This window comes from Brassica napus, chromosome A6, assembly GCF_020379485.1.
Source record: "Brassica napus cultivar Da-Ae chromosome A6, Da-Ae, whole genome shotgun sequence".
Taxonomy (NCBI): Eukaryota; Viridiplantae; Streptophyta; class Magnoliopsida; order Brassicales; family Brassicaceae; genus Brassica; species Brassica napus.
In genome coordinates, this window is record NC_063439.1 from 21576975 (window position 1) to 22082067 (window position 505093).

Here is a 505093-nt window from a genome sequence, read left to right on the forward strand (position 1 = left end):
AACATTAAAAATTATATTTTAGTTATTTTATTAACAAGTTCACCTGGATGGAGATGGAAGTTAAAAAATGAAAATCAAACGAACATAGTTGCATTCAGATGATTCATCTGGATGCATGGACGAAATGAAGAAACAAACAACACCCAGATGGAGCATCTGGATAGGACATCTAGATGGACCATCTGGATGCATCTTCCAGATGTACAAACGAACTTATATTGCTTTTGGAATAAGGTGCGCTTAGAGAAATTAATTAGACAGCTTTGTTTATATGTGGTCTCTCTAGTTCTTTTAGTTGTCGAGCTTGTTTATTCATGATTATTAATACGAAAATCTCCAAACCATTTATACATTTTATACTCTCTTCATTGCCGACCAACTATGTAATCCACAATTATTATATCACCGGAGAAAGATTCTCTTCCCCCGGCACAATTACACATACAAAATTCAAAATGGAGATACAGCAAGCCACCATCTATCATCTCCAAGTAAACAAACTCAGGTAGAGAAACAAACATCACCACACAAAAAAAATCACATGCCTATTTTTGATTCTGACCTTATGTGATCATATTGTTCAATCTTACTGCGGAGGGTAATAATAAGGTCACGTGCATCGTCCAAGAGCTTCCACACGTCTAGCTTCCCAACCATACTATGACACTCCCCCAATATCTCCTCCACGCTATTGTACTTCTCTATGATAACTTTCCTCCTCTGCAACACCGAAGCTGCTATCGCATACAGCAACATATCATCCGTAGGAGGCGCCTGATGCTTTATTCTACTGCTCCACGAAGACTTCCCAACCCCAGCTCTCACCGCAGCTTGCTCCGCCCACATCACTTCCCAGAGAAACAGCGTCTGCTCCAGCGTCAGCTCTCTCCTAAACATCACAAGCACCATTCTGTAGACAAAGAAACAATCCTCCGCCTTGACTTTCTCGAGATGCTTGTAGAGCTTCGAGTCTTTGGACTCGATGATCTTGGAGACTATGCCGAGCTGCCTCGTGATCCCAACTTCGTCGACCCTGAAGTTCTGACGAGCCTTCTTCATGAACCCCGCGAAACACCAGAAGGCCTCGTGGTCTTCGGGGATGACTGTGAGTATTGGGGAGAGAAGGTCGCTCATCCCTTGGCAGTAGCCTATCTCGGGGTCGTGCAAGGCGTAGGCTTCGAGGATGGCCACGAGGCGCGCGGCGTGAAAGATCTTCCATGGCTCTAAGTGAGTGTAGTCTTTTAGACTAACCGCTGCAGCAGCGCGTCGCGCTTTGGCTTCGGATACTAAGGCTTGGAATGGGGAGTATGGGAACCATTCTGTGTCGGCGCGGACTGCGTCTAGGCGGATTATACGCTGCCAGGTAACAAAATCCTCTTTGGTGCGGGAGATATTGTATATGCTTGATGGAGAAGTACTATTGTCATCTCTCCCTTGAGTAGAAGGAAAGGCATGAACAGAGTTGTTGTCGTCTAAAGAATCTGAGTCTGAAGACTCAGAGTTCACGTGTGTTGAGCCAGTGTAGTTTATGTCAAGAGTACATGAGACGTCGTCACTCATGTACCCAATATCTTCTGTGTTTTCTTTGTCGCTAGAGAGTGACTCATCAGAACAGGAACTGTCAGTGTCTTGCGGAAAAGACCAACCATTATGCTTGTCTTGAGCAGGTTTATTGATCTTGTTTAACTTGAACTCGCAGCTGTCTTGTCTTTGAAGCCTTTTGCATTTCCTGCGTAGTCTCTCATACGCTTTTCTGCATTTACAAGATTAAGTAAAAATGAAGCCGCAGATGATAAAGAAAATAATTAAAAGGATTCTCAAGCTGAGATTCGTGTGTGTTATCACCTTCTCTGAGTTCTTCTAGCACCTCTCTCTTCTTTGGAGCTATTTAAATCACACCTGTTTGTAAAGAAGAAAGTAAACAGAGGTAAGTGATTCAAAGCATGAACACTATGGCTCCCTGAGATTTTTGTGGCAGTAGGCAATTTCGTAAAGATTTTAATAATTTTTTTTACAAATTTGGGAGATATTAGGATATGTCTATGTAATTTTTTTCAAAAAAATTAGAGGCCAAATGTTTCATTCGGTTTTAAGTGTGACAATGTCGTTGATACCAACACACCACAAGAAACAAGGTCAAGATTTTCATTATAACAAATCAACTGCCATAAGTACATGGTTGTATGTGTGTACTTACACTCCAAGAAGGAAGGGCCACACCTCTGAACGGATGCTAGGATCAATACCCTATAAAGAAAACATAAGAAAAATGAATATTCCAAAAACATTTGTAAAACACTATCATCAAACTTCACAAAGGCTATGAGGATTAGACTCACTCTACTCCTGACTTTCTTCAACAAACCAACTCCTCTGTTCCGAAGTCTACCATCAGGGGTGAAGAAGCTTTTCCACCGTTGAAGCGTGAGGGGCTTTTTCCGTTTAAACCGTGACCACGGTGATTTTACTCGATTCCTGTATAGAAAATTGAAATGAGAAATCCTTGTAAATTTCTGATCAACCAAGTTAGGCTCTGATAACATAACAAGTTCAAGTTTGGTCCATTAGGACAGCAAAAACAAAAAAAAAAAAACAAAACGAAAGCCAATCACTTTAAAGTAAATAAAAGACAAGCCTTGTAATAAAAAGCAATGTACTAGATTTTTGAACAAAAACTCATCTAACAAGCAATCGACAGCAAACGGAAACGCGGATCAAAGAGACTGACATTGATAGAGAGAGAGAGAGAGAGAGTGATCAAAAAGACTCACGGATTGGAGGAGGAAGAAGAAGATTTTGCGGGAGATGAAGAAGTGACAAGGACAAGAGCAGAACGCAAGTGAGTCCATGGAGAGGAAGAAGACGAAGGAGAAGAGAACAATGGGGACGAAGGATTCGGAAAGGAAGACCTCGTTTGAATCCGTCTAAGAGCTTTCATCGAACCTAAGCTTTAAAACTAGCTCTTCCGCTTCTCTCTCTCTAGAAAGTTGAGATCTTTATATTTATCTCTCTCCGTCTAAGTCAATTCAGAGTAAAGAAGAAGGAGTCTTCATGCCTCCTATTTATCTGCCTTCGTAAAGTTCAATATAGTTGAGATGTGACCCACCACGTACAGAAAATAACTGACATTTTTACATATTACTTTCTTTTCTTATTTATTAAGTCATTCATCTTTTTCTTTCTACCAACACACATTGACTAAGTTCAAATTTTTTTATGTTCTAGATGATGTTGAAGCCTACAATAGTGATGTTTTTATTATCATCTGACTCTCATAATGATTTTTTTAGATTTTTTTCTTTTTCTTTTATGACCAAATTCATTGTAAATAATTCATTTTTTGATCTTACCCATATATCTTTCCAACTATAGTCTAAGTCTTTTCCTTGCCATTAATTCCTCATTCAGATTCCATTGTTTAAATTAGAAAAAATAATTTAATAAATATAATAAATGATATGAAATTCTAGTAGTCAACTAAATATACAATTTATAATACTTGTCCATCTTTCCTTAAATATATTGTACTTACCGATGATGTTCATTATTCTTTCCGTTTTATTTTAATTGTCGTTGAATAATTTTAATTTCTTTTATCATAAGTGTCGTGTTATATTTTCAATGTGTATGTTTTCTAGTTTTCCACTTTTATCTCTATTTTTAGTTTATTAACTAATTAATAAAGTCAAATAAAACACTTTATTAATTAGGAATATAGAAAATTTAAAGATTTTCTTAATATACATGAATAAACCTTAAACGATATCCCCTCCGGTTTGTTTTGTAAATCGTTTTAGAAATTTTGTTTTGGGTCAAAATAATTCTAAACAATTTATGATAACTATTGGTTTTATCTACCCTCAAATTTAAAGCATTTTCTAGAGTTAATAGTTTTAAGGTGGATATTAAATTAACGAAGAAGAATAATAATATATACATTATCTTAACTGTCTTAAATCGTATGAAATCCACTAAAACGACTTGCCAAACAAAATAGAGGGAATAGATAAAATGAAATGGAAAGAGTAATAAATTTTTGGCCGACAAAAAAAATTATGATAAATAAATATATAATTCAATGTTTAAATGATTTTTAGTTTATGTTAAAAAAAAACTATTTTTATCCTTCTTTTCTATTTTCATCACCATTTCTTTTGTTTTTACTATCAGATCTCGGCTTTACACAAACTACCATCAAATTTTATGTATTTATCTTCCATCTCAGACTACTCATTGTGTATCACACACTACATCTCAGTCAATAGTGTTTGAGAATAACATGGTTTCCAAACATTTTTATTAGATTACAGACGATCAAATGGTAGCAGAATCCAAACAAGTCCAGATTAGATTTGCATTCAACCCCTCTCATCATCCTCCGCATTTATTACAACAGCCTCTCCCACAACATATGGAGAGAACCGGCGAGTTAACCACTCGACTAAACAACCCAAAAGGCAAACCAAACCAAACCAGAGTAGTCCACTCACATCGACAAGTTAAAAAAAAAGTTTAAAGCTTGGAAGATGCTGGTTTATCAAGGAACCAAACAAGCTCCTCTTCAGCAGAAACCGAACCCGCAGGTACACTCCCAGTCTTGTTCAGAGCCATCTGCACAGGCTCGGCTTTCCCAGAACCGCAGACCACTAGAGCCACATGCGCAGAGGAGTTGATAACCGGGAACGTGAATGTGATTCTCTCAGACGGAGGCTTTGGAGAGTCGGTGATCGAAGCCACCCACTTCTTGCTCTCGTTGCAGAGACCATGTCCTGGGAATAGCGACGCCACGTGGCCGTCAGGGCCCATACCGAGAAGCATGAGGTCGAACTTGGGGAAACCGGTTGAGTCAGATACGCGGAGGACGTTGGTTTTGACCAAGTGTTTGAGGCATGTCTCGTAGTCATCAGCTGCTGCCTCGGCGGAGAGGGAGTCGTTGATTGCGTATACGTTGCCAGGAGGGATTGGAACCTGGTGAGAAAAGTGAAGTAAGTGTTTAGCTGACTCCTACTTGATCATGTGAGAGGAAGAGTGGAATGTTTGAGTAGTACCTTGGAAAGGAAATTATCATAAGCAAGTTTGTAGTTGCTGTCTTCGTGATGCTTGGGAACAACCCTCTCGTCCACCCAGAAGAAGTGCCACCTTGACCAATCGATTGAATCAACCTCTACTAACTTCCTGAAATGCCCTTCCCATCACAAGTAAGCATTACTAGGTAAGTAAGTCTAATGCTAAAGCTATGTTCTTGATTAGCCATAACATCTGAAAGCTCGTGGCTTTGAATCGAAACATACCGGAGGGATTTGATTAAGGAGCCGCCAGAGACAACGACAGTGAAAGCGCCTCTCTCCTTGCAAAACTTGTCGGAGAGATCCGCTGTGTATTTGGCCAAATCAATCGCCAGATTCTCCTCTGTGTCGAAGATCTCCACTCTCTTCTTATTCTCCTCTTTCCCCGTTTGCGACGCCGTGGTAGCCATGCTCCTGGCCTCCGACAGCTTTCTCCGACTGTCACCTACTCTCCTGATAGATCTACTTCCGATCGACGAAACCGATAACAAAGGAGACGGAGTAGAAGGGGGAGAACAAGTCAGATTCTTAGGGAAGAAAGATGAGAGAGAATCTGAGCGAGATGGGAAGTTGGTGGGGGAAGAGAAGAGAATCGAGCGAAGGAAAGAAGAAGAAGAAGCCATGGAGACAAAAAAGTGTGAGCTTTTTTATAGGTAAACTGAGTAACTTTGACTTTGTGGACAAGTGGATTAATAGCCCGACCAAACACATATGCTTAGAGTTGTGTCTTCTCAAACTTGACCGAACTGGTTCGGTTAGATAGATAAACCGTGTAAAAACTACAACCCATTTTACTGATACTTTTAATTTGGTGGATAGACCAGCTTAGGTTTCAGTCTAGACCACCTTAATAAAACTATACGAAATCTGATATATATATATAACTAGATTAAGATCCGCGTCTTGCACGGAATGAACATCGTATATATAAATTATTTTACGTATTATATGTTCTTTTATATATTATAAAATAATATATATATATTGGATGATAAAAAAGTCAGTAACTATTGCGTATAAAATTAACTTGGTGTGAATACGTAAATAAATTTTATTAATCCAAACGATCATTTTTTTATTTTCTATTTTATATAATTAAATTTACATAATATATACATAGATAAATAGTATATTTTTAATATTAATATATTTTTAAATGATGCGTTCTACTTATTTGTATCTTTTTATAACAAAAAATTCAAATTGCTGATGACAAATTTTCATTCTGCAATGTTTTTGAAAGTTTTTGTAATTTATATTTTTTTTATAAACATTCAATGCAAATTTTAAATTTTAAATATTAAGTTGTCAGTATTTTTTCAAAGATTTTTTTCAAAAAAATTTGTTCAAACCAAATTTCAAAATTAAAATATTTATGTATTTTCTATGGTATATAGTTTAATTAAAAGATGTTAATATATATGAGACTTTCTACTTACATGATTTTGTAATAATTTGTATCTTGTCATAAAAAAATTAAATCATGGAACATAGAAATTTCAATGTGAGACTTTTAAAAAAGTTCAAAATATAGCATATACGAAAAAAATCTAATTTTTTATTATATGATTAATATTATTGTTTAATTTATTTTAATAACTTAAAGTTAAACAAAAATGATAGATAATACACTAATTTGTATCAAGTCTTTATTTTTCAAAATCATTAATTGTCATATATACTTTAGCCATATTAGACAATTCCATAATTTTTATTTAAGGAAAGAATTGAGACATTAATAATTAATTTATGGTTAGTTTAATAAAAAAACATATTATATATTTATATGGACCAACCTACTTCTCTAAAGATTCTAAGAATCATTGTGGTGATGACACGTGACTACCTCAAATGCTGTAATGCTTCTTTTTTAATATATAGGATATATATATATATATATATATACATATATATAACTATCTGCTCTATTAAACATTTAAAATAGAACTACAATATAAAATTAACATTTAAAAAATTTAAAATAGAACTACAGTAGCAAAATGCGTCCCATAGTGATAATACAAAGATGAAAAATAATATATTTTTTAGATCAAACTTTACTTTTTATAAAATTCTTACTCTCCAATGTCTCCATGAATGGAAAAAGTGTACGTACATGAAAACAAAATCATCTATGCCAAACAAACATCTATTACAAGAAAGAAAATACAACATAAAAAGATAGGGGCATACAAAACGTTTAAACAACTAATAATGTCAAGAAGTCCTCTAATCTCAGCGACTAGAGCTGTTCAATATGGTAAAACGAACCGTACCGAACCGAACCGAACCAAAATAGACCATATGGTTCGATTCGGTACGGTTCGGTTTTACCATATCTTTTATTGCTATCAATCCCTGCTTTTAAAGGATAAAACCCATAAACTAAGGGAAATTAGACCAAATAATAAAAAGAAAACATAAATTCATTAACTATCCAAAATCACCTCCTCTCTCATATTTTTACTTCCTATCTCTCTTACCTCTCTCTCTCTCTAAATCTAATTTATTTATTTTTGGTTATTTGGCAAATAAACTCGTAAACTAACTACAATAAAATAATTCTGGTAGCAATATTAATAACAATAAAAAGATGTAGTTTTATTGTATACCAAATGAGAAATCAATCTAAACCGAGATTAAACCAATTTATTACAATTACTTTATTAGACAATTCTTAATATATTTCACTATTTTTTTATTTTCAAATACAGAAAATCTATAATAAAAACAAATAAAGTATACTCTATTGTATTTTTCTATAATAATATATTCTAAATGTAGAGTAAAATATAATAGATGAATAAGTAGTAATTTCTAATTTTTAATCTATAATTGAGGAATCCTATTTTAAATAATGTATTAGAATAAATTTTATTTATATTATATATTTATTATGTTTTTGAGAAAATAGAGAGATGGTCTTAGAACAAATACAAGAGAAATACAAATAAAGTTCAAATATGCCATAAATTGCATAACAAAAGTTTTTCTTTTTTGGACAAAGAAGTAGTTGTTTTCTTCTATATATATATATTTTTTTGAAAAGTAGAAACTTGTAATATTATTTTCCATTTATGGAATGTATATGCGCTGGAATTCAAAGTTTCTTATTTAGATTTATCGTTGTCTCGGATGAGTTCGGTAGACCTGAAAGATCAGGCCTAGGAATCATCATCACGAATGAACGTGCTTGTATATATATGTGCTGAGGGGACTTTAGTCCCTTACATCATTCACTTTCGTGATTCATTGGATGTAACGATAGTGGGAGAAAATAAAACTTTCATAGCGTTCACTTATTACATTCTTTTGAAAATAACTTTTGGAGTAGAATTTTCCTATATGCATTCTTTATAACTAAATAACTAAAATTGACACAATAAGAAAAAAATGTAAAGTATATGAAACAATGTTATCAAATTGCTTTAGTGTGCTTATTTTACTAATTTTTTTAATTCTTTCATTTACATTTTTGAATTTGTAAATGAAAATGAGGACGGGAATGTTTCTAACAAGGATCTAGGCTCAACAATGTTAAAAACTTTTTTTTCAGTGAGTAAAAAAGAGTTACACAGAGTTCCCATCTTTGATGAATTGAATGTTAACTCAACAATTCCTGTCTGATGAATTGAATGTTGAGTATGCACTATTTCAACACGCTTATTATTGAAGGAACACCACATGACATTCAAATCTTCATTGACAACTCCCAAATAGTCTCTTTATTCACCGAGCTTCTTAGTTCTAACATGGAAGTCAACAAGTCATTGGTAATTAAAATCCTCATTGACAGCTGCCAAATTGTTTCTCTATTCATCAAACTTCTTAGTTCTAACATGGATGACAAAAAGTCATTGGTACATCATTTTAGATCCCTAATCTTTTGGCTTTATAATATCAAATAATTTTATGTTTTTGTAAGATTATGTTTTTCCTTCATTAAAGGTTGTTCACGTGTTAAAAATATTTTTTTCAATATAGTACTAGAATGTTGGGACGAATGATTATGGATCGATGAAGACAATGAAAGGACAATGAAAACAAAAGTATCGCGTCTGGATTCTCCAACAATATGAAATGTAAAATTGCAGTGGACGCTAATAAGAAAAGTAAAAGATGTAGAATAGCATGCATTCTTCTTCCTTTGACACTGATTGTGGTGCGCTATCAAGAGTTGGGTGGCTCAGAGTAGTACTAGATGAAACTCAGACAATTAAGAATTATAGAACACTAGTGGCAAGAGCATGTTGCACTCTTCGAGTCAAAAGAAGGTGGTGTTTGTCTAGTACGTGAGGTTCCTTAGATATATTTCATATGGAATGTACAAGTCATTTTATCATACAATCAAGCTGTTCTAAAGGCTATAATGATGCACCGTACCAAAGGTAGCCTGACATCTCTCTATTCTCTTAGATGGTTGGTTGAGTGATTTATAATGGTCAGAACTTCACAATCTGATTAACGTTATTCTATGTTATCTTGACACCCTCTGATTTTTAACGGTTTATCTATAACATATTGTTCTGATATCTAGAAAATTTGCTTGATGGGCAACCCATAATCAATCTACTCTCTTGCGGAGTCATGACCCCTCTCTCTTATTCAATCAACACCATACGCTCTGATACGTAGATACGCTTCAAAGACATTAGAATTATTCTGCATGAATGGGGCATCCACTTGAGCATGTTATAAATTACAAGTTATGTCAAACTATTTTGAATTAAACCAACTATTCTGAATCAAACCAGTAGTTGCTACTCTTTTGAATTCAACCAACGACAGTGTAGTTTTTCGAAACCCATATGTAGCTCTCGCTCTTCCATTATTACATAAAAACTAATTAATGAGAAGTTCCATTGCTATTATTTAAAATTATTAACATTAAAATACCTAGAAACCAATGAGAAAAAGATGGATGTTGTTATCTTACGTGTGTTTTTTTTTTGGAAAAGTTCCATTGATTTTAGGTTACAAAACTCGTAATATATGGACTGGTTTATTAAAGGATAAAATAGATCACCACCTATACCAACAACTACGATAATAAACTAGGTTAAGACCCACGCCTTGCGCGGGATGAACATTATATATATAAATTATTTTATATATTATATGTTTATATCATATTATGAAATAATCAATATATATTGAATAATTAAAAATTCATTATCTACTACTTATATAATTAAATTGGTGCGAACATATAAATAAATTTTATAAATCAAAAAAATATTTTTTCTATTTGATATGATATATAATTAAATTTAAATGATAGTAACATATATATGGTTTATTTTAATATTAATATTTATTATATGATGCTTTTTGTTCATATTTTTTTTTATCATTTGTATCAGTTATAGCAAAAAGTCTAAATTAGTGATAACAAAATTTTCACTATGGGATTAATGGTTTAAGTAATTTATAATATTTAAAAAAAATTAAGTTGTCAATATTTTTTCAAATTTTTTATCAAAAAAATGTTCAAAGTAAATTTCAAAATTAAGATATTTATGTATTTTTATATGGCATATAGTTTAATTTAAAATGATACATATATTTATATATCTTTTATTTTTGATACTTATTAAGTGAGACTTTCAACTTATATTATTTTTTAATTATTTGTATCATGTCATAACAAAAGTTTTAAATCATAGATCACAAAATTTGAATGTGAAACTTTTAACAGTTTTAGTAATTTATACTCGTTTTTAAAAATTCAAAATATAATATTTAAATAATTTTTTTAATTTTTATTATATGGTTACTATGATTGTTTAATTTATTTTAATAGCTTAAAATTAAACAAATATAATTATAATACACACTTATTTTTATCAAATCTTTATTATTCAAAATCATTAATTGTCATATATACTTTAGTCACATTAGGAAATTTTGTAATCTTATTTAAGAAAATAATGAAGCACATTAATAATGTATGTATTGTGGTTTAATAAAAAACTTATTATATTTTTAGATGGACCAACATTTTTCTCTAAAGATTCTAAGAATCATTCTAGTGATGACACGTGGCTACAAAAAAAATGTTTCAATGCTTCTCAAATAATATATAGAGGATGTCTAGTAGCAATAATAATAACAGTAAAGGATAAGATGTAGTATTACTGTAAACCAAATGAGAGATCAGTGATCACTTTAAACCGGGATCAAACCAAATTTATTATTGTTACTTTATTATAACACAGACAAGACAAATACAAACAAAGCAGTTTTGCAAGATTCAGCCGAACCAACTCCATCTTATTTATTACATCCGACCATAGCTTTTTATTTGAAAACGTAAAAGGAAAGAGATACAAGATAAAAAGTGAACTGAATCTCAAAGGCATTTTGGGAGCTCGGACGCAGCCGCTTTGTCGAGATACCAAATGGCTTGTGTATCAGCTGAGAGCCTAGCTGAAGGCAAGTTGAAATCATCATTAAAGACCTTTGCAACCGCATCGGCTTGAGCCTCACCACAAACGGCCATGAGGTTGTAGGAAGCACAGTTGATGACTGGTAAAGTGAAGGTGATTCTCTTTGGTGGTAGTTTTGGGGAGTTGGTGATATAAGTCACCAAACTAGCCTTCTCCTTGATCTGATAATGTCCTGGGAACAAGGACGCCATGTGGCCGTCTGGACCCATCCCTAGGAGCTGGAGATCGAACTGAGGAAATCCTGAGGATTTGTATGTGCGGATGATGTTTTGGTTCACCAATCTTTTGATGCACTCCTCGTAAAGTATTGCAGCGCCCTTGGCATCACCAAGGGCTGCACAGTTTTGGTCTATTGCGTAAATGTTCGAAGTTGGAATAGGAACCTACATTAGTTGTATTTAAGTATATATCAGAGCCGTCTAACAAATAACGTGATGTTATAAATCTATGGAAAACAAACAATTGTATATCACAATATTTGGACTATTCTACTAACTTTTTTGTTTGTTTTAAATCTGCGTTGAATCTTTAAATCAGTGTAGCCCTCAAGTAGTTTACTCACCATATTTTATAAGACAAGTGTGACATAACTAACCAAGTAAGAGTGAAATAGTTCGTGGCTAAAATAAAACCTAGCTAGGGAGATCGAGATCATGTTTTTTCCCCGAATCTTTTACCACTAGGCCACTATGGTTGTCGACTTGTCGTCCATTGACTTTTTGATTTACAAGCTATAAGCAAATGAATCCCACATGGTTATCAAGTTCCTGAAATTATATTTTCTTTGATGAATTTTGAATATGTGTATGAATTGGGAACTAAAAATGGAGATTTATAACTTGTTATATAAGCTGAGAAAATAAGATATTGAAATGCCGATCATAATGTTACCTCGGAGAGAAAACTGTCCAAGGTCTGTTTGTAATTACTGTCCTTATCGTCCAATGGAACAACCCTCTCGTCGACCCAGAAGACGTGCCACTTTGACCATTCAGTGTCAGCGTATTCGGGAACCAACAACTTTCTGCAAAACTTAGTTACATTAGATATTTCTGAAATATTAAACTACAAATGAATAATCAAAGATTTTATAGTACATACTTGAGCCAAAGGACGAGGTCACCACCAGATAGAACGATGGTGAAATAGCCTCTTTTCTTGCAGAACTTTTTGGAGAGATTGAACGTGTACTCGGCCATAGCCTTAGCTACGTCATCCTCAGTGTCAAACACCTTCTTCTCCCTCTTCGTGTTCGCTGAATAAGATGCCATATGATTCTTGGTGAAGAAAAGAAGAAGTGAAGATTTAATAACTAAAGAAGGAGAAGATATGATGATGAGAAAATGCTGCGAGTCTTGATTCTTATATAGGCAACGCAGTCAAGGTTTCTTCATACTCGCTAATTAAAATAATCATTATTTCACTTCTTATTCACAATTAACAATATATATACATACAGAATTACTATTACTCGACCATATTTAATATTTCAACAACCTTTAAGTTACGAAACACATCAAAAAATCGTTTATTTTGTGTTCAAAGAAAAAAATCGTTTATTTATCAAAATTTTGGGTTTGACTTGAGGGTGTGTTGTCGACCAATAAAGTAATGTTATTTCAAATAGATTGATGAAAAAAATCATCAAAATCAGAAGTTATGTTTTTTTTGTTTAGCCAGTTTGGTTCGTATTTGGAGTTGGTTAAGTTCATGTGTTGATCCGCAAGATGAGCTGCCTAGAATCGTCGTTGGAACGTGCTCTTGATTTTATTTAATTACTTTAAGAAAGTAATCAAATAGTTTAAGAGTACGATGGCTTTTTTCCTTTTTGTTAAATGACTACGACGATATGGTCTTCTCTATTAATTAGTTATGAATTAGTTAGTACCCACGAGGAAATCAAATAAAACAAAATACTAATACCAAATGTACAACTAGAATATTGTTTTGTCTCCACTCCACGCTTACCTGCACATGACTAGACCTTATCGACACAAACCAGAGACTTGTTTAATCATTAGTATGCACATAATAGATCCGCAGGTATTCTTGACCAAAAATAAAGATACGCAGGTATTTTTCTTCTAATTAAACCGGCCGTTAAGGTTTGAAATTTTGGTCCATATATATATACCTCTGAAAGCTTTTATATCAACAATCAGAAAAAAATTTGAATACTCTGTTCTTTTAAAAATTAAAGCAGTTGTACGTCATATATCCTAGGCTTGGTACATCTATAGCAAATCATTTCACATAGACACGTGAGATTTTATATGTATTTAGAATGAGTGAAAATGGAGAATAATTACTTGTTCCGTTCTCTAGTTCGCCATGACACACCATCCATTTCTCTAGTATACAGAAGATTTTGTTAAAATGGTTGTCCAAGTTTTTGAGCCACACAATTTATCTTCTCTACATCGAGATAATTAATGACCATAAGAAATAAAGTAAATCTCTCTTCATTCATGAATGTGAAGGTTTTCGAATATTATAGTAACCCAAAGTGTTGTCCAAAAAAAAAAGAAAAACCCAAAGTCACAGCCTGGGGGCACACACACACAACAAACTGGCGACACGCAAAAATGCATCAGCCTGTTAATTATTGAGCACACATGCAACCAAACCGCACCAACTCGGTCTCACAAAGCAACTAAGAGAGGTTATTTTAGATATAAATTGTGATATATATTTATTTGATAAAATTTTAGTTATAAAACTTATATGACGTAAATTTATTGACTCTAACATTTTATTTGTATAAAACTATTTGATGACAACTTAAACCAAGCATATTCTCGCATATATAGATATATGTTTTTATATATATATAGTTATATGTTCTTAAGAATAAAAACCATTTAATAATATGTTCTTGTATATTAATTTAATTAATTTCATATTAAGTAATTTTTGTAGTATATAAACCTGCAAAAAAAAATTATACTTATTTTCAACTTTTTATAAATTGATTGAGTGGTTTTAAATCAAATAATTTTTTTTTAAAGATAAATAAAAGTTATTAAAAAGGTAGGACCTAATGTCTTACATTGCTTAGACACAAGATTAGTTATTGTGTTGTTTGGAAACACATTTAGTAGTAGAATGTTATTTTCTATAATTAGAAGATGGAATATAACTATATAATAGAATAATGTATTTAATTTAAAAACTTACAAAAAGTTAGGTCCATGATAATGATTATGTTTTAATAATAGAGATGATTGAAATTTATCAATTGCAAATTGCTTTATGGATGTATATCAAAGTTTTGTGCTGTTTTCAAAATTGACAATCCAGTTATTCTCTCCTCTACCTTGATTTGTCTTAAGGAGATCCTCAAAATTAGCGGAAATAAAGGGTGTGAGTCCTATAAGCAGCATGCTCATAATACATTCAAATAACATTCTACTACTAAATGTTATCCTGCTATCGTGAAATTGGTCTACGGTAAGTAAATTTTACCTTTTAACCCTTATTTTTTTTATCAATCTCATTTTTATGTTGGGTTCCATGTACTTTTCAGTGATAACAACTACAACGAAGATCACATGTCACTTATGAACGTTTTAGTTAATATGGCTAGTGGAAAAGGATATCCAACTCTTTTTCCACAATATGTTTACTTTTCACTTACAAAATTCAATTTTCCACAATATGTTTTCATAGAGCATTGTCTTGTTCACATCATTCTCAAAATTTTCAAAAACAATGATGACTCTTAGGTCAAGAGTCACACTTGTCATTTAATCGAAGTGATAACATTAGTAAATGAAGTTGGAGTTATGGTAAATTTTTATCTCTCTATATATGTATGTATAAAATTCTTTTAATTTGTTTTCATATGTTGCAAATTTCATTTTGTAGGAAGTGATGGAATCAAGGATTATGGAACACATCATTGGTGAAATTCCAATTGGTCGTGTAAGAAGAACCGATGCTGATGATCATAAATATGTGGAAAGGACTGCTATTTCGATTCAACTCATAATCTCTATGGTGTTGCTGGACACATAAGTTATAATAACACTTATCTTTCAATATGAAATTTACTATTTATTAGAACTAAAAGTATTCTTTTCATGCTGATTGTCCAATAGTAAACTAAAAGATGCTCAACAGATGCCCAAAAATGCTACAATAATTGATTTGTTTTGTTTCTCAATCGTAAACTAAAAGATGCCTAAAAACTAAAATAATGAGATGCCTATTTATAGCAATTACAAAAGATATATATTTATAATATTAAAGTCGGATTAACGTTAAATCGATTATGTAATATTTTCCATAATTGTAATGTCATAATAAATCAGCGTAAAAAAAAAGAGTTGGATTAACGTTGGTGGTTGATTTATGGGATAATCACTATTCATTTGACTTTTCAACATTATCTTCTCCTACTAACAATTTTTAAATTACTACTCTCTCTGTTTTTAAAAGATCCATATTCTATAAAAAACTTTTGTTTCAAAAAAAATACATATTTTATATTTTTAATATAAGTTTTGTCAACTAATAACGAGAAATTATGAAGTTTAAGAACATTAATTGCAATTCATAAAATCTTATTAGTTTAAAAATGTAAGAAATATAAAATTATAAAAATATGCATTTATAGCTAAATTTTAATATGATTTATTAAAGTGTGAAAATTATAAAACATGGATTTTTTAGATACGGATGGAGTATAATATGTTCTAAATAAAATTAGGTTTATGATAATAGGATTTAATCTTGTAATTTGATGATCAACGTCATGGTGAGCCTCATTCAGACCCGACTCTGGTAGCAAGCTACATTGACAAACACATACAGAACCGAATTGATTAAGTGTGTGGGAAAGCTCACAAAAGTATGACAAGGCAAAGCAGCTATGGTTCGGGTCAGTGGCGTGCCTAGGGTAAGTGGGGCTCAAGGCAAATTTTAAAACAATATAGTATTTTTAACATATTTTTTATTTATAAAAAGCATGATTCTAAAAGAAAAACAATTCTTGAACGGGGAAGAGTCGAAGTTGCCTTTCATGTGCACATCGATACCTCAAGCAACCACTACACTATAACATATTTTACAAATTAGGGGCCCCAAAATCTTTATATTTTGAAGGGGGCCTGAGGCAAAAGCCTTTTCTGATACATACTAGGCACGGCTCTGGTTCGGGTTGAGATGTTTCTTTCTAGAAAAGTAGTTAGGTTTCAAACAAAGTCACATTTATTGTAAAAAGAGGTTTTTCTTTATCTGAATCTAATCTAACATTTCATTTTAAAAATCTTGTAATTTGATACACGGGAGGAAAGCGATTTGAGTCATCTGAATGATCTGGCCAGGACAGATGGTTGATTGCTCGTCTGAAAGTTCATCTCCTAAGTCCTAATAGTACATACGGAAGGATAATCTCTGAGTTTGACATGTGTATCCTTGGAAGAATGAGACAACCATTTCTTAAAGATTTAGTGGGGCTTTAAGATGAATGAATCAAGGATTTAAAAAATATTTAAAATATTTATTTAAAATAAAAAAAATATTTTAAAAATATTATAATTTAATATTTTTATTGTTTTATGAAATATATAACATATGTAAATGTTTTTAAAATCGATTTGAAATAATTTTTTATTATTTTTTCATTGCAAATAGTTTGATTTTCTTTTTAAAAACGTGCAATTATTTTTAATTTTTTTCTAAAAAAGTTTCAAATATCATCATAAGAGGTGGTATTTCAATTCATTGTTTTTTACTATAAATAGGATCCGAATCCACCAAATCACATTTGATAAATTTTATTGACAAAATTCATATTTTCTAATAAGTTAGAGTTTGAAAAAACTTATACGTAAGCTTGAATTTCATATGGAATTTATAAAGGTTAGATACAATAAAAGGGGGTTTGAAAAAAAAATGAAATCGTCTTAAATCATTGATCCAATAAAATTAAGGTTTGTGATTGTTTCATTTTACATGGAATATTAACAATTGATAGCCACTTTATAATAGGTTAAACAGATAAAAGAGTTAATCTATAAACTGGGTGAATAAAGATTACATCTCTATAACATGTTGCACAAGAAAAGGTTCCAACATAATGAATAATTAAACAAAGAGTTAAAAATAACAGAAGGTTCAAGGGAGATTTAGTTTTAAAACAAACATCCGCGAGCATCAAACGGCCAGCTTATTGCATTGAAGTTCAGAGGAGACCTTTAGCTCAACTCAGCAACCTCTGCCTTGATTTCTCTTTTGAGTTCTTCTTTGTACTCTTCAAAAGTGCCTTGGAAAAAGGTCACTGTTCCATCTTTTACAACCCAAATCTCACTCTTCTCCTCGTCCTGGCAGACACGTGATATGAGCCTCGAGTCGTGACTCACCAACACAACTCCACCTTTGAACCCATCCAGTGCATCCGCCAAAGCATCTATAGTCTGCATGTCCAGGTGATTCTTTGGCTCGTCTAGAAGCAATATGTGTGGCTTCATCATTGAGATGGAGGTTAGCACAACCCTAGCCTTTTGTCCTCCAGCAAATTTTCAATTGGAGTGAAATGGTTGTTACCTTGTAGCCCAAACTTGCCCAGCTTGGCACGCACCGCCTTTTGGTCGCCCTCTTGGTCGGGATGAAGACGAAGAAGGTAGTGAACCGGTGTCTCCTCCATTTTTAACTGGTTTACAAAGTGCTGAGAGTACCTGCCGATCCTCAGCGTTTGGCTTCTCCTCACTTCACCCTCTGTTGGAACTAAATCTCCCGCAACAAGATTCAAAAGAGTGGACTTGCCCCGCTCCGTTTGGCCCAACTATCACCACTCGTGTCCCCATGTCTATGCCTAGGTCAGCATCCGAGAGCTTAAAATCTAGTCTCTCGGGGTAGCTGAAGCTAACCTCAATTGGTGATTCCATTAACCGAACATAACATGTTTAAGTCGGGATAATTAGTGATAAAAATCTAAATACCACCATTACTGAAATACCGGTTTCGAAAGACATTATTATAACACAGGGCAGGGTTATAATCACTCAAACACAAGTTACATAATTAGACATAAACAATAAATTAATTGGTGTTCCAGATCATTTGGTACGTACTATACGTAAATACGCAAAATGCATTATTAGCCGGTTATTCGACACACATGCAAGCAAGCAAACTCCAACAACACGCTCCACAAAGCATGACTTGGAGAGATTATTTTATTATTCATATAAAGGACACCATTTATTAATGTGTTTAGCTCTCTAAAGCAATGAAGCAGCTGCTTTGTCAAGGTACCACATTTGTTCGACTTGGGCAGTAAGATGAGCAGCAGGTAAGGCGAGATTGTTGTGCTTAAAGATATCAGCGATGGAGCGTGCACATTGCTCTGTGTTGTCGTCGCAAACGGCCACAAGATTGTACAAAGACGAGTTGATGACCGGTAAAGTCAATGTGATTCTCCTTGGTGGCGGTTTTGGGGAGTCGGTAATGTGAGTGACCCATTTGTCCGTCACATTGATCTGAGGACGTTCCGGGAAGAGAGACGCCATGTGGCCATCAGGACCCATCCCTTGGAGCTGGAGATCGAACTGAGGAAATTGGCCATTTGGACATAGTGGGAGTATCTTTTCCTTCACCAGGTTCCTCAAGCACTCCTCGTAGAGCGTCGCACAACGCTCCGCGTCACCATCAGCGGCACATTGTTTGTCGATTGCGTAGATGTTCTCCTTCGGAATCCCAACCTAAATACACGTGGTTAAATTTTAACCAAACAAAAATATTTGAGGTTTTTTTGCACGGCTATCAATGGATATGAATAATGAAACCACTTGTTACGTGATAAATGATAACTAATCGAAAATATAATAATAACGATGATAAAACCTTGGAGATAAAACCATCCATGGCGAGTTTGTAGTTGCTGTTTTGATCTTCATGTGAACAGACCCTCTCGTCCACCCAAAAGACGTGCCACTTTGACCATTCGACTGATTCTTTGTATGGTGATTCCAACAACTTGCTGCAACAATTTATTAGTTAAAGCATCATATATCACTAGATTTGTCTTTAAGAAAAAAAAAAAGAAAAGAATAAGAGAGTGAAATGGGGAAGATATTAAATATGTATACCCGAGCCAATCGATGAGGCCACAGCCGGAGAGAACAACGGTGAAAATTCCTTTCTCCTTGCAGAACTTGGCCGAGAGATGAGCAGTGTACTTAGCCAATGCTACCGACAATTCATTCTTGGTCGCAAACACCTCCCTCTTCCTCTGCGTAGTTTCTGCCATCGTTGCCTATATTAAGAATGTGTTTGTAAGTTGTTAAAAGAAGAAATGTGTTTGTAAGTTGTTAAAACAAAAAAATGTGTTTGTATATATTGTTAAGGATTGGGGGTTTCTTGCTATTTATAGAGATCGAGTGCTTCTAGGAGCTCGATGTGACGTTTTAGTTAGCAACGTGATTCTTATGGCCGGATCAATCGATTGGCTTCTCCAAGAGTGAAATGGGGAAGATATTAAACTGGTCAAATATTGTCCTTCTCACTTTTTAGTAATTACTTCTAAGCTTCTCCAATAGAATGTGCCCTCAAAACAGTTTCAGAAATCAAATATTAATTATGCTTTTGTTTCAAGATGTCCTCAGCTTGAAATCAACATAATTCACGCAAGATATTATTCACCATTACAATTGGTGGTGATTTTTCCAATAAAAGAAAAAATAGATAGCAAAAGTAGTCCATTGTCCATTAGACCAGTTCGTTCTCCTTTTACTAAAGTTCAGTGTTTTGAAAACCGGACCGGACGAACCATAATTCGCTCTTTTAACCAGTTTTAAGTTGTACTAAAAACTGGATTTGAGTTAAACCGGAAAATTTGGTAAAACCGGTGATCCGGTTTAATATTAAAACTCGGTTTTCTCAATTTAAGTTAAAAATATTTAAAAATTGCAATTTTTAAGAATATTTCACTAAAAAGATATTTTTATTTTTAAATAAATTAGTTTTCATTATATTTTTATACTATGTTTTAAGTTTTCATTTTATTTATGTATCAATTTTAGTTAGATTCTAGTAATGATATAAAATTTTATAAAAATAATTTTATAACTATACATATATATTACAATGCCGAGTAAATGTCTCATCCGGTTTTTAAAACATTGCTAAAGTTTGTAAAAACAAATTTCCCGTTTTGTTTCTTTTTTTATATGGTTAAAGAATCATTAACAAAGAAGCACCTGGTGAAAGAAATGTTATCTCAAATAAATATAAATTGCTTAAAAATGTATCAAAAATGTGAAGTTCTTGAGGAATATAATTTCTGGCTATATTTTCTGAAGATACGTACTAAGACTTTTGGAGGTTGACATGGGTGTTACATGATAGTAATTGATGTTTGTGTCACACCAGTAGTAAGACAGTCGACCAGCTTGCAAAGATGATCGACAAAACTGTTCGGAATCGTACTTCTACCAAATACTCCACCAACCCAAGGTTACATGGATTGATGAATAGATGGTTTGCGGCTCATGTTTAATACTCTAGCCGTTCCATTAAAATTCAGTGTTTAAACTCCTTATAGCTGTATATATATATTCTTTTGTGATCAATAAATTTAAAATTTTATAAAAAAAAATTTGATGTTTGTGTCTGCCTCGTCTGTTACATTCTTGGTTTCTATGTCTCTGTGTTTAGGATAGTGAGTTGTATGGGGTCGAACATGACTCAATCTGATATGGTAAATTAGACCAACCGTGAAAGGGTAATTCACGAATTGACTGATTCATATGAAACCAAGCCACTTTAATTTTATTTACCTAACGTAACTCCGCATTAATTGTTTTAAAAAAAAATTAACCAACAAAAATCCTTTTTACATCTAAAGTTTTTTTTTTGTGAAAAAGGGCTTTTTACAACTAAAGTTGCTTGTGTTTGAGATTTTTGAATATCTAAAAGAGAACTATGTTGACATGGCCTTCCGAGTTCCGATGGACTGAGTCCTCGCTTGTTGTCATGCTTGAGATACGGTTTTTGACTTGGTTATTGATGAGTTTAACGAGACTTGCTGCTGATTTGTGCAATTCTCCAAATTTTCTCCCATTTCATTCCTTCCAAATGGTATATAAGGAGGCTTTAAAACATATCAGAGAAGAAACAACTCTACCTTGCTTCTCTGATGATTGGTACGGAGCAGCACTATATCTTCCCATTGATGAGTGTACTCGGTAGACAGTAGCTTATAGGTGAGGCTTTTCCAACCTTCTGCAGAGTATCGGCATTGGTAGAATAAATGGTTTTGCATGTTTTCTGGGTGATTCATACATAAGTGGCACTGCACAGAGATGAAGCAACACCACTCCACTGTGATATGCGGTCTCCAGTGGGAAGCATGTTTGGAATAGCAACCCACACAGTAAAAGAGTACTTTGGAATGTTGTGTTGGAACCAAACTCCGTATTAATTGTTAATGTTGGTTACACTCAGTTTTCATGTGAGGGTCCTGACGGGAGATAATATGACTATGATATTCAAAAAGAAATGATAATCTGAAAAGACTTAATACATATTTAATAACTTTGATCATGAGAGTCTGGTGAAAAGGGGGAAATATGTATAAACTATTCAGTTTTTCTTGATACCTGTATTTTTTACAAAATTAATAATTATTCTACACATAACCTGCACTGTAATAATAAATTTATTCTATTGAAATGTTATAACTGCTTAGGTTATAGAAAAAAAGAACGTGGTTAAAGTTAGTATATAATTAGAAGTAGTTATGAAATAATCAGTTTTTTTTTTAAAGTAAGTCCAAAAAGGCAAAATAAGTAAGGCCATGTTTATTACATTCCCTTAGACAAGTATTTTACTATAATTAAGAATTAGGAAAAAAGAAAAAAAAACAGCTTTTAGCTAAGAGATGGTAAGAAATGTCCCTTAAATAAGACACATAAGAGCATCCGCAATGGTGGACTCCTTCTTGGAGTCCTTATCATTATTATATTAATTTTTTTTTGTTTGAATAGTTAAGGACTCTAGTCAAAATAATCTGTCCAATGGTGATCCCCAATTAGGAGATCTTAGAAATAAAAAAATAATAATTTTTTTTTAAATTGAAATTGAAATTTTATTAATTGCATGATTAAAAATAAATATACCAGAAAATAGAAGTTTAAAAATGTATAAGTTTAAAAATTCAATTTCAATTTTAAAAAAAAAAAAAATTATAAGCTAAAAATTTTCTATTAGTTTTTTTTATCTTATGTATAAGTTTATCTTCTTAAAACTATAGGTTTCATTTAATATAAGTGTGATAGAGTTTAAAAAATGTCTATGATACAAGTTTAAAAATGTTTACAAGTCAAATGTTTACAAGTCATAGCCACCACGTAGACAAGGATTTGATCCTTAAATTCCTTATGTAAGGATCAATCCTTGTATTATGTTACTCAAATAATAGTTTTTTAATCTGATAAACATTGGATGTGGAGCTAAGGATCGTTAATGGACTCCCATTGCAGATGGTCTAAGGACATGATTATCGGCGTATTTAAGTCAAAGTCCTTAGCAAATTATGTTTAAAAGTAAATAAATAATAATGAAAAAGACGGAGAACGTTAGTTAGTTAAGGGATTTTTTCACCGCGTCCTTATTGCTACGCGTCGTGACGTGATATGCTTTCAAGACGGTGAGGGTTAACCCCGGTTCGCGATGGAAATCCCTTTCATCTTCTTCACTTCTTCTCTCTCGACTATCGACGGCGAAAACCATAGATTGTTGTGGTTCTCCGACGATTCAAGGCAAAATCGAAGCCTTTCTCGTTGATTTTGTCCAGTAGACACCGATCTCCGCCGCGCCCCTTGTTCCTTTCTTCTCTCTCGACTCTTCACCGCGATTCGAATCGAAGCCTTTTCGTTGATTTGGCCCAGTAGACTCCGTCCTCCGCCGCGTCCCTTCTTCCCTGCTTCTCTCTTCCCTCTTGACGGCGATTCAAAACGCCTCTGGTTCTCCGCCGATTGGGAGTCTACGAAATCTAAAGACCAAAATAACTCCCACCAATAATCCATGTTTTCTTTAAAAGTCCTTAAGATTGTCCTTAACTACAAATAACATTAAAAAAAACACTAAGGACCTTCAATCTAAAGACATGGTTGCCCTAACGAACACCTCTTAGTGCTTTTACACTATTTTACTTAATTTTATTAATTAAATATTTATTAAGAACCTAGTAAGGTCTTTCCCAATAATCATACCCTTACCTTTCTTCCCACTTTTAATTATTAATTTACGTAACTGCTTCTAATTATTAATTTACGTCATTGCAGAAACCCAATAACCAACCTGCATGCATAAACTTTTTTTTTTTTTTTTGGTAAAAATGTTAAAATTCATTACCAGATTTTCAGTTTTTTACAGACAAACAGGGGAAACAAAAAGCAGAGTACAAAATTAATTCTAACAGAGACTCAGACCAACACATAAACAAGACCTAAACTACAAGCAAAGCAACATCACAGGAAGAAAGCATCAAAGATAAAGCCATAACTTGCCGCAGAATCGAACCCGCAGTTAACACGAGATATTGGACCCGGTAGAATTGGGCGTACCCGGTGACCAAATCTTAAAGATCGGGAAGTCAAAAACAGCTCGCTAGGCCCACCTAATCCACGGCCTTCAAGGACAGACCGCTACACCTGCAACCAAGGACACCGGCCGAGAGAAGATCGAGCTTTATTTGGAGAAGGAGCACCCAAAGCCACCACACTGCCATCGAACCTGCACCGGAGAGACAAAGACAACAACCTCCACCCTAAGGCGGATGTTCTCGAGACAGCCCTAGATCAGCCCCAGAACCATGTTGACTCCGCACGTGTTGCCACCGAAGAGCCTAGCTGCGGTTGACAAGACCAGCAACCATTCTCGCCGCACACGCCCCCGCGACGGAGAACCCGTCGAAGACCAAACCAGCTTGGACACGAAGGCAACTCCGAGAAGCTCCTGAGAGAAAGTTGACCGGCCCAACAAGAACACCGCTAGAGACCAGACCAACAAGGGGAAGAAGCACCGCAGCTCCACCATCAGAAGGGCTCCAAAACGCCTTCAGCCAAGCCAACTCACTCACCCATCCGAGAAGACCGAGTAGAGAGGCAAGAGATACAAGAAAAATCCTGCATCGAAAGCTCAGATCTGACACCAGATCGAAGCCCCCGCGACTCCACTCGCTCAAAGGAACCAACACATCCACTCTTCTACCATGCTTCACCGGGATTCCAAGTCCGACGCGCCAGATCTATTCCGCACGGAGACGCGAAAACCCAGAACCACCGAGAAAGGAAACAAAGCAGAGGAGGGAGAGGAGCGGCGAAGGGAGAAAAGAGAAAAGAGGGGTGGGCGACCGGTGACTATAGAGAAGGAGGAGCGCCGCCGGCCACCACGGCAAAGAACGAAATAGGGTTTTGTTTTTTGAGAGGATTTAGAGAGAGAGGGGAGTTAGAGAGTTTATCTTGGATGTTCTTCTTGCATATAGAAAATTATTGTTTTTCCTGCATACATAAACTTCACGATGAAGAGGTAAAAAACATATATAATTTTTTAAGCTATTTACAAAAAATTATACAGAAAAAAATAAAACAAACAATATATCAAGATCTAGTTATATATAAATAAAATTGTGTTCTCTACTCTCTTGCTCTTGCTCTGTTTCTCTCTACTTCTGTATGCAGAGAAGCATTTATTATATATACCAAGGTGGTAACTACATTAATTATAAATCCTAACTACTAAAAATTTAGAGTTCGTACAAGATAAAATGAATTAATGATTACATCAACAACACATATCAGTCGGTTATGATTGGCCTCTATCTCCATACCTCTTTTCTATGAAAAGAGATGATTATCCGAACTCGATGTCTAGCTTCTTTTTCAGCTTCCTCATCCATGAGGACTGGTTTTCAACGTCACTGTATGTGACTTTTTCTATGCTATCCGACTCTGTTGTGAATGCTACTTTGACACATTCAGCATCTGTCTCGAATCTGCCGTCATCTTCGGTAGAAGAAATATTTGTTTATTTTACATTATTGTAGTTTATGGTTTCAATTAAAGAGGATGAATAATTCCCTTTTATCATTATAATCAAACATGTTGAGGTTTAATGAAATTAATTGTGTTCCAAAAAAAAAATCTAAAATATTACCATCTGTCAAGAAGTAGCGGTTTCGAAAACCTTACTATTGTAACACAGAGTCATAGCCTGTGACTCAAACACAAGATACCTAACTAGACATTAACAACAAATCGGCGTTTCAATACATTGGTATGTAAAATACATACGCAAAAAATGTATTATTAGCCGGTTATTTAACACGCATGCAATCCAAGCAAACTCCAACAACACGCTCCACAAATCATGACTTAGGGAGATTATTATTCATATAAAGGACACCATTATTAAGGTGTTTGACTCTCTAAAGCAATGAGGCAGCTGCCTTGTCAAGGTACCACATAGTTTCGACATGGGCAGTAAGATGAGCAGCAGGTAAGGCGAGATTGTTGTGCTTAAAGATATCAGCGATGGAGCGTGGACACTGCTCTGTGTGGTCGTCGCAAACAGCCATAAGATTGTACGAAGCCGAGTTAATGACCGGTAAAGTGAATGTGATTCTCCTAGGTGGCAGTTTTGGAGAGTCAGTAATGTAAGTGACCCATTTGTCCTTGACATTGATCTGTGGATGTCCTGGGAAGAGAGACGCCATGTGGCCATCGGGACCCATTCCTAGAAGCTGGAGATCGAACTGAGGATACTTGCCATTTGGACATAGTGGGATTATGTCTTGCTTCACCAGGTTCCTCAAACACTCCTCGTAGAGCGCCGCGCAGTGCTCCGCGTTACCATCAGCGGCATAGTGTTTGTCGATTGCATAGATGTGCTCATTCGGAATCCCAACCTAAATACACCCAAAAAAATAAAATTGTTTTATATGCATTACGGAATAACACATATAAATATATATACCACTTGTTATATGATAAGTGATAACTAATCGAAAAAATAGTAAAACCTTGGAGAGAAAACCATCCATGGCGAGTTTATAGTTGCTGTCTGGATCTTCATATGCACAAACCCTTTCATCGACCCAAAAGACGTGCCACTTTGACCATTCGATTGAATCTTTGTAAGGAGGTTCCAATAACTTGCTGCAACATTTGATTAATCAAAACATCATATATTATTAGAATTTCCTATTAAAAAAAAAAAGAAGAAGAAGGAGAGTGAAATAGGGAAGATTTGTAGACCAGAGCCAGTCAATGAGGCCACCGCCGGAGAGAACAACAGTGAAAAGGCCCTTCTCCTTACAGAACTTGGCCGAGAGATGGGCAGTGTACTTAGCCATTGCTACCGACAATTCATCCTTGGTCTGAAACACATGCCACTTCCTGTGCCTAGCTTCTGTCATTGTTACCTATAAGAAAAGTTTCTTTGTATATGTTGTTAAGGATTGGGGTTTCTTGCTTTTTATAAAGATCGAGTGGTTATTGGAGCTGCTTGTGACTTTTGAGTTAGGTGGAAAACGTGACTTTTTATGGTGGATTATCACTGGACGTATTGTCGTTCTCACTTTTGTTTTTTGTTTTTATTTTCTACTAATTACTTTTATACGCTTCTGCTAGAGAATATGCTCTACAAACAGTTTGTGAAATCAAATGATGGATTATGCTTTTTGTTTCAAATCCTCAAAGCTGGAAATCAACATTGCATTCCAGGTAATTTCACACGAGATACTATTCACCATTACAATTTGTCACAATTTTGTTTTTTAAATAATACGAAGCAGAATCGTTAATCTCTTTTACAGCTTACATGTTGCATTTTGTATCATATGTCTATAAGAAAATAAAAGAATGAGTTTTGTCCTCCTCAAAATTCTCTATCGTTCAAGTTCCCGACCGTTATGGAAGGAGAAGTAGTTGATAAGTCATGGACCTGGTCAGAAGGGATTAATTCGAGGCCAATCTACGATAAAATGATTTTAAAGTGGCACTGGACTTCTACCGGTGACAAACAGGAAAGAGCTCATAGTACTTGACTACTGTCATCTTTCATGTGTTGGTTGGTTTAGTTTCTTCTTCCTCTTTAATCATATGTCTACCAGTTCACATACGAAGCAGAATCTTTAATCTCTTTTACTCTGCCAACAAAGTAGTTACAACATAAATTTACTTTGGAAAACTGAACTCTACTTTATGAATATGTGAACTAGATTCTACAGAATAATTCACGAGTAGACTGATTCAAAGTTCTAACCACCAACTTCAATTTTCTCTACTATACTTTCTTCATGTAAAACGTGTTCTCTACCGAACTCAGAATTGTTGTTTACTTCGTTACACTCAGTTTTAACATCTTACATGAATTGTGTTGCATGAAGTATTTTTTTTTTTTCATACCTACTTTTACTCTATTTTTTTTAAAAAAAAATTTGTCTTGGGTTGGAGATGTCCTTAGGACCTTGAGCCAGTCCTGGCTGCATAATGTAATACTAGATTTTGACTCGCATTTGAAAACGCGGGTTTGTTTTCGAAATTAACAATATTTTAACGAATTTCAATATAAGATAATGTATAAGTCTGAGCACATTTATCCAAAAGAACAAACTGAACCATACCAAACTGAAGAAAAAAAAACTGAATGGATTTCATAAACCAAGTAGATCATATATTTATGGAACTGAAAATTTGAAACTGACCCAGTTCCCAACTTTGCTATTGAACCGAACCAAAAAACAAAATAATCCAACTGAAACCTAACCAAACTTTGTAAATACCTGAACAGTTTCTATATTTATAGAACCAAAACACCAAAAACTAAAATATTTGAATTGAAATCAAATGTTGAGGACTAATAGTGCATCACATTTAAATGGTGTGAAGAAAGTATACAAATTATTTAATTACTTTTAGTAGGGTACATACGTGGTTTATATATAGACAAATTAAGATATAAGCAATGGTTTTCAAGTCTCATTCGGACCTGCGGTCGAACCGGTAAACCCGATGGCTGTATATAATCCAGAATAGCTTACATTCTTCATGTAACATTCTATCAGAGATTCTATCAACCGATATGTTTCAACAAAATTTGAATTTAATAAAAAAATTATTAATTAAAAGCTGATTAACCCAAAAATTGCTATTAACCAGTGAACCGACACCGGTTGACTTGCTAAAAACCAAAAAAATCTTAATAGTATTTAAAAAAATTAATTAAATTTCTCATATACTTTATAATAGTATATAAAATTGAATAAACTATTTGATTACTCATATAAAATGTAAATTTTATTTTTGTTATGCATTTGTATTAATGATCAATACTATTAAAATACATAGTATATATATCATCCATATAGTAATGTTAAAAGGGCGACTTATAATCAATCGACAACAATAGTTTTATAAACATTGAACAATGAACATAACTATTACTAATGTTTCATGATATACATATATATCAAATATGTAGGAAATGTTTTGCGGGGTAACTTTATAATTATTAAGATTCATGTTCACATGAGTATTTTACTATTTCTTAGTGTTACAATCAGTATATATTTAAAATGTGTCTAGGCCAATTTTTTTTATATGGTAAGTATAATAATATGGAAGAAAGTGGATATATATATAGCAAGGTGGAAACCATCGACATATGATTAAAATTAATTTGATTTGATTTGCTTAGTTATAATTTCCGGTTGACTGCAGGAGAAAATATAGGGTATGAAGCACTGATTGATATTTTATAGTTAGTTTAACTTATTATATGGCCCAACAATTAATTAAGTAGGTACATAAACCTTTTATATGTAGATTTTTTAGAACTCCTTTCCTTTTAATAGTATTGATGGAGATGAAAAGTACACGTGAGATATTTTTTTTTTGACGATGTACACGTGAGATATATGTGTTGCATCATGTAATATGGTTCAATCAACTGTGAAGCAACGTTTTTGTAATAATCGTAGTTGCCTAGTTGGTTGCTAAATACGTTTTGTTTGGTCAAAGAAATTCACTTAACCGCTTCGCTATTGATTCCTAGCATTTCGGGATGCACCAAACAACTTTGAGAAGTATAATCGATTATGCAAACCGAACCAAAAAAATAACACCCCTCCAAGTTCCTCCTATAACATATACTAGCTTAATTTTGATTTAAGTGATGATTGTTTCAGTTTTTAGTTTTAGTTTTTGGTTTTAAGATTTTGGTTTTTGGTTTGGTTTTCAACTTTTGGTTTTTGGTTTAAATTAGTAAGTTATATTGACATCTTAAACAGTCACGTAAGTTATATTGACATTTTAATTCTTAAGCTGCCACGTAATTTATATTGACATTTTAATTAAATGACACATAAGTATGATCTTTTTTTTTAATTAGTACAAACTTAAAGTTACAATTTTTTAAATGTTCCTCAATTAATATATAAGAGATTTCCTAGCCATTTAATTTAGATTAACAAAATTCTCAATTGATTTTCAAGTCGTCACGTAAACAAATTAACATTCCAATTACATGATGATATATATAGACCAACATATTTTTCTAAAGATTCTAAAAATGGTTGTGGTGATGACATGTGGATACAAAAATATGTTGTAATACTTCTCTTTTAATACATAGAGGATATACAAAATGAATGACATGTCTCTTTGTACAAGGTGTTCAAAAAAAAAAGTGTCTTTATTCAAAAATTTATTATAAACGACCATGCATTTTATGTAACTAAAAGTTTCATATGTTTCATAAACTTCTGAGAGTTGTAATTCATGTGTCTCTATTCTTTTCATTTACTACAAATCGTGTAAAATATATTTTCTTATATACAAATAAACATCTCTCAAGGATATATGGTCATATCTGATATGACCATACTCGACCATTCATCTCATTCACTAACAGGGTGATGACTTTTAAATAAATTTTCTCCAGTCATTTCTCATGTGTCAAGAACTTTTTTTTCTAAATGTCATGAACTATTTGTTAAATCGTATTAGCCTTATTTGAATTTCTGCTCTATTTTTATTATAGGATTACATCTTTATATATTAAAACACATATGGCATTTGGAGAAGATGAAGATTGGTGTGTTCAAAATATCACCTAAAATATTAGTCGTTTGTTAAAAAAAATCATAATATTATAGTGATTGTAACAATATTTGGAAAACATTTTGAAAAAAAAACTATTAAGGAAAATCTATTCCAATATTAAGCAATATTATTCAAAAAAAGATTAAGGATTATACCCGCAACAATATTGGTTGCACATTTAAAACATCATAATATTGTAATCCTAGTGATTGTAATCATTATTGGAAACAAAGTAATGGAATATACGGGATATCTATTCTAATATAAATAAATATCATTCATCATATATCATTGTTTTGTCTCTGATCTTATAATTCACAATCACGTAATTGTAAGGAAACAATTGATTTGTTGAATCATATGACCTTCTTCTTTGATTCGCCCTTAAATATATCGAGCATCTATAAGCTTTATCTTCACTGAGTTTCAACATCGTATGAGTCGATTAATCTACCCCTTATTATTGTGTTTCATTTTCATAACCTGATGTCTCAAGCAACATGCACCAATCTTAAGAACTGATTCACCGATTGAATTTGATGAGATAGAGGAGCACAGTTTTGGCTTTAACGAAAAAAAAATCTAGAGTTGACCTGATTTGCGTAGAATATTTAGTTAGAGTAACAAGTTAGCTACCTTTACCCAAAAGTAACTTTATGGATTAACTAATTAAACTCAAAAGCTAACTATATGAAACCCAATATATATTTTCTAGATAGACCTTTTTATTTTTAACAAAATTATGTTCACGATATATTATTTCTTTGTAAACACAATAAGTTTCAAATATAGCCCAAAATTATTTTTGTCTTTTATTATTTCTGAATTTTAATTAAAATGTTACAAAATGTTAGAACTAAAAGGATATAAAATAATGATGTCTCTGTATAAAACTGAAACATAACCAATACAAAGCTATGAATTTTGTTTTTAATTTTAATAGATGTATTAATTTACACAAACAATCCAAATTGTATGCTTTATAAAAAAAATACACTTGAAAAATGGTAAATTTGTAAAACAAATGCCAAATACCAAATGATTTATCTAACATACAACTTTAGTTATTTGAACATAAATAACTCATATCAACAAATACAAAAATAAACATTTAAAATACATGAAACAACCATAATTTTGAAACATAAAAAATAAAAGAACACCACGCGGTTGCGCAGCTCTAGTTAAAGCTTCTTTAGGGTTTATATTTTGTAGTTTGTTTATTTAATTCGGGATATATATTTCGTACATTAGGAAACTTTTTTTTTGCAAAAGATTAGGAAACTATTTAGTAATTGTTTTCTTCATTTCATTTTCCCAGAGGACTTTGATTTTAGGTTTTTATAATAGAGATGCAGCTTGGTTGTAAGACTCATCTAAGCTAGATAACTTGAAGGGTTTAGCTGTATTAAATCAGTGATCAGCATACTGGATATATGTTCACAAATCAAAGACAATGCTATAGCTATAGCTTTATTTATTATTATTATAGCACAACATCACAGACTCAAACAAGTTACACAACTAGAGAGAAACAACAAATCGGCGTTTCGATACATTTGGTACATAACATATGTACGCAAAATGCATTATTATTAGCCGGTTATTCAACACAAATGCATGCAAACAGCAACAACTCGATCGGTCCACAAAGCAGCAAAGATAGATTATTATTCATATAAAGGACACCAATATGAAGGTGTTTGACTCTCTAAAGCTTCGAGGCAGCTGCTTGGTCGAGGTACCACATTTCTTCGACTTGAGCAGTAAGATTAGCAGCAGGTAAGGCGAGATTGTTGTTCTTAAAGATCTCAGCAATGGAACGTGGACATTGCTCTGTGTGGTCGTCGCAAACGGCCATGAGATTGTACAAAGCCGAGTTGATGACCGGTAAAGTGAATGTGATTCTTTTTCGTGGCGGTTTTGGAGAGTCGGTGATGTAAGTGACCCATTTGTCAATCACATGGATCTGAGGATGTCCAGGAAAGAGAGACGCCATGTGGCCATCAGGACCCATCCCTAGAAGCTGGAGATCGAACTGAGGATATTGATACTTGCCATATGTACATAGTGGAAGTATGTTTTGCTTCACCAGTTTCCTCAAGCACTCCTCGTAGAGCATCGCGCAGTTCTCCGCGTCACCATCAGCTGCATAGTGTTTGTCGATAGCGTAGATGTTCTCATTTGGAATCCCAACCTAAATTAAGTTTACCCAAAAAATAAAATCTCTCCAGTATATATAACCAAAAAAAAAGATTTGCGTTTTTTTACATGGTCATCAGTTGATATGCATAATGAAATAATATATACCACTTGTTATGTGATACGTGATAACAAATCGAAGATATTAATAACAACAATAATAAAACCTTGGAGAGAAACCCATCCATGGCGAGTTTGTAGTTGCTGTCTGGATCTTCATATGAACAAACCCTCTCGTCCACCCAAAAGACGTGCCACTTTGACCATTCGACACTATCTATGTAAGGAGGTTCCAACAACTTGCTGCAACATTTGATTAATTAAAGCATCATATATTATTATTTGATTTTTCTTAAAGAAACAAATTTAAAAGGAGACTGAAATGGGGAGGGATTTGTAGACCAGAGCCAATCGATGAGGCCACCGCCGGAGAGAACAACGGTGAAATATCCTTTCTCCTTGCAGAACTTGGCCGAGAGATTAGCAGTGTACTTAGCCAATGCTACCGACAATTCATCCTTGCTCGGAAACACCTCCCTCTTCCTCTGCGTAGTTCCTGCCATTTTTGCCTTTAAGAAGAATGTGTTTGTATATGTTGTTAAGGGGTTGGGGTTTCATGCTTTTATAGAGATCGAGTAGTGCTGCTCGTGAGTTTTGAGTTAGTTAGGAGAAAAACGTGACTTTTTATTTTTGGACTTATTGTCGTTCTCACTTTTTGTTTTGTTTTCTTTACTTATATACGCTTCTGCAATAGAATATGCCCTCACAACAATTTCTCAAATCATATACTGAATTATGTTTTGCTTCAAGATTTACCAAAAATGGAAATCAACATTGAATTGGGGGAATAATCCAATATTACAATTTTTCCAATAAAAGAATACCTAGAAAAATCGTCCATATATCTCTTACAGATTACATGTCAGTTTTGTATTATATCAGCTTAGTCATTTTGTGTAACAGTTTGTACGGGTAGGAAAGTGCAATCGAGAATACTTCTGTTTTTCTCGTAGGTGAGAGCTGGCTCTTAACTTCACTCATTTATGTTATTATCTTGTAGCTATCCGACTTTCTCACCGTTTGTCATCTTGTATAGCAGCTATACGGTAGCGGTCTGTACGGGGCTAAAAAATCCAGTCGAAACTACTTTAGTTTTGTTTTTGCAGGTGAGAGCTGGCTCTCAACATCACTCATTTATGTGACTATATATCTTGCATCTATCCGATTTCGTTGCGAAAGATTTTTCAAGGAATTCAAGCTTAGTCTTGAATTTGCTATTATCTTCTTTCGAAGAATTATCTTATTTAATTTTCTTTGCTTATGTTTATATTTCTAATCAAAGAAGATGTCATATTCTCTCCTTTATTGTAACCGAATAAATTAAGTTGTGTTTAGAAAAATGTCTATAAGAAAATAAAAGAACGAGTTTTGTCCTCCTCAAAATTCTTTAACGATCAAGTCCCCCATCTTTATGGAAGGAGAAGTGGTGGCTACGTTATGGACCTGGTCGAGAAGGGATTCTGATGCGAGTCTGAGATAAATGGAAAGAAGATAATATTAACTGTTCTCTATCATGTCATGTGTTTTATGAAAGAGCCAATACTGGAATTTGGGGCTATTGACAATTTGATTAAAAAATAAATAACTTTTAATATATACATATATATATATATATACTATTATTTATGAAGTGATGTGGCTTATTTGTCATCTTATCCATGATTTTAGTTAATTTGATTACTTGTCATATTATCCATGATTTTAGGATAAATCATTAGTTTAACTAATATTATTATTAATTTTTTTGATATCTATATATTTATCATGATATTTAAAATCATGTTAAACATGAACCTATTTAACCGATATATATATACCAATATTTTTTAAAAATATATTTTAAAATATAATAAACATGATATTTAGGACATTTAATTAATAAATAGATATTAATAATATATACCGATAATATCATCGTTACTTTTCTCTCATTTATAATTTTAATGACTAATATTTTAGCTAATAGCTAATTTCTCTGATTTTTACTGAATATATTGATCAAATACAGATTATTATAAAATTTATATATAAGTATACTAATATATCTGAATTAATCAGTTTATTTAGTTAATTTGCTTTTTTCATCTTTTCCATAGTTATATGATAAATTATTAGTTTAACTAATATTATTATTTTATTTATTTATTTTGATATCTATATATTTATCATGATATTTAAAATAATTAATAAACAGTAACATATTTTACCAATATATATATACTAATATTTTTTAAAAAATATTTTAATATATAATTATCATGATATTTAGGAATTAATAATTAGATATTAACAATATCTACCGATAATATCATCATTACTTTTCTCTCATTTTATAATTTTAGTGATTAATACTATAGCCAATTTCTCTGATTTTTACTGAAAATATTGATCAAATACGTATTATTATAAAATTTATATATAAGTATACTAATATATCCGAATTAATCGGTTTCTTTTTTTTATTCGGTTTGATCCCTTAATATATTGAACCATATTCATATACTGATGTTTTCGTAACATAACATCTTTAGTACTTCCAAATCTAGACTATTTTCTCTATTTCGGTTTGGCTCGGTTTTGAATGGTTTGGTTTTACCAAATTGAACACTCCTAAAATATTGTTATTTGTTAATGTTTTCTATTTGTGATTTTTTATAATCCTTATAGTACCACATGATTTCTTTTCCGTCCAAATACAATATGTGTTAATTTCACATACAAAATTTCCTAATTTAGTTATTACTATAAAAAAGATTTTGATCCAAAATCTACATCACATAAATAAAAATATGAAACAAAATAATACAATTTAATAAATTGATTACCAATATGAATATTGAAATTTTATAATTTATAATAATTTAAATTTGTATCTAATTTAATTATTATTATTTATTAAAAAAACTAGAATTAAAAATTGTTAGATGTATAGATATATTAATCCGCACAAGGTGCGGGACATCAACTAGTTGAAAATATTTGAGAGCTCTAGGCTAATGTTTATCTTGCATATACCTTGTTGTACATTTAGTATGGGTGGTCTAGGTTCTTCCTCTAATCATATGCCCAACCATTTCACAAATGTCATTTTTACTGTCCTGTTTCTCTCTCACATGTTAAACGAGCGTAACTTACTCCGTTATTATACCTGCCAAAGAAAGTGGTTACTATGTAAACTACAATCTACAGAGTAATTCACGAGTAGACGTATTCAAAGTTCTGACCACAAACTTAAATTCTATTACCATACTTTCTTCATGCAGAATATGTTCTCTACCAAACTCCGGATTGTTGTTTACTTGGTGACCCTCAGTTTAACATCTTAGTGGATAAAAAGAACATGTGAGATATGTGTTAGTCACTAGATCATGTGTAATGGTTAGGTGACAGAAAGTCACTTCCGGTTAATTACTTTCTGAATACCACTTAACCTAACCAAACTGAAAGCCGAAAATAAAACCAAAATCAACACCTCACCAGTTTCCTTCTATAATATATAGTTTGTTATGCTTTTTTCAAGGTTTGGTTCCTGTAAACAAAAATGCTCAAAGAATCATTTACAAAGAAATCCCCTAGCTTCCACTTCCACTATAAAGGTTTGGATATTTCTCAAGACTTGATTTACACGTTATAAGGCTTTTGACATGACGATGTGTCACCTAGGTCTTGAGCTCGAGCTACGTACGGTCACTCCATGCAATAACTTAGCGTAGCCCAAGAAACTCAGCTTTCCATCCGAACTCCTGATCCAATCCTTGAGCAGATGATATGTATTTGGTGCCAGGCCCATCTCCTGCTTTAAATCACGACCCAAATCATTAAATATATGTTTTTAAATCTTACAAAAGAGATGGTGGTGTTTAAGCAACTCTCATACAAGGTTAAATTTAGGACCATACCGCGCCTAGTTCTTGGACGGATATGATTCGATTCCCTTCCTGTTCGAAGTGCTCAAATGCTGAAGTTACAATCTGTTCCCATTCTTCAAGAGCCTCCAGTTGGTAAACGCTGACCCCAGCCGCACAGAACTCTTCAAAGTCCAGTTTCTTTTGCGCTAATGGTTGCATCTTCATAGAAAACAAAATAAAGAAAATTGCATAATTAGATTCATTAGAGTATGAGAATCAGCAAAGAAACATCAACATCAATGATAATGGTGATGAAGAAATGTTAAATAAAGGCTCTCATTTCTGAATGTTAAGATAACCATTAGTTCACGTTATCCGCAATCATTTTTTCCATCAACCACCCATAAACTTCAATATTCAAAGATAAAACATATATTAACCAGAGATGTGTTACCGTGTTTAAAATGTCAGGAAGCCTTGATTCCATCATCGCATCAGTAACATATCTTGTTAACGCCTGCAGTTACACTCGAATGATTTATTTATTTGATAAGTATTAGTTTTTTTCTTCTAAATCAGGATTCCAAGTTCTTGCATTAGTAGCTATTTATAGTAATTCTATTTCTTCATTTCCTTGATTCCATCAGTATCATATCTTGAATTTTAGGTTTTAATGCATATAGAGATGCAGCTTTGGTTGTAAGACTAATCCAAGCTAGGGAGAGGGTTGAACGGTTTACAGATTTTCCATCAAGGATATAGATTCACAAATCAAAGAACGAGTAAAAATGCTATAGCTAAATCAGGAAAGCCACACTGACCGAAGTGAAGCTGTTAAGAGATAGGCCTCCATCTTTAGGGTCCAGGAGCATAAACTGTGCCTTAAGAAACACAAGCTCATCTTCGGGTATAGCTTTGGAGAGAGCCTATTGAAAGATTAACAAGTGAAAAAAAAAGAAGAAGATCAAGATAAGAAATAGCCAGCCATAAGAAAGATAAGATCAATTCACTTGATATTAATAATATGACAGGGTATCAAGAAAGTACCTTAAGCGCCGATCGTCTGAAATGCGAGGCACGAATATAGGACTTGACCAACCTATAGATCGAGAAATCGAGAAGCAACCCAGGGTTTTCATCACGTAGCCACGGATGAGCTGCAAACACATATCATATAAATATCAAAGAAACCCCAGTTAACTTGTAATACTTAATGCCCATAATATTCTTGTTTCCATTTCAAGATCAATGTCTCTATTCTTGAACTAACCTAAGGCTTGAGCAGCTGTCATTCGTTTCCTATGGTCCTTGTTGAGAAGCCTTTTCACGAAGTCTTTACCAGTATGCGATATTGAAGGCCAAGGCATATCTTGAAAATTAGGGTTGGCTCTAATCACGCAGCGGAAAACCGCAGATTCAGTCCTTCCATGGAAAGGTCTGCTTCCACAGAGTAGTATGTAACTTATGACACCAATGCTCCACATATCTGCTTCGGTGCTGTAAGACCTATGGAGTACTTCAGGTGCGACATAGAATGCACTTCCCACAATATCATTGAGACGCTGGTCTGCAATATATACAACATTTTTTTAACTCACAGACTAACAATATGCAGAATCATGTAACAAAGAAATAGATTATTACCGTATCTAATGAAATCAGACAAGCCAAAATCTATGACCTTGAGGATTGCATCCTCGTTTCTGCTGGTAAAGAGAAAATTCTGGATACACACATTTAAGCAAACCATAAGTAGCTAAGAGACCAAAAGGTTATAGAGGCAGCGACTGTGTACCTCCGGCTTGAGATCACGGTGGACAACACCTTGGAGGTGAAAAAATGCAGTTGCAGACAAAATCTGTACAAGAATACGTTTGGCATCCACTTCAGTGTATCGACCACCTCTGCAAGTAAAGGCAATAATACAAATTTTTGAATCCATAACCAATGCAGTAAGACTAAGACACGTGTACTCTGAGATTTTACCTAGCTAAAATTCTATCCAATAGCTCTCCACCTTCGCACAATCTGGTGAAAAGATTGAATATATATCAGACTATTAGCAATGAAAGTGACATAACTTGTAACGTTTTAGAGCATCTCCAAAACGGAACTCTATTTTGAAGTTTTCAAAACTCTATATTTAAAGTTTAAAGGTGAATTTTCTCAAAATCAAAATTTCAAACTAACTTCAAAACTATTTATATTTTATAATATGGTCATTATATATGTTATAACTAATTTGAATTCATAAAACTTTTGTAAATAACTAGCACATATATAAACATATTACAACAATATTAGTTAATAAAATATTCTACTAAATATAAAAATTTAAATAAAAATAACTTAATTAATATTAAACTTCAAACAAAATACCATATTATTTCATAAAATAATTTTCGTAATGCATATATGATCTATTAGTGCATTTCAAAGTAAAAGTGGCTCTCCTCATTTTTACTTTGTAGGTTTCGAGCTAAAAGTTGTTGAAATCTGGTAATATTGATACTTGTAAATACATTAGATAGGAACAAGAAAGTAAAAGAGAAACATAAAATATTGCTAAAAGACTAATTTCTTTTGATGATATTAATACTCATGAATATATTAATACTCATTTCTTACAACAACACAAATTTTTTGTGTAACTGATGATCGTTGTTGATGTCTTTTTGATGAAAAAGAAAGAATTGTACGGAAAAAAACATCAAAAGCAACAACAACAACAATCATCAGTTACACAAAAAATTTGGATAATATTTGAAAATTTGAAGGTTCCGGATCAAATTTACATGACTATTAGTGTTGTTGTAATATTTAAATTTGTGTAATAGTTAAGTCTTCACGTAATAGTTATGTGTAAATTAAAAATCTGTAAACAAAATTTAAAATATTTATGAGATATAATTTTTTTAAAGATTAAAACAATAAACGAAAAAATATTTATGAATCATAAAGATGATGTGTGATTATAGAAACTAAAATGCAAATAAATATGAAACTTCAAATTTGAAGTTTTGAAGTTTTGTTTTTAAAAACAAAAAACTTTGAAGTTATAGAGTGTCTTTTGAAAATGGAGATGATTTTAGATAAGAACGTAACAGACTTACTCCATAACAACAAAGACGTAATCATCGTCCTCTCGTATGCATCGTAGAACTTAACCATATGCCTATGTCCAGATAAAGCCTTCAGCAGTTTCACTTCTCTCCGCACATCTTCGATCGATAGAGCCGATGTCATCTGCACGACCAAAAAAAACACATCAAACGACATAGTGATTATGCAATGAACAGTGACAAAAAAAAAGTCTCTAGAGACAGACCTTAGCTTTGGCTATGATCTTAACGGCCACCGTTTGTCCTTTCATCTTCCCTTTCTTGGCCTTAGCCCAGCAAGTATGACCGAAATGCCCTCGCCCCACCTCCTTCCCCAACTCGTACTTCCCTTCGAAGTTCTTCCCGAACCCGAAGTTCTTGTCCAGCAGCCTCTCTCCTCCTCCTCTGACGTCCACGTCCTCCGGGATCGGCTGCGGCGCAGCGGCTGTCCGCCGTCTCAGAGCCGCCATGATCGGTTTGGCGGGCGACGGCGGCGGAAACGGCCATTTGAACTTTCTTCCCGGAGTTCTCGCCGGCGACGGAGATACTCCCGCCGGCAACGGGCTTTGAAACGGGCTAATGTTGTAGGAGTTGACCTCGGAGGCGAGAGGAGACTGAGGAGCGGAAGCATGGCGGTGATTTTGGGGCGGTTGATCGGGAGCCTCGGGGATCTCGTCGTGCTCGACGGCGGAGATGTTCCGGCTGTAGCAGTGGCCCATGGCCGTTGGATGTGGACGTTCAAATTGACTGATCGGTCAGAGTCAGAGCATCGGACGGTCAGGAGTCGAAGTTGTACAGTGTTTTTATTTATTTTATTATTTTAAAAAATGAAGGAAGAGAGCTCTGAAGAAAGATTTAAAAGAAGGGAAAGGAGAAGGCGCTTCTTGTGGTTTTTGATAAAACGACACAAAGTTGAAAACAATGACCACTCCAACAACCTTCAGCGCCTACTGTCATTAATCTCTCTTTTAATGGTTTCTTAATAATTTTCTCATTTAATGTCTTTTTTATGGGTCATGCATTACATGTTACATATATTTTTTTTACCCTTTTTGTTCTGATATATGTTTTCAACTATAACAACTATATTCAATTCAGAATGACTTGCATTACTAAAATCAGTTGTATATTTTGTAATACATTCTTATTCTTAAGATGTATTACTTAAGGAATAACTTGTTTCTTATTTTTGAGTTTAAATCCATTATTATTCTTAAGATGTAAAGTTAAGTTATGTTATAAGGAAAGTTGATTTGAAATATTTAGATACTTTTATTTCCTTGTCAAAAGATTTTTAAAATCTATATAAATGGTATGGAATCTACATATATTTAGTATTTAAAATATTTTAGTGAATATATTCATTTAAATAATTGTACTTGATGGTTAGTTATTCTGACATTAATTAAAAAGTTAGAATTAATTCAATTATTTTGTACAAATGACATAATGCCTGTTATTAGGACTGGGAAAATAAACCGAACCTGATCCGATAAAAATGAATCTGAACCGATCCGAACCCGACATAAATACCAAATGGATCTTGTTTTATGGTATTTCGGATTATGAGTATCATTTGAACCGAACCCGAACTTAAATGGATATTCGATAGAACCCGAAACATTCAAAATCCCAAAAAGAACTTGTACACAAACATGATCTTAATTTCTAATATGTATTCAAAATACACTAAAATATTATTCCTAATGTTTTTCATTTCATGAGAACTTGGTTTTTCATTTTATGCTTTCATTTATTTAGTTTTCTTTCTATTAGTAACTATGTTTACCTTTCGTTTGATTTTGAATGATTACGTTTGATGTTTTTCTTATTTTTGAATTGATTTTTCTTATGTTTTGGTTACAAAATAGGTACAAATCAAGTACTTTTTAAACCGAATAACCAATTGGTTATAAAGTAGGCATAAATCAAGTACTTTTAAACCAAAGAACTGATTGGGACCCGAATCCAAAAGTACATTCTTTGAAGATTTACTAACCCCGACCCGAACCCAATAGAACCCAAACCAGTTCCGAACTTTTATATAATCCTAATGGAGCTGATTTTGATAAATCCGAAAAACCAAAATCCGATTGAAAAAATCAAAACCCGATTGGGACCCCGAATGCCCATGCCTAAGTGTCGCCATATGTTGCTTTGATACTACTGATATTTATTAGTTTAAACTTGAATCATGGTGAATATCGCATTTGTTCATCAGATAGTTGTGTCATTTATCCATCAAATTGTTGAATCATGGTGTATTTGTTGGGTATTGGTTTAGCATCTTAAGTATAAACCGGTTTAAACTGCCTTGATACACATTGGTAAGCAGGTTTAAATTTCAACACCTTACCGGTCAGGTCCAGACTCCAGAGCAAATAATGTTGATGTATGTATATATAATAATCCCCTATATATTAATTGAGAATCTTTTAAATAGTTATAACCTTAAGTTTGTACTAATTAAAAAGAGACTCCATCCTATGTGGCAGTTGTTTAAGTTCTCTTATTGCTGATGTGGCTGAATTTTAGAGAGTTTTGGCAAAGCATAATCTAAAAATATACATCCCTAGCGAGAAATACAATTCGATGGACCTATAAGTGTGTGATTCAAACAATTATTTATAACATGCGCTTTAATTCATGGATGGTGTGCATACTACGTATCATGTAAGCGTAACTATATATTAGCATATAATAATTCAAGTCCAAATGTATTAGTTTGTAAAAAACTGTATCAAATTTTTCTGGAGCCATTACGTACAAGTTATAAAGCTTTGGAAAAAAAAAATCTAATTGTCTTTGATGGAAAATATCATGTACATGTACATGTATACTAATTATCTTTTTATACTCAACATTCAAGTATTTTTAAAACACGTAATATATTATACTTAATACATTATCATGAATACCATAGTGTGTATTGCTACATATAATCATGAATACCATAGTGTATTGTATACATAATTGTGGATCGATCGGTTCAATATGGAACCTTACCAGTAATTTATGGTTTGGGGTGGATTATGAATCGTCTGGTTCTCATACGGTTGAAGTCTATATAGTTTAAGACTTAAATCTAATAGAAGTTGATTAAATAGGAAATAAAAGATGCGATTTGTTAATGTATAGTTGTAACATAAAATATTAATCCTTGCTATTTCTATATGTGCAACCATTACATTTAAGAATATCTTTCGTAAGTGAAACTTTCTTAAATTATACAGATGTACATATATTCTATTTTTAATACGAAAGATGTATATAGTGCTTATTACTTAAATCTAGAAGTGTGTGATTCAAACAATTTGTTACTATATATATAGTTTCACATCAAATATATATTTTTTGCCAAATGATATTTTCTATACGTGAAAAATACTTTTATATGGATCATTCATAGTTGGAATTTTAAAATTTTGAATAATTCACATATATTCCATATTGTGTTGACATAAATGAGCTTTCTTCAGTTGTATACATTATTCCATAAAATATTGTTGAATGATTGTTATACTGTAAGTATAGATTTGTATAATAAATAATGAATCGTAAGATTTGTATAATAAATACTGCAACCTCTTCTTTTTGATTGATTGCAATAATTGAGAAGTTTTTATTATAATGAAAAGTTCATGTATTGCATGCATGCATCGATTGACCCTTTTTGCAGTAGTTTCTCCGAAATTTAATTTGCGCATCTTTGCTAATATATATACCAAATCTTATAATAAATGTTATTAAGCTACTATACAATTGATTATTTTTTATTCAATTGTATTATTCAGAACATTAGTTAATAGTATGGACTAAAAAATGAACCGAACCGAACCAAACCGAATTCAAAAAGATTAGAAACTAAAGTATATGTCTAGAGTCTAGACTATTTGATTAAGATTTTATCAATCAAATTGGTTTATTTTGGTTCATTTTAAACTGAACCAAGCCGAAGCGAAGTGTTTTTACTTATATTAGTTAAACATGATAGTAATATTAAGATTTAATAAATTTAATCATTGCTAAAAGTGAAAGATCACGCGTATTTGGATCCTCTTTCGTCAACTGCTTTGCACCAAGTTGGCTGGCTCCTTATGCTGGCCAAGAGGCTGCAAGTTAGTTTTTTAAAAGTTTCTATTAGAAAGTCAAAAAAACTTAAACAATTAAAAAAATTTTACATTTTACTTTTAAATGAATAAAATAAACACAATTAAAAATAAAATAAAAATATGAATTTCATACATTAACATCAAAATCAAAAATCTACTTATTATACTTAGTTATATTAGGCTTGAATATAATAATACAAAATTATAGGATTAAATCTTTAGCTTTAAAATTAAATGTGAAGAAAATAATGATTTAATGTCAAATGATGATTTGTTTATGTTCTTATAAATTATATTTTGTAACTAAAGTAGAACAAAACTACAAAAGGAAAACTAATCGACTGAAATAAACAAACACAAACAAAACCAAATTAAACCGCACTAAACACAACCAAACCAAACTCGAACCCAAATCGAACACAAATCAAACCTAAGTAAATCTGAACCAAATCAAACTAATTTGAGTTGAGCATAGTTAAGATTCTCTTAGACCTAAATAAACCCAATCAAACCTATACCGAAGCTGTAAGTAAACCGAGTGACGTGACATCATTTGTCAATACTATATGTTTTAAATATTTATCATTAAAACTCACCCTGCGCAAAGCGCAGGTCTTATCCTAGTATATTAGTAAATGGTTGCCGGTCAAATTACGAAAAATGTCGATAACGATGCAGGCAAGACGTTATGGTCGTCGGTTCAATTGGTTAACCTTAAACAAGTGGCTAAGTAATAATTAACCAGAAACATACAGAGTTTGCTACCTTCATATTACAACACTCGTCTCTTAACCATAGGCATTCCGGTTTGATCTTTACTTGGGTATGGCTCAGTAATCTGGTTGTCAATGAGCTTGCATGTGCCGCAAGTAATATTTTCACGTGGCGCATGCTCTTTGAGCGCGTAACTTGTCTTATAAGTTTCCCAACTATATTGACCGATGAGCCGACAACGGTCTGATAAGTTGACATTTGTTGTTCCAAGTTTCCACTTGAGCTTTTCAACGTTTGAATACGTTATTTTCTACATAACAGGTTAATGTCTCAATCTGAAACATAAAATCTATGCTTTTAGGAGTATAATTTTATACTTTATAATTACAAACACAACCTTAATTAAAGTCAACTAAAACTTTCATATGTAATGTGCCTAATTTTACTTTTGGTTTCGTACTTGGTGTGTAGTTTTGCGTGCTCAATTCAAACAAACCAGTTTAATTCAGTCAACTCAATCTACTAGTCTGATCTATAATTTAATTTGATTAAATGGTATTCTTGTAATTTTATTCGAAAAGAATCTTTAAACATCAACCAAAAGATCTAACACGTAAAATGCATCATAATTGTGGAAAGGAGTGACTGAAATCTTCACAACACCAACCAACACTTTTGATTTTAACAATTAAAAAGATAGGATTTTCTAATTTATAAAAGCATGATATATACTTTAATTTGATTGAAATGGTTTTAGAATCAATAAAGCTACCTAAGCAAAGAGAAAACACACAGAATCTGTAAATTACTAGACCAAAAGAATCTAACAAGTAAAGTGCATCACAATTATGGAAAAGAGCGTCTGAAATTATCAAAACACCAACCAACATTTTTGGGTTTTTAACAACTAAAAATTATATAGGATCTCCCATATAATTATCAATTCAAAGAAAAAGTAGCGCAAAACTAATTAACCAAGAAACTAAATTTTTTTTCACAAAGCATATAGACTCACCTAAAATCTAACGGAAAAACACCAACGATCAGTGAAACGATTTGACATGTATCCAACATGTATCATTTTAAATGTTCCATAAAGATAACCAAAGGGAGGTTTCCAACAACAAAAACAATAGAAGGAGAAAGTCTAGCTTAAAGTTTTACTGAGGGATCTAAAAAGACCTGCCAAGTAAAGAAACAAGAGAATGTTTATACGAACAGAAAACGACTTAAGTATTATCTTAAAATGAGTTTTGTTCTCTCTTTCTCTTCTTGACCTGATCTCTGTGATCGGGCTGTGATTAAACTCTAGTTTAAATCATTGGGGTGTGGCCTTACTGGCGTCTTCGACGGGCTTACCCTTCACATATAGAAAAAAATGAGAAAAATATTAGTCTCACTGTGCTCAGTTTTTACTATGTCTTCTTTAACTTTAAAGAACACCACATATTTGATCAAAAAAAAAAAGAACACCACATAATATCAACCTAAACATATTAAAAAAATAATAGTTGAAACACACAAATGGGTTAATAAGATTTCTAACAAATGTGTTCTCTTTGGAAATAACCATGCATATATCCCCAAACAGAATCAAAAGAAAAACAAAACAAAGTGTGTTCTCTGTCATGTATGAATCTTTGTTTCTCACATGAAATATCATCAGAACACTAGATGACCAAAGGCAGAATACAAATCAACAATCATGCATTTACTGAGCAAGGCACAAGAGATATTTCGAGAAGATGTGTTATAAAATGTATATCATATTATTAATATCTACAACTAGCATGCAACATTGATTCTGCATCCAGCAACTGAATGAGCTCATTGTAAAAGAAAGGCTACAGTAATGAACAAGAAAAATAAAAATGTTGTAATTAACCTACCTTACACGGAGCCCGCCCAAGACAACACCGGTGCAATTAAGAGCAGAGATTGCACTTTCCGCCTGCAACACACAAAAATAATCATTGAGCATTATAAAGTTGATTAGGGTCCAACTTGCCTCATCAGGCCAAAGAAAAACTCAGTACATAGTGGATTATGCACATTATTGCAGGGTGTAGACGATATTATTAATAAGACATGTAGTCCAAAAATGAGCACGACTTCAAAGGATCCATCACGTATGTAAAATGAATACAAAGATGAAACTTTTATAAAGTGAAGTATCTTAAACTGATTTAAGCAAACTTCAGTGTCGAGTTCATGCAGTTACCAACATTATCTTTTGTTTGCAAGTCAAGTAATTAAGAAAAATTGATCAAAATATATATACTTTGCACATGAAATTAGAAATTTCGAAAAGTCTTTTATCACATGAAGTAACTTATCAGGAAACAGGCAAGAGGAACTCACCAGAGTAAATTCAATAAAAGCAATGCGGGTTTGGTGATGATAGTCTCCAAGAAGCCTCAAATGTTGAATCTACAAAAGATCATGGCCAAAATGAAAAAAAAAACATCATATAGTATAAACAATTGGCCATAGTCAAAACCAAATATGTACCTCCCCACAGGCTGTTCTAAAGAAATCTTTCAGTTCCCTTTGTGTGACCTGAATCAAACAAAAAAACGAAAAATAAGATGAACAGATTCTCCACTGTTTGATTAGTCTGATGCAAACAAGTACTCAACGTAATAGAGGTTTTGCCAAATAACATCATAGGTGATTAGGAAATGAAAATCAAGATTACCTCCTTGTCAATATTAGTACAGTAAACAGTCTTCACACATTTCTCGCGCTCTTCCTCAGACTTGAAGAAACAAAGTATCATTACACAAATTCAGTGATCTATAGATTTCTAATTGGCATTAATCTGAAATGATACTAACGGCTAAGATTATCTATAACTCAACTTACCCTTGGGAGGAACGTTGGGTTAACAGGTGCAATAGCTGTTTTGGAGGGAAGAACCTTAATAGGATGAGAACCAAACAGAGTACCCGATATTGTTAAAGCAGACCTAGCTCCCTCTGAGAAATTACTTCACTGATTAGTAAACACAAGAAGAATATTTCAAGTGGTGAGACAGTTGAAAGTAGAAGTAACTACCTTCATCAGTGAACTCAATGAAGGCAAAACGAAGAATAGAGTTACTGTCACCGCAGATACGACAATCAACAATCTTTGATTTGAACACAAAGATGGACAAGAAAACGTATGAGACTTTTGAGTTTAAAGATTATAAAACAAAGTGGTTGAAAAATTATTCTAAGTACCTGACCAAAAGAAAGAAAGAGACGGGCAAGTTGCTCCTCAGTAGCCTACAAAAAGATAGATAAAGAGGGCACTTTGGTTATTTGTATTGGATTACTTCTGGGAAAGCAAGTTCTTGAGACATAAAATCTCTTTTCAGACCTGTTGATCAATGTCTGAGACATATACAGTTCTCCTGATTACATCTGTATTCTGAGCCAAGCTTGTTTCTCTGCTCGTCCATCCTTTCCCTTGGCCAAAGTTCCCTCTCTGTATTAAAACATGGAAGTGTGACAAAACATTTCAGATTTTCTTATAGCTTAATCAAAACTTTTGAGTAATTAGCCCTTTTTCTTAAACTAAAAATGTAAAAACCAAAAAAAGAGTCATAAGCATTTTGGTCAAACATTGAGAAGGCATTGCATGAAAAATAACAAATCCAACATATATATAGGCCATAACACAGAGATGATATATATATTTTACATACCCTTGTATCAAAATGGCCATTCTCCACAGCAGGAATAGTTTGCATGTTGTTAAGCCAAACCATATTACTCACAAACCCAGAGTGGGCTTGAGCAAGTGAATGTGGAACATATTCCTTAGCCATCGGATTCAACTTAGAAAACTTAACATCCAAATGACTTATCTCACTCTTCAGAGTCCCTTCACTGTTCTGGTCCTTTGTTGGGTTTGATGTCTCAACAGAGGAATTGGATTCAGGGCTCTTGTGATCATCAGAACATGGCGGCTTCGTATCAGCTTCTAAGACGTTGTTTTTGTCTTGACTCTGACCAGAAGAGTCCATTTTCATCACATCAGCATTTTCCGGGACAGCCATGATCATTCACTCAAAAAAGATGAATCTGTGGATAGTAAAATAAATATCAAATAACAATCAGAATGAGGAAAAAAGAGAACATAACAATACAAACCAGTTTTTGCATCAATCAGTGGAATCCAAACGATCACGGAGCAAGAATGTCTTGGAGAGCAATTTTTTTATAAGAATGATCTGGAGAAAAGTTTGAACAGTAAGCTCTTTTGGTTAAAAATTAAAACATATTTTCAAGTCAAGAAAAATATACAAACACAATTAATTTTCATTAATTACTTTTGTCATTTGTCAACATCAAAATTATTCATTGTTCTTGCTATTCGTATATCACATTTTTATTACTAATAAAAGTTAATATTACTTTCCTTAACAAGATTCTAATAATTTCTCTCTTTGAATTACTTCTTTTTCTCTTGGCAAGAAATTTCACTCTTTTTATTTCTTTTGGCAACAAATTTAAACCTTCTCTTATACACAAATATGGCAATGGAATTATATGCATGGGTCATGGATGGTTTATACAAAATTAATTATGTAGTGTTCTAGATTTCTAGTTTTCTTTTAGTCAAAAACATTTTTAATTTCGTTAAGTTTGCATGGATTTATTCTCTCTAATCATAAAATTTCATAACACAAGCATCGACTAATCATTAGTCCATGCAGGTTTCAGAGTATATAGAGGAGAACATAGAAGTTCATAAGGCAATTAATAGCTTGACCTGGTCTTGTTTTAGTTTTTCTTCAAAACGACGATAAGAAGGTGAGGTGACCAATGACCATCATCATAAGAGGGCTATCAAGGAAACTTAGTAAAGTATAAGGTCCATTGTGAAATTAAAGAGAATCTAGTTTAATTCGAATAGTATATATAATCTTTTTACAATCCCATCCTCATATTTATTTCTCTGGTCGTAGAAAATCTAAAATAAACCAATAAATTGGGTAAAATAGTATCACGCACTCTCCGAGGTATGACTACGAGCAACGATTAATAGAGTTCGAAGGACATTTTGGTCATTGACATGTTCATTGGCCCATCTCCGCCTCATACACCTCTCGTAAACCGCCGTAACAACCACAAGCCTCGCACCGCAACCGTCTCCTCCGCCCTTCCCGATCTATTTCTCGCGGCGGTCTCTCTCCTCTTCCTCTGGCCATCTCCAAAACCTCTCCTCTCCCTACCTCCCAACAGATTCTCCTTCCCTCTAACTCCTCGCCGCCGATCCACCGCCATGTCCCGTCGATCTCCTCCCTCTCCTCCTCAGCGCTTCGCCAATCCTCAATCTCTCTCCGATTGGCTCGAACCGCGCTTACCTTCCGACTCCTTCGCCGCGTGGGGAGTCAAACCGGGGACCAAGAACGTCCACAACCTCTGGCTTGAGCTCTCCGACGGCGAGACCTCCATAACCGACTCCACGCCTCCGGTGCGCGCCGTGAACGTCGTCACGGTCCGCGTGATCGGGAGAAACGGGAATATCCTCGTGGAAGGTCGCCAGGAGCTTTCCGACGGGAGCGTCCGCGAGAGGTTTCGTCCTCTCTCGGAGAAGATGAAGCCAAACGAAACGCCTGATGAAGCCGTCTTTCGAGCGGTTAGAGAAGAGCTCGGGTCTATCTTCGATGGTGGGGAAGACGACGTCGTAGGGAGGGTTAAGATTCTTCCGGGGAGTTACAGTAGGAGAGTGGAGGAGAAGAACTCGATGTCGTATCCGGGGCTGCCCGCGCGTTACGCGCTTCACTCGGTGGATGCGACGGTGGAGGGACTGCCGGAGGAAGATTTCTGCACGGAGGAGAATGAGTGTGATGGAGAGACGGTGGAGGAAACGCGAGCCGCGGGGAAAGCTGTGACTGTGAAGCGGCATCACTGGAAATGGGTTAGTCCCGGTTCGGTTCGAGCTTAAAAACTTTTAAAATAGCTTTCACAGTTCTATAAAGGTTGAATTTTTAAGTGATTTATCAGTCCAATGAATGATCAATAACCCGTGTAGAGAGAGACACTGTTCTATAAAGTTTCAATTTTTTAAGTGATCAGTCAGATGGATAATGAAGAACCATGTAGAGAGATACATATGCTTACATATACCCATTCTTATAATATGTCGTTTCTAAAAAAATTATGTTTTAGAATTTTCACACTTTTTAATAAAACATACTAAAATTTAATTCTAAACACATATTTTTTGTAATTTTATATTTCTATGTTTTAAAACCAATAAAATTTTAAAAAATAAAATTAATGTTTTTGAACTTCACAATTTATCATTATTAGTTGACAAAAATTACATTAAAAATATAAAATATGTATTTTTTTGTAATAAATTTTTTTTCTAGAATACGGATCTTTTAGAAATGGAGTGTAGTAGATTGATTCCAGTGAAACTCATCTTTTTCATCCCATTGTAGCTATATCCTTTTTTTCGGTTTCATTGTTTTGTGTTCAGATTTTTGTAATAGAGTTTTGTTCAATCTTATATAAATCCTCTTGCAAGTTACAGAAACTACAATCCATCATACATAAGTACATATCTAAACTAAATCTTATCTAAAAACTCGACAACAAAGCCCGAAAGCTTTTGTGTATACACAAAAGTGTCACCAACTACGTACGTCCGTGGAGAGTTAGCACAAGAACAGCCCCTGTATCGGAGAAAACAAAATCTAGCTGTTTACATATATAACAAAATATAGCATACATCAATCTGTTTGGATCATTGTGGAGCTTCTTGTGTTGAGGTCTCAGTGGACTGGACTTGACGAACGAATTGCCCTTTGATTCGAGGCCGTTGCTCTGCCAATTTCTTCCGGCTCTCATAACGGACCTGTGTGCAAAAGTCATAAACAAAGGTTTAGAAGCCGTTGGTTCTTAACAAAGCCGTTATGTGTTTAGGCATCAAAGTTTTTTATACCTTTTTCTCAAAGCACCTCTCCTTGCGCTTCATCCTGAATTTGTTTAAAGCGGCTTCCCGTTGCAGAGACTGCTGAAGTTTCCCAACAGAGGACGAGTATCCTTCTTCGCTCCTCTTCTCTAGAAGCTGCTGCTGCTGTTGATGATGATAATCAATGTAGTTGGTACTGCAGTGATTGCCTGTTCCACTATGTTCTGTTGCGGAGGAGACGTGTCTTCTCTCCTCCATGTCCATGGAACCATCCCGCTCTTGCAAGCCCTCAGGTTTACCGTTGAAAGGGTGAAACATTGAACTATACTCATGCGGGCTAACCGAGCTAGGGCTTGGAGACACTGAAGCGGGAGCCATGGTAGAAGTGTGGGCCGCGTTAGGACCAGGGAAGTGTATAATAGGAGCTGGCGTTGGGTAAGAGCCCTGTCCTGGCCAAGAATTCATCTGGTTGCTAAAAGGTGGGCCAGGCGAGTCAGAGCTATTGTAAAAGCTGGCCTCGTTTCTTCTCTGAGCACTTGGAGGCGGTTCAGATACATTGTATTGGTTGATTAGCACAATGTTATCGTCTCCACCACTCGCTGCAACGTTCTTTCTCTGATCGGTAACCAAGGGAGAGACTGAACATTGTGTCTGCAATGGCCTGTGAACGTACCTGGCAACAAGAACCACAACACAAACAATCAGTAACAAGTATTGAAAGATTGATTATAAAAGGAATTAGAGATCAGACCACTAACCGTGTGAAAGCCGAGGCACTAGAGGGATGAAGAGAGGGCTGGTGGTTCTCACTAGTGTCAGGTCTTCTCAAGGAGAGATCAAGCTCTATCCGAGAAGTATCGTGCTTAGCAACACTTTCTTCTCTGTGGCTTTGTCCGTTTCTTCTAAACGACGCTCCCATGAAGTCAATAGCCTCTTTGGATGAGACTCTTGGGATATCCTCCACCACGTCGGCGCTCTCACCTTGCATCTCTGGTCTTGAACATGAGCTCTACAAGAACAAGATTTTTAAACTAAAAAAGTTAGGAACACCAATCAAACACACACAGGTGAAGAGAATCCATCACTGAGAATAAGAATCTAACCTGATCATCACCACCACCACCACCACCATTCCCAATTACAGGTTGTTCCTCTCTCTGGAATCCATTCACCTGGTTACTAGTGGAGTTGTTTGCAGACGCGCCCTCAGGTTTCTGCTGTCCAAGGCTCTCATCTACTGGGAAGTTACTACCAGGAGCAAGTGACTGTAAAGATGATCAAGAAAAGAAAAAAAGAATCTGAGAACTCAATTATCTTTTTAATAGACAACGAAATTTCCCAGGACTTGAATAAGGATCGTTAAGTTGTAGATTGCTCAAGGACACAAAAGGTTAAAAAAGATAGCAAGAAAGAGACATACACTTTGTCTTCTCCAGACATGTTGCCAGAGATTCCTCAGCTCATTCCTCCTCAACGGCTTGACTAGATAGTCAGCCGCACCTTTCAACATGCACTTATAAACAGTATTAACCGAGTCCTGTGTTGACATCACTGAGAAAAAAGAAAAAAACAATAGAATCAGGCAAAAAATTATTTCAATAACTAAGAAAAAGAAGCAGAAGTTATATAAAATAACACATACTTATGACAGGAATGTTCTTGCAGGTATCATGCTCCATTATAAGTGTTAGCAGAGCGTATCCGGATATTGAAGGTAGATCAACCTCTGTTAATATCAGATCGACGCTCTCAGGCTTCCCTCTAAGCATCTCCCAAGCTTTCAACCCATCAGGTACAGCAGCGACTGAGAAGTGAAAAGGGAAAACTATAAGCTGAGATTAAAAGAAAAAGTCTTTCACATGTACTCAGACAAAAGACTTTATTTTTAATCGAATTATGTAACGACACAACAGATTCAGCAAACTCAATAGATTTTTCAGACAACGTAAAGTTCCCTCAGAATAATCTAAGTTCAGACAAACAACTCGAAAAGACAGAACATAACACAAGGGATATGTCCTAGAACTGACCTCTGTAACTGCATTTCCTGAGGAGAGCAGAGATTATCTGTCTGGTGGAATCGTCTGCTTCAACGAGCAAAACCCTGAGCGAGATCTTCGGGAGAAACCTCTCCCACGTCACCAGACCGTCGCCACCCTCCGCGGCGTCCTTCCGCCGCATCTTCCGCCGCGTTAACTTTCCTCCGCCAGCCTCAGGTGCTTTCTCCACCACCGTCACCTCAACAACTTCGTCGCTCACTTCTCCCATCTCACAGCACTTTCTAAAAACCAAATCCGATGAAAGTTCCAGAACAAGAAGAAGAAGAAGAAGAAGAAACAGTTTGAGAACAAAAGATATTGTGAGTGGAAGAAAAAATCTTATTCTCTATATTACAGAGGAAAAAGAAAAATATCTTGAAGTCTGGCGAATGTTCCAACGGCTGAGATTTGTATCCCGAGGCCAACCGACCCTGATCCAACGGTCACGATACGAGTAAAAAAGATCTGAAAAATATCTAGTAGAGTTGGCTGACGTGGCCACGTTGCCACATCAGCAAATACTGTAGGAGAGACAAAGAGATCCTCCAATCCAATACGCCAAACAACCTTTTTTATTTATTTTTATTTAATTCTTGTGGTGGCGGGGCGTTGATTACTCTGTGGTTCGTATGCAAAGTTGGGCTATAAACTTATGCTTATTCCAAAATTTTATTATATATTATCGTGTCGTCGTATGTTTTCTGTAACGTAGAAATGTTAGTGAATTGCTTGTTTCAACAGCATTAGTAGCTTATTAGCTTTGAAGCTACAATAAACGTTGAAACTATCACATTTGCTTATGTTTAACTTTAAGCTAACAAAAGTGCTTACAGTTATCAAACAATTAGTGGTAGTTTTAGCCAATAACACCTTTTTAATGAGCAATCAGGCCTATAAAAAAATACCACTCGTGACTTTTGGGATAAAATCAAGCGGAGAAAATATCTAATGCAAGTGGCAACACAAGTATCTATACAACTTATCCAAAAAGAACTATACTATTTTCTTTTAAAAATATTTTGATATATTTCAGTAACAATATTTTTATTTGAATAATATATATATATGGTATTTGATATCTTTTGGAAAAAAACAATAAATACACTAGATATTATTATTTTTAAAAATACGCCAGAGTTATCTAATCAACCAACCTATAATAAATTTAAATTAAAAATTAGTACTATAGACACATTATAATTGTATTTAATTTCGAATTATCAGATCATAGTTTACCAAAATTTATCACCATTCTTTCGTAATTGATGCAGTGGCTGACCACCTAACAACGAACACGTGTTTAGGTAGGGACCACCTAAAGAGTTTTAAAGTTATTTCCGGGGCTAGATATTTTGGAGGGATAAGGAAGAGACAGAAGAACGAGACACTTGTTTGAAACTGGTGGTCTTGGTGGATAAGAATACGACACGTGTATGGTGGTAATCTGACACAACCATTCACCTTCGATGGTAGCTGTCAGAAACCAATAAAATATCTAATTTTCCTGTCTCTTCACGCGCCGTGTAATTTTTAATATCTCCGTGAAATTTTTAGTATCTAACAAAACTTATTAGTATAATGTTTTCCTGAAAATTTCATACTTTCGAACTTCTTATCTGGCTTGAGTTAAATATAATAGAAGTTTATGATCCTTACCTGGCGGTAGATGGCAAAATAATACTAATACATATAATACGTCAGTAATCAGTTGGTTAATAAGTATTATGGAACCAAGTTGCTTTGGTCTAGTGGTATAGGAGCTCCAGCTGGAGTGTCCGTCCCTGGATTTGAGCTTTGGCCACTGCGGAATTTATATATGGGCTGCAGTATCCAAGACCGAAGACCGTTACACGGTGAGCCACATGGTGACGTCCTGGCAGCATCCATGCTCACTTCGGTCTCTAGTCTGGATCACCTTGGTGGGGCGAAGATATTCGATTAGCAAAAAAAAAAAAAAAAGTATTATGGTAGTTTTTTTTGAACAACGGTGTTTCTATATGGTTTATAACCATTTTATTAAGTGTTTTGACTTTGTTTGGAAGATAGCGCACGCGAGAGTAGTGGTGTGTGGTGGACGGAGTGATAACTTTTGTTTTAAGGAATAGAAGAAATCTAAAGAGATAGTTTTGGGCCTAACTTAAACGAACATGGCCCCCATCCTTTTTCAAACAGATATTTTTTGTCTATTCGATACTTTTCGTCCTCTCCTTTGTGTGGCCAACCAAACTTTGATATTTCTTCCTTTGTTTCTTTACAGTCTGTAGGATCTTTTTCTCTTTTCTTTTTAGGCTACTTGAGATATTTTCAAGTCGTGTATCATGTGGCTATTGTCTTGTCCATTTATAAACTAATTAGATATTAATGTGATTTAAACATCACTTGAGACAGACAATCTACATATCAAACCAAGTGCTAAACAATAAATGAGACCGATGATTATAATATGTATTAGAAATTAGATGAAGGATAGCAATATAATGGTCGATAAAGTTCTGCAAACCGATCTAGCCGACCTGTGTATGAACAATTTTTGTATACCTATGATGTCTTATAAATTTTGCAATTTAGGGCTAACGACAGTTAATATAGGGTCAATTGTATATCAGACACATTTTATTAGTTTTTAGAAAAAAATAGTATGAACTATACAAGATTAATACTGAACTCAGTTTATCAAGGTTATTTTGGAAAATACTTCATTACTCGAGTCTCTACTTCTTATAACATATTTTAGTACGAATTATAAACAATTTAATAGATGATTTAATATATTTGAGAATAACATATTAGTGTGGTACAAATTAACAACTGAACAAGAAATCAAATTGGAATGAGTTAAAGAAAATATGCCAAAGTTTCGATGGCCCATATGAGAATAGTGTAACGGTGGTACCATGATGGAACATTTGAGAATTAGTGTTATGCGGTGATTGGGAACCGAACATATGTGTTAGATATATGGATGAAAATAAAATTTCACTAAAGGTTCATTAAAAATGACACTTCGAGTAATCCAAGACTGTCTCAAGTTGTTGCATATCGATTCATGGTAAGTTGGTAAGTCTTCGTTTGTAGTTATGTAACTCTATAAAGTTTGAGCTATATAACAAGCTATAGAGTGTTCGTGACTTGGGGGTTTTAGATGAACATTCTTGTGTGATTTTCGCTTTTGTAAAGACGTTTAGTGTGACTTCCCTAATTTAAGTTTTCAAAACTTGTTATCGCTTTAACTATTTCTTTCTAGTGGGTTCCGAACTTGATTTTGACGAAACATATAATCTTAGCAAGCTTCGGCAGTTAAAGTCTGAACACATTAGATTTATGTTGTACTTGGTATCGGAGCACAAATGCTATAGCAAATGTCTTCAACAAGGTTTATTCAAGGCATTTGCTCAGCTCCACATCAAACTGCTAATGTTAGCAACAATTTGGATTATGCTTACTTCTAGAAAAAAATGATTTCTTAAGCTGATAAGTTAGCTTAATACTCGAGTTTGAGTTCAAGACTAAAACTCTTTCACGTATTTCTACCATTTGTACGTGTCAAGATAGATTGACTTGATTTTCTCTTCGTTGCTTGAATCACGAACCAACACAACGATTTGTTGACCCGGAGTTCACCGCACTCTTCCGTTAACAAGGAAGAGCCGGTATATCTCTCCGGAGCTGGGATGATCGAACAAGCAATACTATATCTGCTCTTACAAGCGAGCTCCGTTACAGACTCGATAACCTTTGCTCTCTCGATCTTCTTCTTTCTATGACTGATACAAACTCACTAGCTCAACAGAATAACCGAAGAACCCTAAGTTCCTTAACTCTTATACTCGAGCTAAGTTACTCTACACAGGTGTACATTCACACGTGTGGTTTACTAATAAGAGAGCGACCGGTTCAATTGACATTACAGACTTAACCGGACCAATACAATCCTATCTATAATTCCAATCAACCTAAACCGAACGAGCAAGATATAATGATCCTATCTTGTCTATAACCTTCAGTACGTTATATTATATCATAGATGCATGGTACATCATCATTTAGAATCATTTTCCACTTTTAACATCAAATATATATACATCTTATGATGAATTTTGATAAAGAACCTGGACTGAGGTAACGACCCTTAATTTCTTATGAATAATTTTGTGAGTAAATGTTCACTAACCCTATAAACCCCTGCATGTAATACTCAAAATTAGTACAAATGTCTCACTTTAAGCAAAAAAAAATATGTTTCTTTTCACATATCTACTTTCAAATGGTAATATATATAGTTCTAATAAGTCATACATGCATTAGCACCTGTCTCTACGTTTAATCTACATAATGTATTAAAGGTTATATATCATCTCAGTTTAGTTAACCTAATGATAGTAGTTTGAATATGTTGTCAGAAGTAAATGTAACTGTTGAGTTCTGTGTGTAAACTCAATGAAATGAGTTATATGATCCTAGAACTTCCAAAAAATGGTTCCACATAGATTTAATGTAGCTTTACATGTGTACATATAAAAGTCTATGCTTTTCACAATATTAAAGAAAGAGAATACTAACTGGAAAGACTAATACAAAAATCTTTTACTTTATAGTTGACAAAAAAAAAAGAATTATACAAGAACAACAAACTCTTATAGTAAGTATTCAATTGACACTACTTTAGAAACAACCAAAGATGCCCAATTAAAATCACAAGTTAACTCTAAAAAAAGGATCGTGGTTACACACATTGAAAGTAGGAGGGAACATTTTGTATACGTGTAAAAGAAAAAGAGTTCGCTTCACAAATACACATCAATTCCAATTTGCATATGTTAGCGTACTTATCCATTATTTCACCTTATCCAAAAATATTTCCGATAGTATTAACTTGACAAACAAAGAATCTGTAAAGTCTCTCTCTCAAATCAAATGGCGACACTCTTGGGGTTTTCTCAGACCAAGTTTCAACATTGCAGCGTCTCAATCTCTCAGACAAAGTTTCAACATTGCAGAGAAAGTAGGGAAAGCTGTTCAGAAACACAGCCATCTAGTCATAGAAGTTGATGTAAGAGTCTCTGTCCGAGGAGGAGAGTTTGGTAAAGGACCTAGGATACTTAGATGCGAGGTAAAAACATTGTCATTCTTAATCAATATGTTTTGTTTTGATCTCTGTGTGTAACAGATAGTTGTTATGGTGAATTTAGGTAACACTATTTACAAAGAAGCATGGTGTTGTGCGCGCTGAAGAAGATGCTGAGACGGTGTACGCTTGTATCAACTTGGTATCGACGATAATAGAGAGGAAGCTTAGGAAGATCAAGGAGAAGGACTCTGACCATGGAAGGCACATGAAAGGTTTCAACAGATTGAAGGTGAGAGAACCGGTGATTGAGCCGGTTGTTGAGGATGCTGTTGACTCGAGCACGGGAGAGGAAGCAGAAGAGGAGGATTTGATTAAGGAGGTTGGTCCATACTTACCTTGTCATACTGAACTTCAACAATTGATTTACTGGCGATGCTTTTCTTGCCATTTGTCATAAATTGTCCGTACCAAGTACTTTGAGATGCCACCGTTGACTGTGGCTGAAGCAGTGGAGCAGCTGGAGTTAGTCGCTCACCATTTTTATGGATTCCAAAATGAAGAAACCGGTACGCATTTTCACACGTTTCTCGTTTCTCCTATGTATGCTCGATTGCTTTAAAATGGAAGATGGAAAGGAAGGCTTACATTTGGATTTTGTTTATGGTTGGCAGGTGAGATTAACATAGTGTATAAGAGAAGAGAAGGAGGGTACGGTTTGATCATTCCCAAGAAAGATGGCAAGGCTGAGAAAGTTGAGCCACTTCCAACCGAGCAGTTGAATGAACACTCTTTCGCTGAGTAGACTATCTGCTCAAACAAAACTGATCTTATCCTCCTCACAGTTTGCATGATAACAGTGAAAGAAACTGATTCTGTTATCGAGTTCAGGAAACGATGTACATAAAAGGAAGCCAAACGACTCTTTGTAGATGATTTTGTTCTACATTTTTGAGGTAAGAGAAATTGAAAGGAAAAAAACATTGAAAAAAGTTCAATACAATGAAGAAGAATTAGGAAAGGCCTTTCTAGTCAACCAATGTGAATACCAAAAAGTGGAGTCAGAATCATTTGGTCTTCATATGAAGTTAATTTACATGTGTGTCTAAAGTTGGTAACCTGTAAACTTATCCTACACAACTGTTTTTGTTTAGATGCTAACTAACCCATGACAAGAAGCACTTTACACCAAACAAAACATACCAACAGAGTAAGACAGGGTGCGTTGTACTAAAGCTCCGATTACAAATCCAAACACCAGAAACCACCGCAATAACATTATTATTATCCTGGTTTGGTTTATACACAAACAGAGATAATAAAATAGCAGAGCATTTGGTACACCAAACGAATAAAGTCTTAGTTACAATCACATAGATGCAGAGACGCATTGCGAATCAAAGAAACCAGAATGTGGTTGCACCAAACCCCACTAAGCTTACGCACTGGTTCCACGGGTCTAATGCTATCTCCCATTTTGATCACTTCCCCATCTGCATCTGACACCAACTGAAATAGTTAGCAAATCATAAAGGAAAATGCTATTCCAAATCCAAAACCAGTTATTATGAAACTTGAAGCACAAAAGGTATCTAATAAAGACTCCATCATTAGCTACAAGAACACTATCTAGGCAGTAAGCAAGTTATATATCATCAATTCATACTAATACGAACCTCAAACTCTAAGGAGCTGCATTTTGTTAGCAAACGCAATGCCAATCCAATCAGGCAACGAAGAAGACCACTGCAGCTGGTTAATCTCCGAACCGGCCGAGTAAACCGACATAGGATCAATCCCATTCGGTCCAGCCATCGTCGGCAACTCCCAGATAAGAGCCTGCGCGTCATCCCCACCCGAGCAGATATGCTTACAGCTCTGCGGCGCCCAAGCAATCGCGTTCACACTCCCCTGGTGCCGCTCCAGCTCCGCGACAGGCATCGTCGGCGATCGAATGTCAAGAATCACAACCTTATTCGAATCCATCAGAATCGTCGCCATACACCTCAAGTCCTGCTTGTTCCAGGCGAGCCTCAGGAGCGGCGTATCGGGCTGGGGGCTCTCGTAGATGATGGTGGAGTGCTCTTTGTCGCGCAGATCGAAGATCCTCACCGATCCGTCGGCGGAGACCGAGGCGAAAACCCTAGCCTCCCCCCACGCGATGTCGTGGACCTCCTTGTCGTGCGCGATGAGCTGCGTCTCCACCACGGACCTCTCCACGTCCCAGATCGTGCACGTGGTGTCGATGCTGCACGTGCCTAACCGCTTCGGCTCGACGTCGTTCCAGTCGAAGGAGGTCAGCGGCGCGCAGAACTCGCTCGTCTTGCTGTTGTTGAGGACGGAGACTGGCTCCGCGGAGGAGGAGTCTTCGTTGACCTCCCAGAGGCGGAGGAAGTCGCCGGAGGAGGCGAGGAGGTCGCCGCCGCCGCTGCGGCGGAGGGAGGGGGGGCTGAACATGAGCTTGGTGGGAGGGTAAGGGTGCTCGAAGGAGAGGGACGGGAGGGGCTTGAGGGACATGGAGTCGGAGTCGAAGGAGAGGATGTCGATGCGGTTGTTGTAGTCCTCGAGGAAGCTTCCGACGGCGATTCGGTGGGTGGAGGAGGAGAAGGACATGGCGTAGAGGGGGTAAGGAGAGTCGTAGGTGACGGCGGTTTCCGATCTAGGTAAGGAGTCCGGAGCTGAGTTGTCCATCGTCTCTCTCTCTCTCTCGCCGGAAAAAATGTGAGAAGGATTTGATTCGGTATAAGATTCTTGGCGACGATGGAAAGTTCCACGGTCAGTGTCAGTTGCGATTTGGAGCCGGAGCTGACCTGAGCTAAGCTAAGCTGACCTGAGTTAAGCTAAGCCGAGCTGAGCTGAGAACCCTCTGACTCAGTCAGTAATGTTTAATGTATAATGGGCCTATCTACGTGTTTTGTGGGCCTTGTGTCTACAGATAGCTGATCTTTTCTACGCTTGCGGGCCTTACTTTTATTTTATTTTATTTTCCCCACAGCACAAATATAAATCATCGGATTGATATAAACAGAATCTTATTCCAGGAGTTTGAAATTATTATACGATGATGTAATGTGTTATTGTGCTTAAAAAAATACTAGTTTTTTCCTTTTTTTGAACGAAAAAAAAATACTAGTTTCTTAGGGGGATAATACAAGCTAACCGGACGCGTCTAAGCCTATCCGTTGAAGCCTGTAATTTTATTGTTTGTTTATATCATATCTGTTTAAACCCGTTAAATTTAGAAATGTATGTTTAAGTTCATTTATGTCCGTTTATTTTTTGTTTTGGTAAATACAGTTATTTTTGTTAATAGTCTTTCAATATATCTTAATATAATTTTAAATAACACTGTTTTAATTTAATTACAAAAAATTATAATAAATAAAAATTCAAATTAAAGTAAAATTTGATTATTAAAAATATTTTCATTTGAATTTAGTATCAATCTATTCATCATATCATAAAATATCAACAAATTGTAATAAGTTTTAAACAAAATTATAAAATAAATATTTTTTTTCAAAAAAAAAACACAAACTCAATATAAATTAATCAATTTGTTTTAAACACACAAATTATAAAAATTATGACATTTTAAAATTACCTTTAAATTAGTTTTCATTATTCTAAAAGAAAATTTGTTTTTAAAGAATACTCACAAATGGGTTTAAATGTGTATTCATTTATTTAACGGGTATGTTTGTTAAAGAAACGAAACTAAACGGGTTGATCCAATATAAACCTGTTTATTTTTTACATGATAATAAAGGACCACATATCAATAGTTCTATACTAAATCCATTTGTTGTGTCTTTAGATTTTATTGCTGTAGAATTTTATGAAAAATCCCATAAAGTTATTGTGGATATTTAGCTCTATAAAGCATTTGTATGGCCGTAGATTATTTCAAAAGCTGATTTAAAAAAAATTAAAGCTTGATTGCTGTAAAATTAGTACCGTAAAAACAAATGGAATTGTATACAACATCTAAAGCAACTACCAATCACACTTTAAGGTTCATTTTAATATATCTATCTACATTATAAAAATAAGATATCCGAGTTCCAAACACCAGAAAAAATGGTTTATTAACAATTATTTAGATAAATAAAGAAAAAACCAGCATTAGAAAAAAAATCTTAGGTTGTACAATTTGAAAAGAGCTATAATATCTATTTCTATGTGGAAGTTTTGGGTTACTTTTGTATCATAAGAAAGAGGCAACAAAGAAAAAGCTATAAGAAGCAACGATAGGTCGAAACTGAGAGTTAAGAGTGTAGGACATACGACAAGGCCCTAGACATTGACATACCCTGTTTTCCTCAAAACCCTAATCCCACGTTACCAATCGAAATGATCAAATCCACCTTAGTATTGAAGTTTAGTTTTGGTAGATCATATGAAAGAAAACAGTAACCGAATCACGTAAGATAGTGGAGTTCAAAGCAAAGCTGCCCGTGGGCAAAGCCAAGGAAACGGTGGCTTTCGGCCGTATTATTATAAATACAATTTCGGCCACAAATCAAATTTCCCTTAGTCTAGTGGAAACATCTAAAGGCTATAGATTTTCTTCTTCCAACCTGGTTCGAACCCTCAGATAAGTGGGCAATGTTTTAAAGCTTGTTTCTAGTCTTGGAATCCCTAGGACTGGCACTGGTTCAAATTTCAAACTGATCATCTTCAGATACGATCATGCTATATGTCTGCCTATACACGGCGACACTTATAATAATAAATTAAATTAGATAAAAAATCATATGTTAAACTTAAATAACACACGAGAAAAAAACAAGATTGATTAAAGTTAAGATATCTTGTCTCCTCACCACACATTCTCATGCATCTTGATTGGATATCGGTAATCAATACTATTAAAACAGAAGCAATTTTTATCTACTTACAAATAGTCTAGGTTGGACCATTATATTTAATGATATTTCATTTTATTTCTACATCATATCTAATTTAATTGTTAAATATACATTATACCTAAAATTAAGGAACTAACTAACTAATCTATTATTTTTTAAACTATGAATTTAATTTATATTAATTCGAAATTCAAATAACTAAGCAATTATATTTTAGTTATTAATGTAATAAATAATTATATATATATATATATATATATATCTATTCATTGTATATATACAACTATATATTAATACAAATGCAAAAAAAAACAAATTGTTCAAAACCCTCACCAAATACATAAAAATATAATTCTTATAGTTAGAGTATTAAAATATATATAAATATATATATTATAAAATAAATAGTAACCGTAATTATATGATGAAATATGTTACTATTGATAGTTTAATGAATATATTTTTACGGGTTACTCAAACAGACATGTAATATATATATCAAATATAAACCAATTGAACAAATATATTAACATAAATATATCATAAAACATTACATTAACATAAATCGAAGCGAGAGACAGAGAGTAAGAGTCAATATTTTAATTGTTTAAAAATAAAATTATATATATAAATTATAAAATTAAGAACTAAATATATTAAAAATATATATCAAAATTAAAATAATAAATATTTACATTTTTAATGCGAATAATGAAATTAAATTTAAAATTTAAAATAAGCCATAGACAAAACATCAAAAAGTATCTAATAATATGTGAATAACAAAAGTAAACTAACTAAACAAACAATTATATTTTTTGCAAACGTAAATCATTAATTTGTAATAGATGTATACACATTATTGATGCTCAAATCTATTTTATTTTTAGTATGCATCCACTCAAAATATTAATCCATTAACAAGATGAAATTTTAGTTGGACTAAAATTGTATTAAAATTGGAATATCAATTTCATAATATATTCACTATTCATCTGAACGTTCATGAATATATATTACAATACTCTAAATATAATAATAAATCAAACCAGATTACATATTGGGTCATCTATCAGTTCAACCGATAACCAGATCTCGGGTTTTAGCGGTTGTTACGGGTTTTATATAATTTTTAAATAACAGTTTTTTGTTTGAAAACTAAAATGGATTACATATGAACCACCGAATTTGGCAATTTAACTGCGGGCCGGGTCGGGTTTCAAAACATTGAATATAATGTTTCATTTGTAATATCTAAGTGTAGATACAATTAAAATACAAATTTATATCAAATAAATTTGGAATGTTTCAAAAATAATCCCGCGCTTTGAAAGCGCGGGTCAAAATCTAGTCTTTTCTATTAAAATAGAAGTCACGATTTTTATTCATGTGTGATTATTTTAAAAATAGATCATCTCTAGATAACCATGTTTCATTTATTTTAATTAATATTTTGACATTGTTAAGATATCACATTTTATATAATCAACATTTATACCAACTTCACCTATAAAATGTTTTAATTTTATTTTTAATTATAAAAAAATCTGTTGACAAAAAATTTAACAAAATCTTACTAAAATTTTTAATATTTTTCTATAATAATGTATTAATTAATTGTGTAATTATTAATATAATATTATTCAAATAAATTTTAACTAAGGTTTTATTATAAAATAAAATTTGTATGTTGTTTTCATGAACTTTCAATTAAAATAGATTTACTATATGAATTAAATAAAAAAATTATATTAAATCAATAATTTAACTTGTTTTATTTTTAAAAAATCTTTCATTTAAAATATCATTCACCACTAAACCAGGTTCATATTTTTAAACCATGTATAAAATTTATTAAAATAATATTTTAAATTATTTAAACATAACTATATATTCATTTATAATATTCTGCTATATATTAAAATTATAGACACTAAATTATATTTTAACAATATAAAAAAACAAAAATGATTCTAAACAAATATATGCTCTATAGTATAACTAAATAAATTTAAAAATATTTTGTATGCAAATTGTTGCAATTAAATATATATATTTTGAAGGGGCTATCTTTTTGATTATTTCAGATTATGAGTTTATTATACAAAATTTTAAATTATATTATTGTGTAATAAAAATTAATAACAAATATAAAAAAAATTTACATTAATAAAGTCAAACAAAAAGTTTAAACATAAAAAAATATAGAATTACATTATATAATATTAAAATCTAAATCATATATTTAAATATTTACGACTATATCAAAATTATATATTTATAAAATATATAAAATATCTGCACGGATATGCAGGTTAAACTCTAAAAAAATAATTGCTATAGAAGTTGGAAGATATGGCTTTCCACTGACGCTACAACCCAATTTCCAACCATATATTTTTGATAATTTACGAAAGCACCGCATTTAGTGTCACGAGTAGAGACATTAGTTCGAAGTGTTTGATACGGTAGAGGAAGACTCGGTCGTGTTCTTATCTCGATTGACTTGCGAAAAGTCCCAAACCATGAATCCATTTCCATGTATATCGATCGCGCCAATTCTTTTTGATAGAACAAGGATCAGTGGTTATTCATTTGTACACGTGTTCTGCTTTATCATCTCACTATTGGTACCAAATTATTACAAGGATATCTTTATCCACATGTGCGTAACTCTTATGTAATACACACATGTGAAACTTTTACATGAATCTTTGGCTTCTATTCTTGGTCCGGTTTATAGCAAAAGCAATTAGGATTTAAGCAAATTAATGAGCCATGCTTGTGACAAACATAAAAAAGGCTCTCTCTCTAAAAACTTTTTTTCCATCTATAGAAAAGAAAAAACCTCTGTTGCTTGGGTGGTCGGCGGCCTCTTCGTCTCTGGTCACCCATTCCGCTTTACTTTCTTCTTTCCGTCTCATCTCTCTACAGTCCTTCCTCTGCGTTTCCTTTCCTGACACTCTAGGTCTTCACCACCGCGGTTCTGTTTAGGTGAGTTTGGCTCAAAGTCTCGGTGAAGCTAGGAGGTCGGTTATGTTGAGGAATTTCTTTGGTCGGGCTTGGTGGCGGAGGCTTTTGTTCTGGTGTCAGATCTGGTCTTTGGAAGTGGATCTCCTCCTTTACCATGGCTCCTCTGTCCCTCCTTCTCGGCGTGGGGGAGTTTGCTCTCTCGATCTGCATTTGTGGTCGGTGTAGATCCTAAAATTCACACTAAGTATTTGATAGTAATCGAGAGTTTAATATAGGGAAGATAAGATGATGTAGGCAACGATATCTTTAAAACACAATGATATAATCAGATTCCGGTAGGCAAAGATGAATTTTATTGATGAGTAAGATTGAATACAACGAATGAGACTAGATTGAATTCAACGAACGAGACTAGATCGAATGTTACAAATGAGATCGACAAGACAAAAGACTTAAAGCTGGGTGAAAATAAGGTCGATGTATGGATGTAGCTCTCTCTAGGGTTTTCAACATATCCTTTCTTTGTGTCCATCGATCTCTTCTTATAGTGGGTAGACTCCGCAATCTCTGCAACCGCTCCGCGATCTCTGGCTCCTGGAATAGATCTCTTCCTGCTCGTTGGAGTTGGGCTTTTTTGTTGGTCCGTGGTCCAAGTCATTTAGGCCCATTTACCTAGTTGACCGAAATTGGGTCCAACAGTCGTGGTTCCTGAGACAGGGGAGGTTTGGTGTTCCTGTGCTTGTTCTCTCTGGTCTCGGCGGCGCGTGTCTTAAGGTCAGACAGTCAAGCTCTCGTTTGGCCTCTTTGGTTGCTTAGATTCAGATATGGGAAACTCTACTGCGGGTTCTCCGTTGTGGGCACGAGAGAGGAGGTTTGTTGTTGGTCTTGTCAACCACGACTCTCTTTATTGGTGGTGTTGCGCGTTGAGACTGCTAGCTTCAGGGGCATGATCTAGGGCTGCCTCATGTCCTCCTTTCTAGTTTTTGCTTTCTCCAGCTTCTTGGTGTTGCTCCTTGGTGTGTGGCTAGCTTCGGAGGCTATTCTTTCCAAATAATGCTCGGCTGGTATATGAGGGTGTGCTTGGCCTCTTCTGTTGTTGTCTCTTTGTTTGGGTGGGTGCTTAGGATGCCTTCCGCAAGCTGTTCTCAGTGGAACTGAATCTTCAAGTGGATCGTCGGGGAGGCCAATTATACCGGGTTCCAGCTCTTGGTTTAACTGCGGCTCCTCTCTTTGCGGGAAGCGGTTAGTGCTTTCTTGGTTAAGCCTCCGGATAGCGTTCCGGTCTATAGTGTCTGTTCCTAATTGTCTAGTTGAAGCCTATGTTTAGGTTTTTGTTTATTTTCTCTGGTCCTTGTTCTCTCAGTATTTTTGTCAAAATTTTCAAAATCTGATAATAATATCTCTACATTCTTACCAGTTTTTTTTTGATGAGACATATATACCATTATTTTGAGCATTTACTAATACTCCTTCCATTTATAATTTAATTCCATCATTTAAAAAAGTTAATATCATCTTAAAAATCATTATGAAGTAAAAAATTATTTATGTTTTCTTAATGCAATATTTTATTGTATTTATTTCATCTTTAAATAAATTAATCAAATAAATATCATTAAACTTCTTCAGTAGTAAAATATAAATAATTAAACTCATGAACAAAATTTAACTGAAACAAGGAAAGTAATATATTTGTGTGAGCATATAATCAAACAATGTATATAATGATGTTCAAGTTCAAAGGTATAGTTTTTTGTTCCGATCTGAAAATATTCATTCATAGTGTAATTCATGGTTTGATATATAAGCCGGTGGTATCAAACGATTCTCAAAAACAAGAGCCCAAAGAAAGGCAGCTAGAACGTACAACAAGGCAACTTATGAACACTAGACAAAGACGATTTAGAACCTAGAAGCCGCAACTCAAACACATCAAACATAGGACAAGTCAGTACAAAGGTCATTCCAAAATAGAAAACACATTGATATGGATATACCGAAGCTACCTCCAGCTACCCGACGATATCATCCATTTCTAGAACCCAAGACACTCTGTCTTCTCAACCCGGATCTATTGCTACCGCATATGACTGTCAAACAATATCATACCCTAATAGTAAACAAGAACCAAGACTTCAAAACTCGACAAGTAAGACCGCTTCACGATCCACACAATTTTCAGATATGGTTGGAACATACTTTCTACGCCCACTTTACACCTAGATAGAAGCCTAGTCGATCGATTATCATAACAAATTCATTCAGAAACAAACCACGCTGGCCAGGAAACACTACGCCCATCAAATCTATAAGAGAACTCTATAACTGCAAAAGTCGAACACAAAACCGCGAGCGTGAGACTCACAGCGGCTGTCTGGACCAAAAACTCTAGAATCCGAAATCCTGACACAAGCGGATTCTGGACCAAAAACTCAAGAATCCGAAATCCTGACAAAACCCCGTGTCTAAAACGACATCGATTTAATTAATTATACAAAACTATGTAGTTTTGTTTTAAAAAGAAATATTTTATACAATTTGCCACAGAATACATTCCATCCGCTGGATAATGAAGTTTTTTGGAATTGGTTCGATTCTTTGTTGTGACTAATGAAATATATATAATTCTATTAAAACAATGTTCTTTTGTATGGTAACTTAAAATAACGTCATTTTGAGCTATAATTCCACTTAGAACTAACGGTTGATTAATGTTGGATTAATCAAAGTATGTTTTAGTGTTTCGGTTAAAAATTTGGATCCAAAATTTAAAGACTTTTTAATTTTAGTTTGTTTTTAACACATTTTTTATTCGGGTTTGAAAAGACATGACGCAAATAGTAAAGATAGATCGAAAAAGCCTTTTACCGATCTACGGCCTGCCCCACCCCTACTTTGCTAATATTTCCGATATAAGATTTCTCAATTAGCTTGCTTGCCGTTGTTTATTGTCTGATTATCCCGATTTAATTTTTTACCGAGAGACTTTTAAAAAAAATATATCCAAATTTTTAGTTAGAAAACAGTTCTCTCCACTTGTTTAACGATTTCGTAGCTATTGTCTTCTTCTTTTTTGGTCGAATGTAGCTATTATTAATAGGGAGAATTTGCGAGATGTCTAAAATTGCAAAAGAAATTATGTGCATGTCATTGATTTTGACATAATGTAATAACTAACATTTATGTCATTTATTATCCGGTTCTACCTTTTCTTCATGTAATCATCCAGTGACTTTGTGTTGTTAGAGATGATGTGGCCAAAAGAATATATGGTGAATAAGATACTTACATAATGTAATAAACAAAATGAGATGTGGCTAAAATTTAGTGCACACTATTGACAACGACAGTGTCAAAGTCATCTACATAACTGTTTTTTTACCTCTAATTAGTAAATATATACTGTAATCAGTAAATAATAAACCAAATATAATCTATAATTATTTTACTATATATTTAAAATTTATCTGGAACATACATATTAAATCCTATCCACCCACTTAAATATTAAGCCCTAGACAAACCCCCTAGTTACTAAATCTAAACCCAAATATAATCTTAACCATATGTTGCGAGTGTACAATTCTATCTCAGTGACATAGTACAACACTCAAGATGCGGTAAGAAATATATATAATAAACCCACCCAAAATCGCTGACTACTATACCCAAATCCCTACTTAGTAAATCTAAACCCTAACCAAAAACCTATAAATCCAAATACAATCTATAAACTATTTTTCAATATTAGAAAATCTAAACCCTAACAAGAAACCTATAAAATTATTACATATTTAGTAAATAGTATAGAACTATTGTCTCAAATAGGATAGAAATATTGTCACAGATTGACTTTGTAAATGCTTTAGAGAAGTTTTGATTATTCCGAATAAACCAATATAGTATAGTACACTAATATAAGGGTTTATATGATATCTAACTAAATTTGACTACTATACCCATCCACTTAAATATTAAACCCTAGACAAACTCTCTAGTTACTAAAGCTCAAATAACTGAACTATAAACCCAAATAGAATCCAGTCAGGCGTAGGTCTTCGTAGGACGGCTCAGGTAATGTAGTTAGACGTAGATCCTCATAAGGCAGGTAGTATTGTCGGTTGTCGAATCGTCTATGTAATCTTCCTCATAATTGTAATATCATAATAAATCAATGTTAAGAAAAAAAAACAAATAGAATCTATATAATATGCTGCCAATTTTCTCGACGTAGACTGCATAGTATGAAACCTTTATAAATAGTATAGAATGACTTACTCACACCCAACTTTAAATATTAAACCCTAAATTGTTATCACTAAACCCAAAACTCAACCCTCACCTTCCAAATACTAAACCCTAAATCTTAATCACAAAATCCTAAACCATGGCATTTAAATATTAAACCCTAAACAAATTCCCTAGTTACTAAATCTAAACCCAAATATAATCTTAACCATAAGTTGTGAGTGTACGATTCTATCTCAGTGACATCGTACAACACACAAAATGCGGTAAGAACTATACATAATTAATCCACCCAAAATTGCTGACTACTATATCTAAACCCCTTACTTAGTAAATCTAAACCCTAACTAGGAACCTATAAACTCAAATACAATCTATAAGCTGTTTTCTAATATTACACAAACTAAACCCTAATTAGGAACTTATAACATGGCAGATTATTACATATATAAGAAATATGATAGAACTATTGTCTCAAGTAGTATAGAATTATTGTCTCAAATTAACTTTGTAAATGCTTTATAAAAGTTTTGATCATTGCGAATAAACTAATATAGTATAGAATATAGTATAATACACTAATATAAGGGTTTATTTGCTATCTAACCAAATTTGGTTTTAATCATTACACATAAACCAATATAGTATGCATTGCATATTACAATCAATCACACAAAATGACATACAAAAGAACTATCAAATTTGAAGACATGACAAATTATTACATTTTAAAGAATAGTATAGAAATATGTTTCAAATAGTATGGTACATGTATATAAAGCTACATTAAAGAATCGATACTATACTATTTTTTCATCGAATATAGTATAGACGGCGAATTCATTTTCTTCAATTCATTTTCTTTTTGACAAGCTGATACACATTCACTTGAATCGCCGTCATTATTCTTCACCACCATATATAGATCATCTTCATCTCCTCTCTATTTTTCGTCACAGCGACACTTTTACCGTTCTGCCGTCGTTATTCTTCACCACTATATATGTAAAGCATCAATGATATAACCCTGATGCGATAATCTCAATATCATTTGCAAGATTCAAAAACGAAAACAGAGTATGAAAGCAAACGCATGACTATGAAACTGAAAAATCAATGAGTTAAGAGAAAGAGAAAAATAAATGAAAGAGTTGGTGTGTCTACTCACTGTGTACGCCTTAACAATTGTCTCTTATTTACCACAATTGGTTGTTCTTCTTGTGAGAAGAAATCAATTCCATAATAAATCTGGGAAGAAGACTTTTATCTTTTGCAAAGTCACCAAAATAAATTACATATGAAAAAGAGTGTGTTTTTCAAAAGGCCACGAGTTATGTTTCAGTATTATTATTATTAAATAAGTTTATTTTATTTTTTAACAGGTTTCACCGGTTGCATGTGAGGGTATTATGGCAATATTATATATAAGAGACAAGTTGTATAAGTGAGCTAGGAGTTTTAGATAGTGAATAAATTATAATTTGTTTGAAAGTTATACAACGCAATTCTCCTTATTAATATTGGAATATTTTGGCTTGGTTAGTTGTCCAATTGTCAAAAGGTTAAAAGTGATTAATTGTGAAAATAACTAGTTTCTCTTTCAACTACTGTGAGAAGACAAAGTCTCCTCTCCTCTCAAAGTAAGTACTGCTCACGTCTGCGGGAACACATATTCATGATGTCAGGCAATGACGCCGAGATGACGAAAACAATGTAGTTGCCTAGTTGGGCTACTTTTATTTATTTTTTTGAATCTTAAATATGATGAACTAGTTGGATCTGGATCATGAAGCCGGAAGTCCTATAATTAAAACATAATTATATCTCTAAAAAAATTACAATAGTCTAACTTCTTTGTAAATGGATGTTAAGCCACGCTGGTAGGGATGGACAGTTTACCCGATACCCGAATCCGTATCCGAATCCGACCCGAAAAACTCAAACCGAAATAGCAAAATATCCGAACGGGTATTGATTTAAGAGAGATTGGATATCCGAATCTGAATGGATATCCGAAGATAACCGAACATATGTATAATTACCCTTATATTTCTTGTTTACATCTCTCATTTTATTTAAAATATTTATATTGATGTTACACATACTTTAAAGGGCAATTGTCCTAAATAGACTATTTTTAAGTTTTTATCACAAAAATAAACCATAAGGAGAAAAATGACCAAAATCTTTCATTTAATAGATAAAAAAGATTTTAATATCCTAGATATATAAATACAAATAAATAAATTAAGATTTTTTTATAGTTTCAGATTATATGTTTTCAAATTCAAATTTTTTTATAAATTTTTTTTTATTTTTTTCAATTTTTTTTAATTCGAAATACTTTTTGAAACTATTTTTCAAATATTTATTTTCAAATTTTTATTATTTATTTTATAATTTTTTTCAATTTTTTATTAGTCAAAATTTCAAAACAATAGCAAAATTAATGTTTATTTATTTTTGAAATGTTATCTCTAAATCTCTAAATAATTCAATTTAAAAAAAAATAAAAAATCAGTTAAGTGAATTATATATTTTTAAATAGAATAAACCTAAAAATGAAAATTTTAATTTTTTTCTTTTAAAATCTCAATATCCGTACCTGACCCGAAATAACCGAACCTAAACTAAAAATACCCAAATCCGAACCGAAGTATAGAAATATTCGAACGGATTCTATATTCCTATACCAAAATATCATAAAATCTGAAATACCCGATCCAAACCTGAACGGGTATCCGAACGCCAATCATACGGTAGTATACTATTTCAGTTTTATGATGGTACGACCTGAGATGACATATATAAATCTAGAAGCAACTAAAATATTTTTTGGCTTTATAGCATGGTTACATATTCATCTTAAATATCTGATAAATAAAATAATAATTTTCAGTGTAATTTATTAATGAATACAATACAAATCATAAAAATTAAAGTAAGCAAATCATGAAATGCCACATAAGTATAAAGTATCTCAAGTTTTTTCGCAGTTCGTCAATGAGAACATGTGTCATTTATTTCTTCAATTTTTGAGCTTTTCTTTTTAACTTTTTCAATTTTTAATATTTTATTTTAATTTTTAGATACTCAGTGAGAGATCACCACTGTTGCTCTTACAAACAATCCTTTTTAACGAATCAGTGCTACGAAATTCAGGATTAGAACTCAGAACCCTACATAATTTACCAACCTAGTTTACCATCCGAATTAACTGATCTTTAATAAAAATGGCTCCTAAATTATTTTTAAACACATCGGCCTCAAAGTAATGCTTTGACAGTTTCTGTTAAGGACCGCCCTGGGATACAACTACTTTTAATTTTAATTTGGACATAATATACCAGGGATTAAAAACATTTCGTATAATTTTATATTCCATGGCTAAAACAGCAATTTTTTTGTCAAAAAATAAACAGCAAATGTTTTTTTGTCAAAAAGTGTCAATTTCCAAAATTCCTTAGACTCAGTGGACTATGAATTAAAGAAAAAACTCTTTCAAATAATGTTCATATTAACCCTGTTCTTTTGATAAACGCTGCGTCTAGCATTCGGCGTCTCTAAAAACTTTGTATTTCCGTTAATTATAAGAGACGCAGCATTTACTGTTACCGCGAGAGTTTATGTCGACATCATTTTCTGCGTCAGTTTTACACAAACCAGTTGCTGTGATTATTTCGAGTCATGAGGCTAGACGCAGCGCGTTTATCAAAAGAACGGGGTTATTGGAGAAAAGTTCCACTTATTTCTTTTAAGTTCACCTTTTTTATTTTATTTTTGAACATAAAGTTCCACTCTTAAAAGTTAAAACATTAGATTTTTTTTACCTAACTACATCATAAAATATTAATTTTGTAGGACCGAATGTGCTATATAGATTGTTTATATATAGAACACAAAGTGCGCATCGCATACATACTCAAAGTCATAGCCTTCCTTTATCTCTTTCCCTTTATACTCCTTTTTTTTTGTAACAGGCCCCCTTTATATCAGCAGATATGGCAGCAAAGCTAATATCCACCGGTTTTCGTCACACTACTTTGCCAGAAAACTATGTCCGGCCACTCTCCAACCGTCCATGTCTCTCCGACGTCTCTCCACTTGAAGATTTCCCTATCATTGATCTATCTTCCACAGAACGATCTCGGCTCGTCCAACAAATCCACCAAGCTTGCTCCCGATTTGGATTTTTTCAGGTACTTATTATATACATACATAACGTTTTTTTTGTTGTAACAATACATACATAACGTTTTGATAAGGTATATATATGAACTTTTGATTTTTTACAAAAAAAAAATATATATGAACTTTTGAATCGCAAGAAAATGTTTTCTTGGTTATATACTACTTATGTCGGAAATAAATACTGCTTGTTTTCTTTTTTGCACTACTATTTTTGGTATGCTTTCTCCCCGTTGTCGTAATAACTAAATAACTAATAACCAATCAAAGAATTTATTTTTACTAGCATCTATTTTTGTTGAAACTTAGATATTTCACCAACCGTTGGTCAAAAGCACAACGCGTATATAGCTAAGTATTCAAAATTTACGGTTAATAACTTTGTAATCTTTCGATGGATCAGGTCATAAATCACAGAGTGAGCAAAGAAACAATTGACGGAATGGTAAGTGTTGCTAACGAGTTCTTTAGCATGTCTATGGAGGAAAAAATGAAGTTGTACTCGGACGATCCAACGAAGACGACGAGATTATCAACGAGCTTCAATGTGAAAAAAGAAGAGGTCAACAATTGGAGAGACTATCTTAGACTACATTGTTATCCTATCAGCAAGTATGTCCATGAGTGGCCTTCAAAACCTCCTTCTTTCAAGTAAGCACTCAATTCACTTCTACTCAATTCACTTCTAATTTACTTCTAATTTTAGTTTGCATTTCAATTCTCGAATATTTATAGTAACTCATCTATTGTCAAAAAATAATCATTATTCTCATGTTTTAAAGAGGCAAAACAAACTGCCAGGTTTTATGATATATGAGTATGCGTCATGGTTTTGTTCAATTGGTGATTTCTGATATGTCAGAAATGCCAAAAATAGACTAATAAAGCTATTTTAGGCCATAAATAGACTTACATAGCTATTTTAAAAACTATCATTAATCTGATTGTCTTCTATTTTCTTTTTCTTTGGTCCAAATATATATAGAGAGAATCATATTTTATCACATTAAACTATTATAATGAAACCAAACGGTCCAATGCACCGAGGATGCCTATCAAGTAAAGAATATGAGATGTGCTAGATCTTCAAAGCTATAGTTTAAGCGTCATAATTCCCTAAAACACACACAAGAAACAAAACTAGAGCATTGCTGCCTCTCGTTAGATGTATTTCCAACAGGAAAATGCCTTATCTCACCAGATTTTTTTTCTTTTTATAACGAGAATATTAGTACATACATAAGAATATATTCAGTTCAGAATAAACGAATGGTATTCCATGATTTTAAAGACAAAAGTTGATTCGGATTTGAACAATGCAAATTTCACCCTCAGGCCTCAACTCACTCAAGTCAACTGTTTTTGTTTTTCTTAAATCTAGTTTAAAAAAATTATTTGATAGGTAAACGATAATTAACTTGCGGTCCCATTTGGTTTGTGTTTTCTGATTTGGTTCCCATGTGATCACATGGATTGACAAGATTTATAAAATCTATAAATTGCATATTTATACACTTATATTCCTATGCATTGTGGATGTTGGGCTAATTATAAGGAGTGGTCACCACACATAATTCTACCGCGTGAATTATTTCGACCGACCATAAACTTTCAACCATGAATATAATTGCAACGTGTGTGTACTGTATATTACATATAGAGATCATGTATTTATATAAGTAAAAGCTAAAACATATATTATGTATAAACAATAAAACAAACAAGATTTGATAAAGATATGTTGGTGAAAAGGACAAGCGTAGGTTTGCAGCAAAACTCCATTTCGGCTCGTAGTGAATGTGGTTAGGATTTGGGTAGATACGTATCTGTATATACAACTTATGTGATACATCATCGTAACCCTATAAAATATGATTTATGTGTGATAACGCCGTAACGGGGAAGAAACGTCATTGGAAAAGCGCGTTGGCGTCAGCGTCGTGATATCATACCAAATTTTTATTGGATTTTATTGACTTCGAAGAAACCTTTTTGTTTTACTTTATTTCAGTGACCCTCTGGTTTTACATGAATTTTTATAATTACAATATATATTAAAATTTATTGTGTTAGAAAGTATATTTACAACTGCAAGTGTAAACAAAAAACAAAGTATATTTATTTAAAATTTTCTTCAAATTTAGTCGACTCTGTTGAAAAAAAACCTCGCTAATTAAACTAAATGGAAATAAATATTCGAGACCGTCAAAGCACCTCCAATGGAGTTATACCCATTGGAGTCCTAAACACACATATATGTATGTATATGTGTATTATATATATGTTTAGGATCAATGGATAGAACCCCACATTGGAGATGAATCTCCCATTGGAGATGATTGCGCAGTTAATTGGTTTGACATATGAGATCAATTTTTTTGCTAAAACAGGTCCTTGTAATTATAAGAATTAAATTACATAATCATCATGAGCTTCATTGCACAAAATAACTCTATCCAAAAAATGTTTACTTAAAATAATGTAATTCTATTGAACAAAACACTAGATTTTTACTCTTGCGCGCTTCAAAAGCACGAGATTAGTTTTTTCCTTATAATTTTATTTATTTATTGATAATTAATATTTATACATAATTTTGTATATTAATTTTTATATAATTTATATTTAAATTTATTTGCATAATTAGTAAGTGGTTTTTCTTAGTTGGACTTATATTTTGGATTTTGAGAAATATTTCATATACATTATTCTAAAAAAAAGTTCAAATATTTATAAAATTATGAAAAATAATTTATTAAAATTATCACTTTTAAGTTATTAATAGATTTACTGGCAGCTTCGAATAGATCATATATAAACTCTCGTTATCTTAGTTTAAGTATTTAAACACTATATGAAAATAGAATGTTTGTTTAATCCGATTAATTCACATTGATTTTAGTTATACTTATAATGATTTCAAATTAATATCAAATATTATTTTTTAATCGAAATCATCCAATTTCGTTTATGCTCAATAGTATAATTCAGTCAATATGTTAATTTAACATGCTTTATAATTGATAAATATTTTATATGTTTAATGCAATAACCTAGATCTGCTGTATATATTTTATAATAAAATATTTTATAAGTTTATATTTTATAAACTTATAATAGTAAAAATATCAAAATAACTCGATTTGCTGTATAATCAAACAATAAATAGTATCTAAATGTTACTATTTTATTTTATCAATGAAAAATCTATTAATATTTTAACTTGTAAAATATTTAATAGATTTAAATTAATTGATATTTTAAAATAATCGTTGAAGTATATTGTACCATATATGAATTTGTGTAGCTCACTGTGTATGTGTGCGCGCTTTTGCAGGGAAGTTGTGAGTAGATACAGTACAGAAGTAAGAGAACTAGGATTTACAATAGAGGAATTGATATCAGAGAGCCTGGGTTTAGAAAAAGATCACATGAGGAAAGTGCTTGGTGAACAAGGTCAACACATGGCAGTCAATTATTACCCTCCATGTCCTGAGCCTGAGCTCACTTATGGTTTACCTGCTCATACCGACCCAAATGCACTCACCATTCTTCTCCAAGATGCTACCGTTTGTGGTCTACAGATCTTGATCGACGGTCAGTGGTTCGCCGTTAATCCTCATCCTGATGCTTTTGTCATCAACATTGGTGACCAGTTCCAGGTAACTGATCAGATAGTAAAATCTATCAAAATGTCTTCAAGTGTTGGGCTATGAATTTTTGATCTTAATTAAGTGTTAGGTTTGGTCCAAAGTATAGGTAAGAGGAAGTCATAGCTTTGGACTTTAGAGTTTAATCGTTATATATTATTTAGGGGGAAAACTGGGACATCTGAAAATGAAAATTAAAGAATAATAATATTAGTAAATAGCTTATTAATGAATGAGATACAGTTGTTACTTGTGTATATACACTTAAAGAGTTAAATCTCTAACAAATATAAGTTGAACTTATATGAATATTATAGTATATTAGGATTGGCCCGCACTACAAACGGGATGTTGTTACATTTATATTTTTCATTACAAATATATGATTGTTAATATGCAAATCCATGGTAGGGGTTGGCTTGCAGCTGATCTTGTAGTTGGTTTGTTTGTATCAAGTGTAGATAGACGATCGAAAATGAAAATTATTATGAAAATATGATTATATCATATTTGTTGGTTTGGATTTTATTGGCTTCACTTCGAAATCAGACTTACTGTCCGCATGATACACATATAATGTATCTCCTATAGAAAGCTTGGGCCAACCTTGCTTAAATATGCAATTTCAGGCATTGAGTAACGGAGTATACAAAAGTGTTTGGCATCGAGCAGTAACAAACACCGAAAAACCGAGACTATCGGTCGCATCATTTCTGTGCCCAGCTGACTGCGCTGTCATAAGCCCGGCAAAGCCCTTGTGGGAAGCCGAGGACGACGAGGCTAAGCCAATATACAGAGACTACACTTACGCAGAGTACTACAAGAAGTTTTGGAGTAGGAATCTGGACCAAGAACATTGCCTTGAGAACTTTCTAAACCACTAGAGACTACACATACATATATGTCTGTCTTTGTATGTGTAGTTGCAGGCCCGCCCCCGGGAAGAAGCTAAAGATGCATGGGCTTCCTGCCTTCGATATTATAAAATATTTTCGGCCCCAAAGTTTGCAAAATGTTTCTTAGTCTAGCGGTCTAAGTGGGGCTGTTTTTTGCTCAATATCTTCGAATGGCAAGCTTCATTTTTCAGCCTTCTTTTCTTGTTAGATTCTGGTCTTATCGAAGCATGCTTATATATTTCTTACCCATCTTTCAGTTGACTTATGACATCAATAATAATAATATAATAATTTATCAGTTATAGTCTAGCTAGACTGATAGTGATATAGATCTCTTGATTACACTTTACACTATTATGGGCATATTTATGTGTGTGTTAAACAATTTGTTACCTTAATATACACGGTGCTCAAAAACTGATGTACTACTTACATAAAAGAGATGAGCTATGAGCTCTATGTCTTTCTGTCTGAGAAACCTAATTACCTGTTTGATTACGTTATAAGTATAACATAACAATTTGAGATTTTAAATAAAATTATTTGTGTTGATCAAAAAATAAAATTCTGTATTTGCAGTCAGTATTTAGCATTTTCTGTGTTTGTTCTTCTCCCTGCTTCCTTTGTCTCCTTTATTTCACTTGAGATACCAAAAAAGGTTATTGTCCCAAATTAAAATGATGGCTCATATTAAGAGTTGAGACAAAAAAAAATCGACAAAAATAGAAGTATTAAGCCTTTGACGTAAGAGACAAGTAATGTCTTAGATCTTTGATGAATCTTCTTGATTTACCAGAAGAATGCATAGCCGCCGTGATATCTTTCACCAGCCCCCAAGACGCCTGCCGTATCTCCGCAGTCTCGAAGTTACTTCGCTCAGCCGCCGATTCCAACTCCGCGTGGGAGAGATTTCTTCCCTCTGATCCTCGTCTGTTGGTTGTTGACTGGTTGATCATTCTCTGTCTAGGTTATCCCATACACAGCTCTTCCTCCGTTTCTGTGAATCCCCCCTTCTCATCGATGATGGCAGAACTAAGTTTACACAACCTCCTCTGTTTTTTCAATGCATGGTTTCTTGAAAACGATTGTTTAAAATTTTGATTTATAGCTTTTGGATGGAGAAGAGAAGCGGGAAGAAATGTTGGATGCTATCTGCAAGGAAACTAGAGATTGTTTGGGTTGATTCTCCTGAATACTGGTCATGGATTTCGATTTGGACTCAAGGTTAAACTCTTTTCAGAACGGTCATGAGCATAGCAAAGTGAAACATTGGTTTTCGATCCAAAATTAAAGAGTTATAATATATATATAGATATATGCTTCCAATTTGTTAAAAAAGAATTTTGATAAAGTTGTTAGTAAATTGTTTACTGCATATTTCATCTTTAAATTTTCTGTTTCTTGTAATCCAAAGCTTCTTGGTGTTAACTTTGGTTAGTCTGTAACATGTTTGAGGAAGTTGCAGCCCTTCTAATGGTTTGAGATCCGAGGCAACATAAGCACGTCAACGCTCTCCAAAGGCACGGTTTATGGAGCTTACCTTGTTTTTACAGGAGAAATAGGAGCATTTGGATTTATGTCCCAGCCATTGGAGACGAGGTTCGGGTCCACAAGAACCGGGCTTTGAAACGATAGAAGAGCGTTTCTTGAGTCCGGAATGAAAGAATATGGGTGGTTGGAGATTGAACTTGGTGAGTATTATGTCGGTTTTGATGAGGAGGAGCTCGAGATGAGCGTCTTAGAGACTAGAGAAGGTGGTTGGAAAGGCGGGATTTTCAAGGGATCGAGATTAGGCTAATATGAAAAAGTGTTGTGTGATTAAGTAACAAGTAAATTCTAGTTTGTTGTGTAGTAAAAGAATTGTAACTCTATTCCAATGTATGGACATGTTGATTTCTGACGCCATTGTGTGATCATGGATGATCCATGATCTTGGTTAGTAATTTGAGTGGATAATATGTTGATTATATGCTATCATACCATAACTAACATTAAACTCCAATGGGTCAGGAATTGACCGAAAACAGAATGAAACAACACACTTATAAAGACTTTTACGAGTTCTATATTGTCTTTCTAGGGTAACATCTCGGTGAGACTTTAGCTGGCAATCTTTACCATAGAATCGAGAATTAACAGGCTTTCGTTGATGGTAGGTTTATCTTGTTTCAGGTTTTACATCAGTAATGTAATGAGTAGTCACAGCAAGGAAGGAGTAGGCCTAGGCATTTATCCGGATCCGAAGACCCGACCTGATCCTTTTACTCTATTGGGTCTTGTTGTGAAGGACCTGCGGGTCTTGAACCCGACACGAACCTGAGACCCGAGTGAGATATCCGAAAATCCAAACTTCTAATATATATTAGGTATATATGGATGTTTTAGTTTACTTTTGGTATTATGGGTATTTTTTTAAGTTTCAAATTTTAGTTTTTGGGTATGGTTTTGGGTTTCAAATAAAAGTTTAGATTTTCAAAATATAATTGAAATAATCAAATAAAATTTTGGATATTTTTCATGTCATTGGATCAGATTTTAGATAAAATTTCTCATATTTTTGAGTATTTAAATATTTTATGTGTGTTTTAGGTACTTTTTGGAGTTGGACCCTGATACGTCCTAAATTAGGGAAGGATCACTCAATCGGACTTACGGGATATGAACTCGCCAAAAGGGAGAACTGGTCGATTGAATGGTGACACAAGAAAGGCGGAGAGTCTCTTGATATTACCGAGCTTTGATTGTTGCTTGATATGACGCACAAGTCCAACAAAGAAAGTAATGGTGGATCGAAGGGTCGCACAACAGATGTGGAAGGCTGCTGATATTCCCGAAGCTAATTTGTTGCCGGATGTGACGCACCGGTCCAACAAAGATGCAATCTCGATCCCTTGCTTGATATGACGCACAAGTCAAACGGGAAAGAGGTGTTTACTTGGAGCTAACCACACCAAGAAACGAGAAGTGAGAATCCATCTCAAAGTTTCAAAAATAATAATCCAAGCTTATTTTATTTCATTGATCAAATGGCCTTTATATAATAGGCAAAATATACAATAGGTTGGAATACAAAAAACTAGTCAAACATAGAAATTAGCAACTTATAAAAACAAGGAAGACTTGACCAAAGACGTTGATTTAACCAAAATCATAAATGTCTTGACTTGACCGAAATTGAAAGATTGTAGTCGTAAGACTCTTTGGCTGCTCTCGTGCTTCCACATGGTCAACGGTCTCTAAATTACCGTCAGATTGATATATTATACGACCATTACTTATAATTTCTTATTGGGTCTTTCTTTCTTTGGGCAGATACATGTTCATAAACACATTTTCAATATACTTCAAGTCCATCTCGTTTAATCGCAAACCCATAAGCCAAACCTTCTTGATTTGTTTTTGCTGCTGATTCGGAGCGCATCAGACCCGATATGACTTGAACCGAACCCGATCCGTAACCGAACCAAATCCGAATCGACAAACTCAAATTACCCTATTAGGTCCAACTATCTAAGACCCGATCCGGATCTGAGAAGACCCGAACTGACCCGAACCAAAAATTTTATATTAACCTATCGGATCCTAAATTCTTAGATCCAAAGGATCCGGACCTGCAATGATCCGATCTGAACCCGATCTGAGTATCCGAAAGTCCAGGCATAGGAAGGAGAAAGAAGATGTAGTGAAGAAAACTATATATCTATCTATATATATAAAAATATGATTGCCTCCCTCCTGTGATGTCACGTCATCAAGTCGTGCGTTATAGGATAGACACGTATCCCATTTTATATTTGGGGCCAAAATAAAACAAATGGCTGTCAGAGGTAATTGAACTCAGCACCTTTAGCACTGGTAATTTTTCTTAGAACCACTAGGCTAAAGTCACTTTTTATAAATATGTGGCCGCGAAAATACTTATTATCGTGTCGGCTGGAAGTCCATGCTTTTTCTGCTTGTGGCCAGGACCGGCACTGGACTGACGTCAAGATAAAGATCGTGAAGTTAAAAACTTTGCTCCAAACAGTTTTGCAATGTTTTCAACCTTTATAACTTGATGCATATAATATATATCAAAATACATTTGTTGTACACGCTTTTATAAGTTTTGCTTTTAAAAGAAGGTATTTGCAGTTGTAAATGTTTTGTGCTAGTGAAGTAATGGTTAAAAAACCTCTATAGATATGTCATTTTAAAATAACACTCAACTTCTTTATATAGTCAATACATATGTCCATGTTATATTCTAAACTAAATATTTTCTATTTTAAAAATATAGAAAACAGTTTTTTTAGTCTACAAGCAAATGTTGTAGAGCAAGTATGCATTATACAAAATAATATATATTTAAAATCTATACGCAAAAACATAAAAGTTGATATAGACTTCTTTCTGACACATGCACACTCCACTATGAATAAGAATAAAAAAAACAGTATTCTCATCAAACTTTATCACAAATCCACATTTGTACATCTATAATTATGAGTTGGACAATTAATTAATTTGATACAATACCAAAGTAAGAATAATCGAAAAACAACTATACCACCGCATACTAATAAGTAACACATAACAGATAACCAAATTCTTGAATCTTAAAACAAATTTTAACTCGAGCATTTAGTGAATATCAAATTAACTAATATCCCGCCCGTAGGGCGGACCGATACTATATATATATATATATATATATATATATATATATATATGCTCGTTTTTTTAATAGACTTTAACCGATAGTCCGATAGTATTTGTTTTTTTATAGGCTTCATCGCCCAACCTCTACCTTCTATTCTATTTAATTTGTGAAACAATTACATTCAAAGGCAGTTTTCAAGTTTATATTACAGTATAGAGCAGTTTATGCTACTAGGGTAGTTATTACCAACCAAATTTACTTTCCACCTAAAAAACTAACTAAATGAACTTGTAGTTAAAGATAATATATTTTTTAAATTTAATATATTCTTTTTTTTTCTGACGGGATTTGACCACAACCACAATAAATTAGATCCATGTACTCCTCATCATAGTCTTCTCTCTCCTAAGCTTTGCATCTTCTTTATAAAATAAAATTTTCTGTTTCATTTTATATTTTCCAAAAAATAAGATTTATTTATTATTCACATTATTTTGTCTATCTTTTGAGATATGTCAAGGTATATTTTTGATGGTGCTGTAACGGTGATGTATACCTCAACTATTGCATCATTTTGGCATTTTTGGCATTTTTGCATGTATGGTCCCTCAACTTTTGTTTCATTTTGATTTTGACCTCACTCTTTAAATGTGTAGATTGCTCTTCAATTTCGTCCTCAAAATTTCAAATTTCATTTTAGCTCCTGTGATATAATCAGTGTTATTTTGTCATATAATCAGTGTTATTTCATGTAATTACGTTATGAGTTATGACATAAAGCTAACATTATGTACAAATCCACATAGTCATCTAATGTACTTGTGTACACAAACATGTGTACACTAACATTATGTACACATCCATGATTATGATTATGTGTATACAAATAATATATAATATTGTACATATGTACACAAAAACACTTGTACACATGTTACATAGACAAGGTAGGAAATATAATATCAACGCATATGGTATCAAGACCTAAACTAAGCTTCACTCAAAAAATGAGAACTCTTTATCCTTACACTTACAAAGACAAAATTTTCTCTTTCACATGTACACATGTACGTTGACATTATGTACTCGTATACATGTATACATATGTTTGAGATACATGTTAGATGTCCAACAGGTTTTTAAAGTTGTGTACATTCGTTAGTGTACATGTGTACATTAAAGTTGATGACATACATGTGTACAACGTATATGGTAGTGTACATGTATACAATACTTGAAACTTGTATAAATATAGTGGTAGATTTTGTTTTTTTAGCATTGTATACATACACCATCATGTACCAATGTACACGAAAAGCATAAACATATTCGTTCCTGTAATTATGGAAGGTATGGTCTGCACAATTAAAAAATTTGAAATCAATTTAAAAGGGCGTATTTGCAAATCAAAAACTTTTAGATCAGAAATGAATATATTCAAATTTTTAGGGACCAAATATGCAATAAAGCTAAAACTGGCCATTGTTGCCCATCAAGCTTTTGCAACAATGGCGACGAGAAAGAGACGGCGATGAGGAAGAGGTGGAGACGAGAAAGAGGCAACGACGAGACATAGACGAGATGGAGGCAGACGTTTCAGTCGACGGAGGCGGAGAGAGAGAGCTGGTTACAGGAGGCAACCGGAATCTTCAGTTTTGAGTTGAAGAAATCATTCTATGGAGGTTTCAAATCCTTTTGCCTCTTCTATGTATTGACTTTTTGGATCTATAGATACTGCAGAAAAAAAAAAGTAAATTAATGATACATAAAGTGAAAGAAAAAAAAATATGATAGTGAAAAGTAATGATTTGCAAAAAAGAATGTATGTTACATGGAAAAAAGGAAGAAGTTGAACATATTTCTCCAAAAGAAAAAAAAACATGGTGATGATGAGATAGAGAGGGAAGAGAGATAATGCAAGTTGTTAATTGTGGGACCTTCTTAGTCACATGCATTAACTTAGTTACCAATTATTTGGTTTTAGTTATAAGAAAGTACCTCAGTAGCTCAAACTGTCTTTTATTGTAATAAAAACATCAAAACTGCCTTTGAGTGTTAATAACTTTTAATTTGTAGACCCATTTTATTGTAACCAAGACAGAAGCCCAAATGCAGTTTTAACGAAGTCAACAGACTTACATCCGTTGATCTACTGCTTGTAAGCATTCATCACTGTTTTATTAATCCGGTGTTTACCACTTTGTTGAAGAGGGCGGTTTCTCTAGGTGTGACAGCTCAATGTTACCAAAAAAAAAAGAAGTGCGACAGCTCCTCATATTGGCGAAATTGCAGCATAACACTGCAAGCAACAACAGTTTGACCTCCAAGAATTTGCTAACACTGACACTAGCGAATGACATTTTGATTAGAATATGTGACTGATCTCGTGGATGAACGCTTTCAAGATTAATTGAGGATGAATCTTGGGATCATGCTGAAGCTAATACGCATAAAAAAGCGAAGAAACAGAATGATATGGAAGGCATGAGCGGTCCTTGGCTTTTAGGAAAAAGACGAGTAGTATTCAGCAAATTCTTAGTTGCTTGTGGTAATAGACTGGTGTCTAGTAAACACATGCACAAGAGCCAAAAAGACTTTCACAATTTTTGAAAGTCACACAAGACTTCTCCTAACGTCTGAATGATCATTGTTTTTCAATGAACTGTCATGTGATTCTGGTCCCCTTCTCCATAGTGTCGGTTTCCTTTTCCACCAAAAAAACAGTCCCGAATTATTAAATTTTTATATAAAACAATTCCGCAATAATATCTCTTATCTACACAAAAATACAAAACAAAATGGTTGCGTTAAGTTAATCTCTCATTATCAAAACTAGAGTGTTTCTCCGCGCTACGCGCGGATAATTTACTTAATTTTTGTTAGGCAATGAATAATATCCTCAATTAAAGAATGAAATAAAAAATAAAGAAGCGGTCCTATGTTTTTTGGAGAATTCTGTTTTATCTCATTATGGTACTATTATTTATGTTTTTTTAGAAAACTATTATTTATTTTTACTTTTATTAAATAGATATTTTTCGCAAATACGTAAAGTATAAAGTTTCAATTAAAATCCAAAATACTATTATATCCTTACTTTATAGTTATATATACACATAAATAATTATTTAAAGAAATAATTGAAAAATTATATAGCTTTCGAATTATACGTTTTTAAATTCGAAATCTTTATGAAACTTTTTATTTTTTCCAAAATTTTATGTTGCAATTTAAAAAGTCTTTTTGAAACTATTTTTAAAATTTTATTTATTTTTAAAAATCCTAAATTATGCACTCCAAAATCCTACCCCTCAAATATAATCTCTGAGTCTATATTAGTCAACCCTAAGAATATAAGTGCTTATTTACCTCTTTAAAAATAAAAGTATATATAGTTAAATCAAACATGAAAAATGATATTTAGAGTCTGATTGTTTAAGCAATTTCTCATTTTTTTGGATACTTTAGATATATACTCTTCCACTAATCACTGTTTTGGCAGTAATATATAATCTTTTGAGATTAGTTATCAACTATTTGAAAACAGATTGACAATAATACAGAGAAATAGCAAAGCTCAAAATTGGGTTGAGTATTTTACCCGATATCCAAACCCATATCCGAACCTGACCCAAAAACCCCAAATAGAAATCCGAACCGAAGTAACAAAATACCGAAACTGGTATTGAATTAGGAGTATCCAAACCTAAGTGGATATCCGAAATTACCAAACATATGTATACTTGACACTATATTTCTAATATATACATTTTGTGTAAAAATATTTATATTAATGCTACACATAGTTTAAGATATATAACATACATAAAATTAGAGACAAAATAATTTGCTACTCACTTTAAATGCATGTCAAGCTTCTTGTTTCATCCATTAACAAACATTGCATCTAAAATTTCAAAACGATAACTAAATTAGTGTATTTTAATATACATATAGTTTTATCTCCAAATCTAAATCATTCTATCTATTAAAATAAAAATCAGTTAAGTTAAAAATATATTTTTAAATTTAAGAAACTTAAGCAATAAATAATTTAGTTTTTCTTCAAAATCTAAATATTCGAACCCGACCTGAAATAACCGAATCCAAACTAAAATTATCCAAACCCGACCCGAAATATAAAAATACTCGAACGGGTTCTATATCCGAAAATCCAAAATATCTGATCCGAACCCGAACGGGTATCCAAACGCTCATCCATAGCTAGAAGTGTTTATAAGATTATTTTCTAAAAGTCTATTAGTTATAAGAGTCTATATATATTTTACAAAGGTTTATAAAATCATTTATTAGAATTTTTAAAATTTTATAAACCAATTTAAAATGTATGTCGAACCTGTTTATAATTATATAAATATACATTTTTAATAAATTAATAGATCATATAAAATACACAGATAAATAATGGTCCTTTTATATTGAATGGCGCAACTATTGCTAGCTTGTAGTAAGGGAGACTTTTAAGTAACCATAGAGGAGAACTTTGTGAAATAATTTAAATACACAGAGAAATAATAGTCTTTTGATAGCATACATTCATCAGATAATACGAAGTTGTAACATTAAGAAATACCAAATAAGTCATCTGCTTGCAAATATGTAATATGTAAATCCATACTTAGATATATAAAAAATAAAAAGATAGCAGTTAATGCTCTATTACTCAAGTTTAGCACATTTTCCTCTATGTGCTTCGTCACTGTACTTGTACTGGCGTTTTCTTCATCAGCTAGGTCTCCAGTCTTTGAAGGACGGACCCTAATCAACTTGCAGAAAATAGAGGCACTTTAAAAGTGGTGGCAAGTGGGATTCCAACTGGGGCTGTTAAAGGTTGCAGGACTGCTGGAGAGACAACCTTCATAACTGCTATAGCCTGAGTCCTTCCTTTGTAATCAAAAACTTCAACCTTGAACCTATGTGTTTGACCAATGGTGTCGATCAAAGTTTGTGGGACAGGCAGGCATCTCATGGTCAGGACCAAGATCACCATTAGCCTAACATTTAAAAGTTTAGTTAAGTTTAATGAGTTGGGAAGGATGACTAATGTAATGGCAAGCTACCTCAAAGTATTTATCAACCAATCCGGAGGCATGCTTTCCAGTTAGCTCACGGCCTGCATCACCAAGTAAAACGAACACAGCCTGGTCGTTATTGTCATAGACAGGGATCTTATCAAGATACCAGTGCATAAAAGAAAAGAAATAGCAATCCAAGCCAACGATTTATTGAATACTGAGCATTAAGTTCATTACTTTTTGACCTGGTTACGTTTTCATTGCTTCATTTAGAGCGCAAACGAAGAAGGGCCTTCTGTTGGCCTCTGTTTTGCAATCACTGCAAAAAAAATAATACCAAGGAGAATCATGGTTAAACATCATCAATTGTCACTATGCACTCAAGAAAGCCTCCTGCATTTGTCAAAAACACAGGGATTTACATTGTTAAGTGATTTGGTTTTTGTGGCTATATACATATTTTATTTTACCTTGGCTGATCCTTGCTTGATATAAGCAAATATTTTTTCCAATTGTCACTGACCCAGTCAGCTCCTCCTATGCATTCACTTTCTTAGCAATCTCTGGGTTAGAATTCAACCTGACACAATATGCAAACCAAAAAGGGTTCTAACGTTAGCTGAACATGCACTTGTGGTCATACCAAATACAAACGAATAGGATATTAACATATTGCCTCATTAAATACTGACAATTGGAGTAGTCGATTGTGGGTTGAAGTCTTTGTCGATAAAAACACTGATGATGACATTGAGCTGAAGGCAAGGGTCCATGTTGTTTATGGGTCAGACATCAAAACGTGGAATCAGATGAAAAATAATTTCAAATAAATTATGAAACACTGAATGTTTAGTGAAGCATTGAGCTGGTTAAATATTTACCACCGATACGATTTGGATTCACAGTCGCCACTAAAAGGATGACGGGAGTTGTCGACACTGGCCGTGAATTTGTAGAACACTGTTGCTGCATAGCTCTTTGCTTTTCGTTGAGTAGAAAAAAATATAAAGCTCGTACCGTGGAGTACGATGTGATGGATGAACGCTTGGATCAGAGTGACCTGTCCGAAAACAAAAACGTCAGACCCGTTAATAATATAAGTTTTTTCTTTTATATTGAGCATCTATTACAACCAATTTTTTCATTCGGCATTTTCGAATCATTGGGTTTTTTTATTGATTTTTTTTTCACTTATATCAGCATAGTAAAAATCTAGGCTTTATAGTTTTGGTATAAAAATCATTTATACATTTACTAAACCAACCTGAAATTATACTTGAGAAGGTATACGATTTTGTCAAGTAATCTGCATAACTATGATAATTTTTACTGTAACTTTATCAATTGAAAATGAAATTGTGGAGGAAAACACTCAGACCTGTTCATCGATGATGAGCAGCTCTAAGCCAATAAGAGCTCCCCCTTTCGAACCGGTTCTGGCTTCCCAGAGATGGATCAAACAGAAGTATAATTCCAACGCCGATGGACCCGTTGAGATTACTATGACTCCCATTATCCAACGCCGTTTACATATAAAGCAACCGGAGACTTGCCGGAGGTTTGAAACAATTTCATGCCCATCAATTGTTTTTGGTGAACGGAGGTTGTAGAATTTGGTTTGGTAAAAAACTTCACCAGACAGATGGGTTTATGTAGTTGGAGAAAGAGAGGAAGTTGAAAGGATATCATTGCTCACACAGATAGGATTAAAGAAGAGGAATGAGTGATCAAAAGTGGAGAAACTGAAGAAAATTCAGAAAGTTGTAACGATGAAAAAGAAGCGAAAGAGACGGAGGAGGCTTGCGACGAAATTGGGTTAAAGGGCAATGGAGTTCATATGGGCCTGTATAGATTTATCTTAAGGGCCGTACTAAATTATTTTTGATTGGGTTTTGAGGACCAATAGAGATTAGTCTAGTTACTATGGGTTCAACCGAAATGTTTTAATGCAATTTTTTGATGGGTTCAATCGAAATGTTTTAGTGCAAATTTTGATTAACATGATTGACGTGGCAAAACAACACTTTTTCATTGGCAGATTTTTTTTAGGTGACGTGGACACTCTAACTACTCAGGATATTCCCTTTTTATTATTGTTAGATAATATGGTGAGTTTTGAGTGACGAAGTTCAATGAACGTCATACACACTTTTCAATTTAATACACATACTTTCTGTGGTGCTGAATAATATCAATTATCTAACAAAATAAAAATAAAAGAATTTTCTTAATATAAACAAATTTAATTCAAAAGAATAAAAGCCCTTTCTCAAAAAACAAAAAAAAAACAAATCAAAAGAAAATTAATTATTGACCGCGTATTTCATACGCTTTTTCAATATATCTTCATAGTTATCCACAATGTCTACCGTTGTCAATGATACATGAATTTTTTTTGAACCCTCTAATAGTTAATTTTCAACGTTACAAAATAAATTTAAATGTTTTTCTAAATTTTTGATTTATCATTGTAGGAAAACATCAACTGAGGAAATAAATAGAAAGTTGCCATTGCATAACACAAGCATGCATGTTTCGAAATTACAATCAAGAAGAAGAAAATTCGAAAATCTCTTCGTCTATACAAAGTAAGAAGAACTCAGAAATTCAAGAGAAACGCGGCGTAGTTTGGAGCGCAAGATGATGAGACGTCGCTACGAGGCAAGGAAGAATCAGCTTGGCCACGGCTAGTGGGAGCCCGCACCCTTCGACGGCGACTTGTTGGTGGTAGAGGGAGGAGTGTGGCGGTGATGCGAGCTAGCGCCAACGTGTATTCTTCAAGCAACTCAGCGGCAATAGCTACTGTTATCATGACGATTTGAAGATTCTCTGATTATAATTTACTTGTTGATGTCTTGCTAAAGAAAATCTCTAGTAACCTTTTTTGTAATGTGCAGAAAAAGACAATGTGGTTTAGCTTTTAAGAGACGGTATGGTATTTATAGAGTATGGGCTCCGAAGCTGATGGTCATAAATTTTGGTAGGTTCTGGTTATAAATTATTGTAGCCGTCAGATCTACCGACTTCTATTGAATTTATTTAATTTTGTTTCTACTTTTATCTTTAACTCTATTGTAGTTAGGGTCACATTATTTTCGCCAGAAATATCTCATACAAAAACGATGTATAAGAAATGGATGATAACATGTTTTTTTGGTCAAAACATGTTATTTCCAAAAATTAAATGGTAGGTTTTAATGTATATGGAAAAACTATAATGATGTGCATGGGACATATATGTGACAAAGATGGTGGGATGGGCTGAAGTTACTAGAAGTATGAAGCTGGAATGGGCAAGAATGAGCGATTAAGAGTATGAATGTGACGTGTTGATTTGGGTAATGTAATCAGTATGTGAATACGTGACGCTTTTGGGAGATTCCAAATTTTGTTGGAACATCTTCCGGGTGCTAGGGGATATATATATATATAATTAACCAAGAAGGCATGAATATTTGAAGCTGCACTCTTACATTAGGACGATCAAAACATGGGAGCTAATATTTATTAAGGAATGTTTTATATTCACTAGTGGTCACTTCTTTTGGATGGTCTAGTGTAACCAAGATAATGCCAATGTTAGTCAAAGTAAAACTATAAATATTTGCTAATCTTAAATGTGTTAATTGTTTTATATTCACTAGTGGCCACTTCTTTTGGATGGTCTAATGTAACCAAGATAATGCCAATGTTAGTCAAAGTAAAACTATAAATATTTGCTAATAATTAGTCCAACGACTTGTATGATTGTAGACCCTAGGAAAATCAAAGACATCCTGCGTGGTGTACCAACCTAATGCTCATGATGTGATTTGTTTTTAGGAAAATAACAGATGATTTTTGTTTTTATTATTTTTAATCACTACTTTGTAAAAGTAAAACGTGTACCTACGTATATCTTATTAAAATAGAAATACATTTAAAGAATATTTGGAAACATAAATAGCAGTAAAAAAATATAATATTATTTGAAAATATAGATATCAATATATTAAACAAAAAGAGTAATTAGCTTATGTTATTAAGAAAAATTTGGAAGTCTATTATATTATGAGAAACTATATATCTGGATCAGCTTTAAAATATACAAAAATGGTCCAAGCTAACTATCTAAAAGATATATTTGTCAAAATAATCATAAAACAAAATTTAAACTTTATGTACTTATTTCAAATCAAAATATTAATTTAAAATTGATTTATATCAAAATTGATTCAAAAATATATATATTCAAAAAATGATTTTTACTAAAATATTTTTCAATAACCATTATAAAAAATGTTTTAAATATATATAAGAAAAATACAATACAAAGTCCAATTTCATACACCAACATAAATTATGGTTTTATATTTCACATTAAGTTTAAAAAAATACAATATATATGATGGTATGTATAAAATACAATTAATTATATGAGTACTTATATGATGGTACGTATAAAATAAATTAATTATATGATGATACATATATGATATAACATAGTGACATGAAAAATACATAGCAACATATTTTGAAAAAAAATAATATATAGAATATTATATTATACTTATAAAAAACAAAACAACCTTTAATAGAAAATATATAATACTGTCTACTTACAACAAATATATATTTATGTAAAAGATAAAGTAGGCACGGGTCAAAATCTAGTCAAAATGTAAGAGTGAAATCTGAAATTCTTATCGTAGCCGTAAGTTGAGAAGTCATGACTTTATTTGTCATATTTGGCTACAAGAGAAACTTCAGCTCTAATTGTTGGCAAAGACACCGATTGGCACAAGCAACATCAACTAAGACTATATGAACCAAACTTCCTAGTTAACCAAAAATGAATTAATAAAAACTAACAAGTCTATTACATAAACTCAGGGAGTTAATAACTTACAGTGCCCATGACTTGTTTTTGATTAATTATATTTTCTAAGATTTGGTATCATCATCAAATATTTGTATTGAGTTTTGTAATTATTCTAATTAAAAATAATGGTTTCCGAGTTGTTGGGAGACCGATGGACATAATATTTGTGCACAATTTGTTTTTTTTACGAACATATTTGATATTCTTGTAATGGTTGTGTTGGTGGATAGATAAGGGCCATTGGCTTTATCGAAAATCCTCTTACCCAATCCTTTCTTTTCAAATCATATCCTTATAGATTCTAGTGTCTCAAAGTCTCAAGTGATGAAAAATAACCTTCAATTATTTTCTTAACCAATTATGGGTTAGTTCTAAACTATAATTTACAGAGCTTTAGTGTATGCTGCATCTTGGAAAAAAGTTATATATATCGCATATTACTTTGTCTTCTGGTATATTTATTTAACAAATTTGATATATAAATGATTAATAATACAAAATACAATTTTATGAAAACTGTAGACTTTATGGTAGTAACAAGAATACATGGAAGGTTTGCTTATGAATGATCAGACACAGCTGTAACACATTTAATATGTTCCTAAAATTACATATCTCATGCATGCTAACTCTCAACTGAAAAAGAAGAAGAAAACACTCGTTAAATTTACTCTAATCTCCTCATTAGCTGTGGTTCAACTTTACTAATAAGCAGAGTAACAACCAAATTATTGAGTTTACGATCCGATTTTCTCAAAACTATAATGTAACCTTAAGTACGTTTCAGTGACATTCGTCCTTGCATCATCCACCGGGAAGAAACTGGTGTCTAGGCCTGGGCATTCAGGTCGCCGGGTCGGGTTCGGATCGGGTCCTTTCGGATCCGAATCTTTCGGATCTAAGAGTTTAAGACCCGATAGAGTAATTTCAAATTCTCGATTCCGGGTCGGTTTGGATAGGGTCGGGTTTTAGATAGTTAGACCCATTCGGGTAATTAGAATTTATTGATTCGGATTCGGTTTGGTTTCGGATCGGGTTCGGTTCGGGTTCGATCTAAAGATCTAAAAATAAAAAAAAATATCTGAAAATATTTATATATCCGAAAATATTCAAAATTTATATTAAAATGTGTATATATACTAAACTATGCAAGATACAACAACAATTTGTTGTTTTCTAGTGGTTGATCCCCATGTTCTCTAGACAAATAATCCGTTTTTGATTCTCCTTTAATGCATTTTATTTAATTTACATTATTAATTTGGGTACACATCGGATTTCAGGTTTGGGTCGGGTCCAAGATCCGCGGGTCCTCTGCAACAAGATCCGATAGGGTAATTTGATCGGATCGGTTCTTATCCGAACCGGGTTTTTTCGAGTTGGTTTCCGGTCGGATCTTCGGATCCGGGTAAAATATCCAGGCCTACTGGTGTCAGTGGTGTTTTTGATTCGAGAGAGTTCTTAACCTAAAACAAGAAGATAACACATAGCTAGGAATCATGCGTTCTGGCCCAAAATTGTGGAGGAGATCTTGCAACTCTCTCGGTTTTCTTTTCTGCGTAACCCTTTCGTGGGCTTTCTGATCTACGGCCCATCTCATCGTATCGTCACGTCATCCAATAATAGTTCACGTGATCTGCATGACTAAATCCAATGCTTTTCGCCTAAGAATCAGTTTCACAATGTGTTTTCTTGTATATATTAAGCTGTTTTGGAAAAAAGAAAAAAATAGAAACCCTTTAAAATTGAAAGGTTAAGAAGAAATAGACAAGGCAGGCTGGAAAAGCTGCCACGTTCGAGAAATTGAGATTTACGTAGCAAAAGAAAAAAAGGAACACACCATGTGCGACCCACAAGGATCTCTAGTCATCGCTAGATTCTTCTGTCCCTCTAAAAATTCCAATTTCCATTACAAAATAATACTATATTTCACAGGAATATAGAAAACGATCGTAACGCACCATCCGAACACACTCACTGTCACACACGCACATCCACGTATACTTTCATGAATTGAATAGATTCCGTATCGATCGTTTTTTCAGTTGCCATTACGTACATACCAAGTGTAAAAACTAAAAAGTATCCATCGATAAATAAAGATACCAACCACCATTTATACAAAATTAAATAATATATAAATAGTTTACATTTTGCATCGTTACCTATTTTATTTATTCTTTTTACGTAATCAATTCCCCTAAATATATATATATATATCAATTCCGTGGATCATAAGAAACCAAGTTAAGAAATGCAACAAGCGTTAGGGTTCTCGTCGCTGAAAAGCTGCGGCGGAGGAACCCTTTCTATGACGTATGAAGGCTGATAATAATACATCATCCTCTTCATCCCTTCTTCTTCCCACACACGCATCTCTTCCGAAGCCTCCATCTCTTCTCCGTCACCGTCCTCTTCCTTTTCATCTCCCGCCTCCTTCTCCTCTCCTGTTTCTGCGGGTTCCTCACCGCCTTCACCGCTCTCCTCCTTCTTTTCTTCCTCCACCTCAGGTTTTTCAGGTTCCGGGTCGGGTTGGGGTACGATTCGGGCCTGCTTTTTGGTCCGACGGTAGACGTAGTCCACAAGTTTCTCTTCGTCCATCGTCCCAGTCACTATTACTTTTCCGTTGGTGTGCTCCGTTACAGTTGTTTGGACCCCTAAAAGCAAGAATATTAATCAGTTTAAATGAATTAAGTTACACCAATTTACCAAAGTATACAGAAGGAACCGTGCTACCCACGTATGGATTTCCATACAAACTGAATTTTAAGTTGACGCAGGGACATGAAAATCAAGAAAGACTACAAATTGAAATAGTATTGTGATATACGAAAACATATATATATATATATATATATATATCTTGAAAACAGTGGGGAAGCGAATATTAAAATACATTTTTGTATGTTATTGCCATTCATTGAAAACAATTATAAGTATAAAAATATATTGATCCATATAACCAAGCTTAAAAAAAATCAAAGTACCCGTCCTACAGAATTTTAATATTTTTTCATTAAACAGGAGTATGTTTGTTTTGACTAGATCCAGTATACGTAAATGCACACGTACCTCTCATTTTAAGAATTTTCTTCTTTAGCTGGTCAGCACAAGCTTGACAGTGCATGTTGACGCTGAGCTCGACGGTGGTGAGGCCGGAGACTTGAGAGGTTATGACCGGTGGCAGCTGTTCTCCCTCGGCCGCCGGAAGCGGCGAGAGGACTTTGGCCATTCTTTTAGTCTTCTTCTTGATTTTGTTGCACACTGCTTGGGGATCCAACACTCCTTTCACCGTCACTTGGTTCTCATTCATGTCCATCACTACTTCTTCCACACCTATGCATTTTTACACAAATAAAGTAATTATTCATATAAGATATATAGGTACTTTAAAAAGTATAGATGCCGAGTTTCAAATCTTATTTTGGTTACAATTATTCTTTAGCTGAATCTATTTCTCCCTCTATTAATATATTTATACCTCTAATTTTTAGTATAGATCTTTGGATCTTCTTAGCACATCCTACACAATGCAAGTCGACGTAGAGTATGAATGGTGGAGGCGGTGGTGGCGGCTGCGGCTCCTCCTCCACAGTTGGGTTTTCCTCCTCGGTCGCCGCTTGCTTCTCCTCCCCCACATCTTTCTTCTTATCCTCAGCGGAGGCGGGCTCTGGGACGGCCTCTGGAGCAGAGACTGCCTCCTTTTCCTCCTAATAATGAAAACATCAGTTACCAATTAATAATAAAAGGTTTTTGTTGCAAATTAAAATATTGTTGAATCTTACTTGTTTAACTTCTTCTCCCATTTCTACAATCACTGGATATTGGAAGATGAAATTGAAACGAAGAAGAGAGAGGGATGTTTTGAAGGATGAGTAGGGCAAGAGGGAGTATTTATATGAAAGACTAAAATATAAAAAGACGAAGGAAGAATTCGAATTATTGATGAATAATGAAGGTTATAGTATAAGGTAGGAATTAACAGAACATAAAGCATAAGAGGTTGATTCCATAGCACATGGCAGAGAACTAATCATCGAACATATATAGACACACCCCCTTCACCCTTGTACCTTATATATATATTTATTCTCACATTCAGTTATGTTTTAATTATAACTTTTTTTACAAACAACTTATTCGACTTTTTTCGGTTTACTTTTTTTGTGAAAAGGTTTTGTTTTACCATTTTTTTAAGAGGGCTGTGAACAGATGTTGGTATGTTTTATAGACATATAAAGTGGGTGTTCTTTATCATTTCCGATTATCCTTCTATATATTAATTGATAAGTCACTTTAGTGATTTTTGCTTACGTGGTAATCATTGGTGAACTCTTACAAAATTATTAGAATTTGATTGATCGATGATATTTTATTTTTATTTATTTTAATTAGATCTAAAAAAAGTCTACAACCAATTAATATCACTTGCCAAATAATTACATAATATTACAAAAATGATTTATGGTAACTAATTGTTGAAATTATAGAAAGTGAAATAAATTGATAATTTTAAATTTAAAAAATACATAAAATAATAAACGACAAACCATTTATATAAATCAACATTATGATTTTATATTCTTATATAAAAGTATTATATTTTATATAAGTTATCATAATAACTATTAACATCTTTTAAAGTTCATATTATATGCTTTATAAATCATCTATAAAAACATTTATCAAATTATTTATCTTGGCTTATTGTATATTTTAAATTATTATAAGAGTTTGTAAGTCATTTATAAGAGCTTAAAATCAAAGCTATATATCCTACTATATATTAATTGAGAAGTTATTTAAGAGATTTTTGGTTATGTGTCGATCATTTATGAAATCTTTAAGAACTGGTATAAATTGATTGTCGATAATTTTTAATTTCGATTTATTTTTATTTATTTTAATTAGATTTAAAAGAAAAAATAAGTCTATAAACAGTTAATATCACTTGCCAAACAATCTACATAATATTACAAATAATTATTTATGGTAACTAATTGTTGAAACTATACAAAGAGTAATAATGTTTGATCAATTTTTATATATTTATAAACTACATAAAAATAGTAAACAAATTTATTTATTAAATCGATATAATGATTTTATATTCTTATATAAAGCCTTATATTTGCATATAAAGTATTATAATAACTATTAATATCTAATAAAATTCATACATGCTTTATAAATCATCTATAAAAACATAAATGCATTTATAAAATTAATTATCTTGGCTTATCATATGTTTTAAAATATGATAAGAGGTTTTAATTTATTTATACAAGCTTATAAATTAATTTATAAAATATATTTTTAAATTTAATTTTATATTAAATGATAAATCACTTAATTGATTTTTTTCTTAGGTGTCGATCATATATAGAATATGAGAAAAAATATTATAATTTGATTTTTTAATGGGTTTTCAATTTTTATTTATTTTATGAGTATGAAAATTAGTTCTAGAAATAATTTTATCAGTATCCAAAACCTAAATATATTGCACAAAATAATATATGGTAATTAAATATGTTATTTATACAATATATATAATGCTTCATAAAATCATTTTTAGCAATCAAGTATTTCTAAACTATATAAAAAATTTCAAAATTTTTAGTATTATATACCTTTAAAACTTAAGTAGTTTTATTAAAAACTGAATCATGAATATTATACATAACTAATTTTAGTACAATTATCAATACAAAATATCAAAAAATATTTAAAATAGTCATATTTATCCTTTTTAAAACAATTCTTCTTAGAATAAATATTTAACAAAAACACATATTGATAAAAATATATTTTAATTTGAAAAATTATAATAAATATATTGTTACAAAACATTTAAATCCGCGAAACCGCAGGCATCCACCTAATTGCTTTGTAAATGTAATCACACGTAATATTTAGTTGCACTTAGACTACTTTTTGGCATACAAATCAATTTTTTTCTTTTTTTTTTGCTAAATCAATTTTTTTCTTCAACATGCGGATTCAGTTTTTTTAAGTTTTGATATAGCGAACATCATCCTCATGGTTGCACATGCAAACGAACCACTAACACAACGAAGGATTCTTTTTTTTTTTTTTTTAATTTTTTTCTTCAACATGCGGATTCAGTTTTTTTAAGTTTTGATATAGCGAACATCATCCTCATGGTTGCACATGCAAACGAACCACTAACACAACGAAGGATTCATTATAAAATTCATTCATGGGAGAAAGATATATTCTTGATAACGAGGAAAATAATATATAAGTAAAAATAACCATGGGACAATAATTTTTGGCATCGAAAAGGACAATACTTTGCATCATACTCACCGACTTTAGTGATTACATTATATATTAATTATTCCTTCATTTGTTATATAGAGGGAATTTCTTTCGAAATTCCTACTTTAAAGTCTAATGTATCTAAGTCATAACCCAATGTCGTTAGAGAAAAGATGATTAGATGACTTGTCATCATCTCTACGACTCTCACACTCTACTTTTGACTAATTTTTATTTATTAAGAGAATATTAGTTATACATTATAGAGGTTATAGCTTAAGGAAAATATTATGTTTCTATCTTTGTTAAATATTGGTGCTAATAAACCTTAGTTACTCGTTCGTATTCCTAAATTTAATAGAAGTTTCATTAAAAAAATAAACTCTAAGTATCTAACCTTTTATTTTTGTATTAGTGCGTCGTCGTCATTTGCCAGTATTATGTAATTAAGGATATTATAAAATGTTAAAAGTTATCATATACTCCTCTCTTTACTTTTGTTTAATTAATACTTACATTTTTTTTTCGAACTTTGCTTATTGCATATATTGCACAAACTACATAGTGAAATCAGTCAAATGCACTAAGATTGATCATATGTGGCTCTCCTATCTCCTACATTGGGTTGGGGAACAATAATTGAATCTGATTTACAGTGGTAGGGTTTATCTGTCAACTGCTAAAACAGTGCATTTGCCATAACATTCACTCATTCTGCACTTTCATTGTCGGCTCAATGATGATAAATTCTGTTTACAACATCATACGAGAAAACCGTAGAAGAACGACGTTACTGACAGTCGAAACTTTTTGTAAAGTTTTATGCACACTATTATAGTTTTTCTTTTTTACCTTACAATTTTATTATAGTTTGAATTTTTGCGCAACACTGCGGCGCACATAAATAATAAAAATTTCTCAGGAATTATGTTTTTTTCTCCTTGTCCAAATATTTTCGAATAGTTTGAACTTTGAAGTGGATAGAGAAGACAAATCAAACTGTAGTTTTATTCATTGTATGGAACTATGCAAAGAATTTAATCTTGGTTCCTTAAAGCAGATTTGTAGATTTGATTTATTTCCTTTTAGAAGAAGCATCTAAATCCTTTACCTATAAGTTCGGTCAGTTCTATTACCGACACTATTAACAATCTAATCAGTAGAAAACTCATTAAACACTGTGTTTTATATTACAGTATATCATTAAAATTTTACAAACCAAATATAATTTGGCATGGGTGCAGCGTGGGGTGCACAACAAATTTTGAAAAAGAAATATTAAATATTATTTGTGGATTAAAAAATTTGTAAGAACCACGTGGGATGATTTTGATTAAATTTGGACAAATGAAAGATGATCTATATAATTGTTTCGCAGTTAAAGACAGCTATGAAAGCATTTTCAAAGAAAATTCTATTTTTTTCTCTAAAATAAAGTAAAAAATAATATAAAATAAAAATAACTTTATTTTATTTTTTATTCCTTCATATATGAACAAAAAAAAATTATTTTATTTATGGAGTGAAAAAAATAATATTATGAATAATTTTTATTTTATAATCTATTTTACTCTATTTTAAAAAAGAAAAATAGAAAATGATTGGAGATGCCGTGGGAAACCAATAGCGGATGGTTACTTTTTATTATGCGACTAATGTTATTTAACGTCACGACTATTGTTATGTCACGTATTATTATTACTTTTGATTGAGCATTACGTAACTATTTTGAATTTTTTTTTTTTTTTTTTTTTTTTTTTGAAAGAGAGATATCATTTCCAAAAGAACCCAAAAGGGAAAGTTTACATCATTTTTCTACAGCATAATCGAAAACACAAAATAGGGTGAAACTCATGTGAAGCAGAAGTTTATGACAGTGTCTTTGTTAGTCTTGATAGTCTTTCACGCTTGATAGTCTTTCACGCTTGAAACTGATCGAACCATGTGGAGATAAAAGATTCCTGAGTACGAGATCGAACTTGATAAGATAGAGAGTTTTCCTTATCCATTCCCAACAGCTTCGCCCTGATTTGAACCTGAATCTCTTTTACAATTTGGGTGGCCGGGTTGTTCACACCCGAGTGTAAATGCGAGTTCCTCTCTCTCCAAATGAAATAAATCGCCCCCTGAAAAACCAACTTCAAGATAGCTCTAACCCGAGGTCTTACTGTGACATTTAACAACCAGTGAACAATTTGTTGTAAGGTAGATGGGTAAGCCATTCGAACCCTCGCCAGCAACAAATTCCAGACTGCAGTCGAGAATTGACAATCAAAGAACAGATGGTTTGCCGTCTCCGCCGCATGACCACAGAGAAGACATTCTGCTGGAACCTGGAGACCCCATGATCTTAACCTGTCCCTTGTTAGCATTCTGCCTTTTAGCAGGAGCCAAGCCATAAAAGAATGTTTTGGGATTTTTTGACTGAACCAGACAGCCTTATACCATGAAACCAACGGCGGTGGGGGATTCAATGAAGTCCAAAGCTTTGAAGTTGAGAAGACTGACGGAGGATCATCAGGGGAGTTCCTCCACATATAATAGTCATTCTCAGGAGAATTTATGTCTGGAATCTGAGTGGGTAAGGACTGTCGAAGTCTTCTCAAAATGGGGTTCCTACTGCGAGACTCTCTCCATGCGCCCAAGGAGACGGCCTCAGAAACAGAGCTGTCAATGGGAATACCCGAGACCTGAGGGCCTAGAGATCCGACGATGTCAATGAGCGACCCCAATTCCGTCCAATTATCATGCCAAAAGGACGCAAAGACGCCTGAATTAACGTGACAAAGGATGCGAGGCTTTGCCAAATGTCTTAGCTTCACAAGGCGCCTCCAAATCCAACTACCCACATGCGTGAAATCAGCGGTCCAAAAAATTCTCCCTGCTAATATATGGCTCTTTATCCAAGCAACCCACAAGGAATCAGAACCAGCAAATAGGAGCCAGATTAATTTAAGTCCGTAAACGTGATTCAGACCCTGAAGTCGGCGGAGACCTAAACCTCCACAGTCCTTTGGGGTGCAGACAGCTTCCCAAGAGACTTTTGCTCCCCTTGCCGAGTTTGGAGCACCTGTCCAGAGGAAGGCATTACAAATCTGTTCCAATTCATCCAAACACTCCTTTGGAAGAGGAAAAATAGCAGACCAGAAGTTTATCATGCTATAAATAACAGATTGTATCAGCTGTAGTCTTCCAGCGAAAGAGAGATGCTTTGCAGTCCAGGTGTTAACGCGGCCTCTTACTTTGTCAATTAGAGGCTGATAGTCTTGACGTCGTAATTTGTGAGGCATCAATGGAACTCCAAGGTATTTCACAGGAAGAGATCCTTGAACCAAACCGAAATCCGTCGCTAGCTGAGACGCGAAGGGAAAATTATTCCCATCCACAAACACACATGTTTTCCTCAGGTTCAGAGCTAGACCTGACCTTCTCTGAAAATCCCGCAGTACAGATAGAATACCACGCAACGAGTCAGAAGATCCATCAAAGAAAATAAGAAGGTCGTCAGCGAAGCTCAGGTGGGTGACCAAAGGATTATGACATTTGGGATGAGCACCAAAACTTCCATCTCGAGCTGCCATATCCAAGTTCTTTGAAAGGATGTCCATAGCCATAACAAACAGTGTAGATGAGATAGGGTCTCCCTGTCGAAGACCTTTTTCCCCTGGAAAGAATCCCGCGAGTTCACCATTCAGAGATACTGAGTAAAAAGGCGTGGTAATACACTCGCTTATCCAGGATATAAAAAGATCAGGAAGCTCAAAAGCTTTAAGTATATTCAAGACAAAATCCCACTCGATGCTGTCAAAAGCCTTAGAAATATCCACCTGAAGACAACCTCTTGTTGTTGTTCCATCTTTATGAAAGTCCGCAACAAGCTCAGAGGCAAGAAGCACATTTTCACACAGAAGCCTTCCTTTAACAAATCCCACCTGGTTCCTTTGGACAGTCTTTGGAGCAATAAGCTTGAGCCTAGAGGCCAACAGCTTTGCGATCACTTTGTAAACCGTATTACACAAGGATATAGGCCTGAAATCCGATAAGGACGAAGCACCTGGTGTTTTGGGGATTAAGGATATAACCGTAGCATTGGTTTGTCTCTGCATGCTCGGGTTCAAGAAGAAGTGCTTTACCGCTGCGGTAAAGTCCGCTCCAACCAGATCCCAAGAAGATTTGAAGAATTCCGCTGAGAACCCGTCGGGTCCAGGAGCTTTATCCTGAGGAAGGGCAAATAAGGTGTTCCTTATGTCCTCATCCGAAGGAATAGCCGAAAGAAGCTCAACAAAGTGAGCACCACAACGGAAAGGATGGATCGATCTGATTTGGGCGACTGTGTAAGGAGTGACCGCAGCGTTGGACCGACCCTGGAGCAAAGTGTAGAATTGAACCGCCATATTTTTCATCTGTTGGACATCTGTGACTCGAGAGTTATTAGCGTCTGTGAGGAAGTGGATAATATTCTTGGATAAATTTGCCTTAATACACTTGTGAAAGAAGCCAGTGTTAAGATCCCCTTTACAATTCCAGCGCACCCGAGACTTGAGCTTGAAAAAATTCTGTTCCGCAGCAGCAAGGACTAACCATGTATCGCGAACCCGACGTTCTTCTTCAAAGAGGGCCGGCGTTGGGTTTGAAAGCAGGAGAATCTGGATATTTTGAAGTACCTCAAAGACCCCTTTAGTTCTCTTCTCAATCCCACTGAAGGCAGACCGATTCAGAGATTTGCAAATTGCCTTGGCTGCTCTCATCTTTTGATAAAGGGAAGAGAGAGGAGAGTATACCAAACCGGTAGAAGACCACGCTTCATCAAGAAGCTGTGAATAATCCGAATGAGAAGCAAAGAACGAGAAGAACATAAACCTCGGTCTTCTGATGACAGTATCAAGAGAAACTGTGACAATGCAAGGAGAATGGTCAGAACTCCCAGGAGGATCAAACACTGCACTAGCATTAGGAAATTTGTCTTGGAAAGCTTCATTGATAAGAGCTCTGTCGAGCTTTCTAGACTTGGGGTTATCTGGACTGCTATTGGTCCAGGTATGGAAGCAGCCTTGATAAGAGAGGTCATACAGTTCACTATCATTGAGGCATTCCTGAAAATCCGCCATGCCTCCAATAGGGATGTCAACCGGATATAAAGAGTAAATCTCAGAAATGTCCAGAACCTGATTAAAATCTCCCATGATTATCCAAGGTGAGGTTCTTAAGGTAGATGATAGAGATAGTTGCCGAAGATGAGTCCAGAGACTAACTCTGTCGCTTCTCTCATTAAACGCATACAGAAAACCCACAGTAAAGGCTTCATGCGTTATCGGGTTGAAAACACCACACACCATAATCTGTGGTGTCCTCAAATATACCATAACCGAGAGGACTGAATTCCAAATTACGACAATGCGGCCATTTTCTGCTTCTGGGCTATGATTGGAATCAAATGACCAACCAGGGAAGGAACTTGACATCAAAGTAGCTAAATTTTCCTGCTTCACATGAGTTTCCAAAAGGCCGCCAATCATAGGTCGGCTGGTGCGAATCCACCTTTGAACATTTAATTTTCGATTATTGCCGTTAAGGCCCCTAACATTCCAAGAAAAGCACTTCATGGAGAGACAAAAAAGTGGGGGGCGAAGCACTAAGCTTCCAAAAAAGTTGAAGCTTGCTTGGGGAGCACAACCTCAACAGAGCCAAAAGTGAGCGAAGCGAATTTGTTATTGACAGAAACCCCAGAATCTTCAGAAGCAGCACTAACATCCTCACACAAACTACGCATAGTCTGGCGCTGAACTTTTCTGAACTTTTTCCTTTCAGGACCAGAAGAGAAGAGAGGAAGATCCGTATCAACAGCAGATAACCGGTTCCTAATAATCTTCTGGGCTGCACTAATCAGTTCTTCCTCTGAGTCAAAGTGTGCAGAGGAGAGGGGTTCCGCCAAAGCCTGAGCAGAAACAGACTTGCTGCTAGTTGACTTTTTAGATGGTGATTTAGAACCCACTCGGACCCATCCAGAAGAGCCATTCTTTGACAAAGATTTTGAGGAGCCGACCGGAGAACCGGGAAGACTAATAGAACGTCTTAAAGCCCCACCAGAGGCACCAGCTTTAGAATTTGACTCTAAGGCTGGTAATGAAGCGCGGAGAGAGGACGGCGGGTTAGCTTTAGAATTTGACTTTGAAACTGCTGGAGAAGTACCCAAATCTAACTCCTGAGATGGGGGCTTGTCCACTGTTTCCTGAGGCACTGGTCTCAACGATGCAACAGGACAGCGAAGATCAAAGTGACCAAACTCAGAGCAAATCCCACACTTCGGGGGAAGCTTCAGATACTCAGCGTAGATATTGACCGAGTTCCCCAGCTTATCAACGACTTTAACAACCTTTGGCTTCTTTCCCTCCAGCTTAATGACAACCTTCAACTTGATAATCCCGTTAGAGTAAGGTTTAAGCTTTGGATATTCAGATTGAACAGGAAAACCAACTCCCGTAGCAAAAGAACTGAAACCCTCGAGGGACCACAGCTCCGGTGGAATATTTCTGAAGAGAACCCATACTGGCGCAAACTCGAGCTTCATCTTTGTGTAGACAAAATTTGGAGACCACTCTGTGACCGTGAAAGAACAGTTTCCAGAGTGCCAAAAAGCAACATCAAGTACCCATTGCCTTGTGACTTCACATGGAATGAAAATCATATAAACTCCTTTTGAGTGATGCTTAATCTTGATTCGACCCTGTTTACCCCAGATTGGGTTTAGATCATTGAAAACTTTCGTCAGAGATGGCGGGTTGCCATGAAATTGAGCAACAAGATAACCTTTCCAAGTTTGAGCTGAACGAAGAACAACTGATTCTGGAGCCTGCACGACAGGAGTACCATCTGCAGCGAAGGTTGGAGAAGCCATCTTCTTGAGATTATGAGACGAAGACTTAAGCTTTGTGACCCACAGAGCCGGAGTAGGCGAAGGGGGAGGGGCTTGAGCTAAGGTCGTCGCAGAGATCTGAAGATTGGGTGAGGTCACGGACGGCGGAGGAGCTTCCGGATGGAGGAGCAGCGGAGCCGTTGACGGTGGAGCTGAGAGATGGGTGTCGCGATGAACGATACACAGATCCGGAGGCCAGGGGGGGTCACACGCAGAGAAGGATGAAGTAGCCATGAAGACCGGAGGGGGGAGAGTTCTCAGCGCGGCGCGTGAGGCACCGGCACCGGCGGCGAGAAGAAGAGAACCTTATCGCCTAAGAATCGCTTAAGATAGCGCGTGTCGTCACCTCCTCTGTCTCTTTTTAACTATTTTGAATTTGAATATACGCAAAGTGAAACGTCGTGATGAACGAAATTTTGGAACCTCATCCTCATATCGCACATGCATTTTGTTACCAATCTAAACCAAGGTGTGTAAGTGTAACCGAAACCGGTCCAAAAAGGTTAAAGAGCCATAAATACCTATATAGTACATATTAATTCTTTAAAATTTGAGAGCTAATTAAGACAAATAATTTATTAAGTGTTGCCCAGAACCAGTCGTGTATGTAAAATCACATGTGCGCTTTTTGATTTATTGCAGCCTTAAAATATAGATGCGTATGTATAACAAAATATAAGCTACAGTTGGATGATCATAATTAGAAACTCAAGTGATCCAAAGTGTGATGAGAATTCACTCAGATTCTTGATGCATGTAGCTGAGCGGTTTCAAATCCATGTTTGGTACTACGAGTAACTTCTGATTAGGGATAATTATAATAAATCAGAAAACTGATCCAAATACAATCTTATACTCAATTAACTTGATTCGAAACCCGGGTCATAGATCTAGCCTTCAAGTATAAATTAGTTAGAGATATTATATTGTGGATGCTTAATAGATTTTTATTAGAATTTATTTTTACAACATTCTTAAGAATTTAGTTTAGCTTATATTTACTTATATAATGATATGCTTTTTTTAATTCCAATAGTCAGTAATCATCTTTGATACATTCTGATTTTTATCTAATTATACATATATTCACAGTTAAACATATGTTTTAACTGTGTGTTTTAGTCTATACGCCAAAATATCTGATAGATTTAAAGCAGAACACTATTTCTTAATATTTAATATATGATTATGTATATTTTCTTAATTAATATGAAATCATGTTTGATTGTACTAATCAAATGTTGTATAATGGTATTCAACATAAGAAAAGCCTTGGTCAGAAAATAATAAGAAAATCCTTGATGAGAGATTATGATTGGTGAGGTCATCCATTTTTTTATTTTTCTTTCTACTTTATAGTAATATACATGTAAAAAGGTAAACAGTCCGGATGCATGTTTGCATGTACCCAAACACCTGGAGCTGACTCAGCGTTACAACATGCTGCATGCATACGTTTAGTGGGTATCTATGTACGCATCTTTTTTTCGATATACCTTATCAACTAAATTGTTCAGTTTCGAAAGCAATGTATTTAGTGGTACATACTGGACTAATTACCACATTATCTAATACATGTTTAGAATATTTTCTGACTAATGTCGAAAGATGTATGATCATTTGTTCCAATCCAAATATTAAAAAATTGAGCCAAAACCAAGATCCAAAATGTTTAGAAAAATCAAAGTTAAAACCGATATAGATAAACATCTGACCCCAAAACATTATCACTAAACTACCACCATTTGGTTATGTATACATTTTTATCCAAATATACTCTATATAACACGTCGATCTAACTAACAAAAGAAACTTTTATCTCCATATTTTTGGTGGGTTTGGCAAGTATTTTCATAAATGTATAGAATAATGAAAAACGAAATTATTTTACAGAAGTAGAATAGGCATTATTAATATTTGATACTCGTGCTGCATATGTTCTGAAAATGGTAGTGGTCGTTATCAACAAATAATATTTTCAAAACAAAAAAAATTATAGTTTGTTTAGATTTAATCATTTAAGTAGTAATTTTTTTGTTGACAAAAAAAAAGTAGTAATTTAAAAATTTTAATATGAAGCTTGGTTTATCTATTATCTATTTCAATTGTTACTAATTATAGTTTTCTTATTATTGTATTTAGTTTACCTAGAAAACTAAATATATGAAAATATTTTAAAATTTGGATGTTTAAATCAAATATAGCAAAATAGTATAAATATAAAGAATTCACAAATATATATACAGTATTTTTTTTCATAATGATATTACACAATTTTAGAAAAAGATTATTTCTATATAATTCTCAAGTAGCATGGATGGAGCAGAATTCAAAGTCCAAAACTCCCATTATCTCAAAAGAATTCAAAAACGTAGACAGACTCTCTGGTGTTTTTTTTGGTTTATTTGTATTAATGGGCTGTTGATTTTGATAAATGATATAAAATATGATTTATTCAAACATTTTTTCTGATCGTTCTGGAAACAACATGATTTTCCTTTTGTACCAACCGGCAATATGCGACTTTAATCTGATTCGAAATTATATCCATAAAGTAAAAAATAACAAAAGGGCCATATTGACTAAGCTTGTAGTTAACTATATGCTATAACTACTTTAGTTTTATGCTAGAATAAACAGCCTTTGGTCATAACTTATGTTTTGAGATGTGCCATGTTAATGTTTTCTAGCATTGACACATTTAAAAGAGTGCGTCCCTTTTTTAATCATTATAATCGGAATTTTAAATATTATATAACATGTACGTGAATTCTAAAAATAGTTGGGATCAAGTTAGTTGATGTTCGGTGCATCGCATGTGGTGACATGAGTCCAACTGCAATTGCGTTAAGATTCGAATGCAAATACTTTATATATTTATATATTATTTAAGTAATATCGGAAGGAGTTGTATTTAAATACGACATTTTTTTTAAACCCAAATATTTACTCAATCAAGATCGATAGCCGTAACATAGTCGGTAATCACATTGGATAACAATGGACTGTATAATCTGCATGATTAGAAAATAAAAATCTCAGATCTCTTAGAAACACAAAGAGTTATAAGAACAATTTTTCTTATTAGCTTTAGAAACTACTCAAAACTAAAGCTCTCAATATGTTTCACTTAGATCATATAGAACACCTCTCCATTAGACCTATATTTATATGAAAGACAATTCCCTTTAACATGTGGGATATGGAAAACACAAACCTAACCTAAATAGAAACTTCCTTTTCCTATTTCTAGGTTTCCTTATTGTGTTTATCTTAACATATTAAACATCTAATAATATGTTAAGTTTCCACAAGCTTGGAATTATCCAACATTCACCCCCTTAATTCCAACTTGAATTAGGGAGATCAATTTCTTGAACTCCGATTAAGCTCCTCATTTGCTTGAACTTAATCATCAAGTAATCATCCTCCACCACACCATGGTGTGCGAATCCACCCATTGAATTCACATCTTTCTCAAGGTTAGACCGGATGCTCTCCTTGCTTCCGTACCGCTTCTTCTTAGAATCGGCCCAGTTCTTGTATAACCTTCTCATGACCTCTTCACTTAAGTTGCGATGAGTCTTGTGGCTGAAGCTCACTGTGATGATAACTCTGGTCACATCCGCCATCTTGCGTACATGAGCTCTGGGAAGGATGTCGGCCTTCTGCTCAACACCCAACTGATTTATCTCTGGTTCATCTTCATCCTTTGAGAACCTTGACTCCATTGGTACGTGCGTTGTGTCACACGCTTCCACCTTTGTGTCACACACTCCTCCGTGAGTCGTGTTGCACACTCCTACGTGAGTCGTGTTACACACTTCCATCTTTGTGTCACACAGGATTCCTTGAGCATACCTCTCTTGCTTTATTCTGATTCCGTCTGCTCCTTGAATCACCTCTATGCCAAGGTAGTACGTTAGCTTACCTAGATCTGACATCTCGAACTTCTTAGACATCTCCTCCTTGAATTGCCTAATCACCTTAAGCGAAGTTCCTGTCACAAATAGATCATCAACGTAGATGGCTATGATCAAGACGTCTCCTCCTTGAGTCTTGCAGTACACTGATGGTTCCTTCGTGCACTTCTCAAATCTCATCTCCTTGAGAACCTGATCGAGTTTTACACTCCATGCTCTGGGTGCCTGGCGTAACACATGCAACGTCTTGTGTAACACACAAACTCGATCATCTTCTCCTTTCTTCTCAGAACCAGTCGGTCTATCTTCAAGCTCCCATATCTTGTTTCTTGTGATAGACTCCAACTCGTCTTCCATAGCTTCAACCCAATCTTCTTCACAAGATAGGTTGAACTCATCTGAGGCAATCTCTCCTCCTCTATCGGTGCATCCTAGATTGAGCACATCTGAGGCAACCTCTCCTCCTCTATCGGTGCAACCTAGATTGAACATAGCTGAGGCAACCTCTCCTCCTCTATCGGTGTGAGATCTTTTGAACCGATAGAATGCCTCACGATTATCTGCTGGTGTTGGTGGTGTGATACATCCACACAAATTTCCAAGCAATAATCTCACTGGCTTTGATGTACAAATCATGGCCTTAGTCAGGAATGTGTCTCTGGCTTGCTTCCCTGCGAGACATGTGTCACACACGCCTTCTTTGTGTGTTACACTCGGGAATGAGTGTCTCGTTTGCTTCTCTGCGAGACATGTGTCACACACGCCTTCTTCGTGTGTTACACTCTGCATTCCTACGACCATCTCCTTCCTTACCATGTTGTTCATCACTCCATAGCATATATGTCCTTGTCGAGCATGCCACCTCCATGTAGCATCTTCGTCCCTGACATGTAAACATTCCGGGTAGCTTATCTCCATAGGGGTCTTGTAGAGACGGTTTGGAGATCTTGTCACACGAACTAGCAACCTTCCATGCGAATCTGTGAGCGTTAAGTAGACATCTTTCATGTTAACCTCACATCCGTTCTCTGTTGCTTGCCCAAGACTTAATATATTGTGCTTCAGATCAGGTATGTAGTATATGTCCTTGAGTGCCTTCTTCTCTCCAGTCTTGCACACAAATGTAACCACACCCTTTCCTACAATGTCAACACACGATCCATCACCAAACTTCACCTTCCCTTTGGTGTTGAGATTCAAACTCGAAAAGAACTCCTTGTTCCCTGTCATGTGATTGCTCGCTCCATTATCCAAATACCAGACACTTGCATCGCCTTTGTTGATATCAAGATTCTTCGGAATCACCTTATCTTCGTTCAAAAACACCACCTCGTGTACATAGAGTGCATCGGCCTCTTCTGTCTCGTTTAGGTTGGTTTCTTGATCCTTCTCTGACTTCTCGGGACAGACAGTTGCGTAGTGACCAGGCTTGTCACATCTCCAACATATCAGCTTTGAGCGATTCTTTCCGAGTTGTTATCTTCGGTGTGTGACGCACGGTTTTGGTTGTGTGACCTACCTCGACCTCTGCCTCTACCGTTCCTTCCTCTTCCTCTACCACGAGAATTCTCATAGCCCCTCTGACTATGCTCTTCATTGTTCGAAAACATTAGCTTCCCTTGGTCTTCTTTCTGAGTTTCTTCTCCTACACGCTCCTCGTACGCCTTAAGCCTTCCAACTATGTCTTCAAACCCCGTCGAGTTGAGATCTAGGACTTGCTCAAGTGATGCTACGATCTGGATATACTTGTGTCTTGGAAGACCCTTCAAGAACTTCTTGACCATCTTGGATTCTTCTATGTTTTCCCCCAAAGAGGTTGCTTTGGATGATAGGCCCGATATCTTCCCCGCGAAGTCATCGACCGTATCTGAATCATCCATCTTCAACCTGTCAAACTCCGCCATCAACGTCTGAAGTCTCGCCTCCCTTACACGATCAGCTCCTAGGTGTCGCGACTTGATGGCGTTCCAGATCTCTTTTGATGCGGTTTGTTCTCCCACCTGGAGAATCAATGTTTCGGGAACAGATTGAAACAAAAGAGCTATCGCAACATCGTTCTTCTTTTGATCATCTGAACCGGGTTCGATTGTGTCCCACACTTCATGAACACGTAGTAGAACCTTCATCCTCATCGACCAAACTGTGTAGTTTGTCGATGACAACATCGGACATTGGATGGATGTAGATCCAAAGTCCTTCGTGCGTGGAGCCCTAGTCACGTCAGCCATCTTGCCGTCGCGATCTCTTGTTCACAAGCACCAGGATCTTAAGCTACAACTTAAGCTTAGATCGAGTCTCCAACCTGAGGCTCTGATACCAATTCAGATCTCTTAGAAACACAAAGAGTTATAAGAACAACTTTTCTTATTAGCTTTAGAAACTACTCAAAACTAAAGCTCTCAATATGTTTCACTTAGATCATATAGAACACCTCTCCATTAGACCTATATTTATATGAAAGACAATTCCCTTTAACATGTGGGATATGGAAAACACAAACCTAACCTAAATAGAAACTTCCTTTTCCTATTTCTAGGTTTCCTTATTGTGTTTATCTTAACATATTAAACATCTAATAATATGTTAAGTTTCCACAAGCTTGGAATTATCCAACAAAATCATAGTTGCCAATATAAATATTTTTAAAGAATCTGAACATTACAAGAAAACATAAACTTAACGGCAATCGTGGTTATTTCGTCGTAACTGACCATTTACGACGAAATAACTACGAAAGTCAATTCGTTGTCAGTCCGTCGTAACGCATATTTTTTTTTACTATTTGTCGTATGGTTACGAAGAAAATTTTCATCGTAAAGAAGAGTTTAATATTTCATCGTAAAAAATACGTAAGGTAATGACTGTACTTTTCTCGTGAAAGACACGTAAACTTTACGATGAATCTGCGTGTCTTCTGTAGTAAATTCTAAGTAAACTTTAATAAGGAATTTATGTTGTTTTCCTTGTAAATGACTCGCTAAATTTACCATCTGAAAAAAAAATTATATTATTAACCATTTAAAACAAAAAATATAAATATATTATTAACATTTTAAATTCATCATCCTATTTAATCAACAAAATCCATAAATTTATCTAAAAATTTCCTACACTAAACTACCTAATCAATACTAATCACCCTAAACTAACCACCTAAGCTAAACTATAGAGAAAGTAGAGAGAGGTACCTTGCTTGGCAAAGGGGAGGGAGTAGCTACGGAACGAGATGTGAGATGGTTAGGTATATATAGGGAAATAGATTTCACCGTAAATTCCCCGAATTTACGAGGAATTTACCATTTCATTTTTAAATTTTGTCGTAAACTCCTAAAAAATTTACGAGGAATTAACTATGCCCGTTTTTTTAATTTACGAGGAATTAACTAGGCCTTTTTAAAAATATGAGGAATTTACGTCGAAATGTTTGATGTGGAATTAACCAGATCCACATTTTTTTACGAGTAATTTACAACTATTTCTTAGTACCGTATTTTTTTTACGAGGAAATAATGAGTATTTATTCTGAATCTCTAAAAGCCGAAACCCCAAACCCCAAGTTCCTTAACTCATAAACTATATCTCTACTTTCTAAACTCTCAATCCACAAATCCCTTAACATTTTGTCTAACCCCAAAATCAGTTCATTAATTTAATTTTCATTATTAAACAAACTAAACACATGCAATAGTCTGAAAGTCATCATTTGATTTATATAAAAAAAATTACATCATCATTCGGATACATCATTGACATTCTCATCATCACCAGAAACATCATCATTTGCATTAAACTCATCTTCAACATCTTTGTTTGTGGTATCGTAAAGATCTTCGTATTCACGATTATGCGGATCAATGAGAAAGATGTCATCAATTTGTTGTTCAGATTCCTCGACTTCATTGATGTGTTCTTCTTGCAAAGGTGGTTCTTCTCCGTGGATTATTCTTCCACGAGATGTAACTTTGATAACAGCTCACCAATTTATTCTCGAGTCTTTCATTCGAAGGTATGAAATTTTTTGAAATTGGTAGGTGATATTTTACTAGGAATTTACGAGGAAACATAGTTGGCAAGCCCTAACCAAAAATACGTTTACAACTAAAAAGTCGGTGGACGATATTTCGTCGCTAAAAAGACATAAAACATTTCTTCGTAAAATACACGCTAAATTTACGTCTACTTTACGACGAAACTCATTTACTACGTAAGTTTTTCATTAAGTTACTTCTTTCTTACGACGAAACTTTATTATCGTTATTTTATGACGAATTTACATTGACTTTTACGTTCCTCGTAAACTATTCATGTAGTAACCATAAATTTTACAAGTCCTCTTTTTCCTCGTTAATTTTCGTAGTTAAGATGAAGTTTTCTTGCAGTGGAAAACTAGTTTATGTGGAGTTTTCATCGATATCAAAGAGATCTTTCATATAATTCTCAGTTCACACACAATATATAAAAATGTCATTTTACTGCATACACCAATAATCAACATTATTTACTTAAATAACTATAAGAAACGAAAAACTACCTACATCATCTTCTTAGTCATCCACTCATCCCTAAAAATATGTCATGCATTTTCAACTTGTACCTAATGTAGTTTAATTTTAACTGTGGTGCGGGGCGGAGCGGTTGTAAACATTCGAAACCTTAAATAACTCAGTGAAAGAAGCTTAAGTTTTTTATCTTGTTATATATATATAAAAGAACGTGATAATTTGCTTTCCGATGATTTGACAGACAGTGTTATAGTCAGTAGGGATCCAAGTGTTCTGGTCAGTAGGGATAATTCTGGATAAGAAATGTATAATTTCATACTGACCAGAACTTTTAAGACGTTAATTTACATCATAGTTTTTGACATTTTAGTATTTTATTCGCATCAATTATTTTCCTTATCTATATAAGCTATAGACAAACCCACCAGCTTTTGAACATGGATCCTCGATATGGTTTAGGTTGGCCCTGCTTATTCAACAATTATCCTAGTACAGTTAAATGCTCCATCCCATTTAAAAGATCCACGTTTAAAAAGATATTATTTCAAAAATATACAATATTTATATTTATTGTATTATTTAATAGTAAATTATAAACTTCAAAAAACATAATTTTATTTAATAAAATTCTATTGCGTAAAAAATATGCAGAATCTATACTATTAAAAGGGAAACATTCTTAAAAAATCTACTTATGCAAGGTTGTTTGGACCTATTAGTTAGACTAACACCATATAATTTAGCCTATTTTTAAGCCAAAATAATATTCCATACATCAACTCATAATTTTCTTAATGTACAAAAAGAGATATTGTAACTAACAATGATATTTTAGCTAAATTTTTTATTATTTTTTTTAATACAGAAAATAACTTAAGGAAATAGTCATAACAAACAGATTAATATTAATGTACATATTTTTAAATATTAGTGTCCCATTTTAAAACTAATTTATTTATATATGTAGTAGAAAACAATATTAAATTTTGATGAAATCGTATTAAAATTTACAATTTTTTTCTTATTTTTAACTTGAATTTACAAAAACTGGGTTTTATATTGAAATAGGTCTGATTTAACTCAAATTCGGTTTTTAGCACAACTCAGAACCAGTTAGAAGAGCGAGTCAGGATCTGACTGGTTCGATCATACGGTCCTCAGATTTTCAAAACATTGGTTAATACAGTTCAATAATTAAAATATATATTTTTAATAATGAATATTTTTACAACTAAAAATATACATATCATCTTTAAATTTATTTCAAACAAATCTCACACTAAACAAAATAATGAATAATAAAAACATTAAAAGTCAATATTTATAATGTGAAACAAAAAAATTATACTAGATTTAAAATTTATTAAAGATTAAAAACCTCAAACCCGCGCTTCTTAAACGCGGATCAAGATCTAGTAATTAATTAAAAGTCATACATTTTGGTAATTAAACGTAAAACGATTTTTAGTTATGCGTGAAACTTTTAAAATACATTTTTGGAATAGAGGAAGTAGATTGTTAAGAGCCACCATTGCCAAGACCATAACCCCCAGCCGGTCTTGTTCCTTTCTAGTTCGATTCACTCTTAGACTCTTAGTTTATAAGATATTTGCTTATGATTCAGAATGGAACCGATAATTAGTAGTTGCAAGCTAAAAGATGAAATATATTATTAGTATCAAATAGAAGAAGAAAAAAAACTCATCTGTGGTAGCAAAACGTGAATCCAAATTTTAGGCCAAAACGCAGTTCCGTAAATCATATATTTCTAGCTACCAAAACAAAAAATAGAATTTGAAACTGAGCCGTACGGAATCTCATGACATATCATGTTGCCAGGTCATACAATTCTAAGAGCTTAGGATCTATAGAGGTGTTTCTATGTGGTACTAAATCGTTTCATTGTTTCTAACTTTCTATGGTTGAATCTCAAATGAGGTAAAAAAAACTTGTAATAAAAGTGCATGAGAAGTTGTCGAGCAAAAGAAAAATTCCTAAGAGCATTAGGCTACCTCTTACATGTAAAACATAGCTATAATTTATGATCCATACAAGTTAACCACTACTCTCCTAAACCGGCCTCGGTTAAGCTTAAACCAACAATAACGACAACAGCAACATCAACAAAAACAGACGCAGAACCAGGCCAAGTCCCATACATACAAACCACCCGCCTTCTCAACCAGGAAAAAAAAAACCACCTTCCTTCTTTTATTGACTTGACCAACAAGCATAAGCTTCAGCCGAATTTTCCGGTTAGACTGCAAACCGACACAGCAAACACAACCGCAACCACCCCCGCTTTGAAAAGCCCTCTGTATGAACCTCCCATAGCTGCAATATTCTTGAATATGCTGCTGCTCTTTGATCTCATGAAACTTCCACACCCCTTAGTTACAGTTTCCTCCGCTGTATCCTTGACCTGCACGCATTTAATCACATCAAGGTTAGAAAGAGTAAAACATGTGAAAGGGTTCCCAACATATGAAGATAGATAAACCTAATCTCACCTCTTGCTTGATACATTGGTGCTGAGGACTATCACCTTCTGACTTGTGGTTAACCTGAAGACGCAACCTTCTCGACGCATTGCCCTGCATTCCAAACTGCTCAGCACCACCAGGGGCTTGCGCCCGTCGCGCCCTAATCTTGATACCTGTTCCGGGCACATCGTTACTGATCTTGTTGCTTGTGTTGACAAGACTACGCGGCTCATATGTCATAATTTCTGGCGTCGGTTGAACTACATGTTTCTGCTCTGGAAACTCATAAGGAAACTCAAGAACCGAATCCAAGAGATCAAACATAGATTGGTCGATGTCGTTTGAACAGTACTGAGCCTGAGCCTGAGCTTGAGCCTGAACAGGAGCTTCATCCTGGTTACTGAACAGCTCGGTTGAGCCAGAAGGGAAACCATTGAAAGAGGTTCCAAGCTCAGATTGCAACTGAGAGTCCAGCGGAGAGAAAATATTGTAGTCCAGAGTCTCCAACTCCAGATATGAGGTCCAATCGATATTGTCAAGCTGCTGATCAAAAAAAAGTTCATAAGTTTACAAAGCCGTTGTATCTATTAGAGAGCTAAAAAGGATTTAAGTACTCTCTGTTCCTGAAAAAACGATTTATTAAATTTAATTTTTGTTCCAAAATAAATAGATTTTCTAGAATTTTAAAGTAGTTTTAGTAGTTATAAGTTGTATACTTTTAAGAAACATTAATTGAAAATATTTGAATTAGTTAAATACTATTGATTTTGAAAAATGTAAAGTAAAATAAATAATAAATTCAATTGTAAACATTAATTTAAATATTTTTAATATACGAAAATACTCTAGAAAATCATTCTTTAAGGAACGAGGGAGTATATAAGAAAGATGGATCAATCCACATTGCTTATCACCAAATTGGTTTTATGTTCCAAGCTCATATAACTTAAATGTATCACCTTCTCTGGAAAATTTTGATTTAGCTCATTGTTTTCTTTTGAGGGTTGGAGATAACTAAGGAGAATCCCGTGTGGATGTGTGTTTATTCTACTGATATATAAATTGCATATAAACAGATAATGATGAATATTGTTTCATTTGAAAAATATATGATGATGATAAGTGTATATGCGTGTGGAGAGATTTTCGTGGGAAATAAATCATTGCCAACTGTTTCAGTTATATGTTTATGTGTATGTGTGTGCATAATTTTAAAGTAGTTTTAGTAGTTATAAGTTGTATACTTTTAAGAAACATTAATTGAAAATATTTGAATTAGTTAAATACTATTGGTTGATAGTTATTGAAAAATATAAAGTAAAATAAACAATAAATTCAATTGTAAACATTAACTTAAATATTTTAATATACGCAAATACTCTAGAAAATCATTCTTTAAGAAACAAGGGAGTATATAAGAAAGATGGATCAATCCACATTGCTTATTACCAAATTGGTTTTATGTTCCAAGCTCATATAACTTAAATGTATCACCTTTCTATAGCAAGAAAACTGGATCTTGTTAATCCTTACCTCAGAGGTTGTAACCTCAGGAGCAGAGATTTCACTATGACACTCTCCGGAGACTGCAAGGGAAGAAGATTCTGCGACATCAGAAGGCTTTGTCTCTTCGGTTTTAGGGAAAGCCAGAGAAACCTCAGACACTTCAGTTGGAGATGAGACTGCTGGTTCCACTTCACATGACTTTACATCTTCTGGATGCACAACATCTTGCTTCTTAAACAATTTGCATATCACAAATGGGTTCTGCAATAAAATTACAATTCCAAAGAACCAACCACAATCAGACAAAAATCAAAACACAATTAGCGACATTTCTCCAATACTTTTTTCTTTTTAAATACCTGGCCAGGCTTTGTTCCATCAAGATCCTGCTCAGTTGCGCGATACTCGTGCATAATCCAACAGGTACGTGTCCCCTTAGGAGCACGACCTTTGTAAAAGACTAAAGTCCTCTTAACGCCTATAATCTTCTTGCCTGTTTTGACCATACGGTCTTTCCCAGTCGCCTTCCAGTAGCCAGCAAGGGTGGCTCGATTCATCCTACCTCCGCTAGGATACTTCCGGTCTATTGGACAGAAGAAGAGCCACTCCGAGTCTGTTGTCTTCACCACAGACAAATCTGCAAAGACAATCAACATCATCAAAATAAACAATAGATCGATCTGAGAATCTAAAGGAGAGATGAAGAAATATACGAGGCAAATCCCATGGCTCCGATTTGCAGATATCGACCTCACGGATAACTCTGACTTCTTCATCACGGCCGTTGATCTTTTGACGGAGATAGTAACGGACTAGCTCCTCGTCCGTTGGACTAAATCTGAACCCCACGGGTAGTGAGTCAAGCGACAAGACTTCCATAGTCGTGTGAGACTTTGAGGAATTCGAGGTTCAAAGGAAAAGAAAGAAGCTGGATCAGAGATTCAAAGGAAACAAGTAGATTCCAGAATTTGAGAAAAAAAAAGAGAAAAGAAAAAAAAGAAGACTCGATAAGATTTGGTAAAGTGAAGAAGATGAAGATGTGACACGATTTGGTTCAGACAAGAGAGATAACGAAAGAGATGAAAAAGGCAGCGCGTGGAAAATTGTTTGTAATTTATACACGCGCCACTTTCCGCGAAACAACATTACCCACGTTCGTTACGCGTAAAGGGGAAACTACTGAATTATCGGTTTTACCCCTAGAGTAGAAGAGGAAAGTGATGAAGTAGCACGGGGGTAGATGAGTAAAGTTTGAGTGTGTCGGAAAGAGAGGTGTCAGCTAGCGAATCATACGTTGACACGTAGATTAAGTGAAGGAAGCTACGTTTAAGTTTTGTCCAAGCTCCACGGCCCGACAAGTTTGGATAGTAGTACATGATTGTAAATATGAAAATAAAATATAAATGGGCCAAGGAGCCCATCTTACTCGAGAGTTTGTTTTACCCAACCAATGTGAATCCAGTTTTTTAAATAGAAAATATAATATTCGTTGAACAAAAAAAAATATTCATAAAATTCCATCATTACAATATCAACTGGAAACAAGGTCAACATCTCTTACAATTCAGAAGACTAGCAATAATTTAAAACTACAAAAAATACATCGGTTGAAAAATGCTAAAGAACAGTGACTGAAGAAACAACCTTTCAACCACAAAAACAATCTTCTTGAATAGTTGCAATTTGCAAAGTCCGTTAGAGAAGAGATATTCACTACAAGAAAACACAAGTTTTACGAGGGCAGTTTTCCTCGTTACTTCGTCGTAAAAGCAGTGTTACGACGAATTAGCGAGGAAACGCGTTTCGTCGTTATACGTTTGTCGTAACGCATATATCCTCGCTAATTCGTCGTAAGTTAGCGAGGAAATAATTTCGTCGTAAAAGCGAAGGAGGATATTTCGTCGTAAAGACCACGTAAAGATTCCACGTAAGGACGTCGCTAAGTTTCCTCGTAAATACCACGAAAAGCTTTCCTCGTAAAACCCACGTAAATAAATACTCGTAAAATTAACGTAAATACCTTGAGAGCTTTCCACGTAAAGAAAACGTAAAAACCTTGATAGATTTCCACGTTATTTCCATGTAAATGTTTCCTCGTAAAAACCACGTTAAGCTTCCACGTAAAGAAGCCGCAAAATTAGCTACGAATTTACTTCGTTTCATTATTTTATAGAAATATAAAAAATTATAATTATAAATATAATTATAAATATAATTTAAATTATTAATAAAATTAAAATTCTAAAAAAATCAAAACCAAAATATTTTATATAGAAATAAGTTTTGAATTCATAATACAATAACCGAAATTAAAAAGAACTAAGGGTGGTCGTTAATTAATCGCCTCGTAGAATTCATCACTCCTCGCCTGAACATCCGCCTCGGCATGTGAGTCGTCGGTCGGTGACTGGCCTGGGATAGGATTTTGTTGTCGCATGGTCCTCAACAAAGTCGCCCATTCCGGATTTGTGGCCGCTACAACGTCCAAGAAGCCCTCGAGTCCACCCATACGAGATCGGAGCTGAGTAGACTCTATACGCAGCTGAGTAGACTCTCTACGCAGCTCTTCGGACTCCCTACGCAGCTGAGAGACTTCCTCATCCCGTCGCTGAACATAAGACGATGTCGCTCTCGGAACATCGTTGACGGAACCAATCCCCAACGTCCGTCCCTTTTTTTTAGGGACAACCTTAAAAACAAAAATAAATTTTGTTAGTAAAAATTTAAAGTTAAATTAAATGAATATTTAAAAAAATTAAAATTTTAGAAAATTTACCTCCTCGTAAAGCTTATCCACTTCAGGTGTGGATAAGGTGACGGGTAATCCATCGGTGGACTGTTGGGTCAGCTGGGTCTGGCGTTCTTCAACCCGAGCAGCCAAATCGTTGTAGATTTGCTCGGACTTGCCATCTATAAATCGGCCCGCCTTGTTCTTGTGGGTCCTCTCGTAAAGTTGCATAAGAGACGGGAATTCTCCCGTCTCTTTGGCCTAAAAAAACATTTAAGAAAGTTGTTAATTAGAATATATATAAAAATATACTAAAAATTTAATATAATTAAATTTTTAATTACCATTTCCAAACGGACACCGGCGTGGGGTTTTTGGCCCGTAGTGTGAAGCATCGGCCCGTTCCCGTGCTCATCGACTGTGTTACGGGAGTTAGAGCAAGACTGGGCGATTCTAATGGAATCAGGAAGACGCCAATATCGGATGAGGCCATCCCAGACATCCGTGGTGAGCTCAGCGGGTTTGCCACGCTCATACCCCTTCACGATCCAGTCACCCTTCCAGTTGGAGACCGTGTCCAACAAGCGAACTTTCGCCTTCGCTTCAAACTTCTTCTCACCCTCTCAGTGATCCCCAAGGCCCAATTATATTTTTGCTGTTGGAAAAAATAATTTATAATTAGTTTTTTAGAAAAAAATATATATATAAATAATAAAAAATTTAAAGATATATATTTAATTAATAGAACTTACAGCGTAAATTTTGAACCACGTCTTTCTGACGTAGTGGGGCGTCATTTTCCAGTTCGGATGTGCCATGGAGAAGTAACCTTTTATCGTATCGGTTACGTCCGATGCAAGACATCCGTCAATCCCCCACCTGAAAAATACAAATTTAAAATATAAATTATTTTTTAAAGTTATAAAAGAATTTAAAAAGAATAAAAAAATAATGAAACATACCATAAAGTTCCGTCCGGTCGGTCGGGGTCGATGACTGGTAAACCTTCTCTGCCTGGCAGACGGAGAATGTCCTCTACGGTGTACTGCGAGTAAGGAGCACTCGGAGGCACCATCAAATCGGGATGAATCTCGCCCGCGGGCATCGGAGGTGCCGGCATCGTAGGAGGCACAGGAGGAGGAGGAGGCATCTGGGGAGGCACGTGAAGAACCGATGGTGCACTAGAAGAAGGAGATCCAATGACTCTCTGAGTGTACTGAGTCTCGGGGACAGTCTCCTGACCCGAAGAACCGGGAGCTGAAGAAGACGACGGGTCTAAACGACTACCCGGCTCACCAAACATCTCTCTGTAATGGGCAGTAAGTCTACCTTTTCGAACCTGAGAAAAAAATTTAATTTTTTAAATTTTCGTGAACATATACTTCCCAACATTATCCACCTAATCAACACTAAATAACATAAGATCCGTAAACCTATCTAAATTCCCTATACTAACCACCTAATCTATCCTAAACTAATCAAACTAGAGAGGAATTAGAGAGACTTACCATTGCTACGAATTAGGGAGGAAGTGGAGAGGAAGTAGAGAGGAAAGACGGAGCGAGCTCGCTCGGGATATATATAAGATTACTTGTCCTCGTAAATTCCTCGTAAACTTACGAGGAATTACAGAGGCCCGCGTTTTCAGTTACGACGAAATAGCGACGAAATACAAAGGCCCGCGTTTTCGTTAACGACGTTTTTACGACGAAAAGGGTTACGTGGAATTAACGAGTTAACCAGTTACGAGGAATTAGCGAGCCTTTATTTTCTATAAATACCCACAACTTTCCTTCTCAAACCACACACACAAACTCACAAAACACACCCTATCTCAAATCACACTCCTCACCAAAATACTTTTCAAATTAGAAATATTTGAAAAAAAAAAGAAGAAAAGAAGATATTAGAATTTATGTGGGTGAGACTTAAGTCTCGCCACATATAATTCCAGTATCTTTCTTTTTTTCTTTTTTTCTAGTTTTTATACTATGAGGAAGTAGCAAGTCCCGCTTTTCACCAATTTAGAAAATTTGGAAAAAAAAAGAAGAGAAGAAGATATTTGGAACTCATGTGGTCGAGACTTACGTAAGTCTCGCCAAATGTGATTCAAGCATCTTTCTTCTCTTCTTTTTTTTAGTATTTTTAATATTTTCGTCGTAATATCGTCGTTAGTTTACGACTCTTTTACGACGATTTTGGCTTACGTGGAATTAGCGTGCCCCGCTTTTTTAATTTCGTCGTAAAGTCCTCGTGGCCTTACGAGGTGTTTACGACGAAATCATCCTACGTGGAATTAAAGAGTGCCTTCTTCGTCATTTACTTTACGTGGTATTTACGTCAATTTACCTTACGAGGTGTTTACGACGATTCTTTCCTACGTGGAATAAACGAGTTCCTCCTTCGTCATTTACTTTACGTGGCATTTACGTCAATTTACATTACGAGGTCTTTACGACGATTCTGTCCTACGTGGAATAAACGAGGATTACGTCGTACATTCGACGTCAGGTTACGAGGAATTAACGAGCAGTACCTTTAATTCCCTAAAATCCGAAACCCCAAACCCCAAAACCCATATTCCTTATCTTCTACTTCATATATTCCAAACCCCATCTTTATTTTCATTCCAAACCACAATTCCCACATTTACTTATTTATAAAACAAACTCCCACAATTTCTTATTCATAAAACAAACTCCCACATTACCAGACAACATCCCATATGCAGGAAAGTCACTTATGGTCCACAAAAGCATAGCTCGCATCGTAAAATTCGTCTTCGTTGAACAGTCATACGTCCTCACCCCTGTTGACCACAAATCCTTCAACTCTTTTATCAGTGGTTGTAGGAAAACATCCAGGGACCTTTTTGGATGGTTCGGACCAGGTATCAATATCGTCAAGAATAGCAACTCCCGTTGCATGCACATCTCCGGTGGCAGGTTGTATGGCGTAAGAAAGACTGGCCACAATGAATATTGTCTCCCTGACATTCCGAACGGACTAAATCCATCTGTGCATAATCCGAGATACACATTCCGGCTATTGCTAGCAAAATCCGGATGTACTTTGTTGAAATGTTTCCAGGCTCTTGCATCTGATGGATGAGTCATCTCACCATCCGTCTGAGTATGCTCGGCATGCCATCTCATCTTTGCAGCAGTCTGCTCTGATTGATACAATCTTTTCAATCTGTCTGTAATTGGTAGGTACCACATCCTTTGGTACGGTACCCTATTACGTCCCCGTCCTTGCGGCTTGAATCGTGGCTTCTTGCAGAATCGACATACTTCTAGCTTCTCATCATCTCCCCAATAGATCATGCAGTTGTCGATGCAGACATCTATCATCTCCGAAGGCAACCCAAGACTATAAACTAATTTCTGAATCTCATAATAAGAATCAGCAGACACATTGTCTTCCGGCAAATACTCTTTAAACAAGTCCGCCCATTCGTTCATGCAACTTTCAGGTAGATTGTGATCAGTTTTAATATTCATCATTCTAGCAGCCAACGACAATTTAGAGAGACCTTCTCTACAACCACTGTAAAGTGGTTGATTCGCCGCGTTTAACATTCCGTAAAACTTTTTTGCATCTATATTAGGTTCTTCATCTTCATCATGAGCTACGAATGCATCAGCTACCATATCATGAACCCTATCATAATCTACCATCTCCTCCTGATGGTAACTATGTTCATTATGCAAATGATGATTAACCGGTTCTTCCTGAAAATTGCTATTACTACTACTAGCTTCATTCTGATCATAATTATAACCTTCCCCATGTTGAAACCAGATATAGTAATTTGGCGTGAAACCTCTATTTATTAAATGCTTCCAAACATTTTCACGGTTTGCCAATTTCGAATTGTTGCATTTCCGACAAGGACAGAACATCTTACCACTTTCTTGGGCGAGCGGTGTTGAATCTGCTTGGTGCATAAATGTCTCCAGCCCCGCAAGGTATTCTTTCGTCACTCTCCCGTTAGCATCTCTATGCATATACATCCAATTCCGCAACTCGTAAATAGTCCCAGAGCCAGCCATTTTTTTTTCTTTCACGTTTTTTGTTGTTGGTGTGTTTAAAATGATGTTCCAACATCCATATTTATAGAAAATTTCGAATCTGGTAGTTGTAATTTTACTATGAAATTACGACGAAAATTAATTGTATGGCCAAAAAAAAAACGTGAGCCACCTACCAAGTTGGTGGATTCAAAATTTCCTCGTTAAGTACACGTAAAATATTTCGTCGTAAAGCACTCGCGAAATTTACGTGGATTTTACGAGGAAAAACTATTTCCTCGTAAAAGCCACGTCAATTTACATCGTCTTTACGACGAATATTTTTTGTCGTTAACTTACGACGAAATAACGATGCTTTTCTTTCTCAACGTACTTTCCTCGCAAAATCAACGTTTTTTTACGAGGATTATTTTTCCTCGTTAAACTTCCTCGGTAAAGATACGTTTTCTTGTAGTGATTGACGCAAACGTAGAAAAAGGTTTATGAGACAGTAGCTGGTTCCACCAGAGAAGGTTGAAGTGGCTGCTACCGAAGCTAAACGCACCAGAGATACGGTGGATGCACGAGTAAACGTAGTGCATGCAACTGAACTAGTCGTGAAACAGAAAGGTACTAAAAAGGAGGCGAACCTCTTGTCTTCTGGTTGTTTGATTTAGAAATATACTAGAGTTTTTACCCGCGCACTTGCACGGATTATGTTTTGTTAAGAGTTATATTTTATATTGACATGAAAAGAAGTATGATGTTGTGTTACACATTGCAAATGCAATAATAGTTTAATTTATTTTGGTGCTTATAAACATTATGGAGGCTCCAAATATAGTTATTAATAAAAATATTAAATTATATCTATATTTATGACTGTGATGGAATTATGTAAATAGTATTGATATCAATGTTGGAGTAAATTATACGTAAATCTTGTTAGGAGATTTTAATTTTTTTTTTTTTTTGAACCGAAGGAGATTTTAATTTTGCTGTTTGTTACTGATTTTTAGGAACTAAACTAATTAATAGAACTATTTTGTCAAAATTATATAAACTTTAATATTATGTTTATAATTGGTTGATATCTACTATAAATCTATTTTGTTATGCTAATAATATAATGGTTCTATTATGATTTTTTAATAGTAGATAAAATTAAGACTCTAAATTAACAAGGTAGATTTAAACTTTTTTGCTTCTTGTTGTATGGGATGGACTCCTTTTTGGTGCGTCAAAGTTGTGTTTATTGACTTGTATTTGAATTCTTACTACTTAACCGTGGTCCGTGGAACGTCAGCAAAATTCTAAGTAGTTAGATAATAACGTAGTATATATTCTAACATATAAAAATCTATATTTGATAACAACCCGGCCCTACCCGACCTTTGTATTTTATTCCTGTTAACACTTTTATGGGGAATCAGGAGAGGAGTCTAACTTTGGAATATCTTTCAACAATGTTACGAAAATTTGGGTCCAAGTTTTCGGCATCTTGTGGTTAATTTGATATGACTTGCGAGTCAAGCGCTGCATAAATTTAGGATTTGATTTGTTCACAACAAACTGCTTACAAAATCACATTTATTTAAACGTTTGTAGCATATAGATTATACAAACCAGTTGGTACGTTTTACAAATCGCTCTAAAACATAAGCGTTTATACGGACGAAAGTTGTAAGAGAAAGAAACTTTTTTACAAATTCATGTTTAGTCTCAAAATAAAACATTTACTAAAATAATATCAACTGGAACTTTGTCAGCTCTATCTATTTTAGTAATAAAAATAGATGCATCAAATCAAATTTTAAGTAGATCTCAACATTTGTCAATAACTTCGTAAGTTCGTGTTCTAGCATATAGTATTGGTTTGACTTTCTAGATCCTTGGCATTTGTCTTATTTATGAAAACATTGAAAGCTTCGATGGAGATCTCGAACAATTAACGTGGTTGACCAGAAAAACAAATAAAATGCGACCTCATGTACTAATGTCTGTATAGATGATGATTTTATATGATATGCAGCTATGTACATTAAGTATACCAGTATTGGGAATATGCTTCCAAAAAGAGAAAAAGAAAACTCATACGCAACGATTTACCAAATTGGAAAATTTACTGTTAATTAAATATATATCACACATTAGAAAAACTTGGAGATAATAACGTTTTATTCACTAAGCAACAGAATAACTAGTTGACATGGTTCAACAACCATTGAACCTGAATCGATACAACTTATGAAACCAGTATGTTCCACTAACGAAAGCTCTCAATCTCTCAACTAAAATTACTACACATTGTCAGCTAAGCTTCTAATCTCAGTCTCCTCTGCCTCCGCGACCCCAACGCTACAATCCATCGAGTCGAATGTTAAATCAAGAAAGTACAACAAAGAAACAAGAACGCAGCAAGTTATGAGCATTGGGATTGGACCAAAGATCCATAGGAACAAAGGCGATGAGAAGTAGAACGCTCTTAGTCCTAACGACCAGAAGTAGCTGCCACGGTTAACCGTTGCAGCCACATAGTCTTGGTTTATCATAAGACTACCACGACCATGACCACCCGAAGAAACAGCCATGAGCTTTTTGAAAGGGACATTGATGAGGATGCTTGCATGGCTGTAGTAACGTATTGATTGGACGTTGAGAAGAAACGCAACTAAGAAGCAAACGAGGATTGAGAAAAACTTGATCGAGAAGGCTCGGTCGCTTTTGTCTCCAAACACAAACCAGACAGATCGTTCTCCCGTACCGCTGGTCATTAGTACAGCAATTAGTGAACACAACATTATCGCGGTTGATGCTAATAGAGTTGAAGCCATTATGTTGTTTCTTAGCGTTTGAACCGCTAGAACGCCGTTCTTTGATGAATCCTGTTCTCATTTGTTGTAAAAGGACATGGATTAGTTATAATCAAATTGTACGAGAAAAGTAAAAACCAAAAAGAGGAAAATGTGGGTGGAGGAAACAAAATGTATTTTGTTTTACTGTATGACAACTGTATTTATTTAAAGTCTTCCCAAGAATTAATTGCAAAGCATCTTTTCAGTGTAATTAGCTTTCACACTTGAGGAATCATTTGTTAAGGAAATTTCAGAATCGACATTTACGTAAAGAACTTTTATCTAACTATATTCGCATCTGAAAAAGGAAATCTCTCGTAAAAAAAAAACAATTATGTACTGTCTCAATATAGTAAATTCTCAAGTGGTTAGGCGCATGCATGATGATTATGCACACACATAAACATAACTGAAACAGTTGGCAATGATTTATTTCCCACGAAAATCTCTCCACAGCATATACACTTATCATCATCAAATATTTTTCAAATGAATCAATATTCATCATTATCTGTTTATATGCAATTTATATATCAGTAGAATAAACAAACACACATCCACACGGGATTCTCCTTAGTTATCTCCAACCCTCAAAAGAAAACAATGAGCTAAATCACAATTTTCCAGAGAAGAAATTCTTCCTTTTCCCGGGAAAAGGCTCATTAACCCATGCAGATATATATGGAGAGATCTAATAGACAAAAATAAATCATCTAAATAAAGCTAACAAATATAATAATAAGAAAAGGAAATGTAAAAGTAAAAGACCTCCATCATGGCTTGGACCCAGAGGCGTCGGTTGAAGGCGTTGAGGCCAACGACGGTGGAAGATGGACGGTGGATGATGCGGTGGAGAAGCCAGAGATGATAGAATACCATCAAACCCATACCTAATGGCACCAATATGTAATCCAAATACTCGAGCTTCATTTTTCTAGATCAATAATATTGATCAAGTTCAGAGAAAAATAATAAAAGAAAAAAAGAAGGGAGACAAGAGTGATTGAGAGAATCAAAATGAAACACGGTTCTTAAGTCGTTCCGTATCTAATGCGACCCTATCTCTCTCTCTCTTTGCTTCGTATTGTGCTTCCCGGATTCTCAGCCGTTTCCTCTCACTCTTATCTCCTTTTATAGATTTGAACCTTTATGTATAGACGCGTGTATTAGTGTTATGTATATACATACGAACACGTCCACTTGTAAACGACGAAACCCTAGGTGTTAAGTGTGGACCGGGTTTCGACATTTGGCTGGCGTTCGCATCTGCCAATGCTTTTATTATCAAAACACACATTTAAAATTATTCAAAGCAAACTAATACACGTTTTTACTGATTAAATTTATATTCTTTAACCAACAAAATTTAGATTGATGTTCTGTTTGACGTGTACTGAATCCAAAATGCTTAGAATATGTTTTAAGGGCATTTAACCATCAAGAAAAGGAATCTGTAACCTAAAATGCAATTTAAGATACCTTCCATAATTAAAGTTTGTTGCCACCTTAAATATTATAAAATCATTTAAGCTTTCAAATTGACATTTGAAATCAGCGGAGATATCAATGAATTAACAAGAAAAACGGATGCTTTGTTATAATAAAAATAAATAAAAACGGATGCAACGATATACTCCTCCATTCCTGTTTCCAAACAAAAAAAATTCTATAGTATTCACACATATTAAAAATACAATAAATATTTATAATTAAATTTATACATTTTCAATAACTACCAATCATATTTAAGCATTCAAATATTTTCAATTATTTTTTTTCAAAAATATACAAAATATTTGTGGAACAAAAAAAAAAGAAAATCTTAGTTTCAGAACGAAGAGTATATAATTCTCTTTCAACAACTATAACACCAAAGTGTTAAAAAATATTAAAACTCAAAAGCGTGCAGAAAATATTGGGGATTCAAATTTATTAATGTGTGTTTGTGAAATGTAGGGTAACTAAAATAAAAATAAAATAAAATGAAAGCAGAAAATTGATTGTTGCTTTTAGTTGAAAATGAGGAAAAAATGAATTTTGAGGAGTGGGAAAACTTTTAGAGCATGAAGGCCCACATAAAGATCCATGGTGACGTCTGTCTTTACTTCACAGCTGATTTGACACTGGTATATTCCTCGATGCTTCCCCACTCAACAACAGCTCAATTAATAAAGATTTTTTTACTCTCTAGGACACATTATGTCTTATGAATTACTTCATTAGACACATTCCACATGGAGCACACATTACCTTTGTCTAAAGTCACTCTTGCCCTCGTTTTAGACCACACCACACTTACCTAACCACTGATAAAGTAACCATGGTTCAACATTTTTTATTTTTTTTCTCTGATTCTGTGTTGGACAAATCGAGACAGATTTGAAACAAGAGAGGCTTAGCTCCACCATTCTCGAAAACCCCTTAGCTCCAACATTCAAATCTTCCAAAAACACCTTAGCTCCACCATTCTCGAAATCGAGTTGAGACAGACTTACGAAGATTCATCGCCGGAAGCCAACCGGATCTGTCACGGAGTCGACGAAGTCTAATGGCGAAAAAAAACCCCTCATTTTCTCAGGCGAAGGAGAAGAAGAAGAACGCCGCTTCTCAGGACTCAGACCCACCGCCGTCTTCCTCCGGTTAGTATCCCCCACTTCTGTTTCTTCTTTTGTAAAGGTTTAATCTTTTTCATAATTTCAAGAGTAGCCCCGTTCATCTCTTCAATTTCAATTCTAGGGTTTGGGAAACCATTTTGGGGGATTTTCGGTTTATCTGTTCACCTTTTCAATTACAACAGTTTTCCAGTTACCTTCTTCTTATGGTGTTTTTGTTGAACCCAGTTACATTTTTCTTGGTTTTTTTTTTATTTTTCCTCCGATTTTCTTCTCCATTTTTACAGAGGTTTTCTTCTAATGTGTTTCTCCTCCCTCTTTTCAGGAACCATGCAACCGGATCATCGTCTCCCGTTGAGGCTATTTGCGACTGATAGGTTCCCCATCAACAAACTTAACATATATTCTTCACCGGAGATCCTACCATTCCTTCGTCGTGTTCTCAGTGGCACAAAGGAGTTCCAAACCATCCGACAGTCTTGCTTCGGAAAGCTATTCGACATCCCTTCCCGACAAGCTCCTATCTCTACAAAGCTCATTCACTCCTTCCTCTCACGCCAACTGATATGCGGAGGCGACCATACGCTTTTCTCTGTTTTTGGTGGAAACCCTTTCCGTTACGTTCTCCAAGAGTTTGGAGCTGTAACAGGTCTGAATTGTTCCCCCTTTACAGAAGGATATCATCCCGACACCGCCAAGGCTGTTGTAGCGGGCAAAGATGTAGTTTGGCAGAAACTTTTCGGGGAGAAGAACATGATAACTATAGCTGAACTCTGTCAGATGCTTGAGGAAGACAAGGACATGTTGTTTTGGAAGAAGATTCGTATAGCTCTGATTATCATAGTCGACGGCGTTCTCATTGCGCACAAACAAGTCCCACGCCCCACTCCTCGATATGTGAGAATGCTTACGAGTCTCAAAACCTTCTTCTCCTTTCCTTGGGGTAGAGAATCATTCTTGAAGACCATCTCCTGCATGAAACCACCCAAGCCTGCTCCACCGAAGATCAAGGATCCTATCGCTTGGCTCGTGCACAAACTCAAGCAGCGATCTTTCAGACTGCAGGGCTTCCCTCTTACACTCCAATTGGTTGCTTTCCGGGCCATCTCACAACTGCTTTATTTCATCCCTGCTCCCATCGATAACCGCACGCTTATGGACCTTGAAGATGGTTACCTACCCCAGCACGGCTCCATAAATTTCCTTGATATTAGGCGTGTCGAATTCTCTTCTAATGTAAGTACCGGTCTAGTATAGATTCTAAAATTCTAATGTTTTTGGTAATTGTCAAATAAACATAGATAATGTGAAGAACAATGTCCACGTCCACGGTTTTTATATAAAACTCATTTTTCACATTTTTAATCATGTTTTTCAGCTTGCTGTCTCACCGGTCATAGCTATCGAAAACCAATCGGAGCCTGGTTGGGGAGATTGGCCCAACCAAACCAAGGATGACCGTCTTATGTACCTGGAACACTTGATATCTGAGAAGTACACGTTCAACAAAGCTATGTGGCCTGGTGGGGTAACAACGGAGCCTCTACTTAAAAATCCTAAAGCTCGTGGTCACCGTCACGGGAAGAAGAAGCTCACTCGTGTCAAACAATCTCTCAAACCAAAGCCGACCATCAACAAGGAGACGTCTTCAAGGAAGCAAAGGCGCATAAGTTCTTACTTTACACGCTCAAACGTCAACACTTTCACCAACGAACAACTAACGGAGATGGTCTTGGTACTTCAAAAGCAGATGAAACAGATGAAAAATTTACTAAATCAGAAGAAGAGAAAAGCACATGGTAGGCAATCATCATTTCATACAGTACTATCTCGTTGCAAAAAACAACGGTCATCTCATCATGAAGATCAGGGAGCACCCATCGATCAGGTATAATGTTCACACACATTTGATCTCTGTTTTGTTCAGCATTGATCTTTTTGTTTTGTTCAGCACGACCCTTATAATGTTCTCTAAAAGTTCATTTTTGACCTTTTTTGATTTTACTTATAGGATTTCCCTGACACACACCAGAGCGGTGTTGAGACTGCACCCGTCAAACCTCTCGCTAGCGATCTTCCAACTGATCAGGTGATGTTCAATCACCCTCCAAACGATAGCCAATTATTTTAAAATAATTTATCTAAAAAGAACAAAGTTTTCTGGGTCCCTGTAGGGTGATGATATGGAGAGAGATGATCATGAGGACCTCCAGTCACCTCTCATAAGTCAGTACGAAGCTCATATCCACCGCCAGGCTTCTAAAAACATGAACACTACTCCTGATGACATTCCCGACAAAACCGTCCACACCACAACTGTCCACGCCTCCGAGGTGAAGTTCAATCATCTTTTGGTTCGAATTACAACCTATCGTTTGATTTTATTTTGTAAAACTTCATTACAACCCCTTCACCGTTCTCATCGTAGGCTCTCGATTGTATGGAAAAAAATAAAGACACCATCCACAACTCTCACTTAGACCACCAGCTGGAACCCGCGGATGATGTGGCCCACGAAGCAGTCATTGTCCCCGTCTCACAGATACACATATCACACGACGAGGTCGAGCCTCTTTTTAAAACAACCAACGTTCTGGACACGGAGGTTAGAGTCTTTCTTCTCATTCCATCATCTCGATATGGTGACTAAGCGCTTTTCTCTTTGGAGACCCTTCACTAACTCTAAGTCATTATCATTGTAGGACGTCGATGCTATTGACAACGATCGAGAGGACGTCAACAATTTGGTTGATCACAAATCAGACGAGGTGAACAATGATGAGCAGAATATTACGGACCAGGTGATGTTCACGAATACACTTTTTTACTTATATTAATCAGAGGACGTCAACAATTTGGTCTATTCTCTTTGACCCCCATTTGTGATATGAGATTGTTTGCTTGCATTATAGGTTGTGGATGTTATGGATGAGGAAACAGCAGCTGTGCACCTACATTCTCAGTCAACTAAAACAAGTCACGATGGACCTAACAACGGTATCCTCAAGAGTCCTGTTCCTGACGAAACCATTCAGAAGCCCACCGAGACTCGTACTTTCGGCACATTATTCCCCGGCCGGTGGGACCCGCCATCCAAAATCTACGATAAAGCTGATCACCCAAACAGCCCCGAGATTAGTCACATCCTCAATCATGGTCTCAGGATATACGACGCAATCAGCCCTGACCTACCTCTTTCCCAAGGTCCAATATTCGACAATACAGCTGGTCCATCCTCTCCGACAGCCATTCGTTTACGGTTCTCACCACTTCCTTTCACTTCACTAACATCACCGGTCAAGAGCAATGAAAGTGGTCTTGGTTTCGCTAGCCACGCAACGACACCCAATGCATTTAAAGCCACAGCTTCGTCTATCTCGCCACCAGGCATCGGGCGTCCCACTTCTGCTGAGGAGGTATGAAACCAAGAACACTTTCAGTAACTTATAGTAGACATGTATAATTATATCATCTAATCACTTAAACTAAAGACCCCCCGCCACATGTTCCATCAGAACTCGAGGACCTTCTCGCTATGGAATTCATCGCATCTCCAGTGATTCCTGCTTTGGATCTCATCACCCCACTTCCACAGAAGGAATGGGACCTTTTCCAACAAATTCTTCGAGCCAACATGAATGTGTAAGATATTTCTAACAACAATTCCTTACTTCTTTCATGCCAATATTTACAGTGCATCTCCATTCCATCCCTTCTTCACTCAATTTCTGCCTGTCACAGGTTCCATTGTACTCCATCTGAATTCGAGTTTTCCAACAAATCTCTTCTCGACATCGCAGACCCTCAACAATGGACAACCACTTACGTAAGTCACACTCTCTGTTACATGTAAGCCTGTTATGTATTGTTTTAATCTTCCTTTAACTCCAAACATTGTTACATGTTCAGCAAATGCAAGTTCTCGTCCACATGCTCTCAGCAAGACACTCCGACATTCTTCAGACTGAAAATGCAGCTTTCGCCCCACCTATCTTTTGCTCAGCTATCAACGACATTTGGGACGATTTCAACAAGTGTGGTAAGAAAAAGAAGGATAGCTTCGTTTGGCCCCAGGAATTGATCGACATTGTTCTGTGCCCTGGAAAGAAATGGATGGAGGATATCTACACCATCTACACCCCTATGCTATGGAACCAGTCTCACTGGGTTGGGTTAGCTATCAATCTTGATATGGGTTTAGTTGAAGTACTTGATCCTCTCCCCACCTTGAACGGAGCAAGACGCATGGCTAAGTGGATGAAACCCGTACTTGCTTGCCTCCCTTACCTTGTCAGGAAAGTTGCCAATTGTGAACTTACCCAATTCAAAGGTGTCAAGCCTTTTATCTGCAACCGTATCCCAGACATCTACATCAACACTCGATCCGGCGATTGCGGACCTGTGACAATGAAGTTCCTAGAGTTGCACTCACATGGTGATACATCACCTGGAATGGCTGGCATAACAGACCAGATTGTCGATGACATGCGCATGCAGTACGCAATGGACATCTACAAAACCATGGTGCTGCCTGCGTACTATGATTAGAAGCTACAACTACTGTCTCCACCCCACCTTTTGTGTGTAATATATTGGGGTTCTGGACTTTTTCTCTTTGGCACAACACCTGCCTTTTCTCTTATCTTATTCTCGGTTATGTAACACTTTCTAAAACTTTGAAAGCGCTTAGACTTGTTGATGTATTATGACTTGATTTTCAGGCCTCCATTATGGAAACGTTTGCATTTGCTATTGATCGATTCTCTACTATATATAGCGTGCAAAGTGAACAATTTTTATACCCCATTTCACGCTTAAAATCAATCAAAGTTTTCTCATGTCCACATCCACTACCCCAAAACAATATCATCTTCCATGTCCACGACCACAGCCTACATTGCATCACGGACCTCATCGTAATATTCAATTCCATTAAGTCTCCTCAACTACAGAATCCCTAAATACTTCTCAGCTACACTACTTCTCAGCTAAAGTAAATCTGATTTCACCTCTTTCCTACCCACCCTGTGCAAATCTCCTACATTAATCATGAGCTCTTCCTCTTCCTCCTCACGGTCACATACAGGGAGACAAACAACTGGGATACCCACACGTTGTTGGTGTGGAGCTAATCTGACTACATTCGGCGCGCAAACAAAGGAGAATCTTTTCCGCAGGTTCTATCGCTGCGAGATTGGGCTTAAGGTACATTCAATTAGGAATCTTCAATTAAAGGCTTCTATTGTTGTCTCATTACATATTTTAAAAAACATAGATCTCATTTTCGTTCTCATTATCAGAGAAAAACCGAGCACCACTTGTTTAAGTGGGTGGACGAAGCCATTGTAGACGAGATCAACATGGTAGATGCAAAGCACTCCCAACTGAAGGAAGATGTCGACTCTTACAAGATTTACACATCCAAACGTTTGGAAATCCAGGCCAAACACATCGAACAAACACTCCATCAGCTCAAAATTCTAATGGATGCCAAGACCGACAGCTGTTGCACTCAGGACAGCCCTGCTTTTACCACAGAATCTACTCTTGCCTCCCCAACTGTGGCCGCTACTGCGTACAACCCATTGACCAACATTGCAGTCGCAGCCATTGCACTGGGAACAATGGCATGGATCTACGCTAGGTTGACCAACTAGATTAGATGATATTTGGATGTGCCTATGTCTCTGTTGCAAGACTCTTCGTCTATGTTATCACCTAATGCTTTTGTGTTTAAGATTACTATGATTTCGATCATTACCCTACTGCACTTTTATTAGTACTTTCAATTTCATTTCATTTCGGGACTAGTCTCCATAAGTACAACTCCAATGTGAATACCATAAAACACAGCAACAACCATCCCTCACCATAATGTAGTCAACATAAAACAAAGCAACAACCACATATATCTTTTTGTCCACATCCACATAAAACACCTAATAAGGATATAATAAATCACCAAAGAAGATATCTGAAATCCAACAAACATGCCTCATCACCTAAATCATTATTGTTTGCTCTAGATATATTGTTTCAAAAAAGGACCATCAAGAACAACAATAACAAAACAACTTATGTCCTCAGCATCGGACATACAAAAACAAACTCCGCCGTAATGATCCACAAGATAACTTCATTCAGCTACACGCCTAGATGGGACAAGCGCAATTAGTCCGGTTGTGTCCAATCCCCCTACACCTCCCACATTTGTTCTGACTCAACTTCTTCTTCGGTACCTAAAACAATACAAACAACCCTTTCTTCATCAGCAACGGTCCGTTATACATTTTATGTCTAATAAATCATTTAAACTCACCTTGATCTCCCCCGTGGAGGGAATGCGTGACTTGCGACGACGCCCAGGCTGCCTCTTTGTGATGGGAGGGTATACAACCATATTGCTTACTTCTTCAGGTATGTCTACATTCCTTGGATCTTCATCTGGATTTATCACACCTGCATATGTCTCCCTCCACACATATGTTTTGTACCAATGACCGCACAGTGTTTCCGTTGACACTCCAAGCCCGTTAGCTGCTAGTATTGCATGTCCACAGGGTATTTTGATATTATCAAAATACTTACAACTACACTTCCTCTCCGCTAGCATAACCTTGTCTGACCTCCCAAATTTTCCTAAAATCTGACAAGTCCACTCATTGACAGAATTTATGTAACTCCCCTTAACAGTCGCCATGTTCTTTGTCATCTCTTTGTCCACCTCTATAGCAACAGCGCCACTGTGTTTCTCCGCCTTCCTCCTACGCGCACTGAACCACCTAGTCATCATTCTCTGAATGAACTTAATCAACTCTAGAATGTTGGCTCCTCTACCTTTCAATAGCGCATTATTCAACTGCTCAGCAATATTACTAGTCATGATGTTATATCTTTCACCCGGAAAATTTACTCTTGACCAACGAGCTGTACCTATTTTTTCCAAATACACCCCACATGCACTGTTAGCGGCCCTGATCTTCCCATAAAGATCTTTGTACTCACGTGGCTCATGCGCCATGGCTGTCTTGGTCACCATTTCTGCCAAGTGCTTACTTGAGAACCTTGAATTCACGTTTCTTGCCAAATGTACTATGCAAGCTCCATGTTTGGCTTGCGGATAAATCTTGCTCACAGCATTGGAAATACACACAGCCCTATCTGATATTATGGCTAGACTGGGGGAATCGCTTAAAATCCTCTCCACTTTCTGCAAAAACCAGGTCCAAGCATCCTCGTCCTCAGCGTCCACAACGGCAAAAGCTAGAGGGAAAATCTGAAATTTGCATCCTGCCCACTAGCTGTCAAGAGAACTCCTTTGTACTTGCCGCTAAGATGGGTACCATCTATCACCAACACATGGCGAAGCTTCCTAAAACCACTTATTGAAGCCCCAAATGCAAGGAACAAGTAAAGGAAACGTTCATCGCCATCGTCGTCTAAATCTGTCTCCAAATCCGCTATTGTACCGGGATTTGCCAATTTAAGCATGTACAGATACTCAGGGAGCTTCAGATACGCATCCTCATCAGAACCACGCACACCCACAATTGCTTTCTCCTTAGCTCTGTAGCACGTCATATACGAAGCATTCACACGCAGGTCTTCCAGAAGTAGTTTCTGCAAATCACGCGCAACTGGAGCCTTCTCCGGGTTCCCAAACTTTGCTTTGTACACGGCAGCTATGACACGAGATGTTGCTCTGCTCTTGTAGCCTTGTCTGTATTCAATGGGGGCACAGATGATCAAGCTGAGCCTTCCTTATCTCATAGTAACCACATCCCCGGATCTCGTGCGCAGTTACACGCCAATCACATCTCTTGTCTGGACACTCCACAACAAATGAATCAACTTTCGTTCTCGTCTGCGTGAACTTGAACTGTTTTTTTATTGCATAAATTGCCAAAGCAATCTGACAATCTTCCTTGCTCCCAAATATCTTCCCAACAGCTATCTCACTGTCATGTTCGTCCACATCCATGTCTGGGATCTCTGACACATCATATTCTGTGTCGTCGAACATTGGAGGAATATCAAACTCCTCGTCGTCAACATCAGCGAGTTTACGTGCAGGTCGCCTTTCCATATTAACCCCAGCCTGAAGGCCACCACCTCCTCCCATCCAAGGATTGTAATCCTCCGGCTTCAGTGGATTTTCATTCTTATCTCCTCCGCTTGACCCCCCAACCTCAACATATGTTCTAGGACCCGAATGTTTTTTCAGTCCTTCAACAATCTCATCCTCGTTAAACACAACATTAACGGCATTGGAACCTCCGTAATCTCCAGCCAACAACGGGTCCCAAAACTCCTGGTCGTAACCTCTGGGCCTCAGTTCTATCTCGTCCAAAACAACATCTCCTTCACTGTTAGCTCCAGAACTCAAACCACTATCCTCCACACCGCAGCTGCTCTCTCCTCTGACTCTCTTCCCACTCATCAAATGTTCTTCCACCATCTCTACCTCCCGTACTAAATCATCATCTTCCTCAAGGTTTATCACCTTAGTCACTGAAGCAGCTGGTGGAATGCAACCCCTTTTAGATGACCCAGACGAAAATTTTGCTGCATCTGGTGACACAAATCCCATATCTGTGTCATCCACAACATCACTGTCCACAATTTTTGGCTTCTCTTTAAACTGAGCAAACAGATTCATCGCCCCGGTCACCTTAAGATGCTTGCAGAAATACTTCACAGTACCATCATTTGTAATCAGCACCGGTGGGGTCCTAATCCCAGTTGCAAGCTCCAGGCTTGTTGGTGGTCAGTAGCTCAACAAAATACCATAACGAGCTTCATCGACCACAAACTCCCGCAGAACATTGCGTTCAAGATCCACACAACCAATGCCCTCGTACACATGCACCATACGACCCATTCGATGCTTCTCAATGATGAAATCCCATTTTCCTCCATCCCCACACACCCACTCTCCACTTAGAACCAAACATTGGTCGTCCATCTTCAAAGCTAGCTCTTTCACAAACTAAAACAAAAATTCAAAATTAAAACGATTATAGTTAAACGTTTTGAAGCAAATCTAAACAGATTTTACGTCTTTGGTTTTAAACAAGAAACAACTAAAAACTCACCTTTCTTCGCCTCCCTGCTGCAGCTCCTTCTCCTTCAACCCGGAAGATAACATGCATTTATTACCTGACCTACCTTTTTCAAACACAGTAAGCCCCGACCATTGGATCGCTTTCAATCCTACGGTGGCTTTTTGTCTCCCAAACCAAAATAAAAACCTTAATATCTCATTTAAGGAAACACGTTGGTCCCCACAAAGCTGGCAGCCATTTTATAATAATAAAACTAACTCATCACTAACCAAAGCAAAAGGGTGTATGAGTCAAAACACATAGGAAGGGAGAGGAAGAAGTGTCCCTCAAGTGAGATGTGTCTAATGAAGTAAAAAAAGAGAAATAAGTGTCTCATACAGTAAGTCTCTCATTACAGAATTCCAAAATATTTTAATAATGGGTGTGATAAAAAATTTATCGCGGCATTCAAATATGGAGTAAGATTTGGAAAGTTCCACAAGCATCATGCATGGTCCTAATCTTTAATACAAGCACAGTAGTCGTAACTCGTTAACACTTTCGATAGCAGGCTGGAAAATAAATATTGTAATCAGCATTATGATTCTTTTATTTTTCCCACGAAACGAGCAGCATAATTTACGTTTGATTAATTAATCATTTACATTTCACTAATAGATGCTATCATGCATTTTCAATTGAGCTTGACTATCGAGTGACAACGAAACCTTGTTAAAAGATATAAAAAGTATCTGAGAAGATTTCATGTTCTGACTCCTGAATATATAAGAAGTTTGAGATCGTTTGTTTTTCTTGCAATTTTGAATACATATCAACCGGACTTTAGAAAGCAAGATATTTCTTTTTAGGAATTCATACTTGTTTAGGTTTGTGGTACCACTTGCTAGAGAGTAGATTCGCTTATTTGTCACTTGTATGTTCTTTCCACAAAACTACCACCAAGTCCTGTGGGGAGAGGCTTGAGAGTTAAGAAAATAGTACTATTAACTTTAACTAGATTTTTTTAACCGCGCTACGCGCGGATAAGATATTATATGTATTTCTCAATTCTGAAAAATAATGTATAATATTGTATTATATTATTTAAAGAATATAAAATAAGACCACATAATATAAATATAGTTTTTATATTTTCTTTGTGAAAATCATTATGTTGTTTGATTGTTGTACTTAATTCACATATTTGCATAGATATTTGTGATAGATGAATAACTATATTTTTATTATCAGTAAATAATATATATTTATTATATAATATAAGAAAAATGGAATTATTTACTTTTTAACAAACTTGTCTCATGTTGGGGACTCGGTTATAGACATATCATATTCGAATGAAACATTTTTACACTTATCAATCTTCTTAACAATCAAGAAACAAATCTGAATATCAAAACAATATCTCATACGACCTCTTTGTGGAATAACTGCTCTGAAGAAATTGAATTTATGCATCAAAAAGGACTGGAAATGGATGTGCATATGTGTTATCTAAGTCAGCTTTACAAAAAACTATTTATAGTTCATATATCATTTATGTCCATCCTATTTTTTTGTCCATCATTTCTTAAACATCTTGAAATAAGTAATGCTAATTAATAATAAACTTTTTACACACAAAATAAAAATCAAATTTGTCTAATTATCGCTTAATTTGTCTAACTGATATATGTATTTCTCAATTCTAAAAAATAATGTGTAATATTGTATTACATTATTTAAAGAATATAAAATATGACTTCATAACATAAATATATTTTTTAAATTTTCTTTGTGGAAATCATTATGTTGTTTGATTGTTGTACTTGATTCACATATTTGCATAGATATTTGTGATAGATGAATAACTATATTTTTATTATCAGTAAATAATATATATTGATTATATAATATAAGAAAAATAAAATTATTTACTTTTTAAACAAACTTGTCTCATGTTGGGGACTCAGTTATAGACATATCATATTCGAAAGAGACATTTTTACAGTTATCAATCTTCTTAACATTGAAAAAACAAATCTACATATCAAAACAATATCTCATACGATCTATTTGTGGAATAACTACTCTGAAGAAATTGAATTTAAGCATCAAAAAGGACTGGAAATGGATGTGCAGATATGTTATCTAAGTCTGCTTCACAAAGTACTATTCATAGTTCATATATCATTAATGTCCATCTTATTTTTTTGTCCACCATTTCTTAAACATCTTGAAATAACTGATGCTAATTAATAATAAATTTTTTGCTGGAAAAAAATCAAATTTGTCTAATTATCGCTTAAATATTTTATTAATATGGTCTAAGAAGCTTTTAAGTGATATCATAGTTTAATTTATTAGTTTTTTTTTGTTAATTTTTAGAGGTTTTTGTATTTAAGATTTTTTTCCATATTAAGCTTCTATTTCTTTCACAGAATTGATATATATATATATATATATATATATATATATATATCATAAAATTACCATCAAATCAGTTTTACTTATTTATTATTTTGTTTTAACGAAAATACACTTTTTAAATAATTTAATTTAAAATAAAATGATATATTAATTTGCTGTATTTTAACAATTTCATTGATTTAATTAATTTGCTTTGGTGGATAACTTAAAAAGTTTTCATATGAATCGGGGAAAGTAAACTTATGTTGTTATATTATATTTATTTTGTGTATATAGAATCTATATACAATGCTAGTGTAATAAAGAAAGAACATTATTTTTTTGTAACTTCAAAAAGATACATTATTACAATTTGAAATGAATCAAAATTGAATAAAATGATAATTAAATATTTGTAAATCTAATTGTTTAGTTGGATTCTCATGAAAAAAAAAAATCGATTGGTTAAACAAATGTTTCAAAATTTGTTGTGGTATTGTTTTGTCTATAAATTATAAAATTTATTGAATTAATATATTTAATTATTGCATCCTTAAATAATATTTTATTAAGACATTAGAAAAATATGTTTTGAGTTGTTTTGTCAAATTGTACAAAAATCTATGCTTTTTCATATTTGTAACTTCAAAAAGATACATTATGACAATTTGAAATTAATCAAAATTGAATAAAATGGTAATTAAATATTTGTAAATCTAATTTTTTTTTATCTTGTTTAGTTGGATTCTCATGAAAAAAAATCGATAGGTTAAACAAATGTTTCAAAATTTGTTGTGTTATTGTTTTGTCTATAAATTAAAAAATTTATTGAATTAATATATTTAATTATTACACCCTTAAATAATATTTTATTAAGACATTAGAGAAGTATGTTTTGAGTTGTTTTGTCAAAATTTTACAAAAATCTATGCTTTTTCATATTTGTCACGAAAATTTATATGTTAAACTTACTTTTACAAAATTCTTAACTTTGTCACGAAAACAAAAATCTATGCTTTTTCATATTTGTCAACGTTCTCACACTTTCTAAGAATATATTAACTTAGCCACTTACTTTTTTTTTTTTACAAAACAAAGTATCGGAGTCTTGAAAGTTGAATTCATATTATTGTAAATGTACATAAAAGTTTGTGATTATATATTTAGTGGTTTTTTATATGTGTCCAAGAAAGTGTCAATGGCTTAGTTGTAACTGTCTTATATATATATCATACCAATCCGGGTTCGATTCTCACCTTCGCATTGTTTTTTTTGTTTTTTACGAAAAATAAATGAGATGACATGGCAATTTCGGGTTCTCTGATTGGTTGATTTTTTTATCTTATGTGGACACCCTCTCCATGGCTTATATCCCCTTTTAGTATAGTATAGATTTATCCAAAAAAAAGTATTAACTTTAGCATTAAATTGAAGCCAGTCACATGTTACCATCACCACCATAACTAAAAGCATATCGTTGACCTTTTCGGGTTCAGAGAATTTAATCAGTCTGTTAAATTTTAAAATTATTATTTGGATCTGTCTCGAACAAAGCATCCGTATTCCGTACATATATCTTAGATTTTGATCAAGTTAACACGTGGTCGTATTCATGAACTGCCAACAAGAGTATAGGGCTACGTGCCTATTTACACCTCATAACTCAAACAAGGTTCATAATATTTTACAAGTAGTATTGTAAAGCTCTACGAGAGTGCAAGTGCACGGCTAAGGAAAGATTTTGTTCTATAAAAGACTAACATGAAACAAGATTTTGTTCTATAAAGACTAACATGAAAGATTTTGTTCTATAAAGACTAACATGAAACACTACAAGTGTAGAAAAGGATCTATCTAGTAATCTAAGACTAACAAATACACATTGATTTTCATGTTTCCGCATCTTATATATTAAAATCTTATATATTAAAACAGAAGTCAGAACCTTGAATCGTGTGATTTTTTTTTAAAATACATCTAATTAACATATTCTTAGAAAGTCATCTTACATTTAATTTCTAATCTTATCATTTAAATTTTGGGTATACCAGAAATTTTTATTGAGTTATCAATAATTGAATTTAAACAATAAATAATCCATTGGATTTATAGATATTATAAATTAAATATATATAATTTAATGATGTAATACTATACCTCTTTATGTTAAATATTTAAATATTTGTCGATGTTAACTTTTAAAATTAATTTTTTTTTTAAATAACAAAAATCATATTATCTAACAATAATTAATATTTACTACCTTAAACCAATAAAAACAAATTTTAAACTATATAGTTTATTAATATATTTTATTTTAAAAATTAAACAAAAAATAAATGTTTAATTATTTACTCGATAATATAAATCTATGAAGCGAAAAGTTTATTTTTTAAAAAACTTTCTAAAATTTTGAAATGTTGCAATATCTTTGAATATCACAATAAAATAATATTTTACTAATTTTTATATATATAGTTACGATTTTAGTAATGAAATAATAATATAAAAATATATATAGAAGAAGATATACCGTAAATTTATTATGTTTTAAAAATTGATACATATATATATATATATTATAATATATACCAATTTAGAATTAAAAACAAAATATTTATATAAAAATATATGAAAACAAAAATCCGCACGGTTGCACAGATCGAGATCTAATAGTTAGTTTAAGATAGCTGTCTACGGGTAGTACATCCAAATTGCAGGACTGGTCCGGAGCATAGAAAAAGAAACCAATCGCTTAAAACATCATGATTTTAGTCGTAAATATGGTTATAATATTTTTACACGAATAATAAGAGTATAAAATTTGAAATGAGCATAAAGCATTAAGAAAAAATTGAAAATGTTAATATCCTATATAGACATTTTGGTGCATATGTCAAATCGCTCTTTAACTATTTTTTTTTTTTTGAGAGAGAAGCTCTTAGCGATTTTTTTCATGAAGTTAAATTCAATCCAGCCGCCTACATGCATTATCTAGCTTTTTTTTTCTTATATAATTCAAGGTTCAAACTCTATGGCTAGACTTTATAGTTAGCATCGCTAGAAACCGTATATCATACTTTTATATTGGTGTGTATTGCTATGCAGATTCTTGTTCAAGTAATGGAGATACTATTTGATTCAGAAAAAGAAAAAAAAAACAAAATAGTCAAGATATTTCTATACATTTTCGAGTTTACTATTTAAAATAAACATTTTCGAATTGATAAATTTTTTAATCAAATGAAGTTGTTAATTGATAAACTGAGTAAGATGTGAAAGAGCAGAGAAGACGGGTGAAAGTTAGGTGATTCAAAGTCATCGCCCTCTCACTCACTATCTTCACGCCCTATCGGTCCTCCTTTCTTTCGTTTTTTTTCTTGTATTTATAACATATGATTTAAAATTTTTAAGTTTTGACGAAATCTAAAAATTCCACTTTTACTCTCTATCTAACATTTGGTTATATATCAATATATCTTTTTATCACAACTCAATAATAAAAATAATAATTTTTCTGCACTCAAGAATAACCAAGTTTTTTTCACGAAAATGGGTCAAACTTCATATATACATTGAGTCAAATAGAAAAAATAGGTGAAAATGTGGTGAAAATTAGGTGAGGAACGAGGATTTAAGATTAGATAATAAACCATTAGATCGCTGACACATGAGTTGATTCTCATTCTCTTTCGAGATAAGACAAACTAAAAATGAAATAAACATAGACGAATTAAGTTAAGTACATGTTTAATCACTAAACAATACTCCTAACAAAACGAAATAAATATAGACGAATTAGTTAAGTGCATGTCTCTTTAATCAATAAACAATAAATAAAACGAGGGAAACAGAAGTGGCGGGACCCGTTTATAAACGGAGTTAAAAACGATCACTATCCGTTATAGAAGACAGTGTGAGACAGAGAGAGAGAGAGAGAGTCTAATCTATAAATATCTTCTCTTCCTCTCCTTCTTCTTGTTCCCTCACTTGCCCCTTCTTCTTCCTATTGCTCCCGAGTCAAATCGTCTTTTCTCTCTCAAGGTATGTCTCTCTCCTCTCTCTCTATTCCAACTATCTTCTCTGTGTATATCTGCTTTCAAACATTTCAAATTTCCTCATCATTCCGTCGGATCTGGTAGCTACACCTTACAGCTACAATTTGAATTTAATTTTTTAATTTTTTAATTTTCCAATGTGAATTATTTCAAATTCGGATGTTGATTCGCATGAAACAATGACTAATTACTTGATGATCTTGTGGCTAGGCTAGTCTCTGTGCCCTAAATTCAAATCTTCTTTGCTACGAATTGTTGTTTTCTAAATTAGAATTTCTATAAGCTGCTCGGGCCGAGATTATGGGCCTAAGGGCCGAGATTATGGGCCTCAGATCGCACATTGATGTGTGTTCTTCGGGTTGTGCAGAGTAGAGTATAAACGTTGTGTGGAGCTTTTCAAATTCATCAATGGAGGTATTTGGAAAATCTCCCATGGTCATCTCTGCGAATGTTATTTACTTGTCTGCGATTCTAGGTCGCGATACCGACGAGTCTCACAAATGTGACTGGAAATGCGAGAACGAAAACGTTTGCGGGAACATGTACCGCTGCAAACTAACAGGACTGACTCACGTCTGCGACTACAACTGTAACCAGCGTATTCTCTACGATAACCACACCTCTCTCTGCCGAGCCAGCGGCAGAGTTTTCCCTCTCTCGCCTGCTGAGGAGCAGGCGGTTAGAGGTGTGAGGAGGAAGCTTGATAGCAACAGCGAGAGCGTTGCTTCTTCTGAGGGTTGTTCGTTTAAGCGTCGTCGTCGTGATGTCCAGCTCCATGCTTCTCCTTTTGAGAGGTCTTTCACTGCTGTGAGTCCGATATGTAGCCCGGCTGGAGACGGGATGGAGTTGAGTTAGATCCTTGTTGATGATCATCTCCTCTGTTTCTGAGACCTGAGAGAGGCTCTTTTTATCTTACCTAGTATAACTTACTTTTATCTTTTTTTTTCTGTTTCTTTTGGACATCTATGGATAAGAGACATATGTGCTGTTGCTCTGACAGGGAGGGTCTAGGCATCTTCCCTGTCTGAAGGAGAGCTTTATCTTTAGTATTGATGAACTTTATGTAGTAGTACTTATGTAGGAGAGAGACTTTATTATTCTACTGCTTTATTCTGGATCTTACTGCTTTTGCATTTAGGTGATGTAATAATGAACTTTGCTTCTTTTTCTTCTTGGTGATTGTACACTATGTTTATTTAGGCAGGCTTTTATTTAGCTAGGTATCTTGTTTTGGCTAGTGACTCACCATTAAGAAGAGCTTGACACAGCATTGGTGATTACTGTAAGTGTTGTGCGACAGGATCTTTCCATGTTGCTAACCGATGCAACATAGGTTCTTCGGGATAGCGATGTTTAATTGATACCTAACTCTAACGATTTCTTTGTTGTACTATTCAACTTCCATTTCCTTGATTGATGAGTGTTTGAGGTCCTGAATGTGTTTTTTTTTTATGTTTGTGCAGGTTTTCCAATATTGAAACTCAGGGAGTTTAGTTATGCTTTATTTATGTACATTGATATGACTGTTATGTTTCTGAATTTTGTTATAAAGGATTTTATAACTGTTGGAAGTTTAAAAACCTTGCTTTGCAGGTGTTTGTGCTCAGTAGACAACAACACTGTTGGTTTAATTCTGAAGCTCCTTAACTATGAGAGAAAGGATATGAGTAGGTACAATTACCCAGCGTCCAGTGAGGTTGTTGATGTGGTTGGCCAACTGTGTGCAAACCCATTAGCTATTCATGGTAATTATGTGATACGACGTTTATTGAATTGCCACGCTTTTTTTTAGTTATATCATTTACTTTTGAGCTCTGTTGTTGTACCACTACCTACTTTGCTCTTAAATCTTGTGTTTCATATCATCTGCCATGTTGTATTTTCCGCTTCTCTCTTGTGTGGACTGTGTCCGAGTTTCTGATATTTGTTTAATATCTATGATCAGGTATCAATCTCTTTACAATGTAGAGTTTCTGAAAAAGTTCATGGAATCTGGGTGTTACTCTCCCACCTAAACCACAGTATGGTAAGTAATCATCTACACTGAATGATGATCTGAATTAACTCAAAGTAAGAAAAACCATGCAGTCATTCATATAGAATTGAATTTCCATAAGTTAGCTTCAGTTTTTCTTTTTGACGTGGATGTTGATGCAATAATTTTTATTCTATTTTTAAGCTGACAGAAAAGGTAGAGTCGGAGATGTAGGCATATGATGTTGTAGGAGCCTCGATTTTCTGGGATCGTGGAAGATTCTGTTCCAAAGAAGTTGGCAAAGTATCAAATGTTGACTCGACCGCTACGGTAAGGAAATATTTCTCCCTTTTAGCTAATGATGATAACAACCACTATTTATTTAGCTTTTCATCTTGTTTAGAGTTAAGGAAAAATAACGAAATGATTTTGGACTTTTTTGTAGATCTTAAAAGTTCATGATACTTCAGTTTCATATTAGATGATTTAAAATCGTAAATACAACTTTAGTTTGATAGGTTTTCTCTTATATCATTTAAATATTGGTGGTTAGCATTTGATAAGTTTTAAAATCATTTGTCAAGGAACTAGAATCTGAATGAAGTGGGAACATGGTGTAGATTCTCTTTGCATCTTTTCATAAAAGGTTTCATTAGTACTATTATCTTTCTTTAGAATAATATAATACCACGGATGAAAAAGAGGTTGGGCAAATAAGGCAAAGAATAGCCTTGTCGGAGAGGCCAGTGTCCTAAGAGTAAATGCTAAACCTTAAGTCCTCGGCTTGCGGCTTGAAGCTTTCTAAAGCAACTTCACCGCCTCAACATTGAATCCTTATCAACCTCTACATTTTATTTCTTATAAACCCTGGTCCAGAGACCTCCCAGCCAAAACCATATTTTCTGAAATCTTAAACTTCAGTACGATAATGGGAAGATCACCAATGGTTCCCATGGCTGTTCTTGTTTATGTTTCTCTACTGTTCTCTGTTTCTTATTCCTCCACGTTCGTCATCACGAATAACTGTCCCTTTACTATTTGGCCTGGTACTCTTTCAGGCTCTGGCACCCAACCACTACCCACCACGGGGTTCAGGCTTGACGTGGGACAGTCTGTTAAGATTCCCTCGGTTCTAGGCTGGTCAGGTCGGATATGGGCTAGAACCGGCTGCAACTTTGATGCTAACGGCGCGGGAAAATGTATAACCGGAGACTGCGGTGGGAAACTGGAGTGTGCTGGTAATGGTGCTGCTCCTCCCACATCACTCTTCGAGATTACGCTCGGTCACGGTTCTGGCGACAAAGATTTCTACGATGTCAGTCTCGTTGATGGGTATAACCTCCCCATAGTTGCTATCCCAACAGGCGGTGGACTGGTTGGAGCTTGTAATGCTACAGGATGTGTTGCTGATATCAACATTAGCTGTCCAAAGGAGCTTCAAGTGATGGGAGAGGGAGAGAAAGAAAGAGGAGGAGTTGTCGCTTGCAAGAGCGCTTGTGAGGCCTTTGGATTAGACCAGTACTGCTGCAGCGGTCAGTTTGCTAACCCAAACACATGCCGGCCGTCTTCATACTCTACCGTCTTCAAGAGAGCTTGTCCTAGAGCTTATAGCTATGCCTTTGATGATGGAAGCAGTACTTTCACTTGCAAGGCTTCTGAATATGCCATTATCTTCTGCCCTGGCAGGTATATTGAATCATGCGTCCTTCAGTTTTCAGTTTGTAACAATGCTCTCTGCAGGTTCTGATCGATCATATAACTTCTTGTTCCAGGGTAAAAAGACCAAGCAGCCAAAACTCGGATCCCCCTAGCCAGCCTCAGAATCCATACGGACAACCTATGGCTCCTCCGACTCAGAATCCCTCTATGGCTCCTCCAACTCAGAATCCATACGGTCAACCTATGACTCCACCAACTCAGAATCCATACGGTCAACCTATGGCTCCACCAACTCAGAATCAGAACCCGCCTGGACCAAACCAGAATCCGATGACTCCACCACCTCAGAAACAGAATGGGAATGGGCAGTTTATGATGCCTCCTCCCACTGTAAACCAAGCTCCAAATGACCAGTTTATGAATTCGCCAATGGAGGATGAGAGTCAAAGAGCTGAAACTGGGAGGGTTGCCAAGAGTCAATCCTCGTCTGACATTCTTCGACCTTACCCTGTCTTGTTGCTTCTTGGCCTCAGTCTAATTGCTTTGGGACAATCGTGCACGACATGAATCAACACTGTTCTTCCTTTTTAATGGGAATTAGTACATAAGCAACTTCATTGTCTTCCCAGAGATTCTGAAACTTTATTGATCAAAGTCCTTTTTATTACCTTGAATTGGATTCACAACTCATACATGTAAAACTTGTCTATTTCATGTATATAGTGTTGTCTCAACTGAATAAAGAAGATGCAAGGTTTTAAAAAATAAATAAAGGGAGAAATCAAAATGCATAACTCATTTCTTGGGTTTTGTTTTCTTAGGAGCAGAGCTTCTAGCCTTCTTTGCTGGTTGCTGCTTCTCTTTAGATGGTCTTCCTCTCTTTTTCCCCACAACCTGCAAAATATTCCACAAAAACTTCTTTCACTGTCATACATATACATATTGATTTCATGAGGAATTCTAAGCTTTGCCAACGTACATTTTCTCCTTTCGCTTTAGCTTTAGCTTTGCCATTTGCGTTGGTTACCTCCGCTGGGCCTCCACTTTGATCAGCTGGCTTTGAAGCAGTCTTGCTGTTTTTGTTAGATTCATCATCTGACTCGAACGAGAATCCCTCCAGAGTGCCTATAAATGGTTCACAAAGTTAAGCTGTTGAAGTAAGCATTTGCGTACAGTCAGTTTACCCGATCTACAATAGAGACAGAAAAAACGAGCTGACCTTCCATCATTGTTTCTGCTTCATAGACATTAGATTGTGGTGTTAGCTGTATGAAGTCATTCATAATAGCTTCAATCTGACAAGCAAACATATGATCCAAAAGTAGGTTGTTACTCCAATCCATGTTTTAGTTTCCCAAACAACAGATAAAAACTAGTTCCCCAAGAGGTTTAAGGCTTCAAGACAAAGATCTATGCGTAGCAAAAACAAGGAAGCGCAAGAAAAAATATTACTAACCTTTGCCTCTGACTGGCCAACGTTAACCTGAAATTCAAGATCTCTGGTGTGAGTAATTGCATATAACAAGTGCCGCCCTTACAAGTTTAAAAGAAGGTACAAGGAAAACAAAAACCGTACAATGCAAAACGTTCTGGATGGAACGATTGTTGATTTATATATGGTTCCTGAAACATGAAATGGTAAACTGTTAGTGAAGATACTCCAATCATGAACTGAATCTCTATCACATGTTGTGCAAGAAAAAAAAAATACAGAATCATTTTGAACATCAGAAGAAGCATAAAGAATGATTGGGGGAACAACATGCCTTTCAAGTCCAAGTACACGTCCTCGGTTGTGTCTGAAACAACCACACGCCCAACAGCCCCCATATCTCCGCTCAAATCTATAGAGTCCCCTTCACATTCAACCAGTACCTGTAAAATTGGTTCAATGCTTTTTTTAACAACTGTGCTTTATCTACAATTATACTCTAGTATGGATGTAGTTAAGCCATTCCGCAACATAAGTGTCACCAGCCGCCATAGCAAAGATATATAAACGTGGACTGTAAAGCCAGGTGCAAAGGAACATATTTGTATTACCTTTGTGCGATTCACCTTCTCAGAAAGTACCAAAGGCAATCTTGAACTTGAGCCCTGGAAATATATAAATCTGGTCAGAAACGGAGAAGAAACAACGATAGTGGCCATAGCACAAGATTCTTACAGAAGAAGGCTTGACATTCTTATCCTTTGTTACTTCCTCAGCTACTGTGTCATCTGTATCTTTATCTGCATGATAGAGGAACAGTTACATTGCTTTAGAAGAATCCTAAAGACACAACAGTTTGGTTCAACTTATACCTTCAGTTTTCAATATTTCTTGTTCACTGTTTTCTTTCTTGGGTGACTGGTGGCCACTATTTGCCTTTTTCTTCGGAGATTTTTTCTTTGGAGCCTTCTTAACCGCAGGTTCTCCATCTTTAGCTTGAATAGCATTATCCTCATCCTTTTCAGTAGCCATAGTCACTTGCTGACTCATTGGTTCACTAGAGGGTGGTTCAGAATCAGATGAGACAAGCCATACATAATCATCTCCTTCCTGACAAAGAAAAGAAAAAGAGAAACAGTATAGCCTGTCAAATCCAGACCAAACTAAGAATTAACATTTCTTTTACATTACTAAGACAGGTAGAGAGCAGAGAAGACATTGCCACATAATTACAACATCACTCATGCAGCTGGGAAGCTTCTCTAGAGGAGGGTTCATAACTAAGAGATCACTACCTCAATAAATACAATTTTATTTGTCAAACAGATGCATGCAAAGAAGAAACGCTCAACTCACACTAACTACACACTAAGACAATTAGAGGCAACAAAAGCACACGCGAGTACAACGGGGTCCAAACGTTTCTTACTTTAGCGTCCTTATGCTTGCTAGACCCTTCTCCACCATCAACTTTGCTTCCATTCTCCTTCTCTGCAAATTGCTCCCAAGTAAAAAAAAGGCCTTTAGAAGCTCAACAGTTGGAATACTACTTCCATACCTTCAAGGTTGACAGTAGCATCTGCATTCTTCTTCTTCCTCCTAGAAAACACCTGCTCGATACTCACTTGGTTTGTCACCAACTTCGCTTTGGAATCATTCTTAGACAAAGACTCAGCGGACTCTTTGTCCACAATAGTAACGGCATCACCGTCATCAGGCACAGGAAGAGACGAAATGGTTTCAGATTCCCTGGGAGGACTATCATCTGGAGAAGATAGTGATAACAATGAAGTGGTGGGTGCCTGCAAACACACAAAAACAAAAAAAAAGCTTCCACCTTTCAATCCTGTTCCTGTAATAAAGCAAACCCAATACACAAAAAAAGAATTCAGAATGAATCAAATAAGCAAAACCTGGAAAGATCGAAGCCAATCGGGAGATCCCTCTCTGGAGCTGCTGCTCATAATTCCTTACTCCAGAGCTCAAATTACAGCAATTCAAGCTTCTCCCGACTTCAATGTCTGCTCAATTGAAACAAAATAAGCTCGCGGATACATGCATTTCTTTCGCAGGTCAAAACCCTAAAAGAGATCTTAAGAAACCATAGATTCGATGAAATCGAAGCTCACCTGAAGAAAGCAGAAGAAGTTTAGAATCTACGAACGTTGAAATCCGGAGAGGAGATATAGATTGACGGAGGAAGGGAAGCGAGAGTTTCCGCCGCCGGCGAGATTGAAGTGTGTGAAAGACGCGGGAAGATTGGCCACTAATCGCTTGTTCCGGTTTGGTTGCAAGGACCAAACAGAAGAAAACAAGTCTACTTACATATTTTAATCATTCATATATATATATATATGTATGTTTCCAAAACTTTTTCATTCTAAAAAGTTTTTAAAATCACATTTCCATGTTTCGAAACGTTTCGTTTATGCGTATCCGTTATAAAAAGTACCGTACAGATTTTTGAAAAACAATTACTATAGTATTTTTTTTATTTTCCTTCTTTAGCATATTCTTTTATTTTGTGGTTATTTTTTTTATGTCTAACCTTATATATGGTAAAGAATCCATGCAATGTCGCACGTAAATTTATTTATAAAAATAGATATTCCATATTTTATAAGATAAATTTTTAGAAAAAACTATTTACAATTTCTTTTAAAGAAATAAATGTGTTACAAAAATAAGTTGTTTTTTTTATAATGAGAAGATACGACTCTTTAAACTAAATAATTGTAGAAATATACTTATTGGAATATTTTAATTATTTTAAACTAATTTATTTTTATAATGAAAAAACACCACTCTTAATACTAATATAGTTCAGTTATTTTTGGTATGAAAAGACATATCTTTTTTATAACGAAGAAACATAACTTTTAAAATTAATAGAGTTTAGTTTTTCATGAAAAGATACCTTTTTAATAATGTAAAACACAACTGTTATAACTAATAGAGTTCATTTTTCATTAAAAAAGATACAATTCTTAAAATCAATAGAGTTCAATTTTTAGTGAAAAGACATAAATTTTTTTTTATAACGAAGAAACACAACTTTTGAAACTAATATAGTTCATTTTTTTCTAAAAAGACATGCCTTTCTAATATATTCTAATATGTAAAAGCACAATTCTCAAAACTAATATATTTTAGTTTTTGTGAAAAGACACAACTTTAAATATTAATTAGGATTACTATTATTAATAGATTTGTCTATTATAATGAAAATACACAACTTTTGAAACTAATAATTGTAGAAAAAACTTATTAAGATATTTTAACTACTTTTAAACTAATTTCCTTTTTATAATGAAAAGATAAAACTCTTAAAACTAATAGAGTTTAATTTTTTTGAAAAATAAAATTTTATAATGAAAAGTAACAACTCTTAAGCTAATACATTTCAGTTTTTTTTTATGAAACAACACAAAATTTTGCATCAATTGGGATTGCTAATTTTTTATAAAGAGAAATAATTTTCTAATATTTTCTAATATGTAAACACACACAAATATTAAACTAATACATTTCATTTTTATGAAAAGACACAACTTTTAACATTAATTATTTCTATTATTAATTTGTCTTTTATAATGAAAAACACACAACTTTTAAAACTAATAATTATAGAAAGACACTGATAGACTATGGATTTGACCTATTTACATCCATGGTTTATAGGTGTTTTTACTATCTATTATTCTATTATAGAGTCTATTTATTATATTTATAAGATCATGAGTGATTTGGAGATAAGTGATGATTTTAGAGTATTTTGGAGATATTTGGAGCAAGCACCCGAGATGACCATCGAGCTCGACCATCGGTCGATATTAGAGGAGGAATATCGATTGATGTTCACACTTGAACATTAATCGACAGCGAAGCGCGTAGAAAGCCCGTTTGGTCACAGCCGACTTGAAGCCCAAGATTTCACCAATTTACAAAATTGTCCCTGACGAGCTTTAACCTAACTATATAAACTTTGCCACCATATTAGAAGCAAAGTGTGATTTTCTGTGTTTTTAGTTTTATTACTTTCAACAAAAGGTTTTAGGATTGTGATAGATTGGAGAGAAGATCCAAAGTTATAATTTGTGATAGAAACTCCATTAATATCTATTTTACTATTTTATGAAGTTTTCTAACTTAATTGTTTTCATGAATTACTTGGCTATGTCTGGGTAGTTCCACTGTTAGATTTAGGGTTTAAATAGGTTATGAGAGATTAGCCTCAAATATAGATTGCTGAGTTGTGGTAATTGTCATTAGGATTGTTCATTAATGCATGTTTCTAGATTAGCTAACTAGAACTTGCCCTAGAATTGATAGATAAAAGCGAGAGCTTCATTCTCATCCTGAAAAAACATTATAACTGAGCTAAGTTTCTTGCTAAGAGTAAGGCGAGAGCTGATCTAGTGAGCTTAGTAAGCTTCATTCAACCCGCGCATAAAGCTTAACCAGAAGCGCGTCGATCGATATTCATATTGGATAATCGATCGACGGAGCGAAAGGTGTATCGACCGATATCCCTATAGAATTATCGATCGACACTTCTATTGATCGAACACATTTGTTTGGGTCATTAGATCTAGTAGACGAGTTCAAACATGCGATAGCTGATGGACTTGTTGAATTGATAGTTGAGCTTTACATTACCATGCATGCAACTCATTAGGCATTTGTAAATTATAATTCCAAGTTTCTTGAATAAAAACCCTAAGTCTAGTATTTTCCTTTAAGCACCAAAACCTCAACCAATCAATCGAGCAATTACTTGCTCAACCAAAACTGCAAATTTATATTTTAAATATTAAAAACTTCTTCCTTAACAAATCATATTAGATCCATTAGGTTTCCTAACTCCCTGTGAATTCGATCCTTAAGTACTACAACTCGACCTCTTATTTGAGAGAGTATAAATCACTCCTTAAGATAATTTGATTGATATCAGACACTTATTAAATATTGTAAGTGATTTTAAACTAATTTATTTTTTTTAATGTTAAGATACAAGTCTCAAAATTAATAGAATTCAATTTTTTTTAATGAAAAACACATTTTTATAATGAAAAAGTGACAACTCTTAAACTGATACATTTCAGTTTTTTATGTAACAACACAACCTTTCACATTAATAATAGAAATCCTATTTAATTCTAAAGGATGTGTCTTTTCATCATAATTTTGCAAATGTCTGTTTATTGTAACTTTTGTTCATAACAGTTTTTGGAACGTTTTAGTTTATAACTTCTTTCATTTTTTAAAGTTGTATTTATTTTTAATTTTTTTTTTTCAGTTTTATTTATTATGTTCTGTGTTATATTTACGTCACCCAAAACATTACACGGATACAATGTTGATGTATATATAATACTAGGGTCGGCCCGGGCTACGCCCGGGTTTTTTGTTTTAATTTTAATTTTGATTATATATTTAGTACGTTTATTTAATATATAAATTTTAAAATTTATTATAAGAATATAAATAGCTATAGACAAATATAAAATATATAATTTTAAATCATTCATTGCTTTTTGCTTACACAATTTAAAAATTTTAGTATCCAATTATTTTTATTGGAAATTATATATAAGGTGAAGAGCAGAATGAAAAAAAAATGAATTAAATTCTAATTATAGTATTTAATTGGTTAAATTGTAGACATGTGTTATTTCACTTAAAATAAAAAGGTCGGTCTGCGCGTGGATTATATATTTCAATTTGTTATATATATTAATTATTTTATATTATTTTATTACTTTTCTGATATGTTTTTGATATTTATAATATATTTTATTACAATATTAGTAGGTAAAGATAATATAAATACTCATTATTTTAAGTAAAACTAAATTATATCTCTTATTCAAATAAATTCATTAAAAAAAGTAAATAAAATGCATTATTTATTTACATGTTAAATGTCCTCAATATATTCATCTCATGTATGTTTTTTAGTGTGTTACTTCCCCCACATTGTTGAAGATTTAAAACTTAAAATTGTGATAAAAATTGGTAAGGAATACATTTGTGAGTGACTTATTGTCATGACCCAAACCCAGGCCCATCTGACATTCAGCGAAGCCCAAAACCATTTCCAGAAGCCCAAGGTATTTTGTTACAAATACCCACCTTTCCACCTTGTTTTCTCAGAAAACTTCATCAAAAAAAAAAAAGAAAGAGCTAGAGAGAGAGTGAGCTAAGAGGAAGTGTGATTATTTTGTAGTCAGAAAGTCGCCGGAGCTCGTCGCCGGAGCAACCGTGCGCCGTGATCACGTTCAGCTCGCCACCCCCGATCAACACCCTAGGTAACTGCCGGAAACCGCATGCCTTAAGTTTCAGTTTCGTTTCCGTTTAGTAAATCGCCCATAACTTCCTAACCATTGATCATCTCGTGCATGCAAGACCACCATCGTGTTCCTCTCGTCGAGACGAAGCCGTAGACACCAACCACACCGCAATCGGATCCCGGACGAAGCCGCTAGAGCCTCCCGAAGTTTCGCCTCTGCGCAGGCGTGAAACGCACGCGCCGTCGCCGTCCGCCGGAGCCACCGCGCATTCCGGCCACTCGCCGCCGTCTCCGACCGCCGTTCGCCGGAGCCGCCGTGATCGACCGCCGTCCGTCCGCCGCCGTGAAGCTGCCGCCGCGTCGCCGCCTCGCCGCCGTCGCCGCCGCTGATTTTCCGATTTAGAGTCTATTTGAGCAGCTGGAGTTCATAGATACCACATTTCCCTATTGCTAAGGTGAGGGGCTATTCCCGAACTCCTCTTACACGGTTTAGGACTTCGAATAAGTATAACTTATTTCTAATATGTTCCGTCTGCTTGAAATCGAGTCTGTCATTGCTTGTTTAGTTATTAGGTTCTTTGCTTAAACCGGAACTAGGTTGTTAGCGGATTCAACATTGATTGCTTCACTTAATGTAAATGCTTAGCTAGGATTGTTTTTGAGTGGAGACGGATACAGAGACGGACTTCTGTATGCCGGATTGTATGAGGTTATGGCCAACTATAGTCGACCGGTTGAGCTGTAGCCTGGAAGTGTCGATAAATCGTCCACGGGCGGTGTCCGAGCACTATCTCGAGTTGTGTTATGTTTTTGGCCTGTTAGTGGGCGGCGAGAGCGCGCCTCGCTAGGATCATTGTTTGTTGCTTGGGTACTTTAGGTGCCGTGTTTGACATGTATTAGAATTAAATTATATTTATTCGGAGTGTTATGTCCGGGTCCATGGACTTCGGGGTAGCATCCCCCATACCTCATTGGGCGATTCACCTATCGCTCACCCCTCACTCTTCCCCCTTTCAGGTGAGACCGACGAGCAGGAGTGATTATCGGACCTGTGCTATTGGGCTTTTGGGCTTCTATCGCTTTTATCGCTTTTTATCTTTATCGGGCCTTTAGGCCTTTGGACTTTATCGTTTGTGTTATTTCCTATTTCAGACTTTCGGTTTATGTCGTATTTTATATTTCGGATGTTATCGATGTTGGGCTTTTAGGCCTTATGGTATCATATCGACTTTTATATTATGATATGAAGATTATTATTATTCAGTATTTATTATTTTGTTATTTTTCGCTATTATATTATTTTGAGAAAACCGGGTGTGACAATTTTTGGTATCAGAGCGGGGTTCCGTCCCGGCTCCGACCCGGGATGGCGATTTTTGGAGACCTTGTTTTATTCGGTTTTAATCGGTTTTGATGGTTTTAGACGATTTCAAATATTTTTGGGGATTTGGGAATTTTGTAAACGAAAATAAATAGCACCTTTCCATTCGATATCACTTCTCCTTAAATGTTGGTATCAAAAGTTGAGCGTAAGTTAACATTTCGCTTTCCTTTCAGATGCCGCCCAGGAGAAGAACCACACGTGCCCAGACTGCCAGAGTTGTTAGAGACGTTGTAGATGAGCATGAGCAGCCCGCAGTTCCGCCACCCGCGGCTCCACCAGTTGATCAGGATGCATTGAGACAGATGGTTCAGGATGCCGCTAGGCAGGCCGCTCAGGAGGCACTTCAGCAGATTGCCCAGGAGACAGCCAGGCAGGCCGCTCAAGAGGCTGCCCGAGTAGCTGCTCAAGAGGTTGCTCGTCAGATGGCTGCCGTTCAGCAGGGTCCTCAGGTTCAGGTGCAGCAGGGTCCACAGATTCGGGTTCAGCAAGTTCCACCGGTTCAGGTTCAGCAGGATCAGCAGATTCCCGCTCAGCATGATCATCAGGATCCCGTTCAGCAGGTTCCCCTTCCTCAGGTTCCACTGCAGCAGGATCCAGCTCAGCAGTTTGCTCATGGTGTTCAGGATCTACCGCCACCACCACCGCGACCTCATGTTTACCCAGTTTATGATGAGAGGTTCTACAGGCTGACATGTCAGATGAGGAACATGGATATGGAGCATTTTAGCGGGACAGTGGATGCTGTAGCTGCACATGATTGGAAGTTAGCCTTGCAGCGGAAGCTGGAGATTATTGAGTGTCCACCAGAGTTGTCGCTCAGATTGACTATGCAGTATCTTCGTGGAGATGCTCTTATATGGTGGGAAGGAATACGATTGAGTCATTTTGGGCCAGAGAGGCTTACCTTCGCTGACTTCATTCGAGAGTTTGATAGGAAATACTTTCCGAAGGAAGCTATGGATAGGAAGAAATGCGAGTTCGAGCATGTAAGCCAGGGAGAGATGTCTATCAGGGAGTATGAGGTTGTGTTCAACCAACTTCGCAGATTTGCTGGAGTGGGCATTTCAGAGGAAGACTTGATCAGGAAGTTTTTGAGTGGGATGCGAGTGGAGATTCGCAACAGGTGTCGGGTAGTCACCTACCACAGATTGGGAGATTTGGTGGAGAAAGCTGCCGAGCAGGAGGCAGGCTTGGCGGAGGAGCAGAAACTTACCAAAGCAGTTCAGGTTAAGTCTGGAAAAGCTCCAGAGTCTCAGAGGAGAGCAGGGGACCCGTCGGGATTACCGATATGTCCTCGTTGCCATCGCAGTCACAGTGGGCAGTGTATGAGGTGTCTTATTTGCGGTAAGATTGGACACATTGCGAAGTTTTGTCGGGTTAAGCCATTGGATACGCCACCAGTCAGACAGATTGCAGCACCAGCAGCACCAGCAGCGGCACAGGTCTGTTTTGGCTGTGGTCAGCCAGGTCACTTCATCAGAGATTGTCCGAGGAGGGGCAATGCGGCACTCCCACCACCACCGAAGCGTCTAGCCATCGCTCCACGAGTGTTTGCGGTTGGAGATCCTCAAGGAGCTGAGCCGATAGCAGGTATGAGACTTTTCCATACTTGTTTGTGTTTGAGTATTTTGGTTCGTGGTTGTCATGTGTAGTTAGTAAAAATCTCGTGTAGGATCGGTTTCCGTTGGAGGAGAGTCAGCTTATACCTTATTCGACACGGGAGCTTCTCATAGTTTTGTGAGTCCGCGCTTAGTCCAGTCTTGGTCTTTTCGGGGAGTCTTCGAACCGAAGGCTAAGCAGATTCAGACTGCCGGTACGGAGAAGTTGGGAGCAGTTGGCATTCATCACGATGTACCAGTTCTACTTGGAGGAGTCGAGTTGCTCGGAGATTTGACGGAGATGGAGATGAGCTCCTACGATGTTATACTTGGGATGGATTGGTTGTCGCGACATCGAGTAGTCTTGGATTGTCCGAAGGCAAGAGTTAACATCCCTAGAGAAGAAGGAAAGATCATTTGCGAGGGCATTCAGACACACCAGGAAATTCCTATCGTCTCCATGTTGCGTGCAGAAGAATTATTGGAGAGTGGAGCAGAGGGATTTTTGACAACCATTTCGATGGTTAAGGAGGACGGTCAGCAGGAGCTGCATGATATACCAGTGGTCGCCGAGTACGAGGATGTCTTTGAGGCTTTAAAAGGGCCACCACCAGCTAGAGCGGACGTACTTACGATAGAAGTAGAGCCAGGAGCAGCACCAGTTTCACGAGCTCCATACCGTCTCGCACCAACTGAGATGGCAGAGTTAAAGAAGCAGTTGGAGGAACTATCTGATAAGGGGTTTATCAGGCCGAGTACGTCACCGTGGGGAGCACCAGTGTTGTTTGTGAAGAAGAAAGATGGGAGTTTCAGACTTTGTATCGATTACAGAGGTTTGAACAAAGTGACCATCAAGAATAAGTACCCGCTCCCGCGTATCGACGAGTTGTTGGACCAGTTGCAGGGAGCTTCATGGTTCTCTAAGATTGACTTGGCATCGGGATACCACCAGATTGCGATAGCTGAGGGAGATGTGCGGAAGACGGCATTCCGTACCCGTTATGGACATTACGAGTTTGTGGTAATGCCATTTGGGTTGACGAATGCACCGGCAGCATTCATGAAACTCATGAATGATGTGTTTCGAGAGCAATTGGATAAGTTTGTGATAGTTTTCATCGATGATATCTTGGTTTATTCTCGGAGTAGAGAAGAGCATGCTGAGCATTTGCGGATTGTGTTGGGTAAGCTTCGGGAACATCAGTTGTTTGCCAAGCTAAGTAAGTGTAACTTTTGGCAGAGGAAGATTGGATTTTTGGGTCACGTGGTTTCAGAAGCAGGAGTTGCCGTAGATCAGGAGAAGATTACCGCCATTTCAGAGTGGCCGACACCTAAGAGTGCGACGGAGATCCGAAGTTTTCTCGGTTTGGCAGGATACTACAGAAAGTATGTCAACAGTTTTGCTAGCATTGCAAAGCCAATGACACGGCTAACAGGAAAAGACGCCAAGTTTGATTGGACAGAGGAATGTTCGGGAAGTTTCACTGAGTTGAAGCGACAGCTGACCCATGCGCCAGTTTTGGTACTCCCGAGACCAGGAATACCATATGATGTTTACACTGATGCGTCAGGCACCGGATTGGGATGTGTACTGATGCAGGAGGGTCAGGTCATTGCCTATGCATCACGACAATTGAGGCCTCACGAGGCCAATTATCCTACGCATGATTTGGAGTTGGCAGCAGTTGTATTCGCATTAAAGATCTGGAGGTCATACTTGTATGGAGAGAAAGTGAAGATTTTCACGGACCACCAGAGTCTGAAGTACGTATTTACGCAGGCGGACTTGAATTTGAGGCAGCGTAGATGGATGGAGTTGTTAGCAGACTACAACTTGGAGATCGCATATCATCCGGGAAAGGCTAATCATGTGGCGGATGCCTTGAGTAGGCGTAGAAGCGATGTATCGGGAACCAAAGAGGTCCAAGAGCTTACTGGGACACTTGCTAGTCTCAGATTATGTGCAATTACTGTAGAAGGAGAGTCAGTTGGCGCTGAGGCTGTAGAGCGGGCAGACTTACTATGGAGGATACGCAAAGCTCAGGATGGTGATGAGGCTTTGCGTAAGCAGATCGAGATGGAGAGTATTGGTTATCATACAGCCTCCAGCGGGATGTTCATGTACCGAAACCGGGTTTGTGTGCCCAATGATGAGCTGTTAAGAAAGGAGATCTTACGGCAAGCACACCACTCGAGTTTCTCCATTCATCCAGGAAATACCAAGATGTACAGGGATCTGAAGCGATATTACCATTGGCCTGGTATGAAGAGAGATGTTGCTTCATTAGTATCGCAATGTCAGACGTGTCAGATGGTTAAGGCCGAGCATCAGGTTCCTAGCGGGTTATTGCAAAACCTACCATTACCGGAGTGGAAATGGGACATGGTAACTATGGATTTTGTGACGGGTTTGCCGACTACGTCAGGAGGGAAGAATGCCATATGGGTAGTCGTGGATAGACTTACGAAGTCAGCCCATTTTCTAGCGATTAAGAAGACAGACAGAGCTGATCAGCTAGCACAGACTTACATCAGCGAGATTGTGAGATTGCATGGAGTTCCGGTCAGCATTGTATCGGATCGGGATACAAAGTTCACGTCTGAGTTTTGGAGAGCCTTCCAGAAGGCGCTTGGGACAAAGGTTCATATGAGTACGGCTTATCACCCGCAGACAGATGGTCAGTCAGAGAGGACTATTCAGACTTTGGAGGATATGCTCAGAGCTTGTGTTTTAGATTGGGAAGGTAGTTGGGTGAAGTATCTACCTCTAGCCGAGTTTGCCTACAACAACAGCTATCATTCGAGTATTGGGATGGCACCGTATGAGGCTCTATATGGTAGACCTTGTCGCACACCACTTTGTTGGACGGAAGTGGGAGAGCGACGTGAGATAGAACCAGCCATGGTTCAAGAGACAGTCGAGCAGGTTGAGATGCTCAAGATGCGGCTTAAGGAAGCCCATGACCGTCAGAAGAGTTATGCAGATAAGCGGCGTAAGGATTTGGAGTTCCAGGTTGGCGACCTGGTATACCTGAAAATGAGGACATTTCAGGGAGGATCTAAGACTCGGAAGCTAAAGAAGCTTAAACCGAGATATATGGGACCATATCCTATTCTGGAGCGGATTGGAGCAGTTGCTTACCGATTGGATTTATCAGGAGAGTTATCAGATTTCCATGATGTGTTCCATGTTTCCGTTTTGAGGAAAGTAGTGAGAGAGCCAGAGCTCATTTTGCAGCAGCCACCTAGAGACCTTGGCAAAGGTTTACGTGGGTTGTGCCAGCCAGTAGAGATATTGGATCGCCAAGTGAAAGCAGATCATGGTATGATGACAATGTTGGTCAAGGTTCGTTGGGAGAGAGACGGGATTCAGGAGGAGACCTGGGAGTCCGAGCCCCAAATGAGGATTGATTATCCAGACCTGTTTTGGGGTGTCATTGGAGAGTTTGGTGACTCGAATTCGGGGTCGAATTCCTTATTAGTGGGGGAGAGTTGTCATGACCCAAACCCAGGCCCATCTGACATTCAGCGAAGCCCAAAACCATTTCCAGAAGCCCAAGGTATTTTGTTACAAATACCCACCTTTCCACCTTGTTTTCTCAGAAAACTTCATCAAAAAAAAAAAAGAAAGAGCTAGAGAGAGAGTGAGCTAAGAGGAAGTGTGATTATTTTGTAGTCAGAAAGTCGCCGGAGCTCGTCGCCGGAGCAACCGTGCGCCGTGATCACGTTCAGCTCGCCACCCCCGATCAACACCCTAGGTAACTGCCGGAAACCGCATGCCTTAAGTTTCAGTTTCGTTTCCGTTTAGTAAATCGCCCATAACTTCCTAACCATTGATCATCTCGTGCATGCAAGACCACCATCGTGTTCCTCTCGTCGAGACGAAGCCGTAGACACCAACCACACCGCAATCGGATCCCGGACGAAGCCGCTAGAGCCTCCCGAAGTTTCGCCTCTGCGCAGGCGTGAAACGCACGCGCCGTCGCCGTCCGCCGGAGCCACCGCGCATTCCGGCCACTCGCCGCCGTCTCCGACCGCCGTTCGCCGGAGCCGCCGTGATCGACCGCCGTCCGTCCGCCGCCGTGAAGCTGCCGCCGCGTCGCCGCCTCGCCGCCGTCGCCGCCGCTGATTTTCCGATTTAGAGTCTATTTGAGCAGCTGGAGTTCATAGATACCACATTTCCCTATTGCTAAGGTGAGGGGCTATTCCCGAACTCCTCTTACACGGTTTAGGACTTCGAATAAGTATAACTTATTTCTAATATGTTCCGTCTGCTTGAAATCGAGTCTGTCATTGCTTGTTTAGTTATTAGGTTCTTTGCTTAAACCGGAACTAGGTTGTTAGCGGATTCAACATTGATTGCTTCACTTAATGTAAATGCTTAGCTAGGATTGTTTTTGAGTGGAGACGGATACAGAGACGGACTTCTGTATGCCGGATTGTATGAGGTTATGGCCAACTATAGTCGACCGGTTGAGCTGTAGCCTGGAAGTGTCGATAAATCGTCCACGGGCGGTGTCCGAGCACTATCTCGAGTTGTGTTATGTTTTTGGCCTGTTAGTGGGCGGCGAGAGCGCGCCTCGCTAGGATCATTGTTTGTTGCTTGGGTACTTTAGGTGCCGTGTTTGACATGTATTAGAATTAAATTATATTTATTCGGAGTGTTATGTCCGGGTCCATGGACTTCGGGGTAGCATCCCCCATACCTCATTGGGCGATTCACCTATCGCTCACCCCTCACTCTTCCCCCTTTCAGGTGAGACCGACGAGCAGGAGTGATTATCGGACCTGTGCTATTGGGCTTTTGGGCTTCTATCGCTTTTATCGCTTTTTATCTTTATCGGGCCTTTAGGCCTTTGGACTTTATCGTTTGTGTTATTTCCTATTTCAGACTTTCGGTTTATGTCGTATTTTATATTTCGGATGTTATCGATGTTGGGCTTTTAGGCCTTATGGTATCATATCGACTTTTATATTATGATATGAAGATTATTATTATTCAGTATTTATTATTTTGTTATTTTTCGCTATTATATTATTTTGAGAAAACCGGGTGTGACACTTATATGCACAGACGATTGTTATAACTTTTATTTTTAAGAAAATTGAAAAGTTTTGTGTTTATGAAATTTAAAGAGTTCCACTAACTCTTTCTTCCATTTTTTTAACTTCTTCAATTATTTTATTGTTTACTCCGTATAGTTATATACTTATATATCTTATGTAGTTCTTTGTGCATGTTAGTCGAACCAATACGATGGAAGCACATATATATGAATAATATTGAGATTTCTCATTTCAAATTTAAGCAAGCTATACCTTCGTTTTAGTAGTTAGCCTTTACGATACTACTTGATCAAGTAAAAGAAAATAACCAAAGTTATGAGTCAGATGACCTTTTAAGTATATACCCAGTCATGCCTACTGAAATTCTACAACTCTCTGCTTTCTATCCATTTTTCAGCTTCCATGTCTTTGTGAGGCATTTCTTCAAGAAAATTCAATTTTTTTATCAACTCCAATACCAGCCTAGCTCTGTCCAATCTATTCCATTATCATAACTACAAAACAGTCACCAACCACTATATTTCTTCTTCTTAAACTATGAAACAATGTCGTAATTTCTTGTTCAATCTCAAACTATCAAGGCATATATGATGGTATAGAGAAGAAGAAGTATGAATCTTAGTCCATGACTGCTGGTCTTCTTGCACGCATCAATTAAAGAACGTGTGAAACAGATGGATTAGCTAGATTTACGGGCTATGAACTCCAGGAAGCTTAGCTTGCATTTGATCCCTCTTCTGAGGATTTTTCAGCTTCATCTTGCACATGTTATCTTTGGCACTTCATTAAAGACCATGTATGCATTCTACAAAAACCTTAGAATCAACATAAACTTGCATCTAAAATAAGCATTAGCAATCCTAAGACAGTCTTATCTCACTCTAGGTTGATGATTCCCAATTTATCAATGGAAAGACCAGTAAAAAAAAAAAAAAAAAAAAAAAGCATGACAATCGATGAAAACAAACAGTCCACATGCATGTTCTGCCTCAGATTTAAAAATATATAAATTACTATGGATCTTATAAAAACAGCTGAGAAATTGTACCTTGAGCATGACAATCGATGAAAGTCAAAAAGTCAAGAAATCATCCCCACAATTGCCGCTGCTACCTCTGTTATTCGAAAATTGTTGTTGACTTTGCAACTCCTTATTTTGAAAGGTGAAAATGCCACATGAGTTTAGCTGAAAATAACATACCTCACTAACACTATTGATAAGAAATTCTTCAAACAGGCGTACCAGCACAGATTTTATTTGGCTAGTAATGCACAGAACATCCCATAATTAAAGACTGCCAACCTCTCTTCCGCCCCACCTGTATTTAGTTATGCAAAAATATCAACTCTGAATCGAATTTGTTATATATGAGCACAATTCTTGTTTTTTTTTGCAACAGATAGCTCATCGGCTCCATCCAGTATGTTTTTGTGTAAAGACTTTAAGCTGCTTCACTAACCCGTCTGTTTTCTAATATCTCAGGTACACATAAAGAAGGATTCTAACCCTCAATTCGTGATGCTGTTGTGTAGAGGAGTACTTGCAGTAACCCATGACCTGAAAAATACAAAACACATATCTTAATGGTCAAAGCACTGCAGGAACTTTTGCTGCAGAAAGCATATGAATAAAAAATTTTAGAGACTCCCTTTGACTGAATGTATAAATCATCGATCTGGAGCAAAACGTATAAGATTAAAAGCACCAAACGAAAATAATAGTTTATGTCTCTTGGAATGAAATAGATGATGCATATGCTAGAAGATGAGAACCCAATTAACTCAAAACCCATTATTATCACCACCGATGAACATCTCGAATTTTACAGGGAAAGATTGGCTTGCATTAATGTAGATATGGGGTGAGGTTGTTCTTTTTCTTAAAAAAATACTTTGAGAAATGCAAGATATTCGTTTTCAATATCCCTCTCTGATATTTATCGATTCAAACTTAAACTTGTACACAATAAGCAATGTATTAGAGTATCAGAAGTATTTACCTTTGTTCCACCGGCTCAAACTCATGACTGATATTTTGGGATGTCGTCTTCTGCTATAGTTGTCAGCACTGCAACGACACGTTTTTCTGCCACAATGGCTAACACTGGCTCCGTCAAAGTAACGATCCCGAGTCGTCGGAAACCAAACTAAGAGGATTTGGAACAATCTTGTTTCACCTTAGAATAAAATACGATTGAAACAGGGAGAGCAATCAGAAGAGCTCAACGTTTTGGAGTTGACAACGAAATTCATCAGAATAAATATTGAATATTAAAAGAGATTTACAATGAGCGATGCACCTACAGGGAGAAGACGGCGAGATGATATCATTACAGTAAGCGATACACCAAATCTTCGGAAACCAATGTATAGCTATGAGGAATTGTGGGGATGTGTTAAAGGTGAACTTTATATAGGTGGAGATCCTCCGCATGTAAAAGATATAAGAGAGCACCACATTGTGTTGTTTATTGCTCACTGAATCATTCCTCTGTGTTAAATCAAAAGCTAACAGCAGTGCACTGTCTAGGGATGCCTTAGCCTAAGCATCGTTCTAGAGAAACTCCCAAATCAACAAAGATACCACCTTTAACTTTAAAGCTAAGATTTTGATTACCTTTTTGACGGATGGAGACCATGAAAGCATAAGCTCCAAGAACACAATGAAGAAAAGCGGTCCTCACAGATCCCAATCCCTAAGCGCCTTCACAGAACACAAACTCCCTATTCGGATTCAGAAACACCACCAGCTTCAGATTACTCACGATCATCGACAGATCCCTCTTCACAGTATCACACACCGGCTCCGTCAACGTGTTCGGCGGAGACCCGAACCCGCTCCCACCGATCGTCCTCGAACTTTCGAGATGCCGAAGTTACCTGCCGGCGGAAGCGATGGAGGGGCTGGAACGGGCGGCACTTTCTGGGAGGTGGAGGAGGAAGACGGCGGAAGCGGAGGGAGGCTGGATTGGACGAAGGGAGAGGAGGATGGGATGGGTACTGAGGGACGGATCGGGCTCGGTGGAAGAGCGGGGAGGATGGTTCCGGGACCTGATTGGAATCCGCCGTTCATTTTGTTCTCGATCTCGTCGATGTCTGATTGGTAAAGCTAAATCGTATCATTGTGAGACATTCCGAAATTTTGATTCCGATGCGTTTGGTTTCAGCCAGAGCTTTTTGATGTCCGTGAGATTTAGTTAATGAAACGCAGAGTTTCCAGATGGTTGGACACGTGTCAACAGCATAAGAGTCGACTTTCTGATGTGGATCCTAGCTGGCATCACAGGAGAGAAGCAACATTTTTTTATATAATTAGATTGTATGTGTCAGACGTAAGTAAGACTTAACTTTTCCACAAGTATTATATCAAACTGGAAAAAAGGAAGAACGTAGAGCGTTCGCACCTCTAAGCTCTGAGACCCTGGAAATGAAGATGCTAAGATCCTGAAAAAGCCATTCGGGTTATCCGTTTGAACCCAGTGACCGGCATCTTCCATGACATGTGTGTCTACTCCGCCTACTTTCTTCGGTATTTCGGCTGCGTTGAAGGTCTTATACAGCCCAACGGTGCAAGCTTCTTTCCGCTTTAAGAAAATTCACATGTACTCTTCATGGACGATTCTTAACAAACCTCCATAGATTAGTGTCTTCGTAGGACTAATAAAGTTGGGAGATCCCGTCCAAGTCAATGTCCACGAGAAGCTAGAGCACGATGGTCCAGTAGGTCGGAGATTGGTAACAAACCACTATGCAATATCATTCCAAAACCTTCTTTGATAAGAGCGTTTAAAACTTCTCTCTTCGGTGAGACCACTTTAGGAAATGTACGTAAAAATGATAAAAAAATGTTAATGCAATAACAAGAAAAAATAAGGGACACGGTATACAACAATGAAACTGATATAAACAAATAATATTCTATTAACTATCTCTGATACTATTTATAAGGAAAACCCAACATGATAAGAATAACACTAATGAAAGAGACACACTACATATTGAAACGGTTAGCATATAGTCTAGATAGGTTTAGTAAATGAAAAACATCTACTCTTCTTAAAAATGTCAACAATGCACAAACTTCTAAATTTAAACCAACTATAGTGTCATGACTGAAATTTTTAAGTACATATCACAAATGCAAAACTTGTAACTATAAAAAAAAAACCTTTTCATCTAGTAAAAGAAAATTAAGACTAATGATTTCATTGTTTCGTTTAGGATTTTTGGCTATCCAAACACGAAAAACTCTTCCTACTATTTTTTATCGTCAATGTTTTATTTGAATATCTTATAAAATTTGTAACCAAGTAAGTGCACATAATTGTTTTTCTTCACCATTTTATTAGATTGGTGAAAATTTTACTTAAAGAAATGCATGAACATAGACTATTTATAGATTTTTAAAGATCTATTTGAATGGTCACATATTTTCAATTTAAAAGTAGTTCTTTTTGAAACGATACTTATACGAATAGTCAATTTTTTTTAATTTAAATAGTCACATCTTTTCAATTTAAATATAGTTATTTTGAAATGCTACTTATATGAGTAGTCTCAACTTTTTAATATAAAAGTGGTTATTTTAAATTAGTATTATTAAAAAAAATACTTTGAATAGATACATCATTTCAAAACAGTTTAATTTAAAAGAAAAACAACTTTATTATAGAAAGACACATTAATTGCATGTTGCATGTTGATATTTTTTAGAGTTGCATGTTTGAAACACACATATATAAATTGACAACTTTTAGAATGAAAACACAACCTTTCAACTTAATTAGAATTTACAACTTTTCACATTAATTATGATTAAAATAAATAAATTTTATATAGACACAACATTATGTTTCAAAAAAAAAATTATTATAGAAAAGCACCTTAGCTATTTAAAAAAATCTATTTTTTACAATGGAAAACACATGACTCTTTACGCTAACTAATATATAACTCTTGAAACAAATAATTGTACAAAGACACTTTGAGATATTTAACATTTGAAAACTAATATATCATTTTAGATGAAAGTCACACCTCTTAAAATTGATATTTTTTAGAGTTGCATGTTGGAAATATACATATATAAATTGACAACTTTAGAATGAAAACACAACCTTTCAAATTCATTGAAATTCATAGTCTTTGGAATTAATTAGGTTTGCTATTATTAATAGATTAGATCAATAATTTGATATATTATCATAATAATGTGATTTTATTTTTATTTTTATAATATGTTATATTGATAAAAAAAATTATTAAACATCTACATTTTCTTAGATTTGATCAGTATTTTACAAATGTACCAATTTCTTACTAAGTATCAGTTTTACAAATTGCTTAATAATGTTTCAAATCGCATCCATTACTTTCTATGAAATGTACACTGTTGCTTTCCTTTACTCTCTATGAAATGTTCTTTCGAGATAATCAGAACTGATGGACCTTAGTATGGACACCAACCGAGGTCTACCTTAAACTTTACACTATCCAAGAACATTTCATAGAAAGTAAAGGAAAGCAACAACGTACTTGAGTTGATTGATGGTATCAGTCGGAGCTGATCCGAACAGCACCATTGTCTTGTCTGATACTCCATATATAACCCACATTTGATCTGCATATGGAACAGTGATATGAACAATGAACACAACTCTGCGGCGAATCTCGCCAGTCCACGAATCGACAGCAGACGCTTTCAGATTCAACAGCATTCATTAGACTTGTGTGTTAAAAAGAGGTACATGCTTTTAATAATGAGTAGATGATACTGAACATCCAATGACTCTGCAGATAATAGTTTGACAAGTCGAAGCCTATCTACGTACAAGACATTGGCATTCTCTTTACAATTTTGAGTAATCGTACGACCACGCACATCATGAGTTTCATAAGTTGCTTGAGTTACTTTTGATGCGCATCCACATGGTCCTCCAACACATCAATTGGTTCTTTCTATTTTTCTAATCTCTTAACCAAAACCAAACCTTTACAGCAATGCACTTATTTGGGCTTTTAAAGGTTTTCTCTTTATTGGTTACTACTTACTAGTTCTCATATTTTTTTAGTCTTGATTTTAATTTTTGGCAGTGTCTTTGGCTGGTATAGCCAACAAGAAATTAAAACACAACTTAGTTTTTATCTAGGTTTTACGAATAAAAGTGTGATTGGTAATTGTTGTAGTTATAAACATGATGAAATAGATGCTCACTGTCACTGAGGTTAGAGTTGTTTGGTTGTATTATTTGTCTCATTGACTGGTATCATGATTGGATAACATCTTCAAAGAAGCGTAAGAAACAAAGTACTGAAACACATTCTAGCGAGATCCCTATGATTTCAGCTGCATGTATCAAGCTTTCTCTCAAGAAAAGAGTTTAACGCACATTTTCATGACAAAAAGATGGAAGTGGACAATATATATGTGCGTGTAATGTTTGTCTTGGAAAACTACATACAAATGCAACAAGATCCTCGGCTGTATTGGCTGTTACATACCAATATCTGCAGATTTAAATTTCGAAAGAAAACACAAAGAAGAAAGCTAAGGCAGAAGGAGGAAGGAGATCACAACAACGGAAAATCAGGGTTTTTTTTCCTACATGAGAGGCTGTAATTGATTCATGCTAGACAGAAGACAAGCTGACTCTCATGGGGGAAGGACAAATGATTAGGCATCTAGGATCATCTGTATGTGAAGAGCCTTTTGGCCATATGAAAGCACAAGATATATTCTCATTTGCAACCGATTTAAGTTAAATGATGCCATAATTTTTTTTTTTGGAGAAAGTTCAAGTTATATGTACGGGACAGGATGTCAATTAATCATATATACTATAAACATTTTTCATAACAAGAGCACCTGTACATTATCAATTTAACTAAGCCAAAGATGCACCAAAAGGAAAAAAAATAAGAGAAGCAAAACCACATGTTTAAACTAGAAATTGTAAATGAATTTTTGCAAATACATCTTCATAGTGAACGTTCCTTGAATTAAACAAAACCAAAATCAAATACGAACTATAGAAGAAATTAAGCAGGAACAACAATAACGGAATATGAACTAAAATGAAATTAAGCAAACAATAACCAAATCTTTAAAAGAGATCAAAGTTTTTCTTTGGTTCATAGAGATGACCAAGTCCTCGTTTTTCCTGAGGCTCTTATTCATAAAACAAATAAACTGAAACAAACTTAACGGATTCAAACAAGAACATCCATTCTTGAAGTTATTAAACCAGACTCGAAAACATTATTAAATGGCAAAGTAAACACGGTACTGAAGTCTTGAATAGATCACCTCTTCAAGAATTGTGCACAAAAACTTGGACACGGTTCGAACTGCGTTGCAACACTTCAGACTTGGCATATGCAAGCCTCTTTCGACCCTTGTCCAAATCAAACGGCATGTATTTAGCTCAACTTTTTCCAGACGCTCACATCCTCGAATAAAAGACTTCACTATGTCAGCTCCTTTGAACCACCAAAGAAGTTCTTCACTGCAACGGCTTTTAGAGTCTCCCTCTGACACTCATATGATATATTTTGCATCCAGTATGTCTCTGGATCGATGTCAGCATATGATGAAGCCGTCTGAGAAATATGAAATCATTGTCGCATGGTTTAATAATATGAAGAGATCCATATATATATATATATATATATATATTTTTTTTTATTTATTGTAACATATAATTCATTTTTGAGGGTATATAATTTTACATTAAGAAAACTTACCGCAATGGGGCTTGGAGGAAGCAAATCTATAGTGAGTGTTTCCAAGTTTGGGCAATTCATGAGAAGAAGCCTAATTCCACTGAACTCTCTCGGATGCAATTCCGTCTTCAGCACTAAATGTTTTGTTTCCATCGGGTGAAGAACATGTGGATGCTCAGATCTTGGAATCATCTTACATAAGAAAATAAATTTCACAATGTCACTATTTATTCTAAACAGTTAATATATACAATAATTTAACGCTAAAATTTTAGGGTATAGCTCTTTGTTCACTAAGAAATTACTTTAATTCACACTATGGAAAGAAATATTGTCTCCTATGTAATGCAAAATATAGGCATTGCTTGTTTTATAGATTCTAAAACATATTTGGGTTTTAGGTTTTCAAAAACACTTTTTAAACTATTCAAGATTCAGATTTTGTTTTAATTTTTTTCTAAAACACTTTATTAGCCAATCAAATTTTTAATAAATATAGATTTCCTAATATTTAGGAAAAGTAGTTTCAATTTTGTTTGATCATTTATGAACAAAAACCAAAAATCAACCTATCTGAGATTTTAATTAAAAACGAATTTTGTTTGTTTTGTAGGAATTGTTAATTTTAAAATATAATATATAAAATATATAAAAAAGTACAGAAAATATCAAAAAAAAAAGATTTTAATAAAAACTATTTTCTATTAACATAAAAAAACTCATTGATTTTTTTGCACAAAATATCATTTCAACAAAAATTCTCAATACTATATTTCACAAACGCTGTGACACCAACACACACACACTCTTAACCTAATAAATTTCAAAAACTACTAATATCTAATCTGTTTATACAACATCTTAATATTCAACATAATTTCTTTTCACTAGGTAAAATTACTACCACATGGCAAAGTATTCAAAAATTTCAAAGAACCATGAATTAAAATGAACCTACACTGAGTGACCTAATGTGTGAAAATGTAATGTAAATCTAAATACATACCTTGAGTAGAAACGGACAGACCGTTAAGGTCGTAGCAGATCGACCACCATAATCAAAGAGATTATTAAGGAGATGACAAAGCATTCCTCCTTCTGCGGTGTTCGGATCGTTTGATTCATCATTGTTATTGTCCAACACCCGGAAATCAAATTCAACTTCGCTTATGATGGTATTCATGTTATCGAATTCGAAGGGGAGAAGATCTCCCGAGTACTTGAGTATGTCAACCCTAGGGAGGTTAAAGGTGCCGTAAGGGAAAAAGTCACAGTTTTTTTATTGCAACTTCTCTCATATTCCCTTTTATCGTATCGAAATAAAGTTCCCCGCAGTCATTGATAGTTAAACTCTCAACCCTTGAATTCTTTAGCAAAGTTTCAGGATCCGTCAGTACCATCCAGCCAAAAGAGACGGTATTGAGCTTCCCTAGGTTTGATAGTTTTGAGGGGTCAAAATTCTTGCACTCGCCAACTTTCAATGACTCGAGAGTCGCTAGATCATAGACGCTTTGTGGGATTTCAACAACCAACTCATCAAGGTTTACATCATGAAAGGTTCTCCACGCCGGGTTTGAGAAATCAAGAACCAAGTTCTTGACCTTTTTTTCGACCGCGAACGCTATCAGGGACTCGATCAGATCAATGTAAGTCTCCGGATACGAGATAGAGATCCCGAACGTATCGATGGGTTGGTCATGGATTCTAGCGACCCAACGATGCACGTAATCAACGAATACAATCCTACCCAAAGCATTTCTTATGGGATTTGCGTCGACAGAAGGGCTCAAGAAGTCGGTTTCCTTGAAAGAAACATTCCTCGTCTCAAGGTAGACAGATCTCCACCGCTTGGAGAGGGCACAAGTTTGAACACATTCCTTGAAACGCAAGCATGAAATTATGAGGACCAAAAGAACATCTGGTAGATTTGATATTATGTCTGGTTGATCACACGAATCCATTGTTTCAATCAAGAGAAAGTGGGGAATTTTGAAAGAAAAGAGATGTTTGTGGATTTGTATCTGATATGCTACGGAGAGTGCTTATATATACACTCTTGATAGTTTGCATGATAGATTTCTTTGGATCTAGTCATGATCTGAGAGGTGTCTCCAGAACAAAATTTCTATAAGTGGTATATTTTGAATATAGAAAGATATCTTTGACCTCCAAAGTCAACAACAGTTTGCATGACCTGAGACTATAGATTTTCAATTCTAGTTTTTCATAAATCTTTTTTTTATTATTATTTTTTTCATAAATCAATTAACTATGAATCCTTCACCATGTTTAGTTGGTAATGCCTCTTTGGCATTACTCGAACACCTAGAATAATTTTGAGGTTTTATCACAACTAGTGCAATCTTCTCTTGCTGCTCACTATGATGCAATCTTTTTGTGTTGTACACATTCTTTTCTTTGCCACATGTGTAAGAGGATTGGAAACTAATATGGAACAGAAAATAATTAAGTAAAATAGGTCATGTAATAATGTAATAGCAAATATCACATAACATTTAAGATTTCTTGTTTATTCCTTCTTTTTAACTTTTAAATTCTTTTTAAGTATAACATTTAAGGCTTCAGATTTATTTATAAACCGACTAACTTGAAATTCTGCTTATGCTTCAAGCGAATGAAAATCTCAAACTTTTTTCAAGAGTTCTGTAAGTTGGTACTAATTGTTAATGTCGATAAACTCATTCATGAAGCATTTTAACTAGTAAAAATGAATATTTAGGTTCAATGAACGTAAATTATATATGTCAAGTTCTTTTAGCCACAGACAATCTTCTTAGCAAATATGTAAGTTTTAAAATCAACGAGTTGAATGGAAACCATCTATTACATTATTTTTGAAAATAAGTTTTGATTAAGAATAAATTGTAAATGATTGATTACAAATTTTAAAAGAATATTATTTATTTTTTAAAAATACATATTTTAAACAGTTATTTATCAAAAGATGTAATAGTGAACATATATAATTTGACAGCCAATTGTCTTTAGGAGATTTTCAAATTTGCTAATAATGTTAATAAAAATGTCATCTATGAAATGAGAAACAAGAAAAAAAAGAGGTTTGAATCTTTAAGAATCGTTAGATTCAACGAATGATAGACTACATATGATGTTGTCATATTTGCTGGATCGCAAATAACCTTCTTAGTTTATAAAGATTAATTTGGAATGGAAAGTTGAATAGGACTTCTTACATACAATTTATTCTCTTTATTATATTAGTTTGGAATTAACTTTGACTAAAAATCAATAATAATGTTTAAAAATCTGCATGAATCATTTTAAATGAGACCAAACGAATGGTAAAATATGGCATTTGTACCATATTGGGAGTGGTAAACAATTTTCTTAGTAGACAAGAATATTAAAGGGTTTTGACAGTTTTATCATAGTAATTGGTTGTGAACCGTACTGGTTGTTGGAGTTTAAAATAATCACAAAAGACCGTAAACCATTTTAAATTGTTTAATTTTTTAAAAAATTAAAAATTAGTTTACGTTAATGTTTGCAGTTAAAAGCGATTACATATAAACAATAAAAATTAATATATGTTTAAAATATTTAAAATATTAAAGAAAAAAATTTAAATAAAAATTTATAAATAAAAATATACAAAACATTTCATATTTTAATTTATATCCACTAAAACTATCATAATTTATATTAAAAACTTTAAGCCAAAACTATTCACTATAACCTTTTAGACACTAATGTATATACATATATAAATACATATACAAATATATATATATATATATATATATATATCAAAAACAATATTTTAAAAATCTAATATAAATGTTCACAATTTCATTGGGATTATCTTTCATCTATAACAATAAAAATAAAAAAAAAGACAATCATCTATTATATTATTTTGAGAAGAAATTTTGACTAAATAAAAGGATAAACATCTAAAAGACAATATTCTTAGTAAATAAACAAGTTTTAAAACTAATGGCGAATTGAATGGAAATCATCTACTATATTAGCTTGAGAAGAAATTTGATTAAAAAATTTCAAAATAAATTTCTTTATTTTTAAAAGTACATATTAAAAAGGAAACAGTGATTTATCAAAAAGTTATAATAGTGAAAATAAATAATTAAACAACTATTTGTTTTTTTTATGAGCTTTGCAAATTTGCACTATTTGCTAATAGTGTTAACAAATGCCACCTATGCATGAAGCAACTGAAACAAGAAAAAAAAAATTTCTTGTCTCTCGCAGCCATCTGGGACCCTTCCGAACAACATAACACTAATGTATGTGATCCCTTATAACGCTTTGAGCGATTTCAGTTGCCACAGTGTTATGAAGGAGAGGCCCATCGCTATTATTTTAAGAAGGTAACGAAACTGAGGAAAGAGATGAGTGTGGAACGTAGCTCATTGACGACTTAAAGATGATTCTATGGTATGTAATTATTTAGATTATTGATGAGTATTTGGTTATATAAACATTTAGATAATTGAAAAGTATTTTGTATTGGTTAGTTCTTCAGTGTTGAATTGGATAAATATTGTATAACCGAATTGTAGGAGATGTTATATTTATTTCTGACGAGATTTGAATAGGTCCAAAACTTAATTGATAACATTTTTTTAAATAGATAAAAAATAGAACACTAAATTAATAGGTTAGAGAAAATAGGAAGAAAAATGTTTTCACTTGATTGGCTAAAAATATAGAGTAACTTGGCTGAAAAATATATTTACACCATTCTTTTCTTGCTAACAATGCTTTTCAGTCAAAGCTTTAGTAATTACCTTATTTTGATTGAGTGTTTGGTAGCAAGGTAAAACGTATCCGCACGTGTAGATAGACATTATTTTTTGTCAAAGGCCCAGTTAGGTATCTTAAATGGACCACAAACATAAAAAGCCCAACATCGATCTTAAAGGCTCAACAAACATCAACACCATCACACCAGAAACGGAGACGGCAACGAGGTTAGATAAGAAGAAGAGTGAGAAGAGGAAGAAGAAAAGTGTGAGAGAGAGAAGATGGGGAAAGACGTAGGAGGAGAGAAGAAGAAGCGCGGAGACGGAGAAACAATGGCCGTGATGAGCCTCATGAAGGACCAGCAGAATCCAATCCACCAGTTTCAGGTCAAGTTCAAGGAGGCCGAGACTGGCTTCAAGTCGTGGCTCTCCAAACAGAAGCTGCCGGTGGAAGCCGCCGTCGTCACGGCGATGGGAGGCGTTCAGGGAGCTTTTATTGGTGGGCTCATGGGAACTCTCTCCCCTGAGATGCCTCAGACGGGCGTGGACCCTCAGGCTATGGCGTCGTTGCAGCAGACTCAGGTCTTTTTTTAAGAAAAAAACTAACTTTGATGGATTTCGTTTTAGCTATTTATTGGTAAGAGATGTGTGACAATGTTTTGTAGGCTCTAGTGGGTGGGCCCTTGGTCCAAGCTCGGAACTTTGCGGCTATTACTGGTGTTAATGCTGGTATAGCTTGCGTTATGAAGCGGATTAGAGGCAAGGAGGATCTTGAGTCTGCGTAAGTTTTGGTTTTTATGTATAAAAATTGTAGCTTTATCTAGTTGCAGCTGTAGTGACTTGTTGTTTCATGGCTCTGACTTTTCATCAATCTTAAGACTAATTGAATCCTTGAGATTTATCTATGGAGCTGCTGTTAGAGACGGTTACTGTCTGCATTTAGTGTTAATCTGTTGCTTTTTGTTACTTTTCTGATGATTGGGTTAGGCTTACAGGTCTTAATCATCATTTATTGCTTCACAAGCTTGCATTCTCTCTCTCTGAATCAGCTCATAGGTTTTGACCTCTTGTGTGAACATCTGATGGTTAAAGAATCTCTGTGATTTACTTGAGTTTTTTTGTGCAGTGTGGTTGCGGCGTTTGGATCTGGAGTCGCGTATTCTCTGGTGAGTGCAGGGTTACAAGGACAGCCTATGAATGCAATCACTACTGCTGCAGGTTTCTCTCTTTTTCAAGGAATTTTCTTCAAGGTGAGTGATCATATATATACACATATAGGAAGAGACTATACTGTTCTTGAAACACATGTTTCTTTTTTTTCCCGGTTTTGTTCAGCTGGGGGAAAGGTTCTCTAAACCAACCGTTGAAGATCCATACTATACTCGGGCGAGATCTATGCTGTTGAAACTGGGTCTTGAGAAGTATGAGAAGAACTTCAAGAAGGGTTTGCTGGCTGATCCCACTTTGCCTTTGCTCACTGATAGGTAACTGAGCTTTTCAACTTTTCATTTCTGTATCATCGAAAACTGTATGCCCTCTAAACTCTCTGTGTGTGGCCAGTGCGCTAAAAGACGTGAGCATCCCACCGGGACCAAGGCTACTGATACTAGATCACATCCAGAGGTTTGAATCTAACTTCTAGCTTTATTTTCACACACATGAATCAGTGAGATCACTGACTTGTGGTGGGTTGTTTTGGCACGTATAGGGACCCTGAGCTGAAGGGTAAACGAGGAAGCCGTGGTTGAGGCTCAAGAAATAGCCACGTTGTGTCATGGGCAGAAAATTTGTATGGTTTCGTTATTAAGTATCTCAAGCACTATCAGTTTCTTGTACGGTGGTATTATTATTTATACTATTATTATTGGTTCATGTTGCTAGCAATAATCTTGTAATGTCTTCTTATGACTATGGTTACTTTGATTACCAATTTATGATATTTATTAAACCACACAACATATCTCTGATTGGTTTCTCCAAATCATTCTAGGTTTTTTATATTGTTAAAAACACATCGTCAATTGATATCTGCTGAATTTTGCAGTGTTATAAGAATATGCGACTTAAAAGTTTAGCTGAGAAACCTTGCGCATCTTTCTTAGCCAAAATTTCGACCAAAATTTTATGGCCTTCTATTTATATTTTTTTTTAAAACACCTTAAGTACATTATTCTTTCCGTTTCATATTAATTTTACTGTGAAATACAATTTTCATTACAAAATCAATATCGTTTTAAAATTTCTAAGCAACATTTTTATTGGTTGAAATATTATTAAATGTACAAATAATGATATTATAATTTAGAAAATATACAAAATTAAATACATTTTTAATCTGTGTTCAAAAATTTAAACGACAATCAAAATAAAATTGAGTTCACATTCTATTTGAATTTAAGTTGGCAATCAAAACTCCTAACAGTTACAATACAATATAATGGCGTAATCTGATCATTTTATTTAATTATTCAGTTTAACAGAAACCTAATACATGGATTTGAACAAACTAATTGACGGGTTTTAGATACCCAACGTTTGTTTTATATGGCCCATTGGTTGGTTTGGTTTGGTCAGGTTTATTCCTATAGTACAAGTAACCATGTTCCATTAACTTATCTTAAAAAGACATGACATTTTAAGTTAGCAACCATGTGCGACGCCTTTTTATAAGCAAAAAATCATGAACTACGCGTACCGCTGAATCTTGTAGGCCTAAAATAAGCCTAATATAAATCGGGCGACCAAACAATGCTTTCTTACAAGGTTCATTAATCATTATTGGTTAAGAAATGATGCATGTTATATATAACTTTTGGAAGCATTTTAGCAAAATATATTAAAACTACCGTAGAAAAAGAACAAAAAGAAGAAAAATACAAATATTCATTGCTTATATATATTTGGCCACGTTAGATATTTTGTTATAGTTTAAGATCAATAAAACTCCTTTGTAAAAACAATTTCCATCTCTTTGTGCTTAATGACTGTTTAACCAAAATATCTTCAGTAGAATAATAAGCAAAAATCACTAAATAAATCAATATGAAACGTCATCGTCGGTTGCTCGTGGGTGGTGGTCATTATGCTTTAAAGAAAAAAGAAAAATAAAGAAAGAAATACTGTAGTGTTTTGGCTTTAATAATGAAACTAGATTAAGATCCGCGCCTTATAAACATTATATATAAAAATTATTTTATGTATTATATGTTCTTACATATTATGAAATAATAAATATATATTGAATAATTAAAAGTCAGTAACTATTACATATAAATCAATTTTATTAATCCAAACAATTTTTTAAGAAAATTTGATAGAATATATAAGTAAAATTAAATGATATTAACATACATATTATATTTTTAATATTAATGTCTATTAAATGATGATTTCTACTTATATGTTTTTTGACCATGTGTATCTTTAATAGCTAAAAATTTAAATTATTGATAACAAAATTTTCATTGTGGAATTAATAATTTTAGTAATTTATAATTTAAAAATAATAATTATATATACATATATATTTTAAATCTTAATGATTAATTAAATTAGACTTTTATTTATATGATTTTGTAATCATTTGTATTTTTTCATAACAAAAATTTGAAACTATGGATCGCAAAATTTGAATGTGAGACTTTTAACAGTTTTAGTAATTTATAGCTTTTTAAAATTCAAAATATAACATATACAGAAAAATCTAAATTTTTATAATATGGTTATTGTGATTTTTTAATTATTTTAATAGTTTAAAATTAAACAAATTTGATAGAAGATACATTATTTTTTTATCAGATCTTTATTATTAAAAATTATTAATTGTCATATATAATTTAGCCACATTAGGTAATTCCGTAATCTTTACTTAAGGAAATAAGAAATGACATTGATAATGAATTTATGGTTAGTTTAATAAAAAGCTTAATTATTATATAATTAGATGGACCAACATATTTCTCTAATAATTCTAAGAATCATCCTAGTGATGGCATGTGGCTACAAAAAAAAAGTTATAATGTTTCACAAATAATATATAGGGGATAATACAATATTCTGAACTGTGTATGATTGTCTTTATATCCATCACGTTCTCTTATATACTTGTCCAGTAAAATGTATAAACAATTAAACATATACAATTGTTTTCATGGAAAGTCCGATTGCGTTTGAATTGTTGGAACCACCATGATCATCCTAAATTTCCTTTAAAAAACCGATTGCGTTCACCATTCAAAACTATGGTTGTATAAAAAATTTCAAATTAGGTATCACATCAACATCTAAAACAATGGATGTAAACACATTACTCATAGTCTCATATATACTCATGAAACTGACCCAGAGGCTTATGATGTGAGGCTATATATCATACATGGGATCTTTTGATTTATCCACCAAGTATATTCTTCTCTATAGGGTTTTGCTTTCCTATTATTTCTGGTAAATATCACATTAGATACACCATCCTGTATGGTCGCCCGAATCTTTTGAATAAGGACATTCGTTTTTTTGAGATTTATCAAACTCAATAATATTTGCAGTTACATGTGACAATAATATAGTTCTTTAATGCATTTTTTTGTAATTGTAAATCCTGTTTCATTTGGTTTCTGCATTTGCAATTCACAAGAAATTGTATCTTTACCCATGACATGCCATGTTTGTATCCCTAGATCATTTTATGCTCAGTAACTTCCTAAAACTAATTAAAAACAGTTGAGTGTTGTGGATGCGAGATTCATATGTAAGTGGTTCATGGTTGAAGAGAGTTAGCTACAGTGGCGGAGCCAGAAGAAAGTTTTACCGGAGGCAGTTGTAAAATTTATATTCAATTTATAGGGGGCTGTAGAAGAAAATTCACCATTAAAATCATATAAATTAGCTAAGCTTTCGTTATGGCACAAAAAGTATAACATGTTTTCTTGTAATAAAAAAATACTTGAGAAAGATTAAAACTACCGTTGGAACGCCAGTAGAGGTCAACGGCTATAGAAATCCATCAACAACAAAACACAGACTGATTTATTAGTAAATTATTTTATCAAATATGCCATTTCAATTACTCTGAAGTTTTCTTGCAAATGTGGATATCGCCTCACATATGGAAAACAATAACAAAATAAACATTCTTCCTTTGTTTATTGCTTTTTGAAATCCAAGTTTTTACTAAATAAAAAAGGTTAAGAGGCTTTGTTGTGTTATATTTCAAACTAATCGAAATATATTGCTTTAATTTTCAAAAGACTTTCATCACTTTTTTTAACAACATCAATTATTGTTTATGCTAAATTTTCAAAAGAAGAAATCTGAGATCTATAAACAAAAAAAGAAGGAAAGAAAAGTTATACATAATCGGCATTGATATGAGCCAATTTTGTAAATTCAGATACATGCAATAATCTAAGATATCTATCATTACACAAATACGCATGTATGTATCTATCTATCTAGGGCGAGGCCAAATCGGAGGAAGAGAGACGAGAGAGTTCGTTCACGAGGAAGAGGATGCGAGACTGGTAATCACGCGCCTGGTCGAGCGATTCGGCTTCAAGCTCAGCGAGCTGAGAGCAGAGACGCTCCTCAGCCTCCTCCGCCACCTGCGTCCGCCGCCACAGCTGCAACATCTCTTTCCTCATTTCCTCCACCGCTTTTTCCATCTCTCCGTTCTTCCGCCGTAGCTCCTCCACCTCGGAAGCCGCCACCGTCACAAGGTTTCCTCCTTTCCCCATTTGTTTTCAAAGTTTCTTTGTTTTTGTTTTGTTTGAGTTTTTTTTTTTGTTGGCTTTGTGTTGTTCTTGTTCTTGGTATTGGGTTCTTGAATGCTCCTATTTTATAGGCGTCATGGTTACTGGCCTTTGGGTGGGTATATGTCTAGGTTCATTGTATCTCTTGTTCTCGTTTTTTTCTTCTTCTGGTGAGTTATTTTCCTCCTCTAGAACATTTTGTTATTTTATTGTTTTCTGACACACGTTGGATCCCACCATATATTTTTCCAAAATTTTAGTGGTACGACAAAATTATTTCAGCGGCTAGAAATGTTGTTGGAGAATTAAAAAGTTTCACGGGAAATTTCGAGATATACAATTATTATTTTTGCTAAAAGAAATTCAAAATTTTATGATACTATTTTGAAAATTCTACTAAAAGAATTCTGCATATACACAAACGATATTAGTCTACGGCGTAAACTCGCTATAGGCCCATGATATGTGGAAATACTCTCTGTCAGAAGCCGTGTTCCTAGAATACACATTGGTAAATCTAAAAAGTTTGGACCATATACTTTTCTTTGCAAGGGAGATGTTATACGAATTTCGTTCTATATTTTTGGAATGTCTCTTAGATGACATGTTTGTTTGTAACATGTAATAAGGAATGCCCTTCCTCAAAAAAAAAAGACATGTAATAAGGAGAAAAGAAAACAAAAATTTCGCTACTTTTCTTGTATCTAGGAAAAAAATTGAATGTAGTGGAAATCATTTTCTAACCTTTATCCTTTCCACTAATATATTCCGCCAATTAAAGCCACCGTAAAGGAATGGTTATGACTTATGAGAGCAAAGCCTTGTCGACGTAATCATATTCCCACCTCCTTCTCTTAATTGGACAGACTCTATCAAAGTCAATGGCCGTCACGATTATTCAACTATTTACTCCCTCTGCTTCTATAGTTAAGAGTAATTTGCTTATTTTTAATTTGTTTTTTAAATATTAACTATCTCGTGATTGTTATGTATATGGGAAATGTTACTAAGAAGACTTTTTGTCTACATGAAGTCGTAACTGATTCGCGCCTATTTTTGCCGTAATTGGGTGAAAAAATATCTGTCTTATTTAAACCAGTTTTACAAAATTATGAAGACAAATAAACAGGTAGCGTGATCATGAAACATGGCAGACCATGACAAATCACTAGAAAATACCAAGAAAATGTCACGTCCGACTTGCAATGGTTCAAAAACACGTCCAGGTTCAATGAATGTCGTCGCCTTTTAGTCACTCTTTCAAATTCACACATTTCTTATCGGTTCTTTACATTTTTACATGATATGTGTGTTTGGTTTTATAATTGAGGTTTGCTTGAGCCAAATGAAAAGTTCGTTATATATTCCAACGACTGTTTACCGGTTTAGTCAAAGTTACTAAACAAAAGAAGAGATTATGGTGGGATTTTGTCATTTTGAAACGATAAATTATATTAACAATGCATAACACAGAGTAGGCATGCCAACTGTTGTAATGTTTAGTTGGAATATGCTGTATGGATACTGATCAGTGATCACTATCTCCTTTTAGTTAATTAATGTATCATCAAAATATCTCAAATAAATTTTAAAACGTCCCAACTCACGTCAGAAACTGTGTTACGTGTGCACCAGTTCACCATCACTGTTATTAAAAGCATCAAATTGATTGCAAGTTTAACATAAAGAAGGTATAGCTAATAAAGGGATGGGCCTTGTCTTAGGGCTCTGCTGAAAGAAAATAAATTTATGATATATATGACTCCTACTCCACTGCTTCATTTTATCCCAGAGTAAATATAGTGACCTAGTATTAAATTGAACTTTCCATTTTTCCCAGGGTTTTTTGACACGGCTGTTATTTGTCAATAGGAGCGCGCATCTTATAGTGTATTTGAATCAATCAAACAATGGAAGAAAAAAATTGTTAAAACAACCAAGAACCAGGACGAACCGAGTTAGAGTCTAAGGAGTAAGGACACCTTCATTAGTATAATAAATAGAAGAGTTTATTGGAAATTAAATACTGTAATAACTTAATAAAATATGAGTCATTAAAAAATGATTAAAATCATCTAATAAAATTTTAATTGTTTATATCAATTTTACATAGACGAGAAACTATGGTATCGACTTTAGTGATGTCGATGCTCTTAAAGATCTATTTATAAACTATATATATAAGTCTTGGTCTACCAGAGCATTTTAAAATATGGTTGTTTTTCAGAGTATAAATATCCTTCCAGTTTTCAGTGCTTTTTTCTAAAACAAAAAGTTATGATTTTCCTGAATTCACTGAAATCCCCGGATGATTCCTCTGTTTCTATTATGTGATGCAAGATGCTACAACATCTGAGAATATATTCGTTTAACACAAGCGTCTTGATTTTACATAGTTTTCTTCTCTTTTACATAATAGTACTTCTCACATATTTAACACATTTTAAAATGACTCTTACGTCAAGTATTAAGCAGAAGATGGACAAACAATCAGAGGGTACTTGCGGCAAACATCAATACCATTTGCTTCAGCTACATCTGGCTTATCATCTCCCATTGCTCCTACGTCAACTTTCCAGTCGAACCTTTTCACTAGGTTGGCCAATGTGACTTCCACCAAAAAGCTGCTACATATCCACTTCCAGGACATATTCTTCTCCCTGAACCAAATGGAATAAACTTGAGATTCTGTCCTTGAAAATCTGCAACCATATCTAAATGCTTATCTGGCCTAAACTCATCTGCATCTTGTCCCCAAGCTGACACGTCTCTTTGGATTGCCCATATATTGATTAACACCTGGAAAAAAAAAGTGGTTGAAAATTGAATTTTAAAGCTTTAAGAGCTCAAAAATAGTGGTTCATGATGGTTGGAAAAATTGATGATAATGGTATTATTGTAAATAAGAAAAAATGGTGTGGGTGTATTTGGTTTTTTGTGTTAAATAATAATGGCAATTTTGTAAATAATCAAAAACATAGGGATAATATAGAATATTCATTGATGAATAGTAATGACAAAAAAAAGATTGATTTTGGGTTTGACTTGAAAAGATGAGTTGGTTTTGAAAAACTCCGGTTTTAAATCCCACTAATAAAGGTGAGGTTTTTTTAATGTTTTGTGAAAAGTTCAGGGTTTCTTTACCCAGTTTCCCTCCAACTTGTGTGTAGATGAATTTTTTTTAAAAAAATTATATAATACAATTAATATCCTTACAAATATTTGTAAGCCTAATGTATTTATATTTATAACAAAAATTACAATAAACTATTGCTTTATTTATGGTAAGAATTGATGTCAAAAAAATATGTTAAGAATTTAAACGGAACGGTTATTAATGATATTTTTTTATAAAAGAATATTTTTATGTATGTAGATCTTAACTTATTTAGCCAAAAAATATATAAATAAATATTTAGAAATATTTTTATACAATCTGACATCTTTAAACTTATTCCTCAAACAATATACATAACAAAAACAAACGAATATTGTCATATAAATAAATTTTGGCTTTCTCTAATATTTTTTTTCAAAAGTAAAAAATTCATCAAAGTACAAAAAAATTGAAATTTAAAAGTTTTTCAATTTTATGTACAATTTAAAATTATCTACAAATTTAATTTTAGAAATATTATTTGTTTTTTTCTGGAATTTTAATTGGATTAACCAAAGTTAGGTCAAAGTTTAATGATAATTTTTTTAACAGATTTATCATATTATTAATCAACAAAATCTTATATATTAAAACAGAAGTCACAGCATCAATTCATGTGTGATTTTTTTAAGAATTGGACCTATCCTAAAAAGTCATGCATTTATTCTCCAACTATATTTTCATTATAACTTACTAAAATACTCCCTATAATCGTAATTATAATGACACATAAACCTAAAAATCCGGTTTGGTTAACAAGCATACATTTTCTTCATCGTAAACACATTACAATGTCAATCTCATTAGAACCATCGAACCAAACATTATAAAAATATTCAGCCGGTTTGTTCAAAACATTTGATAAAAAAAATATATATCATATTTTCACAATTCTGATCATGAATTTTACATACGTTATAAATTCTTTCATCTATCTAAAACTAGATTAATCATAAACCGGTTCTGACCAACATTTTATATATATATATATATATATATATATATGATAAATTTATATGTTTATAATACATTTGTAGTGGGAATATACTTCCGGTTAACAAGTTTTGACCAACATTATACATATAAATTATTAAACCATACATACATATATCTAAAACCATACTAATCATTCATAGTGTGCTCTGTTTCAAAACCGACTGTTTTTTTTTTGCAAAGCAAGTACATAATCAAAATTAAAAATATGTTTCAACAGAAATATCTTACTTTCCGAATATTCACTTTTTATTCCCTAAGAAGTTCTCATATGTTTAAACTGACCACGCAAAATATTACAAAAGATACAATTATTTTCCAAACAATTTTAGCGTTAGGGTTACGACTTATAATATCCTAAGGAGGAGATACTTTTAGCTGTTTTCCGGACGCAATGGTTACAGAACAGAGCCCTTATCTTCACAGCTTAACGGCACAAGTTACCATGACGTATTGATCATTCACCATTTGTTCCTCCATGTCAGCTCTGCTTCTGATGGTAGAGTAGCCATTACCTGATAGAGAGTCAAGAAAGTTAGTTTAACTCATGTGTGAGTTAATGATAACTCCTAGCTAAAGAACATGTCTAAAGATTATTAAAATAATTGTACAGAATAGATTAGATTGTCTATTTCAGAGCCCATGTATTGACAATTGTATTACATCTATTAAGAAAATGCTTTGTACCAAAGGTATTATTACTGCCGTGATTGACTAATCTTAGTCTCATATCTTCCACAAACTTTGACGTACACAAACGAATCAGTAACACACATATGGTTAAGTTCCTTTGTCACCTTCTTTATTCTCCATGTAAAACATGTGTATTCATTATTATCTCGACCAGCTTTAAAGCCAACAGGATAATGGTAACAATGTTTGACTTTTAAAAATAAAGAAGATAATTAAACAAAAATTCAACACAAAGGCATTAGCTGTTGTTAACACTAGAGTTCAAATCTGTCTTGTATATTAGGGATCACCATCTATCCTATGCAGTGTCACTGAATATCAATACTATTAAAACAGCAACATGACCTATTGATAAATGTTTAGTCCAACTAATTATATAAATACTTTTAAATATATAAACTGCCATTCATCTATATGTAACTACCCATTAATAATATAAATATTTTCTAATTTCTCTTTTAGTTGCAACATTTTCGGAACTTCTCTCATAAATATAGCGACAGTTACAAAATTTATTTGAACGAGTGAAAATAAATAACTACTATATGCTTGACTAACATATAATAAATGAAGGCCACCATCAAGTTTCAGATATTCATGGTATTTAATTATTTATCATCGCAGAACACTACAATCAGTTATTTTACTTATAATATTTAGTTCTTTGGTTCGTATTTTTGGTTTTATAATTAACCTATCAAATATATAGTATAACATTAGCTTTAATGTTTTTTTTACAAGAAACGACCAAATTTAGAGATCAATATATATATATATATATATATATATGATTTAAGTAAATTTTAAAAAATCAGTTAATATAATATGGTCACAAATAAAATCATTATGTATTTATTTAATAAAAAATAAAATATTTGAAGTTAGTTAATATTTATAATATTTACTTTTATAGTGTATCAGGTAATGATTTATGTTTTCGTGATTGTGATTTTACCGGTTATTAAAAAAAATATACACTACAACGACATAACTTATATCTCAGCCCGTAAGATATATTCAACCATATATTAATTTATTAAATGTTTTACACAGACATTAAATTTATCAGTTAACAAAGAACGTGATGTTAACATATAGTTTAATATGGTTTAACTGAACTTTTAGTAGAAATAAATATTCATATAAACGCATTTAGTTTAACAGGTTTTAAATAGGTTATTGGATTAAAAAATATTTATTAAATGTGATTTTACTTAAAGTTAGTGAAAACTATATTAACCCATTTACGTATATATATATATATATTAAAATATTTTTCAAAATTTTTATTCGGTTCTCGGTGCGGGTTGGATTTGATATTGGTTTTCGTATATTACACTTTAAGAACCGTTCGAGTATATAGTCCAGGTCTAATAGAGTAGAGACTTGATATTAGGGTCGATTCCGAGTCGGATTTCTGAGTACGAATATTCTTGACTAATTATGTTAGGTAACTATTAAGAAAATATAAGAGCAAATTAGCTCAATACAGTAAAAAAGGTGATATACCATAGAATGGAGGGAAAATGATAATGATGGGGGAAGAAAATTGGGGGGAGAAATAGAGTATGGAGTGCAAATAGAGGATATTTGGTGTGTAGGGAGTACAAATTCTCAAAATATAATATGTTGCAAATTTTAAAAATAAAGTTTAAAAATAATTTCTTCGAATGTATATGGCACAAGTTTATAGTTATGCAACTTGACATATTTAATATAGTTACCAAAATTATATTAAATTAAATTAATATTAAACAGAAATTTGATTACAAAAAAATAACACAAATATAAAAATTAAATTTCTCAAAAAAGACACAAGTACATACTTATGAAACTTGGTTTATTTAATATACTTACAAAAATTATCTATTCTATTAAATTCATATCATACAAAAATTTGATTATATAAACACACAAACATATAAATTATGGTTCTGAATGGTGACTGCAGTTTGAACGGTGCAGGACAATCGGTTTAACTGCGGTGCGGTTTTAACAGTTATTAAAATGTATAGATATATAGTATATGTAAAGATTTTTGTTACTGCGGCGGGACGATAGTCACCTTTCGAAACAAATTTACATACATGTTGCTGTTTTAATAGTATTGATACTACCAATGATCTATGTTAAATATTTACATAAATAAAACTGCAAATAAACATCCGCGAGGTTGCGCGGGTCGAGATCTAGTTTTTATTAAATTTGAAATGGAATACATACAGATCACTGGATTTACATGTTCAACTGTTGGTTCAGATAGATATGAAAACACTGAATATCTGTTTGTTAATATAAATTTGTAGATCAAAATTTAAAAATAATACATAATACCAACTGATATTTTGCACCAAAAATCAAATCCACGATTTCAAAGCATTGGTCAAATTATAGTTTCCCAAATTAAAACTTTCATATGTTTACCATTTGTGGAAAAATTATAACATGTGAATATATGTTTAATGGGCTTTTAATAATTGAGTAACATGTCTCGCCATCTCCAAACAGAAACAATGAGTTAACATCTCATAATAATAATAATAATAATTATTAATTATTATTCCTAATTCGAAAAACCTTTACGGACGTCGGATGTTTAGTATGAAGGATTTTATCAAATCATACAATTTAGGCAATTAAACCCTCTCTTAAAGGATCGGATCACTCGTCCTTCTGTGTTAAGCTTGGTGCCCTAGAAATGGGGAAAAAGAAGAAACCCGAAGCTGACGTGACGGCAGAAAGAGAAGCCGTGAATCAAGAATCTCAAAGGTTGGTTGTGCTAGTGAGCCTTCAATCTTCTCAGATTGGGATATTTAATTAGGCCCACTAGTTTGGGATATATTTAAACGAAACCCAGCAGGACTTGTGTCTGTGTCTGTTTAGGTTTTTAGATGGGATCGATGTGGTGGGGGGAGGAAGCGGCGAAGGGTGCTAAAATAGCAGTGTGGTGGGATATGAAGGAGTGTCCGATTCCGGAGGGTTACGATGCTGGTCGGATCCGACCGAGTTTAGAAGCGGCGTTCAAGGAACGAGGCTACTCTGGTCCTGTCTCCTCCATCACTGCATACGGGGACCAAACACAAACCCCTGTTCACATCCTGCATGGGCTCTTATCCACTGGAGTTTCTGTAGCACACACCAGCTCCGGTTTGTTTTTACCAACTTTTATATGTTTAATTAAGAGTTTGGGATAATAATTAAATAATACCTTTGTAAAACAGAAAGCACGAACTACATCTTGTATCGGGATATAGTGGAATGGCGAGGTCAGAATCCACCCCCTGCTACAATGATGATCATATCCAATCAGGTGGGAGGTGACTTGTCTTGGGATCTGGCCCGGCTACAACAACGGTCGCAATACAACCTGTTTCTAGCTTATTCGAAGGCGCCTTGCGTACTCTCAGTCCTGTCAACTTCTTCGAGGTGGTTATGGGAAAAATTACTAGGGGATAATAATAATAATAATAATAATAGAATTGAGACCAGAAGCGTTCAGTATAAATTATCTGCCATGATACTTTGTTGCAAATCGTGCAATTTCGATTGCCAAAGCCCTGAGAAATTCAGGAAGCATCTCTCGAGTTATAAGCATGCACGGCAAGTAAGCATCCTTTCTCTCTCTCTCTCTATACTTGTATAGTTGTATCATCAATAATACATTGTTTGTTTCACTTTTCCTCCACTCTCTGTCGAGCAGGAGTCTGTATACCCTACGTACAAAGAAGTTAACCGTGTTACGGAGACGTGGGGACGGAACTACGCTGCAGCGCCTGAATATGCGACAGCTAAAATACTGGTGTGGTGGAACATGTTTGACTGTCCTATCCCTGAGGGATATGATGCTCGTCGGGTCCGTCCGAGTTTAGAAGAGGCATTTAAGAAACTAGGCTACTCTGGTCCCGTCTCCATCACTGCCTATGGCGACTTAAACCACACCCCTGAGCACCTCCTCCGAGGGCTCTCTTCCACTGGAGTCAGTCTTGCACATACCATTCTCGGTTAGTCCTCCTCCAACTGGTGGCTGTTTTAAAAAAATAAAAATAATTTCATCTATTAACTGATATGCTTTTTTTTTTTTTTTTAATATTGAAAAAACAGATGTCACGTACAAGCGCATGTATTCAGATTTGCTGGATGGGCAAAAGTCTAATCCTACTCCGACTAATATTATGGTCATATCTGATACAGATACACATCAGGCCTTCTCAACTCCCCTTGTCCGCCTAGTACAAAAGCAGAAACACAACTTTTTTCTGGCTTATTCATCTAGGCCTTACAAAATGTTTGTCCTGCTCCCTTCTGCCGAGTGGCTCTGGCATAGCTTACTTGAAGGTGATTAGATTGTTTCTCCTCTCGTCTTATCATCCAGTAATACTACTGTTTGATAACTAATTATATGCCGTCTCTGAGCTTTTTTTTTTTGTTTTTCCAGTTTCAGAGAAAAGAAAACAAGTTCTTCAGAAATGCAGTAGTGAAAGTGATAGGGGTGGTGAATCAAGCGCAATGTTGTATTGCAAAGTGTGCTGTGGTGGCCAAGGTCCTGATTACAAAAACCTTGACAATTTAAGGACGCATCTCTCTAGTGAAGAACATGCACAAGAAGTAAGTATCCTCTCTCCCTCCCTCCCTCTTGTTCACTCAACAACCTTTTTAATTTTTTTGCCGCTTGCAGGAGTATAGTATTACTGCGTCTGTTCAGTTAAAAATGAAGAATATGAATCTATCTCTCTTAGCCCAGTACGATCGAGAGCATCGACAGCAATGGCGACAGGCAAGTTTTTCTTAATGATTAATTTTTTTCAGAGAATTGTATACATGCTATTTCTCATAGAAAGCAGCAGGATGATGAAACATTTATTATATTATATAAAAACTCTGTAAAGGGAGTTTTATGAACCAATATAACTCAACTGACATGTTTGTAGGTAAAAAAATCTCAAAACATCAAACGTATCAGGAAAGCATTCCGGACGGGTTTTCTTCTTCTTGATAATCATTTACGTCGACTTAGAGCTCGAAAATCTTAATCCTGCAGACGTCGTGGCTCTCGACGTAGAGCTCAAAAATCTCCAACCGTGTGGTGAAATCGTTACCAGGTAGAAGCTCTTATTCTTCGTTTCTAGTCTATGTTTCAATTTCAAGCAGTATTTATTTTTCATTTCGTTTTGCTTTGTTTAAAACAATCTTATTATTCACTCATGTAATGTTATTAGTAATTTTAAATCAAACACTGTTTTTCAAATTTACTGAATGTCATTATATTAACTTACTGTTTAGTAGTATTATGTGTTCATTGCAATTTAATCATTGGCCGGGTTTAAATTAATATGCAGTTACTTAACTCAGGACGGAACTATTCTAGTATTTTTTTTTCTTCCTTTTATGCTGTACTAAAATCCTTGAAGAAAATTAGATTGTGATAAAAGATGTTCGATATATATTTGAAAATTTCTGATGATATGTTGCTTTTTTCCGGTCAGAGTTTTTGCATTGCGCTGTAAATGAATTTTTAGTTTTCATGTAATGTATTATCACAAACGATGAGTTGGTAAGATCTGTAACAATTGTACTTTGTGTATTCATACAATACTAAAACACCTGCCGAAAAAGAAACAATATTAAGCGTTAACTTTTTAATTTGAGCACCATGGAGCTGCTGCCTAACTGACAACGTTTGAGAATATATTGATTTAACACGAGCTGTCTTTTACCTAGTTTTCTCACTCTTTTTTTTTCCTTTTTCTACAAAAAGTTTACTTACCCTTTTTAGTATATTTAACATATTGCACGCATAAAATGACTTTTAAAGAAATATTAAACAGAAGATGGACAAACAATAAGAGGGTCCTTGCGACAAACATCAATACCAATAGCTTCAGCTATATCAGGCTTCTCATCTCCCATTGCTCCTACGTCAACTCTCCAGTCGAACCGTTACACTAGGTTGGCCAATGTGACTTCCACCAAGGCTACTACATATCCACTTCCAGGACATTGCCTTCTCCCTCATCCAAATGGAATAAACTTTAGATTTTGTCCTTGAAAATCTACAACCGTATCTAAATGCCTCCCTGGCCTTAACTCTTCTGCATCTTGTCCCCAAGCTGAAACGTCTCTTTGGATTTGCCCATATATTGATTAGCACCTGTGTTCGAAATAATACATTTTATCTTTAAATATATATTTATTGTCATTAGGGTTTGATCTTAATCATAAGATGTAAAGACATTACTTGTGTTCCTGCAGCTATGTCGTATCCATGTACTTTGACAACGTCACTCAATTGTCGCGGAGCTAATGGAACCCCGGGATGTAGTCAAAGCACCTCCTTAACCACAAGATTTAAATAATTTATCTTCTCATCTTCTTGCTCAGTTACATATAAGTTATGGGTTGAAACAGAACAAATCTCATCTTTGAGTTTCTTCATACACTCTGGATGTCTCAAAAACTCTGTCATTGTCCACTCTAATAGTGTAAAAGTTGTTGGCGCTGCCCCGAACAACATATCCTGCAAAAAGAGAAAAGAAAAAAAAGATAAAAAGAACAAAAATTATAGAATTCACCTCCCTCGGTGAATTTTCTCACTACGCTCTGAGAAATATATTCACCTCCCTCGGTGCTATACTTTTTCCCCAAGACGACTCTGGTTATAACATCGTTTGAAAAACTGTGACACCCCGACCCAGCATAGCTGAAATAATCGGCGATATCATGACACTTGTCTCCAGCCACAAGGCCGAAACAATGTGTCTTTAGGATCCCAGGACGTCTTTGACAAAAACCCACCAATATGAGTCGAACCTGAAATGAAAAGAGAAGAAGGAGGGGTGAGCATTTCGGCAAAAGCTCAGTGAGGGAAGCTCTAGGAGCCCCGAAATCAATCACCAACAATCATCACACAACATAGCATAAACATCTAACTTTAACATCCAGTAATCGAAAACAATCAACAAGAAACGAGGATAAACCCCGGCGGTGCCAACAATGAGACCACACCACCTAAATCGGTACCCGTGTTCCTCATGTTGTCGCGCGAGAACTTTCATGTTGCGTTGTCTCCACGACATCACGCTGTCTCACGCCTTCACGCAATCAAGTTACCGACACCGGTTCTCGCTTGATCCGCCACCATGTTCATACGCTCCACGTTGTCTCCACGACATCACGCTTCTACGTTACTTCATTTACAGGCACGCCGCATGCCCGCTCCGGCGATGAATCATGCCAACTCAAACGATTGCCACATGACCCAACAAGAAACGATGTAACGCCCGAGACATACATATATGTCATTCCACCACGTTACACCGGCACACATATGCCTTAAGCATTCTCTAACTCATTTATATATTCTCATTATATAGATATCATCCTCTTATACAATAACCCCAATCAATACAATTAGCACATTCAATCCTCAAACATCATTCAACCATATTTTAACAACCTTAGCAATAGATCTATGTTTTTCAAACATCAAGCATCAAGGTATTTATATATATCATATGTATACTTATTTATATTAGTAGATCTATAGAAAGTAACAAGTAAGGATGAATGATCAACCTAGACACTTCTACCATGATGAGATAATGATAGAAGGAGATAGAGATTGCAACAAGCCCTCACCTTGGTCTTAGATCTGAGAATGGGAAAGAGAGTAGAACCAGATCTGAAGCTTATGGCTTTCAACGAACCAGATCTACAAATAAACGGGTAGATGCTACCATCAAAGACCCGAGATAAGAGATCTCAAAGGAGGAGTAGAAAGGAGTAGAAGAAAATGACACTAGGGTTCCTTACCTCACCAGTGACCAGATCTAGAAAGAAGACATGGAGAGATCTGGACATAGAATTGGATTGGTTCATCGGGGATCTCCAACGGCTTGGCTCCAGCCTTCAGCAAACGGCGAACATCAAGGAGAGAGAGAGAGAGAGAGAGAGAGAGAGAGAGAGAGAGAGAGAGAGAGAGAGAGAGAGAGACGCAGGCGAGAGAGAACGAGAGAGAAGAGAAAATAGAAACCATGACGGCTAGGGTTTTCAAATCTCTCTGAAACTCTACAGGGCTTCGCTCTGATTTCTAAATGGAAGAGAAAAGAAGGAGGAGGCTCCTTTTTATAAAAAAATGAGGTGGAAACCCTAGGGTTTACTACGCGGGCCAGAAATAAAAGAGAAAGACTTGATGGGCTTTGGTCCAAATCAAGTTAATTAATAAGAAAACAAAATCATTCCGGTTTGGGAGAACCGGGATGTGACAATTCTACCCCACTTAAATGGGAATTCGCCCCGAATTCCGAACGGAGCAACGGTAAAACTCAACCATTAAGTAAGAGATTAGGAACTTGTTCGATTCATATTGGTGTGAGTCAAGACTGACCCTCTAGGTTAGGACTAGAGAGTCTTTCCTGGGCTCTGATACCACTTGTGACACCCCGACCCAGCATAGCTGAAATGATCGGCGATATCATGACACTGTCTCAGCCACAAGGCCGAAACAATGTGTCTTTAGGATCCCAGGACGTCTTTGACAAAAACCAACCAATATGAGTCGAACCTGAAATGAAAAGGAAGAAGGAGGGGGTGAGCATTTCGACAAAAGCTCAGTGAGGGAAGCTCTAGGAGCCCGAAATCATCACCAACAATCATCACACAACATAGCATAAACATCTAACTTTAACATCCAGTAACGAAAACAATCAACAAGAAACGAGGATAAACCCCGGCGGTGCCAAAATGAGACCACACCACCTAAATCGGTACCGTGTTCTCATGTTGTCGCGCGAGAACTTTCATGTTGCGTTGTCTCCACGACATCACGCTGTCTCACGCCTTCACGCAATCAAGTTACCGACACCGGTCTCGCTTGATCCGCCACCATGTTCATACGCTCCACGTGTCTCTCACGACATCACGCTTTACGTTACTTCATTTACAGGCACGCCGCATGCCCGCTCCGGCGATGAATCATGCCAACTCAAACGATTGCCACATGACCCAACAAGAAACGATTTGTAACGCCCGAGACATACATATATGTCATTCCACCACGTTACACCGGCACACATATGCCTTAAGCATTCTCTAACTCATTTATATATTCTCATTATATAGATATATCCTCTTATACAATAACCCCAATCAAACAATCAGCACATTCAATCCTCAAACATCATTCAACCATATTTTAACAACCTTAGCAATAGATCTATGTTTTTCAAATCAAGCATCAAGGTATTTATATATATCATATGTATACTTATTTATATTAGTAGATCTATAGAAAGTAACAAGTAAGGATGAATGATCAACTTAGACACTTCTACCATGATGAGATAATGATAGAAGGAGATAGAGATTGCAACAAGCCCTCACCTTGGTCTTAGATCGAGAATGGAAAGAGAGTAGAACCAGATCTGAAGCTTATGGCTTTCAACGAACCAGATTACAAATAAACGGGTAGATGCTACCCATCAAAAGACCCGAGATAAAGAGATCTCAAAGGAGGAGTAGAAAGGAGTAGAGAAAATGACACTAGGGTTCCTTACCTCACCAGTGACCAGATCTAGAAAGAAGACATGGAGAGATCTGGACATAGAATTGGATTGGTTCATCGGGGATCTCCAACGGCTTGGCTCCAGCCTTCAGCAAACGGCGAACATCAAGGAGAGAGAGAGAGAGAGAGAGAGAGAGAGAGAGAGAGAGAGAGAGAGAGAGAGAGAGAGAGAGAGAGAGAGAGAGAGAGAGAGACGCAGGCGAGAGAGAACGAGAGAGAAGAGAAAATAGAAACCATGACGGCTAGGGTTTTCAAATCTCTCTGAAACTCTACAGGGCTTCGCTCTGATTTCTAAATGGAAGAGAAAAGAAGGAGGAGGCTCCTTTTTATAAAAAAATGAAGTGGAAACCCTAGGGTTTACTACGCGGGCCAGAAATAAAAGAGAAAGACTTGATGGGCTTTGATCCAAATCAAGTTAATTAATAAGAAAACAAAATCATTCCGGTTTGGGAGAACCGGGATGTGACAAAAACTAATGAAGAGCTTGCTTAGGTTTACTGGTGAAGAAGAAGAACTCGCTTTCGCAAGCTTCCCCATTAATAAATTGATCTCTTCTGCTCTTATATTCTCGAAGGATCGAATCGTTTTGTTGGTAAGGAGATTCATAACGCAAATACTCTGCATGCATCCCAAGCAGTTGAAGATAAATTAGCTACCGTAGATGATCTCTATATAATTTGGTTGCATCTGAAAATCATTATCCTATTGATGCGTGTTGTGTGTGTGTGGAGTGTGGACATATAATTTTATTGCAAATGTTTTATAGACTTAAGGTTGCCGTTTTGCCCTGTCCACACAGAAACTTTATATCTCGTGTAACGCAAGCAACATGTGATTACAGTGTAAATTGTATTTAGCTAATTAAACTAAACGTTATCTTTAAAGATATTACTAGATTTTGATCCGCACAACCGAACTTGATCCGCACAACCGAACACGCATATTTGTTTTTTTCTTAATTTTTGTTTGTATTAAATGGTATAGTATATATTTATAAAATTATTTTGAAACATAACAATTTTATTTTTTACATTGAACAATTATATTTTGTGTTTGTAATTGTTTATTGTACCACCGATATTGGTATCATAGATTTATACTTTAATTAACTAATACTATTAAAATAAAAACTGAGAACGTCTTTATTTGTTTTAGTATCTATAAACCTTTTTTTTTGAACAAAGTATTTATAGATCTTAACTCGTGACATATAAATATTTGTTTTCACTTTAAATTTTTTATTTATACTAAATGGTATAATATATATTTTTAAATTTAAACGTATTACATAATTTTTATTATAATATTTGAAAACATAACAATTTTATTTTTGACTTTGTATAATTATATTTTGTAATTTTAATAGTCTACTAGATTTTGACCCGCGCTTAAAAAGCGCAGATTTGAAGTTTTTAATATTTAATAAATTTTAAATCTAGTATAATTTTTTTTTGTTTCACATTATAACTATTGTTTTTTAATGTTTTTATTATTCATTATTTTTATTGTGTGAGATTTGTTTGAAATAGATTTAAAGTTGATATGTATGTTTTTAGTAGCAAAGATATTCATTATATATTTTAATTATTGAACTGTATTAGCCAATGTTTTGAAAATCTGATCGGACCGAACGATCGGACCGAACGATCCTGACTCGCTCTTCGAACTGGTTATGAGTTGTGCTAAAAACCGAATTTGAGTTAAATCGGACCTAGTTCAATATTAAAACCAAGTTTTTGCAAATTCAAGTTAAAAAAATTGCAAATTTTAATAAGATTTCATCAAAAATTAATATTGTTTTCTACTACATATATAAATAAATTAGTTTTAATTTTTGATTTTTTCATTTTAATTTTCCATATCAGTTTTAAAATATAACATTGATATAAACTTATATCAAAATTAATTTATAGTTATACTTACATATATATAGTTACTTAATTTAAAATTAAATTAAAATTAAGCGGTTAAACCGGACCATTGATCCAGGTGCAATGTTGAATCTGTCTCCGTTCGGTTTTCAAAACATTGTCATTAACCACAAGCTATCAATTTTAAATTAAAAATGAATTTTCCTCGCATATATTTATATCATAGTAACAACTATCAATTTACATTATTAAAAAACAATTATTTTTAGTATTGATATAGTTTTCAATTTCAGATATTAAATTTGTGATAACATTTCATAAAAAGAGTCAAGAAATACATGAATAAGATATCACTTAAAAAGTGCAATGAATATTGTTAAGTTTGTAATACAAAGTTATGCATCATATATTCGATAATCTATATGTAGGGTCCAAAAATATATACATTAATATTGATCCGTTTGTTACGACTATTTCTTTAAGTTATTTTCTGTATTAAGAAAATAATAATAAAATATTTACGTAAAATATTGTTGTTAGTTACAATATCTCTTTTTGTACATTAAGAAAATTATGAGTTGATGTATGGAATATTATTTTGGCTTAAAAATAAACTGAATTATGTGGTGTTAGTCTAACTAATAGGTCCAAACAACTTTGAATAATTAAATTTTTTAAGAATGTTTCCCTTTTAATAGTATAGATTCTGTCACACTATCATATAAACAAATCCAAGAGTAGATTTCAGACAACAAAAAACTCTACGAAATATCACCGAAATATTTCTGTTTAATTAATTCTAAATTATTTTTAATGCTTTGTACTCTTATAATTCCTGAAATAACATATAAGGCATGTGTTTGATAATGAAGATATATTAGTCATCAAAAATTTAGGAACATGATAATACCAAAATTGAGAAAAATTAAATCAAATAAATTCGTCACAAACGTATATATAGAAAATCAGAAAACACAACAACAAACTTTTGAATAGTGCAAATATTACCTTCATCTGCCTCCAATATTCTCCATAGGGGGCAAAGGCTATTTCTGTCCCTTTAAAAAGTTTTTCGACCGTTCTTGTTCTCGGGCGATTAGAAAAGTTTAGATCGTGTGTTTTCAACACGTCATGAGCTACGTCAGCGGAGGAGACTACGATCGTAGGGACGCAACCAAAGTGAAGGAGCATGAGTGGCCCAGAGCGAAGGCTGAGGGAATGGAGAGAGCGGTGAGGGTGGAGGCTGAGCTGGTGGAGATTTCCTATGACCGGAAGTCGCCACGGAGAGGGTGGTAGCTTAAGCTTGGTGGTGGTGGTGGTTCTTGTGAATAGTGGTTTAAGGAAGAGAAAAGCTAAGAAGATGGCCAAGCAAACAGAAATTAACATCATTTCCATTGTGAAGAGTGGTTTAAGGAAGATAAAATCTTTGTGTTTGTGTTGTTATATACTTGAAAAGATCTTATTTTATTATTTTATGACACACGTTGATCCCACTATATATTTAACTAAATTTGAGTGGTGCAATAACATATTTTAATACGTCCCCAAATCACGCTAGAAATTTTGTTTTCCTCAAACCAATACACCATCACTTACTATTAAAAACAGAAAAAAAAATTCCTTTTTTTATCAAACAAAAAATTCCTTTTTTTTTTGCTCAAAGCACAGCCCTCCACGACACAAAACAGAGTGGGATTTTTGCCGATACGTGTCAGCTCGGTAGTGCGTCTGTGTATCTCATGCTCTCTCTTCCTTCTTGCGCGTCATGGGATTGTGTATTATCTCTTCCTTTTCGCGCGTCATGGGTTATTTCGATTGGGCGTTAATTTTTTATGGGTTTCATGTTTACTTCAGACTTCAGTTAGAATAAATCCCGTGTTTTTTTTCTTCGCCCCTACAGAACCCATGTCGATTAGGTTTTCTAAATTGCTCTTCCATCTTCTTCCTTAGAGTAGGAAATGTTACCAGTTACCAAATTATCATCTTAAACCCTCCATTACTCTCTCACACATGATCTATATTCAATGTGATTTCTGGATCTGAGGCGGTGGAGATTCATCTATAAAAAGATCCGAAAATCAGTCTGAAAATGGGCAAATACATGAAGAAATCGAAGATTACCAACAACAATACGGAGCCCACCGAGCCAACTTTCCTGGGAGTTCGCACCAGGGACGCTAAAACCCTAGCTCTGAAGCGGCTCAATTCCTCCGCCTCTGATTCCGCTCTAGCTGGAGACTCTTCTTTCTACCTTCAGCTCCACAGCCGCCGCCTCGAGAAACCCCCGGCGCTGACGGAGCCGAAACAGCCACCGAGAATTAAGGAGCCTGGCTCGAAGGGTCGGGTTAGCTCCGGTTTGGGTTCGGTTCATGTAGCTCAGAGCTGTAACGGAGATGATTGGTTTGGGAAGTCTGAAGCTTTTTTGTGGAGAGAACAGTCCTGATTTTCAATCGATACAAAGGTTCGTGATTTCGTGCCCTAGCGATTCATCTTCTTACCAATTCGATGAAACCCACTTTGTTTTTTTTTTGGTCTTATTGAAATATGTTTAGTTTGAGTTTGAATCAAGACCCCAGTTCGTGTTTTGTGTCATAGCTTCTTTTGCCCAAACTGTGAAGAGCGTTAGGCTTCTCTTGACCTTTCGTTGTTTGCTCAAATCATGTTTTTTTTCCTTTCTCATGTTTACCTGATTGGTTTGATTTTATATTCGACTTTACTCTCTTCTGGTGTACTGCTGTGTTATTACTGCTCACTCTCGGACTCTTTGTGGTGTTAGATTAGACATTTCAGAGTTATTGTTGTTTGTCTCATGTGTACCACATTACAGAGGTTATCAATGTGTATCATATTTAATATCTAAGTTGGTGAAAGTATGACCCTTTTTGTGAATATAAGTTTTGAGTCCTCTCCTTGATGAGCTAATGACATTGGAAGTGGTACGCATTAGGGTTTAGAGATAGAGATTCACCTTAATTTTTTCAACATATGTTTTTTTTTTGTTTTTAACTAAAGTGGTTGTTGTATGAATGTCAGTAGCTTTTAATATGTAAGATCATATGAAAAAATGGAGACTTTCTTCGTAAGTGTAGTGCAAGTACTGTGGTGTGGCGTCATGTTCATGGGACCTAGCTAAGCTGTTGAGAAGAACTACGAGCTACCTGATGGGCAAGTGATAACAATTGGTTCTGAGCTGTTCCATTGTCCTGAGGACCAAGGTTATTTACCAGCCATCTATGATTCATATGGAGAATACTGGTATCCATGAAACAACTTTAACTCCTTAATGAAGTGTGATGTAGACATCAGAAAGGATGTGTACGGTATAACATCGTGACCAGTGGTGGAAGCACATTTTCTCTGAGATCGCTAACAATTTGAGCTAAGATATCACGTCTTGGTCTACAAGCAGCATGAAGATCATAGTTGCTACTCCTCCTGAGAGAAATACCCTGTCTTGATTAGAGGGTCCATCTTGGCTTCACTCTGTACATGGCGCAATGGAATAAGTCAGGCCCATCCATTATTCTCAGGAAATGCTTCTTAGCTTGGAGTTATCATTTTTTCAGAAAAGAAGCGTTAATCTATTCTTCTTCTTTTTTTTGTTCTTATTTCTGGCCAAAGACATTTTCAAAGATTTATGTTCTTCTTATTTAGTTCAGCTGCCTGTGAGTGAATAATAACACATCTTTCTCTCTTTAACTATTATATAGCATTGTGTTTCTTGTTCTCTTTGTATTATTTTTTTCTACGTTTGTACACTTCTATCAGTTCAAATGGTGAACTATAGATACAACACATGATTAAAGAGAAACCAACACGTACCATAAAAGCGAAGTTAGGGAACCCAAAAGTCTAATTAATGTTGGAGTTATTAAATCATACAATCAGCCCAAAACAAAAAAAAACTTACATTACATGACGACACAACAAAGACAAGAAGACATCTTAGAAGGTGTTTTCATGGTTTGGATCAGTGTTCAGGGTCGGTCTAATAGCCCCTCTGCCTGCAACCCATAAGCTGTTCCAGAAACTCGGTGAGTCTGATATGTTAGAGGTCCATTGATCAGCAAGTTTCTGGTCTTTGGCCTCTGTGTCTCTCCTTCAACCAGCAGATGTCTTTATACTCTCCTTCTATCTTCTCTCTTGTGATTTTTTGCTCTTCCGAGTTGAAATAATCTCAGTTAAAAGGACTACCACAGACGAGTTGAAATGTTAAATTTAATTGCATATTCCTCGACTATATAAATCGAAACCTTTAGCTAAAATAAAATCACAATTCTTACAAAAATATTTTCACATCATGCACGGAGATCAACCCCTATCAAAACTCGAAACCCTCCCTCAAGACCTCCAAGGTGATATATTTTCAAGAGTAGCACGGTTATCAAGAACCACCATACGCCATCTAATGCAATCATGCCCATTTCGCCAAAGCTGCTAAAGACACACGAGTCTACAAGCATATGACAGTCAAATCATTGATTATCCATCCACTTGCTTCTCTAATAAGGTATTGCAATCTCATCTCATGACAAAATATTTGTCGCTGGAAACTTAGAAACAATGCTATTTGTATAACCAAATGAAAAAATCACATACTTCATTTTATATATGGTGAATCACTTCTAATTCCTAAAAGTAAAACATCATATCGCATATATGTTTTCATGTACTTTAGCAGTAACAATTTTTGTGGGTTTCTGTTGGACACAATATATAAATTTTTTACTTCTCTACGTTTACGTTTAACCACTCATTTTTCTCATGCATATATATTACGTCAAGAAAACGTATACACAATATTTATTAATAATTTCATGTATATTTATTGAATATTTTAACATAAATAACAAACAGTAAACATATAATATCTAGTTTTAGTATTATTAGTATTTTCACTCTAATAATTTAAACCTCATTTTATAATTTATATTTTGTGAAAGTTGATATATATGTATTATATATATATTCAAAAGGTAATATCTATCCTATACTAAAAGGCAGATATAAAGTGATTTTAGCATGTCCACATCGACAAATTTATTTAGCCAATCAAAACATTTTAATAATACACGTTGGATCTCCTCAGTAAACTATCGATTTCATATGGGCTTTGCTGTTCTTCTGGGCTTCATCTAGATAATATACGAAGACGGGGAGAGGTCCAAAGAGAGGAAATATAACTATACAATTATTTGTTTGCGGTTCCTACTTTTTTTAATAATCTTCTTTCTCCCCCGTTTTTCTTTGGTAACTAATCGAAGTTCAATCAAACCCCCACGTGGCCATGTTTTTGTCGGTCGGGCGAGTTCACAAGTCTTGCTTCAAGCACCTACTAACCTTTATATATATCTGTAACATATTTTATACTTACGTTTTTAAATTAAAACTAATCGTTACTATATTTGAAATCCCATATCTCATTAACATTACTTTAGATTTACTGTATATAGAAATAAATATATTAATATGTACGTGTATCACATGACCATAAAAATATCAAATTAGATTAATACTATACACTAAACAGTGTGTTGTGTTTTAATTAGGAAATTGGATTAATACTATACACTAAACAGACTGTTTCACATCAATTTTCTTTATTTTAAAAGGATGCTAATATTTTGAAATTGAAACAACATTATGACCCACATTTATATTATTTTAATTAGGAAATTTAAAATTTCTATCAAAATATTTTATTAAACTTTTAATTTTAATTTTTATTATAACTGCATAGATTAATTTTCAATATAAATTTATTTTTAAATACTACAAATATATCATTTAATATAAACAAAAAATTAAAAACATAAACTAAATACCGCCTAACTTTGTTCTTATATATTAATACAACAACTAGAGCTTGATCCGTGCGAACGCACGGATGTATGTAACGATTTATGTATATCATATATTTTGTTACTGTTTCGTGTTATATATATATTTATTTATTTATTAAATGTGAGCTAACTATATAAAAAGATTGGATGTAAATATATATATACACATATTAATATACTATGTTGGATCAAATTTATATTGACATTTCTTTCATATTTAATTGTATGATTGAAATGTATTATTAGTATATTATGTGTTTGGGTCAAATTAAAAATGAGTTACAACTATTCTAAAAACCTAATTGGACGGGATATAAATTGACCCGTCTATTTTAACTAAAAGCATGAGAATAAAGTTAATTTTATATTCAAAATATGAAGTTGATATTGCTGGAATATTCCTTTTTTATTAAAAAAAATTGATGATAATATTCCAAAACTTTTATAATAAAGAAGTTTAAAACATAAATGAATCACGTCTAATATATATGCACCCTATTTTATTGGTAAGTCATAGTAATAAGCATATTTTGTTTATATATGGTAATGAATACATATTATAAGATCAAAAGCGTGGAAACTCGCTTTTAAATTGTTTTTCATAGGTTGTTTTTAATATTTGTTTCAATAGTTTGTTAATATATGTGTATTTTAAAGTTAATTTAATTACATTTAACTCAGATTTATTTAAGGAAAACATATTAATGTAACTGAAAAGACAAGCATTGAAATAGAAAATTCAATTTAACGCTCAGTGGCATAAAAGTGTAATTGAATTTAAAACTAAGAGGTATTTTTAATGGATACTTCTCTCTTAATAATATAGATATACTGTTAACATAAATAGTTAATTGATGTTCACCATACAAAAATTACACAAGGATCCACGCAAAAAAGGAATCTAGGCCTTCCACGTGGATCACATAATAAACCAAAAGGCATGTATTTACTATCAAAAATATTTAATACTAAGATTAAAATTGTCTCATCTCAGTGCTTAAATTGTGTATGTTTTCAATTCATCTGGTAAATGACAGACCAACATTCAAACCAAAATATTATGACTGTAAGTTTATATGGATCATAGTCTTATATCCTAAACAAAACTTATTCATCAAACAAACTAAATTCCCAGATTTAATTTAATAGGTGGCTGTGATGACTGTTACTCTTACAGTAAGAAACAATACTATAATGTGTATCTCCAATGCTATATTCTTATAAACTAACAACTATTAATCTTAATAGTCAAGAAGAAAAATACATGTAATATGAGAAAGACCATCTTGCTATCGAAACGAACTTCGGCATCGTCACGAGGTATGCATAATGGCTAATAAAATCTACTTAGATTTAATACATTTATAATTCTAATATACGTTGTTTATGCATAGATACAAACGCTCCACCGCATCCACAAGGAATGCGTCGCACTCAACCAAAAAAGAAAGGTGCATACTACTTAAGCCCCTATAATTTCCGCGTAATATATATATATATAAAGAATGATATTTGTTACCGACAATTGTGACTTGCTTAATACAAAAAGTAAATTTATAAGATAAAAAATTAAAATAAAATATTTAATTTCAAAAATGTATTTTCCAACATAATGGTTTCTTAAAAATCAACTAAAAATAAAGTTTGAAAATAATTAATTTTTAAACATATTTTTTTTATAAAAAATTATTTTTCGAAAAAGTAAAATAAAAGAACTTTAAAAAAAATGTAAATTTATAATTCCTAGGCCTCTGGTAAATTCCTAAGATGTTAAACAAACTATGATTTAACAATTCGTAACAAATATTTTTCAGAAAAAGGTTCGACGTCACAATTCATTGAAAACCCAATCGTAGCATGCTCAAAATGTGGTGCGTTAATGTGGACTTCTGAAAGCACTGGTACGGATCGCAAAACAGGTGAACCAACTTTCACCCTTTGCTGTAACCATGGCCAAATAAGGCTTCCACGGTTCCACCGATCAATCAGACCTGAGCCCTGTTAGAAAAACTTCTTCAAACTAGATAGTTTCGAGATACTATCCGAGTCTATAATTCTGTACTTGCTTATACATCTGTTGGAACGAAAATGGATTATAGTGTGGTCCACGCACCTGGTCCTTATACTATATGGATCCAAGGTCAAACCCACACACATAATTGGCTTGCTTATACCGCGACAAGGCTGTCTCCCAGAATATCTCCAGCTTTATATATTTGATACGAACAACGAACTCAGAAACCGCCTAAATGCGATGGGGCAAACCTCAGCAGAAGGTAATCTCGATGAGTCAACATTAGCGCTTCTCATCGAGATGATTGACGAAAATAATTGTTTAGCTAAGATTTTTCGACGTGCACGAGACCACTACAAAAGCGTCGGGTCAGAGTTTGCTATTAGGTTAGTCCCAGATAAAGGAAAGGGGAAAGAATACGATCTTCCGAGTACAAGCGAGGTGGCAGGTCATATCATGTAGGATATAACATCAACAATTGGAGAACGAGATATAGTGGTCCAATTTCAATCTGATACTTTGCACCAGATGTGTGATGAGATCACCCTCCATACATGAGCCTACAATATCCTCTTTTGTTTTTGTATGGTGAATATGGGTTTCACCCAGAGATCCCCCTACATCTTGAGACATTCACTTCAAGAACAAGGCAAATCGTAACCATACGGCAATACTACGCTTCTCAGATTCAAAACATACAACGACGTGAAATACCCTGACTTCAAATCAGTTTGCCACGCACGAGGCTATTTGAACAATGATGTTGAATGGCTCGAGAGTATGTAAGAGGGTGCTCGAACGGCCACCCCATACCAGCTCTGTGATATGTTCGTCACATTCCTAGACAGTTGCTTCGTTGCAAGCCCTAAAAGACTATGGAAACACTCATGGAAATCAATGAGCGATGACATACTTCACAAGAGACAAAAGATCTTAGGTCACGCAAATCTGGAACTGGACCATAAGACCCTAGAGCAATACACATTGATAGAAATAGAAAAATTGATGTGTATGCATGATCGCTCCTTAAATGATATTAAAGATATGCCGAAGATCAACCATGTTTTGCTAAAGGAATTGGGGAACAGTTTGTGGAACCAAGAAATGGATTACGATGTTGCCGAAGAAACATTAAGACATGACAAGCAGTACAACTTACTTAATGTTGAGCAGCGTGCGATCTATGAATCAGTCTTAGACTCTATTGATAAAAAAAAAAAGGGAAAACTTTTCTTTGTATATGGCATATGAGGCACATGAAAAACATTCTTATACCAAACTATTATATCCAGACTTCGCTCAAGAAAACAAATTGTTCTACCAGTTGCTTCTTCGAGAATAGCCGCATTGCTACTACCAAACGGAAGAAAAGCTCATTCTCGCTTCAATATTCCGTTGAAGCTCGACGAAGATAAACTCTGCAACATCTAACCATATACAATGCTGGCTGAACTAATTGAGGAAACGGACCTCATGATTTGGGATGGGGCACCTATGACACACAAGCATGCTTTCGATGCATTAGACAAGACGTTGAAGGACATAATGTCTATGAAAACCCGCAAAGAATCAGCCTTTTGGCAGCAAAACAGTTATGTTAGGGTGATTTCAGACATATCCTACCAGTCATTCCACGAGGTAGTAGAGCTGATATTGTATTAGCTTCGATAAGCAATTCATATCTATGGAATAGCTGCCACAAGTTCTCTTTGAAAACAAATATGCGAGTCAATCAGGATGAGAAAGAGTTTTCTGAGTGGCTTCTCAAGGTTGGGAAAGGTCGTCTAGAATCAAGACAAGAATATGAGGATGATGGCTACCATGACCAATTCATAAATATCGATGAATCTTTGATTTGTCAGAGTTTTGTTGACCCATTAGAAGGAGTTGTTGATGCCGCATATGGAGAAATCAACAGACCGATGAATTCCCAGACTTCCTACACTGATAAAGCTATACTCACACCACGTAATGAAACCGTCGATGAAATCAATGCTTACACCATCTCACGGACTGACGGGGTATCAAGAGATTACTTCAGCTCAGACAGCTTTGAGTTATCAGATACTACATCAGATCAAAATGATACATTATACGCCGATGAGTATCTCAACTCATTGGAATTCTCGGGTTTGTCTTCGCACAAACTAACTCTGAAAGTTGGTGCCCCAGTTATGCTTCTGCGAAACATAAATCAGAAAAAGGGATTATGCAATGGTACACGAATGATCCTAACCCACGTTGGTGATCGCATGCTCAAGGCCGAGATTATCACTGGCTCCCACATTGGAAAAGAGGTCTTGATCCCAAGAATTGTGCTTTTGTATGATGAAACAAAGTTACCGTTCACATTACGTCGGCGACAATTTCCTATCAGATTGTGCTACGCAATGACAATCAACAAAAGCCAAGGTCAGAGTTTAAAAGAGGTCATCTTATATTTGCATAAACCGGTGTTCTCTCATGGTCAACTTTATGTGGCCCTCTCACGTGTCACAAGCAAAGCAGGATTAACGATCATCAAAACCGATCATTTCCACCAGCTGAAAGTGAAGAACATAGTCTACAAAGAAATATTCAAAGGCCTTCCTCCCGACAAAGGTAATTTTAAATAACTTAGTAGTTTTCACTCCCATCATTTTCAGAAGTCTTCTGATAAAATATTATATTTACAGATTAACAATGCCTAACATATCAACCAAGCAATGATACAATCCAATAAAGAAGGGACTTACACATAGGTTTTTTCCCAGCTAAGCCAGGTACAAACCTTTTTATATAAATAGCAATACTACTGTATTTATCTAAATTTATGCTAACTAACTTATTCTTATCCAATTTCAGGTCATTTCTTTTTTATGAACCTTAACACAACTTCTGATCTGCTAAAGACTTAATATGTTTCTTACATTATTTATTTTACTTAGCTACTCTTTTAGCTTTTAAACAATTGCGTAAACTCGATATTCATCAATTTTTCAGACATTTTGGAATATACAGTGCTTCAATTACAAATAAAAATATTGAAACTTATGATCAAAATTCGACTATCAACACACTTTTCCGCGCATCGCGCGGAGAGAGAACCTAGTAATAGATTAAATTTATATAAGGAGGTTCTGAAATATATGACTGCTTTAAATATAACTAAAGATGTGAAACAGTAGCTGGCATACGTGAAAAGAAAATACAAAGAGATAGATATAACATGGTATACTCAGAAGTTTAATATCTAATGAAAATTATTAAAATCAAATGAAGATAAAGTGAAAGAAAAGAAATTCGAATGTTGAAGTCAATCAAAATTTTGTTAATATTTTCATCAAAATAGTAGACTCACCCGCCCGTAGGGCGGGCCAACCCCTAGTAAACAATAAGAATTAAGGAAAGGATAAGTGACATTCTCACCAAGTCATTCATGACACTCACCAAACCATGAGGCTGTGAGTTCTACATAGATGGGCTTTACCTTACGGCCATGTTACAAATAAATAAAATTATGATATACACATTCCAAGTCCACTGCTTCTTTGTCTCACAGTACAATCCGCAAAGGGGACTTTCCATTCTCCCGTTTGAGTGAGCCTCTGAACACGTATGTAATTTGTCAAAAGGAACATATTATATTGTACATTTGAATCAATCTAACAGTCATCCCGTTAGAGACTTTCGCATTAGGAAGATGTCTCAAGAAGTAAATTAATGTTCAAAAAAAAAATCATGTGAATATTTTTCAAGAGTTTTTAATTTGATAATTTATTTATTTACTTAAATACTCATATATAGTGAGAGAGATTCAAGAGATAGTACTCTCCGATACTGATAGTTTTATAAATCTATTTCCATTGATTTTTTTTCTAAACTATTAGTTTTTTTGCATCGTCTTATATACCAGTTCAGTACCGTCTCGTGCTAAATCAAACGTAAGGAGAAGATTGGATTGGAAAGCTGGAGGAGGAGGTGAGGTGAGCCTCTTGAAGAAGAGCATAATGAGAACACAAAGGAAGTTGAGTCACTCTAATCATGACAAGATGCAGAAGCTAGCAAGTGTTGGTGGTTCTCTTACTATTGGTGGGGGTGGCTACAGGAAATCATGTCTTGTCCGAAAACCAGAATAGTAGTAGTAACTACTGCAAAGGGCTTGAAGATATATGTCTCTGATACGTAATCAGCTTGTTCAGATTGAACAACATCAATCCAATCTAATGGATCTCTTCTTCAGGTTTGTTTCTAACAAGCAGGCACTGAAACCATGACCATGATTTTTTTTACATTTTTAAGTAGTACCTGAAACTAATTCTGTGTGTTTTATGTCATTAAAGATTTTGTGGGAAGCTCACAACATGGAATGCGTGCTCTGGAAACTAGAGTTCACGGTCAAGAACTTGCGATGGATGAGATATCTTATGACTTGGCAGTTTCAAATTGGAGAATGAGAGTAACTGTTCAAATGAGAGTAACAGTTCAGGCAGAAACAACTGTTCTCTCATTCCCTCCTGGAAGTTTTTATTAGATCCAAATTCTGGAAGAAGCCAGGTTATATATATTCCTCACAATTAAAAGGAAGAGGTACCTAAAACTTCAAAGATTCTGAGACTTATACTGTGAGAGAATGTGGTGATTCATACTTGTTACAAAGTTATATATATTAGTACTACTACTACCCTAAGTTTTCAATCGTTTTAGTACCTTTTTCCTTGAAATATGTTGTACTAAAGTCCTTAAAGAAAACTAGATTGCGATAAAAAAAATAATATATTGGAAAATGCTTGAAATTTCTGATGATATGTTGCTCTTTTTCTCGTCAGAGTTTTTATGTAATATATTATCACAAACGATGAGTTGGTAAAATCTGTAACAATTGTACTTTGTGTATTCATACAATACTAAAACACCTGCCGAGAAAAGAAACAATACTAAGCTTTAAATTTTTAATTTGAGCATCATGGAGCTGTTGCCTAACTTGTGGTAAATTTCACGGATTGAATAATTGAAGTAGTTTGCATTAACTATTTTTCTTTCTGTACTTTGGAAAAGAAAACTAGATTCATATCTTCTTTTTCGTTGAATTAAGTATTGTCTACACTGTTGTCTATTGCTATTTCTACTAGGATCTTGTCATAATGGGAACTTATGGGCAAATAAATAGTTTAGTAGGTTTCTCAAAAGTAAAAAGAAACTTTACATTATGTTACTGTCCCAATCTGAGTAATTAGATAGTTGATCAGTTCGTTTCTCTGACATTTTGAAACTTCATAATCGCTTGAGAGACTAATTGAAGTTTTGGAAATAAAATGATTTGCCAAGAATATAAAACACAAGAGAGAAGAATTCTAGAGTGAACTCAACAAACAATGCTAAAACATTATGCTTAATCAATTGTGTTATCATGTGACTTTAGAGTAAATACTATCGAGTGAAAAGCTGTCGAGTAACAAAGTAAAAAATGTCAATCCAGATTAAGACAAGACTGCATAGTAATTGAGTAACAAAGTGTAACACACAGAAATACATAATTAGTGCAGTATTGCAGTGTTAATTAGATATAAAGTAAGAAAAAAGTGAAAGCTGAAAGCAAAACATACCACATCACATCGAGTAATCTGAAATGATATACGCTTTGTTTGTGCTTGGTGTTCTAACATTTGAGTAATCTATATCACTTTATTAAAAAAAATTGTTCCTTGTTTATTGCAGAAACGTTCCATGATTATCATTTGGGATTACGAGAATGCGGAAATTGACCCACAATTTAGTTTGTGAGTTGATCATTAACAAGCTGTCAGGTGTTGGCTTTTCTGGACCAAGTCCAGTGGAATTCCATGTATCAGTAGGCTATTTGGACAGCGTTCAGCCAAAAATGATAGCATTGTAATAGAACATGCCAACAAATGTGACAGTAAGTTGTACCTAAGAGCATTCTACAGATGCAAAATGGATCTATCCAGATTTCCATTGTATTGAAAAATCGTCGCCACAAGACAATAATCAGAAAAATTGATAATGATTGTGTATATGTTGTTGGAGTTGACGATATGAGAACTAACAAGGAGATCCTGGATGAAATATGAAGGGTAATAAAATTGATTCATAATCAGTTCATGTCTTACTTTAGTTAACATGATATTTGTTCTTTTCAGAGGATTGGTAAAATATCTAGGTTTATGGAGTTCAACAGAGTCGAGGAGGGGGATAACAACAAGTGGATCCTGGTGGTGAAGGATATGACAAAGTTTGATGTTGCACAAAAAAAACAAAATTTGATATATAAGTAATGATGGAAATTATTAGCAAAATGGAAAATTGAAAAAAGTTAGTTATTTGACTGTGACATAATTTTCCTCAAAGATGTTTTCATTATTTTCATCTATGGATGCAGAGCCTTATTTCCCTGGTAATATAAATTATGTACTAACCTTACGCAAATTTCCCAAATTAGAACTTTCATGTGTTTACCATTGGTGGAAATTATAATATGTAAATATATAGGTTGTGGGCTTTATATAGCTGAATTACATTTATCCAAATGAAAAAAAACTGCTGATCAAAACAAAGGATGTGTTTCATCTCCAAATTTTGGTTACTTTGAAACATCTGCACATTTACATTTCCTTTTTTCTTGATTCTCTTCTTTAGGAAGTCATCGTATAATATCTAGATTTTTAGAACTTGTGACTGTTGCTAAGTATGAACCAATAGATTCTATGCTATATTTTGATTCTCTCAGTCTTGATTATCCTTGCTTACTTGTAACATCTGCACGTTTATATCTACTTTATCTTGATTCTCCTCTTTAGGAAGTCATCATATAATATTAAGATTTCCAAAACTTGTGATTGTTGCTAAATATGAACCAATATATTTTATGCTATATTTCGATTCTCTCATTCTTGATTCTTTTTGGTTACTTTGTAACATCTGCACATTTATATCTCATTTGCCTAGAATATTATCCTTGGTTACTTTGTAACATCTGCACATTAATATCTCCTTTGTCTTGATTCTCTTCGTTAGGAGGCCATAGTGTAATATCTAGATTTCCAGAACTAGATTTCCAATAGATTATATGCTATATTTCGACTCTCTCTGTCTCAGTTGATAAATCATCACAACAAATTTTGTCATCCTGATCTTTACTTGGTTACTTTTTTTTTTTGGGTAAAAATGTATTTACTTGGTTACTTTTTAACATCTGCACATTCTTATCTCCTTTATCTTAGATTCTCCTTAGTTACTTTGTAGTATCTGCACATTTATATCTCTTTTTTTTCTTGATTTTCTTGTTCAGAAGACCATCGTATAAACACTCAAATTCCCATGTCAGCTCTAACCAGCCGACACATTTATTAAAAAGAAATTATTGTATTTTGTAAAGAAAAATGGGATGACATTTTATTGATCTTTGTAAAATACTACATTTGCTAATTATCAAATTGACTCCTATAAAAGAATTTATGTATCCTTGAGAGAATTTATCGCCTCCACCAAAGTAAATGGTGAGCGCAAAAGCCTTCTACTATAAAACTTTAAAGAAAATATTACACTATAGGGCAGTTTTCCACTTTCTAATAACACTATAAGACATTTTCTGCTACTCACACACTTTCTCTTCCCCCAATACACGTTCCACCTCTTCTGATTCATAAAACAATTGAAATCTAACTGAAGCTTAACTAAATAATTAAATAATATTTGTTTTTAATCTTTTTAATATAATAACTTATGGTTTCTCTCTCTCTCTCTCTATCTATCTCTCTCCTACCATCAGATTCCTCCACTTCAAACATCAAAAACATAGCTTTTCCTTCAAATCCAACCCACCTCTTTATTGCAACTAAGAAATCATTCATCTTGGCATTTCAAACTTATCACCGAACTCCTCCACCGCTCTAGCACCTTCCGACGTTGCCGCTCTCGATTCATATAACATGTCTCTTATCCATCATATTGATTTTGGTGGACCAATCTCTCCGTTTTTGTTGGTGATCTGAATTTCAAGGCAACCGAGTTAACTCGGTTTATCCAGTTGGCTCTGTTTACTGAGTCACCTGAGCGAGTCGACCAGTGACTATTATTTCTGGGTAAATCATTTCATTCTCTTTCTCCACATTTTTATTCTTTTTTTATTGAGCTTGAAGATTCTCCTAATAGATGTGGACATTATGATGCATTTATATTCAGATATTAGGAAGATTTCCCTAATTTTGAGAAGCTATGCGACGAGGACAAGATCATGGACTTTTACAAGAAGATGTTGATTGAATGGAAGCAAGAGCTTGATGTTGCAGAGAACCACATGTACTATGGTCGTCATCCACAAAACCAGTGTACATGTGGATAACATTAAAACATTGTACACATTGAATGTTGGTTTAATTTCTAGCTGCTCTTTTTCGGTTATGTCTATTTCTTTGTTATTTTAGTTTCAATGCAACAATAAATAATCCATCTCAAAATATTTATACTCCGTAAGGGTATATGTGGGAAAGAAAATATAAGGTGTACGTGTGGATATTCAATGATAGTGTACACTTGGATATGCATGTGCTAAGAGTACACGCCGATATATATATAAGCTATATGTACATGCTCATATGCAGGAGAGGTGTACACAAAACATTTAGATATGCTTTATCGATGTATTTGCTGATAATGCTAAATAGATGTACATCTTGATATTAGTCAACACTAATATGCGAAACAAGATCCAACTTCACCAAAGCAAAGCACAATTAATCAAAACAAGTAAAGTTTTTACATCTCTAACATCAAAACACTGAATCTCCTTATTTATTTAATTTACTAAAACTCTAAACTGTCTGAATTAAGCTGCATATAATAGACCAAACCACTAAGATAAAATATAATATGTATATTGGACATTTGAGCATTGACCAAATATCAAGAGACATTGTCCATGAAAGTTTTTATATGCTTTTGTTAGAAATCCTTTTATTATTGAAAGGTCGTATAATTATTTGCCCATCAATTCTAAAGTGTACATTTTTACCATACCACAAAAAGATTTTTGTCATACGTGCAAGTTCTTTTGTTGTACACATGTACGCCAGAATTTGTATGGTACACATGTACACTCACGGATGTACACAATTTTTTTTGTTGTGGACACATGCGATTGTGATAATGAAGGGCAATATTGTAATTTTGTATATCTTCTTCTTCATCGACACTTCTCTTTCTACATAGTTTTGCAGCCATTTTTGTTTTCTCACTATTTTTGGGATGATTTGCTTTGATTCAACTTGTTTCTTTATTATTAATATTCAAATATGATAAATCCTTGATATAACAATTGATTTTGACTCAAATCACAATAACATAGATGTTTTTTTAACTGAGTTTGTGGCCGATTATACTAAACTCGCGGCGGCGAAGTCATGATGTTTCGGTTTTGATGGTCAAAAAGAGTTGATGAAGGAAAACGATAATGCTAATCCAAGAAAAAATCCAAAAAAGTGGAAACAAAAAAAAGTTCACTGCTTTCTACGTTTTCTGGGTTTCAACATTTTAAAAGAATTAAAACAAAAAAAAAAGGTTCTTGTTGTTACGCTTAGTTAGAGGTACATATAACGAAAAGCTAACTAAATGTATAAGGGTGACACAAAAAAGCATAAGGTTACACTTTTTCAAGGTCAACAATGTCTTTAACCACCAAAAACTACCCAAGTAGCACAAACTGCTCTTTTATGTAATAAAAAGTCAAAAACTGACTCATAGTGTAAATCACTCAACTTTAAACTACTTTTTCAGAATAATGAAGAAAAATAAACATATATTAGAGTGGTCAAACATGGATTCGCAGCAAGTCACTCTACTTCTGTGTGCTTTTGTGTTGTAGTAACTAGGAATTGATCTCTTGACCGAGGAAAACTAATTTATCTTGAGCTTGACACAACACAAGCCCGTTACTCCTCCTGCTTCTGATCCAACAACATATTAGAAGCCTCTAGCTCACCTAGAGTCTTTCTTCATACCAAAACATTCCTTCCGCTTCCTCTTTTCTTTCTCCTCCTCTCTGCTAATAGAAAAATGTCAGCTCTGTGTCCCGTCTGCAACGTAACGCTTCCTCTTCCCCAAATCGAAAGGTAACAACACTCCTTCTTCTTATGCTCCCTCCTCTTCACATCAATCCCAATCCTCCTCACACGTTTGTTTCTCAGCCATGTGAATTCCCACTTCGACGACGACGAAATCGATCCACAAATCGCAAGCGACCACTACTTGGCTCTGCAACTCGCCTCTGATCCTCCCTCAACCCCAAAGGAAGCTCCTTTCCTCGACCCACTTAACAAAACCGTTCCTTTTGCGTCCTTGGCGCGTTCACAGACCAAGAGCCCATTCCACATAGTTGAAAACGGTGGTTTGATTTGTTTGCTTAAGACTTGCTTAGAGTCAAAGACCAAACCTTTTGAGTCCAATACGAGTTTACTATCGGGCTACGTTGATCATTTTCAATCCACCAAGGAGGATAAAGGATGGGGATGCGGGTGGAGGAATATCCAAATGCAATGCTCTCACTTGCTTTCTCGTAGAGATCAAGAAGTTAAAAGAGTTCTCTTTGGCGGCTCTGAGTTCGTTCCCGACATCCCCTCGCTTCAGCGGTGGTTAGAGTTGGCTTGGAGGAGTGGCTTTGACGTCTCTGGAGGTCTCCATTTCGATAAGCGTATATACGGTTGTAAGAAATGGATTGGGACCACTGAGTGTGCTGCGTTGTTGCGTTCTTTCGGGTTGAGAGCTAGAGTTGTTGATTTTGCTCCTGAGAAGTCTCGGTCGATGTATCTTTCGGTTCCTGGCTCTGCTGTTGCGCCTAAGAGGAGGGGGTACGGTCCTATGGATAGATACGTGGTTAAAAAGGGTGGAAGTGGGGTGGAGAAAGGAGTTGACTCTCATGGTTCTAGTTCTTCTTCTAGGATCAGCAAAGGAACGGTTTTGATGGAATGGGTTTGGAATTACTTTTCGGACAACAGGTTGGATGTTTCATCTGGTGTTCATATCACGAATAAAGGGTAAGGTGGTTCTGTTTTAGTTCTCTTGATCTTGTCTGTGTCTTCTTCTATAACTTCCAAAGACGTCATGTTTCTGTTCCTGCAGGCCTTTGTATTTCCAACATGAAGGCCACTCGAGAACAATCGTTGGGATTCAAAGACGGTTGCAAGGAACTACGTTTACTCCTCAGTACAATCTCCTGATTCTGGACCCAGCTGATGCGAGTGTTTTGATTTTTCATGAATATGAACATCAGATTTTGACTAATGTTAATTGTGATTAATGATGGTGAGACTTTGAATGTGAGAATGCAGTTTACTAGAGGTATAGAGAAAGCGCTTGTAGATAAGAGAGGGTGGGAGGGGTATCTTAAAAGAGGAGCTCACACTCTGACGTGTCCCGAGTATCAGGTCTCACCTTCAAACTCTAATATCCATAATTTTTGTTGGTTATCATAGTTTGAGTGATTTCAATATCTGTTCTGAGTGTGATTAAGAAAGATTATGATGAGATACAGATGTTGTACGTTGATAATGGGATTGCTGTTGGCGAGGAGTTGGAGCAGCTCAAGACCATTAATAGTCTCTTTGTTGAATTCTAATGGCTTCCATAAAAAAAAACAGAAAAATGATTATTAGAGGAATCTTAAATTTGGTTGCAATTTGTACTTTTGTATCATAACAATTGTTATTTTGGGAATCATGAACTAGTTGCAACTGTATAATTCTGTACCATATATACATTTGTTTGCTAAGTAAGCCAATTTAAACATTTTTCAATAGTGTGATTCTTAACAATTCTTCAGAATTTGTTGTTTATTAAGACCATTTTCTGGATCATATCATATAAACAACCTTGGATTATTGTGAAAAACAGGAGGATATAAAAGAAGTGGCTATTTATTAGAAAAAAACTGAGAAAGTTACAGAATGACAAGTCTGAGATCTGAAAACCTAAAAATATAAATGTCTTAATCTCAAAAGAATTAAGACTTTTGAGAGATAGTCATTAAGAACAAAAAAAGCTATAGAATTTTTCTTACCATCTCGCAGTTTGGTGAATCCACTTCACTTCCCACTCTTCTCTGGCAACAAAAACTTAAGTATGCCTCAAAATGAAAACACCACAACTTCCCTGTTTGCTCTTCAACGGTCTCCGAAAATTGTTGACAATTTTAGAGGGTTAGTTAAGAGGCAGAAGGTGCAGCCACCTTCTTCCGTACAATCCTCTTTCGCCTAGCCTTTGGAGGTGGAGAATCCGAAGCCGAGTCCTGTTGCTTCATACCAAGTAGCCCTGAGACTATTGCATTCTTTGAGATGAACCATCTTGAAGCTGGCTTTCCTGCTGCTGCTGCTTCCTCTGAGGGTCGGTTGTATGCTTTTGCCAGCAGATCATCAGACTGAGCCAGCGGGTCTGCCTCCACACCTAGCCATACTTGTCTTGATCTCTCCCCTAACTGAACGTTCATAATCCTGTTCCACATCCAATCCCATGTTCATTATACAAATCCTTCCAAGCCATTAGAAAAAGGTTTCCTAAGGGGTGAAAGAGAAGAATAATACCTCATGGCTGTGCCAAAGAAGAGCGCTACTCCAATGACGTCAAAGTGGTTGCTCATCGCTCTTTCGAATCCACATAAGAGCTGGTATCTGAGGTTTGCATATAACCCAAGGAATGCGCCATAGCCAAGAGCGTTTGTTGTGATTGATGGGACCGTCACAGATACTCTGCCAGAACAAAGATTCAAAAAGTTAATAATCAACCATGAGCTGAAAGAAAAGTGAATGCAGAGAATGTGATGACCTGTTTTTCTTCTTTGCAGCCAGAAAGTTTGACAACGAACCCTGGAGAGTTCCTGTTGCAACGCCAAGAATGGAAAGCTCTGCGGCCTTGTAGAATAGAGAATGGATCCTCTTCTGCAGGTCAAACTCTCTCAGTGGATAGCTCATCTCAAAAACGTTGTTTGGCAGCTTCTGCAATGTATTTTGCAGGTCGAACCGGAACGTGTTCCCGTAGGAACGACACGGAGCCAGCAACCAAACAGCGGCTGCATTGCATGCTGATACGGTAAGAACATTTATGAGCGCAAGATCCCATTCCTCTTTTATTCTGCAAACAACAGAGTAAACAATTCAAGACAATGAAATAAGAAAGCTACAAAACCTAGAGATGTAGAGACAGTTTATGTTACCTATCCTTACGAGTCTTAACTTCCCACCAAACCGAGCATCCAACCGTGGCGGCTTGCTCCAAGAGAAGTCTATAGAGAAATGAAGGATCCGCCAACATCCTACACAAAAGGCAAGTCACATAGTCAAGACTGTGAAGAAGAAGAAGTCTACATCGAGCTATGATTCTCAGAAGATACATTACCTGCCAACAAAGGCTCTCGACAATCCTTGAGGAAGAGCACGGGAGATGAATCTAGTTGTTGTAGGACGAGCGTTAATAGCAAGGAACTTAACCATTTGTGCTGAGCTGACCAAACCCTGCATACAAGTTTCCATAAGTGTTAAAGATCTCAGCATCCCAAAACCGTAAAGCTTCAAGGACATCTTACCATTTCATACGCTTGACGGAGACCAGCAGGCAAATCCATCATTGTCTTTTGCCACTCGTTCAACACAGCGTCAACAAACTTCCTATCAAAAAGCTGGAAGAAACACAAATGTCAGTAAAGATCAACAAAACACAAACGTAAAAGATCTCTTACCTCTGCGAGGAACATCCTACGCCTAAAGAGACCACCTTCATCTCCATCATCGTCATCATCAAATTCATCAAAGTAATCATCATCATCACCATCATCGTCACCTCCATCGCCACCACCGAAATTGACACTCTTCCCAATGTCTCCACCACCTCCTCCAGTTGCAATCTGCAAAATGAAAAACATAAACAAGAAAAATTCAAAAAAGCTAATCTTGAAAAATATAATTCACAGCAAAGCCTATATCATCTCGCAATTACTATCTCCAAGGAAAACATCATTCCTAACATCTTCTTGAGATAGAGATTCATTGGGCTTAATATCTGCTAGAGACTAAGTCAAGTACTACTAATAGTTCCATGAATTGAACACCTCTTTGTCCTTAGTAACCAGCTTTAACAGAGAGAACAGAGCAAGACTATATATAACAAAGGCTCAACCTTTTAGATATAATTTCACTAAACCATTCTAAAACTCTTTGATTAGTAACAAGAAGAGAGAGTGAGAGAGAGAGACCTCAGGGGTAGACTCGACTTTCTTCTGGGTCATATCAAGCTTTCCTTTTTCCAAGGTAACAGCTCCTACCGAACCAAACTTGCCACCTTTCATCTCCGGACACATCTGAGCACTCGGGGAAGCTGAGCCAGAGGAAGACGTGCCTGACCCGCCGCTGAATTGCAGCTGTAAGCAGCGTTCGAGACCCGAAACTGAATCTCCGACGGAATCGATAAGAGAAGAGGAGGAGGAAGCTCTGATGGAGCAGCTGCGACGGAGCTTACAAGGGAGAGTGGCGATAGGGCGAGGGATGGGTAAAGAGGGTTTGAGTGGAGATAAGGGTTTTGGAGCGACGACGCTCTGAAACGCCATATGAGACATGGCTTTCCGAGTTTAAAGACTCAACCTTTGATGATTTTCTTGGAAGAGAAAGGCGGCAGAGAGCCTTTTTCTTTTTTTTCTCTCTTTGGGGATGTCAGAGAGATGAGAAAGGAGAGAAGAGGAGATATCGCCAATGAGATGACGACTATACACAGCAAACCCAATCTTGGTTTCTCTTTTTTTTTTTCCACCAACTCGAGTTTTAATACTTCTGGCTGATACAGAGGGTTTTAAGTCGGTCGTAAATGGCCAAGGGAGCCTTCCAAGTGTTAGCATCTACGAATACATCCAATTCGAGGTTCCGTGGTTTGTTTATTGGCATACGTCAAAGGGGAGATTAAATCAAATAAACAAAAATATATAACGTTTGTCAAATCAAATCTCTTTCGATCAGTTTACACGCTTCACATAGACGTACCTCAGAGAGTTTTTTTGTTTTGTTTTGTTTAATAGTGATACAAACCAAACAAATAAGAAAACGACACATTACAAAATAGAACTAAATTAAGACACGCAGATACTGTGATGAATAGCATCGTCTTCTTCCTCTAGCAATATGGCCACGAAGCTTGATTATGGATGTATATCTAAAAAGATATACACACACGTTGTCTTTAGTTTTGGGATATTCTGTGCAAACTTGGCTTTAGCCATCCTAGAAACCAAAGTCAATTGGTTGGCTTCTAATTGGAGGATAGGTTACTTGCTGCCTTCCCGTTGCTGCATTCTCTGTTGGTTTCACTGTTGTTGTAACCGGTTCAGGCGGTGGTGGCGGTGGCATTGTTTGGCTATCAACCTCTGTGGCGCCTAGAGCTGTTTCTGTGTTTGGAGTTGAAGACGGAACACTTTTTTCTTCCGAAGGTGTTTCCTCGACTACAGGAGGCTCAGATACTGTCTCTGTCACTGGTTTATCCAAATGTTCTGCTGTCTCAGCAACAGCTGCAGTTTCCGGTGCTGCTGATTCAGAACCAGCTGCAGTTTCTCGTGCTTCTGACTCGGAAACAGCTGCAGTTTCTGGTGCAGCTGACTCAGAAGCAGCTGCAGTTTCCGGTGCAGCTGACTCAGGATCAGCTGCAGTTTCAGGCGCTGACTCGGTCTGTGGTTGCTCAGAAGATGGAGGAGCTTCAATAGCCAACGGCTTAGCTGGTTCTTCAACAGCCAATGGCTTAGTTGGTTCTTGCGGCTTCAGTGTGGGTAGAGGTTTTTTGGGAGCAGAGATGGAAGCAAAGATTGAAGACATTCCGGGAGGTAGAATCTCGATTGGAGGCTTTGTGGATGCATCAGATAAACTCGTGAGCTTTGGATCCTCAAGAGAAGCCAAAAACGCACTTGCAGCATCTGTCTTAGAAGATGGAGCTTGCTCAACTTCCTTCTGTAGTGTTTTATTCCAAGCCTGGACCAAGTTCTTTAGAGTTGGACGACCATGTGCCTGTGTGATAGAAAAGTCAGAAACAATAGGAGCTTCATAAGAAAGCTAACTCAAGAAAGAAAGATAAAAAAAAAAGAGAAAGATTGGTGAAACTGAAATCTTACATGGGCATGAAGCACAGCTTCTGCGAGCATTCCCGTGTCTTGCCATGCCTTCTCCATAAGCGCATTGTCACCCAGAACTGCAGCAGCAAATGCTGATTCTCGCCCGAGGCCTATGGAGATCAGATTGTTTATCAGTCCCTGCAACAAGATTAAAACAGCCTTTTCAATAAAGGAACCAGACCATAAAATAATCTCCTAAGTTTTAATTTTCCTAAGAAGATTCTGTCTACAGTTTTTGAAAATTAAAAGCCAAAAGAAAGAGAAATTGGGGACATACACTCAAGCGTGTCAATTCTCCATGGTTCGCTAAGCGTAATGCAAGGCCTCGCAACTCATGACCCTGTAAGGCGCCTTTCACTGAACCTGCAGTGGCCAGTCTTTTGAGAGCTTCGCGAGCTATGTCAGCGTGCCCAGTGGCATCTGCAGCATCTATAAGGTCGAGAAACTCCTTCGCGAATTTCACTATTCCCTCCACCGCTTCAACAACGTCTTCTTTCTTCTCAGCTGTTAAAGAGAGAATGTCACTCAAATCCAGGCCTAAACCGTCCTGTCCAATGTCCCTGCTATTACTCATTGTGAGAAGACAATGTAGAGCCCTCTTCAGATCATTGCTCTGCATCGCTAGGTCAAACTCCAGCCTGAGAACACATGTGAGTGAAAATAATCGCTGATATCATTTTTGTGTAAGTTGAGAGCTAGAATGAACGATCGACCACATGTGAGTGAAACACTGAATTCTGTACATACTCCAGCACAAGCAATTCAGAGACTAGAGAAAACTGAGAATAGTAGGAACAGACTGGAGGAAACAGCTGCACCAAACATAATATGATTCTTTTACCTCTTAGATATTCCAGGCAAATGAAGAGCTTCTGTTGCATAACCCATCCCTAACATAAACTGTGCCAGATCGTCATGATGTTCTCTCCCAAGTCTACTTGCCCTGCGCAACAGAAAATGTTGTATATTCCAGCTTGTTTACTACTAGTATAAAGACGATATAATGAAAATATATCAATACCATTTAACTGCACTAACAGCATCCCCGTACGCAGCAAGACAGCGACAACGGATACCAGGATGGCTCAATGATATGGCATGGGCACACATGTACCTATCAAGAAAATAAAGGTGTGAGACAATAATTTACCTCAGTAGTTCCATTATTTATATGATCATTCAAGTGACTGATAGGACGATCATGGCAAGATACTGTATCCAACATGGTAACTCTGTGACTACATATATTTTTTTGTACGTTGAAACCTTGGACTGCAAATGTCAGAAGTCAAGGAGCCGACCTAGTGCGTACTAAGAATAAAAAGAAAAAAAACCTTGATCTAACTGCATATACGTGTCGTCAACAAAGAAATTTTTTAGCAAGAGTCAGTCTTGCTTTAAGGTAAGAACATGGATATTCTTGTTACCTGTCAATGAGCCAAAGAACTCCATCCCGTACACCAGCAACAACAAGAGGCCCCACTGGTCGTTTCTGCTCCACTGGGAAACGAGTAACAGCAACTGAGACTCCACCACCACCTACAGCTACCTCACTGGCCCTTCTTTCATCCATGTCATCACCATCACCTCTAGATTGTCTCGGCAATGATAAAAATGGTGGAACAGATGGAGCGTTTTGGAAAGAGGCTAAACGTACAACCTACAATAAAAAAGTACACACATGAGGTAAAAGTTCGACATAGATTCAGGATTAGACATGTAAAATTAAGCTTCAAAATCAGTTATATATATATATATATATATATATATATATCTCATGTAAAGCGAGAAATGTCCACCTGCAACATGGGGGGCCTCAATAAAATCCTTTCTTGCTTGGCATTCTGGGCACCTTCTACTGTGATTAAGGCTAATTCACCATGCTCTGCAACTGCTCTAGCCTGTGCCTCCTTAAGTTTAATTTCTTCCTTCATCTTCATAGTCTCTATATCAATTTCAGATACTCCCGCATCCACAAAAACACATCTGCAGATCGAGGCATGAAAGAGAGTATTAGCATTCCTCCTTACTTTGTTTCAGAAATTGGCAAATTAAGGTAACCATGCCCTTAACAAGGTCAGAATCATGGAAAATACATTCAAAGAGTTATAATCTCCCGGAAGTTGGATAACGCACAATCAAGATAATTCAAATAACTGGTGCTACACAACTGCTGCAAAACAGTTCCTAAAAACAGTTTTTAATTTGTTTCATCCAATAGAACTGTAGAAGTCTGGAAGAAGCATTCAAGGTAACATATACAAAACAGAAAGAAGTTCGTCGATCATATATAGAACATTAATCTTACTCAATTGTGGTTGGTGTAGCCACAAACAGCTGTCTGCGGTGCCAAACAGCTCCAGTAGCATGTGAAATGGCAACATCACCAAGATATCTATACTGAGGGCGCAACGACGATATGACCATGTATTTTTGATAAGCAAAAGCACAATACTCAACTGTTTGGTCCCACGCCGTCCACTCTGGCTGAGGTAGCATACCACCTACTGGCTCAAAATTGTCCCAACTGCACGTTGAAAATTCCATGTGGATTAATATGAAGCCAAACAACATGAAAAATGCCTCAAAATTGAAGTCGAGTTAACCAAAATGGAGCCATTAATCACCTGTAGAGCTGGTAGTTTAGGGGTGCGGACTCGGTAGATCTCTGCGAAGAACCATCATCATAGCTGGAAAACGAAGAAACATTACTGTTTCCAAATCCTGAGAGTGGCATCGACTGAATGGTTGAAATAGCTGAAGCAGCAACAGGACTAATCCTTCGGGATGTACGATAGCCTATTCCAAGTAGAGCACCACCATGCAGTCCAATGACCTGCCAAGAGAAATTTTGAAGCACATTATTGCTTACCTAAGCCTAGAAGTCAAATATCGACATACTGTCCTTTGATAAGTTTTCCAAACATACACAATACACAACCACTTAGAGTCGAAAAGAATTCTCAATGCGTAAGGTTCTCATGTTCAGCAATATTGTCCTTTTGGTCGAACGTCATTTGATAAACAACTGGATTCAAAGTTTAATATTGTTTTTTTTTTTAAGTTATTTTTTCCATATATTCAATGCAAAATTAATACGAATTCTTAGAAGCATATGATTAGATAAATTATGCAATGAAACCACTTCAACATATAGCTCGAGAATACATAAAGAGGAACTAAGATAAACGAACAAATGATGAACTTGATATGAAAGATGGTTATCCCCAGCTGAGACTTAAACACATCAAAAGCGGCTAAGGAACGCAATAACTCAAGTAAAGGATACATACCGGTTCAGAACGACCTCCTACAGATCTCATGAGAATGTTTGAGGTTCCATCATCCAAGAGAATACGAACTTGAACACTAGCTGATGAAGCTGCATTAGCAGCAGCGGCGGCTTGAGCTGCGGCTGCAGCGGCTTCTTTCGCCTTTCTTGATGAACCACCCTTTGGGATTATGGGCATCCTTTGAGGTAATACAGATTCTAGTATCGCAAATCTATCTCGACATGTATCCCAAGCCAAAAGTCTTGCACTTCCAGAATCAACAATGGTCCAGTCACTAACCTTGTAGATAGAGAAGTACAAGATATCAGGCCATACAACTGCCACATACCTACAACCAGAGAATAAAGTTAGCTGGCTAAACAAAAGACAGCAGTCAACAAATTACGTACATAAATATATTAGCGAGGAGTTATCTAACAAATATATTTAGGCAAAGAACGACTAAACTAAATGGTTGATACTTGAATGCCATTTTCTCTTTCCTGTCTACCATAGCATCTGGTGGGGTAAATCCCACCGAGATACAAAACCAACAAGCATGTACGGAATTTAAAAGTACAATAACAATATATGCAACCGTATAACAGGTAAACAATGAAGGAATTAGAATATTCACAAGCAGCATGAAAACACAAATACAATTTACAGTAACAAACAGCATCACTATGCAGAAAATATTTAATATAATGCATATCATTATAAGACTGAAAAAAGAACTTACTTTCCTGAACTGCTTACAGAAAGAACCGAGTATGAATCATGTGGAACAGGTGCCACAATCTGCTTTTTAGTCTGCTTTACAGTCAACTGTTCACCTGAGTCTCCCTTAGCCATTCCTGATTCGGATAAGGCACTATTATTTCCAAGGGATGGGTTGGCTGTGTTGGATATTTGAAAGTTTAAGAGCTTTAATTCTCTTCCAAGGATATATACAGCTGAATTCTCCCGACTTCCAGACAGTGCCGGTAGAGGGGCTGCAGACGGGATGGCACGAGGATCAAATTCACTAACTATAATACCGACATTGGTACCAGTTGCGACGAGATGTGGCTGAAGAGGATGTGCAACCATACAATAGACCTGAAGAAAATGAAACTAATAAGTAACTAATCTGTACATTCTGAAAAGATAACTTTAGAAATTTGCGTGAAACATGTCTTTTCTTGATCATCCTGTACAATATAAAATAACTTTTTTCTCAATTGCAATGTGTTTTATGATACAAACAGTTATCAATCAAGATTCTGCTTTTCTAGATGGTTAGGGTTATCTATACATGGATTTGTTCTGCAAGAAGTAACAAATAATCAAACAATGCAATTTATTCTTATTCCTACTCTGGTTGAGTCCGAATGTATTTGCATTGCCAAGTGCAGTTCTGTACAGCTGATCAACTTCATTATTTTAACCATGATAGATGCATTTTTACGATACATGAATAGAAAATACTGTTTTGTGGGGCACATAGAATGGAGATGCAATTCTTTCAAGTGTAGAGAGCAATTCTCATGTTAAGGATTGTGACTGAATTAGTGACATAATAAACAGAAAAAAATCGGTGACGTACAATTAGCCAATGCAGAAAGAAATGACATGATATATGGTAGATTCCAAGGAAATCATCAACGACTAGTGCTGCGTTTGCTTGGTTAAACTCAGAAATAAGCAAGTAGTCAAAAGAAAATTACCCTAAGTTTTCTGTGGGTTGCAAGGACTTGAGGCGGAACCAAGGAAGAAAGTTCACATAATGGCCTTGTCAAAGCCGAATAAGTTGGATGCTCAATAGACCTGTGAAAATTCAAACAATTAAATACTCCTCTAATATGCACAAAGATGTTCACCATGGATATCACGAAATGTTTAATCAAGGATACCATATGTGTGAATCTTTAACGCATGTCAAAATATCAAGGTTTGGTGCTCGAGGGTGACACCAAGATGCAACACTGTGGCAAGCTAGCTTCGGGACAGGTTTAATTCTCCGTAGCTCCTGCAGAGAAAAAGTACACATGTGGGTTGAAAATAGAAATCCATAAAATATGCAAAACCCATACATGAGATACAACATTACCTTAAATGTCATTGTGTCCCATATAGCCAATGTCTTGTCAGCACCGATTGTAATCAATTGTGGAGCACTGCCACTTACCCGTGACAACTCAACAGCCACTACTCCACCATCATGTGCCTAATTCAGTAAGAACAAAATATAATAAGATTAAGCAAAAGCTTTTACAAAGCCATTTCTGGAAGGATAAACCAGTATAACAGAAAAGTGGAATTTTATAGACTCAATTAAGCAAACAATAGCATGTCACTTGAACCAATAGAAAAGGACAAAAAGTATGACAGAGAAGTGGAATTTTATAAACTCAATTAAGCAAAACAATAGCATGTCATTTGAATCAACAGAAAAAGACAATCAAGAGCATGTCATACTACACTAATCAATACTCAGCCTATTAATCAGAATAGGATCAAAGAAAAAAAAATCTAGTTACTATTATCCAACATCACAAATCAACTCAGGTCCACTGAAACTAAGAACAATAGTACCATGTCCTCACCTGTAACCAAATTTGGCCAATCTTTTTATGAACGAGTAGGATTAGAATAAATACCTTTAAGCTGAGCTTGGGTACTAGTTCCCTTGAATCACTGCCATGATCGGCACTCCACAGTACAAGTAACCCATCACTGCCACCTGAAACAAGGAGTGCCTGCAATTGCAAGCAGATAGAGAACGGCTGGTATCATGTATTGAATATGAATAACAGAGAAAATAGTTGATAGTTTCAATTATAAGAAAACGGAAAAGGCAGTCGTTAGTAGAACTAAAACCTAATAATGATAATAAATGAATCTAGAGAACTAAACAACCAATTTAGAAAACAGATGTCTATGTTTTAATTCCTTCCGCTCCCAATGCTAGGTTGTGCAAGAAAGTTATCCCAAACAACAAATGAACTTCTACTAAGCAATTTAGGATATATGAAAGTAAGGGTAGACCTTTAAACTGAATGACTCCTTACTTAAAAGCGATTTAGGAAACGAAAAGAAAATGTAAAGAACTTTCAAGACAATATCCCCAATATACTGTTTTGTTTTACATGTCAGTCAACCATAGCAGGTGACCTTGCGTATGTTTCTCTAAATCAAAGAATGGGAAGTTGAAAGAATATGTAGTTACCTCGCCAGATGATGCCATGAAATTCATCAAGCAATATATTGATCCTTTATGGCCACCGGTATATCTACGTGCAAGCTGGAAGGAAGTAAGCATTCAGGGAAATTAACACAGATCAGTCCCAATAGCGCTCACCATAAACCCAGCAGAAAAACAAAATAAAAATTCAATTTTGGAACAAGCACCTTCCATGTTATCATTGATAAAACCCTAATGACACCATCAGTTGAACCAAATGCAACTAAAGGGCCATCACCACCAGATGATCTGGTAAGGAACTCCATGCTGCAAAGAAAGGAGTAAGTCTAACCACGTTGGAGCAGAATAATTCGGAAAAGTAGAAGCCTGTTTGAACATTACACTTAAACCACACACACACACACACGGACATTAACTTGTCATAGTCTATATTTGACTCCAATAATTCCAGCGTAGTAACTAATGGAGATCTTTCCAGGATTCAAGCAAGGCTATATATGTCACGCAAACAATGATCTAAAATCAGAGAAAAATCAGAGAAACGGAATTGAAACTTACCAGAGAAGTGACCTATTGTCAAGCTCTGACTTAGGCACATCTCGGCCACGCATTGTCACCAAGTCCAAGAAAATAGCTTTATTCTCACAACAGATGACCAAAAAATGCCGGCCTTTAGTTGACGGAGCAGGAGAAGTGAAACCGGACGTGAGATGATTAACAGCAGAGGGAGATTCAGCAGCTGCAGAGCGATTGCGCCACAGTTGCCAATAACGCACATCATCGTCATAAAACTTCACCTGCTTAACACTTGTAGATAGAAAAAAAACAAGATTTCATCTAATTAATCTTTTATTTTCAAATTTCTCGCGAAAGAATAGCAGCGGCCAAGACGTAATAATTACCTTCCTCCTCGAATAGCTTCAGTAGGTTTGCCTTTATAGTCTAAACAAAACATAAACGCCAATCATTAACCGCATACTCATTATACCACAATAGAATGTTGAATTTAACAAAAGAGAGAGTTCATCATGGCTCACCGGAGTCTCCTTCGGCAAGCTTCTCTAACTTAGCACCAACTAAACGGCGCTCGTCGACTCCACCGGCTTTCAATTCATAAATCACCTACAAAAAAATCCCCAAACACGTTGAAAAAAATACTCGATTCGGGATTAGAAGCAAAACCAAAACGGAATCTCGGTACCTGACGATGCTCCCAGTTCCAGACGGAGACGTGATCCGTATCATCGGCCGTAACAATCCACGGATGCGTCGGATGCACCTGTATCTTCACGATCTTACCATTGGTCTGCCGAAACGCTCTCGCGCGTAACATTTCGATCTCTCTGACGAACCGCGAAGATCAATGAAACAACTCACGAATCTGAAGAGCTCAATTGCATCCGCAGAGACGATTCAGATTCACGAGAACTCCTCAGTAGAGAAAATTCAGCTACGCAGAGAGGAAGAGTAATCAGATCCGATCCAGAATCGGTTAGATCCACCACTACAATCGACGAACAAACAAAAGTATCCGGTTGTGATTTCGGAAGCGAAACGCGAAGCGAGAAGGCCAGTCTGATAAACAAATAGGCCCAAGAATATTTTTAGCCCGTTTTATGATAACAAATATATATATTTCATTTAATATATTTTTATAGGATTTTTAGTAATTAAACCCCTCAACTAAAGATGAATCGTAAAAAAAAACCCCAACTAAAAATCCTGTGAAATAAACCATCAACTTTAGTTCTGTTAACATATGTTATCCTCCGTTTAAAAAACCGTGACGGAGGGTGACATATGTTCACGGTTTATAAGTTGAGGGTTTATTTTACTGGATTTTTAGTTGAGGGTTTTTTTTACGATTCATCTTTAGTTGAGGGGTTTTATCACTAAAAGTCTTTAAATGTTATTAAATTATTTATTATCATTTATACATTGTTTTAAGATTTATAAGCCTTTAAAACTAATTTATAAATTTTAATACATTAATATATTTGTATATTAATTTATACATCTTAAATTAATAATTTTTAACACTACTTACAACTTATTATAACTTTGAAATATTAAATTATTTGATATTTGGCAATAGTGATATAAAAAATTTTGTGTGTTTATATCGTCATTGTCAAATATGAAATAATTTATAGTTTCTAAGTTATATTAAGTAGTGTCGAGATAATTCATCCATGAAGTCAATCTTTCTATTTAGAGTATGATGCACTTTTTCCTATTTTCATGATTTCTGTCATCCGGCTCATACTTCTTCCCCCTCCAAAATAATGCATGATTATTTTTATTCTCATTGATTTCTGAATAACTACATTATATTTTTATTTTCTTGATCAATAATATATTTAAAACATAAAGTAATACAATAAATCAAGAACAATATAGGAAAATAGAAAAGTATGAGTCTGATGACGAAAATAAGAAAAAGTACGTCATACTCCAAATAGAAAGATTGACTTCATGGATGAATTATCCTCAATACTACTTAAGACTTAATATAACTTAGAAACTTTCAATTATTTGATATTTGAAAATGACGATATAAACACACAATTTTTTTTATATCACTATTGCCAAATATCAAATAATTTAATATTTTGAAGTTATAATAAGTTGTAAATCGTGTTGAAAATTATTAATTTAAGATGTATAAATTAATTTTATAATAGATTAATGTATTAAAAATATAAATTAGTTTTAAAGGCTTACAAATCAATCTAAAACAATGTATAAATGGATAATAAATAACTTAAAAACCCTTTAATGACTTTTAGTGATAAAACCCCTCAACTATTTTTGAATCTTAAAAAAGACCCTTAACTAAGTTTTTAACATTATAAACCCTCAACTTATAAACCGTTAACATATGTCACCCTCCGTCACGGTTTTTTAGACGGAGGGTAACATATGTTAACGGAACTAAAGTTGATGGTTTATTTCACATGATTTTTAGTTGAGGGTTTTTTTTTACGATTCATCTTTAGTTGAGGGGTTTAATTACTAAAAACCCATTTTTATATTGTATAGTAAAAATTAATCCATATTAAAAACTTTGTAAAATAGTAATACTGAAATCATATCATTTAAAATAATTTTTTTGGTTATAAAATCAGTTCAACTAATAATAAAATACTTTAGAGAATATTTTATATAATGTATACTATTATATGTGAAGTGATTTTGCAGATTTGATGGAGGAATGGTATATTGGTTTAGCACAAGATAGAAAAAGGAGATAGATTTTTTTTCTTGGCAATTGTCAATAATAACATCTTTTGAAGTTTATGTCTCAAAAATAGCACTAGAAGGAGAAAGTCACAAAAATGACATTCATTAAAGGGTAAAATATCTCTAATACCCTTGGTTAAAAATTAAATAAACAAACAAAAATAAATAAAAATAATAAAAATAAAAATAAAAAAAAAGAAAATTTTTTTTATAGTTTCAGATTATGTGTTTTCAGATTCAAAATTTTTATAATTTTTTTTTTGAAATTTTATTTCGATTTTTTTTTTTTTCAAATTTTCTTTTTATAATTTAAAAATAATTTTTGAAACTGTTTTTAAAATTTTTATTTTTATTTTAGTATTTATTTTTTATAAAATTTTAAACCCTAATTCCAAAACTCCACCCCTTAACTCTAAACCCTAAGGTTTGGATTAATTAACTCAAGGGGTATAAGTGTATATTTACCTATTTAATGAAACCTATTTTGTGACTTTGAGCCTTGAGTGCTACTTTGGGAACAAAAACTTGGTTTGGTGTTATCCTAATCTTTTTCTTTTTTTTTTTTCATTTTGAGTTTTTCATTAAAAAAAAGTTACACTGTAAAGCAAAGAACTTTTTCTTTTTGAATTAAATTTAATATTTAATTCAAAAAAAATGATTTTACAGATTTGTCATATACTCCATGATTTTAAATAATTTTTTTTATTTGTCATGTTCTCAATACTTTTAGTTAGCATACATTTTTTTTTTCATATTTTTATTTAAGTCATTATTTTGAAGACTCTATAATATAATATAATTTAAATTTAAATTTTGATTATTTAGTTACATAAGTTTAATATTTATTTGTTAGTATAATTTTCAGTTTCGTGTGACAGCTCATGAATGTGGAAAAAAATAAAAATCAAATTCTTGTGTTTGTTTATGTAGATATATATTAATAATTAATAATACTATTATGTATTTAAAGATGATCAATATCTTTCTCTGAATAATCTAATACGCAAAACATTGTTTTCCAAAATTAGTGTCCATCATACTAAAAATTAGAGAGATAATCTTATATTACAGTTATAAGTTTCTATATAGAATATGTATTTGTAAATTGTATTCTTGGTATAATTATATTTGATTAAGTACGTGCCGACTCCTAAGATCATCATGAGACATAGTGCACACTCTTCCTCAGCCATGGTCACCACATCATACGGTTTTGGATCAAAATTGAAGGGTTTGGACATCCTAGAAAGTATGGATCTTTTATGAGTTGGGATAAATGATCTGGTGAAATCAAACTCACTGAACTCTCTATCTTCAACGGGTTTCTCAAGTTTTTCACAAAAATCATTCAGTTTATTTATGGGTAATCAAATTTTTGAAGCAATTGAACTTAAAGAATAAAATTTCTTTATTTCAGAGAGGGAACTTTATTTTGCGCAACAAGCTTAAAAAGGAAAGAAGATGAAGAGAACAACAGAAAGAAAAAGTTTTATTAAATATAATTATTTAAAATTATATTTAAATAGAAAACAGAAAAATAAAGAGTTTTTTTCGTTAAATTTAAGTGAATAATCTTATTAACATTAATCACACTTATTTCATAATCGGTGTGATGACATATCTCCTCTTTATTTCTGTTTGAAACAGCCAATAACATTCAAACCTTTTTATTTGTAAGAATGACAATATTATATGTATCAAATCTTGTCCCTTTCATAAAGCATATAATTCTTTAGATTACGACTGTCTATTAATGATTTTCCTCAGAAATTTCCAATGATATTTTAGTCCATTGGAAGTTCCGTCAGAATATCATGATATGTATTATCTATTATTGATTTTGTTGATTGTCATATTCTCCATGATTTTAAGGTAATTTTACGTATTTGTCATGCTTGAATAATTTTAATTAATATATAGTTTTGCTTATTTGTCATATTTTTAATTAAGTCATTATATTGAATATTCTATAATATAATTTAAATTTAATTTTTGATTATTTACTTACATAAGTTTAATATTTATTTGTTAGTACAACTTTTCCGTTTCTTCGTATGCTAGCTCATGAATTAGCTGAAACGGTAAAAAATAAACAATTAAATTCTTATGTTTGTTTATGTAGATATATATTAATAATTAATAATAATAATATATTTAAAGATGATGAATATTTTTTTCTGAACAGTCAAATAAACAAAACAATTCTTTCCGGAATTGGTTTCCGTTATACTAAAGAGTAGAGAGACAATCTTATATTAAAGTTATAATTTTTTATATATGAGTAAGTAGTTATAAATTATTATTGGTATAATTTTATTTGATTAAGTTGAAACCTTAATTGGAGACATATCTAAAATAAACCTATTATAATCTACTGTGAAAAATTTATTTTCTTAAAAGGTATATTTGTTTTATTATTTTTTAAGGAATCAAGGGTTGTATTTTCTGTATTGGCGTGGATTAAGAATCATGATACCCTTAGTAAAAATAGATATATTTTTTGATATATCTAAAATAAACCTATCATAATCTACTGTGGAAAAATTATTTTCTTAAAAGGTATATTTGTTTTATTATTTTTTAAGGAATCAAGGGTCGTATTTTCTGTATTGGCGTGGATTAAGAATCACGATACCCTTAGTAAAAATAGATATATTTTTTGATATCCATTTATAAATTAATATTATAAAATTTGGCCAACGAATAAAATGTATTTTAAGAGTATATATATATATATATATAATTCCTACATATATTGTGTTGTTATCGTAAAAGAATATTGTTTCTATCATAGAAGTTCAAAATCAATTATCTTCAGATTTATTTTATTTTATTTACTATTATTAATTATTAAAATCAATATAATTCACTTTTTTATACATCCCTAATCAGTAAAAAATTAAACTTTGAAATATTACTAAACCATTTTATAAATAGTTGAAATATTTAAATAATCAAATTTTTATATTTAATTTTACTACCGGTATGAAAAGACAAACATTTCGTTACTCAGAGAAATCTTTGATTTGCCACCAAAATGTTTTCATCATTTAAGACGAGATGTTGGCAATTTCATATAGTCTATGTTTTCTGATGAATATTAATGAAATTGAAGGTCATATGTTAAGAAACATTAGATTGTCTTTTCTCAAAACAAAGACGAAGTTGAAAATTTTAATAATTGATGAATAAAAAAACAAAAAGAAAACATAATGAATATCGAGTGTATAAGAATTTTCCAAAAATATATTTCGTTTGTGTTTCTATTTTTTCAAATGCAATAAAAATCATATGGATTTATCAAAACAACTTTGTTATATATAAATAATTTAATGTTTAATTTAATTTTTTGAGAACATAAATAATAGTTTAACATGCTAATTTTTGAATTAATGTTTATGTATTAATAAAGATTTCTAAGATAATTATGTATGCATGTATGAACCAAACACTTAGTTATATTATATTTCAAATCAACCCAAATAAATAATGAATTTATTAATTTTATCAGCTTGTTAACTTAATCATAAATTCATTTTAAATTTAGACTGATTTAAAATATAACATAATTCTATGAGATAATCTCTATAATATTTTATTATTAGTTTTTGCATTTAACAATGAAAATATTGTCTTAAAAAATAACAAAGCAGTTAGCAACACAACGAAATTTTCAAAAATATTGAAATTCACACCCACAACTAAAAATGGTGCATTTATAGCCAAAAGGCCCAAAACACAGCTGCAGCGAGTTAGACCTAAAGACCGTTGCTTATAGTTTTACAAAACCTCTCTCATGTACAGTGTCCAAGTTCTGTATTCTATTCACTCGGTTAAGCAACTTCTGGTTTAACTAATGTTGCTTCTACTTAAAACAAACTGACTATGCCAGCTCCTGCTTTTCCCAGTTTCAATAGTGGATAACAACACACTCAGCAACTCTTCTGCTTCTTCCTCGGATGTAAACTCTAAGTTGGTCTGGAGAAGCGGCTGAGCTGAAGCATCGTTCCATCGTTTCCTGCTCGGACTACTCTTCTTTTGCTGGTTCTGTCTCCAGTTCCATACACCATCTGAATTGCTTCCTATGATGCGGACAACTCCGCCGCTGCAGTCTGTGTGTATCACGCTCTCCAAACCGATCTCTCTTTCGATATTCCACACCAAATCTATTGGAACTCCGAGGAATCCCGGTTTGCCAAAATCTACCAAGCTGGGGCTGCTTAGAACCAATACCAGTCTCCCTGTGATTACAACGAAAGCTCCTTCTTGCTTGAGTGCTTTGCATTTGACCAGCGTCTCGCCTTTGAACTTCAGGGCATCTCCAAACTCCGTAAGTACTGCTGTCCCGACCGCTTCTTCCCATGAGTAAGGCCTTAGAGGTTGTTCTCTGCTCAGAGGCCTGGGAAGGCGAAGCCTATGCCTTTGGAATCTTATGTTATGAATCCGGCTTCGGTTTCTGATACTCTGTGCGGTTTTTCCAGTTACCTCAAGGATACTAGCCGCTGGTCTGGCCACAACTCCAGTAATCCCCAAAGCCATTCCTGAACCATTTAGAGTCACCCACAATTAACATGCATGAAATTACTTAGCTAAACACAAAATGACTTTGGTGATGGTGCTCGCTGAAGTACCTGATATGACGCCTGGAAGACCATATTTCTCAGCTCCTCTTATAGGTGATTGAAGGAGACCAGTGAGTCCCTGTTATGAACATTGTGATGAACTCTCTTTAAGTACAGTTCAAACCAACGATGATTTCATCTCATCGATAACAAATTGTTATCAAAAGAAATTGAAAGAAACAGTTCGGCTGCTTTTTAAAAGCCACTACAAGCATGCTTAATTCTTTATGCAAGATCAAAGGGTAAATGAGATATACCTCAAACACTTCACCTATAACTCCTTTGCTACGTGATCCTTCGCCCAATTGCTGCTTTTCCATCCTTGCAACGTCATGTTCACTGAAGGTAAATGCAACAATACCCTGCAACAAATTAAAAATTCTGTGAGTTTTGCTTAAAGGTTGCGACTGCAATATAGATTTTGAGAAAACAAATGCGTGGTACCTTGTGTGCAGCTTTACTAAATTGAGTGGCAGCGTCACTTAAAGCATAAACAGTGCTACTCAAGAGACTCGTTGTTCCATGTGCCATTCCTTGAATAATTCCTGCGGGGCTCTGTTCAAGTAAAACTAGTTTAGAATATACGCCAGAAGTAACAAAACAAGACACATTAAAGGAAAAACGTTTAAGTAACATGAAAAGAATTATCACTTTTGAGACACTCCTGCTGGGAGCAGACAGGAAATCTTTGATTCCAACCGCAACATTCCTCGCAAACCCCATGGGATTACCAATAACGCCAGCAGAGCCAAACACCTGCGTTAATAATTGAATACTATGACTGCTACAAGCTACAGCAACTCAATAAATAGAAACAGCAAACGAAACTGGTGTTTCCCAGTTCTTACCTTGTACATCTCATGAAGAATTTGACGGGTATAGTGCCCAACAAGGATCTCCTGAAATGATTCCCAACTAGTCATGTGATGAGCAATTGTCAATTGCTTGAGATGTATTCGAGCACCCTCGACATCGGCAAGAGCCATAAGACCTCTCTGGAATCGGATCATAATGATTCAGTTAGGCATTAAACACAACATAATTTAATCAAGAATTATAGCAGGGCATTCTAAAATGCAATAATGATTTAACATTTTATTATATTTAACCAGATCCAAGGAGAGGAGGAGAAACTACAAAAGGTTTGTTTTCAAGTCCCTAACCTCTCTCAAAGCCATAAAAGCTCTTAACTAGAGAATTAATTCAAAGACCAATAGTATGTTCTTCATTCCCACTATTTATAGCCTATCAGGTCCCAGCGTGAAAGAAAAGTCTATCAAACTTAAAAACCTAACGTAACAAATCATTTATTCATTGAATGTAAGCAGTATCATATTTATGCAATATATCTAATGAATGCTTCAAGAATAGTGAAGGTACATACATGGATAAGGGACTCCCCTGAAGTAAGAATGCCATTCCTAAGCATCCAGGGAGCACTGCAGAAGCTGTCAATACAGAGAGGACCCATGTGAATCTACATGTAGATAGGATACAAAAAGTATATATCTCTTGACAGAACAATTTCTAGCTCACCTTAATGTAAACTTAATAGGAGTTAAGTCGAATGTTTCAACATAAAGTTTCCTGTGTCTTCGAGCCAACAAGTGAATATGCTGCCAAGGAGCTCCTATCGGAACCACTATAGGTAGAGATACAGTGCTTCTCTGGCTTTTGTTAAATACAGGAATGTTTCTTGCATGTGGTGGAGCATCGTCCAAACTTATTTCTTTGGAACCAGTGTCATAAATCAGAGGATGTACTGTTGGATCTGAGAGAGGCAAGAGCCTAGCCTGAGAATTAGGAAGCACTGCTTTTACGAACTCCAACAAGGATAGTAGTGTTTGTAGCTCGAGCTCAAGTCCAAATTCACCAATCCTGCATTTGTTTAAAGAGAAACGGAGATTTGTTAACCAAAATGTATATAATACAATGATGTCTGTGGTTACGAAAGAAAATTATACCATTAATCATACCTTATATTTATGTACTCGAAAGAAACTAATGAAACATCTTTCTTCCGCCACTTTGCTAAGCCAATGTAGAGTACAACATCACGGGTATTACTCCTAAGTTGCTCAACAGATTCAAAAAATCTTGCTTTATCCTTAATACCCCAATCGATAGGAATGCTTCTGTGGTCATCATTGAATGACAATATGACAGGATACGAAGAATTGTGAAGTGGGTTGTCTATCTGTAATGAAGATATATGAAAGGAAAGCTTCTGCTGATCTACACTTTGACTCAGATCAAACACAACATTTGACGCACAAGCGTAAACCAGTTCCTGTGAGGAAGCATTATGGAGTGTTATAAGAGTCTTATGATGTAATATACAGGTGCTTAGCTTTATATTTTCCGGGGATGGTTACCTGTGGATGAGAATTAACCAAAGAAATACCAATGCTTGGCAGGACAAGCAAGAACTTCTCAGTGTAACGGATGATATTATCCGTTTGAAGCTTTTGCTTTCCCTTCTCATGGAATTTAGAGTTAAACGTTTCCTTTATATCTTTCATGGTGTGATGGCCTGAATCTACAATTCTGAAAACCTAAAACAGACGAAAATGGACAAGTTGCATTAACAATATACAGAAAAGACATCTGCGTCCTCAGAGAGTTGGTTAAATAGAAGACATTGGCATCAGAAAAAAAGTGTACCTTTGTAGCTCCTTCAGCACAGATAGATAGCAGCAATGTCCTTTCAGGTTTCTGAAGCACGTCAAATGAAACAGTTAACTAGGTGTGAAAAGAAGGACGAAGTTTAATTCTGTTATATGGTTTTATTTTCAAGCTATTAACTTGTCATTGTAACTTCAGAGCCATCACTCATTTATTTGTCTAAAATCTGACTCTAGACAAATTTCATGCGAATTTTTTCCCAATTTTCACTAATGAGGGATAGGCTAGATTTTTTCTGCTCATAACTGGTGCTCAAAAAAGCATGCTGAAGATCCTTTTCTATGCCAGAAATAGAAAATGACTAAGCGGTTTGTGATATATACCTCAGGGGTGGAGCGCAAGTGCACTGTAATAGGTTGTCTAGTTATCTCAAATGCATAAGAGCCTATAACACGATCTCCAGGCACCTATATTCGTCAATAAGAGGAAACACGTGAGAGAAAGAAAAAAAGACAACGAAAAAAGAGAAACGTCAACAGGTCACGAATGGCTGAATTGTTAGAAGCGGAGATGTATCACCATACCTCAATGGTCAAACGATGAGGGTAACACGGTTCATCCCAAGCATATGGGCAAGACGTGTAAGGATGAACTATGGTATCAAAAGTTTCACATTTTTGTTGATAAACCCTCAGCCTCTACCATCACAGAAAAATAAAGCAAAATTCAGTTCCTTGTACGAGTAACCAAGGGTTTCAAAATCAATATGATATTATACTTAAGTCATTCAGAAGCGAGTTTTCTAGTGCCCCTATATTACTTTCCTGTTTCCTAATATTTCTATTTTTACCAACAATTTCACTTGGGTCCCAAATTTACATGCTCCAGTAAAGACATAACTACTAGCATAACTCACACAGTAGATACCATAAGAAATCAAGTACAACTAACTGTGAACTATAGAGTAATTACCAAAGCTATTTAGCTGGATTTGTATAACCATCAATTATAGCATAACTGACCTCATTCGAGAAATTATCAATCCTGTAAGGCATATAGCCCATGTCATCATCTGATAATAGAATAAAGTTTGTCCCGACATTTCCATGGACACTCCCTAGAAGCTTTTCATCTCCGCTTGACATATTGGCATTCTGAACTTCCACCCGCACCATGTTGAAAGCTTTATTAACATAGTTCCAAATCTTCAGTTGAGTATCACCTAAATGATCTGGCAAGAAGCCGCCTGACCATTGCCATCCAGGCTCATTTAGACGGATTGAAACTAGTAATTCCCTGTTCATATAGAAAAGTAAGTGGCGTACATGTAAAAATCTTTTGACTGTACAGGTATAAAAAGTAACAACATTTTCAAATGAGTTCCATTTCCAGCCAAGTTAACAGGAAAGCAGGCATAAAAATAAAATTATAACCCAAAGAAAATCAACCAGAATTCAAGCATAAACAGCTACATCAATAAGAAGCGCAATATGAGAACTACTTGAACTACTTTTATATAAGATGACAAATGGAAAATTGAATGCACAGATATCAAGAAAACCACTCCTTAATACCAGAAATAATGTTGTTTTAAATAAGTAAAAAACTAACCTTGTAGTATCTGCCCACTGAAGCTGAGAATGCTGTCCAACAGCCAATTGAGAAACTAAATTGGTCCCCTTCTGCTTGTAGCACAAGTTCCGGCTGCATGAGTTACAGATGATGTATCTGCAACATGGGAATATTTTTCATGGATACGTAAGGAAAATAATACAGGAGAATATAGAAAATTTGGTGGAACTATCTTTTACCGTGGTTGGAAAGTAATTGCTTGCGTTCTCCCTGCCAATGCACCACCAAGAATAGAACACGTAACAGATAACAAAGATGATTCACCAGGATGTGGTTGTGGGACAACTATATTTGTTGAACCACCAGGTGGAACAAGAGGAAATGGAGCAGACCACAGAGAGTGTGGGCTATCTGAATTATCTGACCCTGGCAGGTCCTTTTTGACACGGATACTGCTGTCACTGGCTCTGGAAATAGGGCACGGTGAATAAATGCATGCCTTTACTTTGCCAGGCTCATTACCTTGGAAGCACACCTCCCTTAGACTTTTTGAAGAAAGACTTCGCTTGCGAACAGTTGCCGAGTCTTTTGGATATGCTAAAGGGACTTGCCGAGTCGATGGAGTCGCATGTCTATCCAGAAATCTCTCAATACTGGATGTAGTATTGCTGCACTCCGATGAAGAAGGACTAGAAGGGGAATCCGCATTTGGAAATTTATCTAGCAAATCTTTATCAGAAGTCAAAATGCCAAGACCAACTTTTTGACTCTGAACAAAATGTTGCTCAACAAGGTTGTAGCAGGATGGAATTACGCTGTAAGCTTTGGCTTCATTGGTGCAGTCCGAAACAATCAGAGGAGTCCCAGTGCAGTTATACAATAGAAATGGGACAAAGATGAATACTTCCCGTGCCCCACATGTTACATCCATTGTTTTCTCACAAGATACATAAACGGAGCCTATAAGACAAAAAATATTTTTATCAAAAATGGCTCAAAATGAATAGCCAACTCTAAAATATAAAATGATAAACCTTACCACCATCGGGGTATGAATCAAAGCAAAGAGTTTCAGTCTGAGAGAACTTCCCTCCACTGAACTTAGCCAACGTGCTAAAAGTTTCTGAGCGTGGAAACTTTAAAGATGATGATCTAGAGCCATTTAATTTGAACTCAAGGACCAGGTCATGTGAAGGATCAATATGATAGAACGGAGTCTCCCCCTAAAAAGATACATTTTCTCGTCACATAAAAAATACCACAATAACAATACAAAGACACAATTCAACTCTATTTTCAGAAGGAAATTGTATGGAAATATCTCGCAAACCTCAGAAAGGGATGCAGTCTGGGTGATGCCACCACTTTCTATAGAAAGTGATATTGGTTCTGGAAGACAGCTGCTCACAACAAATGGAGTACTTAAAGTCACTTGATGAATGAATTGCTCCCTTGATTGGTCAATATCGTGCAACTCCCGGCCAAATGATGCTGGCAGGCTAGAGCTCTCAACAGATATGCAACACCGAAATGGTTCATGGCTAGGGTGACATGGATAACAGGCAAATGATCGGCGAAATCCTATCCTGCTATCTTGAGAAAGAACTTTAGAGATGCTATGAGCTTCACTCCACAAAAAAGAATCTCCCAGGGGACGCCACCGCAGACGACCAGATTTAGCCAAGTGTAGAGGCAGTGGAAATTCTTGACCAGGAAAGATTGGATCGAGAATCTGAAATAGAATGACACAAGGTTTTAGAGAAATAGAACTGAAAAACAGAAACAGAGATAGCTCTTTAACAAGGAACCTAGATCCTTGTTGACTTGTCCAACAGCATTGCCGTTCAAGCAAATCCCAAATCAATTCTCCTATGCCCTCTTATTCCCTTAGCTTATTTACTTAACAACCCTTAATGCAAGAAAAGAAATGAGATAAATCTAAACACTACGACTCTAGCCGACTGAATTTATGATAACAAGCATGGACATATAAATATTATGAACCCTTCAGCTGGACATGATCCCATTTCAAACAAAAGTCTGGCACGTATAGAACAAATTAGCATATTAAAATTCAATAACCTTCGGAGAGACGCCAAATGGAATATCAAAGCGAAGTTCCAAAGGCATGGAGGTGGAGTTCAAAATTATTACCTGAAAAAGGGAAAGATCATACACAGAATCAACATTTATAAGAAAAATTAAGCATATCAATTGTAATGAAGTCATACGTACTGTTGAGTATACTCGTATCAACTTGCTCTGCTGATGCAATGAAACCTCAAACACAACAGGAACAACAAAGCTGTTTCTAGAACCAGATTTACTTGCTTTCCCAACATTATTACTAGACTTGGATGTTTTGGAAAAATCAACCTCAAAATAGGAAAGGCCAATTCGATCCATTGAATGAGGAGGAGAAGCAAAAGATGTTCCATCAAGTTGGACCTTCATATAATGGTGTGTGGCATCACCAGATTCGCAGCTAAAACAACCAAAATGACTTCGACGTCTATCAGGGATAAGTAGTGTGTCACTATTATCGAGATATATGGGAACAGAGGAACCGGGTTGCACAATATTCTGAGCCACCGGAGCTGACATATTGAGCAAATGTGAATTACGTCCTTGGAAAACTTCGAACCCCAAAGGAAGAGAAGTTAAATTTTGAAGTACATAGGGAGAATATCGTTCTGTATTGGTACTCTCGGTGCAGTGAACTGACAACCTCTTATCGTCAGGAACATCATCTGTTTCCATCAGTTCCAAAGTGTTCAACATCTCAGTTATCCTGAAAATGCACTTCAACGAAAAAGGAAAAAATGAACATATCTGGAGAATTACTACACAAAAAGTTAACGGGCAACAAACTATAACTCATCTTACCTCAAAAAGAGATTCCGTTAAGTTCACATTGAGCTGATTTGATGATGCAACAATTACTTCAGTAAGTCCAGCGTTGTTCAGCAAAGCATTTGCCTCGAATTTTCTGGATAATTTAATATCAAAATTCCAGGGCTCAATAAAAGGCTCCCACAATACCTTCAGCATAAATTCAAGGGTGCTTATCAGCATACTACCAAAACAAAAATACAAAGGACAGGAGGATTCTGTTTCTGCCTCATACCTTGTGCATATTATTATAATTCACTTCAAGGTCACATGAAATCAAACTCTCCACATTATTTTCGGTAAGATTAGCTTGCAGGAGAAAGTTTCTCACAATAACTTCAAGAAGCCGACCGCTACATCCCCACTGCATGAAAGTCAAGACACAAGAGAAGTGTTAGCAGAAGTAGCTGAAGTATTGCATAAACAGTGCAATAGCTATAGCTGGTGAGCTCACAGACAATCATGGAGAAAAAAACATGCTTTAGAAAGCGGATCCCAGATGAATTTGCAACACTCATCAAACTAAGTTTCTCATCAGCGAAAAAGTACCATCAGGTTCATAAGCAGACATTAATTGATCACGAAGAACAAGCACATACAGTAAAAGGCATGAACAAATAATATGCAAACGCAGCACTTGATGAACTGAGATCAGTTATGCAGTGTGTACATAAAACATTAAATCAGCATGCAGAAATCAAGTAAACAAAACGAACATGTGAGGACGAACAAGGACATGGATTATGGCACAAAGAGTTGGCAACACAGTAACAATGACATACACATAGGCCAAGTTAAATAATATTGACAGAAAAGTATCAGAATATAAACCACAAGCGTACCCTTCCATCTGATAAAAGAAGAGACGCTTCTCTTATCTGGAATTTCATACTTATGATTCCTTGAAAACTTGGTGAAGATGGCGTCTCAGGTGCATCAAATGTAACTCCGTTCCAGAAAGATAATACTTGATGAGATGCATGCATCTCTACATTGTCAGACAGTACCCCAACATCTATGCTCATGATTTTCTTCTTATCCATCTGAATACTAGTTTCTACAAGTAGTTGTGACGCCCCAAATAGAGAGCAAGACCTGACAGTATCAATCCCGGATATTGCAAGAATACCATTGAGCTTTTCAATCTTATTGCTCAGTTTAACATCTCTCCCAAGAATAGAGAGTTCACCGCTCCTACTAAGTGCAGTGACAGAGACATATTTACAGTATCTCCCTTTTAAGGTTTTGATATGCTCTTCCTCAGATCTCTCGTGAATGTCAGCTGCCATGAACCCTGGAAATTCTGTGTCGCTTATGCAGAGAGGAAAATAAATCGTGACGCCAATAATCTCTGATCTTGCAGCAAATGCCATAACCTCACAAGGGTTCTCTGATACCCCAGATTGCACGCTCAAAACCCCATCTGTATTGTCACAAGCATTCCTTACCCCTTCAATCGAATCATGCATATCTAAGTTACTGTCTTCCAGTTTCTGGGAAAAAGATGTAAGAAGCTCAATAACTTCAATCCAATCAGAAGAGTGTAACCAGATGTCCAGGGATGGGATAGAAAAACAGAGTTTATATTCATTTTCGACCTCTGCCATAAATCTGACTTTAAGCGCTGAAGGACCCCCATTTGCATCGGTGCATCTAGCTAACATGACTGAGCTCAGCAATGAATAAAGCCCAATTTCGAAACATTGAACATCCAAGCTCGTAGGAAAATTATTTTCAAGGTCCCCAGAGCAAACAAATTTCAAATCAGCCTGGAGCACCGGTTGGGACAGCAGTGTTCCAAGATCTTTCCGATGCAGTTTTATCATCAAAAGATTGACAAAAAATCTGAATTTTAGAAAGTTAGCGAGGGATTCAAGGGGTGCAACTGCCGGCTCCTGCTTTAGACGCATCTTCGTATCAAGAAACTGGGGAACATCAGACACGAAAAGATTTGATTCCTCACCAACTAAAGAAAGCTGATCAACCACATCAAGAAATGCCTTAAACCCATCCAAGGAATCTGAATCTGCAAAAAAAAAATTATTATTTATGCATCACTTGAAAATACGTTATCACTCTAGGAAGAGACGAAGAGTAAAAGTTAACATGATGGGCAACACCACCTACCATCTGCAACGATTTCACAAACTTCAACCCTTGACATAACACATGCCATATCTGATAATGAATCGTGATCACAAGGTAATCTAATCCATGCGTCAGCAATAAATCTGGCAGCCAGAGTGATACTTCTGCACACGGAATCCTTCTTGAATGTTGATATGCCATTCTCCGAAAGAAGCAATGATAGCGACAAGTCCCGCCCAAATATGTTTATACAATCGGTTCGCCTTGCTACTTGATTACGTGGAATAACACATTCCTCCGGTATGTGCTGCACCACATTGCTCAAAGCACACTCTAGAATAAAGCTCATATATAACTCTTGTAAATCAACTTTCAGTTGCCGGCAGTCGTCATTTTCTACAGGAAGAATCACAGTGGAGTCCAGAATCTCAATTTTATAAGTAATGGCAAGCTCAGAATGAGCCTTAGTGCACTCAGTAGCTTGTGGCAATGACTGGAGGCCTGACTTTGAAGTCCAATCAGGAAGCGTGAAGTATCCAATTATAATGGCCAGATATTCCGGTTGCAAAATGCAGCATGTGTGTTGAATACCAATACTCACTTCAAGCTCAGAACCAGAAGACTCCAAATTCCTCTTCCTTACACGTAGGTTCAAGACCGGCGAGACATCTGTTAATGAAGCTCTCCAAAGAAATCCGCCAAAATAGTTGGTGAACAATGATGACTCCAGCATCAAGTCTTCGGCAGTGGCAACCAAATCAAAACAATCGTCTGAAATGGTAAGCACGTATCTGGATACTGGCAGTATAATAGTCCCAAAAACACTCGAAGAATCATGGAAATGCACATTGGTGTTGGAGACATGCACATCAACTATAAAGAGACTGGTCTGGCTAAGACCTCTGGAGAACGAAAGCTCATTTAGAGGACAATCACAGTTTTGTTGCAAAGTACAGCTCTCACATTCGCAGTTCAGACCTATGTCTGTCCCATCCTTTTTATTCTTTAGCTTAAATGACTTCCTCCAGTCAGAAGAAGAATAACAAAGAGAACTATCTAGGGTACCAAGAGAACCAGAATTGTAAATGGTCATAAATGGATATTTGTCCAGAGGAATGGAGCCACAAGATCTATTTTCAATGAAGTTTGAGAATCCAAACCGTTCAAACCCAAGCCGAGGAATTTCTGTTGGAGTATTTGTGTCTGCAGGAAGGCTAGATGGATACGTATCCGCAGAAGAGATCTTATAGGAAGTTATCTTGTCCAAAAAACTTGTCAGCAAACCAAATATGTATGGGTAGCAATGGAGTTCAGCGCCCGTCCAATTGATTGTATACTTGTGAGAAACAGAATTTTTACTTCGGGAGACCTTGCAAATTAAGCTGAGAACAGCTTCAGTAGTTGTGCCGTTATCAGTAATGTTGGTTTGACCGCTACTTTGAGCATCCATCTCCTGTCCGCCGGGAAAGAACGACTCGAGTACATCCCCTGATGAACATAAGATATGACTATGAGCTGCATCTCTAGAGGAACGAGCTATCAGTTCCAATGCTTTTATACGGACCGACCACTCTTCAAATTTAGTAAGTGAATACCTGAAAATTACGATTGTACAAGAGAATTTGTCAGGACCCCAAGGTTCTACAATATTTAACAACTGAAAACCGAGAGGAAAAGACTAGATATACAGTTATCATAAGACCAACTTTGTGTATAATAAGAAGCATGAGAAGATATTCAACTGCTTGGCAAAAACAAGCAGACAACAGATATACAACAACACAAAAACACTGCATTCATGCTTTCTTAATAGCTGGAGATTAATATGCCAGTGATACTGTAAAAAGCATTAAATACCTACCAGAGATCAAGGTGTTGTAAAGAAAGAATAAGCATTGTGCTATTTACTCCTTCATTTTCAAGATTGACGTGCAACCTGAAAAGTGCCAAGTTGGTATTGATGGTGAACCGAAAGATGGAAACGGGGTAAGGCGGAACATCTTGAGCTCCGCGATCCTGAATATCAAGATATTCAATCACAGACATGACTCCTTCAAATACTGACGGAGAAAAATGTACATTGATCGTAGACAGAGTAGCTTCAATCTGAAATGAATGAAACGGCAAAATAATCAATTCCAAAATGTGGTCTCCACTTTTGACGCCTCTACAAAAGTACACAGCCACCTTAGAAACTGAAATTAAATTTTAATTACCTCCAATTGGTTCAATACTGACTCTTCCGGAATTAAACAAGACGCTAACTTTATAAGTACCGATGTTTTCTCCACAAGGGGAAGTTCTTGTAAAGATTGAATCTTCGTCAGTCTCATCTGCACAAGATGCAGTTGTAAGAACATCTATGATTATACAACTCCAAAACAAAAATATATATACATATCATACCTCAAGGTCACAGATGTTGATCTCAAAATGGTCATAGAAATCTTTGACTTGAAAAACATCCAAGGCTGCAATGGAACTTTGTAAACCATCCCCTATACCTGGCTGCATTCTTGGACTTGGGTTAAGAAAATCTGTGCTACTGGATGTGATAGACAGAGATTCCAATACCAGAACCTGTACAACGGAATGCGCAGACGATAGAATAAATACTGAGAATGATAAAAATAATAAAAACCAAGGAACCAAATGACTATATATGCGAAATACCAGATTATAGCTTTCTGATTCAACCAATCGTCCAGGGAAACATATGGTAAGATCTTTTATGTCCAAGTCCCATTTCACTTTATTTCGGCTTGATAAGAGGTATCTATGAAACATAGCACAAATAAGAACCATAATCAATGAGGATATGAATCTACACCTACGTTTCCACAGAGGAAAAAACTTACTCAGTTTTAGCCGCTAATCGCGTTTCATTTTCAAGGCCATTGAGTGATGATAGAACCTGAGCGACATAGGAGAATGTTATATGTTTTCCATGTGAGGCATCTTTCACCAAATAACTCGTGAAACCATTCATAATGTCACAAGAGGAAACCATTTACAATAGAAAATAGCCACAAATCATTTCATTAAATTGCTTGGTCAGTTCATAAAATTTATCTATAGCATTCACATGTCCAGCACAGTTAGCAGAATCAACTTTCAAACTTTTGATTACTACGGTATTCAAATCACGGACACAAACTGACATTATATTTACACTTAACCATACTTCCTTAACTGTTGTTTGTCGAGAACTTCATTTGTTTTCAGGACAAACATTACGAACATGTAGGAGATTTAGTGAAATAAGAGCTCACTCTTTCATGCTGAAGTTTGAAGGCTCTTGAACCAGCGAAAAAATTGCTGACAGATAGAAAGAAATCTACATCGTAAGCGGCTTCAAGTGGTTGAAGGGTGACCTACAGAAACAAAAAGGGAGAAAAGCTATAATTAAGTCAATCCTACGGAAGAAAGACCTCGACTGGAGAAAGCAATGGGTTTGTCCACAAATGTACAGTTAGTTCACCTTTACTGACAATGCAACATCATGATCTTGAGACAAATCTAGCCGCACTCCATATGACGGTTTCATTTCCAGTTCATCACTCTGAGACATGAAACATTCTAATTCAATATTTTTACTGAAAACAACGTTAAAAGCCCTAAAATAGATTTCAATAACGGAGACGAAAGAACATATGTTACAACTAGATGGTTCATATCACCTTATTAAGTAAGCATTAGTCTAATATGTTCATGATCTCCGATATTAGTAATAGTTAAGCATTAGTATTAGTAACAGCATATTGAGACACAAACCCCTTTCATGGTTAGAATTTCTTTCCCATTTTGAGGATAGACCAGCCTTCCAGAGATAACAGAAACATTGATGGCTGTAGATTCTTTCCAAGACTTGCATTCAACAATCACCCCCAAAATGCCCAACTCTGTTATAGCTTGACTGTGTAATTTAAATAAGACAAAGAACAAATGAAAAGAAGAACAGTTAAATCAGAGATCATGACGAAGCAATTGAGAAGTTGTAACTTACCCATTTATATGCTGCAAAATAGCAGAAACTTTTTGCACGTCGAGTCTAATGAAGCACGTACAGATCTGACCAGTTGCACTTATAATTCTAGGAGATGAAGAAAGAGGGTCAAACTTTGTTGCCTCGTGTATATCCTGCAGTAAATGAAGAGTTACTATGATGTCCCGCAGAGTTTTGAAGCTCCATTGGTATATAATGGTACGGGATACCTTGACAATTTCATCAGAAACAACACCAGAAAACTGACTAGAATCCTCTGTGCCTCCGGCACCGAGCATTCCCCGTGACAACCAATTCAACCACCCACGCGACTGATTCGATGTATCATCACTCTGTTCCTTTTCAGAGACACTCTGTTCCTTTTCAGTGCCAGTGGCACCAACTTCTCCCATGTTTACAGCCAATTCTGAACAAGCTTTCTGCATAATAGGATTCAAAGCCCAAAGGAAGATGAGGAAATGCCAGTGCTAGGGGATAGATATCTGAACAACCTTTGGCATCTCTTTAATAAAATGCTACAACAACAACCTAAATTACCGTACCTGCATCTCACCTTCTGCTGCAGACCGATAACTTAAGATATCATCAATGTCAGACTTCTTCTCCATTTCTTCCAGCCCCAAAAGAATTTCCTCATCGATTGACTGCAACCAGACGCATAAAGGACACCCATATTAGAAGACAAGCAATTTGGCAAGAAAAACAGGCATCACATCAACTCATCTTCAAGTTAAAAAGGCTACACATTATGTATAGCGCAAAGCACCGTGGCAACATGTGATGCGGACTAAGGCACCAAAAAGTTTAGGAAAGAGAACTATGTATTTTTTCAGGCAGCAATTTCTGAACAACTACATTTCCTTGATGATAAGCTCTTATAGAAAAAAAAATTAGATGTTTGACCAGAAAAAAAGAAAAAAAAATAGATGTTAGAAGAAAACAAATTATTTCTTCAATTTCATTCTTTTTAAAAATGTATGATGCAGCCAAAGGCTTAGACCTAGTCTCTGCAATTTCTACATCTGATTCCAACACACCAGCAAGTATAAAAGTTCCCCAACACTGCTTAAGCTACCTATGAAATGGAACGATTAAACCATTTGTAAGGATGCACGTGCTTACGATAAAAGATTTTCAGACAAATGTTAAGTCTTTATCAAATATTCTTCTATATTATCTTCTCCTTACCAACAGAGCAAAATGATGAACCACCTCATAATATGTTTCCCAATGAACTTATATCATGTGCAATGTGCTTCTCAACCTACCACTACCCATCCATATACATGTTGAAGTACATTAAAGAACAAAACAAATCGAGGTGACAAACTACCTATGCTTCCTATTTTTGTTAAAGCATGTAAAAGATAATGAGGCTTTCTACGCTCTATGTTGAATTCAACAGGCTAAGTTAGGCAGTCTCATGCAGTTAAGCAAGTAGAAGGACAAGAAGCAACATAATGAAAAAGCTAGATACATCTAATCAGATGAGGAAAAGAAAATACTTGCCTGTCCTTTGCGAAGAATACTTGCCTGTTCTTTGCGAAGGAAATCCAGCTTTATCTTGTAATAGTTTATATACCTCCTTCGCATTGTCCTGTATTTTTTCACGAAACAAAAGTCTGAAAATTAAGCAGATTGCTTGAATACATCACAGTATTATTTTTCTACTTATGCCATGAAACTCAAACTGATATGTGATTACCCATCATCTAACTTAAGATCTAAAAAGATGTCTAGAAAGTATACATGAAGAGATGTCAAGATAGTACTTACATTCGCTGTCCAAGAAATCTCCATGAAGTTTTCCAAAGTTTCTTCCGTACTTCAGAAATAATTGATTTTTGGGCATAACGCCACCAGAGTCTCTGCCACCCTGGTGGTTTCCTCGATAAGGAACTGGAGCAGGGGCGATACCGCCCATACCTAAACCATTAAATTATTCTTTAATCAATAGTTCTAAGCGTCACATAGTGCCAGATAATAGAGCTAAGTCTCCGAATAATAACGTAGGGGAATGATCACTACCCAAATGAAAGGTTACCTCTCACGCAATTGGCTGGTTTGTAAGTAATCTAGCAGTATAAGAATCTGCTGCAACTGAAATTCATTCAGAGTCATGACCTGCTATGCATAAGTGGAAGTTAGAATGAGTATCTTAGCTCATAACCCAGTACAGGAATTTCTGAGAACTAACCACATCAGTCAACTCAGCGCTGATAGAATACTGAGGTAGATCATCATAAAGCTCTCCAGATCGATTGACCTATACAAAGAAATGCATCAGGCAAAAGACAAAATGCATATTTACACACAGAACACAAATGCACAAGTAATAGCTGACGCGTAGACATCAATGCCTGTTCTGTATACATATTCTATCTTTAATCAGATAGTTCCACTACATATAATATCTATACGGAGCTGACAGTGAACAATTATAAAACTGGCAGAAACGCAATGCACATCATTACTGGTAACACTGATAGATATGGATGTCATCAAAACTGCACTACTCGAATAAATAAAAAAGTTCAGCCTGGAACTATGCCCTTAGTTTATCACAAAAGGAATTAGCTAGAGCAAGCATGCAACGCCCTGGAGCAGCAACAAAGCTTTGATGAAAACGACAGATGTTAAACACACAGAAAACTAATGACACTATTTTAGCTCCATTACCGATAGTGTTACACAAACATGGACTGGCTTCAATAAATAACCAAATTCATCGCTTAGCACTTTCGCTTGGCACCACTTGTCAAAATCTCCTTTTTTATCAACACTTAGAAAGTCCATGTCTCCTTCATACTTGTCGCAATAAATTTCCAAAGCTTCAACCTCCACACGTTTATTCACTTGCCCCCCTCTCATCCTACCTACGGGTTTTCTGATATTCAACATAGACGCCATGTCAAGATATATCAGGGTGCGCATATATCAACTACAGATCTTGACTACGCCACAAAATTATTAGTTTAAGGAAGAAATAGGTATTAAAGAAGAAAATATAGTAAGTAAAGATTCCAGTTGCGAATAGTGGGATATGGTCTTTGCTGTCTCAAAAATTTAATTTAAGACACATCCCTTACCATAGAGTAAATCAACGGACAAGGAATCAACCACGAAGTGTAATACATTTTATTAAGTGCCATAGAAGGTTTATCAAGAAATTACCCAATGGGGTTTTGCTTCGAAACTGTCAAACTTGAAAACCGCAATCCTAATACAACTTGTTCCTGCAGACAGCAGTTTACAGTCAAACATATGAAAGTGGGAGAGTAGACAACCCAGACAATGATTCAAGTTGTAACTTTAGTGAATCGCAAGAAAGACTGAAAGTAAATTAGCATCATCCAGATGATAAACTTGACGCTATCTAAATTTGTATCCCACAAGATAAATAACTGTGCTCTCACGAATGAACAAAGAGTACATCACATTACCGATGTATATGGAGAATACTGAAATTACAAGCCTATATTCTAGTAAACCAAATAAGCTGAAGAGGCAGGAGACTTACCAATTCAGATTGTGCATCAGAGTACACGATGTGAAAGTTTTTGATGGACAGTTGAATACTATCAAGAACCTAAGCCAATAAAAGAAGGAAAGTTAACACAGTAGAAAGACGCAAAGACACGAGCCGTATCCTCATCCACAAGCAGGAAGATCAACAGTTGCTCAAAAATTAAAACACATCATCAGGCCGAACATACTACGAAAATTTTAAGATGCCTACATTAAGGGTTCACCTGACTCACCTTGGCTGCAATATATGACGTAACATAATTCCCTGCTGGACTGTCTGGAAAAGATAAAAAAAAAAATTGAAGTGGGTTGGCCAAGTGTAACATAGGAGCAGAGCAATCTCTACAGACAAACTATTTTAGTAGAAGAGGAAGTATATTGCTCACCGAAGACACGCTTGGACAATTTAGCCAGTTCTGCAGCAGCAAGCTTAGCTTTCTTGCCAGCAAACTCTCTTTTCTCAACCACATCTGAACTCCACTGCAATAACCATGAACAAGGTTAAGTGCAAACACTTGTCTTGTATACCAAATTAAAAAAAAAAAAAGTCACCTCTTGATCACTGCGTTGTGTTGCGCTTATAAAGACATCTTCAAGCTTAATGATGATAGGTTCCCAGCCAATCTTCTTCCATGGAATCTTAATACTCAATTTCCCAACACGTCCTGAAAAGAACAATAAAGAATTAAAATTAAAAGCATCATCCTTTGTTACAAAAAAAAACCATTAATGTCACAAACCTTGCTTAAGAGCAATAGGCAGCTGCAAATAGTCAAACGCTTCAAGAATCAGCTCCACGTTCTCCAACAAGACTTCCTCTGCAGCAGATTACAAGCACAAATTGTTTTGTATCTCATCCAAATCCAATACAGAGATGTGAAGATGTGAATACCATTCCAAACAGTGATCTTGAGCTGCTCTCTCTGAATGTCTTTGATGTATCGACCCAAGTACCCTAACAACAGCTTTTGCACAAGCCCTTCGAACATCTTTTCAAAAAAAAACTCTATTTCATTATCCAGAGATTAAAAATCGAGATATCGAATCTTCTAATTAATACTCAGACGGTGGTCGAGGAGAGATCGTAGGGTTTTTCCTCCGCCTCGAGACGGGAAAGCCGGTGTCTTTTTGCTTCTCTAACAAGCCGAATTTTTTTCAGTCGGTTGTGTCCTCTCAGCCGAACCGAATCGAACCAGACCAAACCTAACCGATGTTGGTTGCACTAAACCGATGCCACAGTGGTCACCGCAGCTACGACGTCTAAACACACAGCGATCACCAAGGAAGCGCGTTTTTTTGAGCATTTATATGGGCTGGTTAAAGTAGACAGGGAGAAAGAGTATTATTGGTATTTTGGGCCTTTAGTGGGCTTAATCGGGCTTATATTTTTACATTGTGTTCCTTATGCTTACTTTTTTTCTTTTTTTTTTTTGGTCAATTCCTTATGCTTACTAATAATTTACTATTGTTGGCTGTCAAAAGATGCATTGTATTTTTTTTTTTTTTTTTGATAACTCTGGTATCTGGGCAGCCACATTCCCAATTATTTTCCTGGAAGGGGTCCAATGCCCCAACAGAAGGGATGTTAAATCCGTTGTGGCCAAGACTCGAACCCGGGTGGCGGGCAGTACAGTTGTACCTCCTTTACCACCAAGCTACGAGCGCTTGGTTGATGCATTGTATTTGTTAAACTAACTATAGATTTTGAACGATTTATTTATTTTCAGCTAATCCGCCAAAAGAATAATATTGGAATTACCTTTTGTTTTTTTTTACTCTTAAAACTATAAAATAAATATACTCAAATTATTCAAAAATATATATCTTAAGAGTTCCAAAATACCCAAAGTTAGATTTCCAACCTGGATTAGCAAAAATTCGGATAATTATTTTAGATATATAAGCTTTACATAATTACATTAATCTGATGTATTACCCTTTTTTGTTATGTTTTACATATATATATATATATATATATATTGTTAAAGCATCTCAAAATAACTTGTAAAGAAATTGTAGTTTTCAACAGTATCACTCATGTAGTATAAAAAAAAACAGTATCACTCATGTATTGTACACGTAAGTTAGTTTAATGCAAGACTTTGACATGCTATTTTCCAAATAATAATGACATTTTCATAGAATTTAGTTATATAATAAAGTTGACATTTAAATATAAAACCGATCACAAGGAAATATATGTGATGAAAGTTTCTTAAGAAGTTTTCAAAGTATTTTATTTGAAATTTCCATTTTTCTTTCTTTTTCAATTTAATTCTAATTTTTATTGATGAGATATTCTATGAGTATTTTCTAATATAATTTACATGATCTTAGCTATGAAGCCAGTTTTCTTACGTTCTCAACAATGTCACTCACACAATACATAGTTTGGTAAATCATTATAGAAAACTTGATATGCTATTATGATCTAAGGCTAGCTAGTATGTCCTAGCAAACAAAAAAAAAAATTAGCTAGAATGTACCACCTTTTAAATGCACGCAATCAATTTTACCGAACTATTTAGCCACGAGTCTCATGACTAGACCTATGACTCATAATGCTAAGCTTGCAGAAAACTCATTTTGCAATAGAATCTGGTCATCTATAATATTGAAATGAGTATAACAACAACAAATCATATATATATATACGTAGAAGCTAGCAATCAAATATTATAAATATTGTAGACACCAAGTCATATGGGATGATTATTGACTATTAGATAGTAGAACAATGAAAAAAAAAAAAAAAAAAAAAAGAACAATGAAATAGTCGGATAAGCTTTTTGACTAAATAATTGGATAATCTATAAGTATAAATACGTAACTGGATAGATTTTTCACATACTTACTGGTTATAAAACGCTAATACTTATTTAGTATGATGTTCCATTAATTTATGCCATATTTTTCTACAAAAATCACGTAAGCGTGAAAATGGTATATCAATAACATTCATCACATGCACCATAGAGAATTAGACGAATTTGAAGTTGCGTAAGTACTCAATAATTTATGTGCACACACGATCTAGGTGACTAAAAATAAAAGATGCGTGCGTATTGCATGTCGCCTTCCCAAAATTAATGTTCTCCATAATAAGACGCGTAGCTTCATCATACATATTTTCTGTTCCGTTAACTAACTTAGCTTATTAAACAGGGAAACAAAATTAGCTTACTAATTTATAAACCCCTCCCTAGTAGCTAAGAGTTTATAGATTCCCTGAAGCAACTTGATGGTATTACACCTTGTGCATGGTCTTGTCACTTTTCTATGTGTTCCAGTATTCACATAATAGGACTCTTGTAATAGAACGTCTATTTATATTAATTTAATTTTTTTACCCTTTTAATAATTAGGACTTAGGAGTATGTGTATATAATTTTCGAATATTAATAAATTTATAATCACGTGAACCAACATCTAATTACGAGGAAAGGGGAAAAATCGTCATTAACAATTCATACTTGACCGGTGTAAATTAATTATGACAAAAACTTGCTGGTATTGCGTGCATGGTTTTTATGGTTTTTGTAATTTGCGAAAAATTAATTATGTCGAAAATCGTCATTAGCTTATTGGTTCTGTAGTAACCGATATCAAGAAATAATTTTGGTAAAGCGCGTTAACGCCTGTACGTTTCGCGATTCAATGTATTCCCCGTTTAACTAGTATTTACCGTATGTTTAAATTTTCATAGATACTGAAAACGGTTTTGAGCGAACCTCTCTTAAATTTCTAGAAGAAGGATTCAATTCTACCTCACGTTTTCACATGATGTATCACTTCCCAATGATGTCAATGCTACCAAGTTAAGATGTAGACGGAATATCAACTGAATTTGCTTCTATATTTTTTTTGCCATGGGATCAAACTCTAGATTAAGCATTTTGTTTCCATATTTGTTTTTAATACAAATGTATAATTATGTAATATAGCGAGGGAGGAATAAACAGTTTTATTTATTTTTCATTTACGTGCACTATATATGGAGACAAAAGAAAAGATAAACGAAATCATTAAACTCGTCGACGAGGTTGAAGAAACAAAGAGAGAGATAGCAAAATGGAATGGAGGAAATGGTACTTAGACGTGATTCTTGTGCCATTAGCTCTAGTGATGATGCTTTGTTACCACATCTACTTGTCCTTCATGGTTCGAACCCATCCCTTCTCCACCGTCCTCGGCATTAACTCTCGCGGCCGCCGGATCTGGATTTCCTCTATGATCAAGGTTCTTACATTCATCTCCATAGTGTGTTTTTTCTTAAGAATGTAAAAATCATCTTAAGAAATTAAAATTAAAATTTACAAAATGTAACTGATAATATGAAGGATCACTAAACTTGGTCGACTGCAAAAAAAAAAGTGAAAAAAATCTCCATGGTTGTCTTACCCAAAGATATACAACTTTAATTCAAATATTATGGCAATATCGTGATTATCATCTGACTAATTAGATCTTGGTATGAGAAATAGACCACTTGGTATGAAACTAGTTGTGATTTCTGCACAAAAAAATTGTAAAAAAAGTTTGTAATTAATTAAAAGCTATATTTATTGTTGTATAATTTTGGCAGGAGAATCAGAAGATGAACATATTGACGGTGCAAACACTCCGTAACGTAGTAATGGGAGCTACACTGATGGCTACGACCTGCATCCTCCTCTGCGCCGGTTTAGCCGCAGTCATAAGCAGCACTTACAGTATCAAGAAGCCTCTAAACGACGCCGTTTTCGGTGCTCATGGAGATATCGCCATAGCCATCAAATACCTAACGATTCTCACAATCTTCATCTTTTCTTTCTTCTCTCATTCTCTCTCCATCCGCTTCCTCAACCAAGTCGCCATGCTCGTTAATATCCCTAACTTATATCCTAATCCCTCTGGTGACTTGTTCCTCACGTCTGAGTATGTCTGCGAGTTGTTCGATAAGGGTTTCTTTCTCAGCACGGTAGGCAACAGGTTGTTCTACGCAGGGTTTTCTCTGATGTTATGGATCTTTGGTCCCATCCTCGTGTTCTTGAGCGTTTTGATGATGGTGCTTGTTCTTTATCACGTGGATTTTGTGTCACTCGGCAACAATAAAGAGAACCAACGTATAGTGGATTGTCCTTGCGCCTCTGATCCTCCAAATGGTGGTGGTGATGCATAATACATTTCCAAATGTAAATGCATGGAGAATTTAAGCATCACTACTTATTTTGTTATTCATAATTATGCATGCGTTAACAAGAACTGAGTTCGAGTTTTATTATTTACTATAGTGAATAAGTATTGTACATCGTAAATTTAAGAAAACTAAAAGTCCACTTGATTGGAATGTTCTAGTTAATGACTTTAACAAAGTAATTTAGAATACTTCGTGATTCTATTTTCTGATCTAAGTAACTTTTGTTTTTTTAAATTTACATTTCCTAGTTTGTTTCATTTTATTGTTTTGTTGTAAAATACTTTAGCTTTTTAAAGGAATCGCAGATCAAAGGAAAAGAAAAGTTGTGTTACACCCAAAAGTTAAATCAACAATAGAGAAATAAAAGTATTTCTGGTGCTGGTGAAAAGAAGTGTCTTTCTAGATCTGCTTTTCAAAAGCATATGAAGAAAAGTAAGAGAAAACAAAAGCATGAAAGAAAAGAAGAACCATATGTGTTGCTAGAGACCTGAAATTCTCAAATATTTTTTTTAGTATTTCTGTGAATGGTGATGAATCATTTGTTACATTTATCATTCATATTATTATTTATCATTCAAAGAATATGATTATATTTACAGTCTCCGGCTACCTTAATTAGTCTTCTCTAGTTAAAGAATTAAGGTTATCATTAGCATATAATTAGTTGGTACTATATAACCTTCTATAAAACTGTTGACAGAGCTTAAGATCTCTCTGGCTTTTCTTTACTATTTCTTTTATAATTGCTGTCATAAAAAGTAAAAGATTTGAAAATGAGGACGTTACATTGACAAAGCAAATTTAATTTTGCTTAGCCGCTAAGAAGCTTTTTATAACTTTAGTAAAGAAGAGAAGTGTTATATAAAGAAGATGTCTATCACAACTTACTCTTCCCCTCCTCTTTTTTTCCCACCAAATTTCATATACAGAAAAAATGGATGGTCACACAGCTAAAGACACTGGTATGAAGAGAAGTGCTTCTGAGTTGGCTCTACAAGAGTATCTCACTAGGGTCATGTCTTCTTCTTCTGCTTTATCAAGACAAGAATCTACAAGCCCTCTAGAACCTTCTTTTGATCTCAAGAACCAGGTTAGTCTTTTTTTCAGTTGTCACTATTACTAGAGCCACAGAGTGTAGTAAGAGTCTTGGTATTTCTTTTTGGTTGCAGGATCACACTGGTGAGTTAAGAGATAGACATTTGTTATCTGAGACCTTGATTCCAGCTGGAGTTTTACTTGATGCACAGTCCTCGATTTGCGGTATGTTGCAGGTCTCTTTGATTTGAGTTCTCTGTGATAAAGTGTTGTTGTAGTAATAACTTTACATTTGTATGGCTCTTATAATCTCCAAAGAAAACCTGTCAGCTGATAGTCCAGTGTCAGCTAATAAACCTGAGGTAAGGAGGAGAGCTCGGAGAACCACGAGTGTATCTTCTCATGGTCACTCTGATGAAGAAGATGCAGAGACAGAAGCTGGCCAAGCTGAAATGACTAATGATCCCAATCATCTAAAACGTATGAGAAGGTATGTTGTTGCAAATGGATACAAAGTTAGATGTGAAACACCGTTTATTTACTTTAGTTCTCTTTGATGTGAACTCAGGATGTATTCAAACAGAGAATCAGCAAGGCGGTCAAGGAGGAGGAAGCAAGAACACTTGGCAGATCTTGAATCTCAGGTTGATTCTTTGAAAGGAGAGAACACAACAATGTATAAGCAACTCATTGACGCAACACAACTGTTTCGTAGTGCTGGAACAAATAACAGAATCCTCAAATCAGATGTTGAAACTCTCAGAATCAAGGTATCATCGATCACTTGAACTCTTAATAATTTGGAACGGTGCTAATTTAAGTAGCGTACAGGTGAAACTAGCAGAAGATTTGGTAGCTAGAGGGTCCTTCACTAGCAGCTTGAATCAACTTCTGCAAACTCATCTAAGTCCACCAACACAGTCCATCAACAGTCTGCACTACACAGGAAGTACCTCACCTGCCGTTACAGTCCTCAGCGACCAATCTATGTTCGCTGGAATCACACTTTCTGAACAGAACTCAAGCCCTGGACTTGGTAATGTATCCAGCGAAGCTGTTAGCTGCGTCTCAGACATCTGGCCATGAGCCTCTTCTTCACATGTAACGGTCACTCTGAAATTTTCATGTATGTGTATCACTATAAAACTAGAAACATTTAATGAAATCCACATATTCGTTATTGAACTCAAGTTTCTTTTAGAAGCCTGTCTTTTGCCTCCTGTTACATCTACATCAACTTGAGAAAAATGAAAACAATAAACATCAGGTTTGTATATAACATATACTTTAAATCCAGAAGGTTATAGATGTGTATGTATAACATGTATAAAGACGATACAATACATTCCACTGATCATTACACTATACATTCCAGCAATGTCTATAAGCTATATCTGAGGTGATTCTAAGGACCTCTTTGTATGTTGTAACATGAGCAGACAAAACTTACACAGAAAACCAAACCAACCTTAGTTGATTACAGGATCCATACCACTTGAAAGAGAGAAGTCCTTAGGCAAGGGGATATCTAACTCTGAGCAAACCAGCCTGATAATATTAGCCGTAACACCTCCCATAGACATCTTGTTGAGCGTTATTGCAATGGAAAATCTGTTTTTGATGTCACAGAAGCCTGTTGATCCTCCCAACCCCGAATGTCCAAAACCAACTAGAGACCCATCTTGTGAAGTGACACGCTTGAAACCAAGTCCAAACTTCCCATCAGGAAGTACCAAGTCACAGTAATCTCCAGTACCCATAAAAGCATCATGGATCCTTGGATTGCTAAACATATTGCGAATATCATCTTGATGATCATTGCTACTGATCTCAGTTTTGCCAGCAGAACTGCTAGTATCATTGACTAGCCTGGCTAAACTTTCTGTACTTGACTCTCTGTCGTCATAGAGCTTCTTCTCTTTGTGATCTTTTGGTTTAAGCTTTTCTGTAGCTGCCATCTCCTTACCCTTACCCTTTCTCTTTTTCATTGTGTCATTTACAGATGAGAATTTCGGAACGTGGGTGTGGCTGCCAAGTGGTGGCTGGGATAAAGAGGAATGTGGCGGTGGCACTAGACCGCCATCTGCTAAGGCTGCGTAGTACCGAGCAAGTGCACGCGCCGAGCAATGTCCATTAGCCGCAGGGATTGTGGCTCTACGCACATTCAATGTGTTAAATAAGACTGGCAAGCTGCTTGCTATTTGAAAGATCTGCACTGGCTGAAATGTCGAAGGAAGTTCAGGCTGACTAGGAATGGACGGAATCTTGTTTAGTTCGTCGGTGTCCAGCGTCAATGTGGCAAGCCGAGATTCAACACCTATAAAAATTAAGACGTTAGAATATTACTTAATAAAGCTGGTAGACTAATTTATAATGTTTATTATTCACCTGGGGGGATACCAACGTACAGTTCTCCATCAATCTTTAAGGGTTTTACAATGGATTCTTCAAGGATCTCCTGGAATTTCTTTCCGGAAGCATACTGTTCAAGATAGATGAAAACAAGATTGACATCAACATAGTAGAGAGCCTTGCTTGTGTTTTAGGCTTTAAATCACAGATTAGTTTACCTCAAGGATTCCACCACATAGCCATCCAAACGTGAGATAGTGATAAGACTGCTGACTGCCAGGCTCTGTTTCAGGTGATGAATTAGCAAGGCGTTTCAAACATTCATCCCAGTCACAAATAAGCAGAGGATTTTCTCCTATAGGGTCAAAGGCATTGTGCAGCCCAGATGTATGGTTAAGCACATGATGGACCTGAGATACAATACGGAGGGTGTAAAACGAAAAGCAATATCTCATGATAGGTTGCAAATTGATTACATGACAGTGTAGCTCTTTATACCTTTATGGTCTCTTTACCACTAGATCCAAACCCTGGCCATATATCTCCTACAGTCTGGTCGAACTGGAGTTTTCTGTATCATCAAAAACAAAACATTACTAACGTATGACTAAGTATGACTAAGCATGAGTTCTGCAAACGAGATAATGGAATTAATAATGAGTCCAATCTGTAAGAACTGGAGCTGATTCGGAATCTCAGATGCATGAAAAGCTTGTAATACCTATTGTCGACAAGCCAGTGTATCATGCCGGCAGTGACACCTTTTGTCACAGAGAAAACAGGAAATAAACTGTCCGGTTGAACTGGACGAGGATCATATCTTCCAAGTACTCCAGCAGCAGTGTCTATAATGACTTTCCCATCTTTATATGCACTTACCTACACAAACATGTCCGAGTTAGAACACATGTAGAAACATAACGAACGCTGCCTGCAAGCCAGATGGTAAAACAGTGTTTCCCACCTGAATTCCAAGTATTTTCTGGTTACTCCCAAGTTCAATGAGCAGCTTCCTCAGTTTGGACTCTACATCGGAATGAACAGGCGAGTCGTGTATCCAAGAAGCGTCTACTGTTGGTCCTCGACTGATACTCCTGCAAAGTCACATTATGGTCATACGAGGTTAGCACAAGGAGAAGATAAAATGATCTGCAAAAGAACTAGCAAGGGGACTTACCCCAACAGAACAGATTCGGCAAATGGTCTCATGATGTCCAGATAAACGATCTGAACGTTCATAGTGGATGAAAGTCCTAAATAGTTGATAAATAAAACAACAGTAAATTACTATGAATAAGCAAACTCCTTTGATGTAATTAAGTAACCACATCATACCTCTGAGTAGATTAATGACCCTTGCAAAAATGACAATATCGCCAGGAAATGCATCTACCTGCATCAAATGGTTTCATTAAGATAAAGATGGCCACTAACAAGGCGTATACTTGAAAGAAATTTCTGCTTACCGGATTGAAGCGTTTAACTTCTTTCGGGGTGAGCTGCATCTTTTCCTGTATAACTTTCATATTTTGCGTTCTTTGATCGTTCAAGGTTTTCAGCGTTTTCTATAAAGAGAGAAATCTTTAAGAGCGGATCCACTAAAGCTACCCAAAAGAGAAAGCAAGGTTATGAAACAAAGAAGTAAATTTACTAACCACAGCTTCATTTGATGGAGTTGAAGACCGGAAGAAGAGACTTGCCACACTCATTGCCTGATCTGGCAGATCGAGCCGCAGCTTCAGTCCCATTTCTGCAAACGCAGACAAGAGCGCCACTTGGTCTCCCTGTTACATTAAGCAGTTAAAATCCAATCTACAAACATGTAATATTCACATGACCAGAGGCAATTGGTTCAGGCTTTTTTTTTTGAATTTCGTTCAACTAAATTTTGTTAACGAACAGTTTAATCATTCTAATATTCCACAAAAAGATTTGGGTAATACTGGGTAAAGAAAGAGAGTGTGTTGCATAAACTTTACAAACCTCTGCCGATGCTAGAAACATTTTGGCTAGTGCTTGTTTCAAGGGATGTGATAGTTTCTTCGTAAGCCCAAAATCAAGTAAAATAGGGCGATGTGGTGGTTCCTTACTAACAAGAAAATTTCCTGCAAAACAGAGTACATGTATAATTCTAGTATATGAGAACTATATGTGTAAGCAATCATGGTGGTTACAAGACAGAAGAAAATAATTGGCGAACTCCAGATAGAAGTTTCTTGTCAAAGACCATAGTCACCATACCTGGATGAGGGTCGCCGTTGAAAAATCCATCAACATATATCTGGTGGGCATATGCACGAGTGATCTCTTCAACGATTTTTTGTTTATCCACACCGAAAGCATCTAGAGATTCCACATCATTCAAGCGAATTCCATCCATGTACTCAAGAATGAGCACACTCTCGGACGACTGTCGTTTAGGGAAACGAAGGAGGTGTAAGACATAAGTATCAGGAAAAGAATAAGGAATGAGTAGCTGTTCAGCTTCTAATCGTAATGCTGAATCTAAGTCTGCACTGATTATCTGAGACAGTCTGTGTTACAAAGTGGCTACATTAGTCCACTATGCAATGTCTAAGCAATATCATATATAGAAAGCGTGTGCGTGACTTGCGTCTGATATACCATAATACAGCATTACCAACAGTCTTTTGTGATTCTCATTAAGAGGATAAATGTTTCCATCCCACATGTATAAGAAAGTTTATATGTTCGTACACTTCAGAGTAAGAAAAGAGCACTAGAGATAAGAACCTGAATTATATCTGGAATTAAGACATCAACCCGATTGTCACTTCTAACTTGATCATTTGTCTTCTTGCACCCAAGATTCCTGGATACGGTTCTAGTATTTTCTACATGTTGAGAAACAGAACACAAAGGGTAAAAACTCAGAAATGCAGTTATCAGTGACGTACAAGCATGAACCTCTAGGAAAGGAATTCAAACACACAATATTCAGCCTATTTTTTACCATGTTATCTCGAACATAGCCATTTGAAAAAATAAAAATAAAGTGTGACCTAAAATGGTAAGATTATGCGTAATCAATAATCTAAAATTGACAACCTAACTACCCAAGAAAGATTAACAGAGATGAATATCAATCCAGCAACGTCTATCTCAGAATCACTATCTCATCTCAAGCACTTGATCACAGAAAGCGATCAAGAAAAATTAATCCAAAATGTAAGACTATTAATTATCTATGCAATTGAAGCATACCAGCTTCAATGTTGAAGTCTAGTTCTCTTGGAGCTTCCTTGCACCATTCATCTATCATGGGGTTAAAATCGTATTGTGGTTCTGCCCAAGCAATCCAGTCAACGATGGACTTTGCATTCTTCAAGTCCTGTTTAGAAACGATTACAGAAAATGAATTGGAGAAAAAATCAACAGTAATCTGAAAGGCCTCAAAACAAAACGAAACTAAGAACAGACCTCCAAAATAATCGCTCTAATGCCATTGTGCTGAACTTTAACAACCACATCCTGGCCATTAGCTAGAGTAGCACGATGAACCTGTGCTATCTACAAAACAGAGAGCCCACTATCAAAAAAAACTGGGCTAGTTGTGGCTTCTATTGTGTCTTAGCACGAACAGGCTTCAGGATTTTACCGAAGCAGTTGCCAAAGGTTCGTCAGAAAAATCAGCAAACAAAACTTCCATGGAATGCCCAAGTTCTCTTTCAATGGTTCGACAAACCTGAGAAAGCAAGTCAGCCACGTATCAGAGAAAATCAAAACCAGATTACATAAAAAAACACCATTTGCTTTAATTTAACAACCTCCTGCAAAGGGCGAGGAGGGAGTGAGTCCTGCAACTGAGTGAGAAGAGAAATATAAGCCTGAGGAAGAACATCAGCACGAGTGGATAGATACTGCCCCATCTTCACCCACAGCCCTTCCAACTCCACAATCAAATTCAACACTCGCTTGGCGTTACGCTCATGAGCCTTCTCCCACAAAGCAGGAACCTTGGACTTCTTAATCCACTTCTCTCTCTGCTGAACACTCTTCACTCGCCACACCACAACAACAACAAAAAGTCAAGAACTTTCAATACACTAAACAATTAAAAAAAAAAAGAAATAAAAAAAAAAGCTTTTACCTTGTAATCGAAGTAGATGATTATAGCAACAGAGAAGACTTTCATCCTCCTTCTGTAAATGTTTCCCCAACCCATTCTCACAAACTTACTCCACACTCTCTGTATACTCGCTATGAGCCTGACGAACAACGATATGGCTACTGACCACCACCGATTATTCTACAGCACCAAAATCACAAAAGTGAGATCTTTTCGATCATAAATTCGCAAATTACAAATTACCCAGATCCTGAAATTGAGAAATTGAGAAAAAAAAGTTACCTGGAATGAACCAGAATTGTTAGGGCGAAATCGCGAGTTCCGCATATAAGAGAAGATGGAATCAGATGCGTGAATTAGAATACTTCAAATGTTTTGATTTTATCCTTTTGGAAAAGTAGGTGCAGAGAGCTTTAACGTAAGAGCTTGACAACAAAAAAAACGCGTCATGCTTTTTTTTTTTCTTTCTGGCGTTGAGTGTTGTTGAGAGGATACGAAAAGTAAAATGAAAGAGCCCTCGCGAAGTAATGAATCTAGAACCGCAGATTCTTGTGGGGCCCACACAGATTCTTTATTTGGGCCTTTTTGGTTTTATATGTGGTGGGCTCATTAGCCCATGTTTTAATGATCTTTAATGGGCCACGTAGATCCGTTCGGTTCAGAGTCTACGTTCACCTAATCGGTTCCAATCACGGAAGATGCGTTTACTACCCACATCATATAAACCATACATGCCACATGAAATGTGTGTTTATTGATCGTATCATCAAATACTACTCTACGTAAATTATTAAGTACGTATTGTATACCTCATACCAATTTTTTCATCCAATAAATGCTACTATATCATTGCTTAATTTCGTTGTTTCCTTGTATATATGGTTGATAATAATGGTTAGAGATGTAAAAATATATTAACTGAAAGTAAAATACAATCAAACACTTTTATATATAGTTGCATTTCTTAGAATTGAAAGCAAATCGCATATTTAGTTCTAACAAATAGTCTGCCAGGTTTATTAAATTATGTTCACTTAAGCAATTAAGAATTATCATATCAAAATGATAAATCATATCTCACATATATATAAATAGCTAATAACTTACTTTTGGAAGCATTAAACTATACAAAAAGCTGAACTAGGGTAAGAAAAACATGGTTTCATCGATCCCACATCTTCTTCTTATTCTTCTTCTCTTCACTGTACTTACTCATAACTCTAGCTTTGAAGATGATTTCTCGAATGAACAACAACCAAACGGTTTCTTCTTACCCTTCGAGTCCAATCTCTACGTTGAGATCACCATAGGAAACCCAACGCGAAACTTCAACCTCAAGCTAGACTCATCTACACATCTCACATTCCTCGAATGCGACCCTTGCGATGACGACGAACACCAATGCTCCGTCTCCGACACAACCCGACGCTACGACGGAAAATCCTCGACCACTTTCTCACCGATCTCTTGCACCAACTCTTCTCTATGCCCTCTCCTCTCCCCTAATGCCACTACCCATGATAACACAACAACAACAGCAACAACATCCTCTCTGTCTCTTCTTTGCACTCCTTCCAACTCCTGTCGCTACGATGTCTCTTCTTTCAGCGCTGGCTACCTCGTTTCCGACACCCTCCAGTTGACTTCTTCCATCACCGACCAAGAAAACTCTCTCTCCATAGTTCGTGGGTTTGTCTTTGGCTGCGGGACTAGCAATCGTGTGACGCCGGAGGACGACGGTGGCGGCGTTGATGGGAGAGTGAGTCTAACGACTCATCATTTCTCGCTTCTGTCTCAGCTCCGTGTCACCAGATTTTCGCACTGTTTATGGCCTTCCTCCGCCGGCTCACGTAACTACATTCGTCTAGGATCAGCGGCTGAGTTTGGCGGCGATATGATGTTGGTTCCGATGTTAGATACGACGGAGACGAGCTCTTACTCGTATCATATTCCTCTCCTCGGGATCAGCCTTGAGGAACAGAGGTATGAACATATTTTGGTTATAAAAAAAAAATTGGTTATATTTTTGTGGTATTTTTGGATCTTGGTTGCAAATGTAAAAAGACAGAAAGGTAGATTTCTAAGAATTTTATTCATTGTTTTCTAACATTTGTCAAGAATTATTCTTACAAAAACCAAATACAACGTAGATATATATAGCAACAATGTAAATTATGTGATTAAGACATGCGACTCGCGAAAGTTTCTGTTAGGCTAAATCATGTATATCATTTTACTTAACCTAGCTAAACCTAAAGTTTGTGGTATACTAGAACATTTACAACCTAGTTGTATATATATATATATATATTTTTTTTTTTTTGTAGACTATCCATTTATACTAGATCAAGTGACCTAGTTGTATATTTAAAAAAATGCATTATTACCCACTTCTCATTTAACAATCTTGTGATTACTTGTGGAAACCGCTATATATTTAGGTTTCAATTTTTTTGTTGCTTTTCATATAAATCCTGCATTATTTTTATAATTATTATACAAACACATGTTTTACAAAAAAAAAAAATTTATAAAGAAAAAATTATAGTATACATAAAACGCTAAGGCGGATTTTAACATTTGAGACTACCAAGCCTCTTTTTTTTTCTAACTGTCAATTATATGTTTTCACGAACAATTTTTTTATTTAGAATGAGAAGCAACGAGACTAGTACAATAGCAGTAGACATTGGCACGTACTATACGCGTCTAGAGGCATCACTCTACGAGAAGGTGAAGGAAGAGCTAATGACGCAGATTGGACCAACGGTTGCATATGAAGTGAACGAACTAATGTGTTTCACAACCGAGGTTGGCTTAGAGATAGAGTCATTACCCATAGTCACTTTACATTTACAAGGGTTTAACTTCACGATCTCAAACAAAGGACTTTATCTCCGAGATAGCCCTTCTTCTTTCTGCACGGCTTTGGTCAGATCGACCACGGAGGATGAGGAGAAGAATGTGCTTGGAGCATCAGGACTTGTTGATTATGTAGTTGGCTATGACACTTCAGATAGGGTGCTTGCCTTTCAACAAAGAGATTGTTTGGCCGATTTTGTAGATGGTATTTAGTAGTCTTATTGAGTTTTATTAGTCTCTTTATAACATAAATAATTGTTTCTCTTTAGACATCATCGTTACAAGACACTGGTGAATAAAAAAAAGAAGACATTGGTGATTACTTTATTGCCCATCTTGTGACGCAGAGTACTGAACATGACTATAAATTGGCACAAAATAAAGACCATAAAAATTTCATAGATATCGAAGTTGAAACTTGAAAAAAAATATATGGAAGCGCAATTCTCCTTGCATGCAGATGATGCTTTCAAAACCTCCTCTGCTCCGTGACTACGTATATGTTACTCCACCTTCTACAAAATATAGTGAACAAACACTGTTTCATTCTTCTTCTTTTTTTTTTGAATTCAAGTTTGCATCTACCCGTTAAAAGGTATTACCTATGGAATTGTAGTAATAACATAAAAAGTAGTACATTATTGGGGAAATTTATATCGGATTTTGATAGAAGATAAGACGAAAAATCTTCAGTTAAATAGATAATTAAAATTGAAGTTGTAGAATAAAAAGCTAAAAACTCTTCTTTTTTTTGTAACTAAAAAAAAAAGCTGAAAACTCTTTCATCTTCATATCAATATTTTGACCATGAGATTTTGGTCAGGAATCAGAAAAAAGAACAGGAAGATACAATATAAAGAGAGAATTTATTCTACACTGGCCAAAATAGGTGGTCCGGAGTGTATTTTTGAAACCTTTCAGCACTTGTTTCTCTGATAAAAGCTTGTGTAAAGGTGTATTTACGTACTAGAGATGCATGGGATCTCTAGAAGAAGAAAAAAATCATTATTTGTTTTCATATGAAATATTTAGCCTAGAAAAAAATATGTTTCGTGTAATTCAAATATGCCAGAGCACTTCTGAACTTTAGCTAACGAGTAAGGTTTAGCGAAAAGAAATATGCTTCATGTAATTTGTCAAATTATTGGATATGTTGTAGATATAAAATTGTCCATTAATGCTAATAAATAATATTTCTAGAATATGTTTCTCAAATGCCATATAAATGCCTCACGAAATAATTAACAAGTTCAAACAACAAATCACTTCCCTAGCAAATGATGAAAAAGTCCTTTCAATTTTTTTTTCTTTGCTTCGAAGCTTAGATATTTCATGACCCGACCAATATACATGCAAGGAGATAAGGGCGGTGCATTGTTGGCGGGCGGCCGCCATATCTTTTAGGTTCCATTTCTGGTTTTCCATTTATTTAACAAGCTTTATCTTATATACATGTATATAATAAATGTTAAAGTTCTGAGATAGAATGTTCATTCTTAATACTAGCCGTTTAATGCAAGCCATACTAGTGCCTCACCATTCCTGCTTTTATATCAACGTTAACTAAACATATGAATTTTTAAAAAAACATCTGTATTATGTTATGTACATAGATAAGTAGTCCAATCTTCTGAATTAAAAGCAAAACTATATTTATTGATCTTTATCATTATCGACCAATCAACCAATCTAACCCACTAATACCAAAACCCCAGTTAATTTATGCCAATATTCTTTGAGCAGTAAGGAATGTCACTAGACCCACCGTAATCCAGTCTTTGAAGTTAAGTCCTCTTTTTTTTTATATATAATTATTCAATAAATTTCTAATTATAACCATTGTTTTAATTGTTATTTTTGACCAAAAGACCATTGTTTTTTTTTTACCAAAAGACCACTGTTTCCATTGTGTTTTTAATTAATGTGAGGATTGAAATTAGAAATAATGGTCATGTATCTCAATGTCTACATTTTATGTCACCAGAAATTTTCGAACATGGTTATGTATAACTGACGAGCGTTATAAAATTTAAACACGAAGGTAAGAACAACTGCCAATATATGCACATAAAATGTAGACATTTAGATAAATGAATATCTAAAACTTTCTTTCTGTTTGTAGAAATCTGTAAAATGAAGTACAGCTTTCAATATCTAATCCATATCTTCCATGTTTCTTTTTATATTCTAGTTATACGATTTTCTTGCTTTTATACAGCATATAAGCCAATCACCACTAATGCAAATAATTCTTTTGACTTCCAATATTTCTCCAAAGGAGTAAAATATTTATTTGGTTGAAAGCAGTGGGACCAATGTGCGCAGCATCATACACCCTCTCCCTTTCCATGAGGTTTCTTGAATTCTTATTTATGTGTTGATATTAATCTGTATGAAGTATAAAACTGTTTACAAATTCCAAGTATGAGATACGGGTAGATTAAATAAATAAGTTTTAAAACTTAAGATTCACCTGTTAATTCGATCCTGAAAATTGGGTCTTAAGATTATTTATGGGACTTAATAATGTGTTTTGATTTTTATTTTGTCCACATATCTTTGGACAAATGTCAGGAAAATATATTGACAAATGGTTTCTTCTAAAGATGTAGCAATGTAATTTGGATTCGAAAACCTAAAATTAAGTTTATAAGTTTATAGAGAACTGCTCGAACAAGCCATGTATGTTGATGTTAGTAGTATTCTCTATATTCGTTGACTGCTCCGAATAAATTAAGGCTAAATAACCATCTAATAAGTTAGGTTGAAGGAATCGATTGATATATAAAGATTTTGAGAAATGTACAAGATTTTGTGAGTGGATGGTGGAAAGGCCGTGCCGTGAGAAAAGACCGAGTATTTTGACATAATAACATTATTGGCTTTATGTTGAGCACTAGAGCCACTTGCTTTACGAATCTTTACCTGATTGTCGAATATTTTATATCACCATATATGTGAATGCATATTATATTGACCGGATACGTTGTGCAGTTACATCTCTCTCTCTCTTATAAATACTTCCTCTCGTTCCACTGCCTAAAACCATCACAAACGCTCATATGAAGCTTGATGGACATGCGTGCCCAACGGAGTAGAATTGCATGAAGTGGAGTAGAGTATAATGCAGCCAAGGATGACTTGCCGGAGTGTTGTTCATCATGCATAAAAAATATTGATGATGATGGTGATGAACATAATTCTGGCAAGTTGTCCTTCGGCTACATTTTGCTCTCTTCTACTCATGCAAACTCTCCATGGGATATTTTACTTTTTTTTTGTTTTATTTCATTCTTTCAAATCGACGATTCGAATTGTACTAACAAGGCCTTGGTGTTGATCAGAACTCCAGCATCGGTATGAGTATAATTTATACATATTTTTTATTAATGCTTAATTTTTTTTTATTCTTGCTAAGCTTAGGAAAGCTAAAGGAACTGTTTATTGGTATAAAATCAACTTCTTAAAGACATTTTTTTTTGGACAACAAAGACATGTTTTTTAGAGGATAAGATTTCATCTTTAATGAGCTAGATATTTATGATGCACTTGTATATAGAGTTCTATTAATGCACATCTATATAGCACATCTATATAGATTTATGATGCACTTGTATATAGATTCCACCACATGGATTTTAGCTTCATAATTTTATTTTAAGCAACTTGTTTTGCGGATTTAAGATTAGTGGACAAAAAGTTTGGCTGTTCTTGTCTGTTTCTTTTCATCATATACAAATAAGTTGTCTTGCATGTTTTGACGAGCCAAAACAAAACCCTCAGGCTTACAAATAGGACAGTTCCAGCTATTGAGGGAACGAGCCTGCTTGCACTGGCCGTCCTAATCGATACATAGGTTTAGAATGTCACACAGCATACGTATTTTAGCAAAAACATAGTGCAGAAATGCACTGTTGTTGTTGGCATCTGTCCACTCCAAATCTCCAATGCATATGGTGTATTTGAATATTATATACTGTCAATTATCATTTCTTAGCCTTCTGGTACATATAAAACAAATCAACCGTAAATCGCAGGTTGATTTTCTTGGTGATAAACTCAGATGTAATATTACGTAACAATCCAGAAAATTATTTAAAGGCGATGAAAAAGGAGAAAAGAAGTGGAATATGTTGAAATAAGCGTTGTCGGTTTTCGGAATCTAAGGTACTGATGGGCCGACAAAAGTAGACATATAAAAAAGATTTTGGTCAGGCAATCATAAACTCAAATCTTTGTACCCATTTTAACACTGACACTCATCATCGCTTTCCTCTTTTAAATGTCTCAGCTTTTTAGTTGCGTGCATTATTATCATGTTCCCGTCGTATCCTCTCTTCATTTTGTTGTTTTACTTGCATAATCTGCTGACTGCTGAGCATATAAAGAGCCGGATAGAACAAGAACAAAACGCCACGGTTTACCAGGACAGGCAAATTAAGCCCACTCTCACTCATTCAGACTAGCTACTAATTTAACCTTCTGCCTGTTGCTAGCTTAGATTGTTTCCCTATATTATTGGAAAGAACCTATTTATTTCTCTACGAACCTAAAACTACAAACTTCTATAATGTATACGTCTAACACGTTAGGAAAATGCTATCTTGAACATTTTCTTAAGATAAAAACAGTTATTAACAGAGAAATCTTGTTATAGAATATCGTGTGCAGCGAGCCGAAGAGGAAGATCAATGTATCTTTTTGGCAGGTTACTACTACTGTCCAATATTACTTTCGTCTCTACTAACGTTAATAGTGGTTCACGTACATGGACTCATACGGTCATACCAATTTCTTTATTTTAACTGATATTTTTGTTTAACTTGAGATTTTGGAGGCATGTGGCTGTGTATATGTAAAAAAAATTATCTTACAAATTTAGGGGCCTAAAATGTTTTTTAAAGGTATTTATATGTAATTTTTTTCAAAAATTTGGGAATCTGTTGTAAATGTTTCACCTAACATGATCCAGACCGGTCTTGCGTGCAAATTGAGTCTCCATAAGCAAACAAGTTTCGACCTTATCCTTGTGTGTGTCTATATACATCTTTATGTTTCGACTAATACGTATAATTCTTTTTCTACGGGGACAAATGACACTTGAGATTCACATTGATCGTGACCAGGCCTTTCCAAGGAGAAGCAACTAGCGCCAAAAACAATAGAAATAAATACAGACTTACAGAGTAGCAGCTGTCGAATTTGTCGGGTCTATCATGTTCCATTCAGTAAAAAACCATATCCCTTATATATTATTCATGCAAAACGGTTAATATTAAATTCAAAGATGTGATTAGGGAAGTGGGAAATTGAGGAAATATATGAGAACAAGATGATGAGGGAAGGGGGTCTTACCCAAAATGGATATATGGCCATGAAAAGCTGCGATTGATTGATTCCCTCCCCTCTTGCGTTACTTTTTGTTTTACAAGTTGACTACTTGACACGCAGCGTGACACAACTATGAAGTCATTATTATTACTAGGTCTGTGTCCGCGCTACGCGCGGATATTGTGTGAAGTTAAAATTTGTGTATGACCATAGTTGTGGCTGTTTATGGTTGTTGTTGCAATAGATTTAAAGTAATTTTAAGAAGGAATATATGAAATTAAGTATTTTAAGAAGGAATATATGAAATTAAGTATTTTAAGATTTATTGTTCATTTTTTTATGCAGATGAAGTAGGAAGTGAATCGATAGAAATGTAAAAGTAGAGGGGAGTTTCTGTTTTTGGTTGTGTACAGTGGCTTTCTGTAGTAATGGAAATTAAATTAACGTGTGTGAAAATTAGAAATACAGTAAAACATCTATAAATTAATAATCTCTATAAATTATTATATTTTGCCAATCTCAACTTAGGTCAGTTTAAACTTTAACACAAATCAATAAAATAATAAGATAATAGTTTTTCTTTAGAAAATTCTATGCAAATATATGGTCCCTTTAAAATTAGGGTAATTCTCCTAAGTAGACTATTTTCAAATTTTTGTCATAAAAATAGACCACAAAGAGAAAAATGACCAATTTTTTCATTTAATAGATAAAATGACTCTAATACTCTATTATATTTAAATTTTTTTTTTTTTGTAGTTTTAGATTATATGTTTTCAAATTCGAACTTTTTATAAAGTTTTTTTTTTGAATTTGTTTTTATTTGTTTTCCAAATTTCCTTTTTGTAATTCAAAAATACTTTTTAAAACTATTTTTTAATTTTTATTATATTTTTTTTAATATTTATTTTAAATTTTAAAACTCAATCCTAAATCCTCACCCCTTAACTCAAAACCGTAAGGTTTGAATTAATTAACCCTAGGGGTATAAATATTTATTTACCCCTTTAATGATATATTTTGGTCATTTTGATCTTTAAAGTTTGTATTTGTGATAAAAACCTTTTTAGTGCTATCATAGGGTATTTCTCTTAAAACTATAAATTAATAATTTATCTGTATACATGTTTTATATAAATAAGAACGTATTATTATATTGTTTGTTTTATATATTTTTGATGAGATTTAGTATATATGTTTTTTTATCTATATACATGTTTTATTATTATCTGTATATATGTTTGTTTATTATATTTAAAACCGCATTTAAGTTTTATGCAATACATACATCAAATAATATAATAAAACTAATATAAATTCATTTTTTTAAAAATAACAATTAATGTATATACACTAAAATCAGATATTTTCTTATCTTAATATTTATATCTTAAAATATGAAATCTAAATAAGGAAATTTTTGTAAATTAATATCTCTATAAATTAATAAAATTTCAAATTCTCAACATTATTAATTGAAATATTGTTCAGCATTATGGTGTTTTGAATTTGGAAATAATCTTTTAAAAGTGTGTTTAGGCTTCCATTAATAAAATTATTGGAAATTAAGTAATATTTGCACTAACTAATAAAACATATAATGATAATTTGAAATTTTGCATTATGATTTTTTTAGATATTATTATATTAATTTATTTTGTTATTCATGGTTTGCATATTTGCATGGATGTCCATGCCAAAAGATGAATAATTCTATTTCAATGATTAGTGATAGTATATATTTTAATTATTTTTAATAAAATATATGGTTTCTAAATATATGTAATTTTTTGTAACTTTTATTATTATTTTTATGTTTTACTCTTTATTTCCTTTTTTATATTAAAGATTATCAACTCAGACCGAATATGATCCCTTAGAAAATCTGTATTGTATGGATTTTTTTTCTTGAAAAAAATCGTACGGAAAAGTTGATGTAAATATTTTTTATAAAGTTAATAAGATTATGTATACATGTACATATATATAATATATTTCACTAAAGACTGTAACATATAAAGTGTATATTGTCATGTTTAGAAATTTAGTTAAATTTGTTTTGTAGTATCTAATTTTGTATGCCATGAAATATTTAAAACCAAAATTTTGCCATGTTGTGTTTTATTTCAAAGTTATAATAGGGCTGATTGGTTGGGAAGTAATAAGAGACTTTAGCTTTAATTTTTACTTATAACCACAAAAAATTACCAATCTTGTTTTATCTAGTCTTTGAAGATAAAGTAAAAAAAAAATGGTTGTAACAACCTATCTAAAATATTATTTTGTAAGCTCTAGAGAAAAAAATACTGTTGTAAGAATATATTTCCATTTTTATTATTTTCATTTAATTATTACGGCTACATTAGATACAACTACATTAAATGCACCTACATCAAAAGAATCATACAAACAAATTTTATAGTAAAAAATAAACAATACTGAAAGCTAAAATATAATATTTGCATTCGTAATTTTTATTTTTTATATTAAAATTGTAATTTTAATTATGTAAGAGGATAAAAGTTAAATTTTGAAAAATGGAATATAAGGTTAGCTTATAAAATTGTTGATTGCACTATCTTTCAGTACATTTTTATTTTGGTTATTTAACCTAATTAACCCTATAAAGATTGGATTATTTTTGTTTGATGTTTCTCATTAAGCTTGGTTCGCACGCATTTTAACAAAATAATGATATCCTAACTAATATGCACAATGCATCGTAAATACAGATCTCGGTGTTTAGAAAAAAACATGGAATTAACCAATATAAAAATTCAGCTTAATGAGAGTGAAACGACTCTTCAGTTCCCAATTCTCAATGGCACGTGTGACTGCAAGGACCCTTTGAGGTAGCCGTCCTCAAAGTATCCTCTTCGATCCTTTATCCGCCTATGTTCTTGTTCATATGTTGATCTGTGATTGAACGACAGACCATTATATTAACAGAACAAACAGAAAAATCTCACAGCTAAGTCAACATAACAGATCACGAACAAAACTCTGTTTTGAGGCAAGCTGTTTAACAGCAGATGGAAATTATTAGCTGACCAAATCTAAGGTTGTAAGTTTGCAGTTCACTAATAGTAGAAAATACTTATATGCAAGGGATGAACCTCATATCTTCATTATACTTTCTAAGTTCATTAAAATTAACCATAGATTAGGAAATTAATTAGAAGCTCTGAATTAACCATGCGATCATAAAGTCACTGTTATGCTCCATTGTGATGAATGTCACATGCCAGCCAAATACCTGTACATATTGAACTTTGGACCATCACTTTTCTTGAAACAGCTGTTCATAACTTCACATTCCTCAGAGAAATGATGGTAAAATATTTTAAAACAAACCTTAAAGGCTTAAAATATTCAAAATCTAACAAACCATGAGTTGGTTACCTTTTGACTTCTCACTAACTAAAGCTGTTAACTATACCAGTGCTTACATGAACGTAGATACCATTAAACTTCATCTCTCGTCTCCGATCTAAAACGGTCAAATCACAAACACATAAGTAAAACAAATATCAGAAATGCAGAGCCTAGATTCAAAGCTCGCTGTGTCGTTGGAGGATGAATTTAGTGTCTCGTACCTCAATCTCAGTTGTAGGGCTTTAGTTTAAGAAGAATTATAATCTGGAAAATTACAAATAAGATCGAGTATATTTTTTAACCCGACAAACATTCTTCTACCTAGCAAAATGTAAGATTGGTAGATGTTAATAAAATAGGTCTGGCCCCCATCAAATCCGCAGAATCAATCAAGATAATAAGTCAAGCCAAAGAGTCAGTTTTACGAAGCAACCACAAACTGAATTAAAGAAAGCTGAAAAAAATTTCATGTTACCATGAGATATTGACCGAATATATACATGATTACATCAACAGGAGGATTTAAATACGAAGGATTCACCAGGGTAAAGACGGTCCATCATGAAGACTGTTGACGAAACAGTGAACGCCACTATAGGGATTGGAAGGATTTGTCCAATGGATACAGCAACTTTCTCTGCGTAACCTCTACACAACTGAGACAAAGAAGGCATCAGAAATTTAAGACTTTAGTTATTATCAACAGCTAAACATATGAAAACGGATTACAACCAGAAACGTCTCCTACACTAACTCACTCAAATGTCCTGTTACTGAATACTAAGTCACTAAGAACATGAGTGTGAGAATCGAGCAGTATATTCACACTAAGCTTATAATCAATTTCACATATATCAGTGGAACTTGACACAGACTGAGTATTATTATCCCTTACCACAATCTTGTAAACTAAGTAATATCTACCTGGTCACCTATTTCAAGCTAGAGTTGACTTGTCGATGGATTTGATGGATATGAATCACTCGAGAGCGGGTATGGCTAGAGAGTAAAGACCACGTCTCTGGAGAGTATCATAGTGATTCAGACGAAGTTGTTTATATAGGAGTAACAAAAGGAGGTGGAACGATTACAATTTATGAAGAAAGAAGAAAATAACAGAAATGAATGAGTATGATGGGTCGACATAATTACACACTAATGGCGAGTTGGATAGACGGTTGGATTTTCCGAAGGTGAACGATGACGGCGAGGGAGAGAGTCGAAGATCAATAATCAATTGGAAACATTGATTTTTTCTAAATGGGCCACTTCCTTTTATTTTAGCCCAGTCGAGTTGGTCCTTTTCTAGTTTTTGTGCGTAAACAAAGTGATGATGTGGCAGATTCAAATCTCTTGATAGGTGGATTATTTTTGAGGACGTGGAGGCTCTCTCCTTTTAGTATATTCAACTTTTAGTATAGTATAGATACAGCATAATAGCAATTGGTTTATGAAAGCCATCTTACAAAAAAAAAAAAATAATAGCAATTGGTAGGTCATATACTCGTAGCCGAAAGAGAAATGTAACAATATGTGTAGCAGTCATCATATCTATTAATTAGCATATTCTAGCCATAACCAATTGATGCTTTTGATTTGATCTTTCTCTCTTCTCGGGGTGTGAGAACATAAAGCTCTTGGGAGTTTTACTGGAACATGACTGTTATATAAAAAATTTAGGTCATTCTATTAATCACCAAATGATTTTAAGTTTCATAATTTGTCAAAATTTAATATGATATATATCAAAAACCGAACGCATGCTAACCCGATCATTCATGCCCAAAAGAGGTATGATCGATCTTAAATCGAAAATAGATCCGACCATTCTAAATCATATATTAGGATATTATCGAGATTAATGGTAAAACAATTATCATACCGAAGACGGGTGTGAGGATATATAACTCATCAAGAGTTTCACTGGAACATGACAAATACATAAGGCAATTAAAAACCAATGATAAATCCAAATTTAGCATATGACATCAGAGCCATTTGAAGTTGGACCAATTGATTTTAAATGGAATGATCAAAATCTTTTATACATTATTCATGTTCTAGTAAATTTTCCGGAGTAAAAGCTTTATATTCTCACACGGGGTACATGAAACCCATGATTGTTCTTTCTTTTTGTTTGTATAGTGATAAATCTCACATTATCTTTTAACTCTAAAATATCAACCTTAATGGACTATCTTAGGTCCATAAAAAAAATGGTAGACCTTATCCAGTTACCTCCACTAGTTCCGGTTTTATCTTTGACATCCACACTGGACCCTATGCATAATGGTCCATATCTGGAAAAATTTGCATGACATTTCTTTCTCAGGTTACACAAGTACACTTCATTTCAAACATACTGTATACTTACATTCAGGAAGAGAAAGAGGTCAAAATAACTGTATGTAGTTTAGAGCCCTCCTATTGCAAGTTTTTAATAGATTTCACAAATCTATAAAAATGGCTTAGGTTTCTCAAATTTGAATACAAATTCTTTTTTTTTTTTGAGGAACCAATGAAGAATCTTGCAATGATTGTTAACCGCAGTTTCAAATTAAAAGTAAAAAATGTAGAGGCCATGTTAAGCCCATTCATAGCTGAGCCCATCGTTAAGGGCTACGGCCCATCATTAAGGGCTACGGCCCATCATAAGCAAGAACCCTAATTTTATGATTTTGATGGCGTCATCTGCAATCTCCAGGATCAGGTACTCAAACTTTCGATTCTTTTCAGAATATCATTTCCCCTCAAAGCCTTATACTGATATATCGAATACATGCACATATGTAAATCTATCCTTCAGATAAGATCAGAAGCCGTTGTGTGTATGAATCGTGTGAATGTGTGTTTCTTAAACTCGATGCGTATGAGATAAGGTGGAGGAGCAATAATTCAATCCCGATCAGAAAGTCGTTTCCTTTTTGCAAGCTTTAGTGTCTGATTAATCCATGACTGTAAGTGTTTTTTTGCAGCTTCTCCTCAGTTATGTTTATTCAAAAAAAAAGTGTTAATCTTTTGCTGTTTTATCGATTGAAAATGCAGCTTCTCATCTCTTGTGGGGAGGTTTCGTCTTCTCAAACCACTGTACTTCGCTTACTCAACCAAAGCGTTGACTTTTTATTCGACAATGTCTCTAGGATCCTTGCTCCTGTTTTCACCAACCTGAGGTGACTTTTCATTCATTAGTTTTTCTCCATGACAGTCTGTTTGCTGATTGATTCTCTATGGATTTGCAGGGACTTTGAAATGCGTCTTTCTTGTATCGAACGTCCTCAGTTCACTCCTGGCGATCATTCTTATTTGTCTACTGAGAATTGGATCTCTGATAGTAAGGGTTATTATGACCATAAGGGAGACCCTGAAGCTAACTTCAACGCGCTGGATTCTATCTTGAAAAGTAGTTTGGATCGTCTTGCTTCCTTAAGGTTTCAGTTCTGAACCAGTGCACTTCATGGTTTTGTTTTTTTGTAGTTTAAGACTTGCTCTTCTTGTAGGGAGAGTGTATGTCGGACAAAGAGCCTCAGATACGATGAATCTGTAGCGATCCACGCTTCTATAATGAGGGATCTTTGTTTACAAGGGAAGCTGGACGCTGCTCTCTGGCTACGGAAGAAGTTGATGCAGAGTGGGTTTATCCCAGGTTTGATCACACACAATCATCTTTTGAATGGGTTGTGTAAGTTAGGTAGCATCGACAAGGCGGATGGGCTTGTTAAAGAGATGTGGGAGATGGGTCCTTCTCCCAATTGTGTTTCTTACAACACTTATATCAAGGGTCTTTGCAGTGTTAACAATGTAGATAAAGCTCTGTATCTCTTTAGCACTATGAGTAAATACGGCGTTAAGCCCAATAGAGTGACTTGCAACATACTCGTGCATGCGCTTTGCCAGAAGGGTCTTATGGGTAACACAAAGCTTCTTGAAGAGATTTTAGATAGTAGCCAGGCGGATGCGCCTTTGGATATAGTCACTTGCACCATTCTGATGGATAGTTGTTTTAAGAATGGGGATGTTGTTCAAGCCCTTGGGGTTTGGAAGGAGATGTCGGAGAAAAACGTCCCTGCTGATTCGGTTGTGTACAATGTCCTTATCCGTGGCTTATGTTCGAGTGGTTACATGGTGGATGCTTATGGGCTCATGTGTGACATGGTGAAGAAAGGAGTTGATCCTGATGTTTTCACTTACAATACTCTCATAAGCGCCTTGTGCAAAGAGGGGAAGTTTGATGAGGCGTGTGGTATCCACGGTTCCATGGAACGAGCTGGTGTTGCTCCCGATCAGATCTCATACAAAGTTATCATTCAAGGTCTGTGTATGTACGGAGATGTGGCCAGGGCCAACGAGTTCCTTTTGAGCATGCTAGAGAGCTCTCTCCTTCCGGAGGTTCTGCTATGGAACGTGGTGATTGATGGTTACGGAAGATGTGGAGATACCAGCAGCGCTTTATCCGTTCGAAACCTAATGCTTTCTCACGGCGTTAGACCGAATATTTACACAAACAATGCTTTGATCCATGGGTATGTGAAAGGAGGAAGATTCATCGATGCATGCGAGTTTAAAGATCAAATGCGATCAACCAGTGTCTATCCAGATACTACTACGTATAATCTGCTACTAGGTGGTGCTTGTACATTCGGTAACTTGAAGTTGGCTTTTCAGCTGTATGATGAAATGATGAAAAGGAGATGTCAACCTGATCTGATTACTTACACAGAGCTGATTAGAGGGCTATGTTGGAAGGGTCGGTTGAAGGAAGCAGAAGAGCTTTTGTCGAGACTGCAGGCGTCTGGTGTGACACTGGATCATGTTCCGTTTTGGATACTTATGAGGAAATACACCAAGTTGAGGCGGCTAGACGAGGCGTATTTAGCTTACAAAAAATGGCTAATGACGAGGAGCAGCGGAGGAGTTGCTTGTCCGAGCAGGCTAAATCACGTGCATACAGAACATTAAGCAGTAATGTGCTACTTGAAACAAAAGACAGAGCAAGTTTACCATCATTCCCTTTCAGGTAGTTGTTCTGATGTGGACGCCTGAGCTATGTTCAGTTTCTTTTATATATGGTCAAACCATTAGATTGTTGAAGAGATATGAATCTTGACTCCTTATGCATAGAGAATCTGAGACGAGGAAGGAACACACTGGAGCTATGTAGCCTTTGTTGGTGAAGTGACAGGTGATTACAGAATGCTTCACGTCTTGAAAATGCAAGGAGACCTCAATTGATATCTTAAGAATCAATTGATATGTTTTCTTCCAATCCCTCATAGATTATAGTTACATCCAGGTTTTGATGAATGTTTTCGGCTTTAGGGGCTCACAGGGCTGTTCCTCCCCAATATACTTTCTTGTAAGAAACTTGAAAAGCCTTTCATTGTTAGAACAACGTGAATCATCATCTTGGCTTATGCCATTACATTTTAAAACTTCATTTTTAAGATTGGTTCATGTACAAAAAAAAGGCTAATATAAGGCCACATTCTCTTTTCTCGAAAAGATTCATTAATTTCAAAATTTCTGTAAATACTATCCCAAAAATTTTAAATTAAGAAAGAAGCTTGTGTTACAACAACAATAAGATGCTCACTACATTTAAAGAAATATCAAATTCAAGAAACATAAGCAATGCGTCTGAAAACGGCTCTGAAAGTCTGTCCTCCATTCCTAGCAACTTTCTGCCCTTCCTCAGTAGCACTGCACAGAAGCTCAACGACAGGATCCGAATCAAGCTCATCTTGCGTCAAAGACTCAAACATCGGATGTTTCTCCAAGCAAGACCTCATCCACTCTCCAAGCTCCTCAACATCAGTGATCGTGTATATAATCCCACCAGCTCTAAGAACGTAAGCATACTCATCAAGCAAATCAACGCTGATCACTCTCCTCCTGTGATTCTTCTCCTTGAAATGCGGATCGGGGAAGAGGAAAAACATCTTGGAAAGCTGTCCTTTCTCAAAGTAATTCGGAATGTACTTCATCGAGTTCGTCCTAACGACAGAGACGTTCTCGTACTGTCCCCCCGAGCTCGTCTTCCTCAGGGCTAAGATCCGTTCCTTAACGTATTCAGTCACTTTATCCCTCAGCTCCATACCGATCATGAGCGTATCGGGGAAGAGCGTTGCAAGGGAGATGAGAAGGCCACCAAAGCCGCATCCGATATCTGCGAACTCGACCTTCTTGGAGACTTCTTCGTTGTTGGCTCCAAAGAACTTGGGGAAGTGAAGTGAGAAGTCGACATGAGATGGGGAGATGGGAATGGGGAAGTGAGAGTCACTGAGTGGGTTGCTATGAGCTCTTGCTCTGTAGAAACGCTTACGTGGAAGGCCTGTTGATTTGCTGAAGGTTGGTTTCGTTTCACTCTCCATTATCAACTTTGACATAGATAAAGACAAAGAGATTCAATGAGCGACATAACAAAACATAACAGTCTTATACGAATAACATATGTTTTGTTCTAAAGATCTGGTCTGAGCTTAACTATTGCGAAAGGAATAAACTTTGAATAAACCCATAACGAGTCTGCAAGGGGGTTCATAGTTAACACAATACAACACGAACACAAAAGAAAGAAAAAAACATTGTAAGCAAGTGGACTACCTGATTCAATCTGCACCTCGAGCTCGTTGTTCTTCGCAATCAAATCTTCGAGAGTAGACGCAGATAGACAAAAGAAGAGCTTAAGCTACGTAATTAGGGTTCTCATGCTTTAAATGGGCCCAAATTCAAATAGTTATTAATGGGCTATAAGCCCATTACGATCTCAGATTGACCCATTATTCTATATGAGACGTTGTTTCAGTTTGAATTAACGCGCGCAATTACAGTTACTCAATTCACATAATGTTTTTCTTTTTAAATCGTGTAATACAAATTTGGTGAAGAATAGATGGATCTAAGGAGGACCATTGTGTCTTGAACGTCGCCCGCTGTGATTCCCTCTGAAACCTCCACCACTAGACTTCGACCCTCGAGACGTTTGAGCATTACCACCACCACCATGATGACCATGCTTCAGTGGAACAACCGTGTCCATATACATCAGTCTCCCTGGCCAATGCCTCTTCTCTTTTGGAAGCCGTCGCAGCTGCTGCACCCAAAACGCTACGTATTCCCCTTCTGGATCATAGTTCTGTGCCTGAACACAGAAACACACACAGTTCCAGTCTCTTCTTCACATCACTTGCTTATATCAATCAAGATGTTGAAATTTTGTACTTACTTGCTTGGGAATGCTGAAGTACCGGTCTTCTCTAGGATCATTTCCAACTCCTTCAAGGAGCAAAAACGAAGTCTTTCATTATCTAAATGTTGAATAATATAAACCAAAATGTGTTGGCCTGACTAGTACCTGCTCCATAGGTCCAGTTTCCGTAGTTAGAACACGGATCATAGTCCAATAGACATGTCTCAAACCATTCCGCACCCATCCGCCAGTCCAACCCCATGTCCCTCACCAGAAACGAACAAACAATCTGTGCAGCGAATGAATGAATGAACGAACGATCATCCATGAAAATGAACACTAATCATAAACTTCACCTGCCGGCCTCGATTTGACATGAAACCTGTTGTAGATAACTCCTTCATGTTTGCATCTATAATAGGATACCTATGCAACAATCCATGAGCAATCACTATAAAGGTTAGCCTTTAAAGCCTCTAGCATTGAGAAAATGATTAATGATATAATCAGAGATACACACCCGGTCTTGCCATCTCTCCAAGCCTCAAACAGCTTCTTATCTTGACTCCATTCACCTTGAACATTCCTTGGACCACCTACGAATTAAAAAATATGCTTAATTAAAGTTCACGGTAAGCACTTAAGACTTGTCTGGTAAAGCATCATTACCTAGGTGGAACAAGGAATTGCCACACTTGATTGAAAGAAACCTAAAGTAATCCCTCCATATTAACTCAAACAACACCCTACAAACATATAACATAAAATCAATTGAGAAGTTTACACCAAGGACTACGAGTAAAAGACATACCAGTATGTTGAGTTGTTTGCTACTCTCTCTTTTTCATATTTTTGAACCTGAAAACATTTTTCAACTACCACGTAAGTGAAAACTGCTACGTGTTTGGTGACGTTGGAAAAAGGTTTGACCTCTTCGTAGATAAAGCGAGGAGAGATACACCCAAAGGCAAGCCATGGAGAGAACTTCGTCGAGTAATCAGGTCCCAACATTCCGTTCCTTGTCTCTTTATATACTTTTAAAAGATCCTGCATGCAAAACAAAAAAAAGACATACAACATTATATATGTACAAGCGTCATAGTAGATGCAGGAGAGCTCAGGGTTTGATGATCTCTGCCTTCTTCCAGAAGTACTCAAAAACTCTGCCTACTCCAGCACTTTCACCACCTACAAATCTCATTCCTCTGGTCACCTGTTTCAACATACATGTAAAGACTTAACTAACAAAGAATGCTTCTTTTTTTTTACTTCCTTTGTCTCATTCTAAAGAGGTTCTCAGAGAAACTCACCTCTTGTGGCTCGATTCCAAGTTGACCAAGAGTTGGAACATCTCCCCAGTTATCAACAGAAGGTGTTGGCCCTAGAGAAATTGGAATCCGAGTGGAGCTTCTGATTCTACACTTGGCTTCCACCGACTGCAAACGAAAACAAGCATCCATGTGTTATGATTCCTCATTGGTCTCATTCTCATTTACTCAAGAACTTAGTTACTACCAACCAAAACAAGAATCACACCTTACGAAACTGGGTGTACATATCAGGCAAATCAAGAACATCAAATGGAAGATCATCTTTGTGGTACATTGTGCTTCCCCAGATAAGCTTAAGCTTAGTTCCATTTCCAGCCCCTTTCAAAGCTTGACCCACAAGTCTTTCAACCTGTAGCTCCTCGCTGCACGTTTCTTTATGACCGAACACCTAAACACATAAAATTTTTTAAAAAAAAAGTTAAAACAGTCTTAAGAAACATGTCTCATCACAAGCAGATAAAAAAAGACTTAACTGAATGAGCTCCAAAATCTTTAGCAAGAGAGGGAAGAATGTCTTCTGGTTTACCACTCCGAATAAGAAGATTGACTCCTCTTTTCATCAGATTCTTTCTCAAATCAGCCAAACACTCCATCAGAAAAGCACCTCTCAAAGCTAAACACATCACAACACAACACAATGTAAAACCAAAAAAAAAAAAATGAACATATCAAACAAAACGATCTTTTGGAGCTTTACCACCGGTTTTAGGGAAGGAGAAGTAGTGAGTAGTGTGAAAGAGACGTGGATCAAGACAGTAAACAGGCAAAAGGGTATCAGAGGAAGACCAAGCTCTGTACAATGCGTCGTTGTCAAGCACTCTAAGATCGTTCCTAAACCAGAGAATCGCGGTTCCTTTGCCGTTTCTCTTCGCTGAAGAAGGCAATGCGTATCTCTCAAACGTTTTCCCGGCGACTGATTCCATCTCCTCTTCGTCGAGGGCAGGAACACGGTGTATATGTCCGCTCATTTTCGCGGCGGAGCAGAGGAACAGAGAAGAAACGGGTGGTTTCTTGGAGAGATGGCTAAGGTGAAAGCTGAATCTGCGAAGTGGGTGTGAGAGAGGAGAGGAGAGGGACGAAACCGCCATTCGCGGGGATGCTTTGTAAAGTGTACAGTCATCTCCTTTTTTCTCGTTGAGTTGTGGAGGCGACACGTGGCGGTTCTTGGTGAAGTGTGACGTGGCGGATGTTTAGCCTTTTGTCTGAATCTGGTGGGAATTGCGTCGTTCTCTACTTTTACAATATTACTAGGTCATTTTCCGCGCTACGCGCGGATAATTGGCTTTTAAATTTTACAAAATCTAACATATATACCATTAAAAGAAAATGATTCCCAAAAAATATACTTAAGAAAATATTGTTGGACTTATTCAATAGAAACTTAGTGTCTTATTTTATACTTATCTTAATTAATCAAAGTTATCATTATTATTAAAAGAGAACAGCTCAACTGTCAATCGTTAAATCACTGATATCGTTGCATCTAACATAGCCTTTTAGGATTTTGCACATCTTAATATTTTGAATGCATTATTATTCACTTCATTATGTAAGGAAAAAAAGTAAAAAAAAAATTAATTATATGCAATGCACATATTTTTGACTTTATATAACTAACAAAACATAAAAAAGTCAAAATGCTACTGGTTGTGATTAAATTATTGGTATGGTATTCATGTATTTTTAAAAATATATGTATGAACTAACCAATTTTTTTTTGGCCTTAAAAACCAGAATCGAAGCAAAACAAAATTGGACTAAAACGCTTTTCGGATATTAGCCGGTTCCCAACTTTACTACCGAACCAAAACCTAAATATCAAATAAATTGAGGTTTTCATTTTAAATATCGGATAATTCGGTTTATTCAAATAATTCAGGTAATTTGGTTTATAAATAGTAGTTTTAGGGTATTTGGTTATTTAGAAACTAAATATAGTTATTAGTTTTAGTGTACATAAGTTGTATTTAAAAGTGCATGTACCTATTTGGTTTTCGGTTCGTTTTCAGTTTTTTTGCTCCAGGGATATAGAATATGATCGGTTTTATTTATAAAATTCATTTCAATTTTGGTTTAGTGTATTTCAGTTTGATATGTTTCGGTTCACAGTTCCATAAAAATGTGCCTAGACCTATACACTTTTTTTAGATAGGAATTCATTTAAAATAGTTTGTTTAATTTAAAAAAAAATACTTGCTTTTTAAGCGCGGATCAAAATCTAGTATATATTCAGAGAATGATCTAGATTGTGTTTTATAGTTTTCCAAAATACCAAAACTAAGTTTAGAATACATAGCCAGTTTAAAAATGTTGTTTTTAGTTAGGTTTTCTTAAAGATCATTCTCAGAATTGTATTTGCATTATTTTTCTCATGCATTAAACTTGACTCTTATCCTGCTTCATAAGTCTTTGATGATTTTTATTATAGTGACAAAGTAAAACTGTATTATCTATGATAAAGCGAGCATTATCTTCCATGTATATAATCTATTATATTTTAAAGTTATTTGTTTCGTCTTTATATATATAATGGATAATATTTATCATCACGATAATTTTATATATCTAATTACTTATGATTTAAAACAGCTCTCTGAACATAGATGATGATTGGTTCGCATAGTAAAAATTTGACAACCGTTGACCTATAATATAACTTTATGTAAAATGGAAATTATGTTAGAAATTTAAAAGTTATGTTTTGCTTGTATATATGTTTTAAAGCAGATCAACTATGAACTTTGTTGTAGTTTCTGTGCGCGGATTTGGTTTGATCAAATTAAATAAGTACATATGTAATATACATAAGAAAATTATGTTTAAAAGTAATAAATTAAGAGTCATAATTTGATTTTCTTAGTGACCTTCATGTATTTGTATCTTTAGATTTGTGTTATGTTGTTCTCAAAAAAAAAAAATTTGTGTTCATTTTTTGTTCTCAGAGACAAAAAAACATAGTCAATTATTTTGTGGTGAAGAATTTACATAAATATTATTTTAAGAGAAAATTCTATAAATTATTTCAACTAAATAATTTGTTCATATATATCCATTAATTTTTAATATTGTGCTCATTTTAATATTCAAATTATGTTTACTTTGATAAAAAAATATTAATAAGTTTCAAATGAAATTTATAAAATTTTCTAAATTCTAACTAAATCTTAAACAATTTCTATTTTAAAGTTTAGCAATAAAACCAACTAAATTTTGGATGAATTTAAGAATATTAGAAAAATTTAATTTGATTGGAGAATAAATGTATTAGTTTTAAGTTTCAGAAAACAAATTAAAGTTGATATTAACTAAAGTTAAAATTTTAAGGTATCCACAATTTAATTTATTTTCCTAGAAATTAACATAAAATTACAAATTTTTAAGATTTGGTTTTGAATTTTGTAGTGTTTTTTTTTAAATTTTTTTTGAGACTTTTTAAAACTTTTGATTAAAATGAGCATATTTTGAATATTAAAGTGGACATAATTTTAAAGTTAGTGTATTAAAGTTGGTAAGAAAAATGAAGAAATATATTTAAAGCATTTTATTCTAAACAGTATATATTAGTTTTATGAAGGTTTTGTTATCTAGCTAATTATTGTAATCTTCCTAACCACATAACAATAACAGTTAGAAGCTAAGTGATAATCTAAGATGTTATTAGAATCCTCAGGTTCATCAAAGGTTTTCTTTCAAGAAACGAACCTTGAAAGTGTAAAATATAAATGAACATTTGATCTAATAAAGTTCCATTACTAATTTTGTTTAGGGTAATAATTCTAAATTACAATAAATTAGAAAAGTTTTAATGTTCTTAGTATTTTGTAGTTATAGGGTATTAATTGCTAATCAGGTAAAAATAAAAACAAAACCTAACTAATATCTCTAAACATTACATATTGCAGTATAATGATAATAGATTCATACTGTTTTTTTTTTCTTATTAAGATAAGCCATAAACTCTATTAATTAGCCAACACATACTACTTTATAAACTGAAAGGAAAGGCACACAATTGAACACGCTAGTGGTTGATCCTAGAAAGCACATACTATAAACGATATATGATTGTTGTAAAAATAATGTGTAAGTGTATTAAAATCATTAGAATCTTGTTTTACATCCACCAAGCTTTATCTTACATCCACCAAGCCTCTCAAATCTCCCGCCTCAGTTCACCACTCCGTCTCGATATGTCGATACCCCTCTTTGTAAATACTGCCAGAAAGACTGGTTTCAGGCCCCTTTCAAGCATCCCGTAACTGAGTTCGACCTTCATCAGAAACACAGAACCTTCACCATCCTCTGCGGTTGTTGAGGTCTGTCAGAACTGAGGAGAAGTAGATGACCACAACGTCACAGTGTTTGATGAATTAAGCCACGTGCTTCTTTCTCAAGTTCCATCCCACATTGTCTGGAGTCCCCGTGCCTAAGTCTTTGAGTTACGTTACTCACTGCATTCTGGCTAAAACCATATCTCAACCAACACCACACTGGCAATATCTATACTGGTCTTGGAGATACAAAAGCAGCCTATAGAGACTCATTTGTTTTCAAGGAGGGAAGCACATGTTAAACCTGAGAAAGATTGTGTTCAACTCCAACGTCAAGAAGATGATCCAAAGAGTGCGTGCTTGAATAAAACACCAAGCGCCTTGCAGTGGATGCCACTCATCTTTGTCTCAATGAGTTGGCGTGAACTGCGACAATGCCCTTTCCATCAAAAAAAAGTTCAATACTCGCATAATATGTACGATAGCTAGGTCATGTATGAACACAAACTCGTATGTTTGACCATGAAATTGGCGTACTCTATACATGCCAGCCAAATCCCTACATAAACAAAGTATAAGATATAACTCAGTTCTATATAACAACTTAGATTTAAGACCTAGAATGGCAAGTTTTTTCAAGGATAATATATACAAATCAATTGCATATCAAGATATCTATAACAATACTCTCTCACCAGAATTCATTTAAATTTGGAAACATGTGCCGAAAAGTAAGTTGGAGAACATAAATATAAATAGTATTAGTGGTAATACATGGGAAAAAAACATAAGGGAACGAAGAAAAACGACCACCCTCCAACAACTGAAAATCAATCAAAAGCACCCACATAAGTGGTTAATTCCTGATCAAATTTTCCTTTCTCCACCATCCAATGATGTGAGCCAAGAAAAATGTGTCAATTACTGAGTCCTGAAAAATTGTTAGAAAGCATAAGCATTTAGATGAATATGAAAGTTATGTCAACCAAAATGAGAAGCAGATAAGAAGACGTCTTTGTTTAAAAAATAATAAAAGTGTGTTGATGAGAATACCATACACAAAAAAAATTGAACAGCTTTATATGTTGGGTGATCAGGCACATAGATATATGGATATAAGCACGTATGATCTCTGACAAAGTTCTGCAACATGAGAAAACTTAATAAGAAGGTAAATTACAAATGGTGAATAGACAGCAATAAACGCTGACCCTCTGAGATTACCTATTCCAAGATCAGAGAGGAGAAACTTCATAAACTGTCTAGCATCATCACGTTTCTGGGTGGCATAATTGTCATAACTATTAGATTTTGCTCACTAAAGCCAGAAAGAAATAATCAAATGCATACAGAAAGGGTACTGTAAGAGAAGCATTAAAAAAATGAACCTGGAAGAGCAAACAGCTAACAAAATGATGACCATCCCATGAACTAAGCAGGATTAGAACCCTACATTAAGAAAGGAAAAAACTATTTACATCACAATAAACTGTCAGAAAGTGATTCATACGGTGGAGGGAGGATGAGACAGATCCAGTCCGATAACAACATGGAGTTTCACTTTAACCATCCTCAACAGACTACTAATTGGATGATCACGGGTTCCTTCCCGCTCGATCTGCATAATCAACACACTGAACCCATAAATCTGAATTTTTGTTGCTTTTTGCTTAAGGTGTCTGTGAAGTTCGAGAGAAGCGAGGAGGTCGTCTGAGATTTATAGCTTTAAGTTGAGAGGGGTTGAAGAGAAATTTCTTGCATGATGTTGAGTACGCTTGGCTGTCTCGGGGAGAGGAAGGCTTCTCATGGGATTAGGGTTTAGACCATTCAAGTGTTGTTCTTGAATGTAGACGATGGTGGCGAGGAGTTTCTTAATAGCTTTAGGTTTTCTGGTGATAATGGGGAAGAGGAAGATGAAAAGATAGATTGTCGTAGATGTAGAAAAAATGTAAATATGTTTTTTGGGCTTTTATGGGCTTTAACGGAAATTAAAAAGCACCGTATTTAATCTATTTCGAGTTTCGACTTGACGTGGCAAAAAAAAAACTTTTCTATTGGTCTGAATTAAAAATCCAACGTGGACATGCTCTCTGCTCACTATATCTTCCTTTTAGTATAGGAAAGATTATGATTGACGACGACGATGGTCACGTGCATTTCAAAAATATCACGTGAGTTTACATTTTAATAGTTATTGGGCTTAAGTCTAATAAATGAGATGGGCCTTTGTTTGTTTTAATAATTTGTATGTATACTATTTACTATGTCTTTTTTTTTTATTGGTCAAACTATTTACTATGTCTTTAATTAATAAAAATAGTCTCTTGTTTTTTTAAAAACCATTACAGAAAGTAGTATTCAAAATTTTAATGAAAAGGCATAGTAGTCTCTGCGAATTTTCAAAATCAATGCATTTTACTGCATATTGTATGTGAAAATTTTGACTGTCGTATATATTCATGGATATAGTTTAAAATGAACAAGGTAAATGAAAATATAATTTAGTTCAAATCAGAAATGGTATAATAATTATACTTTCAGTCGAATATTTAGGATGGCATGAGAATGTTATGCGAAACCTAATTATGCAAGAATATTTGCTACATTAGTGGCCGAAGGAGTCATGAAACGACAATTATACTTTGTTAATTATTAGTTTATGCTTTTAATATTTGATCTAACATTCCCTATATATTAATCTTGTAGCATTACAAGATGTTTTCGTAACCACGAGTCATCACGAGAATGATTCTTAGAATTGTTAGAAAAATAAGTTGGTCCACATAAACATATACTATGTTTTTTATTAAATTAATTAATAGTGTACAAAATAATATTTTTTCTTTCCTTAAATAAAAGCTACGGAATTACCTAATATAGTTAACATATATATGACAATTAATGATTGTAAATAATACATATTTGATAAAAAAAAATTGTAACCTCTCTTTTTTTTGTTTAATCTAATCTATTAAAATAGAGTCCTATTTTATTATCTACTTAGAAAAGTTGTTTAAAAATTTTAGACCCTTTTAAATTTGTTAGTACGCTACATGTATTTTGGACCTTTACAAGTTTGTTACAATTATATTTTTACACGCTACCTAAATAATTGAACCAGATTATTTAAACTAAACCAATATCTAATCTCCTAAATTTATCCGAAATTAAACTAACTAAACCGATAGGTTATTAACTATTAGAATAAACATACGATAACTCTAATTGGACACATGTTAATATATATGTCGCCTTTGCTTCTTCAGATGACTATCTGTCACAGAAAAAATCAAATAATTTCATATTTTGTTCATCTTTATCCATATGAAACATTCCAACAAATAAAAATTTCTAATTATGAACTCAATGTTGTCTGCATATAAGTTTTAATCATAAAGAGTTTAGATCATATTCACCATTTACGTTACATATGTTTTTTTAATCTATTAAAGCCGAAGATACAATTCAAGACTTCCGTTCATATCTATTTTGTAATTTTAGTTAGTTAAATATCTATTAATTATACATCCTAATTATCTTAGTCAAATAAGTCTTACGATTCAAACAACTAATAACTTAAAGCCATCTTCAAGACATAACACTTAAATAATATAACTATTATGTAAGATACATATTTGTGAAATTTACATGCAAGGTAATTATATCAACCAGATTTTTACTAACTTGGTATCTCAACAATATATTAATGTTTAAAAGGTTTATATACAAAAATATAATAGTATATAATAACCTTTATTTCATATACTATTTTTAAAATATGTTATTAGAAAATTATGAAATTTTAGTAATTCATTTAAAATATTAATGACAAAATCAAATTTTAGTTATATATTTTTAATTATAAAAAAATATATTGAGAAAAATTAGAAAATATTATAAAATATTATAAAAATTCAAATATATTTTTATAAAATAATGTATTAATGTAGTAACAAAATAAAATTCAAAATTCATGTAATCTTCCAAACTCAAATAGTAGTGTAATTTTTCAAAGTTTTCTTGACACAATATAAAATTTTGAAAATAAATATTCAAACTCAAAATGATAATATTTCAAATTTTACAAAAGATCATAGCTAATAAATAATAACTTTTTGAAATGCACCACGAAAAAACACTATATATGTTGTAAAAATTAAGGCAATCTAATCTTTTAAAATCTTAGTTAAAAATAAAATTTAATATCATAACATCCAAAAAATTATCTTATACCAATAAAATTTACTAAAATAATATAATAGATGCTACTATGTCTAAAATTTATTAAAATAATAGGGCTATATTATTTAAACAAAGGGATTTGGAACAAAATCACTTCACTTCATTACAAGGCGGATCATAAACTCGCAGGATTGAAAAGACATTGGTTCCAAATTACTCTCTATTAAAACACACACCAATGCTATACATGTGGAGCAAATATTTTGTATCCAAATAAAAATATTTTTCAAAGTATAAACCACAAATTTGATATTCGTATAATATAATTTATTTTATATGAAGATTTAAGGAAACAAATCCGCGCACAGCGCGGGTCCGTATCTAGTTTTAGAGTTATTCTTGGGTTCACCCCCTAGGGTGAACCTCTAGGTTCACTAACCAATAGGATTTCATTATTTCAAATTCGATATCTTTTAAAAAAAAAACAAAATATTGTCAAGTTATATTATGTTTTTAAAATAAAAAGGTAAAAAAAATAGTAGTTACAAAAAAAAGATTTTTTTTAAAAAATATTGTTAACGTCGTCAGCAAAACACTAAACCCTAAATCCTAATCCCTAAACCCTAAAAATCCGAAACCCTAAAGCCGTGGGTAAACCCTAAACCCTTGGATAAATCATAAATTCTAAATCAAAAACACTAAACACTAAAATCCTAAACCCTTGAGTGTTTTAGTGTTTTTGATTTAGAGCTTATGATTTATACAAGGGTTTAGGGTTTAACCAAGGGTTTAGGATTTCGGATTTAGGGTATAGAGATTATGATTTAGGGTTTAGTTTTTTCCTGACGACGTTAAGAATATTTTTTTTGTGATTACTACTATTTTTATTTTTTATCTTTATATTTTAAAAATATAATATAACTTGACAATATTTTATTTCTTTTTATAAAAGATATCAAATTTGAAATAACAAAATCCTATTGGTTGGTGAACCTAGAGTTAAGCAAATAATTTTGTCCATAATTATATGTATATTATCTAAATTTGAGCAATAAGAATCATTAATATAAATATTTTGAATAAAAATATGAGAAATAAACTAGGAATATAGAGTTAAGTATACTTATGTTTGGTTATCTTCGGATATCCATCCGGGTTCGGATATTACTCGTTCGGATTCAGATATTATCTGAACTAGTGAAATAAGTAATTTGTTTTTTTTGTTCTAATTATATGATTTTTAGACCAAGCTGGTGAATATATACTAGACAAACAATTATATTTTAAGTTTGTACTTATATTCTATAACAACTTGATATATTAGATTTGAACACTAACCTGTTAATAAAGTTTGGCGATAACTTTTTTTAAAAATTTTGATTCTTAGATATGTATTATGAGTGAAACTAATTTTTACAGATGTCCATTTTTTTAATTGACACTAATGTAGTTCACTGAATTTATAAAAGAAGTTAAAAAAAAAAAACTTAACTCATATCAATGAAATAAAGACAAGTACAAAAGCACAATTCTGTAGAGGTAGAAAATGAAATCACTTATGAAGAATTAATAGTATACAAATTGAGTGCACAAAACCTAATCCTCTTTCGTCATTATAATCGATGTTGCCTATTTGGTTTTGGTGATTTTTGTCAGCCGCAAAATTTAATTTTATTTTGTGCATATGAAGTCTTAAAAATAATTAAAATGTGATGTAATACGTTAACTCTTCAATAACGATGATATATTTAAGAGACCAACATTTGTATTCATCATTTTATAATTAATAAAGATTATGGTGTTGCATAATGTTAAAATCATTTCATAAACAAACATTATTATAAAAACTCACCCCGCGCATGCGCACGGATTATCATCTAGTATATAGTAATTCTTCAATTCATAGAATATATTTTAGATAGATGCGTTCCTTTATATTAATTATGTTCCCGCATCTCTACATTTTCAAATAGTTATTACTGATTTTTTCTTCTTTTTCTTCATTAGAAATTCTTTCTATCAAACATGGAAAGATACATATATAGCTAGACAAACTGAAAATAATAGTGTGAGCTTTTACAAAAAAACAGTATAGCAAAATTATGAAAATGTTAATACTCTAGGCATTGAAGAAAATTAATAGTGTAACTTATAAATGCATTCGACCGCGCGATGACGCATAAGGGTGTGTGTAAGTCCACTAATACAATAACCGATTGGCTAGCTATGATAGAATAATAGTATGTATATGTTAGGGAAGTGTGCGCTGTTAAATTTTCCTAGCGTCGAATAATTTCATAATCTTTATAAGAATTAATATATGAGATAGAGATTCGCCTACCATTATTGTATGCGTGGTTCTCTTAATTCGTGATTCTCCCACCATTAGGGCTATTGTCCATGGTTTTTTAATACTGATTTGTCGCTTAAAAGATGAGTGAGTGAATTGGATTACAATGTTTAATCACGAAAAGTATGCTTATAATTGGTAGAATCAGAAAGGATGCTAAAGTAACGTTAACCGTCGGATTTAAGAAATAAAAAGATTGTTAGTTGCAAAAAAAAAAAGAAATAAAAAGATTGTATGCATAATGACATGACATTATGGAATAATACATTTTTAAAAATGAATATAAATTTTTATTGAAATATCTAGATAAGAACATCTGTATTAACAATCTATCAACACAAAAATTATGTTTATATATGATGTTTTATATGTAAAATAAAATATTAATCTATTTTTTTATTAGAAAACACATTGGTGTGAATCTAATATTAATATTCACGTTTAATTTTGCTTAATGAAAATCTGCTTAATAATTAAACAAGTTCTTTTAGTCACGTTCAAAAGAATACACGTTTGTCTCGATGTGCCTCTCAGCTCTATAAAAACAGTTATACACACACCTCTCTTCAATAAAAATAAACACTAAAACCATCGCATACTCTCTCTTTCTCTTATCTCAAGAAGATCATGTCAGGCGTGTGGGTATTCAAGAACGGAGTGATAAGGCTCGTGGAGAACCCTAACCAGTCAGGAAGCGACACAAACAGCCGAAGGAAAGTGATGGTCTATTTACCGACAGGAGAAGTGATCTCATCTTACTCGACCCTCGAGCAGATCCTCCGGAGTCTTGGATGGGAGAGGTACTTCGGTGGCGGCGACACAGATCTTCTCCAATTCCACAAACGCTCATCAATTGATCTCATTTCTCTCCCTAAAGATTTCACCAAATTCAGCTCCGTTTACATGTACGATATTGTCGTCAAGAACCCAAATTACTTCCACGTCCGAGACTCCAATTAAAGCTTTTTTTTTCTTTTTGTGTTTGTGTGTGTGTGTTGTTTTAGTTGTTTTTAATTGAATGTTTGTTGGGTTTTGTTTTAGTTGCATGTGCATGTTTTATTTGCTGTGGACGTTGAGAGTTGTGTAACTGTCATGTATGTAATTGTGCTTTAATGAGAGTTAAGATTAATAAGAATGTTTGGTTTAGGGAGAACTCAATCTTAAAAGGGTTTAATTTCATTAATCGTATCGGGCACACCATGGTTATTGGAAAACATATGCTCGTTTGGCTCAGTGAATCGCAGATGCTTGTTATATATATTAATCCAAATCTCACTTTCAGGAATGAATTCTTTTTCTTAAACCTATATATCTACGAAATGATGACGGTTTTGATAGCATTAATCCATGTTAATATATTTCTAAGCCATAGTAAAAATCCATGAAATCATCTATCATATAAAAAGTTAAACACTGTCATGTCATGTGAATATGTGATCGAGCTAGTAACATAATATTAGGCTGTATCGTATTTGAAATTACCATCGTAAACTCTTGTTCATCTTCCGTACAACTTTGATGCCACTAATATTAGATATATATATTGATGGAATATTTTAGGGACCCCATGGGGCATGATGATATTATTTTCGCTAATGTATCCTGATTCTTAGAGGCTCTTTAACTTTATGTTGTTCGATCTTACTATTGATCTCCGGATATATGTTTCTCATTTCATAAATTTTAAAATAAGTTTAAATAAGTTGGAAACATACATAGCGCTATATTTTTGTTTATTTTTGGGATAAAATATATATTTTTAATTGTTTTTGCTAGCTAGAAACGCATAAGTTCTGATTGGCTTTCGTGCTAGAGCGTCGAAGAGACAGTACACAAAAACTTTTGCAGTGGTTGTGTCAGTTTCTCAGTGATGACCATTACCAAGCAGCTCACACATTATATGAAGAAAAAACAGCCTATCAAGTGGAAGAAATGATGAGACATCATTTGCAAGAAAATTCAAAATTTCCAAGAATTTGAAATATATCTGTATTTTGTAAATGTTGCGTATCCGACCGTAAATATTTAAAAGTTGGAATACAATTTTTTTTTTTTTGTGCAACAAGTTGGAATACAATATGGACAAAGATATGTCGACAGTAGGTCCTGCTTTGTATCCCTACATTCATAACGTCATGACTTTGACCCGAAACAAAACAATGCATCGAGATGCAAGTAATGATGATATCTTATTGGTTTAACTAATTAGTCTATATGATTTGTAATCACATCGTTGACGAGGCTTGTCAAAAAAAATCCCACATAAACGTAAGACCACCATTAACGCGAGATCTTAGGAGAGGTGCTTAGATTATTTTGTATGTAAAGAAAAAGAAAAATGACAATTATCTGAAGCAGCGACGCTTAATTAGGAGAAGGAAGCGCCGGGGCTTAAGGGACACGTGTTACAATTAGAGAGAGTTTGGTCTGAAACTCCTTTCTCTCTCTCAACGAGCAAAGAGATGATTCACTACTCCTCTTCTTCTTCTCGGTTGATCTCCTCCTCAGCAACACCAAAGCGTCTCTCTTTTCTTCTTCTCCATATTCTTTATGTTTCATTCTTTCTTAAATCGAAAAACCCTTCAATTATAATTGGATCTGTTCTTCAAGAAGAGGATAAAAGTCTGTATCTTTTCGCAGTGAATCCTTCTTCAGCAACAGGGTCTTGGAGTTTTCTACGAAATTTGATTTGGGTTTTCGTTTTTTAGGTTGAATTGGCAAAAAGGGCCCATCTTGTGTTCGATGATATTCCCCAGAGAGAAAAGGCGAAGACTTTTTTGTATTTGGGATTTTTGTGTTGTTTTGTGGGAGGGAATAGAGAGAGATGGCAGGTGAAGATTGGATAGAGCTCAAGTTTAAATTCACTGATGGCCTAAAGGTAACATATGTTCCATCGTTATGTTTGCTTGTATAAAAAAAACTTCATATTCTTTAGTTCTTGTTTCTGCCTTTCCATCATTTTCTTTGTTTCTGTAATGTTTTAATGTCTACCGAACGTTTTATTGGCTTAAGTTATTAGGTACTGAACTTTGTAAATTTGAGAATTTAACAGATAATTAAAAGGTTATACTGTGGCAAGAAGATTGATGACCGAAGTTGTGTATTGCTTTTCGCTGTTTAGATGTTTTGTAACCTTGTTTAGAATTTTCTTGCTGCTTAAGGTTGTGTTGGGACTGAAGTTTTCAAGTGTTTCTCTCTGTTTTGATAGACTCAGAAAACATTCCTAAGACTGTAAATGATGTGAAGCTCATCAATGCCGGGAAGATACTAGACAACAATAGGACACTGGCTGAATCAACGCTTCCCGTTGGCGAACTTCCTGGAATGGTCATCACTATGCATGTTGTTCTTCGCCCTCCTACTTTAGACAAAAAGAGCCGTAAATGTTTCTTTGCCTTCCTCCTATGCTAATATAAAAGCAGGCTTCCTTTGATTCTCTAGTTGCGTGTGATTATGGTATTCAGATTCCAAATTTCCATGTTTTGCAAATGGTTTTATACATATATTCCTATAAATTTTATCTTAAATAAAACAATGCTTAATTTTTTTTAAGAATCTCAAAATAAGATACTTGCATTGGAGGACAAAAATTTAGAGGTATCTTATTTAAAGTTCTTAACACACATTTATTACTAAAAAATGATTAAGCACCCCATTAGGGGTGCTAGGGATAATCATGCTCTAAGCAACAGAATACAGTGGTTCACGTGAAGAACGCAATGTCAGCTTCTTGGCGAACCTACGGGAATCCGAAACGTGTCTAAAGAGACATTGCTTCGAGAAACACTTCCCACTCTCGAGGAGTACTGCTCACGTGGCCAGAGTTTTTATATCGTCGACATGCACACACAATCATTATGTAGACATGTATGTATAGGCGTGTGACAAGTATTGGTACACTGTAGAAGGAAAAAAATTTCAGCAGCATTTATTGGTGAGTGACATTGATTTGTGGAAGATTCTGACGTATAGTCGACATGGCATGCCGTAGTCCATAAGATAATAGGGCGAAGCTAAAATTTAGGTCACTTTGAGAAACTAGTTTAGGAGACATCACATCTTGTTCTGCCGTCGTAGTTAAAAGTGTACTGCATGTGCTGATAGAAGATTGGACATGTCATTACCAAAACATTAAGTTTCTATTGTATTTATACATTTTACATCTGCAATCGATACTACGTTCGTATATTTGAATATAGTCATAACCTATGCTTTGATTGTATCTCCATATACTCTTTGGTTATTCAGTCATATTAAAGCATCAATTTCTCTGATGGAATGTGATTATTTTGATATCTGTTTAAGTTGAATGTTAGTGTAATAGAATTTTGCTTTAGTAGATCTATTGTTTTTATATAAACGTAATATTGTTTTTAACATCAAAAGACTATTCTAACAAGCCTAATGGTTAATTAGTAATATAGAACATGATTAATTATTTGGTTAAATATTATATACAACAAATAATGTCATATATATATATATATAGAACTAACTAATACTATACAAAATGCTTACAAATGTTGAAGCAAAATTTACTATCTATATTTTAAATGAGAAAAAAATTATTTTTAAAAAACTTTCACAATATTTCAATTGTAAATTTTGTTTAAAGTCATTTTTTGGATCATTTAAAAAACATTTGCATCTTTTAAATACTTTTATAAATATTTTTCAATAATTATGGTTGATGGGATCCATCTATTCGATTGAAGAACTTTGGATTTATAGCCTTAAAAGAAAGAACAAGACCTAGGCCTTTAAATTTACCTTTCCATTTGTTACCAACCAAAATGCCACCTAAATTAATAATAAAATAGATTAATTTTATTTAAAAAAATCTAAAATAATTGAAAAAAATAATAACGCCAATTTTAATGCTGGTAACGCCACTAACTAAACCTTAAATTTTAAATCTATACCCTAAACTCTAAATCCAAATCCTAAACCTTAAACCATAAACCCAAACTGTAAACCCTAAACCCAAATCCTATATCCTAAACCCAAATCCTAAACCCAAACTGTAAACCTTAAACCCAAACCTTATATCCTAAACCCAAATCATAGATTCTAAACTCAAACCATATATCCAAACCTAATCCCTACACCCTAAACTCAAATCGTAAACTCTGAACCCAAATCCTATATCCTAAAGATTTGGGTTAATGTTGATGTTGTTTCTAGGGTTTAAGATTTGGGTTAAAAGTCTAAGTTTGGGTTTAGGATCTAGGGTTTGAGTTTAAGGTCTAGGGTTTGGGTTTAGAGTTTACGGTTTGGATTTAGGGTTTAGGATATAGGGTTTGGGTTTAGGATTTAGAGTTTGGGTTTAGAATTTAGGGTTTAGGGTTTAGGGTTTAGATTTAAGGTTTAGGGTTTAGAATTTAAGATTTAGGGTTTAGTTAGTGGCGTTAGCATCATTAAAATGAGCGTCATTATTTTTTTTCAATTATTTTAGATTTTTTTTAAAAAAAATAATGTATTTTATTATTAATCTATGTAGCATTTTGATTGGTAATAAGAAGGATGAGTGAAGTTAAAGATTCACTTTAGGGGTGAATCTAAATTTTGTTATAAAAGAAAAGAGAACGCACCAATACAAAATTCGAGTATCAATTTCGTTCAAAAAGGAAAGTGTTGTCGCAAAATCGAAGAGAAAGGACAATTTACTACATAACAAAGTTAGGGTATAGAATTAGGAAAATTGGGAACACATGTCGTTTTATAATTACTAGAATGATAAGGAAAAGTAAAAAAAAAAGGATAAGCTTTCTTTACGAACAAGGAAAATGTATATAAAACATGAATAAAACTTTTGCTCCTTCGATTATTGCAACCGATATAAACCTCTTCCTGAATCTCTCAAATTCATCAAGTCAAACATAGCTGAATCTCAAGACACGTACAATCTCCAGTTTTGGTCTGAGTTTTCGATTTCGGGTTAAGGTTTTGGTTTCCTAACGTGAAAAATCAATTTTTAAAAACCCTAAGAGGAAGTTTGACAAAAAAAAAAACCCTAAGAGGAAAAAAAGGATGACAAATTTTCTGATGCTTCCAGATGATTTGGTATTAAACTGTTTTGCACGCGTTTCAAGACTAGATTATCCAATCCTCTCATTAGTCTGCAAGAGATTAATTCCGATCTCTCCTTGCCTCAACAAAGCTTCACCAGACCCGAACCCTCTTAGGCCGCACCGAGAGCTGTCTCTACGTATGCTTATCGCTCCCTACAGACCCTAACCAAACACTTTGGTTCACTTTCTGTCGTCCAACACCAAATAGCTCCAAAAATATTTTAATCCCGGTTTCATCTCCTAATCTTCCACCTTGCTCATCTTCATCCCAAGTTTCAGTGGTTGGTCCTAATATCTACTTTTTTGGAGGGTTGGTAAATGTTAGGAATAACAAAGCTGATCCTTCGTCTAGCATCATGGTCTTGGACAGTCATTCTCACGAATGGCATGAACAGTGGTGTGGAGGTAGAAATATTTTTTTACTAGGATCATAATATATAAATTTAATATTAATCGGGCTAAATGCCAAATTTTAACTAAACATTATAGATTTTTTTTAAAAAAATACACTAAAAAAAATTGGAAAACACCCAAGGATAGCACTAAAAAAATTTTGGTCATAAATGTAGACTGTAAGAATCAAAATGACCAAAATGTTTCATTAAAGAGATAAATAAACATTTATATCCATAGGGTTAACTAATCCAAACTTTAGGGTTTAGAGTTAAGGGGTTGGGATTTGAGATTGAGATTTAAAATTTTATAAAATAAAAAAATTAATATTAAAAAAAATTAATTTTTTTTTTTAAAATAGTTTGAAAAAGTATTTTCGAATTACAAAAAAAAATTTGAAAAATAAAATTGAAAAAAATTTCGAAAAAGAAAAAAAAAAATTATAAAAAAGTTCGAATTTGAAAACATGTAATCTAAAACTATAAAAAAAAAATTATTATTTTTTTTAAATTTTTTTGTTTTTTTATTATTTTTTATTATTTTTTTAATTTTTTTAATTTTTCTATTATTTTTTATATATCTAGGGTATTATGGTTTTTTTAACTATTAAATGAAATATTTTGATCACATTTCTCTTGTGGTCTATTTTGTGACTAAAACTTGAAAATGATCTATTTACGAGAATTGCCAAAAAAAAAAATTCCCCTAATTTTAAGGGGTCACACTTCACCCCACAAGCCTCTTAGTGCCTCCGGCCCTGAGCATGAACGTGGCCCGTGCGTTCCATTCTGCTAATCTGCTTGCGTCTGTGATGAGAAAATTTATGTAACAGGAGGCTGCAAAGATATCAATTCGACGAACTGGATGGAGGTTTTTGATACCAAGACACAAACTTGGGATTTTTTGCAGATACCTAGCGAGGAGATATGTAGAGCCTCCGGGTACAAAAGTGTAACCTCTGAAGGAGCGGTCTATGTAAAATGTGAGGCAGAGAGAGTGACTTACAAGCTGCACAAAGGCATAAGATGGAGAGCAGACGTCTTAGGGATGAATATGGGATGGCGTAGCTCATCATCTCTTTTTGTGATAGAGAATGTGTTATACCTTTATAGCTGGAGGGTCTATTGGTATCAACTCCAGAGAGAGAGATTATGGAAAGATTTGAAGGGTTTAGAAATATATCCTAGGTTATCTTTAAGTGACCAGGTTAAATTGATTGATTATGGTGGGAAAATGGCTGTTTTGTGGGACGAGTATGAGTGTGGTATGAAGAAAAAGATTTAGTGTGCGGAAATTGCGATTAAGAAAGACCTATTTGGGGAGCCTTGGGGAATGCTCAAGTCTTTTGACGTTCCAAAACCAGTGAACAACATAGCTTAGAGCATTCTCTTGCTACTACCATTTGATGAATATGAGTCGTGATCATGTAAACATTTAATTTCGTCATTCATGATGCAAAGAATATTCACTGTGTTATAATTTTGTTTTCTTTACTTTTTTTTCTTTTTTGCAGTCATATGTTTTTCTGTGAACTTATAGTGAATATTATATTTAAAAGATGGAAACTCATATTTGTCGTGAATTCATGATGAACACAAGCTAATGCAAGTGAATTAAGAGAGGAGAGTTGCAAAGTTTTTAGTTGAAAAACATGTTGCGGATTATTTCTTTTAAGAATGTCCTAGAACACAGATTGTTCCGGAGTCAGATTCTACTCTCAAGGCCAAGGGGAGCCTAGGTTAGCGTCTTCAAGGTTGTTCCTGGGACAAAATCACTTATGACCTGAAAGCCTTCCAAAAAAGCTTCACTTATGGTGAAAGAGAGATTGCATCAACCAAGTCTCTGCAAGACTTTAAAAAGAGTTTCAGAAGAGAATGAGATGTCATAATGTTAGAGGCTTGAACAACATCCAACGACAGCTACTCAAAACATTGAGTTTGGGTCCAAGCCATGATACAGAGAGGTTTTCGATTTCTTCTTTAGCAAGTATAGACTTTACTCTGTTGTTTTGAAAACCGGACCGGATCGGACCGTGACTCGGTCATCTAATCCGGTTCCGAGTTATAGTAAAAACCGGATTTGAGTTAAACCGGCAAACCCGATCAAAAACCAGTAAAACTAGTTACTCGGTTCGATATTAAAATCCAATTTTCTCAAATTCAAGTAATTTTTTTTAAAACTGCGAATTTAAAAAAAAAATCATAAGAAAATCATATTGTTTTCTAAACATCTAACTAAATAGATTATTTTTTCATTATTTTCATATCATTTGTATATTCCAAGAATGGTATAAAATTTTAGTGGCGCAAAATACAATGGCAGATTGAGTAGCACGCAGTGTTAGACAGTAGCCGTCTTTTGTCGTTCATATGGATGAAGATCACCTAATTTGGTTTACAAAGTCAGTATGAGATGACAAAAAAAAATATAAAATTTTTATAGTTATACATATATATATAGTTACTTAATATAGAATTTAATTAAAATTTAAAACCCGGTTGAACCGGTTCGACCATTGACCCAACATCCCGCATCCCGTCCGGTTACAGATTAATCTAGTTTTGTAACATTAAACTATCTTAACATCCCGCATCCCGTCCGGTTACAGCTTAATCTAGTTTTGTAATATTAAACTATCTTTCATGAATAAAATATAGACTTGTTGAAGAGAATGAACAAGTGGAAAAACAGTATATATAAATATATATATATTGAACTAAACCAACTATTGGTGGTTTGAATTTTCAACTGAATTGTTAAATCTTTATACAGGTGAAAGAGGACTGTATCCACCTGATTCTTATTTTCTATTTTTTCCCAATTGTGTATAAGTAAAAGAAAAAAAAAACATTTTTATGTACAGAGAAAATAGAACAGGATGGCAGAACTAGAGACGAGCACTTTGATGATGTCTCTGCAGTCTCCATCATTATGAAAATGGCTGTGGCTGAGATTCTGCAGACGTTTTGCAGATAGGACACCAATTCTTCATTCGAAGCCACTGTTGCGCACAGCTCACATGGTACATATGTTGGCAAGGCAAAGTCCCTACTTCATCTCCATCAACATACTCTTCCTACATATTATGATCATAAATTATCTTCAAGCGACCACTGAGAGTAGACTTTAGATAAGAGAGAGAGATGATGGATACCTGGCATATACTACATTTGACATCATCATCTTTCTTCAGGCCAACTCCACCAGAATTTTCTGTTGGGTGATTAAAAGTGCTTAACTTCAGGCTTTTAAGGAGAGCTTCCTCGCTTAGAGCAGTGCTCACTGTGCCCATCTTCTCCTCCAGTGCTAATAGCTCCTGCAATAATTTTAATAACTTTCAGTAACCTGAACGCTGGTGCCTTTGACAGTTTAATCAATAGACTCAAAACAGCTAAGAGACTAACCTCGTAGGACATGTTATCAATGTCAAGCCTCATATCTCTATGCTGATCGTGGAAGCCATTCAAGAACAGATTGGTCTCTAAAACAGCCAATTGCTACAATAAGAAAAAAAACAAACGTCAAAACAAAACTCTAAAAATCAGACAAAACTGCTAAAAAAATCACCTCGTATGTAAGCTCTTCGTCTTGTTCCATCCTTTCCAGAGCCAGCAATACCTCTGCAACTCCATTAACGTCATAGCGTCTGAAACCATCACGGCTCATCAAAGAGCGAGAGGGGCTACCACCAGGCATCATCATCAGGCTACGTAACCTGCCGTTGTTACTACTGATTGGCCTACTGTAACTATGCAAAGGACTACGAGAAACTTCTGCATTAGATCTAGAGGGATTGATGAGACCAGCTCTTGTTGCAGGCTGTGGCGGCGCTTGTAAAGCTGTAACCGCTCCAGAAGCACGCCCTGTTGTTCTACCAGTTGATGATCTCCTAGTACTACTACTCGAAACAACGCTGTTGTTGTCCCTAACACTAGGCGAGTTTCTGTTCCTCCTAGATTCAGACATGGTGATGATGCCATTATTGCCATGAGGGAGGGAACTCTGGTTGTTCTTCACCTCTGGCTTATTATTATTATTATTCCCTCTGCTTGAAGAGCTGCTCTCTCCATCAGAGGCTTTCTTTCTAAAAGTCTTGATCTTTCTCGTTGGGTTTGGACTTGAAGGAAGAACACTGCTCCTCAAGTCTTTTAATCCATTCCTGTTCACACCAACTCTCGCGTTTTGCGCACTATTACTACTACTACCTCTGCTTGAGCTTCCCAGCTCCGTAACAACTTCTCTGGTGATGGTGCTCTCTTTGGTCTTTCCACGTCGCTCATGAACACTGCTACTACTACTCTCTGAAGAATCTGTGTCCAAAAGAGAAGATAGCTGTCTCCTGGTAGTAACTTTGGGGGTCTTTGGTAATCCACTCGTAGCTCTAGACGACGAACTCCCAACGGTTTCCTTACCGTTTGAAGGAGATCGAACCGTGGATTTTGGTTTATGATCGATGGAGAGACCCTTGTTGGAGCTTATCCTGGAACTGCAGCTGACACGGCTGCAGGTAGGGACAGTCTTGTCATCTTTCTTCTTCATATTCTCATGGAGAACAAGGCCACTGGCTCTCCTGGGGGGCATAACCGGTGCGGCTGTTCTTTTACCCTTGAGTCCATCCATTCATAAAACACACCCCTTACTACTCTTCTGCAATGAACAATGAACAAACCAGCTTACATATCAGATAACTTTGAGTCTTAGCTATAGATTCATCAAAGAGATAACAAACAAAAAGGAGAACAGAGAACCAACAAGAACAGCAAAATAAATAAATAAAGAAAAAGCTTACGAGAAGAGCATATAACTTGATGAACCATAAGCTTCAAAAGCTAAATTAAAAAGGGAGAAAAAAGAGGGAAGATAAAGAGAAGACAAGCAAAAAAAACAAAGGGTCCCATTCGATTAACACGGACTTTCCACAAAAACATAGACTATCTTCCCCGTGATTCAAGCTTCTCCATTCAAAAAAAAGGTACACCAATCTCTTAACCAAAGAAGCAGCATATACAGAGAGACGACTCTACCAATAAAATTCAAGAATCAGAACCACAAGGACTAGTTCAAAGTTCAAACCAACGAAAACAAAAGTTCGTTTGTCTTTTTAAGACAAAAAGGAAGAAACTTTCATCGAATTTACGTAATTAATTAATCACTCAGCGGAACTTTTTTAAAAAAATTATACATAATTAGAAATTTGAAACTAGAGTAAAACTAACAATCAGCAACGAAGAAAAAAAAAGATTTGGTGATTTACCGTAGCGGAAGAAAGGAAAGGAAGAGGGCGGGAGAGACAAAACCAAACTTGTTGGGGGGGGGGAGGGGGAATAAGTTGTTCCCGACAGGTATCTCTGTTCGGCGAGGAAACGTGGAGTGAGAGAGATGCGAGAAGGCGTAATCTTCCGAGTCCGTTAACTTATTAATTGTGATTTAAATCGGAGAAGAAAGAAATGGCGTATCAAACGCGAAACAGCGGTCGGAGTGATCGGAGCCGTTGATTTTGGGTTTTGTTATGTGAAAGCCTGAGTTGGACGGCTTAAATATATTACGGAGTCTAAGATAGTACGAAACGGCGCCGTTGTTAATTAGGGGTGTCTCGTGGACGCAATTATATTAAATTTTAATTTCCCTTTTTTTTGTGTGTTTTGATAAAAAAATTCTTACATGAAAAGGTAAATTAGGTGTTTAGGAACACATAGGATTAGATTATCAACTGCATAATGATCGTATGGATGATGTCAAGAAAGCTAATTTCACTGTTATATGCCCAGTACCGGTCTTGAGATATTCATGGTCCCATACGAAATACGAAACTAAGGTCCCTAAATAATATATAAAAATATATCGATAAAAACTTAAGTTTATAATAAAAAAAATATAATATCCTCAAAACTAAGAAAAATTATCAGTTTTTAAATATAGATTTTCTTGTATTTTTTTTTTTGCAAAATCATCTATCAAATCAGTTATTTTCTTTTTTTTGTTGTTGTCACAATTTTTTTTTCTTTTTTTTTTGGCTTTTTAATCCACTCATATTTAATAACACAGAATATATAAATTTTAGTTGTTTTTGTATTATAGTGATGTCCCACAATGTTTTTTTCTTATCGCTTATATACACATAACAAATTATCAAATTGATATAATTATAAGTAATGAAATTGAAGAAAATAGATCCTAAAATTTTGACAAAAATAATAGACCCTATACGTTTGTATCGTACGTTTTGGGTCAAGCCCGGGCATGTATATGCCAAACCGGCCTTCAACACCATATAATAATAAAAAATCAAAAATTATTTCTGAGATGATAATTACATTAGTTTTGATTTGGTGTCGATATTTAAACGGGTCGTTTCTGATATAAAATAATATTTTTTTGTCATGATATAAATTTTTCTTTTTTTTTGTTCAAATCATGATATAAAATAAGATGTAACTATTAAAGGAAAGACGACGTGCCAAAAAGTAAATCAGATTCACATCCATGATAGAAACTCATTAGTTTTGAAAGAGAATTAAATATTAATACATGTACTAAAAATAATAACTAATTCAAAACATCAAAATCAGTGGTTTGTTTATTAAAATAAAATATTATGAATCGACCTTTACCATTTAAAAAAGGAATAATAATGGAAGAGGGAGAGAGGTTATTGAATGGGCCCAAGTCCAAGGCGAAGCACAATGGGCCCACCTTTCCTGAAGACAAGAAATCAGGGTGAGCGTGAGGTGCACGCGTCATCACGACCAGACGTGAGAGGGTTATACTTATCTGTAAAATGTCAACTTGAAGAAACAAAAGTTTTTGGAATCATGCTCAAGCTGCTTTTCTACGTCATACGTCTTTTTCCCACCGTATGTGTGTTGCGTATAAATATATTTATATTTGCATCCTTCGTTATCTCGTACCCAACACCAGATAAGGAGAAGCATGCAACGCATGTATTGTATATAAATTTTATAAAGGAAGGCATATATTATATGATAAAATCATATACAAAACTTCTCAATGTTGGTATATGGTAGTTAAACCCAAAAAGAACTATGGTTACGCACTTACGCTACAAATAATATATGTTTGATTTCGGTTAAAGATACGAATGGTTCCCTAGCTTATATGCGGCTACATGCCACTCTTTCGACACACGATTAATTAAAAAAGTGTATATGTGAAGAAATGTATCCCACGAACTCTAACGATCAACTTAATTATTTATAAGCATTTTTGTGAAAATATACAAACATATCAATATGTTACTCCGAATATACTTATAAGTTATAACTGCTTATATTTATCAAAATCTGAAAAGAGAGCATTTCAAAGCGAGTTATGGTTGAATAGAGTATATAATTACTATTTTGGTGACATATTCTTTCAATAGCATGCATTTATTAGTTGTTTTGAACTTGGTTGATGATGATACATCGGCAGCACTAGCACATCTCCGACTGCAACTTTTGTCATAAATTTTGAAGAACACATGAGAATTGAGAACTTTGTAGTTCGTTGCCTGATTTGGTTTTTAGTTGAGGTAGGTCTTTAACTCTATGACGAAATATTTGTCGATCTTAGACCATGATTAACCCATGGTTCTTAGTCTCTTAGAGTGGAGTTCTTAGCGGAAGTTAAGACACCGTTTCTTAACTTTTAACTAAAAAAATTAAGAACCGGTTCTTAAAGTCCTTATTTAAGAACCGATTTTTAGTTTTTTTTAGTTAAAAGTTTAGAAACAGTTTATTAATTTATGCTAAAAACTCTATCCTAAGAACTCCGGGTTAATCATGCTCTTAGCTTTTGTGTATCGATTTGGGCCCATTATCTAATGATATATCTATTATATTACTCTATTAAAATTGAAATACAAAATAATATTTGTTCTCTGAAATTCCTTCTAGTCCAATAGTTTGATAAAAGTTCATTAATGTTTCTAAACCAACATATCAATGTTTCATTTCCTGAAGAAAATGATTTATTAAAGAATTATTCAGGCTAAGGAAAAAAGAGTTACAAGAGATCTTTAACATGATGCAAATAAATCTGGTCAGCCGTAGATCTTCGTAGAACAGCTCTGGTGATGCAGTTAGAAGTATATCTCCATAAAGCATGTAGTATTGTTGCTCTTCGAATCATCTATGTAATATTTCTCATAATTGTAATATCCTAATAAATCAACGTTAAAAAATAATATTTGCCTATTTTTAAATAGTTTCTTACAGATTTTCATTACTTCTTTAACTAATTGTAACCACTCCATTTATTGTATTTTCTAATTAATTCGACATCATTTATTACAAATTATAAACATAATTTACCTATTTTAAATTATTTTATTACATCTTCTTTTTTCACTCTTCATAACTACTTCATTAATTGTATTTATTATAATAACTCGATATTATTTATTTTACGTGTTAACTATAATAATTTTACAGATTTGAATGAAATGGCTTTATTCGTAACAAAAATTCAAATCAGTTAACAATTTTTTTTTGTTTGTTTAAAACATCAGTTAGACATAGATATCCAAGTATCCATTCAAATATGAATCATTTTTGGAACCATGATTTTTTGAGTTTTAAAAACTAAACTCCATTCGGATATTACAAATTTTCGGACAGGGTTCGAACCGATCCTTCTGGATCCGGATGAGGTTAAATATTCAAATAACTATATTGTTTAAAAATGTCATTAATCTATTTATTAAAAAGAAGCAAAATTTGCGCGAACGCACAGATCAAACTCTAGTTTTATTTATTTGATATGTAAACTATTTATTATTTTCACTTCATAATAGTGATTTTGTCTAGTTTTCATGTATGATATGTAATATGAGTTTTGAATACATTGAAATTCTTGATCATGTACATAATTATATGGTAGTATCTTGCATAAGCCTTGTAAAATACTTAGATATACTAAACACTATTCAACGTTCGTTTAATGCTTTTTTCAACACTACTAAATAGTAAAATAATGCTCTATTTACCAAAAATGAAAAAGTTGAACATTTCCAATATAACTTTCTTCAGTTAGGCCTTTTCAGAATTGATTTAACCAAACATATTAGTCATCATAAAAGTATTTACATGTTGCCGTGAAACATAAAATTTAATCCCAGTTATAAAAGCATTATTTATGTTCTAGAAATTCTTTACTTATTCCAAACTAGTTATTTTTCTACCAAATTTGAATCGGCCAGTTGCCACAACAGGCTTAACATAGAATATTCTCCGATTTTTCAACTATATACTCTTCAATTTAATGAAGGGGAATTGAGAGAGAACATGAGCAAGGAAATGGGACGAGTGGATGGCATGTAGATTGATGCCGGAAGGTTTCAACGATGAGCTACATGGAAGTTGAGCAGGCCCATCTTTCGTTATGTATATTTGTTTTAAATTAGTTTAATTCCTATTCTGGTCTGGCTAATTAGTTTAACAGTTAACACATAACACCTAAGTCGTACATGTCCATGACGTGGGGACAATTATCTTACTGACATTGAAACGGTCCAACGCCAAATAGAGAGACAACAGAAACAAAACACACTTGGTGTCCTTTGTATTAATAGAAACGGCTCAAACAAAAGTCAACGGTTCTCCATAACGACAGGAATCGTTTTATAATGTTATTTTAGCTTTCTTTTTTTTGTGATTTTAATTTGTTAAGAGATTGATGGCCTCCACCATCATCACCACCCAAGATATTGCCGAGATTTAAGCTCTGTTTTACAAACACACAAGTAACCAAATCTCATTTTAAAGAAACCCTAGTTTCTTACCAAGGAGATTCGTTTCCTTGATACACACGTTTCCTTCCAAAATTATATTTCTTTGTTCTTCTTCCCTTTGATTCATATTTCTTGAGGTTATGGCAACGACGTCAAACACGACAAAAGCAAAGGCGGACAACAATAACCTATCCAGAACAAAATCTATCGGTCGAAAACCAAAGCAACCTTCATCGGTGTCATCAGAAGATGGATCTGATCAGAAACCTGAGAAGCCTTTGCCAAACTATCTGAAACCAACAATCAGTTCAAGACCTGACCCAGTCAAGTTCTTGAAGAAGAATGATCAGGATAACCAGAAGCTTCTCCGTAGAAGATCTTTTGATCGACCTCCATCTTCTTTGCCTTCAGCTTCTACTCCTTCACCACGTGTCCAAAAAACCCTCAACGCCTCTCCTTCTCTGCCACGAGACAAACCCGCGCTTCCTAAAGAGAAGCCTGCCACAGCTCTAAGGTCTTCGTCTTTCCATGGAAGCCGAGGTGTTCCAAGAGGAAGCAGTTCTGTGAAATCGCCTCATGTTGCTCCGAAGAAGAGCGGGTTGGGGAGTAGTAGCACTTCTTTGAAGAGCAAAAAGGAAGGTCCTGAACATGTTGCTGAAAAGAAAGCACCTGAGAAAGAGATTGCCTTGGATACGGCTTCGTTGTCATCTGCTCAGGAAGATGAAGATGAGATTCTCAAGGTTGAGAGTGATGCACAAGTTGCTGAGGATGTGGAAGAACCCAAAGAAGAAAAGGAAAATAAGGAGGTACATGTAGAGGTTGTGCATGTGGATACTTCTGGTGAAGAGAATGAGAGTAGTGGATCAACATTGGTTGTTCCTGTTGTGGAAGACATTGTTGTTGTTGTTGCCAAAGAAAATGAAAGAGAAGAAGAAGAAAAGGAAGAAAGAGTGATCAATGAACATATCTCAGAAGAGAAAATAGAGGAACAGAAAGAACAAGAGGACAAGGGTGAACTCACTGGAGAGGTTACATCAAAGATTGATGAGGATGAGACTTCAGAGAAGGTCGATGCTGACACGGATACAAAAGAAGTTGAGAATGCCGAAGAAGTTGAAAGCGTGGAAGAGACTAGGGAAGAAAAAGAAGAAGTGAAAGAAGAAAAGGAAGTGAAGAGAGAGGAGAAGGAAAAGGAGAAAGTTAAAGAACAAGAATCAGGAGAAGCAAAGAAGAAGGAAGTAGTGAAAGGTAAGAAGGAATCTCCATCAGCTTACAACGATGTAATAGCAAGTAAGATGCAAGAGAACCCAAGGAAGAACAAAGTGTTGGCTCTTGCTGGGGCTTTTCAAACCGTTATTGACTATGAAACTGCCGCATCTAAGTGATATATGTCCCAAAAAGACACAACAACAACAACAACAACAACAAAATGTCATCTCTTTAGCTTTGAATTGTATTCTTCTTTCTGTCTAATTATCATTTGCCATTGTTATAATTTTTGTGTCGTGGATTGTATGCTTTTCGAGTGAACTAAGTTATACACACCTAATCTTATGTTTGAACGTATTGGATGCATTTGTGTATATATGCAATGGCTTGAAGACTAGCTAGCTACTTTTAACTCCATAACTTTGACAAACCATAACTTTGTTTTCGCCTTAGCAAAATTTTAAATCAACATATACCACTGTACAGATTTGAAGTTTGATAAGAATACAACAGTGATATAACACGAATCATGCGATACTTGTTATGGTCAAGTGAGTCATGTTATCAAACTCTAAAAAAAATTTCCAAGTTAAAAATGACTTATGAACAAAAATACAAATAAAAGCTCCTCTTGTACTATAGGAAACTTAATTTGTTAGGAATCTTAAGATCGAACAAGTTAAATAACCTAAGTGCTACTCAACCTACTATCACATTTTACCTAGATCAATTTACAACTTAAGGGTACAAGTGGCTGGTGCCTTTCCAGTGAGGAAGTGTCCCACACACATGAGAGTTCCTATCATCTTTGACATTTTATAATAACAAAACAAGCACAAGTGGCAGGACACAAATTTAGTGAGACTGAGTTACACGTGTTCATTTAAGTCCATAGCCTCTTCTTCGTTTACTCCCAACAGTTGTCGGAATGAGCTGAGATCATCAAACAAGCAATCGCTCTTGTGGCAAAAAAACAAAGTAAGAACAAAAAGAAGAGGGCTCACGTCTTCCGCAACTACATTTATTTCCCCAAGCCCTCATCAATTAAAAAATTATAAGAAAGTTCTGATATTTTTATTTAATATCTTAATTCTTAAAATAATATTTTGACAGTATTTAGACAATAATAAATTCAAAATTATATCAAAATTTTCATTTATATGTTTTAATCCTTTTTAAATGTCTGAAATATTCGGAAACAAGAGAACCAAACCTTCCAAAAGAATCTGATAAAATGGAAACATTTTTTTTTGTAGAAACATTCATTGGTTATTTAAAAAATATATACATATTTTGCAATATATAATCTCAAAACAAGTATTCTTCCAAAATATTTGATTGTGTTTTGATATGATTGCGGTTCTAAAAATTTCCTCTCTAGTTGGTTCTTAGAGAAAGTTTAATAGTATGTGTTACTTTGGTGTTACGTCAGGCTAGTTATAAAGGAAATAAATGTTACGGGGTATTCAGAGCATCTTTAATGTATAATTTTATTTTTTCCTTCAAAATGGAGTAAAAGTAAAAATAAAGTAAAATTGCTCTAATCCTATTCTATTTTCCACTCTATAATAGAGTGATGAACAAACAAAAAATAGATTACTATATTTATGGAGTAAATTTCATTATAAAGTGAGATATAGAATTAGGTTAAAGCATTCTTTACTCCATATTTACTTTTACTCTATTTAAAAAAAAAAATGGAGTAGGGATGGAGATGTTCTCAGCATCGAAGATATCAACTATTGTAGCTAGGTCAGTGAAAAGGAACTCAGAAGTTCAAACATCAACAACCGAAAAGAGACTAATTAACCTACTTTAATCTCCATCCCCAAAAGTTATAGGCCTAGAACCAAAACATATTTGGTTTAACAAAGTGTGTGATTAATAAAAAAAATGAGGTATTGAAATCGAATCCTTCTGCAGTTCTCACTTCTCACCCCCACCACTCACCACATGTATGCTCATTTTTCTAGAAAAAATATTCACAAAATATTTGACGATGTCTTTGTCAACTATTGACTCGTCCTTTTTCAAAATAAAATAGAGAATCGATAATGTGGAGACTGAAAGGACAACAAACAGATAAGCAATTAAAGAATCAAACACTAACGTGGTTGATTACTTTTCTCCCGTCGACATAATACTATATAATTAACTCCCCGAATTAAATAAAGAAACATTAATTCGCGCGACGAAAAATAAATTAGATAGAACAAAGAAAAATAACTATCAACAAAGAAAAGATAACGATTTGCATTATTGATCTTCATCATCATCTTCTTCTTCTTCCTGTAGATCTGATAGAGCAAAACAACTCCTAGACTTCAATGCTCTGTTCTTGAACGAAGGCTTCCTTGCAAAACTACTTCCTCCTCGCTCTTCATCAAGATCATCATCATTGTCTTCATCCTCATCTTGGTCTTCGTTGACCGGGAAAAGAGGCATAGATTTAGGGTTTTGCCACGAGTAAAACGACCTTCTTGCTAATTTGTTGCAGATCTGTAACCTTCTTCGTTTATTCAATGGATTCTCTTGCTTTGGTACTTCTTTCACACTCGCGATCTCTCCTAAATTCCCAAACGATTTTGATTTCCCTTTGTAATGATTCGACAAACCTCTTCTGAAATTAAAAAAAAAAAACCCTAATTAGTTATTACCCAGTCTTGTTCAGCAAGTTAAGTAAAAGAACACAAATGAACTTACTTGCTGATGAGAGAATCTTCGAGAGAGCTCATTGAAGACAACCCTCGAAGGCCTAGCTCTTCGTCGTTTTCTTCTTCACTTTCTTCGTCTTCCTCCTCGCTGTCTCCCGGACTTCCGATCGATGATGAACTTTCCGACGAGTAATCCGCCGTTCTTCCTGACCAGATTCCACTCCCGAGACGACTCAAACCGGCTTCATCCTCGTTCACCGTGTCACCAGAAGAGAAGGAGGAGGAGGACGCCTTCTCCGTCGCCGGCAGATCGTTACCGTATTCCGAGACCTCGATTGAGAACGAAGGTCCTCCTGACATCATCTCCATCACCGTATCTTCCAGATCACAAAGATACAAATCAAGAATCTCTTACCGATTTGGTCGGAAAATTACGGTTCTAAAAATCTTCACTTCCGTTTTTTTTTCTTTCTAATCACAGACTCAGAGAATAGTAGAAATCGCCATGGCAGAAGGAAAGAGAGAGAAAGGATAAGGTTTTTATCTATTTTTACAAATTTAATTGAAGGAAGACGATAAAGGACGATAACTGGATAAAAATATTGGAAGATTAAATATATATATATATATATATTTATATATGCGTATGCGTGATTTCGGACACAAAGTACGGTAAACAAATGTATCTCCTGTCCTTTCTGCTTAAGATCTCTGTATTTTTGGTATTTTTAAACACTTGACAAAAAATAATTCAGAAGAAAATTTGGGAAATACTGTATAATGTTTAGTCGAAATAACTCGAACGGAAACTCTTGTTCATAATGAGGATGGTTCTCCAATGCAGTTTTGAAAATATGAAAATCACATTATCTAAAATGTCAAAAGTAAATAATTTTGAATTGTAATTATCATGCCAAAAGGAGTTTGAGCTCATAAATAAAGTTGGATCAATTTAGGAATTAATAAGCTTGAAGCAATTTAGAATTTTTTTTATCATAGACTATTTTTAGAGATCATACATAAGAGGCATATTTGGGTTTTATTTACAGTGGAACATTCGATTTATTTAGTGTACTTGAAAAATAATCCCTCTCTAGCATAGTTGTTGAATTGGTCACAACTCACAAGTACTCAACTAAGTTAAAAGGAAAGGAATATTCCTTTTGAATGCTTGAATATGTATTACATTACATCAAATCCAACGGGAGATCAGTACACAATAGTTTTCAGTTTTAACGTTCTTTTTTTCTTCTTTTCTGGTTTAAAAATGTCATTTCTTTGTTGCAGTTTATATATATATACAAGTAAATAGATCAGTAGAAATGATAATTAACAAGTAATAACATATAATCTTAAAAGTCATAGGTCAAAGTCAAAGCAGGGGTCCGATGGTATGAGGTTGAGGTCTAGAGAAACAACATTATTGTATAATCTAATCTCTCTCTTTCTTAATTTTTAATAGCATTTGCTCTTCTCGATGGCAGAGAATCACCCCTCAGATGTACACACCACACCTATGTATCTCTCTCTTATTATCGATTTTTTTTTATGGGTCAAAGCTCTTATTATCAATTTTTTTTTTCAATATTTTGTATAGCTTTTAATCTTGGAATCAAATGTTATTTTCCCTTTTCAATTATTAACGCGAGAAAAAAGGCAAGGTGGATTGGTGTGGTTGGCTAAACTTTATAGAAAGCTTAATTATCATGCTTCCACCCACAATCTAGAAAAATACAAAACAAATCAATTAAACACGAGTTTGTTGGGGTTTTCCATTTATGTAAGTTTGATCTAATAATTATATGAAACAAGTTCTTTTCAAGAAGGATCTAAACATTTGCAGACCATTTGATTGAAAGTTCAATTCTATGTGATGACCAGATTAAACTAGAGTTATTTTCACTCTAGGACAGTTTCCATGTTTCCATGTTATAAAAAGACACTTTCCGCTACTGAGGCAGTTTCTATGTGAAAAGACCCAACTTGCCCTTAGTAAAACCTAACCAGTTTTCCCCTTTTCTCGTTTCTTAGTTTGTTTGTTGGATTTTCAAAATTCAAAATCGGTGTGATGGGCCCACAAGCGTAAGAAATCCCACTTTCAATTATTATAAATATTAAATACGGATTTGTAAGGGAAATTATTCTCTTTCACCTTGGCTTTTATCGAGACCAGAGGGAGAAACTGAAAAGGCGATAACGTGTCTAAAAATCGACGGCGAGGTTCGGCGACGAGAAACAAGATGTCACGACAGCGGAGTCTGCGGGGTAAAGAGATGGTGAGGCGTAACGACGAAGAAAAAATGGTGAGGCGTAACGACGTTAAAGGCATGTCTCGGCGGCGGAGTCTGCAGGGAAAAGAGATAGCTGACGGTGAGTTAACTTCAGTTTTGCTTTGATGGCTAGATTGGTTAATTTTGATGTTGTTTTTTTTAGCCTGATTCTCTTTGTTGGATAGAAACAGTGGCGGTAGAAGATGTAAAGGGAAGTCTCCCAGAAAGGCTCTTTGCAACGGATCGGTACCCATGCGAGAGGATCAATATGTACTCGGCGATTGATAATCTACGTGCGTTAGAGACGCACTGAACGACACGGAGGAGATGGCCCTATTGTTGAGGTCTTGCTTTGGAAGCCTTCAGTTTTGGGCGTTTTAAGCTATCCCAGCTTTGCTTAAGCGTTTAGGTGGTGACAATGAGTAGAAACTGTTGAATTATGTTGGTGAGAAGCTTACACAACATACTAGGGTGGTTCTGTATTGATGTACATGTGGACTTGTAAACGAATGTGTGTTTGGTTGTACATATGGACATGTGAATGAATGAGCGTTGTGAACACGTATTATGTGGTGTCTAACAATTTTCTTTAATTATGTGTACTGAGAAAATTGGCTGTGTACACTATCTGAGTTGTATATGTGTACACGTATGAAGCTATACATATTTTCAAGCTTCAAATTGTTATGGATGGTCTTATTCCTATGGTATACATCAATGACTAAGAAATTGAATCATCAATCTATGTATACTTTCTCCATGTTTATCCCTTTGCATATTCTTTGTTTGTCTGTTAATGTTTCCTTGTTGTTGGCTTTTGAAGACATAGTTTTAGTTTGATTTTTATAACGTTCATCTGTACACATAAAATTTACTATCCACATGTACAATACTTCATGTGTACAGCGTCTAACATATATATACATTGTCTAACAAAATTTCATATGTACATTATTTGAGTTGTACATGTGTGTACATATGAAACTATACATATTCTCAAGCTTCAAATCGTTGTGGATGGTCTTATTTCTATGGTATACATCAACGACGGAGAAATATACGTACACAATTATGTATCTTACACAACAAATACACACCATTTCCCATGAAACCATTCTTCGATTCTATTATATGTTCATTACATTGGCCATCACAACCCTGTTAAATGATACATGTACCCGTGGACTTGTTCATGAGTATGCGTCATGTACACTGATACATTTACGTACACTGCCTACTGATTGTACACAGTTTCTAATCAACCATGTACTCGCGTTCACTCAAACTTGTCAACAAATTAATAAACATCGGCGGTTAATAATGTCTTCACCTGACATGACTTGGTGGATATATTTAGGAAGTAGTATGCGATGGAGATTTACACGGATTGGGTTGTGCCTTTGTACTTGTGATAATTGTAGACATCTATGCGTTGTTTGGTTTAAAAGGGAGGGTGTATTTTGTGTTGTTGGGATATTATAGAACGGGATGACGTATTTTGCCTTTTGTAGTATTTGTGTTTAAAGAACATATTATGTAAGGACGGATATTGTAGTATTTGTGTTGTTTGGACGAAACAGCTTTTGTTCAAGGAAAGCACCCTTAGATAAATGTGTGTGTGACTAAAGAACATGTGTAAGTACAAATCAAGAGGTATTGTACACTAAAACCAACCTGTATTAAATACATGTACAACCACGAGGTAGATAAATGCATGTACATGTGGACGTGAAAAAGTAATACACATGGTAACCGAACATATTGGGTATCAGTTAAGGTGGACATAAAATGTTAAAGCGTCTTCAAACCAGCTTATACATGTTCATACTTGTTCTCTCAAATTACAATTCAGCCTGTGAAACAAAGTTGTACATATAGACAGGCACAAATGTACAACCCCGGACGTTGTGAAAAATGTGTACATGTGGACGTAACTAAGATGTACACATGCTAAAAGACAATGTGTACTAATTACTCGTGGCTGATGTCAAAAACTCAGATTTGGATAAGCGGACCTGAACTTATTGAATATCAGTAGGGGTGGGCATAAATGATAAAATCGTCTTCAAAACAGCTCATACATGTTCATAATTGGATTAATTAATATAACAGAGAAAATGAATTAATTTTGATAATTGGATGTTAGAAAACTAACCACAAGTTTAGCTGAAGTTAATTTGTGGCCAAATATAAACAAAGCTGTAGATTACGGTGTTTATTCTTTCTAAAAAAAAGTTTGAAACAAAACGATGAAGATGAAGAAGGGAGAATAACAAATTAAATCTGGGCCGTAAAAAGTAAAAGACAAAAAGTAAATCTAAAGGGTGAGAATTTAGACAGATATATGTCTTGTCATATATGACAGATTTATTATGGGACGTTGGATGGGAGGGAGATATGCGGTGGATATAGGTTCCCGCCAATAAACTAGTTGGGCTTTTCCTATGAGTAGTTACGGATGAACTATATTGATTAGGTACAAGTGGAGAAAAGTGGATTAGTTAGAAGAAACTGTCCTAGTAGCTGAATGTGACCCATTGTGTTATTAGAAACTTAGAAACTGCCTTAGAGTGTAATATTCTCATTAAACTATAGATCAAAACTAAACCAACAATGTCGTTTTCACTTGTAGCATAATACTACGATTGTATTTTTCTTCTTTTTCCAACAAGCAGACTATGATTATCAAACCCAATAAACCAATACTAATATATTGAAGTTAGAATAAAAATAAATTAAAGAAGAAAATAAAATAACTAACGATATTTGTGTATCGAGCCATATAAGTGAGCAAAGTTCCGAAGCTAACATAGTTGTGGCCTTGTGGGCCTTGTAGTTTCGTGGGTTGTTGAATTATGTGTGTGCTGATATCACTGAATCCATCCCAGATCACACTAGTCTAACTATCTATACTATACTAAAAGGGAGATATAAGCCATGGAGAGAGTGTCCACATAGGATAGAAAAATCAACTAAACAGAGAACCCGAAATTGCCATGTCATCTCATTTATTTTTCGTAAAAAATAAAAAAAAACAATGCGAAGGTGAGAATCGAACCCGGATTAGTATGATATATATATATGACAGTTACCACTAAGCCATTGAAACTTTCTTGGACACATATACAAGAACCACTAAGTATATAATCACAAACTCTTATGTACATTTACAATAATATGAATTCAACTTTCAAGACTCCGATACTTTGTTTTGTAAAAAAAAATAAGTAAGTGACCAAGCTAATATATTCTTAGAAAGTGTGAGAACGTTGACAAATATGAAAAAGCATAGATTTTTGTTTTCGTGACAAAGTTAAGAATTTTGTAAAAGTAAGTTTAACATATAAATTTTCGTGACAAATATGAAAAAGCATAGATTTTTGTAAAATTTTGACAAAACAACTCAAAACATACTTCTCTAATGTCTTAATAAAATATTATTTAAGGGTGCAATAATTAAATATATTAATTCAATAAATTTTGTAATTATAGACAAAACAATAACACAACAAACTTTGAAACATTTGTTTAACCTATCGATTTTTTTTCATGAGAATCCAACTAAACAAGATAAAAAAAATTAGATTTACAAATATTTAATTACCATTTTATTCAATTTTTATTAATTTCAAATTGTCATAATGTATCTTTTTGAAATTACAAATATGAAAAAGCATATATTTTTGTACAATTTGACAAAACAACTCAAAACATATTTTTCTAATGTGTTAATAAAATATTATTTAAGGATGCAATAATTAAATATATTAATTCAATAAATTTTATAATTTATAGACAAAACAATACCACAACAAACTTTGAAACATTTGTTTAACCAATCAATTTTTTTTTCATGAGAATCCAACTAAGCAATTAGATTTACAAATATTTAATTACCATTTTATTCAATTTTGATTCATTTCAAATTGTAATAATGTATCTTTTTGAAGTTACAAAAAAATATTGTTCTTTCTTTATTACACTAGCATTATATATAGATTCTATATACACAAACTAAATATAATATAACAACATAAGCTTGCTTTCCCAGATTCATATGAAAACTTTTTAAGTTATCCACCAAAGCAAATTAATTAAATCAATGAAATTGTTAAAATACAGCAAATTAATATATAATTAAATTTTAAATTAAATTATTTAAAAAGTGTATTTTCGTTAAAACAAAATAATAAATAAGTAAAACTGATTTGATGGTAATTTTTATGATATATATATATATATATATAATTCTGTGAAAGAAATAGAAGCTTAATATGGAAAAAAATCTTAAATACAAAAACCTATAAAAATTAACAAAAAAACTAATAAATTAAACTATGATATCACTTAAAAACTTCTTAGACCATATTAATAAAATATTTAAGCGATACTTAGACAAATTTGATTTCTTTTTCCAGCAAAAAGTTTATTATTAATTAGCATCAGTTATTTCAAGATGTTTATGAAATGGTGGACAAAAAAATAGGATGGACATTAATGATATATGAATTATGAATAGTACTTTGTGAAGCAGACTTAGATAACATATCTGCACATCCATTTCCAGTCCTTTTTGATGCCTAAATTCAATTTCTTCAGAGTAGTTATTCCACAAATAGATCGCATGAGATATTGTTTTGATATGTAGATTTGTTTTTTCAATGTTAAGAAGATTGATAACTGTAAAAATGTCTCCATCGAATATGATATGTCTATAACCGAGTCCCCAACATGAGACAAGTTTGTTTAAAAAGTAAATAATTTTATTTTTCTTATATTATATAATCAATATATATTATTTACTGATAATAAAAATATAGTTATTCATCTATCACAAATATCTATGCAAATATGTGAATCAAGTACAACAATCAAACAACATAATGATTTCCACAAAGAAAATTTGAAAAATATATTTATGTTATGTAGTCATATTTTATATTCTTTAAATAATGTAATACAATATTATACATTATTTTTTTAGAATTGAGAAATACATATATCAGTTAGACAAATTAAGCGATAATTAGACAAATTTGATTTTTATTTTGTGAGCAAAAAGTTTATTATTAATTAGCATTACTTATTTCAAGATGTTTAAGAAATGATGGACAAAAAAATAGGATGAACATAAATGATATATGAACTATAAATAGTTTTTTGTAAAGCTGACTTAGATAACACATATGCACATCCATTTCCAGTCATTTTTTTATGCATAAATTCAATTTCTTCAGAGCAGTTATTCCACAAAGAGATCGTATGAGATATTGTTTTGATATTCAGATTTGTTTCTTGATTGTTAAGAAGATTGATAAGTGTAAAAATGTTTCATTCGAATATGATATGTCTATAACTGAGTCCCCAACATGAGACAAGTTTGTTAAAAAGTAAATAATTCTATTTTTCTTATATTATATAATAAATATATATTATTTACTGATAATAAAAATATAGTTATTCATCTATCACAAATATCTATGCAAATATGTGAATTAAGTACAACAATCAAACAACATAATGATTTCCACAAAGAAAATATAAAAAATATATTTACGTTATGTAGTCTTATTTTATATTCTTTAAATAATATAATACAATATTATACATTATTTTTTAGAATTGAGAAATACATATAATATCTTATCTACGCGTAGCGCGGTTAAAAAATCTAGTATATTCTAAAAAAATATTATAAAGTAGAATCGTTACTGTTCGGGATGTATTGTATGACAGTGCAAAAGAGTTTGGATTTGATTTTTATCCGCTGGTTTTGGACTCTGAAGGGTTTGTATAACTCGTGGGCTTTGGATTTGATCTTGTGTAATCTGTTTCTAATGTGAAATATAATTTTTCAGTGTTAAAAAGAAAAGAGAGTGCAAAAGAGTCGGACGTGCTAATGGTAGGATAACAATCGAGAGTTCTTTATTTTGTTTATGATTTACAACATCCTTGAACTTTGATCACTCAGCTAACATTTGGGTTTGATTGGATGAAGCTGTGGCTTTCTATTTTTTGCTCTAAGATTTAGGTTTTAAATTTTTAGCTTTGGCTTTAATTTACTTTGTTCTAGAAATTCTTTCAGAGCACTAAATAAAAGCTCTGAAAAAATGCTTTCTAAAGCTAACATAAAAATAATAGCATGATTGCTTTTAAATTGGCTGTAAAAATTAAAAGTCAGTCTAAAGCTTCTAAAATAAAAGTATGATTGTTTTAAAAAATGGTTCTAAAAATTAAAAAGGATGTTCACAGCTTCTACAGACACTACCGATCACCCAAATTATTACCAAAGTGTGGCTTAGGAATTTAAGCAATAAATAGATTTAAGAAAGAGAAAAATGCATCACCGTCAAACAATATTTTTCCAATAAATACAAGTTACTTCCACTATAAAAACGAAAACGATGAGTATTGGTAAACCCTACTTAGTACAAGTTTTTTTTCGATAAATATTTGTAAATCATTATTTACAATATCACATATGAAAGAAAATATTGTTACTATTAAGGGAGTAAAAACTAAAGCCACAAGCTAGCACCATATATATATATCATAAGATCTTATTTAATTTGGAATAACCCTAATGACAACACCATGTTGAGGCTCAACAAGCATTCTAAACACTGGAGAGTGTTGGTATGTGGGAGATAGAGTAAAACTAAACCTTGACACAATAAGAGACACAAGAACCTTGAGCTCCATCATACCAAAGTTTTTTCCTAAACACAGCCTTGTACCTAAGCCAAACGGAACGAAGGACTGAGGGTATTTACAAGCTTTAGAGACACCTTCACTGAATCTCTCTGGCCTAAATTCATTTGCATCAGCTCCCCATATCTCGGGATCTCTGTGCAACGTAGGGATCAATGTCCAGATGCATACTCCCTTTGGCACCACGAGGTTTCCAAGTTTTGTGTCCTCAAGTGCTTCTCTTGACACAAATGCTGCTGGTGGATATAACCTCAACGTTTCTTGAATAACCATTGTCACCTATATAAGAGATGTTAGGTTCTGAAAATGGTCTATATTTTGAGGACGAGAGACTCGACTTACCGTCTTGAGGCTGGAAATAGAATTTATGTCGGGGATACCATTCGTACAGAAACGCAAGACTTCATCACGAATCCGAGTTTGCCAAGAAGGGTTTAGAGCAAGGAGCATAAGACACCAAGAAACAGCAACCGCACTGGTCTCATGGCCAGCAAAATAGATGCTCTTACAATTGTCCACCACAAAACTTTTGTAAGATGATGCCTTGTCCACCAAGCTACCATCACAACTACTCATTGCTCCTTCTAGTATCAATTGCATTAGATCCTTCTTGTGATCTCCCACACATTCTTTCTCTCTCTCCTTAACTGTTTCCCATATCAAAGACTCGATATGCTTCTCTAGCTCCTCAATATTTCCACTCCCATGCTTCTTAGTCCCGAACACAATATCACTTGCAACCATATACACACATAATAATAAACCAACAATACTATATTTGCTTAAAGTATATAAATAATATATAACTAAATGGTTTTATAAATCCACATACGTGAAGCCATTGAGGCTGAAGAGGATGTTATTGTGAGTGATGGCCTTTTGAAGACATCTAAGCTTAGAGAAGATCTCTTTGCCTTTGGAGAAAGAGCTCCCAAAGCAAGCTCTAGAGATGACATCAGCAGAGACAGCTCTTAGGTCTTCGTCCACTCTTATGTCACAAAATGTTTCACCTTCTCTACTTTTAACCATCTCTTCCCATTTGCTAAGCATTGGCATCGCCGATTCAACCACCAAACCAACCATTCCCTTGACTTTGTCGAGGAAGAACTCAGGGGCGATGATACGGCGTTGATGGGCCCAATGAGGCCCATTAGATGTGATGACGCCACGGCCGAGAATGGATTTAAGGCGTTTGGTGACGTAGGAGACTTTGCCAAGGTTAAGAGTGTTGGCTTGGTTAAGCTCTTTCACCACCTCAGGGTGGTTTGCGTACAAGTGTTGCTTCATCCCCGTCGAGTATGTGTACACCCTCCCTTCATTATCATTATTTTCGATAAATTATATTTTTAGAAGAAATATACAATAAATGTAAAGATATAATTAGTTATATATTTCCAAAAAACAAGAAATTATTTATCGGATTAAAGAAAACCGCGACGATCCATCCCCTATATATTATTTGAGAAGCATTGCAACATTTTTTTTGTAGCCACATGTCATCACTAGAATGATTCTTAGAATCTTTAGAGAAATAGGTTGGTCCATCTAAAAATACAATAAGCTTTTTATTAAACCACAATAAATACATTATTAATGTGCTTCATTATTTCCTTAAATTAGATTACGGAATTTCCTAATGTGACTAAAGTATATATGACAATTAATGATTTTTAATAATAAAGATTTGATAAAAATAAGTGTATATTATAATTATATGTGTTTAATTTTAAGCTATTAAAATAAATTAAACAATCATAGTAACCATATAATAAAAATTAAAAAAATTATTTATATATTGTATTTTGAATTTTTAAAAACGAGTATAAATTACTAAAACTGTTAAAAGTTTCACATTCACATTTTGTGATCTATAATTTAAAACTTTTGTTATGACATGATACAAATAATTAAAAAATAATATAAGTTGAAAGTCTCACTTAATAAGTATCAAAAATAAAAGATATGTAAATATATGATCATTTTAAATTAAACTATATGCCATATAAAAATACATAAATATCTTAATTTTAAAATTTATTTTGAACATTTTTTTGATAAAAAATTTGAAAACATATTGACAACTTAATTTTTTTAAATATAAATTACTTAAACCATTAATCCCACAGTGAAAATTTTGTTATCACTAATTTAGACTTTGTGCTATATTAACAGATACAAATGATAAAAAAAATATGAGCAAAAATCATCATCTAATAAATATTAATATTAAAATATACCATATATATGTTACTGTCATTTAAATTTAATTATATATCATATCAAATAGAAAAATATTTTTTTGATTTATAAAATTTATTTATATGTTCGCACCAATTTAATTATATAAGTAGTAGATAATGACGTTTTAATTATTCAATATATATTTATTATTTCATAATATGTTATAAACATATAATATATAAAATAATTTATATATATAATGTTCATCCCGCGCAAGGCGCATGTCTTAACCTAGTGATTAGTTATTTCTTAAATCAACTGAAGTGATGATAAATTACATTATACGGTTCCACGCGTGTTGGCGAAGTGACAACTTCTTTTTCTATTTAACAAATTTAAAATTTTAAAAGATATATATCTCTATTACTAGAAAAAGGAATAAAATGAATCATTGAGAAGGAAATCATATAATATATAAGCTGCTAGCTTTTGATCAAGTTTACCCGATCACAAAAACCTTATTGGCTTTCTATAAACTAACTAATGAATAAGACAGCTTTTCTCAAATTTTAAATTCTGCGGCATTAGTTGTCAGTCCATGCATATGTTACACACATTGACACACACACACACATATATACATACATATATATGTATATATAAGCTCTCAATCAGTATGCATATATGTATGAAAAAAAAGACGCATGTATGTAAATCAACCACTACGCAGTTACATATTATATGTGCGTACGTAATTATATATAACCAAGTAGATTAAAATCTCCGATTCTCGATCAATATATACAAGATGTAGTCTACCAAAAAAAAAAAAAAAAAAGAAGAAAACTTGACCACCGCACCGCATATAGATTTTATGAAGATATGTATTAGTTTGTTTCTGTTTGCTTCATCCGTCCAGAAAAAAAAAGTTTTATGTAATCCGAAAGGACTAATCCGCCTCGAATTAAAACTATAGACTATATTATTATAGCCTTTTGAACCAAAAAAAAGTAAGCATACCGTATTGTTTTCGCCAATGATCGAGATAGGGGAAGAGAGAAGAAGTGTAGTCATGTGCGATGATATTATCACCAGAGTAGTGTTTATTGATCATTGTTTGTGATTGAATTCTTTGCATCTCCGGCACGTTTCCGCGAAATAGCGACGGCGGAGGACCCTTCACACCTTGCATCGTCAGCCTCCTCCGCATCCTCCATTGCTCCGTCATGGCTTTGCTGTATATACGAAACCCTAAACCTAGCGCTCCTATAACTATTATCCACCAAATGGTCTTGGCCGTTTCCATCATCATCAGACTCTCCATTTTTTTTTGTAATTTGCAGTAGCTTCTAAACTCACAACTTCTATTTTCTTGCTAGTCTTTGGCTATATATAGCAGACCACTTTTCTTTTCACCAACGAAGTTTTAAATAATTATAATGATATACATATATAGCTGAGGAGTATTTTACTTTTGATGAAATAATTGTAATATTCACAAATGTATGCTGTAGCCCATGTGTCTATCCATAGCCTATGCAATTATTTTAGCCCTCGGTCCTTACACTAACTTACATACACATAGATGGGATGAAGTAGAGAGTTGTACTTTGGTTTTTGAGGAATAATTAGTGGTCCGTTCTGCATATGCGGTACTGTTATTTTTTTTTAACTTATGCGCGCGGTACTGTTGCATATAACTCTTAAACTGTTACGTATGTAATTTAAACATGAACAATATGGAATCTCGTGCACTCTATATTCCCATCTCTTGGTCCCTCTTACTGTGTGTCTGTTGTAATTAATGCGGAGTACAATTGTCTTTTCTCAAAAAAGAAGAAGAAGAAGAATGTAGGTTGGGATAATGATCGAATTATAAGTTTAGATATCACTTACAAAAATTCCAGAAATATATAGAAAGATTGTCTTTTGGTTTAAGTTAGATTAACTCATAACATCAGTATTGTCATAATTATTAAGAGAATCAAAATTTTTGGTCAACTTCGACGCATCAATGGCCAGAGCTACTGTTACATGTGAGGTGCTCTACGTTAGATTACAAACCACTAACAAATAGTATTAAAGTTTTTTTTGTCACACATATTAAACTAAACTATTCCAGTTGAATTAGCACGTTTGATGGTCAGATAGTGAAGTACGTGGATCTACAAAATAATAATGAAAGAGTTACAATATGGTGGTCTATTTATGGTGGTATAGCTAGTAAAATCTCAAAAAGTGATGCTATACAAAACATGTTTTTGACTTAGATATAATCATAAATTTAAGAAATGAATTTTTTTTTTCGATCGATAATTAGTTATAGTTAAGGTTTTTACAAGAGCTAGTTATAGTTAAGGTTGTTAAACAAAGTAACTAGTGATATTGATAACAAACCTAGCTGTATATCCGAATCTCCTTTAGTCAGGAAACAGTTTTTAATGATAATTGTAAAGCGTAAATCATATTTATATTTCTCAGTATACAAGTTCCAACCTAAATGTAAGGAAGGACTGAACATACCCTTAAGGGAACATTCATTGAATTTGTTTCCTGATTATTAATTATTGCAGTCTCTTCAAATAGTATGAACACTTTAAACGGTGGACTTTGTTGTTTGTGCTAGGTTTTATGGCTATATATGATTCTTATTGAGTTGATGTATTATGCATATCAGTTTCGATTACAGACATTTTATTGTATTTTCATTTTGATTTGATAAGTTTAATTTTGAAATTAAAAATTTTCTTTTTTTGGGTCGAACCGAGAAATAATATAATTATGTGTATGCAGTCGCACACGAAACTATTTATTTAAGTGCAACTTGGAGTATTTTATTTGGGTCTTACGAATAATAATGTAAATTACATATAACGTGTGACAGATACATATTACATTAATCAAAGATACCCAGCTAGGGCCAGTCCAGCGTCACTAGTTTGGAACATTATGTGAAAATCAGAAGGCACAAACTCAAATTTATGACAGGCAGTTGGGTGACGAACGTGATAGTATTGCAATTTGTTTTCAAAATAATATCGCTTGATAGTCTATAATGTTATACAGACACAGAAGGGCGAGTTTCTTGCGTGCACATATAATTGGTCTTTAAGGATGAAAATAAACAACTATGTTAAAAGGGGGTATGATCAAATCATGTAAGGGCCGTATGTCTCCCTCCCTTTAATTGCATCTAGATTAAAATGCAATAAGATTTCAAAGTTCAACATAGACATATTTTCTTACACAATCTCCGATAGTTTACATTATTTTTTATTTTAAAATAGAGTAACTTTATAATAGAGTTTGAGTTTGTTTTAATAATACTCTATTTTAGAATAGAAAATAGAGTTATGAACAAAAAAAAAATTATTCTATATCTAGAATAAACCATTCTATTATAGAGTGAGAAATAGAATACCATTAGAGCATTTTTATTTTAAATTCTATTTTAGAATGGACAATAGAGTAAGGTTGAAGATACCCTTAACGAGCTTTCTTGTGTAGTGAACATATACATATTAATTTACTAGTAGATACGCAATATCTAATATGTCATCATTAAGATTTAAATTCTTTAATTTTTTTCTTTTTCGTTTAAGAAATTTTCGAGTTTTTTTGCCTCGTTAAAATACTCTTGTATTGATAAGTTTTTTAGACTTTAAACTTAAAACTAATTGGCGGTAAGTAGAATGACCAAATTAAAGTCTCTTATATATTATTCAAATCTATTACATATTTTCAATATAGAATCTTCTCTCCAACACATTCTTTTAAGATAATGATACATATGATCATAAATCTCGCAGAATTTATCGTACCGCTCTAAGATAATGCTCTTTTTCTAGCTATCTCGAAGAAATTAAGTCTTTCTTGTGCCATTAATTTATGGGATGCTTGAACCATTTTCCGGGTCAGATTAAAAGGTCATGCCGTGGACCCGCTCTGATACCATGATAAGTTTTTTGGATTTTTAATTTAAAACTAATTGGCGGTAAATGGAATAACATAACTTCTTTATATATTACTCAAATCGGTTACCTATTTTTAATGTGGGATCTTCTCTCCAACAAATGCCTTGAAAAATAATAAGACAACAATCAACATTTACTTAATTTAGAATATATTAAAAATTTACAGACTATATGATTTATTTAGATTTCGATCTAAGATCAGAAGAATAAAAGGCAAATATAATATATAAATACAGTACTATATATTATGATGTTGTCTATGATGTTGCATGATGTAACGAGCCGAGGATGTTGACTTTTTGTGTAATATTATTTTGTATTTACAAAAAAAATTCTGTGAAAATAGGTGATGCCATATGATAACGATGACTGGAACATTAACTAGGATTCTTCAATTTGTAGTGGTCCAGTGGTATGGTCATTCTGCATTCCTGCTTGATTGTCGGATTCTATTATTTATATACAGTTTTGGATACGATTTATCAAGGCGTACCTTACCTAATGTTGCATATATAGCCCGGTTTAATTAATTAAAAAGCTTCATGTTCTTATATATGTATTTTTTTTTTCAAACGTTTGATATTTTATCGGGCTGGTTAGAAATTAGATCAAATCAAAAGAGAAAAATGTCAAGTATGTTAATACGCCCATTACATGATACATCTTCGAATTCGATAGATTTCGACCATGCTGCTTGCATGTTACTGAAATAGATTTGTAGGAATTAAATATTTTCCTAATTCTAGCTTTCAAGAAATCGAAATTAAAAAGCCAACCCGAAAACTACTTGTGGTCCAGTGGAATGTTATAATATCTTTGCTTACCAAAATTTATGGTTTATTCGGGAAAATTTGATTAACACTCCGATACAGTTTTCAACTCAGGAAGCTTTTGATGCCAAATTTATTAAGATGGATGTTTTCTTAATTAGAAAAAGAGAGATGCTAAAAGAAATATCATATATATACTATTAAAGCAGAATCCCTACTAGGATTCTGCCATTAGTTTTTGAGTTATTTACAATGAAATGCCATTACTATATTAATTAGTATAAATAAATAAATAACCTAAAATCTAGCTTAAAGAAAGATTTAATCAATATATTTAAATGTCACCAACCGTAAATAAATCAATGATCATATCTTTGGCCATTAATGACCTGATTCTACCGAATCTATAGTTGTTACTATAAACGAGGATTTCATAACAATACATAGGTATGAATATTTTTGATGTTCATTATTATTGAATGAATATGTTTGGGCACTAACATCTAAAATAATTATATCCTCATATTCTTATTTAAAAATGATTATAGCACAAAATTTTAAATTATTTAAAAAATGATTAAAACACGTTTATATTATATAATATGTCAGCAAACCCGGTATATATAGATGCATATATTTGGTATTGATTTTTGTTAAAAACGGTTTCTATATAAACCCAAATAAACATTTAAATATTCTAGGAGAAAAACTAAAAATATAATCTTATATTATTATTAAATAAATAAAACACATAATCTTATATATCTTAATCAGGATCCGTTTGGTTTTGATTTGAGTCTATTCGGATTTCAGATTTTTAGGCTTATAGATTTAAACCCTATTCTAAACATTACGGGTTTGGTTTGGGTATCCATTTAAATTATGTAAACAATTGAAAAATTAAAATGTACCTTAAATTCTAAAAACCCGAAACTGAAATAATATAAAACATATAAATTTAAATAATGTAAAAGTAAATATATAAAATTAAAATAAAACTGGATTTATTTGGAAATTATGATGGAAAACAAGTTTTTAGATATTTCCGGTGTTTTGAGCATTTTATGGTTCCCGAAATATTTTGTTCGAGTCGGGTTTGAATCTGGTTCTTCCTATATTAAATTGTATACCCAATCATGTATTAATCAATTTTGGTTTAAGTTCGGTACTACTCTTCGGATCGGGTTTGATTCAGTTCTTTGGGTCCTGATATGTTGCCTAGCTCTATCATTTATGACAAAAAAAATTATAAAAATAAAATTTGACCAAAGCAAGACATAGACGATGTATTACTCCGTTTCAGTTTTTAACTTTTAAAATAATCTAAAACAAATGAGAGACATGCCAACGCTTATTTAAGGAACGGAGGGAGTACTTAAGTAAAATTTACAACAAAAATCATAACATCGATATCATTTTTTCTTTGGTTAAATATAATAATACAATTTAGACCTTCAACATTATATATTACTTTTCTATAATTTCAATATAGTTTTATTACGTTATCATTATTTTCAGTTTTAGTAACTTTTTTTTTTTGTAACTTCAGTTTTAGTAACTTGGTTTAGAAAACTTGTTTGCAACATGTCATTTTCGTTCTTATGTGTATTTGTAATATGATTCTTGACTTCGCTTAATTTCTTGTTTAATAAGAGGCGAATAACTTATCTCACTTTGTAATGTGATATTGTATCTAGAGACAATTTTCTTTATGAATTAGAGCTGAGATCCGGATATCGGTTCGGTTTTGGTTCGGTTTTTCTCGGTTTTCGGTATTTCGGTTAGTAAAATATAACTACCATTCTAAATCCATATTTACTTTGGTTCGGTTCAGTTTATATACCGTCGGTTTTCGGTTTATTCAGTTTTATACCAAAAAACATAATTATTTTGTTTGAGATCATATTATATGAATTTTAGAGTCATATTGTCAACATCGTCATTTATTAAAAATATATTACATGTTCAAATAAATGAACAAAAAAGTAAAAATGTTTCTACCATCAAATAAAATAATCAAATCTATAACTAAAATCAAAGCTTGAAATTTTAAAAATAAAAATATGAAACAAAACAGAAACATGAAAGAAAAGTTTTTCCACTCTTCCATATTTAGTGTTCATTAAAGTCATGCTTTTTCAATTGAAAATTTTCCATTAATTATTGTCCATCAAATTTATAATCTTCATATTAATTTAGTGAACACTAAAATAAAGCAAAAAGATCAAAATAAGACTTAAAAAATTAGATGTCTGAATTGCGATGTATTGTTATTTAGTTATAGTTCAAGTGATTTACAAATTAAGTTTTTTAATTACTATAAAATTATGGTAATAGTTATTAACACAAATTTAACTTATGTAACAAATAGATTTTCATGTATTGTTATAAAATAGATACATATTTACATGTTTATATTTTTAATCGGTTTTGTTCGGTTTATTCGGTTTAATCGGTTATATACCAAACTATATCCAAATCCTACGGTTTTTATAAAATTATATCCATTCGGTTTATATGGTATATACCAAAACCAAACCATATTATCTATTTTGGTTCGGTTTGGTACGGTTCGGTTTTACCATATTGAACAGCCCTACCCTAGATGCATCAATGCATCATCTCCGGGGAAACAGCTTAGGCGTAAACAAAACATTGAAAAAGATGATGAAAAATATTATCGATAAACTATAACAATAATTTATAGTTTCTATTCATATATATATGAGATCAAGGGGTGGCCGGGTGACTCTGTAATTCTTTAACTTATTAAAAAAAAATATAGCAACAAGACAATCATTATATATGACGAAAAACTACGTAACCATATTAAATAGCCAGAGACTAATGATGATGTACCACCAACGGATATATATGAAAACATAAGATTCATCGCAATATATAGAGCTATATAGATTTGCCATTTTAGCGACAAGTAAATATTATAATTTGTCGCCATTAGAGCATGTACAACGCGGGTTGTTAGTCAATCCTTAAGTGTAATCCTTAGCTTTTGGTGATTAAATAAACATTAAAAATATCGATTAAGCTAAGGATGAATCCTAAATTAAGGATTAAAAGGAGGGAGTCCGTAATGCGCTGGCGTTACGTGAGTGGCTGGAGTCACGTTTGTGTTTGGTGGGGTGAGTGAAAAAAAAACGCGAAGAAAATCATTTGTTCGACCCAAGGAAAAAAAAAACCAGAGCCGTGACGGAGGCGATAGAGGGGCGAATCGTGATCGTCGTTGTGGAAGGTAAATCCGCCGTCTCTTTCAGTTAATTTTCCTTCTGGGCTTGATGCATGTTAATTTCATCGGTTGAAAGGGTTCGATTGTGGGGTTTAAATAGAATTAGGGTTTGAAATGGGATTGGGTATTTCAATCGAATTAGGGTTTTTGTCTGGGTTTGTAATTTTCTTCTTTTCGAGGCGATGTTGTGTTGTTATTGACGCGATTACGGGTTCTGGATTGAGTAAATGGGATTGGGGATTTTATTCGAAATAGGGTTTTTTTCTGCGTTTGCTAATTTGTTCTTTTAGATACGATTGTTTGTTGTTCTCGTCGGGAATGAAATCGAAATAGGGTTTTGTTCTTGATTGAAATCGTATAATGGTTTTCTTGTCGGTTCACACTCGATGAAAGGTTTGACGCTGGATTTGTTTTCGTTGCAGGTACAGAAATGGAGGAAGAACTTCGAGATATGAAAGCACACAAAGCGTACATCAGCATGGTTGATTTCGTTGCAGAAGCGCAACAGGGCATTCCCAAACTGTGCCCTTGTGGCTCAATCACGAAGGAAACCGTTGATGAAGAGGACACTTACGACTACCTCCCTGGGAAAAGATACTTCATATGCAAAGACTTCGAGGTCAGTACTTTTCTTTCTATCTCATTTATTTATATGCGATTCTTGTTCTTCCTTATTTGTTTGTTGTTTGACCAATTTCCACTATTTTGTTTGGCAGAATGACGGCCTTCATTTCAGGCAACCATGGGTTACGGGTGTGACAGAAGAGGTTGAGAGGCTGAAGCTACGGGTTCACGAGCATGAGAAGCTTCTCAGAGAGTGTGAGGCACTTAAGGTGAGCTTCAATTGTCAGTTTCATAATAAATTTAGTTGTTTGTACACATTTCTAAACCATTGTTTGTGTTACCTGTTCTCTGTACAGGCACAGGTTGCAATGCTGGTAAAGCGGGTGACAGAACTTGAGTTACTGCACTGAGGTTAGTCTAACTGAACTTTATTAGTTACTATATAACTCGCTAGTTACTAGTTTTAGTTGTTACAATAGAAACGGATAGGACATGCACCTGTTTAGTTAGAAATCTTTACACGTTGCGTTAATGAACTTGTAGAGTGTGTAGTTATAAATGCTTAGGTTAACGACCATTAAATTTTTTATAGCTGTTGTGATAGGACAGTTTTCTACTTGTATTGAATGTATAATCCCTTATTTAATCTTACTAGTTTCTAGTAGAGAATCACACAGTTTTATTCATACTCTTTACAAACTCCTAAATGGAAAGCTCCTCTAGTTTTGTTAACCTGTTAACGAGTCAAGGGTCAGTTGACCTTGACTCATTAGAAACTCCTTTTGTTAGTACCCAACCTCCGCAAGAGCCAAGTGTGAAAGAGAGGAGGAAGTGGACTGTCAAGGACGATTTAGTCCTCATTGGGGCTTGGCTCAACACCAGCAAAGATTCAATAGTCAGTAACGAACAGAAAGGCGCTGCCTTCTGGAAGAGGATTGTAGAGTATTACAACTCCAGTCCTCTACTCGTTGGGCTGGTGCCTAGAGAACTAGGGCAATGCAAGCAAAGATGGGCCAGGATCAATGATCTGGTCTGTAAGTTTGCTGGCTGCTACGACACGGCCTTGAGGGAACAGAGAAGCGGGCAAAACGACAATGACGTGATGAAGGCTGCGTTGGATATCTTCAACAGTGACCACAACATGAAGTTCAACTTAGAACATGCGTGGAGGGAGCTTAGGCACGATGTGAAATGGTGTTCTACGTATATGGAGAAGGACAAGGATAAGCGCAAGGCAACTCCAGTGCCAGAGCCAGAAGAAAGACCGGTGGGGGTTAAGGCTGCTAAGGCTGCGGGTAAGAGGCACAGAACTGGAAAAGATGAAGAGTTAAGCAAGCTAGAAGGACTTATGGAGCTGAAAAAGCAAATCTCTAAGCAAAGTTTGCTAGAGAGTTTGCTAACCAAACCAGAGCCACTCAATGAGATGGAATTGGCCCTGAAAACGAAACTGTTGTCTGAATTATTGTCATGAGTGATGGTTTGTTAGTGGTAGTTATGTTTCCATTACAATGTTTGCGTTTTGTCTACTTTACTTACTCATCTCAAATGCTTTGTTTCAGGTGAAGTACAAGACATGTGCCACATGAAGACAAATGATGCTGTTTCAGTCACGGGTGTTTCTTTTTTCCTTGCGCATGTGAACCATTTCAGAGGTTCACGGGTTGTATGTTTTCCTTGCGGCTTTCATTTGTTTTTTTATAACCATGTCACGGATTCTATGTAAGGCAGAGTGTAACTTTTCGTGCCTTTATAAGGCAGTGTGTAATGTTTCATTTCTTGTACTCTAAACTCCATCTATCAAACGTACGTTTAAGAATTCTCAACATTGTCTTTTGATGATCAACATTTCTTGTACTCTAAACTCCATCTATCAAAGGTAGTTTTCTTCTGCCGCTATCCATCTCGTCTCAGGTTCTAACCTTTCACGGTGCATAATTTTTTGCACTAAACTCTGCAAACTCGCCGGTAATCGTAATTCCTCTTCCTTTCTTACGCATCTCCGCGTCTCTTAGTTAGTGATCCGATAAAGTTTGAATATTTTTCTCGAGCTCATGAGATTCTTGTGATCCACGTTTTAGGGTTTCAATAATATTTCCTGGTAAATATACATGTGATCATACATATTAAAGTCTTAATTTGTTCACTTACTTAGACCTCTGAATATGATTTCTAAAGGAACATTTTGTTAAAGCAAAGATAAGTAAATTTATAACTATATTTGATTCTTTTTATTTCAAACTATAGTTTACGTTTACAAAGAAAAGTAAATATTATTCTTTAGGTTGAAACTATATTTTATTCTTTTTATTTCAAACTATAGTTTACGAATCATGATCATTTTTTTAAAACGAAATATAGGCAAATATGGGAGATGAAGTGGATCGCAGATTAAATGCGGCTTTAGATGAAGCAGTCGATGAATATTTGGAAGATACATACAACGACATCGTAAAGAAGCAAAAAAAGAAAGAGAGAAAACGTGCATATGTCGAAAGAAACCGCGAAGAGGGCCATTCCCGTCTATGGAATGACTACTTCAGTGAAAATCCAACATTTCCGCCTCATTTATTCAGACGCCGTTTCCGCATGAACAAGGAAGTTTTCATGCGTATTGTCGATCGTCTATCAGAAAATTATCCTTTCTTCCAACAAAGAAGAGATGCTGTCGGAAGATTAGGTCTATCTCCACTACAAAAGTGTACGGCAGCTCTTCGTATGCTTGCTTATGGCTGTGCGGCTGACGCCGTTGACGAATACCTCAGACTTGGTGAAAGCACGGCACTTTCATGTTTAACGAATTTCACAGAAGGGGTAATTGATTTATTTGGAGAAGAGTATATGCGAAGACCCACTCCAGAGGATCTTCAACGATTGCTCGATATTGGAGAGATTCGCGGCTTTCCGGGAATGATAGGAAGCATCGATTGTATGCATTGGGAGTGGAAAAATTGCCCAACCGCTTGGAAAGGACAGTACACACGTGGATCAGGAAAGCCAACCATTGTCTTGGAAGCTGTAGCTTCCCAAGATCTTTGGATTTGGCACGCTTTTTTTGGTCCTCCAGGTACCTTAAACGATATTAACGTCCTCGATCGATCTCCTGTTTTTGATGACATTTTACAAGGTCGAGCTCCAAGGGTACAATACCTCGTAAACGGACACCAATATGGTTTGCCTTACTACCTCACAGACGGCATATATCCAAGATGGTCAACATTTATCCAATCTATCTCAAACCCTCAAAGCCCTGAAGCACAGTTATTTGCTAAAGTTCAGGAGTCCACCCGAAAAGATGTGGAGCGTGCTTTCGGAGTATTGCAAGCTCGATTTGCAATAGTTAAAAACCCGGCTATTTTGTGGGACAAGACCCAAATAGGGATGGTTATGCGAACATGTATCATACTCCACAATATGATAGTGGAAAATGAACGCAATGGATACAGCGGGTGTGATATATCAGAGTTTGAAGAAGGAGAGTCGAGTAGAAGTTCAGAGGTGGATATGTCATATACTCGCAGGCCTTCAAATCTCCGAACTATGCTTGAAATACGTACTCAAGTTCGTGACCCACATACGCATGAACAATTGAAATTTGATTTGATCCAAAATATTTGGAACAAGTTTGGTAATGATGCAAATGTTTAATTGTTGTATGTTTCTATTTTCTCATTCAATAAATAAAAATTTTAAATTTTCTTTTAAAAAATATTTATTAATAATTTTGTAAGGATTCCTTAATGGTAACACCATTGGAGTAATATTTATGATAAGAGTCCTTGACTATTCATAAAAAAAAAAAAAAAAAAAAAATTAATAAACTAATGTTAAGGACTCCAATGGTGGGTAACACCATTGGAGGTGCTCTTAGCAACAAACTATCGCGGTGAAGATTTGTTGCATGATCGAAATCTTATAATCGAAATAATTAAATAATAACGGATCACCAGAAAAAATAAGTTTTAAAATCATAATAAATGCATCGGCTAATCGAACTGATCTGGAAGCAAAATAATTTTGAATTTTGTGGTTACTAACAATTGATTTGCCTAAATCATTTTCGAAAGTTACAGAGAATCTTTCGCATTCACAAATCACAATCAAATAGCTCGATAATAAAGAAGGAAAATTTTACTTGGGTAAATTCAGTTAAAAGGAAAATTTTACTTGGGCTAAATTGAGTAAGCCTAATCAATTAAAATATTTAAAAATCCAATCCATGAACCAGCCCAATTATAATTGGAAATGGACGTAAACCGAACGAGGGTGCGCCGGTTTCCCGTACCAACCGTTCTTCTTGATCCATTCGTCGAGTTAGGGTTTCTAAGGCGAATCACAGATGATTAGTCTCTCGAACTCGAAGCTCTGTTCCAGATGAGTGACTCGGAGTCGGAAGAAGAATCACCGGAATAGTTTGTTACGTCAACTCTTTAAACACACCTTTTTTTTTTGGTAAGAAGAAAGATGGTTTCAGGGTGAAAAATATTTCTAGCTCCAGCATCACCTTTTTGCTGGAACCAAACATTGTAAATAGTCATAGATTGAACCTGAGCAGCAGAAGGCGGCTATTAGCACTCCCTTTACCATTTGCCAACTCGACATTGGTTCTTTAAACACACTTTTCATTACTTTCTAATTTGTTTCAGTATTGGCTTAACCCATTACAACTTGAAGGGATATAGATCCTATGGTTACGGACTTACAGTTAGTTACTTCTTTATTCGTGCAACACACGTATGTATATAGCTTGGAAACTGACAGAAAGTTATTTGTTTGAACTGTGCAGATGGCGGCACCTACATTGTCGGATAGTACAAAAAGAATCTTATGCAAATGGTATGGATTCATTTATTTCCAAACGGCCGGCAACCTTGCAGAGATTAAGAGTATCTGGAACAGTACTTCTGTTAAATTATTTTATTAGTATATTGAGTGGCTCTTGTGTATATTAAATGTGAAGGCCAGATAGGAAAAAGGTTTTGGGCTTAATTAGCAGTCTCTTTCTGTTTTAGTTTTGTTTTTGGTTACTCTATAGAGATGTATAGTTTAAAAAGTACATATGTAAAATTTGTAGAAACAACAATAATTGTTTCGATCATTATCATGTTTTTAATGAATACTTATGTTCTCTACAAAATAAGCAAAGTTAGCTCACGTTATAACTTGTTATATTTTATTTACGTATCATGTCATATTATTATATGAACAGAAGTTGTTTCTTACATTTTAGCATCGACATAGTTTCATATATTGAACATGGCTTGAAGTCGTATTGTCTAAATTCGAAGAGTGTTTGATGGTATTTGTTACAGAGGTAACTCTATTCTTCTTCGCGATCCAACCTGACTTAGTTTTCTCACCAATGAGTAACACAATTCAAAGCTGGTGTCTTTTGTTATATCAATAGTGACCTTGACTTTCATATTGTATAATTTATTAAGCATCCTCCAACTTTTTACCGTTACTTTTTTATAAACTATTTTCATGATTGTATAAACAAATATGTGCATACACAGATACCTAAAGGGGCGTATAGACTACTACTACATGTTCACTTTAGATCAACAAAAAAAGAATAAAAAACAAGATAAATATATAAATTAAATAAAGAAGACAAGCAAGATATGATTCTTGGATGTCTCACAAAGTCATATAAACAGATCGATAGATCATTACAGACAGAAATATTCGTATCTAAGTTTGATTCACAACCAGATTTCGAATAATTTTATGACTTTTTGTTATATGCATAAACAAATATATTCTCTGGCTTCACAGTAAATGTATAAGCCTCTCCCACATAGGTGGAAGCGAATCTCTCCGGCAAGCATAAATCAATAACTCATGTCTATCTATCTAAGGGTTGCGTACATCAATCGCTTTCGGGTTCACATGATACAACTATCAATACCAGTAATGTGTATATATGTGCATAATATTTTCAATATAAATCATCACACACAAACACACACACATATATATATATAATATGTTTATGCTTTACGTGATGGAGTCGTGATCAACAAGAGATGACCCCTTGGCATAACCAACAGGTTGTTTACTAATCAGTTAAAGGAGAGAGTAAATTTAGATGCTTTTGCGTTGGTGGAAAATAGAATAGTTATAGACAAGAGTGTTCCTTTTATTCATACGATCTAAATGGATCATTTGCACATGATTTCCAATTCAGAAGATTCTATGATTTCTTTTAAAATTATCTTTAGTTTTTAAAAATTTAAGTATGAGTGTCGTTTTTATTATCAGGAGGATTTAGGCAAAAGCCCAAATTTTTTTTGAGGCTTGAGACCATAAATGTAATATTAATTTCATCTCAAATAATATTTAATTATGTGATTTATAAACTTTGTATATAGTTATTTTTAGTTGAGTCAACTATACTTAGTATTTAATCTATATGAGTTTTTTATGGTTACTGAGAATATGATTAAAAGCGGTAAAAATAGTGGAAAATATGAATTGGTTAAATGTGAGGCGGAATACTCGAACAATAATTAGATTTAATGTTTTATTGGATTATAGTATTTCGAATAGATGAACGTAGCTGAATATGCAATTAACAAAACTCAGTTAGCCGTTAAATTGTACTAGTCATTGTCACTAATATTAGCTAAAACATTAATCAACATGACATATCACAGTCAAAATCCATTAGGATACAAAAAAACTTAAAATCGTAGTTAAAAATAACTAGTGATCTTAAAAATGTGATTTGTGTTTTGTTGTTCATGCATTGTTATTCAAGATAAAGTTTCCATGATGTATATTGGTGACACAAAACAAGTAAACGGTCATAAAATAGTAATAGTTAAATGAATAAATGGTAATCAATCTGAGGTTAGAATATAAATATCCAATTTAAACATAAATACTTCCAGATTTTTTTAGAAAGTTTGATATGTATATTTTTGATTAATAATAGTATGCATTGCTGACTGATGTTATACAATATATATATTAGTGTAAGCCAATGTACATATCGATATCCATAACCATAAGTATGTTTAACTTTTTCTCAAAAAATGTTTAAATGGGTCCAATGTTTTGGAAGTGCAAGATTACTTTACTTAGTAATAATATCACAAGGGAGAAAGTTACGCAAGTTGACAATCCAGAATTTTCATGTCAAGTTGTGAAGTCTCCTACAACTCCACCAAAATATTCTCATGGCACAACTCAAACTCGAAGTAAAAGCTTTGAAACATGTACTGACCTTAAAAATAAGATTGAACTTTACTCTCAATCAATTAATTTTTACTGTCTAAGTTTGCTTCAGCAAAATATTTTTTCATGTATTATTGCACAGCTCAAAGCCTTAAAGTAAAGGTTTGAAGTATGACTTTGCTTGTTTAGGTACATTTGTAGTGATCTAATTTGCTTGTGGTATAATTTGATAGAATAAAAGTTGACTAAACAATTTCAATCCCACAATTTTATATCCACTGCTATTATTTCACATCAATCCGTATCCATCCTATGGTTTAATATTAATTTATTCATATATGTAGATATTTATTTATTAATCTAACAATTTTGGGACTTGACTATCTTGATTAAACAAATGATATATTCCCTTCCAACAATGGATAAAGTAAAATCTAGTGGAATATTGTTGTGGAATATCAAAAGTAAACCCACATATAATTACTGTTAGCTGCAAATCATATCCAAATAGCATCATAAACCCTTGGATTTAGCGTAATAACAAATGGCCATGTGATTTACTGCTGCCATTGCCCCAACAGCGAGACTTGACGTGAAATTCATGGGCCTGAATAAAACACACACTGGGCACAGTTGATATTCCAAAATCCAAATAATAATCAAACTAATACTTCTTCCATTTCGTATTATTTATAGTTTGCTCCATTTTAAATGTTTTCAATGCAAAATTTAATAACAATATTCTTAATTTTATTTTTTTATTGGTTAAAATATTGTTAGGTGTATAGATAATGATATTTTTATTTTGCAAATATGAAAAATTAAATATTTTCTTAATCTATGTGCATAAATCTAAAACGACAAATAAAGTAAAAGAGAGAGTATGATGATTTGTTTTTGACTTGCCAATTATTTTGTTGCAATTTTTGTCATTTTCTAAACCAAACATCTATTCTATATTTTATAATAATCTAAGTAATGAACCATTTGATCTCATTCACATATATACTTCTTTGGTAAAATTTTAAATTAAATATAGATTTGAAGGCAATATGTGATGTCTTTTTGTGATGTTGCTTTCGCATATATACTTTAATCACTGCTTCTATATCCTTGTTCGTATTATGATTATACATACTTTCTGAATCGTTGTTGATGAAACGCTACTTGGTTTTATTTGCTCAGGAACAAGTTCCATGTGCTTCAAGTTTTTCACCCATTTTCTTAAATCCAGGGTTTAAGTCAATTTGAGGCAAAACTGCCAATTAGTTAATTATTATTTTTCCAAAAACAAGCATTGAAGAGAAATAATTTACTAATGTCATGATGTGCTACGATCTTCGATCCAAATAAGTTATGGTAGTAAGATGTACATTTTTGTTGTTTATCTAAAAAGAACAAAAATAATACAAATCAAGGTATACACCAGTCATGTTTAATTATTTTTCCTGAAGATTCAATTAAAGAACGCGTTTTTTCTCTCTCCTTGCGACTCTATGTGCGATTAGGTTTTTCTCGTCGCCGCCGTCAACAGGCCTCACGCCCGAGGACGAGAACCTCCTCCCTCCCCTCTTCTTACCGAAAAATGATTCCTTACGCTAAGGTCATCTCTTCTCGAAACCCTCTCGCAATTTCGGATAAAGAAGCCAAGGCGTTTGACTCTCAAATCGAAGTTAAGCTCCAGATTGCTTCTACGCCGGCCGCGATTCCCTCTTCCTCAGCTCCGACGTACGCCGAAAGGTTTAAAGCGTCTCTCAGAAACCTTAGGAAGATCTCAGATCCCACCTATCTCGAAGATGGTACACCGGTCGTGCAAGCGCCCCCAGCCGTCTTACTCCAAGCCTCAGAAATGTGGAAAGACCATATTGTTGTTCATTTCCATGGACGCCGACCTCACCCAGCAAAAATCATTGCCGACCTCAATCCAGTTTGGGGAAAGTTCGGAAACATCACCGTTCGAACAATATCTCCGACTAGTTGTCTCATTTTCATTCCGTCGATTCAAACTAGAGAATGGGTATTGCGAGTGGGGTACTGGCAGGTGGATCATTGTGCATTCTCGGTGTACCATTGGTCTTCAGAGGGCAGTCTTCAGGAACATGAACTCAAAACTGCTCCTACGTGGGCTGTTATGAAGAATGTCCCGCCGCAACTGTATTCTCTTGACGGCATTAGCGTGATGGCTAGTGCGATTGGTGAACCACTCCATACAGAGAAGTCTAGATTGGATCCTTACCACTTTGGTGACACGAAGGTGAAGATTGAGATAACTCTAGATCAGGATCCTCCCAAACTAGTTGAAGTACGAGATGTGCAAGGAAATGCTGTTCGGATTATGGTTGAATATCCTAGTCTTCCCCCTAAGTGTCTCAACTGTGAGAAGTACGGCCATTTGATCAATCGCTGTACTAAGCCACACATTAAGAAGAAGAAAGCAATAATTCCAAACCAAACTCAAGAGAGGATGGCTTCTACCTCGACGAAGATCAGTCTGAACTCCAGTTCGGAAGATGCTATCCAAGCTAGCAGTGAGTCTTTGCCAGAGAAGAGTGATCTTTCTGAATCAAAGGAAAGAAAAAAGAAGTCCAAACGGAGGGGTAGATCACGGTCTCGTGCGCAAAGTACACCGCCATTGTCAGAGATTGAGCAAACTCAGGATGTCCAAGAAGGGAGTCAAAAAAAGGGGGATATAAGCCCTGAGTCACAGTCGCTTTCCCTGGCTATGAGTAGTACGAAAGAGATCGATGCAGTACCTCCAGAAGACACTGATGCAGTGGGTCTTGAGGAGGATCTGCAACAAGGTAAGGCAGAAGAGAAGGTGTCTGAACCGGATTCTCCTCCTGGTGGTGACCCTGAAGAGGATGAACGAATGTGGTTCAAACATCCAAAGGCTGTCCGCAAAGCCATTAGGCAGGAGTTATGGCGTTCATCTCTCATGGAACAACCTTACAAGGAGGCCTCCTCGGTTCGGACCTGGGGATCTTCCTCGGGGAGAAAAATTCCTCTCTAACCGCAAGTCGGTCTTCTACCCTGTAAATATGAAGATTTTTTCTTGGAATGTTAGGGGGTTAAATAGTAGTGGTCGGCAGAATACTATTAGAAGTTGGTTAAATAATTTGGGGTACTCAGTAGGTGCTTTTGTTGAGACTCATGTAGCAGAAAAAAATTCAGCTGCATTGATGCAAGATTTATTTCGAGGGTGGAGTTATGCTAGTAATTACTCAGAGGTGGAGGGTGGCAGGATTTGGATTGTCTGGGAGCAGTCGTTATCAGTGGTGGTGTTCAAGAAGTCAGAACAAATGATGGTCTGTGGCGTCTTTTATCCGACTACGCAGGTGTCGCTAACAGTGGGTTTTGTCTATGCCTATAATACGGAGGGTCAGAGAAGAAGGTTGTGGGAGGAGATAGTAAGCTTATCGAGTCATCACCTGGTCAAGGACAGACCGCTGCTTATTCTCGGGGATTTTAATCAGATTCTTAATGCAACAGAGCACTTCTCCATTCTTCCTTATGACTTACCGGTCCGAGGTATGGATGAGCTGCGGGATTGTCTAGTACAGTCTGAGTTAGAAGATCTTGAATCGAGGGGTATCTATTTTACTTGGTCCAACAATAGGCCAGATGATCCAATCATTCGAAAGCTAGACAGAGCGGTAGGGAATGAAACTTGGAGGGAGACATTTCCAGATGTAGTGGCTCAGTTTGAAGCTCCAGGAGAATCAGATCATGCGCCATGTGTGGTGGATCTTCTCACGGTGTCTGAAAGCCGAAAGATCAGTTTCAAGTATTTCTCATTCTTATCTACTCACCCTCAGTTTCTAGATCAGGTTCTAGCTGCTTGGCAAAAGGAGATTGCTGTTGGTTCAGAGCTGTTCTCTTTGGGTCAGAGATTGAAAGCAGTCAAACAAGTCTGTAGGAGGCTTCATAGAGTTGGATTTGGTAACATTCAGCAAAAGACTAAGCTTGCTATGGAAGAACTTCAGGATATTCAGAGTGAAATGCTGGTGAACCCGACGGAGTCTCTCTTTAGAAGAGAGTTTGTAGCCCGGAAAAAGTGGAAGTTCCTTGATTCAGCGCTGCAGATTTTTTTCAAGATTAAGTCAAGGATCAGATGGTTAAAGGATGGTGATCCGAATACTAAGTTCTTCTTTAAAGCGGCTCTCGCTCATCAAGCAAGGAATGCGATCAGATTCTTAATAGATGAGGCAGGGATAAAGGTCACCAACAAAGCTCAGGTTAAAGATATGGTAGTCTCTTATTTCCATCATCTTCTTGGTTCAGTCTCTCTCAGTACATCTCCTCCTTCAGTGAATGATCTCCAGATTCTGATGAGATATCGTTGCCCAGAAGAGTTGAAAGAGAGTCTGTGCCGTCTACCCAGTGCTGAGGAAATCACAACAACGCTAATGTCTATGTTCAAGAGTAAGGCGCTGGGGCCTGATGGGTTTCCCGCAGAGTTCTTCTGGGAAGCCTGGAATGTCGTAGGCAGTGAAGTTTTAGCAGCTGTGAAAGAGTTTTTTGTGGGCGGTAGAATGTTGAGGAAATTCAATGCCACAGCCATAGCCTTAATTCCAAAAATCATTGGAGCTGATAAGTTGACCCTTTTCAGACCAATATCTTTGTGCTCCACCATTTATAAGGTGATTGCGAGGGTTTTAAAGAAGAAGATTAAGCTCTTTATTGAGGAAGTGGTTCAGAGGAATCAAGTGGGATTTATTCAAGGCCGATTGTTGTGTGAGAACGTTCTGTTGGCTTCTGAGTTAGTCACTGATTTCCATGTTAAAGGAAGAGTTTCTCGAGGATGTCTGAAGATTGATCTAGCTAAAGATTATGATAACTTAAATTGGGAGTTCTTGCTAAACCTGCTCAAAGCTTATGAGCTTCCTGATGAGTTAATTGGATGGATAAAGGAGTGTATTACTACAACCTCCTTTAGCGTGGTGGTTAATGGAGAGCTTCACGGATATTTCCAAGGAAAAAAGGGACTTAGACAGGGTGATCCAGTCTCATCTCTGCTCTTTGTCCTAGCGATGGACGTGTTGTCCAAAATGTTGGATCAGGGAGCTCGAAATAACCGGTTCAAACCTTACCCGTCGTGTGAAGCTCCTCTCATAACACATTTGAGTTTTGCCGATGACGTTTTGGTTTTTTCGATGGATCGGAGGAATCTTTGAGGGGGGTTCTGGAAATACTTGAGGAGTTCAAACAATTATCAGGCCTCAGCGTTAATAGAGATAAGACAGAATTGCTGATTGATGGAGGTAGTCACTCTCTGTGTCAAGAGCTGGCTGAAGCTACGGGGATTAAGCAAGGAGCTCTACCTGTTAGGTATCTCGGAGTTCCGCTTTCTGCAAAGAAAATGAAGAAATCCGACTTTAAACCGCTGCTTGATAAGATAGAAGCGAGGTTTAACTCTTGGACAGTCAAGCATCTATCCTTTGCGGGGAGGTTCCAATTAATTCAGGCAGTCATTTACTCAACTATTACCTTCTGGTGTTCAATATTTATTCTCCCAAATGAGTGCATAAGGATACTTGAGAGAATGTGCAATGCTTTTCTCTGGAATGGAGCTCCTCAGTCTGCTAAGGGTGCAAAAATAAACTGGATAACAGTTTGCACTCCTAAAGATGAGGGAGGTTTGGGGCTAAAGAGGTTGCCAGATTGGAACCAGGTCTTGGCTTTGAAGTTAATTTGGTTGTTATTTGCTGCGGGAGGATCCCTGTGGGTCTCGTGGATGAGGATAAATAAGATTGGATCCGACAACTTCTGGAAATTGGAGCCTCGTAGAGGAGACAGTTGGTTATGGAAGAAGTTATGCAAGTTGAGAGCAGTGGCTAGACCCTTTATTGTGTGCGAAATTGGTTCGGGGTTAACTGCTAGCTTTTGGCATGACAATTGGACGGATCTTGGACCTTTGATACATCTTACTGGAACAAGAGGTCCTGCAGTCTCGGGTTTGCACTTGGAAGCGACAGTGGCGGAGGCGATTACGAATGGTGAGTGGTGGCTGAGTTCCTTTCGCAGCAGGAACTGCATCATTACACTATTAAAGCAATGCTTACCATCTCTTCTACCTATAGTGCAGTCATCTAATGATGATACTTACCTGTGGAGAATGGAAAATGATTCCCCTTCAACTACCTTCTCTACGGCTAGAACATGGCTTACTCTTCACCCTCCAAACCCTCCGGTCTTTTAGCATTCTCAAGTATGGTTCAAAGGGAGAGTTCCTAAGCATGCATTTATATCCTGGCTAGTGGTATGGAACAGGCTAGCAACGAGGGATAGGCTGCGGGGTTGGGGGGTCGATGTACAACCAAACTGCCTTCTGTGCGTGGGAAATGATGAGTGCAGGCAACACTTATTTTTTGACTGCGTGTACAGCTCTGAGATCTGGCATTACTTTTGTTCTCGCCTCCATCTAACACCTCCTACCTTGTTTGAGGACTGTCTGAGATGGTTGAAGGACTCTACATCAGATACAAATATTCTTCTTATAGTCAAGTTCATCTTTCAAGCAGTTATATACATGGTTTGGAAGGAAAGAAACTCTCGGTTGCATACGAGCTTATGCAGACCTCCGCAGGCAATCATTCAGGACATCAAGCAAACTCTAAGGCTAAGGCTTGACCCACTGTCTCGAGACATGAGGACCACTAACAGTCTTTCTCTTACTTTTTTAGGTTCTTGGTTAAGTTTTTTTTAGGGCATTGTTAAGTCTCTGGTATAGTCTCCCCTCTGGTTTGCAAGGTTAAAGGTAGGAAAGGTAGGTGATCTATGCTTGTAATCAGTTCCTTTAAATTTGAATTAAAAAAAAAAAAAAAAAAAAAAAAAAAAAGAAGGTATACACCTAAATGCAAAACACACATTGTTAAAATATCTTCGAACTTGGTGCATGATCAAAGCAACGTAACGTATCATGGAGATTCCGTGACCAACTTACCTTTAATTTTTTTTATAATTAAAAAGGAAAAAACAGAAATGACATTTTGTACAAAATTTTACACCTCTCACACTCTCTCTCTTACTCTGCCAGTGCTATAAATCAACTGTAAACCACTCCAAGCAAATCAAACTAGCCTCTCAGTTAACAAAAGAAACATTTACAAATTTTCAGCAGAAAAAAGAAAACAATGAGGAATTTTCCAAACATAACAGATCACAAGATGTCAACAATAGTGGAGTCTCAGACAAGGCATCCATGGCGTACACCAGTCCCTTACCTATTCGGTGGTTTAGCCGCGATGCTTGGACTCATAGCCTTTGCTCTCTTGTTACTCGCCTGCTCCTACTGGTCACTCTCACGGCGGACAGACAGCGAGAAACAGACGGAGACTGATGAAAAGGTAACTGCAAAGGTTTTCGAGGAGAAGATACTTGTGATCATGGCTGGACATAACAAACCAACCTTCTTGGCCACACCTGTCGCGGCCAAGACTTGCGTGTCAAGCCTAGAATGCGTAATTACGGAGGATAAAGAAGGGCAAAATGGAGAATCCACAGGAATAAAAGCGTCATTGTTTTCTTCTGACGAAGGAAACCAGTGAGCTCTGTACTCGAGATTGTTTTTATTTTGGCGTTTCTCTCGCCCTCTGTTTTGTTCCTTTTTTTTTGGTTGTTGTTGGGATTATTTTCCTCTGTTTTTCTCGACCATCATATTGTAAAGCTTAATTAGATTAGTAAATGTGAACAAGAGTTTGACATATTTTCGGGTTTCTTTGTATATATGTCGGTATGAAAATATTTCACTATAAGATAATTTCAGGTAGGCCAAAAGAAAAAAAGAACAAAATATGCAAATTATCACTGTTATGAATTCATAATTCTTATGTTTTTGTACATAACAAAAGAAAGAGCTGTTGAATCAACAAAAATAGCATCTGTTTATTTTGTTAATCTAATTTTTCCTTTGAATTATTTTTATAGAAAAAAAGACTAGGATAACACCAAACCAAGTTTTTGTTCCCAAAGTAGCACTCAATGCTCAAAGTCACAAAAATAGGTTTTATTAAAGAGGTAAATATACACTTATACCCCCTTGGGTTAATTAATCCAAACCTTAAGGTTTAGAGTTAAGGGGTGAGGTTTTGGAATTAGAGTTTAAAATTTATAAAAAATAAATACTAAAATAAAAAATAAAAAATTTTAAAAATAGTTTCAAAAAGTATTTTTAAATTATAAAAAAAAAATTTGAAAAAAAAAAAATTTCAAAAAAAAATTTCAAAAAAAGTTTATAAAAATTTCGAATCTGAAAACATATAATCTGAAACTATAAAAAAAAAATTTCATTTTTTTTTTTATTTTTATTTTATTTATTTTTATTTATTTTTGTTTGTTTATTTAATTTTAAACCAAGGGTATTATGAATATTTTACCCTTTAATGAATGTCATTTTTGTGACTTTCTCCTTCTAGTGCTATTTTTGAGACATAAACTTTAAAAATTGCTATTATTGACAATTGTTCATTTTTATATTCGGAAAAATGATTTTAGTAGATTGAGGTAAATTTGTTCTAGGAAAGTACAAGAGCAAGTACGATACGATCATCATGCTCGTAATCATATACTATTATTTATTGATTGACTCAGACTCCCATGGTTTTCTGCCGTCGGCATGCTGTATCGGTTGGCGGAAAGTACATTGAAAAAGAGACCATGACAAGTGTCACGACACTGGTTTTGAAGGAGTACAAAGTGTCTTTCATTTATTTTGGAACAGTTGTATGAGTTTATAGCTCTATTAGCCTGACGCGGCGATGAGACTATGCTGCATCATCGTATTTATTGCACTTCATTTAATCAACTTCCAACAGAGAGAGGGAGAGACTTCCACATTTTTTATGATATCATTCGGACGGTTTCAGATTTTTTTTTTGAGGGTTTGGTATGCGTACAACCTGCGAACAAAAAAAAAAAATGGTAAACCATTCTTACGCAAAAGAATATTAAATCACCGGTGTCCACGCGTTAGAAATATCTTAGTCGGATTCGAACTGCACTCGCTTAGCAACGCTGAAACCATCGAAAAACTCATATAGATTAAATACTAAGTATAATTGACTCAACTAAAAAAAATTATATACAAAGTTTATAAATCACATAATTAAGTATTATTTGAGATGAAATTAATATTACATTTATGGTCTCAAGCCTCAAAAAAATATTACATCGTTGATACCGTTGAGTTTAAATGGTTTTGTGACTTCTTGTAATTTGGGAATAGTTTTTTTTTTTGTTCTAATGGGCCAGTAAGTGAACCGAAAAATACACACAATATACCAGTAACACAGAAAAGGGCACTATTACTAAAACCATTAGGCCCAATTAAATACTCATAAAAGCCCATTATTGACCAACCTACCCACCGGCCTAACTTATACTTTTTTCTACACCTTTGTCACGGTATCGTCTCCATTTATGGCTAGCTTCGTGGTGGTCCATAGACTCCAAGTGGAACGCATCAAATCCCATATGCTTATTCACATTCATTTGAATTTATAGCAAAATGACCAATCTTTTTATATGAAAGTTTACAACTCTCTCTTTTAAAAACCATTGACAAATTTGCTACGTATTATTTGCAATTAAAAACACCTGTTGCCAAATGTCGAAAGTCCAGAATTATTATTACAAGTAGATGAGCGAGAACGCATGATTACACGAGAAAAGAAGACAAAACCTCATTTCGTGCATCGTCAGAACTTTTCATGCCCAAGTATTTCCTTTTTATTTTCCTTGTATGAATTATGTTGTTTGGCTAAGATTTCACCACGTGTCGCATTATCATTCGTTCTAAGTGGATACTCATGGGGACCACATGGATAGACTCATGGACAAGCTCATGTGAAGCCATATCATCACCAACCACAAAGACAGAGTGACAAATAGAGAGAGAGAGATCAGAGAAAAGAGAGAAGTAGAGAGAGAGAGAAATGGCGTCTAAGCTCTGCGACTCATGCAAATCGGCAACGGCGGCGTTGTACTGCCGTCCAGACGCGGCGTTTCTATGCCTCAGCTGCGACTCGAAGGTCCACGCGGCGAACAAGCTCGCGTCGAGACACGCGCGCGTGTGGATGTGCGAAGTGTGCGAGCAGGCGCCAGCTCACGTCACGTGCAAGGCCGACGCGGCTGCTCTCTGCGTCACGTGCGACCGAGACATCCACTCCGCCAACCCCCTGGCTCGCCGCCACGAGCGCGTCCCCGTCACGCCTTTCTACGACTCCGTCTCCGACTCCGACGGCTCCGCCAAGCACGCCGCCGTGAATTTTCTCGACGACTGCTACTTCTCCGATCTAGACGGGAACGCCAGCCGCGAGGAGGAGGACGAGGCCGCCTCGTGGCTGCTTCCGAATCCGAAGACGACGACGGCGGTGGCTACGGCGGCTGAGGCGGTGCCGGGAGATAGCCCGGAGATGAACACGGGTCAGCAGTACCTGTTCCCGGATCTGGATCTAGATTACGGGACGGTTGATCCGAAGGTGGAGACGCAGGAGCAGAACAGCTCCGGCACCGACGGCGTGGTTCCGGTGGAGAATCGAACGGTTAAGGTCGCGACGGTGAACGAGAACTGCTACGAGCTTGACTTCACCGGAGGATCCAAAGGCTTCACTTACGGTTACAACTCAATCAGCCACAGCGTAAGCATCCTTTCTCCGGTTTGCTTCAATTAATTCTGATTTATTTATTAACCGAAACCGCTAGTTTCCGTTAATTCTGTTAAGAAAAACCAATTGTTTATTCAACTTAGAATATATTTTAATAAGAAAAAAGTCTAGATCTTTGTAGTTACCACTTGTAATGACACTTAAAATATTAGTTTAATAGGTACTAATGATTGGGTGATTGAATAATGTGTTGTATGCATGCAACATATCTAACCTAATCTAGAATACGATGATTTAAATATCAAACTATATCTCAATTGCACTCGACTTTTTACTGATTATAATGTTTATTTTTAGTTAGTTATAAATTAACAAGTTAACAAGTACTAAGTATGTACTATTCAATAGTGTTCAAGAATAATTAGGCTCTTTATAAAGGATTATTGTTGAGTTGTTTGATTTTTTTTTTTTTTTTTTTTGGAACACGTTGAGTTGTTTGATTATAGTAACGTTTTATTGTAAGAGTTGTTACTAATCCAAGGGTTTTTTGTTTGTTACAGCAGGTGTCGTCATCCTCATTGGAAGTGGGAGTGGTGCCAGATGGTGGCTCAGTAGCTGACGTTTCATACCCTTACGGTGGTGCTGCAACCAGTGTAACCGATCCGGGAACTCAGAGGGCAGTGCCGCTAACGGCAGCGGAGAGAGAGGCGAGAGTAATGAGGTACAGAGAGAAGAGGAAGAACAGGAAGTTCGAGAAGACAATAAGGTATGCTTCGAGGAAAGCGTACGCGGAGATGAGACCGAGGATCAAGGGAAGGTTTGCGAAGCGGACGGATACGAATGATAGCAACGACGTGGTTGTTGGTCATGGCGGTATCTTTAGCGGGTTTGGTCTTGTGCCTACATTTTAGAGATTGCTGAGAGAGAGAGAGAGAGAGAGATACTCTTTTAAGATGTGGGTTTTGTTTGGTGTCGTTTTAGTAATAATGTTTTAACAAACTTTTTTCTTTTAAGAGTTGTTTTGTTTATGTTGATGTTGGTATGGTGGAGGGAGGGAGGGAGTAGAAGAGAATGGGTGGTGTGGTGTTATATGTAACTTATGTCTTGTATATATGATAATGTGATTTTGAACATGTTTTTTTCGTCTATGCAATGTTTTTATATTTTCATTTATCTGATTCTAACGTTTCAGCATATTTGTAGAGTTAATGATCTTAAACATGAGACTAAAGATCATATTGGGGTCTCTTACATGTAGACTTCATAAGATTTACAAGTTTATTACAAGGCAGAAGAAATATTACATTATTTGGTATTAGAACTTTTTTTTCAAAAAAAAAACAGCAAAGAAAAGAAACTTACAGTGATGAGAGAAGTTAGGCTGAGGCAAAATTTTGATTAGTTAGTGATTAGAGTTGACGTTACTTGACTTGCTTGTGGCGGAGTCGCTGTGAACTGCGGTTGGCTTTTGATTATTTTCACCTATTGATCCGCTCTGTTCTGAGGAAGTGGTGTTGGTTGCTGCAATCGCCTTTTTCTCAGCTATGACAGCCTTCTGATTAGCAACGCTCTCGTCCATATAGTTGTGCACTGTGATGTGCCCTTGAGAAGGTTGTTTGGAGGAGCTCTTAAGCTCTGAGCCGCGGTGAATTTCGCTTGGAACTTGATTAGTTTCCCCGGCTAAACCATTCTGTTCAGAAGGAACGCTGCGTCCTGCTGCTGAAACCGCAATTGGCTTTTGGTCCAAGTCGCTGAGTACTGCGGTATGGTCTTGATTGGTTTCATTGGCTGAGACATTGTGTTCTGCATCACTTGTAACTACGGTTTGACCGTTGGTTGCTATCTCCTGAGATGAGCTGGCATCTGCGTTGGAATTAGCATTCTTGCTCTCCAGGAAACGTACGACTACACATGTAATATTGTCTGCACTTCCTCTCTTTATTGCTTCTCCCACAAGTTTCTTGGTTGACTCCTCTGGATCTTCAACCTCTTTCACCACTTCAACAGCTTCCTGCAAGACCATTAGAGGATGGAATCAAGCTTTTATCTCATCATCATTCATATAAGACATAATAAGTCAAATTGACAAACCTCATTAGAGAAAACATCCCAAAGTCCATCGCTGGCAAGGATCAGAAACTCAAGAGAATCATCAATCTTCTCTTCCTGCAATGAAGACATGACACTTTGAACACAAGTAGATGTGTAATAGAGTTGATAGGAAAGTGAAGTCATCATATGTACCTGGATCTCAGGGTCAGCAATAACATACTCTTTAAGAAGTCGATCACCAAAGGAGCGAGAAACTGCAAGAACTCCTCCAACTCTCCAAGTCCCTATTCATTCTAGGAATCAGGACTATAATGCAGTAAATAAAAAAAGAAAAAAGTGAGAAGTAATAATTCTAAGAGTTTCTTTTAATTACCAGCCCACATGACAAAACCACCAGCATTCTCAATGCGTTCACGCTCATCGCTTTGATCAGGTTTATGGTCTCTTGACACAGCAAAGGCTACAAAACACATGAACCATCTCATTTAAAAACATTCACATTATCATAAGTTATGACAGATCTCAGTTTAGATAGTACCAGTTCCGGCTCTACAGATAACAGCTCTGGAATCACCAACGTTTGCAACAAGTAAGCGATCACGAACGAGAATAGCAGTAGAGGCAGTGGAACCAGCGTCTATAGTGTGATTATTTTCTGACTTGAGAAGTTCAGAGTCTGTATGATTGTAGGCATCAGCTGGAAACATTAAAAAAAAAACGAAGCAACTGTTTTATAGATCAAACAATGATTAAGTTGGAAAAAAAAGAAGATTAGAGGGGAAGTAAAGAAACCAATGGCAGATTTGGTGTCGGAAATGAAGTTAGGATGAGTGATAAGATTGCTGAAAAGATGACGCTTCAAATACTCAGCTGCTGCGGCTCCTCCATGTCCTGCAAGGAAAGATTACTCAGATTTGATCGTTCCTAATGGTATGAGAGATGGGTGGTACAGAAGAATACCATCAAAGACTCCAAATAGACCAACGATTTCTCCATCGATACCATCGATTCTTGTTTCGAAAAAGTCTTCCATTGATGATCTCTTTCCAGCTGAGCTCGCATAGCCATAGCTAAACTTTTCGTTCTGGCTGAAAGTTAAAATGAATGGGAACATTGATGATCAATAAATTCATGTTAAGGAGAGCTCTCACTCAAAAACAAAAATGTATGAAGATCTTTAAGGAGCAGATGGGAGCAATCATTAGATGAGTCAAGCATGTAGCGAATCATGGAGAGAGTTTTAAATGACTATTCATTTAAGTAACCTTAGCCACACCACCACCAACAAAACAACAACAACAATTGAATAGCAAAGAATCAATGGAACAGAGAGAGAGAGGTGTGACCTGATACCGCCTCCACTTGCTGGGGCTTCAACAACCCGCATCTTATTCGAATACGACAGTACCAAGTCCTTATATCCCATTTTTCTTTTTCTTTTGCAGAATTCTCAAATACAACAGAATCTGGTAATGATGTTAAGCACACATGAATTTACAAACTCACAGAGAAGATTGGCTTGGAGAGAAGAGAAAGAAGGTGAGAGAGGTTTCATAGTCCAAGGAAACCAAATAAGGAAACAGAAAGCAGCGGTTCGACGTTTTCCGGAAGCGATGGTGTTCAGCTTTTTCCGGCAAAGGATCAGTGGTGCCTATGGTCTTTGCTAAATATAGAAAGCTTTATGGACTTGCAAGTCAAAAAAAAAAACAGTTCAATCACAGATCTCCAAAATGACACGTAGACGGATATTTTAAACTGTTACATATTCCTGGTGTATATTCTCTAGCAGTAGGTACTAAGATGAAATAAGCGAGTATAAAATAATTTATTGGCTCTTCTTGTTGTGATGGAGCAGTTTGGAGAAAAGGATCCAACAATTGTTAGGCATTTTCTGGCCTAAATGTGTACACAGTGCAGAAACTATATCTAAAGCATAACTGTGAACCTCAGGCTTCCTTGACATCCGAAGAAGCATTGCTGTCCACATTCCTGGTGCAAGCTTCACGGCCTCATTCAGACATTTGAATCCATTGCTCACTCTTTTCATCGTCCCTTCTTCCTGAGAATATATACATAGAGAGAGAGAGAGTAAAATGATGAGACTTAATGATAACAGTTTCTTCAGAATCCAATGAGAGGATTTTTGTTAAAAGGTTTTGATGATTACAGACCCTAAGATTGATGGTTTGCTTCTTCTTCATGTTCAGATCAAGAACCTCTTCTTCCAGGAATATATCAACCACTCTGATTATGTCTTGAAGAAGGAAGACCCGAACTCTCTGCCCTTTCTCTGATAAGATGAACAACAGCAGATCTTCTGTCGCCGAAACTACTGAATGCATGTCGAATGATTTCAGTTCTGATGATTTCTTCATCGTTTTGTCTTCTGGAGAATCTCCAGATGTCACAGAAGCCTGTTCGGATATCGCTGCTACCTGAAAGAGAGAGTTGCTAACTCTTTCTTCAGGTTACTCTGTTTCACAAAGAAGAACCAACTATATCCTCAAGAGGAGAGTTGTGTTAACGTACCAGGCGTTCAAGTCGATTCCACCTTATTGATCCATCGTTACAAATGACAAGTTCCCTTAGAATCTTCCTCATATCTGGGCTTGGATCTGCTAATAGCCTCCCGATCACAAATGGATAAGCACTTTCGATGACTTTGAACTCTGGATCAAGAATCTTCGCAGTGCCTTCTAGTGAACCAAGGGATCTTATCACAAGAGCATAATCTGGAGGTAGTGAGAAATTGAAGTCGTACATAACATCATACAATTGTTCCATCACGCCCTGTACAGGGAAATAAGCAAGGATTATGGCAGATGTAAGCATTGTGGGAGGACAAAGTAATCATCACGGTGAAAAATTCTGTCAGTAGTATAAACTATGACCAAGTAGCTACTGATTTGGTTTCTAACAGTTTAAAATGTAATTCATATCTCACGGACAACCAAATTCCTTTCTCAGATATTTAGCACGCCCTTTAATGTTTTGGACCATATATAAATTGAAGTTTTCATTTTGATGCATGAGACTAGCTAAGCACTTTCATCCAAATATACGTGTCACTGAAGCACAGGCGGATTTTTTTTTGCTAATGAGGTCTATTTAATTACATATCATTTTTTTTTTGAATGAAATTACATATCATTTTAAAACAACAAAATTCCTAATGTTACTATTAATTTTTCTAACGTTGTAAGAAAAAAATCATTTCAAGTTGTGCCTTTCCCAACTTGCACGTTTAGTTGAAAACGTTTCAGCTCATAAGCAATAAAACTAGAAATGTTATGAAAGGCTTTGCCACAGTTGTATCTTTCAGTGAATGTGTTTGTAGGGTTGAGTGTAACTTACTAAATTTCCGTTGCAAGATGAAGAAAGGAGTATACCTGGAAATCTTGTGAAATTCGTGTACTAGAACCAAACGAAGAACGTAAAGCATTTGAAACTGCTTGTATATCGACTCCTTCAGGTAAAAATCCCAATGAAAGGAAATCATTTGCCAAACTTAGAGAGTCACGGTTGACAAAATGCACCAGCTGCAATCGCAATAAAACTAATCAAAAATCAACTAAACAACGATTTTAGATGGAAAGTTTTTATTCTCGATCTTCAACAGAAAAGGACGTTGCATGTAGTATATTTTATAAGCAAAATCGAGGAGAGAAGCTAAAGATACCACACGCATATAAGACTGAGAAAAAGGAAAAGATTAACTGAAATAGAGCTTACAATTTGAATAAGTCCAACACGATAGTGACGTGGGATATTCCCCATCATCCCGAAGTCGAAATAAACAAGAGACCCTTCTTTTGTAGCCACAAGATTTCCTGGGTGCGGATCAGCATGAAAGAATCCAACCTCAAGCAGCTGCTTTAATGAGCATGATAGGCCCTGTAATACGAACCAATTCAAGGTTCTCAGTGGAGCACAATGTCCATAGATTAATTTGTCACTATGTGAGGACATTAGCCTAACTTAATTAGGTATCAGTTATTTAGTTACCTGATCGATCAAGTCCCTTCTATCAAGAGAAGCCCTTTTCAGCTTAATTTCATCTGTTAGTTTTATGCCATCGACCCATTCCATTGTGAGAACCGCGGTGCGTGTAAAATTCCAGTATATTTTAGGGACTTTAATGTTCTCTGCTCTATGATTCTTGGACATATTCCTAGGTGCAGCGTTATCATTAACCTGATCATTCGCTGTCAATATTTAAAGATATTATGGACCGGAAAATGGTATTTCAGAAGAGAATGCACAATTTGAAACAAGAGAGCCTACCTGAATCGAAAGAGTATAGAGACGCAAATCGTTCTGCATTTTTTGCCTCTCGAACGTAATCTATTTCATCAAACATATGCCTGACCTGTTCATTCCAGAGAGACATAAGCACGTTTGCATAATATATATAAGCAGAGAACTAGTGCTAACGTTTCAGATAATTGCTCACCATTTCGTTCACTGCTACCAAAAGATCCTTACGGGCTTTCGCAAATCGTTTGAGTTGTCCCCCGATCATATGGAATAAGAGTGCGTCACGTGTTAGCGAGAGTGACATTCCAGGTCTCTGAACTTTAACAGCTACCAACTGTCCAGAATGCAGATGAGCTGCAATAATTGAAGGGAAAAGGTGAACCATTTAGCTTCTAGTAACTGTAAATTGAGAACAGTGGCGAGGACAGCAGCAGAGACTGGATAGAAGAAAACCGAACACAGTTAAAAAGGTATCTAACCTTTGTATACCTGGCCAAGAGATGCAGCAGCAACAGGCTTAGGACTGATATCGGCAAAAAGTTTTGACACTGGAGCACCCAATTGCTCTTCAATACATCTCATAGCAACACTATTTGGAAATGGAGGAATTTGATCCTATAATAATCCAATATCCAATTATACCAGTACAACTAAATGAATAACTTGAAAGAAAGAAAAACAATGCCGACCTGCAGTTTTGAAAGCTCCTGACAATAAATAGAGGGTAATATGTCTGCTCTTGTGCTCAGCGCCTGTCCGAGCTGCGGCCCAAAATAGTGTATTATTTTGTGAGGATTCAAGAAAAGAAGAGGCAGAGATTAATAAACTTTAGAGGAGTGCTGGAATAAAAAGCGAACAACCAACATGCCTTAATGTAGAAAGGCCCCAAGCTGATAAGAGTCTCACGGAACTGCATCCAAAATATGATTCAAATTAATAACTGGCCGAACCATATGTCCAAAGAGTACACTTCGTTTCATCTAATTAAACAACAGATCATCATAGGCTCGAGTATACAGACCTTGACAGCCCGTTTCCTCATATCCTGAACAAACAGCTGCCAAAAGGTAAGCTTCACCACATAGAACGAAATGATAGCAGCTCTATATAGCGCCAAAAAGGGGCCAAAGCGATACACTGCAGAGAAACTTTTCGAGCTATACGCTCCAAGAGCTTGTCCAAATTCGGTTTCAAGGGATTCTCTCCGCAACTTTGCATACTCTGCCGTAGGTCTTCCACCATGAACGCTGGTGAATTCCGTCGAATACCTGTGACATCCATTCCCCCCCCAAAAGAAAAAAGATGAACTCAGTAAAACATCCTGAAACCCTCGACTGGTTGTGAATCCACAAATTATTCGGTATGATCAAGAACTCACGTTCTGTGTTGCAAGTAAAATGGTGAAATCCGTCTTCCAAGTTCACCATCCTTTCCTCTCGATATGTATCCCACAGGCTTGGAGCAAGTAGGTTTGTCATTATGTGAAGCTACAACTATAACAACAACCTCATCAACATTTAACCTAATAAACGTCTTCTCCTATACACAACCCTGATGAGCTGATCTAGCAAAGATAAAGAGTGAAAACGTCACTGAAGTTGAGCTCGAGCAACCGTGGAGGTACAACAGCAATGAGTAATTAACATCAGCAAAACTCTCCAATGCTCGTGATAATCACAATTCTTCACTCCGCTATGCCTAGCAAACTAAGTGGATTCACAATAGCGATTACCGATTCAAATATTCAACCCGAAAACCATTAACTCCCGCAATTTTGTTCTCTTAATTCGTAGAAATTGTTGACGAAGCATTGAATGCGAGACCGAAAAGGGAAGAAATACGAACCTCTCTGGAACGGCGAGACACGGCGGTGACGGCGGAGAGCAACGAAAACATTCCTCATCGGCTAAAAGCAAGGACACGACGATGTATTCACTCGAAGAGTATGCGAGATTCCCATTAACACTCGTACGGCACCTCTCTCTTTGCGCCGGAACTGTTCGCTAAAATGCGCAAGCGAGATCGCCAATATGACTTTGAGTATCTCTCCACGTAGGTGACGATGCGCCACGTGGAAGACACGTGGCAATCACAGAGTCAGTCGGCGTTTATTATGTTACTTGGAGAAGTTATATGGGCCGGATGAGTCTTAAGGCCCATACGTTCAACATAACTGGAGTAAGGAAGGTTAAACATTGATCTGATTTTTTTTAAATCGGAGAAGCGTAGATAAGTCGACGACGACGACTCTTTTCTCTCGCTGTCTCACTGTATACAATCTTAGTCGTCTCCGGCAGAGAAACTTCGGTGAAGTATAGAGCCAGATCGTTCCGTTCTAGAGTCTATTTCATTTCGTCTGCGATGGAGAAGTCTGTGGATCTAGTACCGGCTTTGGTTACTTTCCTAGCCGCAGCTCACGTCATTGCCTTGGTAACTCTCACTTGCTATCCTCTCTATTTCGAATTAGTTCTATATGTTGTTCGCATCACCGATCGTTGATCTCTTTTCGGAATATGCGATGTGTAGGTTTACTGGATTTACAGATTGGCCTCTGATCGTCAGCCTCCCAAACAAAAACCTCAGTGAGGAAACGTCGGCAGATGGATTGGACTTTCGATTCATCTATTGGGCTTAATGTCTTAGTTCCGACCTGATATTTTGCGTTATAGATGTTTTTTTGATGAATTTGTGATTGAATATTTAGATGCTTATGCTCGAGTTAATGCTAATAAGGGATGTGTCCTTTGTTTTTGGCTCTATCCACTATTTTCTCAGTTGCCAGCTTATATGGTTGGATAACTTAGATTTGCTGCACCATTGACTGATTGATCATTGTTGTTTCCAAAAGTTTGTGTTTTAGAAAAAAAGTATTAGGCCTAGGGATTCGAAACCTCTGAATCATCAAAAAAAGTAAAGAAGTGACTTTGTCTTGTGTGTGATCACAAAAATATCATACCATTGGGTAGGAGTGATTTTCACTGAGCCAGACGCATGTCCAGTAAGCTTTTGGGGGTGGCTGTCGCATTTATTTTCTGAAGCGAGTCCAAGCTTGTTAACAGCTTTGATGGTGCTGAGTAGCCAAATTAATGTTAACAGATGTTCGTTAGCCGACCTAAAGAGGGCCCAGACAGTCTGGTAGTATTGGATTCGTAATGTTTTACTTCCAACTTTCAGTTGGATTCGTAACTCAAAAAGAATAAAAACTACGTCCAACTTCGGCTAATTTTAAGTATATGAACCAAACAAAAAATAGTTGACATTGGCTTTAATAAACTTGAAAATGAGAGAAAGTAATTATGATTTTATTTATTTGATGTTTATTCATAACAATTTATGAGATTGAACAATGTGAAATTAATCGGCTTCTCTCTTATTTTAGAGAGAGAGAGATTTATCTCGAATCTTCTCCTTCTTATCACTCTTGGATCTTTCAGAAAGAGAGGTTTCGCTGATTTGTCTGGCCGGTTCATCTGGTTGTCTCCCTTGTGTAGGACTTTTGCTTCTGGGAAGCAGTGGCTTTCTTAGCACCGGTTTCGCCGGCTTTTGGTCTCCGGAAAGCGATGGCTTCTTCTGCACCGCCGTCGCCGGCTTTTTCCCGGTTGTTTCCGAGTTCCGTTTGATCTACGTTCTAGTTCTTCTTCGTCCAATTGCCTCTCGGTCTGAATCTTTGAAAAAAAATCGAAGACTTTGGTTCGATTGAAGGCAGTTGATGTTTCCTTTGGTGAATCGTAGATCCGCCAGTATGATTCTTCGGTTCGAACTTCGGTGAAGTTGTTATGTTGAACGGCTCATCCTCTGGTTCGACTTCGCTTACGGCGGAGCTCAGTCGCATCTTGCTCTGGTTCCGGTGGAAGAAGTGATCTCGTGCTTTAACGCGTGTTCATTGATCACTGGACGATCGGATACGTGGTGGGTGACGCGTTTTTTCTTTTTCAACGGGTTTCGTCTATGGGCTTACGGTCCATAGTTTGTAAAGTTTAGTCCAACCTGTTTGTTGGATTTTCTTGTAAGGTTATGTTGTTAGGTCTTACCTGTTGGGTTTTGGTCCACTAATAAAATTTTTTAGATGACAAAAAAAAAAAAAAAAAAAAAGAAGAGATTGAACAATGTGACACGTCTCAATCATCATCACCATAACCATCACAAATGCAACGTGGCTGTACTCTATCCTTGGTCTCGTGATACGATGCTCACACCGAGGAGAGTAACGACTAGTGTGCAGCCTTTATCCCTTATAGGTTATTTTTTGTTTTTTTGTAACAATCCCTTTATGGCTTATTCATAATAAATAAAAAGTTGCCGACAAAAAAAAGTTCATAACAGTTTATGAATGTTTTAATCTTTCTATTAAAAATTACTTGAAATTAATTCAATGCGTGTTGTCGTCGTGGCTTGCTTCCGCTGAACCCATCATTCTGTACGGTTTCACTGGCTGCGGGTCGACCACAAACGCCGAAGATACCTCCATATGACACAACCTAATGCCTCCGATCAGTCTCTCCGGCAGCTCATCCTCTTCTTGCGCCTCAACAACGTAGCCAATGTCGATAATAAGGCTCCTTGCGTACCCGAACAAAAGCCGTACAAGGGCCGCCAAGATGGGCCAGCTACCTGTATCGATATCGATCTCAAAGTAGTTCGGTCCTTTATGGTAAGTACACCTCACTGTCTTAGCCGCAAGGAACGCGCCGAACTGCCCTGCGGCCGCTTTAACTATCCATGGCCCTTTCACCACTTGGCTCACTATCTTGAACCTCTCGTTACGGAACGAGTCGTCTCCGTCTATGAACCGTTTTAGGAGAGAGTCTAATGGAATGGGTTGGTCCGTCGCGAAGTAGTGCACCGAGTGGTAGTGTTCCTTGCCTGGAATATGAAAGTTCACAGCGAAGATGAAACCGTTTTGGGATCGGCCAAGAGACTGTGCTTTTCTGAGCGCGTGAGCCACGCGGTTGTCGGGACGAGCTAGGATGTTGTCGAGGTTGGTACTGGATTTGAGCCAGTCAACGCCGGCGGCAGAGAGGAGGTAGTCTCCACCGGGACATTTCTGTTTGCTGGTGAAGTAGTCGGCGGATCGGACAGAGAATACGTCTCCTGGAGGTGCAGCAAAGCCGTTGATTCCTGTATGGAGATCGACGTGGCGTGTGGATCCACCATTGATCGTTTCGGTTATCCACTCCGGTTCCGTGGACTTCTCTCCGGTTCTGGTCTGCTTGGCATTGTTATCATCAGAAGGGCTTTGGGTTTGGTTCATGATGTGTGATGCTCATTCCTTGTTGTTCTCTCTCTATAAGTAGTATGGGGCTCACTAAAAAAACATGCAAAAAATGCGCCAATGGTCCATGGTTATTAATGTTGGTACCGTTAAGTACTTAATGTGCTGTATCATGACAAAGGAAGATTTAGAGTCTCCAAACTCAACGAAACAACGTGGCTATTTTTAGTGGCGTAATTGTTGGGGATGGATTTACATCCTCTTCAAGGTTCATTAGACATTGAACTAGGCCCATATTGCTAGGAAGCCCTAGGCTTCATCTTTTCTATAAATAAGGAGCTACCTTCTTATGGGAAAGGATCTTCTCCTCTTCTTAGTCTAAAAACATATTTTCATAGAGATTTTGTATTCTAAGGTTCACTTTACTTTGTAATGAACCTTGAATCAATGAAATCTCTTTTATATTCTTTTTCTCATTTGATTCTTTAAAGATTTCTCCTAAGCCTCAAGAATCTAAATCTTATTTTTAGATTCTATTATTGTATTGATTCAACAAACACTACCAGCTTACACACCATTTTTGGATCAAACAGTTGGCGCTAGAAGGAAGGGGCTAGGAGAATTATTTTCAAAGCAAATCGAACTTGGGAACGATGGATCTCGTCGGTTTCTACTCCATCTTGGCTTACAACAGCCACAGATCTGGGCTCAAAGACAATGATAATTTTTGAGAAAAGGAGCCCAAGTTAGGCCCAACCATATCTAGTCGACACCTCACCCTCATCGGGAGCTCCGGGTGAATCACGACGACGGAACCGCACACAAAACAGTGGCGATCTGCTCCAAGTCATCAACCTAAGCGGCGGAGGCAGTATCGGCGTCTGTAAAGTCAGATTCTCTCGCCAAGAGAAGAGCCTCCGTCATTCTCGTCGAAAATCAGCCGAATCTTGCGACGCTCCCGGTAAAGCCAAAAACTTTCTCGCTTTTGGTCAATGCCATGGAAGTCAGTTCGTTTCTTTAGCTCGTGCAAGCTCCAACTTCTTTCCAGTCCATGAAGAAAGCAGTGATGATGAACCAAATCATCCCGTAGCTTCGTCGCCTCGTCGCTGTGGCAACCACGTCTCCGACTTTGACGCCGACAAGGAGAACAAGAGGGAACATGGAGAAGTATCTCACCATCTGATTGCACGACGAGAAGCCTTCGGGGAGAAGTAGTCAGAGATCTCCATCTCCAGCCTTCACCAAGCATCAAGCGAGTGGGTTAGGTCAGCATCTCCGGACCAGAGAACTTCAAAGGTACAAGCTTTATGTCTGAAAAGAGATCTCTCGTGTGGGATTTTGATCGAACACTTGGTGGGCTAATGATAACATGAAGCAACAATGGCTGTTCCTGTTCGTAATCCTCTGTCCGCTCTAAAGATGGTGGAGTCATCGACCTAGACCTACGAAGTGTTGGCATTACCGGAACTTATTCCCACAAAACGACATCAGAGACAACAATCTCAATTGCCGTCGCAAACGTTGAAAAAGACGAGCACCAGAAATCTGATACTCGCAGCTCCTTCTCTGTGGTTCTCTGAAGCTTCAATCTTGGTCCACTCTCGGTTTGAGCCAAGGAATTCTCGTCACAGACGTCTACTCAGCAAGAGAAATTCACTATATCTCTCACGCTTCTGCTTAAACCTGGTTCCCGGAAGTGATGGCGTTTCCCACTATGCCTTCATCATATGTGTCTGTTCATCTGTTTCTGCTCAAGAATGATGAACTCAGTGGCGGCAAGGTCATGCTTCTTCACTCGAGCTCTCGAGAACAAGCTCGCCGTAACCGGCAGAGGCGTCTCTCCCCGACAAGAGTTCGCCACAACCAACATGTGGGCACAAAAGGAAACAGCTTCAAAGACTCCGTTTCTTCTTGGGAAGATGATGGAACTTGGGTTTGAGCAAGATGAGGTCACGCTCGGGTTTCTTATTAGCGAGAGGGAGTTGAGAAGAGCTACAAAAACAGTTGATCAACACAGTGAACGGGTAGACGTCGTTTCCAACCATAAAGTTTCCATCTTTATGCTGAGAGAGATGACGACGTGACAAGGGGTTTAGTGAAGTCAGTGAACGAGATCAACATCTTACTTCTTCATCAAGTAAGCTCTCAAGAAAAGCTTCCCGTCAACGGTATATGCATGTTCATGCTTGCAAAGTGCTGCTCTCAAAGCTCTGTCAAAGCTCAAAAACAGAGTCTCACTAACTCTCCAACTTCAGAGCTGATTGCTTCTCTGTCAAGCAAGAATCTCTAGACGAGCTTGCCGGTGGCAGTCTCAAGGATACAGCAACAAGCATCAAGCTCTTACATCTGCGTCACAAAAGCTCCTCCAACTAATCGTCCCACAAACAGTTCGGGTTCAATGCGGAAGTGTCATCGTACTTTCATCAAGTTCTTGCTTCCTCGTCAAGAGAGCTCTCACGACAAGCTTACCACAACCGGTACGAGCTTCTCGTCAAACTTCCCATGAAATATCATCATGGCCCTTCTCGTCAAAATGGAAAGGACGCACAGCCTCTTATACTCCCAAGCGCACGGCTCCATGGACTCGTATCTCTTATGCTTGGTAACTAAGCTTGAGTCCGCCAAAGCTTAGCAACCTCAACCGCACGAGTCGAGATAAGGGTTTACTCACATGTTTCTCCCTCACGACAAAGATAAGTTCTCTTATCATCATATGTTTTTTTCTTTTAAATCACACATGTGTCACGATAGATATTATAGATGTGGTTTAAATTATTAAACAACTCATCCTCGTATGACTTTTATGAGGTCTCTTGTTATTTGCTTTACTGTTAGTAGCTTATGATATTTATAAGTTGATAATTAATATATCATCATGCACAACTCACTAGCACTAAGTAAAATCAAGTTCAATCGGTTGTTTATTAATTATGCAACTGTTGGTTATTTCTCTTGGTTTATATTGATCTAATCATGATCATGCCTTTTGTGAACCAGAGCCAAAGAGAAAAACAGAGCCAACAAGCTCTCACCACCGTCATATCAGCATGCTTCGAAAGACGGTTCTCAGCTTCGAGCTTGTTGAAATCAGTACAAGCAGCATAAGCCGGCACATTTCTCAGCATCATCATAGCCTGACGAACACACAAGCCAACAACTTGCTTGGCACACACGATCTCAACACGAGGTTTCGGGTCAGCAATAGTTCGGTAAACGTGTATTTTAGGCACAAGTTTAAATTGAACTTGCTTTTTATTAGGCACGAGTTTGCGGTCGACTCGCTTATTGTTAGACACGAGTTTACAGAAACTCGTCTTTGGCTAGGCATGAGTTTACAGAAGCTCTTCTTCTACTAGGCACGAGCTCTCAGTAAACTCGCCTCTGTCTTAGCATGAGTCTAGTAAACTCGTCTTTCGCTAAGCACGAGTTTAAAGCAAACTCGCTTATTACTAGGCACAAGTTCGAAATAAACTCGCCTAAACCGTCATAGGCATGAGTGTGTCTAGTTCATTGTCTAATAAACCCTATTCGTAAACTTCGCAGAGATCGATTACATCTCTCTCAACGAACTTGGGGGGACTTACTGTTGGGGATGGATTTACATCCTCTTCAAGGTCCATTAGACATTGAATTAGGCCCATATTGCTAGGAAGCCCTAGGCTTCATCTTTTCTATAAATAAGGAGTTACCTTCTTATGGGAAAGGATCTTCTCCTCTTCTTAGTCTAAAAACATATTTTCATAGAGATTTTGTATTCTAAGGTTCACTTTACTTTGTAATCATCTTTGTAATGAACCTTGAATCAATGAAATCTCTTTTATATTCTTTTTCCCATTTGATTCTTTAAAGATTTCTCCTAAGCCTCAAGAATCTAAATCTTATTTTTAGATTCTATTATTGTATTGATTCAATAAACACTACCAGCATACACACCATTTTTGGATCAAACAGTGATGTGGAAACTTCTCGATGCTTTGTTTGGCTTGTGCTACTTCCCCATAGTATCAGATCCGAGGCTTGTGATTGGTGGGTTTCGTCCACAAAATCGATTATTGTAATAATAATATCAAAACTAACATCCAAAACCTGAAAAGATTTTAATGTATGATATCTGAAACCGGTTAGTTCGATTTTTTTTCTTCTAATAAATGTAAAATGTATTTAGTCAAGAACTTTGTACAACAGGTGCCTAAGAGTGCTGGAGAATGCAACTACTAAGAATAGCAGATTTCAAAAACTGTTTTTGTTTAAGACTCATCTTTGCAGGCCGTGTTGAGTACCAACTGTATAGTGCTTCTTTCAAGTTGTCGTCTCTAAATTTGTTGTATAGAGAGAAGCATGTTCCTTAGAGTCCTGTCTACAAACATGATTAGGCATTCTGGTTACAGTGGTCGTTCTCCATGGTGTCCTTAAATTTTTCTTCCTCGATCTACATGCTATGTGTCAATTTTTCCAGAGCATATCTTAGCAGGAATAATTTAACTTTGTCCATGTATGTATCTAATGCAAATTGAATGATGGAAGACCATTTTGCCGTATAATCTGTGTCCATTAGGCCTTGGGAGCGACTTCCATATCTTTAATGTGAGCATTTTATAAAAGAGACGTTGATGAGTTTTTTGGACCTCTTGGAAATCCACGTTTGCATTCCATTGTATCATCTTTACCTCTGGTGGTCAGCCTGTTCTTCATCACAATCAATTGCATAAAAAAGTATTAGAGTAGCCTGAGTAAACCAAATCCCTTAGCTCCATGTGTTGAGGGAGTAAGGGCATCAGCATTAGTGAACTCATGGAAGGGGTTCACAAAGTATTTTTTTATTATTATTTTTTTTCTGTTTGATTTTTGTTTTAAAAAAAAAAAAAAATTTATTAATCGGACCAATCGCGGGCCGACACATGTCGTGGAGTCCGTGTTACAGTGATGATCTGGGTTTAGTGCAGTGAACTCCCAAGAAACAGGTTCATTGCTTTTGTTTATTTTAATAATTTTTTTTTTTGATTCCTGCTGATTTTAGATGTGACTAAATATTTTATGCACCAAATTCTTGGCTATGTCCCCCAAGAAACTCATTTATGATCCTCGGCATCGGTTTCGGTAGCTTTTTAGGAATTAAAAATACATTTAGTGAGATAAAAATATTTTTCTGAAAAAAAAAATTGGATTTTGAAGCTATATAACTATGGTCTAATGAATTATAAATAATTCATACATAATCAAACTACAAACCCGGAAAAGGTATTTGCCTCAATTGTAGTTTATTCTCTTAAGTTTCTTTATTTTCTTACGAGAATAATTCACGATTTATTCTCCCGGTGATGCTCTGTTTCTGACATTTTCAATCTCGTCCTTTTTATCATTTAGTAGAGTTGTCTAATGTTGTCGATGGTGATGCTAAGCTAACACTTCACCGTACTACATTGCCTATTCCATCCATGCTAATCGAGCCTGGTTCCCGCAGTACATCCTTTAGGCATCCATATTTAGACAATGATGAGTACTAGAACGATTACTACTACCGCCTCTAACATTAACTCGAGAAATATCTTGTCAAACTTATGGCTTTAGGTATTTTTGTCCATATCCACGATTCATCGTTTGTTTTTATTACCGACCAAAAACACAAACTTTTAAAATCAAATAAACTTCACCCAGTGAACCTAAGGGGATGGCTGATCTGAGATAATACACTAATTATTTAACTCAAAAAGAATAAATATCAAATATAAGTATATCTTCACCTAAATTTAAATATACGATTTGCTTACACTCTTACACATAACGATCTTTCTTTAAAAAACAAAAATAGTAAGACATTAATTGGTTTAATATTATACTTGAAATGATTGATTTTATATATTCCATGTTTATTCATAACCAGTTATTACTAATCTCGTCGCGGTGGCTTTGCTTCCAGTGAACCCATCATCCTGTACGGTTTCAATGGCTGTGGATCAACCACAAACGCCGATGTTACGTCCATATGACACAACCTAACAGCTCCGATCAGTCTCTCCGGCAGCTCATCCACTTCTTGCGCCTCGACAACGAAGCCAATGTCGAGAATAAGGCTCCTGGCGTACCCGAACAAAAGCCGCACAAGGGCCGCCAAGATCCGCCAGCTACCTGTATCGATATCAATCTCAAAGTAGTTTGGTCCTTTATTGTATGTACACCTCACGGTCTTAGCCACAAGGAACGCGCCGAACTGCCCCGCCGCAGCTTTAACTATCCATGGCCCTCTCAAGACTTGGCTCACAATCTTGAACCTCTGGTTCCGGTACGAGTCGTCTCCGTCTATGAACTGTTTCAGGAGAGATTCTGATGGAATGGGTTCTTCCGTCACGAAGTAGAGAACAGAGTGGTAGTGTTCCTTGACTGGAATATGGAAGTTCACAGCGAAGATGAAGCCGTTTTGGGACCGGCCAAGAGACTGTGCTTTTCTGAGCGCGTGAGCCACGCGGTTGTCGGGACGAGCTAGAATGTTGTCGAGTTTAGTAGTGGATTTGAGCCAGTCAACGCCAGCGAGAGAGAGGAGGTAGTCTCCTCCGGGACATTTCTGTTTGTTGGTGAAGTAGTCAGCGGAGCGGACAGAGAAGCCGTCTCCTGGAGGGGAAGCCCATCCATTGATTCCTGTATAGAGATCGACTTGACGGGCGGTTCCACCATTGGTCGTCTCGGTTATCCACTCCGGTATGGCTGGCTTGGGGCTACTATGGTCGACAGGGCTCTCCATGATGTGTGATGCTCATTCGTTTTGTTCTCCTCTCTTTCTTTAAGTAGTATGAGACAAATATAAAAAAACATGCACAAAATGTGCTAATGGTCCCAGGATATATGCAGGGGCGGTCCTGGGCACAGCGGACTGAAACACCGGCTTAGGGCCCCCAAATTTTTTTAAAAAATTTACATAAGAAGGGGCCCCTAAATTTGTAAAAAAATTTTTTTTTATAAAACCCTTACTAAATTGTTTTAGGCCCCCAGCATCTCAGGGACGGCCCTGGATATATGAATGTAGAATACCGTTGGGTTATTATAGCTGCTATTAAATTTCATGTACTATTTCACCAGAAAGGAAGACAGAGTCTCCAAGCTCAGCAAGACAACCTGGCATGATTAGGACTGGAAATGAATAGATACATATTAAAGTTTCCAATGCAATTTTGTTATTCTAAACATAATTTATATACAAATTTAAAATATTAGTTATCTAATTTTATATTAATTTTTAATATTATATTATAGATATAGTAAAATTGTTTATGTTTAGAAAATATTTTTACTTTTATTATATATACCTTATAGGGAAAATTTGGAGAAATACACTTATATGAAATTTTAATTTGAAAGTACACTATCATTTAAGTTTTTTGAAAAATACACTTTGGTATAGATGAGTTTACTAAAGTATCCCAGAATATTTAATATTATTATCATATTTATCATCATAATTTATTTAGAGCAAATTAGCTCAATATACTGAAAAAGGTGAAATATCATAGAATGGGGGGAAAATAGTAATGATGGAGGAAGAAAATTAAAGGGAAATAGGATATGAAATGCAAATATGAGAAGTTTGGTGTGTAGGGAGTACAATTTCTCATTTATTTAATATTTAAATTCACAGTTTCAACAATAATAAGATATGTTTTTAAAAAATGTTTTTTTATAATATCTATACAATATCTTAAATTTTGAAATGTTTGAAAAAAACAGGCGACATGTCTCCTTGTCTTCATTCCGTGATTTTTTTTTAATCTGGTTTTGCAAACCATTTTTCTCTAGCTTGATAGTTTATTTTTTCCGTGATTTTTTTCAATCTGTTTTTGTGTTCTAAACATTTGTCTACGGATTTGGTTTTGATTTTCTAGGTTTTGGTAATTTTTTTTATTTTCATTTTGTAATAAATTTGGTTATTTTCACTTTTCACCAAACTAACACTTTCTTTCACCACCACTCTGTAATGCACACCGGTGAGAAATAGAGATTCCAAATAAAAACACTCTAAGAAAAAACTCGCAAGAAGTTGATAATGTTCGAAGCTCTGTAATGCACACTTTTCACCTTTGTTTCAATACCTGATAATGTTTGAAGTGTTACAATTGATGATTATTCATCAAATGATTATTCATCTATGTGACAGGTGTTGGACATCTGTTTTCATTTGGAAAAATGTAACACCTCACCTCATTAAAGTTTTGTCTTTTTCTTACTTGTTTAACCGACTTTGTGCACTATAAATAGTGCCTCTCCCATTTGTAAAAAGATAGAAGTAATAATTTCATTTCTCTTCTTCTTTACGTACACACACACAGACATAATAATATAATATTAATACAGAAAGTAAAAGTACTCTCTTTCTCTTTCTTTATTTTATTCAACACGTTATCAGCACGAAGCTCTGACCAACTGAGATTTATCAATCCGAAAGTTCTTAAACCAGCCGAGGTAATGTTTAAATTTGTGTGTTTCAATATACTTAATTTATTTAAATTTTATTATTGTTTCGGAGTGAGAGGCTGGACCTTCTCCGTCTATTTTCCGGGATGATAAGCGATGCCTTTCCTGACTGATCGTTATGGTAGGCTATGCCTTCACGATCAGAGAAACACGTGGTAGGCTTTGCCCCCGTGAATTGAAAAAAAAAAATTTACGTGAAAGGTTTTACCTCCGTAAATAAAAAAAAGGTCAAAAATGGTAGACTAAGTCTCCTCGGACCTTGAAATAAGTAAAAGTCAAAATGGTAAACCATGTCTCCTCGGACTTTGGAAAATGATCAATATGGTAGTCTATGACTCCTCGGATCATGTGGTAGGCTGAGCCTCCCGATTTTATTTATGCAATTTAATTTATGCATTTATTTTATGCCTTTAATTTCTGCGTTTAAATTCTCGCTTTATTATATTATTATTCTATGAATACGGTTATCATGTCAAATTTGACAAAGCTCAAAATAGATACCCTTGATATTACAAAAAATAATTATAAGACTTGGACAGTGGATGCAAATATGCACCTGAAAGAAAATGAGCTTTGAGAAATCATCGATAAATTGAAACAATATCGGATGAGAAAAGAATAAAGCCATGATAATTTACACCACTTCAATGATGGTTTATAAGATAAGGTGAATCATGAGAAAAGATCTAAAAGATCTTTGAATAATTAAATCCTTGAAAGAAAGGATTCAATAAATAGTTGGAGTTGATGAAAATCCTCCTTGAAAACTGAAAAAAAAGGGGAAAACGAAATCATGATACTAAACCATCAAGTCAGTCCTATTAGAAAAGGACGAGGGTGTAGATGCGGTTGAAACCCCCTATCGTGGTCGCGGAAGTGGACGAGGAAGAATATTCCGTCCATGCGAAATAATTAGAACTTCCATGAAAATAAAAGTGGTCGGGTGATAAAAGGCAAACATAAAAGGTTTGCTATAGATACGGCTAGAAAGAAAATTGGGTATGTAGTTATCGTACGCCAAATATTTAGCTGATCTATATTGAGAATCAAAAAGAAAAAGAGAAAGGAAGTATATTAAACTTATGAACCCGAACCATCTTTCATAGCTTAAATACTCATCTTGATGTGATAGACTTTCTGGGTGAACCAGAGAGTATCGGTGATATAATGATTATCTTCCTGATGAAGATTTTGAGATTTAGGATGGAGATAGAAATACTTGGCAGATATTGGGTCATCGTACATGACTAATAAAGGTAACAAATATTTCTTTTCTCTCAAAATAAATAAGTATAGTATCTAGTAATATAAAAATTACTATTAGCTCTAGAGGAGCTTATGATGAAAAGACATGCATAAGAAAAAGATGGCAAAATGATAAATGAGTGGTAAACTTAGAGTTTACTGATATATAGCCATCTCCAATAATGTTATCGATATTATTATGAAATGTTGAAAAACCAAAAGTTTTTCACATATAGCATGTCAAGAAAATAAAGAAAACCATCATGGGTGATGAATCATCAAACAAGTTCACAATATGTGATTGTTTTAAACAGACCCGAAATTAAGATCTCACTCTAAAGGATTTGAAACATAATTCATCCCAAATGGGAAAACTGAATATGTTGTTGGTTCTAGAGTGGGATTCAGTACGAGATTTTAGACATGGAGTGTCATCATCTCGAGGGGGAGAATTAAAGAATCCTAGTGAGTGGAACATTGAAAAATTATGTTCGCACTTGAAAAAGAACTTGATGAAGTAAATTCAAGTAAGATGATCCCCATGATCGGGTGTAAACATGCAGTAGTGCATGTAATAAAGACATATACAATCCAGGGGGATAAAGTATATGGATACTTAGAAATATGCTTGCAAGTTTGCTAGAAGCATATGATAAGCTGATGGAATGAGATATGTGAAATGGATTACAATGAAAAGTAGAATAATCCATTTACAAAATACCTGCCAGACATTTTGATGAAATAATGATATCTCATATTCCAGCTGAAAATGCTCCAATAAGAAAATAGTGTCCTAAACGGACGATATATGAGTCTATGACACGCTAGAGACGTTATAGACCACTTTGGTTCCAAAAAGTCCTCGAAAAGGAGCAAAAATATAAATAGAGGATGAATCTCATGATGAGACCGTTGATATGGTTAACGTAACAGTCAGGTACCTGGGTAAATCATCGATGATGATAATGAGATCTCGATTAACCATATCAGTACGGATAAAAAGATGGAACCAAAGAAAAAATAGATTGTCGACAATAAAATGAAAAAAAAACGCTATATAAATTAGGATTATGAATCTACCTCTATGTATGAGGATAGAGTGAATTGATTGGCCATCAATTCAATATAAAGCTCGTTAGAAAAACGAGAGATTTTGGACCAAAAGTCCAAGGTATATATTTCTCCAAAGAATGAAATAAAAGATGACCTTGAGGTAAGAAAAACGGCTTGTTCCGAGGTCACTGGAGAAAATTTAAAATAGATGCAATATATTAAAATGTCTGGCAGGACAGAAATGACTTGGGTTGCATCTTGATATTTAGTAGTCCCTGGAGAGTTAAAGATACTCTCGGGAATGTATCAAACTCTAGAAGAGTTAGAACAAGCCGTATATAAGGTATCTTGAACCAGTAATTGGTGATATGTTTACGGCATGATTTGCGAGAGGATGAATTTCCAGCGATAGGGGGAAAATTTTGAGAAATTTCTAAATAAATTACATGGTGTACACATTCGTTGTTATACTTTGGTCCCCCAACAAATCAAAGAGAGGTGGAAGTTCAGGAAATTGTGCATTTGCATAATTTGGCAAACCAGTTACCAAATATGTTCACAGATACGACATGATATACCCGCTGAAAATGTTCCATCAAGAGTTGATGTTCCTAAAGAACAAAGTGATGGTAACAAAATAAATGAACCTAGGATTCAGTTAAAGAGGGGGAGACTAGCGGGTTCTAGAGATAAAAAACCCCCAAAATAAATTGGTTGAGAAAATTTGCAAGGTTCCTGAAGAACCTGATACTGAAAAATGTCTGAAAGAAGACATAGGTGAGAAAGTTCAAAGAGAACCTGAGATTATAAGATGTCTGAAAGAAGGCATAAATGGAAAGGTTCCAGAAGAACTTGATACTGAAAAATGTCTGAAATAAGGCATAGATGAAAAGGTTCAAGATGAACCAAATAAATATGATCCAGATGACGAAAAGGGAACAGAAAAGTATGAGATTTCCATCAACTACACCTTTGATAAAAAGTTATAAGATAAAAGATGTTGATGGAATGTTCTCTTTTTCTGTGTCCAAAGAGATCGATCATAAAAGTGATGATCCCGATCCTAGGTCCATTTGTTAAAAAGACATGATTGGGAGGAGTGGCAGGAGGCCATTCAAATTGAAATATTCTCCCTAAATAAAAGGAATGTCTTTGGAACTATAGTCATAACGTCTGAGAATATAAGTCATGTTGGGTATAAGTGGGTATTCGTGAGAAAAGTAACACGATATAAAACCTGATTAGTTGCCCAAAGATTTTCTCAGAGACCGGGAATTGATTTTGAGGAAACGTATTCCCCGGTAATGGATGCAATTACGTTTAGATTTTTGATGAGCTTAACGGCGTTTAAAAATCTTGAAATGCATCTCATGGACGTTGTGACAACATATTTGTATGGATCGTTGGATAACGATATATAGATATGAAACTCCCTAAGGGATTGAAAATGCCAAGGGCATAGAAAGAAAAATCCAGGGAGATTTGTTCGGTCAAGTTACAGCGATCACTATAAGGATTAAAGCAATCCGGACGCATGTGGTACAATCGCATAAGTGAATATATCTTGAAAAAGGGATATATTAATAATGCGATATGTCCATGCGTTTTTATAAAGAAATCGTCATCTGGCTTTGTGATCATTGCTGTATATGTAGATGACCTAAACATAACTGAAACTCAAAAGGAGGTTGATGATGCTCGAACTCATATGCAAGAGGAGTTCGAAATAAAAGATCTCAGCAAGACAAAGTTTTGTCTTGGGCTCCAAATAGAGCATTTCCGAGAAGGAATATTTGTGCATCAATCAAACTATACAAAAAGGTTATTGAAACGCTTTTGTATGAATAAAGCGACTCCTTTGAGTACTCCAATAGTAAATAGATCTCTCGATGTTGAAAGAGATGTTTGAAAGATCCTGCTCATTTTCTATTTATGGAAATTAGAATGGCATCGAGAACATGTCAGTTCTCTCCAAGTCAAACGTAAACCGGATATGGTTTTACAACTGGTGGAACCGCGATCTCTTGGCGGTCCCAGAAAAAAACTCTGGTTGCAACATCTTTGAATCAAGCAGAAACTATTGCGCTTCATGAAGCATGGGGAGAATGTGTGTGACTTCGGTCAATGAGTCACCACATACAAGAATCAAGTGGAATGGTCAACGAGAAAGAGCCGACGAAAATATTTGAAGATAATTCGGCTTGTGTTGCTCAACTCAAGGAAGGTTATATCAAAAGTGACAGAACAAAGCATATCCCTCCAAGATTTTTCTCGTTTATAAGGGAGCTCGATAAAATCAAAGAGGTGGACATCGAGTATGTATGGTCATGCGACAATCCGGCTGCCTTGTTCACAAAAGCTCTTCTGACTACAACATTTCGAAATCACTTTTATGGTATCGGAATGCGGCATATGCGTGACCTGTGACAAGAAAGCTAGATCCACTATTCTCAGGGGGAGATTACGGACAGTGTAATCTTTTTCCCTTGTCATGGTTTTTGTCCTAATGGGTTTTTCCATGACTAGGTTTTTAACGAGGCACTACGTAATACAAAGATGAATAATCGAGGGGGAGTGTTACAATTGATGATTATTCATCAAATGATTATTCATCTATGTGACAGGTGTTGGACATGTGTTTTCATTTGGAAAAATGTCACACCACACCTCTTCAAAGTTTTGTCTTTTTCTTACTTGTTTAACCGACTTTGTGCACTATAAATAGTGCCTCTCCCATTTGTAAAAAGATAGAAGTAATAATTTCATTTCTCTTCTTCCTTACGTACACACAGACATAATAATATAATATTAATATAGAAAGTAAAAGTATTCTCTTTCTCTTTCTTTATTTTATTCAACACGAAGCTCATTATTACATACCAACAAAATAGGGAAATTAGGGAGTATAACCATGAAAAAAATCATAATTCACCAACTAGCCATTTTCCTTACCAAACCTATACACACTGTTATAAATCTATATTAATACTGTAATACCCTTTGCATCTACCGGTTTAACCTGCTAACTAAAAAAAATAAAAAAAATTCTTAACTCACCAAAATTAAATTGTAGACTATCCAACTTCGAAAGGCGAAGAAGACACTACCACTAGTTCTCAGAGAAGTTTTGTGGAAGAGAAGATTGGTTAGGAAGCTTTGTCGAAGACGAAATGGGGAGGCTTCTCCGATTCCAAAGCGACAGTCGTGAAGATGCTAGAATATGTACGTATTTGGTTTGAAGTAAATCTATGTCTCGTGTTGGAGAAGATGAACAGTTTTTTTATTATGTTCTATTCTATTATATTCATATAGAATATAAATATAAAACAATATATATATTTTTATGCGATAAATTCTATTTCATTTGACGGTTACTAAAATTGTTCTATTTTGTTTAGAAATATATTTTGATATTTGGGTTTAGGGTTTACATTTGGATTATGATTTACATTTAGATTAGGATTTAGTGATTAGAATTTAGGGTTTAGTATTTATAAGGTGAGGGAGTATGGTTGAAATCAGTTTTAACTTCTTTAATGCAATCATACACATTTCATAATTTCACTATTGGTACTATGTTATTTATTATGTTCCATTCCATTTGGATTTAGAGTTTATATTTGGGTTAATGGTTTATATTTAGGTTTAAGGTTTACATTTAGATTAGGGTTTAGTGATTAGAATTTAGGGTTTAGTATTTATACGATTGGGGTTGACAATATGACAAGCATTACCACCTTCCATGAAAGCATAATCATGTCAACATTTAAGAAATATATCAAAATGATATTTAGATTGGAACTACATTTTCACTTTTTCTATTCTATATGTCTCATGTAGAATAGTAATGCATTTTACTGGAATTTAGAAATTTAGATTTAGTTTATGCAAGATTAGGGTTAAGGCTGGATTAGGGTTTATGTTTCCATAGGGTTTAGGGTATATTATTTATAAGTTGGGGTTGAGGTTGAATTATTGTTTAGTATATATGGATTATAGGTGTAGTTTGCGTTATATACTACTTCGACAATATAGAATAGAAAATTCGGTGTGTATATATGTGGTCAATAAACTTGTCACGTGGATGGTACTTCTTCCTTCACATTAAAATTTTTTGGTTCCTCCGTGTCCATATTTTTTCTCAATTACGTTATCAATATATAATATATTCACCGGATAATTGTTGATGAAGAGGGTATAACCGGATCAGTTGTGTCACAAATGTTAGATTCTTAATAATGTCAAAATCATTGCTAGATTTTTAATTATGTCTCCAAAATTGGCTATCTCACCAATAAGCCCCTAAATATCATTCAACACACAAAGAAGGAAAATCATGTGAGTTTTTTTTTTTTAATTGCACACGCTTGATAAATTTTAATGCATGAAAGAGATAGAGAGCTAACATGCCACAATGCTTTTGAAATAAAATTCTGGAAAAGAACGGGACTCGGGTTCGAACTGAGGTAGTGTGTGTGTGTTTAAGTTACAAAGAAAAAAAATCTGGAAAAGAAGAAAAACTTTGCAAAGAGAGAGAGCTAAGGCTCTAATAATATTATTATTATTAATTTGAAATTTATATTTTAATTATTGAAATATAATAATCTGGATGAAAATGTCTTTTCACATTTTAAAAAGTGTAGTTTTCAAAAAGAAAAAAATGTATTTTTCAAATTATCCCTAACTTATATTATTAAAATAGGTGTAATTATATATATATATATAACATTCTCTTATTCTAGTTTACGTGTTCCACATATATATAGTTCACAAATTTAAACAAAAGAATGTAAATATAATAACTTTTTATGAATTATATGCAGGGTCGGACCCATCAACAAATTTGTGGGGAGGGGGGAGGGGTCAAAAACATTTAAATGGTATTTGGTGGACTTTGAACACAAGTTTTATGGTGTCAGAAATCACAATTTACCAACTATACAATTAAATTTTTGTTAGATTCCTATATAAAACCAACATTTTATTATTTTTTAGTGGTTTACCCCTGATTATATGATTAAGTTTTTTTTTTTTTTTTTGTAACAGATTAAGTTTTTTAATAGTAGTTAATTATATTATTATAAACAACTTTGATAAATATTACAGAAATAGCTTCACAAAATATAATTGTACTTTGACTTAACCAATTACTTAAGGAGTTGTTTACACCTTGGGCCACATTCTGAATTTGTCTTTCACCCAGAGACACATTGCATATTAGGAACACTTTTCTTTGGTCCAAACAAAATTTTGGACAAAAATGCCCTTAATGAGAGTTGCGATTGTGTTTTGTTTCTCGGTTCGGTTTTGTATTTGTTTTCTTTGGAAGGCATTAAGTTGGTTAGATTTATAGATATAAGTTCTTTATTCTTGTCCGTTTGATGTCGAAGTTGTGCTTTTAATCTGAAAGCCGATATTAAAAATTGAAAGTTGTGGACAAGATTTTGTCGTGTGGACATGGACATAAAATATAGAGAATACATGGACAGAAAACTGAAAGTTGTGGACAAGATTTTATAAACGAATGTGTGGAAATGTACATAAGTTAAGTCATCTCTTTATCTTCATTAAGCTGTCGATAAAGTGAAACATCTCAAGATATTGTGGACAAGATGTATAAAATGTATTGTGGACAAGGTTTTGTGAAAAAATGTGTAAACATGGCTTAGTTAAACATCTCTTCAAATTATTGTGGACAAGATGTATAAAATATATTGTGGACAAGGTTTTGCAAAAAAATGTGTGAACATAGCCTACTAAACTAAAACCTACATAAAAAAAATTGAAAATTTCTTCTGAATGAGCTTACATGATTGTTTCTTCACGATCAGTGATGTTGAAGTTCTTCCTTATGAAAAAATAGAGAACTTCTCCAGCAACTTTCATAAGCTCCTTACTCATTTTCCTTCGCTAAAAACAAAGGTCTACCTCACTATCTGAAAAAAAAAAATCCAAATATTGGTTTTGAGAGCTTGATAGTGAAGCTAGAGAAAGAGACCAAAGTTCAAACCTTTGATTTAACGGAGCTTTTAACTAGAGACCAAAGTCTGGAACTGAAATAACAAACAAACCCACTGATATGTGTAGTAGCTAGCCAACGAGTAACCACTACCAGTCTCCCGCTCTCTGCCATTATCAGTAATGAACTAGGGTTGTGTTCCCACCATTGATGAATCTGAATGGCAGTATTAAGAGGCTCCACAACCATGGCGGTGACAGGGGAGACTCTGTTTCGTTTCGTCACACATGCCCGTCTCCACCCTTTGATTACTACATCTCTTGAAGTCATCCATTGACAAGACAACGAAGGAGAAAACAGCTTCGCCGCCACAGCTGTCGTTAAGGTTGTGTAGACAAAGATTCATGGACAAAGGAAATCAGAGATAACAACCTTGAAACTCATCCACTCTCTGAAACTCCACCACAGCTATCCCGAGTTCACCCATGGCGGATCCCGAACTCACACACAGAAAATCATGAACTCATCCATAGCGAATCTCGAGCTCATCCACTCTCTAAAACAACACCGCAGCTATCTCGAGCTCATCCACGGTGGATCCCGAGCTCACCCACTTTGAATCCCAAACTCATCAACTCTCTAAAGCAAAGCAACTCTGTGAGTAACAGAGGAGAGGAGAATCGAAGAAGCTTTGATTAGTTTTTATCAATTTGGAAATTTGGTAATTAGAATTCAGAAAGAGAAGGGTTTGTTTCTTGTTGATGATTCAGACTAGTCGGTGTTTTAGAGGAGAAACTGCAAGGAGAAAGTGTAAAGAACGATTTGTTAGAATTTAGGGTTCTTAGGAATCACCGTAAGAGGGGTGGGGTGGTTTGAGAGATGCTGTGAATTTTGAATTAGAAACTAGGGTTTGGAAATTGGTAAAAGGAGGGTTTGGTACGGAAAGTAAATTGGAAGGCTCGGACCCGGTTTGATTTTTTTTTCTTTTTCTATTAGCTGAAGACATAAATGTCATTCAGCAAGTAAAAAGGTTGTCACAAGTGGAAAGTATTTTGGAATGAAATTCCAAAGTCATAAAGTGTCTCGGAGAGTTAAAAATTCTTACTTAAGACCACACCTGACTGTACTTCTTATATCATGTTAACATTCTCTTATAACATTTTCTTTATCATGTTAAAATTCTCTTATAACGTTTGCTTTAATTTGAAGAATTTAGTCCAAAAAAAATCTTGATAAATGTTAATGGGCAATTGTCAATAATAGCACCTTTTGAAGTTTATGTCTCAAAAATAGCACTAGAAGGAGAAAATCACAAAAATGACATTCATTAAAGGGTAAAATATCTCTAATACTCTTGGTTTAAAATTAAATAAACAAACAAAAATAAATAAAAATAAATAAATAAAAAAATGAAAAAAAAGAAATTTTTTTTTATAGTTTCAGATTATATGTTTTCAGATTCGAAATTTTTATTTTTTTGAAACTTTTTTTTTATTTTTTTTTATTTTTTTCAAATTTTCTTTTTATAATTTGAAATTTTTTTTTATAGTTTCAGATTATATGTTTTCAGATTCGAAATTTTTATTTTTTTGAAACTTTTTTTTTATTTTTTTTTATTTTTTTCAAATTTTCTTTTTATAATTTAAAAATACTTTTTGAAACTGTTTTTAAAATTTTTATTTTTTAATTTAGTATTTATTTTTTATAAAATTTTAAACCCTAATTCCAAAAACCCCACCCCTTAACTCTAAACCCTAAGGTTTGGATTAATTAACCCAAGGAGTATAAATGTATATTTACCTCTTTAATGAAACTTATTTTTGTGATTTTGAGCCTTGAGTGCTACTTTGGGAACAAAAACTTGGTTTAGTGCTATTCTAGTCTTTTTCTCAATGTTAATTAAACTAAAGAGGCTTTTACTATGACATTTTTTTTATTAAAGAAACCTGCCAGCCCGCGACAGAGCAGATTATGTGATGAGGATTTGTCGATTTGATCCGTTTTAGCCTAAGCATGATGTGGAGATTCTCGATGCTTTGTTGGGCTTGTTCTACTTTCTGAAGCCCATTGTTCGCAGTGTGATAATCTATTCCACATGAACTCTCAAACGGACGTTGAAAAATCCTACTAAACTTGTAGGCAGGAATGACTTTTGTATATCACGTAACTTGTCCATAACAGCAGCACCAACTAATTTGGATCTCTATATAGCATATGTTCATGATCATCTAATGAAAAACTACATGGGTAAACTGTAAATTAACAAAGGAAGTACGCCCGGTCTGCTAACAACCAAAGTTTCAAAAGGGATCTTTCTTTAGAAAATATATAGTAAGTAGCACTCAAATAAACAAACACATACTTTTCTCTAAAACACACAAAAAATTACAAGATATTTGGGAGTTTTTGGATTTTATAGGAAAATAAAACTATTAAGTGTATTAATATAAATTACACATATCAAAAGTTTCAATTTCGATGAAAATAGGTTTTCAAATCGCAACATCAACATCTTCTAAAAGATAAAATATTCGAATTTAAGAAAAAAAACTAATGAGTAGCAGTTGGCAGTTGGTGGTGGCAAACTCTTGTCTATTTCTACTCTTTATATAAATAATAATACAGTATTAATCAATAAAGGTGACAGAACATCCCAAGGATGCTGGGACATATTTTTGCTTATAAAAATGATGGAAATAGAGTTTTTAGTAATTTCAGATAAGTAGAGAAGTAGTAGTGGTGACAAGATCTATTTGGATCCAACGGTATCGGAACACGTATCGAAAGAGGGGATACTAGGTTAAAGAAACCTTGTTCTGTTCCTTCGGTGGCCGACTGATATTGAAATAGCAGCGACAATTTTGTGTGCATCGTCTTGCGAAGAAAAGGAACAATATGGAAAATGCTGAAGTAGGAGACTTCATACTTTACGTAAGATTTCAATAACAGATTTTTTCTTTAATGCTGGTTAACGATAATATTATAATCTATAAAATGTTATATACACAATTATACTGTTGATATATTTTAGAGAAAAAGACTAGGATAGCACCAAACCAAGTTTTTGTTTCCAAAGTAGCACTCAAGTCTCAAAGTCACAAAAATAGGTTTCATTAAAGAAGTAAATATACATTTATACCCTTTGGGTTAATTAATCCAAACCTTAGGGTTTAGAGTTAAGGGGTGGAGTTTTGGAATTATTGTTTAAAATTTTATAATAAATAAATACTAAAATAAAAAATAAAAATTTTAAAAACAGTTTCAAAAAGTATTTTTAAATTATAAAAAAAATAAAAAAAAATAAAAAAAATTATAAAAATTTCGAATCTGAAAACATAAAATCTGAAACTATAAAAAAAATTTTATTTTTATTTTTATTTTATTTATTTTTGTTTGTTTATTTAATTTTAAACCAAGGGTATTAGGGATATTTTACCCTTTAATGAATGTCATTTTTGTGACTTTCTCCTTCTAGTATCATTTTTGAGACATAAACTTCAAAAGGTGCTATTATTGACAATTGCCCTATATTTTATCTATAACCGTCGATAATTTTACATGATTTATGATAATTTACCGAGTATTTAAAGATATTCTATGCAACATGATAAAAATATTTCTAAATATCTTTTTCTAATTCTCTGAAACTGAAATGTCATTATTTGATATATAAACATTAATTAATTTTTTTTAACGTCTGATTAATTATGCTATTACAACGATGATAAATATTACATAGACGATTCTACAGCCGACAATTCTACTATCATACGAAAATGCACGTTTGACTGCATCACTCCAAACCGCCCTATGAAATCCATGTTCGATAATATGCACTGCACCATGATGAAGAAATCTTGTAACCCTTTTCTCCATAATTTACATTTTCTGGGACTTAAACCCCATATCTCATGGTATAGAAATATTAATGAATCCTTAATCAAGCCACTGGACTACTTTCACACATTAATAAATATTTTTGATTAAAAAAAACATTAACTAATATTTAGTTAAACCACAAACTAAAATAATTTCACAAAATCTTTGATTAAACAACTATACTAAGAAAACTTCTACATTTGCATATCTACAACACAAATGTGAAGAAAGATAGAAAAGTCAAAAGCATTAATGAAATATCAAACGATTAGGTTTGTTATGGTGACTTTGATGCAAAACATTAGAAAACATAATTCTTCTTTTTCATGAATTTACCTTATAAATCTTTTTTTTTTGTGTCTAAAATTCGCTTTTATTTGCAAATAAACCTTATTTTTCTCAGTGGTATCTGATAAAAGAAACAAACATATAAAATAAAAAATAGTTTCTACTTTTAAGGTGAAATTGTCAATGAAAATAGAAAGTAGAAAAATTTAGACAGAATGTTCTTCTTGGTAAGAGACAAACGAAAGATGTGTTTTGTCAAACAATTTAGCAGCAAAACTTGACATTTCCCCTTTCGTCGTCTCTCTCCTCTGACATTTCTTCAATCACTTTTTCTTTCTCCATCTTCTTCTTCTTCAATGAGCTTTTCATACGGAATCAAGTCAACGAATGTTCTTGTTTGCCAATCTCATTCTTGTTTTCATGAGCTTTAGTCCCAGCTAAGATTTTGAATTCCCAAAACCCTGTTCTTTGACTTGCCTTACATCAAAAGATTCACCAGTTCTATGATCTGAGCTTCAAACCCAATCCAAGAAAAAACATCCACTTCAAACAAACTCTGGTCCTGGATCTGTTTAACCCACAGTTTCAGACCAAACCCACATCAAAAGTTTCAACATTTAAGCCAAATCTTGAACCTAACCAGCTATGGTAGTAGAAGACCAAAACCTCGAAAGTGGAGGATCCGTCCGTGTAGTCATCAAAGGAGAGAGTCATCTCCGTAATGTACTGTGGGGTCCAGTGCGGTGGATAAAGATGCTGGCCAAAGAGCTTCACTGGAGCTTTGTCTTCGGTGTGGTCTCACTCTACGGTATAAACCAAGGCCTTGGCGGCTCATTGGGCCGTGTAGCCACGGAGTATTACATGAAAGATGTTCAAAAGGTTCAGCCTTCAGAGTCTCAGGCTCTCACGGCCATCACCAAGATTCCATGGATCATTAAGCCTCTTTGGGGCATTCTCACTGATGTTCTTCCCATCTACGGCTTCCACAGACGCCCTTACTTCGTTTTAGCAGGCGTCCTTGGAGTAGTTTCCATGCTTTTCATATCGGTTCTTGGGAATCTACACCTTTACTTGGCGCTCTTGTGGATGACAATAGCAAGTGCTGCGATGGCGATAGCTGATGTGACCATTGATGCTTGCACTGCTTACAATAGTATCAAACACCCTTCTCTTGCCTCGGATATGCAGAGCTTGTGTAGCTTAAGCTCTTCCATTGGTGCACTTCTTGGTTTCTTCATGAGTGGCATCTTAGTTCATCTTGTTGGCTCTAAGGTTGGTGAATCTTGCGTTGCACACCGTGTTCTCTGATGACTTCTGTTTAATGCTGATGTGTTTTGTTTTTTTTTGGGGTTAGGGTGTGTTTGGCTTGCTGACACTCCCATTTGCGTTGGCGTCTGTAGTGGGGATGGTGTTTAGTGAGTCCCATGTTCCTGGTTTCTCTTACAAACAGGTAATGTCACAATGCTTGAGTTTCAACCAACGTGAGAGTACTGACTCTTGTTTTGTATCAATTCAGGTAAACCAGAAGTTTATAGACGCAGGGAGAGCGATGTGGAGGACAATGAAGTGCTCAGATGTGTGGAGGCCGAGTCTGTATATGTACATTTCCCTTGCTCTTAGTTTGAACATTCATGAAGGTCTCTTCTATTGGTTCACAGATTCAAAAGACGGCCCTTTGTTTGCTCAGGTACTCTTTCAAAACCCCCACTCTGAAAACATACCTGAGGTTGTGTAATATGAAGAGATCTTTTCTTGTTTTGTTTCAGGAAACTGTTGGTTTCATCCTCTCAATTGGTTCAGTGGGGTCGATTCTAGGAGCAACGTTGTACCAGCTAGTCCTAAAGGACCATGCGTTCCGCGGCATTTGCTTGTGGACTCAACTTCTCTTTGCCTTGGCAGGAATGCTTGATCTCATTCTTGTGCTACGTCTCAACTTAAAACTTGGCTTACCAGACTATCTCTTCATAGTGGTCGATGAGGTAGTGTCTCAGATGATAGGACGCCTGAAATGGATGCCGCTGCTCGTGCTCACTTCAAAGCTATGTCCTCACGGTATTGAAGGGACCTTCTTTGCGTTGCTAATGTCTATCGACAATGCAGGCTTCATGACCTCGTCTTGGCTGGGAGGAGTGTTGCTGCACGTCCTCAAAGTGACTCGGACAGAGTTTGGTAACCTCTGGCTTGCGGTTTTGATCAGGAATGTGTTGAGAGTTTCGCCGCTCTTTGTTCTGTTTCTTGTGCCTAAGGGAGATCAGAACACGTTCAAGCTCCCGGGTGAGATCATTGGGGAAGATTCTGATTCTGATGAAGAGAAAGAAGAAGCTCAGAACTTGGAGTTGGCGTCTCTTGTTCATTCCGCTGATAGAAGATAGCTCACAGTGTTCTCTTGTTGTAGACAATCTTTGAAGCACATGCTTCATTTTCTCTGAACTATTACCTGCATTGATATAAAGTGCAAATTTTACAAGTTTGTCACAATTTTTAGGTTTAGGACTGTGTCTTGTAATATAAATAGTTCCTTGGGAAAAGCATCAAGAAGAATCTTGCAGAACTGGGACAGGAATACACAATTACGAGCTGTGTCTGAGAATGTGATCTAACATATCATATGGGTTTTGAAACACAAAACAGGTTGAAATCTTTTAATATAGGAACAAACCAGGAGGTGAAGGAACAATCATCACTATCATCTCAAGTCTCGTCTGCGCCAATCCCTGTCTCTCTCTCTGCTTCTACCATGATCGCCTCGGTCGTGGCTTGAACTCTTTTCACGTCGGTCTCTGTTCAAATCGTGTAGCCTATCTCTGTCTCTGAGCCTCCCTCTGTCCAAGTCATGATCTCTCTCCCTTGTTGATGATTTCCTTGGTGGACTTTGGCTGTGGGTTTTCCCACGGTGTCGCTTTTTAGACGGTTCTCGAGAATCTTCAGGCTTTTCCTTGCGCTCTACAATTGATTTCTCTGCAGTTAAAAGCACTGTTTAAATATACACAAGAGCTCCATTGGATCAGAACGAACACTAACAAGGCCATGTCCCGGACACCACCAAACTGAAATTCTAAATCTTAATGTTTGAGACGAACTCGCGCATGTATTATACCTAAGTTACACATGAGTATAATAACCTGATCTAAAGAATGTGCAGAAAGGGGTCAAGTTTCCCTGATTGTAGGTTGTAGCATCAAATGAATATGGAACAATTTAATAGCCTTTCTCAAAACAGAAGAAGAATAACTGTCAGGTGTAATCTATAACTTACGGTTTCTGCTGCCCTCGTTGGATCCTGATAAGCCATAATCAACTTCAAGCTTCTTTCGGTGGATTTCTACTTTTCTCTCTATCTCCTCGGAGTTTTTATTCCCCTGTTCCTCGAGAGCTTCACGATACTCTATCAAAGCAACTTCTATGCGTCTAAGCTTTTGTCTGCAGTACAGAAAAAAAAAACAGAGTAAGCGAGCAGCCTATAGCAGCTACTGATAAAGGTAAGTCTTCATCTTTTTCTTGGAAACTTTACAGTACTGAGGCAAGTTCATGTGTGCGTTTAAACACATTTAGGTATCTCCTTCAGCGGACAAGAACCAAAATGGCAAATAATTTGTAGTCTTTAAAGACCAAATCAAGTTCATAAGAACACACCTCCCTCACTAACGCTACCCTTACGCTGATCTTCCTCTTTTCTAGAACTATATCCAGTAATATTTTAGATGGTTTTAATGCTCACACACAAACATGAAGCAATAATGCAGATTGGTGTCTTTGAGTCCCTATTTTGCCTGTTTAAGCTAATTTCCTAAATTATTTTCGAAAGTAGATAGATGAATTGAGCAAACCTTTATTCCTCGTCTAGTCCATTGTCACGTTGGGTACGTACACAATCATTACCCTTGAGATCTTCGTCATAAACCTTACAAGTTATCCCACCAGTATAGTCGCTCTTCTTTTGTACATCGTCAGCATCGGCAGCTTCGTCATCCTCTCTAGCCCATTTTGAAGCTGTCAATATAAGGTCACTTTTTTCTTTTTCTACAAAGGCTTTCAGCTCAGGCTGTGGTATTGATCTTGTCATAGGCTCTTTCATTTGAACCTCTGCATAGTTGTTTCTAACATCACGCTCATTCTTAACTTCTTCCCAGGTGAATGGTCTTGCGGATACTTTAAAATTTCATCCACTGCTTTATAGCCGCGTTGTTTCTCTGCATCTTCAAGGCTTAGCAGCCGAGCGACCATCACTACTCTGCCCCCTACAAGAGACAGTCCATTCTGCCGGCAGCGTCTCTAAATCTCAGAAATTGGTAAAATCCATCAGCTCTTGCCTTGCAGCGCCTTTGCCTATTGCCAGTGCAGTATCTGGATTGATAATATCGCTCAAATTATCAATGTAACCTTTCTTCTCTATTTCAGGTTCATCACCGCACAGAGAATGAAATGAAGTAACACCAGAGGTCCCTGATCGAAGAAATGTGGCACGTAGTCCATATATGTATGCGTCTGAAAACAGAAACCAATCTGCCCATACCTGCAGTACTTTGAGAACCCGTTCCTGCAAAAAGGTACGAATGAGTTTATAGCAGCATTTCATACCTATTGCCAGTGCAGTCTGAGAGTGTACTTTTAGAGCCTCAGCAGTAATTCTTCCGGTTATGCTCCGGTACAGATCATTGAAGCTTTCCATTATATCGGGCAGTGCTGCCTCGAACTTAGTTCGGTATGCAGATGCATTTTTAACAGGTACGCTGCTATTATGAAGAATATCAGACACAAGCAGGAGTCTAGCAACTTTAGTCGGAATTGATGTCTCTTTCAGGGTCAGGGACTCCGTCAAAACTTCAACAACCTGTATAATATATAACGGGAAAAGGCGTCTGTTCAGAAAATCAATGACGACTAGAAAAATAATCAGAAAATATTTTAGTTTCGAGGAAAAGCTTCTGATTTTGTCCAATACCAGGTTATCTTCTTTAAATAATTTGATAACAAAAGAAGGGATTGCAACATATGTGAAGCTTTTGGAGGATATCTATGAAGCATAGGATCGTCTGTAAAACAAAATGTACCAATATGATTTAGATCAAACAATACCTCTTCCGCTGCATCTGCATTATCTAAAGCAAATCCTATAGCTTCTTTTATTTGACTCCTTTCTAAAGTTAGAGCACGCAACATGTCCTCGAACTCATCCCTTTGAGGATCGGTCAGAGTCCTCTCAACTTCCTCTCGCTGTATAATTTACCATTGTAAGGTATTCAATAATACTAAAAACAAAAAACAGAAAACAAAAAACAAATAATCAGATGTGAGATTGCAAGAAGATTACCCTGCTTCTTCCCGCTGCATATGTGTCTGTTGACTCTTTGTCATGCTCCAGGCTCTTAGTTACAGGCAGCGGTGGCGGTATCCATCTTTAAAAAGATCAGAAGACACAGCTATATCAACAGAAGTGCAAGGAGAAACCCAACCGAGGATCAGTCTCACAACTAGCAAGTTTTAAAAGCTTCCACTACCAGTTATCATGATATACGGCTCTGTTCTCCACCTTTGAAGTGTGTCACCCTAAACAATGCAACAATATTCATCAGCGTAAGAAAATATAAAGCTCAAGAAGAATCAAAGATATACCTGAGCAAAGGAATATAGTCTCCAGACGTAGTAAGTATGCTCTATTGATACCAGTTTAAACAAGAAATTAAACAGTGGACTCCCACGGCCCCTCTCCATGATAGCTTGCTCAAAAGCACATTCACCATCCAGAACATAGATAGCCAATGTATCAATCACATGTCTGAGGTGCTCGTTCTCAGGACTAACAACAGTGATATCCTGAACATTAGGGGTGAGAACCTGAACACAGAATTCCATTCAACAGATGTGAATTTGGAATATGATTACTGAAAAAGGATAGATGATAAGAGTGTCTTCAACTACAGATGCCACATTAGCAAGTTAGTCGAAGCATCATCACTACAAAGATGAAAAGCATCAAGTACTGAGAATGTCGAGTAATTAGGACTGGTTTGGGTCCTTTGAAGTGATTAGATCACCATAACTTATCCCTACTTTGTTCTTTCGTTTTATTTCTGTTTTTTGGACTATGACGTAATTCAATTACCCCTCGAATATAATATAGAAGGAATCAATCCAAGCCATGTGGAAGAAAGTTTACATACCAATTCCGAATTTTGAGTTGGAACAGTTATTGGTGGACCCGATTGACCAGAAAAATCAAGTTGCAGCCCTGCCAACGAAAATATATAAAATATTAGAGTGACAAGTAACAAACATTAAACCGACAGTCAATAGTACAAATCACAATCAGGGATCAGACGCATTTATAGGTTAGTAAATAGATCTAAAGAAGGAACGAAGCTCAAAAGGTAGGACATGGTCATCATCACAAACCTCCTTACTACGAATAGCCATATGTCCAGGTGGTGGAGCGGGTAATGCTTGTGATGGTAGAGAAACTGCTTTACCCCACCCAATCTTCAATTCATACTCGTACATGATGATCCCTGTAAAACCAGTTGACAATAGAAACTGCATCAATGAAGAAAGAAAAGGGAACAAAGCTAGGTAGTAACAGTGACAAACTGAATGGCAATGCAAGCCTTGTATTGACAATTGGTTACACAGTTCTTTGACAATGACATAGAATTTGCAGTTACGAAACCAGTCAAATATTTTTGAATTTAAGTGGTCAAAATATGCTATTGAAAAGGCATACAACCTATAAACGTTTCTTGAACAATTATCCATTTTAAGCTTTTCTATCATACATTACACATGTTGTCACTACCTAACAATTGATCTCTAGGCCAGGCTACAATAGATAATTCTAGAGAGAAGCCAGGCTAGCTAACCTTGCATTTCATCTTCTGCGGCTTGTCCATCAGCTCTGTGCATGAAGGAAACAAATCCACAGTTTCTTTGTCGCCTCTTCTCCTCGTCTGTTCTTGGCCACATAATCTTGACACTAGCTATGGGCCCAAATCTTCAAAAAGTGCGCAGAAGAAAGTTTTCATCAACCTAGTTGAGCATAAAGACCACATCTCAAAATATAAGTCAAGAACGCATATTAGAAAACATTGGCGAGAGAAAACAGTACATAAATTCAAGTAGGAATAAAAGATACCTTTGGGGACAGATTCCCAACATACAAATTTGTCGTATGTGGGTCACCGTCATCAAACGATCCTAGCCTTCCAGTGGGATCAAACTCATCAGCTAGCTCATCAAAGCGGCTAGAAGGCTGAAGACAGAATAAGTTAAGGGTTACCCTGAGAGCAGGAACCCGATGAAATGAGCACAAAAATATGATGACTAACCGAGATATCTCCCTGACGGTCACGATCCTGGTTTCGTCTTTCCCTCATTTCTTGTTCACGTTTCAACTCCTCCATGAAATGATCTATATTTCGAGTCTTTCCCTTTTTTCTCTCCTTAGGTCTCTCTTCCTCCCCTACAAAGTTAGTTGAAATCAATAAGCTTATAACTAACCCATTGCTGCTTCAAACGAAAAACCCGATTAAAAAGAGAAAATAGTGACAACTGACCTTCTTCTCTGATTCTTTGCCCTTAGAGGCCAGGGGTGGAGGAAGAAAAGAGGGAACATACCTACATACAATAATACGTGGAAGATAATCTTCTATACAACAAGAAAACACACATGGATTTAATCTTATCAAGCAACACCCAAGAACTTTATTCCTAAGACCCACAAACTTATAAATATATATAGCAAACACAAGATAGAGAGTATACTACTCAAGCCTTATAACAACCACGTCCATACTGTATACTCATCAGAAAGCCATGAAACTCTTTCTGTCTATGATTGCCACAAATTCTTAGCAATTGCAAGGTTGAACAATCAAAAGCAACCAATTTTACCTACTCCCCTTCTTTGAAATGGAACCCCCAAAAAAAAGGGTCCATACTCTTATTAACGTGTTCTCAATACAAATTGCTCTACCATTTCAACACCACCAAAAGAAGATCACAAACAAACGACGCAAGGTAACAAGAGTTTTTAAAAAGCCGTAGCCTTTTACCTTCGGAATCAACTCCACGAATTCCTGATACAGACGAGCCGTCTCGTTCTCCTCTTTCTGAAACATCATCATCGATTTTATCAAATTATGCAGATCGAAGCTAAATTGCATTAAAAAGAGAGAGAGAGAGAGAGAGAGAGAGAGAGAGAGAGATATAAACAAGACAAACCTTCTTCCTGACTACTTCTTCTTCTTCTCTGTGTTTCTGGAATGGAGTTTTCTTACGGGTGATCGAGAAATAACTCATCTTTCCAGAATCCAAACTTATCGCCGAGCTAAAGCCACAACGAATTCATTGCTTTCGACTCCAAAAGCTTCATTGTTGCTTAATTGCAGATTGAGAAAGATCGGAGCAGGAAGCTATTTGGAGTAGGCATAGGTAGGTCCTGTTTTGGTTTGGTTGATTCAAATTTTCGGATTTTTACTAATTATCAATGTTCTAAGAATAGCTTTATAGAGGATTAGCCACCGGAGGGATTATTCTAGCCCCAGCCTTAGCAAATTATTGATTTATTTTATATATTTTATATATATTTATATGATATATTTTAGTTTTTAAGTTTAATTATAAAATTATTGTGATGAATTATCAAAATTAGATATACAAAACAAAAGAAAATAAATAAATTTGTAGATTTGTAATAATATTATTGATTAATTTAACATATATAAACAATTTTATATCGATTTTAAACAATTTTAACCGATTTAAACCAGTTTAAACTAATTTAAATCATATAAATAGGTATAAATTGGATTTTTAAAAAATCGTTTTGGATAGAATCGATTTACGCGGAAGCCTAGGCGCCTTGACCCATTTTTAGAACCTTGCTAATTATCATGTTGGGTTTGGTTTGGTTACTTTGGATCGGATTATAGAGGTTCGGATCTAATTTAGGTAGTTACTTTGGTTTGGGTTTGGAGTAAAAAAGTCCATAAGCCTAGTTCGGAGGAAGCGAGATGGTTGACGGCCCTTTAACGGCCCATATTTAACTGTACTGACTATGACGCATCTTCATGTTGCTGACGTCATTCTTCCCGATTGCGTCAGAAAGGCCTCTCTATTTATAAAAAAAAAAAAAAAAAAATTCAACAAATAGTCTACCGCCGCCGCCGCAAACCTAACTCTTCGCCGCCGTGTTGTTCCCAACTCTGTCTAACTCTTCAGTTGAATAAGGATGGAAGGAGGAGGTGAAGGAAGTAGTAGCGCCGCCGCCGCAGCAGGAGTAGTTCCGAAATCAGCGATGGATGCTGTGAAGCAAGCACTGGCCCACCTCGAGGAGCTCAAACCGCAGCTCGAGGAGATGCTCTCTCTAGCTCAGCCAGAGGTTCTTGCCCAAATGCAGCCGTTGAAGCGAGCTAAGGTTATGTACATGCTCGCCGAAGCCACCACAACAATCTTCAATCGTAACCCTCCTCCTCTTCCTCTTTCTTCTTCTTCGTTCTTACTATAAGATTGAAAAGTTTGTTCCTTTGTGGGATATATAAATGTGTTGTTGTGGCTTTTTTTTTTGTTTTACAGTGAGGTTGAGATGTACAGGTGTTAATCCTGACGATCACCGTGTCAAATCCGAAATTGTAATGTCTTTTGGCTATTCGTTTTTGTTTGTTGATGAAATGACATCTCTTTGGCTGTTTTTGCTGATGGTGTAGTCTTTTTTTTTTTTTTTGCAGGAGAGGCTTGACGTCTACAAAGAGAAGTTGCAGCGGTGTATGGATCGAAGCAAGGGTAAACACCCTGTTCCTTACTAATTTCGTTAGAAAGATCAAAACTTGTTTCTTATATGACTGTTTGGATTGCAAGATTTTGAGTATTTGGGTTTGTTTAAACTTTTGTTTCAGTTTGAATTGGTGATTGTGTGGTCTTGTGGACAAAAACAAGTCTTATCTCTTAACCAGCCTCATTTAGCTTATAAAGTTGCTGCCTTAGATATTTGTGCTCTTAGTTTATAAATTTCTTAGCCAGTCTTATTTTATAGAGAATGGCAGGCGCTATTGCTAAGCGACGGTTAAGCGTCTTATAGTCTTATAGAGAATTATTGTTTAGGTGGGTGTCTAAACCGATTTTTTAGACGCTTACACGATTTTCTTAAATATCATTATGGAAAAATCGTTTCATTTAGATCCAATTTGCTGAACCGCTGCCTCGGTTTTTAGAGCACCTCCAACCCACCTTTATAGTAGAGATCTCCATAGAAAAAAAAATATAGATGAGATTTTTGCTCCAATATGTTCTTCTATAATAAGAGAATGCTATATTTGTCTTTATAAATAGAGGAATGCTATTCTATTTTTTTCTCTATTTTAGAGATTTCTATTATAGAGATGGGTTGGAGATGGTCTTAGAACACTGTTGTAAACGCAGTCCTCTTTTCTAATCTTTCTAGGGACCTGCATTTCTGACCTTGTACTGGAGTATCTGTGTTTGTTAGTTTTTTTTTTGTGCTATAAGGTGATGATTATAACTTCTTTCGTGGAAGGATTTATTATTGCATACACCCATCTTAAATGCAGGGGAGTAGTATGTCAACTTTGTATACTGAAGTGGTGTTTCCATTGGAAGGCTTATCATATTCTCTCCCGCCTAATGCATTGTTCTGCGCTTAGCTTTTCGTCACCTTGACTATTTCATCTACCTATATCATCTTTAATTTCCAATTTGCTTCTATAAAAAAATGTGTTGCATTCCATTTGGGACACCTAAGTCTGTTGAAATCAAATAAACTTCTTTGTTTGCTATATTTCCCAAATTGATTGATACTCAACTTACTTTTATAAAACTTATAAGATCTATTTCATTGAATTCTTGTTAGCAAGCCATTTTCCCTTTTTGTTGAAGATCCATCAGTTTTTCCGTCTACAACAGTTTTACATGGTTTGGGCCTCGCTCCGTACATAGAGCGAGGCCCAAACCATGTAATTTAAATCCCTCCCAACGGGAATCGAACTTATGACTTGGTGTTGGTTTCATCATTTCATTAGATAAGCGTTACATCAGTTTTATCTTGTTTAGGAATCTTTTTTATTCAGTTGGATTTTGTTAGAGACTGAATTGCTACCTTAAATTCACTGTCTTATCCGCTATATGATCTCTTATTTTTTTAACCTTTTTATCGTAGAACCATTGCGTCCGACTACAGTCTTAAACCGTCAGGCAGCAACCCGTTTCATCGAACACTCTCTGCCTGATCTTTCATCTGGTAAGCTTTTATACAGTTTTCGGCTCCGACTGGTGACCATTTCGGGAACACGAGGAACGAATAGAAAATGAATGTATAGGAATAAAATTACATGAATGAAAAGGAATACTTGTTTCTTATCAAATTTAACAAGAAATGTTTTTGTTTTATATTTCTCTACAAAAAAAGGAATGAAGAGGAACAAGAAGGAAAAACTATTCCTTGTGAATGGTGTTTTTTTTTGGGAATGATAAGGAATTCAGCGTTCCCTTTCGTTCCTTGGTCACTATTCAAAGCCTTCGCTTTCCTACCTTCCTCGTTTCTCTAACAACCGTTGTTTGATAATTGCAGCTCAAAGGCAAAACATTAGAGACCTCAGCAAAGGAGAGAAATCAAGGATGAGGTATTCTGAAACATCTGCAAAAAAGAGGAAATACCAATCAAATGAGAAACAGTCTGTTCGATCTGCTGCAAAGGAATTTCTTGAAAAGGCAGCTCGTGAGCTTAATGGTAACAATGAAAATGGTTTGAAGGACCCTCTAATGGCGGCAGCTGAAGGTTCAGATGATGTTGAAATGGGTACAGCCTGATTTTCCAAATATATATCATGGTAACGTTCTCTTGTCCAAGTTATAAATTGCTCTCTTCTTATTATCTCTGACCACCTGAATGTAAATCTCTAGAATTGACATAAATTGTGCTATTTAATTAGTTTGTGATATATTGGGAAACTGATAGTGAGTTTAAAGTATATACAGGGAAATAAACATATAGTTTCTTATAGATAGAAACTCCAGCTATTATCCCATAATAAGAGCACTGTTATTTTTCCGAATAATGTAGCCTCTTTATAAGTTGTTCTTACTTCTCGTGATGGTGTATAACTTTGGTATTCAGGCCACTGGGCAAGTGTTGTTTGTTGTCCCCTTGAGGGTTGAAATGAATCAGTATTCTATTAAGCATTGCGTATGTCACTTGTTTGCAAACTCTTGGTCCTTTTAAATCTTTATGTTCTTCTTTTGCAGCTGCTGATCTTTTTGGATTGTGTCTTCGGCATTCGTCGTCCTCATCACCATCTTTTTTTCTGAGAGAAGTTTGTTTTCTCAACTCATCTTATCTTTGATGGTGTCTTTTAAAATTTATGGACCTATATAAGTTAGGGGGTTGGTGTATGTTGTAGATTGCATTTTGTTAGCAACTGATCTCATAATCTCTTGGAAATTCGTCTAATATATTCGGGAATACACCATTGTCAAAAAGCCAAAAGAATTTTAACCGAACGAATATAAACCAGAGATGGAATCTAAACATTCTATTATTGGTAGAGCAGAACAATTGCTAATCCAACAAGTCCAAAAACTCCAATTCTTCTGGTCAAAGAAGAAGCTGAACCGGTTGCAGGTGGAACAGCTGGAGTTCCCAAGAGAGCATGAGAAGGTGCCGGAGAAGGAGCAGAGCCGGTGAAGAAACCACCAGTGTGTCCCCCACGAGAGGACATGACAACAATGTGAAGCTTCTCGCCTTCGATGCAATTGCTCTTGGTGCCGCTGATGAAGAAGAAAGGACCAGATCTATCTAGCTTCACCTTGGTGTCTCCATTGCTGTAATTAGCTGCTGGGTTCGTGGTGTTGCAGTTGATGTAAGCTTCTTTAGTCACTTGCAGAACCGAGTCCTTTTCTCCATCGTACTTCCACACTGCGTTTAACACATTTCACATAAGGTTATGAACTTTAAAGTAAAAACGAAAGAGATGTGTTGTTGGAGAGAGAGAAAAACTCACCGAGAGAATCGCCGACGTGAAACCGCAAACTCTCAGCCCATTTGTTGAGGGATTCAGAAGGCGAAGAAGGGATTTTCCAGGCGCTGGATTTGCCTCCGACCAGAATCTCTTTGCAACAGGCGAGATCAGCCAACAACAGTAAGCAGAAGAAGTATAGACAGGAAGTCTCAAGTAGAGTTGTCCGAGCCATTAGAGTTAGTTTGAGTATGAGACAGAGAGAGAAAAAGATGAGACTGATGTGGCTTAAGTGAGTCTGTTGTGAATGAATGATTGGATGTGTATATATAGAGGAAGAAACTAGCCGTTTGGAAGTAAATGGTGCTACTCTGCTTGTCCTAACGGTTATTTATAACGGTCAAGTCCCTTACCAAGTCTCTCTTCCAAGAAAAGAAAAAGTAGAAAAAAACATTTAAAAAAAAACGGTCGGAGACAGACATTAAATTTGGCATTTACTTGAGATGTTCTGCTCTAACTAATAAAACTTCTACGTCATTTTCTGGTTAATTTTGTTTACACGTACAATAATAATATAATGAGATTTAAAATGATTAATTCCACCCGAAAATATTTATAATAATTTTAATATCAATATAATTTAATAATTTAAATGACAAAAGAAAAAGAAAAAAGCAATTAATACACAAACTATACAAAATTTATGTCCAAAAGCTTTTAATTAGTCTAGATTTTTTTAGTTATTGAGGGTGATTTCCTTGCCGTTAATAACTTCAAATTTGCGATGTGTGAAGCATTGACTTTTCAAGATCAAAATTTATCCGTAAAAGAATATTCGTCGGTGCTCACAAACTATAATGCGTTCTCATATGTTCTCTTGAGTCTTCTTGATGATGAACAGAGCAGTGCTGCTGAATCCATACCTGGCCACTCAAGAAGAAAAAGATGAGGAGAGTACTTCTATACGCATTCGTTTTGGTTCTAGCTTCCCTCTCCCTACCACGTTTTGTAGATTCTTCCGACCGATGCAAAGCTTGGCTAGTTCAGTCCAACCCCACTGACATGCCCGAGCTTCCTCTCATCCCTGGTGTACTTTCCACAGGTTATTATTCAATATCACTATTTTCTCTGTTTTAGTGTTTTCTTCCCTAGAAAATCTGCAAATTTGTGGTTAGATTCTATCAAAACTCTGGATTTGAAGTTAAAGGTTTTCTTATAGAATGATGCAGAATCATTTCGTTGCTTGTATTCAGAGAAAGATTGTTTTTTTTTTTCGAAAAAAAAACTCTGTTTTTGATAACTTCCCCGGAAAAGTTGGATACTTTAGTTAGTTTGTTATAATTACAAAAACCAGATCTTTATTTGTTTTAATGTCTGGTGGGGTGCAGGTGATGTGTTTCAGTGGCTTGCAAACAATTCAACAAGATCACTTGACATCATAGCACAGTACTGGCAGCTTCTTGCTAGTCCAAAGGATCCTCGCTCTGGCGATTTCGGTTACTCGGATTCAGATTTGCAGCAGTTTGGAGCTCATCTTGGTTCTCTTGTTTACAAATCCATCGACAGTGCTGCTAATCGCAACGTTAGCATCAGGTAAAACCAGTAAAAAATTAAGATCATTTCTTTGAGCCAACTGTTTTGAGTTTTTGATCATAGAATTATAAATGTTTGTGCATAGATTATTATCTCATTCAGGAGTATACCCAGAGTACACCAAAGAACCATCTGATCTTGCTAATGGAAGACCAAACGTGAAGAATGTGACTTTGCTACTAAGCAAATGGTACGGCTCAGGGATTGTTCATGCCAAGGTTTGGATTTCAGATGACCGCGATGTTTATATAGGATCTGCCAACAATGATTGGAAGTCTTTAACTCAGGTAATGTCTAAAACATATACACATTGGAACCATGTAGAACAATGTCAACTCTTTGGATGTTGCCAGGTGAAAGAAGTTGGGATATACTTAAGTGGATGTTCACAAATTGCTAGAAAGATCAAAACTTATTTCGATAACTTGTGGAGATTAGCCTCTCTTGACTCTTCAGTTCACACGAGAAATGCATCAGATCAACAATGGTTGATCAATAGAACTGTTCCTTGCTGGTCACGTTTTATACCTAGCAAAGCGAGATGCAAGTAATGTTACACTAAACCTAGAAACAATATTCTTCTTTTTTTAATCTTACTAGAGAGTGAGTTATCTCTCTTTTTTTCTCAGGTCACCTCTTCCAAGTTACATAGAGACACCTAATGTTTCACCAGGTTATCCTCCACTGTCTGATCCTGAGATGTTCAATATCGACATCGGAACTCTCCCTAGAAACCGTTCTTGTCAAGAAACGCAACCGAGTTATCTATCTTTTGCACCACCTGAGGTTTAAGAAAACAAGAAAATTTTAGAACATTCCAACGCTCTTTGCTTGTATATATGATATGGTTTTGGTTTCTTGAATATATGTAGCTTTTGTTTGGAAAGCATCAATCTGATGAACAAGGATGGATAGACACAATCAAATCAGTAGTGGAAGGAGGAACAGTGAGGATCAATACAATGGATTGGCTTGGTCAGTCTCAGTACACTAATCCCACGGTTTACTGGTCATCACTTTCTTCTGCGGTTTCCGAGGTACTAAACCTGTTCTTAATGATCTTGTACTCGTCTGAAAAATGTCAGAATATGAAAAACATAAGCTGACATCGCAGATTGTTTTTGCCAAGAAAGCCAAAGTGAAGATCCTAGTAGCATATTGGGGTCATTTCATTCCGGCCACTGATGGTTACTTGAGGTCGCTGCTCTACTCCAATGTTCTTTGCTCATCTTCCTCTGTGCAAAGTAAATGTTTTGGCCAAGTGGAGATCAGATACTACATGGTTCCTGGTTTTAACAAGACAGGACCTGCTGTCAGAAACGGGACTAAAACGGGAAACCTATATCCAGGTTACACGAGGGTGAATCATGGGAAGTATGTGGTCAGCGACCTTAGGGCTCACATAGGAACCAGCAATTTGGTTTGGGACTATTTTTATGCGACAAGTGGTTTGAGCTTTGGAACATACAATACAGAGATTGTGTTGAAGCTTCAGGAGATCTTTGATGCAGATTGGAACTCTCCCTATGTAGTTCCAGTTCAAGAATTTGGACAAGATGTTTAAATACTACTCCTTGCAATGAAGTCTTCAATTTATATCAGATTGCAAACGTAGGGTATATTTCGGACAAATGTTTAGTGACCATTGCATGATCTCAGTTGTTAGGAATGACCATTCTAAATTCTGATAGTTTCTAATTGATTAACTATGTCCAAAACCTTAGTCTACATAGATGTGTTACTGAATAATAAAATTTCATACATAAATCAATCTATCAGAATTATAAACCGCATAAAGGAGTATTTTTTATTGATCTTGGATTAATGTAAAATAAACTATTTTGGATGATCACACAACTTTTGGAAAGAGATCAATAAAAGTTTAAGTACAAGAATCCCTAAGGCCAAAGACTTATATTACATGGATTCATCAAAACATGAGCAACACAAATTATTGAGTCCCATCATTTTAAACACGGTGGTAAAGGATAATATGATTGTGCTCGTAAACATGGTCTAGTTGGGGAACTTTTCTGTATAATATTAAAGAAATATTGGACGTAGCCTTTGTGTAGGACTCACATTTTGGTTGGAGTAGGACCGAAGGAAGGTCGTTGGAATTAGAAATGAACAAAAGACACAGAGACACATAAATAGATAGATTGAAACATGAAATGGGGCCGACGACATCAGATGACGGGTAAGCAGTTAGGTAATTAGTACCACATATTGCCTTCATCCTTATTCAATCTGTTATACGCTACGTTGCACGGAAGCTTCATCGGACGTCCGTTTCCCGCTTCGGAACCGGAATCGGAATCGGAACCTTGTGGAAGCTTGCGGAATCTCGCTTCCAAAACGTTTCTAAAATATTCTCTTTAAAAACTTGTTGGAAGCTTACGATTCCGTTTTGGAATCACGCTTCCGTTTTAAAAAAAAATGCAATGTATATGAATAAAATATAAAACCATAGTTTTAATCTATATAAAATAAAAAAATCAATAGTAATGAATATTGAGTTATAAATATACAAATATTAAAAATAATACTATAAATTATTTTTATGCATTGAGATTTTTTATTAAAGATATAGCACATATTGAAATATATTGTGTCAATTATTTATGAAGTATTAAAAATAATTAATATAATATTTTTTGTAAACTTCATTTATGTGTATTTTTACAGTTTTAATATAAAATCATTTCAAAATTATTATAAATGAATAAATGCATTATTTCAAATTTAAATCATATAATTTTTAGTCCTAATTTTTTTTAAAATTAATATATTATATATATATATATATATATATTTATTTATATATAGATATACGCTTCCAACACGTACCCGCTTTCTAATACTTTAAAAAATCTCGTTTCCGCGCTTCCTTACGCTTCCGCTTCCACGTACCCGCTTCCGTTTCCATGTAACATAGGTTATACGTCACTGTTCCTTTGTCTTACACCACACACACCCACCGGCTTAGGATATATAGCAGAAACCAAATTGTTGTGGACCGAGCCGTTTTTGTGTGTATATGATATATCTAGAGTACAAGAAATATACTATTTGTTTGGGTTATTATAGCTAATTGTGGAGTTGATTCCGTGTTTCTTTAGTTTAATAATGTTGGATGAAAATAACCTTCTTTTTTGGGGATAAAGTTTGGTGGTCCAGTGATAATGTTGGTGCATGTTCCATCTATTTTAGCTCGACTTGTATTCCATGCATCGAGGCTAAACGATGCATGATTGATTCATAGCACCCACAAACAGCATCTTTCACTTTTTTTTTTTTAATCTCATTTTTCGTATATAGTCATTTCTCATTTTATTTTTCATTATAGCCCATGCATGGGTTATGTCAGAATAAATAAAAAAAATAATCTAAGTCTCAAATCGGATATTAGATAGAATAAAGTCTAATATATATAGTTGGTCCAATTCCACTTAGTATGAAGTATTTTGAGAATAATTACACAAAAATAAATCTGTGAGGGCTTAAGCCCAAAACAGAAAATATCATTGTAAACGAGGGATTGAATATCTGGTGACGGACGTTTGACTCTAGTTGAGCGTCTGGCCTTCAGCATAGACATCCGGTCTGGCTCTAGTAGATTCGTTTATATAACTGCGAATCCATCAAAATTTTAGTTCATATTTATATTTGTTTTCTAAAATAAGTATACCAAACTATATATAATTCTTACAAAAATATATGAAAAAATCTAAAGCACCAAAATATAGGAAACAACAAAAAATGAAAAAATTAACTAATTTAGAATAAAAAGTTATGATTTAGTTCAAAAAAAAGACAGTCCAATATATCCAAATAATAATTAGACGGACTATATATTATACATAAAATCACATATATCTAATTAAAATGATAACATAATATTATTTAAAATTATCGTTAATTTTTAGGTATAAACTATAACTTGATTTAAAATTTTAAATAAATGAAAACAAAATATAAACAAATTATTATAATGTATTTACTTTATAAATATTTAAACATGTATATATATACGGGAGAATCACCTAGTATCTACTATTTAGCAATCTAGTTTTCTGATCTTATGTTATACTGTTATGTCGTCTAATCTTTTTTTTAATGTTATATGTTATGTCTAATCTAAAAGAAAATTGTCGCTCAATCTAACGCCGTTTACGGACCGATATCTTAACGCTTGTAATTTGTGCATATATCACTTTTCCAGAATGTTTGCATTACGCAATAATAGATGCAATGACAATTAAAAAATTGGACTCGTCGAAGTTTCATGATGTATTTTCCTCATTTAAAATGGATTTTGTCCTGACTTTGTTCTTTGAAATTACTCTTTCTATAATTTGACTTTGTAATACAAGGAAAGGTGTGTTGTTTTGGACTCTCTACGACACAAACACGTGCCGGTTCTTCTCAAAACTCACCAATTATCTGCAAGGTTTGTGTCCGGTACTTTTTCTCCATCACGCAACTAACGTTATCGTATCCACTAATCCAATCGTTATGTGTCGCTAATTTGTAGTTAAACTCACCCACTGAAATCTGTCTGTAATTATACTGGCGGTGAACAACAAAATGTTAGTATTAAATATGTCCTGGCTCTGGTCAAAGTAACGTATTTCATTTTCAAAAGTTATTAAATTAATTGTAATATTAAAGAAAATATGCATATGCTGCGTGACAGGAAAAATGACTCGCGAAGTTCTTGTTGTTAACGTTAAATCATGTGCTAGAAATGACAAAATGTCATTGATTCGTAGTGCTACTAGATATTTTGATATACTCTGCTACGTGAATACAATAAGCATTAGATTCAACAGGACTTTAAATATCTCATGAAAAGCTTCAAAGTTAAATTTCCATTTTTCTTATTTTATAACATGTTTAAATATTTTAATATAATTACAGATAAACAAAAAAATTGACATATTAGTAGGTATTTATGTTTTTGAATCCCCCCTTAATTGACATTTTGAAGAACATTTATTATGTTATAATGCTTTCAACATGGTATTTTGATATGAAATGATTTACTAAGAAAATGATTTACTAAATACAGTCAGAAATGAAAATACACACTAACAACAAAATTCCAGTTATTTTTCATAAGATTTTTTATTAGCCTTATGTCAAATACTTCATATTAACTTTATTAGTTATTTTTGTCAGCTTTAATATATGTTCGGCCTAAGTCATTCCTAAAATTTAAGCAAACCACATTAGTAGCAGTTATGCAACATACTACTAGTACACAACTTCAATTGTTCGTATAAATCTCTTGTAATTTCTTCATATCATCAGAGGTTAAGACTTTTGTATTCATATATTCATGTAAATTAGCATAAAGATTCAACATTTTTTTGGGTCAAACAAACATTATGTTAGAAAATGTATGACTAATTTAAGTTTCTTAATGAACTAAACGGTTCCATATACACAAAAATCTTCCCGAGTCTAATAACAAGCGAATTAAACAAACCAAATCAACAGCTTCACATTACTATCATTATATTCTCTCACAGTCACTACCAGAGTTTTCATCGCTAGTATAATTATTACTACTATTATTACTGTCATTAATAATAATATTATTATTATTATTATTGTCACCGTGCCACGACCACACGATGTCCTTCAACGCCGGCCTGACTTGCTCCTCATACAACTTGTTATACTCCAGAGTGTCTCCAGCCGATTTACACAGCTCCACGACGGCAACCTCCGGCGCAACCTCGAAAACCTCCGCCGTCACCGTTATCTGCCCCTTCCTCCCCTCCGTCTTCCCCTGCATCCTCACCTTGAAATCCTTCGTCCTCTTCACCTTCATCCCCATCTCCTTCCCGATCCCTTCCATCTTCCCCATTATCTCCGCCGCTGACCACCGCGACGTGAACATGGACCTCACCTTCCTCTTGCTCTCGAACAAACTCGACAGATCGAACCCCGACGACATCGACGAGATAAACTCAAACGCGTTGAAAAACTTCGGCGACACCACCACCGCCGGCGCCGCCGCTCCGTCCTCCTCCTCCTCGCCGTCGTTAAGGACCGTGATCATCGGAGCTTTGAAGCTTTTCCGAAACCACGGCGTCCGCGTGATCGCCGGGATCGAGATCCGTTTCTCCGGATCGACGACGAGGAGCTTCGAGATCAGCCTCCTCGCCTCGGGGGAAAACCATGGAGGAAAATCGAACTCCGCCTTGAAGATCTTTCGATACATGTTCATGAGATTCTCTTCTTGAAACGGAAGGTATCCAGCGAGAAGCACGTACAAAACGACGCCGCACGACCAAATATCCGCTTTCGCGCCATCGTATCCCTTCTTTCTCAAAACCTCTGGCGCCACGTAAGCAGGCGTGCCGCACTGAGTGTGTAGCAATCCGTCTTGGAGAAGCTGCTCGGGCAAGGCCGAGAGTCCGAAGTCGGAGACCTTGAGATCTCCGTTCTCGTCGACGAGGAGATTCTCCGGCTTCAGATCGCGGTGAGAGACGCCCCTGCTGTGGCAGAAATCGACGGCCGAGATCAGCTGCTGGAAATATCTACGCGCCGCGTCTTCTTTAAGTTTCCCTTTAACGACTTTGGCGAAAAGCTCTCCGCCTCTGACGAACTCCATCACGAAGAAGATCTTCGTCTTGGTCGCCATGACTTCTTTGAGCTCGACGATGTTGGGGTGGCGGACGAGCTTCATGATGGAGATCTCGCGCTTGATCTGATCCATCATGCCGTTACGTTTCATGACGTGGTCTTTGTTGATGATCTTGATCGCGACGCTTTCGCCGGTGGTGATGTGTTTTGCGTGGTAGACTTTAGCGAAGGTTCCTTTGCCTAAAAGCCTTCCTATTTCGTATTTCCCGAACAGAACGACACGCCGTTCTTCCTCCATTTACAAATTTAATGTTTTACTTGATAAAAGAGAAAAAAAAACTCAGATGAAGAGAAGATTAGGAGTTGGGAAAAGGAAAAGGTGTGGTTGATGCATGAGGAAACCATGAGCATATGCTAACGTTACAGAAGTGGAATGATTCCATATTCTGCAAAAAACAGTTATTACCAGAGAGAGAGAGAGAGAGAGATGGTGGTGAAACAATGATAGAAGGTTGAATTGGTGGTTTGGTTTATAAGAACTCGACGGCCCCTTGGAAAATATATATTCAGTGGGGGTTGATAGAGATTCCCACAGGAAAGAGACTCTTAAATCAAGCTAAGCCGCGGTTTAGAGATGCAGATTATATAGGAGTATATTCTCTATATAATAAGTTTAGATTTTTTTTATGTTTTAAAAATATATTTAATTGTGCCAGTTTAACACTAATTAGATATTAAAATATCATGAAATCTTTCAGTTACACCTTTCTCTTTTGCCATTGGTTAATAAGAACTTTAACGGAATAATGATGTTAAATAAAATTGAAACTCCCCTGATTTTGTTTCTCCTTTGTTTAAGGAAACTGTTATATTCCTTGTTATTCACTCAGATGCCAAAAAATAATAAAAAAATTCCTTGTTACTCACCCTTTAAATCTGGACTGTTTACATGGGATTGGTAAGTGATGTAGTCGTCTAGAGCCTACCATGATCTACTCTATTAATTTAGAGTCCTAAATTTTATCTATTTAAAAATGTTGTCACTTAAATTTGAAATGGTTCAACAAAACATGTAACATTATTTAGAATATCAATACTATTATAATAAGATAATTCCTATTTATTAGTCTTCCTTCATTGTAATATATTAATAAATTGCTACAGATTTTTCTAACAGAATTTTATCCTCCACTGAAAATATTTTCGTCCAACTTAATTTTATCCTCCACTGAATTAATGGACAGAATATGTTTGTCATATACAAAAACGTAATTTTTTTTTTTTGAGAAAGGACTTAGGGGGCGACTAGTTTTCACGCTACCACCCACAAACGCAGCTTTTGCGGTTGGTAGCGGTTGTCGGCGGTTTGCAACAATCATTCAAATCGTTCGAAACCGCTTCAAACCGCTCCGAATCTCATAAATTCAAAAGCTGGCTCCAGCTAGCGTTTGCGGTTGCGGGCGGTTGTGGGAGGGTAAAAAAAATTTCTTTTTTTTAAAACAATATATATACAAAAGTAAAAATATTTAATAAAAAATTTAAAATTGAAATTATGAAAATATTAAAATATATCTATTATATTTTAATTAATATTATAAAATTTTATAATAAAAACAATTTCAATAAATTTTCAAAAATTAAAATTATAACTTTCTAAATATAAATTTTATATTTATTATAATTTTATGATTTTTGATACTTTTATAATTATATTAAATGTATATTGTTAATTTATTATTTGACTGTTACCGCATTTGGTAGTTAACCAGTCATAAGTCACCCGCAAACGCACCAATTTTTAACCGCAGTACCAGTCATACAAATCTCTTAAAACCGCTAGAAACCGCAACCGCCCGCATCCACAAAATTCCGCAACCGCAACCGCTGCGTTTGAACTAGTCAAACCCTTAGAAAAACGTAATCTTTTAGACTTCATTTGATGTTTATAGATTACAATTATTGCTCCAACATTATAATATATAATTTCTAATTCCTATTACAATAACATGAGATTTGAGACATGAAAAATATATCATCTTCAAATATTATTTCTACCCATCATGGAAAAAAAAACTATTGTTTCAATGAGGGTTTCAAAAATCATGTATGGAAAATGTATATTCTTGCGGGCATTTTTTTAACAACGAACGACTATTCTATTATTCAAACTAGAGATGGTCTGGATAACTAAACCGGAATAGAACAACTAATGTAAAACAATTTTCTATAAAAAGACTGTGCAGATCAAGCTAAAGAATCGACAATTCTATTGCGAGCTCTTGGGATATAGGAAATCTTGAAATCCCGGAAGCAAATCCAGAGAGTTTTGGTGGCATTTTAGAAGCTTCATTTTCTCTATTAAAAGAGAATTACAATTCTGTTCACCAATTACATATATTTAATTATTATCATATATTGGTAAAATACACTAAAATAATATGAAAGATGATCTATACATAAAATCTAATAAAATAATATGGTTAAATTACTTAGACTGAAAATTGTATTTACTTATAAATCATACAATATTCTAAAATAATAGATGCTAAAGTATATTTTTACACAGAACATGGAATAAATTATTCTAAACAAATATCAGTTATATAGTGTAGCTAAATAAACTTTCAAATTTTATTCAAACTGTAGAAATTTTTAAAAATATTATCAAATAGATTTTCTATTTGGTTATTTCATATTATGAATTTATTGTACCGAACTCAAAAATATATTAGTATGTAATAACAATTAATAACAAAGTAAAATGTATAAAACAAATCAGTATATATTAATAATATCAAATAAGAAACCTAACCAAGAAGATTATAGAATTACACATTATAAAACACTAAAATGTAAATTATATATTTAAAACTTTTGCGACAATATACATTTATAAAATAAAAATTATCCGCATGGACGTGCGGGTCAAAGTCTAGTTATTAATTAAAAAACTCATTTCAAAAATAATCGTACAAATTTATTGATGTAAGTACTAAAATGGGTCCAAGAATTAAATTCCTTAATTTTGAAAAGCCATTCTGTTTGTTTTATTGATAACCAATAATTTTTTAAATATTTTTACCAATATTCAAATTTTAATTATTTATTTTGATTTTTACGACTAACTAGTAAGTAGTAACTACTAACTAGTAACCATTAAACCCGTTATCTCTTTTAGCGCGCGACGTTTGTAATCCAACACAAGAAAAAAAATCGACGCTCCTTCAAAGCAGTTGACTCATGTTTTGAAAACACTTTTGTGCCAAAAAAAAAACACTTGGGAGTTATGACATTTTTTTTTCCTGGAGCGTAGAGGCATCGTAATATCAAGGCTAATCTTTTGAGAGCTCAGGAGATGACGAAGAAGTCTGGTAAGTATGTACATATTTATTTGTTCCACCAACGTTGAGTTGGCATAGTGATAAATGGGTTGTGGCTGTAATTTACGCCACTTGGATTCAATTTACGATGAAAAGAAATAGTTACAATGTTTAGGGTTTCTGGCAAAGAAGTGAAAATACTTTTTTAACATTTAAACCAAAAAAAAATTATTTGTTCGTTAATTTTAAATTTTCACATATCTTGATATAATTATTAAGATATAGATTATTTAGAATTTATTAATGAAGTGTTTAGTTTTGAAATATCTAATTAACAACATGGAAACAGTTTATGAAATATATTTTGTTTTATAAAATAAAGAAATTGTTGATAAGATAATATAAGTTGATAATTTATGAAATATATTTCATTCCATCTTTTTTTCTTAAATATTCCTGATATCTTTAATTGAATATAATATGGCCTAGAATATAATAATGATTTTTTTTTTTTTTAAAAGAAGGATATACTTTTTTCAAAGAAGGATATATTTATTTATTTACGACGATACCTAATAGTTTGTGGCCAATCAGCCAACCACAAACAGAGTTACTAAAAAAATCCAATAATTCCCTTCAACGCTCCAATGTATTTTGTTCCCTTCTCCTTTACTTTTATAAAATCTACTAAATCCTCCTACCTGTAAACTCGTGTGATTAATACATGATACTAAGAAATCTCTAAACTCCATCCATATCTATAAACTCCTGTTGTCTATCTGAATGTAATCTAACAGATATACTATGTATAAATTTACTTATTTTCAAAAACTTCATCCATTCATATGTCATCAGATATCAAGATATATCTATAAGTTCCTTTGTAACAATAGTCCAAAGATTTTGGTAAAAGAGATTAGTATTGCTGACTGAAATTTCGAATGAAAACAAATAACGATGACGCAATGGTAGCATTTGTTTGTAGCTATAGTTGGCGAAGATATTTTCCGGGGGACGAATAATTAATTTTGTCACTGGCTCCTACCATAATTTTTAAATCTTACTGCACAATTAGTGACTAATATTAAATGCATCTACAGAACAAAGTTTATACGTCGGCTGCAGAGGACAAGATATGCAAAGTCAATTTCGTCATGATGTTTTGGATCCTTGTTTTTGATGCTACGGAATTGAACTGTAACGATGTTGATTGATTTGCAAATGCTCTAAACACGATTAGTTTATGCACACGTAGAAAACCCTGTTGTTTTGTATGAACCAGCTGGCTTATTTCACTTAATATGCTTTTAACCATTTTTCACCATTATTAGAGACTGATTGGCGCGTGTCCGCGTGGATATTAAATTTTTTTTTTATAAATAGATATTTTGTTTTTCAAAATTAGTGTTATATAGTTTATATGTATCATCATATAACTAATTATATAAGTATTCTTAGTTTCTTATACATCAGAATCAAATCTAAATCAAATATGATAATGGGTCCGATTGTAATTTCTGTAGCTTTATAAAAATTATTGTAGAAAAAAATCTACAGATTTTTTATTATGGTTTTACATTTTATTGTTGTAGAATTTTATGGAAAACCTAAAAAAATTGTTGTGAATATTTGACTCTACAAAGCATTTGTACAACTGTTAATTATTTTAGGAAGTGTGATTAAAAAAAAAAATAAAGTTTGATTGTTGTGAATTTGGTGATGTAGAAATATATGGAGTTGTGGACATCACTACAACAACTACCAATCACACCTATTATGGTTACTTTTTGTTATTTCGTTATTTTTAAATTATTTTAAGTTTGAATTCAAAATATACAAACTGAATTGGTTAATATGGTTACTTTTGATTCAAATATCTAAACATGTTTCGGATACATTTTAGGTTTATACACTAAAACCGAATCCATCCGGACTTGGGAAGATCCGATTCGAAATCCACATTAAAATAATAATATTCGAATTAAGTTTAATTTCAAAATTTAAAAAAACCAGATTCCCGAAAGAACAACTCGAGGTACATGAATGTCTATATCTAACTGATTATGTCAACGAATAAAAAAACTATTTGATAACAATTTTGAATTTTTGTCACAAATGCAATAATTTCATTCAAATATGCCAAATTATTATGGTTAATACGTTAAATAAATGCTATAAAAATATTGTAGATGAAGTAGTTAAAAAGAGTAGAAAGGAAATATAAAATATATAATAAAACAATTGAAAATATGTAAGTTCTATTTTATACTTGTGTAATAAATAATGTCGATTTGTTTAGAAAAATAATTAATGAAGTGGTTAGAATTAATTAGAAATGAAATAAAAATCTATTAGAAATCATTTAAAAATAGACAAGTATTGTTCTGTAATAAAATAAATATAAATAATGTCATTTCATTATTGTTTGTTTGTAAACTTTACTACATGGGCCTTATTTTGATATTTCATTGCTTGTTGAAATATTATTGGGTCTGGGTCTTGCCAAGACCGTCTTGAACTCGTTAATAGTTTCTTCAGATTTGATTGTGGGATGAAGTTCCGATTAGAGAAATTTTTGAAGAAGTCTCTCTCTCATTCTTTCAAGTTGTCCATTGTCTTAGCCTGACTGGTTCAAACGCAGCGGTTGCGGTTGCACGAGTTTAAGGATGCGGGCGGTTGCGGTTTCTAGCGGTTTTAAGAAATTTGTACGACTGGTACTGCACTTAAAAATTGGTGCGTTTGCGGGTGACTTATGACTGGTTAACTACCAAATGCGGTAACAGTCAAATAATAAATTAATAATATTTACATTTAATATAATTATAAAAATATCAAAAATCATAAAATTATAATAAATATAAAATTTATATTTAGAAAGTTATAATTTTAATTTTTGAAAATATATTGTAATTGTTTTTATTATAAAATTTTATAATATTAATTAAAATATAATAGATATATTTTAATATTTTCATAATTTTAATTTTAAATTTTTTATTAAATATTTTTACTTTTGTATATATATTGCTTTAAAAAAAAGAAAAAAATTTACCCTCCCGCAACCGCCCGCAACCGCAAACGCTAACTGGAGCCAACTTTTGAATTTATGAGATTCGGAGCGGTTTGAAACGGTTTAGAACGATTTGAGCGATTGTTGCAAACCGCTGACAACCGCTACCAACCGCAAAAACTGCGTTTGCGGGTGGTAGCGGGAAAACCAGTCGCACCCATAATCATTCCTCTTTGAAGAACTGTCTTAGCTCAAACTGATTGTAAAAACAGTTTACTCTTTTCAATTTTATCATATATCCATCAAATATAACATTTAAACTTAGTGTTTTTTGAATTTCAAGAAGTCCTAAGCCCGAAGGTCTGTACATTCTCCAGAGCGAGGTCCAAGTTGTTCAGTTAGTTCTTCCTTTCTTTACTTTCCTTGCACCTAGTAAAACTTATGAGTTATTTTGTTTACAATTTTATTTTCCATCTTAATAAGCTCTTTTCAACCACTGACTACATTTTAGAGACTTAGTGCTTTTCAATAAACAGAGAAACTGAAGGACATAATGAGATCAAGGGCTGAAACACGTGGTTGATGGGTTTAGTGTAGCTAAACCAAAACGCTTAAATCTAGTCGGGCTTTTAAAAACCATCGATTCTCTTATAAAATCTCGAAAGAATTAATGACATAATCAAGAAGCAAAACTAACAAGTCTCGTACACAATAGAATGTTTTTTTTTTACACAATATGTTGTACCTCATAGTCTAGGCATAATAGCTTTGCACGTCTCCTCGAAGTGATCCTTGATTAACACTTTAAGACAAAGAGGATATTTTGCAGAAGACACAAATTGTTTTTAAGAAAATTTAAACGGTTTCAAGTTTCAACTGAAGCAAATAGATAAAAGGGCTCATTGAGTCTTACTAGGTCTGTACCAGCTTTGTCAGCCAAAGAGCCTCCGAAAATATCCTTTGTATGATCTCCCCCCATTGTCACATGCTGTTTTAGAATCATCGTGAAGGACTGGAAAATGATTTGAGACAACAGAGTAGAGAGGAAGATACAGTACTTGAATCAAGAAGTTCAAACGAACCTGTATCACCTTATCTTGAAAAAATCTATAGATTTGGAAGGGATTAGTGGCTCATTAATTATTAATTACAACCATCAATATTCAATCGAACCTGTATCTCCTTATTCGTTTGCGTGGACATTTTTTTATCATCTCTTGATTATCAATATGATTGATTGATTGATAAAGACTAGTCTTCACAAAAAGAGGCCGATGCACATGGTCTATGCGATTCCAAAATCATCCTGCTCTCACTTTTGTCCGTTATCTCACAAATTGCGTATAAGTACAAATGTATAGGAGATTCGATATCTCCCCCAAGCTTCTATCTAATCTGTTAAAGTTTTGAATATTCAAATCAGATAACTTCATATGAATGAGAACAGTATTCAATTTGGTTCCGAATATCCTACTTTTTGAAATTCAAAAATGCTTAAAATAAGATTCATAATGCAGTTACCCTAAAATTTATAGTTCATATAATAGTCCCAAGAACTATATGAATCGGCTCATATGTATTATTTTTTGTAAGTTTACAACCATCCAACTATATCTGGATTTCTCATAAACTTACGAACTATTTGTTTACCATTGGAATTACTGATAACTCTTGTCAAAATTAAAATGCATTTGTCCTAACAATTTAAAATATCGAAACAGGCTCAAATGTAATAATGTAGTGGACGCTTATGTAAGTTACAACGTCATCTCAATCACAAAAGTTGCATAAATATCCACAACAAAAGAAAAATCAAAATACCTCTCTCGTCTCCTTCTCCTCTTCCTATCTTTCTACAATCGTCAGCACAAAGTCTAGGACTTGAAGGTGATTAATCTTACCGAACTCAGTCTTTCTATCTATAATATGTAGGTGTTTCAAATATATAGTAGAATAAACTCTTAATTCTCTAATATTTTTACGTGTTCGAATGAAGTAAGGAAACTTCAAAACTAATCTGGTGTTGCCATACGGCAGAGTGGTGCTCTCTGGTGCTTTTAAGTATTTTCGATTCACTTAACATGCTTCGTTTCTGTATTTATTTCACCTAACATGCCATTTATATATCTGTGAAGATTATCAGCTGGCTAAATGTATAAACTATGCCTTTTTGTGTAGGAAGCAAGATGAGTATGTTGTATATCATCGTTGCAATCATCTTCTTTGCATCTATACTCGCTGCAAAGAACACCAGAAAGACAAAGAAAAACCTACCTCCTGGACCACCTAGACTTCCTATAATTGGCAACTTGCACCAACTGGGATCCAAACCTCACCGTTCGATGCTCAAGTTATCTGAAGAATATGGATCTCTAATGTCCCTCAGGTTCGGAAACGTGTCTACCGTAGTGGCGTCAAGTCCAGAGACGGTGAAGGATGTCTTAAAGACGTTCGACGCAGATTGTTGTTCCCGACCTTATTTGACTTATGCTGCAAGACTTTCACACAATTTAAATGATCTTGCCTTTTCTCCTTATAGCAAATATTGGAGGGAAGTACGGAAGATGACGGTTCTTGAACTCTACACCGCGAAAAGGGTCAAATCTTTTCGACATATAAGAGAAGAAGAAGTTGTTTCCTTTATTGATTTCCTGAAACAATCTGCTTCCTTGGCCAACCCCGTTAACTTGAACAAGAAGTTAATGAAGTTGTCTGGAAGTGTGATTTGTAGAGTTGGTTTTGGGATGAATCTTGAAGGGAGCAAACTCGAGAATACTTATGAGGAAGTCATTCAAGGAATCATGGAGGTGTTGGGGAGTTTTGCAGCAGCAGATTACTTCCCGGTAATTGGTAAATTAATCGATAGGATCACAGGGTTACATAGCAAATGTGAGAAGGTTTTTAAAGCAATGGATGCATTTTTCGATCAATCTATAAAGCATCATCTTGAAGACGAGAGCCTTGAAGATGATATCATAGCCTTGCTCTTAAAAATGGAACGGGGAGAGACTTCACTTGGAGAGTTTCAACTTACAAGAAACCACACCAAAGGAATTCTTCTAGTGAGTAACGGAAACTTCTAAATCTTGATTAACTTCATTCTTTACATGTTGCATGAAGTTTTTATCTTTTTTTTTTAATTGATTATTACAGAATATTCTTATTGCTGGAGTAGACACTTCTGGCCACGCGATAACATGGGTGATGACACATTTGATTACAAACCCAAGAGTTCTGAAGAAAGTGCAAGCTGAGGTTCGACAAGTTATAAGAAACAAAAACCATATCACAGAAGAAGATATCGAACGACTCGAGTATCTCAAAATGGTGATTAAAGAAACATTTAGGATAAGCCCACTTGTGCCACTTCTTATTCCAAGAGAGGCTTCAAAAGATATCAAGATTGGAGGTTACGACATTCCAAAGAAGACATGGATCCATGTCAACATATGGGCTGTTCAAAGGAATCCAAACGTTTGGAAAGATCCAGAAGCGTTCATCCCCGAGAGATTCATGGACAATGAGATTGACTATAAAGGTTTAGACTTTGAACTGTTGCCGTTTGGTAGTGGAAGGAGGATGTGCCCTGGTATTGGTATGGGTATGGCTTTGGTAAACTTGACTCTTACCAATCTTCTTTACCGTTTCGATTGGAAGCTTCCGGATGGAATGGATGCAAAAGATGTTGATCTTGAAGAATCATATGGACTCGTATGTCCTAAGAAAGTTCCACTTCAGCTTATCCCGATTCTTACTCAATGGACTTGACTTCGATTTATATTTTCGTAGTACAAAAATGTAACCTTTGGAAGTGTTTTAAAGGTCTTACTAATATAAGTTATCAACTTATCATTAAGTATTTTTTTTTGATGAATCCATCGTTTAGCACTTTTTCTCCGTAACCATAACTTGTTATGACCACCACCACTGGTTTGACTAGCCTAACAAATTAGTGAATCTTCAAGAGCAGATTAACTGAGAAATATAATTAAGTTTCTCATTTTCTATCAGTTATCATTAATGTTATTCGTTTAGTTTTTTTTTTTTTGAACACCAAATAAATTTAAACTCCAACCAAATCAGTTGGATGAAACAGAGTACAAAGCAGATTTAGTCAAAGAGTCAGCCTTAGAGTTTACAGATCTCGAAATGAAACTAAAGGAAATTTGCGAAAAGCTAGAGGATAACGTCTCGATGTCCCGAATGATTCCGTAGATACCAGCCGAGTAGCACGTCGAGGAGAGGGCACTGATAAGTGCCTGACAATCTGACTTGATGCAGAGTGAGGAGATTCCAACGTCGATCGCGTGGAGAAGAGCTGACCGGATGGCTAAGGCTTCAGCCATCAAAGGAGCCGAGACGTGTTCAAAAACACGGGTTCCCTGCAAAATCACATCATTTTCACAGTTCACAATATACCAACCGCAGCCCGCCTTGTTAATCGTCGCGTTCCAAGCTGCATCAGTGAAGCATTGGAGTTCAAAGGTATTCACAGGGGAAGGAGGTAGTCGATCGCTCTGTACTAGAGGTGGAGAAGGGAGTGATTGTTGAGCTTCATTCCACTCCCGAGCATTGGACACGGCCTTGGAAATAATATCCAAGGGGTGAAAAACCCTATTTTCGAAGATGAGATAGTTCCTTGCGGTCTAAATCCCCCATAGGATCCATGGGAACAGAGTTTCCTTTGCTCCCAAAGGCGGGAGGTTGATTGCCCGTAAAGATTCCAAAAAGGCTGCTGTAAAAGAGTCTGTATCTGCCGGTGAGAAGTCGTTGCTCCAGATGCTCGCAGTCCAGACTGGCCGTGTGAAGGTGCAGTGGAGGAAAAGGTGATCCACCGTCTCGAATTCCCCACATCGGATGCAAGTTATTTGTTTAGTTAACTTATAATTAAAAGACTAGCTTGCACCGCGTTTTTTTGAATCAAAGTCCACTTCGTTTATTTATTTTATCGAAGTGTACTGCGATTTTTTTTATTACATTATTAAATGGCCTATTGGACCTACCTTTAGCAAACTTGCAAGTCTCCCCTTTGGTACGAGAGCTCTATTTCGATATACCAAGATTATCGTCAACCCCATTTCATATTTTACTCCAAAATATAAAAAAGTATACAGTAAAAAATAGAGTGGTGAACAAAAAATAAAATTATTACTTTATAAATAGAGTAATCTTTTTATTTTTTTGTTCATTACTCAATTTCTCACTCTATTTTTCCAATTTTGAATTAAAATATGTAGTGGGGTTAGAGATACCCTTAAAACATTATTAGCAACAAGTCTCTAAAACTTAGTCTCTAACATTATTATACTAACTAGAGGTTTTGCCGCGCTACGCGCGGTTTGTTTGTCTATGAAATTTATATAATTTTAATATTAAGCAGTTCATCTGTTTTTAAAAAGGTTCTATACTTTAAAAAAATTGTTTCAAATGATTTTTTTCACTGTCAAAGCACTTTTATTAGGTATTAATGGTAAATTATTAACTTAAAAAGAATAATTGTGTTTATCAATTTTTGAATGCTTAAAAGTTGTGAAAAATATTAAATTACAAAAATACATTTATATTTAAAATTTAAGATATTTTGTGCTAAAACTCAAGGTTTTTGAAACTGAAGAGTATAAATTAAACCTCAAAGTTTTAAAAAAATTAATTTTATTTTGGGTTGATATTATCATTTATATCTTTTATATAATACTTGAAAATTAAAGTGGAATGCTTTGAAAGATTATAATTTTTTGTTTGGAATATCATTAATTTATATTTTTATATATTATAAACTCATCAAGTCTGTGCCCATGCTATGCTCGGATGCTAATTGTTTACTTTAATTTTGTATTTAGTTTCTTAACATAATCTGTAAATATTTTTGCACTAACTTGATCTGTATATTTCTAACAACTTTATTTGTTTCTTTGATGTATATTCGAAAATATGAAATTCTATCTTTTTTCTCTAGCACATATTCTATACTAAAAAGAGTAATGTAGTTTGGTTTTGTGTAGACCTGTTTTTGTATTATAATGTTCTTAAAAAATTCAATATATATATATATATATATATATATTTTTTTTTTTTCATATTTCGTATTATGTACATATATTTAATGGTCTTTCAATGTTGTTTTTATCTTGGAGTAGGAACATGTACTTAAACATTCATTATTGCTTTAAAATTTTAAATTAGTATAGATAAACAATTAAAATTAGTGAGGAAAAGTTAAAACTAAATTTAAATGTACTTTGACATAAAATTTGTAATATTTACCTGAACGCATGTGTTAGAAAATTTAAATTTAAATTAGTGTGGGTTATATCCTAAAGTTGATCTTAACATGAACACATGTGTTAGAAAATTTTTCAGTGCTTCTATTAGACACTGGCCTTACTATTCAAAAATATGATTTCTATTAGACAGTGGCCTTACTATTCAAAAATATGATTGTTACCTGGTAGGTAATCCTTTAACATGTTTTCGTAGAAGCAGTCAAATGAAGTTGTACTAAAGAAACATAGATACCCTCTTATATATTGGGATCAGTGGCTTGCTTTTCTTTCTAACCTCTGCAATTAACCATAATCAGGTCCAATGGGTCATGAACCACAAACTCTGACTAAGTATCAACAGTAACTGTTGCTTCATTCCTAAACCACACGCACCATTGGATCTTTAAAAATTGCTATGGCTACCACTATACTATTGCTTGATAACTGAAGTCCTTTTTCACCCACCATTGTATCATAGGCCTGCAAGAGGGAATACATCTTTCAATTTAGTTTAAATCCGGAAATTAGGGTTGCATTTTTGATCAAGTGCCATTAAAGATACCTGTTGCAGTCCACTAATAAAGCCATGAGCGTTAATAGCTCAGCTACATAGACGATACTGGTTTCAGTAGCCTCTCCTCCTTTTTCGTAAGCAATGCTTGCTCTGATTATTTACTTACACTGAACAAAACCGATTTTTGCCTCACCAGCCTGGTTTGCTGCCTTTGCCATTTCAACTGATGGCCTTAATATCAACTTCGTGAAGAGTGATCTGTCCTGATTAGGATCGTTAAACCTCTGCCACAGTTACTGAAGATTTACAGCTTCCGCGCTCTCAAAACAGAGGTATTATTTGAAACATAGAGTATAATTCAAGACATTATCTGATGCAATATCATCAAACTGGCGACATAAGAAGCAAAGAGGACGATACAGAATCTTTGAAACTCATACCAATAATTATCCATGTCATGTTCAAGTTTTCGTAGGACCTTCAGCTTTCTTCTCATAAACATTTGCTGCATACAATTTATTTCTATATTTTCATCAAACAAAGAAAACAGAGAGAACTTTGTAATGAAACTAACTCTAAACGTGGAGATAAAGCAGGTATTTTATTTTGTAACCTTTGCATTTGCACTGAAGCCGCCCATGAATTTCATGTAAATAACATCACCATCACTATTAAGCCCATTACACATAAACACAATATAAAATTAATACTTAGAAACTTTCGTTAATGTTCAATTCAACAAAAACAAATAACTCAAAAAAATTAACATCCATGATAACAGATACATATCTATAATAACCTTTTAGCAAAAAAAAAAGGGGGGGGGGGTTAATATTTAAAAACCAAATTAAAAAAAAAGAAGAAAATCATGATAATAGATACGTGTATGATTGATTAGTTCCATACAACCAATAATCCAAAACAAAGAGAGACGTAAGTGGATTCACTGGTCACCACAGTAGTTGTAATTAGCAAGAAAGAGAACTTGAGTTTCCTATCTCAAGAAATGTAATCACAATCTTGAATTGGAAAATTCATAACAAAAACCGATTATAGTTGTGTGTTCCCACAACCGCCAAACGCCAAAAACGGGACTTCTTTTAAAGATCGTGAATCATCAATCATCACTTGACGGTCAAGATCTTGATTAGGGAAGCATTACCAACACGGAGCAGAGCAACAACAGAGTCTCCAGTCTAACACAGCTGCTTCTCTTTCCCATGCTAAGTCGCAAACTGAATAGCTTCTTCTGTGGACTCATCATGCGAGGCTCTAGCAGACCCTGCGTACAGCACCGGGATCAACCTACGGAAGATGAGACTGTGCCTCGCGGGCGATTCGTCGCTGCAAGACCAGTCAAAGAAGTCGATTTTCATCCCGGGAACAACGACAGATAAAATAGGCATCCCTGGTCTGTACTTAGCCACAAGCCTCGCTGTGCTTCCTCCCCTGGTTAGGACCATGATGAGCATGGCTCTAGCCGAGTTAGCCGTTCTGACCGCAGAGGAGGCCAGTGACTCCAGCGGGGACATTGGAACCGGAGAGTACTGCATGATCCTCTTGAAGACGTCTCCGTAGTCAAGCGTGCTCTTGGCTTCAACGCAGATCTTGGCCATCATGCGTACAGCTAGCTCAGGGTAAGCTCCAGCTGCGGTCTCGCCGCTGAGCATGACGCAGTCCGTGCCATCAAGGACCGCGTTTGCAACGTCGGTTGCTTCAGCTCTTGTGGGTCGAGGGGATTTGATCATGGACTCGAGCATCTGTATCGCTGTCACCACTGGTTTGCCCTGGATGTTGCATTTGTAGATCATCACTTTCTGAGCTAAGAAGATCTTCTCAATAGGAATCTCCATGCCGAGATCTCCTCTTGCAATCATGAACGCGTCAGAGTTGACCAGAATGTCATCGAAGTTCGCCACACCTTCTTGGTTCTCAACCTAGCACAGACAAAACCAATCACAATCAAAACAGGAGTTCATGTAGTTTCTGAAACCTTAAAGAGAGCAACATACCTTTGACATGAGAAGAATGTTCTTGGCATGATCTCTTAACAGTTTCCTGACCTGAACCAAGTCCGAACCTTTTCTGACAAAAGACAAAGCGATCATATGCATGTTATAGTGTTGCCGAACTCGAGCTTTAAAAAGGGTATACATTTTTTCCTTCCACCATATATTGATGATCGGACTGCTTCGAACGATTGTGCTATGACTACATACACTACTGAAATTGTCAAAGGTGTGATTGCATTTAAGTAATGAAAAATTGAGTTATTTGCAAGTATTTTAGATAATTTATAAATTTTGCTTAACTGGAACATGTATAATTTTTCTATGTGGATATCTAACTTTAACCGCAAGGTGGCATTCTAGTAGTAGACAGACTTTGAGATTGTTAAACAATTTGGGTTCGAAGACATCCCAATACTGCAATACACTTTACCTTGTGATCACGCATATATGAATCTATTTTATGGTCTAATTGAATATCCGGAGTGAGAATCTATGCATGGACCGCATAATCTTTTTAGGGATTAGTCTGGACTTTTCGTGGACCTAAAATACCTCTAAATTAAAAAGAAAAAAAATTGCCAAACAATGAAACATTTTAATATGGGGTTTATTCAAAGGCCGTCTCCATTCATGTGCGAGGTAGTGTGTATTTGCACCTAAACTTTAATTTATTAAAAAAAATAGTATTTTTGATCAAAAAAAATTCTACATCTATACACTAAAGCTAAGGTTTCTATTTCAAATAGTACGAGGATCGTTGACTTTTATAATTTTTTTCAAGTTTACTAATACTCCATCCATTTTACAATACATGATGTTTTGCTTTGATGCACAAATATTTAAAAAAATATAGTTTCTTCTTAAAGTAACTTAAAAAATATATTTTAAAAATCATTCAACCATTTATAAAGTTGACTGTAAAATCTAATTGGTTACACAGCTTTCAGTAAAATTAAAGATAATATCAAAATATCAAAACATCATCTATTATGAAACAGATGGAGTATAATTTTGTGGTGCAAATGTTTACTCATATAATTTAAGTATCATAATTCATAAAACATATGATTTTCTTATAACATAGACATCAAATAATTCGACTATGTTTTGTTATATAATTAATTAAAGCGTTAAATATTAGTGTACATATCCTCATACCTAATTTTCAAATAACTACATATTAAAAATGGTACATAAAAATAACCTGCTTCAGTTCCATCATTTATATTTTCAACATGTGCATGCAGTTTATCAACATACATTTAGTTATATATGATTATTTAATGCATTAAATATTGGTGTATCCATATTAACTACTGTAATATTTATTGGTGTTCTCTAAAGAATCGAGTTAATTTCATTTTCCGGTCAAGTTTCAAAAAAAAAAAGTTTCATTGTCCGGTCCAATTTTCAAAATCATCTAGAGTGCTTTTTGGCTGTTTTTTTCTAGCAATATTTTATACTAGAGAAATTGAACTGGACAGCTACAAATTAAACAAAACATAATTCAATATCTAACAAAAAAATATCTTTATTATTTTGTAATATGTATGATATTATCCTTAATATCTGGTTAATGAAAGATCACTACCTTATTTTTCTTCGATTACCAACTAGCACCACTCTTCTTCCATCTCTACCACTTTGCCCTCCGTCACCGTTACAATATGATCATTACCAAATCCACAATATATTTTGTAACTGCATCTTTTTCTATAATCATTATCCCTTTTTCACAATCATCATCACCTCATTCATACTCACATTCATCACTGAGCCACCATCACCATAGCCAGCCACCACAACCACCTCCAAATCCATAATCTCAGCTACATCTATCCGTTTCTGAAATCTACAGACCATAACGATGTTACGGTCGAGGCGCTTTTGATTCTCTTCTTCACATCATCGTATCATGTCAGATCAGTTGAAATACTACATGCTATTTCGTTTATTACTATTCTATTTTAATAAATGCTTTAAATTATGTAGTATTGGCATGTTTTGGGTTTAGTTTATGAAATGTTTGGATTGACGTTATGGCAAGCATTACCTATGTTCCTGCTATTTATTAATTTTAGACATACATATTATAGTATATCTAAACTATTTTTAATTTCATTAATATGAACTATACCATTTAGCATGTTCTATTCTATTTATATTTTCATTTGTATGTTTTTAAATGATGAAAGAGTTATGTTTACATTTTTATAATTTTATTAATTATAAATGTTGAGCATGTAAACACATTATACTTTTCTAATATAATTCACTATTTGATAATTTCATTGCATGTACGATTCTATTTAATTTATTTCATACCATTCAGTATGTTTCATATCATTTTGAAATCTATGTTACAAAAGACCATCACTTCCTCTCCATCTATGAAAACTTTTCTTTCTTTAGCCACAACCACCACCATCACCATCACACAACCACAATATCTACTGATACAAAAGCTACCGTTTCCTTCATATCTATGATCGTTGCTTCTTCTGTAACTACTACCATAGTCACTACCACCATAATCACCATCATCGCCAATGCCATAATTACCATCACTATAACAACGTGACACGTGATCTTTATGTGTCATCACCGTCAATCGGCTAAAAAAAAGAGAAAACCAGAAAAAAATGATAAAAGATCTAATTATATAATTATTAATGTCATTTTCCTAATTTTGCTCTCAAAATTGGCTATTACATGAATTAGTCCTTTATAATAATGGTTTCTTAACCCAATAAATTTTTATTTGTTTGCAAATCAACTCAATTATCAAGTATGCAATAATGTGACTTTAAATTATCATTTTGATTGATACTCCAACAATTTTGAGTTATTTATATAAGTAGAATACGTATGTGAATTGATCACTATAAAATATAAGATTGGTCTTGATTTATATTTATATATATATATATATATATATATATATATATATATATATATATATATATATACACACATGTATGTACTAGGTTGAGCTCAGCCATGATACCTAACATGTCATGCTATTTGCCAATTCAATTTAAAATGCTGATATGAAAAATTAACTTAAATAATGACTTAGAGCCTGACTGGTTCAAACGCAGCGGTTGCGGTTGCGGAAGTTTGTGGATGCGGGCGGTTGCGGTTTCTAGCGGTTTTAAGAGATTTGTACGACTGGTACTGCGGTTAAAAATTGGTGCGTTTGCGGGTGACTTATGACTGGTTAACTACCAAATGCGGTTACAGTCAAATAATAAATTAACAATATATATATTTAATATAACTATAAAAATATCAAAAATCATAAAATTATAATAAATGTAAATTTTATATTTAGAAAGCTATGATTTTAATTTTTGAAAATTTATTGAAATTGTTTTAATTATAAAATTTTATAGTATTAATTAAAATATAATAGATATATTTTAATATTTTCATAATTTCAATTTTAAAATTTTTATTAAATATTTTTACTTTTGTATATATATTGTTTTAAAAAAAAGAAAAAAAATTTACCCTCCCGCAACCGCAAACGCTAGCTGGAGCCAGCTTTTGATTTTATGAGATTCGGAGTGGTTTGAAGCGGTTTAGAGCGATTTGAGTGATTGTTGCAAACCGCCGACAACCGCTACCAACCGCAAAAGCTGCGTTTGCGGGTGGTAGCGGGAAAACCAGTCGTCCCCTTAGTCTTTCTTAACAAAATCAAATAATGTTTCAAGGCTTTGATTGGTAGAGCTGGTGGGAAAACAATAGTAGTACGCTATAGAAGTATTATCTTATAGAAACAATATGATCTCACAAATGTATTTAATAAAATGATTGATAAAACAATAAATGATTTATATATAAAATTAGTATATGATATATACTATGTTTGTGTCTAAATTATAATATATATATATACATATATATTAATCTATATTTTTTTATTTACAATACTAAATCATATTTAATTTTATTTATTTAGTTATATTTTAAATGTGAAATATTATTTAAAAATGTTAATTTAAATTATATTTTAATTATAAAATATATTAATTACTTTAATATTTTTATATATTTAATACCAATGTTATACCAAAAGCTTCATATAAAATTATTGGACAAATAGTATTTGGACATCACTTGCATATCTAAATTATATTTTAAATATTCTAATAATTATTTATTAGATAATAAGAATCATAATGCTTATGTTAATGTTTTTTCGATTATAGCCGGTCCTGCATAAAACCAAATGAAATATTCGGCTCAAACCTTCAAAATTTCTGAAAGAATTACATAGATAAAAATCTTAAATTTATAAAAAATATTATACAGATTTTTTTTCTAAATCATCTAACATGGCATCTGCTGATGTTTATTCTGTCTCCACGTTGTTTATTGTGAGGAGATAGTGAAGTTCTGATTTTTTGTTTATAAAAGGAAGTTCTCTCTACTTTAGAAATCATTCCGGAAGATCAAACTCTAATTGAATAACTAAAGCTTATACAACAATTCTCGAAGGTTGTCTTAATTACCAAGGTCGGCTCTATCGTATGTATCCAAACTCTATTTATTTACTTATTCGAAAGTTGCATATATCTTTCTGCTATAGTAGGGGTGGGTAAAGTATTCGAGATCCTGTTTCTGTTCCAGCTTCAAGAATGGATATATAGAGTTTCCAAATCTTAATATCTTCACTATTGAAAAAAACAAAGAATTCCCATAAGAAAATTTTGACATAAAAAATCCATAGAAAATTTCCAAGAAAATCTTGACAAAACTACGAAAATGACATATGGGAACCTGTCAGAAATTAATAGAAATTTTTTTACAGATTTTTGACAGAAACCAAAATTTTTTATTTCCATCGGGAATTTCTCACATATTTTTGATGAATACCAATTTATGGTCTTGAAAATGTAACAATTTAGGGTTTGTGGTCTCAAAATAATTATCGGATCATATGTTAAGTGTAAAAAAAATGAAATTAATAAACACTCAATATATTTTTCAAAAATAACATCACCTAAATTCTATTGAATCATAAACTTCAAGCTAATATTAGATATATATTTATACAAAAGATTAACAGAATTCTTCAATAATTTTTTTTTATATTTTTTTAAATATTTTTGATCGTTTATGATGATAATAAACTTATATACCAATGATATAACTAATTCGATATTATTGATAGTTTTCTCATTTTTCTTGACCCAAAACCACAATCCGTCGGAAATTCCTAACAGATTTTGTTTGAAGTCAAAATTATTTGCTTCAGTTGAGAACTACGTTAGGATTCCATAATGAACAAGAAAAAGATCCCAAAAATTAGACCACCAAATTTTTCATTTCTGTGAAATCGGGAATCATGACAAAATATGTCCGATACATATTTACCCCAAAAATAATTCTGCGTCATTAGTCTCTCTCTAAAAACATACAAATGTCCTCCCTCTCACCATTCTCTCTCTCTCTCTCACTCTCTCTCTCTCTCTCTCTCTCTCTCTCTCTCTCTCTCTCTCTCTCTCTCTCTCTCTCTCTTCCAAAATGATTCCAAATAATGAAAGTTTTCATCGAATAGAGCTTGTTTTTTTTTTTTTTTTTTTTTTGACAGCTCGAATAGAGCTTGTTAAATTAAAACTTTTTAAGGTTGTTAATTTAAGCATCTGAAAGTTAGTTTTAGAATTATAAATAATATAGTTTAATAATTACATTTTCTAATTTTCTAAAATTTTTTTAAAAAAAATTTCAATTATTACATTATATTTTTATATTTTAAAAATTAATTTTTTTAAAAAAAATATTTCCACAAATATCTTTTTATTAAAAAATATTTCCACAAATATCTTCAATTAAAGGGACATTTTACAAATATCTTTTTTATTTTTATTTTTTATTTTTTTTTGTCATCTCAAATATCTTTTTATTAAAGAGGCAAAAGACCTTTCTATTCTAGGGTGAAATAATCTAAATTTAGAGTTTAGATTTGAGGGATATATTTTGGAGAGTGGGTTTTAGGATTTTAATAGATATAAATAAATAATTACAATTGAAAATAAAATTTTAAAAATTGTTTTAAAAATAAGTTTTTATAAAAATAGTTCAACGAAATTCACAAAGGGTTATAAAAAATCCAAGTTTGAAAACATATATTGGAATCTATAAAGAAAATTTTATTATGTATTTAAATAATTATTTATATTTATATATCTATAAAGCCAGGGTGAAATGATGTTTTGTCTCTTTAATGAAGGTAAACATTAATTGTGCTACAAAAATGAGATAATCTTAAAATTGTCTCTTATTTTTATATATAAATATATTTAATATAATTTTGATTCAATTTTCATAATTTTTGTTATTACCCAAAAAATTACAAAATTTCAAAGTTTTTATCATTTAAAAACCTATTTTCTTTCTGAAATTTATATTTTTTTCTTATGAAAAACGTTTTTATTTTATATTTAGAAATGTTTTATATAATTTTATAAAAATAATTCGTGTAGATTAACTTGTTTAATTTTCTAAATTTAAAACAAAGATTATAATATTTTTATTTATTTTTTTGTAAATTATTTCTAATTTTGATATATCTAAATTATTATATAATTAAATTATTTAATTTTAAACATTGAAAACAAAATTAATTTTATTTATCTTTTTGGCTAATTTTTTAAAAAATTCTTTACGAATTTCCAATAAACTATTTCCGTAGAAAATTATTTATCGGGAACTCATTTTAAATTTTCCTGACGAATTATTACTGACAGAATATATTCGTTGGAAAATTTTATAACGAAAATTTCAGGACAGAATTTTTAAAATTAATTAGTACTTCAAACAAATAATACAAATAAAGAAGATAAAGTTGCTTTAAAATCTACACTACATTAGCTGAGTTTTACCATTTGGATCCCGATCATATTGTCTCATAAATAGGAGATCTAAACTCTAACAATTGCTTCAAAGATTTTTATTCAAATATTTAGAAATTTTCGGATAAGCAGACATTAGTTGATCGTGTATAGAAGCATAGTAGTCTTCTCGTGTTGCTTTATGTGAGTTTTGAGTTAAAAGTTAAGAGATTGTTTCTTATATTCCGCTAAGAATCCACCCTAAGAACCCCCATTAATCATGCTCTTACGCGGTTCTATACTTTCCACTTTCCATTGATATAAGCAAGTTTTTTTTTAAGAAAGATGAATGAGTTTATAAGTAAATGATTTCTTTATTTAATTTGGTATATAGGAAGACGAAATGAGTTTGTTGTATGTCATTGTTGCACTCGTCTTCTTTGCATCTATACTCATTGCAAGAAAGGCAAAGAAGAAAACGATGAATCTACCCCCTGGACCACTGAAACTTCCTATAATTGGCAACTTGCACCAATTAGGCTCGCAGCCTCCTCGTTCATTAACAAAATTATCTGAAAAATATGGACCTCTAATGTCCCTAAAGTTCGGGAAGGTATCTACCGTTGTGGCGTCAACTCCAGAGGCAGTGAAGGATGTCTTAAAAACATTCGATGTTGATTGCTGTTCCCGACCATACTTGACTTACCCTGCGAGAATCACGTACGGTTTAAACGATATCGCGTTTTCTCCCTACAGCAACTATTGGAGGGAAGTACGAAAGGTGGCGGTTGTTGAACTCTTCACCGGGAAAAGAGTACAGTCTTTCGTCGTAGCCGAGAACAAGAAGTTGCATCCTTTGTTGATTTCTTGAAACAATCTGCTTCATCTGAGAATCTTGTTAATTTCAACCAGACGTTAATGAAGTTGTCAGGAAGTGTGACTTGTAGAGTTGGATTTGGGATAAATCTCAAAGGAAGCAAACTCGAGAATACATATGAGGAAGTCATTCAAGGAACCATGGAGGTGTTGGGGAGTTTTGCAGCAGCAGATTACTTCCCGGTCGTTGGTAGGTTTATCGATTGGATCACGGGGCTACATAGCAAATGCGAGAAGGTTTTTAAAGCAATGGATGCATTTTTTGACCAATCCATAAAATATCATTTAGAAGATGAAAGTATCAAAGATGATATCATTGCGTTGCTCCTCAAGATGGAACGTGAAGAGACTGGACATGGAGAGTTTCAATTTACACGAAACCACACCAAAGGAATTCTCCTAGTAAGTAATGGAAACTTCTCAATCAATATAACTTGATTCTTTACATGTTGCATAACGTTTAAATCTTTGTCTTATTGATTATTAATTACAGGATATTCTTATTGGTGGAATAGATACTTCTGCCCATACTGTGACGTGGGTGATGACGCATTTGATAGCAAACCCAAGAGTTATGAAGAAAGTGCAAGCCGAGGTGCGAGAAGTGATTAAAAACAAAGACAATACCATAGAAGAAGATATAGAACAACTCGAATATCTCAAACTGGTGATTAGAGAAACACTTAGGATAAACCTACTTTTGCCACTTTTAATTCCATGAGAGGCGTCAAAAGATTTAAAGATTGGGGGTTATGACATTCCAAAAAAGACATGGATCCAAGTCAACGTATGGGCTATTCACAGGAACCCAAACATTTGGAAAGATCCAGGAGTGTTTATCCCCGAGAGGTTTATGGACAAAGATGTTGACTATAAAGGTGTAAACTTTGAGTTGTTGCCGTTCGGTGTGGAAGGAGGATGTGCCCCGGTATGAATTTGGGTATGGCTTTGGTACACTTAACTCTTATCAATCTTCTTTACCATTTTGATTGGAAGCTACCGGACGGAATGGGCGCAAAAGATGTTGATCTTGAAGAATCATATGGACTTGTCTCTCCTAAGAAGATTCCACTTGAACTCATCCCGGTCATTACCCAATGGACTTAAAACTTTTTTATATTTTCATTGTTTAAGATGTAACATTTGAACGTATCTTGAAAGTCTTTTCAATTTGAATAAGGAAAATGTTTGAGGAATCCATATGTGTGCACGTTTTCTCTTGTAACAACAACTTTTTTTGTTTTATCAACGTTACTATTGTTTCACACTATAGTCTAAATCAGGGAATATTCCTGCATGAACCCTAAGTCCTGTTACTCAATATTTCATCTGAAGGCGGAAGTTGTATTTGCATGATGATCATAAACTTTTGCGAGTATGTTATTGAATATCAGATAATTTCATGGACCAGGAAAAACTTATAAGGATAGATGAAGAGACTGAACTATAATATCGAGAAATATAATTTTGTGATTATCTTTACGAACAAAACTAAGAAAATCCACGTTTTAGGCGGAGTACTGATGGTGAAGTTCTCTTCTACTTTCATTAATAAGTAGATTTTATGGTTAGTCAAAACGTCATATCTTAATTGTATTTTGGATCATGAATTTGTAATCATTTTTCTGTGGTCCATTAAATTAATTTGTTAGACTTGTTTGAAAACATGCATTAGCCGACATAAAACGTTGTGGTTACCAGACATAATTTGCTTAAAACTGGATTCATCAAACATGTTTCTTATTGATAATGGTAACACCTTCAAAACACTTCCAAAGGTTTGTTTCAAAAAAAAAAAAAACACTTCCAAAGGTTACATTTTAAAGTATGACAATAATATATATAAAAGTCAACTCCACTTTGTAATAACCGGGATAAGCTCAAGTGGAATTTTCTTAGGACAGACAAGTCCATATGATTCTTCAAGATCAACATCTCTTGTCTCCATTCCTTCCGGGAGCTTCCAGTCGAAACGGTAAAGAAGATTGACAAGAATCAAGTGTACCAAAGCCATACCCACACCCATACCAGGGCACATCCTCCTTCCACTACCAAATGCCAGCAACTCAAAATTTAGACCTTTATAATCGATTTCATTGTCCACAAACCTCTCAGGGATGAAAGCTCCTGGATCTTTCCAAATGTTTGGGTTGCTGTGAATGGCCCAAACGTTGACATAGATCCATGTATTTTTTGGAATGTCATAACCTCTGATCTTTATATCCTTTGACGCCTCTCTTGGAATTAGAAGTGGCACAAGCGGGTTTATCCTTAATGTTTCTTTAATCACCATTTTGAGATACTTCAGTTGCTCTATATCATCTTCTGTGATATTGTCTTTGTTTTTGACCACTTCTCTCACCTCGGTTTGCACTTTGTTCATAACTCTTGGGTTTGTAATCAAATGTGTCATCACCCATGTTGCAGTTTGGGCAGAAGTGTCTATCCCAGCAACAAGAATGTCCTGTAATAACAAAACAAAAAAATTAGATGATAAAGTTTGAATATTACAAGTTTTTCCAGTACTTACAAGAAGAATTCCTTTGGTGTGGTTTCGAGAAAGTTGAAACTCTCCAAGTCCAATCTCTCCCCGTTCCATCTTGAGGAGCAAGGCTATGATATCATCTTTGATACTCTCATCGTCTAAATGACACTTTATAGCTTCATCGAAAAATGTATCCATTGCTTGAAAAACCTTCTCACATTTGCCATGTAACCCCGTGAGCCTATCGATTAATTTACCAACAATGGGGAAGAAATCCGCTGCTGCGAAACTCCCTAAAACCTCCATGATCCCTTGAATGACTTCATCATAAGTAATCTCAAGTTTGCTCCCTTCAAGACTCATCCCAAATCCAAGCCTACAAATCACACTTGCTGACAATTTCATAAACTTGAGGTTGAAGTTAACCTGTTTCTCCACTGAGGCAGATTGTTTGATGAAGTCAACGAAAGAGGCAACTTCTTCTTCTCTGATATGTCCAAACGACTTCACCCTTTTCGCAGTGTAGAGCTCTATAACTGTCAACTTTCTCATTTCCCTCCAATATTTGCTATAAGGAGAAAAGCTGAGGTCGTTGCGGTTGTATGAAAGTCTTGCAGCGTACGTCAAGTAAGGTCGTGAACAACAATCAACGTCGAACGTTTTCAAGACATCTTTCACTGTCTCTGGAGTTGACGCCACAACGGTAGACACATTTCCAAGCTTGAGGGACATTAGAGCTCCATATTTTTCAGATAATTTGAACATGGAACGATGAGGTTTGGATCCCAGTTGGTGCAAGTTACCAATTATAAGAAGCCTTGGTGGTCCAGGAGGTAGGTTTTTCTTTGTCTTTCTCGTGTTCTTTGCGACGAGTATAGATGCAAAGAAGACGATTGCAAGAATGATATACCACACATCCATTTTGCTTCCTATACAACAAGGGATATATTATTTAGAGTCAATTAATAATAGCTTAATTTTCTCAACCTATTTAACAAAATCTTAAGAGAAATATAAGTAACATGTTAAGTGGGTGGGATATGACCGTGCAAACTAAAACTACCAAAGTTCTTTACCCGATCAAGGTATTGGCAACAAAAACAGATGCCAAAAAAAGATGCAACATCGGAATAAGTCAAGAACGTGTGGATGAAAAATTAATCAACTAGATAGAGAATATAGCTTCTTTTGTAGTAATGAAACATCTACATAGAGAGACAGAGCTCGGTAATATTTACCTTCAAGTCTTTAACTTTGTGCAGAAGATTTGATTTAGAGAGAGGGAAAGAGATATGATAGTTTAGTAAAAAAAAGAAGAGAGAGATGATAGTTTACTTGTGTTGTAAGACAATCAGGCAATGGCAAATTCATATTTATAAACCATGTGAAACTGAGATGATGTTGTAACGTAACTACATTAACGTTATGTTTGAGAATCATACATTTGAGCACGTTTCGAGTACACTTAGTGAGGTATCCCAATTTTGAATTTCTTAAAATATGAACACAAAATATTTTTATTCATATTTAATTTTGTGTTGATTTTTTTGGATAATTTTTTCAAATAGTCATTTTTAAGTTTTTGTTACAAAAATAATCTAAGGAAAATAACCAAAATAGTTTTTTTTTTATCTTAAAATTTTTTAAAAATTTTTTTTTTTTAATTTGAAACTCTATCCTCAAAACCCTACCACGTAACTTTAAACCATATATCTATATTAGTTAACTTTAAGGTATAAATGTATTTTTACTCTTTAAAATTTATTTTGTTCATTTTTTTCATTGATGACTATTTTGTGACAAAAACTTTAAAAAACAATCCTAGAGAAAAAAAAATTTTGGTGAGATACGACTATAATGCATACGTTCTTAATTTTTTTTTGACGTCAAACGGCTATTCTATTACTCAAACTTGAGGTGGTCTGGGTAACCAGACCGGAATAGAACAACCAATAAAAAGTAACTCCCTACGAAAAGTTCTTGCAGTCTTAGCTAAAAAATCTGAGGATTGATTGCGCACTCGTGGCACATGAATGATCTCGAATTCCGGGAAACAAATCTGCAGCGTCTCTATCTTCTCCAGTTCTGTCGCGAAGCTTGGCCACTCCTGAGGTTCCTTTATCATGGCGATTAGTTCTTTGCAGTCTGTTCCAAATCTCTGGCACGGTGAGTGTTGAAGCATATTCTCCATCGCCCATCGCAGTGCTTCTACCTCCGAGTGCAGTGCTGATTCACAACGAGTGAAATTTCGTGTTCCCATAAGTTGCACGTTTTCCGCGCTGTCAGTCCAGACCCATCCACATCCACTAAATCTGTCAGAAGCTGTCAACGATCCATCTAGCATGCAAATACTACCCAAACTTATGGCTTGGTTCACCTCATTATTGTTGGCATGTCCTACTGGTGCAATCATCTCATTTCATTAAACCATGCTTGGCATTCATTCTCTGCATGTCGAACAAGCTCCAAAGGATCTCTATCTATACCCCTGAAAAGTTTATCATTACGAGCCTTCCAAATATACCATATTATCCAAGGATAAGGATCCCTATCTTGGTCCGACTCTATGATGGCATTCTTCCTCCAGAATAGATAGTCCATGTTTGTGTAGACGCTCGGCAGTGGAAATATCCCTGGACTTGTAGGGGTTGCTGATAAGGACCATACTTGGAGAGCTGGTGGGCATTCAAATATTGCATGAGTTACAGATTCATCTGTTTCTCCACACCTCGGGCAATAATTATCACACCTCATATTCTGCCTGACTAGGTTCCTCGTCACTGCCACCTGTCCCGTTATCAATTGCCAAATAAGATGGCACATCTTCCTTGGCGCTTTCAGCTTCCAAGCAAAGGCTTGAAGCTTTGTGATACTTGGTTCCATCACTTTCTTTTCCTCTTCTGGCTTCAATAGATTTTGAGCAACCCAGTATCCAGATTTAACCGTATATTGTCCATTTCTCGTGTAACTCCAGCAGAATGTATCACGGCGATGACTAGAGCTTATGGCCATACTACGAATGAGTGGTATGTCTCCAGGCTGAACATAATCCTCTAGTAATCCAACATCCCATTCCTTCGTTTCCTGGTTAATCAGATCACTAACTCTCATATTCGGGTGCATCACTGGCGCTACAGGTGTAGCTGGTCTAGCAGGCGTAGTTGGGATCCACGGATCCTCCCATACCTTGACTTCATAACCAGAATGAATCTTCTATCTAATCCCCAAACTCAAAAGTTTCCTTGCGGTGTAAATTCTTGTCCACGCATATGATGGGCTACTTGCCGAGATTGCCCTTAACGGCGATGTCAGCCTATAATATCTGCCCTTCATCACTCGGGCAACCAGCGAATCTGGGTATCGAACCAATCTCCATAATTGTTTTGCCAAAAGTGCTAGATTAAACTCATGAATTAAGCGGAATCCAATCCCGCCCTCTTCTTTAGGTAAACAAACCTTTTCCCATTTAGCCCAGTGTATACCTCTCTTTGGTGGGTTCGAGCTCCACCAGAATTGTGCAATGGCACTAGCAAGGTTCTCACAAATTTCCAATGGGAGTAGAAATGTCGACATAACGTATGTTGGCAGCGCGAGCAAAATGGATTTGATCATTACTTCTCTTCCTTCTTTTGAGAGCCATCTATCAGTCCAACCATTTACTCTATGCATCAGGTTATCTTTTAGAAATGCAAAGAGTTTGCATACGTTCTTAATTAAATTTTCTAATTAAAGACATTTTAGATGTTGTATGGATATATATATAAGAGAATGCAATGTAGATTTGGGATATTTTTATTAAGATCATATTTTTATCGAAAGATCAGAAAAAGTAGATATGGAACTCCTGTAGAAATTATTTCTAAGATTATCAGTTATTCCAATTAAACATTCGTCGTATATTTATGGGAAATTTCACAAATATGCAAGTTGTTCTGTTCTTTATAATAGTATCAGGAATTCAAGATACAGTTCAATGTGTGCAGTAACTAACCAATTTTTTTTTTGCACGAATTTATGAAGATCAATAACTAACCAGTCACCAGTGTGTGCAATAAGCCAATAACTAACCAACCTTTTTCATAGGAAAAAAACTTCACATAACCTATATTTTTTTTCTTTTTTTTGTCAATCACTATTAGTAATGAATTTAAATTGCACCCAGAAGCTAAGCTAAGAGTGTGAAATTGTCCATACATTTAAATATTGCCCAAGACCTTATCACCACACAATGTGGGACTTCAATAATCACTAAAAAATTAATAGTATTTTATGTCTCTCGTTGTCATCATTACAACATGTACTAATATAGACTTTCGCATAAACGAATAATACTCTTAGGAAATAAAAAACGAATAATCCGAAAATCTTTTATGATATGTGACACATGTTTGTTTGAAAAATTGTTGTACTTGTAACTAAACGAGGATGAGTTTGGTTTTGTAACCACTTGTACTGGAAAGATTTCAATGATATCCGCAAGGTTTTAACGACTAAATTATTTTGTACTTTGTAACATCATATGGCTAATTTGTTTACATTTTATAATTAGTCACGTGTCCTGAAAACCTAGTCTAACAAATTAAATTAAAAGATCATATAGAAGAATGGTTACAATTTCTTAATATAAATAACACATGTTTTAAATAATTATGATATGTCATATTGACTAACCTCTAAAATCTACTTTATATGGAAGTGGAATAGAACTTCGCCATCGCTTCTGCACATAACACATTGATTCCCTTAATTTTTCTAGTAGAAATAATCACAAAGATATTTCTAGCTGTTTTTTTTTTAAATTGAACTAGATTTTGATCCGTGCTTCGAAAGCGCGGATTTTTTCGGCTAATAACAATGTTCAAAATATAAATAAATGTTTTAGGTCTATTGTACATTAATAAGTTACAAAATCGTATTATATCAAAAAAGAAATGATTTATTGTCTAAAATTATATATCATTTAATTTATTTGAGATATTGCATGTATTTTTTTTATTTTTTTTACAACTGAGACATTTTATGTATATTCTTATGTTACAAAAATATTTTTATATTTTATGTGCATTTTATAAAAGTTTTATTTGTTGTTGGTCAGATAAAAGATTTACTTGGCAAATTTTGAGATAATATATCAATATAGATTTGTAGGTTTTTAATAGTTTTTGAAATATTTTTGTATCCGTCCCAGATCTGCGGTTGAACCGGTAAATTCGTTGATCCGAATATAATACAATCTGGATTTTTTTAAAATACGATATATAAAAACCTGATAAAATCCGGTAAAAATCCAAAATCTCATTATTAACCTGCAATTTGATATTGGTTGATCCGATACAATCATATAAGAATCTAATGATATTTTTTTATAAAAAAATTGATTCAAACTTTTGTTATACTTTTTAATAGTACACAAATTTGAATAACTATTTGATTTGTGATTCTTTAATTTTCGATAAAAAAAATGTACTATATCATTAGAGAAAATGAAGAAAATTGAACAGAAAAAACTATATTTCTTGTTAAAATTCAATATTATTGAGATGAATTAGTATTTTGGAACTGTTAAATATTATTATATTATAAAGTTATATTATATCAGAGAAGGTAATTTTTAAAAATATTATATAATTTATAAATTAGTTTATTTGAGAATTTGTATGTACAACTTTTTTTAATTTCTCTTAGGCATAGACATTTTATCGAGACAAAAAAATCAAACAAGTTTGGTTCGACTTTAGGTCCAGGGTAAAGTACCAATTAGGTATTTTTTTGGATCTATAGGTCTCTGTTTGAGTCTGGATCCTACCCAAGACTCGTTGCATACACATAGTACCCAAACTGTTTTATGTATATTAGATATATTTGTGTATTTAAGATATATTTCGGTATTACATATATTTTTTATGTTTTGGGTTTAGGTTTTGGCTATAGTTTTGGATTTTTGGGTAAAATTAAGATTACAATTATATCAAGACGTTCAAGCGGGTGTTTTGTTTTTATTTTTTTATAGTAAATAATTTTGAATTCTTGTAATAACAAAAGAATATTATGATATAAGGCTTACATTTTCTGTTTTCTAGGTATAATATAAACTGTATTTCCTCACGTCGGCCAATGGTTAAAATCAGTGAATATTATAAATATTTAAGGAAATTTTATGAAATGTAAAATTAATTTTACTAACATTAAGAAATGTAAAACTGAAGACGTGAGGTGTATATTGGTTAATATATATTGAATTGATGCAAGAATTGGTAATATGAACTTGATCAATACTTTTTTTTTAACTTGATCAATACTTAAAAAAATATGAATGATGTAGTATATAGTTTATCATACTCCATCCTGATTTAGTAATATGAATCTAATTTTGGAATATAAACCGGTCATTGAATGGTTATCGAAAATTAATAATAACTCGTTCCTTTTTAATCTAATTTATAATCCATGTATTTCATACTTGAATAAAAGCTATGGTGGATGTCGTATATTTGAGAATGTCAATATAAGACTTACATTCATTGTGGGCCATTAGATATGCTTGGATATAGGCAATTATTGTGATCCATGAAATTATGAATTTTCATTTATTTTTGACGATAATACAAAAGATAAAATCATAGTTAGAATAAATAATGTATAGTTAGAGAAATATAAGGTAATACCTAAAAAATAGCTAAGTCTAATGAAAGGGTCCAAACAACCTTTTTAAGTAGATTTATTAAAACTTCTTCCCTTTTAATAGTATTGATATTAAATTTAACTCAACAAAAAAACATTTTTGCATTGATGGATCGTGGTTAGGAATCTAACCGGTAGAGATTAGAAATCTACAATCGATTTCAGGGTAGTGGTGCTCTACAGATGGGTCGTGGAAAGACAAGGAGCTTTACTCAGTACAAGGTTAGTATAATATTTTAGAGGGTTTTGATGGATTGATGGGGGCAAAAAATGTTATGACAACTCTCTCACCTCTTCATGCGGAGGTGGAGACACTAATATGGGCAATGGAATGTATGAAAAATTTACGTCAGTTTCAGGTCACGTTTGCAACGGATTGTTCTCAATTGGTGAAGATGGTTTCAGAACCAGAAGAATGGCCATCGTTTGAAATGTATATGGAAGACATTAAGATCTTGAAAGCAAGTTTCCTAAACTCATAGATCATTCATGTACCTCAGACGGAGAATTCAAGAGCAGATAGTCTAACATGCAGTATCAGAAAACAACCGTCTTTCATATTTCACATGGATGTAGAGTTACAAGTTTGGTTCACAGAGTCAGTATGAGTTTGTATATGTTGATAAAAAAAATCCTTGTTACATCAAGTGTATCTTTTCTAATCTGAATAAAAGAGTCTACTATCTTTTTTGATTTAAACTTTATATACTTTATTTATATAGCTTTGTCTTGTGGCAAACCAAAATATCATTTCTCCTTTATAATCACCACATCCCTTCCTTCTAATAGCAGTGAATCTGTTTCTCATGTTCTTATCCAGCATCTTGATTAGAAGTGCCACCGGTGAAGAAGCTTCTCCATGTCTTCCTCTATTTCTCTCCCTCCGTATACTATAAATCGCATATTGAAACACATATTGAATGACAAAGTGCTTAATCTTGCTCTGATTTGTATTGGACACTATCTTCATCAGATCATCCCACTCTGTTGTATACTGATCACATAAGACTCCTCTCATCAGAGCATCCCAGAGTAAGGACACTCAAAGAAAATTCTCGCTGTTATAGTTCAGTCTCTTAATCTTTCCTGATAAGGTTTTCATGAATTAGCCTTTTGAGTTTCTAGTGATTATCGTTGGCGACGATGCACAACATTATTTGATATCCAAGAACACACTTGTGATAAAGACAACTTTCTTTATCGTACTTTAGTCTATGATCATTGATCCATGCAAATACAACTTTCGTTTTCAAAAAAGTATTTCTTGCTGACGAAAGTGAACAAGAACTTAATGAAAATGGCCTAGAAGTGTGATTTGTAAAGTCGGATTTGGGATGAATCTTAAAGGGAGCAAAATTACTTATGAAGAAGAGGAAGTCCTTCAAGAACCATGAAAGCGTTGGGAAGTCGCAGCAGCGATTACCTCCCTGTTATGGTGGATTAATTAGTCAATAGGATCACTAGGTTACATAGCAAATGTGAGAAGGTTTTAAGGCAATGGATGCATTTTTTATCAAGCTATAAAGCATTACCTAGAAGATGAGAGCCTTAAGGATGGTATCATTGCCTTGCTCCTCAAAATGGAAAGAGGAGAGACTGGACTTGGGGGATTTCAACTTAAACGAAACCACACCAAAGAAATTCTTCTTGTTAGTAATGGAAACAACGCAATCAATATTAACTCATTCTTTACATGTTGCATAGAGTTTGGATCATGTCTTTATAGATTATTACCGAACTTTTTTTAGTACTGTTGTTTCAAATTATAGTCTAAATTAATTCTCTAAGACCATCTCCAATGGCTTACTCTATTTCTTTCTCTAAAATAGAGTAACTCTATAATAGAGTTTGAGTTTGCTCCAATGGTACTCTATTTTAGAGTAGAAAATAGAGTGATTAACAAAAAAAACAAATTACTCTATATTTGGAATAAAACTATTTTCACTCTATTATAGAATGAGAAATAGAGTACCATTGGAGCATTTTTTTACTTTAAACTCTATTTTAGAGTAAAAAATAGAGTGGGGTTGGAGATGCTCTAACAATCGGGATGGACCCGAATGAGCCATTTAAACAAGCCATTATAGGACAAGGCCCTGAAATTACTCGAAATTGCTTCACGGATATATCAGCCCTGAAATTCGACCCGAAACTAGATGAACCAAGTTAATTTCAGTGCTTTTACTATATGAACATGACATCCAAAAAATTTATTAAAAAATGTTAGGTAGAACAAAAAACGTAAAAGTTAAATTTGAAAGAACTCGACTAGTATGTTTAAAAATATTTACCCCCGATTTTATTGAATGAATAAAAGCTAGAAGGAAAACAAACTATATACATTCATGAAAAGTTATGAAATTAAGTTATGTGTCACCCTCTTTTGATCCTGATTGATGTAATTTAATTGTATCATATTACGTGGAATGGATTGAAAACAAATTGAAAAAAAATTGAAAACAAATTAACTACAATTGATAAACTCTAAATCAGCTTTCCCATTTATGTGTCGGCCATTTGTAACGTTTGGACCCACCAACTAAGTCGTATCTCGGATACGAAAAATATTCAAAACTTAACCATTAGATCTTTCGATTTCGTTAGAAGCTAAAGTAGATCATCTTAAACTGTTTACTTTGCTAAATAAGTTTAAGCTTGTGAACTGTGGAGACGTTGAATAGTATCTTAGATTTGTAGAACTTATGTAATATATCCAAATATCCAATCCACCATGCATGTTAATAAAGAAAACCAAAGCATTTTGCTCAATGGTCAAATGGGTTTGATCTTGCTGGCGTGACTTCCAAAAGATGAGTTCCAATTGGTACAATAAAGCGATTTTATACATGCAACCTAGTTGTATTTCATGATCAAATTAAGTGGAAGACCAAAATTTATATTGACGATTAATCTACAAAACACTTTAGATGATAAAAAGACGAGCGTGGAAGTTTCAACGACTATTTTCCTTTTAACACTAGACAAAAAGAAAAGGTTGATCTCTCTCATGAAGACAAACTATTCTTTAGGTCATACTATGGTCTAAAATATCTCACTATGATTTTTTTGGTAAAATTATCTCACTAAGATACACAATAAAAATGAATCATATATATTACAATGAAACAAACCTAGCCAAAATAAACATTAATCAAATAAAAAGTTTTTCAAAAGATTACCACCATGTTGACATGTTGTGATGGGATGCAAATAAGTCTTAAAGGTTGAACACTTTGTTAAAAATGGTTTACAATTATTGCTTAGTAGAGGAATATAAGAGCAAGAACTCATTACATTAAGGAAGAATTCTAGTTGGATTATCATCACTCTATCATATAGTACCAATACGAATTATAGTCTCAAGTTTTAATCTAACAATCGAACTCACTTTTTCTAAATCCTCGATACAAATGTGATTTCTTATTCTTATCATATGCTGTCATTGCATATGTAGGTATGCTAAGAAAATAATTAATTGAACGGTTTACAAATTGTTCTGTGGTGTAGGTTCCCCTATATATATATATTTTTTTTGCTAAACCCAATATATAAAAATGTGAAAAGGGACGCAAAGAAAATATCCAGGGCCTCCTCTCAGTTTGAGTGAACGGTGGTAGCAAGGTGTACCACTGATGACCTCTGTCCCTTAGTCCAAGAATCAACAACCATGACGGTCTTGGTCTTACGGTAATCGTTTGGCTTCTCTTCTTGCTCCCGATCTTTGTTTAGTAGGGTTTTGAAGACAACCCGAAGTCACGGAGTCACCTGCATCTAGCCGGAGCCTTCATCTACCATTTGAGTCCTCTATTTTCAAGGAGCTTCTATACTCCTTCTGTGCTTCATTCCCATGCTTCCTTTTCTCCGACAGCCTCTCTGTTGTAACATCGATGTCTCTGCCGTTCTTATGTGTCGCGTGGCCGGAGGGAGCCAGCTTAGACCGCCTACGCTTGACCGTAACTCGGGCTTCATGTTCTGCGGTATTGATTCGGGATTGCTTCTTTGTACTCTGTCGAGATAGCTAAGGTTTGATCGGTTGACGTCCTCCTCCAGTGGTGTGCCAGGGTGTTTGCCAGCCACCGCCGTTGAAGCCTGCTGGAGCCACTTCGGTGAGTGTTCGGCTGACAACCCCTTTAAGCTATACTCTTGCTTGCTGGTTAATCCGTATAAGCAAGAAGTGCATTGGTTTAGGGAGTTTAAATTGTTTTTTTCTTGTGCTAGTTTGATCTATATTAACTTCATGCTTTCCATTGTTTGGAAGTTTGGATTTAATTTTTAGGGTATGATTAACCTCAGTCTCTTAGCCGAGGTTTTTAACTTATGATTTGATACTTTTTTTGTTTTTTTAACACTTTTCAGCTAAGAGACGACTCTTATATCTTTTATTTAAGAGACGGTTCTTAACTTTTCTTAGTTAAAATCTAAGAAAAGCTAAGAACCGTCTCTTAGCCGAAGCTAAGAACCCCAGTTAAGAGACTGAGATTAATGATGGTCTTAGATTCTCAGAGATTTTTTTAAACTTTTTGGGGTCCTTAAGAATCAAATTAGCTGTCAAAGCAAGCTATGGCTGCAAGTTTCTTGTAACCAAATCATCATTCATAGTAATGATATTTACGATTTAGCAACAAAAAAAAAAAAATCCAGGGCATACAGTTTTAAGCTACGTTCTGGTCTTTATATAGAGTACAAAAAAACAGGAGAAGAAAAATTGAAGGAGAGGCCCACAAGAGAAGCTAAAGGAGACAGTCATGGCCACTTACCTCATGGAGTTACATAAAGTAGGTAAAAGCAGACCTGAAATAATTTAGATTGTCCATTTCCCGGTACATTTAATTTTTAAAAACCTTTTCAATTTATTGTCATTTTCCTCTTCTGTCGTTTCATCTGATCGATGTACTAGTTTTGTAACTGTTTTGGGATCTACTTCGCTTTTGGTTCTTGTTTGTATCCCTCTCATTTACAATGTATAATATATTCCTATATAGTATAATAGCAAATATGTCATGAATAGTATTGGGTTTTTGTAAGAGGAAGCAACCAAAAATGGAAAGGGCTCTCTTATTAACGTGTATATGCTGGAGTTCCAATAAGCTAGATTTTAAGTGTTTTGTTAGAAGGGTGTGATAGCAAACCAAACCTACCTATCGCTTTCATCTTCATACTACTTTGGTCCACTAATTATTGTATTACAAAAAACAAAGAAAATGTTATACTGTAGGGTATTGTTTTCTTTATTTATTCCTTTCTAATACCATCTACTTATGCTCCCTTCCATTCACAGATATAAGCTTCTTCCATAGCTGTTTGATAAAAAGAGAGAGAAGAAACCACCCTGAAAAAAAGGTTGTTTCCTTTTCAACTGTCATGGGCATTTCGATGGACAACAAACTGCCTTCAGATACCTCTTGCGTAGCTTTCTCATCCACAGCTTTTCCATGTAAAGATTCTCCAAACCAGATCCAAGAAAAGAGTTTCAAAGACGAAGAAGCAGACGTTTAACGATTCAAGTCAAGAACTCAATCTCATCGACTGCATAGACACGAGTATGGATGTTCATCAGGGTTATTATGGATCTACTACATCAGCAGAACAAAAGCTTTTCTCATGCAACTACTGTCAAAGAACATTCTATAGCTCACAAGCACTTGGTGGTCACCAAAACGCACAAGAGAGAGAGGACGTTGGCAAAGAGAGGGAAACGGATGGCAGCATTAGCCTCATCTTTTGGACATCCTTACGCCTTCTCACCAGTTCCTTTCCATGGACACTACAACAACAGGTCTTTGGGGATACAAGCTCATTCGATGAGCCACAAGTTAATTTCATATAACGGGTTTGGTAGTCCCTATGGTCAGATCAACTGGTCAAGACTACCATTTGATCAACTACCAGCAATAGGCAAACTGTCTTCAATGGAGAATTTTCATCTTCAGCAGCCGCATCAGATGATGATGGATCCTTCTGTAAATGTACGGTCCAATTACATTGGTATACCATCAACAAACATAGGAAAGATTCTGGTAGGATCACCGATAACTCTTGAACAATGGAAAGACGACGGAGGATTGTTAAGCACTAATCAGGAAGAGCAACAGAAGCATAAGCTTGACTTATCCCTCAAGCTCTAAGATTATTTTTCTTGATTCTTGCATTTAGTATCTTTTAATGTATATTTTTCATGTGAATGTTATCAATAAGAACTCTTATGTGTATATATTTCTGTCTAGTGAAGATTTTCTTATGTACATTTTTTTACATATCTACTTATTAGTCTGAGATTTGTCGACTACGCATACATAAATGATTTCAGGTAGACCCAACAACCATATAAATCATATCTAATTCCTAGAAGTAAAAAGGATGTGTATAGAGTAAATGAAAAGAGAAGAGATCTTTGGGAAGATTTGGTTTCATATTCACAAGAAAAAAGGAAACAATATTATAATGTCAAAGTTGGTTTACCTAAAACTAAAAGTTAGAACAATCATTCTATTTATTTAAAAGTTGCTAACAAGACACTCAAACAGAACAAAGTAGATATGACAAAAAAGAAGACAGTTGCTGTGTAGGATGATTGTGACGCCAAAAGCAAATAGAAGAAAATTGAAACATAATATCACTTAGGTCTATAACACAGCATGAATTAAACAATAAAGCATCCAATGCTTCTCCTTTTTAGATCCAAAATTGGTGTACACTATGACTACGAACGACCTTTTTTGATATTTTACCCTCGACCATAACAACACTCGAGCGCAGGCGCACTGACACTCACACACACACACATGTATGTATACTGATGCATAAAAGGTGAAACAATAGCAAAGAAAGAGACTAGCTAAAGGTATGAAAGATCTATCAACTTTTAAAGAGACTAGCTTAAGGACTTACTCCAACTGTGTTTATCCTCCTGAAATGATGTGTACAATAGAGAAAAGCTCCAAGAGATTGAGTTATTTTCTGTATTTACAAAAGATTGGATACTTTTAGTGGGGTTTCTTACTTTCACGCTGACATAGAGGATAGGTGAATAATTAGCATTAGCAAAAATGGCGAAATACAAAGCACCCCAGAGTGGTCCTTTTTAGAATGTAACGAACAAATTATTACGGCCATATGAGATTATTAGAAAGCCATGCATGCATAATCCATATGTTAGAAAACAATACAAACAAAAGAAACTAAACGACATAGATGTTGCTTTCATCACCAAAGACTTCACGTGTCTTTTTCCAAAATGGTCGAAGATAATTGAATCAGATATGTCTTTTTCAAATCTTTTTTTGCACCAGTAGTAGACAAATTAGTCAAAGAAAGATATGATTGTTTGTCTCCACAGAAAAAAAATCATCAGAAATATTCAGAATGGACTAAAAGCCATAAGTTTATCGTCAGAACGAACCAAAAGTCATACAGTTACATAAAATAAGTCCAAAAAAAACACATGTAGACAACACATCCAAAACATGTAACGTATAACAAACCATGACGAGTACTTAGAGTTATCTTCATCATCTTGTATATTTGGGCACAAAACATACACGCTCATACTTGCTTTGCTTGAACACATTTCATAAATAAGTAGAATCTCAGATTTGACTGATCAAATCGTTTGGCTACAAAAGAAGAGCACACCTATGTATTCCTAAATCACTAGACTCCAAAGCCCCGACGAGTATCTTGTCCACTAAACGGCAAAGGAGTGTGTGATTTAGTTGAAATGAGTCTCTGGGTTGGGCCAGGAGGCCCACTGCTGAAATGAGTAACGATATTTTATACTGTCCATTGATTTGTGGACAAAACCTATGTATTCCTAAATGACTAGACTCCAAAGCCCCGAGTATAGTATAGGTAGAACATATTACGAAAATAACATTTGACCCAAAAAAGGAACATATTACGAAACAGAAGTATTCAAACATATGAGAGCTGTAAGTAAGATATGATCTTCGTAAAAACAGACAATCAAATCACATATTATTTACTTGTCTCTATGCTACTTGCGAAAATGTTGCTCCTGCCTTGCTTTAAGAAACACTATTTTAGTATTGTATACTTACGTCCAAGATAACTTCGCTAGGAATTTCTGTTTCGGCCTCATTAATGAATTCAAATGGCAATGAATATATGAATCTTTCTATATGGATTTTTCCGGAAAAATGGAAATGCAGATATGAGTTTCATTCCATCAGGTCCACCGAATATCACAAGACGTGATCGTAAAAGGCTAAGGAATATGTAATTACACTAGAAGTAGTCGGCCGGTCCATAACGTCGTCATGTCAACCTTTTTCGTATAATTGTGGATTTTAAAGATTAGTCTATAGTATATTTTCACTTATTAACCTCTGTTGAATATACAAAACAAGTTTTTAAAAGGTCTCTGACTATTAGTGCTAATCATATATAACCAGCAAATTATGATAAACATGACTAAAATATAGTACTGTAATCGTCATGAGCAGTTGACTACAATAATTATGTGCACAAGTTGTTGGTCCTCAAAGTCGTTCTACCAATGGACATGACTAAATAATTATCAAAGTCATTAAATAGATATAGTTGTGTTGACCTTTTAAAAGCTACCTTTTAGAATTGATATATACGATTATCAAACAAGCCAATTTCTGACTTCATGTTAAAACCTTTTGTTGGGTGTAAACTAATATATGGGGGGGGGAGGGGGGGGGAGGGGGGGGGGGGGAGGGGGGGTACCTATGTTAGTAAATAGTACAACATTATTATATAGTATACAATTCCGAGTACCAGATGTTGTCACTTACCAATAATAAACTATTATTTGTGGAGGGATTGATTTTTCAGATATTTTATGGGTGGTACCAGAGTATCACGTACAAATTAATAGATATCCGAGTCAGATGTTCACTCCAATAGCTTAAACCTATATTTTAGTTATTTTGTTAAATTAGTTATTTTGTGATTTTTCTTTGATATTTTTTAATGAATATTCAAATATATACATCAACCCATCTACAAAAGACGGCTAATTCGTCTGGTTACTTACTGCCTTTGTATATGTTTACAAATTACAATATTTGAGTAGGGAAATACAATTTAGTATATTCAATTAAATACAAAACAGTTTGGTAGAATAACCAGTCTAAAATTATCCAAGTGGTGAGCGTAATAATGTTGTTAACTTCACGCCCCAACAGCTAAGCATCGGTTGCTGGAAACGTACACAAAGAGACACCTCCTGAAACATGGCTCGTGGCTTTGTCGATTTCTATATAATTATTATTTACCTATACCACCCTTTTTTGGTAACACCCTCCACTTTCAAATTTGTTTACACAATGTCACAATCATCCCCGAGTGACCCTTTGAAACCGCTGAACCGGTTTATTCCATGCGAGTGATATTTTTGAAAAGTAATACATCACAAACAAATCATACAAATTTTGCTAAGCGGTTGATCCAAGTTAAAGAGATATATCTACTACATATATCATCAATTAGTCAGATTTTTGAATATTAAAAATATTGAAATAATCTAAAGTTTATATAGATAATCTAAAGTTTATATAGGATTATTTTATATATGTTTAGTATATTTTATATTCTTATATATATATATCGATATAGTGTTAATCGTTGGGTAGACCGTCTAAGCCACTTTCTTGACCAATATTGTGGTTGATAGAGTTCATGTGATTTTGGCCGCTAAACAGCCATCGAGTTTTACTATTTATACGACTAATCAACATTTACGTGCACTTCTATCACTCTTCTTAGCTCTAAAATAGTCCTCGTTGGCGTCGCCGACGTGAAAACATATATTTAATAGTACCGGGGTCAAAACGTGAAAATGTAAATTTACAGGGGCTAAAAGAATATGTGCCGTAAACAAAAGGGTGACAGAAAGCAGAAAAAAGAATGTAGCTTTTAAGAAAGGAAGGAAACATGAACAGAAGCTTCTCTCTCAGATTGACCACAAAAGAAGCAGAATAATCCCACAGAGAACTAGATTCTTTCTTTCTTTAAACCCTTAAAGATTGTCCGGTTATAATAGGAAAGATGTTGTGTAGAATGGTGGTGGTGACCGGCCGGAAGAAGAAAGCCGGTTCGGTTCCGGTTTATCTGAATGTATACGATCTCACACCCATCAATGGCTACGCTTACTGGTTAGGACTTGGGGTCTACCACTCTGGCGTTGAAGGTATCTCTTCTCTCTCTCTCTCTCAAAATTATTGATGGGTTTTGTTTAAAGTATGAATCTTTGGGATTGAAGTAAGAAACTTTTAAGTTTCTTTGATGTTTGTTTGTTTGTAGTAATTGAAGTTGACCTGTTTCATTAGATTCCAAATTTGGAAACTTTTTTTGACCTATGTTCTGTTTTTATATGACTTTTAATGGATAATAAACTCATTAGTTATGTTATGTCCAAAAAAATGTAGTTCATGGGGTTGAGTACGGTTTCGGAGCACACGAGCATTCGACAACGGGGATCTTCGAGGTGGAACCGAAGCAGTGTCCAGGCTTCACATTCAGGAAGTCTATTTTGATTGGAAGAACAGATTTGGATCCTGAGAAAGTCCGCGCCTTTATGGAGAAGCTTGCTGAAGAGTACAGCGGAAACACTTACCATCTCATCACAAAGAACTGTAATCACTTTTGCAATGATGTCTGTGTTCAGCTGACAAGAAGATCTATCCCTAGTTGGGTTAACCGTCTTGCTCGCTTTGGTAAGAAGCTTACAGAAAAAAAAAAACAGAACATTGGTTTACTCTGTTTTGATACTCTGTTTTAGTAAAAAGGTCATGACTTTTTTATGTTTTATGTTTTTGTTTTTTGGTTTTAGGTTTGTTCTGCAACTGTGTTTTGCCTGCGGAGCTGAACGAGACGAAGGTGAGGCAGGTTAGATCGAAAGAGGAGAAGGTTCCGGAAGCAGAAGAGAAGAAACTTAGGAGCAGGTCGAGTAGATTTCCACCTGGTCCCTCGCTATCTTCGTCGGGGTCTTTGAACAGGAGCAGAAGAGGAGGAGGGGAAAGGAGAAGACAATGTCTTCCTCCATCACCACCTGTGACTGCTTAGGTTTTAGATTCTCCTAGTAAAATCTCTTACTCTTTCTTTTTTTATGTTTTGTAATTTGATTCGGGTTGTAATGGTTTCAAGAAGTTGTGTTTATGTGAACAAACGTTTTATTGATGGTAATGGTATAATATCATTACATTACTTTGAACAATTATAAAGTGAAGAAGATAAGTTAAGTCCACTTTGTAAGGACCGGGATACACTGAAACCCAACTTTCTTAGGACGGATAAGTCCATATGATTCTTCAAGGATCAACTTCTTTTGCCTCCATTCCTTCCCCATGCTTCCAATGGAAACGGTATATAAAACAGCTCTGGAGCTTTCCAAACGCTTACATACCCATGTAGGGCTGTGGTTTTGAATCGATTCGGTTACGAGTTTGGTTTAATTTGGCAGGTTTACAAAAAAGCTTCGCTTTTAGGTTCGGTAATTGGTTAGTTTGGATCTTTTTTAAAAACTTGTTAACCAAATTTCCAACTGTACTTACTGAATTCACCAAAATTTTCAACTGAATTTAACCAATTTTTTTATCGAAGTATAATCGAAACCATAAATTTCGGTTAGTTTGGATAAATTTTAAAAAACCGAATTTACCTGAATATCAAAGAAATTTTTTTGGTTCAGTTTGGTAAGATTTTGGTCGAACTGAACTTATCCGAAATTGCATGCCTAGATCCATGTTTTCTTTGAGATGTCACACCCTACGATCTTTACATTTTGAAGCCTCTCTTGAAACTGAAAGTGGCACAAGCTGCGTTATTGAGATATCGTTGGGTAGTCTCCGTTGCATATCTTATCATAAGAATTCCTTTGGTGTGTTGTTGACTAAGTTGATACTCTCTAAGTCCAGTCTCTCTCCTTTCCATCTTCAGGAGCAAGTCAATGTATCATCCTTAATACATTCTTCTTCTGTGTGATGCTATTATAGCTTTGATTGAAAAAGAATTTATTGAGTTAAAAACCCCAACACCTGAAATATTTTGTACAATGACTTGGTCATAGGTGTTTTCAAGTTTCCCTCCTTTAATATTTATCCCAAATCCAGTCCTACATATCACAATTTCAAACAGTTTCAGTAACTTCTGATTGAAGTTAACTGGGTTCTCCAATGAATGAAGCAGATTGCTTGATGAACTCGACAAAGGAGGCGACTTCTTCTCTTACATGTCGAAACAGTTGCACCCTTTACGCTGTGTAGAGCTCAACAACTGTCATCTTTTTTACCCAAGAAACTGTCATCTTTCGTATTTTCTCTCTAGTATTTGTTACAAGGAAAAAAGACGAGACGATATCGTTTAAATTGTATGTAGTCTTGCAGGATAAGTCAAGTTAGGTGTCTGGTATTGATGCCACAGCAGTAGATACACTTCCAAACTTCAGGGACATTAGAGAGCCGTGTTTTTAGGATACCACAAACTCATTAAACTCCCAATCAAAAGAAGTAGAGTAAGAAATAAGTTAAAAAAGGAGTTTACATAAATTTAATTACTTTCTATATTTCCTCAAATCAACCATCAAATAAGTCTAGTTTTAGATTGATGCACACTTACATTATAGTATCGTGGTATATTTCTCAAAATAAATACGTCATGACAAACATTCGAGTTAAAAGATTGTAGGCAGAAGAACATGTCATGTTTCTATTTTAAATATGAACCGTATAATGGAGTATATTTGGGCTCATCAAAATTGATTGATAAGAAAGAAGGTAACGCACATGTGGTATTTAACACACACATGCATCTTATACAAATGTCAAATTATGGAAATGGTTCACGTATGTGCTCTAGCAAACAGTTCCGGGATGGGCATTATATAATATAATATCAAATCGAGATGGAACAAATTTTCTATGTACATTCTTCTGATTGTATTTTGGAGACTCTCACTTCTGTTTCATGCTTTTCTTGTTTATATACTTTGATAACAAGAGGTAGCCAAATAAAAAAAAAAACTATTTTAAGGTATCTATCGTAATGAAAAATAGACTAACCGGAAATGCGCACAAAAAAAAAGAATTGGATGTTAGTAAAAACATGAAAAAGAGTTTCACCATATATAAGGCTAGGACTTGACACAGATCCGATATCTGGGTTTTTTAAGGTATTTGTGATTTGCTCTTTATGTTACGAATATCTAATTTTTTTATTTGCTTTACTTCGAAAAAATATGGATATCCAAAAAAACGGATATCCGGAAAATAAATAGATATTTACGGATATTTACGAATACTTATGGATATCTCATCCGATTTGATCAATACAAATAATCTTAAAATTTTAATATAATTTTATTTTTAATATATTTTTTGCGTGATATATAAAATAAAACTAAAAGAAATAGTGAAACTACATATTTTGTAAATTTTAAACTTAGTTAACAATTATAATAACACAAAACTTAAGAAAAAAGTTATAATTGTTTTTAAAAAAAATTGTCTTCTTTTTTATGTAATACTTTTACATAAGTAATAATGTGAATAGAATTTGTCAAATTATATGTTATAATAATAATTATATAAACTTATACATTTAAAACATTAAGTATAATCAAGATGTATATATATTTCCGGATCGGAACGGATATCCGCTTTCCAAAATTTTGATATTTGTGATTTACTTCGAATTTAACGGATATTGATTTTTAGTATTTGTTTTGCTTCGAAAGTTTACGGATATCCGAAAATTTCGGATCGAATCGAAACGAATAACGAATCGAATCAAATTTAACGGATAAAATGTCCAGCCCTGTATAAGGCCATGGTTTGGCGTTTTTGGAACCAACAATTCACATGAGAATCTACATTGCTCAACACCATCATTCTCTTTTCCATTATTGCCTTTGACCACTTTCCTCCTTATTTTTCTATATACATATATATTTATAAATTTATGAGATGTATACATGAACGCATTATCATGTGTATATCTTGTACTCCGTGTCACACTTTTTGTATACCTATCAGTTAAGTAAAATTAGTTACTTACCAATAAAAGTTAAACTTACTGTCAATCATTAATTGATTAAAAAGACCGTCGAGATGAAAATAGGTCATTGGTATGTCTTGTCTCTTGTAGATGTCCCTTATATAAATCATATTTCAGATTCTGAATTATGATTAGGTGCCTAGTGCCTACTAAAACTCTGTGTTCCCAATTAAAGCATAATTTTGATTTTCCTTAAGTTTGTTCGTTTGGATGTCATATAAAACCTTGGAGCATCAGCATCAGCAAACCCCCTTTTAGGTTCATCTTTTCAATTTTTTATTATTAAATTCTTTTTCTTTTTTTTTTGACTTTAAAAAAAAAAAAAAAACTAGACCAATCGCGGGCCGCTACGACACGTAGAGTCCGTGCTACAGTGATGAACTCTAGGAGAGAGGGATTCAGTCCAGAGAGCTTTAGGAGAGAGGGGTTCATGTGATTGAATTATTTTATTATTTTTTTTTCTTAATTTCTGTGTGAACTCCCCACATAAACCCTCAATGCACATGCTCTTAGCATACATGCTTTCTCTATATGCAGCAGTTTTAAAGATTTTTTTCTACATGTAAGTAATAATTTTAAGCGGAGTTTCAAATCAAAGCAAAGTCTAACTTGAAATAAAAGATGATATAACAGCTACGAAAGATTTACTACATTCATCGAAATATTGCTGGCCTTTATAGTTAGAATAATTGACTTAAAGTGATTTTGTGTGGTAATAAAGCCGCCAAATATGCGATATGGTCAACAACTGTAAATGATTTCATGTAATTTAAAATACTAACAAAATGTGTGTGGCAGAAATAGATGCAATCCTAGAGACCTAATTAGTTGACCTTAATCATGTAATCTTTAGCAATTTACAAAGATTTGTTTTCAATAACTGACTTAGTTGAACGTCTTTTATCGGTCTGAGATTGTTTATCATCTATAACTCATACACCCTTACTATTATACTAATCCAGATTATATGATAAAACTGCAGTATCAATGTTGTAAACCACTATACCTTATTGCCTAGTCGTAAATCCTAACTATGAATTTTCCTTAAAACATTTTTCCAAACATGATTATTGGGAGATGTCTATCTAGCACTATTCTCTTACATGTGCATATGAAGATTGCCATATCTTTTATACCTAGCCTAGGAAGTCGTTAACTGAACTACGTACCTATATATATTATTAATGTTCAATTGATTTCAGTTGTAAATCCATAAATAGTAATATGGTAGAAGAACCACAACGATAAGCTTGTTTGATTTCGTTTACTAATAAAGCTTGATCATGGCAATGATCTATCTTTGAATGCCCAGGTTAAGCCTTTGATATATAGGTGAATTGTCTGTTTTGTCCAAAGATTTGTTTTCAGTACGTATGTTTAGTAGGATCATATATAATAAACTAAACATGTCCAAACTCAACAACCTCTCTCTCTTGTTCCTATCAAATGTCAGTAAGATTAATGCACACCACGTTTAACTAACGATGTTTAGAATAAGTTCAGTAACAAAAATAATACGTAAATGGGCAATACTTTTGATTAAATTTGAGTGAACAAAATAACATTTTCATGCACTAATTAACAGGGCCCAGGGGATAAACACATAACTAAATATTATATAATAGGAATGGACAAGATACGTTTTCATATGAATCTGAGTCTATATACCTCTACCTATTTATCCTCTATTTGGTGAGTTCAGTGAAAATTTTATTGGGACAATAGAAAAGGACCTTCCTAAAAGGAAAAAAAGGGTCACAGAAGTTCAAAGAAGAAATGATGATGAATTCACAAGCATGCCATTATTTTAAATCTCACCTTTGCTGCTTCAAAATGCTTTAAGAAAACAAAATAATTAGAATAAAACTGCACTTTTATAATTCCCTCTTCTTTATTTATTTACTTTTTTGAAAAAGTGTGGGGAAAACAAAATCAATTTACAAACAGGTACATAGAATAATCATTATAAGTTCCATTCGATAAAGACCTCGATCCAAAAAATATTATCACGTTGAGATTCTAATCTATTTCTATCGTTTGACAAAGTTTGTCCCATATAACTGGTTATGGATGTCACCAAATATTATAGTGGCTGACTACTATATTGTCACGTAGTCAATATTGCTACCAAAGAAATTGTAATCGCATGCACGCCTAGTCGCCTACAGAACTCTAAGTTAAATTGTACTATCTCAGTTCTTAAAATATGTATGTTCTAAAAAATAAAATTATTTCAAAAAAATATATTTTTTATTTTTTCAATGTATGCTTTTATGAAAAATTATAAATTTTAAAAAAATTAATGGCGTTTATTAAATTTCTATTGGCTTAAAGTTATGAAAAATTGTTATTTACAAAAAACAATGCATATTTAATAAATTTTTTTAATATATGTGAAAAGTCTAGAATATGCATCTTTTAAAAACAGAAGGAATATATCTTACTAGATTTTTAATATAACTTAAATTTCCTTGTTCAAGCCGAGTGGCTACAACAATGAAGTAGTAGTTGTTCAAAATAAAAATGTTGTGTTTTATCTTTTTTGCAATGGATTAAGCATATCAATGAAGTAGTTTAAAAACTTAGAATTTCCTTTGGTTCCCCTTGTTGCAGTTATGTGAGATTATATGTTACAATTACATTACTACAGCTTTTTCTATCCATTGTCACCTTGTAAATAGAGGCTTTTATCGCATACTCAAAAATCATGTTTTATATATAAAAGATCTTCCATCGGTTTCCTCAGTTAGATATAAAAACATACATTTTTGTAAGGTTAATTTATCACCAAATTATAAGCTTGTTTTTTACGTCCGCAGCATCCAAAATATGGCAAGAACTCTCATGAAATCAAAGCAAAATTAAAAGCTAACGAAATCATAATTTATTTTGATTATTTATATAATAATCATAAATTATACAATATAAAATATCCATAGCTTGCGTAATTTATTTTATTTATTTTGAGATTTATTAGATTGATTATTTATTATTTTATCTATAGCATGCAAATAAAGGGACAAGAAATCTTTTTGGATCCAAATAATTCCTAACGTCAAATCATTATGTGCTGCTGCAATTTAGATGCATTGCATGTGTACAGTCTATATCGCAAAGAGCTAATTAGCCACTCTAAATTATAATTCAATTAGTTCAATTCTTTTTGTTTTGTTTTGGCTTGTATTAACAACTGATAACTTGTATACGCATGCATGCAAGAAGAATCATCTGATCGGAGTGGTGAAACTAACGTATTTTACTGCATGGCTGCTGCGTACGTAGTACTTGATCATTTACTGATGCAGTTGTGTTATTAACTTATTGTAAAGAAGAAATTAGTAGTGTGGATACTAGTTGTTTCAGGGCGTGATTGGTTGATTTGCAAGCATCCGTAAAACGTTGTTTATACAGAGTGATTGCGGTTATACACATTTTAAATCAGCAAGGAAAACAATCTTCTTTGTGTAAGAAACATATTAACTCAAACATTAACTTAAAAATTAAAATTAATTTATGATTTTATGATTAGTAACATTTTTGAGTTATGCTCTTATTCAAACTTAATCAATTTTAACTCATGTCAACAATCAAAGCTAATATTATTTCAAAACGTTGATAAAACAACAAACCCCTATATTACAGATCAATGAAGTTAGAAAAACAATTATTTTAAAAATTAGAATTTGATTGTCCTGTTTAGGCTACAGGTAGGTACACTTTCTACTTAGCAGCAATCCCAAATTGAAAAGAGAAACAAAAGAGATGGTGAAATGAAATTTTAAAGAGAAATTCTTGGGTTCACCCCCTAGGTGAACCTAGAGGTTCACCAACCAATAGTGGTTGAGTATTTGATATTTGATATCTTTTAAAAAAGGAAATAAAATTGAATTTCCAAATATGATATAAATTTTTAAAATAAAATAATAAAAATACATAAATATAGTTACAAAAAATAAATAAATAAATATTGTTAAAATGTTAGCAAAATACTAAATCCTATACCCTAAATTCTAAACTCCAAACCCTAAATTATAAACCTTAAATCTTGGATAAACCGTAAACCATTGGAAAATTTTAAACCCTAAATCATACATCAAAACTAAATCTTAATAACACTAAACCCTAAACCTTAATCACTAAACCCTAAACCCTTGGATAAAGCCTGAACCCTTGGATAAATCATAAACTCTAAATAAAAAATATTTAAAATTAAACCCTAGAGTTTATGATTTATTCAAGGGTTCAGAGTTTACCCAAGGGTTCATAGTTTACCCAAGGGTTTAGGGTTTAGTGATTAGGATTTAGGGTTTAGTGTTATTAAAATTTAGTTTTTAGTGTATGATTTAGGGTTTAAGATTTTTCAACGTTTAGAGTTTATCCAAAGTTTAAGGTTTAATGTTTAGGGTTTAGGATTTAGGGTATAGGGTTTAATATTTTGCTGAAGATTTAACAATATTTATTTATTTATTTTTTGTAACTATTTTTATGTATTTTTATTATTTTATTTTAAAGATATAATCTAATTTGGATATTCAATTTTATTTCCTTTTTTAAAAGATATCAAATTTCAAATACTTAATCACTATTGGTTGGTGAACCTAGAGGTTCACCATAGGGGGTGAACCCAAGTATTTCTCAATTTGAAAAGGAAAGAAAGTAAGGTCCACCGTTGAAAAATGAGAACATGCATGGAACAAAAACCAAAAAGCTAACTACAAAATTTTCAGACCCTTACAAAATCTCATCTCTCTATCTTCTTTTGATATCTTCCTTCCCAATGTTGTATATTTTCACTACATAAAATCCCCACTTATTCACACACGAACACAAACACATGAGTACTGGTTTGCATGGAGAAATGATGCAAATTAAGATATTAGATAACGTTTTTTCATATAATAAAAATAATATACATTACATAGCATATGATCGATTGCTCTTAGAATGAGTGTTTCAAAGAGGCCAATTCAGATCAAATGTCTTGAAATTAGCCTTTTTCTCTTCTACTACTCCACGACGCCGTCACGTTGAAGGAAAAATAAAATTAAACTTAAAATAAATAAGAATTACTGCTAAAACGACAGGATCGTTTCTCACATCGACCGAGTAGGTAAAACAGAGCAAAACTCAATGGAACCATAATGACGCAGCTCCTCTATCATTTGCTCAATGTGATCTTCCTCCAATGGCTTGAAACTCTGTTGCAGATTCGCGTTTCCATCTTCCCATTTGATCTCCTTCATCGTCTCCGTTACTCCTCCTCCTCTGTCATAATGATTTCCACCTGCCGTCATGTTCATGACACTGTCCGTGTCCGGTAAGGATAACGACCGTAGTCTCGGGTTCTGAGCTTGCGCCTGAGACTGAGTTTGCGTCTGTTTGGTCAAATGAAGAGAAGCCATGTAGCATTTGTGGAGTTTAGCGGTGAGAGTGGCGGAGAGGAGCTTGGAAGAGGAAGAAGGAACGGCGTTTGGGTTGTAAGGAAAATTAGTACGAGCTCTGGGGCCACACATTAGCCTCGCCGCCTCGTCGTAGGCCCTTGCCGCATCCTCCGCCGTCTCAAAAGTCCCGAGCCAGATTCTTGTTTTCCTGAAACAAGACAAAGAAAAAAAACGAATTAGCCAACAAGGTCAAGAACTTCTTGATTAACTTTCAAGAAAGAAAGAAAAAAAAAACAAGGGTAGTTTGGTAATTGTGAGAAAGACTTACAAGAGAGGGTGGCGAATCTCGGAGACCCAAGAGCCCCAGTGTCTCTGTCTCACGCCTCGGAACCGTTGTTGTGGTCGTGCCATCAGAATATTAGGGGTCAGGTATGTTCCAGTGTGTTTTCAATCAAAGTGATTGTGGGAAAATGTAAAAGAGGAAAGTGATGAAAGGTGTTGTTGGAAGAGTGAAGGGTGGCTTTAAGTACTGTTGGCTTCATGAGACAAAAAGAGAGTTTGAGAGATGCTTTTGTTGTGTAATTAATTTATTTGCTAAATTAACTGGCAATCAATTTGGTACTAAACGGGACCCACACCATTACCAATACGATCCAGAAAATCTCATTGATTTTTGTTGATGAGAGACATCAGCGGAGTGAGAGAAAGAGACATATGCTAATGTATTTTTATTCTTAAATTGAAACTCATTTGTTGTATGTGTAATTGCCGCGACATGGGCAATGGATTATCTATTGCTCTCACATATTGTAAAGTTTTAGTGGATATTAAAAACTTATAAACTGTATATTCTAAGCTAAACTGTATGTAGGGAAATAAATTATTTTTTAACCATGTTTTTGGAAAGTATCATTGTACTTTCATTTGAAAGAAAGAGAATAAGACCTATGCAAAACGAAATTTATCAAAACTTTTAATATATACATATTCAATAGTTTTCTTATAAAACGGATTTCAGTTATATCTTTAGTTCTTACTTCTATCGTTTGACATATAAATCCTAGATTTTTTTTTGGTCAAACATAAATCCTAGGTTATGAGTGAATACTTCTTTAGCTAAGAAAAATATATTAATAGCTATAAAATTATTTACTGTCCTAACTCCTACATGTAGCATATCTAAGTGATATTGTAATCCCCAGAGATCTCCTAACAATATGTATTTTATGACAATATGTATGTTATGTAATAACTAATAAGTATCCATTTCCTTTATTTCCCAATTGTGAACAAGCTGGATGCAAGAAATTTTGGCTGCGGTAAAACTTCAAACCCACATCACATTTTCACATGGGTTTGATCATCACAACATGTCTGTACATCATAGATACTGCCAAATTTTTCTAGATTTTTTCCAACTAATTAATAATAGCAATAATAAATGGAAGCAAAAAAAAGAGTTTGATGACTATAGCGGGACTCTTTCATCACCATTCTTCACCCATGTGAGTTTTCGATAATGACTCAATCAAACATTAAAATCATCTTCGACTATTATGTATTTTATATATTTTGTTTATTTTAGGTCATTATTGAAACAAACATTATTAATATTTTCTGATCATACCCATGATTTCTGAGTGTAGTTTACCAGATGATATTCGAAGAGTAAAAAAGATAATAAAAACAATTAATGTTATGCATTGTATAGGATGTATCGATTTTATTGTTAGTATTATATGGTACTTTTGTAGGAAATGACACACTCTGTAACCAGTTCGTCTGTGGATTCTTATATATAGGAGATGTATTTTTGGTCGATATTTCTCTTTTGTTCTATACGTTTCGTAAAACATAATTAAATTGTTTATCAATTGAAATAAATAAATCTTGTAATTTATATTCGGTCGCAAGTATTTTAAAACTTATTTTCAAATTCAGACATTATATCCTTTTCGAGTCACTAGTAACTAGAATAAAAAGTGATACTAGAAGAATATGTTAGGCAAAAAGTGTGCTGTTAGAATGGATCCATCGAAATAACAAGTGCCAACATTATTGGGGTCAATCCAGTAACAACTTGATGGAAGAATCTTAGACATCAATTATGACTACAAGAAAAAATCACTAGAGGGTCATTAACTTTTATTAATAATTTAATCAATTTAAACCCTAATAACTTATCATGTCCCTAAGAAAAAGGAAAAGAAAAAACTATATCTCTACTCTAGAGGCAACGTATCAGTAAGTTACATGATCGACTTTTCCAATTAGAGCATGATTAACCCTGGTTTCTTAGCCGAGGTTCTTAATTCATGATTTGACATTTTTTTAACATTTTTTAGCTAAAAAAAAACTCTTATATCTCTTATTTAAGAGACGGTTCTTAGTTTTTCTTAGTTAAAATCTAAGAAAATGTAAGAACCGTCTCTTATCTGAAGCTAAGAACCCCAGTCTCTTAACTGGGGTTAATCATAGTCTTATGAGATGGCCAATATACTCTTTAGTCAATGTATTGCATTCATTATCTTAAATTTAAGTATTATTAGGCAGTGGATGATGTAGATAGGTTTTGGGAGGGGCAGCTGCCACCCTTGATTTTCTGAAAATATAGTTGTTATAAGATTTTCATATTGCCCCCTTTGATATGTTCTTATATTCTACTGCCCTGAATGACTATAGGTCGATCAGATAATAAATCAAAATCATGTGGGAGTGGGTAGCTCCAAAGACTGTTTGAATTGCTCATTTTGTCTCTTTGCTACTATTTTGGCACGTGTGAGTAGTGTGGTTATCCTTCTAGGTTGTGTTGTCTGAATTGTTTGTTTTTGTAGAATAGAGGGTCATCATATGTTTGATGGATCATATCACACATCTTAATTTAGTTTTGTCGACACTGGAGAGAAAAGAGAGTCGAGAACATACACGAATCAGTTGTTTGGGACTACATACAAAGTTATGGGAAATTCAGAGGAGTATTATGAATAAATAAAGTGGGGTCTAGATAGTAAACGCGTGACGTGGGAGCCACTACGTATATATAAACATGGGTGATGAAAATGGGTTTGATTGTGATTCATGTCCTTTTCTGCATTCAGCTGTAAACTACCCCAAATCAGTATATATACAATAAGCATATTTGTTTTTACAATTATTCTTTTTTTTTTTTTGATCAAAATAGTACTTGATTAATTAAAGGAGAGTTACTCTGTTACAAGAACAGAGGAGTGCAGAGAATACAGAGCAGTTTTAGCAATAGAATCAGCAACAGAGTTCGCTAAACGCGGAACAAAACAAAAGGAGATAGATTCAAAAGAACGCGCCAAGATTTTGATATCATGGAGTACGCCTTTCAAGCTAACATCTTGTCCCTGAGACTTCAAGAGCAGGATGAGAGACTTTGAGTCCGAGTAGACACGAAGACTACTAACATGTGATGAGAGAGCTGCCGTTACTGCAGCTTTAACCGCCAGAGCCTCAGCCACAAGAGCCGAGGGCACAAAACGTCGGTGAGAGGAAGATGTTTCTGCGCACACATCCAAGGAATCTCGGAGTTGCCAGCCCATGCCACAGTTACCTGTTGAAGAGTCCCAAGCTGCATCTGAGAAAACAGACCATGTATAAGAATTATCAGTAGGTAGAGGACCATATGGGACCACAGCGGGTGGTAAAGAAGGCTTTTCGACATAAGTCTGAGCAGCCTTCCAAGCTCTAGCGTCTTGAATCGCTTTCAGCACTGAGTTCTCTTCCGAGAACTTCTTATCCTCAAACAGAAGTTTATTCCGATTGGTCCAAAGAACCCACAATACCCAAGGATACAGTGGGGTGCCTCCTAAACCTGTTGGAGGGAGTGATATCATTCTTCTACAGTGTAGAAGGAGTTGGCCAATCGAATCGATGTTGATATGTGATGGTTTGTGGAGGCCTGGAACCAACTCCCAGACCTTTACAGCGAAAGGGCATTGGAGTAAGACATGTAACTCAGTTTCCTGAGCACCACAACGTCGACAGACTGGAGAAACCGAGAGTCCACGAGCTTCCAGCAGGGAACCAACCGGTAGCGCCTTGCAATTTGATTTCCAGAGGAAGTGCTTAATTTTCGGAGTGGTCTCAACCTGCCAAACACACTTTTTCCAATCAAACTCCCTATCCTTCTCATTGCCATTGAAGAGCTTTGCAATCGCATATCCTGATTTTGTTGAGTAGCTCCCATTTGCGTTTGGTAACCAAACTCTATCATCTTCCAGCTGGAAGGAGCTAGGAATGAGCTTACGGATATCCTCCTCATACTGAGGTAGGTTTTCTTTAATAACAGCTACATTCCAGTCTTTAGAGATAGGGTCTATTAGTTCCGACACCTTCCAAAGATGATTCACACGAGTAGGAGGCCCTATTGGGGATACAGGTTCAGAAGTAGATAACCACGGCTCAGTCCACATGCTGACTCCCCGTCCCGACCCCAAGGCCCACCCAAGCCCTTTTAATAGCAGGTCTCTCCCCAGCAGGATACCCCGCCATCCATGAGATATTCCATTAGTGGCCGGTACTTCAAGGAAAGGAGACTTCCCACAGTATTTCCCCATCACTATTCTTGCGAGCAGAGAATTTGGCTCCTTTAGGATCCTCCAAGAAATTTTTGCAAGCATCGCATCATTGAATTGTGCTATCTCTCTGAATCCAAGTCCCCCGGCATTTTTTGGTTTTGAGAGGTTACTCCAAGAAACCCAACACATCTTTTTGATCTCCGGAGAAAGATCCCACCAAAATCTCGTAAGGACGGATTGGAGCTGCTTAACAAGCGATAAAGGTAATTTGAAGCAAGACATGGAGTGAGTAGGCATAGCAGCCAAGACCGCCTTCAACAGCACCATTTTGCCCGCCCCCGAAAGGACTCTAGTAGTCCAACTCTGTGCCTTCTGTCGCATCCGATCTACAAGGGCTGCGAAGATATTGCGCTTCTTTCTCCCGAAGTGTTCCGGCAGTCCTAGGTATTTACCTATGCCCCCCTCATTTTCTATGTGAAACAGTTCACGGATGCGTCTTTTGGCTTCTCCCGGGGTTTTTGCTCCAAAAGTTATCGAGGATTTTCCGAGGTTGATGCATTGTCCCGACGCAGTTTCGTATTTCTTGAGAATTGAGAGCAGGGCAGAACAACTCCTAGCGTCTGTCCGACTAAAGAACATAGTATCATCCGCAAAAAGCAAGTGGTTTATAGCCGGGCTATTCCGAGAGACCATTATACCAACCATCTCCCCGTGTGCCTGCGCTTTCTTACAAAGCCCCGAAAGAACTTCCGTACAAAGGATGAAGAGATACGGAGATAGGGGGTCGCCTTGACGGATTCCACGGGTGGGTACTACTCGACCCTGAGCTGCACCATTTATGAGATACGAGTAGGATACAGAGGATACACAATTCATTATCCAAGAAATCCAAGTATCATGAAAACCAAACTGTGCAAGGACGTTTCGTAGGAATCCCCACTCGATACGATCATATGCTTTGCTCATATCCGTCTTAATCGCCATACTGCATCGGACTGTTGCTCCTGAGTGCTGTAGATAGTGCAGAATTTCGTGTGTGATCAAGACATTATCCGCTATTGACCGTCCCTTGACAAAAGCTGATTGATGTTCGGATATCAGCCTCGGCAGGAACTGTTGCAGTCGACGGGTAAGGAGCTTTGCAATGATCTTATAATGGGTGTTGCAGAGAGCGATGGGCCGGTATTCCGTCACTTTCCTCGGGCTAACGATTTTTGGAATCAACCTCACATGGGTTTCATTTTGCCGGGGATCCAGCGATCCTGTCGCAAAGAAAGTGAGGATGTCCTTTGTGATGTCATCGCCAATGATGTCCCAAAAAGATTGGTAAAAGCTTGCCGAGAAACCATCCGGTCCCGGAGCTTTATCGGGATGAATAGAGAACAGGGCCTCCTTAATTTCCAGCGGGGTAGGAGGAGCAATCAATGTCTGATTCATCTCTGTGGTGACCTTTGAAGAGATACCTTCCTGAACCACCTGAGAGGAGTCCGACATTTGAGCCGTAAATAAACTAGTATAGTACTCGGTAATAGTCTGAACAATCTCCTCCTCCTTAAAAACCGCTTTGCCTACACCATCTTCCAGCACTGAAAACTTATTCAGCGCTCTTCTTCCTCGTGTAGATGCATGGAAGAAAGCCGTGTTACGATCACCGCTGTGGAGCCATTGGATACGGCTTCGTTGACGCCAGTAGAGCTCCTCTTCTTTGTAGGCAGCTTCAAGGGAAGCTGTGATTGTGGCGATGATGAGTGTATCCGGTGAGGAACAGGAAAGAGCCGCCTCCAGCTCCTCTTGGGCCTTTCTTATCGCAAAGTTGCTGTTAATATTCTGCTCCCGAGTCCACTGTATGATGTTGTGGCGAATCCTGTTGATCTTCGAAGTGACATCTTCGGCTGTCGTGCTGCTCCATTGGTCGCAGACAATTTGTCGGATCTCCGGTTTATCCTTGAGCCGTCTATCGAAACGGAACAATCCCCGTTTCTTTTTTCTGGTCACATCAAAGTGGATAACTATAGGTCGATGGTCAGAACCTTCAAACCTAAGATACTCACAGCGACCTGCCGGAAAACGCTCAAACCAGGCGCAGTTTGCCATCGCCCTGTCCAGTCTTGACTGGATAAAATGATTATACCTCGTTCCTCTCCACGAGAGTTGATTCCCGGAATGTTGAAGATCCCATAGCCCCATCTGAGAGACGAAACTCCTGAACGATAAGAAGGAGCCCTCCCAGCGGGCAGGACCTCCAACTTTTTCGGAGTTATCTAAGAGATCATTAAAATCTCCTGTGATCAGCCACGATTCATCCCTTCCGGTACCAAGATCCGTCAGTTCTCTCCAGAACTTTGGGCGGTTCGCGGCAAGGGGGGCTCCATAAATGAAGGATACAAAACAAGAGGATCCTTGCGCCTCAATACGAGTATCAATAATATTTGCAGAGGAGAAGAGAATATCAACCTGAATATCATCCCTCCATGACAGCGAAAGCCCGCCTGAGAGACCAATAGGGGGGACCGTGAAGTGGTTAGTGAGATTTGAGTTTCTGAACAGCTTGAGCAGAGCTTCATCTTGATTCTTGGTTTCCATAAGAAAGAGTACAGCAGGAGCTATTTTCTTACGGAACTCCTGTATTCGCTGGACTGTCAGGGTGGTCCCAATTCCTTGACAGTTCCAGCTAACACAGGCTAAGGAAGAGGCTTTGGAAGGGGCTGAAAATCCTTCCCCTTCTTCACCATAGCTGGGATGAGCTTTGGTATTGTAGATGTGTTTCTTGCTGAGCCCGTTTTACTCCTACCACCAGTTCCAATAGCATCCATGAGAAGCTTCCTACGCGGGGAGCTATGGGTTTTTGTGACACGCCTTCTTTTCACAATGATTCCTGAGGTTGGGTTGAGTCCTGTTTTCTTTCTGGAGTGGGGCTTATCCATTACTCTTTTGCCTGCTGCCTTTGAGAGGAGAGGAAGATCTGTTTGCTGAGAGTCTTCGTCTTGTTCCCCGCTCTCAGATTCCGAGATGAGCGGTCCAAGGCGTAAAGAAACATGGATTCTATCCTCACTGAGCGTTCGAATGGGTGACCTTTCACAAGGGCCCAGTCGCCCTGACGCAAAAACATTGGAGCTCGACGGGTGATTAAGGATGCCAGCCGCTTCTGGGATTGGCGTGTCTTCCAAGTAACGCACTTCAACATCCTGTAGATGCTTAGACTGAGAAGATGATGATACTTCTTGCATCGAACGGCTTGTCCTGCGAGTGTGGACAGAGAGTCTCTCCTTAGCAGAGGTTCTTTCTTCGCTAGTTCCTTCTCTGGTTCGAGGGTCTGAGAGACGAGAGGCTAAGGGGGACTTCCTCTGTCCTCCACCCGAGTTACCTGGGGGAGACTGGTAAGACTTTGAGTTTGCCTCTTTTGAGAGCGAGCCTCTAGGAGTTCTCACTACCGGGTCCGGGGGCCTGCTACCTGACTCAGAGTGTCGTGGTAAGTCATGGTTCTGAGCTGAGCGTCTGGGTGAGATTTGTCGCGATGGCGATGGGGATCGACGACGTAGATAAGTCCTATCATCGAAGCGTCTTCGATTTTCCTCAAAACCCGAGCTTCTTTCAGAACCAGCTCTAGATGCGACCTCTCTTGAGTAACTGCGGGGGGCTCTATCCTCAGCTAACTTATAGTTTGTCCATCGGGCCCCGGAGCGTTGTGATGCTTGGTGTTGCCGAGCTAGTCTCCTATCTTCCTGACGTCTTTTTCCATCTTCAATTATCTCCAGGGTGTTAAGTTGGGAGATACCCAAATCTCGTCTGCCATCACTTGGGTATCTTGCTGGAGGGCGAAAGTTGCAGTCACCTTCCTCATGAGTGAGAGATTTACAGAAAAAACAATGCTTTTGAAGATTTTCATATTCGAGTTCCACTTCCACCACTGCTTTTGATGGAAGCTCGATGTCCACGCGCATAATCAGTGGTTTGAGGGCATTAACTGATACTCTCAACCGAGCTTTGTCTACTTCTTTGGTTTCAATAGGACCCAGTGCTTTTCCAATTGCATTAATCGTATCCTCCGTCCAATAATGGAGGGGAATGCCATGAATGTTGATCCAAAAAGGAATGAAGGCAGGGAAGGTGTCAGATACAACTGGCTCCCATCTTTGAAGCACCATCATCCATCTTTTAAAGTGGAAAGGAGCCTTCGACAGAATGGTTTGCAAGTCTTTTTCAGACTCAAAGCTGAACTGAAATAGAGCCGGTCCTAGCGCTCTACCGGTGATTCGACCCACTACATTCCAGTGTTGGAGAAAGAAATCCACCAGTGCCCCTGTCTTTTGGATAGCAGGGTTTGTAACTCTACCAATGAGAGTAAGCTTGTTACGTTCTATGAGTTCCAAGTTGTTCGTTTCAGGGATGCGAACCAGAGGTTTCCTCAGATGAGTGTTCTCGTCGCTCCATTTGCCCTTCGCAGCTCGTGAAAGACGATGGGCCATGCTTGATACAGGGGATACTGACGAGAGAGTGGACTACAAAGGTAGTAGAGGCCAAACAGCGATGGAGGAAAAAACTACACAGGGTAGTAAAGAAACTTATGTTGCCGCTCTCATGGAGACAAAGCCAAGATCTTCAGTGGTTGAGATATTTAAATCCATGGAGTCTAAGATGGAGTCCAGAATTAGCAGCATAGGACTTCACCGGCGAGAATGGCCGGAGAAGGCGGTCCCTCCGACAAGGTCGGGGGAAGAACCCGATGAATAATAACCAGAAGTGCTTTTACCCCGAGGATATTCCCAAAAGCAGGAGAAGATTTGAATCTTGCAGGACAGAGATAGGTGGACAGCAGCTGAAAGGGGGAAGTCAACTCCCGGAATCAGGAAAGTATCCAGCGGTTAAGAAATCTCTCGAGAAAGGCGCCTGGGAGAGAAATCTTGATATGATGGATATTGCATATTCATGGAAGGTTAAAAAGAGCTATTCCAAAAGGTGTTTTTACAATTATTCAACTGTAAATAGCCACGCACATAAAGACTTTTCAGTGTATGTATTTTCCAAGAACTGATTTAAAACACTTCTTTAATAGTTCCCGATCTTATACTCATAATTCTTCTAGATCAGAAATCAGTTTTTAAATATTTTTTATTCAAAAATTACTCTTTCTATCAAAGTTACCCGGAAAACAAAAAAATATCTCTTGTGTTACTATTAGACCACCAAGACTTTGGTAACAATACATCTATTTTATACAGATCTCAAATTTTATTTGATCTCACAAATATACTCTTATCTCTTATTTTTCTTATGTGATTTAACCTCCGGTAACAAATAGAAAATGAACGGGGTGCATAACAAAAAACATGAACGGGGTGCATAACAAAAAAAATGAACGGGTTAGAGTTTCAAAATTCCCTGTATATTAATCATGGAGCATTACAACTTTCGTAATCACGTGTCATCACTAGAATAATTTTTAAAATCTTTATAAGTTGGTCTACATAAAAATAATATTATGGTTTTTTTATTAAACTAACTATCAAATTGATTAGTAGTGTACAAAATAATATTTTCAAATTCTTTCTTTAGATAACAACTACAAAATTACTTATGATTAACATAAATATGACAATTAATGATTATAAATAATACATTTTTGATAACAATTTTTGTATCTTGTTTTAATTTTATATTATTAAAAGAAATTAAAAAATTACATTAAGCATATAATAAAAAAAAGATTTTTTTCTATATGTTATATTTTGATTTTTTTTAAACGACTAAAAATTATTAAAAATGGTAAAAATCCTACATCGAAAATTTTGTGATCAATGGTTTAATATTTTCTTGTTCAACCAAGATACAAATAATTATAAATTGTATGAATATGAATTTTCGTTAATAGATATTCATATTATATATATATTAATATAATTTCAGTTAAAATATATACTATATAAAATATATAAATATGTTAATTTTAAAATTTGCATTGAAAAATTATTGAGATCTTAATATTTTAATTTGAAATTTGTATTGATAAATCTCAAATTAAAAATTTTGTGTTTAACCGTTTAAATATTTGTTACATCAAATATATAAATATTGATAAAATCGTATGAGTAGAAAATGTCAATAATAAATATTTATATTAAAATATACTATGTATATATATATATATATTTCAATATCACTAAAGTTTAATTATAACGATATAAAGTAAATAAAATAATTGTTTTTATTTACTTACCAAAAATATGATTGTAAATAAACAAAAGGTATTAGTTTTTGTTTGTTTCAGATTAAATATGTAAATATTTATTATGTCATTCAGATTAAATATTTTAGTCTTAGTTTTAATTCCTAAAAATATTTTAAGGAAATACATGACAAGATTTCAATCACCTCCTTTTGAGTTTGTTCGAAGAATAAGATATTTGATCATTCGTTTAATACTTTTTTCTCCTTAATACCTTATCTAGCTATTATATTTGTAAGAATGAGATATTTGAACTATTTATTAAAAGTTTTATGGTTTATCATTTAATAAATCAAACAATTCTTACTTTATACATAGTTTACATATACTGGAACGGTAAAGTGATATATATTTTTATCGGTATACTCTTAAGTTATTAAACCTCAAAAACATAGGTTAATAAAATAAGTAATTTTTTGTTGTTGTAGAATAAGATAAGTTTTAAACCGAACTAGTGAATATACACTAGACATACACTAATATTTTGAGTGTACTTATATTCTATAACAGCTTAATATATTAGATTTGAACATTAACTTGTAAATAGAGTTTGCCGGTGATTTTTCAAAAATTTGATTCTTAGATATGTATCTGGAGTGGAACTAATTTTTACAGATGTTAATCTTTTTAAATTGACATTTATATAATTCACCGAATTCACAAAAAAAAAGTTAAAAAGGAAACAAAACTCATATAAGTGAAACATAAACGAGAACAAAAGCATAATATTATAGAGATAGAAAATGAAATCACTTATGGAGATTATTCAATAGTGAACAAATAGAGAGGAGAAAACCTAATCTCCTTTCGTCATTTTACAATCGATATTGTCTATCTGGTTTTTGTGATTTGTGTTGACCGCAAAACTTAATTTTCTTTTGTTTATATGAAATCTTAAAAATAATTAAAATGAGATGTAATACGTTAAATCTTCAACAACGATGATAAATTTAAGAAACTAACATTTGTATTCGTCATTTTACAATCAATAAAGATTGTAGTGTTACAAAATATTAAAACTATTTAATAAACAAACATTAATATAAAAAATTCATTTCCCGTATACCCGTGGGTTATCATTTAGTGGTGTATAAATTTCTGCAGAATGAATTCTAACAAACTTTATAACGACGGTAGCAATTTAGGAATTATATTGTTAGTGACTTAGTATTTAACAACTTGTTAAAAATGTATGAAACTTTCATATCACAGTTTTTTGGATGAGTATAAACTTCTACATGTACTGGAATGAATAACACGACTTATAAATATAAATTATTTTGTGTTAAAAAATAAACGTAAATGATTTTAAGTTAGAACGTTAAAATATAATTAATATTTATTTAAATTGCAAGAAAGAAAATTGACTAATCATTTTTCGTCGTTTATATGGACAAAAAGTTATTCAGGTGATTTCCCAAATTTTAACTAAGTATGTATCTTGATAACAAAAAATATATTTTAATTATATAAATAGTTAAAGTTCATTGATGAAATTAAAATAATTAGGCGACGTCCATGTCAAAGACCGCCATTGTCTCGTCCCATTCCACACTCAGGCACATGCAAATATGGAGGGTCCATTGAATCCACAACAAAAGGTCACATAAATTTAATATCGTATATAACAAATGTAATTCAACATGGACTTTGGAGGTTTTAGAGATGTTGTTCCTCAGCTTGCATACACACATGCAGTATCTTTTGGTGTTATCTATGCATTCTTATGTTCTTGGTAGAAGCGAATCTAATCTATGTTGACAAATTTTCCAAATTATCATTTCGAAATTTGGAAATATTTACATATTATGGTATATTATATCAAGTTTGTTTGCCTTTTTGTGTATTATGTCCGAAAAAAGAAGAAATCTCACAGAAATTCATCGTATATTTTCTTCAGCGGAATCTGTTGTCGCCTGCCCTTTCCAAAACCAAGACAGCATTAAAACATTGTTTGGTTTTTATAACTTTCACACACACGCAACTGAAATCAAAAAGTGAGTCTAATACAATAGTAACATTACAAATGGTTTCAGATTATAAGCTCTAATCATTGAATTAGAATCCAAGACTAACAAGGACATAGAGTTAAGTGATTTGTGTTACTCGGATTCAAATGTGTATATTACATATTAGAAAAGGAAGAAAGAGTTAAAACTTAGAAGCAAAAGTTGGAGAAAAATTAAATGGGACGCGGTTTTGGAGGAAAGTGAGAGCAAGTGAATTGTTTCATTTGACTCCAAAATGAAAGATACTTTTTGTCATTCTTATTCACCGCACTCCATGGGATCTCTGTTCTCCCACCCACCCCCCCCCCCCCCCCCATCTCTTCATCCTTTGAAAGTTCTTTGTTTCCTACAGACATTGATACAAGTTGCTTCTGTATGTTATCCACAGAAACTTCTTTTTGATGATATAAACAAATATTTAGTTATTTGTAATAGTTAAACATTATTTTTATTAAAAATAAATATTCAAAGATTAAGGTTTCAAATAACCTCTCCTTCTTTGGCACTTAGGACATCTTTATTGGTGGGATGAAGAGAGAAAGGGAGAGAGTCCCTTGTTTTGATTAAGGTTTCAAATAACCTCTCCTTCTTTGGCACTTAGGACATCTTTATTGGTGGGATGAAGAGAGAAAGGGAGAGAGTCCCTTGTTTTGCTTTTTTTTTTTTTTTTTTTTTTGGTCATTAGAGAGTAAGGGACAGCCCTTAATTAAGGGCTTTTCCCTTCTCTTTCTTCCTCGGTTCCCATCCCCTTCCCCTAAGGGATGCTTTAAGGGACCTCCAATACAGATGCCCTTACAAGTTACAACCATTAGGTGAAATGTTTGTCAGGCATGATAAATGCTATCTCTCGACTCGTTCCCATGTGCTTTTGTTCATTTGTATTATTTTAGTATGCCTAACAACAGCATCGAATATAAGTTTGGTTGGCTCCTTCTGATATTAAATTTAAGATTCACAATATAATAAAAGGATTCATATCTTTTTTGAAAAATAAAGTTCATATGATTTCAATATAATTTGCATGATTCATATAATTTTTTGTTGTAACAATCTGTGCTGGATATTATTATTATCCTTTTTAATTATAAAAAGATAACACTAAAAATTATGATATAAAGTAAAACATTTATAAATTTAAAACTATTTTTTCCGATACCAACGCGTTGATGTTCTAGATATATATTAAACTAGAGTAGTTATTTTACAAAATTAATTTATAAAATGCGATAAATCTAAATTTTATATTCAAAATATAACAGAAAAAAATAATTTTAATACACATATAATTGCTTTAAGCTTTAAATTATATGTATCTTATTTTAAATGATTTAAAAATGTGCTTTTATAAAGTAGTAAATTGTCTTGAGCTTTAAAATTAATTAAACATTAATAATTTTTAGATATTCAAAAAAATTTCGGACAATAAAATAACACATTTTAAAAATAAAGTATACTATCAAATAAGAATATATATATATATATATATATATATAACATATAATGTATAATACAAATACAAATATTTTATTTAAGTGAAACAAAATTTACATCTTAAATAAATGTAAATGGTATTTACATATGTTAGTTAATTAATAAGAAAAAAATTAAAAGATTAACTTTAATGCTAAAAAATTAAAGAGAATTTAATAAATAAAAAGTGGATGAAACCCTTCATCAAACATGTGTATAGACAAATAATAGTAGTTCATCCACTTTTTTATAAAAGACGTACATAAGCAAATTTGAACTGCTTGTGTGCATATTTTGTTATGAAGTAACACAAATTTGTTGAATTGGGAAAATTTTGTGGATGAGATACACATGTGTACCATTCACTAATTATACACTTCCGACTAAGCCTGGGCGTTCGGTGTACCATTCGGGTTCGGGTCGGGTGAAACGGGTTATCGGTCTTTCGAATCTAAGGATATAAACACCATTCGGTTTATTTGATTTTTCGGTACGGTCTCGGTTCGGAACTCTTCGGGATCGGTTCGGTTCGGAGGATGATTTCAAGATCCGTGAAAACCCGAAGTAGAAATGGTTTCGGTTCGAGTCCGTGATGTTAGGAGTTTTCAAGGCTCCTAAGACAAATGTTGTAGTATAGAAGATTGTCGAACCAGTTCTGAGGGATATCAAAGCACTGAGAATGCAAGTACTCACTTAATCTAAGTGCAACCAATGATTTAGATGGGTTTTAAACTATGAATAAAACTAAAAAGCGATAACAGAATGATACTTTCTTGACTAAGGGAAAAGAGAATTCATGGGCATAGGAATTAGACCTTGGGTGATCAAGTATCGAACTAAAGATGGCAAATGATCAATCAAACTATCAACCTTAAGCCTAGACACAATTCTAAACAAGCTCTATGTCTAGATGAATGCTCATTTGCTAACACATCTCAAACATCAAATGTCTTTGGTTGAATAATATGAAAGCAATCATTACTAACAAGTCTATTAGCTATCTTAGCACCTTTAACAACAAATGTCTTTGGCAAAGTATACTAAAAGCCTAGGAGAGTTGTCTCGGGCATTTCATCGAACACCTTTCGGGTGAGAAATGCCTAAGGATCAACAACTGAGTGGCCAACTCAGAAGATGCATTATGATTACTCTACTAGCAAGGAAATATGAATGATCTACACTAAAACATCCTAGCTCTAACCTAATCACCCTTAATCTCCCTAACCCATGAATTCAAAAGGTGATTACTCACTAATCTCCATGATTCCTCTTAAACCCATATTGGATTCTAGATTAACCATGTAGAGAAATAGATAAGAAATCAACAAGAACACAAGATGAAAGCAATGAAATCTGAATCAAAAGAGGTTTTTTTACTAGTTCTCCTCTAGAAAAGAGATTATCTTGCCTCCAATGGCTTACAAAGTACTTAACTTAGGTTTAGAAAGTGTAAAACGTCCAAAATAAATTGCAAAAAGGTCCTTAAGAAATCATGATTTTCGGCAGCAAAATAACGCGGAGCGACTTGCAGGTGTCGCTCCGGGAAGTCGCTCCAGGGCCGATTTTTGGTGTCTCCGGGCGAGAGGTCGCGAGCGACTTTGGTGTGTCGCTCCAACGGGTCGCTCTGGATCGGGAGCGACCTTGGTAGGTCGCTCTGAGAGGTCGCTCCGGGCTTCGCTTCTTGTCGTCTCGCCATAAAGACGCGAGCGACCTCGGGGTGTCGCTTTGGGAGGTCGCTCCGAGAGGGGTGTGAGATGCGAGCGACTGCACGGGGTCGCTCTAGCTAGGTCGCTCTGAGAGGTGCTTTGGAGCGACCTCATGACGTCGCTGCGGAACCTCGCTCCCATGCTCTGCTCGTCCAATGATCACCTGTTTCACGTCCTTTAAGCTCCAAATGCATCCAAATGTCCCCAAGAACTCCATGTGGCACTCCAACACCTAATGAGGACAATGAATGCAAAATGCAACCTAGACATGGCTAAATCCTAATCTATATGATGAAAATGCTAATGGATGAATGGATAAAACAATGCAAATATGCAAGATATCAACTCCCCCAAACTTGTTCTTTTACTTGTCCACAAGTGAACTTTCTAGAACTCATAGGGAGAGAGGTTGAAGGAGGGAGCACATAGCCAAAAGAAACACAACTAGCACACTCTCTTATTACACTCTAGCTTCTCTAGGCCTATCTTAACTCTTTTTGTTCTTACACTCATCATCAAGCATCCACACATTCAAATCAACCAACTCTCACATTCATTAAGCACAAAACATCAGGTGAATTCTTGCAAATGGTCAGTTGGTCCAAGTCATTTGGTTGGGTAAGAGAAGGCTTTTATTCAAGTGATTCAAGAGGTTCAAAACATATGATCTTTAAGGTGGTTTACTCTCAAAACAAGTAGCCTTGACATTGCACATAATATATCAAAGAAAGGGACCAACTCATGCATACAATGCTCAATCTCCATTGTTCTACCCTTTTCCCAAACATACAATTACACAATCATTCCCAAATGTCAAACCCAACTCACACCTCTCACCAAAAGATCTTAAGAACTTTAACTCTTTCTTTTTGAAATCTACAAGGGATTTTTCTACAACCTCAAAACATTTCTTAGCTCCTAACAACTTTGCTAGCCCCCTTTTCTTTCTTTTCTTTTTTTTTTTTTTTTCTTTTTTCGATTTCTTTTTTTTTTTTTTTTATATATATATATTTTTTTTTTTTAGGTTGGGGGCCAAGACTTTTCAAAACTAGAGCTAGAGATTCTCTACTTATCCCAGAAAATCAATTCACTTAAGCACAAAGAGTCTATTCTTTTTTTTTTTTTTTCATTTCTCCCAAATCATAATCACAACACTCACCCCCACCTATAGCTAGACAATAGAGTGTCCAATCTAGCAAGAATGAAGATCAAGCATTGTCGTTCCCGATACTCTCAACATTATGCACATGTAAGACTTTCCGAAAAAGGCCTCACTCATCAAACAATGAAAGCTTAAAAGGAGGAAAAGGTTCTGGGAGTGGTCTACCACTAGAGTTTGTCAAAAAAAAGATTGGTATAAAGGATGTGACAACTCAAGTGTGTATAGCCATGACTCAGTACACAAGGGACCATGAGCAAGAAGCATTAAGTTCGTTCAGTTCAAATAAGGTTGTAGTTGGCTTCAAAGACTGAGTTCCAGTAATCAACAAGTTTCAGGAAGAGTTTTCAAGGCTCGAAACATACAAGTCTTTTTGAGAGGTGCAAAAACTACTCAGGTGCAACGTAGTGTTCTTTACAAGGCATTTAAAATCATTGCTCCCAATGCAAGTGAATGCAACCTATATGCTCTAGACTCTCCTAAAAATGCAAATGATGCAAACTAAATGATTGGTTTTTTTTTTTTATGCAAATAGGTATGCAATACATGACTCAATGAAACAACATCAAAGCAAACATGATCAAATACTTGGTACCTCCCCCAAACTTGAGTTACACAGTCTCTGTGTCGTCAAGTAGAGAGAGATACCGAAAAGAAGACTAATATGCAAAAATGAAATGGTATATACAAGGGAGTGTGGTGGGTTACCTTCTATAGGGAATGAGTAGAGGGAGATGCTCCCTCCTCGTCGTCCTCAGGTGGTAACTCTTCAAGGTGCTCATCAGCAGGAGTGCCCATCTCTTCAATGTAGAAGGCTTGCCCGAACACAGTTGGTTTCCTCATTTTCCCCTTGATGTCAAAGTGGAGGATGTTCTCTTTACCCAAATGGAGATCAATCGTGCCCTCCTTCACATTAACAATAGCTCCTGCTGTAGCTAAGAATGGCCTTCCTAGAATTAATGGATCTTGAGCCTCCTCACCCATCTCAAGCACCACAAAATCTGTAGGTATCTCATACCTTCCAATCTTCACAGGGAGGTCCTCTAAGATGCCCACAGGGTACTTCACTGAACGATCAGCTAACACCAGAGAGAGTCTACACTTCTTGTACTGAGTGAATCCGAGCTTCTTTGCAACAGACAAAGGCATCAAGCTGACACTAGCTCCCAAATCGCAGAGACTTTTCTCAAATACCATAGGTCCAAGAGCACAAGGTAGTGTGAAGCTTCCTGGATCCTCTAATTTCTCTGGAACATCAAGCCTCTGGATGATGGCATTGCACTCATGGGTAAGAATCATCATGTCTTCCATCTCCTTCTTCTTTGCAGCTACAACATCTTTCAGGAACTTGTTGTATTGAGGAATCAACATGAAAGCATCGATGATGGGCATTGCAACCTGAGCTTCACTCATTTGCTTCTCAAACAGAGCCTTGTACTTCTCTAGCAGCTGCTTCTTGAATCTACCAGGGAATGGAAGTTTGGGTTCATATGGAGGAGGAACAAAAGAACTTTCACTTGCTGGAGTAACAACTTCACCATCCTTTACTGTCTTCTTCTCTTCTCCAACCTTTCCTTTACCTTTGGCTTCCACTATCTTCTCCAAGATCTCGTCATTGATCTTCTCATCAACAATCACCACTTCATCATCTATGTTGATGGCCACCTCCTCACCTAGTTTCTCAGCATCCTTGGTGAGGGTTCTAGGAGGTAACTGCTTACCACTCCTAAGGGTGATAGCTTTGGCCTCCTTGGGATTTTGGTCAGACTTTCCAGGTAGAGATCCTTGCTGGCGATTCTGGTGAGTGTTCATGGAAGCAAATTGATTCTCTAAATTCCTGACTGTAGAAGCAAGGTGTGAGAATTTGTTGTTGAGCTCATTGTAGCTCCCATCAATCTTGGAATGAAGGTTCTTCAACTCATAACCAACTTGCTTCTCACTTCTAGTCTGAGACTCCAAGATTTGTTTCAGTAAGGTATCAGTGCTGCTCTCTTGAGGAGCAGAGGAACCAGACGAGGGGTTTTGCTGAGGCTGATAGCTGCATTGCTGGTTATTTCTAGGCGGATAACCACTCTGTTGGTTGTTGGGATAGGATTTCTGTTGGTAGTTGTTGTACTGAAAGTTGGGCTCCTTTTTGTACCAGCTACCATTGTTGTTAATGAAACACAACTCCTCTTGACCTTCCAAACCCTCAACCTCATTGACAGCAAGTGGATCTTCCTGCTTGGAGTTACCAACAAACTTCAGCTGCTCTTGGGTTGCTTTTTCAGCAATGAGTAGGTCGATCTTGTCTTCCAAAGCTTTGATCTCTTTTCTCGTCTGCTTATCATCTGTCCTACTGCCTCTGTCGTGGTCTCCAATGTAGACTGCATCACTCTTTACCATGTTGTCAACCAGCTCTTCTGCATCCTCCTCAGTTTTCCCCAAGAAGAACCCATTACTAGCTGTATCCAGTCTGGCTCTGTACTTAGGAAGAGCACCACGGTAGAATGTGCTCAGTAAGCTCTCCTTAGAAAAGCCATGGTGTGGGCATTGAGCTTGGTAGCCCTTGAATCTCTCCCAGGCTTCACTGAAGCCTTCCAAGTTCTTCTGTTGAAAACTGGAAATCTCGTTTCTCAGCTTAGCAGTTCTTGAAGTAGAGAAGAACTTCTCCAAGAATGCTTTCTTGCAGTCATCCCAAGTAGTGATGGAGTCACTGGGTAGAGACTTCTCCCACTGACGTGCCTTATCCCCCAAAGAGAAAGGGAATAGCTTGAGCTTTAAGGCATCTTCGGACACACCATTGGTTTTTGACAACCCACAGTAGCTGTCGAACCTGTCCAAGTGATCAAATGGATCCTCTAGAGCCAAGCCATGATACTTGTTGTTCTCGATCACGTTGAGGAGTCCTGATTTGATCTCAAAGTTGTTGGCTGCCACAGCGGGTGCTCGGATTCCCAATCTATGACCATGAATGTTGGGGCGGTCGTAAGTGCCAATGGGTCGAGCTGCTCGCTGTTGGTTTTGAGGTATGTCTCCCATATCAGTACTCAATCTCTGCAAGTGAGCCTGTTGCTCTTCTTCTCTTCTATTTCTAGCACACTCTCTCTCTAAAGCTCTGATGTCTGCAGCTATTGGAACTAGGTTTGATGGACCCCTGCTCCTCAAGTTCATACACCTGTAGATTAAAGGGAGGTGAAGAAAGAGAATCAGTAACAAAAGAAAATAAAAATGACTTAGTCTCAAGCAAGTGACTAAATCTCAATGTTCAAATCTACTCAGAATTTGGCAACGGCGCCAATTTGATGTTAGGAGTTTTCAAGGCTCCTAAGACAAATGTTGTAGTATAGAAGATTGTCGAACCAGTTCTGAGGGATATCAAAGCACTGAGAATGCAAGTACTCACTTAATCTAAGTGCAACCAATGATTTAGATGGGTTTTAAACTATGAATAAAACTAAAAAGCGATAACAGAATGATACTTTCTTGACTAAGGGAAAAGAGAATTCATGGGCATAGGAATTAGACCTTGGGTGATCAAGTATCGAACTAAAGATGGCAAATGATCAATCAAACTATCAACCTTAAGCCTAGACACAATTCTAAACAAGCTCTATGTCTAGATGAATGCTCATTTGCTAACACATCTCAAACATCAAATGTCTTTGGTTGAATAATATGAAAGCAATCATTACTAACAAGTCTATTAGCTATCTTAGCACCTTTAACAACAAATGTCTTTGGCAAAGTATACTAAAAGCCTAGGAGAGTTGTCTCGGGCATTTCATCGAACACCTTTCGGGTGAGAAATGCCTAAGGATCAACAACTGAGTGGCCAACTCAGAAGATGCATTATGATTACTCTACTAGCAAGGAAATATGAATGATCTACACTAAAACATCCTAGCTCTAACCTAATCACCCTTAATCTCCCTAACCCATGAATTCAAAAGGTGATTACTCACTAATCTCCATGATTCCTCTTAAACCCATATTGGATTCTAGATTAACCATGTAGAGAAATAGATAAGAAATCAACAAGAACACAAGATGAATGCAATGAAATCTGAATCAAAAGAGGTTTTTTTACTAGTTCTCCTCTAGAAAAGAGATTATCTTGCCTCCAATGGCTTACAAAGTACTTAACTTAGGTTTAGAAAGTGTAAAACGTCCAAAATAAATTGCAAAAAGGTCCTTAAGAAATCATGATTTTCGGCAGCAAAATAACGCGGAGCGACTTGCAGGTGTCGCTCCGGGAAGTCGCTCCAGGGCCGATTTTTGGTGTCTCCGGGCGAGAGGTCGCGAGCGACTTTGGTGTGTCGCTCCAACGGGTCGCTCTGGATCGGGAGCGACCTTGGTAGGTCGCTCTGAGAGGTCGCTCCGGGCTTCGCTTCTTGTCGTCTCGCCATAGAGACGCGAGCGACCTCGGGGTGTCGCTTTGGGAGGTCGCTCCGAGAGGGGTGTGAGATGCGAGCGACTGCACGGGGTCGCTCTAGCTAGGTCGCTCTGAGAGGTGCTTTGGAGCGACCTCATGACGTCGCTGCGGAACCTCGCTCCCATGCTCTGCTCGTCCAATGATCACCTGTTTCACGTCCTTTAAGCTCCAAATGCATCCAAATGTCCCCAAGAACTCCATGTGGCACTCCAACACCTAATGAGGACAATGAATGCAAAATGCAACCTAGACATGGCTAAATCCTAATCTATATGATGAAAATGCTAATGGATGAATGGATAAAACAATGCAAATATGCAAGATATCAGTCCGGTTTATTGTAACCAAAGTAACCGAAAGAAAAAAAAAGTACCTTAAAATAACTTAACAAACTTAAACATCCGAAACTGAAATAAAATTCATCTCGTTCAAATAACAACCAAATTCAAAGATACTTTAGTTTTGAACACAACAAGAACATAGGAACCAAAATGAAAACAAAGGCATAACAAAGTACTAAAAAAACAAGTGCAAATCGTTCAAGTTTCAAACATAAAGACAATCTTCTTCTTGGTGACGGGCTGGCCTTCTTACTCCAACATTGCTGCATCTTCATTCTCTGCAAAATGGAAGTTAGAAACAATGTTTAAAATGTACATTTATATTGTAAGCAATAAGAAAAATTGAAGTAAGAACTAATAGTGTTACCTCTTTCAAGTTTGTCATCCTCTTCAAGATCAACAAGAACTTGTGCATTTGAAGGCTGTTGTGTCTCCACCTCAAGATCTTGTTTCATCCACTGCTCTGAACACATTAAAACCTCAACCATAAAATGAGTAAGACAGCTCCTGTGTGGCTCTAGAATCCTCCCACTGGTGCTAAAGGCACTCTCTGAAGCAACTGATGACACTTGCATTGCTAAAACATCTCTAGCAATCTCAGACAACACTGGAAATCTGGTTGAGTACGTCCTCCACCACGACAGCACATCATAATCCATTCCAACCATCAACTCCGGGTTCTCCACACTCTCTCTGAGGTAAGTCTCCAATTCATCCCTTTTCTCTCTAACCCCAATCTCGTTCAGCTTCTTCTTGTATCTCACATCAATCCTCTTATAACCAGCACAATCATCCACTATCTCAATGTTGCTAGACTGCTCTCGAGAAGACTGAGATTTGTTGCTAGGCTGAGATGATTGATCATTTGGATCAAAACGATGTCTTGCACTGTATTCTTTGAACAGACTTCTCAAGACGGTAATCAAGGACTCGTACACCTCCTTGTACTCGACAGTGTCTAATCCATACAATTCCTCAAAGCACATCTTTGCAAGCTCCAACTTCTTGGTGGGATCAAAGACAGTCGCAACCATTAGCATCTTGTTCAAGTTCTTGAGACCATCCCAATACTTGTCGAACTTCTTGTACATTTTTGTTGCCTTCGACTTCAACTCAGAATCATAGCTCTCGATGAGTGCCATCAGATTTGTTGCAATGGTTACTATCTCGCCATAACACTTGTGCGCATTGAGAGAAGTTGAGGCTGATACCACCAATGTTGAGTTGTAAAATATGACAAGAAACCGACACAATTTCTCCACTGCATCCCAGTCCGTATGATGAGGAGGACCAACCCTTGTAGAACCATTCTCTAACTCACTGAAGTAGTCGTTGTACAACCTGTCTTCTGCCTCCATCTTGTCGAACGCAACCTTGAATTTCAGCGCTGTTGTCAACATCAGATATGTTGAATTCTACCTTGTCTTGACGTCCAAAGGCAAGCTTCCTCTTGTGATCTTCCCCGAGTCAACCTTTAGCTCAAAAGACCTCAGCCTATTTGTATGTGATCTGACATAGGCGATAGCGTTACGGATAGCAGCCACATTCTGGTCTATCTCTGCCATTCCATCCCTCACAATCAAGTTTATTATGTGAGCACTACACCTCATGTGCAAGAACTCACCATCTAAGACAAGAGACTGCTCAGACACTAAGGCAAACGCACTATGAAACTTTCTTAACGCTGAACTATTCGCAGTAGCATTGTCAACAGTAATACAAAAGACCTTCTCAATTCCCCATTCAGCCAAGCAATCTAGCAAAACAGTAGCTATAGTCTGACCTTTGTGATCCGTGATGTGCTTGAAGCCTATGATCAGTTTCTTCAAGCGCCACAAAGCATCAATGTAAGGCACTGTGATCACCATGTAACTAGCACCTACAAAGAAAAATTATACAATGTTAGTAAGTGGAGGAAGGTGTTGCTAATGAAAAATTAATCAAGTATGTTTCTAATGTATAACCTGTAGTTTGAGAAACCCATATATCTGTAGTAACAGACACACGTTGCTTATTGCATAAGAACCATCTCTTCAATGCCTCTTTCTTCTCCACATACATCTTTACGATGTCTTTAGATGAGGTCCTTCTTGAATGAGGAGTGTACAGCATTGCCTACAAACATATAAATCAGATACATAAATGTAAATATTGTATTGAATAATTAACAGCAAACGCTAAATTACACTTAAGGAATGCATACCTTTTTACAGAAATGCTTCCATGCCACACTGTCAACAAACGCTAAAGGCAATTGTCCCAACAGAATCATCTCATTCGTGGCTTCTCTAAACACAGTTTCAGAAAGCTTACACTTCTTGAGCTTTCCATCTTCAGCAATACCTTTTTGTTTCTCCTTTTTGCTAGCTAACCACGCTTGATGGTTTTTGCAGATTTCAAGATGTTTCTTCAGGTTTGTGGTCCCTGATGTGGTGAGACACGAGTATTCCTTCTGGCAATAGTTGCATAAACACCTGTCTCTGTCCTCTTTAGTTCTTGTATAATGTTCCCATACTTCTGATCTTGTTGGGAGGAGCCGCTTGACTTTGGATGGTTGAGAAGTCACTTTGGATGGTTGAGAACTTCCTTCACATTCTTTTCTTTTGCTTTTGTTGCTATCCGGAGTTTGAAAGTCATCTTCTTTGCTACGGGTTTCTCGATCAAGAGATGATGTCGAGTCCATCTGTTTCAACGAAATCACGACAAGAGATGAACAAGTCAAGACCAAATTCGATTTCAAATCAATATGAAGAAGAAGCGTAGACATAAATATCAATTGAATTAAACGGTAAGCTTCTTCCTAAAAGATTAAACTAGTCCTAGACTAAACATATTTAAACAAGAACAACAATAATATCGAAAGAATTCGAACCAAGGAGAAGAAGAAAGAAGAAGAACCTGTGATTGATTGCTGGAAAGATATGATGCAGTCGAATGGAGAGAACACAGATGATTTATAGTGGCCATTTTGCAGTGATTACGGGGTTGAATCGAGGAGCTTTTGTGGGAACTAGGGTTCCACCGCCGAAGAGAAGAGGAGCCGACGAGATGTAACCGAGGAAATGGTGAGATGTAATCGAGGAGACACATATGTACACGAGCTTTCATTAAAGTCGGTTATGTCCGGTTTTTGATTCGGATAACGGTTTATTGCCGATCCGACCCGTCCTCCGAACATTTGATATTACAAAGCCTAATAGGTGTTTTTCCTCAGTACCGTTACCGATCCGACACCGGTTTTTCGGTTCGGTTAGAGGTTCTGTTTTCGGGACCCGTTATAAACGCCCAGGCCTACTCCCGACTCAAAACCTAAGTAAGATTGTACAAAAGATTCATGAGATTTCAACTTTATGTTATATAAAAACGTTCTAGGGAGGAAAAAGAAAACAAAACAAGAGAGAAAAGAAGACCTTTCATATGTTGGACGAATTGGCGGGATGGGTCAAGAACAAAATCAAGCGGGCCTATAGCCTACGAATTGTTCTCATTTCTCCTTGGTGCACTCTTATGCTTTTGCACTCCTCGCTCATCTCTGCCGTGAAGTGATCATCCTTCTCAGCAATGAAATATGGTGTTGGTTAATCTTGAGATAAGAAAGAAAATTAGTAGCTCAGTATCAACCAAACAAATTTTATTTAATCCTTCCTTAATAAGTGTTAACAAATAGCCCTTTATTTATTTTGTTTACAAAAAGCCTTGAATTGGTCGCATAGAATAGGCCCATGACCAGAAGCCCATAAATAACTTGTAAAAAACTGTTATAATGACCCAAGTTATAAAAGCTGTTGTGATTAGCAGCCAAGTGCCATGTCAAGCATGGGTCCCACTAAATTCTCCCACACCTCCACACGTACAAATATAATTATTAAATTAAAAAAAAAATCTCATTATCACACACACACATACCCAAAATTTTCTTCTCCTCTTTTCTCTCTCTCTGTCTCAAAGTTAGTAGTATCTTTCGCTTTGTGTCTTCTACCTTTTCTTTTTGGTTGGTTCTCTGTGTGTTTCGTCAGTGTTAAGTCTGGAACCGGAGATGGTGACGTCAGATGATTGGACGAAGTCAGCGATGAGAGATGGAGAAGTGGTGGCTGAGCTTCTTGTTAAGCTCAAGAAAGCCAAAGTCAGACCTGTTCTGTTCTCGTGTCCGACGCTCCGGTGGGGAAACCGGCAGCCACGGTCGAGAAAAGAAGCTGAATCAGCGAGATGCAGCCCGAGTACACCGCTCTCTTGGAGCGCTTCTTCTTCTCCATCTGCTTACCTCGACGGTCACGAGGCCACCGCTGGCTCATTTCCCGTCGGATCTAGATCCAAGGTTCGTCGTTGTCTTCCTCTTTCAAACTCTATCGTCTATGTTTGTTTGAATACCATCAAGATCTTCATCTTCACAACAAACATATCTCGTTTTAATGCTTCTTCCTGTTTTGTTTCCCCGACAAAACTTCAAGTGTTTGACATGGAGAGGGTATTCCTGTCATTTCTAAGGCTGTCCAAAAGAATAGTGTGATACGTCGCCGTTTCTGTTTGTCTGTTTCGTTCCTTGTCATTCGAGTAATGGCATAGCATAGGCAATAATCCGGCATAATTACTTTAATCATCTTTAATTAAATATCTATTAATTAAACTTTAGTTAGCTATATTTTCCTTAATAATAAATAATAATCTGGATCGGCTAATACTTAACTGTTGTTTGTGATGGGCCGGCCTATGAGTTATGTCTAGTTTGTAAACAGTGGACCACCGCTATGAGTTCTAAGACAAGTCAAATGAATTAGTTTGGATTGTAGGGAGAGTTTATGGATTAGATATGTGAAGTGTGTGTTTGGAAAGGAGAGTTAGGTTATCAACCTCATTGACAAGACGCGTTCATATTGCTATTGTTATCATCACATGGGACCATTTTTCCCAAACATTTAATTAGAGTGGGGACTTTGTCATCTTCTGTTTCTTGTGACTCAACTTCCCCCCATTTATTATTAAACGATTCTTGTTTATCGCAGGTTCTTGTAACCGATGACTTGGATTTTGATGTCAGAAGATTGCAGAACAAAAAGGTTCCTAGCTAGTTCTTGTGACCACTCCTATCTGTGATTAAGATCTTCTCTTTATGAATGTGCTTTCTTTTATGAGCAGGACACTGCATCGCTCCGCGAACGAGGAGACATCAAGAACAAGAACTTAAAGAGAATGAAGTTGAACACACAAATTTCTACGTCTCTCTCAGAATGTAATTTGGTAGAGAATGAGGATGGCAATTTCCTGCTACCTGACTTGAATTTAATGCCATGTGAGGAAGCAACACTATATGATATAAGTATTGTAAGATGAAGGAAACACACTTAAACCATTAGAATCTGGTTTGATCAGAGTGGACTCATCTGATCATCTTTGGCTCAGCTTCAGAAAAGAGTCTGCCTCGCAGGAGCTCAAGAAAAAATGAAAAAAAGATCTGCGTATAAATTCCTCAAGGAATTTTCGTCCATATATCACAGATAAAAGATCATACGCAGATGTGTAGGATAAAGAAAACAAATACTTTTTTTGGTTTCTTTTGTAGTGTCATTTTGTAATGTTTGTCTATATTAGCACAAGGAGTCATTTTGTAATGTTCTTTGATGACTCCTCGCTTATAAAATCCAAACAAACGAGCAACATGGAATTTAAATGTCACTTTCAACAAGCATTATCCATTTGGTCTTTGCTCAAAGCTCCTTTAATAGCGCCTTGAAAACAAACTATAAATAAACCCAAAATATATGTTCCCTGCTGTCTCATCTCTATTCTTATTTTGACCAACAAAAGAAAGCAAATGACCCCTGGGCTAAAACGACCACTTGATATACCTAAGAGTGCAACAAAGCCCAAATCAATGTAAGAGGATGTGTGTTTCTGGCCCCTGGGCTGACCATTTCATATATCTAAGAGTGCAACAAAGCCTAATTCAATGTAAGAGGATGTGCCATCGTAGACTAGATCCATCCATCATAAGTAAGAGTGACGCATTTGGAACTGGATCGTCCATGGCACCAAGCTATGCCTACTCAAAATCAAATGTTTACCTGATTAATATAACGTTATTTTACGTTTAAAAGTATTATTATAACGTAGGATAATCTAACTTGAATTCATTATCTTGGTTAGTTACAATGCCACATCGTCAAAATTCATCCTGGTGTAATTTAATGCCCACACAGTCAATTCGTTAATAGCCTTTTGCTAGCATCTATCCAGTTTCATGCCTCACATAAGCTTACACGAATCAAAGTATATTTCTTTTTTTTTTCGAATCCAAATCTTATGTTCTCTATCAGTTTCTCAGAACCTAGTTACATCATTGGTAGTAGTAGTACTACCATTTCATGTACTAACACGTCATAGATTGTGAGACCGTTTCGTACTTATCATTTTTCTGGTGATTTAAGCTTCAGGATGTATAAAAAGTTATGGGCCGTATTCTCATAAAAGTCAAGAACCAGCTGGATGTCTTTCATTAGTAGATCATTGCTTAGCTTCTTTCCGATGTTAGGTAGCGAAAATGGCCTAAGAGACTCAGATGTGTCAAATTGATGACCAAAAGTAAGCAAGCAATGTGGGTGTGGTAATGGTATGGCCAAAGGCAGAGGCATTGAGAATGAAAGGAGAGGAGAGTGGAGGAGTGGTCCAATCTCAAAAGAATTGAGTACTAATGGAAATTGTCTTTGCTTTTTTCTCTATTTTTGGTGGTCCGCTTTTAATGGAGAACAGTCTAATGTGGGAGGATTTTAACTTGAGGAGCATACAAATGTCTCATTCTTCTTGACTTCTTATATACCTGTTTTACTCAATGCTTATTTTTACACTCGCTTCACATTCCTTAACATTACATGTTCCTATGACTTCTACTACTTTGAACATTTAAGATCAATAGTTTTTGTTCCTCTTGATGCTTCTATTATTTTCACTGACTGTGAAAACTACTTATACATGGTTTTGTGCAATCGTTTCATCAAAGTTCGTTGTTACTTCGGCTTAGATTTGCTTGGACTGGAAAAATGATTACCATAGCCGGCCAAGAAGATAAGTAGGCCCCAAACTGGACCTTTCGTGGTTCATTAATTATATTTGTATATAATAATACAATGATAAAGTCGAACAATAGATATGCTGCATCTAACTTTTTGGAAAGAACCCTAAACGTGAGAAAGGAGTCCAATCAAAATATCAATAATGTTGGGATTCAAATCAAAACTGTGTATTTCTGGATTCACGTTTGAAAAACATAATCTTAAACTAAAGACAAACACATGCTAAATATAAATAATAATATAATATGAAGACATTTGAGCACTATCAATCAATTTCGATATCAGCTTAATTATGGGAGGGGAACGAGTATTATTGGTTAAGAGTAGTGTACTTGTATCAAAGATAGTTTGATTTGTTAGATATCAAGATCTTTGGAAATGTGATATAGTCTCTAGGTACATTATTCATGACCATACTAAAGACAAACACATGCTAAATATTAATAATAATATAATATGAAGACATTTGAGCAATTCATGATATAGAAGACATTTGACCACTATTAATCAATTTCGAAATCAGCTTAATGGGAGGGGAATGAGTATTATTGGTTAAGAGTAGTGTACTTGTATCAAAGATAGTTTGATTTGTTAGATATCAAGATCTTTGGGAATGTGATATAGTCACTAGGTACATTATTCACACAAAAATGTCTCACTGCATATCATCTATTTAGTGTTCAACAAATATTTGGGCGTGTCAGAATTATGATAGACTTCAACTATAGTTAAATATGATAAACTAGATATCTTTTGCGCTAGATTCCATTGCATTTAACCTAATTTCGTGTTCATGTATTTTGCTTCATTTCTGTTATATATATAATGATGTGTATCTTGTCGGCAATATATATGCATAGATGCATGTTGTCATATTGTATACTATATTGCAATGAATAAAGACCAGCATGAGTAAGACTTGACTTTTATAAAGGGTATGTAAGTGTCTGTGCGTACTGTCTTTTAAACCCATCAAAATGATATTAATGCTTCTGATCTGTCTAGATTATCAACCAGGTTTTACTGGAAATCTTTGTCAATTAGCTACACTTCGTTTCCATCTCTATCCCACAATTTTAAGATTTTAGCTGAATCGTTGACAAAATACTATAGAACCCTGTCGGCAAATTAATTCAGATCGATCTTCATTCATTTTATTCTTACAATTTAACACAAACTATCCAAACTAGAGACTTGTTCTAATAATGAATATATAAGATGGTTACTCTCAGTTTGAGGGCTAAGTTAACCATTTATATTAGTTTTATTTTCCTTCCATTATAAATGTCATTTGGATCCGACCCTCACTACTACTACATCCGAGAAGAAGAATAATCCTAGAGGGCTCCCTCGATGACAAGGAGAGTGAGAGTTGTCAATTCACTAAATTATTCTACCAATGCATATTCTTGAACTAGGTGAAGAAACATTTCAGGAGGCACATGATATACAGAGGAATTTGTGCATGATTTGAGTTACGAGACTGTACATACCATAAATCAATCTCCATAGTTTTAACTTTTATTATTAACATTCTCAGGTTAACCCGATCTTCTATTATAATATGTTTCATGTGCATCGTAGGATCATAAAAGTTAGGATTGTCACAAACGCAATATATCTCACACAACCACGAGTTCATGTTATAGTAATTTAACTGGAACATCTTTTTTTACTTAATTTAACTGGGACATTTCAAACAAAATTAAATAGCAGATCTCGAGTAGCGAGATTCCACATATATAAATATATAAAATATAGAGAATTTTCTTTACTATTTTTAGTATCATGCATTTACTGTTTCATAGTAAGTAAAATAGTATGTTACAGAGGTGTTTGGCTGGCTTTTGCGTTTGAATGATTTATCGTAAATATAACATATAATATTTTACTTGAAAATTTAGTGGACGAAACTTATTTATTTTCGTTATATCTTGTGAGAATTTTTTTTTTTTTGGTGAGAAATTGTGTGGATGTATTCAGCTTTAGATAAAAAAAAAAGAAATAAGAAGGATCAAAAGATTTTTTTTTTTTGCTAACCGAGTATCTTGATCCCATCGAAGTGGTCCAGACTAGAGACCGAAATGAGCATGAACGCTGCCAGGGCAAGATATGATCCAAAGGCAAAGCAATTTATTCAGTCACCGCTCGAAATTTTATTAATACCTTATTATATCTCTGATGTGAAGATTGTAAAGGAGGATATGTGTTTCTGGATAAACCCTAACAACATATCGGTCAATCTTCAAACAACTCTTTCACTGTAATTTTTTTTTTTTATAACTTCCATCTTATTATTAATACAAATTCGAAGATACATAGTCTTTATGTAAGTGATGTGTTACAAATCTTTCACTGTAATTTAGTTTTCAGTTTTGATGAGTATTTTTTGCTTTTCACGAGTTCTAGTTTTTGTTATCTTGTTAATTTTACAGATAATTAATCATAGTGAAAAATGAGGTTACAAATTATCGTTACTTATCAAAGATCATTCAACAAGAATTTTTAGAAGAAACAAATCAATGAAACTGCAACCAACCACAAAAGGTGGTAATCATCAAATGAAGAAGAGAAAAGAAAGAACAAACACACAAAATTACAAAATATAGTTTTAAATTTATTAACCAGAAAGTTTGGATCCACTGGTCTATTGGATTGCCTTTGATAATACTTGTAATTAGTTATTAGAGGCATGTTGTTAAAAAAAAGAAGTTATTAGACCCATATCATCTCTCCCTAAACCATGATTTACCCAGTCTCTTAACTAAAATTTTTAGCTTCGGTTAAGAGACGGTTTTTAGGTTTTTTAAGAAAAACTAAGAACTTTTTCTTAAATAAGAGATATAAAATTGTTTCTTAGCTCAAAAATATATATAAAAAAAGAACAAATAATTATCAAATAATGAGTTAAGAATCCCAATTAAAAAACTTGGTTTAATCATGCCTTTAAGTGAACCTAGGTCTCAAACTAGAACCAACACAAAACCCTTTTGTATATTTTTTTAAAGACTAACTCAAACTTATCAAATATTTTTTTTTAAGTTAACATGTCCAAATAACCAAATTGTAATAGTATAAAACTATATAACGATTATTTAGTAAATACTTTTGATTGACAAAAAAATAGTAAATACTTTTGGTAGTAAGACCATCCACAATGCTGATACTCTTGGCTCTATAATCAAGGTAAATTTTTTTAAATTATTTTATTATTTTTATTTTATTTTTTAGCTAAAAAAAAGAGTTAATCACGGGATCCCACGTGGCGGTGGAACCCGCGTACAGTAACAAATCTGATCCTTAGCTAAAGATTAATTTGACACAAACTCTTAAATTTAGTAGGCCTTACATATTATTATAATACTTTTTTGCTAAGAATTTTTTGCTAAGGATCCCCATTGGACATGCTTTAATAATTAGAGTACTATTTCCCTTTTGTCAGATATAATAGATAATAAATTTTGAAATCTTTCATTGAAATGTTTTCTTTTTTTGTCAGAACGAAGTTGATTTTACCTTAAAGAAATAAAATGGTTTCTATATAAGAATTTTAGTGTGAACTAGGCAGGGGACCATTTGGAGATAGGTAAACAGTTGGCTACTTAAACACCTTCTCTCCCCTCACCAGTCAGTAGACCCCACGCGCTATGTGGTCCCCTTGTTTATATATTTCTTTCTTTCTTTCTTAAAATAATTTTGTTTCATCAATTTTTAAAAACGTTTTAAATAATAATATTTTTAAAATTTGTTGGGGTTAAATCCGGCCGTCCGCTTTCATTAAGCCGGCGGCTGTCAGCCTAAGTCTGAAAAAATCTAGGACTGGTCCCCACGTTAATTTTTTAACTAATTTAAAAAAAAAAAATTGTCGTATCTATTTTTTTTAAAGTAATTTATTTTTATTATCTTTTTTTCTTTATTCGGGGTTGCATCAATCCAGATGTACGGTTGGGATTCTCTTATCCCGAAACGCATGCTATTGCTTTGGAGGGGACCATATGTGGTCCAGGCAAGGTCGTATCGACACGTGTTTTTGTTTTTGGCCGGGAGTTACGACATGATTGATGGTCCCCTCTTTCTCTCCATTTTTCTCTCCTTTGCTCTTTAATTTGCTTTACCAGTGGTAATTTCCGGTTTATCGATTTATGCCAGCCGGTTAACTCGCCGTTACATAGAGGAAAGTAATCGTGAGTTATGTGGTTATAAAAGGAACCGTAGAACAAGCAATTCAGTAGTGACTTTGTTACGCTCTTTGGAGTGACGTGGAAAGCACGCTCCAACCTTTACGGGGTTGGCTACGTATCGGTGGCTTTTAATTAGTTCTGTAATTGCTTATTATATTATTCGATACTAGATTTGAATTGTTAATTTTCTGACATTATCCATTTGTCAATTAAATATAAAGATTTCAGTAGACCTAGGTATGAGTCACTTGTAGAATATTCACTGGATAATGGAGAATTATGCAATATTTAAACCCTTCGGATTTAAATAAAAAGACGAACAAATCAAAGGCTGGAGGCTGGAGCAACCAAGTCGAACGATAGGATCTCTTTCGAATAAAACCAAAATGGGAAGAAGACGGATACAAAAGAAAGAGTGGAGCAGGAGACACATCAAAGAGAGACGTAAGTCATTCGACACCGACGTAAGAAAAACGTTAGTCGTGGTCAAGAAAAATACTTGTTCGTCGGCGCTAAAGATTTTAGATTTTGAGATTTTATTAATGTTTAGTTTTACAAAGATGTGACAAAAAAAATACCCTTCCTAAGAAATAAACATATACTCCTGCCAATTATAGATTGATCTGATATTTTTTGGGTGTAAAAGACTGATCAAATTTAACATAAAGGAATTTCATCTAAAAGGTTAATATCAATATCAAGCTTCATTACGTATCAAAATATTATCATATTATTATTGACACGTCATTACTCACTTTCAAACTTGTCAATACAAAAAATATCGCCATACAATCAAGAAAATAAAAAAAGTACTAAACCATATAAATAAGAACATTTATGCATTTTTCAGCGGGGAGGTTTGTACTTAAACTGTTTGATTACATGATTTGTAATCTAATAAATTCACCATTGAATTTAGGATATAAATTCAATGTAATTTACACTGTACGATTTATATACGAAAAAAAAAACAATTGTTAAGTGTGCATGCCTGCATGCGGTCAAAAAATTTCGTACGTGAATTTGGTTTTTGAAAATTTTTACACCATTAACAGGTTTTATTACAAACGTGATATTTTCACGCGAGTCGTGTATGTTTCAGTTCAGATTTTTTTTTTTTTTTGGATCTTAACTTAAACTTTTAATCTAAACATTTAGAACACTACAAGAAAACACGCCGAATTCCGACGGAGATTCCGACGGACGTCAAAGGCGTCGGACATTTTGGACGGAATTCTGACCGATTTCCGACGAAAACAAAAAATCTGAAGTCGTCGGAATTCCGTCGGCTAATTCCGACGAATTTCCGAGAAAACAAGGGTCGTCGGAATATTCCGACCACTTTTCGACGACATTCCGATAAACAATATAACCGTTGTAGTCGTCGAAAAGTCGTCGGAATATTCCGTCAAATTTCCGACGATATTCCGTGAAAATCATGTCTTCAGGAGCTTATTATCGTTCGTGGATGGATAAACCTCATTTGGATCCCAACACTAATTTGCTTACGGAAGAATACGTTCAAGGGATTGGAGAATTCATGAGGCTTGTTCAACAGCAACCGGATGCAAAAAGTGGTATGTTAAGATGTCCCTGCTCTACTTGCAATAATAATAAGGTTATAAAAGAATTTGATGTTTGGACTCATTTGTATATGAAAGGGTTTTCACGTAATTATAAAGTTTGGTACCTTCACGGGGAAACTGGTTATGAATATGGTAGTACTAGCGAACCTCAGCCTGTTAGTGAACTTCAGCCTGATATTAGGTTAGAAGAACCTAGAACGGATATAGATTATGGTGTAGGTACTGAGCAGATGGTACATGATCATTATAGAGGGGAAGAACCAAATCCCGAATCTAGGAGATTTTTTGATATGTTAGATGCAGGAAAACAACCTTTATATCAAAATTGTAGAGATGGTCATTCAGTCTTATCATCTGCAACTAGATTAATGGGTAATAAGACAGACTATAATTTGGCTGAAGAATGTATGGATGCGATTACTGATTTTGTCAAAGGTATTCTACCTGAGGATAACCTTGCACCGGGTTCATACTACGAGGTTCAGAAACTTGTAGCCGGTCTTCAACTACCGTACGAAGTGATAGATGTATGTATTGACAACTGCATGATCTACTGGAGAGCGGATGAGACACGAAATGTATGCAAATTTTGTGGGAAACCTCGTTATCAGGAGACGAGAGGAAGAGTTTCGATCCCGTTCAAAAGAATGTGGTATTTGCCTTTGACGGAAAGATTGAAGAGGTTGTATCAGTGTGAGCGCACAGCAAAAGCAATGAGATGGCATGCAGAGCATTCCACAAATGGTGAGATTAGACATCCTTCAGATGCGAAGGCTTGGAAACATTTCCAGTCAACATATCCAGAATTTGCGGAAGAGAGAAGAAATGTTTATCTTGGATTATCTACTGATGGTTTCAGCCCGTTTGGAAAGCATGGAAGACAGTATTCTCTATGGCCAGTTATCGTGACCCCGTACAACTTACCGCCGAGCTTGTGCATGCGACGAGAGTTTTTGTTTCTCTCAATTCTCGTCCCCGGTCCAGATCATCCTAAAAGATCACTAGATGTGTTTCTTCAACCACTGATATATGAGTTGCAACAACTATGGGCGCACGGTTTTGAGACATACGATGTTTCGTGCAAAGAAAACTTTCAGATGCGGGCAGTACTTATGTGGACAATAAGTGACTTTCCAGCATATGGTATGTTATCTGGATGGACAACACATGGGAGGCTATCATGTCCATATTGTCAAGATGACACAGATGCTTTCCAACTAAAGAACGGAAGGAAAACGTGTTGGTTTGACTGTCACAGACGATTTCTTCCACCTGATCATCCATACCGCAGGAGTAAGACTTCGTTTACGAAGAACAAGCAGGTGTTTGATGGTCCACCTGAGGAAGTTAGTGGGGAAGATTTGTTGAAGCAGTTTAGGGATTTTGATGCAGAAAGGACGCCAGATGTAGGTGGACATGAAAACATTCGAGTCAGTGCGGTTGGAGAGCTACATAACTGGCACAAAAAGAGTATTTTCTGGGATCTGCCATATTGGAAGACTCATCTATTGCGGCATAATTTAGATGTCATGCATATTGAGAAGAACTTCTTCGACAATCTGATGAACACAGTCCTTAACATCCAAGGTAAAACGAAGGATAATTTGAAGTCAAGGTTGGATTTAGTCGATATCTGTGATCGTTCTGAACTTCACGTTGATGAGAACGGTACGGCCCCTTTTCCCATTTATCGGCTGGATGGTGCTAGAAAAGAAGAGTTCTTTGATTGGATTACAGATAAAGTGAAATTTCCTGACGGATATGCATCAAATTTGGGAAACTGCGTTGATAGAAGCGAAGGAAAGTTTAGTGGCTTGAAGAGTCATGATTGTCATGTAATTATGCAGCGCCTCCTCCCGTTTGCTTTTTCAGTATTATTGCCACGTAATGTTCATGAAGCAATTGCAGGGATAAGTGTTTTCTTCCGCGACTTATGCAGCAGAGTAGTGACTGAAGAGGGTATTAATAATTTGAAGACAAACGCACCAGTCAGCATGTGCAACCTTGAAAAGATATTTCCTCCATCATTCTTTGATGTAATGGAACATCTTGCTATTCATCTCGCAAGAGAATTGGAACTTGGTGGTCCTGTGCAGTACAGATGGATGTATATTTTTGAGCGTTATATGCATCATCTGAAGAAGATGGTCAAAAATCAAAGCAGGGTGGAAGGATCTATAGTGGCACAGGTGATCAATGAAGAAACTGCAATCTTTGCTGAAAATTATTTTCCACCAGAAGTGCATACAAAACACCGAAGACCTGCTCGGCATGATGACAGAGGGGAGAGAGCAACATATCATGTTACTGTCCCAAGCATGTTCAAGGAAATAGGACGACTTAGCGGAAAATTCACGAAGCGCAGACTTACGGACACTGAGCACGCTCATTTGCAAACATATTTGCTCACCAACTGTGAAGATGTTCTACAATATGAGAGGTAAAAATATTTTTTCATTTACAATTTTAGATTAATATTCAATAAATTTATTTCATATTGATAATATTTTTGTATATAGTGTATATATGGCGGAGTTGCGTATGACTCACAGGCATGCAACAGAAGATGAGCTTCAACAACTTAGAGATAACGGATTTGCTGTGTGGCTTCGTAGTTATGTGAGTCATATATCATATTACCCTATGCAAATGAGTAGTTTAAATTTAATATAAACTAATTAACTTTTCACTCATATATGTTTTTAATTTGTAGGTGAATGATGGTTTGGCCAAAGGTTTTGTGTTCGATGATTGGATACGCGAATTTGTGCAGGGACCAAACTATGTGGTCAAATCATATCCAAAATTTTGTACGCGAGGATATGCATTCACAAGGAAAGGTCATTCTAAGACAACATATGATGCTGGTGTTTCATCTTCTTCCGGTGACGATGTCTACTACGGCAACATAAAAGAAATATTGAAAATCCAATTTCCTGGAATGGTTGGATTGCGTTGTGTAGTATTCTATTGTGATTGGTATGACACCACCCCAGATAGAGGAGTGAAGATTGATGCGTTTGGTGTTACATCAGTTCATTCGCGGCGGAAACTTCAATACTATGATCCCTTCATTCTTGGTTCGCAAGCTGATCAGGTATGTCAATCTATTCATAATTTTTTACCAATACAATTAATTAATGTTATATATTTTACTAATATTTGTATAATTGATATGTATAGGTATGTTACATCAGTTACCCTCGGGTGACGTACAGAGATGATCCATGGGTCACTGTAACGCAAATCAACCCAAGAGGACGAGTGGATGGAACTTCTGATGATGATGAACCATTGCAACCAGAGTCTACCAGCAACGCCCAGGCAGTTGAAGATTTGGCAAATGTTGAACTCGTTGAGGATTTGACTGAGTTTGGACTTGATGCTGTTGTACATTCGGAGCCAGAAGCTGAGGTTGGGGAGTTTGATGAAGATTCAGAAGATTCGGATTAGTTTTTTTTTTTTTTTTTCTATTGGTCCGTCGGAAATCCATCGCAAAATACCGACGAGATAGCGACGACAAAGAGTTTCATAAAAGTCTGGAAATGTCCTCGGTAATTCGTCGCATTATACCGACGACATTCCGACGAACTAACCGAGTTCGTCGGAATGTCGTCGGTATAGTGCGACGAATTACCGAGGACATGTGTTTTTAAAAAATTTCCAACATAAAAATCTATAAATTTATATGCCAAAACTATGAAAATATACATAATAAGTGTTTAGTATAGTATTAGATCGCAACCGTTCAAATATAACAATTCATTAAAATATTTATGTATGCATATCACATGTTTTCATAACATCTCATCTTAACACTCATATACTTATACAATCATATTCATCTAATCTTACACTACAAAAAATGTTGTTGTATAAATTCGTGTTATAAAAACATTTCTACTGTTAAATCTTTATGCAAATACTATATATATTATCAAAGATTTGGATTTTGCTTTTAGAAACTTGTAACCAACCCTTAAACACTAAGTCGTCGGTATTCCGTCGGAAAGTGTCGTCAGTATTCCGTCGGAATATACTGACGAACTTAATTCCGTCGGAATTTTAATTTACCCGGGAAAACCAAACCGCGTGAAATTTTCGCGAACCGCCAATTGGTATATATTTAATGATACCGACGGAATACTGACGAACCCGTGTCCGTCGGAATTGTTAAATATAATTACCCTTCTTCTTCCTTCTTCGTTATTTCCGCCTCCGGCTCTCTCTCAATTCTCTCCGCGATTTCTCTCCCTTTCACGGCGATTCCGGCCGTTCTCGATCCCCCATCACCGGCGAATCATCTTCTCACCCTCATATCTCTTCCCCAAACCCCAAATCATGTAAGAATCATCCCAACCTTGTTTTATCCCAATTTTTTAGGGTTTTGGAAGTTAGATCTCGGATTTTAGGTTGTTTGATTGAAAATTTTAGGATTGAATGGATAGTTTAGGATATATAAGTTATGATTGTTGTTTGGATTGTTGTTTAAGTTTTTTTTTGGAATTATTTTGTGTTTTTGTTAAAATTCAAAACGTTTTACTGTTTTTAAAACGTTTTTTGATTTTTAAAAACGTTTTTCAAGTTTCCAATAATAAAATATGTATAATAAAACGTTTTTTAAAAATTTTAAAAATATTTAACAACATTTTTCTATAATTATAAAATTTTTATAATTTTGTATACATAAATTTAATTGTTTTTTTATAATTTTTTTCAAATTTCCAGTAATAAACTATGTATAATAAAACGTTTTTTAAAAATTTTAAAAATATTTAACAACATTTTTCTATAATTATAGAAATTTTATAATTTTTTGTAAGTTTCCAGTAATAAACTATGTATAATAAAAGGTTTAATTGTTTTTTTTAAACGTTTATAAAACCTTTTGTAAATATATAAATGAAAACATTAAAAATAGAAATGATTTGAAAATATTTTTGATGTATTAATTTTTTTTTAGGTCCGAGGATGTACCCCGCCCCGCAGCCCGTCTTCGACGTAGTTCGGTGAGCAGTTCCCGTGCATCGGGATCGTCTCACGAACAAAACTCGGTTCCCGCATATATTCCCGCTCCAGCTCCCGCTGCCCCTCCCGCTGCTGCTCAACAGGATCCGGGGGTCATGCCAGTTGATCTATTGGTTCAACAACCAGGTCGAGAACATCTCCCGGTTCTCCATCCCAACCCACGACGAGGACATAGCACTTGGTTAGTATTTTTTTTAATTTGTAGTATTATGTTTTTTTCCATTAATTAACTTGTTAACTAACTTGTATTTTTTTAAAGGTTCACCAAGTCGAAAAATGGTATTAGCAGGAGCATCAACCAGATGATGTACTCCATGCTTCGTTTTGGATATTCAAAGTGGAGTGTGATTCCTTTCGAAGAACGAGAGTTGTGGTTTCGTCAGTTTGCGGTAAACTCTTCATTTTTTTAAAGTATTTACATTTTTTAAAATATATTTATTTATTAAATTATGTTTGTTTTGTAGCAAGAGTTCAACTGGCACTCCGATCTCACGGAAACAGTCCGTAAGAAATTCAACGAAAAAGCCATGGACTCTTATACGAAGCAGATAAATGCGTGGAAGACAGTTTGGCAGAAGAACAAGAGGCCACGGTTCATCAACGGGACGGTGTGGGAGCAGTTGATAGCTCATTGGGAGAAGGAAGAAACTGCAGAGACGTCTTCTAGGAACTCCAAGAACCGGAAGAGCGATCGTGGCGGGAAAGGTATGTATGTGCACAACCTCGGCGCTTGCTCTATGTCTACTAAGGAAGATGAACTTGTAAGTTTTTTTTAATTATTTATCTTTATATTTTTTAAATAAATATTTTATATATTCTTTGCCTAATAATGGCGGTTTTTTAGATCGAAGAAAATGACGGTAATCCCGTTGATTGTCTCCAACTCATTAAGGTGGCTCACACTAACAAGAAGACGGGTCAAATTCAGGATCCCGTGATCAAAGGTGTCGTTGATTTGGTGGAAGCTGAAATAGCAACTCAATCTCAGCCTTTCTCTGATGACGGCGATTCTACGGGAGCTTCAACCAACTTGTCCCTATTGCAAATAAATGAGATGGTTGAAAAGGTAATTTTTTTTATTAATATATTTTTTTTATAATGTCGATTACTAATTTGTCTATATTTACTAACTTTAAATATTTTTGTAGGCGGTTCCTAAAAGGAAAGGAGGCCGTTTAGTTGGGTTGGCCCGCCGTGCTTCTTCGTATCCGGCGTCTTGTTCGCAAGCTCCGTATGCCGATCCCATGATTCTCGAGGAGCTACATGACAAAGATGAACGGATTGGGGCATTGGAGGAGCAGAACACCACTATCCTTTCGGAGAATGCCACTATCCGTTCGGAGAATGCCACTATCCTTGCTGAGCTGGCATCCCAGAAGAAGTTCAACGCCGAGATAATGCAGAAGCTAGATCGTTTGATGTCTTCAAGTTCTTAGTTTTTTTCAGCTTTTTAAAACTGTCTGAATGTTTTTTTTTCGTTTTGCATGAATTTTAAATTTTCTGAATGTTTTTTTTCTATTTCGGTTTGTATGAATTTAAATTCTATAATATTATTAGTTTTAAATTTCATATTTTTTTATTTATTAATTAATTTTTCATATAAAAAATATATATAAAAATGCAAAACTAATTCGTATTAAAATTGACATTTTCCGACGAACTAAGTCCTCGGTAAATACCGACGGAATATGATTCGTCGGTAAATACCGACGGACTTTATTCGTCGGAATTTACCGACAAATCATAGTCCGTCGGTATTTACCGACGAATAACAATCCGTCGGTATTTACCGACGAATCATAGTCTGTCGGTATTTACCGAGGACTTAGTTCGTCGGAATCTTCGGAGGATCCGTCTCCGTCGGTATATAGTTTTTCCGATGAACTCTGGTCTCGTGTGTCCGCATCGGAATATTGTCGGAAGTTCGTCAGAATGTCATTTCTCGGTATTCATCAGAAAGTCGTCGGAAGTTCTGACGAAATTCCGACGAATTCTTTTTTCCGACGAAATGATACCGACAATTTCATTCGTCAGAAATTCGTCGAAATAGGCCTTTTCCGACGAATTTCCGACGATTTTGGCCATCAGAATCCCCCTGTTTTCTTGTAGTGGAAGTTCTATATAATCTAAAACTAACACTACTAAAAAATATTTTGAGACAAAGAGGTTAAATTCATATCTTCACACGTGTGGTTAGGGACAACCTCGGCTTTTATTTGGTTGGGTAAGATGACATGTGGCGCGACCTTTATAATAACTATGAATAAAATAAACGATTTATCGAATGATTGAACCATTAGTGGAGACATTTTAAGATGGTGTTGCTTGAAATTATGTTATCAAGGAGAATATAATTAACTGTATTGCGATTTTTTTATTGCGATTTAACTGTATTGCGGTTTTTTTATATAAAGTTATCAGTAAGACAATCTTGAAGAAAAAGTAAAAAAAAAATCGCGAAGTTTCGTCGGTGCAACAATCATAAAATTATAGTTCAAAATCTATCGTTTGAGGTAGAGCAAAAATCGATTACGTGCGCACATGTATAACAACAATATCGTTGATCATTATAAAGGAACATTTTCATGATGGTTAAACTATAATGGCTCCTCCAGAGGACCAGAGATTATATAGTAAACCGTATGAATTGAGGGAACGAATTAGATATTTTTAAGTGTTCAAAGAGATGATACAATTAACTTGAGTCTTGATTGAAACAATAAAGCTGATTAAATAGAAGAGGTTGTGATATTGGGACATGGACTCGCACTACGTACTTTTGTTTCTTTTAGAAGTACCGTATTTTACAGTTCCGTTTGTGCATCCGGCAGCTCAATTCGAGCGTCAAAGACACGCGCTTGTGGATACAGATACGTTGCGTCTGAGAACACAACACGTAGCAACTCCTTTTTAAAAAGAAAATACATTTATTATTTCTCAACGACCTTGCTTCGCCGTCCGATCTTAATGAATCCAATCGTCACTCACAATGAACGACTCA

At 35.1% G+C, this 505093-nt stretch overlaps 64 protein-coding genes, 5 long non-coding RNA genes, 1 other non-coding gene and 6 pseudogenes across 86 annotated transcripts; 35 read left to right on the forward strand and 41 right to left on the reverse strand.

The window, feature by feature from the left end:
- Window positions 1-258: 258 nt before the first annotated feature.
- On the reverse strand, window positions 259-3254 carry LOC106348259 (rab GTPase-activating protein 22). Its single transcript, XM_013787970.3, has 5 exons — window positions 2772-3254; window positions 2340-2475; window positions 2198-2247; window positions 1846-1899; window positions 259-1753 (listed from the first exon to the last, which is right to left on the reverse strand). Exons 1-5 carry the CDS (start codon window positions 2936-2938, stop codon window positions 538-540), a joined length of 1623 nt encoding a protein of 540 aa, XP_013643424.2. The 5' UTR covers window positions 2939-3254; the 3' UTR covers window positions 259-537.
- A 1026-nt stretch (window positions 3255-4280) lies between these two features.
- Window positions 4281-5794, reverse strand: LOC106348258 (6-phosphogluconolactonase 3, chloroplastic-like). Its single transcript, XM_013787969.3, has 3 exons — window positions 5292-5794; window positions 5049-5175; window positions 4281-4968 (listed from the first exon to the last, which is right to left on the reverse strand). The coding sequence occupies exons 1-3, from the start codon at window positions 5687-5689 to the stop codon at window positions 4513-4515; spliced, it is 981 nt and encodes a 326-aa protein (XP_013643423.2). The 5' UTR covers window positions 5690-5794; the 3' UTR covers window positions 4281-4512.
- A 5375-nt stretch (window positions 5795-11169) lies between these two features.
- On the reverse strand, window positions 11170-12932 carry LOC106351998 (probable 6-phosphogluconolactonase 4). Its single transcript, XM_013791692.2, has 3 exons — window positions 12617-12932; window positions 12407-12539; window positions 11170-11898 (listed from the first exon to the last, which is right to left on the reverse strand). Exons 1-3 carry the CDS (start codon window positions 12784-12786, stop codon window positions 11419-11421), a joined length of 783 nt encoding a protein of 260 aa, XP_013647146.1. The 5' UTR covers window positions 12787-12932; the 3' UTR covers window positions 11170-11418.
- Window positions 12933-15887: 2955 nt separating this feature from the next.
- Window positions 15888-19833, reverse strand: LOC106351996 (probable 6-phosphogluconolactonase 5). Its single transcript, XM_013791691.3, has 3 exons — window positions 19609-19833; window positions 19364-19499; window positions 15888-19221 (listed from the first exon to the last, which is right to left on the reverse strand). Exons 1-3 carry the CDS (start codon window positions 19767-19769, stop codon window positions 18742-18744), a joined length of 777 nt encoding a protein of 258 aa, XP_013647145.1. The 5' UTR covers window positions 19770-19833; the 3' UTR covers window positions 15888-18741.
- Window positions 19834-25684: 5851 nt separating this feature from the next.
- On the reverse strand, window positions 25685-27040 carry LOC106348257 (probable 6-phosphogluconolactonase 5). Its single transcript, XM_013787968.3, has 3 exons — window positions 26779-27040; window positions 26544-26679; window positions 25685-26429 (listed from the first exon to the last, which is right to left on the reverse strand). Exons 1-3 carry the CDS (start codon window positions 26937-26939, stop codon window positions 25950-25952), a joined length of 777 nt encoding a protein of 258 aa, XP_013643422.1. The 5' UTR covers window positions 26940-27040; the 3' UTR covers window positions 25685-25949.
- Window positions 27041-32087: 5047 nt separating this feature from the next.
- LOC106351995 (probable 6-phosphogluconolactonase 5) lies at window positions 32088-33686 on the reverse strand. The gene is made up of 3 exons (XM_022688263.2): window positions 33232-33686; window positions 32997-33132; window positions 32088-32824 (listed from the first exon to the last, which is right to left on the reverse strand). The coding sequence occupies exons 1-3, from the start codon at window positions 33390-33392 to the stop codon at window positions 32339-32341; spliced, it is 783 nt and encodes a 260-aa protein (XP_022543984.2). The 5' UTR covers window positions 33393-33686; the 3' UTR covers window positions 32088-32338.
- A 2657-nt stretch (window positions 33687-36343) lies between these two features.
- On the reverse strand, window positions 36344-40996 carry LOC106348256 (CDPK-related kinase 4). Its single transcript, XM_013787966.3, is given in 12 exon segments — window positions 36344-36682; window positions 36789-36956; window positions 37192-37254; window positions 37559-37663; window positions 37785-37894; window positions 38008-38304; window positions 38382-38460; window positions 38533-38641; window positions 38724-38765; window positions 39851-39882; window positions 39885-39983; window positions 40066-40996. Coding segments are annotated over 12 exon segments (1734 nt in total). The 5' UTR covers window positions 40558-40996; the 3' UTR covers window positions 36344-36544.
- Window positions 40997-45707: 4711 nt separating this feature from the next.
- Window positions 45708-49380, reverse strand: LOC106351994 (polyadenylate-binding protein-interacting protein 13-like). The gene is made up of 11 exons (XM_022688264.2): window positions 48804-49380; window positions 48356-48734; window positions 48028-48135; window positions 47889-47933; window positions 47722-47794; window positions 47530-47642; window positions 47363-47422; window positions 47176-47223; window positions 47026-47094; window positions 46554-46615; window positions 45708-46024 (listed from the first exon to the last, which is right to left on the reverse strand). Exons 2-11 carry the CDS (start codon window positions 48713-48715, stop codon window positions 45973-45975), a joined length of 990 nt encoding a protein of 329 aa, XP_022543985.2. The 5' UTR covers window positions 48716-48734; window positions 48804-49380; the 3' UTR covers window positions 45708-45972.
- A 143-nt stretch (window positions 49381-49523) lies between these two features.
- Window positions 49524-50734, forward strand: LOC106348255. The gene has a single exon (XM_022687665.2). It carries the CDS (start codon window positions 49729-49731, stop codon window positions 50602-50604), a length of 876 nt encoding a protein of 291 aa, XP_022543386.2. The 5' UTR covers window positions 49524-49728; the 3' UTR covers window positions 50605-50734.
- A 411-nt stretch (window positions 50735-51145) lies between these two features.
- Window positions 51146-53975, reverse strand: LOC106348254 (two-component response regulator-like APRR5). The gene is made up of 7 exons (XM_013787964.3): window positions 53610-53975; window positions 53222-53383; window positions 53000-53130; window positions 52683-52844; window positions 52338-52588; window positions 51610-52252; window positions 51146-51522 (listed from the first exon to the last, which is right to left on the reverse strand). Exons 1-7 carry the CDS (start codon window positions 53845-53847, stop codon window positions 51412-51414), a joined length of 1698 nt encoding a protein of 565 aa, XP_013643418.2. The 5' UTR covers window positions 53848-53975; the 3' UTR covers window positions 51146-51411.
- Window positions 53976-56977: 3002 nt separating this feature from the next.
- Window positions 56978-59686, forward strand: LOC125610010 (ribosome-binding factor PSRP1, chloroplastic-like). The gene is made up of 5 exons (XM_048781654.1): window positions 56978-57034; window positions 58318-58728; window positions 58808-59065; window positions 59159-59252; window positions 59358-59686. Exons 1-5 carry the CDS (start codon window positions 56978-56980, stop codon window positions 59486-59488), a joined length of 951 nt encoding a protein of 316 aa, XP_048637611.1. The 3' UTR covers window positions 59489-59686.
- A 252-nt stretch (window positions 59687-59938) lies between these two features.
- Window positions 59939-61525, reverse strand: LOC106348252 (protein TRANSPARENT TESTA GLABRA 1). 3 transcript variants are annotated; one of them, XM_013787960.3, is made up of 2 exons: window positions 60360-61525; window positions 59939-60182 (listed from the first exon to the last, which is right to left on the reverse strand). In XM_013787960.3, the coding sequence occupies exon 1, from the start codon at window positions 61372-61374 to the stop codon at window positions 60361-60363; it is 1014 nt and encodes a 337-aa protein (XP_013643414.1). In that variant the 5' UTR covers window positions 61375-61525; the 3' UTR covers window positions 59939-60182; window position 60360.
- Window positions 61526-74680: 13155 nt separating this feature from the next.
- On the forward strand, window positions 74681-79811 carry LOC106348250 (protein DOWNY MILDEW RESISTANCE 6). Its single transcript, XM_013787959.3, has 4 exons — window positions 74681-74974; window positions 75367-75614; window positions 78301-78625; window positions 79243-79811. The coding sequence occupies exons 1-4, from the start codon at window positions 74777-74779 to the stop codon at window positions 79495-79497; spliced, it is 1026 nt and encodes a 341-aa protein (XP_013643413.2). The 5' UTR covers window positions 74681-74776; the 3' UTR covers window positions 79498-79811.
- Window positions 79812-91619: 11808 nt separating this feature from the next.
- LOC106351992 lies at window positions 91620-92111 on the reverse strand. The gene has a single exon (XM_013791689.3). It carries the CDS (start codon window positions 91997-91999, stop codon window positions 91787-91789), a length of 213 nt encoding a protein of 70 aa, XP_013647143.1. The 5' UTR covers window positions 92000-92111; the 3' UTR covers window positions 91620-91786.
- A 4167-nt stretch (window positions 92112-96278) lies between these two features.
- LOC111199025 (heavy metal-associated isoprenylated plant protein 9) lies at window positions 96279-98117 on the reverse strand. Its single transcript, XM_048735108.1, has 4 exons — window positions 97834-98117; window positions 97530-97758; window positions 97121-97384; window positions 96279-96705 (listed from the first exon to the last, which is right to left on the reverse strand). The coding sequence occupies exons 1-4, from the start codon at window positions 97852-97854 to the stop codon at window positions 96296-96298; spliced, it is 924 nt and encodes a 307-aa protein (XP_048591065.1). The 5' UTR covers window positions 97855-98117; the 3' UTR covers window positions 96279-96295.
- Window positions 98118-117660: 19543 nt separating this feature from the next.
- LOC106348421 (NAC domain-containing protein 91-like) lies at window positions 117661-120766 on the reverse strand. Of its 2 annotated transcripts, none has more exons than XM_013788160.3 (5): window positions 120374-120766; window positions 120020-120297; window positions 119688-119921; window positions 118182-118694; window positions 117661-118093 (listed from the first exon to the last, which is right to left on the reverse strand). In XM_013788160.3, exons 1-5 carry the CDS (start codon window positions 120537-120539, stop codon window positions 117911-117913), a joined length of 1374 nt encoding a protein of 457 aa, XP_013643614.2. In that variant the 5' UTR covers window positions 120540-120766; the 3' UTR covers window positions 117661-117910. The 2 variants fall into 2 exon arrangements, with proteins under 2 accessions (XP_013643614.2, XP_013643613.2); XM_013788159.3 differs by having other exon boundaries at window positions 118182-118697; window positions 120374-120764.
- A 7742-nt stretch (window positions 120767-128508) lies between these two features.
- On the reverse strand, window positions 128509-130369 carry LOC106348422. The gene is made up of 2 exons (XM_013788161.3): window positions 130025-130369; window positions 128509-129286 (listed from the first exon to the last, which is right to left on the reverse strand). Exons 1-2 carry the CDS (start codon window positions 130184-130186, stop codon window positions 128702-128704), a joined length of 747 nt encoding a protein of 248 aa, XP_013643615.2. The 5' UTR covers window positions 130187-130369; the 3' UTR covers window positions 128509-128701.
- Window positions 130370-136917: 6548 nt separating this feature from the next.
- LOC125610011 (uncharacterized protein At4g04775-like) lies at window positions 136918-137525 on the forward strand. The gene is made up of 2 exons (XM_048781655.1): window positions 136918-137073; window positions 137169-137525. The coding sequence occupies exons 1-2, from the start codon at window positions 136918-136920 to the stop codon at window positions 137523-137525; spliced, it is 513 nt and encodes a 170-aa protein (XP_048637612.1).
- A 9683-nt stretch (window positions 137526-147208) lies between these two features.
- On the forward strand, window positions 147209-148575 carry LOC106348429. Its single transcript, XM_013788167.3, has 2 exons — window positions 147209-147362; window positions 147744-148575. The coding sequence occupies exon 2, from the start codon at window positions 147785-147787 to the stop codon at window positions 148229-148231; it is 447 nt and encodes a 148-aa protein (XP_013643621.1). The 5' UTR covers window positions 147209-147362; window positions 147744-147784; the 3' UTR covers window positions 148232-148575.
- Window positions 148576-149727: 1152 nt separating this feature from the next.
- LOC106348426 (pathogenesis-related thaumatin-like protein 3.5) lies at window positions 149728-151684 on the forward strand. The gene is made up of 2 exons (XM_013788164.3): window positions 149728-151037; window positions 151124-151684. The coding sequence occupies exons 1-2, from the start codon at window positions 150280-150282 to the stop codon at window positions 151575-151577; spliced, it is 1212 nt and encodes a 403-aa protein (XP_013643618.2). The 5' UTR covers window positions 149728-150279; the 3' UTR covers window positions 151578-151684.
- Window positions 151652-154774, reverse strand: LOC106348427 (DNA-binding protein BIN4-like). The gene is made up of 13 exons (XM_013788165.3): window positions 154572-154774; window positions 154356-154463; window positions 154001-154244; window positions 153872-153933; window positions 153315-153552; window positions 153178-153242; window positions 153054-153107; window positions 152777-152885; window positions 152587-152633; window positions 152467-152493; window positions 152230-152305; window positions 151990-152135; window positions 151652-151904 (listed from the first exon to the last, which is right to left on the reverse strand). The coding sequence occupies exons 2-13, from the start codon at window positions 154404-154406 to the stop codon at window positions 151806-151808; spliced, it is 1218 nt and encodes a 405-aa protein (XP_013643619.2). The 5' UTR covers window positions 154407-154463; window positions 154572-154774; the 3' UTR covers window positions 151652-151805.
- Window positions 154775-158494: 3720 nt separating this feature from the next.
- On the forward strand, window positions 158495-160015 carry LOC125575897. The gene is made up of 2 exons (XR_007314439.1): window positions 158495-159189; window positions 159752-160015. It is a non-coding gene; the product is annotated as an uncharacterized LOC125575897 (long non-coding RNA).
- A 7259-nt stretch (window positions 160016-167274) lies between these two features.
- Window positions 167275-169916, reverse strand: LOC106356502 (annotated as a pseudogene).
- A 5307-nt stretch (window positions 169917-175223) lies between these two features.
- On the reverse strand, window positions 175224-176781 carry LOC106352517 (annotated as a pseudogene).
- A 2673-nt stretch (window positions 176782-179454) lies between these two features.
- On the forward strand, window positions 179455-181201 carry LOC106348430 (chloroplastic import inner membrane translocase subunit HP30-2). The gene is made up of 6 exons (XM_013788168.3): window positions 179455-179832; window positions 179916-180031; window positions 180377-180500; window positions 180586-180734; window positions 180811-180873; window positions 180959-181201. The coding sequence occupies exons 1-6, from the start codon at window positions 179533-179535 to the stop codon at window positions 180996-180998; spliced, it is 792 nt and encodes a 263-aa protein (XP_013643622.2). The 5' UTR covers window positions 179455-179532; the 3' UTR covers window positions 180999-181201.
- Window positions 181202-184464: 3263 nt separating this feature from the next.
- Window positions 184465-185199, reverse strand: BNAANNG30680D (protein RESPONSE TO LOW SULFUR 2). The gene has a single exon (XM_013791745.3). It carries the CDS (start codon window positions 184980-184982, stop codon window positions 184701-184703), a length of 282 nt encoding a protein of 93 aa, XP_013647199.1. The 5' UTR covers window positions 184983-185199; the 3' UTR covers window positions 184465-184700.
- A 7392-nt stretch (window positions 185200-192591) lies between these two features.
- On the forward strand, window positions 192592-195089 carry LOC106348431. The gene is made up of 8 exons (XM_048735109.1): window positions 192592-192609; window positions 192724-192987; window positions 193062-193444; window positions 193541-193841; window positions 193942-194175; window positions 194276-194445; window positions 194516-194614; window positions 194769-195089. Exons 2-8 carry the CDS (start codon window positions 192732-192734, stop codon window positions 194868-194870), a joined length of 1545 nt encoding a protein of 514 aa, XP_048591066.1. The 5' UTR covers window positions 192592-192609; window positions 192724-192731; the 3' UTR covers window positions 194871-195089.
- Window positions 195090-199111: 4022 nt separating this feature from the next.
- Window positions 199112-202821, reverse strand: LOC106352059 (cytochrome P450 71A14-like). Its single transcript, XM_048781656.1, has 3 exons — window positions 202279-202821; window positions 199856-200017; window positions 199112-199120 (listed from the first exon to the last, which is right to left on the reverse strand). Exons 1-3 carry the CDS (start codon window positions 202663-202665, stop codon window positions 199112-199114), a joined length of 558 nt encoding a protein of 185 aa, XP_048637613.1. The 5' UTR covers window positions 202666-202821.
- Window positions 202822-203137: 316 nt separating this feature from the next.
- Window positions 203138-203858, forward strand: LOC125575898 (cyclin-dependent kinase inhibitor 3-like). The gene has a single exon (XM_048735110.1). The coding sequence runs from the start codon at window positions 203360-203362 to the stop codon at window positions 203711-203713; it is 354 nt and encodes a 117-aa protein (XP_048591067.1). The 5' UTR covers window positions 203138-203359; the 3' UTR covers window positions 203714-203858.
- Window positions 203859-210848: 6990 nt separating this feature from the next.
- LOC125610012 lies at window positions 210849-213640 on the forward strand. The gene is made up of 2 exons (XM_048781657.1): window positions 210849-211728; window positions 213450-213640. Exons 1-2 carry the CDS (start codon window positions 210849-210851, stop codon window positions 213638-213640), a joined length of 1071 nt encoding a protein of 356 aa, XP_048637614.1.
- Window positions 213641-216656: 3016 nt separating this feature from the next.
- LOC106440759 lies at window positions 216657-217599 on the forward strand. The gene is made up of 2 exons (XR_001287747.3): window positions 216657-217208; window positions 217309-217599. It is a non-coding gene; the product is annotated as an uncharacterized LOC106440759 (long non-coding RNA).
- Window positions 217600-219134: 1535 nt separating this feature from the next.
- LOC106348433 (zinc finger-containing ubiquitin peptidase 1) lies at window positions 219135-220913 on the forward strand. The gene is made up of 5 exons (XM_013788172.3): window positions 219135-219233; window positions 219309-220154; window positions 220240-220354; window positions 220449-220544; window positions 220652-220913. Exons 1-5 carry the CDS (start codon window positions 219178-219180, stop codon window positions 220733-220735), a joined length of 1197 nt encoding a protein of 398 aa, XP_013643626.2. The 5' UTR covers window positions 219135-219177; the 3' UTR covers window positions 220736-220913.
- Window positions 220914-221017: 104 nt separating this feature from the next.
- LOC106348434 (protein RETICULATA-RELATED 1, chloroplastic-like) lies at window positions 221018-223916 on the reverse strand. The gene is made up of 8 exons (XM_013788173.3): window positions 223361-223916; window positions 222848-223012; window positions 222695-222787; window positions 222508-222623; window positions 222326-222424; window positions 221938-222243; window positions 221697-221861; window positions 221018-221606 (listed from the first exon to the last, which is right to left on the reverse strand). Exons 1-8 carry the CDS (start codon window positions 223718-223720, stop codon window positions 221321-221323), a joined length of 1590 nt encoding a protein of 529 aa, XP_013643627.2. The 5' UTR covers window positions 223721-223916; the 3' UTR covers window positions 221018-221320.
- A 146-nt stretch (window positions 223917-224062) lies between these two features.
- On the reverse strand, window positions 224063-233288 carry LOC106348435. Its single transcript, XM_013788174.3, has 21 exons — window positions 232914-233288; window positions 232750-232834; window positions 232615-232654; window positions 232271-232519; window positions 231919-232018; window positions 231737-231811; window positions 231168-231266; window positions 230618-230734; window positions 230421-230536; window positions 230235-230334; window positions 229268-229626; window positions 228547-228874; window positions 227881-228089; window positions 227562-227780; window positions 227053-227239; window positions 226681-226913; window positions 226275-226367; window positions 226095-226196; window positions 225531-225891; window positions 225254-225391; window positions 224063-225149 (listed from the first exon to the last, which is right to left on the reverse strand). Exons 1-21 carry the CDS (start codon window positions 233043-233045, stop codon window positions 224376-224378), a joined length of 4116 nt encoding a protein of 1371 aa, XP_013643628.2. The 5' UTR covers window positions 233046-233288; the 3' UTR covers window positions 224063-224375.
- Window positions 233289-238534: 5246 nt separating this feature from the next.
- On the reverse strand, window positions 238535-257525 carry LOC106348493. 2 transcript variants are annotated; one of them, XM_022687670.2, is made up of 47 exons: window positions 257181-257525; window positions 257029-257106; window positions 256841-256953; window positions 256675-256768; window positions 256522-256565; window positions 256281-256349; window positions 255935-255996; window positions 255440-255647; window positions 254958-255026; window positions 254805-254884; window positions 254537-254686; window positions 254270-254357; window positions 253303-253404; window positions 252970-253179; window positions 252761-252894; window positions 252529-252670; window positions 252236-252316; window positions 252027-252128; window positions 251613-251668; window positions 251428-251530; window positions 251161-251334; window positions 250971-251087; window positions 250616-250860; window positions 248794-250349; window positions 247509-248692; window positions 246902-247030; window positions 246661-246816; window positions 246010-246576; window positions 245857-245928; window positions 245105-245506; window positions 244814-244997; window positions 244014-244734; window positions 243814-243930; window positions 243225-243498; window positions 242787-242900; window positions 242586-242669; window positions 242242-242292; window positions 241953-242132; window positions 241554-241867; window positions 241114-241455; window positions 240962-241025; window positions 240426-240572; window positions 240229-240333; window positions 240022-240132; window positions 239835-239939; window positions 239587-239656; window positions 238535-239496 (listed from the first exon to the last, which is right to left on the reverse strand). In XM_022687670.2, exons 1-47 carry the CDS (start codon window positions 257275-257277, stop codon window positions 238805-238807), a joined length of 10359 nt encoding a protein of 3452 aa, XP_022543391.2. In that variant the 5' UTR covers window positions 257278-257525; the 3' UTR covers window positions 238535-238804. The 2 variants fall into 2 exon arrangements, with proteins under 2 accessions (XP_022543391.2, XP_048591068.1); XM_048735111.1 differs by having other exon boundaries at window positions 256513-256565.
- A 2737-nt stretch (window positions 257526-260262) lies between these two features.
- On the forward strand, window positions 260263-261629 carry BNAA06G27220D. The gene is made up of 2 exons (XM_013791765.3): window positions 260263-260527; window positions 260874-261629. The coding sequence occupies exons 1-2, from the start codon at window positions 260360-260362 to the stop codon at window positions 261447-261449; spliced, it is 744 nt and encodes a 247-aa protein (XP_013647219.2). The 5' UTR covers window positions 260263-260359; the 3' UTR covers window positions 261450-261629.
- Window positions 261630-262340: 711 nt separating this feature from the next.
- On the forward strand, window positions 262341-263687 carry LOC106348495 (basic leucine zipper 9). The gene is made up of 5 exons (XM_013788246.3): window positions 262341-262557; window positions 262637-262727; window positions 262821-262992; window positions 263071-263272; window positions 263334-263687. The coding sequence occupies exons 1-5, from the start codon at window positions 262402-262404 to the stop codon at window positions 263586-263588; spliced, it is 876 nt and encodes a 291-aa protein (XP_013643700.2). The 5' UTR covers window positions 262341-262401; the 3' UTR covers window positions 263589-263687.
- Window positions 263688-263750: 63 nt separating this feature from the next.
- On the reverse strand, window positions 263751-269453 carry LOC106348494. Its single transcript, XM_013788245.3, has 19 exons — window positions 269227-269453; window positions 268966-269124; window positions 268643-268870; window positions 268474-268560; window positions 268296-268385; window positions 268080-268206; window positions 267609-267709; window positions 267096-267264; window positions 266838-266959; window positions 266510-266638; window positions 266321-266419; window positions 266190-266247; window positions 266032-266107; window positions 265819-265948; window positions 265576-265733; window positions 265353-265425; window positions 265073-265264; window positions 264891-264984; window positions 263751-264819 (listed from the first exon to the last, which is right to left on the reverse strand). Exons 1-19 carry the CDS (start codon window positions 269269-269271, stop codon window positions 263972-263974), a joined length of 2985 nt encoding a protein of 994 aa, XP_013643699.2. The 5' UTR covers window positions 269272-269453; the 3' UTR covers window positions 263751-263971.
- A 532-nt stretch (window positions 269454-269985) lies between these two features.
- Window positions 269986-272128, forward strand: LOC106352085 (probable aspartic protease At2g35615). The gene is made up of 2 exons (XM_013791766.3): window positions 269986-270927; window positions 271596-272128. The coding sequence occupies exons 1-2, from the start codon at window positions 270101-270103 to the stop codon at window positions 272017-272019; spliced, it is 1251 nt and encodes a 416-aa protein (XP_013647220.2). The 5' UTR covers window positions 269986-270100; the 3' UTR covers window positions 272020-272128.
- Window positions 272129-283215: 11087 nt separating this feature from the next.
- LOC106348496 (pentatricopeptide repeat-containing protein At5g24830-like) lies at window positions 283216-285953 on the forward strand. 3 transcript variants are annotated; one of them, XR_001270935.3, is made up of 5 exons: window positions 283216-283469; window positions 283558-283682; window positions 283752-283940; window positions 284010-285526; window positions 285631-285953. XR_001270935.3 is itself a non-coding variant. In XM_013788248.3 (4 exons), exons 1-4 carry the CDS (start codon window positions 283464-283466, stop codon window positions 285466-285468), a joined length of 1779 nt encoding a protein of 592 aa, XP_013643702.2. In that variant the 5' UTR covers window positions 283216-283463; the 3' UTR covers window positions 285469-285953. The 3 variants fall into 3 exon arrangements, 2 of the variants coding, with proteins under 2 accessions (XP_013643702.2, XP_013643703.2); XM_013788248.3 differs by having other exon boundaries at window positions 284010-285953; XM_013788249.3 differs by lacking the exon at window positions 283216-283469 and having other exon boundaries at window positions 283552-283682; window positions 284010-285953.
- Window positions 285954-286039: 86 nt separating this feature from the next.
- LOC106348497 (tRNA (guanine-N(7)-)-methyltransferase) lies at window positions 286040-287344 on the reverse strand. The gene is made up of 2 exons (XM_048735113.1): window positions 287113-287344; window positions 286040-286886 (listed from the first exon to the last, which is right to left on the reverse strand). Exon 2 carries the CDS (start codon window positions 286878-286880, stop codon window positions 286125-286127), a length of 756 nt encoding a protein of 251 aa, XP_048591070.1. The 5' UTR covers window positions 286881-286886; window positions 287113-287344; the 3' UTR covers window positions 286040-286124.
- Window positions 287295-290145, reverse strand: LOC106348498 (cryptochrome DASH, chloroplastic/mitochondrial-like). Its single transcript, XM_013788250.3, has 13 exons — window positions 289727-290145; window positions 289503-289642; window positions 289235-289417; window positions 289009-289134; window positions 288837-288911; window positions 288629-288745; window positions 288510-288556; window positions 288368-288444; window positions 288219-288294; window positions 288055-288124; window positions 287864-287987; window positions 287735-287784; window positions 287295-287650 (listed from the first exon to the last, which is right to left on the reverse strand). Exons 1-13 carry the CDS (start codon window positions 290115-290117, stop codon window positions 287408-287410), a joined length of 1719 nt encoding a protein of 572 aa, XP_013643704.2. The 5' UTR covers window positions 290118-290145; the 3' UTR covers window positions 287295-287407.
- A 10244-nt stretch (window positions 290146-300389) lies between these two features.
- LOC106352087 (flowering-promoting factor 1) lies at window positions 300390-300992 on the forward strand. The gene has a single exon (XM_013791767.3). The coding sequence runs from the start codon at window positions 300460-300462 to the stop codon at window positions 300790-300792; it is 333 nt and encodes a 110-aa protein (XP_013647221.1). The 5' UTR covers window positions 300390-300459; the 3' UTR covers window positions 300793-300992.
- A 431-nt stretch (window positions 300993-301423) lies between these two features.
- On the forward strand, window positions 301424-303379 carry LOC106348500. Its single transcript, XR_001270940.3, has 2 exons — window positions 301424-302710; window positions 303041-303379. It is a non-coding gene; the product is annotated as an uncharacterized LOC106348500 (long non-coding RNA).
- A 2471-nt stretch (window positions 303380-305850) lies between these two features.
- LOC111199028 lies at window positions 305851-307676 on the forward strand (annotated as a pseudogene).
- Window positions 307677-308989: 1313 nt separating this feature from the next.
- On the reverse strand, window positions 308990-312013 carry LOC106348501 (probable E3 ubiquitin-protein ligase RHG1A). 2 transcript variants are annotated; one of them, XM_013788252.3, is made up of 5 exons: window positions 311551-312013; window positions 309864-310943; window positions 309701-309793; window positions 309451-309612; window positions 308990-309372 (listed from the first exon to the last, which is right to left on the reverse strand). In XM_013788252.3, exons 2-5 carry the CDS (start codon window positions 310914-310916, stop codon window positions 309226-309228), a joined length of 1455 nt encoding a protein of 484 aa, XP_013643706.2. In that variant the 5' UTR covers window positions 310917-310943; window positions 311551-312013; the 3' UTR covers window positions 308990-309225. The 2 variants fall into 2 exon arrangements, with proteins under 2 accessions (XP_013643706.2, XP_022543394.2); XM_022687673.2 differs by lacking the exon at window positions 311551-312013 and adding an exon at window positions 311086-311363.
- Window positions 312014-315943: 3930 nt separating this feature from the next.
- On the forward strand, window positions 315944-317541 carry LOC106352091 (ensconsin). The gene has a single exon (XM_013791769.3). The coding sequence runs from the start codon at window positions 316167-316169 to the stop codon at window positions 317409-317411; it is 1245 nt and encodes a 414-aa protein (XP_013647223.2). The 5' UTR covers window positions 315944-316166; the 3' UTR covers window positions 317412-317541.
- A 1764-nt stretch (window positions 317542-319305) lies between these two features.
- On the reverse strand, window positions 319306-320567 carry LOC106348503 (peripheral-type benzodiazepine receptor-associated protein 1-like). 2 transcript variants are annotated; one of them, XM_013788253.3, is made up of 2 exons: window positions 319939-320567; window positions 319306-319855 (listed from the first exon to the last, which is right to left on the reverse strand). In XM_013788253.3, exons 1-2 carry the CDS (start codon window positions 320256-320258, stop codon window positions 319492-319494), a joined length of 684 nt encoding a protein of 227 aa, XP_013643707.2. In that variant the 5' UTR covers window positions 320259-320567; the 3' UTR covers window positions 319306-319491. The 2 variants fall into 2 exon arrangements, with proteins under 2 accessions (XP_013643707.2, XP_048591071.1); XM_048735114.1 differs by having other exon boundaries at window positions 319306-319852; window positions 319939-320480.
- Window positions 320568-328705: 8138 nt separating this feature from the next.
- Window positions 328706-332486, reverse strand: LOC106348504 (cytochrome P450 714A1). Its single transcript, XM_048735115.1, has 4 exons — window positions 332072-332486; window positions 329703-330183; window positions 329213-329603; window positions 328706-329149 (listed from the first exon to the last, which is right to left on the reverse strand). The coding sequence occupies exons 1-4, from the start codon at window positions 332373-332375 to the stop codon at window positions 328724-328726; spliced, it is 1602 nt and encodes a 533-aa protein (XP_048591072.1). The 5' UTR covers window positions 332376-332486; the 3' UTR covers window positions 328706-328723.
- Window positions 332487-338756: 6270 nt separating this feature from the next.
- Window positions 338757-343427, forward strand: LOC106355460 (putative nuclease HARBI1). Of its 2 annotated transcripts, XM_048735116.1 has the most exons (6): window positions 338757-339048; window positions 339465-339661; window positions 339759-339875; window positions 339963-340017; window positions 341166-341571; window positions 341965-343427. In XM_048735116.1, exon 6 carries the CDS (start codon window positions 341971-341973, stop codon window positions 343249-343251), a length of 1281 nt encoding a protein of 426 aa, XP_048591073.1. In that variant the 5' UTR covers window positions 338757-339048; window positions 339465-339661; window positions 339759-339875; window positions 339963-340017; window positions 341166-341571; window positions 341965-341970; the 3' UTR covers window positions 343252-343427. The 2 variants fall into 2 exon arrangements, with proteins under 2 accessions (XP_048591073.1, XP_048591074.1); XM_048735117.1 differs by lacking the exon at window positions 338757-339048 and having other exon boundaries at window positions 339327-339661; window positions 341965-343423.
- LOC125610013 (glutathione S-transferase T3-like) lies at window positions 340313-341077 on the forward strand. Its single transcript, XM_048781658.1, has one exon. The coding sequence runs from the start codon at window positions 340313-340315 to the stop codon at window positions 341075-341077; it is 765 nt and encodes a 254-aa protein (XP_048637615.1).
- A 10354-nt stretch (window positions 343428-353781) lies between the features above and the next one.
- LOC106352092 (protein GLUTAMINE DUMPER 5-like) lies at window positions 353782-354490 on the forward strand. Its single transcript, XM_013791770.3, has one exon. It carries the CDS (start codon window positions 353919-353921, stop codon window positions 354330-354332), a length of 414 nt encoding a protein of 137 aa, XP_013647224.2. The 5' UTR covers window positions 353782-353918; the 3' UTR covers window positions 354333-354490.
- A 2148-nt stretch (window positions 354491-356638) lies between these two features.
- Window positions 356639-358522, forward strand: LOC106348507 (zinc finger protein CONSTANS-LIKE 4). Of its 2 annotated transcripts, none has more exons than XM_022687675.2 (2): window positions 356639-357422; window positions 357953-358522. In XM_022687675.2, exons 1-2 carry the CDS (start codon window positions 356718-356720, stop codon window positions 358298-358300), a joined length of 1053 nt encoding a protein of 350 aa, XP_022543396.2. In that variant the 5' UTR covers window positions 356639-356717; the 3' UTR covers window positions 358301-358522. The 2 variants fall into 2 exon arrangements, with proteins under 2 accessions (XP_022543396.2, XP_013643712.2); XM_013788258.3 differs by having other exon boundaries at window positions 356644-357422; window positions 357950-358522.
- On the reverse strand, window positions 358254-361087 carry LOC106348506 (probable protein phosphatase 2C 71). Its single transcript, XM_013788257.3, has 8 exons — window positions 360788-361087; window positions 360402-360529; window positions 360234-360332; window positions 359980-360138; window positions 359815-359901; window positions 359634-359725; window positions 359481-359555; window positions 358254-359400 (listed from the first exon to the last, which is right to left on the reverse strand). Exons 1-8 carry the CDS (start codon window positions 360865-360867, stop codon window positions 358792-358794), a joined length of 1329 nt encoding a protein of 442 aa, XP_013643711.2. The 5' UTR covers window positions 360868-361087; the 3' UTR covers window positions 358254-358791.
- Window positions 361088-361247: 160 nt separating this feature from the next.
- LOC106348505 (uncharacterized protein slr1919) lies at window positions 361248-365720 on the reverse strand. Of its 3 annotated transcripts, none has more exons than XR_007314440.1 (14): window positions 365544-365720; window positions 365077-365191; window positions 364720-364966; window positions 364567-364608; window positions 364388-364459; window positions 364178-364313; window positions 363895-364052; window positions 363726-363810; window positions 363447-363646; window positions 363174-363335; window positions 362831-362980; window positions 361971-362231; window positions 361613-361892; window positions 361248-361500 (listed from the first exon to the last, which is right to left on the reverse strand). XR_007314440.1 is itself a non-coding variant. In XM_013788255.3 (14 exons), exons 1-14 carry the CDS (start codon window positions 365599-365601, stop codon window positions 361267-361269), a joined length of 2184 nt encoding a protein of 727 aa, XP_013643709.2. In that variant the 5' UTR covers window positions 365602-365720; the 3' UTR covers window positions 361248-361266. The 3 variants fall into 3 exon arrangements, 2 of the variants coding, with proteins under 2 accessions (XP_013643709.2, XP_013643710.2); XM_013788255.3 differs by having other exon boundaries at window positions 361613-361876; XM_013788256.3 differs by having other exon boundaries at window positions 361613-361876; window positions 365077-365185; window positions 365544-365718.
- A 181-nt stretch (window positions 365721-365901) lies between these two features.
- Window positions 365902-366457, forward strand: LOC106348508. Its single transcript, XM_013788260.3, has 2 exons — window positions 365902-366128; window positions 366225-366457. Exons 1-2 carry the CDS (start codon window positions 366060-366062, stop codon window positions 366282-366284), a joined length of 129 nt encoding a protein of 42 aa, XP_013643714.1. The 5' UTR covers window positions 365902-366059; the 3' UTR covers window positions 366285-366457.
- A 1348-nt stretch (window positions 366458-367805) lies between these two features.
- Window positions 367806-369140, reverse strand: LOC106352093 (protein ENHANCED DISEASE RESISTANCE 2-like). Its single transcript, XM_013791771.3, has one exon. The coding sequence runs from the start codon at window positions 368947-368949 to the stop codon at window positions 368068-368070; it is 882 nt and encodes a 293-aa protein (XP_013647225.2). The 5' UTR covers window positions 368950-369140; the 3' UTR covers window positions 367806-368067.
- A 5487-nt stretch (window positions 369141-374627) lies between these two features.
- Window positions 374628-375744, reverse strand: LOC106352094 (protein ENHANCED DISEASE RESISTANCE 2-like). The gene has a single exon (XM_013791773.3). It carries the CDS (start codon window positions 375644-375646, stop codon window positions 374798-374800), a length of 849 nt encoding a protein of 282 aa, XP_013647227.2. The 5' UTR covers window positions 375647-375744; the 3' UTR covers window positions 374628-374797.
- A 9562-nt stretch (window positions 375745-385306) lies between these two features.
- On the reverse strand, window positions 385307-386865 carry LOC106348509. The gene is made up of 2 exons (XR_001270942.3): window positions 385679-386865; window positions 385307-385604 (listed from the first exon to the last, which is right to left on the reverse strand). It is a non-coding gene; the product is annotated as an uncharacterized LOC106348509 (long non-coding RNA).
- A 2129-nt stretch (window positions 386866-388994) lies between these two features.
- Window positions 388995-392345, forward strand: LOC106348511 (probable folate-biopterin transporter 2). 2 transcript variants are annotated; one of them, XM_013788261.3, is made up of 4 exons: window positions 389003-391066; window positions 391149-391244; window positions 391311-391481; window positions 391561-392345. In XM_013788261.3, exons 1-4 carry the CDS (start codon window positions 390440-390442, stop codon window positions 392164-392166), a joined length of 1500 nt encoding a protein of 499 aa, XP_013643715.2. In that variant the 5' UTR covers window positions 389003-390439; the 3' UTR covers window positions 392167-392345. The 2 variants fall into 2 exon arrangements, with proteins under 2 accessions (XP_048591076.1, XP_013643715.2); XM_048735119.1 differs by having other exon boundaries at window positions 388995-391066; window positions 391149-391481.
- LOC106348510 lies at window positions 392295-396823 on the reverse strand (annotated as a pseudogene).
- A 2100-nt stretch (window positions 396824-398923) lies between these two features.
- LOC106348512 (nuclear nucleic acid-binding protein C1D) lies at window positions 398924-402277 on the forward strand. Of its 2 annotated transcripts, XM_013788262.3 has the most exons (6): window positions 398926-399246; window positions 399362-399417; window positions 399514-399568; window positions 400959-401039; window positions 401370-401628; window positions 402044-402277. In XM_013788262.3, exons 1-5 carry the CDS (start codon window positions 399018-399020, stop codon window positions 401606-401608), a joined length of 660 nt encoding a protein of 219 aa, XP_013643716.2. In that variant the 5' UTR covers window positions 398926-399017; the 3' UTR covers window positions 401609-401628; window positions 402044-402277. The 2 variants fall into 2 exon arrangements, with proteins under 2 accessions (XP_022543397.2, XP_013643716.2); XM_022687676.2 differs by lacking the exon at window positions 400959-401039 and having other exon boundaries at window positions 398924-399246.
- LOC106348513 (early nodulin-like protein 3) lies at window positions 402205-403066 on the reverse strand. The gene is made up of 2 exons (XM_013788263.3): window positions 402799-403066; window positions 402205-402713 (listed from the first exon to the last, which is right to left on the reverse strand). Exons 1-2 carry the CDS (start codon window positions 402986-402988, stop codon window positions 402334-402336), a joined length of 570 nt encoding a protein of 189 aa, XP_013643717.1. The 5' UTR covers window positions 402989-403066; the 3' UTR covers window positions 402205-402333.
- A 471-nt stretch (window positions 403067-403537) lies between these two features.
- LOC106348514 (phospholipase D Z) lies at window positions 403538-406052 on the forward strand. Its single transcript, XM_013788264.3, has 7 exons — window positions 403538-403855; window positions 404142-404346; window positions 404432-404633; window positions 404700-404893; window positions 404976-405132; window positions 405219-405383; window positions 405461-406052. Exons 1-7 carry the CDS (start codon window positions 403699-403701, stop codon window positions 405908-405910), a joined length of 1530 nt encoding a protein of 509 aa, XP_013643718.2. The 5' UTR covers window positions 403538-403698; the 3' UTR covers window positions 405911-406052.
- Window positions 406053-409752: 3700 nt separating this feature from the next.
- On the reverse strand, window positions 409753-411581 carry LOC106348516 (CBL-interacting serine/threonine-protein kinase 25-like). Its single transcript, XM_013788265.3, has one exon. The coding sequence runs from the start codon at window positions 411242-411244 to the stop codon at window positions 409868-409870; it is 1377 nt and encodes a 458-aa protein (XP_013643719.2). The 5' UTR covers window positions 411245-411581; the 3' UTR covers window positions 409753-409867.
- A 6359-nt stretch (window positions 411582-417940) lies between these two features.
- Window positions 417941-418715, reverse strand: LOC106352096. The gene is made up of 2 exons (XR_002653052.2): window positions 418190-418715; window positions 417941-418078 (listed from the first exon to the last, which is right to left on the reverse strand). It is a non-coding gene; the product is annotated as an uncharacterized LOC106352096 (long non-coding RNA).
- Window positions 418716-418950: 235 nt separating this feature from the next.
- LOC106348517 (cytochrome P450 71B11-like) lies at window positions 418951-421150 on the forward strand. 2 transcript variants are annotated; one of them, XM_013788267.3, is made up of 3 exons: window positions 418951-419163; window positions 419455-420338; window positions 420430-421150. In XM_013788267.3, exons 2-3 carry the CDS (start codon window positions 419463-419465, stop codon window positions 421042-421044), a joined length of 1491 nt encoding a protein of 496 aa, XP_013643721.2. In that variant the 5' UTR covers window positions 418951-419163; window positions 419455-419462; the 3' UTR covers window positions 421045-421150. The 2 variants fall into 2 exon arrangements, with proteins under 2 accessions (XP_013643721.2, XP_013643720.2); XM_013788266.3 differs by lacking the exon at window positions 418951-419163 and adding an exon at window positions 419278-419337.
- Window positions 421151-424902: 3752 nt separating this feature from the next.
- LOC106352097 (pyruvate kinase, cytosolic isozyme-like) lies at window positions 424903-426184 on the reverse strand. The gene is made up of 2 exons (XM_048735121.1): window positions 426066-426184; window positions 424903-425990 (listed from the first exon to the last, which is right to left on the reverse strand). The coding sequence occupies exons 1-2, from the start codon at window positions 426165-426167 to the stop codon at window positions 425277-425279; spliced, it is 816 nt and encodes a 271-aa protein (XP_048591078.1). The 5' UTR covers window positions 426168-426184; the 3' UTR covers window positions 424903-425276.
- Window positions 426185-432737: 6553 nt separating this feature from the next.
- On the forward strand, window positions 432738-434940 carry LOC106352098 (annotated as a pseudogene).
- A 660-nt stretch (window positions 434941-435600) lies between these two features.
- LOC106352099 (cytochrome P450 71B11-like) lies at window positions 435601-437592 on the reverse strand. Its single transcript, XM_048735122.1, has one exon. It carries the CDS (start codon window positions 437184-437186, stop codon window positions 435630-435632), a length of 1557 nt encoding a protein of 518 aa, XP_048591079.1. The 5' UTR covers window positions 437187-437592; the 3' UTR covers window positions 435601-435629.
- Window positions 437593-446591: 8999 nt separating this feature from the next.
- On the forward strand, window positions 446592-449190 carry LOC106352102 (annotated as a pseudogene).
- Window positions 449191-452834: 3644 nt separating this feature from the next.
- On the forward strand, window positions 452835-454149 carry LOC106348518 (deSI-like protein At4g17486). Its single transcript, XM_013788269.3, has 3 exons — window positions 452835-453123; window positions 453362-453649; window positions 453766-454149. The coding sequence occupies exons 1-3, from the start codon at window positions 452982-452984 to the stop codon at window positions 453996-453998; spliced, it is 663 nt and encodes a 220-aa protein (XP_013643723.1). The 5' UTR covers window positions 452835-452981; the 3' UTR covers window positions 453999-454149.
- A 7711-nt stretch (window positions 454150-461860) lies between these two features.
- Window positions 461861-462924, reverse strand: LOC106352103 (ethylene-responsive transcription factor ERF003). Its single transcript, XM_013791777.3, has 2 exons — window positions 462696-462924; window positions 461861-462575 (listed from the first exon to the last, which is right to left on the reverse strand). Exons 1-2 carry the CDS (start codon window positions 462776-462778, stop codon window positions 462080-462082), a joined length of 579 nt encoding a protein of 192 aa, XP_013647231.2. The 5' UTR covers window positions 462779-462924; the 3' UTR covers window positions 461861-462079.
- Window positions 462925-481993: 19069 nt separating this feature from the next.
- Window positions 481994-482100, forward strand: LOC125576036. Its single transcript, XR_007314570.1, has one exon. It is a non-coding gene; the product is annotated as a small nucleolar RNA R71 (small nucleolar RNA).
- A 2161-nt stretch (window positions 482101-484261) lies between these two features.
- LOC125575901 (zinc finger BED domain-containing protein RICESLEEPER 2-like) lies at window positions 484262-487898 on the reverse strand. 2 transcript variants are annotated; one of them, XM_048735124.1, is made up of 4 exons: window positions 487132-487898; window positions 486198-486916; window positions 484601-486112; window positions 484262-484511 (listed from the first exon to the last, which is right to left on the reverse strand). In XM_048735124.1, the coding sequence occupies exons 3-4, from the start codon at window positions 485631-485633 to the stop codon at window positions 484483-484485; spliced, it is 1062 nt and encodes a 353-aa protein (XP_048591081.1). In that variant the 5' UTR covers window positions 485634-486112; window positions 486198-486916; window positions 487132-487898; the 3' UTR covers window positions 484262-484482. The 2 variants fall into 2 exon arrangements, with proteins under 2 accessions (XP_048591081.1, XP_048591080.1); XM_048735123.1 differs by having other exon boundaries at window positions 484262-486112.
- Window positions 487899-488119: 221 nt separating this feature from the next.
- LOC106348519 lies at window positions 488120-489843 on the forward strand. Its single transcript, XM_013788270.3, has 3 exons — window positions 488120-488548; window positions 489234-489287; window positions 489367-489843. The coding sequence occupies exons 1-3, from the start codon at window positions 488270-488272 to the stop codon at window positions 489559-489561; spliced, it is 528 nt and encodes a 175-aa protein (XP_013643724.2). The 5' UTR covers window positions 488120-488269; the 3' UTR covers window positions 489562-489843.
- The last annotated feature ends 15250 nt before the right edge of the window (window positions 489844-505093 follow it).

Bases quoted from the DNA above. Each gene is read 5' to 3' on its own strand.
- LOC106351995 (XM_022688263.2), bottom strand. From the start codon at position 33,392: ATGGCAGGAACTACGCAGAGGAAGAGGGAGGTGTTTCCGAGCAAGGAT. The intron at 33,133-33,231 runs GTCTACAAATCC...CAAATGTTGCAG, and splicing joins GGCCTCATCGATTGGCTCTG to CAAGTTGTTGGAACCTCCTT. The intron at 32,825-32,996 runs GTTTTATTATTG...AACTTAATTTAG, and splicing joins TGGATGGGTTTCTCTCCAAG to GTTGGGATTCCAAATGAGAA.
- LOC106348255 (XM_022687665.2), top strand. From the start codon at position 49,729: ATGTTCATTGGCCCATCTCCGCCTCATACACCTCTCGTAAACCGCCGT.
- LOC106352094 (XM_013791773.3), bottom strand. From the start codon at position 375,646: ATGGAGAGCCCTGTCGACCATAGTAGCCCCAAGCCAGCCATACCGGAG.
- LOC106348496 (XM_013788248.3), top strand. The intron at 283,683-283,751 runs GTGACTTTTCAT...ATGGATTTGCAG, and splicing joins CCTGTTTTCACCAACCTGAG to GGACTTTGAAATGCGTCTTT. The intron at 283,941-284,009 runs GTTTCAGTTCTG...CTCTTCTTGTAG, and splicing joins GATCGTCTTGCTTCCTTAAG to GGAGAGTGTATGTCGGACAA.
- LOC106348430 (XM_013788168.3), top strand. From the start codon at position 179,533: ATGGGGAAAGACGTAGGAGGAGAGAAGAAGAAGCGCGGAGACGGAGAA. The intron at 179,833-179,915 runs GTCTTTTTTTAA...AATGTTTTGTAG, and splicing joins CGTCGTTGCAGCAGACTCAG to GCTCTAGTGGGTGGGCCCTT. The intron at 180,735-180,810 runs GTAACTGAGCTT...GTGTGTGGCCAG, and splicing joins TTGCCTTTGCTCACTGATAG to TGCGCTAAAAGACGTGAGCA.
- LOC106348508 (XM_013788260.3), top strand. From the start codon at position 366,060: ATGGAGAAGTCTGTGGATCTAGTACCGGCTTTGGTTACTTTCCTAGCC. The intron at 366,129-366,224 runs GTAACTCTCACT...TGCGATGTGTAG, and splicing joins CAGCTCACGTCATTGCCTTG to GTTTACTGGATTTACAGATT.
- LOC106348259 (XM_013787970.3), bottom strand. From the start codon at position 2,938: ATGAAAGCTCTTAGACGGATTCAAACGAGGTCTTCCTTTCCGAATCCT. The intron at 2,476-2,771 runs GTGAGTCTTTTT...TTTTCTATACAG, and splicing joins TCTTCTTCCTCCTCCAATCC to GAATCGAGTAAAATCACCGT. The intron at 1,754-1,845 runs GTGATAACACAC...TTGTAAATGCAG, and splicing joins GCTAGAAGAACTCAGAGAAG to AAAAGCGTATGAGAGACTAC.
- LOC106348422 (XM_013788161.3), bottom strand. From the start codon at position 130,186: ATGAAGCTCGAGTATTTGGATTACATATTGGTGCCATTAGGTATGGGT. The intron at 129,287-130,024 runs GTCTTTTACTTT...AAATGAGAACAG, and splicing joins GGGTCCAAGCCATGATGGAG to GATTCATCAAAGAACGGCGT.
- LOC125610013 (XM_048781658.1), top strand. From the start codon at position 340,313: ATGGAAAGCTCCTCTAGTTTTGTTAACCTGTTAACGAGTCAAGGGTCA.
- LOC106351992 (XM_013791689.3), bottom strand. From the start codon at position 91,999: ATGATAACAGTAGCTATTGCCGCTGAGTTGCTTGAAGAATACACGTTG.
- LOC125610010 (XM_048781654.1), top strand. From the start codon at position 56,978: ATGTCTTCAACAAGGTTTATTCAAGGCATTTGCTCAGCTCCACATCAA. The intron at 59,066-59,158 runs GTTGGTCCATAC...GTCCGTACCAAG, and splicing joins AGGAGGATTTGATTAAGGAG to TACTTTGAGATGCCACCGTT. The intron at 59,253-59,357 runs GTACGCATTTTC...TATGGTTGGCAG, and splicing joins ATTCCAAAATGAAGAAACCG to GTGAGATTAACATAGTGTAT.
- LOC106348497 (XM_048735113.1), bottom strand. From the start codon at position 286,880: ATGGAGAGTGAAACGAAACCAACCTTCAGCAAATCAACAGGCCTTCCA.
- LOC106348250 (XM_013787959.3), top strand. From the start codon at position 74,777: ATGGCAGCAAAGCTAATATCCACCGGTTTTCGTCACACTACTTTGCCA. The intron at 74,975-75,366 runs GTACTTATTATA...TCGATGGATCAG, and splicing joins CCCGATTTGGATTTTTTCAG to GTCATAAATCACAGAGTGAG. The intron at 75,615-78,300 runs GTAAGCACTCAA...GCGCTTTTGCAG, and splicing joins TCAAAACCTCCTTCTTTCAA to GGAAGTTGTGAGTAGATACA.
- LOC106348511 (XM_048735119.1), top strand. From the start codon at position 390,440: ATGGTAGTAGAAGACCAAAACCTCGAAAGTGGAGGATCCGTCCGTGTA. The intron at 391,067-391,148 runs GTTGGTGAATCT...TTTTGGGGTTAG, and splicing joins TTCATCTTGTTGGCTCTAAG to GGTGTGTTTGGCTTGCTGAC. The intron at 391,482-391,560 runs GTACTCTTTCAA...GTTTTGTTTCAG, and splicing joins ACGGCCCTTTGTTTGCTCAG to GAAACTGTTGGTTTCATCCT.
- LOC106352087 (XM_013791767.3), top strand. From the start codon at position 300,460: ATGTCAGGCGTGTGGGTATTCAAGAACGGAGTGATAAGGCTCGTGGAG.
- LOC106348421 (XM_013788159.3), bottom strand. From the start codon at position 120,539: ATGGAAGTCTTGTCGCTTGACTCACTACCCGTGGGGTTCAGATTTAGT. The intron at 120,298-120,373 runs GTATATTTCTTC...TTGTCTTTGCAG, and splicing joins GGAGCCATGGGATTTGCCTC to ATTTGTCTGTGGTGAAGACA. The intron at 118,698-119,687 runs GTAAGGATTAAC...TTTTTTGATCAG, and splicing joins CTGAGGTTACAACCTCTGAG to CAGCTTGACAATATCGATTG.
- LOC106355460 (XM_048735116.1), top strand. From the start codon at position 341,971: ATGGGAGATGAAGTGGATCGCAGATTAAATGCGGCTTTAGATGAAGCA.
- LOC106348494 (XM_013788245.3), bottom strand. From the start codon at position 269,271: ATGCGGAACTCGCGATTTCGCCCTAACAATTCTGGTTCATTCCAG. The intron at 268,207-268,295 runs GTCTGTTCTTAG...GTTTCTAAACAG, and splicing joins TTAGAGCGATTATTTTGGAG to GACTTGAAGAATGCAAAGTC. The intron at 264,985-265,072 runs GTAAACTAATCT...TATCTTGAACAG, and splicing joins TATGTGGTGGAATCCTTGAG to TATGCTTCCGGAAAGAAATT.
- LOC106348501 (XM_013788252.3), bottom strand. From the start codon at position 310,916: ATGGATGGACTCAAGGGTAAAAGAACAGCCGCACCGGTTATGCCCCCC. The intron at 309,794-309,863 runs GTGATTTTTTTA...TTCTTATTGTAG, and splicing joins ACGAAGAGCTTACATACGAG to CAATTGGCTGTTTTAGAGAC. The intron at 309,613-309,700 runs GTTAGTCTCTTA...AAATTATTGCAG, and splicing joins TTGATAACATGTCCTACGAG to GAGCTATTAGCACTGGAGGA.
- LOC106352099 (XM_048735122.1), bottom strand. From the start codon at position 437,186: ATGGATGTGTGGTATATCATTCTTGCAATCGTCTTCTTTGCATCTATA.
- LOC106348503 (XM_013788253.3), bottom strand. From the start codon at position 320,258: ATGGAGATGATGTCAGGAGGACCTTCGTTCTCAATCGAGGTCTCGGAA. The intron at 319,856-319,938 runs GTAAGTTCATTT...TTTTAATTTCAG, and splicing joins GAAGATTCTCTCATCAGCAA to AAGAGGTTTGTCGAATCATT.
- LOC106348435 (XM_013788174.3), bottom strand. From the start codon at position 233,045: ATGTTACGCGCGAGAGCGTTTCGGCAGACCAATGGTAAGATCGTGAAG. The intron at 232,835-232,913 runs GTACCGAGATTC...ATTTTTTTGTAG, and splicing joins GGAACTGGGAGCATCGTCAG to GTGATTTATGAATTGAAAGC. The intron at 232,520-232,614 runs GTAATTATTACG...TCTATCTACAAG, and splicing joins GAAGCTATTCGAGGAGGAAG to TGTTAAGCAGGTGAAGTTTT.
- LOC125610011 (XM_048781655.1), top strand. From the start codon at position 136,918: ATGAGCTCTTCCTCTTCCTCCTCACGGTCACATACAGGGAGACAAACA. The intron at 137,074-137,168 runs GTACATTCAATT...TCTCATTATCAG, and splicing joins GCTGCGAGATTGGGCTTAAG to AGAAAAACCGAGCACCACTT.
- LOC106348519 (XM_013788270.3), top strand. From the start codon at position 488,270: ATGGTGACGTCAGATGATTGGACGAAGTCAGCGATGAGAGATGGAGAA. The intron at 488,549-489,233 runs GTTCGTCGTTGT...TGTTTATCGCAG, and splicing joins CCGTCGGATCTAGATCCAAG to GTTCTTGTAACCGATGACTT. The intron at 489,288-489,366 runs GTTCCTAGCTAG...TTTTATGAGCAG, and splicing joins GAAGATTGCAGAACAAAAAG to GACACTGCATCGCTCCGCGA.
- LOC106351994 (XM_022688264.2), bottom strand. From the start codon at position 48,715: ATGATCATGGCTGTCCCGGAAAATGCTGATGTGATGAAAATGGACTCT. The intron at 47,643-47,721 runs GTAGTTACTTCT...GTAATTTCTCAG, and splicing joins CATTGAGTTCACTGATGAAG to AGGGAGCTAGGTCTGCTTTA. The intron at 47,095-47,175 runs GTACATATTTGG...GATCTTTTGTAG, and splicing joins TTAGAACAGCCTGTGGGGAG to ATTCAACATTTGAGGCTTCT.
- LOC106348252 (XM_013787960.3), bottom strand. From the start codon at position 61,374: ATGGACAACTCAGCTCCGGACTCCTTACCTAGATCGGAAACCGCCGTC.
- LOC106352091 (XM_013791769.3), top strand. From the start codon at position 316,167: ATGGCAACGACGTCAAACACGACAAAAGCAAAGGCGGACAACAATAAC.
- LOC106348495 (XM_013788246.3), top strand. From the start codon at position 262,402: ATGGATGGTCACACAGCTAAAGACACTGGTATGAAGAGAAGTGCTTCT. The intron at 262,558-262,636 runs GTTAGTCTTTTT...TTTTGGTTGCAG, and splicing joins CTTTTGATCTCAAGAACCAG to GATCACACTGGTGAGTTAAG. The intron at 262,993-263,070 runs GTATGTTGTTGC...ATGTGAACTCAG, and splicing joins CATCTAAAACGTATGAGAAG to GATGTATTCAAACAGAGAAT.
- LOC125610012 (XM_048781657.1), top strand. From the start codon at position 210,849: ATGCGAGTCAATCAGGATGAGAAAGAGTTTTCTGAGTGGCTTCTCAAG. The intron at 211,729-213,449 runs GTAATTTTAAAT...ATGTCATTAAAG, and splicing joins AGGCCTTCCTCCCGACAAAG to ATTTTGTGGGAAGCTCACAA.
- LOC106352093 (XM_013791771.3), bottom strand. From the start codon at position 368,949: ATGAACCAAACCCAAAGCCCTTCTGATGATAACAATGCCAAGCAGACC.
- LOC106351998 (XM_013791692.2), bottom strand. From the start codon at position 12,786: ATGGCATCTTATTCAGCGAACACGAAGAGGGAGAAGAAGGTGTTTGAC. The intron at 12,540-12,616 runs GTATGTACTATA...TAAGTTTTGCAG, and splicing joins GACCTCGTCCTTTGGCTCAA to AAAGTTGTTGGTTCCCGAAT. The intron at 11,899-12,406 runs GTAACATTATGA...CAACTAATGTAG, and splicing joins TGGACAGTTTTCTCTCCGAG to GTTCCTATTCCAACTTCGAA.
- LOC106348431 (XM_048735109.1), top strand. From the start codon at position 192,732: ATGGGATCGATGTGGTGGGGGGAGGAAGCGGCGAAGGGTGCTAAAATA. The intron at 193,842-193,941 runs GTTAGTCCTCCT...TTGAAAAAACAG, and splicing joins TCTTGCACATACCATTCTCG to ATGTCACGTACAAGCGCATG. The intron at 194,176-194,275 runs GTGATTAGATTG...TTGTTTTTCCAG, and splicing joins CTGGCATAGCTTACTTGAAG to TTTCAGAGAAAAGAAAACAA.
- LOC106348506 (XM_013788257.3), bottom strand. From the start codon at position 360,867: ATGGGATATAAGGACTTGGTACTGTCGTATTCGAATAAGATGCGGGTT. The intron at 360,139-360,233 runs GTTTCTTTACTT...TAATGTTTCCAG, and splicing joins CGACACCAAATCTGCCATTG to CTGATGCCTACAATCATACA. The intron at 359,401-359,480 runs GTTTGTCAATTT...ATGGTCTTGCAG, and splicing joins GGGATGTTTTCTCTAATGAG to GAAGCTGTTGAAGTGGTGAA.
- LOC106348507 (XM_013788258.3), top strand. From the start codon at position 356,718: ATGGCGTCTAAGCTCTGCGACTCATGCAAATCGGCAACGGCGGCGTTG. The intron at 357,423-357,949 runs GTAAGCATCCTT...TGTTTGTTACAG, and splicing joins ACAACTCAATCAGCCACAGC to CAGGTGTCGTCATCCTCATT.
- LOC111199025 (XM_048735108.1), bottom strand. From the start codon at position 97,854: ATGGGAGAAGAAGTTAAACAA. The intron at 97,385-97,529 runs GTATAAATATAT...AAAAATGCATAG, and splicing joins ATCTATACTAAAAATTAGAG to GTGTGGAAGAAGTAGTGATG. The intron at 96,706-97,120 runs GTACGTGTGCAT...TCTTGCTTTTAG, and splicing joins GAAAATTCTTAAAATGAGAG to GGGTCCAAACAACTGTAACG.
- LOC106352085 (XM_013791766.3), top strand. From the start codon at position 270,101: ATGGTTTCATCGATCCCACATCTTCTTCTTATTCTTCTTCTCTTCACT. The intron at 270,928-271,595 runs GTATGAACATAT...TTTTTTATTTAG, and splicing joins ATCAGCCTTGAGGAACAGAG to AATGAGAAGCAACGAGACTA.
- LOC106351996 (XM_013791691.3), bottom strand. From the start codon at position 19,769: ATGGCAGAAACTACGCAGAGGAAGAGGGAGGTGTTTGCGACCAAGAAT. The intron at 19,500-19,608 runs GTATACATATTT...AAATTGTTGCAG, and splicing joins GGCCTCATCGATTGGCTCGG to CAAGTTGTTGGAATCACCAT. The intron at 19,222-19,363 runs GTTTTATCATCG...ACGTGTATTTAG, and splicing joins TGGATGGTTTTATCTCCAAG to GTTGGGATTCCGAAGGAGAA.
- LOC125575898 (XM_048735110.1), top strand. From the start codon at position 203,360: ATGGGCAAATACATGAAGAAATCGAAGATTACCAACAACAATACGGAG.
- LOC106348434 (XM_013788173.3), bottom strand. From the start codon at position 223,720: ATGTCTCATATGGCGTTTCAGAGCGTCGTCGCTCCAAAACCCTTATCT. The intron at 222,624-222,694 runs GTAAGATGTCCT...ACTTGTATGCAG, and splicing joins TCCGTCAAGCGTATGAAATG to GGTTTGGTCAGCTCAGCACA. The intron at 221,607-221,696 runs GTATTATTCTTC...GATGTGGAACAG, and splicing joins TTCTTTGGCACAGCCATGAG to GATTATGAACGTTCAGTTAG.
- LOC106348516 (XM_013788265.3), bottom strand. From the start codon at position 411,244: ATGGAGGAAGAACGGCGTGTCGTTCTGTTCGGGAAATACGAAATAGGA.
- LOC106352097 (XM_048735121.1), bottom strand. From the start codon at position 426,167: ATGCATATGATCGCTTTGTCTTTTGTCAGAAAAGGTTCGGACTTGGTT. The intron at 425,991-426,065 runs GTATGTTGCTCT...TGTCTGTGCTAG, and splicing joins ACATTCTTCTCATGTCAAAG to GTTGAGAACCAAGAAGGTGT.
- LOC106352103 (XM_013791777.3), bottom strand. From the start codon at position 462,778: ATGGCACGACCACAACAACGGTTCCGAGGCGTGAGACAGAGACACTGG. The intron at 462,576-462,695 runs GTAAGTCTTTCT...GTCTTGTTTCAG, and splicing joins GAGATTCGCCACCCTCTCTT to GAAAACAAGAATCTGGCTCG.
- LOC125575901 (XM_048735123.1), bottom strand. From the start codon at position 485,633: ATGTTGACAACAGCGCTGAAATTCAAGGTTGCGTTCGACAAGATGGAG.
- LOC106348429 (XM_013788167.3), top strand. From the start codon at position 147,785: ATGGAGGTATTTGGAAAATCTCCCATGGTCATCTCTGCGAATGTTATT.
- LOC106348426 (XM_013788164.3), top strand. From the start codon at position 150,280: ATGGGAAGATCACCAATGGTTCCCATGGCTGTTCTTGTTTATGTTTCT. The intron at 151,038-151,123 runs GTATATTGAATC...TTCTTGTTCCAG, and splicing joins ATTATCTTCTGCCCTGGCAG to GGTAAAAAGACCAAGCAGCC.
- LOC106348498 (XM_013788250.3), bottom strand. From the start codon at position 290,117: ATGGCGGTTTCGTCCCTCTCCTCTCCTCTCTCACACCCACTTCGCAGA. The intron at 287,785-287,863 runs GTACTAGTCAGG...TGCTCCTTGAAG, and splicing joins AAACTGGACCTATGGAGCAG to GAGTTGGAAATGATCCTAGA. The intron at 287,651-287,734 runs GTAAGTACAAAA...TTCTGTGTTCAG, and splicing joins ACTTCAGCATTCCCAAGCAA to GCACAGAACTATGATCCAGA.
- LOC106352059 (XM_048781656.1), bottom strand. From the start codon at position 202,665: ATGGAAATGATGTTAATTTCTGTTTGCTTGGCCATCTTCTTAGCTTTT. The intron at 200,018-202,278 runs GTAATATTTGCA...GGATGCATGCAG, and splicing joins AATATTGGAGGCAGATGAAG to AGTATTTGCGTTATGAATCT.
- LOC106348512 (XM_013788262.3), top strand. From the start codon at position 399,018: ATGGAAGGAGGAGGTGAAGGAAGTAGTAGCGCCGCCGCCGCAGCAGGA. The intron at 399,247-399,361 runs GTAACCCTCCTC...TTTGTTTTACAG, and splicing joins CACCACAACAATCTTCAATC to TGAGGTTGAGATGTACAGGT. The intron at 401,040-401,369 runs GTAAGCTTTTAT...TGATAATTGCAG, and splicing joins TCTGCCTGATCTTTCATCTG to CTCAAAGGCAAAACATTAGA.
- LOC106348518 (XM_013788269.3), top strand. From the start codon at position 452,982: ATGTTGTGTAGAATGGTGGTGGTGACCGGCCGGAAGAAGAAAGCCGGT. The intron at 453,124-453,361 runs GTATCTCTTCTC...AAAAAAATGTAG, and splicing joins CTACCACTCTGGCGTTGAAG to TTCATGGGGTTGAGTACGGT. The intron at 453,650-453,765 runs GTAAGAAGCTTA...TTTTGGTTTTAG, and splicing joins TAACCGTCTTGCTCGCTTTG to GTTTGTTCTGCAACTGTGTT.
- LOC106348505 (XM_013788255.3), bottom strand. From the start codon at position 365,601: ATGAGGAATGTTTTCGTTGCTCTCCGCCGTCACCGCCGTGTCTCGCCG. The intron at 365,192-365,543 runs GTTCGTATTTCT...TTGTTGTTATAG, and splicing joins TGTCTCGCCGTTCCAGAGAG to TTGTAGCTTCACATAATGAC. The intron at 361,877-361,970 runs GTACGTTAACAC...TCTCTCTTTCAG, and splicing joins GGAATCGACTTGAACGCCTG to GTAGCAGCGATATCCGAACA.
- LOC106348254 (XM_013787964.3), bottom strand. From the start codon at position 53,847: ATGGGAGAAGTGAGCGACGAAGTTGTTGAGGTGACGGTGGTGGAGAAA. The intron at 52,845-52,999 runs GTATGTCTCTTT...TCATCTTTACAG, and splicing joins ATGTCTGGAGAAGACAAAGT to TCACTTGCTCCTGGTAGTAA. The intron at 52,589-52,682 runs GTTAGATTCTTA...TTGTTCTTGTAG, and splicing joins GTGGTGGTGGTGATGATCAG to AGCTCATGTTCAAGACCAGA.
- LOC106348493 (XM_048735111.1), bottom strand. From the start codon at position 257,277: ATGTTCGAAGGGCTTGTGCAAAAGCTGTTGTTAGGGTACTTGGGTCGA. The intron at 256,954-257,028 runs GTTTGTGACATT...TGTTCTTTTCAG, and splicing joins GCCTATTGCTCTTAAGCAAG to GACGTGTTGGGAAATTGAGT. The intron at 240,573-240,961 runs GTATGTACCTTC...ATCCGATTCCAG, and splicing joins CAGGGGAGTCCCTTATCCAT to AGAGGTCTTATGGCTCTTGC.
- LOC106352092 (XM_013791770.3), top strand. From the start codon at position 353,919: ATGAGGAATTTTCCAAACATAACAGATCACAAGATGTCAACAATAGTG.
- LOC106348427 (XM_013788165.3), bottom strand. From the start codon at position 154,406: ATGAGCAGCAGCTCCAGAGAGGGATCTCCCGATTGGCTTCGATCTTTC. The intron at 152,634-152,776 runs GCATGTTGTTCC...TTCATGTTTCAG, and splicing joins CGTGTACTTGGACTTGAAAG to GAACCATATATAAATCAACA. The intron at 152,136-152,229 runs GTCAGCTCGTTT...AACCATTTATAG, and splicing joins AGCAGAAACAATGATGGAAG to GCACTCTGGAGGGATTCTCG.
- LOC106348514 (XM_013788264.3), top strand. From the start codon at position 403,699: ATGAGGAGAGTACTTCTATACGCATTCGTTTTGGTTCTAGCTTCCCTC. The intron at 403,856-404,141 runs GTTATTATTCAA...GGTGGGGTGCAG, and splicing joins CCCTGGTGTACTTTCCACAG to GTGATGTGTTTCAGTGGCTT. The intron at 404,347-404,431 runs GTAAAACCAGTA...GTTTGTGCATAG, and splicing joins AATCGCAACGTTAGCATCAG to ATTATTATCTCATTCAGGAG.
- LOC106348433 (XM_013788172.3), top strand. From the start codon at position 219,178: ATGTCAGCTCTGTGTCCCGTCTGCAACGTAACGCTTCCTCTTCCCCAA. The intron at 219,234-219,308 runs GTAACAACACTC...TTTGTTTCTCAG, and splicing joins CCTCTTCCCCAAATCGAAAG to CCATGTGAATTCCCACTTCG. The intron at 220,155-220,239 runs GTAAGGTGGTTC...CTGTTCCTGCAG, and splicing joins GTTCATATCACGAATAAAGG to GCCTTTGTATTTCCAACATG.
- BNAANNG30680D (XM_013791745.3), bottom strand. From the start codon at position 184,982: ATGGGGAAAGGAGGAAACCTTGTGACGGTGGCGGCTTCCGAGGTGGAG.
- LOC106348517 (XM_013788267.3), top strand. From the start codon at position 419,463: ATGAGTATGTTGTATATCATCGTTGCAATCATCTTCTTTGCATCTATA. The intron at 420,339-420,429 runs GTGAGTAACGGA...TGATTATTACAG, and splicing joins ACACCAAAGGAATTCTTCTA to AATATTCTTATTGCTGGAGT.
- LOC106348258 (XM_013787969.3), bottom strand. From the start codon at position 5,689: ATGGCTTCTTCTTCTTCTTTCCTTCGCTCGATTCTCTTCTCTTCCCCC. The intron at 5,176-5,291 runs GTATGTTTCGAT...AGGGCATTTCAG, and splicing joins TCCTTAATCAAATCCCTCCG to GAAGTTAGTAGAGGTTGATT. The intron at 4,969-5,048 runs GTACTACTCAAA...TTTTCTCACCAG, and splicing joins ATGATAATTTCCTTTCCAAG to GTTCCAATCCCTCCTGGCAA.
- LOC106348513 (XM_013788263.3), bottom strand. From the start codon at position 402,988: ATGGCTCGGACAACTCTACTTGAGACTTCCTGTCTATACTTCTTCTGC. The intron at 402,714-402,798 runs GTGAGTTTTTCT...TGTTAAACGCAG, and splicing joins TCACGTCGGCGATTCTCTCG to TGTGGAAGTACGATGGAGAA.
- LOC106348257 (XM_013787968.3), bottom strand. From the start codon at position 26,939: ATGACAGAAGCTAGGCACAGGAAGTGGCATGTGTTTCAGACCAAGGAT. The intron at 26,680-26,778 runs GTCTACAAATCT...CAAATGTTGCAG, and splicing joins GGCCTCATTGACTGGCTCTG to CAAGTTATTGGAACCTCCTT. The intron at 26,430-26,543 runs GTTTTACTATTT...GGGTGTATTTAG, and splicing joins TGGATGGTTTTCTCTCCAAG to GTTGGGATTCCGAATGAGCA.
- LOC106348504 (XM_048735115.1), bottom strand. From the start codon at position 332,375: ATGGAGAGTCTGATGATGATGGAAACGGCCAAGACCATTTGGTGGATA. The intron at 330,184-332,071 runs GTATGCTTACTT...ATGATAATGAAG, and splicing joins TCATTGGCGAAAACAATACG to GGAGGGTGTACACATACTCG. The intron at 329,604-329,702 runs GTATGTGGATTT...TATGGTTGCAAG, and splicing joins TTCAGCCTCAATGGCTTCAC to TGATATTGTGTTCGGGACTA.
- BNAA06G27220D (XM_013791765.3), top strand. From the start codon at position 260,360: ATGGAATGGAGGAAATGGTACTTAGACGTGATTCTTGTGCCATTAGCT. The intron at 260,528-260,873 runs GTTCTTACATTC...TAATTTTGGCAG, and splicing joins GGATTTCCTCTATGATCAAG to GAGAATCAGAAGATGAACAT.